Raw genomic sequence first — 516070 nt, 5'->3', positions numbered from 1 at the left:
ATAAAATTGTACACACGATCTAAAACAATTTCTATACTCTGACATATTGACATCCACATGGTTCATTAGGGTTGCAACCTTTAGATTCATTGCACAGTTCTCTGTCATTTGAGCTAACAAAGTAAAGGATCCTGCCTCTGGACCAGCACTAGAGGGGGAATGGGACTCTACTGCTAAAGGATTTCACAGGAGTTTTCTGACAGCAAAAGAACGAGACTCAGAAATCTTGGATTCCAATCCAGATACCAGAGGGAAGTGTGCCCTAGTGGACCCAGATGCTTCTGCCCATTTACTCTCAAGCACAACCCCTTCTGCCCCATCCCTTCCCACCTGTGCTGTAATCGGTGCTGTCTTCCCCCCCCCCCCACCAGCAACTTCTGACAGTCTCATCTATCCATTCCCAGTCTCCACTGCTTAGGCTTCTTATCACAAGCTGCTGGATTCTGAGCCCTTCCCCCCCATATCAGTTTCAATGCTCAAATCCCTCTCATTGTGGCTTCTAGTCATACCTGCTCCCCTGGACTCTCAATTTCCCCATCTAGTCTCAATGTGTGTCTCTGTCCCATACCTTGTTACAGTCCTTTATTGTGCCCAGTCCCAATTTTTCCACCTACATCTCAGATCTGTCACCCTTCCCATCATCTTCCATCACCTCATTGGTTCTCATTATCTCCTTGCCTCTCTGGCTGCTCATCTAATCTCAATCTCCTCCACTCACCAACTGGCTCTGAGTTTCCCACACCACATCTATTCATAATTAATTAGCTATGAATCTCTTAGACTTGTTGCTCAGTTTATCAGTCACTCTTCCCAGTTAATTTAATCCCAATCTCTCCACCCAACTCCTAGTCTCAATTTACCATCCTTCTACCAATCTCCAGTTCTACTCCCCACCCCCAAACACACACACAAAAGCAAGTCTGTCTCTTCCCAGCCAATGGGCTCTGTGTTGGCAGTGCTTACACATGAAGGGACTGCTTGGACGTGCTGCCCCCTGCTTCCCCCACCTCCCATGGGCCAGGAACAGAGAACCACAGTCACTGGGAGTTGCAGGGGGTGGTGCCTGCAGACAGTCAACATCAGCAAAATGTCTCACAGCCTACAATCAGATTACCCCAATGGTCCACATGTAGCCCATGGACTTCCCACCACTGGTCTAGACTAGTGTTTCTCAACCTTTTTTTGCTCATGGCCCCCTTCTGAGCCTCATCCATCATACGTTTGGCAGTTAAGTTTGGGTGCCCCCCTCAAAAACTTACTGTGGCCCCCTAATGTTCTGTTTTTTTCCACGTGGCCCTCCTGGGGAGCCATATGGCCCACGTTGAGAACCACTGGTCTGGATGATCAAAGTGGTCCCATCCAGCCTTGGAATTTATGAATCTGGGTTTGTTTCAATCTTGTCCATTATAGCACTTCTGCTTTGCTTTCTAAATTGTCCACACTAGCCTTTACTGTAAAAAAAAAAGGGTATACTCTGTTAACAACAACAGGTGTTACATAGGTTCCTCAAGAACACATCTAAGGCCCTTCTGTGTTTACCTTCAGTATATTGCTAGTAAAGGAATAATGATGAAACAACCCTTTTATAAACAGTCACATCAGTGAACCATCACCTGAATCCATGCAGTACTTTTTTTGCAGCCACTGCTGTGACAGAAGAGCTTTATTTTTCTCCCTATTACTAGCTGAGTTTTTACAGTATATTTCTTTGGAAAACTGTGTATTACCACAGCCAGAATACATCTGTAGGAGCAGCAAAAGCCCTAATGTAACTAAATATAAACAGGCAAGAGGAAATATAGAATTGATTATGGAAAATGCAGCAATATTAAGTGGTGGTCGGGATATTGTAATGAGATTAAACAGACATTCCTTTACCTTCCTAGTTTACAGTTTTGCTAACATGCCACAAATTCTGAAAAAATATCTGTTTTCCTACCAGCTGCTTTTGTGCCTTCCTCTGTTCTGGGCCTCTGCTTTCCTTTAAGGAGGAATTGTAAGGACTTCATGATGGTTACACAGGAAGCGAAAATGAGAACCTTCCCATTTAAAATGGCAGGGATTTGCCGTACGCCTCTTTCAGGTGCAGTGGCACAGACAGGGCCGAAGGTGCTTATGTGAGAGAGGTATTTTCTTCAGACTAGATCTGTCAAATCCATTATTAAATAATTGATAAGCTGTAGGCATTATCACCTGAAGCCTGGGTAGCCTCACACCTTGTACAGCTGCTTCAGTAATGGAGTTAGAGGGCCCCTTGCTAACCATGATTCTGCTGTGTTCCATTTCCCATACAGCTCCATAACTACCTCGCAGCTGGATACTCTTATTTGGTGGTGTGCTGTAACTACTTGCCTTACACACCATGAAAGATCAGTATGTTTTTCCTCATCATTCTCGGTTACGTGGAGGAACAGCGAATAAGAAATAACAAACAAGGTTAGGGATTAACCCATACCTCCCCCACACGTGTTCAGCATACTTCCCCGTCTCCTTATAGAAACTCCTGCATATTGGAGGAGCTACTTGCTCTGGCACCCTTTTCTCCTTAGTGTAGATACACCTGCCTACGTTGTTTGAAGCAATAATAATGCAAGAAATAGGCCTTAATTCTCTTCTCTGCAGAAGTTTTCACAGGCAAGCTAATTTAGATAAATACAGCCAGTCTGTAGAAAGAAGAATTTATTTCTAACCCTTCTTAACATAAGATCAGAAAGCCACGGTTGCTGTCTTCTTCAGGTTTGACACAAAGCCCACTGAAGTCAAGGAAAAAGACTTCCTTTGATTTGAGGGGCCTTTGAATCAGGCCTCAAAACTTTCATCTGAAGAGTGAAGAGAAGTTCATGAGGTTCATTCTGTAGTTTGTTTCTGGACACTCTCTCTCTGAACATCTTCCCAATTACGTCGAAGCAAAGTTGTGTTACCATCAGGGTTGCGCTGTTTTAAAGTCATTTCATTAACCAGTAAATCCAACCTCACTTCCACAAGTCACTAATTTTTTTATCCCTTGATCAAGTCTATTGACTTCTATTTTTAGAAAGGGAATGGGAGAGACATAATCTTGCTGTTATTCTACATCCTGGGCTCAAAGTCAGCTCCCCAGATGGAAATATTAATACAACTTTGCTACTTGAGTCACTAAGTGTGAAGAAGCATTAAAAGCTTTGTATGAAAGGAGAACACCTCCCTTCCTTAGCTGAATTTTATCCTTTTACCAGTCATCTTCCCTGTGTAGCATCTCAAAAGAATGAACAATGGGAAAATAAAGCTTTTTCTTATAATTAATGTGCAGTTATAGGTTTTAATAAGTAGGGAATCTACCACATTGCTATGGGAGGAAGTACAGAATCATGGATGTTTCTGATGGGTATAGTAATACAATATTTTTCTCTTTCTGGAGTTAATCACATCTAAAGTATAGACATTATTAAGTTGCGTTCACACACTGGATTGTATGGGGGAATCCTGCAGTTGGCTTAGATTAGTCTGCCCATTTAAAAACATACTGTTCCAAGCCCAGTTCAAAGTCCTACCCTCACATCACCTATGACTTCATTATTCAAAATGCACTATACACATTACTTTCGGTTTGAAGTTTTGTATGGACCTAGAAATTCAGTGTGAACAAAAGCACACTTATAGTAAGTTAAAGCCATTCCCTAAAACCCCCTGTTGTAAAAAAGCTCAGTTTCTTCTGTAGATGACAAAATCTCTGTTTCAAGATCATCTCGATTTATCTGAAACAAACAAGAGGATTAGATTTAGGACACCAGTGACATAACAGATGCCAAGTCAAAACTATATCTACACCAAACTTTACATAACTTAAAACATGTAATAAAACTGAATTAAAAACAAGACTGACAGGTGTGGGTTTTGGCTGCTGGGTTGTTGTGGGTTTTTTTAAATTATCTTCCCGCAAATGTAAAGAAATGCTTTATCTATCTTACAGCGTAATTTCTAACTCTGAGTATGAGGCAGTTGTCATTTGATATAATTTGGGTGGCTTTTATACTATAACTAGTAACTTCCACTACATGGTGAATAAATCATAAAGTGGAAAAAAAAGAACAAGCCACTTATATTTTCCATCATATGGCTTCAGAAATTCCATCAATCTAACTCTACCTTTGCTACTGTAAAAGATATAACAGGATACACTAGGCCTTTAACATTAGCAAGGGACTACTCCCGGATCTGTGCTATCCCATGGGATGGTTTTCTGGATGAGTTCTTTGAACATGGGTACTGAGGGACAGAACATGATCTTGGAAGGAATCCCAGACTCCTCTTTCTGTTCAGGGCGTAAGACTGGAGTTCCAGGGTACTTAATTGGAACTCCCATTCACAGACTTATGGAAGTCTAGTTTCCAAGGTTGCTGGGACTAGTTAGGTGTCTAGCAAGGCATTGATGGGAGGAAAGTAAAGGACTGATTTAAACATCTCCCTTTGTGTGGAATGGGAAACTGAGAGTTATACAGAAGAGAATATAATCTATCCTCTGGTTTTCTTGTTTGATATACTGGCTTTCAGTCTGAGGAAAAAAGAACTGTCATGATAAGTACAAGCATTCCAGAGGACCCTTGCTAATTTCAGGACTGAAATTAAAAAGTAAACAACCCTAGGAGGGAAGTTTTGTTGATCACAAAGAACTCTAGGGATAGAGCTACATTGCTTGCTTCAGCCTATTGTGTAGTATTGAAAAGACAAATTTGAATGATGTACATAAAATAACTACTCTCACCACACATTAATTGTACACTGAATCTGGGCCTCACTGAATCTAGCAAGCAACATCACAATTTAAAACCACGGATTCATTTTGAGTACTGTAGTCATTTTAATCCTGCTGATTATCACCACCTCATCTTAAGGTTTTGAGATGAGACATATGGTCGATGTTCCATCTAGCAATCAGTCCTAGAAGGTTATCTAGAAAACAAGAAGACCAGAGTTTGGATAAATCGACTTACCTTTCCCAACTGTGGGAATATGCTAAATGAAACCGGTAGCATCATGCCCAATACTAAAAAAGTCAGAATCATTCTCATTCCAGGCAACGCTTGCGGATTTCTGACTAAGTAGTGTGTGCTGTCAAAAGAGTTAGGAAGATGAATTATTGTTCAAAGCAAACCTGACATGCTTAACTGTTAAACCAGAACAGCTAGTGAAACAAATGACATTAAATACTATTTTTACAGGGGAAAAATTAAAGCTATCGCGCAGTAGTAAGTAAAATAATTTTACATTCCTTGCTGGGTGTTTTCTTTATTATGTAACTTAGGTTCTTGCTCTTCCCTTGCTCCCTACCATGTGCATATAGTTGTCGTTAGCACTATTTTGGCTGTGATCGTGCATTAATGTCCAGCAATGGACAATAGTGGGACTAGGGATGTAACATTATAAACCATTTAAACTGTTAACTAATAAATATGAGCTCGTTGGTAACAATGATGGTTACAGGCCAGCTCCTGGCCCCACTTCTATGGAGCCTGCTGCTCTGTGGGCTCTGTGATATAAGCTTTATACTCCTGGCCCAGCTACCAGGGAGCCAGCTTCCGCCCCGGGCTGTGGGCTCTGATACAGCTTTATACTGCAGCTTATACTGATAAGCTTTATACTGCAAAGCAAGCAGTTACACCGTTACATGCTGCCAAGATTTTCAACAGATACATGGTTACCTAATTAACCGCTCTTTAACGTCCCTAAGTGTGACATAAGCAGCAAAACCAGAAAGTACTATTATGGATTTAAAACGTCTCAGTCCTTTAATTCAGATTTGTTTTTCTTTGATCATTTTATCTATTTCTGTTCTATTTAGCCAGTACTTGGAAGCATGATCCTGTCACACTGTACACAATTACTAAACAGCCACTTCCCCCGGCTCCCTTTGTCTGAAAACGGCAAACTGGAGACAATAGGAGCCACGAGGCTCCGTGGCTATGGACCTTTTAGGTAAACAAAGTGGCGAGGGCCTGCTAGCGGCTTTCCCAACACAGGCTGCATCAAAAACACTGATAAGCAGATTAGCACATAGGAACCCCAGCAAAGGATTTTTATTGTGTAAGTCAGTGGTCCCCAACCTTTTGGGGCTGCCGGGCGCCTGGGGGCGGGGCCGCTCACTTTTGCGCGTATGGGGGCGGGGCCACTCACAGGCCACGTGACTGTGGGCGGGGCCAAGCATGCACCACACGCCCGAGGCCGGCAGCGGCATGTGCAGCGATCCCGGGCAGGGACTGCCCAGGTTCCGCGTGGCTGGGGCCAGTGTAGGCACGCGCAGCGCCCACAGGGCCAGCGGCAGGGCCGGCAAGGGCATGTGTGGCGACCCCGGGGCCGGGGCCAGCGCCAGGGCCAGGGCCGGCAAGGGCACGCGCGGCACACCCGGGGGCGGGGCCAAGGCCGGGGCCAGGGCCAGGGCCGGCAAGGGCACGCGCGGCGCAGCCGGGGCCGGCCTTGCGCCTGGGGCTGGCACCTGCTGCACGCCTGGAGGTGAGGCCAGCCCAGGTTGCTCCTCCGGCGTACGCAAAGGGGCCGGCGGGCGCCATGGCACCCGCGGGCACCGGGTTGGGACCATGGGTGTAAGTTCTCAGTTCAATGAAATTGCTTCCTTGGCATTGTCTATACACAAGCATACACTGTAGCAATACAAGTAAAACTCGAAAAAGAAAAAGCAAGCAAGCAAAGAATAGTTAAGGATTCTAATGCCCTTCCCAGTGGAATAGAAAGCAGCTTGGTATTTATGCTTCTGAGGAATCATTAAAAACTAACAACTTGCTATGTACATGCTGAAATCTTCATAGTAACATGATATAATAATGTATAATGTTTTTAGGATATGGTCAAAAACACAACAGCCCTTCCTAGACAGAAGCATCTTAAATGAAGGAATGTGTAAATGTGTCTTTACCTCAATTTATATGTAAATAGTAAACAGGGTCCTTGAGAAAGCAGGGAGAGGAGATGGCAGCAGACAGACCAAATTAGTAAACACAGTTGAAAAGAAAGAGCATGGAGCCTCCTTCATCATCAGACCAGGTCACCTTCTTTACTGTTTGAATAAACTTTGCTTTGTGTGGCAACCCTTGGAAGAACCCACTTCAAAAGTTAACTGGTCTATAAAAGAAAGGGGCTGAAAACCCCAGCTGATCTGTCTTCTCTTCACCTAAGATGACAAAGGAACCAGCCCTAGGACTTTAGGGGGCTGGAGGGAAGACAACGACAGAGGGGCAGAACAGATTCTGTCCTGAGAATTTGGTCAGCCAAATTGCTGGGAATATGTGGTGACTAGTAAAAATTTTACCTTGAGCCAACTCCAGTTGGTCAAATTTTAGGCATTAGGAAGTGTTTTATCTTTAATTTCTCTTGTAGCTACTTCTGACTTTTACCCTGGACATCTGAATTCACTTAAAATCCTATCTTCTTTTGTTAATAACATTGATTGATTAATCTAAACCAATCCAGTGTTGTGTTTAAACTGAACTGCTTGGGACTCCAGCTATGCAACAAACTGTTTAATATTGACCCTTTACACTGGCCACAACCCATTAATAACTGAACTGAAAAGGAGAGGGCTGGACAGTGCAGAACTCGGGATGTTAAAATTGGATTAATCAGCTAATCAAACAGTCGTGCCCCAGCAGGGGCTCCTGTGCATTTCAAATACAGGCAGTCCCCGAGTTACGCGGATCCGACTTATGTCAGATCCGTACTTACGAACGGGGCTTTTCTCGCCCCGGAGGATGCGGGCGGCGGGACCGCCCAGACGCGCCGCGGTCCCGCCGCCTGCGTCCTCCAGGGCGAGAAAAGCTGCTCCGCGTCTCCCTGGTCTGCTGGGGGGAGGGGGGGGGCCCAGAAGACCAGGAAGACGCGGAGCAAAGCCACGGAGGACGCGGGTGGGACCCCAGCGCGTCTGGGCGGTCCTGCCGCCCGCGTCCTCCACAGCTTTGCTCCGCGTCTCCCTGGTCTGCTGTCCCCCCCCCCCCCCCCAGCAGACCAGGGAGACGTGGAGCAAAACCGTGGAGGACCCGGGCGGCAGGACTGCCCAGACGCGTCTCGGTCCCGCCGCCTGCATCTCCATGGTCTGCTGGGGGGAGGGGTGGGGGGCACAGCTAGTGCGCCCCCTCGCCCCCCAGCAGACCAGGCTTTTCTCGCGGACGCCTGTGGTAGAGCAGCTGGGGCGCTGCCGGTTGGTCCCGCAGCGCCGCTCCTCGGCGCTACTGGACCAACCCGGCAGCACCCCAGCTGCTCTGCCCCAGGCGTCCTGATTCAGCCGCTGCTGGACAGTTTCAGCAGCGGCTGAATCAGGACGCCTGGGGCAGAGCAGCTGGGGTGCTGCTGGGTTGGTCCTGTAGCGCCTAGGAGCGGCACTACTGGACCAACCCAGCAGCACCCCAGCTGCTCTGCCCCAGGCATCCCCAAGTCAGCCACTGCTGAAACTGACCAGCGGCTGACTACAGGAAGCCCAAGGCAGAGTTGCTGGAATCAGCCGCTGATCAGTTTCAGCAGCAGCTGACTTGGGGACACCTGGGGTAGAGCAGCTGGGGTGCTGCCGGGTCGGTCCCCACAGCGCCGAGGTGCGGCACAGCGGGGACCAACCCGGCAGCGCCCCAGCTGCTCTGTCCCAGGCGTCCAGATTCAGCTGCTGTTGAAACTGATCAGCGGCTGATTCCAGGAAGCCCGGGGCAGAGAAACTCTGCCTCGGGCTTCCTGTAGTCAGCCACTGGTCAGTTTCAGCAGCGGCTGAATCTGGACGCCAGTTCTGACTTAAGTACAAATTCAACTTAAGTACAAACCTACAGTCCCTATCTTGTACGTAACCCGGGGACTGCCTGTACTGAAACGTCTCATGGAGCCTGAGGCCAATGGGGACTCTGACTCTGAGTCCCCTGCTGGTCCTAGTCTCCCTGTGGCACTTCTGCTTCGAAATGTACAAGAGCCCCAGCAGGGACCCTTGTACATTTCGAAGGTGGAACGCCACTGCTGTGCCACTGCCTCCTCCCATGGAGATGGAGGAAACTGGCTTTTAAGCCATCTCTCCCTCCTCCCCCCCCAACACCTCCACCTCTGAAAGAAGCGGCAAGGGGAGGGGGACAACAAGTTGACTAGTGTGCTGACTGTCTGAAAAGCTTTTGTCGGATAGTTGGCTAGTCACTTACATCCCTATGCAGAACACCTGTTTTGGGGAAAATTTGGGACTGGGAGCTTGTTGGGGTCATGCTGCAAACAGTAACCAATGCTGGTGGAAGCCAGACTGTGAGTAGCATGTTGCTGACAGACCCCGGGGGGTTAGAATTAGTAAATCAGCCTTACAACTACAAAAAGACTCAAGGTGTGATTTATAAGTTGGTTGTGAGTGGTCCATGTGTGGAGCTGAAACAGCAAAGCACTGAGAGGCACCCAAGCTTGCAGAGCAGGTAGTAACAGAACCCTTCGCTGGTCTGAACTACACCCAAGAACTTGACAGCTACACACCTCAGGAGTAGCGCCTCTTACCGTTTTATGAAGTATAAAAGAGAATCCGGAATAAGTATTGCTGTCCCAAACAAGGCTGCTCTTGATAAAGCTGTTTCTCGTACTGCCTAAGAAAAATGTGATTCAAGTTAGAGCTACCTGCACATGCAGCTTTGCTTTTAGTCTTGGTAACTTATTTGTATTACCAGAGCTAGTCATGGGCTATATTCCCATTTTCCTAGGAGCTATACCACACTAAGATTTCATGCAACAGTTACATGCAGGCTCAAAATGTTTGGCAGGATTTATTTCTAAAAGGGAAACTAAACTATTGAGTATGCCACTTGTAGGATGTATGTTATCTCAAAAAGAGGAGGTTCCCATTGATACATTATATGACTCACTTGACATAGCAATTATTTTACAATTAGTTCAGCCTTGCATAAGTAGCCTGACTTTTAAAAGATACTGAGTTTTACCTGCTCCATGGACTCCAAGTGACCCATCTCCCCCTGCATCTCCACCCCACATGCAGCCTTCTCCCCCCTTTTGTGGCCGTCTGCACAACGAAGGTTAGGAGGACAGAAGGAATGCCTGTGCTTCTGCCACTGTGGCTGGCCATAGCATTGGGTACACTGGGATTGACGGGGGTCTCTATCCCCTGTAAATCTGTCCAGAGCTGGTTTGAAGGAATTTGTCTAAGTATACATAACAGATCTGTGGCTAAGCTTGGATTAGAACAGGGATGTTTCTGGCTCCAATACAGTTAATTCACTTTATTCTCAATATTAAGACAAGCTTTTCACTGGGAGGGAAAACAAGCCAGTATAAACATCTCTGGTTTGCCTACCTTCATCCCAGCTTTTTGTGACACTCCGATGACATTGCCATTCTTGTCCATCACTTCGATTCCATCCTCAAACTCAACTCCTCGGGGAATCATCACATTAAGTGCACTCAGGCCAGCTGCAAAAGTAAAAAGGTTTTGGCTTGGTTAGTTTTTCCAAAGTTGTTTTGCTTTGATTAGATTTTACCAACTCAATATTAGGACATTTATAATTAATGCACTTTTAAAAATTCCAGGGATGAATCCTGTGAGTTGTACTTTGGATTAACCAAAGAAGAGACCAACCCCTGAAAATCCATCTTAGGTTTTGCACCAAATCTTGAGCATCTTGATACAAGAATGTGAGCAATCCTGCACACTGCCCTATGCTGACAAATCCCTGTACGGCTTTGTGTAAGTTCAAGGATCTGCCAGTGGGCAAAGTTTGCAGGGTTTAATGTTAGTACTTCAGTAATGCTCATATAGAGAAATAATGGCTAGCTGTTTAGTGCTTTTTATCAATAGATCTCAAAGTGCTTTACAAAAGGCGATCATTATCCCCATTTTACAGATGGGTGACTGAGACGCAGGGAGGGGGAATGACTTGCCCGAGGTCATCCAGCAAACGAATGACAAGAGAGAGTAATTGAATCTAGGTAACCCAAGTACCAGCCTGCTGCACTAAGCTGCCCACTGCTCAGCAACAGGATCAAAAGAACCCAATCAGGTACTTCACTCCACAGTTGCAAGCCTCAAATAATGTGCTTCAGTGCTTTAATTCAGAGCACTCCCACTCACCTGGGACACAGCCCAAGAATATTTCACTTTCTTCTCAACTAGCATTGTCCATGGTCTTAAAACGTCCAGTGTCATGTCAGTCACTGACAAAAGTTTTGCAACCCTAGGCTAACAACACAAGGGGATACAGACTAGGAAGAGTGGAGAGACCAGTGGGTTTCCTGCCTCAGCTGTCATAACAAAACTCTTAACAAGAATAAGCTGTAAGCCAGGGCTCTCAAATGCATGCCTGTGGGCCAGTCCCAGCTGCAGCGATTGTGCAATCCAGTGCAGGACTCCTTGTAGGCTGGGAGGGGACCTGTCCATTACTGGCCCCCAAGCACCGCCCCTTCCTGCCATCACCACGCCCTCTCCTTCCCATTGCGCCCCATCCCCAGAGCACGCAGCTTTTGGGATCACCAGGGGGAGCAGCAACTGTGTCCCCTCTGCTACCTGCGGTGGCAGAAGCTGCAGAGGAAGTGGAGTGAGTGCACCTACCCAGTGCATTCTGTTTCCCCCGGGGCTCCTTCTCTTTTCCCCCTCAGGCTGTCCAACTGGCCTGTGGGTCACAAGTTTTAGACTGCTGTTCTAAACTCTGTAGGTGACTGAAGAGCTGTGAACAGCAGCATGGTCCAGATGTATCAGGGAAATCCAGTCGATCTAGCCTTTTTTGAAATATTAGGTTTATCTTTTCATTCAGTTTTTGCCAGGCTGTTCAGTAACGCTGGCAGCACAATACCTCGCCCTTTTCGAAGATCAATAGTCGCCAATTACCCTCAACATTCCTATCACTAAGGAAGTTTCCAGATGGGGGCACATAGTTCTAAGTGACTAGTCCAAGGGAAGGGAGTCAGTGCCAGAACTTGAAGTAGGTTTAGACTCTCAGTATTTTCCTTTCTCTTCCAACGAAAGCGGGCTTCTAAGCAGATCCGAAGAACACATTTGGGAAGCCACAACCCTACTACATTCCATGTAACAGACAAAAAAGGGCTACAACTTCCTTTTAATGGCAATAGGAAACAACATGCCAGTAAAGAGCGCAACTTCAGCCATTAAATTACAGGCCAAGTTCACCCCTAGTGAAATTTCACTCATCTTAATGGAGTCGTACCACTGATAAATTTAGGCTGACAGCTTCACAAAGTTGACTAGAAACACTCTTTCCACAACAGTAACTGCAAGGATAACGTCTTTACTGACAAACGGGTCACACATTGGAGAAAAAGCTGTGGCACATCCATGCATAGGAAATCATGCGAATACTCCAGGATTTTATGACAGTTTATATCCTGGTTTGGTTCTATGTAAAAAATATAAACATTCTAAAGAAAGATTGATGGCAGAACATGGTCCGTAACAGATACAAGACCAAATCCACAGCGATTTATTTGTAATTTATTTTTACTCACCAACCAGTGGAATGGGCAAAATTCTTCTGTAGAACGTTTTCACAGTAGGACTATTCAGTCCATATCGTTTCATGGCAAAGGTAGGGAATGTCTAGGAAATTTAGAAGAAACACAATAAAATATGCTGTTAATAATTAAACCAATCATGAAAGTTAGGTCACAGATTGGAAAAGGAAAACTTTGTGGCTTCGTATTTTAAATGCTACTGATAAAATTAGCCCGATAAAAAAAAAAATCTGGTGTTAAGGCAATCAAATTTTCTCTAATAGCTGGGTTTTTTTGTGTGTGATTACATGTTTTATAGAAAAAAAATGGGAAAATGAAAGCTTTATCAGATAAAATAGTATTTAATAATAACTGCATTGTGGACAGTATTCTGTACTACTCAGTATCAGCACATGTACTACAAAAATGTCAACTGTGAAATTAAAAAAAGTTCTGAGTGGGAATAAAAACATTTGTTCAGTTTATTTAGATATTTATGAAACATGTGGTCTTTATGGTAACTAGCTGTGGAAAATGAAATAAAAACCATCTAAGTTTATTTAGCAATAAAAGTCATGCCACAAACATGTAGTTTTGCCCATTACAGTGTAACACAGGTTGAACTGCTGTAGTCCGACACTTTTGGGACTTGACCGACCAGAGAATATGTCAGATTATGGAAGGTCAATAGTCTCTAGAAGCATTACCAACACTTCCACTGTTTACTGAGCTCTTAGAAGACATTTAGGGGTAAATTAGAGCTAAATAATAGCATAGAACACTGAGAACCAGGACTGGTGGTTGTAAACAAACTTTGAGGGACTGCAGGAAACTTAGTCACATCCATGATAAGTGGACATCCGGCTAACTAATATCATGCCGGACCACAGATGTTGCCAGACCAGAGCGTACCAAATTAGAGAGGTTCAGCCTGTACAATCAATGAAGTTATACAGGCAGTCCCCGAGTTACGCGGATCCGACTTATGTCAGATCCGCAGTTACGAACGGGGCTTTTCTCGCCCCGGAGGACGGGAGCGGCGGGACGCCCAGATGCGCCACAGTCCGCCGCCCCCGTCCTCCGGGGCGAGAAAACCTGCTCCCCGTCTCCCTGGTCTGCAGGGAGCAAAGCCTTGAAGCACGCCCACAGCGGGACAGCCCGGGCGCGCTTGAGCTGTCCCCCTGCGGGCGTGCTCCGCGGCTTTGCTCCCCGTCTCCCGACCAGCAGACCAGAGAGACGGGGAGCAAAGCCGCGGAGCACGCCCGCAGGGGGGCAGCTCAAGCGCGCCCGGGCTGTCCCGCTGCGGGCATGCTCCAAGGCTTTGCTCCCCATCTCCCTGGTCTGACTAGCAGACCAGGGAGATGGGAAGCAAAGCCTCGGAGCACGCCAGCAGTGGGACAGCCGCAGCGCGCCTGGACTGTCCCTCTGCCCGCATGCTCTGCGGCTTTGCTCCGCGTCTCCCAGGTCAGCAGACCAGGGAGACGGAGCAAAGCCGTGGAGGACTTGGGCGGTCCCGCCACCCCCGTCTCCCTAGTCTGCTGGGGGTGTGTGCAGCTAGTGCCCCCCCCCCCCCAGCAGACCAGGCTTTTCTTGCCTACCCCTGGGGTAGAGCAGCTGGGGGCTGCCGGGTTGGTCCCGCAGCGCCGCTCCGGACCAACCCGGCAGCACCCCAGCTGCTCTGCCCCAAGCGTCCTGATTCAGCCGCTGCTGGTCAGTTTCAGCAGCGGCTAAATCAGGATGCCTGGGGCAGAGCAGCTTGGATGCTGCTGGGTTGCTCCAGTAGCGCTGAGGAACCGCGCTACTGGACCAACCCAGCAGCACCCCAGCTGCTCTGCCCCAGGCGTCCCCAAGTCAGCCGCTGCTGAAACTGACCAGCGGCTGACTACAGGAAGCCCGAGGCAGAGTTGCTCTGCCCCAGGCTTTCTGGAATCAGCCGCTGATCAGTTTCAGCAGCAGCTGACTTGGGGACGCCTGGGTTTCTTAAGTTGAATCTGTATGTAAGTCAGAACTGGCGTCCAGATTCAGCCGCGGTTGAAACAGATCAGTTTCAGCAGCGGCTGACGCCAGTTCCAACTTACATACAGATTCAACTTAAGAACAAACCTACAGTCCCTATCTTGTACGTAACCCGGGGACTGCCTGTATTTCTTGTGTGCTTGAATTTAGTGAGGACTGAACTAGTCTGAAATCCTCATACATCTAAAATGTTGAATCCAATAACAGATTAAGGCCAAACCCCCAAAACTGAACATTCCCAAAGTTCATAGCTTCAAATCCAAACTTCTACCAAGCTTGGGGCATTTAAACTGAGTCAGTTATAGAGGCAGATGTGAACTAAGAACTTGGATCTAGAACCTAAGTGGTAATATTTCATGGTGACCTGCTAAATTAGTTTATGTTTTAGCAGAAGCAAAATTCCTTCTGTGGTTTCTTCTCTATTTTCTAGACTAAAAAACAGAGAATGATAAAAAAAGAATTTAATACTAGCAAGAAAAAGCTACTAAATTCTAACCTCAGCGGAAAATGAGTCAGTAGCAAAGGTAGAGGTTTGCAACAGAGGTACTGGGATGAAACTAGCAAGATAACTTGGAGCTCTAGAAGAACTGACTTGGAGGGTACTAGGCCTTGTGACAATCCCATTACTAGTCCCCCAAGCAAAAGTATCAGAAAGTAATTATTGAGATCATGCAAATACGTACTCCCACACTCGCTGCATAAAAAACGGTTCCTGTGCACAAAAGGAGTTGCTTTTGTGGCAATGGAATGTCCTAAAAATCAGAACACATACACTATATAAGTTCAGTGTCATCAGCTCATGTTCAAAGCAGCAATCAGGCAACTAAAAATAATAAATTTTAAAACCCTACATACTTCAGCTTTAGCTGTAGCATTTCCATTTGCTATGGTGAATCCAGCAGTGTATGCGTAAAACAGGAACTGCAGAAAAGGAAAATGTAAACAACAGTGTATTTTTGGATCATGTGTAACACTTATAATTGCAGAATGAAAATGGTTATTACCTGCCAAATAAACATGTGCTTTGCTTCTCTGTGTGGCAGTAAACTAGTAAAAAGCTAAGAGGAAAAAACAAGGGAAAGTTAGTTTCAATGAATCCAGGGACCTATGGATAGTAGTGGCTAATTTAAGTGTGAAGGAGACCAATTTATTATTATTATTTACAATGGCACCAAAGGCCTCTAGCAAGCGAGCTGAGTCATTAGGAGAGCTGATATGCAAACACACCAGTTACTTCTTGCTGGGAACGCTCCCCCTTTCGCTCTTAGAGACCTAACAAGCCCTATATCCCTTCCATTTCGCTGTGCATATTTACTTTCCCATTTACTAGAAAAGAGAAATACAATCAGTCAAACAGTGGGTACGAGACTAGCTGGGTGATATACTCTGACATCAGTAATAACAAACACCTTCACAGCTGGGGGGTACAAAGAGAAACAAATGCAGTCAGACAGAAATATTAGATACAAAGAAGAACATAATTATGAGTCAGATACTCAGTCTTCATGAGAGGGTAAAGCAGGGGTGGGCAAAAGGGCCTCCACTGGCCAGATCCGGCCCACTAAGCGAGTGGATCTGGTCCGCGGAAGCCCTGCTGCTTCCCTGCCCCCAGGCCAATTAGGGTCTGGGGACGGGGGAACATGCGAAGCCTCCTCCCGCCCTGCCAGGAGCACGTGGTGCTTTGAAGCACCATGCACTGCTCGCAGGATCAGGGGGGCGGGGGAGGTGAGTGAAGGAGGCTTCACATGCTCCCCCGCCCCCAGGCCAATCAGGGCTTGGGGATGGGGGAGCTGCGTGAAGCTTCCTTCACCCTGCCTGGCCTTGTGAGTAGCCTGTGGCACTTCTAAGTGCCATGTGCTCCTCGCAGGGCAGGAGGAGGCTTCCCATACTCCCCGCCCTCAGGCCCTAATTGGCCCAGGAGTGCATGCCAAACCTCTTCCAGGGCATGGGTGCCTAATGGGAAGGGGTGACAAAAGGGCTCCCCCCAGACCAATCATGGTCTGGGGGTGGTGTAGCCCCGCCCCCTTCCCATTTAGGCCCTGCCCCTTCTGGGGCTCCTTCAAAAATGTTTGAAGTGGCCCCTGGGCAAAAATTATTGCCCATCCCTAGGGTAAAGCCTAGTTTTGATCCCAGGCCTGATCCTTAAAGTTAAGGATTTACTTTTTGATGGCCACAGTTTTAGATTTATAGACCAAATTCAGTTACAGCAGAGAGGGATCCAGTTTATTTATCCTGGATCCAATCTGTCACAGCTCTCAGCTACGGACTCTTTGGCTCAAGCAGTCAGGAGTGATGCTTTCAGTTCTGGAGATGACTAGATCAATCCATGATGCCAGCCAAGATGCAGCAGTTATTAAATGAATGGAGTCGAAATCCACAGAAGGGGATGTGTAATGCACACTTCGTTTAATACCCAGCACTTGACAATGAGGAGCGGTACTTGTTTATGCCAAGGATTAATCTAGCCCTATTTTTTGAAGAATACTAGGTAGATATTCAAGAGAAATTTCTTTCAGTTTTACTGTTGCTTTTAAATGCAATACCTATGCTGACCAGACATTTTGGTAATACAGGTTAGACCTCCCTGACCTGACACCCTTGGGACCTGACTGGTTCCGGATGAGGGATTTTGCCAGACATGGGGAGGTCATTTTTGGACACCTGCTGCTGGCCCCCTTGGCGCAGCTGCTGGCCTCCCAGTCGGCTCCCCATGCTGCCCTGCCGACCCATTGGGCAGCCATCACTGCCATGGATCTGCAGGGCAGCCCAGGTGCAGGCAACTGTATGCACCGTGTGCTGGGGCTCTGGACAGCTGGGCATGCCACCGCAGCTCCCAGCCGTGTACCAGGTCTCCCAGCCCCGACGTCAGCTCCCTGCGGGAAGCCCACTACCCTACTGGCCCTGCAGGGATCCTTACTTGCTGCTAGCCATCCACCGGGACGCTCTGGTCCTGCAACATCCACGTCGGACCACCGTTGTTGCCAGACCAGAGAATCCCAGTTAAGAGAGTTTCAACCTGTATCACAGATTGTACAATAATCTGGACATTTAGCTCAATAACTTAATACTAGGGATGTAATAGTGTATCCAGTTAAACAACTAACCGATAAGCGAATGCTTATCGATTAATGTTATTGGCAACGCACGCTCTCCTGCCCCTCCCCCCTGGCGCTCTGCATTTACAGTATTTTGGGAGCCAGTGCACAAGCATGCTGGCTCAGTCCCAGTGCTAGGTCCAATAGCGGCAGGGGTAGGTGTCCGGCTCTGCAGCAGGGGTAGGTATCAGACCAGGTGTGCGCTGGAACTGAGCCAGCGTGCTTCTGCACAGGCTCTCAAGCTCTTTTAAATGCAGAGCTGCTTATCGGTTAATCATGTATCCAACAAAAAAATTTGTCGGCTACACCGTTATTGAATTACATGCTTCTAACACCCCTACTTAACATATGGACTCTTTCATTAAACTCCCCAAATTCTGACATCTATATCAAGTACATAAACTCTGGGGTATTATTACAATAATTATTTTCCATCCATATGTTTTTTTATTAGTACCCTGAAATGTATGTACCAAGCAGCAGAGTGTGAGGCTTTCTGTGCCTCTCTCTAAATCCAATTCAGCTGTTCTGAGTAAATAAAGTCAGGCATTGTTCTAAGTGCCTCATGAATTACAACAGATGACTTCTGAATGATTGACCTTCATGTGTGAAAAACAAAGTGAGCAGCGGTTTGAGGTATCTCAATTTTTGGATGTCCAACTCAACATCTAGTATCTAGAAACGGAGACATCTAAAATGACTCATCACTTCTGAAAATGTATATAATTATAAATACACACATTGATCCATTGCAATCTTCCATCATTACTCACCAGTGGGGTGACTATGGGGAGGAAAGCTAAAAGAAGAAACAACATTTTTAGTAAATCAATTTGTGGAGCCAAGTAGTTGGCTTGGGGATGAGGGGAAAGGAAACATGTACGACTAGTGCAAAAGAAAGCATCATGGTCTGTGGTTTGAATCCTGACCTTTGTCTCTCATTCCCCAACTAGGAGGCACAAGCATCACCAAGGGCTTGTATTCACTTACTGGGAGATCCAAGCTGCAGAGATCAGCAAGAGTCTAGTAAGGACTGATTAAATCAACTGCTGATCGTGCCCCTGTCGACTTTGGTACTCCACTGGGTCACAAGGGGTGTGTCTAGACTACATGCCTCCGTCGATGGAGGCATGTAGATTTATTTGTTCGAAAAAGGGAAATGAAGCGGCGATTTAAATAATCGCCGTTTCATTTAAATTTAAATGGCTGCCCTGCTCTGCCGACAAAAAGCCGATCAGCTGTTTGTCGGCAGATCAGGGCAGTCTGGACGCGCCGCAGTCAACAAGGAAGCCTTTGTCGATCGGCGCAGGTAAACCTGGTTTCACAAGGCATACCTGCGCCAGTCGACAAAGGCTTCCTTGTTGACCGCGGCGCGTCCAGACCGCCCTGATCTGCCGACAAACAGATCAAAAATCTGCTGATCAGCTGTTTGTCAGCAGAGCGGGGCAGCCTTTTAAATTTAAATGAAGTGGCGATTATTTAAATCGCCGCTTCATTTCCCTTTTTCGAACAAATAAATCTACATGCCTCCGTCGATGGAGGCATGTAGTCTAGACACACCCAAGGAGTAAGGGAGGTCAATGGGACAGTTTCTCCCATCAACCTCCCGCAGTGAGGATGCTGCAGAAATTCAACCTAAGGTAGCTGACTCCAGCTATGTTATTCATGTATCTTTGGTCGACTTTCTCAAAAGCCTTTGTGAAAGTATATTTGTGTCTCATCCAGACTCTGCAATCCTAGTTTACTATTTCATTACCCCCAACCAAATTCTACCCACAGAACAGACCCCAGCTAGTCTGGAATAAATCAGGGTGTGACAGATCAAAGCTCTATGGATTAAGTAAAAGTCCAGTGCACCCAATACACTGAGAGATTTGGGTACTGTTCACATAGTGCCAAAAAATATTGACTGGCCAGTATATTTCCCCCTAGGGAGTTTGAGTTCAGACAGTGCTCTGAGTAGATGAACTATGTGAAAGATGTATACAAATACATTTTCTTTAAAGAACTACAGGAATAGTTTTCAACTGGTAAGATAAATATAACTAACATAAGGAACAGTGAACGCGTTTTTCTATAGTTAGATGGGGTCCCCCATCTGTTTCAGTCATTGGAAACCGGTTCTATTACAGCAACTGACCTGGTGGTCTAAACGCAAAAGGAATTATCTCGCCAGTACCAGATTGCACAGAGGACTTAAAGAAAAAGAAAAGAAAGTTAGGACATCTCTCTCAGTCTAAATGAAAAATATGAACAAATTCCAACATCTTTTATAAACTCACCAGACTTAGCATCCAGGCTTGTTTTACCTAAATGATTAAAAAATAAGATTAGAAATGGCATTTAAGAAGAGGTTTATTGGCTAATATCTTATTTCTAACTTTATTTGTATCATCTTTCTCTAATGATAACTGAAATGCATAGCATGTCACACACACATCCATTTAATTATATTATCCCTAAAACTCTCCCTAATTTCTACTGAACATAACATTTCATTTACTTTGTCTTGACATGTTGGGCATTGTCATCTAACAGGATTAGAACATAGAAAACCATCAGGTCAGAGAATGAGTAAAAATGGCAAACGAATTTTAGGACATAATGCAACCAGCTCTTAACATGGCTTAAAGTCTAGACACATGAGCCCATCCAAAAAGGGCCAGGAAAGTCTTATTAATTACAAATGGTCATGACTTAACTTTACATCTCATCCCAAAGGCGGCTCCTCTAGCAACACAGCACTACCAAACACCACGCTGGGACAGTAAGGAACCAAAAGGAGAATTCCACCTAGTGATTCAATAGTTCAGTACAGATTGTACCTCCCTTGACCAGGATTCCCTGGTCTGGCAACATCCATGGTCCAGCATGGACCACGGATGTTCCTGGACCACAGAGCCCAGGAACAGGGAGGGCTGGCAGCCGGGGCAGGAGCACAGTAAGGTGTCCTAGCAACACAGTGGGGGCGGGGGAGGGAAGAGAAGCGAGAACAGCGGGGAGCTCCAGCAGCAGGGTCTCGGAGTACTTTATAGTATTGCTTATGGAAATCAAAGGCTACATACTTCATGAATGAAACAGTTATGATGACTGAATTAAAAAAGCAAGTACTCAAATAGACACACAGGTATTAGCTCTTAAACAAATATTAGCAGCCAGCAAGCAGCTAGGGATGTTAAAATGTGGTTATTTTACTAATTGAGTAGTTGATAAAAATTCTAGCAACTACTCGATTAGTTAATAGAGGCAGTCAGCCGGCTCAAACCCGGCGCCGGGACCAAACTCCACTGCAGCTTTGCAATTTAAATGGCAGTAGGAGCTGAACAGCTTTCCCCCCAGCTCCTACTGTGTCTTCAATGACAGAGCTGCACTGGGGTTTGGTCCCAGACCTGGCCCAAGCTGGGACTGAGCTGGCTGCCGTCCCAGCCAACAGCAGCCCCTTTCCAAGGGAGGGTCCCAGTGGGGAGTTGGGAACCCCTGTGAACAGAGGCTGTTGCCAGAGCAGCCTCCCCTGCCACTTCCCACTCAGTCTGCTGCCTCTGCAGCAAAAGGGGGAGGGGGGAAAGGTGGCTGGCGGCACTGTGGAGACAGTGTTGGGGGGAAATGGGCTTTTAAGCCAGTTCCCCCCAGCACCGGCTCCTAAGGTTGCCAGGTGTCCGGTTTTGAACTGGACAGTCCAGTATTTGAGCTCTCTGTTCAGGAAACAAATTGAAAAAATATAAATGAGAAAATAAAAAAGTCCGGTATTTTCTAAATAAGATGTAATGTAGATTGTGATGTAATGTCAAGTGTGTCTGGTATTTTTGCTGAAACCATCTGGAAACCCTACCGGCTCCTGCTCCCCTCCCCTTGCTGTCTCTAATATAGAGGCAGCAAGGGGGAAGTGGGATAATACGAGTAGTTGACTTGACTACCTGACAACCCTAGGCTTATTGGGTAGTTGACTACTCACTTACATCCCTACAAACAGCCTGTGCAAATTAATCACAGTAGAACCTCAGAGTTATAGACACCTTGGGAATGTAGGTTGTTCATACCGCTAAACAAAACATTATGATTGAACTTCCGAAAATTTGCAAGTGAACCTTGACTTAATATCACTTTAATTCTTTGCTATGCAGAAGAAAATTCTGCTTTTAACCATCTTAATTTAAATGAAGCAAAACCAGAAATGTTTCTTTACCTTTGAAATTTTTTTTAACCTTTCCTTTTTTTTTTGTAGTTTACATTTAAATGCAGTACTGCTTTCTATTTGCTTTGTGTCTCTGCTGCTGCCTTCTTCTGCTTTTCCAGTTCCAAAGGAGGTGTGTGGCTGATCAGTTTGTAACTCTAGTTTCCATAACTCTGAGATTCTAGTGTTAGAGCAACTAGTGGCCAAAAGCTGTGCGGTCGGGCATAACTTGTATCAACATGCATGTAAAAATGCCAAAAAGTGCTAAGAACTTAAAAACAGGGTAGTAACAGGTTGTGATTCCTGGTGATAATGGAACCAGGTAATGTTCCAAATAAAAAGAGCTCAAACAACACTTGTAGCTGTTTCCATTGATTCACACAAACTCAGGCATTTTAGGCTGTTGAGTGACACGCAAAGTGACATTCCTATAATTTTACTGTATTTACTGCACCTAGGAAGTCATTTTAGAAGTCCAGCAAGAAGGACACTCTTCATTTATCACTCAGGAAAAACCTTCCAAGCCCCAAGAGTTAAACAAGGCTGCTAAAAGTCAAATACTTCAAATGGGATGTATACAAACATATATTTCAATGGTTTACTAGAGGGTAAGTATCACATACCTGTTTGTTCCGTAAAGGCTCTTGAAGAGTTTGAGGATTGGTTTCTAAGAGTAATCTGGAGTCTTCTATGTCATTCTAAAACAAAACAAAAACAAACAAACCCAGAAATAAAGATAATAAAGATCAATCATTCTTTTCCAGTACATTCCTCCCCATCCCTGCTCTTCCATCCAAAACTTTTTGTTGCACCAGCCCTGTTGTGCTGGCCTGGTGCTTGTAAAAACAAAATTAGAATGTCATGCTCATTAGGAACATTAGATAACATTTAATTTTAAAATTGTGTAATCGCACCAAATCTTAGCAGTTACACAATTATTTGACGGTCCCTGGGGGTGGGGGATCGGAAAACAATGGGCTCACGGCTTCACTTCACTCCATTCCACCCCACACTACTGCCTCTAATAAAGGGGTAGCAGCGTGAGGCGGCAGCAGCCTCTGTCTGTGACAGGCCCAAGCTCCCCTCCGACAGAGGCTGCTCTGCCATCAGCCCCCAACTGATTTTTCTGTGGATCAGTGGCCCCCCAACCCAGAATAGGTTCCCCACTTTCGATGTACACAAACAAGTAGCCACACTGATTTCACTGGCATTTATCTCATTAATAAGGATTATTCATGTATGTAAGTGTTTTATTGGACCTGGTTTCCAGGGATGAAAGGCCATGAACTTCAATGGAACTAAGCCAATTTACACCAACTGAGAATCTGCCCTCAGAGTGGAATTCCTCCCTAACCTTTTATGTGGCATAAAGGGGCTCTTAAAACCAGCTAGGTAAGAATTCCCCCAGCGTAGACACTGTGTAGGTCAGACATGGGGAAGGGGTCTTCTGAGCACCTCTTCACAAGCCTATTGGGGACCAGGCTGCAACTGGCACCACTTCAGAGATTTCAGGCAGCAGAACAGCTCAAAAAGCATCTGAGAGAAGTTGCTTTAACTTAACTTAGTCAGGTCCATAGTGGAAAAGGACCGCAGAGAAGCCCAGAAGTTTGCACTGCATCTTCTTGTACTGTACCTGAAATAGGGCGGGACTATTGTTCCCCCCTCCCCCCAAATTCAATGATAAATTTCACAGAAAAATGCACTTAAAAGCCTGTACAGCTTATGCTGTGAAAGTCTAAATAGACTGTAAGAGCTAATATTTAGATAAAGGCAGACTATGTAGGAAGGCTCAATACAATGTATTTTTAGAAGCACTGACGATCTAATGTAAGAATTCAGTGCTTCTTGCGCAAATACTTTGACGTTCCCGCTCAGGGATAAGCCCTCTTGCGCAAGAATACTTGTGCAAGAGGGCCAGTATAGACAGGCACCTTAATTTTTTGCACAAGAAAATCCCCAATGGCTAAAATGGCCATCAGAGCTTTCTTGCGCAAAAGTGCGTCTATACTGGGCACGGATGCTTTTGCACAAAAGCACTTTTTGCACAAAAGCATCCGTGCCAATCTAGATGCTCTTTTGCGGAAATACTTTTAACAGAAAAACTTTTCCGTTAAAAGTATTTCCGTAAAATCATGCCAGTCTAGATGCAGCCCCTGTGTTTACACTGCCAACTTCACATCACCCACACATTCAAGTCACATTCAAGTCACTGTAGTTTTGTAAAAAGATGTAAAGTACTTACTTTAGACTTCAGTAAGTGTGTAGGGTCTAAAATATCTAACCAGTGAAGATATCTTTGGAAAAAAGACTAATAAAAATACACAGTAAGAAAACTGTACACATATTTTGCAGTTCAACTTAATTAACTCTTTTCTGTAGCTGGCAAAAAGAAACCAAAAATCTCGTCTAGTTTGGTTCTTCAGCCTTTTTTTCTTTTTAATTTCCACTAACAACTGCAGCCTCCTTTTTTGTTACAATCTGGTTGATAGAATGACATTCACAAGCTCAATGCCACCTTTTTCTAGTCATTACGAGAAAAACTTTTATTTCCAACTGGTGTGGCCTTTGAGGTCATCAAACTTGCAACAAAGCAAGTCTGCCTGCTAAGGTTCTGGGGAGAAATACACTTTATCTTGGCAGGGGTTCGGTTCCTTTCCTTGCCTTGCCTTATCCACTTTGTGTGAAAAATACTGGCTGTGGCATGAGTGACATCACCGACTAGGAGCGCTGTATCAACCAAAAAAGAAGACAAACCCCACCAATGAATCTCATAAGCTAACTTACAAGCTCACTCTACTAGACTCATTTAACAGGAACACTATAATTGACAGGTTCCACTCTCTCCCCCCCCCCCTTCCCGCTGCCCTTTTTTTCTGCTTTGAAGTTTGGGGGTTCTGTGCCTTTTGCTCCACTCATCTGAAGTGGGTTTTGTATGTATATTTGTTAGTCTCCAAGGTGCTACAGGACCACTTTTTAAAAAGTTTTTTAAAGTTACAAATGAACGCGGCTACCCCACTGAGACCTATAAGCTAAAGCGAGGGTAAGAAGACAGCCGGGGTTGAAAAACGTGGACACTGTTTATGGGGTACAGTGACATATATCAGACCCTCACTTGGGGAGGGCTGGGACCCTAAGCACAGCTGTAAAACGGGCCAGTTACGCAGGCAGGGGAGGATCTGCAGCCAGCCTCCCCCCACATCTCAGAGCGGCCGCTGCCCCAAACCTAAAGGGCCGGGACCCTGGGGTCCAACCTGTTCAGTGGCTACTGCCACAGCAAACCAGCCACGTTAGTCTGAGAACGCGGTAGCGAACTAGCCCCGCTCCACCTGGAGGCGCGCAGCGAAGGGCATTTGCAGGAGACAGTCTCCTTCCCGCAGTGCGCATGGCTGACCCCACGCAGCCCCAGCGCGGGCATGCTCGGAGAGGAGCCCCAGCCTGCGCCCGGCCGGGCCGTGCCCCTCGCTGCCCTCTGCCCACGGGCACCCCGCGCCCTCCCCGGCCCGCGCCCTACTTTGCCCTCCACGCTCCAGAAGCGCAAGTTGAGATCCATGGGGCTGGGCTACACGCTCCCGGCAGCGCCGCGCCCCTTTCCCGTGACTGCGGCGTGGTGCGAACAGCGGGCCCTGGCTCAGCGGGGCGTGCCTGGGCAGAAGCGGCTGCAGCCAGGCCCAGCCCCTGCGCCAGGCGAGGCCTCTGGGCGCTGCCTCTGCGCAGCAGCGCTCCCACGTACGGGGAGGGATTTTCAAAAGTAGGGCTGAGCTCCACGCCCCCAGCGGCCCTGTACCAGCATCCCCGCCCCTGCTCTGGGCAGAGGGCCGGATTCCAGGGGTCTCTTCCAGCCCTAGGATTTTAGGACCGTGTTTCTCAACTAGTGGTACTCGAAAGAGGGCTGGGGGGTACCTCAACAGAACTGAAATCTGGAGCAAACTGAATTTTTGTTGTAAGTTTTACAGCGCTTTATTATGTTTGTACTTTTTACACCCAAACATGTCCTCGCCTGCCCAGTTATGATTAAGTTGTTTAAACAAACGTGTTGCAATTGTAGAAAAAAAAATGGTGTGTGTCTGAAAACTAGATACTGGGGGGTACTTACAATTTATTTTTTGAAAAAGGGGTACTTTATAAAAAAAAGTTGAGAAACACTGTTCTAGGATACTGCTATAGCATCTGGTCTGGGAGAGTTGGCAACCCTGAGGCTCACCTGCAGCCTCAGGCCAGAGGTGCAGGCAGCAAGTGGCGGTGTTGCAAGCTGGAGAGAAGCAGTGCTTTGAAGAGGAAAAATCACTGCTTCTCTCCAGCTGCATGGCCACCCTTTGCTCCTCCTAAGTCCTCTGGCCTGCACCACTCAGCTGCTGCCTGGTGAGCAGGGGCTGGGCTGAGAGTCTGCAGAATGTAGGAGTGTGCCAGGGACTGGAGGGGGACTACCAGAGCCCAGGCCAAGCCCACAGGGGGCAGGAAGAGAAGATGGCCAGGGGATAGGGCTGCTGAAGCCCATGCTACCCATGACTGCTTAAAATCCCATCCCTAGGCACCTGTATTATTAGGGCACCGCTAAATCTGGGGCACCAGTCGTGCCCTATCTATGCTGGGTATGCCTAAGGACGGACCTATACAAAAGGTCTGTGGAAAGGTGGGCACTTCATTTCTTTTGAACTATAAAGGATTTGGCTTAACTCTCCTAAAGCCATTTGAAAAGAAATGTTGATACTTGCATTGTTTAATTTAAAAAAATATTGCCCTTTTACAAAAGGCAAAAATAAGACTACTCCCTAGACATAACCCACTGCTCTCCTCTGTTCCCAGAAGATGGCCCTTGCACTGAAAATTGAAAAACTTACAGCAAAATAAAAACACCAGATTTAAGACTGCTTAGTTTTTTAATCCTAAACTCATTTGCATTCATAGAATCAGAACTGGAAGGAACCTCAAGAGGCTATCAAATCCCCTACACACATGGTAGGACCAATCACCATTTAGACCATTCCTGACAGGTGTTTGGCTAACCTGCTCTTAAAAATCTCCACAACCTCCTTAAGCAATTTATTCCAGCGTTTAACCACCCTGAGAGGGAGGTTTTCCTAATGTCCACCCTAAACCTCCCTTGCTACAAGTTGAGCCCATTGCTTCTTTGGTCTTTCTAATTTTGCTTCTATGTATTTGTTATATGTTTGTATTCGTCCTTTGTAACTTGACCTAGTTTTCACTTTGTAGGACTCCATTTTGATTTTTAGATCATTCCAGATCTGTTTAAGCCCGTGGTCTCCAACCCGGTGCCCATGGGCGCCATGGTGCCTGCTGGGCCCTTTACGTGCACCTGCGGAGCAATCTGGGCTGGCCCTGCCCCCGGGCGTGCGGCAGGTGCCAGCCCAGGGCACGTGGCCGGCCCCGGGTGCGCCACGCATGCCAGTGCCGACCCTGACCCCCGCCCTTGCTGGCCATGGCCCCGGCTCCGCCCCCAGGGGGCACCGCGCGTGCCCTTGCCAGCCCTGGCGCTGGCCTTGGCCCCGCCTCCGGGGGCGTCACACGTGCCCTTGCCGGCCCTGGCTGCGCGGAACCTGGGCAGCCCAGACCTCGGGTGTGCGGCGCATGCTTGGCCCCACCCCCAGTCACGTGGCTTGTGAGCGGCCCCACCCCCAGGCTCCCAGCAGCCCCAAAACGTTGGGGACCACTGGGTTAAGCTATGCTGATCTCTTGCCTTACTTCCAATCTTTTCTACACTGTGGAATAGTTTGCTCTTGTGCCCTTAATAATGTCTCTTTGAAAAACTGCCAACTATCTTCAATTGTTTTTCCTCTTGACTTGCTTCTCATGGGATCTTACCTAACAACTCCCTGAGTTTGCTAAAGTCTGTCGTCTTGAAACTGTCTTTATTTTGCTGCTCTCCCTGTTACCATTTCTTAAAATCATGAATTCTACCAGTTCACTATCACTTTCACCCAACCTGCCTTCCACTTTCAAATTGTCAACCTGCTCCTCTTTTTTTAAAATCAAATCTAGAACAGCCTCCCCCTACTGTTATTTTCCCAATAAATGTCTGGACAGTTGAAGTCCCTCATCACTACCAAGTCCTGTGTCATGGATGATTGTTAGTTTAAAAAAAAAGTCTCAACCACTTTTACTTCCTACTTAGGTGGTCTGTAGTAGATCCCTACCATGACATCTCTCTTGTTTCCCCATTCCCCTCCCTTTTATTCTTACCCAGAGACTCTTAACAGATCTGTGTCCTATTTCCATCTCAACTGCAGTCCAAGTATATAAATCTACTATATAAAGTTTCTGCCTGATCAAGACTTCTTCCTAAATGGCAAGAGCTAGGACCATCAAATTCAGTATACAGTTTCCTCTCATCATAACTTAAAGCAAGGTAAGGGTTTGGTTGTACCAGGAAAATGGAATGTGCCTGGAATGGGATTGCCTCTTATAAAACCAAACAAAAGAAACAATCAACCAAATCAAGTACAGTCCTCAGAACTGACATAACTGAGTGAAAGTTGAAAGAAACTGAAGATAAGGCACAAAAAATAGGATGAGCCTGGTATAGGATTACTTATCAATAAACCTAACAGAAAAGATAAAATAGAGAAATTTGGAGACATGCTCTGTTTTGGCACAGCTAAATCAATGCTTAAGGTTTAAAAACTGGAAGACATTATTGGAAATTAAATTGACTATAACCCCTTTTTTTTGTTAAAACAAATGATGAGTTTACAGGGATGAAGAAAACATACACTTGATGGAATTCTATTTACAAAAATTTACTAACATTAAATAACACACTTTTTTCAAAAATACAATTATTTCAATAAAGCATGTACATTTTCCTTAAAAAAACAAACAAACAAACAAACAGGAGTTAAGGACTTGAGTGAGGTGGGTAAATCTGTTAGTTTTTAATATATAATGCAACACTTCCTCCCTTTTTTTCTCCTGCCTGCTGTTCCTGAGCAAGCTGTACCCTTCTATACTAGTATTCTAGTTGTGCATATTATTCTATCGAGTCTGTGATGCCAACTATATCACAGTTGTGTTTGCTAGTATTTCAAGTTCTTCCTTCTTGTTCCCCATACTTCTTGCATTAGTATGGAGACAACTATGCTCATTTGATTGTTCGTGCCTGCTATCTTTTAGTTAAACCAGTCAGTTAAAAGTTCAAATTTTGGATTAAACTAATACAGTACAGTAAAACCTCAGAATTATGAACACTAGAGTTGCAAATTGAGTAGTCAACTGCACACATTCCAAAAAACACAAAAACAGGACATGGTACTGTGTTAAGTGTAAACTACTAAAAAAATAGGAGAAGCAGCATTTTTCATATGCCTAATAAAGTTTCAGAGCTTTATTAAGTCAATGTTCAATTGTAAATTACTGAAAAATCAATCCTAATGGTTTCTTCAGAGTTATGAACATTTCAGTTACAAACAACGTTCATTCCAAGAGTGACAAGGAGTCCTGTGGCACCTGTGCCACAGGACTCCTTGTCGCTTTTGCAGATCCAGACTAACACGGCTACCCCTTTGATACATGTTCATTTCAAGATATTTGCAACTCTGTAGTTCTATGGTATAAAGGGTACTTTTGTGCTGTGAACTTCCGTTAGGTAAGAGGCTACCAGCACTCTTTGTTAGCAATTTTAATCCTCTTTTTTCTGCTGTAGATTAAAGGTTTACCACCTTGGCCCAGGAATTGCTGAATTTACTTTTCACTTTCTTTGCCAATTTTGTGATATTATATTGATTGATTTTAGGGGAACATTAACTCACAAGTAGGATGCATTAACAGGAGTGTTGTAAGCAAAACACAAGGGCTATATCTACACTGCACCCCTTTTCCGGAAAAGGGATGCAGATGAGACAAGTCGGAATTGCAAATGAAGCGGGGATTTACATCTCCCCCGCTCAATTGCATGAACATGGCTGCCGCTTTTTTCCGGCTCGGGGCTTTGCCGGAAAAAAGCGCCAGTCTAAACGGGGATCTTTCGGAAAATAAAGCCTTTTCCGAAAGGTCCCTTATTCCTCTTAAGATTAGGAATAAGGGACCTTTCGGAAAAGGCTTTATTTTCTGAAAGATCCCCGTCTAGACTGGCGCTTTTTTCCGGCAAAGCCCCGAGCCGGAAAAAAGCGGCAGCCATGTTCATGCAAATGGAGCGGGGGAGATGTAAATCCCCGCTTCATTTGCAATTCCGACTTGTCTCATCTGCATCCCTTTTCCGGAAAAGGGGTGCAGTGTAGACACAGCCAAGTAGTAATTCTTCCATTCTGTTCTGTGCTGATTAGGCCTCAACTGGAGTATTGTGTCCACTTCTGGGCACCACATTTCAGGAAAGATATGGAAAAACTGGAGAAGGTCCAGAGAAGAGGAACAAAAATGACTAAAGAGCTAGAAAACATGACCTATGAGAGAAGACTGAAAGTATTGGGTTTGTTTAGTTTTGAAAAGAGAATACTGAGAGGGGACATAACAGCTTTCAAGTACCTAAAAGGATGTTATAAGCAGGGAGAAAAAAATTCTAGCCTCTGATAGGATGAGAATCAATGGGCTTAAATTGCAACAAGGTAGGTTTAGGTTTAGCATTAGGAAAAACTTCCTGTCAGGGTAGTTAAGCACTGAAATAGATTGCTAGGGAGGTGGAATCTCCATCATTGGAGATATTTAAGAGCAGGTTAGATAGGCATCAGGGATAATCTAGATGGTGCTTAGTTGTGCTATGAGAGCAGGGGACTGGACTTGATGACCTCTAGAAGTCCCTTCCAGTTCTAGTATTCTATGACAGCAGAATGTCGTGGGGAGAATAATGGACCAATTTAAAGAAAATTCCATGGAAAACATTTCATTATAACTTAAAAAAAGAGTTCCTGCTCCTGTCATGGCATCTGTTCAATGCTTTTAAGACCATTAGAAGCAAGTGTCCACTATCCTATAGCAAACAGTACTTTTGGGGGAAAAAATCTAAGAGTGCAAAAGCTCACTCTGGACCTGGTTAATGGGCAACAAGAAAAGTAAACAAAGGCCAAATTCTAGAAGATGAAGTTGAGATTGCCAAATTGGTGGCTGTAAAAAAGCATGGGAGAAAAGACATATATATAAAATGTATAGTAGGGATTATTTAGTATTTGCATTACTGTAGTGCCCAAAAGACCCAATGCTATCATGGCCGATTGCAGTAGATATGGTAGAAACACATAGTAATAGAAAGTTCTTGCCACAAAGAGTTTACAGTTGAAATAGTCAGCCATAATTACTTCTAATGAATCTAGCAGTGAGACCCAGCTGTGACTCATGATATGCCTGTTCAGTACTAGCAACTGAAAATACATCAGGAAGTGGAGTAGATATAGAAAACTTTGATATTTAAATAAAGAGCATCTGATTTGAAGTCAATGGGATTGCACAGAGGACAAGAAGCTATGTAAGTCTTTGCAGGACTAGGGTCTTACATTTTTCACAACTATCTTATGAAAAACTAAAATAATAGTTTAGTCAAAAAGGCAAAGAGGATGCTAGGAATTATTAAGAAAGGGATAGAAAATGAGACACAGGATATCTTACTGCCCCTGTATAAAACTATGGTACGCCCACATCTTGAATACTGTGTGAAGATGTGTTCTCCTCACCTCAAAAAAGATAATTTGGCCTTAGAAAGGGTTCAGAAAAGGGCAACTAAAATGATTACCATATGAAAAGAGGTTAAAACGACTGGGACTTTTTAGTTTAGAAAAGAGGAGATTGAGGGGGGATATGATAGAGGTATATAAAATCATGAGTGGTGTGGAGAGGGTGCATAAAGAAAAGTTATTTATTAGTTCCCATATTAGAAGAACTAGAGGACACCAAATGAAGTTAATGGGTAGCAGGTTTAAAACTAATAAAAGAAAGTTCTTTTTCACACAGCATGTAATCAACCTGTGGAACTCCTTGCCAGAGGAGCTGTGAAGGCTAGGACTATAAGAGTTTAAAGAGAAGCTAGATAATTTCATGGAGGTTAGGTCCATAAAAGGCTATTAGCCAGGGGATAGAAATGGTGTCCCTGGCCTCTGTTTGTCAGAGGCTGGAGAAGGACAGCAGGAGACAAATCGCTTTCATTGTCTTTGGTCCACCCTCTCTGGGGCACCTGGGCTACGTCTAGATTGCATCCCTTTTTCGTAAAAAGGATATAAAATTAGACGTATCGCAATTGCAAATGAAGCGGGGATTTAAATCTCTCCCACTTCATTAGTATAAAAATGACTGCCGCTTTTTTTCGGCACGGAGTTTTGCCGGAAAAAAGCGCCAGTCTAGACGCTGATCTTGTGGAAAATAAAGCCTTTTCCGAAAGATCCCCTATCCCTCTTAAAATAAGGGATAAGGGATCTTTCGGAAAAGGCTTTATTTTCCGAAAGATCCGCGTCTAGACTGGCACTTTTTTCCCGCAAAACTCCGTGTCAAAAAAAAGCAGCAGACATTTTTATGCTAATTAAGTGGGGGAGATTTAAATCCCCGCTTCATTTGCAATTGCGATACATCTAATTTGCATCCCTTTTACGAAAAAGGGATGTAATCTAGACGTAGCCCAGGTGCTGGCCACTGTTGGCAGACAGGCTACTGGGCTAGATGGCCCTTTGGTCAGACCCAGTACGGCCGTTCTTATGGGGATTGGCAGAATCAAAAATATTTTGGTAGGTATATAGCTCTAAGAGCTCAGTCACTCTCTTCGGGTCACTTGGCCTAAATGAATATTTTACATGCTCTTGCATTATACAGAAGGAGTCTTTCATTTGTAACTAGCATTTTGACAGATTAGTCAATTACCTTTTAGGGCACTATTTTCTTAGATCGACTATCAAAGAACTAACTAGTCTAGATATCCTTCATTCTTTCCTCTATCTCTGCTAGCAGAAAGATAGATTTTGTTTATTCCAGATTTCAAGGAGCTTTCACTTATCCAGTCCTTCCTTTGCTCCCTTTTGCACACACATGGTCCAGTTTCTTCTGCATTCATCTGTAGCCACTTAGCAGCTTTTAAGTGGTAGTAGGCGGCATTATGAGAGAAACTTAATGCAACAAGACACCCAGTCTCTAGAAACAGATGAGCAAGAGCATCCAAATTATAAGGTAGTTAGAACATTGTAGACAACATGCTTTAAGATCAATTTATTGATGATTTCATAGTTTAAGAAAAAATATGTGCTCAAAATAATATCAGAAGGAAGCCTTATTAAATCCTAAACATAATCAATTAGTCTTCCTAAATGATTACACATCAAGCTCCACAATATTTGGAAATCTGCATTTAGAGCAACAATTAAAATGTGTGATCAACTATTTCAAAAGGCAAAAATAATAATTAAGCCCCAATAAGTGTACCACGATTAGAGTTAAGTTCACATTCCCACCGATTTCTCAACGAAATGCAGTTATTCTCCATTTAATGTTCTATATTCCAATATATCTTAGCTGAACGACTGTGGATGTTTGTTACTTCTACCTTCAAATCACGTTTACATGTGGAAGCATTTGGGGAAAAAACACGAGCATAATTTGTACAAGAAGGAATTCCTCTATCCCTGCCTAAACAGCTACTGGCAAATTAAAGGAAACCATGTTCTGGATATTTCTCTGTATCACCCACTTTAAGCTCAGTATTTCAAGCTCTCAGAAATAACAGTCTATCGTCCAATTTTCGTGTGCGCATAGAAAGCCTGGTACCATTTCTATTGCTTATGATTCGATGAAGGGGAGGAGAGACCAGTACTCCTGTACACCCAAAGTCACAAGCATTCATAGTACATGTGGGAGACACAAGAGAATAGCTGATTACAGAGATATATATTTATGGGAATGCAGTATAGTCTCTTTGGGGGGGGGGGGGAAACAGCTCCAAGAATATGATTTAAAACTTTCTGATTTAGTAAATATTTAATGTTTCAGCATTTAACAATTTTTCCTGACACACACAAAAAAAAGAAATTGCACTTAAATGCAATTATGGCTGCTTCCTTAGGAAATTGCCACCTATCTGCATTGATGATCTATTTATGAACTTTCTCAAAGTACTCCTTAGAAGCTTCTGGACTTGGCTTGATCTGTAAACAAAGAGATAACAGTTTTATACAAGTTGGTATATGCACAAAGTGTATAAAATAAAAATTATGGCTTTAGATTTAAGTTTTATTATGGCTTTAGATTTAAGACTCCATTTAGGAATATTGGGTATACTATGTTACTAAACCACACAATTATTTCTGTTTGTCCACTCACTCATGAGAAGCAATGTACACAAATATTTTAACACAAGTGCAAACTTCTCACCTGCAAATTTTAATTTTAATCTTAAGAAAAAAAAAAAAGGAAAAATATTTAACTGCAAGGTATTTAAATGAGGGTCATCACAGTTTTAATCACACTGTAATGACAGAATATCAATTTAAATGTATAATCAATATTTGTTTTTTCTACATTTTCGAATACATTGATTTCAATTACAACACAGAACACAATGTGTACAGTGCTTACTTTGTTATTTATTACAAATACTTGCACTGTAGAAAAGAAGCAAAAGAAATAGTATTTTTCAATTCACCACATACAGTAGGGCTGTGTCTAGCCTGGCCAGTTTTTCCAGAAAATCAGCCGCTTTTCCGGAAAAACTTGCCAGCTGTCTACAATGGCCGCTTGAATTTCCTCAAAAGCACTGACGATCTCATGTAAGATTATCAGTGTTCTTGCGGAAATACTATGCTGCTCCTGTTCGGGCAAAAGTCCTTTTGTGCAAAGCTTTTGCGCAAAAGGGCCAGTGTAGACAGCTCAGATTTGTTTTCCGCAAAAAAGCCCCAATCGCGAAAATGGCGATCGGGGCTTTTTTGTGGAAAAGTGCGTCTAGATTGGCACGGACGCTTTTCCGCAAAAAGTGCTTTTATGGAAAAGCGTCCGTGCCAATCTAGATGCTCTGTTCCGAAAATGCTTTTAACGGAAAACTTTTCCGTTAAAAGCATTTCCGGAAAATGATGCCAGTCTAGACGTAGCCTACAAGTATTGTAGTACAATCTCTCTATAGTATAAATGCAATTTATAAATGTAATTTTTTTCCACATAAACTTTACTCAAAAAGAAAATAATGTAAAACTTTTGAGCCCAGTTAATCCTATTTCTTTTTTTGCCAGTCACTAAGACAAGCAAGATTTTTATACCTTTACAGGAGATAATGCTGCCTGCTTCTTATTTACAAAGTGAGAACAGATATTTGCAGACAATGTTGTAGCTAGCATTGCAAGGTTTTTCCATGCCAGATATTCCAAACATTTGTATGTCCCTTCGTGCTTCAACTTGTAGATTTTTTTTTACAGTGCAAATATTTGTAATAAAAATAATAGAAAGCGAGCAGCGTTTACTTTATATTTGGTTTTGTAATTGAAATAAATGTATTTGAAAAATGTAGAAAAACATCCAAAATATTTATAATACATTTAAATTGGTATTCTATTATTATTTGACAGTGCAGTTAAATCTGTGATTAATTACAACTTTTTTTAAATCTTGCAATTAATTGCAATTTTTAAAATAGTTTGACAGCCCTAATTTAAACTGATACAAAATACAAGGCAAATCAAGACTATCCATGATTGTTAATAAGGGAAGCAAGTGAATACCATGTGTACTCATGTGTGGAGGGACTTTGTACTCTCAAAAGAATATAATGTGGATATTTTCTCTGCATGTGACTTCTAGTACTGTGAATGCACATTAAGTGATTCAGACTGAGGGCAACAATTCATATGGTGAAAACTTAAAGATTTAAGTTCACAAGTTCTTCTATACTATAATGCCCAGCCTTCACACTTTTCCATGCAAAAAGGTGCTCATTTTCCAGGATTGGGTTCATATTCTGGATGGTGATGTTTAATCAACACGTACCGTAGGGGACTCTGGAGTCCAGTTTGCTGGGCAAACCTCTCCATGAGTTTCCACGTACTGGAATGCCTTCACCAATCGAAGGGTCTCTTCCACACTGCGGCCAACTGGGAGATCATTGACACTCAGATGTTTGATGACTCCATTAGGATCAATAATGAAGAGACCTCTGTATATGAACAAAGACTATATGAACCTCTGACATATGACTTGGGTATCTTGCTCTTTATGCAGGCTGAATTCTATTTCAAAGAGGTATTGTAAATCACTTATACTATTGGGTATGGAACAGGGACTTAAAACATTTCTACAATACTTGCTAATATGCATACTTTTGCACCATAGAATAGTTAAGAAGAAGTAGCAACAATAGTCAGAACTGAAGGTGCTGATCACAAAAAGAGCATTAATCCCACCCAAGTTTTCCAGGTGCTGAAAGCATTTCTTCCTACTATTTTGAGGTACTCCAGAATCCACTGAAGGTGCTACTTTGAATCTTGTATACGCATAGAATACAGGATTCAGACTAATTCCTAGTTGCAAGGATAGCTGATTATGCATTTAAAAGAACGTCTCAATCACACCCTTGACCTACTAAAGCTGTTGAGTTAATTAGATTTGGTAAAAAATATTCAAGTTCCTTCTTAGCAAATAACTCAGATGAAAAGGTTGAGCCATTTTTTTTAAACAAAAAGGTTATGGAAGCAGAGTTAAAGAGTGCTCTGGAATTACTATTGTTCTCTATTACTTTATATTAATGAGAAATACAACTCCTACTTCCTCAAATAGAGATGGGCTGGAAGTGTTTCAGTCCACAGAGCAGAGAAATACAAAGTGGAGCCAAGTAGCATGCTGTCTTCCTTGCCATCAGGTGGGTTATCGTGCTGTGCCAAACACACAGTTAAAATCTGGGGCATTCAAGAAGGGGAGATTGGACTTTCTGTTGTTTGACCTCCTCAAAATTAAATGGGAGATCTGCATAGACATTAGTACTATTCTAGCTTCTCTTCCTCTTCCACAGAGATAGGGAAGAGAGCAAGTGTTGGCAGAAGCCCAGGCTGAATTAGGAGAGTGTCAAGAACATAACAGAACATCCTTTCTCCACCCGGGTTGCTGAACAGATTAGTTCCAGTGGCTTCACGCCTAGACTCCCCATAAGGACATATACCCTTCCCCCCACCTTCTACAATAACACTGCAGAAATTGCCAAATGACCCAGAGTTTGACAAGACAGGTTTCTCCCTTGCACAGATTTTTGAAGGAAGTACAGTAACTAGAGAACAGTAAAGGTTACCAGAGAACAAGGTCCTACCTTAGTGCTAAACCAGGTCCTTCTAACAGCACGCCATAATCTCGGGAGATTTGCTTTGTCAGATCTGACAAAAGTGGGATATTCATATGGCCCAAACCACCACTCTAGTAGAAATAAGTAATAAAAGGGTAAGTCTGAGCATAAGAAGAAGGAAAACTGAATGCCTACTTTTTTATTTTTGCTGCACCACACAATGCCTACAAGGCTTTCCTTTCAGGAGTCACAGCACTGATAAAACTTTCATTCTTGAGCCTTTGTTAAAATAGATTCAGTATTTAAAGCACATATTTTCCTATATGTGGGCAGTCGAATAAGAGTGTGTACTGAGTTCTTCAATATTTTGATAAACTACCCTTGAAACGAGACTGATGCGTCTGTTAGCTTTTCTATTTCTGGCACTGTCAATGAACCGCCGTGCAACCTTGGACAATCTCTTAGACTCTGATTCAGCACAGTCCTATCTATGACAACGACTCACACATGTGAATAACTTTAGTCATCTAAACATTAAAGAAAACAAGGCCTTTCTTTCTCTGAGTGTCAGTTTCTCTCAAATGTACTAGGGGAAGAAAACTTTCCTGCCTTTTTAGAATGCTTTGAGACCTATGGATAAAGCAGGTGCCAAGTATTATTATACCCATGTAAAGTTATAAATTGAAACCAATATTCACACTTTGGAGTTTTGCTCCAACTTTGTTTAATATGAATACAAAATGATTTGTCCAAGGCAAAGTTTTGCATAAAAGTGTATTAGGCAGACAGACTAACAAAATTATGCAGAGTAGGAAGCTACTACCAACAAACAAACAAACAAAAATCACCAACTGGAGGTCCTTCCCATGAATCTGCAAATATCAATAGCCCTAGCCTGGTCTTGATTTGACCTATGCACATTTTTGTTAGGGAAAATATGAACACAATGAATCATTTCCACCTAATCATATTAGCAACAACTGATCATGTTGGATATGAGCTTTTTTTGTTTAAGTGTTCCATTAGATTTTCTAGTTTGGTTACTGATGGAAAACCAACAACATTTTGGCACTACTTAATTTAAAGAGATCTGACGGTAAGAACAAATTCTCTCTAGTACTTCCCTCTTCTCTCAAAGGGTTAGGTGCACCATCTTATTACACAAGAAGTTTTAAGCTTTTCTGTATGTTTTAAAAGTCGTTAGGAATTTCTGAAGCTTTCAGCTGATGCTATAAGTCCCCTAACATGTCTATTATTCTTTGTTTCAATTAAATCAGAAAAAAGTTGTCATAGTTAGCTACTGATTAACTATTTACTAGTTACACATACACAGCAGAGATATGTAATTACATTTTATGTATAAGATCACAATAATTACCTTTAAAGCATCTTATAAACAGAATATGCATTATTATATGTTTTACTCAGAAGTTAACATTTAATCATACTGTGTAAGTTTCAAGAGTACTAAGACACATACTAGACAGGAAAGCAAAGTATCTGGTTGTGTTATTACTTTAAACACAGAATTTAGCTATTGGCTAAAAACAGCAAAGAAGTTTTTGACCTTATACTTTTGATCTACTATCTGTCTCTGCATTTTTTATTTTAAAACAACCGGATGGGGAACATAGTGCTTCAAAGTTTAATACTTAAAATTAGATCTCATGTTATATATAAATAACATAGAAAAGCTATCAAATGTTACATGCAGGTAATTCCTTTGTGTCTACTATTTTTTAGGCCTGTCCTACCCCCACCAGTGTTCCCTAAAAACTGTGTGCTTATGCAGCCACTCTGGAAAGATTTCAATGACACCCAACTGATTGGCAGAGCGTCCACAGCTAGGTTTTTTTTGTTTCTACTAGTGGTGCACACATGGATGGAAAAGGCTACAGGGAATGTTGAGGTCTATCTCAGCTTCATTTCTCAAATGCTCTTTAATTTTAAAATAAACTACTGTAAAATGTATGAAAGTTGAATATTTAGGAAATACCTCTGTGTGTACTTGTGTTTAATTAGAGAAAGATTATTAAAAAAGGAGAGAGGAAATTTATGCTTGATAGTAAGGGTCTGCAGAGTTGAATCCTAGCTGAAGTGGTCCTGTTGAAGGCAAACATTTGTAGGACTGTACATTTAACTTCTCTATCACACTCCCCAGCACTGCCTCATACCTTTCGTGGTGTGTTGATCCAGGCCAGATGACAAAAGTGAGAATCCACAGATACAGCAACGACCTCACAGTTCACATCATGAAATTCATTAGCTTTGTCACTGAAAGCCACAATTTCTGTTGGGCATACAAAAGTGCTGGGTGGGAAGAGGCAGACAGTAAACAAAAGTTAGAACGTAAGTTGTAATTATTCTAAACTTAAGCTTCACACACAAACTTTAAAAGAGAGTGAGGAAACATTTGTTTCCAGGCACAAAACATATTACTGTGTTACTTATACAGCATGTTTTACAGTTCTGTTTCATCACTCATTCAAGTTTTTAAGTAGCTGAATCAGTTTCAACAAGTCTGACAAAAACAGAGGCTGCAATGCAGTAAAATAGTACACTGATTTTTGTGTGTCCCTGGCCAATGGGAGCTGTGGGAAGCACTGTGCCCAGTCTCTGCTACTTCTCACCACTCCCACCGGATGGGAATGGCAATCTGTGACCAATATGACCTGTGATCATTGGTACTTGCAGAGGCACCAGTAAATAAAGTGGTGGCAGCCCTGGCGAATCAATGCCATTTTATTACCAACCCCTGTACTAGTGCTTAGTGAACAGATTTTGAAGAAAAGTTCTTCATTAGAGGTAGGGATGTTAAATATCAATTAGTTGAATAGTTAAGTAACCTCATGAATTCTTATCAGTTAGTTGACTATTAGTCCCCGGGAGCGGGGCCAGTAGCCAGTGTGCTCCATCCTCACTCCGAAAGAGCTCTGTCACTCCACACTGCTGCCTCGGTGGGGTGCCAGATGATAAAGGTAGCAGCAGCCCCTGTCTGGGGATAGGGTCCTGGGCTCCCAGATCTGACAAGCCAAAACTGAGCTGGGATGCCTGCCCATCCAGCTCCTAATACATTTAAATGCAGACCCACAGCACAGGTAGGTCCCAGACCTGCTGGCCAGCCTGCTGAAAAATTTACTGGCAAGTGGGCAAGGAGAGAAGGAAATGCATGTAATCTATAGTATTAACCGATAAGCTATGCTTATTGGTTAATCGACTACACTATTATATCCCTAATTAGAGGAGCATGGATGGAAGAATGGAAAATGGAATCCTCTCCCAGCTACTAATATGGGATCAGGATTCCCATTCTAAACAGCTTCTGGTTTATTAGAACTGCTTAATCACAATTCCACCAGTTTTGCCTTCCTGGTGACTTAGAACTCCACGGTACACAAACAGATAAGTTCTCAGGGATAGTCTCTTTGCAACCTGGATCCCTCTCTGCAGAGGAACCAATTAGATTCTGAAGCACTGGAGGCCCCCCAGAGACCAAAGAATCTGTTCTCTGCTTTACCTCAAAATAAGCCAACAAAACTATTGCTGAAGAATGAAACTATCTCCTCCCCAAATATTTTAAAGGGGTAGCCATCAGAAGAAGTGGGTTGTGCCTTCAAAACCTCATGATACCATCTACATTTTTGTTAGTCTCTAAGGTGCTGCAAGACTAGTCATTTTTTAAGTTTCTCCCTGAATTTTATCATTCAAACAGACATGCTTTCTGCTTGACAAGGATAGCCAGGACAAGGCCAAATGAAATGTTAATGGAGATAGAAACCCACCACATGCTGTTTCTGTCTGATTAAGTGGGAGCCTAGATAAAAGAACAAGGAGTCCTGTGGTACTTTAAAGACTAATGCATTCATTTGGGTATAAGCTTTCATGGGTTCCACAGAATCCTCAGTGTTTTTGCTGAAACAGACTAACATTGCTACTCCTCTGAAAGGTGTCTAGATAGTATTTTGTTTAAAAAAAAAGTTACACTCACAAATCCAAAGGGTAGAAGAAAAGTACCAGATATTTCCCCTTAAAGTCATCTAATGTCAATTCTTTGAACTCTCCATTGACAACTGCTGTTCCTTTAAAATGTGGAGCATGTTGGGTAACAGCAGGAACAAACCTTGAGGAACCTAGAAAAAATGAATCATACTGTAAGCAAGTGGTTCTCAACTAGGAGTACTCAGAAGTCTTCCAGGGAGTACATCAACTCACTTAGATATCTGACTAGTTTTACAACAGACTACATAAAAGGCACCAGCAAAATCAGTACAAACTAAAATTGTATAGGCAATGATTTTATACTAGTTTGTATACTATACACTGAAATGGAAGTGCAATGCTTATATTTCAATTGATTTTATAATTATATGGTAAAAATAAGAAAGTAAACAATTTTTTCAGTAATAGCATGATGTGATACTTTCCGTATTTTTATGTCTGATTTGGTAAGTTTTTCAGTTTTACCTGTGAGTACACAAAACAAATCAGATCTTTGAAAGCGGTACATTTTTCTGGAAGGGTTAAGAGCCACAGCGAGGGAGCATGATGTATGTAACTGACACAGATACTTCTAAATTATTAAATAAGTTAATCACCTAGAGTAGTATATAAGAATGTCTCACAATTTTGAATCTACTTTCATTTAGTGAGCCATGAGGTTCAAGATCCACCATAATGTAATAGGAATATATTTACTTGTGCTTATTATAAGAATAATTTTTTGTTTGCCTTTTTATGTTATAGCAGTAGAAGGGAGAAGGGGAAAGTGTGTTACAGGTTGGAGAAGCAAAGATAATGTACAAAAGTGACATTTTAGAAGCCTCTGCTTTCCAACTCAATCCTGTAAAAAGAAAAACTTCAGTCACTTTGCCTGCATATTATCCAAAGTTTAACATTTCCAGACTGAGAAACTGCAGATTGGCTGCAGCTCAGCAAGGGACGTTACTGCTCCAAGAGTATTTCAGTCCAACTCTATCCTGCTCATCATCCACAACAAGAGGTCACCTTCTTACACCACATCAGCATGAGGAAGGGCTGCCTTCCCAGTTGAGACTTTACAGAGAAGGAAAGGGGGAGGGGGCCGGATTTTGCAGGCCTGTGATCCACAAGCCCCAGGGGTCTGCTCCCAGCTACACGGTCAGGCTGTTCGGGAGGCACCCGCGTGCCTGCCATGCGCCAGGGCGGGCAGAGGCGGCGCTGACTTACTGGTGCTGAAGTGGAGCCGGGGCCGGGGCAGCTCTGCCTGAGCCGCGCATCGCCTCCCGCCGGCGGCAGCAGGGGGCCGCAGGGCAGCCGCGCAGGGGCCCCAGGAGAAGGGCCTCGCCCGGGCTACCTGGAGGGAGGGAAGGCAGAGGTCAGCGAGGGCGGGCACGGGGCGGGGGAGCTCCGCGCCCGGAGCCCTGCCAGGCAAACGGGCCGCGGGGGGGCTGAGGCGGGAGCGGGGCCCGCGCACTCACCGAGGGCAGCAGCAGCCTCCGCAGCGCAGCAGCCATGTTCGGGCGCTGAGTGACAGGCGGGCCCGGCGGCGCGGACAAGCCGGGAGGGGGCGGGGCGGGGGGAGGCGCGGACGGGGGAGGGCGGCGCGGCAGGTCGCCCGAGGCAGCAGCTTTCGCCGAGAGCCTGGGAGAGTCGGAGAGAGACAGCGCCCCGGGCAGCCACCCCTGGCACCGCCCCCCGGAGACACCGGCCCGGCACCCCCCCCCCCGCCCGGAGACACCCGGCCCGGCACCCCCCGCCCGGAGATGCCCGGCACCCCCCGCCCCGCACCTGGAGACACCCAGCCGAGCACCCCTGCCCGGAGACACCCGGCCTGGCACCCCCCGCCCGGAGATGCCCGGCACCCCCCGCCCCGCACCCGGAGGCACCCAGCTGAGCACCCCCTGCCGAGCACCCCCCGCCCGGAGACACCCGGCCCGGCACCCCTTGCCCCACCCCCGGAGACACCCAGCCCAGCACCCATCCACCCCACATGCTGAGACACCAAGCCTGCCCCACAGGCTGAGACACCCAGACTGCTGCCTGCCTGCCCTACACCTGAGACATCAGCCTGGCACCCACCTGTCCCACACCCTGAGACACCCAGACTGGCACGTGCAGCCTGAGACACCCAGACTGGCATCCGGCTGTCCCACACCTTGAGACACCCAGCCAGGCATCCACTCACCCCAAACCCTGAGACACTGAGCTTGGCATGCACCCGCTCCGCATCCTGATACATTCAGCCTGGCACCCACCCACCGACACCCAGCCTGACATCTGCTCTGCACTCTCAGACACCTAGCCTCGCACCCACCCATCCCACACCATGTGATACATCAAGACCAGTAGCTGCCAGCCCTGCACTCTGATATACCGAGCCTAACACTCACCCTGCACCCTGTGATACACCCAGCCCTGACATACACCGAGCCTGGGATCCACCCTAGGGTTGCCAATCCTGCAGGATTGGCCTGGAGTTTCCTGGAATTGGCATCTATCTTCCAGTGACCTTTGAAAGCAGCCCTGGAGAGTCGAAGAAAATGACATTGTCAGGCCTGGGCAAAATACAGCCCGTGGACCAGATCCACCCCGCCAAGTTGCTGGATCCAGCCCGTGGACACTGCAGGGAGCCCCAGACAGGCTCCCCACTTGCCTCCCCCACCCCAATGCTGCTCAGAAACCCGGCTGTAGGGTGGTTTTTCTTTACAAACTGTGAGTCCATAGGGGAGGGAGGAAGGTTTAGGAGCTGCTCCCACCCCCAGCACAATCCCATTGGCCGGTTTCTGGCCAGAAGCTGGCCAATGGGAACTGCCTGCTTCAAAAACAGGCAGCCATGAAGCACAAGGGGCTCCAGAGCACATGTCTGTGCCTGCAACCTGTGGGGCGGGCAGGCAGGCACTGCTGTTGGCTGGTAAGTCTCCTGGCAGAGCCTACCTTTGACACCCCAATCCCTACCTTTCCCCAACCCTCTGCCTCCCACTCCACATCCTGAAATCCTCTGCCTCTCTGCTGTACCCATATCCCCTCACAGAGCTGGCACCCCAAACCCCTGCCCCAGATCACAGTCCCCTCCTAGCCTAGGTCACAACCCAAATCCCTGCACCCCTTCCTGTACCTCAATTCCCTGCTCTAGGTTGCAGTCCACGCCCTTCCACCCAGACAAGTGTCCCAGGTCACAGTTGCCTCCTTCACCCAAACTCCTTCCCCCCACCCCTGCATTAGGTCATGTTGCAGGGGAAAAAGGCTTCAGTCAGAATTTGCAACCCTAATTCACATGCTCTGCATCTTGAGATACATTGAACGAGGGATCCTCCCCTCCCCTCCCCTCCCCTCCCTACATCTTTGGATACACTGAGCCTGACCATGGTACGGTGATTCACCTGCCCAGCTCCTATTCACAGGGTGTCCAACAGCACCTAATTCCTGAGTATCTACCTGCTTTCTCCCTTTCCCCTGTGTTTTGGAAAGGCCCAAATGCAACCCTACTGTGGGAGAGCTACCCTGGGGCCAATTATATTGAGCTTAATTATGTTCTGGATTCACCCATCCCAAACTCCACCAACGAATCCATCTCCCCTTCAGCCTGTGGAAGGCCTGAACCTACCGCACATCCCAGATCTAATGCTCCATCCTGAGGGAAAGTCTGAAGCTGGCCCTCCTACTACACCCGCACTCCTTACCCCCCATGCTTCAAAGAAACCATTGATTCAACCACACCACATCCTGAACAAATCCTAAGCCCACTCACATCTACACCCCACCTCAAGATGGCCACCCTTGCTGTATGGAAAGCCTGGACCACCACCATCGCACCACCCACTCTTGGAAAATCCTCTCTTGCCAAACCTGGATGGAGACTCAGTTCAGCTCATAAGGAAAGCGGAATGAAAGAAGGCTAGAGTGTGGGAAAAGGGTACAAAAGGGACACACAAACAAAATAAGGTGACTAGCCACTGTGACTCAGCTCTCCTTGCAGGGCTGAGGGAGAGATTATAGTAGCCACATGTGGCTAAATTAAGCCAGCCTAGTGATAAACTAGAAGCCTCTAGAGACCTACAGGGGGAGTTTTCTTGTGCCCTGCCTTCTGGGTGGCAAAGGCAAAGAACAAAAGCTCAGAAAAGGCTGTCTGAGGGCTTGAGACAGCCTGAATTATTCCACATAGATTGTAGAAGGAGCACTGTGGGATTCCTGACCTAGGGAAGGGAAATCCACTTGAGTTATCAGCACACATCCCAGAAACAGGGTTGTGAGATGCCTCACAGAAGGGAAAAGCTGATGGGAAGCATCAGATACACTCTCCAGAAAAAGAGCTGTGGACTTCTGGCTCAAAGAGGAGAAATGACCTACCTAAAGTATTGCACAGGCCCAGGGGAGACCAAAAGTTGGACTGGAGGTGCTAAAAACTAATTTGATATGCTCTAAAGCTATGTCTACACTGGCAGCTTCTTGCGCAAGAACTGTTTTGCGTAAGAGTTCTTGCTCAAAAAGTCTTCGATAAGAGTGCCTCTACACTGGCATGTGCTTTTGCACAAGAGATGTCCTTTTGTGCAAGAGCATCTATGGCAGTGTGGACGCTCTCTTGAACAAGAAAGCTCTGATGGCCATTTTAGCCATAGGGGTTTCTTGCGCAAGAAATTAATGTTGCCTGTCTACACTGCCCTCTTGTACAAGAGGCCTTATTCCTCGTGGGAAGAGGAGTAACTCTTCCGGAAGAAGCCCTGTTTTCCGACACTGTACTGTAAATTTACTTGAGTAAGAACGTGTGTGCAGTGTAGACACCCGGCAGGTTTTTGCACAAGCTGTTCTTGCGCAAGAAGCCGCCAGTGTAGATGTAGCCTATGAGATCTAATAAGTGAAACCTCACAAAGGGGAATCGTGATGAAGGATTCTGGCCTTGAATTAGTATCTTGTAAGAACCAAGAAGGAACTCCCAAATATGTAAAGTACTCTGATACTATGCTAAGTGCTGTATAAAAACCTAGCCACTGGTACAGAACATTTTTAGGAGTGGGGGTACTAACATCCCCCCCTTACCACATCCTGCCTATCCCCCAGCTCAGTCTGGGAGCAAAGCCCTGGCATGCAGAGCAGGAGTCAGGACCCCAACCAGCAGCAGAGCCCCGGGTGTGTGGGGCAGCAGCTGTGATCCTGGGTGTGAAGCTCCTGGGGCACAGGGGAGCAGCTGGGTCCCCAGGTACAGGGCCAGCAGCAGAGCCTGTAGCACATGGGGAGGCAGCCAGGACCCTGGTTACTAGACTGGGAACCCAGGGTGCCATAGCACCTCTCGCATCCCTAGTTCCTGTGCTTATGAACCTTGCCTTGCTAGATATTGCTTCCTTTCCACATGCACTCCAAACAGGTATGCACACTCCAAATTGTTTGTGCCTCTCTGGAAGGATATGGTGGTGTTTTTCTAGCAACATATGGTGAGGTGAGTGTTCTGCTCATTAGCCTCTGTTACATATTAGGGGAAGCTGTATAGGAAAGAAATCCTAATAAGGGGCTGACAGTCATCTGAATTTGCTGCCTGCAATAGCTAGGAAAATAGCACATGCAGGAAGTAGGCAGCAGGAAATTGGTAAAATAATGGGTGAGTTAGGTAAGTGAGTCACCTGTGATATGGGAGAGTGTCCACCATCACCCTGCACTTTAAAAGTCCATTTTGCATTATACTTAAACAACAGTAAAATATGGCTGCTTGTGATATATCCCACACTGGTGCAGAAGGAGTTAATTGGAACAAAAGTGCAATTAATGCACCTGGTTGCATTGAAAGGGTGGGCAAGGTCCAGTGTAGTATTAGGCTGTGTAGAAGAATTAAGTACAAACTGCAGCTGGAAGGGAACTGAGTTCTTAATAAAGGAGGTTTGGGGGGAAAGAGTGTTTTTTTTTACAGTGTCTGGAGAAGGCTTTTTAAATAAAGGAATAGAAGGGATGTTGGTATAAGTTCATAGGCTGAGCCTGGGTAAAAGGATAAGGTTGTAAGGGGGCAGCCTAGGTGTTGGGTTTTTAGAGAAAAGTATGAGAGAGTTAAAGAAGAGCCAAACCTCCACAGAGAAAGCTGTAGGAGATACTGCTTGGTATTGGAGCCAGAAAAATTTCTGCAGATGGGGGAACCTAGGGGAAACCTGGGGGAAAGGGCTTAAGCTCCAGAGACAGGCTTGAATAGTAGCCTGGAGAGGTAGCAAAATTGAGAGAACTAACCATAGCTGCTTGCTACAGGATACCTATATTTGTGCAGAGGGTCCTGGCTTCTCTTAGACCAAGAAAGGCAGGTTAGGTTACACACTCCACATCAGCATCGTCTAAGGAGTCTAGAGGTGGGCTGAAGACCTTGTTTGTGTGATGTAGCTGGTGTTTAACCATGTTTTAACAATCTCATCCTAAGCGTTGCTCTTCCTTCTTCCTCTCTTGTGTCTTCCCCAAATTCTACGTCTTGAGTGTCTGTACAGAGGAGTCCTACCTTAGCTTTAATTATTTCAGTATATTTAAAAGGCTCATATTTTTTTTGCTATATCAGATTCAAAATTCTGAATTAAAATCAATGTTTTCTGGTTTAAAAAATTAGCAAAATGAAGTTCAAGATCTATTTAGGTATGTAAAGCTTTTTTTTTTCCTTTTTTATGTATGTCAAATATGGTTCTACTGACTTTCTGCTCTTGTGCTGCATTTTGCGAGTTTGATACCAGGATAAACAGTGTAGTTGACATGTGAGAAGAGAGAGAGAGAAATGCCTGAGAAACAGGTCTCTGATCAGACAATACTACAGGGCTACGTCTACACTGGCCCCTTTTCCGGAAGGGGCATGTAAATTTCACCAGTCGTCGTAGGGAAATCCGCGGGGGATTTAAATATCCCCCGCGGCATTTAAATAAAAATGTCCGCCGCTTTTTTCCGGCTTTTAAAAAAGCCGGAAAAGAGCGTCTACACTAGCCCCGATCCTCCGGAAAAAGTGCCCTTTTCCGGAGGGTCTTATTCCTACTTTGAAGGAATTTTTATTTAAATGCCGCGGGGATATTTAAATCCCCCGCGGATTTCCCTACGACGACTGGTGAAATTTACATGCCCCTTCCGGAAAAGGGGCCAGTGTAGACGTAGCCCAACTGATCATGGCCCCAAGCAGAGTCTCACTGACTTCTGTGTAGGCCAGTTGTATAGCCAGAAAGGCCCACCTTTGGGTGGGTGGGCAATTATGGGGTGGGGGTTAAGCCGTGGCCTCACTCCCCAGATAGCGTGGGTAAGCCTCAGTGTCCTAACCTGCTCCCCAGCTGCAGTAAGAGCTGGGGCATGAGGAGGGCCATGGGTGGGCCATCTGTATGTGTGTAGGCATGGTAGTCTAGTTACATAGTATCTATTCCAAGATTGAGGCCTTGGAGTGTAATGCAAATCCCACTGAAATTGAGGGGAGATTTCCCACTGGCTGATGTCAAGGGACTTTGGATCAGGCTTTTTGGCCTAATCATACAAGATTCTGAGCTAAATGGTCTAATACAGGGCTACTCAACTTTGGGAACCTTGGGGCCACAATGATACTCACAGCACATGCTGAGAGCTGCTACTTAAGTGTGATTTCATATACATGCAAATATATATGCAAATAGCTTCTTTCACACTGACGGGCATGAATACAAAGATTAAGGCAAGACTACGCAACACGCAAGCCCCATTTAAGTCAGTTCTGCTGATATTAATAAAATGCAATATTTACCTGATTTCCACTCATATGCCAGCACTTTTAATGAGCAATGACAATCCAGGAATTTAACTACTAAAACACATATCGACAGAAGGCCATTATATAGGCTATTTTTTAAATTTTTGCTCCCACCCTCAAGCGCCTTGTGTTGAGCCCCACGTAATGCCAAACTGCACCATGGGCTGCCCGTGGACTGCATGTTGAGTAGCCCTGGTCTAGTACATAGTGGAGATTTGAGCTCTGCTACTAGCTTGCTATGAGACTGTGTGCAAGTATTGACCCTTTCTGTACCTCTACCCATCTGTAAAATGGAGATAATTTTGTAAAGCACTACATGATTCTGCAAGAGCTGAGGATTTAAAATGCCTTAGCATATTACATGATTGCTATGGAGAATGAACTAGTACCCCACACCAAATTTGAGAGATGGCTAAAGAGAAGGGAGAGGAATGGGCAAAGGCTCTAACCCCCCACTTTCATCTCCCACTGCTGGGATGAGGCTAATGTCTGACTTCTTGTTGATTCCAAGATGTGGCCTCTTTAACAACTAATTTTTATTTTTGTTGCCTTGACATTGACTGCACTCTAACTGCTTAAATGGTGATTAGTCACTTCTCTGCTTCACAATAACAGGTTGCAGAAGGGATTTAAAAACAGTGGGAGAAGTTACATGGACCTATGGACTCCGTATTTCATGAATGCAACTCAACAGACGGCTTGGCAGTCAGTCATGCTGGAGATCTGCCGCATCGCCCCAGTGCTGTTATGTGGTGGCAGCCTTTGTCCTTATGCAAGAATTCTGCAAATGTGATTGGGTGCAAAGGCTGTTGCACAGCCTGATCTCAACCTACTGGTATGGAACATTAATGGGAGCTGAGACAGGTTCATCAGTTTGCAGAGCTGGACCTAACTCTGCTTCAAACATAGGCCATCTTAGAGGAGATGAACCGTCTTCAGGGGGTTAAATATTTTTTTTGTGTGTATCTGAAGAGAGGGAGAATGTTTCTTTGAGATAACACCGGCAAAGGCCTATCTGGCAAGTTTGGTGCCTCATCCTGACAGTGTAAAGGCATAGTCATTAGGCCAGGAAGCTGTTGGTCTAGAAGCAGGCTACAGTGGGGTGTTGCTGCAGCATTCATGGCTCTCTCAGCCTGTGAGCCCACCCTGCTGATGACTCATCAGTTATTCTGGTCATAGCGCTCTGCTTAGCTGCTCTCCTTTTCTTATTACAGTGATGCACTTATGCCTTTATAGAAAATACTGCCAGCCCTGTTTCCCATAAATGAAGGGGCCGCTAGCCCTATTTCTCCTGTTGTCCAGCAGCTCTTAAAGCTTTTAAGGGGACTTCAGAAGGTCTTCTGACCTCCTCTAAATCTAACATATAAAGGAGAATGTGTGTATGTTTGTGCACTAATAACTTGGACACTATCAGGCCTACCACAACCAGACTTTCCATGGGATAACCTTTCCTCCAGGAGAAGGTTTTAAGGTACTGTGGGAGGGAAGAGATGAGAGACTGACACCTCTCCCTGGGCCTGCAAGGAGCTCAGCAGTGCGGGAAGAAGCGGCTTCCCTGCTGTTGCTGGAAGCGTATGGGGGCCCCTCTTCAATACTGCGATTGGCTCGGGGCCCAGAGGCTTACCAATGGGTTGACGGGTTGCTGCCGGGGCTTGCTCTAGGCGGAGGGGGCGGGGCTGGTGTTACCGCTCAGCTGCCACTTTGAAAAAATGTCCGGAAGGAGGCGCATCAGGGACCTGGAGGTGGAGGGGGGAGTCTGGTCTGGGGGAGGCCTGGACTGTTGGGGCAAGTGGGGGTAGGGCAGGATTGGGGGGGGCTGGATCATTGGGGGGCAGGATCATTGGGGGGCAGGCTGGTCCAGGAAGGCTGGACTGTTGGGAGCCAGTGGGGGGAGGGCAGGATTGGGGGAGCTGGATCATTGGGGGGCAGGCTGGTCCAGGGAGGCTGGACTGTTGGGAGCGAGTGGGGGAAGGGCAGGATTGGGGGAGCTGGATCATTGGGGGGCAGGCTGGTCCAGGGAGGCTGGACTGTTGGGAGCGAGTGGGGGGAGGGCAGGATTGGGGGGGCTGGATCATTGGGGATGGGCTGGTCCAGGGGGGTTGGACTGTTGGGAGCGAGTGGGAGGCAGCGTAGTATTGGGGGGGCTGGATCATTGGGGGGCAGGCTGGTCCAGGGGGGCTGGACTGTTGGGAGCAAGTGGGGGGAGGGCAAGATTGTGGGAGGGGATGGGGCTGGACCATTGGGGGCGAGGTGGGGAGGGCAGGATTGTAGGTGGATGAAGGAAGTAGGGCTGGACAATCCTGCAGGGAGTGAGTGAGAAATGAAGCCCATGGTGTGTGTGTGGGGGGGGGGGTCTCCTTTTAAGGGCATTGGCCTAAGGGGCAGCACTGGATGATACTGGGTGGGTGAGAAATTAATCTAAGGTGTGTGTGTGGGGGGGGATCCCTCAAATCTGGGCACTGGTCCTGAGTTTGATACTGGATGATGGGGGGGGGGGAGTGAGAGATGCAGTCCATGGGAGGGGCAGCTGGTCAAGGGGGTAGTGCTGGAGGAGGGACTATAGAGGTGCCAGCAGGCTCAGGTAGTTGACTCATAGTTTCATCAAAAAAGATGGGAGAAGAGTTTGAGGTGTCACTTTGAAATCTCTCAGATTCAGTAGGGCCAGCCCCATTGATTGAGGCATCCCTATACTCAGCTCTTGGATGAGAATTTGCAGACCCAGCATGCCTACCTATCCCCTACTTCCCTACCAAAAAAAAATTGGCTTCTACAAGGATAATTAGCAAAAATACCATCTGATAGGAAGCAAAACATAGCACTATTGAAGAGGGGACTCCATATGCTTCCAGCAGTGGTGGGGAAACAAGCCATGGTGATTTGGGGGCTCTCCCTTCCACTGTGCTTTTAATGGCTCCAAGAGTCCTGACATTGGAAGAAAGCAGAGACATAGTTTCTATTGTGACTTTTGTATCTGTTTGCCAAGTCAAATAGCTCTGATTCTCAACATTGCAATGCCTCTTTTTTGAGTCAGAGATTTTGCTCTATGTAGAAAAGCCTGGGGGTCTGCCATAATGGCCAGATGTCAGGCACTGGCAGCTGCAGTGTGGCTGGAGGCTGTCAGGACCAGCTTCTGCTTTTCTAAATTTTGTTCCTCCGGTTTCCCGGGCAACGCTGGGTAAGTCTAGCTAGTAAGAAATATCTTCATTTGTAAGCGTTTAATCATAACTCCCCAGACTATACCTTCGTTCTTCTGAGCTTCAATACTTCCCTGCAAAATTCAGTCTCTTTCCTCTCCCCCACTTCCTCCAGCAAACACTGGGCTACTCTCTTCCTCCTGCCTCAATTTCTTTGCTACAAAAGGAAGCACAATGTGCTAAGGGCCTGATCCTCTACCACAGTCGTGAGGAGGACCAGACATTCAGGCCCCAGTTCATGAAAGTAGACAAATAATTGGAAAAAAGGAGTGGAGCCTAAACACTCATTCTCCTCCTTTTTGTTAACCTGTCTGCATGAAGTGGGATTCCAGGGCAATGTGACATGCAGGTGAGGCACTTGGATTTCAGATCAGTAATAGAAAGGGAGCAGAATGGTTACTCTAAGCACTGTCCTTCCCTAGTTGGGCAACAGAACCAGAGACTTTTTCAGGTGGAAATTTCAACAGTGAATGCTGCTCAGCACAGTGTTTGCTTCTAATCCTTGTTTCCATCAATGTTCCCTTTCTTTTTCCTTCAGATGTATGGAGGAGGGGAGAAACCTGCATAGCTGGGGACAACTGAAAGCTTGTCGTGATGCTCCTCGGGTGCAAACCTACCACTTGGGGTCCCCGGACCAATGCCCTAACCTCTAGGCCACTCAAGAACCCACCACACCTCCCTACATTCAGGGCGCCCCTTATTCAGCCTTCTTAATGGGGTAGCTGGTGCTGGCCATGGTGACAGTGACGCTCCCCGGCCAGCTGTGGGACAGGGTACAATGTCTTTCTTAGAGAGAGCACACTAGTGGAAATGCACTGGAGCCTGGATACTCTAGATCTACCCTCATTTAAGGACACTCTCCCCCTCCCCCCTCAGCTGTGCTGTTAAAAAAGGAAGCAAACTTGTGTTTACTTGGGTCACTAGTAGAGATCAATGGGCAAAATAGTCCAAACTGGTTGGCAGTGTTCCCTCTAAGCTGTGTGCTTGAGCAACTGCTCAGGACAGCTTGCAATGCCACCCAGCTGATTAGCAAAGCCCCCTCAGTCATCAGCACGTGTTTCTACCGATGGAGCACATCCACATATGTTTCTGTGCATATAACAAAATTTATGGCACATGCATGGAAAAAATTAGAGGGAACATTGATGACTGAGGAAAATCCATCAAGCACAGTTTTAACCAATAACCTGGTTATTGCCAGAGGAATGCATAGCTTTATAGGGATTCTTCAGTTGGATGGTTGTGGTTTTTCAACTTACCCATAGTAACCTTTTAAAAAAAATTCAGAAGGACAGCCATGTTCATCTGTCACTGAAAAAAATTAAAATATTTTTTTTTAAAGAGACACTCCTCTTCCTCTCTGTAGACGTGAGCTCTAGAAAGGAGCTTTGTGTCTGCCTCTCTGCAAGGATTTCTGTGTTACAGCTGTTTTGGTCCTGGAATATTAGAGACAAGGTGGGTGAGGTACTGTGTATTATGCAACCAACTTCTGTTGGAGAGAGAAACTTTTGAACTATACAGAACTCTACAGGTCTGTGTAGCTCGAAACTTGCATCTCCCCAATAGAACCTAGTCCAGTGAAAGATATTACTTCACCCACCTGGTCTTTCTGCAAGGAGATTTCTCTGTACCCAGGAGGGTGGGAAGAGAAATATACTTTCCAAACAGCTGTAGAATGTGAAATAGTCCAGCAGAGCAGGATGACTGAATGTACTATGCAATGGCATGTGAGTTTGAAGCTGTCTACTTTGACCTTGGAGGCAATCCCTAGCTTGAGGAAACAACTATACTCATCTGGGTGGTGTGCTATCATTCAAGTGTAGCCATGGCAGTGCAAGCAAAGTGTCAAGAGTCAATGCTTAGGATCTCAACTGTATGTTTTCAGGGGAGCTAGCCTATCCTGCTGGCTGAGCTGTTGTGAGCACACTTACTCAATGAGAGCTGGGAATCATACCCCCAGCTCCAAGTGTGATTATACTGTAACTCTATCCTGTTTGTGTGAGTATTTTGCCCACCTCAGTGGAAAACAGGGCAACGGAACTACCTTCTCCTCCCTGCACATGCTCCATGTAGCATAGGATGGAAGATAGCCTTTTCTGCATGCACTTTGCTACTATTGTGACTGAAGTGTCTTTGACTACTGAGCAGACACCAAGATGAAGAAGAGCTCATGTAACCCTTCTGCTAGGTAGTGCCAACAGCAGCCAGGGCTGGGTTTGATATCTAGGGGTACCTCTCCATCCATCCAACAGAACTGACTTGAGCCCTCAGCCAGTAACCTGGGAAATTCATACAACGCCCGTTGGCACCTTTGAGACTCTGTGTTCCCCCACTTGCAAGCACAGGGTCTGAGTGTAGAAAAGAACCTTTTAATAAAAGGGGAGGGAAGTAATATGCCATTAATTTGGGAAAATGCCAAAAAACAGAGTTGATAACCAAAGCCATAAGTAACAATCCCACCTCAGATAAGTTGAGCAATTTCCTTTTCCTCTCAGGTTCTTAAGTCTAGCGATGTAAGTGTCCCCTTCAGAAAAGTTAGGCATGTGTGCATTCCACTCACAATTGCTACCCTTGATCGGGGCAGACCCAGAGTTCAGAGATGCATCCACAGAGTTCACCTCCCATCCTGAGTTTGGGGGGAGGGGAGTAAGGAGGCATCTTACTCGGCTGGTGATTCGCCATCCACTTGTCTCTGTCGCTGCCTTGCTGGCTATTCATCTCACCTCGCTGCTGCTCTGCTGGCCACTCATTGCATCTCTCTTGTTGGCTGCTCATTACACTTCTCCGTCGCCTCTCTGCTGGCTGTTCATTGTGCTGCTGCTGCTCTTCTGACCACTCGTTGCACCTTCCGCTAGCTTGTGGTGGCTTTGGCTCTGGGCCAAACCTAGTGATTTCAGTTCTTGTCCCAAAGTGCAGTCCAGCAACAAGAAATTCTAGCATCCATTGGAGTATATTTAAAACAATAAAAGAGAGTCCTTCTGTTCTAGTTCTATCATTAGAATGTGGTGGGACGGGAGAGAAATAGGATGAACAAGTCTTACAGCTCATGCCTGGCGGGCATGCAGCCTGTTGATTCAGAGTCCTGCCCTCCCCGGTTAACTTCACACAGCGGTGGCAGGGGTGCCTTTGTTCATCTGAGGTTCTTTATGCTGACAGTCTCTCTCCTTTTAACGGAGTTAAACACAGTCTGACTTTTCTGCATTCCCCGATAAGTGTAAGCATTGGTGATCATATCTCACAATTCCTGCATTTAATGTTAACACAGTTGGTGACCCCATAACAGCCAAATTGGTTACAATGGGCAAAACACCATTGCAACAGTTGACTATCTAGCAGGCCTATGCAAACCGAATGAACTGTATGTAGGTACACATGACCAGAATCTCATTCTTTAAACTGAGAATGTTCCCTCCTATGTGCCAGGTTAAGCACAGACTTTCTTCTTTTATATTTCCCCAATAATTACAGACATTGCAATTAGTATTAACAGAATTTGTGGGCCAACACCAGCCAAGTTGATTACAATGAGCAAAATGCCATTGTAATAATCAAATATCTAACACATCTAAGCAAAGCAGGGGCAAACTGTATTTATATAAACATACCCAGGATATTTTTCTCATTACAGCTGGCTGTAATGGAAGCATTGGTTCAGACCCTGCTTATTTCTATGGTGTAAGGCTCCAGTCTAGTAAGAAGCTCTGAGGGCCCATCCACAGGCCTCTTCCTGTAATTAGGTAGCTGCAGACTCACTCTTGCACTTCCACTGTGCCCTCTGGAGATGGAAATCTGCTTTACAGATTCCTGTGTCCAATCAGAGTCCCACTGGGGACTTGATGGGGGAAGTGGAGCCTAATAGACAGATGTAGGAAGGAGGCTGGAGGGAAAGTCCTCTACTGGGCCATCTTTTTAAAGAGTTACATTCATAACTTTCAAATCAAGCACCAAAGTACTGCACCAAACAGAATTATTTAATAGAAGATTAGGCATTTTCAAATGTATTTCTTATCCAATGGCTAGAAACCATTACCTAGGTATCTTTTTTTTTTTTTTTTTTTTAAAAGCACTGGAAAAGTTCTCTCTGTTAAATAACAGCAATAGCTGAGCTAAGGATCACTACTGTATGTATGTGAAGACATGCTTTTAGATACCAGGAAGGTGAAGATGAGCTTAGCATGCACTTCGCCAACAAGCTCAAAGCATAGGCAAATTACACACACAATAGGATTTCTGAACCTTTTGGTATGTACACTGTAGGTTTCAGCACATGTACTTCTTGGTGAAAACACAGCATACTAAACATACACATTCACAAAGCAGATAGACCTCAGAATCCATCTCTCCATCCTGAAGAGAGACTTTAGGTTCTTTTACTGCATGTGAAACAAAACCTCATGTATACAGTAGCAAAACAGGGCAAAAATAATATGATTCAATGGGTGCTTCTTTCTTTCTTTCTTTCTTTCTTTCTTTCTTTCTTTCTTTCTTTCTTTCTTTCTTTCTTTCTTTCTTTCTTTCTTTCTTTCTTTCTTTCTTTCTTTCTTTCTTTCTTTCTTTCTTTCTTTCTTGTACTCAGAATCCACAAACTGGGGCCAGATTTTTCAAAAGAGCTTGCTTTTCATTTTAGGCACCTAAATCAGGGCTTGTTGTTTGGTGCTGAGCTATTTTTAAAATCTGGGCCTAAAAGTTGTGTTTGCTGCTCCTGCTACAAGGAAGACCAAAGTTTCTATTGACTTCAATGGATCCCCTAGGCTCCAAGTTCCTAGGGGAAAAGAGGTTTCCTGTGGACTAAGAGCCTGGTCTTGACGGGTCCTGAGTGAACATGTATTATATTAGTATTAATGGGAGTTAAGATTGTTTTCAAGCTGTAATATACTAATGAGCTTATTATAGGTGGGAGCTATTCCCTACAAATGAACCCCTCTACCCACCCTACTGATGTAAGGCCTATACTCACACAACAGCTGACAAAAGCAGGGCTTATGTGTTCAGTTTATGGAAGACCTACTTCCAGGTGGCTGCTTATTGTAAACTTGGTTCTGCTCCAGTGTCTTGTGGGGAGGGCGAATAGGATAAATTTAAGACAGAAACTCATCATGAAGGAACAAAGAGAAAAGGCAGGTTTAGAGTAATTTTTTTTGTTCAGTATAAAAAGTTCTTTAAAATATTGTTGCTCTGTCTTCCGACATTAGTGTCTTGTTCTGACATCACAATCACCTTTCTATTGAGGGGTAGAAGATGTCTGAGGTCTGGCATGTCCTCTTCCCACTAAGGAAGAAATTTGATGTGGGGTTTGGCCATAGTCTAAGTGTGTCTTTTTTTTCTTTCACATAAACGTCAGACCTAGGGCAGAGGTGGTCAAACAGCATGCATGGCGATTCTGTTTAGCCAAACACCAATACTCTAGCTCTAGAACCTTGCATTTCTCTCACACAAAAATAACTAACGCAAACACAGCATACACAAACTCAACATTTGCTCACATGTCAAGAAGACGTTGAAGACAGTGTGGTAGCAGCCCTTGCTGGCAGCAGTATGACTAGCTTTTAAAGTTTCACACACCTCTCCCCCATTTTCTTTGTCATTTAGTCAGGTGCAAAAGACATTTATCACAATATTAAATGCTCATGATCACAGACCTCCCATGCTTTATGAAAACTGGTATGTGAATATGCATAACTTGAAGATGCTTTATGCAAAATGCATCATATAACATATCAATTTTAAAGTTACAATCCACTGAATCAGGATATCTTATTTTTGTGCATGTCTCATTCTCATATGTGAAGTTAGAAATATGAAGTGTGAATCTGGTTTTAATTCTCAATGGGCTAATGAGGGCCATGAGGGATACTTTAGGATCTTATTGGCTCAGTACTCAAATCAAGGTCTCATGAATGATTTTATTCTTCCTGAAAGGCCAGACTGTGGTTGGTCCCAGAAAGGCAGGGGCCATAGTCACATGCTACTGGAATCCATCTTACATATGGTATTTTTCCATGGGAATGGGGAGTGCTAAACAAAGGGTCTCTCTCTTATGGGGAAGTCTGCTTAAGGAATGGAAAGCAACTGGTCTCTCTTCAGCTGGCCTTGCCCCCTGAAGAGGATACACATGAAGAAACCTGGCAACAATGAACTTTGAAAACAGCTTAGACCCTAGTCAGAGTAAAGATCAACTCTGACTTGAAGCATATTACCCAAGATAAGATTCACAGTTTAGAGGGGGAAATTGCATGTAACAAGTTCCTTAGTATATTAGAATTAGCTGGGGGTTTTTGTTTGTTTTAACTTAACTTACTTTGATCTGACTATTTCCACTTGCAGCCACTTAAATCCTACTTTTTTATACTTGATAAAAACACTTTTATTATTAAGCCTTGTGTCAATAATTATTATCTGTGGGAAAGGAACCACTGTGCATGCCTCTTTCATTGATAAAGGGGGCTAACCAGATGAGCTTTTTCTGTGTAAAAGTATTACATAGAGAGAGATGGATTTGTTTGGGGTTTTGATCCTGTTTGGGGTCTGTGTTCCTAGGAGCTGAGCCCTCATCATATCTGCATTGCTCTGCAGAGGGTGATAACCCCACCTCTGTATCTTGACTGGGGGAGACCAGAGCTTCTGATCCAACAGGACAGGGTGGTAGGAAGCCCCAGAAGGCAGGAAGGCTGGGATCAGTAGCTTGATCAGCACACTGGGGGGCAACCTCAAGGGGATTCCTGTAATCCAACCCGTCACACTAATTATTTTCTGTGTTCAGAAATTACATGTGGTAGGTCAGTATAATTTTTTTCCCTACTCCATTTTGCCTGGCAATTAGAAAGGAGTATAACTGTAGCTTGGGCTAGGATCAGCATGTGCATAGACAGGAAGACAGGGTGATTATATCATACTTACCAGATGCTGAGTATTTTAATTTGTGTTACTCCACAAGGATTTAATTAATGTGGATAAGCAGGGGGCCTACTGAGTGTAACGAGTCTGCTCCAGATTTTGGTAATGACAGCCACATAAAACTGACTTCTGTGGAGTTACTCTGTATTTATAGGCTGTGTCTAGACTGGCAAGTTTTTCCACAAAAGCAGCTGCTTTTGCAGAAAAACTTGCCAGCTGTCTACACTGGCCGCTTTAATTTCCGCAAGAACACTGACGATCTCATGTAAGAAATCAGTGCTTCTTGCGGAAATACTATGCTACTCCCTTTCGGGCAAAAGTCCTTTTGTGCAAAAGCTTTTCCACAAAAAGTGCTTTTGCGGAAAAGCGTCCGTGCCAATCTAGACGCTCTTTTCTGCAAATGCTTTTAATGGAAAACTTTTCCGTTAAAAGCATTTGCGGAAAATCATGCCAGTCTAGACATAGCCATACAGTATAAGTAAGATCAGAATCGAAGAGATGGCACCTGATCTGTATAGCAGACATTCAAATATAAATAGGGTTCAAGTTGATTGGTCTTTAACAGTTTTCACCGGGGTAAATGTCCCTTTCACTTAGACATGTACTCCCACCCAGCCCGAAATTAATCATATTACATGGATGTAGCTGAAAACAAGGTTCCCACTGAAATTAGTGGTGTTATTTAGTGATTGGTGTATAATGAAACAAATGCATGGAGAAATAATAAGGGCATCTTGTCAGTTAGTTTACATCTCAATTTCAAGGTGTCATCAACATTTAAAAAGCCACTGCTGGTTAGAAAGGTTTTTGTTTTTCAAAGATGCTTGAGTTTGGATAAATGTTCCCTACTTGTGTTTTCACACCAAACATGCAGGCTACGTCTACATTGGCCCCTTTTCCGGAAGGGGCATGGTAATTTTTGAAATCGCAATAGGGAAATGCACGGGGGATTTAAATATCCCCCGCGGCATTTAAATAAAAATGTCTGCCGCTTTTTTCCGGCTTTTAGAAAAGCCGGAAAAGAGCGTCTACACTTGCCCCGATCCTCCGGAAAAAAAGCCCTTTTCCGGAGGATCTTATTCCTACTTCAAAGTACTTAAAAGTAGGAATAAGATCCTCCGGAAAAGGGCTTTTTTTCCGGAGGATCGGGGCAAGTGTAGACGCTCTTTTCCGGCTTTTCTAAAAGCCGGAAAAAAGCGGCGGACATTTTTATTTAAATGCCGCGGGGGATATTTAAATCCCCCGCGCATTTCCCTATTGCGATTTCAAAAATTACCATGCCCCTTCCGGAAAAGGGGCCAATGTAGACGAGCCCCCAGTGTCTGTGCTGACAGCAGATGAGGATCTAACCATCTTGAAATGAAATTGCCCAAGTCTCAAAATGAAACTGATCGGCCTGTTTTATTTAGTTATGAAAGGCACATAGTGAGCATGTCATAGGAAGGGGTGGGTGAGATTCTGTGGCCTGCATTGTGCAGGGGGTCAGACTAGATGATCATAATGGTCCCTTCTGACCTTAAAGTCTATGAGTCTATGTACAGTAAGTAATTTGACCAGGGAAAATTCAGTTATTAGTAACAGAGGTAAGGAAATGTTTTAAAAATGAGTGGCCTGATTCTCACAATTGCTGTGGAGCCCTCCTGCTTTCAGTTCCAGGGAGTGAGAGCGGTAGGAGCTAAGCACTTGAGGCTTCATAAAGATTTATGACTTTTAACCTGAGGGGTGAAATCTTGACAGTAATAAAGTCGATCACAAACTGTTATTGCATCCAAGAGAGAGAGAGGATTTTGCTTGATGTCCTGGTACCTGTATCTCCATCAGGCAAGGAGCAGACCGGTGGCACCGTAGACACTAAGATATGTATTAGGTCATAAGATTTCATGGGTAAAACTCACTTCATTCTTGCTTACAGACAACCCCCCTAACCTGAAACAAATTCTTTTCGGTAACCACTCAGCACAGCTACATCATAAGCATCCAGGAGCCTACCTCTGCAATCAGCCCTGGTGCCAACTCTGCCCACACATCTACACAAGTGTTTTCATCACTGGACCCAACCACATCAGCCACTAAATCAGAGGCTATTTAACTGCACGTCCATCAATGTGATCTATGCTATCAAATTCCAGCAATGCCCCACTGCAATATATATTGGCCAACCTGGACAGTCTCTACAGGAAAGAATTAAAAGACACAAGTCAGATATTTGAAAAGGCAACACACAAAAACTTTTGGAGAACACTTTAATCTTCCTGGACACTCATTAATGGATCTCCATGTTGCTGTTGTGTTTCAGACCAATTCCACAAGCCAAATACACAGAGAAGGATTGTAGCTTAACTTCAGTCACAAGTTTGTTATGCTAATGGTTTGAATCGGGATATTGGATGGCTCGCACATTATCAACCAACCAATGAAGGTGCTAATAGTTCTTGATGTCTGAGTAGAATCTGATGTTGGTCATCTTCCTTTCCAAGTGCAAACTAATGGTTCTTATCAGCCTTTTGTAACTATTTAGTCTTTAAGACTAATTGTTGTTTTTTAAGTTTTTCCTGTTACAGACTCACTTGTCTATCCTATCCCTCTGAAGTTTATATACTCACTGGTTTTTTTTCTTCCACCCATTCCATTTTTTCCGCCTCCCTCCCCATTTATTCTTGGATCTGGACTGCTAACACTCCTGTTATCTGAAGAAGTGGGTTGTGCCCACAAAAGCTCACGATACCATGAGTCTTTAAAGTGCTACTAGAGTCTTCGTTGTTCTTTTAAGTTTTTCATCAGCTGAGTTGGACTAGAAATGATAGAATCCAAGGTCTATTAGACAGTAACTACCATGAGCCACTGGGTGGCGCCCCTGCACAAGGCTGAGCCCTCCAGTGGGGCTGTGGCTGATAACTCCACGGAGTTAAAGCAGCTGCGGCTGGTAAAGTAGCGTTATAAATCACTAGTGAGAACAGAGACGTGCATGAAGCGCCTGCACCCCCCCCAACCCGTACCCCTTTGAACCGTGTTTCTCGTGGGACCTTAACCTCTCAAGAAGTGAGACCTACAGGAAACCGAACTCGATTTACACAGGAAGGAGCTGAGTGCCTCGTTTATACAATTGCACTAGGGTCTCTGGAAACAATCGTGAACTGTGTTGCGCACAAAGCACCCACGCCCGCAGCAAGCCACAAAGCAAACCCGTTCGAAGGCTAAGGCAGGACTGCCGGGCTGTGACAACACTACGCAGGCGTCGATCGCAAAGTCACAACTTCGTGCAAGCCCACCTAGCATACAAGGGTTTTGTGCACGACGCGTGGAGGAGGGCTCCAGTGGTTTCAAAGTACTGCGATAATTGCACTGAACGTGGGTGATTAAAGTCCCCAATTCATCTTGAGTCTCCACCGCTTTCATCTGTCAGTCGTTCATTCTCTTCCCATCCCTCCCTTCCCCCCCATCAAAAAAGCAATGAGCAACAACTAGTGTCCTGTTCCGGAGAACTCTGCAACTCGTGGCACGGGATTAAACATGGCTTGAGCTGCTGGCTGCTCGCAAACTGTGCCGATGACCTGCTGCATGTGTGAACTCCCCACATCTTAGCTGTAATGTGTCATAGCCCCTATACGGCCCTGGCAACTCCCCCTCCTTTGAGCTTCCATAATGGAGGTCTCCTTGGCCAGGGGCAAGCCAAACCCCAGAGCAGGCGTTCAGCCTACAAATCCCAGCATCCCCGGCCCCGTAACGCTGAGGAATGAACCAGCTGTGGAGGACGGCGCTTGCGCAGAGTTGCGGAACCAGCTTCATAGTACCACACCCCCGGGGAGGGAGGGAGACAGCAGCATCTGAAACATTAAACCATCAGAGAGAGCGAGCCGGGGCGGGGGGAGGAGGAGAATGGAGTAGCGGAGCAATACAGAGGGGGAGAAAATATTAGCGAGGGGAGAGCGAGCAGTGACTTTCTCAAAGAGGAAACTGCAGGAGGGGGCAATAAGGAGGAATAATGCTCTAGAGGAAGGAGGCTGATTTATCGCACAGAGAATCAGCAGCACCTATAGAAACTGACATCCTGCTGCAGTGCCGCTACCTTCGCTGACTGATACTGTCAATGGAGCTGGAAAATATTGTGGCCAACACTGTCTTGCTGAAAGCCAGGGAAGGTAAGAGAAAGAGCCAGCAAGAGCGATGGAGCATCCCTGTCGCATTTACTCCCCTGGTAGGCAATGCATAGCCGGAGGAAGGGGGAGATGCATCCTGTGGATTTTTAGACCCAGTGCGGATCTTGAGCGCTGCCGAGGGTTGCATGTGGCTGAACCTGCGTTCGAAACGCTTGCTTTAAACAAAAGAATGTTTATCTCCAGCGGCAAGGAGGTTTTGTGGGAGGATATTTTTGAGATGGCTGAGATTATAATGGTAAAATATTCACCGCGTTTCCCTCCCCCTTCTCTTACATCTGATCCCGCAGATTGTGCTGTTTCAGAGTCTATTGTTAAAGGTCAGCTGCAGATGCATTCATTCAAAAGGGTTAGCAAATCAGCAAATAGACTTTTATTCTGTATGGTGCGACTGGCAGAGTACAGTCATTGCCTTATTCGGCATTATCAGGTGAGATAATGGTGCTCGTAGCTGTCCATTTTTAAGAATGTTTTTATCCTAATCCAGTTTCAGAAGGAACTTCGAGTTGAATGCAAATGGAGCGAGGTGACACGGAATTAGCTTGTGGAGTGCATCTGAAAAGGAACCTCAATCTGCAAAATAATGCACGGTTTCGGAGGGGGTTTGTGTGTAAAGAGCCGGAGTGGCTGTTTTCTTTGCTTGCTGAGTTACCAACAGAGCATTGCACGAAACTGCTATTAAACGTTCTGTTCTGAAAGACAGATCGCGTTAGATTTGTCAGAGGTGGCGGCTGCTTGAAAGGAGGGGGCGAAAGAGATGCTAACAGAAAGTCATCCCTAAGCATTACTGGTGCATATCCTTTCCAAAATGCATTATATACATGAAAAATATCCGGGCACACTACAGGGTTAGCTGCATTGCCGAAGAGGGCTCTGAAAACCCCCTGCTGTGTACAGCGTATTTTCAGAGAGGGAAGTGGTTTTCTGGTGTGAATGATTGGGTGTCTACAGAGCCTGGGGAAAAGGGTACCCGACGCGAGCCGAGGATCTCAGCGGAGCAGATCCTCAACCTGCCTAGCAGGGTTTCATATTTTCATTCACTACGTTGAATGAATGAAGGACCCCTTGCCAACAATAAGAACTCGCATTGTCTTCGTTCTCTTGCACATCTTTCAGCCCCGTGTTTGCATAGCACGCACGGATCACAGCTGGGCTCTCCTTAGATAATGCAGCAAGGGATCCTTTAGCTCTTGAACGCATGGGAATTAAATCGCTCCTTGGAAGGTTCCATTCGCAAGAAAAACGATCCTTCAAATTGTCTGGTCCCTGGCCCCCTTTCCTTTCCTTAGGTGGAGGTGGAAGTTTCCATCCACAATAGATGCCTTCATTGTTTGTGTGGTGTCCCTCTCCGGTAATAAGACATTGTGATTTGATCCTTTGCATTGGAAAACATCACTTTTATGGGTCTTCCAGTGTTTTAATGTAGGGCTGGCTTCCTTCCACTGTCTAATCCTGATGGCATTCGAGTTCTTCTGTGTGGCAAGGACAGTGTGAACACCTGTGTGCCAGACATTGTATGCCACTGATGGCTAAGAGCTAAAGGGGAGGGGGAAGGGGGGACAATCTTTAGAACATCTGTGCGGAGCCACCTAGTGGTTGAAAATTATTATACATTACATGGCTGGGGGGAAACACAACAATCAACATTATTACTTTTGAGATCACAACATACCTCTGGGCAGCAGGTCATTCTGAATGCCACTGCTCTAGAGGGACAGCAAGATAATTCCTCTTGGTGTGACTGTATCAAATTATGGCAAATATACTGCACAGTCTTTAGTGCAGAGCTAGTTCTGACATGGGATTTTATCTTCTTCTGAGAGTAAATTTGCGAAGCTTTAGATTATTACAAACTCATTCTCAGTGGTATGGAAGTAGTAGTGATTAACCTTTATTTATTGGGCTCAGCAAATTAGATTTTTCTGGGAAGGGATTTCTGAGATTATCGTATATAATATTTATTTGTTTATACTGTTAGTATTACACCAGCATCCAGCCATAGTGTGGAAAGAGGTCTCCGTGACAAACAGCTCAGGAATGAAAGCTTATGCTTATTTCCTTCTCATTATATCCAATGTGTTCTAAAACTTTGGTACGTAAATCAGGAAGCAATTTTACCTTGGGGATTTCCCCCTCCACAGAAAACATTTCAACTGAGTTTTATTATGTACAGTTATACAACATAGAACATTTATGGAGAATGAGAGGGGGTTTGGTGTGACTTACAAGGAAACAACTCCATGCGAAGGAACTTTTTGTTCTTAAAGGTTAACATTTCTCTGAAACCCTAGGATGGAATTAGTTCATGTCAGAATTGCAACCCTGATTTTTAATTGGTTGAAATAATATGTGGCTCCAATGTTGCTTAATCTTCAATATACTATAATCAGTTATTAGACCAAACTGTTCTAGATGTGATGTAAACATCAGGATTATATGCACATCCCTTTGAAGCAACTGGTATTGGCCACTGCCAAAGATAGGATACTGACTCTGAATTGGACATCAAATACGATCCACTCTAGCAAGACCTCTTTTCTTACAGAAGCACAAATAAATGAATAGTAGTGCACTAAGTGAGATAATTTCAACTCCTACACCCAGCATTATGTGATCGCATGAATGCATGAGATAAAATAGTCAAAATTGCTTAACATATTAATATAACTTATAGGGGTATTTTGAGATTTACCTATGAAGTAAAGCCATGAGATCCTCAAAATAAAAGATGTGCTGTATGTATAGTACATTCAAAGAATACCAGCAAGGGATCAGGCATAATCTTTTCTAATTTCAAACTGGAACATTCTTATTTTGTGCTGGGTTTTTAATCATATGGCCTAGGGTATGTTTACATGGCAAATAAATAAAACTAAAGGCTCCACAGAAGCAAGTCTTGGAGCCTAGGTCAATTGACTCAGACTCAGAGGACTCATGCTACAGTCTAAAAATAGCAGTGTAGATGCTCAGGCTGTAACCTTGTCTCTGAGTCCCATCTCCCCTCACTAGGTTTCAGAGCTCAGCATCTATGCTGCCATTTTTAGACTTGTAGCATGAGCCTGAATTGGTGGATCCAGGCTTTGAGATACACTGCTTGTGGGTTCTTTTTTATTTTTGTAGTACCCTTAGAATATTGGACAATACTGAGGATGACAATTTCAGATTTAAGATCTCTAGTAATACTGGTGCTTTAAAGTATTAATGTCCTTAAGACTCATAGTTATGTGTGAGTTACAGAGATCAGCGCATGGCAAGAATATAAAATATGGCTATTTATTGAATGGTCTCTTGCTATCCTGATTGTCAAAGAAGTTCTAGGAATATTGAAAGAATTTGTATAACAAATCTATTAGCTGGAATTGAAAGCTGAAGATACAGTAAGACTTCTAGGTTTGTAGCCCCCAAATTTACCCATGTCACTTGTTCCATGGCTGCAAAGTTTGTGAAAATCATTGGATGTGATTTTGTTTATTTTTAAAAAACAAATGCTTCATAGCATTAGGGGGTTTTAAAAATAGAAGCTTAATATGCCTGGATGACCCTAGGATGCTGAAAGAAAGAGATATATAACAGATTGTCTTGCGGTTCCTAAGATGATGATGATAAACTGCAACAAGTAAAATATTCCTAAAAATACTCTGTTTCCTGAAGCATTTGTAGATGAATAAGACACCTGCTTGCACTGAATACCAAGACTTTAAAAAAATTACGTACTTAACTAAAGAGTAGCTGCATCTGAAACAGAACTTGCAAAACTTTGGCCCAAATTCTGAAAACTCTTATGTATGTTCTTAACTGTAATTCCAGATCAGTTAAACACATGCATAAATATTGGCAGGATTCGGGCCTTTAATAGTTGCTTTTTTTACCAAAAGCAAAGCCTTATATTAGCTGAAACAATGTGGGAGATGATGGAAGTGAGGTAATACCTTTTATTGGACCAACTTTTGTAGGTGAGACACACACTTTCAAGGGACCAACATGGTTACAACTCTGCCCTGAAACAATATGGGCATTTTGAAAATTACAGGAGCTCTACCAGCTGGGGAGTGGCTCAGAGAGATGGAAATGAACAAAGTAATTAAGCTAAATAGTGAAGTTCAGTCACTGGCTATGGCTTGACATTTTCTGACAAGCAAAACATTATAACAATGGGGCCTATTCTGCTCCCACTGAAGTCAATGGGAGTGCAAGGCTCAAAGTCACTGTTCTAGGCGAGACTTCAAAATGATTTTAAATCAAGGTTTCAACAAGCCTGCAACATTAAATCCAGTAAGAACTATGTCAGACTTGGAAGTAGCGCTAGATAAATATTTTCCAGCAAATATTGGTTTTTAGAACATTTACTTTGGCTTTGCTTGTGCTCCCTTTATGCAAGCTCATTTTGTGATTGTTATAGGAGCACAACTATCAGTGGAAAGTGGATTTTGAAGCTGAAATTGACCTGGAAAGCAAACTTTAAACTGTTTGTATAAAACAGTCACTCCAGAAACCTGATGATTATAGTAAAATAATTGCACTCATTCAAATAATGTACAAAACCAGTGCCCTGTGACTTATTTGACCACTCATAACTGTACAATACAGCTCAAATTGCAAGCCACGGAATAAACAATTTGCACACACAAAAATCATCAGTGAATAATGACAAGGATTTAATAAACTCAGGACAATTTTGACCAGTTTGCAGAATGTTCATGATTTTATTGGCAGTATAATAATGTACATGATTAATTGATTTATTAGCTTTCCTCAAAAGTCTGCCTGTCAGACTTTTAAATGGTGTTTTTGAGTGTGAACGTTTGTGGTTTTTCCCTCCCTCTCTTATTTTTTTCAAAGTGAAATTTCCTCAGTTTCATGTCTTCTTTCTCAGTACACAATCACATCACACATATTATTGAGCTTGATATGGTTTCAACAGAAATTAACTAATTTAACTAAAAGGAAATAAATAATTAGGAACAAAAGATATGTGGGATCATCTTTTATTAATATGAAAAAGACCATGTACCAAGGGTAAGGAGCCTGTGAAGATGAGCTAGATAATAACAAGTGTAGCCATGTCATGATTTTGGAAAACCAGGATATGTAAACACACTTGCTGAGACATTTAAGCTAAAAGCATGACATAGAAGCCTTGATGTTTCAAAGACAGAAGATGTAGGTTTAAAACAATGACTATAAAGCAGCAAGGAAATAGACTAGAGGGTGCGTACCATTAAGGGACAGATCTCTCCCTTTTTAATATTTGTTTCTCCCTCCAAGGTTATTAAGTACTCATCATAAAAGATAACTGAGTGGGGGGAACTACCCCTATAAAGTTGTCCATTAAAGTAAATGAAATGAATATTATGTTCATTTTTGATATGATGCATCCATTTCACTGATCTCAGAAAGAGTAGCTGATAAATTGACTTGTTTAAACACTCATTCAGTCATAATGTGCACAAAAGCAACTGTTCCTCTGAAAAACTCTGTTGTTATGATAGAAAGCCTGAGGTAGCAAAATCATAGTTTGCTTTGCATGAAGGTAAGCAGAGTTTGCTATGAAGAGCCTAATCCTGCTTTCCCTGTTCAGGCAAAATTCACTCTCCCATCTCTATATCCTTCCTTTTTTCTTTTCAAGCATTTGAGGAAGTGAGTTGTATCTCATGGAAACGTATGCCGTAATACATTTGTTGGTCTTTTAAAGTGCTACCAGACTCCTTGTTGTTTATTCTCAGTCAAGAAGTGATCCAACCTGTAAAGGCAAAACAGAGGGCTATAATGCAAGCTCATATTAAACAGAGGAAGGGGAAACCAGAAGATGTACATCCATTGATTTAGGCTAAAAAATTCACTGCTTTTTGTAGATAAAAATACACATACAAAACCTATTATGCACATTTTCATGTTTCTCCTTAAATATCCCTGAAAACTTTCTCTCTCTCTCAAAAAAAAAAAAAAATCCTCCTATCCTATTTAAAGATGAAGACTGCTTCGTGAATTAACTAAAATGTGAAATTGACCAAGACCAGTCTCCTGTTGTTTTCTCTGTTCATTTCACTCCACTTAGACAATTAAGTGTGACGCAGAGGAGGGGCATGTGAAGTGTGTGAAAGCACACCTCTCCCACAGTTCTGCAGATAAACATGCTCTGGACGGCCAGGGGAAGGCAGAAGCGACGTGCTGCCCGAACCTCCCTACCCCATGTTCTGTCTGGCTGGAGGAAGGCTGGGGCTTATTTCCCCACTTACTTGGAGGATCATGGGGGGTTCATTCACACCTTTGTAGTCCACATTTACAAAAAAAGCATCCCCCCTGAAATTCCTGCATACAGGCCTGGATTTGGCATAAAGGGTAAAATTAAATTAGATTTTACTAGTTAGTATAAGTTACCATCAATAACACAGCTAAGTATTTTTTGTTAATATACTATAATCTGGAGAATGCCTTTGTCAAACCTTGAGTCAGTGTTGCACATCTTGTGTAATGGAGAACAAACAATGGGCAAACCAGGAGTGGCCTGAGGCGGGCTGCGGCAGCTGGCGCCCTAGGCGAAACGCGTGATCGGTGCCCCCGCCAGCATGGCCGTCAATGGAGTAACGTCAACATCGGGCGCCCCGTTGATGGCAGCGCCCTAGTCGATGGCCGAGTCGGCCTATAGTCACAGGCCGCCCCTGGGGCAAACCATTATACTTTTTTGTCCTCGTTTTCAGTGCTTGCTATAGGAAATTTTAAAAGATACGTGGAGACAGTATTGACAGGCTCTAGTACAATGGTTGTGACCCTGTTTTAATGGGGTCACTAGGACTGGCTTAGACTTCTTGGCTTAGCCTTCTTGTGTCTTGCTGCTAAAACCCCCGGCCTGGTGCTAAAGTTCTTGGGCTTCAGTTTTCATCCCCTATTCCTTCTCCCAAATTATTATATTAAAATGAGACTTTTTTTTTAAAAAGGTAATATGTTTAAGATTCTTTTATTTGCCTTTGGGTTTTGAGTCTTTGATATTCACATTTTCAGGAAATTCTTAACCATGAGAGCTAGAAATTTGCAAGGAAGGAGAGAGAGACTGCTGCTTGTAGTGCTTATTGTGTAGACTCTCTTTGTCAAGCTTCAACTATTTCAAAGCCTAAAAGAAAGAAATAGTCTTGCCTGGTTTAAAATATTGCATTTGTACACAGAAGTTTTCTTTAGCCACCATATCCTAAAATATATTGCTAGGTTCTTTACAAACTTGTTAAATTTTTTTTAAAAAATAACTGAATTGGTCATCATGGTAATTAGTTTTAAAGAAGGGACAGTTGGAAAAGAAACTATTAATTTTCTCAGATATTGGGTTTCAGAAGAATGGTTACACCAAAATCCAATCAAAGCAAAAAACAAAACAAAACAAAGGCACAGCCCACTGAAAACACAACAAAAATATGATTTTTGTTTTCCTTTTTAAGGATGACGGAGATACTACAAGAAACATATACTTATGCCACCCAAGCTGGTCCTTTGATGGCTTTAACCAAATGGGATGCTCTATTTTTATGGCTCTCATAGTGTTTTTGTAATGGGTGCACTCTGTCACCATAAAAAAGCAAAAAATGTGAAATGAGCCAGTTGTGAAATTGCCATATTTTTAACTTTTCTTTCCAGAAGATACCAATGCAGGTTTGAGCACATCCTTATTGGTAATAGATTAGCAATATATTTTGTACAAGATACACATTCAGTATTCAAAAATTTAGCTGTAGTATAAGAATTTTAAGAAGATCAACAGAAGTGGACAGGGCTTCTTTAGGAGGAAAGCAATTCACTGTAGTGACAGACCATATCTGGTGGCAATGATTCGTGTAACTCATCTCCTAATGGCACATTAACATGCATATGATTATTGTAATTTGACTTTAGCAAGGTTCATAAACCATTACAGCTGAGTGCAGCATTTGATTTCATGTCCTACAGCCCCATTAGCGGTGCCAATAAACCTATTGTAAGGAAAATCTCAGTTGTTTCCATAAAAATACAGGAACTCCACACAAAATTAATGCAAAATAATTCATCTGTTTTAGTTTAAGGGAAGATTGCCCTAGTGGAAATTAAGAAATAGACATTGGATTTGGGAGTCACTCTAGAAGTTGTTGTCTCAAATACAGTACATCAGTATGAATGAGACAGTCTTCTTTTAAAAACAAGAGTATTCCATTTAAAGTATGTAACCATTTCTCCTTGAAAAATCTGTTTTAAGGAATTTAGTTTATTTTCATGATATAATTTGGATGAATCAGGAAAACCATTAAAATAGGAACATCATGAAATAATCTAAACTTTTATCTGTTCCATTAACCCAATGGGATTATTTTCCTTGAGTGGAAAATAATACGTCTTTTACTTATGGAGAGAACACTTCTATTACTGTCTTCATATGATCCATTCTGAAAAGATAGTCAATTCTCTTCACTTAAAAAAAAATCAGTCAGACAAGGAATTCATACGAAACCCACCAATTTCTCAGAAAACCATCACAATGTGTGGATTTGAGGTAGGATTTTGCTTTTCTGTATTAGATTAAAGAATCTACACCGAGGCTTCTGAGGATGTGTCTGCACCTTAGGTTGGGTGTGATTCCCAGACAAAGCAGAGAGACATACTCACACGAGCTCTTGATCAAAGTAGGACAGTAAAAATAATGCATCCATGGCAGAGAAATTGCCCCGAGTATATATCTTTCTGAGACCAGAGACACAATAGATTATAAAGCCAGAAGAGACCACTGTGATCCTCTAGTCTAATCTTGTGCGTAACAGAGGCTGTGGGAAGTCCCTGAATTAATTCCTTCTGAACTAGAAGATTCCTTTTAGAAAAACAGCCAACCTTGATTTAAACATGGCTGGGGATGGAGAAACTCTCATAACCCTGGGTATATTGTTCCAATGATAAAATATCGTCACTGTAAATAATTTGCACTGTATTTCCCATCCGAATGCATGTGTTTATTATTCCATTGGTACCCCAGCCTAACTGCAGTGTATGTTTTTGTGGGGGAGAGATGAGTCACTCTGACAAACAACTCAAGAATAGAGAAAATGAACAGAAGTCTGTCTGAGCCAGACCCAGGCTTGTCACCTATAAATTGAATTGCCTCCCTACATGTTGAAGGCCACTCCGAAGCTACAGCTAGTGAGGAACATAATGGCTCTTCTACTTAACATGCTGCCTGGGGCAAGCGTTGCAATGCCACTGCTCCACAGACTGCTCTAATCTATTTGCTCCTGACTGCAATATGAAGTGTGGCTGGGGATATTAAGCCCCTTAGCTGCTTGAGAGACCATCTATCTCCATACATGAGAGCTGAGATCCACCAATGAACTCCTGTTCATGTCAACCAGCAAAGAACATCTAGGTGCTGAGGGCAGGATGTTTTTAATAGAAGGCTTAAGGCGCCAACCCTGCACTTGCAAATATAGGAGCATTCAGATGCTGGAACCAGAACAGGGCCTGTGTTTGTTCTTTAGGATGCACTGCAGAGTCCCTCAGCATTTAGTGTGTCAATCTTGGTTGAAACTATCCAGTGGAATGGGAAGCTGATTCCCTTCTTGCACTCTTTGTACACTAGCATAACTCCCTTAACTCTGTTGGTGTTACTCCTGATTTAGACTGCGGTAAAGCAAGGTATGTAAGCACATGCCCAACTTTAAGCATGTGAAGGCCTACTGAAGTGAGTGGCAGTTCTTGCGAGCTCAAGCAAGATAACATCTCTCATCAAAGTGAGGCGGTGACCCACCCCGTGAGAGTCATTTAAAATTAAATGATGTTGTACATGGTATAATAATGAACAGGAAAAAAATCAAACACTCTTCATTTCATACAGGCACATAAACTAAACAATACAAAGATAATATAGTCCTAATATTTCGTTAGGAGCCCACAGGATATGAAATTAAATTAGAAGTCTAGGAAAATAAAGAATGCTGCAGTTTGATTACACCATGCTGGATTATCTTTGTAATTATTTTGCTTGGAGGATTTTAAAATGCACATTGCGTTGTCGGAAAGATTAGACAGGGAGCAAGAATTTAAGTAAATATTCTTAAGAAGAAAATCCCACAAGCATACTAGAGCATTTCTTGGAAATTTGGCAAGGAGACTAGTAAAACGGAAAGGATAAAACATAACAAGAACGATGGGAAAGATAAGCTTGGGAAGAGCTTGGGAAGGGGTACAAAATACATGTAGTAAAAACCCAGCTGCTTCTATTTCATGTAATATATTTTCACAGACATTTGAAGAAACTGGCAAGAAAACTTATTTGAAGAAGAAATGCCAGCCTGAAAGAAAATAAATATACACAAGTACTAAAAGTACAATAATGCTAATAATAAAGGAGGGATATCTCTGTGTGATCTCCGATAAGCACAATTTATTTATTCATAATTAATTTCTCTCTTGTGACAGAGCCATGGGTGAGGTTTAAGATAATTTTAGGTCCAAATCCTGTGAATACTTATTAACTTTAAGCATGTGTGTCATCTCACTGACTTCACTGGGACTACTAACATGTGTACATGAGTAAATGTCTGTTCTCATTTGCACTGGTGCAATTCCACTGATGTCGACAGGGTTATACAGACGTGGTTGGGAATGAATTTAGCCCTTAGCAAATGGAGGTAGCAAAGACATATTCTGTCATCATTCCTTCCCCTCCAAGCACAGGAATATGTTCTACTGTATATTCACCAGTGCTTTATCCAGCGTTGATTTACATGATTCAAAAGATGGGGATTCTGCTGCCTCTTATAAGAGATTTTTGCAGTCACACCTCTCTCTTTTGGTTTGATGAGAATTGCATACCATGCACATCTCTTTGTCCTGGCACAACCATACTCTTATGTTGCATGAAGTTATGATAAGAGGAAGCTGCATACCAAATTTGGTGGTCCTACATCTTACTGTTTAGGGGGAATTCCTGAACAAACGGGTTCAGACAGACACGCACACAGATGCACAAACACTCTCAAATAGACAGTAGATTATAGTATTTGGTGATTCAGATTTTGATAGCTTTGTATTTTTTAACTAAGTGTCTGATTAGGAGTTTAGAATGAAGATGATTCTTTCTGTGCTGGTGTATGGATTTCTCTCCCAAATTCTCTTTTCAGGCTGAAATTTCATTTAGTGTGCGTGACGCTCAGTGGAGAAATAGTGAGCTATAGCTGATAAACTTGCTGTCTTCCTTTGCCAAGAGGTGAATTTTGCTCTGTGCAATTTATTGTTGTCTTATTTTGGAAAGTGTGACAGAAATTGGTTGTTTTGACTTAGTGCATGAGTGATCAGAGGTTTTCACCAGTAAAGACACTTCTTGGCCCTTTTTTTTTTTTTTTTTTTAAAGCCTGAGTAATATAAAAATGGTTTGGATTTAAAGTTTCAGCTGTAGCATATAAGCAGAGCAGTTTTTGATTAGGGCTGCATGTTTTGTCAAAAAATGACTTTTACAAATAAAGGCAGATTCATTGCAGTGATTCACTGGTTAAAAATAGACAGAACCCTAAAGAATCTGCAAACAATGCTGTTAGTTTGGGACCCAGCTTCTGAAACCCTTACTCACACCTTGCTCTCTGAATGATCCTACTGAACTCAATGGCAGTGCTGATAGAGCTATGCAATGCGGATTTGCTCCTTAATCAGGAGTTATAAAGTGAGTACAGGCAGTCCCCGGGTTACGTACAAGATAGGGACTGTAGGTTTGTTCTTAAGTTGAATCTGTATGCAAGTCGGAACTGGCGTCAGCCGCTGCTGAAACTGATCAGTTTCAACCGCTGCTGAATCTGGACACCAGTTCTGACTTACATACAGATTCAACTTAAGAAACCCAGGCGTCCCCAAGTCAGCTGCTGCTGAAACTGATCAGCGGCTGATTCCAGGAAGCCTGGGGCAGAGCAACTTTGCCTCGGGCTTCCTGTAGTCAGCCGCTGGTCAGTTTAAGCAGCGGCTGACTTGGGGACGCCTGGGGCAGAGCAGCTGGGGTGCTGCCGGGTTGGTCCGAAGCTGCGCTGCGGGACCAACCTGGCAGCCCCCAGCTGCTCTACCCCAGGGGTAGGCAAGAAAAGCCTGGTCTTCTGGGGGGGGGGCACTAGCTGCATCCCCCCCCCCCAGCAGACCAGGGAGACGGGGATGGCGGGACCGCCCAAGTCCTCCATGGCTTTGCTCTGTCTCCCTGGTCTGCTGACCTGGGAGACGTGGAGTAAAGCTGCAGAGCACGCGGGCAGCGGGACAGTCCAGGTGCGCCACGGCTGTCCCACTGCTGGCGTGCTCCAAGGCTTTGCTCCCCATCTCCCAGGTCTGCAGGGAGATGGGGAGCAAAGCCTTGGAGCACGCCTGCAGCGGGACAGCCCGGGCGCACTTGGGCTGTCCCCCTGCGGGCGTGCTCTGCGGCTTTGCTCCCCGTCTCCCTGGTCTTCAGGGAGACGGGGAGCAAACCCTTGGAGCACACCCGCAGCGGGACAGCCCAGGCGTGCCGCGGCTGTCCCACTGTGGGTGTGCTCCGAGGCTTTGCTCTCCATCTCCCTGGTCTGCTGGTCGGGAGACGGGGAGCAAAGCCGCGGAGCACGCCCGCAGGGGGACAGCTCAAGCGCACCCAGGCTGTCCCGCTGCGGGCATGCTCCAAGGCTTTGCTCCCCGTCTCCCTGCAGACCAGGGAGATGGGGAGCAGCTTTTCTCTCCCCGGAGGACGGGGGCCGCGGACCGCGGCACATCTGGGTGTCCCGCCGCTCCCGTCCTCCGGGGCGAGAAAAGCCCCGTTCGTAACTGCGGATCCGACATAAGTCGGAACCGCGTAACTCGGGGACTGCCTGTACTAGCTGAAGTTTTAGCACATGCTGCTGATTTGCATGTGTGTGATGATACTTTAAATGTATAAGAATATTTAAGAGTTCTTTTTAAAGTTATAAGCAACTAATTAGATACATTGCATTGTGACTTGTAACCACACTCTACTCCACTGCAGGACCAAGCACTGTAAGCTGGAAACCTATAATTGTAAATCAAATCAGGTGCCAATCTAGAAGTCATAAGTGGTGTTAAATGTAAGTTGAACTTGTGAGTGTGAGGATTGCCTGTAATGATAAAAAGAGATGGTAGATGAGATCTCTGCTCTAGCTAATTTAGGGTACTGTGGTCTCAATAAACCATTTGGTATGAATCATAAAAAGATCTTGCAGATCTTTACATTGCCTTAAACTCTCAGACTGTTCACTTGTCCTTCAATCCTAGTTTGATGTGCCACTTAAATTTCTCGTTTGAAGGAAGGTAGAAAAGTCTTCTCACATGTCATGTGTCCTCAGAGCATGTCATTTTTATTCCCCACAGTAGCAAAGAAAAGCTTTCATTGGCGAGTCTTACATACAGCTTCATAGCTAATTTCCTGACAACTCTGGTTTTATTCCACTGTCTTGCACATCTTTTCTTTCTAATTCAAGAGATTGTAGTGTTTGGATGGATGCCAAAGGCTCAATTGAAGTTGAATGGTATTAAATTTTATTTAACAGAATAGAGTGAAATCACCATCATTTTCCATTCCACCTACTGGTCCAGGGCACCTTTCTTTTTAAAGTTGGGAACTGCCTGCCAAGTCTGTTCACTTTGACAAATAATCTTCCAGCATACTACCAACATGGAAAGAATGGCAATACCAATCTGATCAATGAGGCAAGCATAGAAAGCAGAAAGACATTATTTATATTCTGAAATAAGTGATTGTTTGACCTCTGCTCCTCATTCATGGAAGTGAGCTGTGCTCCCCAGCAACATCTCACTGTGAAACCGCTGCTGTTCTTCTTTTTGCTGGATCGGAGCCTAAAAGAGCAAGGTGATCATTCAAATCTTCCATACTTGGCATGACAGTGATAGGATGTCAGTCAATGCATTTTAGAAGACTGGTGCCTTCACTTCTCTTGGACCCATCTATTGTACCTGTGAGGAAAGCACTCGCTTGGAGGCAAATAGGAAGGCATTGGTGCTCTATCCATCAGAAAACAGTCTGGGAGGCAGGAAACCTGGGATTGTTTCCAGTCTGGCACTGGCTCACTACATAACCTTGACTACCTACCCTTCCCCAAAATGGAGTTCATGATGATCTCTCTCTCTTTGTGAGGCATTTTACTGTTGTTATTAGACTCAAATATTTGTTCTATTAATCAGAAATCATGACATTCTTTGCAAACATTGCTTAAACCTCACAACATTCTTAAGAGGTAGGCAAATGCCTATAGAATTACAAATAAATCAGTAAGATTTTCTGAATTTTTCTCTTCAACTTAGTGTTGAACGTTTTAGGAAATTCTCTGCCTATTCCTTTAGTCTAAAAGACAATTATATGTTTGATCAAACATATAAAGAAATGGTCCAGTTTACACAGTAATGTCATAAGAATGGCCATACTGGGTCAGACCAAAGGTTCATCTAGCCCAGTATCCTCTCTGCTGACAGTGGCCAATGCCAGATACCCCAGACAGAGTGAACACAACAGATAATCATCACGTGATCCCTCTCCTGTCATCCATTTCCAGACAAATAGAGGCTAAAGACACCATTCCCACCCATCCTGGCTAACAGCCATTAATGGAACTAACCTCCATAAATTTATCTAGTTCTTTTTTGAACCTTGTTAAAGTCCTAATCTTCACAACATCATCTGGCAAGGAGTTCCACAGGTTGACTGTGCACTGTATGAAGAAAAACTTCCTTTTGTTTGTGTTAAACTTGCTACCTATTAATTTCATTTGGTGACCCCCAGTTCTTATATTATGGGAACAAGTAAATAACCTTTTTTAATTCACTTTTATCATACCAGTCATGATTTTATAGACCAATATCATGTCCCCCCTTAATCTCCTCTGTTCTAAGCTGAAAAGTTCAAGTCTTTTTAATCTCTCTTCAAAATGTCCAAATATTTGAACCATCTAATCAATTGCTTAGACTTTCTTCACTGTTTCCAAGACACCAAGAATGGTGTAGATGCTACAGGACCAGGCCCTCCTTGTTCAGTTCTTTTGGGACAAAGTTACTGTACCAGTCTTAAGATTAGAAAAGTATCATTTTGAAGAGCAGGCATTTTTTCTTATTGGGGACTTGGTGTAGTAATATTTTGACCCTACCTTACAGCCACATAGGTCTTATAGTATATAGGCCCATATACTGATAAAGTCTTCTCCAAAGCATTTTTCAGTGTGAACGTCATAGCAACCCCAAAGCAATTTTTAGTGTGGATATAATAGCAACCCCATATATCTCCTAATATTACACTGGCTGTTTCCTGTCAATTGCACTCTGTTTAGAAATAGTCTTTTTGCTGGTGATTAGTCAGGGCTCAATCATGAACTCAGCTCTGCATCCAAGCAGCGGCATGTGTAGTGGAGTAAGGGGGCCTCTCCCTCAGAAAGACCACATGCTGTTTTAGGGAGGGAATAGCAAAGATTGGCAGGGAATGGCTGCCTCTGACAGGCCCATGATGCTAACCTCCATCAGCTACTCCTTACGTTTTCAAACAAGGACCTTGAGTGTGAAAGCGGCTATAGAAAAGCAGAGTGTTTTTCATGAAACCTTGCAAGCGGAGCATATGCCATGAAGTGACACATCCTGTTGGAGAGCTGCAATATTTATCTTGTTGCTTATTGCCTATTTACTGATCAGAATATTTTATCTACTTGTGTGACTAATCTAATCAGTAAATATAGTATCTTCTCAGAACTCCGATATCTGGCATCTGTATCCTCAGCATCATGGTTTGATTAACTCCCCTGAGAAGGTTCTGAAGTGACCCTTTATTTTTCTGCACCAGTGACTGTCCTGCAGTTCCGTGTTGGAGGTGATGTGTATTAGTCTTAGCACTTGTAGCAGCTGCTCATTTTAAACTTTCTCCTTTTTAATAATAATGAGCTAATCCCACATGTACTGCCCTTCCTTCACTGTTAGCTAGGGGTTCATTCGGAAGCTGAACAAAGACATGTGTAAAAGTTTGTCCCCATAAATCCCATCTCTTACCACTAGTTTTGATACCACACTAGTGCCTAGCGGGCCCCACCAAGAACTCCTGAGTCCCAGGCCAAAGCCCTCATCAACAAATGACACTGCCTTCTACAGCAGATGTTAAAAAGCTATGATATATACCCAGTTGTTTTCAGCCCTCCTCTCTGCTTTCTTCTCCCCTGAAGATGAGCTCCTCCTATCTCTCAGCAAACTTCTGGGCAAAAAAACCGTCTAGAACAATGAAGACCTTGTGGCTTAGGTTTTATTACCTGTTTTTCTTGGAGGACACATCACTGTGGTGTACAGCGATTCTTATCCACCACAGAACCTTGCATGATCTGACTGAAATCTGGTGAACCTACAGGCTATGTCTACACTGAAGGCTTTTTGCGCAAGAACTGTTTTACACAAGAGTTTTTATGCAAAAGAATTTGTGAAAGAGCGCATCCATACTGCATGTGCTTTTGCACAAGAGCGTCCGTGGCAGTGTGGACGCTCTGTTGCGCAAGAAAACTCCGATGGCCATTTTAGCCATAGGGCCTTCTTGCGCAAGGAACCCCTGTTGCCTGTCCACACTGCCTTCTTGTGGAAGAGCTCTTGTGCAAGAGGGTTTATTCCTCGTGGGGAGAGGAATAATTCTTGTGCAAGAAGTCCTGTTTTCCAACACTTTACTGTAAATTTACTTGCGCAAGAACACGCGTGCAGTATAGATGCTCTGCAAGTTTTTGCACAAGAACAGCTCTTTCTTGTGCAAAAAGCCAGCAGTGTAGACATAGCCACAGAGTAGATGCAGGGCAAAGTATGGCATAAAGCAGTGACGTGAAAACTTTCCCCTTATTATTCCAGGACATTATTGTGTCTTCCCACCACTTACTTGTCATCTGAAGAAATCCCTTACTTGAGCATTGCTGCTGCTAGAGGCACTGCCTTCAGAGCTGGGTGGCCAGAGAACAGTGGACGTTGGGTGGGGATTTATGTTGTTTGTGGTCTGTGAGGACTATTTATTTTTAAATCCTGCTCCTTGTCCTGCCCTGCAATACCCATTCTGTTGCTGCTCATGTCCTGGGGAACCTGTGGGACCCATGGGATCTCAGTTTCTTTGTGCCGCCAAAGAACCTCTTGTGTGCTCCATAGTTTGAGCACCATTGGTATAAGATCATGTGACTGTAACTATCCATGGAACACAATCTGCCATATGATAAAGAGAGATTGCCTAAGACCTCTTTGGTGGCCAAAAAAACAGAAATAATCAGTTCTACAGAGATGAATGGAATTATACTGGATAAAATTAAAGAAATAAATTGTAGGCATAAAAGGTACACTAAATAGGGGCCCATATCTCCCAGGGTATTACATAGTGACAGAACAAATTTGAAAGAAGGTGCTCACAGTAAATATCTTATTACCAGCAATATTATATTTCAGACAGTTCAATCCTTTCTCTTCTCCAAATAGGGTCAAATTCTTTGGTCTTTGAAAAAAAGTGTGTTTGAAGTGTTGTCTGAGGTCTTTATTATAAACAGCTGAAACATTATTTGAGTAATTGTTATTGTTGTAATTTAGTAAACCAGTTGAATTATCTCCACACCCTGAATTATAAGAAAAAATATCAACAAATAGCTTCTTTAAAACAAATTTCTGCAAAGACAACACTTCACAATGTGAATTGGAGAGCATGAATTCAATCTGCTTTTGATCCAGACACCAAAACGCTGCCCTAGCTTTTAACCAATGGTGAACATAAGTGTTGCACTTTTTGCATTAGATTCCTCCTGTATGGAGTGGAATGTCAATATTCATTTTTTATGGAAAAGCAAAACATATGGGCTACGTCTACACTGGCCCCAAATTCCGGAAAAGGGATGCAAAGCAGGTAAGTCAGAATAGGGAAATCCGTGGGGGATTTAAATATCCCCCGCGGATTTAAATAAACATGTCCGCCGCTTTTTTTCCGGCTTGGGGAAAACCCGGAAAAAAACGTCTAGACTGGCGTGATCCTCCGGAATAAAGCCCTTTTCCGGAGGATCTCTTATTCCTACCTGAAAGTTTCCTACCTGAAAGTAGGAATAAGAGATCCTCCGGAAAAGGGCTTTATTCCGGAGGATCGCGCCAGTCTAGACGCTTTTTTCCAGCTTTTCCCCAAGCCGGAAAAAGAGCGGTGGACATGTTTATTTAAATCCGCGGGGGATATTTAAATCCCCCGCGGATTTCCCTATTCTGACTTACCTGCTTTACATCCCTTTTCCGGACTTTGGGGCCAGTGTAGACGTAGCCTTCGTGGCAAGAACAATAAAACTTGCATAGCAGAAATGAATCACATCAGTGAAACTTGACTTTCACCATTACTGCTATTTATTCATACCAGCTAGTAGTTAGCACATTAGGGCCTGAAACAGTTCATTGAAGTCAATAGAAAGACTGCTATTGATTACGTGCTGAGCTCTCAAGTCTCTAGAGATTTGGCTTGTGATCCTGCTGTAGGATATAGATGACAATGAATTTGATGGTCTCATTCTAATCCATATAAATAAAAGCTGTATTTTGGCTTGATTTAACAGCTTCTCTACTCATAGGCAGTCATGCTAGCAGTAACAAAGGTGTTGCAAATCAAGACAGAGGGTCTTTGGACAAACAATATCTGCCTGAATCATAACCCACACAAGGCATAGTAATGAATTTGTCACTATCATTTTGTGCTAAGTAAATTCCTAAATTAAAGAATAAATCCTTCTGAAATATTATATCCACATACATCCTCAGGAAGATTTAAGAAGACGCTGTTAGCTTTTCATTCTATGTTTTTCTCTTTAGGATTTGTAGTCTTATGGTTTCAATATTCATTGGTCTTCTTTGTATTTTTAATCTTTTGAGCATCTCTGAAAGCATGAGGTTTTCATGAGGTTTTCTTTTTTTTTTTTTTTAAGCAACCGCTGCCTCAATCTAAAGGGGTGTGTGTGTGTGTGTGTGTGTGTGTGTGTGTGTGTGTGTGTGTGTGTGTGTGTGTTATTTATTTTGAATGAAGGGGATAGTTTCAAACAGATTATAACTACATCAAGACAAATTGAATTCTAAGTTTACCCAAGTGCCTGTTTCTAGTGCTTTCGACTCATGAATGTATGGGTCTCTGCAGTAATTAACGTTAGAGAAATGTGGAGCTAATAAATGTCTCTTAAAGGTGAATGGAAAAGCATATTTTTAAATAATCAGGAAGGATATTGTATACATACCCATATGAGCAACAGGATATATATCTAGATTGATATGGCAAATAATTAAAAGTAAGTATGTGCAAAACTATTTCTTCTCATACTTTCCAGTCAAAGCCTGAGTTCATGAGTCCATTGAATCCTTAAAGCCCAGAGATTTTTCCTGCATTTCTTTAGGCATTTGGTGATGAGGACATTTCCTGCAGGGGAAAATAATATGAAGATCAAGTATGGACAGGTAAGTAAAGGATGATAAATTTTAACCTGAGACTATACAGGCTGCTCTGGTAGCGCTTAACTTTATTACATGAGAAGTCCAACAGGCTTCAGAATCGGGTGTCACCATCAACCTCAGAGGGACAACTCATGTGTAAAGTTACTAGCTGTGTAGGCGCTTTGTGAAAAGACCCTATCTTTTTCACTTCATTGAGGGAATTATCTATAATTCTTACTATTTTAGGTACTTATCTGGTTTCAACCACCAAAGTGTCTGAGCACTTGCCAATCTTTAATCTGTTCATTCTCAAAGCACTCTTGTGAGATAGGGAAGGACAATTCTCTACATTTTACAGATGGGAGAACCAAGGCACAGAGAATCACTTTCTATGGGTCCTAAGGAATGTCTGTGGCAGAGTAGGGAATTGCACCCATGTTCCAAGCTAACAAGCTTCACTGAACCATCCTCTCCCTGTCTAGCCACAGGCTTTTCTCTGTGTGAGAGTGGGAAGGGGTGTCCAACAAAGAACATAAGAACAGGGTCAGACAAAAGGTCCATCTAGCCCAGTATCCTGTCTTCTGACAAATTGTGCTTTGTCGTAAAATCTGCCATGTGGAGGTATACTATTAAACAGGTTTCTTTATTTGTGACACAAATTGTTTAGATGATGATGCTGAAAGTGAACATTTTCCATGAATTAAGGCCTGGTTCCTACATAATGTACCATCTTGTTAACAAGAATTCAGGCACCAGTATCCGACCCCACTCAGAGGAAACAGTCTGTTTTTCATTTAGTGTACACATTTTTGAAGTTCCTTAACCCACCTGTTTATAAATCATACCACAGAATCTGCTTCTAATCCCAAATGTATCTAAAAAGTGGTAGAAGTCTAATGGGAAATGTGTAGCTATAATAAATGTGCTGTTATGCCCTGTTGAATTGTAGTGTTTATTTTGATGACATAAACAAGCAAATAGCCAAGAAAGGTCACAGTTGCCTGGGACATTCCTGTACATACAAAGTGCATTGGTATAAATGCAATTGAGACTAGTGAAATATAACCATTCTTTCCTTTATAGAAAAGTCTTATAGAATTTAACAATAATGTTCTCTTATTCTAAAAATGGAAGGAATTTAATAGATATAGCTATAGTGAGTTTTTGGTTTAATCAGGGTTATGTGCATTCCAAAATTCATTAAGTTTGCAGAAGGATTTAGGTTTGTGTTTAAAAAGCAACATTTCTAATCCTATATGGTTATGAAAGAAACTATCCAAACATGAAAAGGGGTTCATCTGATGCAGTGTATTGTTCCTGAGATTTCAAAGAGCCTGAAGCAATGGGTCTGAGACATGTGAATTGTTCCCTATATATCTCAACAGGGATGTAACTTTGAAACCTATGTTAGTTATAATGTCAACAACGTTAGCAATTCAATTTTCTATCAGGTCAGCAGAAATATCCTGCTAATATGTTTATGCTATAATCCCAAACTGCCTCACATCTTTCCAAGACCCCAAAATTGCAGCTATCCTCCACCCCACTATTAAACCCTAGGTTGCCTCCTACCAAATTATCAACATAGCCAGCTTCCACACTGAGAAATTCTACATTGCAATTATCTTTCAATACAAGGTTCTTTAGCACACTGAAATTACAAAATGTGGGGCAGGGCAGCACAAAACAAAGATAGGGTGAAGATAAAAGGGAGGAAAAGTAGGCAAAGTCATGGCAGGGTCTACCTCAGACTCCCTAATCGGGAAGAATAGTTGAATGAAGCACTTCTAGAAGTAACAACACATGTATTCAAAACACAAGTAATAATGGGGGATTCTGACTACTCTGTCATGGGTGGAAAAATAATATGGCAAAACCCAGAATGCCTAGTAAGTTCTTGGAATTTATCACAGACAACTGTTTGTTTCAAAAGGTACAGGAAGTTACAGGGGTAGGGGGAAGTGAGGCAGCCATTTTAAACATCCTTTTGACTAATGGAGGAATTGGTTGCAGAGCTGAAAGCTGAAGGCATTTGGGTGAAAGTGATCATGAAATGATCAATTTCATGATTTTAAGGAAAAGGAGAGCAGCTGAGTAAGGACAATGGATTTAAAAAATACATTATATTTTCTTAGTTTAAGACCCTATGGGAGGAAAATTTAAGGGGTAAAGAAGTTCAGGAGAACTGTCAGTTTCTCAGATACAATACAAAAGGCACAACAGTAAACTATCTCAGAGTGAGGGAAGGATAGAAAGAATAGTAAGGGGCCAGCATGGCTCCATCAGGAGCTCTTTAATGACCTGAAAATCAAAAAGGAATCTTACAAAAAGAGAACATATGGACACATTGCTAGAGATGAAGAAAAGCACAAAACACTAGCAGAAGCATGTAAAGAGAAAAGCATGAAGGCTAAGGCACAAAATGAGTTATGCCTAGCACGGCATATAAAGGCAGTAAGAAAAGGGCCTATACATACATTAGACGCAAGGGAAAGATGAAGAAAAGTGTAGGTCAGGGGAGCCATCCCGGGCCCCTGGGCAAGGTGCAGAAGATGGTTCTGTGCTTCCAGAAGGGGCAGGGCCTCACGCAGAAGGGGTGGGGCTAGTGTTTCCTATAAGTTGAATGCTTCCGGCAGCCAACCAGGAAAGATTCAAATGCCATCCAGCTAACTAGCAGAATGCCCACAGCTAGCAGCATGTGATTCCATGGGTGGTGCACATCCGCACATGCCTCTGTGCACATAACAAAATGTATTTCGCACAAGAATGGAAAAATTGGGCAGGGCCGAGGGCAACTGGCCCTCAGTGCCACCTAGACTGCACCCCTCCCCCAAGCGCTGCCTGGAGCATGCTGCACAGGGCCCCCACCTCACCAGGAACCCCTAAGAGCCACCCAGTGGCAATTTAAATGAACAGGGCTTCGGACTGCAACAGCAGCGGTCAGAACCCTGGGTCCCTTTGAATCACTGGGCCCTGGGGCAGCTGTTCCCTTTGCCCTCTCCCCCAGTTGGCAGGCCTGCTGTAGGCCCTCTACTTAGTGGGAAGGGCAGGCTAATAAAAGATGACATCCACGAGACTGGAGTGTTAATACCTATTTTTCTTCAGTCTTCACTAAAATGGTTAATTATCACCAGATACTTTACACTAGATTAACAGCATGAGAGGAGAAAAAGAGAAAATAGGGAAAGAACAGTCTAAAGAATATGTAGATAAATCTAGACATAGCCTTATATATATTCGAGTTGTCAGGGTCCAATGAAATTAATTCTAGGGCTCCTAAGGAAGTAGCTGAAACAACATGGATTCACCCAGGGAAAGTCATGCCTGATTAACTTGATTGACTTCTATGCCAAGGTAGCTGGCTCTATGGATACGGGGAAGGTGGTAGATGTGATATACCTTGACTTTAGCAAGGCTTCTGATATGGTCTCCCACAGAATTCTTGCCAGCAAGTTAAGAAAGTATCGATTGGATAAATGTTCTGTCAGGTGGACAGAAAACTGGCTAGATTGTTGGGCTCAATGGGTAGTGATCAATGGCTTGATGTCTAGCTGGCAGTTGGTATCAAGCAGAGTGCCTCATGGATCGGTACTGAGGCTAGTTTTCGTCAACATCTTTATTAGTGACTTGGATGAGGGGATGGATTGCATCCTCAGCAAGTTTGCGGATGACACTAAACTAGGGGAAGAGGTAGATGTGCTGGAGGATAGGCATAGGGTCTGGAATGACCTAGATACTTTGGAGATTTGGGCCAAAAGAAATCTGACAAGGTTCAAGAAGGACAAATGCAGAGTCCTGCACTTGGAAGAAACCCATGCACTGTTACAGGCTGGGGACCAACTGTCTAAGCAGAAGTTCAACACAAAAGGTCCTGAGGATTACAGTGGATGAGAAACTGGATATGAGTCAACAGTGTGACCTTGTAGCCAAGAAGGCTAACAGCATATTAAGTTGCATTAGGAGGAGCATTTCTAGCAGATCTAGAGAAGTGATTATTCCCCTTTATTTGGCACTGGTGAGGCCACATCTGGAGTATTGCATCCAATTCTGGGCCCCCCATTTCAGAAAGGATGTGGACACATTGGAAAGGGTCCAGCAGAAGGCAACCAAAATGATTAGGGGTCTGGAGCACATGACCTATGAGAAGAGGCTGAGGGATTTGGGCTTTTTTAGTCTACCGAAGAGAAGACTGAGGAGGGTTTTGATAGCAGCCTTCCACTTCTTGAAGGGGGGTCCCAAAGAGGATGGAAATAGGCTGTTCTCAATAGTGACAGATGACAGAATGAGGCGCAATGGTCTCAAGTTGCAGTGCGGGGAGGCTAGGTTGGATATTAGGAAAAACTACTTTATGAGGAGGGAGGTGAAGTGCCTGTAATGGGTTACCTAGGAAGGTGGTGGAATCTACATCCTTAGAGGCTTTTAAGTCCCAGCTTGACAAAGCCCTGACTGGGGTTGGGGTTGGCCCTGCTTTGGGCTGAGGGTTGGACTTGGCGACTTCCTGAGGTCTCTTCCAATCCTATGATTCAATGATGATCTTTAAGAGCTTATGCGGGATGGGTAAAGGGAAGCCAAGAGGACCGGGGGAATTAGAACTTGGATACCTGGAAGAACACTGGATATTTGTAATCAGCTAAAAGAAAATAGCCTTATAAGGAGCAGCCATAATGGATTTGTCAAGAACAAATAATGCCAAATCAACTTAATTCCCCTTTTTGACAGGGATGAAATGGGTGTATAACTGGTTGAAAGATTTTACTCAGAGTATTTAGCACTGGTTTGCTGTCACACGGGAAGAGGTTATCTAGTGAGTTCCTGCAGGGGTCAGTCTTGGGTCTGGTAATAGTCAATATATTAGCATGAATGACTCGAATAACAGACTAGATTTTATAAAATGTATGTGTGTCACCAAGATGGAAGAGGTCACTTTGGAGGAGAGAGTTAGAATTCAAAACCACCTTGACAGATTGGAGAATTGGTCTGAAATCCACAAGATGAAGTTAAAGACAAGGGTAAAAGCACTTCACTTAGGAAGACAAATGCATAACTACAAAATGGGAAATAGCTGGCTAGGCAGCAGTACTGCTGGAAACTGTTTGGGGGTTGGAGAGGGGCATTGTGGAATAGGAATCAACAGTATAATACAGTTGCGAAAAAAAGCTAATAACATTCTGTGGTGTATTAGCAGAAGTGTCATATGTTAGGCACGGGAAGTAATTGCCCTGTTGTATTTGGCACTGGTGAAGCCTCAGCTGAAGTACTGTGTCCAATTCTGGATGCCATGCTTTAGGAAAGATATGGACAGATTAGAGAAAGTCCTGAGAAGAGCAACAAAAACCATAAAAGGTTTAGAATCCCCAAGCCATGAGGAAAGGTTAAAAGGACTTCTTGAGAAACGAAGATTGAGGGGAAACCTGATGATAGTCTTCAGATATGTTAAGGACAGTTACAAAGAGGACAGGAATCTATTGTTGTCCACTGAAGGTAGAAAAAGAAGTACAGGCAGTCCCCGGGTTACGTACAAGATAGGGACTGTAGGTTTGTTCTTAAGTTAAATTTGTATGTAAGTCGGAACTGGTACATATTGTAGGGGAAACTCTAGCGAAACATTTCTCCAGAGCTCAGTTTTATTCTCCCACACCTCACTTCCCTCAGTCCTTTATTCTCAAGCTGAGGTGTCTGCTGAGAAAAGCTGCTCCACGTCTCCCTGGTCTGCTGGGGGGGGGGGAGAGGGCGGGGGGCGCTAGCTTCGCGTCTCCCTGGTCTGCTGGGGGGAAGCAGCTAGTGCGGGGTTGCCTCACCCTGTTTGTAAGTAGGGATCCGATGTAAGTCGGATCCATGTAACCCGGGGACTGCCTGTAATGAGCTTAATCCACAGTTAGGAAAGTTTAGGTTAGAGATATTTCTCTCTATAAAGAGAGTTAAGCTTTTGAACAGGCTTCCAAGTGAAGCTATGAAATCTCCTTCCTTGGTGGTTTTTAAAAACAGGTTAGACAAGCTGCTGTCCGAGCTGGTCTAGTTTACTTGATCTTGCCTCAGCTTATGGGGCTGTACTAGATGACCTTGAGGTCTCTTCCAGGCCTGCCTTTCTCCGATTCCATGCATTATTTATTCTCATGTTTAATTCATTATAGATGTCCATTTAAAAAAAAATCTGAACTGCCATAGAATCTCCAGTTTGCACAGGAATGCTGCCGAATGCAGAGGTCTGGATTTATGTTGACTTTGTCTTGTGATGTGCGGGTCCATACTTGTTGTATGGACCATTTGATAGTACTCGAGGGACATTTATACCCCTGCTATTGAATGGTCCAAACAAACCCCATAAGAAAGCACAGTACCCAGTGTCTGTTAAAATCTAAGTGACTAGAGCAGGGATAAAAATAACTTACATTACTTTCAGGTGCTAGAACTGTCTTATTACAACTCACCCCCCACCCTCCTGGCCAGGAGTTGGAGGGGTTTGCGATACAACAGCACCCGTAAGAAATTTAAGTGTGGGATGGAGTGTGGGGGGCTTAGAGCAGAGGGGTGAGGTCTGGGGTGAGGTGCAGGAGTCAGGGCAGGGGGCTTGGGATGGGTGTGGGTGGGTGGGGGGTGGGGGAGCTCAGGGCAGGGGGCTGGAGGAGTGTGTGTAGGATGGAGCATGAGATGCCAGGCTAGGCGTTGGAGCAGTCCCCATTGGGGACCCTGTCCCGTGCTGCTGCTGTTTCCAGCCAAATGAGAGCTGTGAGGGCAACGCTGTTAGGGTCAGAGGGAGGGGAGAAAAGGATTAATACCCTGCTCCAGCCGGCCACTTTCTTATGAGTACACCACACTAGGGTGCACTGACTTGCTTTCACCCCTCAACTCGAGTTAAAATGTTTTGATTCCATAGAAATAGTTTTTACTACAGAAATCTGGAGCAAGGAGTTGGCAAGACAGAAGAAAATGTGTGTTATAGGGAGAAATTCATGTAAGTGGAGGGTCAATGAAAATTACACTAGTTCCTTATGGTTTCCCACATCCCTTTGTCTTTTGCAGTGTGTGTGTGTGAGAACTTGTGTGTTTTCTCCACTTGTCTGTTGAAGCAGCATTGAGCCTACCTGTATTTCCACTTTGCCTTACATCCCTCAGCCTAGTTGCTTGCAGTGCAGTGCAGTTCCTCAGGGCATAGGCCCCAACTTTCCCTCTAGTTGTGGGGTGTTCAATCTCCTCCCTTGCCCCAACCCCATTACACCCTATGCTGTCTCTGCCCCACCCCGATTCTGCCCCTTCCCACAAGGCCCTGCTTCTTCCTTACTTCCTCCCTTTCCTTCCTGGTGCTCCCCCAGTGCTGATGAACAGCTGTTTCATGGTGGGCAGGAGGTGCTGGGAGGGGAAGGAGTTAGTCAGTGGGGCCCCAACAGACAAAAAGCACTGAGGGGAGGGGAAGAGGGGGAGCTGGATGCCAGTGTGTGCTGAACACAAGCTAATTTTTCCCTGTGAGTGCTCCAGGGCTGGAGCACCCATGGAGTCAGTGCCTGTGGCTCTAGGCCAGACCTTCCTTAGCTTACATAAGTGAGCTTAGCTGCACCAAAGCCAGCTGAGCCTCTACCGTTTTACTCCAGATGAGAAGGTCTGGTCCTCTGGTATTCCACCCGAGGCCTACTTTACCAGAAATGGCCATTTAAGGCTGTGGGGAAGAGGGGTGGACTCCTCCTAGTGATGGATTTTTGTATTCTTCAGTTGAAGGATAGTGAAGCATTGTCCTGTCTCTATACAGGAAAGGACTGTACAAAGAGAACATGCTTTTCCTCTACAAAAGGATAACAGGAAAATCCAGGATGGCCTCATCTTTCTTGACCTTGTTTCTTAAAAAGCCTGTTGTGCATTATTCTGCTAACTCTACATGCCCTCAAACAGTTTCCAAGCCAATCTTCCCTGGCATGCCGTTCAGCAGACCTATCACACGGATACTTATTTGGGATCCAAATATCCCTTTCCTCCTGCACACGCCTTGACCACTTTCTCTGTGAGCCCTGAAATGCTGACTCATGGAAGCAAGGCTATAGAGCACTCTGTCTATGATACAAATGCTATGTCTTAGTTGCTTGCAGCTGCTAGCTCAGAGAGTTTTTATTGTTCCTCATTATGCTTCCTTGCCTTTCCTTCTAAAGACCAGCGTCACACAGTTGCGCCATTTCCTGGCAGGTTCAGAGCTATGCCTTTCAGCACTGTGCTCTCACACACATTCCTTAACAACTCACTCACCTCCTTTCTCTCTCAGCCTAAAATAACCCTCCACTCACTTAGGGACTCAGCTATATGCAAGACCAAGGTCATTTTCAATTACAGCTGTTCCATTCCCTTTTGCTTCTCTGTGGAAAGTAACTGTATGGCTGTCCCACCATATTCTGTCCTTTTGTTCTCGCTTCCTTAGCTTTATTGTTCTGAGCTAGTAGCAAATGGTATCATTCAATCATACCCCTTTCTTTCTACAGACGATCTCTTTCTCCCAGTCTAAGTGTTTTTTAGTCAGGGATGTCTCATGTTCCAAGATAGCAGGCTCGGTGTATTTTACTGTGGTGTTTGGAACATGCCTACAATTTTAAGTTTTATTTTGGGGAAAATATAACATGCTGCAGGGTAAAAAAAGGATTGATTGGCTTCTGCCAACCATGAGGAAGATGGTAGAGGCCCACCATCCCTGGTTACAGTGTAACACCAAGAATTTGCCTTCTTTATTTTGATGGCATATCTTGGAGTTAAAAGAAGAAGGGAATATGCAGGCAAGTTTCTATTATGTCGTCTTTCCACAGTTTTGAAGCTCTGCACGTGAAATTGATGGAAGAACTTCAATGGGTTTTGAATCAGGCCCATGACTGAAATCTGCATCTGTTGATATGTTAGTCAAGACAGAGTCACAAAGGATGAAATAGCATTTCTAATAATGGAGTATGCAGCACACATTACTTAACAGTTAATTGGGAGGGATGATTTGATGCTGTGCTCTCTCTCTCTTTGTTATGATTCTGAAAAGTATCTTTGCATGGCATGCAAGTGAGAGTGAACTAAAGCTCAGAAATCATCTTCTCCTTTCCCATTATCTAGCAGAAAAACCCTCAAACTAAGCACTCTGCATGGAACTTCTTATGCTACTTTAGTTTTTGGAGATATTTATTAGCAAAGACTGGGCGACATTATCCTGGGAAACTTGGGAAAAGTTATAGGAGGACAAGGTGGGTGAGCAGTGTTCCCTCCAAAGTTTTTTACGTCTGTGTGTGGAATGAATTTTGTTACGTGCCCCAATACGAAGGAGATGTGTCGCACATCATATTGGTGCGCGTAACAAAACTCATTCTGCACATGTCCAATTTGTGGCAGGAGGAGGGCCGTGGGGTTTGAAGCGCAGGAGGGGACTCAGGGTTGGGGAAGATGAGAGCGCTGGCTGAGAGTGTAGATTCTAGGATGGGGATGAAGGGTGTGAAATACAGACTTCCCCAGGATAGAGGGCTCCCTCCCAGTCCTTTTTAACTGCAGCATCTCCAGGCCAGTGAGAGGTGTCTCTGTGGGCCATGGCAGCTCTGGTAAGACTGGGTGAGCAGGGGAAAAGGGGTGTTCCTCCAGCCCCTGTAGGGCATTGTTGCAGTTGGGAGAGAGGCCATGCAGCTTAGAGGGAACCCTGTGTGAGGTAACACTTTTATAGGACCACTCTGTAGCTCTAATATCCTGGGACCCAACACTGCTACAACAGCACTGCCTGTTTCAAAGGGCACATTTTAGCTAACTTTGTCAATTTACGCCAAAAACCATGAACCTCAATGCAGCCCCAACTTAAACAGAGATTTGCCAGTGTTGTGTCTGAGTGTGTGAGCTGGGCTAACACATGGGGCCTATGGCTCTTTCAGTATCTGATGTTATTGGATTCTTAGCTCTGCGGAGCTGCTCCCATTGCAGGCCTCAAGGTTTTGGGTTTTGATGCATAGACGAAGTGTCCTTGCTTTGGAATGCTTCTCCTTCCATTGCATATACCACTAGATTGCAACAGGGACAATGGAGAGAAGGTCACTAAATAGTGATGGATTCTTAGATAGGAGCCTCCTGTTTATTTGTGTGAAGAGGAGTCATGCGCATTAATTAAGAAATAAGCCACATCAGAATATACATTGTGGGTCTTAATTCATTTAGCTGCCTGGGATAAATAACTCACAAAGACACGGTGGCCAATTTACATGCACCTCCAAGTGTTTAATTGTTCAGTTTTTTTTAAAATAAATTCTGATAATAAAGGTCAGAACTTGAGCAATAACTTTCTTAGAAAATTCAGGATGTTTTTACATGTCACCTGGCCAGAAAAAATAACTGCTTAGGAATGAAAACAAATGTTTTACCCTTAAAGGTCTAACTGCAGAAACAGGACTGCTCAGCTAGGTGTCCTAGACCCTACACAGTACTACTAATAGATGTTTATCTTGAGCCTATTGCCTGTGCACCAAGAGCTCATATTGTTAAGGAAATTCTGTGTGGCCTAGCAGTTAGGGTGAACTGGAGCAGCAGGAAGTGGTGTTCCAGTCTGTGCCATTTCCCGTTGCTCCCATTGGCCGGGAATGGTGCTCTGCGGCCAATAGGCGCTATAATTGCTGGTATCTGTGGCCATTTAGGTAAATATAGCAGTGGCAGCCTGCCAGTGGCTAACCCTGGAGAACTGCGCCATGTTATTGCTCACCCCTGAGTTTAACCGCTCATGGCCAGATCAGAACATCCCAAAATTAGGGAAAGATTGGATCTGGGATGTGGATTGATCAGTGGTGAGGATTTAACTGAGCATGCTTTGTGAGTTGGTGCACATCTCAGACATTGTTACAAATATCCAACCAGCTAATCGGAATGTCACTTTGGGAAATTGCTGTCCAAAGCCTAAGTGGGATGGGAGTGTCTCTCACATCCAGACACGTGCATAGGAAGATGAGGCTCCCCACTTGGTGAGATGAAATGCAACATATGTTGGTTCCAGATTTTCTAGTTAATATAGTTGCAGAGCCCGATGCAGAGGAGATCCTGGGAGGTGAGAGAAAAGGTTTGGGGGGGGGGGGGGAAGGGAAGTGAAGTTGTAGAGAAATAGACTCAAGTGAATAAATGCTGAACAATAATAGTACCATGTATGTGTACATACAGTATATTATTCCTGTGGAATATTGTTTAAATAGTGGTTCCAAACAATGCCTTAAACAACTTGAAAGTTGCTAGGTAGGTTTAGTACAAAGTTTATTCTCCGTCACAATTCCTATCCCCCTTGCAGCTGCTCTGACCCCTGCTCCTAGAGTCCCTCCAGCTCTGCCTTCTCTTTTTCTGCTTCACACTCCACTCCCTCACTCTTCCCCATGAAGTCCAATGTAATCTTGCCCTTCCCCATGTCTCTGCTCTGTTACTGCTGTGCTCTATGTTCATCTGTATCCTTCTCCCACTGCCTCCTTTGTGTCTTGTGTCACATTGCTCCTCTGCCTGGCAGAATCTTCCTGTTCTCTCTCCCGAACACCCTCTCTTACCTCCTTCCAACGCACCTAGAGTCTCTCCTCCTTTCTTCTTCTCAGCAGTTTCTCACTTTTGCCTGCACCATGGTCTCTCATCCCTTCTTTGTGCTGATCTGGTTCTACTCATAATGTAAGCTTTGGGGGTAGGGAACATCGCATTAGGAGTTCTGCAAAGTCTGTCAGAGGGTTAGAACACTCTCATAATGAGTGATATTTATGAACCTTACAAGCTCACTTGGACTCCACTTGGTTCTTCATTGAAACCATAAACAGCTGCTTTGGGGTGGGTGGAGTTTGTTGTTCATTTTTTGCGTAGTATTGGATCCATATAGGAATTCCCATATAGGATCAGACCAATAATCTCCACAGCTCAGTAATCTCTCACACAGTGATCTGAACCAAGTGTTTGAGGAGGGTATAATATCTCCATAAAGGATTGTCATATAGCAGCATATTATAACGTCTCAGAGGGATAGCCGCGATAGTTGTAACTTGAAAAGCAAGTAGCCCAGTGGCACGTTAGAGACTAACCAAAAATATATAGGATTATGAGCTTCTGTGGGTAAAACCATCAGATAAATATCTATACCTATCTATAGGGAAGTTTCTTCCTCACCCAGACAGGAAATGGCAAAACAAATGAAACTGGATGAGTTGGGCTGAGCTTTGCTTTGAAGATTTTGATGTTGTCCGAACCCCAAGCCAGGAGGTGCTAACACCCTCACCTAACCTTATGAAGATGATGAAGCCAAACTGAGTACTTCAGGGCTCTACAACTGAGCCCAAGTCAACTGACAGTGCAAAACAACATAATTCATTCTGGACAAAGGGACTGTGCAAGCAGCAAAGACTGTTTTGAGCTTGGCATTTCAGTTATCTGCAAAAGGATATCCTGCCAGAAATGTTTGGTGACATATTTGTCAAAGGGAGGCTTAAGCCAAGAGACTGCGGCTGCTGTTGTATAGAGCACAGTGAGAAAAAAATTCTGCAAAACATGCGTGTGAAAACACAGCCCTTGTTAAAGAAATAAGGAGCTGTTCCCAAACACAGATACATTCAAGATACAGATATTTTTTTAAAATTATTTTTAAGTATCAGGAAATTAAACAGTAAAAGCTGTAGTGTCAGCCAAAGTTAACTCAACCTAATACTTTTGGCTTGGCTACCAGATCTGGTAGGCCAGCTCCATGTGCTCTTCAATGCTGTTTTGATTACATTTTATTTTAAACTTAAAGGCCTTTGTGCAGGTTAAACATTGTGGTGCTTGTGTTTGACTGTGGCACTGGTGCAGCAGTTCAGACTGTGTATGTGTCGTCCACTGGCTAGTGTGTGTTACAGGTTTCTTTCTGTGCCCAGTTTGCAAATGATATGATTCTGTCACCTCCATCTAAGGAACTCAAGCTGGGTCAACGGATGCTTTTATCTCTGGAGACTCCCAGTTCAATTGCTGTTCTGTCAGTCAAAATGGCGGCTGTCTACTAGCACTGTGTGTGATGCTCATTATATAACTTAAGCTGCCAGTACAGCTGCGTAGAAAAGGCAAACCAGGAATTTTAGGGCTATTACAGTGGTTTTTAATCTGTGGTCACCGATCCACCTCCTACCCCCGGGCCTGCAGACTGCATATAAGATTTACAAAGAAGTCCACACCTCTATTTGAATTTTTTTAGGCATCCACAAATGAAAACCACTGGGCTAGTGCACTAACTGGCAAACAGCTGTCTTCTACTGGAGGCAATCAGAGCTTCTACACTACACTAAATTGATTAGATTTTTTCTTAGCATTAGAGGGGAACAGAAAGACTTGAGTTCTGTCCCAGCTTTCACCATAGAGTTTTGAGCAGCTCTGATAACAAATGCAGAATCCTAGGTGGCATATAATTTATTCCGGCATTGATTGTTTGTCAACATTAAGTCTAGGCCTGTAACAAGAAGTGCTAATTTTAAGAGCTCTAGAGGGGTCTTGGATCTGACAGCATCTCTGTGTTAATGCTTTATCTTCTGTAGGAAGGGCCGTGTAGCCTGAACAGCTGTGGTCTTTTTCCTTATGCTGCATATCATGTGCAATGTTGGCGCAGAATGTAGAACAGTATGTGAAAAATGGGATGACATACTGACATTTAGGAGAAAATCAGCCTGAAATTGAGAGAGGGTTGAAACATCCATGCTGTTGGCCCAAAAAAATGGGTGTCATTGTGTTAGGAGGAGGAGCATTCCTTGGAGATAAGTATAAAATGGAAACGAATTGCTGTAGATGCATGTCCACTGAATGCCACCTTTTTGTGCTTGCCTCGGGATACATCATTGTTTATAAAAGTATTCAAAAGTGTGGATGCCAAATCCTTGCCCTCTTTTCCATTAAATTTTTTAGGGTTTTTTTTAGTGTGTGTTCAGTGTATCTGCAGAGTAGATAAACTCGCTAGACAGGTGTTGTTGTCCTGTTATATGCACAGCACTAAGCCACTGGTAATATATACGTGCAATGCCGAATCCTTTGTTAATGGAACCTAACAAATAACTGACAAACTGTCTAAAACAGTTCTAAAGGATGTTAAAACATGGCAGCCCTCTCCTCCTCATTGGTTCAAAGTAGGTGCAGTGTATTGACTGTTTGGAGGCTATCCCTTCAAGAATTGAGTGTTTCTATTCAGGAGTTTTCTAGGAACAAACTAACTAAATGGCCTTTCATCCTCCTGAGGGTTTGACTGAGGTTACAAAGAGAGTCCCCTACTTCGAAAAAGACAACTGGGTTCATTTCACCCTTAGAGCCAGTTTACTGTGAAAGTCTGTGCCTGAATCTCACAGGGTACTCTTCTGGATTGAATAAACCAAGCTGGGAATCCAAAATACAAACAGAGTAAAGTGTCTGAGTAGGACATCTTCTGTCATGGAAACTGAGGCTGCACTTATTTAGCTCTGCTGTCTGTTTCTTAGAAATACACTGCCTCCTGCAGGGGTTTTTAAGAAAATCATAACAACTTGTTTGCACACATGAAACCAGCAGGCAAATTCTCTCCTTGTTTGTAGGCATAAAGCTTCCATTTCTCGCAATAGATTTCAGAGGGAGTTTTGCACTTAAATCCAAAGGGAAAATGTGAAGTCTGTTACTCTCTAAAAATTGGTTACGTATTAAAATTAAGAGGTTTGGCTTGGAGATTAAGTAAGGTTTAGGAAAATGGAAAGGCACACGGCTTGCCTATCATTTTGACCATGTCTGCGGAAGCGTATCTGCTCATTACCGTATGGATTTGGAAGATAAGAATTTTATTTTATTCCCAAAATCTACTGTTGGCTCACATTGTGATTCGTAGCAAGTCACTTGGTCACTCCGTGCCTACACCTCTTCCTCCGTCAAATCAGATGAAAAGTACTTGATTGTCTGGAGAAGTCGTATTAGGTGTAATTAATTTTTTTATAAAGCGCTTTGCGATTCCCAGGTGACCGTCTCTACAGAAGAACAGAATACACTATTTCTATGTATGGGTGTGTCTAAACTACATGGCTCCATCAATGGAGCCATGTAGATTAGGCTGATCAGCAAAGGGAAATGAAGCCATGATTTAAATAATCGCGGCTTCATTTACATTTAAATGGCTGCCGTGCTGAGCCAACAAACAGCTGATCAGCTATTTGTCGGCTCAGTGCGCTAGTCTGCACGCTCCTGCGCCAACCTGAAAGCCCTTTATTGACCTCCCCGTTATGCCTCGTAGGATGAGGTTTACCGGGGAGGTCGATAAAGGGCTTTCATGTCAGCAGGGGAGCATCCAGACTGCCCCGATCTGCCGACAAATAGCTGATCGGCAGAGCGGGGCAGCCATTTAAATTTAAATGAAACCGTGATTATTTAAATCGCGGCTTCATTTCCCTTTGCCAAACAAACAAATCTACATGGCTCCATTGACGGAGCCATGTAGCCTAGATGTACCCTATGTAATGATAATGCACATGCCTCAAACTAGTGTAACCCCATGCTTATTATGGCAAACCTTGCCCTTAGTTTATCTTCGGTTCTCAGATCAACCCATTCTCATACCCATAACAAATGACCATTCCGATTAATGGTTCCTCTGCTCCCGTACCCAATTGTTCTATTTAGACCAGTTTTTAATTGGTTTAAACTGTGGCTTGACTCAGTCTCTTCCAGTACGCCTTTCTGAGGCAAGGACCATCTTTTTTGTTCTGTTTTCATACAGCACTGAGCAGAGTGGGATTCTTGCCCACGCCCAGGGCTGAGGCACTGTGGGAATACAAATGCTCAGAAGAGTTAAGGGAGCAGTGGGGAAATGGCAGATGTTGAGACTAGTCTTGATGGGTGAGAATGCAGAGGTAGGGAAGGTTGGAAATGGAGGCGGCCATGGTTTTTGTGGGTATATGAATAATACATCCTTAGGGCAACTGCCAACAGTACAATGGTGAGAGAATGGGAGCAGATTTCAGTAAAACAATGAACTGAGGATCCTTTCTGTCAACTCACTTAACAACTATATTCTGAACTTAATAGTCAGTCTTTGAGTGCACTTAGCCTAGGACAAAATTACTCCTTTACAAACTTGCCCTATAAAACCACTCATAGTTGTGGACCTTTCTAGTATCCACAGCATCATTCCACATTACACCATTCAGTGTTTTCTGTGACATTATTAATGGAGAGAGGGAATACTGGCCATTCTATGAACTTTCTCTTCCACATGATTATGATGATCTTAAAATTTTTAACCTGTATGGTAACAGAATTAGGGTGTGTCCAGCCTACAGGGTTTTTTCGAAAAAAGTGGCCTTTTTTTGAAAAAATTTCCCCTGCGTCTAGACTGCTGCCGTGTTCTTTTGAAAGGAAATCAAAAGAACGCGGCAGTTTTTTCGACTGCAGAAAACCTCGTTTTACGAGGAAGAACGCCATTTTTCGAAAGTGCTCTTTCAAAAAAAGGCTCTATGTAATGCAAACTGTGCTTTTTCAAAATAGAGCATCCAGACTGCCTGGATGCTCTCTTTCAAAAAAGCTGCTTTCTTTTTCAAAAGTACTGGTTGTAGTTTAGACGCTCTTTTTCGAAAGAGGCTTTTTTTGAAAGTATCTTTCGAAAAAGCCTCTTTCAAAAGAGGCTTGCAGGCTAGACGTAGCCTTAGAGTTGGGTCCAAACCAAAATATCTGGATCCAAACATTGTAACTTTGGTGAATGTTTGGGACCAAGTCAGCAACTGGGCATAAACAAAACAGAATATGCCTGCAATGCAAAATACATTAGATAAAAAATTATGTTTTCTTTTTTAAAGGGTATAACTTTTTTTTTATTTTTCCTTGTTAGCGTTACTTCTCAGTAACCTGAAAATGAAGGCTGGTTTCCCTATAGATTTCCCCCGCCCCCCAAATCCTTTAGCATACACCTCCAAAAGAGAGAGGGAGACAATGTATTTCCCTTTTTTTTATTTTTTTGTGTTTGACATCTATATGGTGTGAAGGTGCATTAATACAGCTATAGGCATAATGTTTGTTGGTTAAATATTGGCTGCAAAGCAGCAGGAGGTGGATTTGTGTTTGTGCCACATAGATATGATGATTTTTCCCTCCTTCTCATCACCAGAGTGGTGGATATTTATAAAGATGGCTTTTTTACATTCCAGAAAACATGTTTACCATATGTTCCATTATTTTAAATTGCTCAGTTTTTCCATACAAACAAATTGTGTGTCTTTTTTATGCATCATAAAAAGGAGATTTATATCCTTGAACTTTTTGTTAAATAACTCACTCCTTTAAAGCCTAGAATCCATGAAGTGTTCTGAAATTTACATTTTAAGGGAAGGAGCACTGACTAATGATTAGAAAGGAAGACTAGGATTTGAGACTCCTAGGTTCTATTCCCTGCTCAGATATCAATTACCTACTTCAAAGTAGCTGGACACTTACCTCTCATTAACAGCAACAGGAATTGTAGGATTTCAGCACTTTGACCATTAAATATTGGACCAGATCATCCTCCGTTACAAACCACTGTCATTCCATTGACCAACTTCGATGGATCTCTGTTTATTGGTACCCCACAATATGGTCCTATGTGTTATTAAGCAAAAACATCCCTAAGCTTTGTCAAAATTTGATCTTTTCATCTTTGGTCCTTCTCAATTTTATTTTCTCTCTGTTTTAGTTTGGATGTTTGTAACTTTATTAATTTCAAGGGTGGTATCAACACAGAGTCAGATAAGTTGCTCAAATTTTCCATACAAACAAATTGTGTGTCCTTTTGATGTATCATATAAAAGAGAGATTTATATAATTTAACTAACTAACTTATCAACTGCTTTGCAGATTATACCAAACTGCTCAAGAAAGTTAAGACCGGAGCAGACTGTGAAGAGCTTCAAAAAGATCTCACCAATCTAAGTGACTGGGCAACAAAACAGCAAATGAAATTTAACGTTGACAAATGTAAAGTAATGCACATTGGAAAAAATAATCCCAACTATATGTACAATGTGATGGGAACTAATTTAGCTACAACTACTCAAAAGAGATCTTGGAGTGTCTGTGGATAGTTCACTGAAAACATCCATTCAGTGTGTGGCAGCAGTCAAAAAAGCAAATAGAATGTTAGGAGTCATTAAAAAAAGGATCGAGAATAAGACAGGAAATATCTTATTGCCTCTGTCTAAAACCATGGCATGCCCACATCTTGAATACTGCGTACAGATGTGGTCACCTCATCTCAAAAAGATACATTGGCATTGTGAAAGGTTCAGAAAAGGGCAACACAAATTATTAGGGATTTAGAACAGGTCCCATACGAAGAGAGATTAAAAAGACTTGGACTTTTCAGCTTAGAAAAGAGGAAACTAAGGGGGGGATATTATAGTGGTCTATAAAATCATGACTGGTGTGGAAAAAGTGAATAAGGTTAAGTTATTTACTTGTTCCCACAATATAAGAACTAGGGGTCACCAAATGAAATTAATAGGCAGCAGGTTTCAAACAGACAAAAGGAAGTTTTTCTTCACTCAGTGCCCAGTCAACCTCTGGAACTTCTTACCAGAGGATGTGGTGAGGGCTAGGATTTTAACAGGGTTAAAAAAGAGCTATATAAATGCATGGAGGTTAGGTCCATCCATCACTATTAGACTGGATGGGTGGGAATGGTGTCCCTAGTCTCTGTTTTCTGGAGGTGGGTGATGGGGGAGGGATCACATGAGGATTACCTGTTGTGTTCCATCCCTCTGGGGCATCTGGTATTGGCCACTGTTGGAAGACAGGATCCTGGGCAGGATGGACCATTGGTCTGACCCAGTATGGCAATTCTTATGTTCCTAAGTTTAAAAAGGCCTTGGTGTCATAGTTATTGTTCCAGAGCAATACCAAAACTCTGCTATACCTTTTGACATTCAAACTACTGAAAAAATATGAGTGAGAATGTTAAATGCAAGGAAAAAAATGTCAGAGGTTGATACTCTGACAAAATGAGAGTGGTAGACTTCCACAGAGATACATTCCAGGCATTGCTTTGATTTCATCTTTGAAGAGAAATAATATCCAAATTGCATTTCCTCATATTTCCTTCAAACCCTCTGGTTAGAACAAAACAGACAGGTCTCAGAAAACTAATCTTCTCCTAAAGCTAATACTTCAGTAATTCAAGTCACTTAAGTATTTTAACTAGTTGGGTATGCAGAGCTTACAATTAAAAGATGAAGGTAAATGTATTTTCATCCAAAGATGCCAGTTGTAATGAATCTTCACTCTTTGGAACTTGTCATGCATTGCTTAGAATTTCAGAGCTCTGAGCTTCTGAGTTCTCACCAGGGTATTTCGAAAAAGCGACCTGATGCAATTATGCAAATGAAGCGCGGGAAATTCAAATCCGCACTTCATTTGCAATTTCGCTCAGATGCATTTGCATTCCTCTCTCCAAAGAGGAATGCAGTGTAGAGGTACTCTATGTGTGGAACTGATTGATTGTTCCTTCCTAGGTGGAATACTTTGCATTTGTTCTTATTAAACTTCTTCCTATTTACCTGAGACCAGTTCTCCAGTTTGTCCAGATAATTTTGAATGATGACCCTATCCTCCAAATCACTTGCAACCCCTCCTAGTTTGTTATCGTCTGCAAACTGAATAAGTGTACTCTCTATGCCAGTATCTAAATTGTTAATGAAGAATTGGTCCCAAAACAGACCCCTGCAGGACCCCACTTATTTTGCCCTTCCAGCATGGCTGAACCATTAATAACTACTCTCTCAGAAAGGTTATGCAGCTAGTTAAGACCCACCTTATAGTAGCTCCATCTATGTTGTATTTCCCTAGTTTATTGATAAGAAAGTCATGAGAGACCGTACCAAATGCTATGCTAAAGTCTAGGTATACCATGTATATAGTAATATAGTATTCTAGAGTGATGCTACAGTGTTTGGGGATACTACTATAGAATACTATCTCATTCTCCAAGGGCAAGGCTAAATGCCATTGTGAGAAGAAAAGCTTGTGGGTCCTCTTCTGCTTAGATTGTAAAGAAAACAAGATTTGTTTTGGCTTTGTATTGCCTATCTTATGAACTTATGGCCCCTATTTCAATAGCATCTAAGTGCATCAAAGGAAGTTAGTGGTTTTCAACAAAAATGATCAGGTTCTTGTCAGAATTTTTCAGTTTAAAACTAAGTCTTTGGGTTTCTAAAAATCAGAAATAAATAACTGCATAAACACAGGTTTTCAGGTTTGCAGAATTTCAGTGAAATTAAAACAAAGAAATCCCAAATTTATTCATTTGTTTTTCTGAGCATTTCTCATCAGGGGGAGAATAATTTCCTGATTTGCCACAGTGATATTATTCATTCAGCTTACCTCTGTCTCAGTTTTCCCATCTGTAAAATTAAGGTAATATTTCCCTTCCTCACTGAGTGCTGTGACACTTAATAGTGTGTTGGAATTTTGGAAATGTTCTGAGATCTTCAGATCAAAAGTTCTCTAAAAGCAAAGGCTCACAGTACAACCCTCTCCGCTTTCTGTAATGGACATGTTTTTCACTTCACAATCCTTAACCACACCTGAACAATGTACTACGGGCAGTATTATACCTATTAAACAGAGCCAGAGAAGCACAACAAATAAGTGACTTGCCCCCAGTTGCAGCATGAACACTGGGATTAGGAATCAGAGGAGTTCCTAAATCTCAAGATCATATCTTTCTCTCTTGTATATTGCTTACCATGCTTTAATATTGGGTATCTCATAATAAACATAGAATAAACAAAGTTTTTAATAGCAAGGAGCTTCATCAGGCTGCATCATTGTAAAATCATAGACACAGACTTAAAAATCTAAATTGGTGTCCTTTTGGGTGTTTATGATGCTTAGACATAGTTCAGAATTTTACACTACAGAAAGTCACTGAGAACTGCAGGAAGTCCTAGGATGTCATTTATGTGCCTCTTTAAATTAATGAAAACTGGGGTGGGAATTCCCACCTATATGTAAACACCTTAGGTGGCAAATTCTGGAAATTTCCTGAAAAGCCAGGGAGCGACATCAGTTAATACTTCTTTGCTCCTTCTTTTGTAGAATGTTGGGTTACATCTACACAGCAACATTATTTTGGAATAGCTACTGTGTAGACATAAAGTGCACGTCTACACTACAAGCCTTTATTTTGAAATAATGTTGAGCTAGAGGACTTCTTACTCTAATTCATTTCACGAGGAGTAAGGGAAGTCAAAGCAAAAGTGTTCTGCTGTGTAGACAGTGCCAAAAGCCAACTGAAGCTATTGCGACTTCAGCTACGCAATTGATGTAGCTGAAGTTGCGTAACTGAATTCGACTTTAGCTCTGCTGTGTAGATGTTCCCTTGGAGAACAGGGTCTGTGAACGAAGGGGAATAGAATGTTAGTTAATTACATCACAACTCTACTGTAGCTTAAGAATACAGCACTGTGTATGCTTTTCTCTGGAAAAAAGGTGAATAGCTCTGAGGGTATGTCTACATTACAGCGTTATTTCAAAATATCTTATTTTGAAATAGTTAATTTGAAATAAGTTATTTCAAAATAACGTGTCTACACACAAAATGCATTTCAAAATAGCGTGTCCACACTGAGTGGACGCTGTATCGCATTAAAGGTCGGCCAGAACCAGGTCCGGCAGGGCATCAGGTCAGGAGTTACTTTGGTCAGGACAGCAGGCCAGCTACTGCCTGATGCTATCTGAGGCCTGTGCTTAAAGGGATCCCCCACCCCGGACAGCCAGTTCTCATATTTCCCTGCTTGTTTGCCTACCTCAATGAGGGACAGCAAAGCATTTTGTCTCTGCACGCTCTGATTGCCCTTACTCAGGACATCACAGCACTCTCCAACATGGAGCTGGAGCTGCCCCTGGGCGCTCTGGTGCTTCTCGTGGACACGTTGCTGCAAGCCTGGCTGCACTTTCTGCAGGCTGCCATCCATGAGGAGACCCATTGGGGGGGCTGTCAGTATCCAGGAGGCCCTGCGGGAGAGCTTCCACCCTGAGGAGCACTAAGAGCCTCCCTGGTCTGCCTCACTGGGGGCTTGTGCCTCATTCCTCCCTCACGTCCTTCCACCTACCCCTCCCTAACCCCCCTTCCTGATGTAAAATAAAATACACGTATTTTCATTAACACAATGTTTTTTTATTTAACAAAACTGGGAGGGAGGGAATGAAACTCTGGTGAGACTGGGGAAAGGAGGCGGGAGAGGGGAGAGAGAAACCTGGGAAGAGGGAGCTGGAAGGGGGAAGCAAGGGGAAGAAGGGGGAGGGAAGCTCAGGGTCTCACTGGACCAACGTGATTGTCATGCAAACCTGTTCCTGGGTTCACATGTGGCCTTTGGTGGTGAGGTTGGCAACTATCCTGCCATAGATGGCCACGTTCCTCCGTCTAGTGTGGAGATCATGGACGATTGGGGGCATCCCCCCCAAACCTGAATAAGGTCCATGATCTCCACCGTGGACCAGGAAGGCACCTGCCTTCTCCGGGCCCTGGCAGGCTCCTGGGAGCTGGCAGACTGCTCCTGGGGAGTGGTGGAGGGCTGGCTGCCAGTGGCTTGCTCGCTCATGTTTTGGGGCCACTGGGTCAGGGGCAGTGACTGCTGGCTCTGGGCTGGCAGGCTTGGAGCTGGCACAGGAAATGTGGCTAGAGTCAACCTCTTTAAGGGATCTGGGGAGGGGGGAGAGAAAGGAATGTTCTTGGTTGAGGCTGGAGTGGCCACCAGGGCACCCTGGGAAGGCTGGAGGCCCTCTATTTCGATGTAAGTGTCTATATAGCACTTATTTCGAAATAGCTATTTCACATTTGGCATTATTCCTTGTGGAATGAGGTTTACCAAATTCGAAGTAAGTGCTCCTCTATTTCAAATTCATTTTGAAATAGTGGTTGGGCTGTGTAAATAACAGCTGTTATTTTGAAATAACTTTGCTGTGTAGACATACCCTGAGTGACACAGATATGCAATAATTTTGTCCATGTGTAAATTGCTGGGAGCAGACTGCATAGCCTTATCCCATGTCACATAAAGAGCATCTAGCGAACAACCAAGTCCATCACAGACTTTGGAAAAAAAAAGTGATGTGATTACATAACCTGCTGGGGAGAAACAGTCAAAAATTAACATGAGGAAAGAGAGAGAAAATATTGCATATATTGGTAACAAGCCATTCAGAACATCTGTTGACCTTTGGCATCAACAAGACCTGCTGATGCTTCTTTAGAAAAGGCATTTCATTGTGCCACTTTATAAGTGAATCTGTTCCAAAGTACTGTAAAAACAAGTCACTTCGTGGCACCTTAGAGACTAAAAAAATATACATGGTATCATGAGCTTTTGTGGGCAAAACTCACTTCTTCAGAAGAGCTTGAGTGAGACTTCTGTGTTGTATCCAGTGAGGAGTGAGTGAAAAGGTTTAGCTCCATTTGATGTGATTCAGATGAAACATTTAAAACCTTTTCTGAAAAACTACCTGAATAATCTGACCCTGTCAGGTCTGTGTACTCCAAAGTGAGCTTAGACTTTGCAGCCCACTTTTCTCTGCATCCAGAGAGAAGAAGAAGGTGCAGAGAGCACAAAATTCTAAATGTCAAAGTACCATGAGAACAAAACTTTGTGGCTGTGGCTTGTTCAGAAATAGCCAAGGGTAAATTCACTTGCTGGGCCTGATTCTCATTATGCTAGAGTCATTTTTACTCCAATCTGGCAATATGGAGGGGCTTTGAGAATATGGCTCATGAAAAGGGCTTCCCTGACCATTGTAGTAAATCTTGCATAAGGGCTCCACATCAGCCCTACAATCTGATCAAGGAGGGAATGAATTGACTATTTGTCAGGGGCATGACCAAAGGTGAAAGTAAGGCCGTGCACCTGTAAAAGAGCAACTGGCTGGGGACTTATCCTGCCCCCCGCCCCGGGGTGGAGCCAACAGAAGAATTCTGATGTATGGGGCTGGAAGAAGGGACTCCAGCTCCTCTAATTCCCTTTGGCTGTGTCAACAAAGCAAAGTTATTTTGGAATAACGGCTGTTATTCCGAAATAACTGAGAGTGTCTACACAGTAATTCCATTATTTCGAAATAATTTTGAAACATCAGATGGCTTATTCCGTTCTGTAAATGTCATTCTATGAAGAATAACGCCTAGCTATTTTGAAATAATGTGTGTGTAGATGCTCCACTTCTGCTATTTCGAAATAGCCCCTCATCAGGGTCATTCTAAGTTATTCCTCCTAGGGCTCTAAATCAAGATAGCACAGCTACATTAGGGAAGCTCCCTCAGACTAATTTTGAGACTTCCTTGCAGTGTAGATGTGCTATTTGGAATAACTATTCTGGAATAGCTTATTCCTAAATAACTGTGCAGCGTAGACGCACCCTTCCTGTGCTAGTGTGTTCTTCTCCCACCACTCTCATTTGGCTAGGACAGAAGCAGTGCAGGGTAGGATCATCAAAAGCTCCGAGTGCCCCCCACACTCCACCTACACCTGTAACCCCCTGCCCTGAATCCTGCTCACCCCACACCCCTTGCCCTGAGACCCCACTAACGGGGGGCTGCAATATGACATTATCTGTAAGAAATTAAAATTACTTTTACCCCTGAGCATGACCAGAATGAAATCGCACTGCAGTTATTTTCCAGTTACATAGCTGGAGTCTTCTTACCTTAAGCTGAGCTTGACACCATCTTCACAGAGAGAAGCTGATGGGAGCAAACGCTTCTGTCGGCTTCCCTTACTCCTTGCAACTGCGAGGAGTACTGGTACCAACCAGAACCACGCTTAACTAGACACACTAAATCGAATGCCAGAAGATCAATCTCTAGCATGACAAATAAAGATGTAGCCCAATTTGGATCAAATTCAGGCTTGCTTCAATTTGCACCAGGGCTGAACAGCCACAGAAGGGGAGGCGTGAAAGATGGCTTAAACAGATCTCTTGCCCTTCCCCTCCTTTCATCCTGTCCCATGTGCAGACCATATTTATTGGGAAGCAGGATCAGTCACCTCCTGTCTGAAACCAGGACTTGTAGGCAAGTGACATTAAAATAAAAAAAGTACAAAGCTTTACCTCTTGGTAATTTGTCTCATGCATCTCCAGATGTGCATTAAACAATCTTCTGAGATGCTAAAAAAAATTACAAGAAACTCAAGTAGATTATTTATTTATTGCTCAGGTTCTTTGATCTTGGTATTGTATTCATTTCATTTCCATGGTATCTTTTAACTAAAGCATGAGGTCATTTGGTCTCTCTCATCTTGAAAATTAATTATTTCTTGTAAAATAATATAAACATCTGAATTATGTCAATATTTCCTTTTCCTGTTTAAAGAACAAATGAAACTAATTATAATTCTAGGGGGAAATATGCCATCTTGAAGAGAAAAGAAAAGTAATTACAAATAACTGTGTGTGGAAACGGGCTGGATTGGTTGGAACTTGAGAAAATGCATCTCAATTCCTTGATCCTACGGTTGCCTGGCAGTCAGCAGGAAAAGAAATACACTAGGGGCTTTTCCATTTATTTAAGGGGAAATGTACATTCTATGGCAAGGTTGGAAAATGAGTAAATGGGTATGCTTTGCTGACACGGGTAAATTACATTGATTCCTCTGTTTAGAATCTGTACATATTCAGGACTTTTTCTAATTCTATTGATCCTATTATAACAGATTGTGTCTGACTCTTAAATATAGCTATATCCTGTGGGTGTATATGCATTAGAATATATATATTTTGTTATATAACTTTATTACTAAATTATTATGATTTTAATGTATTGTTTTAGTTTGTATTACAGTAGCACTTGAAATCTGAAATAGGATCAAGGTCCTATGCTGGGCAGTATGCTAAAAAAATAGGAAGACACAATCCCTGGTCCAAATAGTTTACAGTCTAAGAAAGCAAGCAAAACCTGAAAGGTGGAGGAAAGGGATGTGGGTGTGTACAAAAGACTGATAATGTGTTTTAAATAAAATAATCCACTGGTTTCCACTCCATCATTCAGGAAAGCATTTATCCAACTTATTACAATGGAGTTCAGATTTGGGGTGGGACCCTTTTCCTTTTGCTCTTTACATGAAGGAACATGCCCATTCATTCTGTATTGGAAGGGTGGGATTATAGCTCTGCAAAACAGGCAGTGGGAGCAGCTCCCCAGATGAATTCAGGGCTCCTGAGGCTGCTTAGTATTTCTGAACATCTGCCCAGACCACCAGGGCTGGCCTTGCCATGAAGCAAACCGAGGTGGCCGCCTCAGGTCCCAGACTGTGGGGGGGGGGGGGGGGTGCCACTAGGACCCAGAGTATAGAAAATTGTGTCTGCTGCTGGTGCATATGTATTCTCTCTGCCCTAGATGCACAGAGATGGTAGAGTGCCATGAGAGGAGTAGACTAGGAAGAAGGCAGAATTGAGACCTTTCAAAGTTTTGGCCCAAGAAAGGAGGCATGGAGGCATCATTTGAGCTCCCCGTGCCAAAATGTTGTGGGCCGGCCCTGCAGACCACATCCATACCAGGGGCAACAGAGCTAATATCTGGCTTATTGGTCTTTGTATCTTTCTGGTCATAGTTAGTATTTGATCATTTGAGAAATGCAACTTGAATAAATTGATATGTTCCAGGGATGTATAACAGTTGCATATGGAAATAACCTCATTTTCAGAAATCAAGATAATATATCTGCAGTCCATTCCTACCTTCAGTTCCACATCCCCCAATGTTTTATTCTCAGTCTGATTTGTGAGCCACTGGCATGCCAGGTGTTGACTTGCATGAAAGATGTCTTTAATAGATATACTACAAATTCCCACTATCCATTTACCAGGTAATAAGTGGGTATAATTGTCAGAGGCATTGTTCTGCAGTTGCAGATGGGAAGAGGTAGGCTGTGTGACTGTGGATGGCTGAGAAAGTGTCTCCAAGACCAGGGGCGGCCCATCCATATAGGCAAACTAGGTTGTCACCTAGGGCGCCAAGTTAAATGGGGCGCCAAATGGTGGCGCGATATCATTGAGGGGCTTGGAGGTGGGGGTGCCAATTGCATGGTTCGCCTAGGGCGCCAGTTTCTGGCAGCTAGTCTAGGGCCTCCCCTGTCTAAGACCATCTCTGAATGAAAATGTGATTCAGCTTTACAAAAACATTTATGAATCCCTGACCTAACACTAGCACCCATTAGCATTTGCACGGGCACTGGATGAGAGAAATACCTGGGCCAATTTGTGTAAATGCTTGCTCGACTGTATGTCCGTTGTATGCCATTAATTCTCTCTTTACTATACATGTTTACACAGTGCACATAAACTCACCAGAAAGGGGGTAAAAACTCATCCAGATTAAGTGGTAAAACTCATAGCTGTAAAAGATTTGTTGTTCCTTCTGTAAATGCTTTGTGAAAAACTGTTTTAGAGCCAAAGAAAATTTTAGAGCATTCAGAAGTACAGAGTATGCAATTTCAGTGGTGTTGAATTACAAATATCTATTTTCTGCAGGATAAAAGTCAGATAACACACACTCCCAAATTCAAGCATTAGAATCTTCACCTTCAGGATTACGGCGTGCAATAATCTCAGTTCCCTGAGCAAGGTTGAATTCCTATAGGCTACTCTCTTGCTAGATAATACCCTGATGAGGTATCAGTATTTGAAAGTTGTCCTGTTTTTAGTGATCAAATAAGGACTAATGTAAGTTATAGATCTGAGCTATTGATGGGTATTTTACCCACGTGCACCTATAAAATCAGGAATAAATTGTGAAGCAAAACCCAGTCTAAATGCTAATCTCTATCAGTACACTGCCCATTGTCAAAAAGATAGTTGTATACACAATGATCCAGGAAGTTCTGAGGGAAACAGAACATCAGTACCAATGCTCATAGCAGGGCCATTGTTGGTTTGTTGACAAAGTGTGAATGTGACAAATGTAGGATTTTGTGGGTACCAGTGTGCTGCACACCATGGCCATCCTGAATCTAGGGTTGCCAGATGGTTCCAACAAAAATAACGGACACACTTGACATTACATCACAATCTACGTTACATCTTTAGAAAATATGGACATTTATATTTTCTCATTTATATTTTCTCAGTATCCTGAACAGAAAGCTCAAATACTGGTCTGTCCGGTTCAAAACTGGACACTTGGCAACCTTATGAATTTCACAGAGACAGTGGTGCAAGAACTCCTACACTCAGGCCACTTTTGCGCAAAATCTTGCCACCTGTCTACACTGGCCACAAATACTTGCACAAGAACACTGACATTCTAATGTATAAAATCAGTGCTCCTTGTGCAAATACTCTGCTCCTGCTCAGGGATAAGCCCTCTTGCACAACTGTTCTTGCGCGAGAGGCCAGTGTAGACAGGCAACATCAATTTCTTGCGCAAGAAAGCCCGATGTTTAAAATGGCCATCGGAGCTTTCTTGCGCAAGAGAGCGTTTACACTGGCACGGATGCACTTGCGCAAAAGCACATGCCAGTGTAGACGCTCTCTTACTCAAATACTTTAATGCAAAAACTCTCGCCTTAAAGAGTATTTGCACAAAATCTTGCCAATATAGACATAGCCCAGTAGTATAAGTCTTATGATATACAGTAGAACAGTTTGGAGGCTGATCACTAGATAGGAATGGTGCAGATACATATGTTTGCATACACATGCACACGCACTATTTCAGTACAGCTCCAGTACAGCCAATAAGGAAAACATTTATCTTTTTAGTAAAACCAATAAGGAATCTGGTGGCACTTTAATAACTATCAAATTTATTAGGGCATATGCATTCATGAGATATAGCTCACTTTTCTGAGTAATTGTCAGCCTTTTTGCCTGCACCCAACTAAATGCAGAAGAATGAATGTAAATTTGTCACTTTAGAATATTTTATAAACTGGCTAAATATATGGTAAATATTTCTCCTCTAAATCTTGCCATATTAATATTTGTAATGATTTGATTGTTATGGATGAAAAAGAAAGTCCCTCCAATGTGCATTTGGTTTCAGGGTAATAGCCTGAATCCTGGGAAGATAACAGTATAATTCTTGGCTGCAATTTTATGACTCCACCTATAGGCGTATACAGTTTGATGCCATGCTCTTTGAAGCTAGTGGAAAGGTGTTTGATTTTTGAGAGTGTTGGATTGGGCTCACAAAGAACAATTCCTTGAGCTCTGAGACTGACAGAAAACATATTGGCTACGTCTAGGCTGGCATGATTTTCCGGAAATGCTTTTAACGGAAAAGTTTTCCGTTAAAAGCATTGTCGGAAAAGAGCATCTAGATTGGCACGGATGCTTTTCCGCAAAAGCACTTTTTGTGGAAAAGCATCGGTGCCAATCTAGACGTGCTTTTCCGCAAAAAAGCCCCGATCGCTATTTTCGTGATCGGGGCTTTTTTGCGCAAAACAAATCTCAGCTGTCTACACTGGCCCTTTTGTGCAAAAATTTTGCGCTAAAGGGACTTTTTTCCGAATGGGAGCAGCATAGTATTTCCGCAAAAAGCCCTGATTTCTTACAGTAGGAAGTCAGTGCTTTTGCAGAAATTCAAGCGGCCAGTGTAGACAGCTGGCAAGTTTTTCCGGAAAAGCGGCTGATTTTCCAGAAAAACTGGCCAGTCTAGACATGGCCATTATGTAGGAAAGACTCAATCCCCCAAGGGGCTGAGTGCTCTGGCTCAATTCAGCAAAGCACATAAGAACATCCTTAACTTTAAGCTTACAAGCAGGAAAACCAACCACCTCACCAGGCCCCTGGCAAAGGTATGTGTGTGTGGGCGGGGGTTGTGGGCAAGGAGGAGGAGGGAATGGCTGGCTTTGGGCTCCCAGAAGGGGCGGGGCCTCAGGCAGCCAGTGGTGCCTCAATGGCAGCCAGACTGTAGCCTGCCCCCTCTCCCAGCCCACACAGCTGCCCGGAACACACCACACCATGCTCCAGCAGTGATTTAAAGAATCTGGGTTTCTGGGCACTCCTGCTGCTGCAGCGGCTGGGAGCCCTGGGCCCTTTTGAATCACCAGGTCTCGGGTCAGTCCTCACTACCTCTTCCGCCCCGTTGGTGGGCCTGCATATGAGTAACTCCACGGATTTCAATGGAACTACTGGACATGATAGTGATGGTCCCCACAGATCAGGGATAAGGGCCTAATTTACCTAGTTATTTAGGGGAGTCTCAAAAGCACCCAGGCACCTAAGAGAGATGTTTTGAAAATCCCACTCAGTGCCTGTCCTCATCTTTAGATACCTGAATCTCTTTTGTCAAACTGGCCCCAATAGCTTTGCTTAATTAGACCCAGAGCACTTGGCACTTTGACAGGCCTAGGCCAAAGGGAACATGTCTGTAGGAATTCAACAGTTCCATTTGGCTTTGTGGTTGGCTTTCTGGCTTGTTCTACTTCCAGTACTGGTGGGTAGTGCTGTGGTTCAATATTGCCAAAATAGTCTCCCCTACTGTGTGGAAAAAAGTGGTTCAAATGGTTGGACCTCCAGCTTGAATGTTCCTAAATAGCTCCGAGAGGAGAATTGTAGGGTAACATGGAGAATTTTTAAAATGTATTTTACTAACCAGAAATTCCTTTATGAGTGCACCGTAAAACATACACATTTCCTAAACCTGCATTACTGAGCACCAGCTACTTATCTTCAAATAAAACTGCAATTGAAAGCGGCAGCTTGTTCAAGGTTTATCTCTGAAAATTGCTGAAGCGTTCACCAAATGTGTTTTGTCAAGCAATTTGCATATTCATGAGCTGTAATTTTTCTAGTCACTGTATTCAGTTGATAATGGCTTTTTAATACAGCAATTAAAAATTTCTGATTTAGATTACACTAAATTGTTTACTCAAGCACATCAATACAATAGAATCTTGTTTGCTTGTTGTTGGACTACAGCTATTAAAAGAAGTCAAATTTGACATTTCAACACATAAATGGGGCTTGGGTATTTTTCCCCCTGTGTCTGAAAAGATCCTTAAAGGACCTCCTAGATTCATATATGGCTTTCAGCACTGTGGTACCTAAGCACCTTGCAGTCAACAATGGATTGTCTCCTCACAGTACCTCTCTGCACTATGGGGGGTATTAATCCCTTTTTACAGACACTGAGACACAAGGTAGAATTAGTGACTTACCCAAGACACCTATGGTTGAATTGAAAGGAGAACCCAACACCTTTCTGAGCTCTACTCCTATGTGCCCTCCACCAGCCAGACAAATTACTACATGACCCCGGGAAGGGAGACTGAAGCCTCAGCCCACACGAGTCCTGCTGCCCTGGCTGGGGAAGCCAAAGCCCAAGCCCCAACTCCCTTGGTTGCAGGGCCAAAGTGGAAGCCCAAATAGGGTTGCCAGATGGTTTAACCAAAAATACCAACCCCCCCCGCCAAAAAAAAAACCAAACCCAACCTGGGAAAAACTTCTGTTGAGGGGAAAAAAGGGGGGCGACCAAAGTTGTTGAGCACAAAAAAAAAAAAAAAAAGCATGGCCCCTTTAAGAGGCATTTTGGCTTTGGCCGGCAGCCATTTTGTTTTCCTTTTCCTGCTGTAGGCCAGACAGCTAAGCAGGCGGGCACTGGACCCAGTTGCTGAGTGTGTCCTAGGGTTGCCAAGTGTCTGGTATTGATCTGGATAGTCTGGTATTTTCATTTCCTGTCAGGGGGGAAAAATCAGAAAATACCGGACATTTTAGGTATCCAGTATTTTCTGATTTTTTTTATTGGACAGGAGGCAAAAATACTGGACTGTCCGGGTCAATACTGGACACCTGACAACCCTAAGCCCAAAGGCTCCTTTCTGAGGCAGGAGGCTGTAACCTGAGCCTCCCTGTCCAGAGCTGAAGCCCTCAGACTTGGTCCTGGTGGCAAGGCTTGAGCTTTGGCTCCGAGCCCTGGCAATAAAGACATAGCCATAGGTGGGTCTAAGTGGGCCATAGGCCACCCGCTTTGCATCCAGGCCAGCCTGCCTAGCGCTCCAGCTGGGGAGCGGGGTCAGGGTGCCAGAGCTTACCCCACTCCAGTTGGTGCTCCGCCCCAGCACTCCAGCTGGGGAGCAGGAGTATCAGGGCTAGAACCCACTCTGGAACACCACTCCTGGGCTGGAGCACCTGGCAGGCAGCAGAACAGGCCACGGTCCTGCACATAGACCCTGCTCTCCCAGGCTGTGTCCAGACTCAGGGTTTTTTTCGGGAAAAGTAGCCTTTTTCCGAAAAAACTTCATCTGCGTCTAGACTGCAGCCGCGTTCTTTCGAAATTAAATCGAAAGAACGCGGCTTTTCTTTCGACGGCGGTAAACCTCATTTCACGAGGAAGAACGCCTTCTTTCGAAAGTGCTTCTTTCGAAAGAAGGCGTTCTTGAATGTAAACAGGGCTTCTTCAAAAGAGAGCATCCAGACTCACTGGGTGCTTTCTTTCGAAAAAGCGGCTTGCTCTTTCGAAAGTTCCGCGTGCAGTCTAGATGCTCTCTTTCGAAAGAGGCTCTTTCGAAAGTATTTTTCGAAAGACCCTCTTTCGAAAGAGGCTTGCAGTCTAGACATAGCCCCAGTGTATTCCTGGGTCCCCTGACCAGCGTGTCCAGTTCTCCCTCCTCTCAGGCTGGTTGAGGGGGGAGGGAGGTGGTTCCATCCCTCCAGTCCCACTCTCCCCCCACCCTCCATTCTTGTCTACCCACTTTTTAGGGCCTACCCAAGTGGGCCTTTCTGGCTACGCTGCTGAACCTTGGCAACCCCATTAAAATGGGGCCCAGCCTACAGTCTGGTTTAGCTCAGTGGCTCTCGTTCGTAGAGCTACCTGCACACTTAGGAGACAGTTTATCTATAGTATCCCCTTTGTTTGAAATCTACCAAGCCGCCATAAGAAAGCAGGGGCCAAGGGAGAATAGTAGCTGCTCCTGTAAAAAAGGCTTCCATGCTTTGCATGTGTGGCTGCTTTTTTTTCCGTAAACAAGTGCTTCCATTGCCCTGTACCTTATAGCAGTGTGGTACTAGCAGACTTGCCATCTGAACAATAACACATTTGTTTATGCACAAGCACCAAACAGTGAGGGAGAATTGACTTTTGAAGAAAGCATGCAATAATGGTAACATTTCCTGGCTTGGCTACCCATTAACCACAACCCTTTCCCAGGCAAAATCTGCCTTTAGTTTTAGTAGAGGAAGCCTAAGCTTATATAATGGCCAGAATTCTCCAATGCTTGAACAGCTGTTAGGGAAACTAATTTTTTGGTGAGAGGGGTCTCTTCTGGGTATGTGTAGCATTTTCAAAATGAGGGTACAAGCAACCTCAATAGGGCCCAGGTGGGAATTGGGGGGAAAGGGTGTAATTAAGTGCAAGGCTATTTATTTGTACCTAAGTTATAATTAATTCAGCACGTGCAATTTAACACCCTCCGCTCACAGCCATGCATCAGCAAAGGCAAAAATGGCACAGTCACCAAACCCACACCACATGGATTGCAAAGTCCCCAAATACACTGCAGAACTGGCATTGTGCTGACAGAGCGAGAGCAAGTAAGTAGTATGGAACTATTAGGAGAAAGCAGAGTAGGATGGGAGGATGGAAAAGGAGAATGAGAGAGGTAGGTACTTGGGAGGATTAGCTTCAAGTAGGCTGCAGGTAAGCCCATCACTAACAATGCTACCATCTACCATGCCACTGTTTTAAAATGGGGTAGTGGGAGGAAGGGAAGGGTGGACAGATGTTTCAACAGGCATTGCTACCTCTTTGTATTCAAGAGCCACCAAAAAGTGGTAGCATCCCAAGGACTGGAAGAGGCTGCTAGGTAGAGCTGGTCTGATCATGGAATTCCTGATGCATATGAAACTTGGATGTTTCAGGGGGTTTTTCATTCTGAATCAGAATCAAAATCCATTTTTTTTAAAATTTCCCATTGAACCAGAATTCTGAAATTTCATTTAGAGAGCAAATCAAAATACCATTTCAACTTTATCAAAACATTTTGTTCTGATCATGTCAAAATATTTCATTTCTACTGCCAGTTCGACTTTTGTTGTATTACATTCTAAATTATAATGTCAAAACATTTCAATGTTTACATTAAATTAGAACAATGTCAAAACAAAATGTTTTGGTAATTTTTCCTCGGAGAAATTAACATCAGGACATGCCGGTGGCCTATTTTGATTTAGTCAAACCAGCATTTTCCAAATGGTGTTCTGTCAGAAAAAACTTCAGCTAGCTTTGCTGCTAGGGAACATAATAGATGGGTAATTGAAGAGGAGGAAGGAGGCCTCTGTGTCTGTATCAGGTGCATGCAGACAGGCAGCTGATGAAATCAGTTTCACTTTACTGAAGTTATTCCAGCATCGTGCTGAATGCAGCATCCAGCTGAATGCAGCATCCAGCTGTGGAAATCAACAAAATAACCATGTGGCAATCAGTAAAAGAACAGTCGGGGAGAAATTATTTGTGTTTGCTTTTCTTGACAGCTGATAAATTACTGCCCTTTGTCTTTTCTCCTTTGAGGGAGAGGCCTACTGGAGAAGGCTGCAGCATTACTCATGTCCGCTTGCCCTGTGTTGGCTAGCATAGTTTGGGATGGAATGGTTGAGTCTAGGAAAGAAAGAAAAGCTTGGGAAGGAAAGATAGGGCAGGTGCATTGAGAGTAGAGGTGCTTTGGAAGGTGCATTGCTGAGGCACAAAGGGAGAGAAATCTTCTTGGTAACAATGTGAAAATAGGCCATCTACATCCTGGTACCTCCTTGTCTCTCCACATGCCTTCCATCTGTCTTGATCAGCTGTTTTTGGGCAATTGGGAGGCTCTGGAAGGGAGGGGTGAGGATGTGATGCACTCAGGGGAGAGAATGGAACTGGTCAGGAAGAGGTGAAGCAGGGGCAGGAAGAGGTGAGGTGGGACTTTCAGGGGAAAGGGTGGAGTGCGGGAAGGGCCAAGGGCAGACTTGGGGGGTGAGCCCCACAGCACTTACGTGCAAGGCACCTTCAAGTGCTTGGTCACAAGCCATGAACTTTTCACCACTTGAAATCCCGCCCAATTTGGTAGTAACGAACCATTACTGTAATCTGATAGACCAATGATGTATCTTCTGTAATCCCACATTTGATTATTTTTAAATCCTTCATGAACCAGAGGGTGTTTCCCTTTTGAAACAAATGCATGAACTCTTTCTGGTTTTCAATAACCCACATAAAAGGCATTCATCTGTGCTGCCATGTAGTTGACCAGACAAGGTTAGATCTTCCTTAGGGTGGCTTCCCATTTTTCCAAATAAGTCCATATCAGAATGGTACAAGTTAACTTTACCTGGATTCCTCTTGCCTTCCAATGCCATCGTCAGACATTGGACGTTATGCTGTTTGTTATTTTCTTGATATGTTTGAACACACACCCCCTGCGAGAATTGGCTAGAAACACTTGTAAGATGTGTTGTCCTTTCCTTCTCCATCTATTTATTTATTTTTGGCACAGCATGTCAGCTGACAGCTTTAGCTGTACAGCAGAATGCAGCACCATTGTTGCACGAAGCTGTGCTGTGTGATGCATGGTAAAGAAGCTGCCTATTTAAACCCAAGCTGTCTTGGCACCTATGTTTTAGGGCAAACCTCCAGTCTGTTTGTAACCAGGCACCTTGCCATACAAACAGATGGGCCTGAGGACAGGCAGCCAACAAACTATGGATGCACATGAACTCTGTTTTCTGTGGACAGAATTCCACAAGGGTGTAGTGGTATGGCTGCTCCCCTTGATCTGGTGTCCCCTTAATCATTGCCACATGGCCTATGGCTTATCTATTTGAACTTAATTATATTTTAAAAGTGACCAGGCTAAGCAATTTTTTCCCATTTGGTTCAAGCGAGACCACAGACGGGCATTATAATAAACTCTCCTCAGTACTCTGTGGGCTTCTTGTGGGAAGCTTCTCTAGCATCTGGCCAAAAGGAGCTGATGTGAGCTGGCTGAACATTGTGCAAACACGTCAGCCAAGTGTGGAAAACTCTTTCACGTTCTCCGGAGAGCTTCTGGGCATGGAAAGGGAGCCACTGCCAAACTTAAAGTGTGAACAGAGACCTGAAGAGCTTTCAGGTTTTTGCCTCTTGCCTGGATGGCATTCTCTTTTCAGAGCCCAGGATGTTCTTGGCCAGATTCACCATTGCCAGAGTTGATGGAGTGACTCCAGAGATGAATCTGACCCCCAGTTTCAGCTCCAGATTCAATAACAAATAAGACCACACAAGTTCCATGCTTGAAATAACCCTCGCTGGCTTCACATTAGGACATCCAGGAGTCTGGCAACCAGAGCTGCCTCAGAGCTTCCACATTTGACTGACCAACATCCTGCTGACAGGAGATGAAAAGCCTGCTACAGGTCACAAGAGGCTAGTAAATGACGGGCTAGTAATGAACAGGAAATGTACAGGATGCATGCGGAAGAGACTAGACCCTACCATTTGGAATCCAGGCTCTTATCCGATATGTGATTGGATAACACTGCTAGTCTAATGGCTGAACATTCCGAAGTGGACTATCTATATTATGTTGTGTCTGTCCCTATTAGCACTGTGCATTTAGAGGACACTGTGACGAGGTCTACACGCTTGGCAAAATTGTATGGGCAAATAGCTTATTCACCAAAACATAAAGTTGACCTGGAAACTATTTGCAAATTTGACATGAATTTGCCAGATAACTTCAGCCAGCATGATAATATATACTATGAGGCTGTATTCCCAAGGGGATTTAGGCATCATTCACAAAACGGCTGAAAGCGGAGACAGCAGTGCTTATGACTTTTAGCCTAGTATCAGAGGGGTAGCCGTGTTAGTCTGGATCTGCAAAAGTGATGAGGAATCCTGTGGCACCTTATAGACTAACAGATTTAGCCTAGTAGTTAGACCAGGTTCCTTCCCTCCCCCCACCTTCCAGAACAGTAATGGAATCTGTCTGTGCTGTTGGCTCAGCAGAGGAGTTTGGGCTGTAGACAGCGGGGGCCTGAACTGGACGTGGAAGAAGATCTGGGGCTAGAGCCAGGGCTGGTCTGGGAGTAGAAAAGGAATGAGGGCAGCACTGAGAAGGGGCAAGTTCCTCTAGAGCAGTGGTCTTCAATCTTTTTAAGCACAAGATCCCATTCTGAATTTGCCCCACCACATTTCCTTCTCAGGCTCTGCCCACTCCGTGGAAATGGGGTATAGGGACAAGCTATGGGAGATACCCTGATCCCTGTGTCCCTCCTCCCCATAGCAAGCAGAAGACTCATAGGTGGCAGCTCCAAGGCAGAGGGCCAAAGCAGCACAGGAGGGGCAGCTGAAGTGCAGACAATTGATAGCCTCCTGGCCAGACCAGTCAGGATCACCTGTCAGAAGCTCCAAGATCTACCAGTAGTAATTGGTGACCATTGGTCTAGGGGAGACTTTCCACAGTTTGGGGACCCCTAGATTAGAGCACTCTCCGGATATGGGAAACTTGGGTTCAGTTCTTCCTATGGGAAAGCAATTTGAATATGGTACTTTCATGTTGCAGGAGAGCACTCTAGTCACTGTGCTATTGTGGGGCAAGTTTTTCTCAATTTCTCCTGCTGAAAGTATATTTGTATAGTGATTGGATCAGGGCTTGAACTCATGTCTCTAACGTCCCAGGTGGGTGCTGTAACTACTGAGCTAGAGAATCAGTCCTTCAGTCTTTTTCTTACATGTGCATGTATGCATACCTGCATTTTAGTCTGGCCCAATTCCAGAATACCCCAGAGCTCAGTGACTAGTGCACTTTCCTGCAATATGGAAGACCCCAGTACAAATACCATCCACACACCGGGCTGAGCAGGGAACTGAGCCTTCATCCTCCACATCCAATATGAGAACTCTACGTACTGGGTTAAAAATTGCGTGATGGGAGGCACTGGCACTACATCCTTCTCTAGCAATGTTGCCTCTTCTAGACCTTTAAAAATGGCTGGGGATCAGCTGTTTTGGGTCAAACAATGTGTTTTGTGCAACTTTAAATGACTATTTCAATTTAAAAAATTCAGCATTTTTTTTTATTCAATTTGACTTGCACTGAAATCGGTTTTGATTTTCAGCACTGCCAGTCATCCAAAATATCCATTTTTCAGCCAGCTCTACTGGCAGCTGGAGGGTTAAGAACAGGATAAGGAAAAAGCCAGAGCTGCATCACCTGATGTCAAAGATTGTCAGGGTAGCAGGGCTTCTTGGATGAGGCCAGTTGAGGAATTTTATATGATAAAAAATATAAAAAAGAGGCACTGTAGTTGGTATACAGGCAAAGAAGGAAAAGCCCTCCTAAAATTTTGGCTATACCTGGCCACCCCTTTGACTGAGAAATGATGCCTATGGACACTGACTATTCTTAATCCAAACTCTTGACTGAGGGTTATGAAAACTCCCGTACATCAGTCATATGGACGTCTAGATCTCTGGGGATTCGTGGCATATGTGTCTGTGTGACTCCCTGCTCCGTCACGTGAAATCCTACTCCATACAGTGCCCTGTGGCATAGCTGCTCCTGTACATTATTCAGCAATGGGAATGGCTGCTGTTACTAGTGAGCAGTGAGTGGAACCAAGCTCAGAGAAGCTTCTTGGGAGATGTACTGGATTGGTAGAAGATCCAGGGCTGGGCCATACACCTAGGAAAAACAGTAATACAAAGCTGGTTGATGTTTAGGCCCAAATTCAGCAAGGTACTTTGGGGTGAGCCTGTCTTTAAGCATATGGGCAGTCCCATTAATGTTACACTGCTTTAGCTAGCACTACTTGCACCCTTTGGCTGTGTCTATACTGACATGAATTTCCGGAACTGCTTAAAACGGAATACTATTCCGTTTTCAGTTTTTCCGGAAAAGGAGCTTCTACATTGGCAGGCTGCTTTTCCAGAAAAGCCCCTTTTCTAGAAAAGCGTCCGTGGCCAATGTAGATGCGCTTTTCCAGAAAAGAGCCCCGATCGCCATTTTCGCGATCGGGGCTTTTTTCCTGAAAAGACTACTGGGCTGTCTACACTGGCCCTTTTCCGGAACAGTGTTCCGGAATAAGGACTTATGCCTGAGCGGGAGCAGAATAGTTTTTCCGGAATAGCAGCTGATTTTGTACAGTAGAGCATCATTGCTTTTCCGGAAATTCAAGGGCCAGTGTAGACAGCTCGCAGCTTATTCCGGAAAAGCGGATGATTTTCCGGAATAAGTGGCCCAGTGTAGACACAGCCTCAAAGTATTAGGGACTGGATCCTCAGCTGCCACAGAAGCATTTGTAAGTCAGCTGAGGAGTTGGGGTTTTGGATACAAATATGCCCTGAGGCCTCCTTTGCTATCCCCAATCCAGCAACTACTCTGCATTGATCTGGGCCTGAGGTACAAATTACAACAGCATTAAGGCTGGTCTAATTTATGCCAACTGCCTATGTCTCTACGCAGCTGCTCTAAGTTAGAACAGCCTGAATGCATGTCTCCAAGGGCAGGCATGGTGCTGAGGTGCAGGAACACCCTGGCCACATCTCTTTCCCTCAGCCGTGCTCCCTCCATCGACTACAGGAGGAGAGATGCCTTCCGTATGTAAGGGAAATCCTCCCACAATGAGCTAAGCCAGTGATGGGGAAGGTTTGTTCCTGTGGAGTCATGCATAGTTTCTCTAACACTGGGATGATGCAGTAGCCCTGCTGTCATCCCCAGCCCTAAATTTCTCAGTATTGAAAATGGTTCATCTTTTATATCTGTCAGTGTTTAATATTCTGGGAAGAGATGTTATCACAGCTAATCCATGTGGGTTTTGTGGAATTTCTTGGCCTGTAAGGATTCATGTTGCATTCATGCGTTCCAGGAATTGAGGAAGCGTTTGCTTCCTACTGCAATAGGAATTTTTCAAAGGCATCCCAATGAGATGAAAGTGTGGTCACCGATAGAAACCACAGTGACAAACTACGGTCCTGAGGTTGTCTTGGGCAGCTCTGGATTTTAATTCCTGATTTCCTCTGGCATCCAGACAACCAACAATTTATTTGAAATCCTAACAAGGCCAAAATAATGAAATGACCCTTTTCTGTCTCAGTTCAATTTTATTTTAGTTTGTGGAAATAATGTAAATTTATTTTAAATCAATATGGTTTGAAAGTAGAACAGCAATAAACAGTTGTACATCTCTTTATTAGGGTTATTTTGTCCAATGTTTTCCATGTTGCTTTAGTTTACCAAACAGCTTTCAACAGGTTATTGCATAGTATTGTCAAAACAGATGCTATCAAATTAATAGATACACAAAGAATGTAGAAAGCTACCATGAATTCTCTTGTAGAACTCACTGCTGTAGAAGGCTATTGAGTCAAGTTCCTTTGGGAGACTTTTTAAAGGGGTAGATAATTCTGTGATTGATAATGTTTATAGTTGTACCTCATAAGAGAAAGAGGAGTGAAACTCATGCTTTAGGAAATGGTCTCATCAGCCATAGGGGGGCAATAAATAATCTTTCTTCTACCCTTGTTCCCAACACTATGTAAAGCATTGCACAAAGCTTACCAGAAGCTTCAAGATTGCTTCAGAAGATTCTAGTGGTGTAATCTAGAATGACAACTCCTAAGTGGCATCTGGCAATTGAATTTATAAACCCGAAAAATATACCACAGGCCGGTTCCACAGTGGTGAGGACAGCATCACCCTGTATTATTTACAGTAGCAGAACATTTCTCTACCTCGGTGCTTGCGTTACTTAAGGACAAGAGGAAAGAAGGAGCCTATAGACTGAAGATGAGAATCTTACTCTTTTTCTCCGCATATAATCAGGCCGTGGAGGAAAAAAATGGCAGGAAAAATAATCTCTGACTTACAAATAACCTTTGTGCCTGTTGTAAACTGGGACCGTGCCTCAGACTGATGTCAAGTTATTATGGATAGTTGCACGCCAGAGCATTCTGTGCTCCTGACATGGCTATTCTAAATTCCATCTGCACTTCATTCACAGAATTTACATTTTGTCCAAGGGAGGATTTTCTGCTTTGATGAATTTCACCCACATGCAAGAGCTCAAAGCCAGACTCCAAGCAATATTTATAATACTCATAGCAAGAGATATATTGGTCATGGAATGTTGGGGTGAGAAATGTACACGCTTAAAAACCAGGAAATGGGGAAGTTGAAAACACAGTCTGCACTCTGCTGCCTTAATGTCTATGCATTATGATTCCATGTTTACTTGTATGATCACATACTATTTCTTAAACAGTACAACATAGTATACAGGGTTTTTTTTTCCTGTCACCCTAGGTAAGGGTCTGGAATGCAATCTCTTGGACTACTGCGTATGACTGCTGTGTATGCAGTGTTGGATATTGGATAGACCAGTGGTCCCCAATGCAGTGCCTGTAGGCGCCTGCCGGGGCATTTATGTGCGCCCGGCGAGTGACCAGGGCCGGCCCAAGCCATTCTTGCACTCCGGGTGCGTGGTGCATGCGCGGTCGGGCACCCAGCAGCCCCAAAAGGTTGTGGACCACTGAGATAGACAGAAGCAAGGGAGCCAACAGCCTGCATGGGCCCCTGGGCAAGGTGGTGACAGGGGCCTGGCTCTGTGCTCCTGGAAGGGGGGGGGGCTCTGGCAGAAGGGATAGTGCCAGGGTAGCCAGCCCTCCGCTCCGCCCAGAGAGCAGTGCACTCTCCTCTACCCCCAGCCTTCAGAGCTGTCCAGAGTGCATCATGTGGCTCAGCTGTGATATAAAAGGCCCGGAGCTCGCAATAACAGTAGGCCCTGGGGCAAGTGTCCCCTTAGCGCCCTCTGTCGGTAGGCCTGAACATTAGCTATTAGGTGTCTTTTATTGGATCAGCTTCTGTGGGTGAGAGAGACAAGCTTTTGAGAAGTTGGTCCAGTAAAATATATTACCTCACCCACCTTGTCCTAATGTATGGCAGACAGTCCAGGACAGTCACTTTTATATGAAAGGTATAAAGTAAAATGTATTGACATGGCATACTCCAGAAATAGTATAAGAAAACAAAATATCAATGAAAAACATTGAGTAAATGTGCATAAACAGAGGCATGCAAATCCATGGATATCCGTGTCAGTGGACATCCGCAGCTTTGGATGTGGGAATTTGTGAATTATTTTTTCAGACGTGGATACAAATTTTATATCCATGCAGGGCTCTCTATATAAAGACTTGCACTTCAAATACAGAATGAACTCTGGATAACTTTGGGCCTCATAAGAAGTGTAATATGTGCTCTTAATACAGCTCTGCAGATGTAGTCTGCCAAGAAGATGCTTGTGAGCTACTATCATAGGATATTACTAATCAGAGATGTCTTCAAAAGAAAAAGAGACTCAGCCTAAAGGAATTGAATAATACAATAGTTCTCAACCTTTCCAGACTACTGTACCCCTTTTAGCAATCTGATTTGTCTGGCATATCATCTCACTTAACAATGACTTGCTTATAGAATCAGACCTAAGCATATAAAAGTATCATAGCACACCATTACTGAGAAATTGCTGGACTTTCTTATTTTTACTGTATAATTATAAAATAAATCAACTGGAATAGAACTATTGTACGTACATTTCAGTGTGATACTTGAGTCTGTTTTTCTCTTGAAAGCTTTATGTGAAGACCAAGTCTCACCACGAGGCAGAAGTGTGTAACTTAGCTTCACATGGTCACCTTTGGCATGGTGCCCCAGGCAATTATCCTGCTTACCATCCCTTAATACCAGCCCTGCACTTTTCACTCCCCTAAACCTGTCACATGACCTCCCCCTTGGGGGTTGCAACCTCCAGATTGAGAAACACTGGTTTAGATGAGTTGAGTATCTCCTGGAAGGCTTCTGAGTACCTCCAGAGCAGTGTTCCCTCTAAGCTGTGTGCTTGTGTGACCACTTGGGGGAGTTTCAAATGCCACCCAGCTGATCAGCAGAGCACCCACAGCTAGGCTTTCTGTTTCTACTGGTAAGCATCTTTGCACATGCCTTGGTGCATATAAAAATCTTACTCTGCACATGGATGGAAAAGATTAGAGGGAACATTGCCCCGGAGATACCTGTACACCTGGTTGATAGTGCATCAGGTTTCTGCTATAGATCATCAGTTGCTATGATATTTATAATCATCAACATAATTAATAGCTTTCTCTTATGTAGTGCTTTCCATCAGTAGAACTCAAAGCACTTATGTTTCAGTGTTATATTCTTCAGGTGATCTTCTAAGCATTTTTCAGCTTAGAATCATATTCAGCTTTGGAGTTCTCTTGCTCTAAAAGTTAGACCTACTTTTATGCCTTCATTATGTGGGAAGGTCAAAGTAAGATACACAACTCCAGCTATTTTAATAAATAACAACATAGCTGGAGTCAACATACTTTAATTCGAGTTTCTGTGCCTTTTTCACAGCGGGAGGCTGATGGAAGCAAATGTTCCTATTGGCTTCCCTTACTCCTTGCAAGGAGCAGGAGTACTGGTGTAGACAGGGGTGCCTTCTAAGTTTGATTTAGTGGGTCTTTACTAGATCTACTAAATCGAACTCTGGAAGATCAATCGCGCCCGCTTGGTGAAGACATGGCCCACTGTTTTTAGCTATTTACATGTTGAGATTTTACATTTTCCAGATTATTTTGAGATGATGATGATGATAATGATTTATCTGTATTGTAGAGGAGTCTCCCATCAAGGTCATCACCCTATTGTACCAGGCTTGGTAGCTACATGAAATGAAGATACAGTCACTGCACCAAATAGTTTATATTCTGGCTAGACAGAAGGAGGAGCTGCTAATGTATTCTCAGTTCAGAAAATGAGGCTGAGAGACTCCAGCACAAAGAAAGGCAAATCAGCATATTGATATATTTTCCTTTAAGTGACATTTTCTTTCAAGAACACAATGATTAATAGGGCGCCGGGGGCGGCAATACACATGCACATTGCTTAAAATCTGCAATGCAAATATTTGTTAGGCTTTTAAAGGTATTTTGAGAGTTCATCGCTTTGATATGCTATATAACAAACTAAGGTTTGGTTAGTTTGGGTTTTGTTTTTAATTTTTACATGTGACTTATTAAAAAAGAATTAAGGAGTGTTTTCCCTCCGTAAAATAAACTGAGATGGATTAACAGCAGACAGCCCTGAGTGAGAGAGTCTTAAGATAGCCAGGAGTCAGCAGTCATGTTTGTGTAACGTTCTTTCTTGCTTTAATCAAGAGAGAAAACCCTTAGCCTTCCAGAGGCTTGTGAATTCCTAAAGCAAAATTCTCCACACAGATCCGTATGGCGGATCTCGCCTCCGATATGCTTATCTCCTTACGTGTGCAGGACTCCTGTTGACGTCAATGGGAGATAGGCTCTTGCAGGGAAAGCAGAAGATTGGAGACACGATCCACCCTGCAGATCTGAGAGGGGAATTTTGTCCTTAATACTTGTCAAGAATATTTGTGCTATAGAGCAGGAAAAAAGTATTTGCTGAACACAATGAAAAATGAATACAATGGGCTATTTGGGTGAGAGATAATGCATTTGTAGCTGTATCAGCAGGCTTTAAAAGGACATGGACTCTTTCAAGTTCATTTAAACTGTGCTATTTGGCAGTCAGGAACTGTACGGAGGCATTCCATTCATTCCATGTTACTGATTTTTAAAGGGACATCTGTCAGGACTGAGCCCTAGACCGCAGTCAGTAGCCGCGTCATACTGTGCTCATAACCCATGGCATTTAAATCTGAACCCTAAAGGTCAGACTTCATTCAGTTTAGCTATCAGAGGGCTTGGTGATATTTATAGACTGTATTACATTTATGGAAGTTTTCATTAATAAAAGGTACCCGACGTGACTGAACTGCAAGAGGGTAAATTGGTAGGTTTTATTATACCACAACAATAGATGGTGTTCAGATTCTTTTGTTGTATTTAGGATGATCTGATTAGCATGTTTAAGCATCTCAGTAAACATTCAGATTCTGCCTTTTACTAACAGATGCAGTTTATGAATCTGGCTTTGTGGTAAACGATATTGCAGGGGTCACTATCTTACCTAATGTAATTGTTTTGAATGTTTCTGCTTTCAGCTTTTACTAGTGAAGCACTGTCATTTCCATCCGAGAGCTGTTTTGTCTGTCTTCAGCAGGAAAAAAGAGTGACCTTCTAGAACAAGGGGAATCTATTCCTCAGGAAGAAATCCATGATCTGTGAAGAGACGTGTTACTGTTTTAATGGTGAAAACACAGAATACAGGACAGTGTTCTGGCTTGTTGAGGTGTGCGTTATGTCTTTGATTGTGGCCGGTGCTGGGTGCATTGAATGAAGAAAAAAAACCTTCCTCGAAAATGCATAGCTGATGGGGCACTATATGGGGGTGGGGGGAATTCCTTTTTGGTGCTGGCAGTTGATCAGAGTATGCCAAAAAGCATGTGAAACAACAGCCCATTTTACCTACCTAATACAGCTGCAGAAGCTGCTATTCACCTCATTTAACTGCCTTTTACTTCATGAAAAATATGTGAGCTGATGAAGGGAAATGTGGACCCACACGGACAATTTTTAGTGGTTAGTGCTTTGTGCAAACTTTAGCCACTGCCCCCACAATTCAGGGCTTTGTGGTGCCTGGCTATGCAAAGGCAAATTCAATTTTAATACATGTTATGCTCAGGAAACCTCCGTGAGCCGCAGGTTTTGTCATAGTTCACCAGCCTTGTAAGTCCTTTTCCTGCTCAGTCCTTGGCTGGCAGTCAAGGAAAGACAGGAGCTGTGGGAAGAGGTGGAAGAAATCCAGTAGGTGGAACTCTTCCCTCTGGGTTGATAGGGAATCTCTGTGCCCCAGCAAGGTGGTACGTGTCCCATGCAGTGGAACGAGGTAAAAAAAATTTTTTTTTCCAATTCCAAAAAGTACAAAAAAATGTGTTCTATTTGGACCGAAACAAAATCAAACTTGTTTTTAATACTTGGCCTATCAAAAATGTTGGAAAAATGTGTTTGGGGTCAAATGAAACATTTGGGGAACGTTGAACCTTTTTAAATAAAAACAAAGGAGATGGAAGGAGGATGCTGCTGCTGGCCCGTCCCTCATACCCTTTAGCCTGGTGGCCATTTGATGTGTGGGAGACCTGGATTCAAGCCTCTGTTCCTGAATGGGGACTCAAGTCTGGGTCTGCTACATCCCAGCTGAGTGCCCTAATTACTGGACTAAAGATGGGTCAGCAGGGAAGAGGGCGCACAAAGCCCTGCTACAGCACCTAAATCCTTTTGTGAATCTATCCCAAAAAATCAAAACCCTTCCTTGTAGAAACATTGAAATAGGTCATTTTAGCATGTCCAAAGCATGCTTGGTTTGGTTCAAAATGGTTACCATTTGCTGAAATCAATATGAATTCGCTAAATGTTTCAGCGTCCCCAAACCTCTGAATCATTTCACTCACCTCTGAATTCTATTAGTTAACTGCTAGCTGGCTAGTTGCACTAGTTCCTGCCATTTCAAGTGTTAGAGCTGAGCAAGGACTTGGCAGTTCATCTGTCTGAGTCACATACCCAGGTGAAGCACCTGAAGAAGAAGAATTGAGGGTGCTATGTTGTGGTGGCAGCATCTTTCAAATGAAATGTAAATCTAAGGCATAAAAATCTCTCAACCTTTTCCCCCCATAGTTACGTCTAGACTGGCATGATTTTCCGCAAATGCTTTTAACGGAAAAGTTTTCCATTAAAAGCATTTGTGGAAAAGAGCGTCTAGATTGGCACGGACGCTTTTCCGCAAAAGCACTTTTTGCAGAAAAGCATCCGTGCCAATCTAGACGCGCTTTTGCGCAAAAAAGCCCCAATCGCCATTTTCACGATTGGGGCTTTTTTACGCAAAACAAATCTGAGCTGTCTACACTGGCCCTTTTGTGTAAAAGCTTTTGCACAAAAGGGCTTTTGCCTGAATGGGAGCAGCATAGTATTTCCGCAAGAAGCACTGATTTCTTACATGAGATCGTCAGTGTTCTTGCAGAAATTCAAGCGGCCAGTGTAGATAACTGGCAAGTTTTTCCGCAAAAGCAAAACTTGCCAGTCTAGACACAGCCCATGAGTGCAGCCATCTTGGGTGATTACATGCTGCCTACCTCAAATTCATCCTATTTCAGTTTGGTAATGTCTTCATCTTTACCCCCTCTCCCACTAACTCAGAGGTATAGTGTTACTGTATGCTGTTTAATGCCTTCCATGCTCTGCCCCAGGGAAAGGTGCTCTTTAGTGCTGAATAAGGCAATATGTTCAACTGAAGTGTATGAAAGAGAGGAACGTATAAAATGTTTTGGGATAAAGTTTCTTTATCTGTAGATGTAGGATTAATACATCATCACATTCTTTTCTTTTTCGGGTCCACGTTGCAGATCTTTATGTGAACCTTAAACATTGTGTTTATTTGCCCTGAGCGTTGTTCTGGTTTAGTCTGAATAAATGTTGCTATCAATTTAACATTCAGTAATGCATCAGGGCTTTGTACTTGTATAAACAAATTTAGATATCACTGTGTGCTTTGGGCTGCTTATAATACTTACCCTGGTATGTTGTCGGCCAAGAAGGCGTGAACGTCAGCCTTCTGTAGCAAGCTGGCGCAAGCATTTTGCCTGTTTAAATTCCACTTCAGTCTCAAAATAAAGCTTGCTTGGTGCACGGACCTCTTATTGCCCTTTGTACAAGGGTCAGTTTCCTCCCTTTTGAACAAGGGTTTTCATTGGTGACTTTCCGGTGTAGGCTTGTGCTGCGATGAATGATTTTGACTTAGGCTGATTTACCATTGTGTGCACTTATTATCTCCCATCAAATCCATTGTTACTAGAGACTTTGGGCCAGGTTGCCCCATTGCTCTGCACCTTGTGCAGTCATTTGTCTCAGTGCAAAGTGGTTGTCAATTGCTACCGTTTTGACTTAGCAACATTTTAACCCCCTACATTGCCCTGGTGAATGCACAGGGAAAATGGGGAATCCAGCCCTTAATGTTGGAGGATTAAGAATCAGTGGTGCAGTTATACTTCATTTTACACAATGCATTTTAAAAAAACCTATTTAGCAAGCGGTGCAGCCCAACTATTGTGGTTGACTTTATGGAGGTCCCAACAATTTTCCTATGGCTTTGCTGGCTCATCTTATCCCTATTTTTTTGAACAGATTTACATTTGATAATTGGTGTTGCTGGGTTGTCTAAAATGAATAGAAGGATGTAGCTGGTGCTCCAGCGCCTCCCGTGCTTTACAGTAAAGATTAAATTGTGCTCTTATCTCTACTATTGATTAGAGGGATTTTCCTAATAGCTCACGCCTGGATTTGGGGATTATGGTCCTGTGAAGTAGAAGGTTTGACTTGGTTGCAGTCTCCTTGCACAGTTGCTGTCTGTGATCTGTTTCAATGCATGTGCCCCTGTTTTTCCAAATTGCTTTCTCTTTGATAGAAGAGACTGACAGGGGATCAAATTCTGGCAAGGTGCTGCACATAGGGCTCCAGGGACATAGGGACAGAGATGTAAAGGTAGAAGCCTTCTGTTTGGATTCCAGGTCCCCCAGAATTCCTGAGGAGGTGGCTCTCGAGGCTCTGAAACAGGAATTAGAATGAGCTGACATTTCTCTCGCACATGGTATTTTTGTCAAAAATGTGGCCTGTTTTTTTTGTAAATGAAACTTTTCTCCAAAAAGTTTAACATTAGAAGAAAAAGATTTTAATTTTTTTTCTATTTCAGCAGGGTCCAAATGGAGCTTCGTGAAACTTTATGATATACATTTTATTTATTGTGAAACTTTGTGATATACTTTACTGATATTTTCATACAAATTTGTATCAAAATATTTTTGTTAACTTCTTTGGTGCCTTTTGTTTCTGAACACTGGGTTCTTGATTAGCCAAAAAACCCACTGAAAACACCTTTTTTAAAAAAATCTAAAACCCAGTGTTCAGTAAGAGAAACACTCTTATTTTAAAAAATCAAAGAAAATGCTTCCAAAAAAGGAAAAAAATGGTTTGTTTTGAATCCTGTGAAATAGAAACAACTTTGCAGTTTTGATTCCCCCACCCTCTTTGGTAATTTCTCCTTTCTAAAACAGGAATCAGGATGGGGCTGGTTTCTGAGTAGTCATTTGCACTATTTTACCTTGTTTAACAAGAGCAACTGTTTAGCCCCTCCCAAGTATATACAACGCCAGCGGATGGTAAAAACAATCTGCATGGGCACTGGCAGCGCTGTATTTGATTCATGCTGGGATTTGAACACTTGGGCTAGGTTCTTCAAAAGTGCTCTACATTGGCTGAACTCTGCTTTCACTGGAGTCAGAATTCTCAGACTGTACATGGTTCCATTTTAGAACCATTTGCCTGCTGGCACTTGACCAGTGTCTCGGTTAATCATTCTAGAGGGACCTTCTTAGTATGTTCATCTATCCTAGTTCTCTTAGGCCAGGGGTGGGCAACAACCTGCCTGCAGGCCAAACACAATTTGCCAGGATTAACAGCCACCAGGTGCTTTGTTTACCTGAACGTCTGTAGGTACAGTCACTCGCCGCTCTCAGTGGCTAGGAACAGTGAGCTGCAGCCAATGGGGGCTGCAAGCAGCTGTCCCTGCTTTGTGTACCTCAGTGTCTGCATCGAGCAGCCCATCACTAGCTAACCCTGGTGAACCACATCTGGTCTGCGGGCAGGTTATTGACCACACCCCTGTCTTAAGCAATATCTTACACTAAAGACCTTATGGGGCACAACTGTGCAGATACAGCTGAGCCACTGTAAAATCTCTCCTGTAGCCACTTTATGTCAATAGGAGAAGGCTCTCATTGGCATAATTAAACAACTCCCCAAAAGAGGCAGTAGCTCCATCAGTGGGAGAGCGGCTCCTGTCAACATAGAATCCTAGGGCTGGGAGAGACCTACCCCCTGCTCAAGGCAGGACCAAGCCCAACTAAATCAACCCAGCCAGGACTTTGTCAAGCCCAGACTTAAAAACCTCTAGGAATGGAGATTCCATCACCTCCCTAGGGAACCCATCCCAGTGCTTCACCACCCATCTAGTGAAATAGTTTTTCCTAATATCCAACCTAGACCTCCCCCACTGTAACTTGAGACCATTGCTCCTTGTTCTGCCATCCGTCACTACTGAGAACAGCCTCTCTCATTCCTCTTTGGAACCTCCCTTCAGGAAGTTGAAGGCTGCTATCAAATCCCCCCTCACTCTTCTGCAGACTAAACAAGCCCAAATCCCTCAGCCTCTCCTCATGGGACGTGTGCTCCAGCCCCCTAATCATTTTTGTTGCCCTCCACTGGACCTTCTCCAATGTATCCACATTCTTTCTATAGTGGGGGGGCCCAGAACTGGATGCAATACTCCAGATATGGCCTCACCAATGCCAAATAAAGGGGAATAGTCACTTCTCAAGATCTTTTCAAGATCTGATGTTCCTCTTGATGCACCCTAGTATGCCATTAGCCTTCTTGGCTACAAGGGCACACTGTTGACTCATATCCAGCTTCTCATCCACTGTAATTCCCAGGTCCTTTTCTACCAAACTGCTGCTTAGCCAGTTGGTCCCCAGCCTATAATAATGCTTGGGATTCTTCTGTCACAAGTATAGAACTCTGCACTCTGTCCTTGTTGAACCTCATCAGATTTCTTTTGGCCCAATCCTCCAATTGGTCTAGGTCACTCTGGACCCCAACCTTACCCTCCAACATTTCTACCTGTGCCCCTAGCTTTGTGTCATTTGCAAACTTGCTGAGGGTGCAATCCATCCCCTTATCCAGATCATTAATAAAGATGTTGAAGAAAACTGGCCCTAGAACTGATCCTTGGGGCACTCTGCTTGAAACCAACCACCATCCAGACGTCAAGCCATTGATCACTGCCTGTTGGGCCCGACAATCTAGTCTGTTTACCCTATCCATAATTCCTTAACTTGCTGGCAAGAATATTGTGGGAGACTGTATCAAAAGCTTTGCTAAAATCAAGGTACATCACATCCACTGACTTCCCCGTGTCCACAGAGCCAGTTATCTCATCATAGAAGCTAATCAGGTTGGTCAGGCATGACTTGCCCTTGGTGAATCCATGTTGACTATTACTGATCGCTTTCCCCTCTTCTATAGTGCCGTCCATCCTGGCACTTCTTTCTGTGTAATGTGTCAGCTGAAGTTTGGTTTTTTTTTCACAACCCTGAGTTACACCAGTTTTGCCAACAAAAGTGCTAGTGTAATCATTGCCTTCTATTACTGATAAGAACCAGATTTTTTGTTTTGTGAGAAAATCTGTGCTTTAGAAAACATTGACATTTACCACAAACCAAAATTTTTGGGGAAAATCCTTTGGGGTCAACAGAAATGTTTTGGTTTTGATAAATTAAAAATGTTTAATTCCCATATGTGTCATTTCAATGTTTGGCCTTTTTATTTTGTGTTCTAGAAGACTTACCTGGCATTGCTCAGATCCTTCAGGCAAATGGGTGGGAGCAGTACAGGAGTCAGAACAGGGACTTAGAGGTGTGGGGGGCTCAGGGCAGGAGGCTAAGGTGTAGGGGGCCTCAGGGAAGGGGGCTAGGAGGTGTGGGGGGGCTCAGGGCGAGGGTGGTGGAAGACACATGGCCTTCCCACCAGCTGCTCCCAGGGGCCTTCCAGAGGTAGCAGGAGGACCATGTGGCCTGGCTGGTTGCTCCTTCCAGGGGTCGGCCTGTGTCAGCTGGCAGCTGCTCTCCAGGGCTAGTGCAGGATAGTGGGAGGACTGCGTGGCCTGGCTGGTAGCTGCTCACTGGCTGGGCGACTTACGGTAGCAAATGAACTCACAGATGAACAGACACATAGACAGATACACAAAATCTCTCAAATATACACTAGCTAATATAAAAAATGTAAATGAAATTTTTGTGTTGAAAAAGAAAATCACAATATTCCATTCTTTGGATGTGCCCTGACAGCACAAGGAGCAAACTGTAGACATACACAAGCAACTCAATTACTATGGTTGGTTATGTGCTGATGTAGGGTAGGTTGACTTAATTTTGTAGTGTTCACATGGCCCTAGAGCATGCTTATGTTTCTCTCTACTCATTTGGACTGTAAGGTAGAACTAACTCGACAGAAAAGTGTCTCTCTCTAAGGGCGCGTCTACACAGCAGGGCTAAAGCCAAAATAAGCTACGCCACTTGAGCTATATCAGTTGCATAGCGTGAGTTGAAATAGTTTATTTCGGCTTTTGGCACTGTCTACACAGCAGGAAGTCCAAGAAAAAGCAGTCTTCCTCTGACTTCCCTTACTCCTCATAAAATGAGGGTTACAGGAGTCGGAGTAAGAAGTCCTCCAGCTCAACATTATTTTGACATCATGTCAAGATAACTGATTGTAGTATGTATGCTGGCTATGTTATTTTGGAATAGCGTCAGTTATTCCGAAATAACGCTGCTGTGTAGACATAGCTTATGAGTATAAACAAACTAATGAGATTAATGCAGTGATAGTCACACATTTTCTTACATCTGTTGTGCCATATACTGCTGTCAATCTGAGAGTGCAATTACCATGCAATTGTCAATGAGAGATTGGCATGAAGTCTGAGGTCACATTAGGCCTATTAAGCATGTATAATTCTTTTCTGTATATCCCTCCCTCCACTGATCAAGCCATTGGAGATTTTGTACTCTCCCTAGTGTAACTGGATGTGCCTTCAAGATTTTCCATGACTGTGTGGAAGACAAATTGCCATCTTCTAATCTAGAGAATTTTCTAATTTATATAACCATCTAGTTTGATATGTGAGTTGGAAGTGAAGTCAGAACATGTCTTTGAAAATGTGCACATAAAAGGAAAGTGTTTCTTGTCAAGTCCACATGTATGGTATTTACTTAAAATGTCCATGAAATGTGCAAAAAAAAAAAAAAAAAAAAAAAAAAGAAGCCAAAAGTCATGTGATATGTCCAGTCTGTTTCTTTCAATAAAAGACATCAGCTTTAAAAACTCTTTAGTCTTTGAGGACCAGGATAGTAGTCCTGATTATACCAACCTTTTTAAAACAAACAGTTTGCCCTGGATCTCTTCCATTAATATTCTGAGTATGTCAACATCCCTGGAAATGGGGGTTAAAAATCAATATGGCATATGCTCTGAAATCTTAGTGACTCAGATGGAAAGCTGCCCTCTTCATATGTTTATTTTTCATAGAGTTATATTTGGGGGCTAAGAGCACAGTGAATTAAATGCAGTCATCTATTTGTTCTAGGTATGGATATGATTCTGTTCATCACAACGAGCTGAAATCACTGACCAAAGCAAAGTTCCTAGTGGAAACTATTAGGATAAACTCCTGACCTCTTGTGAAGTCAACAGGAGTTTTGTCATAGACTTCAGTGAAGCTAGGATTTCACTCTTTGGGTACGTCTACACTGCATCCCTAGTTCGGACTAGGGATGCAAATGGAGACGACCGAAGTAGTTAATGAAGCGGGGATTTAATTATCCTGCGCTTCATTAACATGATCTCGCCAGCGCGCTAGTTCAAATCACAGCTGATTTGAACCTGGAAGTGCGCGCCGGGACTCATTAGTTTGGACTAAAGCCCTTAGTCCGAACTAATATTACTCCTCAAAAAATGGGAATATTAACTACTTCGGTCGTCTCCATTTGCATCCCTAGTCTGAACTAGGGATGCAGTATAGACGTATCCTTAGTCTGTTTATATCACAAAAAATCCCACACAAATACAGTTTGTTGACTGGTGGTCTGTAAAGAAGACAAGTCTTGGAATTGCAGGTCAGGCATGGAGCACATCAAAAAGTTTATAGTTCAGGAGCAGCCACTAAATTCTGGGTGCTTGTAAAGGAGTCCTGCACTGAATACAATCAATGGAAGAAAAAGTGAAGATCAGCCGAGGTGCTCCTGTAGACTTAATGCACAGTGTAATATAATAAACATGAATTCCCATGTCTAGGGAAATACTATTGAGACAGTTCTAATACCTTACCTTACATTCGAAGTGCTATACAAACATTAATTAATAATGGTGCTAATAACAAAGAGCCACCAACCCTAACCAACCAGATAGCTCAGGTTCAGTCACCTACTGACATTTAGCACAAATAAGTCTGGAATTGTAACCATTGGGTGTTGGAGAAGGAGAGGACGTTGCTGTGTGAGTCTGTAACAGAACATAGAGGAGGTGGGAGCTTGCTTTGAAATGAGTGAGGACAGAAGTGCTCTGTGTGCACAGTGGGAGAAATCAGGGAAGGAAGCAGGTGGGAGGAATCAGTTGATATCAGCCTTCAACTTCCTGAAGGGAGGTTCCAAAGAGGATGGAGAGAGGCTATTCTCAGTAGTGACAGATGGCAGAACAAGGAGAGATAGTCTCAAGTTACAGTGGGAGAGGTCCAGGTTGGATATTAGGAAAAACTATTTCATTAGGTGGGTGGTGAAGCACTGGAATGACTTACCTAGGGAGATGGTGGAATCTCCATCCCTAGAGGTGTTTAAGTCTCGGCTTGACAAAGCCCTGGCTGGGTGATTTAGTTGGGATTGGTCCTGCCTAGGGCAGGGGGCTGGACTTGATGACCTTCTAGGGTTTCTTCAAGTTCTATGATTCTAGGGGCAGATGGGGAAACAAGAGCTGTCAGGGATGGGGTCAGGGGACTACTGAGACTCAGCGTGTGTATACAGGCAGTCCCCGGGTTACATGGATCCGACTTACATCGGATCCCTACTTACAAACGGGGTGAGGCACCCCCGCACTGGCTGCTTCCCCCCAGCAGACCAGGGAGACGCGAAGCTAGCGCCCACCCCCAGCAGACCAGGGAGACGCGGAGCGGCTTTTCTCAGCAGACACCTCAGCTTGAGAATAAAGGACTGAGGGAAGTGAGGTGTGGGAGAATAAAACTGAGCTCTGGAGAAATGTTTGGCTAGAGTTTCCCCTACAATATGTACCAGTTCCGACTTACATACAAATTCAACTTAAGAACAAACCTACAGTCCCTATCTTGTACGTAACCCGGGGACTGCCTGTATTGTCTACCTGTTCCTGGGTCCAATCCCAGGGATTGTGGTGGCCACTTCAGACCCTCCAGAGCAGTGTTTCTTAAACTTTTTAAGAGTGAGGAATACCAAACAACAACTTTTTTAATAGGGAACACCAAGGATTTTTTTTGTTGTTGAGCTAAAAAAAAAAAAAAAAAAGATTCTTGCCATTCCCAAGGGAAAAGTTGTTGACCAAAAAAAAAAAAAAAAAAGGACGTGGAAAAGTTGTTGAGCAAAACAAACAAACAAAGAAAAGACAGGGAAAATAAGTTGTTAAACCAAACAGTTTGCCTTTTTATCAGGAGAGCAGGCATTGCCCTTTTACAGGGTTGCCAGTGTGCCGCGGAACACACTTTAAGAAATGCTGCTCCAGAGCTTTCTCAGCTCTCTGAGGTGTATTCCCTTTCATTCCACATGCATGAATTCAGTTTACACAGGGAATGGTGTGGAAGGGGCAGAAGCTCCTCACAGTATTTCCATCATGAATGCGCTAGTCTTCCTCTCCCTCCTCCCCCTTCCCACCTCAGTTCTGCTGCACCCAATAGAACAGAAAGGGTAGGTTTTAGAAAACTTTTAAATACCTTCTTCTGACTTCACGGGAATAATCCCAAATTTACATTGCTGAAGAGAGAGTAATATAAATCCCTTCATTTCTGTAGTTCATGTAATCTAGACACCCAAAAATCACTAGTCACTTCTGAAAATTTTGGCCCAAAGCCACCATTTGAAGGCCAATTTCCTAACTTTTTATCTTGCTTTATTTTCCTAAAGAGAGTGTCTACTGGTCAGGATACCATTCAATGCATAAACTTTCATCTACAAACTGAAGTGTTCCACTGAAACTCTAGCGTCCTAACAATTAGACTGACACCCTTTTATTCGGCTCTCCCGTTGGATCACTGTTCTTGCATTAAAGAGGCACCATCAATTTGAAATTCTCCCCTTTCAATTTCACATTCTTTTCCAATTAAACTTCACTATTTTAAACCATGTTTTCTTTCTCTCCCCATTCGTGAAGTGAAATGCTCATTTAAACAAAAAGGAAGCAGTCACCAGGGACGCAATTGTGGGCCAATTGAAATAAATGGTAAAACTCCCATTGACTTCATTGGAGCTAAGATTTCACACAGAGTGCTTCCAGGTACAAGCTCACTGGGGCAGGCCTTGTATGTACAATGCCTAGTGCAGCAACGCCCCAGTTTGTTTGGCCCTTAGAAATTACTTTAATACAAATGTTAATAATGAAGAAAACAAACCAAATAGGTAAACCTATTTTTCCTGCTAATCTCCTTCACACCTGGTAATCTTGAAGCTTGCTACAGTATTAGCTAAAACCAGGTCAAACAGAAATGGTTTTGAGTAGTGGTTGTTATACTTGATGGTGTCCATTTATATATTTTGTGCCAATTTCTCATCTCTGCCATGCATGTAGAACAACACTATAGCTTCGTTAAAGTGATGTGAACACCTCTGAGGACAGAACTCCTCTTGAATCTGGTAAATAATTGCCTAGACTCTTTTGCCTATAAAGCACTTTGAGATCTGTAACTGGGAGGCACTGTAGAAATGCCAAGTATAATGTTGATTTTCTTCTTTTTATTAATGCACTTTAAAAACAGCTTCAGAGACATTTTTCATTTGGAATGTGAAGACCGTTAAGTACAAGATGCTTTGTCACTTGTTATTATGAAGAATGTGAAATGAAGCAAGATCTGCCACCTATATGTCTTTGTTCCTTTCTACTTTTGAATATATTGAACCAATAAATATATTTCATTGATATTTTTAATGGAAGCCTTTTGCCTTTCTTATGCATAAAATGCTTGTAAATCAATATTACATTATTTTGATGTCTTCTATCAATATAGCTGCTCTTCTGCATCTTAATTTTCAGGGGATTATCACTCGCCCATGGAAAGTTTTCCCACAGTGAAATCTGACCACCAAAGATTTATTCCCAAAGCAAAAATATTTGTTGTAGTATCTGGGTGGAGGATATGTAGACTGGGGGTTTTTCTGCTAGCTATCACTCCCTGTTTGTTTTGTTCTTGGTTGTTGTTCTCGTAGGGCCTGGTTTTCAGAGGTCCTGCGCATCCACAGCTCTAATTTATATCAAGTGGAGTTGTGAGTGGTCAGCACAACAGGATTTCAAGTCATTATGGCTCAGAACTATTTCTGCACTGGCATAAAGTTCCTAAGGTCTTGGGCATTGCCTGATTTCTAAAATTTCAGCAAAGACATAAATACACAAAAGCCAACAAAGCAATGGAAAATTGAGGTATGGGCTGTCTCTTAATTTGAAATAGCAAGAAATGTTCAGATTTGTAGTAAATGTGCTGGTAGATGTCCTGTAGTATTTGTCCATGACATTAACACTTGGAAGCTCCTGTGTTGATCATGACCTCATTCTGCTAAGTGTGTACATCCACTTTTGTGAGAGACAGTCCTGCCCTGAAGACCTTACAGTCGAAGGAACAAAGGGCAGCCTAAACCCTGAGTTTCCTGTCTTTATTGTTTTGGTGTCTCTCGCCCTTAAACATTGTTGTTAAAGTTTAGAATGTTCACGCCAGCCTGCTGAAATTAAGCCCCCTTTATGTTGTTATTCAGGAGGTTATAAATATCACGTTACGCAGGAAGCAAATTCCCTTGTTATCAGATTGATCTGTGGTCATTTTTCTTTTCCTCAAAAGCAGAATGGTCAGCGTTATCAGTGCTCAGTCATTTGTTTCCTATTAAACACAAATGCTTAGGATGCTGTTTAACTGGCTGAGAAGAGCAACTACCCTGTTTTATCTGTAAACCTAGCCTTAAACTGGGTGACACCTGAAGCTGACAGGAAGTGAGATTTAATAGGATTTAATATCCCATGAGTGGGAAAAGTGTGTGGTTTCCCGATAGGGCAGGTTAAATATCAACTGTAAAAAAAAAAAAAAAAAAAGTTAGTGGAAGTGATCTTATGAAGTTGAGCGAACAAATCCAAGGAGGTCCAGAGTTCAGCCTGATAGGCCATTTGTGCCTTGTTGAGCTCTGCGTGTGTAGATACCACAGGAGTCTGAGGTCAGTGCTTATGTTACATTCTGCATATGCTGTTGTGCAGGCTGAGTTAGATAAGGCAGCTTGGAATTTCTCGGCTCTTGTGAAGGTAAAGACAGAGAATTAAAACCATTTAAAATCAATGATCTTTAATGAATACTATTTAAATGAATGGCATTACATTGTTACCCAGGGGGCATAATGGACCATGCAGTGTAACCTGTGGCCATGTAGGTCTTCATATTTGTCGCTATGCAGCATCGTACTCAACTTTACAACAGTATAGAGGAGAAATCTGACACCCTCCTACTCCAAAAATATCTTCCATCTGTTTAGTTTTGCTGATAGCAGTGAAGGGATGATGACACACAAGGAAACATTTCTGATTTCCTCAGGAGAGGGTAGTGATGCACATTCTTACTAGCCAGTTCATGGATGGCAGCAAACTATCCCATCAGTTTTTGAACGGTCAAATATGGAATGATTTGGACTAATATTTTATGACCCTTACCTACCTCTCCCTTCCTATTCCTGCTCCCAGGTTCCATCAAGGCTCGGAAACCATTGTTTAGTCTGTAGAAGTGTTGGGCTTCCTTAGAGAAGAACCTACATACTGATGACTGCCAAAGGTGCTGCATGTGCGCTAGCAGGTGCAGAATTGTACATTAATGCTATCGCTCATTTTTCCAGATTTTATTTGTTTAGATGACAAAAATGATTTATTCACCAGTTCTGGAAAAGTGTGTGATGAAACAGGTCTTTTTAAAGGTATATTAAAGTAAGAAACAATAAACTCAAAAGAAACAATAAACTCCACCTACTACTAACTTCTCTTTTTCTGGAGTTAGGATTGAAGATGACCCTCTGAAGCAGTCATGGATGTACTGGCATGACTCTATAATACAGCAATGTAAAACTTGCCGTAATAATTACTTCCATTAGAGTAGGTCTACACAGCATCATTATTTCGGAATAACAAAATGCACGTCTACACACAAACAGTAATTTCGACATAATGTTGAAATAATGTCCAGCCAGAGGACTTCTTACTCATACTCCTGTAACCCTCATTTTATGAGGAGTAAGGGAAGTTAGAGAAAGGGTGCTCTGTTTCAAAATAAGTACTATGTAGACATGCCCAAATTCAAAATAAGCTATTTCAACTTAAGCTACGCAATTAGCATAGCTCAAATTGCATAACTTATTTCGAGTTTAGCACTGCTGTGTAGACATACCCTTAGAGATGCCTACGCATATTTACTTACCAAAAAACTAGTTATCTATGTCCTGGCTGACATAATCTCTTCAGAAACACAGTGTTAAAATGCAGTGTGTGTGTGTTGCGTTGCGTTTCTTTTTGGACGCTGTTCTATATTACAGTTATTAATTAAAGACATCAACATGTCCCATGTTCAGAGGAATGATTTATGATGCAAGGAATTACTTTAAAGATACCGGAAATGATCAGATACACTTATACTGTGTCTTTTATAACTCAGAAAAAACTCCACTTTTGTATTTGTGGTTTAAATTAAGTGCTAGATGGGTTCATATGTTTCAGAGGAGAAGGAAAGATGTGCCCTTCAGCTTATTACACAATATGGCTCAGAACTAACATGACTAGCTTTAAATTAGAAACTTAGAACAAAGAGACTCTTTCACATTACTTTTATAGGTCCGTTTTCCACTTTAAAATCTGAATTGAAATGAGACTAAAAAAAAAAACCACCCTGAAAACAAAGTGACTAGGCCTCATTCTCACTGTGAAAAGGTCATTATAATGGTAAATTGTTAACAGTGTTCACAAAATGTCATTAACAGGATAAAAATGTACAGTTGGTATTTCCCATTTTTGTTATTTTTCTCACGATGACATTTGCTTCTCAAAAATGCAACGTTGCCAAAGTAGGCTTACATGGGACAATTAAAGAGAAGCATTTTCTGGACGACGGAAATTCCAAAGGATAGCTTTTACTTTGTAAATTACATTTTTAAGCATTTCCACAGACAAATTATTTCTGGCTGTTGTCACTCTCTGTATTTACTTTTCTAAGCAAGATGAAACCCACTGTGGCAGTTTATAGGAGCATAATTACCCCCATCCCACCAATGCATTTATTTATTTTCTAGTATATTTATGAGGACTGTGTTTTGCTTTGTATTTTTAAAGGGCTACTTAATGAATGCGAAATCAGAACCCGCAGGACTTGTTCTTGCTTCCACTGATGTCAATGAGTGAGCTCCCTTCTGCTAATTTCAGTGGGGGGAAGATTTAGCCTTTGTTGATGATATCAGCAATCCAAGATCCTCTTCAAATAATTTTGTTTTCAGCTGAAGAAACATGTCTAATGTTCAAACAAGCATCTGCCCACAAGATTACAAGAGAGGGAACAGATATTCATCAACAGTAACTCATTGGTCGATTAAGTTGGTGGCTTCTTAACTCTTGTCATTGATTTTTTTGGGTAGAGAGGACAGATTTCTTGTGAATATCTGCTCAGTGTCATTCCCCACAGGCTGTCCCTTCTTATTTTTCAATAATTTTTCCTGTTTTCATTGTGTTTTTCCCACTGGCTGGATCTATGGCACTTTATTCCCATGCATTTGGGCACACGCATGAAGCTTTGCCTGTTTGCTCAGTTTGGACTCAGTACCCAGTTATGAAATCCCTGCTTTTTGGGTGCAGCGGGTCAAGGGTGGGAGGCAGTACTTTATCGAGGACCCATCTCAGCTCTACCTTTCTGTGATTCTGTATGACAATAGGAAAAGGGCAACATCACTGGCATGAGGCTTATGTTTTCAGCTCCTTAAAATGGTGATAGCTGCAGCAAATTTTTCAGGTGGGTGTTTGCGAGAGGGAGGCTGAGCAAACAGCACTTGCCCGCATCATCTGAAATGAAAGCAGAGCCAACACAGTATTAAATCCCATCTTTTTATTCACTGCTTTCTGGCACTCCATTAATGAAGCAGCTAAACCCTCTGACCAGCTTTGATCTGAAATAAGGCCCCCTCTTATTTATTTTCTTGTCCCTCTTAATTTTCTTTTTTCTTTTGTGCCTTTCTCGTTGAGCCCTTCTGCACCGGTAACTATGGAAACACTCATGAATGAGTGAGAATAGTACACTGCTACTACTAACTTTGCTTTCCAAAGCTCTGCCTGATTTTTTCACACAGCCTGGGGTACTCCCAGATCCTGGAGAATGGGATATGTTCTTTTTGGTGTTTGCAATTGCAGCCTGCAGAATGCTGTGACAGAATGAAGTGAACAGTGCAGTATGTTACAATAGATAATCACTTAGCTTTTGCAAATTACCTCCCGACCCTTTCTCCCACCTTTGACAATAATGATCCAAAATTCTGCAGCATAAAATCCTGTTACCATAGTTTGTTGGGCAGTTGCTTCCTTGTTTATAAGGGCAGCGTTTCCTATGAATGGCATTTCAGGAATGATTTAGCATGGTGTATTGCAGTGATCCAGTAAAAGGGCCTGTTGGGTACCTTGTTGCCAAGCAGAAGAGGATAGTGAAGGAAGTCAGGTTGCATAATAATGAAGAGATGGTAGTCATGGGCAATGCCCAGCCAACCCACAGTTCATAAATTGCTTTTGTGGCTTGTGGTGTTAACCCTTTTGTGTCAAGGTGCCACTTGAGATCAAAGGGTTGCAGTGCTCCCAGAATGCCGCAACCTTTCTGTTTACAAAGATGTCTCTCCCTAGCCAGATTAGCTGCTACTCCATTCTCGCCCAAATAGTCAGCCAGCGTATCTTTAATCCCTTGTGCGTGGCATGTAGCATCTCTGTGCCAGCCAATTAACTGCAGCTGCCACTTGATCTCAACTAGCATTTCAAACCGATTTTAACTGAAATGTACCCCTTTTCATATCTTTGTCTACTGCATGAGAATTCTTGCTGTTTCTGTGGAATGAAGTAACATATGGGGGTGAGAGAGCCACCCAGATGGGGAAATGTGTGGGTACAAAAGTTCTGCAGAGTGTTTGCTGTGAGAATCTGGTGAAGGGTATGAAGTTCTGCAGCATATATCTATAGTGACATTCATTAAGTCACCTGACACGACTCCTTTGTGATCAGGTATCAGCAGTAGTCGTCAGTCCTCTCAGGGCCAACAAGCTTGGATCTTGTGTCTGAATGCAATGGAGTTCTCTACCCTGCCACCTCTTCTAGCTGCAAAACAACTTGACACCTTTCCCCCTCCTCCCCCCCATGCTTAGCCTCTTACAAATAACACAAATCGGTATCAGAGATCAGTGATTTCCAATGGGCAGGGTATTTTGAAGAAAAAGATGTTGCCCCGTCCCCTAAGCTTGGTAGCCCCTGAACTCTAAAACAAACGACTGATTCTAGAATGGTGGGTGATTTGTGTTTCTGGTTGGCTCTGGAAATAGAAGTGCTGAAATGCCTGGAAAGAGAATGTCTGGAAGCTACTCAGAGCAGGAAGTACAGGACATTCTGCTGGTTAATCCATTCTCATAATACTCCAGGACAAAGTTTGCAGCCCTGGGAGATTCACATTTGCATAAGCCTTCTGAGGAGTGTTGGAGGGGGGATTCGTCCCAGCATCAGAGTCGGGACAATTCGAGGTAGGAGACTTCAATTGATACAACAGCTCCCACAGACCACTGCAGTGGTGCAGACACACCACAGCATCCGAATGCACCAGACAGCCACACTGTCTAGCTCCCACGACACCCACCTTCTCATCATGGGATAGGCATGCATATGCTGGGGACTGCTGAAGTAGATGGGGAATGCAATGGCCTGGGTATTCCCCATAGACTCTGGGAAGCTGCTTTACCACATATTTATGCTGCCAGAGATGGTGAAAAAGAGCTGCAAGGTGACCAGGAATTGGGTCCTACATAGTTATGATTGGGTCTGTTGCATCTTTAAATGTTTGGAGTCTTGCCTTTCTGGATGCTAGCAAAGAGGACTATGAAGAGATTCTTGCACTTTGAGAGATTCACTCTAATGCCGCCTATATGGAAACTTTACATTGGTTCTTTCTTGTTTGTGTTTCCCTAACTCTGAAATAAGTCATGCATGTTCTATTTGTTTATGAACAAATAACAGCTGGATTTCTGAGGTGCTTATCAGACCATCTGCAAGCTTCCAGCAATTAGCTGGAACTAATAATCAATCCGATTAAGCAGGATTTTTTTCTGCCCCAGATCATTAATTTTCCACCACACGCATTAAAAGCTTTTTTTCCCTCTCTTCACTCAGACCTGCCCACCCCTCAAGCAAGTTAATAGGAAATGAATTTTGAAGAGTTTTGTAACAGAAGAGATGGTTCCTAAACGGAACCTCCCCAAAACTGTGGGAACTTTTGGCTTTGGGTCTGAGCTCCATGGCTCAGAAACACCCACAGTAAAAACCTAATGTCACACAGGGAACTTAAGGGTTGTTGGGTTTTTTTTTTTTGTTTGTTTGTTTTGAGACCATGCAAAGCAGATTTCTACATGCAAAAAAAGCCCACACAGTGACCTGGACATGGGAGCTCCAAGTTTCTAGAGTTCAGGGCCAAATTTTCACGTGTTCAGCCCCTACCAGTGGTGCCCAGTTTTTTAAAAGAGCTCAGCTCCTATTTGGGTACTCACTCAAGGGCCAGGTTTTAATAAGTGCTTTGTTCCCCACAGCTCCCATTGTAACCCAAAAGGCCAGGTTTCCAAGCGTTTTGCACCCAGTGTTCTGAGTGCGGTCACTTCTTTTTGGTATTGAAAAAGGAACAGAGCTCTTCTGGAAATTCTGGATTGAAAGGCTAGCCCAGCAAGTGCACAAGTGCCTTTATTCATGTGAGTTGTGTCACGAAAGTTCAGTGGCAATTCATACCAGAGTGAAGTCACTCATCTGCTTAAATATTTGCAGGATCAAGTTCTTAAACTATAGCCAGCAGTTTTTGCAATAAATGTAGAAGGCAGGTCATAAGATGAAAAAGTTGTAAAAAATTGTATCTTTCTGCAGAGATGTTATCAGGCTGTGTGGAACCCAATGCTGTACTCTCTGTGTGGAGAACTGTTAGGAAGAGGAAGCTAGACCTTTATGTTCAGTATATATTCCAGCTGTGCAAGTCATTTCGATTAAAGGAAGTGGTGGTGAAAGTCGGAAATTGGGTGCAATTAAACTTTTGGGTCCAGGGAGAACATTCCGTGAGTTCTTTACTGCTCATATGATTTTAATGAAACAGAAAGTTGCCAGCCTGAAGAACCCACACTCTCAAAACTGACACAATTAAGGCTTCCATAATGTTGCCCAGCAAATATATTTAAAAACTAGAACTAATCAGAAAGTTTTAAATGGAATAGTTTTCTGTCAGAAAACAGTTTCACTGAAATAAAAATGTTTTGCAGGAACATGTTGATTTTGAGGCTATTTTGAGGGAAAAGTGCTGAAAACAAATAATTATTTCTTGTGGTGTTTCTGTTGTTGAATTGAATTACAATAGACATTAAATATTAAAGTTATTGTATGTTTCAATGGTAGAGAAATTAAATGATTTAACACTATCAAAAGAAAATATTTCATTATTCCAACATCTAAATTTTGTGATATTTTTGTTCCATAAAAAATTATGAAATTCTGATTCAAAATGGAAACAAATTTGGAAATTCCAGTACAGGTTGAACCTCTCTAGTTTGGCACTCTCAGGACTTGAACGGTGCTGAATCAGAGAATTTTCTGGACAAGGGGAGGTCAATGTTGTCTAGCAGCATTACCAGCACTTTCACTGTTAACTGGGCTGTTAGAGTACATTTAGGAGTTAATTAGAGCTAAATAAAAGCACTGAACATTGAGAGGTAGGACTGGTGGCTGTAAACAAATATTATGAGAACACGGGAAATGTGGCCACACGCATGATAAGTGGATATCTGGCTAACTAAACTCATTTTGGATGACGGATGTTTCAGAACCAGCAAGTTCTGGACTAGAGAAGTTCAATCCGTATTTCACATGTGATAGACTTTCTGGTTTCCAGTCAGCTTTAATCAACCCCTGGTCTGGAGAGGGCCACTTATGGGGGAAGAAAATCTGTTGAGGCTCTGAGGCAGATTCTGTCCCTCAATAAGGATCTGATCCAAAGCCCACTGAAATCAACAGAAAAGCTCCTATCGAGTTCAGTGTTTTTCGCATCAGACACCAAGGCTGTAACTCTACTTTATGCTAGTCTGGGGATGGGAAATGATGTCTGTTGCAAAGGCCTGACATCATGGTTTTAGAAATGAGTGGTCCCATTGAAACTAGGGTCTGATTATATGAACATCTCTCTAAACATTTCCATTGCTGTAGGAACATAGGCATTACCAATACACTCCAGTATCATGTATCTAACAGTGGTCAGCACCAGGGGCATGAAAGGAAAGTGCAAGTAACCCTACAATAGGCAGCTGCTGTCTCAGGGAAATTTTCCTCTCAACTCCATTAATTAGATATGGTTTATTCACAGAGGCATGAGATTTTATATACTTTACAAAGCACTCTGTGGTAAATCCATTCAGTTTTAATTCTGGGAGTTCTCATTCTTATAACTGTCCAATTCTTTTTTTTGAATCCCACTAATTATTTGGCCTTAATGATACCTTGTGTCAAGGAGTTCCAGAAGCTAATGCGTTTTTTTGGATGTGGGGGACTCAAACCCACAATCTGGAGGCTGATGCCTTATCCATCAGGCTAATGGGACCTACCTGTCTGCCTTCTTTCAGTTGATGTCTAATCCTCCCAACCTTCAGCTGATGCCGGCTTCAGCCCTGAGGAAGCTGGCTACCCTGCTGCTCCCGGGGCCGATGATTTGCTCTGGAGCTGCTGCCTGGCTCCAGCTTCGGCACACAGCCACTGCTCGGCTGCTCCTGCCCTGGTTTGCAGCTCTAGCCCTGGGGAAGCTAGTGGTGGCTGCCCAGCTGTTAGAATGGTTTTTGTTTTATCCATTTCAAATGTGGTACCTTTTATTACATTTAGCATCCCCTTTTGCTTGAATTATAAGATAAGTTGAGAGAAGTTGCCAAGCCACCATTTTAAAAAATCTTTCATTATTTGTGTATCTTTTACATGTCCAATCCTCTATTTATCGCCTGTCTAAAGTAAATAATCCCAGGATTTTTAGACCCATTTCATAAAGAGGTTTGCCCATGCCTCTAATTATTCTTGTTCTGCCTATCCCCCAATAGAAATGTATTAAAACAAGTAAAAATATTTCCTCTTACAAACATGAAGCCATTTCCTCCCCCACAATCCCAGTCCTTCACCCTGGAGAAAAGAAGACAAGAAGCTTATTTTATCTAGACACCATATAAGGGGATCCCCATAGCTAATCTGTTTTGGGGAATCTCCAAAACTATAAAGAACCCTAATCTGATACTCCCCCTCCCCCCAAAGAAGAAAATTTGGTGTCTGTGACTCATAAAATACCATAAAAACCCAAAATATGCTCTACAATTTCAGAAATGCAAAAGCAGAGGCAGGATCAGTCAGGGGCTTCTGCGCATCTCTTTTTGCTGACTAGTCCAAGATTTTGTTAATGTGCTTGTGAATATCACGGCACATTTGCACGCAAATCCATCTGCCTGTTGCTATAGAGATACATGCTTGACAGCTTCAGCTTGGAAAGTATCCCATCACTGTTTGCTTGAGAATTAATGGCAGATGCAATTCACGTTCAGTCCTCCAGATCCAAAGAGGTGTGAATTCCTTGAATAACATGCTAATTGGTGTCTAGGCGCATATACTTGTTTTATGGTGGCTCTCCATCAGCCACCCTTGTGATGTGCTAGAGGACCAAAAGACGCACATCACAAGCTTGCTACTGTTATTTAAAGCCCTTCATAATTCTGGCCCACAGCAGTCAGTTTAAAAGCAAACATATATCCAAGGCAAAAATTCCCGATATCTAGAAAAGAAATAACTGTGGTCTCTTAGGTACCAGAGCGTGGAAACCCTTGATAAAAGATGAGTGTTTGGCTTTGTCTACACTTACCAGGAGGTGGGTGCTGCAGGGATTGATCCCTCAAGGGTCCATTTAGAACAGGGGTGGCAGGATGCAGCCTCCAGCTTGCCTGGATCCAGCCACCGAGGCTTGGACCTCACCCCAACATTGGAGAGCCTGCATTGGTGCCTCAGGCTCTCCACCATTCCCCCCACAGGCCTGGAGCTCACAAAATCTACTAGCTGGGGCCCTCAATCTCTGGTGTGCTTTCTCATTCACAGTCGGCCCTCAGTGAGGGTTTTTGGTTGGGGTTTTTTGTTGGTTGGTTGGTTGGTTGGGGTTTTTTTTTGCTTCTCACTTGTGTGTGGCCTGACTGATTTTTCTGTGGATCAGTAGCCCCGACCTGGAAAAGGTTCCCCATCCCTAATTTCGCAGGTCTAATAAGACCTGCTAAATCGACCACTGATTGCACTCATGTTGACTCCAGTACTCCATCAGATCAAGAAGCGTAAGGGAAGTCAATGAGTTTCTCCTGCTGAGCCCTTGCAGTGGAGATACCTTAGATCTAGTTACTAAGTATGTCAGCTCTAGCTATGCTATTCACATAGCTGGAGCTGTGCACTTTAGTTTGACATTGCCCCCTCGTGTAGACCTGACCTTCAATAACATTCACTTTACTTGCCTGACTGCCAGTCAGCTACTTCTGTTGCCCATAAGCCTGATCAGCCATAGCAGATGGACTCCTCAGGGCTTGATTCTCATTTATACTAAAGGTGCTAGACATCCTACAAGCACCAAAAGTAGCTATAAAGTATCCTACATTTACTCCCACTTCCAAGCCTCTTTTCATTGCCTGAATTGAGGGACCCAAGTATAAATGAGGATCAGATCTTATGATAGGGTCTTGGCAGCCATGCAGCATGCTGGCTAGCTGGCTGGTACTTCACTCTGTAAGGCCAGTAGGCAGTGTTCTTTGTAAGATGAGTACTTGGGCAGCTGCCCAGGAGAGATTCAAATGTGCCCAGCTGATTAGAAGAGTGTCCACAGCCTCCCACAGCCAGCAGCTTGTGTTTCTACTGGTAATAGGCATAACAAAATGTATTCTACACATGGCTGGAAAAATTTAGAGGGAACATTGGTAGTAGGGGGATCAGGTCTTGCCTTTTCACCAGGTCTCAGCCCATGGCCCTGTGTAGATCAACCCTTGAAGAGGGGAAATAGATCTTCCTCCTGGTGGTGGTAAGGTGTTGAGATCTTCTTCCCTGAGGTATTTCCTTCAAATCTCCTTAGTTTGGTGCCTGGCCCCATCAGTCCAGTTTTCTGGCACCTGCAGCTTATTTGCAGGTTCCTCTTAGCAAGGAAGCCCTTACTTACCTGAAATGGCTATGCTGGCTGGCAGGTCACTGATCTCTCTCTTTCGGTGGGCAGACTGAGAGACCTCATGCCTCCTTGCCAGTCAGCCCCAAACTCAGCCACGATCTCTTCTTTTCTCCCCCTCGAGGCCTGGCATTGGCTGCAGATAGAGTGGAGCAGGGGCCAGCAGATCCCAGGTTTTCTTTAACCCCCACTATGTCAGACAGCAGTTTCTCTGCTCCTTCACAGATCCTGAATTATTGGTGTTGATTGTGATCAGTTCAGTGGCAGAGCTTGCTCTGTTGGGGAGAGGAGCCTGAACTGTGGAACTCTCTGCCACATGAGGTCTGTCTGAGTCCTTCATTGGCTGCTTTTTAATCCACGTTTGAGGTCCATTCATTGCGTCCAATTTTTCTTTCACCATTTTGGGGGCTAATACGTAGTTTTGAATGGACTTCCCCCCCCCCCCCCCCCGTGGAGTTTAACTGGGAATTATTTGTCAGTGTGGTTTGCATGAGAGCAGGTTTGCCTTCATAGCCTTTGAAGATTTCAGACGGGGCTATTTGGGCAGGATATTCTGTAATATTTTTAATTTTAAATAAGTGGTGTGAATTGCAGCTGAGTAGACACCATATACAGCACTTCAGAGAGATTCTTATATGGTGCTGTGAATGGGTGAGCCTTGCCTAGTGGTTAGAGTCTGTAGTGGCAGCCTAGCCTAGAGGTGGGGAAAACCTGGGTCCTCCCACTCCATTGAGTTCCAACCCAGGGCTCCCTTGGGCACTATAAAGAACCATCCGCTGCCTGCTGTCAGGAGTGTTAGAACATCTTGTACAGTGGGAATGCTGAAAGCCGCTGAACCAAACTTAACTCCTATATATGATAGAAATCACTTCAAGCCTAGGAACGTGGAAGCACCCCAAATTCCAGCACCTTTGCTTGCAGACCAGCTAACACCGTTCCCTGGGTCTCTTTCTTCCACTCTGTCCCGGTTTTGGGTGTGTTGTGGCTTGTGGTTCTCCTTGCAACCCAGCCTACGGGCCTCTGCAGGCTAGGGACTCCTGGCTTCATGGAGAAGTCCTCCTCCTGGCATAGTGCTTTTGCAGCAATGAGCGTACACCTGTCTTTCTTACCTGCCCCCTTGCTAGACTGCAGCACCTCCTTTTTAAGCCCCTCCTCCCACTGCAGTATGTCCATAGGGCTGCTAGTGTAGGGCCTTCCAGGCCCAGAGTTGTTCCTACACCCCTCTCTGTCTCCAGTGTGAGAGTACAACCCCAAGTAGTCAAATGAAAATGGATATAGGGGAAGAGTATTAAGTAACTGTTTACAAACGATTTACACCCGATGGAATAAATTACCAGCTCTTAACAAAATCAGACCACAGTACCACCCAAAATTCAATGAGAGGGGCATCTATTCATTCGTGACCTCAAAACAGATAAAATCTGCGAGGCCACCAGTTCAAATCCAACCCATCTCAGTCACTGCTAGAAATTGTTACTATCCAGTGGCTGTTCGGCAGCTCATGTGAAAGAAGTAGGTTGCATCAGTCCCGTCTGTTGCCCAATTGAAAAGCATCTAGATCACAGATAGTATCCCAATTGGCTGTGACAGTAGAAAGGCCAATGATTAAACAAGCATGAAGACCATGTCTGCGGGCTGTGATGGTAAATATTCATGTACTACAATGACAGGGATCATATAATTCATTAGGTAGGACTAAGGGCAGGTCTTAGTCTTAAATATTTTGAATGTATGTCCTTATTGAACATACATCTAGAAATATGATAAGAGGTGGACTTGCTACTAGGGATCTGAATAGCTGATACTAAAAATGCCATGCATTTTTTAGTGAATTCTGCACAGAGGAAAACTTCTGTTTCCTTTAGAACTGCATGGTATAATGAAAAATTAGCTTCACTCCTCAGTAGGCTGGTCATAAATATGTCTACACAGCAGCATTATTTTGGAATAAGTGATGTTATTCTGAAATAACACAGAGCACATCTACACAGCAAGCCATTAGTTCAAAATAATGTTGAGCTGGAGGAATTCCTATTCCACCTTCTGTAACCCACATTTTACAAGGAGTAAGGGAAGTCAAAGGAAGAGTGTTCTTCCTTTGACTTCCTGCTGTGTAGACAGCACCAAAAGCCAAATTAATCTATTTTGACTTCTGCTATGCAATTGATGTAGCTGAAGTTGCGTAGCTTCATTTGACTTTTGCCTCCAGTGTAGACGTACCGTAAGGCTATGTCTACACTGCAGGTATTAATTTGCATATTCTCCGCCGCTGCTTTTTGCACAAGAGGTTTTTGCACAAAAACAAGCAGTGTAGATGGGTCTGTTTTGTGCAAAAAAACCCTTTTGTGCAAGATCCCTTATGCCTCAAAAAAGGAGGTATACAGGATCTTGTGCAAAAGGGTTTTTTTGTGCAAAATGGACCCATCTATTCTGCTTGTTTTTGCACAAAAACCTCTTGCGGAAAAAGCATCGGCAGAGAATATGCAAACGACAGCGCAACTCTCTGCCGACAAATACCTGCAGTGTAAGACATAGCCTTAAATGAATGCAGAGTAACATCACTGAGGTTTTGCACTTCTGTAGGCACTTCACCTTGTATTACTATCACCACTCTGAGGTTTTGAAATACTCATTGCATGCCCACGTGATAAAATTAACACATAAACCACAGCACATATGTCTGCTTTTGCTAAGAAAAGCTGCCTTGAAGATTGCAGAGTGTCCTGGTCTGAGCAGACAGCGTAAAAACAGGAATCGAAGCAAGTGAAAAGCCTTTACTTGTGCAACCTACACAATTACCAAACTATTCAGAGAAACCTTTTAGCTTTTAACTCTGCTAGACAATTTACCCTCTCTCCGCTGTCTCCATGCATTATGTCCTTCAAACACCCTCAAATTACACTTGGAGCCAGTGAGTGCGGCCAGTTCTATGGGAGAGGCTGAAAGCTGAAAGGTCAGGCAGATTAAAGCAGTTGATCAGACTCTTTAACATAAAGACGTCACAGGCAAAATAGTAACATGACATTGTACTTGGCTAAGAGCAAATCATTCATCAGAGGAGACTGCTGCCTTTTGTTGGCTGGGCACAGAAAAGAACTCACTGGCTAGTCCAGGCATCAATTGCAGAAGCCCTTCCCAGATATTGATGCAAATTAATGAATCACTATATATTTTAAATCAAATGTATTTTAAAAGTCCTTCTGTCCCAACAGAGTGGTAAGGTTCCCCCGGCACAATATGGACACTGACACTGAAGGGGGAGAATTGCTTTACAACGTACTGCAGGTTGTACCTCCCTGGTCCATCACCCTCGGGACCTGACTGATTCTGAACCAGGGAAGTTGCCAGACCAGGAGAGGTTAAAGTGATAGGGACTCTACTTTCCCCAGCCACGCAGGGGCTCTGCTTTTCCCTAGGCAGCTCCACTGCCACCTAGGGCTCTGCTCGCCCCACAGCAGCTGGGGAGGGGGCTTTACTCCCCATGGCTTTGTTGCCATCCAGAGCTCCACTCTCTTCCTGGTGAAGGCTCCACTCTGTCCCAGTGGCTAGCTGCTGCCCGTTGCTCTGTGCTCCTGCTGGTGGTCTGGGATGTCACTTTCTCCCCACTGGCTCTGCTGCCCCTGCGGCTCTATCTCTGCCCCCTAGTTTGGCAATGCTCCTGGTCCCAACCTACCAGCTTATGAATGTGTGTGCTCTCCTGGGGTCAATGCAATGATGCCAGACCAGGGGTGTTTCCAGACTAGGGAAGTCTGGATTACGGCGTTTCAACCTGTACACTGCTTTGTGCTGCTACTGTTGGAAGTGCACCTGAGAATTTCTGTGAAGGAGGCTATATAAAAAAAATGATTTGATGCTAAAATCTTTGGCACGTTTGTAGTTAGTGGGGCAGTTCCTCATCTGGTGTATATTATCATAGCTCCATTGTTTACACCAGCCGAGGATCTAACCCCACAACTAATTTATAAATATTTATATAGTGGCGTAAATTCCCATGGAGATACGCCACTATAGACTCAGACACTCAAAGTTTACAATCTACAATAAACAAGGCAAACACACACAAGACGAGTCACGAGACAGTAGTTCAGAGAAGAGAGTGCAAAGGCAGAAAAATGAATAAGTGATTTTTAGAATGATGAGGAAGAGAGAGAAGAGGTTTAGCAGGCAGGATGTGAGAGACATGCAAGTCCCAGGGAAGCGTAATGAGGAGGGAGAAATAAGGTGAGAAGTAGAAAGGATGGTTGTGGATGTAGAGGGATATTAGATAATCAGGGACAAGATTATGTAGAATCTTGAAGGTGAGGAAAATTCAGTCTGTAACAGGCTAGAAGCAAATGAAGTGACTGTAGGAGGACATAGCCCAAAGGATGGGAAATGAAAATTTCTTTAGCAACAGCATTTTAGATGGACTGGAGTAAGAGATGAGGAAAGGGAAGGATAGAAAGGAGAGTATTACAATAACTAATGTAACCCTCCTGCTGGTAGCAGTTGGCAGCCAGAAGGGCTGGGTTCAGTTTGTAGGGAGGTTCTTTCAACAAGGTAACCGAACTGGCTCAAAACCCCACCCAGCAAACTGGGAAAACTCCAACCTATCCACTGGGTGCTTTTAGAGGCAATTCTTCCCTTCTTGCAAGCACTGAGTTGGAGCTAGAAACAGTTTGTTTAGTAACAGTAATCTAGCATCAACCAGCAGGAGCACACACAAACAAAGAAAACCCATAACATAAACAAAGAAAACCCGTATACATGGTACCATTACCGTAGTCCTCAGGGCACAGTCTTTTGCTTGAAGATCTTTAGTTCAACTCATATAGTGTGGTTCCCCCCCACTTCAAACACCCCACTCATAGCTTTGTCCAGTCAGTGCAGACCCAGAGTCCATAGGTACATCATCATGATGTCTTCACTTGTTGAGCATGTGGCAATGCCACCTACGTGCTGCTCCTGCTGGCCGCTCCCACCAGCTGCCTGATGCTGTTCCCACCAGCTGCTGCTCATGCCAGCTGCTCCTGCCAGCCACTGCTGCTGGCCTTGTGATAAATTTGGCTCAGAGCCAAACCTAGTGATTTCTGTTCACTGTGATTTCAGCTTCTCAGTGATTTCAGCTCTTGACCTACATGGCAGTCCAGCCAAAAGATTCCAGCATCCACTGGAATAACATTTTAAAATAATAAAGAGACTTCTTATGGAGTCTGTTTTAGTTCTATCATTAGAATGGCAGGAGGGGGAGAGAGAAACAGGTTGAACCAGACTTACAGCTCATGCCTGGAGGGCATGAGGCCTGATGGTTTAGTGCTCTGCCCTGCCCCCCAGTTGACTTCACAGAGTTTGGAAGAGAAAGCCTTGTCCATTGGAGATTCTTTACAATGGCAGTTTCTCTCCTTTGAACTGAGTTAAAAACAGTCTGCTTTTCTGCATTCCCAATAACTGCAAACATTGGTGGTCATATCTTTCTGCATTTAGGTTAACATGGTTTGTGACTCCACAATAGCCAAATTGAATACAATAGGCAAACTACCACTCTAACAATTGAATATCTAGCAGGCCAAAGCAACTGAATGAACGGTAGTAACATAACCACACCCAGGATTTCTTTCCCATTCCAGCATGAACTGTATTGACATAACAGTTGAATAGCTAGCAGGTCTAAACAAATTGAGTGAATGTGACCACACCCAGGATTCCTTTCCCATTCCAGTTGGCTGTAATGGAACCATTGATTCATGCCCTGCTTACACTAAGTTTCTGTCAATAAGGAACTTAAAGTCTAATTTAAGGCAAGAACATAAGAATGTCCACACTGGGTAAGACCAATAATCCATCTAGCACAGTGTCCTGCATTCTGACTGTGCCTCAGGCTGTACGAACAGAACAAGTAATCATCATGTGATCCATATCCTGACGCTCATTCTCAGCTTCTTGAAAACAGAGACTAGGGACACCATTCCTGCCCCTCCAGGCTAATAGTCACAGGTGGGCCTATCTTCTATAAACATTTTTAGTTCTTTTTTCAAACCCTGTTTATAATCTTGACCTTCACAACATCCTCTAGTAGGGAGTTCCACAGGTTGACTATTTGTTGTGTGGAAAAAATACTTACTTTTCTTCATTTTAAACCTGTCTATTCATTTCACTTGATGACTTCTAGTTCTTGTGTTATGAAAAGAAGTAAATAACACTTCCGTAGTCATTTTCTTCACCCTAGTCATGATTTTATAGATCTCTATCATATCCCCTCCTTAGTCATCTTTTTTTCCAAGATGAAAAATCCCAATTTTATGTCTTTCTCCTCATATGGAAGCTATACCATGCCCTAATAATTTCCATTGCACTTTTCTGTGTTGTGATAAATGGGTGATGGTGGTTATATTCTTTTCTGGACATTCTAGCAATTCAATTAACTATTTTCTCAGTACACTAGTTAACTCTTAAGACCTAACCCTAATTGTCTTTCCTGTCAGGGCTAATACCATAGACAGTGCATCCTAGACATAATTAGAAATGCCCCATGATTAGAAATGCCCTAAATCCTGCATCATATTTGCAAAACTTTCAAGCTTCCCATGTAATATTCTGCTATCTATTGAATTAATATACTCCCTGTTTAGTCTGCAGAATCCCCAGGCATGCTAGAAGTAAGTGGGAAGCAGGAAGTAAGTTGTCAGGAGACCAGGAGAGCCAATGAAAACAGAGTATGGGCCTTTGAATTGGAAGCAGTAGCCCTTCCTGTTCCTATTGTGTGGCCAGAGCGGAGCTTCGAAGGACATGAATCGAGGCAGGGAGCCAGGCATGGAAATTCCAGTGACATCCATGCATAGAGAAGGACTAAGTCTTGAAACTAGAGATATGTGAGTAGAACAGGGAATGTTTAATCAGATGAGATCAGGTTATTTTCTTTATTTTGTGTTTTGTTGAACGTCTCTGTGCTGAGCAAATGTAACTAGCCCCGTACACTGTAAAATGAATCCCAGAGAAGCAATTCTGTGTTTTAATCCTTTTTTTCAGTTGCTTTGTAACATATAGCAATCAAGTGGTATTTCACCAAATGTGGAGGCTTTTTTGTTAATAAAAATCACCCTTTTAAGACCATGATCTGATTCCTGTGTACTAGAAGGCAGGAGGTCTGTGACTAAGACTGAACAGCCGAGCTACTAAGAGAAATTCAAATTTTCAAGCTCTCTGCAGAAGGAGAGTTAAATGATTTTGGGAGTATCTCACAGAAAGGAATTCCCAAGTGTGTCTTTCTGGGTTCTCAAAAGGGGTTGCATTTGGGTGATGGCAGCAACACTAATCCAAGGCTGGGGAAATCAGTGACCTTGGGGAATTTTTAATACAAGCGTTTAGTGGCAAGGTATTTTAAAGTCTCGTGTGGGCCTCTACCATTTGCACTCAAAGCGCCAGTGTGGGGGATAGTCATGACATGTGTCTTTTCTAATCACAATATATCTTTATTTTTTGAGATGGGGTGACCAGATCTGCATGCAGTATTCAAGATGTGGGCCTACCCAGCCTTTAAATGACAAAGCCATTAGTCACAGAGGCAAGAAAATAGAGAAGGGAGCTAGTCATGATTCAGAAAGAACTCCCCTCTATCCCACATTGTGGAAAGGTTGCATTTACATGATTAGAAATGCCCCGAACCCTGCATAATTTCTGCAAAACTTTCAAGCTTCCCATGTAATATTCTGCTATCTATTGAATTAATATACTCCTTGTTTAGTCTGCAGAATCACGTCGAATCCAGCATATTCACAATCTATGATTGCGTTTCTCCCAGCTCACTAACAGAATGAACTTGGCTCCAAATTAGTCATTTGATGTGTCATGGCATCTAAAGTATGTGAATCAGATTTTGTGTTTGGAGACTGAATCACAGTAAATGCAGCGATGAAGGAAATCTCAGAACAAGCAGCTGAGGTTTCAAATTTAGGAAAGTATTCATTCTTCACTGATTGCACAGCCTGTCTAGTTGGGATATACATGGCAGGAATTGCGATGAGAGTGAAACCCTCCTCATTGAATTTCTTATGCCCTTTATCATTGCTGATGTGACTTTTTTTTACACCTGCTGTTTCCTTTGGTGGAACATAATTATGAGAAAAGAAGAAGGTAAAAAAGATAGAAAGAAAAGTTAGAATTAAAAATGCTGGGGCAGAGAGAGGAGAAAAAGAACTAGTATCACAAAACCTTCCATTGGCTGAGCTAGTCTAGATGTGAGAAATCATTTAGCATTACACTATAAGACAATAATTAAAGCACATTTGGCTTCATTATGGTTCTCTGCACTGAAATGAGTGAGCCTATAGGTAGTACAACCTCAGGAGATCTCAGTAAGAAGCAGAGCTCTGTTAAATATTCTCTAGAAGACTCTAGAGCGTGAGAGAGAAAGTGACTTAAAATCATTTGGATAAAATACAGGACTATGTAGCACTTTAAAGACTAACAAGATGGTTTATTAGATGATGAGCTTTCGTGGGCCAGACCCACTTCCTCAGATCAAATAGTGGAAGAAAATAGTCACAACCATATATATCAAAGGATACAATTTAAAAAAATGAACACACATGAAAAGGACAAATCACATTACAGAACAGAAGGGGGATTTGGGGGGGGGGGGGAAAGGAAGGTGAATGCCAGTGAGTTAAAGCCGGGGTCTTTGTTAAGTCCGGTGCGGAGAGTGTCGAATTTTAGCATGAATGCCAAAGGACACAATCTCAATGACCTGCTAACCTGCATCCTACTTCAGAAGACATTCAAATCTGCACTTGAAAGGGAATCCTCTGAACTGGCATTCATGCTAAAATTCGACACTCTCCGTACCGGACTTAACAAAGACCCCGGCTATCTTACACATTACAAAGATAGCTTCCCCAATTATCACCTCTAATTCTATTAACTCACAGACATTTCCCCTTCCCCACCTCTAATATCATTAACTCACTGGCATTCACCTTCCTTCCCCTACCCCCCCCAAATCCCCCTTCTGTTCTGAAATGTGATTTGTCCTTTTCATGTGTGTTCATTTTTTTAAATTGTATCCTTTGGTATATATGGTTGTGACTATTTTCTTCCACTATTTGATCTGAGGAAGTGGGTCTGGCCCACGAAAGCTCATCATCTAATAAACCATCTTGTTAGTCTTTAAAGTGCTACATAGTCCTGTATTTTGTTTCAGCTACACCAGACTAACACGGCTACATCTCTATCACTAATCATTTGGATAGTGATTGTCCAAAACTTCATCTGCTTGATTCCTTGACAGATGGCACAATTACCATCCTGCCTTGACCTAAATTTGGGTAGGATTGTTTCCTCAGCCCATGCATTCCTTATCTCCAGATCCTGGGTTCAAAAAAGTCTGATTGTAGACATCATTCCAGGGTAATCCCATTATGGAATCTGGAATATAGAGAATTCTCAGAAGAGTCAGGTCTTTTTACTACTGTGTCAAAACTGAAAAGCAAAGTGAGCTGGGAATGTAGGAAGGCAGGAGCTGGAAGGGCAGGCGGGAGTGTGGAGGAGGAAGTGTTTGGGTGGAGTTGTGGGGGGAAAGGAAATGAAAAGTGGAGGGGAGCGCAGAAATTAGAGATGCGTGAAGTGACGTCGTTAAACATGCTCACAAGAGGGAATGTTCGGAGAAGTCAGTAATGCCAGCATTGGAGTCTCTAAAAGTGATTTTTGGGGGGCAGGTCTCTGACAGGGGTATGGGAGAGATAGTGGCCCACACCCACTCCTAAGGCTTGTCTGCAAGGGGACATTCAGGCAAGTTAGATGAATTAACTAAGGCCATGAAGTTAAAGCACATAGCACATTAAATCTCTGGGTGCATGTGTCGTTTAGAAGCAAAGTGGCCTTTCAGTGAACAAAGATCACTGTATTTCTGAATGAGAGAACCCATTCAGGCAAGGATTAATGTCACAGTTTTCCTTAATTTGTCTCACCTCTTGGGGGAGAGAACCCCTGGGTGACTTCATTCAACCTGGAGCTTCAGCAATGGTGCTCTGGGGACTTAAGGGGCGCAACCAAGACTGAGCTCATCAGGAACAGAGATACTTGGACTCCAGTAGGGCTGCAGAGGTAGAATTTTGAACAACTTGTACCCTCAGGGCTCAGGGCCTTAGGAACTTCCCAGACTCCATGCAGGACTGTGTAGGGAGTGCCGCAAAGTAGTCCACACTAGCCCCTCAGAGTTCTGGCTCCTTGGGGGGAGCCATATTTTGCTGGTGATGACATGATGTATGAAAAATATTGTATTATTTTCTAAACAAGCTGTTGTCACTTCCTTTTGAGACCAAGGAAAGCATTTATCATTGTTGTCTTGCAATGCAAGTTTTAAAATGGTATTTAGCAGCAATGCAGGCTTCAGATTCATTTCAAACTACCGTACTTTAGTGAATATAACCTGCGGGTTATGCAAAGTTTTACATACCCCGCCACTCACCTCCCCGCGGGCTGTACTTGTCTGCGTGTAATACAGGGTTTTTTTTTTTTTTTTTACTGAAAGGAAGATAAGACTGACTCTTACTTGAGAAAAGCAGCATATTTTAATTTAATAATAGAGGCAGTTATATTAAAATTCATTAAAATACATTAAAATTCATTAGTTTACTGTGCAACTAGTAAAAGAATAAAAACAATTTAAAAAAAGCCATCTTCACATTCTCATTCACTCTGATTTCTAGAATCAGCGCCAGCAGCATCCTCCTTAGCGTCTGAGTTCTCAAAACCATCAAAACTCTCGTCATAGTCACTGTCTTTAAAAACATCCATAAAATCCATAGCTAACACTAGGTTGGCTTCGGTGACAGTTGAGGTCTGTGGTACAGAATCAGAATTGCTGTCGTACTCGGAATCAGAGCTTGAAGTGTCAATGTCGGGAAGAATTTCACATTTGCCACTACACACAATTAAAAATTGGCTGTGTAGGATTTGCGCTTAGACATGTTTAAAAGGTTTTAAAAGTTTAAAATACAAGTTAAAACCACTGAAGGAATAAGTGAATGGAAAAGCGGTGTGGTTCAAAGGGGTTATATACCAGCAATAAGGATTGTAGCCTACTTAGAGCTTGGCATTATCAACTGTGGTTCATTAACACTTGATTACAGGTGCTTTGCATTAACATTGCCCGCGGTTCATCTCCCATGGGCTATACATGTGTGCAGGGTATACAAGACTTTTTTTACTCAATCAGGGAAAACCGTGGGTTATACACAGGTGCGGATAATACTCGTGCACTGGTTATACCTGTATGCGCTAATTTACGGTACCTCTTATTTTTTTGCAATGAGAATAATTGGGCCCAAAGGAAAGGGGAAAGGAAGGAAGAATAGCAGCAAAGGAAAGAAAGACAAAAAAAGATAAGAAAATAATCTCTTCTTTGTGTAGTTGGGTGAATCGACTGCATTTTCTCTTCTCTTTTCCATTTTAAATTAATACTAACCCTACTCAGGAAGCAGCGATCCGTGAGTATAACGCCCAAAGGCAATGACACTTTGAGATTATGGCTGTATACAGAATTTGAGATGGGGACAGGAGGTGTTGAATTTTGACTCTAGATCCAAGCCTTCCTTAGGGAAGGGGCTTGAGTTGGATACAAATCCAGAAGAGGCCTGTTGTTCAGATAAAATCTAAATAGTGGGAACTTCAGATGAATGTCTGATTTTCATCAATTCACTTTGTGTTAAAATGTCATGAAAACAGCTCAGTTCAGCCCTTTCAAACTTATTGGTCTTGTGTGGGGCTCAAATTGAATTCTAAGCTTCAATAATCCAGATCTGGATCCAAGCATTGCTTTCTTGACCTATCTCTGCCAATACAATTTTCAAATCTCCACATAGCCTGGAGCTTTTTCTAACACAACACAGACTCGGACTGCCACTCTGGCAAGGCTGTGACACTCTATAGGTGTTTGAGGGGGCTGTGCCTGTACTAGTAAGTCTGAAAGAGAGGAAAGCCCAGGTGTGGATTGGAAACAGCACTGAAAAAGACTATAATCCTTACATCTCTTTTTCCTTCTTCTGCAGGGGGTGGAGGAAAGCGCAAAGGCAAAAGCAAAAAGTGGAAGGAAATCTTAAAATTCCCTCACATTAGCCAGTGTGAAGATCTCCGAAGAACAATAGGTAAGAGGCCTATTCTCTGTTAGAAACATTGTGGAAACAAAGTACATATTCTCCACACCGCCTCACCTGAGAGGCTTCTGTTTAGCTTCTGTAACTTCATTGTGCAAACTGTGTGTTTTCTGAGTCAGGAGGTGGTGTTGTAAACTAATATTGGTGTTCTGGGCATAAGATGCACTGCCTATTTTCAACAGGTGCATGTATGTATGTGTAGGGGATTGACCCCCGGGGGGGGGCTTATGTCCGCCCCCTCAGTCACCAAAGCGTTGTTTGCCGCTGCACGCAACTTACTCGGTGTGCGCCCCGCGGCGGTTGGGGGAAGGGGGTCCGGGCCCGCCCTCGCTCCGGACCCCAGCCCAGGGCCCTAAGGTGCGGGAAAAACTCCCCACCTAACAGGGGGGGTCGAGACCCCTAAACTCCCCTGCTCTCAGGGTCCACATCCCTGCCCTGGGCCACTTCTTCCCCCCCGGAACCAGCGGTTCACCTGGGTGTTCCCTCGGCCCCCACCCAGGGCCTCCAACACCAGCTTACGCTCGCTGGTCTTTGCGGGGGAAATGTCTCCTCGGCGTCTCCCCCTCTTGCCTGCCGCCCGGCCGCTTTTGAATGGGCCGCCGGTCGCAGGCAGATGACGTCAGCGCCTTCGTCTGCCTGCGGCCCCTCCCAGGGTAGAGCGTCAGGTGACGTCCCCCTGACGTCACCCCGCCCTCGTCCCCCTCCGGCGCTAACTGCCGGCCCCGGCTCGTCACCCGGCCGGGGTGCCGGTTCCCCCGCTCCTGCCCCGTGCGCGGCCGCCTGTGCCGCGGCGGCTTCCCTCGCCCCCGCCCGCCCCGGCTCGTTCCCCGGCCGGGGCGCCGGCTTCCCTGTGCTGAAGCCGCAGGCGGCGGGCTGTGCCGTCCCGGGGGTTGAGTCCTCCCCCCCTCTCTGCGGCGTGCCGGCGCCTCCCGGGAGGGGCGGGGCTACCCCGCCACACGCCTTCCCCCTTAAGTCTGGTGCCCCACTCGCCGTCTCTGTTTCCGAGTTCTCGGCCACGCGGGACAGCCAGTCTGCATTTCCATTGTTGGTCCCCGGGCGATGTATGACCCGAAATTGGTAGGGCTGCAGGCTGAGGTACCACCGCAAAATCCGTGGGTTGGTGTCCTTCATCTGCTGCATCCACTGCAATGGGGCATGGTCCGTCACCACGGTAAATTCGTCACCTGCGCCACGCTAGCCGTCCTCCTGTCCGTGCCTCCCGTGCGCCTCTGCCCGAAGGTGCAGTCCATCAGGGTGCAGTCCCTTTTGTAATGGCCCTCCTGACCGCATTGGTAGCAGACTACCTTCGGGGCCCCCTCGGGCGGTGGGGCGCCCGGCCCCGTTTCCGTTGCTCGGTCTATCCTGGCCTCTCCCCCTGGGCGGCTCCACCGTGGTGCCAACCTTCTTGTCGGGAGGGGCCCCAGGGAGCCCCCGGATCCTCCTCCGGCGTGTTGGGCCCCTGCCGGCTTGGCCGTCCCTGTCTCGCTCCTCCGAGGTTCTCTCGAGGTTCCTGTGGCTTCCTTCCCTACCGGCCCCTCGGCGGCCAGGTAGTGTTCCATAAGGGTCACCGCCTCGTCCAGTGTCTCTGGGAGGTGCCGCCGGACCCACTGCTGTCCTTCGGCTGGGAGGATGCGGACATACTGTTCCAGTATCACTAGGTCGGCCACCTGGACCCCCGTCTTTGCCTCCGGCTCGAGCCATCGCATCCCTGCTTCTTTTACCCGCTGAGCCACTGCCCGCGGTCGCTCGCGAGGGTCGTACTTGGCCTCGCGGAACCGGCGGCGGTGGGTCTCCGGGGTGACCCCGAGTTGATCTAAAATGGCCTCCTTGACTTTAAAGTAGCATAAGGCGTCGTTGGCAGACATTCCCCGGTAGGCCAATTGGGCCGGCCCCGATAGGTAGGGTGCGAGGAGGGTCGCCCAATGTTCTGGCGGCCATTTCGCAGCGGTGGCCACCCTCTCGAATGTCACCAGAAATGCCTCTGGGTCGTCGTCCGGCCCCAGTTTCGTGAGGCGTATAGGTAGTTGGGTGCCGACCCCCTCTGCCCCTCCGGACCCTCCAGCTGCCCCCGGTACCGTCACTGGTGTCCCTCGCGCCATCTGCTCCTGCCGTTCCTGAAACTGGTTGAGGAGTTGTTGTAGCGCTTGCATTTGCTGCTGCTGTTGCACTTTCTGGGTCTCCGTCCACCATTCCAAGACCTTGTTTGCATCCATCGTGTCCTGCTAATCGATATCTTGTTAATTTCCCTTACCCCGTCCAGGCCCCCGTTCCGGGGCCTACTGTACCCACATTCTCCACCACGTGTAGGGGATTGACCCCCGGGGGGGGCTTATGTCCGCCCCCTCAGTCACCAAAGCGTTGTTTGCCGCTGCACGCAACTTACTCGGTGTGCGCCCCGCGGCGGTTGGGGGAAGGGGGTCCGGGCCCGCCCTCGCTCCGGACCCCAGCCCAGGGCCCTAAGGTGCGGGAAAAACTCCCCACCTAACAGGGGGGGTCGAGACCCCTAAACTCCCCTGCTCTCAGGGTCCACATCCCTGCCCTGGGCCACTTCTTCCCCCCCGGAACCAGCGGTTCACCTGGGTGTTCCCTCGGCCCCCACCCAGGGCCTCCAACACCAGCTTACGCTCGCTGGTCTTTGCGGGGGAAATGTCTCCTCGGCGTCTCCCCCTCTTGCCTGCCGCCCGGCCGCTTTTGAATGGGCCGCCGGTCGCAGGCAGATGACGTCAGCGCCTTCGTCTGCCTGCGGCCCCTCCCAGGGTAGAGCGTCAGGTGACGTCCCCCTGACGTCACCCCGCCCTCGTCCCCCTCCGGCGCTAACTGCCGGCCCCGGCTCGTCACCCGGCCGGGGTGCCGGTTCCCCCGCTCCTGCCCCGTGCGCGGCCGCCTGTGCCGCGGCGGCTTCCCTCGCCCCCGCCCGCCCCGGCTCGTTCCCCGGCCGGGGCGCCGGCTTCCCTGTGCTGAAGCCGCAGGCGGCGGGCTGTGCCGTCCCGGGGGTTGAGTCCTCCCCCCCTCTCTGCGGCGTGCCGGCGCCTCCCGGGAGGGGCGGGGCTACCCCGCCACAGTATGGCAGAGGACAAAGTATTAATGTCCATGCCTCTCTGGTTGTTTGTGTGTAACCAACACATGTTCTGTGTGTGGTGTATTGTCCCATGTCATGCTTCTTAGACCACTTACAGAGAGAATAATTAGTCTGCTCTACAGCCTTACCTGAGCCAGCTGGCTTTTTAACTCATGCAGTAGAAGCTCCTACACTTAAGTTCCAGAGGTCCCAGGTTCTGTTCCACTGGCCGGTGTTACAAGTGCAGGTTCTAGCAGCCAAAGAGGTCTTTCCTTTACAAGGTGTACCTCCATTAAACAGTTATGGGCATGTGTACCAGATGCTTTGGTTGGCCCATATGGGGCCAACATTGTGCATAACAGGCTCTTCAGTATGGAAATGGATCTTTTTCTGCATCACCCAACATTGTCTTGAAAGAAGTAGCCCTCTGTCTGGAAGTAGGAGACTTGGTAAAAGCAGCGAGCCTTTCAGTGTGCTTGGACATTAATACTTTATTCTGGAGGTAATATGCAAGTCGTACACACTTTGTACAGCCAGGCAGACTCACTCAGCAATAGCCATCCAGAATGCATGTCATAGCACTGTCTTTATGCACTTTTATAGAGGCCTCGTAAAGCTTATTTTTTAAAATTACTTTGTTTTATTGTTGTGAAACAAATATTAAAAAGTTGGAATTGGGGTTTGCAGTTGCTGTTTCCACAGAGTATAATTTCTCCTCTCGCATCTGGAAAATTTCAGCATTTTCTTAACTGCAATCATTACTGAGTAATGTTAATGGGTATATGCTGGAAAGCATGATGTTACCGTTCCATCCATAACAGGTTAACTTTAACTAGCCAAACTCCTATTTTTCCCCTCTGACGTAAATCCAGACACTGGCGAGGAATAAATGAAAGGCAAGAAACTGTAACAACTGAGATAGCAAATTCCCTAATTTGTCTGACTTTGGTGGGACTCAGGGGGCCTGACCAATGTGCTATGGTTTACACACCAAATTTGCCATTTATGCAAGGAAAATATGTGGAAAGCTAGTAAACTGTTTTCATGGTTTCCAGCAAATTTCATTTCCCTCATTATGTGGTTGAAGGGAGCTAAAGGAGGGAAATGGACATAAAGAACAAAACTGTCTCTTCCAGTTCATGGACAGTTGTTTGGTCTATATTCACTCAAACCTTGAAACAATTTCTGAAGGTAGGGAACTTACTTGGAGCAAGGGAAACTTAATATATTGTGATTTGCATATGGAATTATCTCTGTTGTTCAATTAACCTTGATTCCTAATGTGGAAACCTGGACTGCTTGAGACATCCTGCTGCATAGAAACACACAATAACATTCAAGGAACATTGTTTAAAAAAAAAACTTGATCTGTCTCAACTTTTATTGTTTCTGAAATATTATCTAGGTGTCGTTTCTGGCATTTATTTGTGACAATTCCCTCCTAAAATGTGTTGGCTTGGTATCTTTTTATTAATGGACCAGGAAAAAAATGCAGGCAGAAAGTTTCCCTTGGGATGAAGTGATCAGATGTGGCTTTGCTGGAAGGATTGTGCTGATTAAAAAAAGATAGTGGTTGATGCATTTTAGGGGACAGATGGAAATAAAAAGAAATCCAGATCCTGCCATCCTTATTCCTGTTGAGGAGCACTTTACACATTGATTTTAATAAGACTACAGAAGGATGCAGGCAATACTGGAGGGTCTACGCAATTGCTGGGCCCCTCGGCAAGATGGGAGGGGGCAGCTCTGTGCTCCTGGAAAGGACGGGGCTTGGGGCTGCCCGGAGTGCACTGTGCATCCCTCTATCAGCCTTCACTGTGGCCTGGGGTATGCTGCGCAAGGCTCCGGCAGCAATTTAAAGGGTCTGAGGTTCAGACAGCCACTTGGAGCCCTTTTGAATCTCTGAGACCTGGGGCAGTTGTCCCCTCCCCTGGGCCCCCACCTTCATCAGTAGGTCTGGGCTTTACTCAGCATGAGTACGTCACAATCCCACATAGGTGTATTGAAAAGAAGCTGTTTAAAAAATGCAGCGTGAAAAAGAAATCTGTGAAAAACAGGCAGGCTGAAATAAACCAAGGGTCTGCAACCTGTGTTGACACAATTATGAGTCAGCTCATACCTTTTGGTTCTCTCTGTGTTTACAGGAGACTCTGTGTTTGACTATCCATCATCTGGTGTCTTGCTGAAAGTCTTGCTTAATAACCCCCTTCTTCTTCTGCACAGATACAAATATCTAAGCACAAGTGAGCAGCAATTTTTTTGATAAATCAACAAATATGGGAGCATCTTTACCAAAGTGCCATTTAGCCAAGAAGCCATTTATTGAGTCAGATTTCAAAACAGCCTTCATTTATTTTCATTATTTATTTATTTACCATGACTATTTTATTTGGTCCTAAGTACACAGCACCTTCCACCAGGAAACTGTCTGGCCTGCATTGTGTGGTAATTACACGGGCTAGTGGAACAACAGGGCTGTTCAGAATGATGCAATAGTAATGCCTTTACATGTTCTGAATGGGGCTAGTATATTTGTTATGAATGGCTAATGTATGTTTCTGTTTGCAACCCTCTTCATGAATCCAAAATAAGAAGTAAATTGCATTAAAACAACTAGCATTCCCAAGAGGAGTATGAAGTATTAGTTTCCCTTTCAGAAAATGAAACATGGAGTTCAGACGTCCACAACAATGAATCCTATTACAGATACTATTTGTAAATTACATACTACTATTTTTATAACCTGCAGAGAATAGCTTGGCAAAACAGAGGAGTTTTCAGGGGAATCAGCTACATGTATCTTTAAAAAACCTTGCTTTGACAAATAACATCAGTCAGTGTTTACAAGCAAGTAACGGCACAAACAGGAGTGTTAGAAGGCCACCAAAAAAAATTAACAAAAAAAAGTCCTAATTTTGAAGGCTGGAGTGCTTTTTTGATGATAAAAGATTGTTAATGTCTGCAAATATTTCTGAATGACGCAAAAGGTTCTGTGGGTTAAAAGTGTGGAATTTTTATTTATTTTGCTCAGACCCATTCTGTGCTTTATTCTTTCATAAAAAACTGCTTGGGTGAAAGAGTTGATTATTCTGATCTTTGGCAAATTTTCTTTCGTAACTGTCCAAAAGCTATATAATAAATCAAGATTTTTTTTCACAGAGATTGAAGTTTATAGGGAAGCTGTGCCACAGAATACGTCTGCTGTTTGTTATGTTACACTGATTTGTGGCATTACACCAGATTGGCTGTCAAGAATTTTAGCTTGTGGCAAACTAGATTTATTGCAAACTTTAACTCTTCAGTAAAGAGTATTCTTGTTATGGATTGAAGGTGTTTTTATCTTGTTATGCCTTTAGACTTACGGATGTTTATAATTAAAAGGCTCAACATTAATGTTACCATTTTTAATGCTTGGTTTAAAAAAAATAATTCTTCCCCTTGCAGTTAACCTGTTGCAAGTCATTCATGTCTGTCTTGAACATGGTAAAATTAACTCTGAACTTCTTTTTTTGGCAAGGCTGAGTTCAGTGTTGTTAAAAATATTCTTCTTTGTGTCAGAGATTTTGTAGGCAGGATGAACAGAGTAAGTTGCTCCAAATTCTAACCATACCATTCACAGGCTGGCTTTTTCGTGAAAGTTAGATTTTAAAAAATTCATGCTCTTTAAAAACATGATCGAGACCAGCAGTGGGCAATCTGCAGCCTGCAAGCGGCCCATCAGGGTAAACTGTTGGCAGCCCGCGAAACAGTTTGTTTACGTTCAGTGTGGGCAGGCACATCCTCCTGCAACTCCTAGTGGCTGTGATTTGTCGTTCCCAGCCAATGGGAGCTGTGGGAGGCAATGAGGCACAGGGACATGCTGGCTGCCACTTCCCGCAGCTCCCACTGGCCGGGAAAAGCGAACCATGGCCACTTCAGATGCTCAATATATAGAAACTGTCTCGTGGCCTGCCAGTGGCTTACCCTGACAGGCTGCAGGTTGCCCATCGCTAATCAAGACCTTCAGATGAGTGATTTTTTTCAGATACTTTGGCTTTTATGAAGTCTCACTAGTAATTCTGTGATGTCCTCACTCGGAAGATCTCAAAGCACTTTAGAAATAGATTAATGAATGACACCTCGTTAAACTCTGTAAGGAAGGGAAGTATTATCACACCTGCTTTACAGATGAGAAAACGGTGGTAAAGAGGCTTGCCCAAGGTTGCTGAGCAATAAGTCAGTGGCAGAGGCAGGAACAGAATCCACATTACATATGCTTCAACTACTACACCATCCTTCTGTTTTTCCTATTCTAAGAATTGTGCCTTGGTGGAGTTCCCTCCAAAGAACTGGGCCCTGTACCGAGGCTTCCAAGCCTGCAGAAAATCTACATTATTTCCTTACCTTAAATTCAATTTTAAAAGGTATAGGACTCATAGACTAAAGTTCTCTGAAAATCCACAGACCAGTTATTGCACAGGCAAAAGAAATGCAAGTGTCTCTAGATCCCTTCCTCCTTCCACTCTCTTGCGCACTGTGTACCTTCAACCCTGTTCAATCCTTTAAGGGCAATTTAGTGTTAATGGTCAGTTTTACCCTAACTTAACTGTACCAGAAGTTTCGGGGGAAGGTCGAGTTAGTCTGTACAGGAAAAAACAACAAATGGTCTGGTAGCACTTTATAGACTAACAAAATATGTTGATGGTATCATGAGCTTTCGTGGGCACATCCCATTTCTTCAGATGACCGGAGTTTTTAGCAATTGTACCAGTTAACAAAAGTGTAGATATTTAGCAATGTGGGCAACACTTTTCTGGGAATTGCATTGAGCCCAGCATTATGTATTTGAGAAAGTTTGTCTGTCTGTCTGTCTGTGTTCAAGAACTCCTCCTAAACAGTGAGAACTAGGACCACCAAATTCTGTATGCTGCCTCCTCTTATCATAACGTAAAGCAAAGTAATAATTTGATTGTGCCAGGAAAATGGGATGTGCCTGGAATAGGATTGCTTCTCATAAAACCATACAGAAAAGAGACACAATCACCAAGCAGGTAAAGGGTCTGGTTAGGGGTGCACACTCCACCCCTGGCTGAGACTGCCTCAGTCCCAAGTCTTTTCCCCCCAGGTGCCCTTTAGGGAGGGCGGAGGGAGCTGAGGCTCTCCCCTTCTTCCCGGTTCCTATGGGAACATTGCTGACTGTTCTTCATCAGGGAGCAAGGGGAAAGTGCACAGTTTGCTGCATTCTTCACTCTGGCTGGGGAGCACAGGGGGTAGATGAACCTGGACAAGTATGTATATTTTTTATTTTATTTTCCAAAAAACGAAAATTGAGTTAAGGACTGGAGCAACACCAGGCAAATCTTCTAGTTTTTGTATAAGCTACTAATCAGTTGCAAAGTAGTACCCACTTTCAGTTGCTACAATTCATGGCCCGCATTCTGCAATCCGATCTACTTGGGGAGACCCTATGCCCCTGCTTTGGTTTGGGTGTAAGGTTCCATGCAGATCAGATGGCAGGATCAGAGCCTTGGTTAGTTACATCTGACGCTTTCTGTTCCCAGATTGAATGACTTAAGTAAACAACCAACAGTGAGAACTGCACATGTTACAGTCAAACACATAAGTCAGATACTGAACTTCTGAGTGTAAAATTAACTCTTTGTGGGCATTTGTGATCACAGAACTCAAATACTGAAATGGTCACAGAAACTATGTACAAAGAGGCTGCAATCTGTGCAGAGGTCTTGATCCATGCTAACGGCTCCTACATACTATGGTAATAGAAATAAATAATAATCAAAGTTCCCTTTCAAATCTTATCAAATTTTCATGTCCATTTTTCCTCTCGACTGTTGTTCGATTAGAATGTTCATAAGGACTAACGACAAAGGTAGAGTTGCAACTGTCTTTCCATTTTCAATTCCCCCGGCATTGGTCTATACATGCATGATTTTTATTGTCATTTTATAAAATTCGTGATCAAATATTATAAATAGGGTTAGTCTATCATTTTCCACTGAAACAGTATTTTGCTCCATTTGGAAAATGGAGTTTTTGACTAAAAATTTCCCAGAGTAAGATTCTGGTTTGCTTGGAAATTTTACAATTTTGTGGGTGGATGGAGGGAAGGGGGAATTGTTTTTTCATCAAATTCAAATTTTCCGTTGAAAATGTTTAGGCTTTATTCTTATTATTTTCATCAAAATGTTCCATGGGGGCTATGGAATAGGGAGTAATATTTTCTGACCAGCTGTAATCATAAGATTGATTTTTTTAAAAAAATATGGCAACATTTGTACAGGTTGTACCTCCCTTAGCTGGGATTCCCTGGTCCAGCAACATCTGTGGTCCGGCATGGACCATGGATGTTCCTGGACCACAGAGCCCAGGAAAAGGGAGGGCTGGCAGTGGAGCAGGAGCACGTTAGGTGGCACCAGCAACCCAATGTGTGTGGGGGGTGGAACAGTTGGCACTGTGGGGAGCTCTGGCCCCAGCCACAAAGCTCTGCCCCAGCCTTGGCTGTGCAACTGCAGCCCCAGTCATAGAGCCTGGTAACTGCTGAGCTGCTCTGCCCCAACTGTGCAGCTCCAGCCCCAGCTGTAAAACCAGGTGGCTGCGAAGCTCTACCCCAGGGTTAGCAGCATTTAGAGAGCCCCGGGTGGGTGGGGCAGCAGCAGTGACAGGCTGGAGCTCTAACCCGGTGTTAACACAGGCCAGAAGAGGAGGGACCGGTCTGGCAAATCCCCTCGTTCGGGACCTATCAGGTCCTGAGAGTACTGGACCAACCTGTAGTACAGCTGGTCCCCAAGTTACGCCCAAAACTGCCGTAAATAGTGGACCCCGAGTTACGAAGGCGATCCATGCTTACGAACAGCGCGGTCGCGTGTAACTTTATGGGGTCCAACTTATGAACGAACCGAGTTACGACCAATTGCTTGGTCCGTAACCGGTTCATAAGTCAGGAAGAGGCTGTATTACTGGTTCCAGGCCTGCAAACATCTAGGCAATATACTTAACTTCACACATGACTAGTCCCACTGATTCCATGGTTTCCTCATGTGCTTATCTTTGAGCACGAATGTAAAGGTTTGCGGGATTGAGGCCTCAGCTCCTTCTGCGAGTGGTTTGGTTTCCACTGTAGCTGGGGAAGCTCTTTGTACTAACAATCATCCTGCTATTGAATACACAGAAATATCTATTTCCAGAGAACATCAAGAAAACAATTATTTTCCTCTATGTCACTTTGGGCCTAAGTTGCACACACTTATACACATGTGCAATGTCACTCACTTGAGTACTTCCACTGAATTCATTTGACATCAGCTGGGGATACTTGCTAGAAGTACTGTGTCCCCTGTGCAAGTATGTGTAGGTTCAGGACCTCTTTTTCATCTGAGACAGATCTGTCCTTGACTACCTAAGTGGAGAGCCATTTCAAGAATACCTAGACAGCATGTACTTCGATAGGTTTCTGCAGTGGAAGTGGTTGGAAAGGTAAGCACGGCTGTTTTAAAAAATACATGTTTTCAGTTTCTATGCAAAACTAGCAGACTGGGGGTCAAAAAAGCATGTGTTGTTCCCACTGGTTTTTAAATCAAAGGCAGCATTTGGCCATATCTTTGAGTTATGAACAAGTTAAGAAGCACTGATTTCTTACATGAGATCGTCAGTGTTCTTGCGGAAATTCAAGCAGCCAGTGTAGACAGCTGGCAAGTTTTTGCGGAAAAACTTGCCAGTCTAGACACAGCCCATGTGTTTACTCAATTGTGGTATATTAGGGCTGGATTTACACTGTAGGCACCCCCAGCTGTAGGGTCTCAGAGCCCCTCTCCTGCAGTGGCCAGGAGCTCCAGGGTTCCCTTGCCACATGCAGCAGCTCGCAGATGTGGGGCGCCTCCGCAGCCAGACAGGCGCTTCAGGGTCATGCCACCACCCTATGTAGGCTAGAGCTCCAGGGACCCCTGCAGCATCTTGGAACTCCTAACCATTGCAGGTGGGGGATGGGGGAGGGCATGCTGCCACTTTTAACACCTCACCACCCACAGACCCCCCCGCTGCCCAGTGCCCCCCCACAAGTGCCCCACCCCCAACAACCCAGAGTTTCCCACAAGCCTCCCCTCCCCCCACCAGGGACCCACTCTCCCAAGCCCTGTCCTAAGGTGCACTCACTGACCCCACTGGGAGGTGACTTTCTGCCAGGCTGAGCAAGGAGCAATCCAGAAGGGTTGCCAGATGGTTTAACCAAAAATACCGAACATCTCCCCCACCCCTCCAAAAAAAACACTGGGGAAAAAACTCTATTGAGGAAAAAAAAAAAAGGTGAGACGAAAGTTGTTGAGGAAAAAAAAAAAGACCCCAAGAGTTATTAAGCAAAAAAAATTTAAAAATTAAAATTCCCCCTTTAAGAAATGACTTTGAGGCCTTTTGGCCCTAACAGGCAGCCGACAGCCATCCACCATCTTGTCTTCCTGCTCCCCTGTGGAACCAGGTAAGCACCTGGGATTTTCGCTTCCTAGCCGGGAAAAAAACAGAAAATACTGGACATTTTAGGTGTCCACTATTTTCTGAATTTTTTTACCGGACAGGAGGCGAAAATATCGGACTGTCCGGGTCAATACTGGACTGTCCAGGTTAATACCGGACACCTGGCAACTCTACATTCCAGCAGGGCTAAGTGGGGGCAGTTCCTCCCTCCACTGGTCCTGCCCTCTGCTAGGACGCAGGAGGGGCAAAATATGAATGTTTAGAAACCCCTAGAATGCTGCCACCCCAACTACATCACTACTGTGCCTAATGGGAAACCCAGCTCTGTCAATGAACACACTGTCAACTTCCTGCCTGTAGCAAGGGGTAATTGAGAATCCCACACAATGATCTACCATGTGCTGTCCTTTCTGGAAGAACCGTGTCCAAAAGGCTGAATAGCTAGCTGGGCTAGAAGTTTTGCATGGCAAAATAATACAGTGGTGAAGGCATGGCAGCCAGTTATGCTCAGCTCCTCATCTTTGAAGGCCTGCTTAGAACAACTCTTGTTTACTTAGTGGTAGTGTCCTTGGAGATTGACTGCTTCTCCTCACCCAGCTGGTGACATCATTCTCATGGCAACTGAATCCGTGCTATGCGTATGAATCTTACTCTTGTTCACTTCCTGCTCAAGTTGAAATCCTGCCCAACCTCTCCCAGCTTGCATGAGAGGGTTTCCACTGAATGGAAAAAAGAGAGGTCTGTGGATGAGTGAATCAAAATATGTCAAAATTGGAGAAACTGCTAAAAGCCTCTGAAAGGATTTATTGGTCTGGAAAAAGTTATGTAGATTTATGGATTTCATTAATACTGAAATGTGAAACTGATTTATTTCTAAATAAGAAATGAAGATTGGGCCTTTCTCGTCCTTCAGGGCCCTTTCTTTGAACGTTGCCTGCACAGCCCTTCCTCACCCTCAGGTTGATTCTACACTAGGAGCAGCCTCCCCCCTTCCATGCATTGAATGTTCTGCCCACTTCTTTCACATTCTCTCTAGGAGGGTTCTGCCTTATCAGCATTATCCCTAGAACACTTTCTCAGGTGTGATACGTAATTCCAGGTCATGCCCTCTCCCAATTTGGATCACAAGCCTGGTCTCACGCTACATCTGCTTCCAGCGCTTGAAAAGATACCGCTCAAGCCTCAATGTTATTGTTTGTTCTTAAACCCATCTCTGGTGCAGTCCCTTTATTTAAAACCCTTCAGAATCGTGTATAATTCTTCCATAAACATACGCCTTTAATGTTCTAATGAGGGACAAATAGAGCAATGTTTGGTGCCCTTGCGGGTATTAGCTATATTCAGTTTAAGGCGATGGGTGAAACTGAGAAGCGTTTTTTGTAATACCGTCACAGAAAGTATGTGAAAAACAAGCTGTTTTATGCATCTATTGAGACTCAAGACTAATACTGGGAGAACAGTCTGCTTGCAGGCTGCCTGCACTTGACAGCTTCCAGGACTGTAAGGGGACACAGGGGAAATGAGTTTAAATGATCTCAGCCCACATTCTGTTTACAGAATTTATTTCACAAGACTTAATCCATTAAGCATTACCTTGGCAATGGCAACCCAGCGAGAAACCAAGAAAGCCGTTGCTGTTTCCCCTAAAGGGCAGGCAATGAATCCCCTTCTCCTTTTCCAATAATGCTTAGGCCACCATGTTGACCTGTATCAATAACCCCCCCCCCCCAAACCCAGAGATACTATTGCTGAAACCCCTTTTTGTGGACAAAAGTGTGTTTTGTGTAATACATACTTGCCCACAAATTAAAAAGAAAAATTCCATAATGCACTCAGCTTTCAAAAGCTGTCAGAGTAATAGGCAGAAAGGGATCTCGAAGAAAATATATCCTTTACGAGATGCCTCTTATCTATTGCTTAAAATAGAAATTAGATATTGTGAGCTGCAGGGTTTGTCATTATCTTATTAGGTAATATGAGTCATTAACACTAATTAATACTTGTACGGAGGTTTGAAATGGTAAAGTGCGATCTAAGTATTCCGTGTTCATGTTAAGTATTATTACCTAATTGGTAAGGAATTTTTCTTTAAAATTGAGTTAGTTTATGCTGGTTTTAGGGAGAGAAAAGGGAAGCTGAATTTATACTAAAATCCTATGCTTGCGCTACTGCAGTCAACTGGAATTTTGCTATTGATACCACTAAAGGGAAAGAGCAGGTCAGAGGAAATCATTTGTGAGCAAACAGGGCCTGATTAAGCTCCGCTGAGGTCTATGGCAAAATCCCCGTCATCTTAAATGGTGCTGGATCAGAGACATATAACTGTCTGTACACACATCTGTGTCTGTGTAGGTGAGTACACACATATGCATGCATCATTTTAATAGGGGAGAAAAGTGGAGTGAAAGGGCTGTCCATACCAGGTGCTATTCCAGAATTAGACCTGGAATAATAATTGACTTTTCAATTCTATGGGTGAAACCAAAACACCAGGGGAAAAATTATTTCAGTTAGATCGAAACCAAAACATCTATTCTATTTTTGTATTTTTTAACCTTTTTAATTTTTAAAAATAAAATTAGTTCAATTATAGTTCAATTATGAAAAGCTAATCTGAATTGAAAAGTCAAAAGAAACCTTCTTAGCTTTTCTGGATTTTTTTTCCCCCAAATGAAACAGTTTGGTGAATTTGACACACATTTGCAAAATACTGCAGACCCAAACCTTCATTTTTTGTGTGTGAAAAAGAAGTTTTGTATGAAAACTTTTGCCTAGTGGATTGAGTTATACCAGAAAAATATTTTTTTTTCAGAATAAAAGTGTCTACAGATGGGGAGTTATTCCAGAAGAGCTGTTCCGCTTAATATTCACAAATCATATTATTCTGGAGAAGATGTTTATTATTCTTATTAGTATTATCTAATTCATTTCATTGAAATACTCTCCTATTTTATAGGCACATACAAATGTCAATAGATGTGATAACAGCACTGCTTGGAACTTTGTGTTTTTAAAACACTTTTTCAATAAAAGTGCCTCTTCATTTATTTCCACAGAAAACATTCATTTTTGACAAAAAGCTGAAAACTGAAAGATTCCCCATTTCCCCATTTTCTTCCTCATTTTATCCTCTTTTTTCCCAGTTTCCAAGAGGAAAAAAGGAAAAATGAGGAGAGAAAAGAAAAAAGAAACCAAACCAATTTCAGTTTTTCAAAAACTGATATTTTTTACAGATTTTTTTGTTTTCTTAATGAAAAATGAAAGTTTTATAAAATTAGACAAAGTGTGTTTGTTTCGATTGACATTTATTTTTGAGAACAGTTTTGACATCTTTAATATATAAGAAACTCTATTAACATTTTTATTAAATTTGTAGCACTTCCTGATTCAGAGCATTCTAATAGGCACTAAGATACTGGATCTAATTTTCAATTTCACTTATGCCTTTATACCATCTTGCCAAGGTTAAAGGACCATAAAGCGAATATAAATATAATGCGTTATTAAATGTGCAACCATTTTAATTTAATAAATTATAAGTATAGTACTTTAAGGCCTCTTCACAGTGCAAGAAGAAGGGTAAAGGGACATTGTGTAAATAAAAATCTGATCCATTATATTCTGGTGGATCCTAATTTCTAGTTTTATAAGGGGAAGAGAGGCATGACATTTTTATGATGAACCTAACAAAGACATCTTTGTTATGATTATGTTTTTAAGAAAGGATGAAAACAAACTGATTTGAGGATATTAAGTCCTTGATTTTCTTCTAGGAAAGAATTTTTGTGGAATGGGACTACATTTATCTCAGTCAGGACAGTTATTCACAGCTTCTACTTACTTTTCAAATAGTCATTTAAGATGCTATTTTGAAATGTTCTTAAACTGATAATAAAGGTATTGCTCTTAATGCACTGTAGATTAAAATGCGAGAACTGGAATTTAAAAGACACTCCTAGCACAGAGTGGGCATCAAGTAAAAGGAGGATCAGATCCTAATATCACTTTTTGGTAGTATTCCTGATTATGCCAATACTTGTATGACTAATAATTGTTACTCCAATTATTTATTATTTTATAGCTTCTGAGGCATAGAAAATAAACACATTCCCTGCCTCAATTTGCCTGCAATTTAGATTTAGTACAGCTGAATTGCTTAAGCTCTCTGTAGGAAAAGTAAATGCTGGTGGCATTAATTACTGGTTGAATCGCTCTAGTCCAGCACTCTCTGATCTGGCAACATCTGTGGTCCAGCATGATTTTAGTTAGTCAGATGTCCCGCTATCATGGGTATGGTCAAGTTTCCTGTAGCCCCATAAAGTTTGTTTACAGCCACCAGTCCTGAGTCTCAGTGTTCTGTACTGAGAACATTTACCTCAAATGTCGTTTAAGAGCCCAATAAGCAGTGGAAGTATTGATAATGCTGCTATATAATACTAACCTCCTGTGGTTCAGCAAATTCTCTGGTTTGGCACCAGCCAGCTCCCGAGGGTGCTGGACAAGAGAGGTTCAACCTGTATGAAGCATCTGTTTAGTGCTATGAACTTGTGAAAGGCTCTTTACAGGCTCAGTATAAGTAGTGGTATCTGGAAGATATTGGCTTCTCTTCTCATTCAATTGGCAACGGTTGTAAACTCATTATTGTCCATGAAAAGAGATCTATGTTGGTAACTCCTCTGGCCTTTACTAATGATTTTCACTCTCAATGTTAGGTAACAATGAATTGAAATCCTACAGAAAGCTGCATCCTGTGTCTAAAGTAACAGGTGATGCAGATGCAAATACTGTCTTACAGTAGAATACCACCTATTACTTTCATATAACATTTTTATTTTCTGCAGCCAGCTAGCATCTTTCCAACAAGTCTCCAAACCTGGCTGCTCCCAAGGTTTCACTTGCTAAGGAGTCAGAGTAAGAAAAAGAAAATCATATTTGTCAACCAAGCACTCACAAACACATGAACCAAATGTAGCGCCCCCTCTCCACCTGGTTACCTTCTTTTAGAGACAATCTCCTTTCAGGTTCGGATGGATAGGTCTGGGTTCTTCTGGATCCCGCCACCTACTCAATTTTATTCTTTCTGATTGATGTACTTGGCGGTGCCTCCACCCCCCTCACTCCTTCCTAGCAGGGTTGCCAGGGCAGCTTGGGAGGAAAATTCTAGCCCAGGATAATCCCCACGTATTCGCCAGATAGTTGGAGACTCCCAGAAAATAACACAAACACATACACTATAATAAACACAATTATATTAAACAGGAGACAATTATAACAGAACAGGGTAAAACATTATTTTTAGGGTCACCGGTGCCCTGCAACTGTGAAGTTAGTGTCCCGTTGGTACGCGTACTTTGTTGGGGCCCTTGATGACTGTTGACCACAAAATCCTTCTCTGCAGTGGTTTAGCAGTGGGGCTGACTAGGTCCAGTACAGCCCAAAGGACTCACAAATGGGAGAAGGCAGCAAATCCCTCCACAGTTTAATAGGCTGCAGGTAATAAAATCCCCAAACAAATTCCCTGACTTACTAACTAAAAATTGGTGCACTCACACACTCCATGAATGAGCCTCAGGTTGAGAGATGACTCAGTCTCTGCAAAGGGGCTGCTCTCTTCTCACAGGGGTCCTCTTCAAGCAGGAACCAGGCTGCTTCGGTCCCAGAATTTCCCCTCACCGTGAAGGGGTGCAGGGCTCAAGATGCAGACCACACAACTGCACCAAAATTCAAAACTATAGCCTCCCAGGCCAGCCTCCAGACCCACACAGCAGGCAGCAGCCCTGAACTTGCTGCTAGAGCCCAGCTGACCATGCAGTGCACTCTCTCACCCAGGGAGCTGGAGAGCCAACTCCGCCTGGCTGGGGAAGCCTCCCAGCAAACTCCACAACTGGGAATCAACAGTGGAGACATAAACCCAGCTGAGGGATCCTGCCTTCAGGTCCCTAGAGGCTAGCTCTCAGGGGGAACCCTGCATGCAGGCCTGGGGCTTACTAGCTCCCACACACTCAGTCCTCCCCTTTTCCTGGCTGGCTCCAGACTCCCCTCAACAATGGTCTCTCCTTCCCCCTGGGAGGGGCATCTCACTCCCTGTGGGTTGCCAGGCAGACTCTGGCCCTGGTAGGGAGGGGGAGCCAAGGCAAACTCAGAGCCTCTCCCTGAGCTGCCAGCAGACAAAGCCCCGGGAATCCAAGCAATCTCCTTGGGGGTTACACTCTCCCTGTGCGAAAGTTCTTGCCGTCCTCGGCAAGGGTCATTTAACCACAACACAAACATGCAAGGTCCTTTCCATCAGGTAATAGTATACATTGTTTAGTTGACAATAAATATCATTAGCCAATAAGTAAGTATTGCTGTGTCCACATACAATATTAATTTAAACATTAAATTGTTATTCAATTTACATTAATAACATTCTTACTATATTTAAATAAATGACTTAACCTTGGAGTCTCCATTGTTAACTATCAGACACAAACAATAATAGGCCACCCGCACCCATCTATTTACTAAATGCAGAGGGACAGAGGTGGAGGACCCTGGGACATCATAGGTGAGTTTCTGTACAGGTTTTCGCTCTCGTTCTGAACGTCGAAGTACAGGAGCTTCTTCATTCTCAGGGTTCTCAGCAGTAATGACTGCAGGACAATCAATGATTTCCCTCTCTGCAGGTTGCATGGCTTCTCCCACATCCTCTACAGGTGGAACCATCCTAGCTGGTAAACCACTTGCCTCTTCATGCTGTATTGTTGACTGAGGGGGTACAAAGGGTGCAGCTTCAGGGTTAAGTATTTGAGCTAGAGGAGGCTCAGATTCTCCCTCTCTAACAGTTTCTACCTCACATAGCTGCTCATGAAGCATAGGAGGTATTGGATAATAGGGGAAGAATTCCTCTTCACTGCTACTCTGTGAATGAGGATCATTTTCTCCAGAGGAGGTTAAAGACTCACTGTCTGCCTCCTCAGCAGATTCAAGTTGTGCAGTAAGGGTTCTTTCTGCAGGAACTTTCTTCCTTAGTCTTGAACGAGTAATGGGTCGCCGGGAGGAACCACATTCACTATTTTTCTCTTCACCTATTAACTGCCCCACTGGCAAGAGGTGGTTTCGGTGAATAGTCTTACAAACATTTTTTCCATTTTCCATCCTAAGGCGATATACAGGCAAGTCTGGTAGCTTATCAACCACTATGTAGGTGTCTGCATTCCACCGGTCAGCTAATTTATGTTTTCCAGTGAGACCTAGATTTCGGATTAAGACTCTGTCTCCTACCTGCAGATCCTGTTCACGGACCCGACTATCATATCTCTGCTTGTTAGCAAGGTTGCTTTTTGTGGCTGCTTGGGAGGCCAGTCTGTAAGCTTCCCGCAAGTCACGCCTGAGACTCTGAATGTACTGGAGATAAGTTGTTTCGCTAGCTTCATCAGAGGATATCCCAAAACATAAGTCAATTGGTAGCCTGGCTTCTCTGCCAAACATTAAATAATAAGGCGAAAACCCAGTGGACTCATTTTTAGTGCAGTTATAAGCATGCACAAGGTAACTGACATGCTCACTCCATCTGGTCTTTTGGGATGGATGTAGTGTTCCCAACATGTTTAGCAAAGTCCGGTTGAATCTCTCCGGTTGTGGATCTCCCTGGGGATGGTAAGGAGTGGTTCTGGACTTCCTTATTCCCAGGGTTTTTGTAAGTTCACGAATTAGTCTGCTTTCAAAATCTCTTCCCTGGTCAGAATGCATTCGGGCCGGGAAACCATAATGTACAAAGAATTTGTCCCATAAAATTTTGGCCACTGTACTGGCTTTTTGGTCTTTTGTGGGATATGCTTGGGAATACCTTGTAAAATGGTCAGTAACTACAAGTATACTGGAGTGGTTCTTTCTATCAGGCTCCAATGACAAAAAGTCAATGCACACCAATTGCATGGGTGCATCTGTAGCGATGTTCACCATAGTCGCTGCCTTTTTTGGCAGAGTCTTCCGCTTAACACACCGAGAGCACCATTTGCAGTGGTCTTCCACAGATGCTGTCATTTTGGGCCAATAAAACCGATCTCTGACCAGTTCCAAAGTCTTATCTACCCCCAAGTGACCATGATCATCGTGCAGAGACTTCAACACCATCTCCTGGTATTCTTGGGGTAAGACCAGTTGTTTCCGCACATGGCCCCTTACAGTCTGGGTGGTCCGGAATAACAAACCTTTGTTAATCACTAAACGATCCCACTCTTTTAAGAGAAGAATTGTGCTGGGGGAAAAGTTAGCCTTAGAGACGGGTTTTTCACCCTTTTCTACAGCTTCCAGCACAGGTCCAATATTTGAATCTTTCCACTGAGCTCTTCTCAATTCAGTCGGAGTTAACTGGGGCAATTCAAAAGTCTTTAGCCCAACGAGGTTTGCATAAATGGTAGGTATAGCCTTCTCAGACAACCCCAGTGTGTCAGCATCTTTCCTCATTTACATAAGGGGACTGCACTTTTCCTATTACAGCCTTGCAGGTGGCACGAATAGCAGGAGATGGTATCTCCATCCACTCAGACTCTTCCTCGAGTGGGTTATGAGGGCGACGGGACAATGCATCTGCGTCTGCATTGGTTTGACCCGAACGGTACTGCAGCTTAAAGTCATAAGCAGCCAAGGCAGCCATCCATCGCTGACCAGTAGCATCTAGTTTAGCCGTGGTCTGCACATAAGTAAGTGGGTTATTATCTGTTTTTACTACAAAGGTCGCTCCGTATAGATAATCATGAAGTTTGTCCACAACAGCCCATTTGAGAGCTAAAAACTCAAGTTTGTGCACGGGATAGTGTCTTTCAGAGGCAGTCAACCCTCGACTGACAAACGCCACAGGTTTCCATTTATTCTCATAATTCTGATAGAGAACTGCTCCTAATCCATCAAGACTGGCATCTACGTGTAGTTCATAGGGCTTGGTAGGGTCTGCAAAGGTTAACACTGGTGCAGTGGTGAGTTTCTCAATAAGGGCATGGAAAGCGCTGTTGCATTCCTCTGTCCAACGGTCTCCAAATGGTTCATTCACCTTGAAATACCTCTCATTAGGACTTGCAAGCTTATGTTGGGGTGATCTCTTCCACGTTGGGGGGTATCCCCTTGTCAAATTGGTGAGCGGTCTCACAATGGAGGAGTAATTTTTTACAAATCGGCGGTAATATCCACAGAAGCCTAGGAAAGATTGTAAAGCTTTCAGGTCTTTGGGTACAGGCCAGGTGGTTAATGCCTCAATCTTCTCGGGATCAGTCGCCACACCTTCTGCTGACACAATATGGCCTACATATTTTACTCGGGTCTGACAAAATTGACATTTATCAAGTGACAGTTTCAACCCACTAGCGTCCAGGCGGTCTAACACTTTCATTAGTCGAGCTTCATGCTCTTCCAGAGTTTTCCCAAAAACAATTAAGTCATCCAAATACACCAGCACTTCTAACAAATTCATATCCCCCACTGTCTTCTCCATCAAACGCTGGAATGTAGCAGGAGCTCCTGAGATACCTTGGGGCATCCTCTCAAACTGGTAGAATCCCAAGGGACAAATGAAAGCTGTTTTCTCTTTGTCTTCAGAGCTCATCGGGATCTGGTAGTAGCCGCTTCGTAAATCTAAGACAGAGAACCATCTGCTTCCTGCTAGGCAAGCTAAGGCATCATCTACCCTAGGTACAGTGTATTGATCTGGGATGGTCCTTTTATTCAGTGTGCGATAGTCCACACACATGCGCACAGTCCCATTTTTCTTCCGCACCACCACAATGGGGGATGCATAGGGGCTACGGGATTCAGAAATTATTCCTGCTTCCAATAGTTCTTGGATATGCTTTCTCACATCCTCAATGTCTGCAGGTGCCAGTCTTCGGGACCTCTCCCTGAAAGGCCTGTCATCTGCCAAACGAATGGTGTGTTCCACGTTAAGGGCACACCCCACATCCCATTCTTCAGTGGAGAACACATTAGGTCTCTCGCTTAACTGCTTTTTTAACCGGTCTTTCCAACTGGGAGATACAGGAGAATCACCAAAATTAAAAAGATCAGGATCCAATGCCTTACAGGGCTTTCTGGCTGCAGCTGCAGGGCTCATAACACTCTCTACTCTATACAATCGTGCCAATACCATTCCTCTCCTGATGGCTATGGGATGGTTGGTTTCATTTCGTATTCTGACCATAATGCCAGCTTCTTCCAGCTGTGGTAAGGACAATAAACCTCTCAGAACCATCAGACCACTAGGGAGGTTATCTCCATCAGAGGACTCCATCATTACTGTATGAGGAAGGCTGCTACTGTGCTTCTCAAGTTTTCCCCTCAAGTCAATCTCACCATGTGGGGGTATGGACAGAACAGCTTTGGATACTCTTACTACTTTCCCTAGAGATTCATCGTCAGAGCTATCATGGTCAGAAGGCATTGTGGATGAGCCCAGGGTCAGTTCTCTCCATGGAGGGCGAACCACATCTGGGGTCTTCTGGCCCAAACGACCACAAAGTGTGGCCAAAGATTGGAACATGTTGCTGTTGGTTCCAATCAATATGGGAATGCCATCAGAATTTTGTGTCTCAGGACAAATCAAAGCCAGAGTATCACAATCCTGGAGACATCCAGCCAGTTCTGCAGGAAAACGTAAAGTCACTAGTACATATCCATCGTATGGGTAACTAGCATTGCTAAGGCCCCATATTGCCAATCCTTCTAGAGGATGGATCTTCACTTGAGGGAGGAATTGCCGATGGAATTCTCTAGTAATGATGGTGACCTGAGATCCACTGTCCAGCAGGGCCCTACAGGGAATCCCTTCTACCATCACATTAACTACCGCTGCTGGGCCTATCAATCCTTCTGGGAATGGGCTCCAGGAAGGCTGTTCATAACACAACTTAGTGGAGCTCTGACTGTAATGGCTCCCAGTATGCTCCATTACTGGGATCCTTGGGAGTTTCCCTGTAGCTTCTTTTTTCGTTGCGCTACCTTCTCTTCATTCCTTGGGTTGTCACACTGGGTGGAAATGTGCCCATCCTCGCCACATCGGTAGCAGAATCTCTTGTTCCTTGGGAGGGTCACCAAGGTTTTCTTTACAGGTTCTCTGTTGGGGTCCCTTCTCCCTGGGTGAAAAGGAGGGTACTTCCTTTCTGTCAAAGTTGGTGGAAGAATATCGCTAGGTGACCCCTGAGGCATCTTACTCGTTATAAATTCAGTGAGCTGTGCTGTCAGGGTTTTGAGCTGTTGATGGAGGTCCTCAGTGGTAGGCAGACAAAGGTCATCCTTCAGTTTCTGAGGACCAACGGTCTGGCTCACTGAGATCTTATTCCTCTCTCTAACCGTTCTCTTTTCCTCCTCCTCCCGGACTTCTCGCAGCAGTTGGTGGAATTCTGGAGGACTGTCCAATCGGTCTGCAAGTTTCAATTTCATAATTAGAAAATCATCATAAATGGCACCTCGTATGACCTGTTCTAGTCGTACTCGGTGTTCCTTGCTCCTTTCAGTGCCTTTACGGCGGATGCACAGTTGAAGGGATGGTTCCAATCTGTGAAGATAGGAAGATAGTTTTTCACCTGAATGTTGGTAACAGGATCGAAACTGAAAGTAGAGGTCTTCCCCAGTCTCTAGGCTCCCAAAGGCATCCTCCATCGCCGAGAGATAGTCATCAACAGTGGCAGCAGGCTTGCTGGCTTTTAATGCACAGATTACATTCCCTGCAGGTCCTCACAGGCTTTCTGCCACACGTTTCCTCTTTTCAGCCTCACTACATTGCCATTCCTGCATCACCTGATTTAGTTGATGCCTCCAAGTGTCATAGTCATCTTCCCCTACAGGCACAGGTTTAATGCCTGAAAAGAACTTCAGTTTTCTGTAAGGGCCTGATTCATATGCTGTCTTTATGGACTCCCCTATTGCTTTTCCCATAGCAAAAATTATTTGGTCTGTAGAACTGGAAGGAGGCACAGGACTACTTCCCAAAAGAGTCCTTAATTCAGTCATGGTCTTCCCTTCCTGCATAAGGAAGTTCCCCAATTTGGACTGAAAACCATTAGTTTCAGATGGTGGGGCAGATGGGGAGGGAAAACGTGATTGTGTTTGAATGGTCACCTTCCATCCGTCCTTCTCTCCATCTGGCAGAATTACATGGGGAGTCACTACAGTAGACAGTATAATCTTGCTCTCTACAAGAAGAGATAAAGTAGCTTCCCCTTGTGCTTTCATCTGACTCCGAACCACACAGGTTCCCCATTCTCTGACATTAGCAATCTCATCTTCAATTTGTCTAATTTCCCATTCAGTGGGTACATTAGTGAGCAGAAAGTGGCGTTCAGGGTCAGCTCCCTCCAGCTCACACCAAGCTATAAGCCTTTTCTGATAATCCATACTGGGAATTTACTTAATATCCCAGGAAGACAGCAGGAGTGTATATAAGGTATGAGTTTAAAAGACGGGATCCCAGCGGTGCCTCCAATGTAGCGCCCCCTCTCCACCTGGTTACCTTCTTTTAGAGCCAATCTCCTTTCAGGTTCGGATGGATAGGTCTGGGTTCTTCTGGATCCCGCCACCTACTCAATTTTATTCTTTCTGATTGATGTACTTGGCGGTGCCTCCACCCCCCTCACTCCTTCCTAGCAGGGTTGCCAGGGCAGCTTGGGAGGAAAATTCTAGCCCAGGATAATCCCCACGTATTCGTCAGATAGTTGGAGACTCCCAGAAAATAACACAAACACATACACTATAATAAACACAATTATATTAAACAGGAGACAATTATAACAGAACAGGGTAAAACATTATTTTTAGGGTCACCGGTGCCCTGCAACTGTGAAGTTAGTGTCCCGTTGGTACGCGTACTTTGTTGGGGCCCTTGATGACTGTTGACCACACAATCCTTCTCTGCAGTGGTTTAGTAGTGGGGCTGACTAGGTCCAGTACAGCCCAAAGGACTCACAAATGGGAGAAGGCAGCAAATCCCTCCACAGTTTAATAGGCTGCAGGTAATAAAATCCCCAAACAAATTCCCTGACTTACTAACTAAAAATTGGTGCACTCACACACTCCATGAATGAGCCTCAGGTTGAGAGATGACTCAGTCTCTGCAAAGGGGCTGCTCTCTTCTCACAGGGGTCCTCTTCAAGCAGGAACCAGGCTGCTTCGGTCCCAGAATTTCCCCTCACCGTGAAGGGGTGCAGGGCTCAAGATGCAGACCACACAACTGCACCAAAATTCAAAACTATAGCCTCCCAGGCCAGCCTCCAGACCCACACAGCAGGCAGCAGCCCTGAACTTGCTGCTAGAGCCCAGCTGACCATGCAGTCACTCTCTCACCCAGGGAGCTGGAGCCAACTCCGCCTGGCTGGGGAAGCCTCCCAGCAAACTCCACAACTGGGAATCAACAGTGGAGACATAAACCCAGCTGAGGGATCCTGCCTTCAGGTCCCTAGAGGCTAGCTCTCAGGGGGAACCCTGCATGCAGGCCTGGGGCTTACTAGCTCCCACACACTCAGTCCTCCCCTTTTCCTGGCTGGCTCCAGACTCCCCTCAACAATGGTCTCTCCTTCCCCCTGGGAGGGGCATCTCACTCCCTGTGGGTTGCCAGGCAGACTCTGGCCCTGGTAGGGAGGGGGAGCCAAGGCAAACTCAGAGCCTCTCCCTGAGCTGCCAGCAGACAAAGCCCCGGGAATCCAAGCAATCTCCTTGGGGGTTACACAAACATGTATGGAGGGAAGAACCACAAACCTCTTTGTTTGAATTCTTGCAGTCAGACACTACTGAGAGTTCAAATCCAGTTTCCATGGATTATCTAGACCAGGTGTGGCCAATCTGAGCCTGAGAAGGAGCCACAGTTTACCAATGTACATTGCCAGAGAGCTACAGTATTTTGTCAGCAATCCCCTTCACATGCCTCCTCTCCCATCTCCAGTATCTTTTGCCCACCAGAATCCTCACCAATCAGCGCCTCCTCTTCCTTCCCTGCGCCTCCTGCCCACAGTAATCAGCTGTTTCATGGCACTCAGAAGGCTCTGTGGGGGAGGAAAGGAGCGAGGGCACAATACACTTGGAGGAGGAGGTGGAGCCAGAAGTTGAGCACTGGAAAGTTGGCACCTGTAGCTGCAGCCCCGGAATCAGTGCCAGAGCAAGGAGCCACATATTAACTTTGGAAGCACCACAGGTGGCTCCAGAGCCACAGGTTGGCCACCCCTGATCTAGACTATCGAACTATTAAGCAAATATACCACTTCTCATTCTTTTCATAATGTATGCAAATTTAAGTTCTAGTGTCAGCTTATGAGCTTACAGCCCCAGAGAACAGACATCCTCTTTTTATCCACTGAACAGGAAGAGTGCGGCTTCCCCACACTGCCATGCCACTGCTCCTCAAGCCCCCTCCTCATTCCCGCCCTTTAGGGAGAGAATATTTCAGCTCTCATGATGATGTAAGTTGGCCTCTTGTCTAAGGCTGCAAGGTGGCAGTTGTGATGGTGATTTAATTTTTTTGCAGTGGTGGGTATGGTTCTAACCTGACAATTGCCAACCCAAGTTACTCCACAAGTGCCATGCCAGCATCTTATTCATATTCTTTTTTTTTTAATCCCCTGGTCTTTTAAATCAGTTTTTCAAACTTTTTGTTCTCATGACCCAGTTGAAGAAAATTGTTGATGCCTGCAACCCAACACAATTTGACTAGCGTGTGGGCTCCAGATAGGGCTGAGGATGAGACCTTTTGGGGTGTAGGAGGAGGCTCTGGCTTTCAGGGATGGGGTCGGGGGGGGGGCTTATCTTCAGCAGCTCCCAGTCAGGGGCACAGTGGGGGAATAAGGCAGGCTTCCTGTCTCTCCTAGCACCATAGACCATGCTGAGCCCCAGCAGCATGTTCCCAGCAAAAGGGAGTGCAGAGCTACTGCTCACAGTCGGAGCAGTGCAAGGAGCCCTATGCGCACCCCTCTGCCCCCACCTAGGAGCCAGGCCTATTGCTGGCTGCTTCTGGGGCACAGCACAGTCTGCAGTGCCAGGACAGGCAGGTAGCTGCCTTAGCATCCCTACTGGTCACCTGTTCCCTCCTGCAGCAATGAGACCCAGTGCCTGACATTCCACCAGGCAGGACTGGGTCACGACCCATAGTTGGAAAACCACTGTTTTAAATAATGCCCCATATTGTATCAAATCCACCCCCCCCATGCTCTCATGTAAGAAACATTTTAAATAGAAAGTGAAACCAAGCAAGATGAATTTTCACTCTGCCTTAGCAGTCTGCAAGATAAAGTTCTGCAGCAGAGCTGACATTTACTTTTCTAGCTCTCATGAGTTGAATCTTTTATTTGTGGAGACAGAAGGAAAGGATTTATTCTGAGGGGGGGAGGGAATCAAACCCCACAACAGGAGACTCATTTTCCAACTGAAATCAGTTTCAAAGCTTGTGGAATGCTTTAATTAAACATGGGTCCCTGAAAGAGGTAAAATGGTATAGGACCTCAGCAAGCAACTTGGCAGCTCCCTAATACAGTATTCATAGTTAAAGTCTCACAGGGAAAACTGAACTGCCTTTTAAAGGGATTTTTTTAGCCCTCGTTTACAGTAGGAATGTAATTAAAGAACACTGTGAAGGCCATGTAAGTGAGCAGTTCATACATACAGAGATTAAATTCCAGTATTCTATTTGGGGTAATCTGCTAACTTGTGTTAAAAGCCTTCTGTGTTAAAGTCATCTGAAAAAAAAACATTTTCAACAACATCTAGTACGATGAACTGCTTTCTCTGGATTCTGGTACATGATAATAGTTTAATATAAATATAGCAGAGAACAAGCAGAACTGAAAGAAAAATTTACTTTAAATGGCATCAACAAAAATGGTGATTTTTAGGCGCTAGAAGGCAAAGGGAACATTCACTATTTTAACTAATCTCTTTGGATCAAACTCTTAAAGAACTTTTTTTCCTCTTTAACTGTTCTTTTATAAAAAATGCAAAGCTCTATATTTCCTGATAGCACGTATTTCTTTTGTTTGCACTTTGCTTTATTCACAGAGATTTAAGATTGAATCATTTCTACTTTGCTTATCAAGCTATTGAAATACTCTATCACCTCGCCCATCAATAAAGTCAAAGAGAGTTTTTGTCTTTTAGATGTATTAAAATGTGTCCATCCTGCACACTTGGTACATTTTCTCAAGATTGGTAAATCTATACCCATTGGACCAGGGTGTCCAAATTGGAAAATCTTCCAAGCTCCCTGCAGCTAGAAATTTCTCACTGGACACCTGGTCTTCATCCGTTACTGGGAGACCTATCCAATGTAGCCTTCCATAGAACAGTTCGGACTAAAATCAAATGAGTGGAACCCTGGGGCTTCCAGGTTCTGAACTCTGATTACGGTAACATATCATGGGCACAAACACTAGATGGCTCAGTAGACTGGTAATGGGACACACAATCTTTCAGCTTTCACTTCTTAGTCACCAGGCTAAATCTGGCATAAGCTGTTGAGTGATTAACAACAAGGCCCATCAAGTAAGCATGGCCTGAAACAGACAAAATCCCAATCTCACACATACAAAAGCACATTACAGGCCTTCCTTGCTATAAGTCCAAGATACATTACAAAAAACATGGACTTGTAGTGAAACAATTTAAAGCAGGGAATTTTTTCCCACAGCTAACTTCCACTTGCACAAACTGGGTTTTTTTGTACGACTTAAGAGTGGAGAATGGGAGGACTTACAACACATCAGTTCCTATAAGCAGGGCTCGCCAAACCATGGTGATCCCCGCTCACCAGCTGCGCTGTCCGGCGATCTGCGCATGCACAGATAACCCAAACCCGGCTCTTCCAGGTTGTAATCTACTCACCACGGGCGAGTAGATTACATAGTTTGTTGAGCCCTGCCTATAAGCGTCAATTACTTTAGTGTGGAACTGATGTGTGGGTGACTTACAGTGGGGATGCCCTGTATCACAACTGATACAGAACGGGTCCCCTTGGATCAGACTCCATAAAGACCGAGGACTGTATGTTCCACAGGAGCAGAGCTATTTTCTCATGCCCAGAAAATGGAAGGAAGGCTTTAGCAGAGCAGAATGAGAAGCTCACACTGTTTGTAGCTGTGCTTTGCCTACTCCTTAGCTAAACAGAAGTCTTCATTTCTAAGGGGCACTCTTCTCTTGCCCTTCTCCAGCATGACATCATTAAGGCCTGACTATATAGGTCACCTCTGGAATTACAATCCTCTCGCATCATATTACACAGTAAGCATAACATTTGCTCCTATAGGCTTCAGAACAAATATTAGAGAAAACTCTTAAAAGGATATAGTAGAGACATAGTGTCAGGCACTTCTTTGTTAGCAATGGTGCACTGTAAAATTCCCCATTTCAAAGCTCATATGTTATCTATTCATATATGTAAAGAAAGAGTGGGAAAGAAAATGCAGTCAGTATAGTAGGCCTGACTTACGTAGAGGTATGTGATGTCATTCCTGGTGACACTGTCAAAGGGAAACTAGAGAAATATAGCTTTGCTACAAAGCTGAATACAGTACATACAGTATACCATTGGGAAGTAATTAGTAGATGAATTGTGAGATATCTAGTGGAATCGTGCTGAGCCTCTTTTGGGGTCAGTCCTATTTAGTCACGCACTTGGCAGATGGAGTGGAGAACAAACTACTCCCATTTGAGACCTATATGAAATGGAGAGAGATACAAAATACATTGGAAGGTAGGGTTAAAATACGCTATGATTGGGATGAATTGGGGGAAAAAGGGTCTGAACTCAATTAAATAAGATCATTTGTCTGATCCCCAGAGATACTGAATTTCCACAGGTGCCATTGGAGTTACTGGGAACAGTATATATTCAGTACTCATAAAGATATGCAAAGTGGCAAATGAAGGAAGGAATCATTTGAGTATAAAAATATGTGTGGTAATAATAACTTAGGCTGAGATAACAATGGGAGGATTTGGGGATTACATTGGGTGAAAAACTGAACATATCTATAGTGTGACCTTAACTAAAACAAAGTTATAGTCCTATTAATAGGAGTTTTATATACAATAAGCAAGATGATTATTTCACTCTAAAGCCAATTCCTGCCAGCCTTATTTATCTGATTAATTCCCTTGACTAAGGAGAATTATTGACCCAGTATTCTCAGTTATTTAGGTCTTAGGTCTCTTCTCTGTCTTTTCTTCTCTGGACTCATCCCCTGCAGCTCTCATGATCTTTCTCTGCAGCATGTATGTGGATAGTTGCGTGTGGGGAAAAACAAAAGAGAGGGGAAACCCCATTGACAGATGCAAAATTAAGGCACAAATTACATCCTCCAAGAGGAAAAAAACCTATAGAACGAGGTTGTGCAGAAAGCAAAAATCTGAGAAGTTGTATAATCTTATCCCTATGGAAAAAAAGAAGGGATTGTGATCCCCAAACTCCAAGCTTCCCCCAAGTCCCTTGTGAAGCACAGAGCCATCTGCCCACACATTCTGCATCTGTAATGGTGATGGGAGCGCTGTCTGCCTCGGCAAGACTGGAGCCTGACCACTACCATGGTGTCCTTGAAGTTCCTCAAAGGGCACTACAGAAAAGCAAACTGTTCCCAAGTGTATCAGCTCTGCAGCAGCCCTTTATTAACGCGAAATCAATATCACGTAATGGGCGTGTTTGGGTCCTTGACAACTTTAACAACTCAGCAGGTATATTCCACCTTGACTTTACCTGGAACATTTGGCAGCAGCTAGGTGATGAATCATTACCTCAACTTTCATATGAGCCTTATTGATTTTTAAATAGAAATAATGTAACTATTTAAATAACCATTTAATATATGTGTATTTGATCTAATTGGACTTTATTTGAAGCAAATGAACAAGTTTTATGGCAGTCAAGCACCACCTATTTCTCACTGTGAAAGGAAACCGAGGCAAAAGTTTAACAGCAGTTTGCATATTTAAATGTTTTGCTAGTCTCTGACTCTGACGCCAGCTCTCTTATACCTTTAAGGTATAATTTGGAATAATGAAATATTAAACTAGCTTTTAAAAGTTTCCTACATGGGAATTTGTGCTCATTAAAGCTTATGCTTTGAGCCCTAATAAGGTGTAAGATGTAGATCTGCTTATTTCCAGTTCAGTTAACGAGGTGCACAAACAATATACACTAATGACTGAATGTAGAATCCGTTCAGGGGAGCATCTCACCATTCCCATTGTTGTTTTCTGTTTACCCTTTTCAAACAGATTTTACATGGCAATTTAATGTATGCCAGAAAACAGGGTTCGATTAAGTCCCTAATTGCTGCAGCTATATAAAACTTCTCTATAGAAATAACACATCTTGCCGGTTTAAACATAATAATGTAGAAAATTGCGTTTCAAGCTTCATTAAAGGGTATGACTCATAGGTTCGTAGATTCCAAGGCCAGAAGGGATGACTGTGATCATCTAGTCTGACCTCCTGTCTAACACAGACTAGAGCAGTGTTTCTCAACCTTTTTTATATAAAGTACCCCTTTTTTGAAAAAAAAATTATAAGTATCCCCAGTACTTACAGTTTTCAGACACACAAACATTTTTTCTACCATTACAACACATTTGTTTAAACAATTTAATCATAGTCGGGCGGGCAATGAAATTTTTGGGTGTAAAAAATACAAAAATAAGAAAGTGTTGTAAAACTTAAAACAAAAAAATAGTTTTCTCCAAATTTCAGTTGTATTGACGTACCCCCCAGACTTCTTTCGAGTACCACTAAGGGTACTCGTACCACTGGTCGAAAAACACTGGACTAGAGTACTTCCCCCAAATCATTCCTACAGAATTTTTAGAAAAACTACCACTCTCTATTAAAAATGCTCAGGGATGGCGCATCCACCATGACGCTTGGTAAATTGTAGTTCATTATTTGCACCATTAAAAATTAATGTCTTATTTCCAGTCTGTTTAGCTTCAACTTCCAGCCCTTGGATCATGTTATACTTTTCTCTGCTAGACTGAAGAGCCCACTATTAAATATTATTTCCCCATGTGGGTACTTAGAGAACGTGATCAAGTCGCCCTTCAATGTTCTCTTTGTTACGGTAAATAAATTGTGCTCTTTGAGTCTGAAACTATAAGGCATAAGTACGGGCCACCTGCTTTTCTTAGGCTTTTGAAATCATCCAAGGACCTATGGATCTGGGATATTTGTATATTAATAGTCCTTTTGGTCATTATTGGTGTTGTTGGATTGACTTATGAAATGATGGGCAACAAATTTTTTTCTACTAATCTAGCCTTAAATGAAAGATTTGTGTTTATTTTATTTTACATACACTTCATATTAACAGGAGCATGGTTAAGGGTCTAAGTAAAAACTGCTGAACTTCATGTTTCTTCAGAGTCCCCTTGTTATGATATTTGCTACAGTGCCACGGACTGACTGCGGTTTGAAAACAAGTCTTCAGAAATGTATAATCAGTAAAGTGTTGCTCAAGACGCAGATTTGGTTTTGGAATAGTTCTCTTTGACTAACGTGATAGAAAACTCTCCCAGCACCAACCCTCTGAAAAGCTTAATATTGTAGGTGGTGGACTTGCACGTGTCTGCACTTTGGTAACTATCAAACCTCATCTATTGTTCATGCCTTTTCAATTTCCATGGCGCACACTTTGGAGAATCGGTCACCTAGCTGAATGCCCTCCCCTTACTTCCATTTGCAGACACTCACATGCCTTCCAGTCACGTATCCATTGCGTTCTGTGGAATGTGGCCAGCAGAAATATTTGATGGCACTAAGTCTTAGAAGGGAACTGCGAGTCTTAGGTTCCAGTCTTGACTCAATGGCTGACTTTTAATTTGACCTTGAGCAAGTCACCCAGAGCCAGATTGTGTCCCCCTGCCCCATTGTCCTTGCTAATCAGTAATTTACAGAAGTATTCCATTGATTCAGACATTGAAAATAGCAAGTTTAAATTTCAAGTAGTGCTGTGCTAAAAGGTAAAAAGCCAAACGTATTTTTAGAAGTGTCAACCTGAACATTACATAACATTACATGATGTTATTTTGTAGAGGTTTTGTGATGCATACCTAATGCTCTAATACAAAGATGTTAAGTAAATAATAGGACAGACTCCACTGAACTTGCTTAGAAAGTCTTTTCCATTACATGTCCTTTTTGTTCGGATCTCTGTAGTCAGGTTATTTGAGGAAGAATATGTTGTCTGGATACCAATAGCCAAGATCAACAAATGTCTTTGACTTCTGTGCTGCTTAAGCTCAAGGACTAATTTTGGAAGGAAGCAGCCTGAATATAGTAGAATTCTTGTTACAAAAGCAGACCTCCAACTGTTATCAATGGAACATAAACAGCTTGGCTAGTCACTGCTAGTTTATAGATAGAGCAGTTTGGGAAGAACATGATGTGAGCAAAAACAGACGTCCAGAAGGCATGTCTTCACTAGTTCCCACATGCCAATGTGATTGTGATCCTGTCTGAAATGCTGGAGCATATGAGAAGCAAACGAAGACCTCTGGGCCTGTTTCATCACCACATTAGTTCAGTTTGTCAGTGCAACTCCATTGATTTCAATGGAGATGCACCAGCAAAACTTAGAAATACAGTGAGGAATTTGACCCATGATCTTTATTGTCGTAGGGTACCACACTATTATCTCCAATGTGTCAGTAAACCATGTAAAGAACTGTAAAAGCACTCACAAGGGTCAATGACATTCTCCCAAATCCCAGTAAATTGCCTTAAAATAAACAGATGTCAGAACTCTGACATTTGGAAGGGAAAAGAAAGGACCTGAGGGGAGGGGGTTAAGAGGGCAAAGTAGAGTGAAACTGTGGTGGAAAAAAAGATGAGGGAGAGGGAAGGAAGGTTGAATATATAGACGGTAATACTAGAGCAGGGAGAGCAGACCAGACAAGAAAAGGTGTGTTTTTGGAACAGACAGGCATTTAGTGACCAAGTAAGCCCTCTTAAAAAGCTGGGGGAAATAGAGAAAAATTTAATCTGACAAAAAATATTGTGAGGAAAAAAGCAAAGGAATAACACAGGAGGACAACTGAGAAGTTATGTATAGGAAAAAGGAAGAAGCAAGCTGGTAAATGTTTTCAATGTTATTTTATTGACAGTTACTGATTTAACAGTGTCCTGGCTGCTCCTAGAAAGAAAGAAATAGAAAGGGAAGAAAATGTTCCTGGCAGAGGAGAAGGTGAAAACATTCCCAACACTTTTCCTTTAGTTGAGAGTTGGTGGCCAGGGGGCAAAGAGGCTGTCAGTACTTTGTGAGCAAGTTTAAATGAGAGCACCATGGGGCAAAGAGAGGCAGGCAGTTCAATGGTACAGGGAGGGGAGACAGGACCCAGAGCTGACAATTTTCTTTTTTGTGGAGCACACCCTGGATTCCCTTAGGGAAAGCTCACTTGCCTTACTTGCTTTTATGTATAGTAAATGTTGCTCAAAATACTATACCACCTTTGGCAGCTGTGAGCCAGGTCAACTGTTCATACTTCCCAGGCTTATAAACTGAGATCTATGCAGTTTGCTGTGTGTAGGTCTTCCAAAGGAGACCTTAACATTGAGCTTGTGTCTGCTCTGCTTGGAAATTACAGCCTGCATGGCACTCCTTGTTAGGAATCGGGAGTTAAACCTAATGTTCTGGCCAAATTCCATCTTGGGTGTTTACATTCTGCCCACCTAAATATCCCTCTTGGATACTTAAGTAAAACAAGCAACCAAACGTTTGAAGATCACCCATTGCTAATAATGAATCTCTCCTCACGTCCCCCAACTCTGCTTTCTGTGGGGTCTTGTCGCTCCCCTCAGGAACATGTAACTGTGATTAAGATTAATAAGAACAACAACTACACTTACGTGAAATACTTTATCCCAGTATTTTCTGCTTTTTTCTTCAGGACCTTGGATTCATTTGTTTACCTTTTAGTATATCTACTTTTCTCAGGTTTTTTTTATAGCTGTTAATGCCATAGGACACAGCAGCTACTGTACCTTATTTAAAGCTGGTCTATAACACAGGTCTGGAGGGAAAAAAATCTTTTATATCAGGGTTGTTCTCTGAATATGTATGTATTTAAGAATCTCATTTGTTCTGTTTGTTTTGACTTAATTGCCAGGACGTGTTTTTAATGCATCCTTTCCCTTTAACCAAGTAAATCCCGCTGATAGTCTCTCTTGGTAAATTAATTTTAGTGGTCGAACCTCAGAAGGTTTGGAAGATGGTTTAAGCAGACATCCAAAGGGAGGGACCTTTATCCACATTTTCAAAAAATGTAAAGTCCTTTGGAGCAGGGACTGCCTTTTTTTCTGTGTTTGTTCAGTGCATAGCACAGTAGGATCCTGCTCTGTGACTGGAGCTCCTTGGTGTTACTCCAGTACAAAGAATGAAGAATAATAATAAATGCCCTGCCTCTCTCTAAATGCTTTGCAGATCTTTGGAAGATTGGTCAGATTGATCTGGCCTTGCTTTTCCAACCTCTGTTGTCTCCCCCTTCTCCCTCTGCATTTCCTAAGCAAGAAAACTCGGTAACCCTTTATTGTTGGGTCCTCTTGTCTCACTGCTTTAAATTATAAAAGGTATCTATAAATGTCCCAGAGAAATCTCAATGAATCCCATTATGAAGAGTTAAAAGTGTGCCAAACTTCTAAAGAGCTGCTTTGCAGACATGTGTTTTCTTTGCAGTCCAGAGTGCCAAAAAGAACAAATCCTATTTCTTTTTACAATATGGATGACATTGTCTTCCTTCCAAATGCACAGAAGGGGTAACAATAACAGCTGAAGTCGCACAGGCAAGACCTGATGGCCCAAAAGTTGGTGGCCAGATTCTGGGATTCCTCATGAAAGAAACCTTGAAAGTTGGCACGAGGGTCCAAAGGAATTGTAGATTTAGTCAGCGCATGTCCAGTTGTCTGTGAGGGTATGTCTAGACTACAGGCTTCTGTCGACAGAAGTTTTGTCGACAGAAACTGTCGACAAAACTTCTGTCGACAAAGAGCGTCTAGACTACATTGAGTTCTGTCGACAAAGCAAGCTGCTTTGTCGACATGGTAGTGTAGACGGAAAGGACAGTTTACATGCAATAACACCTTCTGTCGACAGAAACTCTGTCGACAGAAGGCGTTATGCCTCGTAAAATGAGGTTTACCAGCATCGACAAAACTACTGAGTTCTGTCGATGTTATGTCGACAGAACTCAGTGGTAGTGTGGACGCAGGTATAGTTTTGTTGACAAAAGTCCACTTTTGTCGACAAAACTCTGTAGTCTAGACACACCCTGAATGTCATTTTTTATTTCAGGTTTATTTTTAACCAACAAAATTAACTCAAGAAACTGATTCCAATAGTGACCTCCCATGGTTCTTCAAATTCTCTGGTTCAGCACCGGTCAGATCCCAACGTACTGGACTAGAGAGGTTCAACTTGTACCTCACTTTGCAAGAGGTCCAACTAAAATGACAACAAACCTAGAATTATGGAGTGTCACTTCCAGATTGGATTACTACTGTGAAGCCAACAGCATTTACCTCAGGGAGAGGAAACTAACAACTAGTTCATAAAAAGTACCGCTAAAAATTACTGACAATAACTTTTGTATAAACCTCTAGAAGATTTACCGGCTGTTGTTTGGGTCTTTAATGCAAATACGTTTTATTTTTCTTCATTTAAATCACTGGGGTGGAGCTGGGGATAAGGGGTTCAATGTGAAGGCAGCCCCGGGGAGAGAGGTGAACTCCAGCCCTCTTCCCCCACAGCAGCTTGGGGCCAGGTGAGAAGTGCCTGTCTATGGTCGCTGCTGCAGACACATCTGGGCAGAGGTGCATGTCCCCTGGATGGGAAACAGACAAACACACAGACAATACACAGACAAACTTTCTGAAGTGTATAGTACTGCCCATTTCTTCACCCCTGACCCGTGCTGGCGCAGTAGGGTTATATCTCTAGCCCCTTGTTGCCTCCCTGTGGCTATTAAGCTTTTCCTTCTGCCAGGCCCTCCCTTTCTATTTTATGAGACACAATCAAATTCCACGCATATTCCATTTCCCTGGCACAACTAACCTCTCACTTTGCTTTACGTTATGATAAGAGGAAGCTGTGTATCAAATTTGATGGTCCTAGCTCAGGGGCAAGGTAAATACTGGCCCATGGGCTGGATCTAGGGTTAATCCCTGGCAGGCTGCTGCCACTATATTTACCTGTGCCTCCACAAGTACCAGCAATCATAGCTACCGTGGCCATTGATTGATGTTCCTGGCAAATGGAAGCTACAGGAAGTGGTGTCCCAGTCCACACCACTTCCTGCCACTCCCATTGGCCAGGAATGGTGATCCACAGCCAACAGAATCTGCAATCGCTGGTACCTGCAAAAGTGCAGGTAAATATAGTGGCAGCAGCCTGCCAGGGGCTAACCCTGGTGAATTACTGCCATTTTATTGCCTACCCTTGTCCTATCTCTTACCATTTAGTAGGAGTTCTTGAACAAATGGACTCATAGACAGACACATACATATTTCTAAAATATATAGTAAGAAGATAATGCTGCAGTTTTCAGCTTCATTATTGCATCAGAGCTAGAAACAACATTCTGTCCCCGTTATTCAGAGGTCATTCCCACATATGTAGCGGGGGAGCAATGCCATTTTTGATAATCCTTGTGGGGCTGTAAGATGTTGAACCTTAAGTATATCACTAGTCTGGAGCAGAATATTGTCTCTCCAGCACCTCAATCCAGTCTTATTAGCAGGGGAGATTCCACAATTGTGGGAGTCAATTATTATTATGGAATAGTTAGTTTTTGTTTTTAAATGGCAGCTGTTGTTCAGCAAAGCACATGCTTAACATTTCAATAACTTCAATACCACTGATGTCAATGGGCTTTAAATGCTTTTCTCAATCAGCGACAGAAAGCCTTTCTGAATTTGGAATATGAGAAACATAGCAACCCAGGCAAAGAGCAAATGAGAGACCAAAGTGCACAATGCAGTTTTTTCACATGACTATCACCACCATCACACATCTGGCCCTGATCTACACTTATTTTGAAATAGCAAGCAGCGTGTCCACACTGCCATGCCCATTATTTCTAAATAAGGGCTGGTTATTTCGAAATAATAACTCCTGCTTTCCATGAGGAATAACATTTATTTTGAAATAGTTATTTCAAAATAGTGGTAATGTGGACTACTCACCAGAGTCATTTCAAGTAATTACTCTCTACTGCTTCTTGGGGCTCCAAGTCGAGGTAGCACATCCACATTAAGGGAGTCTGCCTCTGACTAATTATGAGGCTTCCTTGTAGTGTGGACACACTATTTCAAAATCGTTATTTCGGGAGTTATGTCAAAATAAGTTATTTCAAAATAATTTTATAGTGTGGACATGCCTCTGGAGCATGCATAGGGGATTATACCAAATGCAAAAACATCACTTTCATGCAACACTAACAGGTAAATGCAACAGGTAAGACTCCTGCGGCCCTATGAATGTTACCAACTCTTGCACCTTCTTTATATTTATTTTAAACAGATTTAGCAGAATGAGTATTATATTCAGCGATGCATTTAAGAAAAATTGGAATATGTACAAGGGGGAAAATTAACATTGTTCTAGGATCTCTAAGGTTTGTATTTCCAACTTTAGCATGTTGACTACGCAACTGTAAGTGTTTTAGGAACATTATTTTTAACATACATTAAACTCCAATAGTCCAGCACCCAATTGTCCGGCACTCCCGATAGTCCAGCATCAAAATAGCAAGCACTCCTGACAGAACCGGGACGGAACCTGGAATCGTTCACGTCAGCCACTCTCACGTGGGTGACAGCAGGGAGGGGAGGTGTTTGGCTCTGGGGAAGGGGAGGGTGGGAGCAGGATTGGGTTACTCACGGCGTCCTGGCCAGCTGATTGAAAAGCCGGCCACTCAGCACAAGTGCCCCAGGGCTTGGAGAGAGATGCGGGGCTGTACTGGTGGCTCCGGGAACTCGAGCATAAGGTTGGAGGGGGCGGGGGATTGGGTAGGGAGTATGCAGTACCTCCTGATACTCCGGCATATCCGATAATCTGGAACCACCTAGGTCCCAAAAGTGCCGGATTACCGGAAGTTTACTGTATTTAATTTCCTTGATGGAACCTAGGGTGAGGGGTATATGAAGGGAAACAAGGGACAGGTAGGTAAAGCTACTTCCAGTTCCATAACTAAAGGGCACCAGGTGGCCAGAGTTGATATTTGAATCAATGTCACATTGTCTAGAGTTATAGATGCACTTTTTGGGATTAGAAATCTAAATTGATAATCTGCAGACTGTCTCAAGTTCCATAACACACTGAGGCCACAATCCTGCCCTGTCTCGTTCCATTTGCCACACACACAGGGCTCGAATGTCAGTGAAAATGGTATAGCTCTGCTACGTTTGGGGCAGGATGTAGAGAGTGTCAAAAGGGGGTTCTGCTCTCCACAGACTGTGCTTCAAGAGTCCTTTTTCTACAGTAGCTCAGAGGAAGACAAGGGGCAGGGCAGTGTGGAGAAGAATGATGCCAGGGAAGAGTGACAAGATGGTTTTACTGAGCAAAAGCCGCATGAAGGAAGATGACCAGGGTATGGTGCAACTTTGCTGACATTTCCCAAGTTGGGAGAGGCTTCCGTCGTCTTACCTCACAAGCCCTGCAGAGAAGCCCACTACCAATTAATGAGGTGAAATTCGTTCCTGTGGCAACTCACAGTCTATTGTACGGAACCGTGTGATGCACAAGCTTTGTGTTGGTGACTGGTGTTTGTCATTTCACCGTTAGTAAAACGTTCTTGGTCAGCATGTGCTACTTCTTGCATTCTCTCCTCTCCCCTTTCCCTCCACAAATTAGATCAGTGGAAAGCAAAATGGGGAGGGAAATTCCAAGGAGACTGAAGAACATGCTGGAGGGGTGGGGGCGGGAGGAGAATATACTTTTCCATGCATTTCTTCTTTGCTGGATGGTACCTTCCTCTTTGACAGTATTACCTGCCACACCCTGTTGATAATCAGGCAGCTAGTTGCCCAAAGCAACAAATCCAGATGCCAGTGAAGCTTTCCATTGACTGAAGTGGGTTCAAGAATAGCAATAACCACTCACAATTCATTCTCTTTGGGGGCCACAATGCAAGGCTTTGTGTGTTATTTTAAATCAGAAGTTACTGAAACAAATCTGCCAAAATATGTACATCAGCAGTGGACAAATACTGGCCTACAGGCCAGATACGGTCTGCCAGGGTTAGTCCCTGGTGGGCCCCGATAACTATATTTACCACCTGCTCCATATGTACCAACGATCACAACTCTTGTTGGCCGCAGATCGCCACTCCCAGCCAATGTGAGCTCTCTACATCCTGCCCCGGTGTGTGTTCCTGGAAACGGCGATCCGCAGCCAGCAAGAGCTGCAATCACCAGTACACGCAGAGGCGCAGGTCAATATAATGGTGGCAGCTCTCCAGGCGCTAACCCTGGTGAACTGCTGCCATTTTATTGCTGACCTCTGATCTATACCCATTGCTATATATCCGTATCAGTGACTTTTCATGATTCAGAAAGAAAATTCATTAGTTCCCTTACTGAGATCATATACTTTGCCCTTGTTGGCAAATTGCAATAGTGGTCAATGGTTCAACCTCAAATGGCCTTTCTGAAGTCAGGGTCTCCAGATTTTGATAATGTTTTGAGTCCTCACCAAAGCTTAAGTAATACTGAGAGAGAAAAAAATCTTAATATGGAATATCCAGAGTGCAGGCATTGAATGAATTTCTTTGATATAGGAGTGTGAAGTAATTTTAAGCATTAATAAATATGAGGATTAGAATTTGATTATAAACTCATAATATTCATGTCATTCTCTCTCCTAAGTTGCTCACTGAACCTTTCCCATCACAAATCTATATACATTTTATGACATGGTCATTGGGACAGAGACTGTCTGTAATTACCATTTTAGTGCTTGATTCTGTCTCCATTACAAACATTCAGTGGCACCTTATTTTGCAAGCAGTCATGCTGAGAGCAGTGAAACCTGGCAGAATAATGTGCTTCTCGGCAAAAGGAGGACTGGGTTGGGTCCTTCACAGATAATACATAATAACGCTATTCCAAAACACGAATTCTCTGAGGAATGACAGTTCTAGGTAGGGTTGGTAGCAGTACCTATCATTAAGGTTGTTCAACCTTTCCCATTATAAGACCCTGTTTTCACTTGCTCAGTGGGGACACTCAGGAAATAGGAGGGGCGATCTCTCTGATCTCAATTCAGACCTGAACCTTGCACAGCCTGTCGCAGCCCAGAGCTGTAATGGCAGGGGAAGTTCTCCTCAGCCCTGGGGTAGAGCATGCGCTCAGTGTTGTTGGAATCTTCAGACAATTTAGCTGCTGTGAAATCTAAGAAGTCTCAATGAGCATGTAGCAAACTGTGATATTTCAAAAACATATAACTTAGCCAAGTATGGGCGGATTTCTACAGGAACAACAAATGCTGTTCCCGGACAAATTTCAAGTCCAGGTTCAAAACACGGGGGTGGGCTTTTGAAAGAAAAGGTTACCAGCATTTTTAACAGGAGCAAAATAATGTAGTTTCCTCTAGCTTTGTTCTTGTAACACAGCTTTGGCTGAAGTTTTTGTAAAATATCCAGTCTGAGGCAGACACATAATGGTTCAAGATAGTATGGAGGAGGGAACTTCATGTTTTAGTTGTGGTCAAATTTAAATGTGTGCCAGATTTCCACTTTTTGTGTTTTCTTCATTTTTTTTATGCCTCACTTGGGACCCTGGGGTCTTCTGTAGCAGAAATGCTGAGCATTCACAGCTGCAAATGAAGTCAATGGGAGCTGTGCTTTGAACATAGTGTGCTGAGTAGAGGAATAAGTCAGGTCCTAGGCATCAAAAATTGGGCATCCAAAAATACAGGATACTTTTGGCCTTAATCGCTCTGTGCCTCAGTTTTCCGTCTGTAAAATGGGAATATACTCCCTCTCCTTAGAGGGATATTGTGAGATAAACTTTATTAACATTTGTGAATCCACATCCACTTCCATCAGGCAATTATAAATTCTGTCTTCAGAACAGAGTTTGAATAATGTGCCATAAAAAAAGCCCAGGGATGCACATTGAATAACAAGGAGAAAACAAAATATTGGACAGCTGTTCATTTAGTGAGCCCCATGCATCCTGTGCAGTGAATGAGATGGTCCTATGGAAAAAATAATACAAGATCATGTAATTAGAGACCGTGTTATAATGCATAAGCACAAGGGGGCCAAATCTTGTTTCACGAACAGCTTTAATTAGGCATTTCCTAATTTTGCTTGACGTGCAACCTTCATAATGTTATTTTAACTTAGCTGTTTTGTATGCAAATGTAACTAAAATAACTGAATAATCCAGGCAAGTGACATGAATGCAGAGCAATCGCTGAATTCTTTCTTGTTTAAATTGTTACTAAGAAAACCATCGCTGTCCCCTACCCTTACGTGAGGAGTTTTGTAATATTTGTTGTCTGTTTTCATGCTGCAGTGGCAGTTTGCATTTTTCTTGCGGGTGGAGTGAAACATTCTGAAATCCAATGGCTTTATCCAGGACCTACTTTATTTGATGTGGTATGTAAGCCGCAGGGATTTTCTTGTCCCCAGTTGGAGAGCTGCATACTTTGCCTCTTCCATGCAAGTGGGATGAAATTAATCAGTGTGGATTTCTTTGGCAAGCAAAGGAATTTTTAACCACTACCTGGCTGGGGGGCCAGAGATTCCCCAAAGAGCAAATAAAGGGAAGGGGAGAAAATGCATGAGTGAACAGGTCAATGCCAGCACATGAACACTAAACTTGAGAGTGTCTGAAAAGTTGGGTGCAGAGTGCAAATATGCATGTCTACCCAGCACGTCCATGGCAGGTATCCCATGCTTTCCCTGACCTTGGCAGCATTACGAGGATAATATTTGTGCAAGGATGAACTGCTCTTGAACAATGTCTCTAATGTTTCAGCATCGGCACAAACATGCTTTCCTTTCAGATCAGGCATGCGGCTCTTCTTTTTCCACCCCAGTTTTTAAAGTTCCCTTGCACAAACATATTTAATGTGGCCAGTGAAAAGGAAATCCTAGTTTTCATTTAAATTCAGTGACTTGCTTGATGTCTAAGATGATAGCTTGAATCAGTTCCTGTACTCTTGCTCCTAAATGGATCGTGGAGTAATGTTCATGTTCTGTTCTATTTTATTCTCTTCTGCTTTGATTATTATTCCATCTCCCTGCTGTGGGATCTGCAGCCTGATTTCATATAACTTCTTAACTGGTTAATATTACCTCTGGGAAGATTGCATGTTCTAAATCTGTAACATAGATTTTTAACCCTCTCATCCCTACCCTATCTATGCTGATCTGGAAACCCATTGTAAACTCTGTTAACAGCAACTGTGTATAAATAGCATGGGTTTATCTGCGATAGGAATGGGTCATATTTTTTCTATTGTTTCAAAAGGCTCTCAACAAATTCTAGCTATCTAGAGTCTCTCAATAGGGCCTGCCACTGAACACTGCATATCCTTTCCTCCTCCAGTTATCTGCACCCCCGGGACAGTGTATTGGACACTGTTCACAAACCATAGGCAGGCTTGGCAGAATTCTTTTGTTTTGGGGTTTGTTTGTTTTTGTAATTTTGATGGGCAACATCAATGTTTATTTTCAAGCATTTTTTATCTTGTTACATTTTCACAGTGTGCAGAATTAGGAATGTTAAGTTTTTGGGTTTTTTTTTTAAATATTTACCAACTTAAAATGTTTATAGTTGTGGGACATTCTAGAGAGTCAGACACATATTTAATGGCAGTAGACGCTGAGATTCAGGAAGTTACAACTTTATAAATTGTTAAAACTAGGGATGTAATAGTGTAGTTGATTAACCAATAAGCAGAAGCTTATAGATGAATGCTATAGACTACATGCATTCCCCACCCCGACCCCGACCCCTCACACACTGCCAGTAAATTTTTTAGCAGGCTGGCCAGCAGTCCATCTCAGTCCAGTTACAGGACCTACCCCTGCTGCAGTGCTGCATTTAAAATGTGCCAGGAGCCAGGCCGAATAGGAGAGGCAGACCCCACAGAGAATGGGTAGATGATATAGTAGTTTGGTGTGGAGCTAGTGTCCAGAAACTAAGCCACTCCACACTGGACAAGGAAAGATGGAAGGAAATAGTGAGGGAGGCATCGGACACCAGCAGGTGTTGAGCCCATGGTTGCTGATGAGGAGAAGGAGCCAGGTAGGCCGGCAGCCTGGCTCAATTCCGGCTTGCACCAGGTCTGGGAGTTCAGACCTCTGACCCCGGACAGGGGCTGCTGCTGCCCCGTGCTCCTGCCTCTGTATCAGAGGCAACAGGCAGCCACTCCACAAGGGAAGCTGTTTTTTAACTGGCTCCCCTCGCCGACCAGCTCCTGCCTACTGAGTGGGACTATAGAATAGTCGAATAACCGATAAGAATTCAGGAGGTTAATCGACTATTCAGTTAACCGATATTTAACATCCCTAGTTGAAACCAGACCTGCCAACAGCGGGGGAATAGAGGGAGCAACTGCACCTGGGCCCCGTGTTTCAAAGGAGCCAGAGCTCCTGGCCACTGACACTGGCACAGTAGCAGCAGCAGCCAAGAGCGCTAGGCCCCTTTGAATTGCCACAGGAGCACTGTGGAGCCCACCGTTCCACACGGCTTTAAGGGTTGGAAATTTACTGGCCGGGGAGCGGGGATGCATGCAGTCTATAGCATTAAACAATAAGCTTTTGCTTATTGGTTAATCGACTATACTATTACATTTCTATTTCATAGTACAATTTACAGAGGAGGGAGTGCTGGCTGAGCCTGGCATTCTCATCCGTTTTCTGGGAGTAGAAGGAGGTAATTATGGTCTGTCCACTGAAATTCCCGTGGTTGTTTTACTCGTTGGTTTCTTCCACTGGATAGCATCCATATGTGCTGCTAAACCAGTGCTGGTTTTCACTGATCCCTGTGAATGCTACTGCATAAGAATGAACATGTCAAGATGTTTGGGGGATGAAGGTCACCATATAAGTGTAAGGGGTCTGTATTACTACATGAAATTAAACCGGAGATTGAAAGAAAAGAATGAAAGGAGATAAAATGAACAATAAGAATGTTAAGATCAGCTTAGAGAATGTATGGATGTTTGCTAAGACGGAAACCATTGTCAGTTTCATGAGACAAATCAGCTTTCTTAAACATAATAAAGAGGTTCTCCATAAAATACTCTCTTTCTTTTTAAGTCTCTTTACTGTTGTTCAAGGTTTTTAGATGTCTGGACACCGGCCACTGAGCCCTCTCAATCCATTACACTGTTCAGTGAAGAGAGGAACTTGTTCTGCATACGTCTGTTAAAAAGGAAATCAGCATACTTTCCGCTAACGGTCCCTTTTATTTAGCACAAGTTCCTTTTAGTTTCTTCTGAGTTTCCAAATGACTTTTAAATCACTTTTCCACTATTAATACCAGTTTTACCCAGCATAGTAGCGCCTTCACACCCACTCAGCTGGACTTATCGCTCAGCAGGAATTTGAAGCAGAGAAAGAACATAAATTAAGCTTATGTCAGTGTTCCGATTATAGAGAGAGACCTAATTTTTCTAAAGTTGATCTCTAGGCCATGAAATTAGTGCTGGTGTTAACTTAAAATTGGTGTCTGTTAAGGAGTGAAAATTATATCCATTTCTTCCAAACTGGTGGAAGGGATTGATTAAAAAATATGCTACTGTGTTACTCATTTGATTAATGTAAATATTGGGTTTCTTTTTCAGTATTTTTTAGTTTACTTTAAATAAAAAGATTGGGCAGGAAAATGTTTAAAAAATAATTTGCCATTTTAAGATTGTGGAATTTCCTTAGTTTGGGGAAAGAAAGGAAGGAAGAAAGAAGGGAAACCTATAGAATCTACTGTTTTGTTAAAATAATAACAAAAAATAATTGGGGGGAAAGGGATAGCTCAGTGATTTTGGCATTGCTAAACCCAGGGTTGTGAGTTCAATCCTTGCAGAGGCCATTTAGGGATTTGGGGCAAAAATTTGTCAGGGATGGTACTTGGTCCTGCTGTGAAGGCAGGGGACTGGACTCAATGACCTATCAATGACTGGTCCCTTCCAGTTCTAGGAGATAGGCAATCTCCAATAATTTAATTTTTAATTTAATAATTAATTAATTTACTAACATGTTTAAAACTTGAAGTGCCTACTGGATAGTATGTAGAGTAACTATTTTGCCTAAAAGCTTCAGAGAGGTAGTTGAGTTAGAACTGTAACAGGAAAAACTTAAAAAACAACAAATAGACTAACAAAACATGTAGATGGTATCATGTACTTTCGTGGGCACAACCCACCTCTTCAAATGACCTTATGGGTTGTGCCCATGAAAGCTCATGATACCATCTACATGTTTTGTTAGTCTTTAAAGCGCTACTAGACTATTTGTTGTTTATTACATTTTTTTTTATTTTGCCTAAGGAATTTTATTATATGTAGAATAGCAACTTATATGACTTACATTTATGAACTGGCATATTCCTTTGCCCATTGTACATATCTGATGAAAATTTACTCTAGACTGATTCAGAAGCTATAGAGTGGTTTTGCAGAATTCTTTTTAGTATTAAGAAAATGATTCACAAGCTGTCTCCTTTAGTTTCCTGGAACTGGGATGTTTATTTTGTGCTGTGTACAACAGCACTAGTTCTGTGGAATTCATAGTCTTAAACATTCAAATTACAACTTTTACTAAAATATTCTGTCTGCAAGTATTAGGATATAACCAGTGTGACAACTAAAAGTACTAGGCAGAAAATAAATTGGGTAATAAAAGTAGTAGGCAGAAAAGAAGTTGGGCATTTCAGTCATTATCTCCACACATAAAAGCACCAACATAAAAGACAAACTCACTAGTTGCTTTCTTTTAGGACTATTTAATTGAGTCACCACTACCAAAAGTACTTGAAAACAAGGATAACCAAACCTTTATTCCCTCCTCCAAGCAATACCTTTAAAGCCTGAGTGTACCTTTCATATTTCTTTGGAGGAATTTTTGCTTCCATCTGTCCTTGTGACTCTCCCATTGTTTAAGAAGACAGCCATAACCGTGTATAACAGATACAGAATCATAGAACTGCTAATTGTTTCACAAAGGCTATAAAACACTAACAATGTTTGGGACAAGCTGGCTGGGGGGAGCTATTCTGTGCCATCGTGGTTAGTGTCATGGCCTGCTACGGATGCCTGAAGGGATGCCAATGTCAGTTGTCCAGTCAGTAGCATCCCAGCCAATCACATAGGATCCATTCTTGAAGCTGTACTTAGAAACTCACCCTCAAAGGCATGGATTCAGTGACATATGCTTTTAAAGGGTGATTTATTAGAACAGTTGCCACTTCTTTACGAGCTGCTTGGATTTTTGAGCTAATAAAGATGTGCAAAAATATGCCAGCTATTCTCAAGTTCATTGACTCCATTCAGTGCCCTAAATTCTAATGTCTAACCAAATCCATTCCTCAAGTATAGAATTTATTTCAGAGTGGGATAATCATTAGATAAAAAATTAAATAAAGCCACATAACCATTGCTTACTTAGAATATGGGTACTCAAGTACAGGTCACCTCAGATACATTCTGATCACAGTTCATGTATAGTTGGAAAAGAACTAAGTGTTTTCTTCATTTAAAGCTGTGGTTCTCAACCAGGGATTGCCCAGGGCCTTAATCAGCTCATCTAGATCCATGATTCCCAACCTTTTTGATACCCGGGACCGGCAAACCCATTCATAAACTTTTGGCAGACTAGTAAAATTTTATTTGCATATGTGACGGCGAGTTGGGGGTTTCCCCGATCCTGCACCCCCGGAGCAACCAGAACCGTCTCCACCAGCCAGCAGAATAGAGAGGGGTTTATTGATTTTCCAGAATACAGCACAGCACGTATGTGATGTGGCTACCGGGGGCAGGGCCAGAATGGCTCAGGTCCCTAGGGCTAGGGTCCAACACCCCTAGCCCCCAGCTTAGCCTGTTCTCTCCATGCTTCCCAGACAGCAGCTGCCTCCCCCCAAGGCCCTGCCCCCCAGCCAGGTGCTGGTCTCCGCCTTCCTCCCTTTGTTTCTCTCCCTGGGAGGCTGAGCCTAGGTGTCTGGGTTAATACACATTTGGGTGAGTCCATGGGAATCACATCACAGCGCAGGGGGACACTCGGTTACAGAGCAGATAGACCCCCACTATGCCACAGCATATTTACATATTTATTACACAAATGATGAATATGCAAATAAACATTACCAACATGCCAAGAGCCCAGCCCCCAGAGTCCCCAGTGCCAGCCCTATTCCCTAAAGCCCCCACCCCTCCACTACCCCCCCAGTGCCAGTCCTCCATCCCAAACACCTCAGTGCCAACCCTCTGTCCCTTACAGCCCCCGCCATCAGACCCCCCCGTACCAGCCTCCTGTTTCCAGAGCCCTACTGCACCCAATCTCCCCAGTGCCAGCCCCTGACCCCCAATATTAGCCCCATCCCCAGAGCCCCCCAGTGCCAGCTCTGCCCCCATAGCCCTCCCCCCCACTACTAGCTCAGCCTCCAGAGATCCCCAGCACTAGCCGCACCCCAAGAGCCGCCAGTGCCTGCCCTGCCCCGTCCTGCCCCCTTACCTAGCCCTGCACTGCTGCCTGTGTCATGGCGGCTTTAGGGGCCAGGGATGGGTACACTGCCCAGCATCTCCCCTCCCACCACGGCTGTTGGGAGAGGGGCGTCCTGCCCCGCCTCTCGGCCAACCAGTGCTGGGCAGGGGCAGGGTCTCCTCCTGGCCATGGAAGAGCTCTTCCCTGAGCAGCGGGAGGGTCACGTGGCACAGGGTCTCCTCCCAGCCATGGAAGAGTGCTTCCCTATGTGGTGGGAGGGCTGTGCGGAGCAGATCCATGCGGCTCTCCAGCCACACAGAGAAGCACTCTTCTTCAGCCAAGAGGAGACCTCCGCCCTACCCGGCGCTGGTTGGCTGGGAGGCAGGGCAGGACACCCTCTCTCAATAGCCACACCAAGACCGGGGTACCCCAACCCCGGCCCCCAGAGCCACCACAGCCCAGCAGCCAGAGGTCTGTGGCCCAGCGGTTGGAAAGTGCCTAGTTCTGCAACTAGCTACATAATAAAAACTATGCAAAATAAAATTACATATGGTGATTTGTTTACACTGCTCTATATACCTTACACTAAAATCACAGAATCATAGAACACTAGAACTGGAAGGGACCTCAAGAGGTCATTGAGTCCAGTCCCTTGCCCTCACGGCAGGACCAGACACCATCTAGACCATCCCTGATAGATGTTTGCCTGATGGTTTGCAGCAGAAATGTTTATGTGGCCATCTTAAAATCTCTTTGTGGATTTTGGAGAAAGCCTTTGAGTGCCACACATGATAAAAAGCAGGGAGGCAGCAGCGGCAAAGCAAATGATGTGTAATGGGAGCTGCACAGCCATCACCACCACCAGAAATACCACTGAAGTTGAGAACGTGGTGGCACTTCATTTGCAGGAAGGCATCTTGCGTTAGGACTAAGCTCAGTGGGGTGGCAGGGGGCGTACAGATCCAACTACGGTGCGGTAGCAAGAATCTTTCAACTGAATGAAGCCTATACATATATGTATAATATTTATATTCCAATTGATTTGTTTTATAATTATACAGTAATACAGGTTGCATCTCTGTAAACTGGGACTCTCTGCGCTGGCAACATCCATGGTCCAGTTGGATCATGGATGTAGAGGGTCCCGGAGTGCTGCAGGGTTGGGAGGGCAGGAGCCTGGAGCCATGTGGCGGGGAGCTGGAAGAGTAGTGCGATGCAGCTGGGATGCTGAGGGGGCTGGGAGCCCAGTGTATAGCCTAGCTGGGCTGTCTAGGGGAGGGGAGAGACACCCGAGCTGCGGCTCAGCAGTGTCCCAAAGGTGCCTGACCAGGGAGGTCCAACCTGTAATGTGCTGAGACACTTTTATGGTGGATTTTGTAAGCAAGTAGTTTTGAAGAAAGGTGGAACTTGCAGGATCAAATCAGACTCCTGAAAGGAGCATAGTAGTCTGCAGAGTTTGAGCACCACTGATATAAAATGCCCTTGCCAGAGATGGACAAACTGGGCTTGATCCAAAGTCCTTTGAAATCAGTGGGTATGTCTAGACTGCATCCCTCTGTTGGCAGAGGGATGCAGATTAGGCAGGTCAACATTGCAAATGAGGCAGTGTCCTGCGCCTAATTTGCAGAAAAATGGCTGCCGCGTTTTGCCGACTCAGCACTTTGTCAGCAAAAAGTGGCAGTCTAGAGTGGGATCAGCCAAGAACGAAAGCCTTTTTCGACAGATCCCTTATGCCTCCTGTGACGGTGCGATGGGGTTCCCCCGTCTCCTGCACCCCGAAATGGCACAAACAGACTGCACCAGCCGGTGGAATAGAGGAAGTTTATTGCCTCTCCAGGATACAGCACAGCACAGATGTAATCTGGTCACAGAGCTGGGCTAGGATGCCTCAGGCCACCTTGAGATGGGGGAGACTGGGCCCCTAAATTCCAGCCCCTTCCCTAGGCTGTCTCCTCCATGCTCCCAGACACCAACTAAACTCACCCTCTTCCAGCCCTGCCCCCCAGCCAGGGCAGCATTCCACCTTCCTTTGTTCCTCTCCATGGGGGGTGTCTGGCCACTGGTTTGCATAGTGACTCATCCTGTTTTGCTGGGTCATGGTACCCACGGCAGCCAGTGGGGGTTACCCCAGAGCCAGCAGCATAGAAACCAGCCAGGTACCCCCACTCTGTCACACCTCCTGCAAGGAGGTTTACAGGATCTGTCGAAAAAGGCTTTCTTTCTCGACAGATTCCCCTCTAGACTGCTACTTTTTGCCGTCAAAGTGCTGAGTCGGCAAAATGTGGCGGCCATTTTTATGCAAATTAGGCGAGGGATATTTAAATCCCTGCCTCATTTGCAATGTCAACTTGCCTAATCTGCATCCCTCTGCCGACAGAGGGATGCAGTCTAGATATACCCAGTGGGTCTTTCCATGCCCTTCCATGGGCTTGGCATCAGGCTTCTTGTGTGTAACTAACAGTTTATTCACTGACACCTCCCCTTTTCCTGTTCACAAACACTTGGCAGGCAAAACTTGTTTGTTTGTGATTCAAAATGGTTTGACTATTTCATACGCGCAAAGGTTCACATACTTTTAGCCGCAGCAATTGCCTTGATGGCACAGTTTTTAAGCTTTTGTGAAGGGTTACATGGTAATATTAATGATCATCCAGGCAGGGGCCGGAACTTTTATAAAAAAGGAGGCTGGATAACTCAGAGGTTTCTAGCACTGCCATTGACAGATAAATTTGTCTGTCCACAGCCAGTGTAGACAGATAGGCTTCATTAAGTTGAAAGATTCATGCTACCGCACAGCAATTGGTTCTGTACGCCCCCCTGCCACACCACTTGGCTGTAGTCCTGACACAAGATGCCTTCCTGCAAATGAAGTGCCACCACGTTCTCAACTTCACTGGTATTTCTGACGGTGGTGATGGCTGCGCAGCTCCTATAACACGTCATTTGCTTCACCACTGCTGCCGCACATTATGGAAAGCAGGGAGGGGTTGGTCATCCCTCCTGCAGTTCACCCAGAGGCTTTCTCCAAAATCAACAAAGAGATTTTAAGATGGCCACATAAACATTTCTGCTGCAAACGATCAGGCAAACATATTCAAGCAGCTGTTTATGGGCTCTGACTGGCCACAGCAATGTCCCTGGGGAAAACTTCACCACATCTGTTCACAGAAAACAAATAATAGGGACCCTGCTACACCACCGCAGTGAATGAAATTGGGGGAAATTTCTGAAATATTCTTCTAACCATTTTTTCGCAATAACTCTACTCTTTGGAACATTTCCTCGTTAGTGTAGTGCTTCTGTGATGCATGAAGTCTCCCCACGTAGTCTCCTATTGGGAAGGGGAAGGGTCTGGAGGGAGGAAATGAAGGTACACAAAGCATTATCTGAATATGAATAATTAAATGAGATGATTAAAATCAAAAGATTAGATGTGTGTTTTTTTAAAAAAGACAGTTGACAAGCAGAGAAAATTAAATTGGCAGGGCTTGAGACCAGTTTCAAGTAATTTCATTGTCACACCTAATCTTGATTATATCTGTATTTTTAATTAATTAGCCCAGTGTAGTGTGCATCAAAGCAACCCCCATTCCAAGGGGGATGAGTTGGGAGCCCCTTCCTGTGCTGAGACCTCACTGAGCCTGTTTTTCCTGATAGCCTGGGCACTCAGTTACCCTGTCTAGTTGAGCCAGACACACTAGGCTCCTACAACAGAGGGACAGGGCCACAACCCCCAGGTTGCAGGAACAGCAAGCTGCATAGTTTGTGGGACCTTTTCCCTCAAGGAGCTGAATCCTAGATAAATCTATCTCCCGCTGAATAGAGGTCTGTCTGTCCAGCAAAAGCTTATGAATTTCGCCTTCATTCTCGATGTAAAGAGAGAGATACACAGACTCCTTTCACCCCAGATAACGTTTTTTACACTGGCTTGATTAACAAACAAACAATATTTTATTGAGTATAAAAGGTAGAATTTAAGTGGTCATAAGAGAGCACACAGAACAATGTAGGTTACTAATCAAAATAAAACCTAACATGCAAGCTAAGCTTAATACACTAAAGAAACTAGTTCCATATAATTTCTCACATTCAAAGCTGTTCTGATAAGCTTCTTTCACAGACTGGAAAGCCTTCCAGCCTGGGCCCAATCCTTTCCCCTCTGCAGCCTTAGATGTTTCCTTCAGTTGTCGCGGGTATGGCAGCCAGGGAGAACTGACAACTAAGACTCTCACTCCTTACCCTTAAATAGGTTTTGAATGAGGAGGGAATCCTTTGTGTTCAGTCTCAACTTCCCCTCTGCTCTTGTGCAAACATACAGAATCCAAGACTCATTCCAGCATCAGGTGACATGGCCATATGTATTGGTAGGAGCCACCATAGTCCCTCCTGCTAGACTTATAGAAAAAACAAGTCCGTTCACAGATCATTGTCCAGAGTATTGGGCTATTAAGTTCCTTGAGTACTACTGATGGTCCTTACTTAGCATGACTGCATTAGTAACACTGGTTTATACTTTATATTTCTGACTTTGAATACAGGAATGATACTTGTATACAAACGGGATAACCACATTCAGTAGATTACAATCTTTCCAATGATATCTCACAAAGTATAGCCCAGTTATGTCATACTCATAAGCATATTCCCATAAAAATATGGAATGCCCCATCACAGTAGGTCTCTCAGAGTTTCTGTTATAAAATCTCACATACAAGGGGGGAAATAACTCTGGCATAAAAATGTGTTCCAGGATGGAATTTACTATACACTGGCTGGATGTTTTAAAAGCAGGCATCTCAAACTCCTGGCCTGTGGGCCAGCCTTGGCTGGAGCAATTGCACAATCCGGCCTGAAGGGAAGTCTGTCTGTTATTAGCCTCCAAGCTCCACTCCTTCCTGCCATTGCCCCACTCTCTTCCCCCCTATGGCACCCTGTGCCCCGACCACATGACTTTGGAAATCATTGGTGGGGGGGTTGGTGCTGCGTGGCGGCAGCGGTCACACCCTCCCCATGGCAGCAGGAGTTTTAAAGTTATACAACTGCAGAAAAAAACAATGGCAGTTTAAAGTAAAAAATGTTGCAAACCTCTTGACTGTAGCCCAATCTAATCAATTTTAGAATTTAGCACCAATCAAAATCAAAATCTGTGAGGTAATGAATTTAAGAAAATGTGAATTTTAGAATTTTAGAAAATCCTCTCGTGTTCTAGCTTTAAAATACCTATATTAGGGTGACCAGGTAGCAAGTATGAAAAATCTGGACATTTTTCTTTCTGAGGGAGGGCGAGTGTAATTGCATATATGACAAAACTGCTATTAATGGAATGTCTGCCTACCCTAGTTTTGATCTTATATTCTGATTTGCTTGGTTAATTTTTAGGCCACAATTTTCAAAAGTGGCTAGTGATTTTGAGTGCCCAGCTTAAAATATCTTAAAGGAGCCTACTTTTCAGAGGGAAGTTCTCAGCCCTTTCAGAACCCACAGATGACCATAGTCACCTGCTGTTGTGTTGTGTTGCATACCCTGTCAGCTTGTTTGCAGTGTTCCTCCTAAGTTACTAAGCAAATCACATCCTGTTCTCTCACTGTAAATACTTTTTCCAGCAAGCAGAACTTAGGGCAACAATGCCTGGGCCTCCCTTTCATTAAGAATGAAAAGCTTTATCAGCCGAGGAACTATATTTTGGGTTTTTTCAGAGAGAACAATGCTGAACTCTTGTAAGGTGCTTTTCTTATTGCAGATTGCAAATACATGGGGGCCAGGTAAGCCTTATGCAGCTCCTTCTGGCTCTCAAATATATATTGATAAAGATGAGAATAAAATAGAACTGAATAATTGGGGTAGCTTTGGTGTAAATGAAGCTCTTCAATTTTGGACACAAGGATGGTCTTTTTGTAGTGAAACACATTTATTATAGGAGATGAAAAGCCATATTTGCACCTTGTTCTAAAATATAACAGCAACAGAGACACTGTTGATAATGCAATCAAAGCATTTTGGACTCTTTTAAATCATGCACAAAGAAACCTTTGAGAGAAAATAACTCATCACTCTCAAAGACTGGATGGATTAGTATGCTCTGTTTATTATGTTTATAGTAGATAGTTGTAATTTCACATTCGACGGGAGAGGAGCAAGAATAAATTATAGCATGTAAGCACTAGTGTTACACTTACTGGTTTTAAAAGGAAAACATATTTCTTTTTAGTGCGCCTCTAAAGTGTTGTAAAAGTACTTTCCATTAGTATGCTGATGGTACACATAACAATTATTTATATGTTTTAAAGCACTGATTCTTTTTTGTATAAACAAGTAGCTAATTATCATCATTGTATATAGTGTATTACTGTATGTATGACAGAATCTCTTCATTGCAGTAATGCAGTACATTCCTTTTAATTTATTTCCTGCTTTTATCATTTTTGTACTTTTGAGAGATTACAGTTTGTAAGCAAAGATGGGCAAAAAAAAAAATCGAGGCGATTTTTGTTTTGTAAAACCTACAAAGGGCAATTAGGGTGGCTCGGATAAAAGAGATCCTAATTTTGAGTAAGTGGCAGAGATATTAGCTGAATGGTTCTGGTTTTGACCCATCTCTAGATAAAAATTCCACAGATGCCTAAAATGGTTCAGAAGTCGCATTTTGTTCAGACAGGTTTCATCACATTGAGAAAAATTAGCAATGAAAATTGGCATAGAAGTCAGTTCTGATTTTGATTTTAGTTGCCATTCTGGATCTGAGGGTAGACAGTGAAAGTTTCCAAGTCTTCAAGGGTATGTCTACACTACCCCGCTAGTTCGAACTAGCGGGGTAATGTAGGCATACCGCACTTGCAAATGAAGCCCGGGATTTGAATTTCCCGGGCTTCATTTGCATAAGCGGGGAGCCACCATTTTTAAAACCCCGCTGGTTCGAACCCCGTGCAGCGCGGCTACACGGGGCTCGAACTAGGTAGTTCGGACTAGGATTCCTATTCCGAACTACCGGTACACCTCGGTCCTAGTCCGAACTACCTAGTTTGAGCCCCGTGTAGCTGCGCTGCACGGGGTTCGAACCAGCGGGGTTTTAAAAATGGCGGCTCCCTGCTTATGCAAATGAAGCCCGGGAAATTCAAATCCCGGGCTTCATTTGCAAGTGCGGTATGCATACATTACCCTCCTAGTTCGAACTAGGAGGGTAGTGTAGACATACCCCAAGTGTTCTTGTTTGATTTCACTGTGTCTTTTGTTAGCGTGGATGGAAGAAGTCACCTCTCAGGGATACCACAGGAAAAGATCCCCTGGCAGATGGAAGGAGCTAGTTGGAAGATACATTTTACATTGATTCTCCATTTGAGAAGGATACCTTGGAGTTAGTGACAGTTCCTAGCCTTACGGGCATGTCTATACAGCAGCGTCATTTCAGAATAACTGACATTATTTTGAAATAATAAAATGTGTGTCTACATAGCAAACCATTATTTTGAAATAATATCAAGATGGAGGACTTCTTACTCCAACTCCTATAACCATCATTTTACAAGGAGTAAGGGAAGTTGAAGGAAGAGTTCTTCCTTCAACTTCCTGCTGTAAAGACAGCACCAAAATCTGAATTAAGCTATTTTGATTTCAGCTCCGCAATTGACATAGCTGAAGTTGCATATCTTATTTCAACTTTTCCCTGCTGTGTTGACGTACCCAAAAAAGTCCCCTCATTCCACCCTTGCAAAATAAGCATGTAGACAAGGTGAACAGATTAGTTGATGCCTGTTTCTGTATTTTAGATATTTATCTTATAAACAGAGTAAACTCAGAATTATACTGAGTTTGGGATCCACTGAGTTCTAACCCAGTCTTTCCTATTGTTGTGGAAATCAAAGATCCAGAGTTTACATCAAAACTCAAACCTGCTGCAGCATGTCACAGGGTTTCTGCAGCACTTTCACGCTGCCTTTAAAAATATCATTTCTACGGATTATTTTTTTAAGAAAAACATTATATTGCTCAATGAATAACATGTGGCGCAACCATTGGTTACAGCAGTAGCTGCTGTAGAGCCAAAATGCTGGTCCTAGATTTTGTGTATTTAAAGGGCAATGAGGTTTAAACAAAATATACAACTCTTCCTATATATGTTACTGGAGGAAAATTGGTAACAAGTGTTTGATTAGTGGCCCTTGAAATAGACACCTGTCCTGAGGCAGAAGTGCAACCTTCCCCAATAATCTAGCAGAGAAAGTCTCTTCCCGACTCTTGCAATTTACACTTGGATCTGAAACCATCAGAATAATTTTGTCAGCCTAATGTCATCATTCCTCTACAATTTTTCTGTGTTTGAAAACAGTTTTATCTCTCCCTCCCTCTTTCAATCTTCCCTCTCCCCCAAACAATAACAAGTTTTCATTAACAGGTTTTACAAAAAAAAGTTACTGGAATTTTTTTTTTACAAAAAGTTTGAAGGAAAAGAAAATTGGGGAATTGGACTGTTCATGTGCTTAAAGTTAGGCATATAATGCTAAGTACTTTGCTGATGGGGGCCTTTACCAAAAGACCTATTTTATCAAAATATCTCCCAGGGAATAAGTGTGGTCCTATAATTATGAATGCCAGTGTCCTCTGCTTTTCAAGATAGGGTTTCCAGATGGTTTCAACAAAAATACCAGACACACTTGACATTACATCACAATCTACATTACATCTTATTTAAAAAATGCTGGACGTTAATATTTTCTCATTAATATTTTCTCAATTTGTTTCCCAAACAGAAAGCTCAAATACTGGACTGTCCGGTTCAAAACTGGACACCTGGCAACTCTATTTCAAGACATAATTAGCTCAATGAAAATGCTGTTGGCCAATTCCAAATGTTCAAGTATGTTTAAAGTGTGAAACTCGGATCTTATATAGAAATTAGCAAATAAACCTGGAGTGAACATAATAAAATAAACATGGAGTGAACATAATTTATCATGTAGTATTTGTCACTATGTTGTATTTAAATAAATCTTTTCTGACATCTTTTTAATAGCTTCCTCTATTAACCTGGACAGTTGCTTAATTGAGATGATAAACAGTTCACTGGCAGGTCCTCTGTGTTTGCCAATTCTAAATAAAGACACTAAAAGGTTAAAACTGACCTCCTATATTTTTCACCCCTCCCTTTTTAAAAAGCCATTCTGTCTGTGTGCAACCTTGCAGGTGTCAAAGCAAAATTCTTCCGAAATGGGAGGGGCAGTCTGCTGGAGATATTGCTCTCAGAATTGTTTTTAGTTCCACTGCGTCATCACAAACATATGGTTTCACTTCCAAATGTTTAACATTTCCTGCCATTTCCTCAGGAAATCATTCTTTTCTGTTTTTTAAACTTTTGAAACTGGATAGATATCTTTATTGGCAGGCCTGCAGACAATGACACAATAATTAAACTCAGTCCAAGATAAGCTTCTGGTCACATGATCTGCCCAATGAGCTGTCTTTTCCTTTCCTGGCTGCAGTCTGTAGTCAAGAATCTAGATATGGAATAAAGAGCGCAGCTTACCCTGGTTTTGCACTTTTTAAACAAAATTGTCACCTTCTGGGCTTGAGCTGAGACGTATGATTTTAGTTCTTAGTCCAGAACATGGTCCATATATCCCAAAATACTAATGCAGGCCAGAATCCTGCAACTCACTGAGCAGGGTCAACTGCAGGATTAGGACCTAAAACAAAAAAATTGTCACCTAAAAGGAATGGGAACAATCACACCATTTAAGTTATCTATCAAATATATCCCCTTTTAAGGGGACATTATCAAATACAAGCTGACTCAAGGAAACTGGACTGAGTCTTATGTTTAGCTGGAGTTATTACTGGCGTTTCCTCTTTCCTCCTTAAAAATGGGTTAACATTTTCATAGCTGTATCAGCAGGTGTGTGTTCATTTATTCTCTTTTATATTATCCATAAAAACAATGTTTTACTTGTTTCCTAATATTGTTTTCTGTATCTTGATTACCTAATGTCAGTCTGTTGAATATATCAGTCTCAGACTATTCAGACAAGATATATGCTCAGATAGTATATCAATTTTAGGATGAATGTTTCCCATGCTATCCTATTATGACAAATTTTAAAAAGCTGCAAATAATTGTACTGCAAATGATTATGCTATCCAGAAAATAAGACTATGCAAAGAGAAACATTTAAAGTACTTTAAATGTTTATATAACTTTGTACGTTTATACTGCATAGCGTGATATTTTAATCTATACAGGCAGTCCCCGGGTTACATGGATCCGACTTACATCAGATCCCTACTTACAAATGGGATGAGGCAACCCCGCACTAGCTGCTTCCCCCCAGCAAACCAGGGAGACGCGAAGCTAGCGCCCCCCCAGCAGATCAGGGAGACGCGGAGCGGCTTTTCTCAGCAGACACCTCAGCTTGAGAATAAAGGACTGAGGGAAGTGAGGTGTGGGACAATAAAACTGAGCTCTGGAGAAATGTTTGGCTAGAGTTTCCCCTACAATATGTACCAGTTCCGACTTACATACAAATTCAACTTAAGAACAAACCTACAGTCCCTATCTTGTATGTAACCCAGGGACTGCCTGTATTAAGAAATATTACTTTTTGCTTTGTTCATTTTATATTGTCTTGGCTTCAGAGTTGGGGTCTATTAAAAGGGGCGGATTCCTAATTTGGGAGAAAGATGAATGACATGGAGACTCAAGATATTTTTTGAGTGTATGTTATTCACAGTAAGTACACAACTGTTGTTAACCTTGTGCTGAGACAACAAATGCAGCAAAAGGTTTCTGTGTAATTCCACCTTCAGAACGCCAGCTAAACCTCATCTGAGGCCCTGTGCCTTTGGCTTCCCACAGGTCTCTCTTTCAGCTCCCCTGTTGCATTGCAAACTCCTATTGACTTTGCTGCCCCCTATCACCGTAGTCCAGGAAAGAATTAATGTGCATGTGTAACCCACACGCTGACTGGGTGTGGTACACTCGTCCATGTTGTTGCACTTAGACCACTTACAGAGAGAGAGAATGAGTCTCCTTTACAGTCTTAGCTGAGAGCCAGCTGGCTTTTTAGCTCAAGCAGCAGAGGCTCATGCACTAAGTTCCAGAGGTCTCAGGTTTGGTTCTGCCCATCAGTGTTAGACATTCACATGACTTAAATGCTTTGGTGGATAAAGGTTTGTGCCAAGGTTCTTTCAGCATTGTTTTCCAAGTCTCATCATCCCAGTGCCTCTCTATGCCTTTCCCCACCATCTGACTCTTTTCTCCTTCATCTCTTTCTGACCTTCTCTATTTCAATGAAAGGATTCTCATTTTTATGTCCTCACTTGAACTGAGCAAGTACTTTTTGGATAGCTGTTGCTCTGCAAATGTCTTCTCTCTAGGAACCTTGCCAGCTGTCTACACTGGCTGCTTGAATTTGCGCAAGAGCACTGACTTTGTAATGTACAAAATCAGTGCTTCTTGCACAAATACTTTCCCGCTCCTGCTCGGGCCAGTGTAGACAGGGAAGAACTGTTTTGCACAAAAAAGCCCCAATGGCTAAAATGGCGATCGGGGCTTTCTTGCGCAAAATCCCGTCTAGACTGGCCACGGATGCTTTTGTGCAATAGCACTTTTTGCGCAAAGCATCCGTGCAAATCTAGATGCGCTTTTGTGGAAATACTTTTAACGGAAAAACTTTTTAAAGTAGTTCTGCAAAATCATGCAAGTCTAGACGCAGCCCTGGTGTTTGTGCTGCATATGTAACCGTCTGGTGAATTTGAATCTGGGACCTTGGGAGCTTAGTGTAGGAGACTCTACCCTCTAAGCTAAAAGCCAGCTGGTTAGCTCTCAGCCCATGTTATAGAGGTCTCTTGGTCTTATCTGTTGCTGTTGTCTAGGTGCCACTTCACGGAACAGTGAACCACACTAGGTGTGTGGGTTACACATAACCATGCAGCACATGCTCTGCCTCTTCCTGTCGCATTCCACCTGCATGGGGGCCTTAGAGGAGGGGCAAAAAAGCACAAGTGGTCTTCGAGAGAAGAGGCATGAGAGGTGGGTGGGGGTCAAGCATTCACTTTTGTGTGCTTGGCAAATATATGACACGTACTGGATCAGACCTATGGTCCGATGTGTTCAGTATCCTGCCTCTGACAGCCATGGGTACCAGACCCATCAGATCACAGACAATGACTTTGGGTGCCCCTTTCTGCCCCCTCCCCTCCATGGGAATCATGGGCAGGGCCACCGAGAGAAGAGGCTTAGCAGGAGGTGTGGCCACATTCAAGGTGCTGGGGCCCATAAAAGATTAATCTGGCCCTTTAGATGCTTAGCACCCCCTCTTTTTTCTGAGAGTGCTTGAGCCCCAGAGCACCCAGTAACTGTGCATCAGAGGATGATGCAAGAAAACCTGCAATCCATCTGTATAGGTGGATGCAATCACTAGATTTGTGACCAATCCCTACCTAGGAGGTAGAGGATATTTGGTTCCCACTGCCTTTATACCCATATAAAATCTGGCTGCAATCTGGCCATAAATGAGCATGTCTAATATCTGATATGTATTTCACCTGGGGATTACATCCTGTAATTGCAGGGGATGGGCATGATGAAATCAACTCAAGTGATGTAGAATCTCCAGTGAATGGATGTTTCATTCATAGCTTCCTGTGTTCACCTATGTTTTTCCTGCTAGTAGAGGGGGAATGATTAAAAGTTGCTGCACACACTAGTACAGCTGTAAAACAGAAGTAATCCAGGCATTGACAACTTGTGTGGGTTTTGTATGTCTGTTTTCAGTGTTATGTTATGTGTTTGAAAGTGAATTGTTTCCATAATAACAGCGACTGCCATATGGCAACGAGGAAGGCGGTGAGAAGAACGCTTAAGGAAACACAATATGTTGTTTGACATTTTGTGTAGTTTTAAAGGAATAATGTATCTGATGTGTGTGCAGCCGCTCCACGCTGACTAGTGCTTAGTGCTGATCTTGCAACGGTCACATTTGATACCAGCTGGTTCATACTTGTGTCATTTCAGTTTGTGGGACTCTTTTTCTTTTTCCTTTTAGCTATTAACGCATAAAACACTTTTCATTGTAGTCAGATTGCTGTTTGGTGCTGAACAATGATGGAACAACAATTCTAAATAACAAACACTGGGAGAAATAAACTTAAGGAGGATATCATGTGAAACTCAGTCTCATCAGCACAGATGCTCCATGTGCAAAGCCCTGGTTACTGCCCATTTAATTGATAGCACACAGATTTTAAATACTTGTAAAATATCTATACACTTATAAATACATATATATTGGAGAAGGGCTTTAGCCAGAAACTCAGACTCTAATTTTCTCAGAGTTTAGCAGCATTCTGACCAATTTTTAATATATATAAGGGGAACTGGCCTGAGGATAGAGCTATTGCAAGTTCCCATTAATTCCAAACTTTGATGCAATTACGTGTGCAAAATCACTTTCTCAAGGCTTCTGGTAACTCTCTTTATGTATTGTTTTCCTTTCTCTCTCCCCCATAATAGAAACCAACATAGGAATTGCCTTCTGAGTCTATATAAATCCAGAAGTGAAAGGCCCAAAATTGTCATCTTGTCATGCTTGAATGGCATTAGTGGGACTTTTTATCTGCACTAGAACTGTAGAATAGAGCTCATACTTGCCTAGTGGGTCCATTATATTTGGCTTTGATTTTCCAAGGTGGGATTATATTTTGAAGTCCTTGGCTTTGATTTTCCAAGGTGGGATTATATTTTGAAGTCCTTATACTGTGCTCACTTGTTATGTTTTAAAATTCTAGCCAGCCCAAAACACATAAAGAGGATCTTCAGGTTTTTACACTTTTGTTTTCTTCTTTTATTGCCTCTAGAGAGAGATTATTACAGTTTGTGCGACAAGCAGCCAATCGGAAGGCTTCTCTTTCGGCAGTTCTGTGAAACTCGACCAGAGCTTGAGTGTTGCATTAGGTTCCTTGACTCAGTGGTAAGTTAATTCTTCTGATATTTGCAGTGCTTTATTGCACTCTGTTCCTTGGTAATGAACTTAAGCACGTCACTGTAGGAGTACAAAAAATTATCCATTGTTTCCAGGGAGTAACATTCTCTGCATGAGCACAAAGACATGAGTCTTTCACATATTAGGCTTCTGCAGAATATTCTGTTTGTCACCATTAATATCTCTACCAGATCAATAGGCAAAAATATTTTGCTCCCTCTCCTGAAAATTCCTCTCCACCCACCCCGCACTGGTGGCTGAACCCATGCAATGTATTGCAAGGTCAGGATCTTATTAAACATCAACTCTTTCTTTGGATTGCTTACATCGATGGTAAACAGGATGGCAGTTGGTTCTAAGAGTAATGGGTTAGACCAGTGTTTCTCAACCTTGTTTTTATAAAGTAAAAATAAAATATAAGTACAGGCAGTCCTGGGTTACGTACAAGATAGGGACTGTAGGTTTGTTCTTAAGTTGAATCTGTATGTAAGTAGGAACTGGCGTCCAGATTCAGCCGCTGCTGAAACTGACCAGCGGCTGACTACAGGAAGCCCAAGGCAGAGTTGCTCTGCCCCGGGCTTCCTGGAATCAGCCGCTGATCAGTTTCAACAGGCTGAATCTGGACGCCAGTTCCGACTTACATACAAATTCAACTTAAGAACCCCAGGCGTCCCCAAGTCAGCTGCTGATGAAACTGATCAGCGGCTGATTCCAGGAAGCCCGGGGCAGAGCAACTCTGCCTCGGGCTTCCTGTAGTCAGCGCTGGTCAGTTTCAGCAGCGGCTGACTTGGGGACACCTGGGTCAGAGCAGCTGGGGTGCTGCTGGGTTGCTCCAGTAGCGCCGCTTCTCGGCGCTACTGGACCAACCCAGCAGCACCCCAGCTGCTCTGCCCCAGGCGTCCTGATTCAGCTGCTGCTGAAACTGACCAGCAGTGGCTGAATCAAGACGCCTGGGGCAGAGCAGCTGGGGTGCTGCCGGGTTGGTCCAGTAGCGCTCAGAGCGGCGCTGCAGGACCAACCTGCAGCACCCCAGCTGCTCTACCACAGGCGTCCGGAGAAAAACCTGGTCTGCTGGGGGGGGGGGGGGCGCAGCTAGTCCGCTCCCCCCCCCCCCCCAGCAGACCAGGGAGACGCGGGCGGGGGACCGAGACGCACCGTGGTCCCGCCGCCCGGGTCCTCCGCGGCTTTGCTCCGCGTCTCCCTGGTCTGCTGGTCTGCTGGAGACCAGGGAGATGGGGAGCAAAGCCTCGGAGGACGCCGGCAGGGGGACAGCTGCGGCGCGTCTGGGCTCTCCCGCTGCCTGCGTGCTCCGCGGCTTTGCTCAGCGTCTCCCTGCTCTGCTGGGGGGGACTCCCCCCCAGCAGACCAGGGAGACGCGGAGCAGCTTTTCTCGCCCTGGAGGACACGGGCGGCGGGACCGCGGCGCATCTGGGTGTCCCGCTGCTCCCGTCCTCCGGGGCGAGAAAAACCCCGTTCGTAACTGCGGATCCGACATAAGTCGGAGCCGCGTAACTCGGGGACTGCCTGTACTCACATTTTTCAGACACACAATAATGTTTCTACCCTAAGGGTACTTGTACCACTGATTGAGAAACACTGGGTTAGACTATCTTGCTGCCTTGCCTCTCTGACAAACAAATCAACTTTTAGCATTATACATTTCACAATTTCCACATGCTGTGGAGGATGCTCACATTTTTAACTTTCAGATTGCTGAGTAGAGCCAAAAGGTTATTATTTTGTTTAAGAATATGTCCAAGATTGTACTGTTATGCTGTATATCTGTCATAGGAGGACAGTGACAGAGCTAAAATGATTATTTTTCAATGGAAAGCTTAGTTTATTTTACTTTTTTATATATACAGTATTTATATTATCTTTTAAAAATGTGTAAGCCACCTCAAATATTTTTAAGAGGCATGGTAAAACTAGGAAGGAACAATCAGTTTCACACATACAGAGTGGGAAGCGACTGTCTAGGAAGGAGTACGACAGAAAGGGATCTAGGGGTTATAGTGGACCACAAGCTGAATATGAGTCAGCAGTGTGATGCTGTTGCAAAACAAGCAAACATGATTCTGGGATGCATTAACAGGTGTGTTGTGAGCAAGACACAAGAAGCCATTCTTCCGCTCTACTCTGCGCTGGTTAGGCCTCAATTGGAGTATTGTGTCCAGTTCTGGGTACCGCATTTTAAGAAAGATGTGGAGAAATTGGAGAGGGTTCAGAGAAGAGCAACAAGAATGATTAAAGGTCTAGAGAACATGACCTATGAAGGAAGGCTGAAAGAACTGAGTGTGTTTAGTTTGGAAAAGAGAAGATTGAGGGGGGACATGATAGCAGTTTTCAGTTATCTAAAAGGGTGTTATAAGGAGGAGGGAGAAAACAAGAAGCAATGGGCTTAAGCTGCAGCAAGGGAGGTTTAGGTTGGACATTAGGAAAAAGTTCCTAACCGTCAGGGTAGTCAAACACTGGAATAAATTGCCCAGGGAGGTTGTGTAATCCCCATCTGTGGAGATATTTAAGAGTAGGTTAGATAAATGTCTATCAGGGATGGTCTAGACAGTATTTGGTCCTGCCATGAGGACAAGGGACTGGACTCGATGACCTCTCGAGGTCCCTTCCAGTCCTACTATTCTATGATTCCATTTTTTAAATGAAGGAATGAATGAATGAATGAATAGTGCCTAGCACTGAACATTCTGTTACACTTGCATCAAGTAGTTGTCAGAGAGTAGCCATGGAATAGATTCTGCAGAGCAGATAGCTTCCGTCTTGCTGGTAGTGCAACTATGTAGCCAAATGTATGTCTAAAGCTACCTTCGTTAGCTAATGCCCACAGGTGGCTGCTAGAAAACCAGAAGCTTTGTCACGGAATGACTCTCTTCATCCACCATTGAAACACAAGCTATCATTGAAGTAGATTTTAGCTACTACACCACAGTTTACTTCAAGAAGTAAGGACAGAAGTGCACAGTGATTTTTGTTTGACTGAAGAAAGTGCCTTCAGTGGTCCATTTAAAATGTGTGGAAATTATTTTTTACCTTTTTTTGTGTGTTTTCCATTTGAAAGAAAAAAGGAAGTTTCCAAAATTCAGAGAGGATACAAAATTTAGGGACTCAGGATACACTGCAGAGTTTTTCCGGAAAAACTACACTTACATCCACACTGCAATTGCATTCTTTTGACAGAAAGTTGAAAGAACGCAGGGGTTTTTCCGACAGTGGTAAACCTCTTTCTACGAGGAAGAAGCCTTTTTCCAAAAGAGCACTTTCAGAAAAAGGCGTGTGTGGATGGGGAAGAGGGATTTTTTTTTAAAAGAATAAGCCTCCAGGAAAAAGCACAGGTTCCCTGGTGGCCACTCCATCAACAACAATCAGAACTTAAATGCGAGATAGTGTTTAATGAATGTGGATGCTATCTTTCAAAAAAGCACATCGCTTTTTCATTCTGATTTTGCTGTGTAGATGCTCTCTTTGGAAGGACGTTTTTCCAGAAGATCTCTTCTGAAAAAGCTTCTTCTGAAAGAAAACTGCAGTCTAGATATAGCCTCAGTGTTCCACTATTATCTATTTTTAAGAGGCTTGGAAGGATTAAATTGTTATTGGTAAATGTCAATTTAACCATACACACAGAAACCAATGAAAAAAATATTTCCATCGATGATAGTTACAGGTGGGTAAAGTAAGAAATTTGCTGCTAGAGAGTTTGATTTAAGAAAGTTTATTTTCTTTGTATATTTTGACACGTGATGTTGATTAATTGTATTTTAATGGTTAAGAAGCTTTAACTTTTTAAAAATCTGTTTAATGTCATTAAATAATTATTGTCTGATTCTCCTCTCCATCGTTTGTGACACCTGGAAAATTAAAATTGATAAAAATATAAAAAGATGCTTAAAATAAGCATGGATGTTATCTGTCAGAATTATTTTAAAAACTCAAATTCTCTGTTTATAATATTTATATTCCAATAATGCCTAGGAATCTCAGAGATCAAGGTACCATTGTGCCAGTACTAGACAGACACATCGTAAGAGAATGTCTCAACCCTGAAGAGCTTCCAAAGCAGGGTGAAAGGATTATTATTATCCCCACAAAGGTGTATATCATCTTGTCACAAAACGCAATCAGGTTTACAATATGAAACCGTAACCTTTCTTTACACAAAGTACGGGGAGTATTCCTGAAGGCACTCTTCAAGTTTAGGGCAACACACTGCCTCGTCTTCCTGCACTCCTTAGTCAGAGATCCTAGCAGCCACTCACGGAGCAAAACCAGCCAGCAGGGCCGACAGACTCCCTGGGCCTCTGGGCAAGGTGAGGAGGAGCAGCTCTGTGCCCCATGAAGGGGCAGGGTCTTGGGAAGAAGGGGCGGGTTTGGGGCTGGCCTCCACCAGGAAGCCCTTAGTGCCACCTGGAGCACGCTGTGTGGGGCTCCAGCCACCACTGCTGCTGCTGTAGCAGTGACGGTGGTCAGGGGCCCCAGGCCCTTTGGGATCACTGGGCTTTAGAGCAGTTGCCTCCTTTGTCCCTCCATCGGTGGGCCTGAAACCAGCTATGGTATTTCAGTAGCCTCCTGGCTGTGGTGCTGTGGCCACATTGCAATAAAACACCTTCAGCTGACTCGGGTTCACGGGGCTCAGGCTGCGGGCCTGTACAACTGCAAGGGTAGATGTCTGGACTGGGTGGAGCGTGGGCCCTGGGACCCTTCCCCACCAAGGAGTCCCAGAGTCTGGTCTCCAGCCCAGGCTTATGCCACTACTCTGCCATTTTACAGCCCCCTGGACCCGAGCTAGCTGACACAGACCAGCCCCGGGTGTTCTGTTGCAGTGTAGACATACCCTGAGACAACAATGTTGTGATGGGATGAAAAGCAGCTGGCCTCATTAAGGGTTGTGTCTAAAAGCTCCAAACCCCAGTGATACCTGACAAATGTGCCAGGACTGCTCTGTGGGGAGGGCCTTGACCAACACCCTTGGCTTGTTGCTCTGGCTCTTCATGAACTGGGCTTGTTTAGTTTGGAAAAAAGAAGATTAAGGGGGGACATGATAGCGGTTTTCAAATATCTAAAAGGGTGTCACAAGGAGGAAGGAGAAAATTTGTTCCTCTTGGTTTCTGAGGACAGGACAAGGAGTAATGGGCTTAAAGTGCAGCAAGGGAGGTTTAGATTGGACATTAGGAAAAAATTCCTAACTGTCAGGGTGGTCAAATATTGGAATAAATTGCCAAGGGAGGTGGTGGAATCTCCCTCTCTGGAGATATTTAAGAACAGGTTAGATAGACATCTGTCAGGGATGGTGTAGACGGAGCTTGGTCCTGCCTTGAGGGCGGGGGGCTGGACTCGATGATCTCTCGAGGTTCCTTCCAGTCCTATGATTCTATGATTCTTGTCCTGTGTCCTGTTACAATTACAACAATTAAGGCGTAGCCCATAGCCATTACATTGAACGGTTGCTACTGAATATGACCCCTAGTCAGACTGTGTGGTGTGGGTCTTGGAAGACAAACCAATTCCTAGGTTAAGCAGATGAGGATCATAATAAGACCGATTTTTTTACTTTAGAGCCCTGTTCTAAGACCACCAGAAATGTGAACCATCCATGTTATAGAGAAGCACAGCCTTCTGGTTGAGCTGTGAATTCGTTACTCTGTCTAAAGCAGGAAATAGAACAAAACGTTTTTACTTCATGCCATATAAAAATGAGAAATAATTAAAGATACTTAGCTCTTCATTGGAGAATATCAGAGCACTCTGCAGGATGGTGAGTATTATTATCCCTGTTCTACAGGGAGAGAAACAGAAGCACAGAGAGGTTTAGTGACTTGCCCAAGGTTGCACAGCAAATCAGTAGCACAGCCCAGAATATACTTATGTCTCCTGCCTTGCCATCCTCTTTTTTAACCATCAAATAAACTGTTGCCAAAAACAGGCAACAGGAAATGGGGTGGGGTGTGTGTGGGGGGGTGCAATTTACAAGCACAGGAAACTGGAACCTGAGGAATTCAGTCAAAATCTTTTTTCCACATGCAAGTCAGACTCAATTTAGAGAGAACTTTTTCACTCCTCTGATTTCCATTATAAGGAGTATCGACCTGCATTAAATATTGAAAAAACAATCCTTCAGCCATAACAAGGACCTAGCCTGATTTCCTAGGGAGACCAGTTATATGGCATATTAGATATTTGCTTGCATTTTTAAAGTATTCATTTTTTATAATAAAGCAAGTTCCACAATCACTAAAGTTAGCACAGGAAACATTTTTCTGGCTGATACAGTTGTTGGGTTGTTACAGTGAGAGTGTGACAAGAGAGGCTGAGAAGGTAAAAAGCACAGGCTTGATCCCCTGCCGCCTTGCACTCTTCAGAGTCATTTACATCTCTGCCAAGCGAGTGCTGCGCCGGCTGAATTGCAATAGTAGCATTATGCTCTCACTTTGCGCATGTATAACTGACTACACGAGGTGGATGGCAATGGAGAATCAGGCCCTATATTTTGAAATAATTTTGTCTGTGTTGTCAGTGCTGAGCCTGATCCAAAGCCCTGGGAAGTCAGTTGGGGCAAGTTGTGAGGGCGTGCATGGAGACCAGTTGTAATGGCGTGCATGGAGAGGCAGACATGAGTGATGGTGATAAGAACACAGGTTGAGTCTATTGAAAAACATAGGTTGAGTCTATGCGCAAAGTGAGAACATGATGCTACTACTGCGATTCAGCAGCATTTTAGGACTTTTCAAACACACTCAGCATTTGGCTTAACTCTTCTCCCATTGAAACCCGGTCACAACACCTCTTGTCTCCAGTGAGGGAAGGATAAGAAAATCCCACCCTGCAAAACCTAGAATTCTTGAAATTCACAACTTGTTGGATTTAGGATTGAATAGAGATTAAATGTAAATACTTGTCTCCTTTGTACCCGGTGTTCTCTCTGCCAGATAATGTGTTTACATTTAACTATGAATACCCAGGGTGGCTGACAGACTTGCGGGGTCCCTGAGCAAGATGGGGGTGGCTCTGGGCCCCTGGAAGGTGTGGGGCCTCAGGCGGAAGCAGAGATGCAGGGGCTAGCTACTCTCCCTCAGGCAATCCTTCAGGGACACCATGGCTGTGTCTACACTGCACCCCTTTTCCGGAAAAGGGATTCAGATTAGACACTTCGGAATTGCAAATCCGCGGGGGATTTAAATATCCCCCGCGGCATTTGCATTTACATGGCTGCCGCTTTTTTCCGGCTTGGGGATAAGCCGGAGAAAAGCGCCAGTCTAGACGCGATTCTCCGGAAAATAAGCCCTTTTCCGGAGGATTTCTTATTCCTACTTTCAAGTAGGAATTCCTTTGAAAGTAGGAAAAAGAAATCCTCCGGAAAAGGGCTTATTTTCCAGAGAATCGCGTCTAGACTAGCGCTTTTCTCCGGATTATCCCCAAGCCGGAAAAAAGCGGCAGCCATGTAAATGCAAATGCCGCGGGGGATATTTAAATCCCCCGCGGATTTGCAATTCCGACTCGTCTCATTAGCATCCCTTTTCCGGAAAGGGATGCCAATGTAGACGTAGCCCTGGTGTGCTGCTTAGGGCTCTGGTGGCAATTTAAAGGGCTTGCAGCTCCAGCCACTGCCATTTCCACAGTAGCCCTTTTAAATAGTCGGGCACTAGAGCAGCTGTCCTCTTTGCTCCTCCCCGCTGCCCATTGGCAGGCCTGTGTGTATATTTAACAGACATCTTGCCACCAGCCATTTTGGGAGAAGTGGTTGCTCTCACTGAAGTCAGTTGATGTGTGGATGCTTTGCACCCTTGAAAATAGAGCCATTTTCAAAGTGTTTAATTATGAAGTTCGGTCCCTAACATTAGCATTAGTCTTGCTTTAAAAATTGTCCGTGATGGAGAATCCACCTATGACCCTTGGCAAGTTGTTCCAGTGGTTAAGTTCCCTCTCTGTCACAAATGCACACCGTATTTCCAGTCTGAATTTGTCTAGCTTCCACTGCCAGCCATAGGATCAAAAAATTCATGGAGGATAGGTCCATGTAGTGGGTTGGAGTAGCCGACCACTGACCCCAAGGGGGAGGAGCAACTCCCTGAGCCTTGGTGAGCAGCACCTGGCACTAGCAACCCACCCAACGGGAAGCCAAGAGGCGGGGCCCAGGGATATAAAAGGCTGACCAGAGAGCCCAGTCAAGCCCCAGCGACCAAGGAAGGTGGAAGCTGGAAGCCTCTGCCACACTCCCAAGAGAGGAGCTGGACCCTGGGGAAGCTGAGGGCTGGCTGGGGCCACCGGGCCCATTACTGGAGGACTGCCTGAAGAGTTTGTTTACCTGGCTGGAGGACTCCGAACCACAGTGCCCAGATGACCTGCTCTGGACCCAGGAACAGCCCGAGGAGGGTAATGAAAGCAGCCCAGGGATAGCTGCCCCGTTTGCCAGAAGGTCAGCGCGTTGCAGTATGGATCCCCGCTGACCCAGCGGCCGACTGCTCGGCTGCTGCTAGGGCCCTGGGTTGGGACACAGTGGAATGGGTGGGCCTGTCCCCCCCCTGCAACTCCACTCTTGGGTGGCAGTCTCTCCTCTCGGCTGTTCCCGTGCAGCAGCCTGTATCAGCCAGACCCCTGCTTGAGCAAGGGGACTCAGCTGGGGTTGTTGCAAATGGGCCTTGAACTACTGCCCCACCCTGAACCACGGCTCGGACTTATAAAGTGCTTCCCTGCAGCCCCACCCTGAACTGGGGCTCAGATTTATAAACTGCCTCTCTGCAGTCCCGCCCTGAATCAGGGCTTGGTCACACAAACTGTTTTTCCTTCCACCCACCCAGAACCAGGGTCTGGGCCTTGTACCAGGGCCAGCCCGAGCCATTCATGTGCCCCAGGCCCTGGGAGCATGGTGCCGCCCCCGGGAGTGTGGCACATGCACTGCTCCACCCCCGCCCCCAGCTGATCCAGCAGCCCCGTGTGGTAGCCCGGTCAGCTCGTAGCTTGGGCCGGCTCTGCCTTGTACTAACTGTCTAGTTGTCAGTTGCCCCTCCCTGAAGTAAGGTCGGGCCTGAGAACGGTCCTTGGGGTATTTTGTCACCCTGCCCGGAACAAGGGCTGGCGCGGAAGGACTTTTTATTATAGACGTGTGTCAGGGGAGTGGGTTGGAGTGGCTGCCCACTGATCCCGAAGGGCAGCAGCACCTGCCTGAACCCCACCGGGCTTCAGTCCACCAATGGCTATTAGCCAGGATGGGTAGGAATGGTGTCCCTAGCCTCTGTTTGTCAGAAGCTGGGAATGGGCAACAGGAGAGGGATCACTTGATGATTCCCTGTTCTGTTCACTCCCTCTGGGGCACCTGGCAGTGACCAGTGTCAGCAGACAGGGTATTGGGCTACACCGACCTTTGGTCTGACCCTGTATGGCCATTCTTATACTGTCACATTATGCCTTTCTCTGCTAAACTGAAGAGACCATTATTAAATATTTGTTCCCTGTGTAGATACTAAGGCCGTGTCCAGACTCAGGGGTTTTTTCGGGAAAAGTAGCCTTTTCCCGAAAAAACTTCCCCTGCGTCCAGACTCAAGCCGCGTTCTTTCGAAATTATTTCGAAAGAACGCGGCTTTTCTTTCGATGGCGGTAAACCTCGTTTCACGAGGAAGAACGCCTTCTTTCGAAAGTTCCTCTTTCGAAAGAAGGCGTTCTTTAATGTAAAGAGGCCGTCTTCGAAAGAGAGCATCCAGACTCGCTGGGTGCTCTCTTTCGAAAAAGCGGATTTCTCTTTCGAAAGATCCGCCTGCAGTCTAGACGCGATCTTTTGAAAGAGGCTCTTTCGAAAGATGCTTTCGAAAGAGCCTCTTTCGAAAGAAGCCTGCAGTCTAGACATAGCCTTACAGATTGTCATCAATCATCCCGTAACCTTTTTATTAAGCTAAATTGACCTTTTTGAGTCTATCCCTGTAAGCCAGGTTTTCTAATCCTTTACACAATCTTGTGTCTCTTCTCTGAGTCCTCTCCAATTCATTAACATCCTTCTTGAAGTGTGGGCCCCAGAATGGGATACGTTCTCCCAGCAGTGGTTATGCCAGAGTTAAGTTCCCAGAGGGGTCAATTCCAGCAAAAGGAGAGAAAAAAAAAGAATGGAGAGGAGGGGAGTATAAGGGATTCTAAACATAGTGTCATGCTAGAGCCCGTTGCTACAAGGGCTTCCGGAAAAGGCCAGTTTTGGCTCTGAACCAAAATTGGGGCCACAATTTTGTAACTAAACCGTTCTCAAGCAAGATAAACTACTGGAAAGTTTAAACCGGCCGCCAGGAATTTTAAATGTTTCCTAGCAGTGCATTGCATGAGGTTCAGATTGTGATGCCGTTATGTACTGGGGAACAGGTGTGCTGTTGGCTAGAGTGTGCAGGGATGTGTCAGTGTGTCCTGTCACACAGAAGAATTACAGCTGTGCTGCCAGGTGCCTCTCATAAAGGAAGGCCTGTGTGTGGAAAGAGATTAGATACTTTCTGTGAGCTATTTAGTGTGAAATAGGCGATCCTTAAAAAGAACAAAGCATATGTAGAGATGGCTTGCAAGTGACAGTGCCCTACCTTTGCACTAAAACTGGTGGTTTTAAAGTGCACAGGAACAGAAGGACGGTGCTGTGGGTGAAGAACTGGGCTAGCATTTGGGAGATCCCAGTGTGGCCACAGCCAAGTCCCTGAATTTCTCTGTGGCTATTTTCCCATCTGTGTAATGGGGATAGTAGGCCTTCCTTTCTCCCATCCTCTGACTGTCCTGTCTGTTTATGGTGTAAGCTCTATGGGGCAGGATTGTTCCTGCTGTGTATGAGCAACACCTTCAGCAGCGGGGCCATGCTCTTGGCTAAGGAATATAAATCACAAGACTGTCTTTTCTTCCCCAGGCAGGAGGGACATGGGTCACTGTGTATGTGGGGACCCAAAGTGCCCCAACACTGCCAGACCTTTGGCAAGTGAATTGTGTAAACCGAACAGCGACCCCAGAAGCAGCCTCGACAATCAGATGTCTTACCACACCTGTCCTGCGACCAGCTTTCCCTCTCACCTCATCCATCCCAAATCACATGTTCCCCCCACAGCCCCCTGGACTGTCACAGCCAAGGAGCACAGTGCTCAGATAACACTGTCAACAGGCATGAATGCAAGATTGCTCAAATATGGTGGTCAGCTGGCAACAAAGGACCCCCGTTAGCCATCGGTCTTCTTAGCTTGCGCCATCAATACAGGCTTCTCCTCTCAGTGCAAGAGGAGAAGCCCAGCCTTGAATTGCAGGCATTCCCACACTCCTGCTGAAAAGTCGTTATGCAGGTTGGACCTTCTTGATCTCGCACCGTCGGGACCTGACTGGTCCCGAATGAGAGAATTTGCCAGACATGGGAAGGTCTCCTCCACTGGCCCCTATACCCATCACCTGCTGCTAGCAGGCTGCCCAAGTGCAGTCTTTGGTCTTTGATAGACTTTCAGAGGTAGGCGTTGTACAAAATGAAAGTTATTAATACTGCAGCTGGTTATTAATACTGTGCCTGGTTTATGATTCAATTAAGTCTCTTGCAAACCCTTACAAGTTATTCCTAGGCTGCCTACCAGGCACTGTAGCATACTTATAGATATTCTAGCAAAGGAAGAAGGTCCTTAAAATAAAGAATAAGCTGTGCTAAAATAAGCTGATCAATATGTAGCTCACCTGTTAGCTGTATACATTTCCTGTTTTCAAGCTAGTGCCTGCAGAACTAGACTATGGTAACACAGTGCAGGATTTGAACACGAATACTTCATAATATAATATGCATATACAGTGGCTCTGATTTTCAGCGGATCTCTGCTGTGTCATGATTTCCTTTTGGACTGGTCTACTGCCCATTGTACTGCCCCTCTCAGTTCCTTCCCCTGCTTCCTCCACCCACTTTGCCTTGAAGAGTCCTAGCCATTTGGGGGCTTTTCAGTTTATACCATGAGCCACAGTGGGTCTGAGTGGAGGGAGCCATGAACAGACTGGCTGACTCAGGCCAAGAGAAATAGAAGTTCCAAATCTCTTCCCCCACCGAAGAGCAGAGATACGTTGTACTTGCTTACACTGTACTAACATAAAAGAGCATCCTGCAGAAATGTAAGGTTCGTGATTTAAGGACAGAGAACAGCTTTTTACTGCTGCTAGGTACTGGATCCCAACCCTGATGATGACCCATGTGGGGGATTTAAATGACTCTCCAGGTGACATTTAGTTTTAGTGTTTTTCTTCAGGCTAGGAAATTGCACACAGTAAAAACCTCAAGTTAAAAGACTATTTTTTAGATTGCAAAGGCAAGCACTCAAATGAGGAAATGCCAGAATAGGTTGCTCATGCACTAAGATACAGGGTGTGTCTACACAGTGCGCAACGGGTGTGATTTCTAAAGCACGCTAATGTGTTGTGCAGTAATTGGCCTGGGCTGACCCTGCTGAGCGCACCAAAAGTTCCCTGGTGGACTTTAATGAATGTTAAGCGCCCTAGGGGTCTTGGAGTGTGCACCATGTTGCAATTGTAACTAATAATACTATTCCTGTTAATTATGTACTTTGAGACTGTAACCAGTCTTTCTAGTGCTGAGGAACAAGGGAGGGGTCTTGTGGTTAAAGCACAAGATTGCGAGTCAGCAGACCTGAGTACTCATCCAGAATCCAGAACTAACTTTCAGGGACTTTGGGCCTCTCGTTTAATCCATGCTTCCTTTTGAAATAATCTGTGCAGAATATGCACAGGGCCCCTGGAGAGCTGAATAACATGCAAGTGACATTGGAGATAAAACTCATGATCTTCTTCCAAAAATCAAAAGCCAGTTTCTAGCGTTTGAGCTAAAGGAGAGTCTTGACTAACACTTCTCGGTGTTGAGTTTTATAAGCTATTTCAGAACTTCAGTCTCATATCTGTCTGTCTGTCCCCTTCGACATACTATCTGAGCATCTCCGAAGAACTTAAAATAGAAATAACTATGAAAATCTTTTTCATCGCTCCCAGCTGTGAGAGAAGTAGACTTAGTATAGAGTGTGTGTGTGTAACTTGCTGCAGGAAAGCTAGTCAAATAAATGAGTTTTGTATTTCGTTCTGTATGGGGTGAGGGCCACAGTCATTACTGTCTCTTGCTGGTGGGAATGCCACAGTGTATGTCTTGCTCCTGTTAAAGTTCTGTCTTCCTCCCTGCTTTGCCTACTAGTCAACAGATTTATTGTTGTGGTATCTGTAATGGGAAGTTGTGGTTACAAAAGGAGAGTCGTTCTCATGGCAGCTAAAAACCATCCCGAAGGGAACTTTGAATATCTGGACAGAGACTTTGAACTAGACTCTAGTTAGTCAGGAGCTAGTTAAGCAGGTAAAGCCCCGAGGTGGCATATTCACAACAGCCTGTGTTGCTAAATAGACAAGTTGCCACCAGAGAGAGCTTTCTGAAAGGGTGGGGTTGAGGGAGGTCTTCATTGCTAGCTCTCATAAATTGAAATAATCACACCACACAGAGAGAGAATCACAGCTGTTGGAGGAGGTTTGCTTTTGCCTTGAGGAGGGCAGTGTCTACCAGGGGTGAATGAGAGTTTTACGGAGCCCAGGGCAGCACAATTTCGTGGGGCCCCCCTTTGGACAAAAAATAGAAAAAAGGCGTCTCCCCTGTGCCCACTCCTCCAGTAGCCCCACTCTGATCATGTGAGCTACCTCTCCTAACACCTCCCTCTACACACCTGCCCTGCCTCTCTCCTCTGGTGCTGGTCCCTCCCCTGCAGGTGTCTGCCCTTCTGCTTCACCCCCAGAATCCCCTGGCACCTGCCCCTTCCCCCTGCACCCTCCTGGTGCCTCCCCCTTCCCTCACTGCCCCTTCGCCCATTGCCCTCTTTTTACCTGATGCCTACCCCCTCACCACCCTCTGCTCCCATTCCCCTCATGCCCCTGTGCCCTCACACATGCCTTGCTCCATCCCCACCTTCCTCATGCCCATCCCACCTTTCAAGCTTTCTCCCAGAACCTCCCCCTCCCCCCTTTAGCCCCCAATGCCCTTACCCTCTCCTCCCCCAGCATCATCCTGTTCCCCCTCCCATTGACACCTCCCCTCCTGCCCTTTTCCTCGTTGTCTCCACTTGGCCTCCTGGCATTTGTCTCTCCTCCATCCTGTCCCTTGGTGCCTTCTCCTTTCTTCTCCTGACCTGTCCCCCTCCCCTCAGCACAAGCCCCTTCCTCTGCCATCCACCTTTTGCCTTCCAGTTTGCAGGATAGCCGAGACCCTGGCCCAGGCTCCAGACCATGTGCGGAACCGAGCTGTGCAATCTGGGCCACGTGGTTTTAAAGTCTCAGGCTGTGACGTCACGCCACGCCCAGGCATCTCCCCTCTCAGCTGTTGTGCGGCGTTTCAGCATGCTGCACATGCGCTCCCTCGGCCCCACATGGCCTGTACTGGCTGGTGCTGGGGAATTTAAACTGCGGGGCTGCGGTGACCCATCACAATACCCCTCCTCCTCCAGCAGCTGCCAGCTGGCCCTTCGGCGGACAGACCACTGGGAAATTCCCAGTATCCCACTGGGCCAGCCCGCCCCTGGCGCTGGCGCAGGGCCTATTGAAGCGTGGGGCCCGGGGCAGCTGCCCCGCTCGCCCTGCCCTATATCTGCTGCTGGTGTCTACATCAGTGTTTCTTAAACTGTGTGCAACGAGGCTGTTGGAGGAGTTCTGCCTAGGACAACAGAGTTCAAAATGGCTCCTCCCTTAAAGAGGCAGGCGACCTTTTTTTTTTTCGTGTGTGCTCAATAACTCCCCCCACCCCTGGCCATTTTTTGTTTTTTGCTCAATAACTTTTCCCCGCCCACCCTCCCATCCCCCCTTTTTTTTTGCTCAACAAAAAAAAAATCCTTGGTGTTCCTCATAAAAAAAAATTATTGTTTGGTGTTCCTCGGTCTTAAAAAAGTTTAAGAAACACTGGTCTACATACACCCCCACAGATACATTACATAATCCCTTTTACTACGTTCACTACCGGTTTAGCCATAGAATCATAGAGCTGGAAGAGACCTCAGGAAGTCATCAAGTCTAGCCCCCTGCCCAAAGCAGGACCAATCCCAACTAAATCATGCCAGCCAAGGCTTTGTGAAGCCGAGACTTAAAAATCTCTAGGGATGGAGATTCCACCACCTCCCAAGGTAACACATTCCAGTACTTCACCACCCTCCTTAGGAAATAGTTTTTCCTAATATCCAACCTAGACCTCCCCCGCTGTAACTTGAATGTTGGATTGACTTTTTGTTCTGGAAAGTCCTTTTGATCATAAAACTGAAATCTTATACCCCAAGCAATGACAAATTAGTCAATGCGGAGCTGATCATGAGGCATTGTGAATTGATAGGAATCACATAGTACATGCTGCCATCAATCCATGGCTGGGGACAAACACTAACATCTTAAAAGAAATTGAAAATATATGTCACAGGGATCCGAGTTTGTGATCTGTTTCAGAAACTCAGGCTTCTTCAACCTGAAATTAATAACATCTCTGTTTAAGCCTGAAAACAAGACAACAACACATCCACCCAAGTCTAATTACATCCAGTAGAGAGCTGTTTTACTTGCCAGCCAATCAAAATATAGGATGCATATACTAAGATACTATCTGAATTCCCGATCTCTATTTTTTATTAAACAAATACCATAGTACTCAGACTATATGAACTATGTGACCGACATTTGATATGAAAGCAGTTCCACTAAAATCATTTAAAGGATCCATTTGCTAAATCTCTCATATGGCAAAATATTCAACATCCCAAAGCTGCCGAGGGAACAATGAATGATAATTATTAGATGATATGAGTTGTGCTGAACTGAGAGCTAAATTATGTTCCCAAATCCTTCCCCATTGAGACATTATCAATAAATTCTGGCTTTATGTTTGGCAGTCTTCTGCACAGACAGTTAAATTTAAATACAAATATTTTCTCTTCTTAAAAGATATTTTATATTTAAATCTTTACATTAAAAATTCCCTAGCCTGTCTTTGAAGTTATCATAAACTGTGAGTGTCAAGATAAAATGCAACTTCTCTGACCTTTTAAAATGTTTTTGGTTGTTTGTTTTATCCTTCAGCACAGATACTAGGAGAAAAAAAATGCTCTTAAGATGCTATAAACACTCTGGAGTGTTCATGCTTTCAAGAGCTAAAATGACCTGTAGTCAGATACCATCTAAATGGACAGGAAATTGAATGAAGGATTTTTTTAAACCCTTGTATTAAGTTTTATGAGAACATAATCGGTTCATCCCCAGCATGGTTACTAAGAAGGAAGTACTGTACTTGTAGATTTGAACCATCAGTGTGTTTTTCATCAGTAGTACTGTTTTCTTTTATTTGTGGTCATTGTCATTTACCAAACTAAATCTGATCTTTGAACAACCTGCTATATAAATACGCAACCCTAAGCTTAAACTAGAGTGGCTCAATCAGCATTGGCTGGATATATGGATAATAGCATTATTATTACTTTTGTGGTTTTCATGTTGTTCATTGATCTGTTTAGCTAGAGTATTAATTACAGCCTTCCTTCTCGTGTAGTATTGTATCAAACAATGTATAGGCCCTAAAGTAGGCAACAGTTTGAAAGCTCATTCCTCCAAGCGCCAATTCATACTGACTTACCATATGTTGTCTTTTACTTCCTCCTCGTTTATTATCTCAGACAGCTTGCATTGGACTAACTTATTTAATTGGTTTGGCAAGTGGGTCTAGGATCCTATTTTTAATATGAGCATTCATAAAAAAATGTTGGATTGACTTTTTGTTCTGGAAAGTCCTTTTGCTCATAAAACTGAAATCTTGTACCCCAGGCAGTGATAAATTAGAATGTCTCTAAGAATATGTCATTATCATTTAGTTATCTCACTTAGGGTTGCAGGCTATAAGTGTTTTTTCCTTGCCTTTTAATGACTTGCATTGCTGAAAAATATTAAGTAAAATGATGAATGTCTCAGTGATTCAAAAGTCATAGTTTGTGTCCTAATAACATAATCCTAAAATTTACCATAAATTAGTGCTGGCACAATGTGTAGAATCACCCGAATAATATTTTAAAAATGCTGACAATGAGTATGCTCTCTCTTGTAATGCTCACTAGAAATCTAATAAGATTCCAGTATGTATGAACATCTCTCTATCTACACTTAGTCCCTTTTATTTTTATAAGCTCTGAAATATCCCAGGTTTTTGAGCTCTTCCTTTTTCAAAAGGTTGCCTCAAAAAGCACTAAAAGTGTTTGACAAAATCTCTGCAGAGGGGGAAGAAGTTGAGAAATGGGTGTTAAACTGAGAGAAAAAATTAAAATCCACAGGAGGGTCCACGCTTCCAAAAACCCTGCCTGCTGAGAGCTTTCCTCATGTGTAAGTAAAGATGTTTTTGCTGTGACAGAGATTAACAAAACAAATAATCCTCCTTTATAGTTTGTAAAAAAATAATTTCCACTCCCTACATCTAAGGGAGAGGAAACAAGTAAAGCTCCCTGAGAGGTATTCTTAATTATCAGAAACATTTTCAAAACATTGGGTCTTGGCAAATCTATAAAGTATACATCAATGAAATCTATTCCTCTGTGGCCTAGTAAAAGAGGGCTGATTTGAGCTAAGAGTGGTTTTGGTCTTGGTCAAAACATCTTGACACCAATGTTTTGCTTTTCAATTAGATTGACTGTACAGGTTTACCTCCATCAGAAGATTATGTTTGTCTTCCAAATTATTCAAGTGGAATGCTCAATTAAGGTGATCTTCAAAATGAAGTTATAAATGACAAAGTATGAGCACACACGTTGATGGTGTCTTTATTTCTGTTCCAGGCAGAGTATGAAATTGCTCCAGATGAAAAACTGGGAGAGAAAGGGAAGGAAATCATGATGAAATACCTCACCCCTGAGGTAAGAGTCTGCCAAAATGATATCACAGAAGAAATGCTGGGTACTCCTCTGGTACGCAGTGGTAATATCCTCTAGGGAACAAAACTTAATCTGTTAAGTACACAGCAAGGTATAAATGGATTCACATTTCAGTCTGAAAATTCACTTTGACAAATTATGAAGTTTTTAGGAGCCTTATGTATCCATTGATGCATAATAGCATTTCTCTGGTCTCTCCCCTTCATGTAGAACAGGGGTGAGTAATCATTTTTGCGGGGGGGGGGGGCACTCCATGAATTTTGGTAAATCATCAGGGGCCATCTCTGAGCCTCTAGAACAGATGGGGCTTCAGGCGGAAGGAGCAGGGCCAGTGACGAGAGAGAGAGAAAGAGAGAGAGACTCTGTGTGAGAGAAAGAGACGTTGGGAAAAATTGTGTGTGCATGTGGCAGAGAGACTGGGCAAATATGGGTATGGGTAGGTGACAGAATGTGTGTACTATCTACCACAGGATAAGTTTCTGAGAGATGCCATGCAGTGTCTCTTTAAGGCAGGGAAAGCTGACCTGCTCTGTTGTCTCCTTCCCTCCCCCGCACTGCAGAGATGGGATACATGGGGAGTGGGGGTGAAAGAGAGAGAGATGGTTGCTGGAGAAATCTTAGAAACAGTGTATTGCCTCTTAAGACATGTACTCATCTCATTCATTCACCATACTTCGGAAAAGGAGCAGCTCTGTTGTGTGTGTCCATCTCCCTGGCCCCTGCTCCGCAGAGATGGGATACAGGGGCACGGGGACATAGGGTTGCCAGGTGTCCAGTCCAATATTTTCACCTCCTGTCCAGTAAAAAAATTCAGAGAATACCGGACACCTGAGATGTTTGCTCAACAACTTTGGTCTCTCTCCCCCTTTTTTTTTTGCCTGCTGTTTTTTTTGGGGGGGGGGGGGGTTCGTTATTTTTGTTTCAATCATCTGGCAACCCTTGACTTCAGTGTTCCCCCTCTGTCCCTCCACTCCAATATAGCTAGTAAGAGGGTCTTGCAAGCAACTTGGCTGCAGGATGGAACAAGGTCGGGGGGTAGCGGGGAGGGAGGGAGGGAGGAGGAGCAGACTCTGCTAATTAGCTGAGCGGATACAATAGAAATGCTGGGCAGGCCAGATTCATCCCATGTGCTCTATTTTGCCTACCTCTGATGTAGAAGACACACATATGCAGTATGAAATCTTCACATAGTGGCCAACCTTAAAAAGCCAGCATGTGCCAACAGATTTCATAGTTATTTCCTATCCTAAGCAAAGGGGAAAACAGTGGCATCCCAGACAGGATTATGTAGTAAGTGTTAGTGACTGGTGGCTTTTTAGTGGCAGTTGCTGTATATAGATTAGTGAATTAGACTCCTTAATGTTGTATCTGTAACCTTGTAAATGCTTGATGGAGCTGAGTGTCTCATACGACATGGAACGCTCAGCTGCTTTCTTGAGGATAGGTTTGGACTCAGAAATCCTGTTCTTTTCTCCCTATCAAGTCCTTGCTGTTAAATCTTCAGTATTCATGGAGGAAAGCTCATGTGAATATTGTGTCCACTGGGTGGCATTATGAACTGGACCACGAGGCTGCTGTAAGAATTTTGGGCAGGCTGCAGCTGGGACTAGTTCTTTTTTCTTTTTTCTTTTTGTTTCTTTTGTTCATTTGCTGACCACATTTAACCTTCTGCAGAAGTCTATACCAGAAAGCAACAAATGCTGAGCTTCAAATACATGAATTATCATTGGTTTTAAGCTGCTTAAAGCTTCCTAGGAGTAACTGACTCCCACAACTACTGCTGAGATGTTTTTACAAGAGGAATTTGTTTAACCCTCGGATGGAGCCTTTGGCTATTATCTTTGAAAAGTCGTGGCGATCAGGAGAAATCCCGGATGACTGGCAAAAGGCAAATGTAGTGCCCATCTTCAAAAAAGGGAAGAAGGATGATCCAGGGAACTATAGGCCGGTCAGTCTTACCTCGGTTCCTGGAAAAATCATGAAAGGGATCCTTAAGGAATCCATATTGAGGCACTTGGATGAGAGGAAAGTGATTAGGAATAGTCAGCATGGATTCACAAAGTGCAAGTCATGCCTGACCAATCTGATTAGCTTCTATGATGAGGTAACTGGCTCGGTGGACATGGAGCAGTCAGTGGATGTTATATACCTTGACTTTAGCAAGGCTTTTGATATGGTCCCCCACAATATTCTTGCCAGCAAGTTAAGGGATTGTGGATGGGATAAATGGACGGTATGATGGATAGAAAGATGGCTAGAAGGCCGGGCCCAGTAGGTAGTGATCAATGGTTCGATGTCAGGATGGCAGTCGGTTTCTAGTGGAGTGCCCCAAGGTTCGGTTCTAGGACCGGTTTTGTTCAATATCTTTATTAATGATCTGGATGAGGGGATGGATTGCACCCTCAGCAAGTTTGTGGATGACACTAAGCTGGGGGGAGAGGCAGATACGCTTAAGGGTAGAGATAGGGTACAGAATAACTTAGACAAATTGGAGGATTGGGCCACAAGAAATCTGATGAGGTTCAACAAGGACAAATGTAGAGTCGTGCACTTGGGACGGAAGAATCCCAAGCATAGTTACAAGCTGGGGACCAACCGGTTAAGTAGTAGTTCTGCAGGAAAGGACCTGGGGGTTACAGTGGATGAGAAGCTAGATATGAGTCAACAGTGTGCCCTTGTAGCCAAGAAGGCTAATGGCATATTAGGTTGCATTAAGAGGAGCATTGCCAGCAGATCCAGAGATGTCATTATTCCCCTTTATTCGGCTTTGGTGAGGCTGCATCTGGAGTATTGTGTCCAGTTCTGGGCCCTCCACTACAAAAAGGATGTGGACGCATTGGAGAGGGTCCAGCGGAGGGCACCAAAATGATTAGGGGGCTGGAGCATATGACTTATGAGGAGAGGCTCAGGGACATGGGTCTGTTTAGTCTGCAGAAGCAAAGAGTGAGGGGGGATTTGATAGCAGCCTTCAACTTCCTGAAGGAAGGTTCCAAAGAGGATGGAGAGAGGCTGTTCTCAGTAGTGACGGATGGCAGAACAAGGAGCAATGGTCTCAAGTTGTGGTGGGAGAGGTCCAGGTTGGATATTAGGAAAAACTATTTCACTAGGAGGGTGGTGAAGCACTGGAATGGGTTACCTAGGGAAGTAGTGGAGTCTCCATCCCTAGAGGTGTTTAAGTCTCGGCTTGACAAAGCCCTGGCCGGGTTGATTTAGTTGGAATTGGTCCTGCCTAGAGCAGGGGGCTGGACTTGATGAACTTCTGAGGTCTCTTCCAGTTCTATGATTCTATGATTCTATGATAACGTATTACATTTTGTAGTAAATGCTTTTTAAAACATTTAAATGATGCAGTAAGTTTTGAAGGTGGAGAGGCAGGACAGGTCACCTTTTCTCCTGTCAGTGATTTTCCTACGATAACGTTTGTGTACTTAAGATCTCTCAGGCTAGGTCTATACTAGACCCAGAATATCGACTTAAGATACATGACTCCAGCTACATAAATAACTTGGGTGGAGTCAACATACCTTAAGCTGAGTTTGATTCTGTCTTCACAGTGGGAGGTTGATGGAAGCAAACACTCCCGTCAGCTTTCCTTACCGCTCACGACTGTGAGGAGTACTGGCGCCAACCTGGGGCACCCTCAGAATTCGATTTAGCATGTCTTTACTAGACCCACTATATTGAATGCCAGAAGATCAATCTCCGCCACAGCAAGTGGAGACGTGGCTTCGAGGAGTTGTTTGCAACCTAGTTTCATTTACTGAGCCGGATTAGTCTTATGAATATAAGAAAGAGATGTTGCCGGTATGAAATGCTGCTACCCATTCATTATGGACCCTAAGTTTTATTTTCCCAAGGTGGTAGTTTAGGTTAAAGGTTCTGTTGCAGAGTGATGAGGGTTGTATATTTAAAGGCCATCATGTGCCTCTTGCTTGAGAATCACCTGTTTTGTTTTTCTCTGCAATGGAGAAGTGAGCGTTGGGAATGTGACATTTTAGCATTTAATCAAAGCCAGAGAAGGCCCATGCTCACTGGCTTGAGTTAAGCACAACTAGGAACTGTGCAGTTTCCCAACCCATCTCTGACAATCCACCTCTCTGCTGAACAACAGCACCACTGCCGTCTCTAAGGTGTGTTTCCATTGCAATCCACTGCAGTTATGACTGCAGCACTTGTAGACATGCTCCAGCTAGATTTGATCTAGTTCGAATTACAATAGCAGTGAAGCTGCAGCAACATTGGCTGGCTGTTTGAATGTACATCCAGGGTCCTTAGCAGATGTGTGCGATCCACATTACTGCCTCTTCTGCTCTGGCTTCACTGCTATTGTCATTTGAGATACCTCTGAGGGTATGTCTAGACTACATCCCTCTGTTGCCAGAGTCAGCGGTTTGTCGGCAAAAAGCGGCTGTCAAGACGGGGGTCAGGCGACAAAGAAAGCCTTTGTCGGCTGATCCCTTATGCCCTGTAAAACGAGGTTTACAGGATCAGCCGACAAATGCTTTCTTTGTCGTCCGATTCCCGTCTTGACAGCCGCTTTTTGCTGACTGATGACTTGGCAAAACGCGGTGGCCATTTTTATTCAAATGACGCGCGGGAGATTTAAATCCCCGCTTCATTTGCAATGTTGGTACGTCTAATTTACATCCCTCTGTCACCAGAGGGATGTAGTCTAGACATACCCTGACTGAGCTCACTGTGATCGGGCTATGTCCTCACCTCTGACTGTCATGTAGACATACCCACCTGATCATGTTGTGAGGTGACTTCATTCCTTTAAGACTGTTAGATAGAAGGGATTATAGAAATGCAAAGTAATATTATATCCTTGGTAACTTAATTCTAGGACCCCAGAGGTGGGAGATTATTACCTTCCCTAGCCTCAGCTGTTCACTTTGTTATTACTAGAAGAAATTTACTGTGATATTTTTGTTTCTTTCTGGTGATAACATCAACGGAACTCGATATAGAAGAGAAAATATTTCCCAGAGGCTAGAGGAGTTGTTCCTCCTCTGCAGATTGTCTACTAGATTTACTAATCCCAATCTCCTCCTTTCTCAAGGAACATAAAAAGGTTTGTCTATGTTGCCCCACAAACAATAGTTAATTCATGCAAACTAGGATCTTTTTTGTGTTCACTTCTGTAGTGTTTATATGTCAGAGTTACAGTGGGGGAGTGTACACTTCTATTTACACCCCCATCGTCTGAAGTTCAAGACAATGTAGACATAGCCTACGTCCAGAGAAAGCAGATGCCCTGATATGGTACCATTCATGCCAGCAAAGAAGAGCTCTTTTTCATTAGGGGGTTTGCATTCCTATTTAATTACCCGCCCGTTAAAATAGACAAGTAATCTCAGATTTAAACACCTTCTGCTTTCAGATGAACATTTCTCTTCAGCAGGTTTATGTCTGTACTTCAAAGAACCTCACTGTCTTGGTATAAAAATAGTTTGACATAAAGCTTGATTGATGGAAGAAAATTGTAGATGTTCTTGAATTATTTCTTGCAATGATGGTTCATATATAAAACCAGAATAAATTTGTTCTTGTTGCTGTCTGAATTCCAGATCAGAAGCAAACTAAAATGCTGATTCTATATTTGAGCTATTAATTATTATTTAGATTCCCAGTTGTTTGTAGTATTGTTATAGCTGTGCCATGCCCATTAGGATGCAATCTATGAAAATGATCATTATTATATCATGGGATGCTCAGAGCCAGCTTGTAAGCAGTGTTCCCTGTAAGCTGTGCACTTGTGCAGCTGCTCAGAAGAGATTCAGATGCTGCCCAGCTGATTAGCAGAATACCCACAGTTACGTTTTTTGCTTCTACGTGTTGGTGTACATTTCACACGTGCCTTGGTGCACATGACATTTTATTCCACACATAGAAAAGAGTAGAGGGAACATTGCATGTAAGCATCCCCATCATGCCCTGAATGTCTGCGCTAGCCAGCCATGGTTCAGAAGCTCTAATCCTAGCAGCCTCTTTACAGCTTCACTCTGTCCTCCACCGGCCAGCTTGATCCCAGTTCCAAATTTTCCTAAAACCATGTGCCCTGAGTGTCCAGCCCTGAGCATGGCCACTCAGTGTTATAATAAGGGTTGTGCTCCTTTAAGGAGACAAAAGCACATTACATCTTATGAACTAAACTGGGGTAGATGCACCCTTCCCTTCAAACACAGCACCGAGCTGGTATATAATCAAATTAAAACAAATTTATCAAGAAAATATGCATCGGATTAAGTGAGTTCAGACTAAGGAACAAAGATAGAGGTACAAGTATATCATCACTAAAATACACTCAGTTGCACATGTCATAGAAACAAGAAGAAAGCATTTCCTCAAAATAAGTAGACCGTTCCTCACTGTAATGTTCCGTCTAATCTTATCCATCCACGTGCAGAATACATTTTATGTGCATCAAGGCACGTGTGAATGTGCACCACCAGAAGCAAATAAAAAACCCAACTGTGGGCTCTCTGCTAATCAGCTGGGTGGCATTGGAATCTCTCCTCAGAGGCCACACAAGTGCCCAGCTTACAGGGAATGCTGCCTCCCTGCCTCAGAATCCTCATGTGACTCCCACATATGGTAGCCTGAAATGAGATGGGCCCTGCACTGTGTCCTCAGATAAGTAAGGGAACTGAATACCAGAGCAAAAGACCCTCTGTTGAAAATATTCAGCACTAGTTCCCTGCTAATTAAATCTAGGTTATGCTAGTTCAGCACCTCCAATCAGGTGTTGTGGGGAAGGGTAATGTCTCAAATAACCATGACAAAATCAGCATCACTCTTTCAGATTTTGACCAGAACGTCCATCCTGGACCTCAGAAGCCTTTCTACTGAAAGTTTTGCCAAAACTTTGTGGGGGAGGGATAGCTCAGCAGTGTGAGCATTGGCCTGCTAAGCCCAGGGTTGTGAGTTCAATCCTTTCAGAGACCATTTAGGGCAAAAATTTGTCAGGAATGGTACTTGATCCTGCTGTGAAGGCAGAGGAGTGGACTTGATGACCTTTCAAGGTCCCTTCCAGTTATAGGAGATAGGCAAACTCCATTATAAAAAATTATATTTCCATTATAAGTTTTGGCTTTGTAGAACAGGCAATTCGAACTGGATTTATGCCAGAACCTTTCTGTTTGATCTCACTAGCTGCGAGAGAGAGATGCAGCTGACAGGCTGCTGGCTGAAGCCTCCTGGAAACCTACATGGAAAGCAAATTTCTGAGGCTGTTACATGGGTTGATAAAAATGTTCATGTAAATTTTCACAATAATTATTTTCCTGCTTTCACTGGCAGGTTGTGTTTGGGCTTTTTATAAACTCACTGATATAATGGGAATTTTGGAAGTTTAGGTTCTGTCTTATTTGTAACTAGAAAGTCCCCAAGAGTAGTCATAGAACAGAGATTATTAAACCCAAAAGAAGCCCTACTTCATTGCCTGGCCTCCTATTGTACCTGACTTCCCCTCCCCATCATGTAATTGCAGGCAAAAGGTGTATTTACATTAGTACTGCTTTTAAATTGGAGCTTTGAATTCCATCTCTGCATCATTTTTGCCTTGCTGTGTGCGTGAGAACCACAGTACCCAACTCTACTAAATCATTAGCTCATTATTTTCTCTCTCTCTCGCTGCAAAGTGTCTTGAGATACTTCGAAAGATGCTATATAAAAGCAAATTGATTTGAAATGGCTCTTAAGGCATTTTCCATATGCCATTACAATTTATATTTGGACTCCGCTGGGTACTAAAAATGTTACTGAATGGGATGGCTAATGTGCATTGTTATTCCCTTTAATATACTTTACAGAATCCACCAAACAGTAACAGCAGTCTTTTCTTATCTGGATCCCTATTCATTCACCTTTCCTTCAGGAAATGCACTGAATAAAGGCCATGTTTGCCATTTTTCCCCTTTTCTTCAGGAGGTGAATAGGACAAGGGTTTAAATCCTCATCTTCCAGTGTAGGGAGAGCGGTGGGTATTTGGTTTAAAAAATGTGCCCTTTGTTTTTACAAACAATTATAGGATAAGGAAGGGAGGGCTTCTGTGAAAGGGAAATTGGCGGATCCGCAGTGTGTGGCCTTGCATTTGGATGCCAGCTAAGGAATGCTGCGCATTCACATTCGGCTCTTTTAGTGATATCAACTTCTTTTCAATGCGGACAGGAGGAAATTACAGATGTGTGTTAGCCTCTTCTGCTGGACAAACTTCCCTCACTTGAGTCCAGTGCTCCCACAGCTTGTCTCAATCATGCATTATCATACACGAAACTTCTTGTTGTACTTCGTCATTTCAATCCTGCAATTGAGGATTTTGTTTTCTGTGATCAGACACATCTGCTATCCTCTTCTTGAGATTTCTTCTCCCTTCTTGTCCCCGCTCGTGACATACATGCAAAATCAAGGCACTCATCCTTCAGAAATAATCGTCATCTCTGATCATGGCTGCCTTCCAACTCCCATGAGAAGGCTATATCCCATTTGTGGAAGGGCAGGTCACGTCCTACTGAGAACTGCACTATAGTTCTGAATCCTCTTGCTCTCTGTCCATTTAATTAAATGCCTTGGAGGATACGTGCTCTTGTTACTTTTTGGAGCAGCCATGAACCAAAGTTGAAAATCACAGGAAATGATGCTCAGAAAGACGAAATTAAAATGCTGATAAAAACAATCTAGAAAGCTTAGTGTGAGGCAGAGGCTTAGAATTCTGAGATGAACCTGCTGGGATTGCTTTTTGAAATGCTGCATTCTCAAGCAAATCCAGCTAGTTGGTCATATACCCAGCTGGTCTTTCTCTTTCCAGTTACACATCTCAATGGTAACAAGGCAGCAGCACTATATAGTACAGTACCTGCTCTTTCACTGGACACCGGGTGCTCTGTGCAGTGTTTGTGTAACCCACACACCTTCTGGGTGTAGTTCACTGTCCCATGTAGTGGCACTTAGACCACCTACAGAGAGAGAGAATGAGTTTCCTCTACAGCTTTAGCTGCGAGTCAGCTGGCTTTTAGCTCAAGGCGTAGAGGCTCATGTACTAACCTCCAGAAGTCCCAGGTTCAGTTCCACCTATGGGGGTTGCATTTAGACAAAACATACCAGATGCATATGGAGATGGAGATGGGAGTCGTATGAAGGGGAATGGCTATAGGTGCGGTGGTGATTGTGGAACTATTCTGAGGCTGCACACGAGTCCCCTACTCAGATTACTGACAAAGCAGAGATTTCTGACACAGAAGGGGTATGCCACATGCAGCAGGGTTCTAAGACTCAAATGAAGCTAAGGAAAGTTTGGTCACTGACTTCAGTAGGGCCAAGATTTCACCCTCTGATTCAATGAATTTGCCAATCTGTCTTTTATTGACTTTACTGCTATATAGTGGCTGTGCAGTGGTGAGCATGTTACTTAAGCCTCCCCTTTCTAAGTAACTGTAATCCAGTCTCCATAGAAATCAATATGCAATTGTTACAGAGACAGCATACTCAAAGTCTCTGGTGATCTCAGTGTCTCGGTGCTAAAGAAGTTGGGAAGTAAACTTTGTAGTGTGTTTTCTGTAGTTTCATATGGATGTCCCCCTTTTTGATGAAGGTTCTGAACAGCAGTCTGGTGACCTTGGTACTCAAATGAGTGCTTTATAATCAGGCTTTATCATTAATAAGCATTCTTCCAATTACAAGGGACAAACTGTAGTACAGCATGTTAGTGGAATCTTAAAAAAAAAATCATACAACTGATTTGAGGAGTTCCTTTGCTGAGGTCTCAGAGTAAACGACATTTTCCCACAGTGTGTTGAAACTCCGTTCCCTAATGCCTTGCCTACTGTTTATAATATGTACTTTAGCTAACTAAACACTTAGGACAGCTGGTCCTTGTAATGACCCCACACTGATTGGCTATTCTATTGAAAACAATATGGAGTCTGTGGTATTCTACTGCCCAAGAATAAATCTCTGGGCACTCTGCACTCATTTGCCTTACGTAGTGCTATGTTGTAGAACACTTTGTCATGTGGCTGTAAGGTTGGGCCTGGTACAATAAAAGTACTGCTTGCATTTTCAGTGTTGATTGATTTGTTGTTTGTAGTGGGGTTAAAGTCTCCGATTGGTATCTTTATTGCTAAGCAGACACTTCTCAACAGTTTGTCGTGTATGGTCAGAAAAATCACTGAAATGACTTGGCCATTCATCTGACAGAATTACTCCGGCTTGCTCCTTTGAAAAATAGAAACTTATGTCGACCAAATCATGTCTGCACAATGTATACAACTGGTGAACAGGTGAGTCATTCGATCTGGACAGGCCTTACATCATGGAGACGCTGTTCTAGCCAGGTGTATCTGAGAAGTGAGATGGTGTTGCTCTCTGAAGATGTCAGCATTAAATCTGAATGTGTTGGACTCTTAACCAACAACAATTTGTAAAGCTGAGTTTTATCCCTAATATCTGGATACACATTTACCTGAACTAATCTCTGCTGCAGTAATGTTTCCTTCTCTCTCCTGATGCAATGCCATAAGAAATGAGCAAACTGTAAGCAGAGAAGCACTTACGCTTTGAGGGCACAACGTGAAGCTCCCTCATTTCTCAGGTTCCCCTGCCAAACAGGATGCTATTATTACTTTTAATAATAATTGGCTTCTTCAGTCACAGGCCCCAGAGGACTCTCACCAACTTTATAAACTTTGTCCAGTATGTAGGACTCAGTGAGAGGAACAACGTCATCCGCGTAACACCTGCAGAATGATTTTCAGGAGGGAAGTAAAGATTATCTTCCTCTGCTGTGGGACTATAGAGGGAATTGGAAAAACCAGGAGTGGTTTTACAATTGCAGATCCTTGTCAGCTGGGTTTGGGTTTTTTAACAAACAAATCTGGGGTTTTTGTTGTGAGTTGGATCCAATTTTATCCAGAGTGGTAGTTCAGGGTTTGGGTGCGAGGTAGAAACTCAGGCAAATGGTTACAGTTTTAGCCCATTGCTGTCATATAAATAGGCAAACTAGAGTTACTCTCTACCTGAGCTGCAGTTTGGCCAATTATAACTATAGGATAATGGCTTAGGAACAGCATGGGCAGGCTGCCCTCTTAGCTAATAAAGCAAGTTTCTCACCATGCTTGCATAAAACCATAACCTACACTGGTGTATATGAGTCACACACTAACCAGGGAAGCTTGTTCTTAACATCAGAAGTCAACAGCAGTTCAAATCTCCATATGGGCCACTACTTAAAATAACATTGCTGGTGCAGTACTCTATGGGTATGTCTACACAGCAGGTAGGGTTATTTTGGCATAACTGATGTTATTCTGAAATAACATAGCCCCACGTCTACACTACAAAGTTATTTCAACATAATGTTGAAATGATGTCGAGCTGGAGGAAGAGTGCTCTAACTCATATTTCCTGCTGTGGAGACAGCACAAAAAGCCAACAGCTATTTCAACTTAAGCTACAGAATTGACGTACCTCAAGTTGCATAGCTTATTTTGGCTTTAGCCCTGCTGTGTAGACATGCCCTATGAGACTGGAACCTAGAGTCTCTAGATCTACAAGCATGCAGGGTGGAGAATGGTTCCTACTTCTTGGCTACGTCTAGACTAGCATGATTTTCCGCAAATGCTTTTAATGGAAAAGTTTTCCGTTAAAAGCATTTGCGGAAAAGAGCGTCTAGATTGGCATGGACGCTTTTCTGCAAAAGCACTTTTTGCGGAAAAGCATCCGTGCCAATCTAGACGCACTTTTGCACAAAAAAGCCCCGATCGCCATTTTGGTGATCGGGGCTTTTTTGCGCAAAACAAATCTGAGCTATCTACACTGGCCCTTTTGAGCAAAAGCTTTTGTGCAAAAGGACTTTTGCCCGAACAGGAGCAGCATAGTATTTCTGCAAGAAGCACTGATTTCTTACATGAGATCATCAGTGTTCTTGCGGAAATTCAAGCGGCCAGTGTAGACAGCTGGCAAGTATTTCCGCAAAAGCAAAACTTGCCAGTCTAGACACAGCCTTTGGGTTAAAGGAGTATCCATAGCAGCTTAAAAGCAGTTGCAGACTGATATACTCTTATACATAGCGCAGCCAGTAGACAGAGACAAAGGCTCACACAGGGATCATGCAGATTAGACTTAGCCTGTTTATGCTGGTACCTGCCCTCAGTATCTCTCCTAGGAGTGACTGTTAAAGTGAGGTTAAACATAATGCTTGCCTCCAGATTTCTCCATCTAGAAACTACATCAACCAAATAGCTTTTATGAATGGGCTTGGAAAATTTATAATGTGAGCCATGAGAGTTTTGCTCTTATCTGGTAAAATTCAAGTGGGAAAATCATTTTGCTAATAATGTTAGAGTGTTTTGTTTTAACACAGATCCAAAAATCACAGCAGCATCTTAAGATGCTGTTTTTGTCTCAGAAGAAATAAATACAGAAAATATATTTAAATGCATTAAAACCTCACTGGAGAAAACTCTCTTTTTAAAAAATATGAGCTTTCAAAAATTCCTTTGATGGCAGGTGTGTTTAAAATATAACCAGCTTATTCATGCCATGGAAAGTTGGCTCTCAAAGCGCTCAACCTTAAATTAATTTTAAAAAGAAGGAAACTACACATGCAAAAAGCACTTGACCTGCATGCCAAGCCTCTGCTTGTAAATTAACTTAATATCATTTAATCAGGCTAAAGCCTGGACCCAAATCAAAATCCTCGCATCATAATTTAAATATCCTAACACAGCTGTTGTTTGTCCAACAGACAAAACTGAGGAAGAGCAGAATATGCCACTGTAAACAGCATGTCATCCTGAATACTAAACATCTTCCTTCTCCATTTTCTTCTGATGGCATTTACTGTATGTTACCTAGCTAGCGTTTACTTGTTCCTTGACCGGGGGAACTCCCTTCTTAAAAATGGGGTGGGTGGCCGTGTGACTTTATGTTCTGCTCTCATGTGGGGGTTTCTAATCTTTTAATAAAAGTGGCACCCAGCATCCTTTTTTATATGAATTTTGCTCATTTCTAAGTTGTTGTTAATACCTTCAAATAGCTAGTGGCCTGTTTTCATTTCATGTGTGTGCTTTCTCTCTCCCTCTCTTTCTGGATTTTCATCTACTATATAGTGACACTCATTAGTAAAAGAGGGCCAGAGCCTGCAAAATTTGTGCCCAATCCAACTCCCATTACAGCTGGTAGCAAGAAAACCCTATGACTTCAGTCAAAGCTGGATCAGGCCTCTTATGCACATGAATGAACCTTATTCAGTGCAAGTGGCTCCAGTGACTGTAGTGATGCTGCTTGATAGGGAAAAGATAATCACATTAAAAGTTGCAGAATCAGGTCCTATATCTGGAGTGAGCTAATTTGGGAAGATGTCCATCTGTGTTCCCACTAGAAAGCCATTAAATAATGGTGAGGTTGTAAACGAGTGTTTATAGATATAAAGGCTTTTTTTTTAATGGAACAAATGACATTTGGTTTACCAGAGCAAGCCAAACTATGACCATTGCAACATAAGATTGCTTGCTAATGTTTAGACTGCTCACCAGTGATGAGAGAACATCAAAAGGTAGAAAAATTCCAACAAGCAGCTGAGCATCTGGGTGTTTATCCAAATCTATTGAGCATGTTCAGCTATATAGGAAAGCTTGTGTAAAGAGACTTTCTCATATTGTCTTGTCACTCCTGCTGCCAAGTCTTTGTATGAGAACAGCAATCTGAGCCAGTCAAAAGGAAAAACAATTGTTGACAACAGTTATCTGCACTTTTTTTAACCAGAAACATATGTTCCGTTGAACTAAAGATAGGTCAGGTCTGAAGTTTCCATGAGTGTCACAGCCTTCAGATCTGTGATTTGGGTTAGACTGTTTTATGATATGTAGGAGGGCCAGATGAACAAGCTGGAATTCTAAAATCCAGACTTCCCTAATGGTATTTGAGTCTGGGATTTGCGCTGAGGTCAGGCCAACAGATCTGCCTACAGCAGAAGCAGGAAAATTTAGATTGGTTCTGATTTTCCTCAGACTAAGTGAGGTATACCTTGATTTCGTCTTGCAGATGTTTGATTTTTGGCTAAAATGTTTGTGTGCCTAGAAAAAGAAGCTTTTGAAAGAGAACTTTCTATTCTATTCTCTTTTGTAACTTCCTATTTTATCGTTATTAAGATGCACGAATTTTCCATACTGGTATTATAACAGATCTCATTCATAACCTCAATGATTAATTTTAAAATACCTGTTTGATCAAGCTTATCATTTTGTGTACATGTATTTTATTCAAATACAAAAAGTATAATCACACATTGTAAAATCTACTTGATCCTGAACAAAAGGTTGTCATTTTCCCACATTGCATGGATTTCCCATACTATATTTCTCCATGACACTATTGTTGAGAAATCTGTCTTTTTCTAAGAATGAGGTATATCACATCTAGCTGCTAATAGTAATTGTGCTGCCAAAGGATCCTTCTCGGAGTCAGTCAGCTCCTTTGGACTGTGACTTAACGGAACCCATATGAATTCTGTGAGTATTCCAACGTTAGTTAGCTTGAAAATTCCCTTTACTATTTCTATTCTGTTCTGGTTCTTAAACTGCCTCTTAATGGTGGTGTCAGGTTGTTAGTATGACATTTCAATTCCATTTTTGCCATTATAACTATTTGAGAAGTTATTGTAGTTTTTTACTGTTTAAAAAGAAGAAAAAACAAATAAACCCATATTTTCTACTGACTTCTAATTCAAAACAATCCCAGCAACCTGGTTCATGAATAAATCAGAATAAACAAAGAATGAGGAAAATCTGATAGCTTTCTTTGATAGGATATCAAGTCTTGTGGATAAGGAAGAAGTGGTGGACATTTAACATGGTCTCACATGATCTTCTCATCAATAGACTAAGGAAATGCAACCTAGATGAGGGTACTATAAGATGAATGCATAATTGGCTGGATAACCGTTCTCAGAGAGTAGTTACTAACGGTTCACAATCATGCTAGAAGGTCATGACAAGTGGAGTTCCGCAGAGGTATGTTTTGGGACCAGTTCTGTTAAAAATCTTCATCAACAATTTAGAAGTTGGCAAAGAGAGTATGCTTATTCATTTTGCAGGTGGTACCAAGCTGGGAGGCGTTTCAAGTGCTTTGGAGGATAGTGTCATAATTCAAAATGATCTGAACAAACTGAAAAAATGGTCTGAGGTAAACAGGACGAAGTTTAATAAGGACAAATGCAAAGTACTCCATTTAGGAAGGACCAATCAGTTTCACACATACAGAATGGGAAGTGATTGTCTAGGAAGGAGTACTACTGAAAGGGATCGAGGCGTCATAGTGGGCCACAAGTTAAACATGAGTCAAAAGTGTGACACTATTGCAAAAAAAAGCAAACATGATTTTGGAATGTATTAACAGGAGTTTTGTGAGCAAGACATGAGAAGTCATTCTTCTGCCTTACTCTGTGCTGATTAGGCCTCAACTGGAGTATTGTGTTCAATTCTGGGCACCACATTTCAAGAAAGATTTGGAGAAATTGGAGAAGGTCCAGAGAAGATCAACAAAAATGATTAAAGGTCTAGACAACATGACCTGTGAGGGAAGACTGAAAGAACTGGGCTTGTTTAGTTTAGAAAAGAGAAGACTGAGAGGGGACATATAATCAGTTTTCAAGTGTAAAGCGTGTTACAAGGAGGAGGGAGAAAAATTGGTCTCCTTAGCCTCTGATGATAGGATATGGAACAATGGGTTTAAATTGCAGCAAGGGGGATTTAGTTTAAACATTAAGAAAAACTTCCTAACTGTCAGGGTAGTTAAACACTGGGATAAATTGTCTAGGGAGGTTGTGGAATTTCCATCACAGGAAATATTTAAGAGCAGGTTGGATAGGCATCTCTCATGGATGATCTAGGCAGTGTTTGGTCCTGCCGTGAGGCCTCTCGAGGTCCCTTCCAGTTCTAGGTGTCTATGAATCTATGAAAAAAATTATCTAAAGCCCATTGAAATCAGTGTGTAGGTGTTATGAATGAGGTCTATTAACATGGCCATTTATAGTGATTTAACAGAACTAATCCAAACAGACCAGGTGTTCACTTTGGTTTTATGTGGGGGCTGATATGATCAGTTGTTTACTTTTCTCACATGCTAACAAAAGTTGTGGTTGCTTAGGTGGGATAGGAGAGCACATTTTTCTGACATTATATCTTGTCATGGCCCCAAATCAATTTGATAAATATGAAATAAATTTCATTCTTGGCACTAGGTGCTGATTTGCTTCATTTAGCTGCTTGTAAGTGTTGCAGAAGTCAGTACTGAAGATGTCCATTTTAAGGGCAAAGGAGTGGAAGTCAGGAATAGGGATGTCAGCAAATAGTTGCTTCCCCCCCCACACACACACTTGCTTCCTCTGTGTCATTATGGTGACATCATTAACAGTGTCCTATAATGGCAGCATCTTCCAGAAACATCTGGAAGTGGATATGGGTTGGATGCAGCAGCAGCAGCAGAACTGGTGTTGCATGCCAAAATTTTGCTAGCATTGACAAAGTCCGTGGATTTCTATAGCACGCAGTGGTGAGAGATATGCAAATATGCAGAACAAATGCAACTGCAGGACAGTTGGACAAAGTCATTTTTTTCCAGGTTCTTGCATATGATCATTCTGATCACATGGAACATCCACTTTTCATCTTGCACTGTTCCTTGCAGAGCTGTCAGACCTCTTCTGATTTTTCCTCCATGTAAAGAATTTGCAAATCGTTTGCACATGGAATGTCGGTGGCCCACATCTGAAAACATACACATCATTAAGACATAAGTGCTCAGATCTGGCGACAGCTTAGGGAAAGTTATGGCTTGACCTTTTGTCCATGGACTGAACCATTTTTAATTAATTTTAGGCTAGTTTTGTAATGGAATGTTTTCGGAAACTGAAATGAGGCATATGCTGAACATTATTTGTTTTATACAAGCAACATTTAAAATAGCACATAATGATTCAACAACACATCGTTGCAGCATGTCTGAAACTTGCCAGCAATATAGTCATATTTATGATCAGAGAGCTTGCATGCAATCAATACTATTAAAAAAGATAAGTCTTGTGCATGTCCATTTCTGCTTCTATCTCAACATTCATGGTTTGAGGTTCTCTAAAGAGTAGCATTCACTGCCCTAGAACAAGTATGTGGTAGAGCCTGTATTCCTAGGTTCTATTCCCTATTCTGCCACTAACCTGTGTGACAATGGCAAGCTATGTATGGTCTGATTTTTTGGGAAGTGTTGAGCACCCACAGCTTCATCTCACTTTGGTGGCACATCTTTATTTTACTAGGAGTAGTAGATGCTTAGCACTTCTGAAAAATGGGGATCATTAACTTCTCTGTACTCAGATTACTCATCTGCAAAATGTCTGTAATAATAATAACAACTAGCTTTCATACAGCTCAGGAGATCTCAACGTAGTTTGCAAAGGAATTCAGTGTCATTAACCTCATTTACAGATAGGAAAAGTGAGGCAAAGAAAGGTAAAGTAACTTGTCCAGTTTTCATCCAGCAGATCGGGGACAGAGCTATGAAAAAAATGTGTCTCCTGAGTCCCCGCCCCTGGCTCTACCCCTCTAGGCCATATTGCCTCTGCAGGGTGTGGCTTAGATATTTAGTGAATCTTAAGTGCTTTGAGGTTCTTAGATGAGCAGCATTACACATCTGCAAACTATTAATTATTACTATTTATGGACTTAGACATTGCTGTTGATGGTTAAAAAAATCAGTCTGACCCAGATGAAAACAAATTTGTGTTATTCTCCAAAAGATTTAGGACCCAAGCCTTGCTAACTAACTGCCTCCGTTAGCCCCCGGAAACTTCCAGACACATCCTCCCAGCTCACTATAGCCAGACCAAAGTGTTTATGTTTTAAAGAAAAAGTAGTACCACATTTAGCAGTTCTCGGTCTTAAAGGAGCAGTAGCACATTTAACACATCTCAACAAAGTAATAAAATTACTAGTGAAATGAATACGCCTGTCACAATCGTGTATTGCTGAATTGCTTTCGCCAGTACTTCTGAAGGGTTTGACCAGTTGGCAGAATGATAAGATCCCATGAGAATTGCCCAGCTTCCCATGAAAAATGTCTCCTCATCATAAACATGTTACAGATGCTATGACAAAGAATATAGAGATGAAGGGGGGATAATTTGTTTCCTTTTTGTTCAGTAGCCAACAAGGAATGAGTCTTGAATGGCTGAGTGAAGCACCCTATGGCAAAATGTATGGCATTGTCACAAAAGGCAAGCTTACATTTTAGAGCACAATGATTCAGTGCAACATTTAAAATAACAGATAACAGGGCCTCGAAAAGGTGCAGTTTGATGAGTTTTATTTTATTGGATCAACTCAAGAATTTCATGCACTCACCGAGGCTTTAGGACATGATTCTGATCGGAACGACCCCTGTTTTACACCAGTGAAATTCCATTGATTTCAGTGCCATAACTCCTGATTTACATTGGTGCAAGTGAGACCAAAATATGGTATTTAAAATTTAAAAAAATGAGTAGGCATTAAGGAAAATGCAGAACAGTGCTCTGGTTATATAGGTTCAGGTTTATAAGGAGTTTTCTGAGGTTTTCTTGGTTTGGTTTAATGCAAAAAACCCCCCAAAAACGAGAGCTTAGAAAGCGAAAGAACTTGAATCACAGGCTTCAAGATATATGGTATTAATCTATATAGTCTAGATGTACTTTTAATACATTCATCTCATGGCTACTTAAGAACATTTAATGGATGCCAAAGTGGGGCAGCATTGGAGAGTCTGATGAAAGTCGAATCTGCTTTTACAGTCTCTGCCCATGGGACACTGGAGATGGGCATGAAATAAGTGCCACTGAGCACTTCTCATAAAAATCACACAAACGTTTTGTGCTTCTTCTCAGACAGAGAAGACACAACTGTCTTTCGTCAAGACAAGATGCTCGTCTTGTAAAATTTCAGTGCCTCGGACACAAATGCTTGTTCTTTGCCATTCTTAAGAATTGCTACCTATTTGTTCTTCTCCAAAGCAAAAGTAAAGTTTGTTGGTGGGCTTTTTGGAGAGGGTTTTTTTGTTGTTGTTTTTAAATCCAGTCAATATGAATATGTGTTGAATTGCAAGATCTAAGGAAAATTGAGGGGATTGTGTAAGAATTCTGATGGCCATGTTCGGTCTATCATTGTGAAGGTATGAAATCCTAAGAAAAATCTAAAGAATTATGTCAATCTGTACTCTATATAGAAGCCTCTTCGGGGCTATCAGGTGTACAGAAGAACAGGCTACAAGACTTGAGTTGGAATGGTCCCTTTGGCTCTAACCCTCTGGTTTTCAATGAAATCAAGGGCTGCACAATTACACAACTTGTTTTCATAGACATCCAATACCTTGGAAAATGAACTGCACATGAAAAAATGTATTTTGTTAAAGAAAATTAAATGGTCTAGTAAAACTGTTTGCACTACATACTGGGCTCCAGTCCATCCATATGTTTCCTTTTAAAGAGTGCAGAATGTTAGTGTTCTTAGATTCCTTTGCTTCCATTAATATTGTGTGTTTGCTGTTGATTTGTGAAGAAGGGAGAAAAGAGAAGAGCCATTCAAAGGTCAATTACCAGTGGTTTTGAAAAATTAAGCATTGACTATGTCTCTCATGAACTTGGTATGGGAAAGGGCAATTAACTGTACTTATAAATAATTCTCACATTTTTTTTTCTTCCCTTCCTCCTTGTTTCACTGAATCCCAAATTCAGTTTCCTTACATAATGAAATGGTTCTTACCATAGTGCTTATGATTTTTTGGAAAGTGTCACAGCCAGATATCACAACTGTTCATCCTGTTTATTACAGTAGTGCCTCTGTGGCAAGCAACAATGGGGTGCTATTGTGTTAGGTGCTGTACAAACATAACAGATAGTCCCTTGCAATATAATACACAAGACAGACACAGAGAAGGAAGAGCAGGGTGAACAATGTGATGTTACTGTTAATTTACGTTCTTTTTGGGGGGAAGCTTAATTCAGAGGTGATGCGCTAAATGGAAGGAGAAGTGAAGGGAGAAGGGATGTTGAAGGGAAGGATGTCAGAAGAAGAGAACGGGGAAAGGGAAGGTATAAGAGACCAGTGCGGAGTGACGCTAAGGTGAAGAAATGGTGAGGCAGGAGGAAAGAGAGGGTTGGAGCAAATAGCCAGTTGGCACAGGGCAGAGAATGGCCTGTCTGCTAGAGACACAGAGAGGGTGTTATGTGCCTGGGGGCAAAGGAAAAATTTGCCACCCCCCACCGCACAGCGGGGCCCTGAACCTGCTGCACGGCTGAGCCCGACCCTGGAAAGAGGGGGGAAGCTTGTACCACATCTTCTCCTGCCCCTCCAGTTTGGGTCCAGGCCCCTGCACACACTAATTTGCCGGTGGAGATGGAGGAGGGTTGGGTTGGGGGCGGGGAGGAGACTCCAGCCGGCAGCAGTTTGTGGAGGAGGAGCAGGCAAGTTCAGGGATGACAGGAGGAGCAGGGGGGACTAAATTGGCGCGCCCCCCCCCCCCCAGCGTGGCTGTAAGTTCTTTGAATGTGCTAAGGCCCCTCCTTGGCTGCCTCTGGTCATGTCTCCACCTACCAGAAGATCGACGTTCTGATGATCAATCTTTCAGTGTTCGATTTAGTGGATCTAGTAAAGACCCACTAAATCAAATGCTGAGTGTACACACACACAGCAATGACTAGGGTGAAGGGAAGTCAACAGAAGCATTTCTCCTTTCGACCTTCTTCTGTGGGGCCATCCCAGAAAATCAATGCAAGGTACATTGACTCCAGCTATGTGAATTACATAGCTGGAGTGGCATACCTTGCATCGATTTTTCTCTACCAATGTAGACCTGCCTCTGTGAGGGTATGTCTACACTACCACCCTAGTTCAAACTAGGGTGGTAATGTAGGCAACCGGAGTTGCAAATGAAGCCCGGGATTTGAATTTCCCGGGCTTCATTTGCATATTGCAGGGCACCGCCATAAATGTCTGCTAGAGCGGACTCCGTGCCCTGCGGCTACACGCGGCACGGACTAGGTAGTTCAGATTAGGCTTCCACGAGGAGTAACGGTAGTTCGGAATAGGAAGCCTAATCCGAACTACCTAGTCCGTGCCGCGTGTAGCTGCAGGGCACGGAGTCCGCACTAAAGGACATTTAAAAATGGCGGCGCCCGGCAATATGCAAATGAAGCCAGGGAAAATCAAATCCCGGGCTTCATTTGCAACTCCGCTTGCCTACATTACCACCCTAGTTCGAACTAGGGTGGTAGTGTAGACATACTCTGACTGTTCCTACTAGCTGGTTGCTTTCTGAAGTTTCTATCTAAGGAAGGTGAGGGTGGAGAAGGTGCCCCTGGAACCTAATTTCCCCAGAGTGAAAGTGAGAGGTCTCCCCTGCACACTTCTACCTCTATGCATGTGTGCAGTGGCTGCAGTTAGGCCGCAGTTTGTCATGCACGTTGGTCTCAGACAAAATGTGATGTGTTTAGTGCCCTAATATTAATTTGATCCCAGACAGAGGAGGAGGACTGGAGAGCATGGTTATATGAGTGATGGACATAAGTCAAAGTATTCTGACTGAATGCTTAAAGCTAGGCACCTATTTCTACATTTTGGCATTTAAATAAAGGCCTAGCTTTCCAACGTGCTGATGCCTTCATGTCCCAGAGAGTACTGAGTATCTGTAGGTCCCACAAAAAAGACCATGGGAGAGAGAGATGCTCAACACCTCTAAGAATCGGGCCATTTTTAATAGCTGTCTAATTATGGACAGGAATGTTTTACTATGTGTTAGATCATTGCCTCTCCCTTCAGCTCTGCTAACCACACTCACCTAACACAGTTTTAAACACTGCTATTTTTGTCTACACTAGGTACTAAGTGGGGGTTAACCACATGTTAATTAAAACATGTAAGTTAACATGCTTTCTAACCCAACTCAGTGAAAAGGCTCCTGTAGTAACCTTTACATCAGGCCATATATGAATAGTCTTAAATACCTTAGAATTCATAATTATGTTTTGCTCCCAGTTTATTCATTGTGATGCCTCAAGTCAGTCACATACATGACATTTTCAAAGTTGGGTATATTTGGGCACCTAAATAAGTGGCTTGCTTCCTCATAGTGCTTTGCATTCATCCTCCCCCCACTTCCCATTGTCTATAGTGAGTAATCACGATGAGAAAATTTGGTCTTAACATCCTTGTACCTCAGTTTCCTGATCTAGTCAATGACTACAATAGTACTGCCTGTCTCCCATGGTACTGTAAAGCTTTGTTAGTGGTTGTCAACAAAGCTGACAGCCTCTGTGGGCCCCAGAGCAAGGGCGGGAGCAGCTCCACACTCCTGGAAGGGGCGGGACTAAGGGCAGAAGAGGCGGGGCTAAGGGCAGCATGCCTTCCCCAGCTCTGCCCTGAGAGCACGACATGGCACTCCAGCGCCAGTGTAAAGGGCCCAGGGTTCTGGCTGCCGCCATTGGAATAACTGGGCCCCAGAGCAATTGTCCCTTTTCCCATCCCACATTGGTGGGTCTGGTGGTTGTAGTGAATTTTAAAGTCCTTTAACGAAGTCTGATGTCATTATGTAGAATTTCTTTTGTTGAGTTACAATGTTCATATCCCGTCCGCGCGCCCTGCTTGCAGTACTCGGTCCTATTCGGTGTCGCCTCGCAGCCCTTCTCTCTGGCTCCTCAGGTTAGCGATGCTGGGAATGCCGTAGAGACGGTTAGCTCCAGTTCAGGTGAAAGTGCACCTCAGAGAAACCCTGTGATTTAGCTGAGTGGTAATGACTGATGATGAGCTTTATAGGACATTCCACCCACCCTTCTCAGGTTAGATATATGGAGGGAAAGAGGAAATCTTCCACTAAGGACAAAAACACTGAACATGTTTTCCTAATGTTATTAAAATGCTAAACTTTGAGCCTCAGTTGTCCAATACCATAGAGTCTAGCCCAGTTTAAATACTCCAGCAGAGCACAGAATATGCTCAGGACTCAGAACCATGTTCCTATGTAAACAGAAGAAAAGAGAAAGATTTCATTCAGCTCCCACCAAACTGGGGACTTTCTCCTCCTTATTCCCGGCCCCTTTTCCTTGGCCCCCCATCATTTGCTCAATTATCACCGCAACTTATTAAAACACTTGTCAGAACATCACAAAGCAAGCATGAGCTGCCCAGACCATCTGGTCAAAAGTGAGTGATTAACTGCTCTGATCCTCCTACTCAGCACCATCTGGTGGTCATGGTCTCCAATGAAAAGCTTGCTTTATTTCCAAAGTGTTAAGGTTCCTGCGTGCACTTTGAGAGGGTTAGATTGAGGGCTGGGATTTCAAAGGAGCTCAAATCCCACTGATTTGAATATGAAAGGGGTGATCTTTGTGTAAATAAGAACAAGGCCCAAATAAGAATGTGAATGAAATATAGCTAGATGGATAGAGTTCATTCAAATGTTGTAAATACACAATTTTCTTATCAATGTACAAATGTATGCAATGTCTCTAAAAACAAGTACTTTCTATTAATTGGTCTGAAATAAACGGATTTGGTGATTTTTTTCCGGCCACATGGCACAAGACATCTGTTTGAGAGGGATTTTGGAGAGCATTGAAGGCATATTTCCTAGAGCAATGAAGGGGTGGAAAGGAGGCTGTGTAGGTAGCTGGCTGGGAGAATTCCTTTCTGAATTGTTTATTTCAATGCTGCTAGCATTTCATTATACTAGTAATTATGTTATGGTGCCAGAGCCACATAGAGATATGTTTCCAATATGTAAATCTGAATAAATAAATGAAATACATGATCTCTGCTCTTGGCTTATGTTGATCTCCTGCTGGGGGAAAAAATGGACTCTTTTGGACACCACAGAGAAGCATCAATATGGTGAAAAACTGGGAGAATTTTCTTTTGTTTTAAAGAATGAAGAACTAGACCATAGACAGTTCAATGTGGCAGGTTTTTCATAGGATGTAAAATGTGGTCTGTGAACTAGTACAATTGGAAGGCCAGCATCTTTTGCATATCCATGGAGATCAAGAAAAGGTGATGGTACACAAGAGTGCATGGAAGGTTATCCTATTTATGTGGGGGTATAGTGGAGCGAAGAGAAAATGACTATAGTATCCTACTTTGCTACAGCATGACTCAGTACTCAACTGCTCTTACATAAGCCGTAGAGCTGAATTAAAATGGCCAAGAGCTTGGCTAATGAACATGACATGTGCTAGCAGGGATTTGATTGCTTCTTATAACAAAGATAACATTGCTTCTGTTGTCTTTCCCTAGTCCCCAGTTTATGTTGCAGAAGTCAGTCAAGATCTTGTCCAGCAGACTGAGGAAAAACTTGAAATCAGCCCCTGCAAAGAGCTGTTTTCTCACTGTGCAAAGTAAGTATAACTTGACTTCTAAAGATCACAGCATTACAGTGGTCAGACTTGTAGAAGAGCATGTCAGATAAGGGGAAGAATTTTAATTTGAATCTGCAGCTTGCATTTTCTTAAATTCACATTCATATTCTCAGACAAGTGATGAAATTATTTCATCTGTATAAAATACAGTAAATATTTCCATTCCACTATACAGAGTACATACAGGAACTTAGTGTTTCAGGTATTTGACAGAATGTTCTAGCCAAGTAAACCAGCCCTAGACTTCATGCTGTGTGGAAAGAGGTACAATGATAATGAATCCAAAGAAAACATCTCTGTTTCAAAGTGAATAGAAATTAAGTGGTTATACAGTCCGTTTAGACTCAAGAATGTGCAAACTTTGCCTGCATAGCTTTTCCTGAAAACATTCAACAAAAGGATGGAGCTTTAAAAAAAATCAGTTTGTCTATGAAGTAGAAATGCCTGTGCACTATTTAATCCTTTTGTCCAGGAAAAGGCTTATCAGTTTTGCAGAGATGAAGCAATTGTGTTATTGTGTCCTAAAGTTCCCAGTATGCAATTTGCATTTGCAAATACTGATCATTGTATGTTTAGTGGCAGCAGATCATAAACTAACAAAAATACGCAAAGGAGGTATCATCTGAAACAGACCCATGCGGTCTCTGGCTGAGCACATTTTGTTTTCCCTAGCTGATGTAATGGGGATTTGTAAAATGTGCTCTGCTGTCATTCACTCTTCTGGCTCCTGTTATTGACCTGTTCTACTTCAGTTGTGCTTTGCATTGGGGAAAGGTGTGGATTACTTCTGGCCCTCTGTTATAACAAATTGGTTTACTTGCAATTGCTTCAGTCTCATGTCCATTGGGATATTGACATAATTTATCACCACTGTGTGCACGAGTCCTGATGATGACAAAGGCAGGGCTGTGCTTGATGTAAATAATCTGATGTTGGGTTCTGTTTCTGAAACCACTTTCAACCCTGATAATTTTACTGTAAAATTAATTTTGTTGATGCTGACATGGGGAACAAAAAAAGCAAGTAACTAGTGAAAGGCAGCCCTTGTTCATTACAGTGCGTGAAACTTTTAATGATTAGATGGCTGGCTTTGGATGCCACTTAGTTGAGGCAGAATTCAGAAGAGTTTGAGATAGTTGGCTAATTTATCCGCTTCATTTCATAAATGGTTATGAAGCCTCAGTCATTAAAAATGATGATCATTTCATTTTGAGTGGAATAGGCTCAAAAGGAAGCTTTAAATACTTGCTGTTCATGTCTGCTAAAAGTATTGAACCAGGTTAATTTTGTAAGTGTGCATAGTTAAACTCAGAACAGGGAAATCACATACACAAATGTGATATTTTCCTGCCTTTATGTGTTGTAACAAGAATTTATTTCAAATACATCTGTGGACCCTACCACTGTAGGTGTATCTTGTGGGGTCTAGGTATGTGTGTGTGGGGGGGGTTCCTTTTTGGTGGTAACCTGCTAATACTGCAATTTTCTTCTGTAAACTACACTTCTGAGGGAAAATATTTCCTGTCATTGAGATATATATATCACATGACCTTTGTGTCTTATCAAAATTCACCAAGACCACTTGAATTTGAACTTTGAATGTAAAATACTGACAACTGCTCATTTACAATCTACAGAATTAGAATTTCTAGGAAATAATTTCAAACCATCAGAAAAATCCAGAATATTAAAAATGGCTCATGTGCAATTAGTGAATGGAGAAGAGCTAAATTCAGGAAGTAAATTTTTAAAAGTGAATAATTTGCTCATCTGTACAACTGCATAAGATAATAAAAAGACCTAGGTCAAAAGACAGATTGTTCCTCAATGGGAAATGCCATAGAAATGTTTCCTTTCTCTCAGAGCTGCAGAGAGGTGCTTGTGCAATGTCTTCATTGCCAGCGGGTTTACACCAGTACTTTTCTGGATGTCATTTTCTGTCTCTGAACGGCTTTCTTTTTTAAATTACAGTGGATTTGGCTAGAAAACTGCACTGATTCCATTGCACTGGCTGGCCACAAGGCAAGACTAGTTCCAGCAGCTATCAAAGGAGCCTTGATTGACTAATCTTTAGACTGTATATGATTATGAGCTTCCTTTTTTCCCCCTCAAATAACTCTGGACCACTTGAGATGTGGTTCTGAGGCTGGGGAAGAGCAACTCTCATTCCCATCGCTGTGTCTCTTCCACTCAGTGGTGATGGCCTGCCAGCAGAGGCACAATCACACCACCCAGCAGCAACTTGAGGGCAGGACAGCAACCAGCCATACTACAGCAGACCATGCACATCACTGCCTGAGGCCCATCTTATCTTATTTCTGTCAGCCTTGCCCCATCAGCCAGTCTGACAGAACTTTCCTTTGCCTGTAGTCCCTGGCTGCCGGTCACACAATAATTCCCTGACATGTGTAAACTGACTTTCTACCAAAGCTTTGCATCCACTATGTGACCACCTAAGGCCCCTTCCTGACACAGGTCCACATACACAAGCTCACCCCTACTTTCTTCATTTGTTTCATTCTACTAGCAGGATAGCTGTTGGGCAGAGTCCTCTGGCCTAATACAGTCATGTTTGGCTTTCTTTGGACTAAAAATACTTCTTCCCAAAAGCATAAACTAAGACTGATTCCTTTGCTTTTGCTAACTGCATCCCTGGTGGTCACCCAGGAACTGAGATGTCATGCTAGAAAGCCTCATTCACTAAAAATGCTACGAAGTTTGAGTCCCTATCTGAACATCCCCCACAGTTCAGGAAGATTGGCTCCTGAGGGGTTAGGTTTGGACCCTTCCTCAATTTATCAACTGTCCTAGTAGCCTAATCAAAAAGTCCATTAAAGGCAATGGAAAGTCAATGGAAACTTTTCCATTGCCTTCAGTAGCCTTTGGTCAAAGATCTACATGCCCGTTACATGTGACTTCACTGTAAGCTACCATTATTGTCTCCTCTTGGGGCCAGCCAGCTGAAATGCCACTGTCAAACCAACCATAGCCACCCCTGGTGTTACATGAGTACTACACATGGGGAGGTTCCATGCACAAGACACATTATTCCAATCTAACTCCTACTGCTTAAAACCAGGAGTAAAACAAGATGGAAATAAATGAAGCCGCATTGCTTTAGAGCAGGGGTGAACAATAAAGCAGCTTCTGGGCCAGATGTGGTTTGTCAGGCTTAGCCCCTGGCAAGCCACTAGTCACTTTATTAACTTGAGTATCCTCAGGTATGTCTGCCTGCAGCTCCTATTGGCCATGGTTCACTGTTCCTGGCCATTGGGGGCTGCAGGAAGTGATGGAAGCTTCCCATACTTTCCATTGGCCAAGAAAGGCAAACCACGGCCAGCGGGAACTGAAAGCAGCCAAACCTCTGGATGCTTAAGTAAATAAAGCATCTGGCGGCTTGCCATGGGCTAAACCTGGTGAACCACATCTTGTCCATGGGTCACTTATTGCCCACCCCTGCTCTAGAGCAAGACTGGAATTCCTTAGGTTTGGGGTTTGTTGGTTTTTTAGTTCAGGATTATAAAATGCTTATATATCTTTTTCATCTGAGACAGATCTGTCCTTGACTACCTAAGTGGAGAGCCATTTCAAGAATACCTAGACAGCATGTACTTCGATAGGTTTCTGCAGTGGAAGTGGTTGGAAAGGTAAGCACGGCTGTTTTAAAAAATACATGTTTTCAGTTTCTATGCAAAACTAGCAGACTGTGGGTCAAAAAGCATGTATTGTTCCCACTGGTTTTTAAATCAAAGGCAGCATTTGGCCATATCTTTGAGTTAAGAACCAGTTAAGAATGCAAACTTACAAAAGGTGAAGATGGGGGAGGGGGGAATGACAAAGTATTTTGGTGAGAATTTATCTTACCATGCAGACATCTACTAGATCTCCCCTCCCACCAGTTTTCCCTCTTGCCTCCTAGACACCACATAACCGCTCTCAGATTTTGTTCCCTTCCATACTCCCTTCCCCTGAGCTGTGATTCGGGATCTCCATTCTTCTCCAGCTTCCCCAAGCTTAATATTTGGTCATAAGTGCCCATTGTTAAAAAGATTTAAAAAACAAATTTAGGCTTTATCCTGCAGAACAAAATCAGATAAGAATCTTACCTTGGTGCTAGATCCCAAATCGACTAATCGATGGATTTTCTATCAACTAGTCAATTAGTCAACAAGCAGGGAGTCACAGCTGGGTTAGCTCCTAGCCCAGGAGCTAATCCACCACAACTCTGCCTTTTAAATGTATTAAGAGCCTGTCAACTTAAATGTATTAGGAGCTTGCTGATGGGGGAAGCAACTAGTCAAGGGACTAGTCAAGTGACCAATAAGCTTTTGCTTATCAGATAGTCAACTAGTCTCTTAGGGTATGTCTACACTACCCCGCTAGTTCGAACTAGCTGGGTAATGTAGGCATACCGCAATTGCAAATCAAGCCCGGGATTTGAATTTCCCGGGCTTCATTTGCATAAGCGGGGCGCCACCATTTTTAAATCCCCGCTCGTTCGAACCCCGTGCCGTGCGGCTACACGCGGCACGAACTAGGTAGTTCGAACTAGGCTTCCTAGTTCGAACTACCGTTACTCTTCATTCCACGAGGAGTAACGGTAGTTCGAACTAGGAAGCCTAGTTCGAACTACCTAGTTCGTGCCGCGTGTAGCCGCGCGGCACGGGGTTCGAACGAGCGGGGATTTAAAAATGGCGGCGCCCCGCTTATGCAAATGAAGCCCGGGAAATTCAAATCCCGGGCTTCATTTGCAATTGCGGTATGCCTACATTACCCTCCTATTTTGAAATAGGAGGGTAGTGTAGACATACCCTTAGGGTATGTCTACACTAGCCCCCTAGTTCGAACTAGGGAGGCTAATGTAGGCATTCGAAGTTGCAAATGAAGCCCGGGATTTAAATATCCCGGGCTTCATTTGCATCTTCCTGGGCTCCGCCATTTTTAAATGTCCCTTAGTCCGAACTCTGTGCCCGCAGCTACACGCGGCACGGAGTAGGTAGTTCGAATTAGGATCTCTAATTCGAACTACTGTTACTCCTCGTGGAACGAATTAGGATCTCTCCTCGTGGAACGAGGTGTATCGGTAGTTCGAATTAGAGATCCTAATTCTAATTCTAATTAGGATCTCTAATTCAAACTACCTACTCCATGCCGCGTGTAGCCGCGGGCACGGTGTGCGGACTAAGGGACACTTAAAAATGGCGGCGCCCGGGAAAATGCAAATGATATTTAAATCCCGGGCTTCATTTGCAACTTCGAATGCCTACATTAGCCTCCCTAGTTCGAACTAGGGGGCTAGTGTAGACATACCCTTACATCCCTAGTCTACACCAACCATACCCAAGATAGCAGTAGACCTCCTCATACATACACAGATGCAGGATTAATCTCTTCCCCTTCCCTCAAAATAGTGAGATTATGTTTACACTACAGTGATACCAAAGCCCAGCTCCAGCACTGTAGACAAGCCATTGTGGTATAGATGATTCTTGGGGTTTCTCCATTGATGAAGATAATCCACCTCTCCAAGGAGTGGACAAGCTATGTCTGTGGAACACGTCTTCTGCTCATCTTGCTGCATCTACAGTACATTGACCCAAATGTGCTGTGAGATAGCTAGATTGATTTAATATTTAGGTTTAGATGAGGCTATTGTGAAGCCAGAGACCATAGAAAACATCTCAGGAGGATGCATTGCTTCTCGGGTTGTGCACTGCAGACATATAAGATGAGATTTTCAAAGCTGTTTGAGGAATTTGGACACCCAATTCCTATTAAAATTAATGAGTGTCTAAATTTACTTATGCGGGTTTAAAAATCTCTGCCCGAATAGTTACTGTGCTCCCTGTCACAAAAAGTTATTCATTGGAGACACTGGGTTGCAAATATATTTAATGACCCATTTTAGTAGATGCTTGTGTCTATGATGCAAAGTTTTTGATGTGTGTCAAGTCTCCACTTTTCACATTTGCAAACAGCGTGAGCTATGCTCAACCAGATTCAGAACCAGGTAATAAAACAGAAAAACACCCTCGCTCTGGTTATTGTATTGAAATATTTAACTTCCAGTACATTGCATACCATTAAATAAAATCCTGCAATTTGAGCTGCTTTTCTGCATAACTAACCTCTGAATGCTGATGACCAAGACAGATCTACAATAAGTTTTTGGAGGACCTGCTATTTCTGTTTTTATAAAACAAAGGAAAATCCAGCATGTGTGTTCACAAGCCAAATGTATTAGATACACATTTCCAGGCACACTTCGTTTTCAGGAATCTTTAGGGGCTTTGACCTGCCAAGACAAAGAAAAGTGGTTTCTTTGTTGGCTGGTACCTCAGCGGATTTGTGCTGCTGGCTAATGGTGGCTGTCACTCTGAGTTAAAGGAATTTCACACTTTCCACAAACTGAATGAAAAGAGAAGATTTAGGGGCAGATTCCCAGCTTATGTAAATCAGCAAAATTCAGATGAAATCAACAAAGCTGTGCCAATGGCACCGGCAAAAATCTAGCTCTTAAAATAAATAACAATTTGACTGATGGTTCACCATTTCAGAATAGTGCATGGCAAATTCCACATGAAAACCCCTGCATTCAGTGTTCACCGTTATGCTCTATTTTCTTTCTCCCACTTAAACTGAAAAAGATCAGATGTTTCCTATCAAGTCTGACCTTTTTCAGTCTTCTTTTCACATCTAGGATTTGGAATTCTGTCAAATGCATTGAAGAGTTTTATTTCTCCCCTTAAAAATAAACTTGACAAGATATTAGATGAGCCCACTCAGTTTAGGAAACCGAAAAGCACTTTCCAGCATTAAACAAAGACAACTTTACTAGCATGGAATGATTTAACAGCTCGTTCTGATGGCCTATTGGCTTCCACAGAACAGTTATTCGCTCAGTTTATTCCAAGGATACTACAAGTATGAAGTTGTCACTATTAATTGGTGCTTTTAACCCTACCATTTTTGCAGTATTTTCTTAGAAACTTGAAAATAACATTTCCTCCTTGCCATGGGATCCATTCCCATTTGTTTTATATAAGGTTTCCTTCTCCCTCCTTCACTATCTCTCTTTTTTTTTAATAGAGCACAAATGAACATGGCTCACCCAATGTTTATTTCCTTTGCTGTCATCAGCCACATCCTTTGTGTTGCGCTTACAGCTATACTATTTAATTTGGGCTCACTTTGTTGGACAGCTGGCTGACCAATAGCAGCAAAACAAAGCTACTATAGCAGTGGTGGGCAGCTTGTGGCCCACGCACCCTATCTTTGCCTCCGTCCCCCAGGGTATGTCTACACTAGAAAGTTAGTTCGAACTAACGGACGTTAGTTCGAACTAACTTTCCTATGCGCTACACTAGCGCTCCGCTAGTTCGAATTTGAATCGAACTAGCGGAGCGCTTAGTTCGAACTAGGTAAACCTCATTTTACGAGGACTAACGCCTAGTTCGAACTAGCTAGTTCGAACTAAGGGCTGTGTAGCCCTTTAGTTCGAACTAGTGGGAGGCTAGCCCTCCCCAGGTTTCCCTGGTGGCCACTCTGGCCAACACCAGGGAAACTCTATGCCCCCCTCCCGGCCCCGGACCCCTTAAAGGGGCACGGGCTGGCTACGGTGCCCGTGCCAGGTGCAAGCCTGCCAGCACCCAGCTAGCAGACCCTGCACCTGGCACGGCACAGAGCCACCCACCCGATGCCCCCCAGCCCACCCCCTCTTGCCGGGACCAGGCTGGCGGCTCCCGGGAGCTTGCCCTGGACCGCAAGAGGCGGGCACCTTCCTGGGCTAGTGCGGACATCGTGGACCTCGTCCACGATCTCCGCACTAGGCACAGGAAAGTGGCCGGCTAGGGCAGGAGAGCTGCCAGCCTGGCCACCCAGGACCAGGTGTGCATGAAAATCAAGGGGGTCCACTGAGACCCCCGACACTGAGCCCTGAGCTTACAATGGCCGTCCTGGGTCAGACCAAAGGTCCATCTAGCCCAGTAGCCTGTCTGCCAACAGCGGCCAACCCTAGGGACCCTGGAGGGGATGGACCGAAGACAATGACCAAGCCATTTGTCTCGTGCCATCCCTCTCCAGCCTTCCACAAACTTTGGGCAGGGACACCACTCCTACCCTCTGGCTAATAGGACTCCATGGACCCAACCTCCATGACTTGATCTCACTTCCCTTTAAACTCTGTTCTAGTTGTAGCCTTCACAGCCTCCTGCAGCAAGGAGTTCCACAGGTTAACTATTTGCTTTGTCAAGAACAACAACTTTCTCTTACTAGTTTCAAGCCTGCTACCCAGTCCTTTCCTTTGGTGTCCTCTAGTCCTTCTTTATGGGAACTCATGAAGAACTTTTCTGAATGCACCCTCTCCACCCAACCCCTGCTTTTAGAGACCTCTATCCTGTCCCCCCTCCGGCTCCTCTTTTCTAAGCTGAACAGTCCCAGTCTCTGTAGCCTCTCTTCATATGGGACCTGTTCCCAACCCCTGATCATGTTAGTTGCCCTCCCCTCTCCCAGCCTTTCTCTTCCCCTCTCCCACCTCCTTTTCCCAGTCTCCCCCAGTTTTTTTCAATAAAGACAGAGTCAATGTTGGAAGAAACGTTATCTTTATTTTGTACATCAATAAGAAGGGGGGCTAGGGAAGGGCAAGTGGAAGGAGGTGAGGGAGGAATGGGGTACGAGCCCCCGATGGGGAGGACTGGGCTGGCTCTGCGGGCTTCTGGGGGTGGAAGCTCTCCTGCAGCCCCCCGATTGCCCCCTCTCCCCAGATGGCAGCCTGCGGCAAGTGCAGCCGGGCTGATGGCCGAGTGGTGTGATGTGCCCAGTGTGGGCACTCAGGGCACTCCAAGCCAGAACTTCTTTGCAAGCGGGGCACCCCTTAGAACTGTGTGTCCGGGGTGGGGGTCGGGACCCTTTAAGCGCAGCCCTCGGCTAGCCTGAGACAGTATCTCCATGCTCTAAGTCCTCCTTTTATGCCCTGCCGGCACTGCTTCCGGCCATCATTAAGCCCTGTTCAGAGTCCACTCAATGTGGACTTACTAGTTCGAACTAGCAAAACGCTAGTTCGAACTAGTTTTTAGTTCTAGATGCGTTAGTTCGAACTAGCTTAGTTCGAATTAACTAATTCGAACTAAGTTAGTTCGAACTAGCGCTGTAGTGTAGACGTACCCCCACTCCTCTCACACACTGGGGCCTTGGAGCCACGCACTTGCTTACTCCTCCCTTTCCCTCCCAGCACTTTTGGAGCACTGCGAATTGGCTGATTCACAGCATTCAAGCCGGGGGAGTGCAAATCAACAGCTTCATGGTGCTCCAAAAGTGCTGGGAGGGAGAGGGTGTGCGGGTACGTCTACACTACAGCGCTAGTTCGAACTAACTTAGTTCGAATTAGTTAATTCGAACTAAGCTAGTTCGAACTAGCGCATCTAGAACTAAAAACTAGTTCGAACTAGCGTTTTGCTAGTTCGAACTAGCGCGTCCACACTGATTGGACGCAGGGGGGCATTTAAGGGCAGCTGAAACCGGTTCTGGCAGGGCATCAGGTCAGCAGTTGCTTTGTGTGGCTGCTGTCTGAGGCTATCTGAGGCTCGTGCTTAAAGGGACCCCCCCCGGACAGCCGGTTCTCAGCTTTTCCTGCTTGCTTGCCAACCTCGCCGAGGGACAGCAAAGCGTCGGTCTCTGTGCCCGTCTGTGTCGGTGCTTCCCTTCGGGGGGGACCGCCGCAGGTGGCAACATGGAGCCACGGCTCGCCCTGCACCTTCTGGTGCACGTTCTGGACTTGCTGCTGCAAGCCTGCCAGCAATGGCTCGAGGCTGCCTGGCACCACCTGGGGAACGTCAGCCCCCTGCCTCTCCGCCTGGCCGCCCTGGGGGCCGTGGAGGAGCCGCGGCGGCGCCCCGGCACCGGTGTGCCCCGCCGCATCTGGCGTCTGGACACCAGCAGCGACTGGTGGGACCGCATCGTCCTGGAGCGCTGGGACGACCGACAGTGGACCCAGAACTTTAGGATGAGGAGGGACACCTTCCTGGAGCTCTGCGAGTGGCTCGCCCCTGCCCTGCAAAGAAGGGACACTCGCATGAGGCCCGCCATCCCCCTCCAGAAGCGGGTGGCCATCGCCCTCTGGAAGCTCTCCACGCCGGACAGCTACCGATCCGTCGGGAACCAGTTCGGCGTGGGGAGATCCACTGTCGGAGCAGTGCTCATGCAGGTACGGCGCTCGTCGGCCACCGAGCCGGGGGGGAGGGGGGCTGCGAGGAGGGGATGGGCCGCCCCAGGGACAAAGGGGGGGGCGGGAGGAGGCGAAAGCGCCCCGCACCGGAGGGGTCGGGCTGTCCCGGCCGTACTACACGCCGCCAGGGGGGTTGCTTCCGGGAGTGGGGCGCGGGGCACTGCCAGGGCACGCACGCTCCCAGCCACCCGGGCGCCCCACTGATTGACGCTTTGCTGTGTCTCTCTCCGCAGGTGGTCAAGGCCATCAACCGGGTGCTGCTCCGCAGGGTGGTCCGCCTCGCCGACCCGGATGCCGTCATCCGGGGATTCGGCGCCCTCGGCTTCCCCAACTGCGGGGGGGCCATCGACGGGACGCACATCCCCATCCGTGCCCCGGAACACCAGGCGTCCCGGTACGTGAACCGCAAGGGGTACTTCTCCGTCATCCTGCAGGCCGTATGTGACCACCGGGGACAGTTGACGGACATAAATGTGGGCTGGTCCGGCAAAGCACACGACGCCCGGGTGTACCGGAACTCCTCCGTGTGCCAGCGGCTGCAGGACGGGACCTTCTTCCCCGACCGCCACATCAGGGTCGGGGACGTGGACATGCCCGTCTGCCTGGTGGGGGATGCCGCCTACCCACTGCAGCCCTGGCTCATGAAGCCCTACACGGGACACCTCAATCCCTCCCGCCAGGCCTTCAATAACAGGCTGAGCAGGGCCCGCATCGTGGTGGAGGGGGCCTTCGGGCGACTGAAAGCCCGCTTTCGATGCCTCCTCACCCGTCTGGACCTGGCCGAGCACAACATCCCTCCCGTGGTGGCGGCATGTTGTGTGCTCCACAATTTGTGTGAGCGGAAGGGGGAGGCTTTCTTGCCAGCCTGGATGGCTGAGGCTGACCGCATGGCTGGACACTACGGTCAGCCCCGCACCGCCGCCGTCCGGGAAGCCCAGCGGGGGGCCATCCGGATCCGGGAAGCCCTGCGGGAGAGCTTCCAGGTGGAGGAGGAGGAGGACTGACCTCTCCCTGCATGCCCCACCGGGGCCTTCTTCCACCCTACCCCCCCCTTCCCCTTTCCCCTCCCTACCTACTGTCAAATAAAGACACCTGTTTTTCCAACAAAAACGTCTGTTTATTTCACAGAACTGGGGTGGGGGAGGGAGGAATGAAGGTGGGAGAAGGGAGGGGGAAACCTGGGACGAGGGAGCTGGAAGGGGAGGGGAGGGAAGGGAGGAAGGGAAAGGAAAGCTCAGGGGTGGGAGTCTGGGTGCCTCTCCCGTCTCGCCACACTGCGGGTCCGGGGGCGTCGGTGGGGAATGGTTGTGGAGGGGGGGGCAGAGAGGACAGGGGGTGTGGAGGAAGCAGGAGCGGAAGCAGGAGGAGCAAGAGGGGGAGCAGGAGGAGCAAGAGGGGGAGCAGGAGGAGCAAGAGGGGGAGCAGGAGGAGCAAGAGGGGGAGCAGGAGGAGCAAGAGGGGGAGCAGGGGGAGGAGGAAATGGAAAGCGGTCTAGCAGGCTCTGGAGGTGGCCTCGCAGGGCACGGCCCTGCTCCTCCAGGGCCTCCAGACTCCTCTGGCGCAGCCTGAGGTCCTCCTGGACCCAGTGGTCCTGGAGACGGAGCTGTCGGTCCAGGAACCGGAGATGCCGCCTCTGGTAGTCCTCCTGGTTCCTGGCTGTCCTGCTTGCCCGGGCGCGGGCGGCTGCTGCAGGCGGTGTGGTGCGCCCTGCAGTCCCCGGTGCTGCAGCTGTGGTGCAAGAAGACCAGCGGTCAATTACCCCAGGGGCCCAGGTGTGTGAAACCCAGCTCCCCTCTGCAAGGCCAGGGCCCCTGCAGGATCCCCAGCTGCTGCTCCGTGGTGGGCAAGGCCCAGGCGCACGGTCCCGGGGCTCCCTCTCGCCCCAGCCCCCCGTACACATAAGGGGAACACGAGGGTACTCACAGGTGGACGCCTCCCCGGCCTCTGATGATGCAGGCGAGCGGCTCTGTGGGGTGCCTCGGGGGTCCCGGGTCCTGGGAAGGCTGGCAGCAGGCTCCTGGCTCTCAGAGCCCTCTTGCTCCTCCTCGGTGTCCAGGAGCGGTCCCTCTGCCCCGGGGTCAATCACGTCCCGGGGGGCAGGGACGGCATGAGCCCCCAGGAGGCGGTCCAGGGCATGGAAGTGGGGGCAGGCCTCCGGGTCAGCCCCTGGCAGGCAGGCCCGGGAGTAGGACTGCCGCAAGTCTTTAATCTTGCAGCGCACCTGCTCCCGGCTGCGCTGGTGGCCCCTGGCGGCCAGGCTGGCAGCCATGCGTCCATAGACGGCCGCATTCCGGTGGCTAGTGCGGAGATCGTGGACATTGGAGGCTTCCCCCCAAACCTCGATGAGGTCCACGATCTCCGCACTTGACCAGGCGGGCGCCCGCCTTTTGCGCCCCCGGGCAGGCTCCTGGGAGCCGCCAGGCTGGTCGTGGGGAGCAGTGGAGGGCTGGGAGCCCTCGGATGGCTGGCTCATTGTGTGGCAGGTGCAGGCTGTGCAGGCACGGGTGCTTGCAGCCTTGCAACTGGCACAAAGTGAGTAGCCAGCCCGTGGCCCTTTAAGGGCTCCGGGGCCGGGAGGGGGGCAATAGAGTTTCCCTGGTGTTGGCCAGAGTGGCCACCAGGGAAACCTGGGAAGCCTTAGCCTCCCACTAGTTCGAACTAAAGGGCTACACAGCCCTTAGTTCGAACTAGCTAGTTCGAACTAGGCGTTAGTCCTCGTAAAATGAGGTTTACCTAGTTCGAACTAAGCGCTCCGTTAGTTCGAATTAAGTTCGAACTAACGGAGCGCTAGTGTAGCGCATAGGAAAGTTAGTTCGAACTAACGTCCGTTAGTTCGAACTAACTTTCTAGTGTAGACATACCCTGGAAGAGGCTTAGGGGAAGGGTTTAGAGAAGGGATATGTGGGCTGCCCGCAGGTGGAACCCCAATGGGCCGCATGAAGCCTGCAGGTTGCCCGCCACTGGATTTCAGTCTTGCAGCCCACTGGTTTGTGATCAAGGTGCTGGGGTGATACAAATAATCAACAACAACAACAAGCTTTCATGAAACGACAGGAGGCTGAGTTGGGTCAGTGGGAAAGCAAATTACAAATATGGCTGCTCAATCCCCTCTTCCTTCCCCATTCCATTCCCACCTTCCCTCACTGAACCCCATTGCATGGGGACATGGGAGAAGTCACTGAGCAGCTTGGCTTCGTAACGCAAATAGGGTACAGACTCCCTATCAGTGCAGTGAGCCTGAAGGGGATCCACCAGAGCTTGAACACTCTGTGTCCATGGAGGAAGGGGCAAGATGTGACCCTTAATAGATACCTGTGACTTACCAGATGATTCATGGAATGAATGCGTCTTTTCAAAGTCTTCTGGCTCCTCATAGTTTTTTGGAAGAACCCAATATAATGGCAGAGTCAGGTTCCCATATAGTCAGGTTCCTATATAGTCCCATATATTTCTCTGTCAGAAATTGTGCTGCACACCAGTGACTCACTGAAGTGTTGTATTTTATTACAGTTTAATATGCTGGAAGTGAAAAATTCAAGCCATACATAGTATTGCAGTAATGTGATTACATAATTATATAAACTGTTAGATAATGTGATTAGCTTGAAATAATATGATTATCCAATATTTACCTACTTTTCTCTTTCAAAAGTATAATTTGAAAGAAATAAATCTGAGAGAGTGCATTAAATGGAGAATTTCTTCTTGCATTTCCTTTTCTTTCAGGCAACCAGTAACGAAAAACACATTTCGGCAGTACAGGGTACTAGGAAAAGGTGGTTTCGGGGAGGTGAGTAATTCTGAAAGCTTCTGTTAAAAATGTTTCTCATCTCACAGGCACTGCAGGTGAGGAGAAATGGTTTTCATAGGAAAGAGAACGGTTTTAACCACTTAGACAGTTTTCTGTTAGCATTTCATAAGATTATAACCCTCAAGGGTCACTTACAGAAATGACTCTCTTGTTTTGTCTATTACAGTAACTTTTGAACTGCGCTCACACAGGGATTATCTGTATCACAGTAGCAATTAGATGCTTCTGCTTAGATCAGGGCATGGTCTAAATGCACAGTATGACTCAGAGTCCTGCCCTGAAGCGTGTGTAATCTAAGGGCCCATACACAGCAAAAAAACAAAAAAACCCAAAACTGTAGTAGCAAGTCTCTGAGCTCAGGTCAACTGACTAGGGAACTAAAAATAGTTGTGCTCAAGTCAAGCTGCATTCAGAAACCCAGCAACAGTCTCCTGTATGTGCACCCTGCTTTTTTTAGCCTAGCAGCGTGAGCCCGAGTCATTGACTACCCCGGCTTAGAGGTTTGCTGCCATGTTCATTTTTCTACTGTGTAGACATATCCTAAGTAGATGAGGCAAAGGGTGGGAAGGCATAGAAAGGTGAAGTCATTCCACTGAACGTATACAGCACAGCTGTTTCAGAACTAGGGTGGGAACTCCTGTCTATGGGTGACCAGGCCTCTACACAGTAAGCCATGCTGCCTCTCACGCTATTAGCAAGCACTTAAAAAAGCCTGCACACAAACCGGATAATGAGGTACTAAGCTTTATAGATAAAGGGTATTTTCTTTTCAGTTACCCAAGTCATTATTTTTCCCCTTCTTCATTTTTAGGTCTGTGCTTGCCAAGTCCGAGCGACGGGGAAAATGTACGCCTGCAAAAGATTAGAGAAGAAGAGAATAAAAAAGAGGAAAGGCGAATCCATGGCACTAAATGAGAAGCAGATTTTAGAAAAAGTCAATAGTCAATTTGTAGTGAGTATTGAACTCCTGTTTATGGGCCCAGTCATGTAGTCAGTCTCTGCATAATTCCCGTGGGGTTCTGTGCTCTCTCGGGCTCCATGGTACATGGAGTAGCAGTTAAAACTGGCCCATTTTATGATGCCTGCTCAGTTTACCTGAACACTTCTGTTTTCCATTCAACTGACTCTAGCTTTAGCTTGCAATATATGAGAAGTGCATCAAATTTGGTGGCTGCTTAGGGAATTTAAAATGTGTACTGTTCGAAGCCTCCAGTTTTATTTGGGTTGTATCAGGCTGAACTATTTTTATCCCCTGTGATTCCCTGATTTGTAAGTACCTGAGTGAGAGAAGGTCTTGGGTGAGAGTGAGCTGCCTGAGGTTCACCCAGCTAAGACAAAGAGATGTTGGTTGGCTAGTAGAAAGTATCTAGTCAATATGGTGGGCCTGCCCCGCGGCTTAGAGGATTTTGGAGCAAGTGGGAGCAAGTCTCCCAGCACTGGTCAACAACTCAGGCCAGCAGGGCTTTCAGTAGTGGTCTAAAAATAGCTGTATAGATAGATGATGCTTTGAAGTTGCGAAGCTGGGATGCTTAGTGCCACTCGGTCAAAAAAGCTGCGTAGACATACTCTTAGGGGCTTGCCTGACCTGTGTCAGCGCTGTCAGCCATTTAGAGCAGAGGAGTCATTCTTAAAAACTGGTCAGTATTGCCTTAAATACATAGATATGGTTACCTCAATGTTTCAGGATCTTCTTTGTTTACTCTAGAAAATACCATGAATACAGCAAATACAGAGCTAATGATTAAAATCTTCATAGCCAATGACGTCTATTTATCTAAGTATTATTAAAGATGGCAAGCATTTAAGCATAACCACTATATTTCTAGATTCCTGGATGCTCCTGGAATACCAGGTAGTATTATCGGCCGGAAGTGCCTTGTTTTACCTACATTGAGGCCAGGGCTACACTAGACCCGGCAGCTCAGCTTAAGATGCGCAACTCCAGGGATATAGAATACATAGCGCGAGTGCCCTCTGAGTTTGATTGAGCAGGTATTAACTAGACTCACTAAATAGAACTCCAGAAGATCGATCACGGCAACAGTGATATTGCATAGAATGAAGACACAGTCTTAGTGTAGCCGCTATCATTGGTTAGTCCATGACACTGCTTTTGTGACCTTGAGGTTGACTACTGCAGTGCTCTCCATTTGGGTTTCCCTTGAAGGCCTTGCAGAAGCAATAGGCTTTTCAGAATGTGGCAAATCCCTTGCTTACTGTGATTGGTCACAGGGAGCATTTTTCATGAGTCACTGTTGTGAAGACTTTCCCTGGTGTCTATTGGCTTATTGGTGCAATGACCTATAAAGCCCTATGTTGCATAGGTCCAAGTTACCTGAGAATCTGCCTCTGTCCCCATTGTAAGAGATCTTGTCAATTGATAAACTCCTGCTGATATCTCCTAGATGGAAGTTGGTGTCTGGTTATTTCCAGCAGAGAGCCCTCGTTTCTGGAATTTGTATTCCCTGCTTGGATTGTTTCAAAACTCTACTCAAATACACTGTTGGCTAAACCCTATCAGGTTGCCTGTGTGAAGCTGCAAATTTTGAGATGCTCTTTGTACATAAATTGTGCAATTACTGTACCTTTGGCAGCAACAAATGCCCTGAAGGGCCTTCGCTTCTGGTGGATAGTGTTTGCCTCAGAGGGTTTCTGTGACCCTCCACACAGCCTCTTTTTTTCTAGAGGTAACGGTCACAACCTACTGAGCCATGCGCATTATAAGCTAGTCCACAGTTTGGAGTGAAAACCCCTCCGTAGTTCTGATCGCCCCTGTTGGGGGAAGACTCAGTAGTGGTGTGGGGAGGGTTGGGGGAAACCTGGACTCACCCACTACTCCAGGTTCCTGGTCGGGGACGTAAGGCAGCAGCAACAGACTACTCCTGGTCTGGCAGCTTCTTTCCTGAGCCACTTCCCTGAAACAGTCCTTCCCAGTACCTTTCCTGCTCCTCCATGGCACTCTGACTTGTTCATAGCCTCATCTCACATCCAGTGTGTCTTCTCTCTCTTAGATCTTGGGCTCTTCTCTGCAGGGAGACATTATAAGCAAGCCTTAATAGGTGCAGGTGCTTTGAACAGCCTGCTGCTTCTGGCAAGTTCAGTCAGATGCCTGACTGATTATGCTGCACTAGGCTTGGCCCTGTTTAATCAGGGAAGAGGAAACTTTTCCCCCAAAGCCCAGAATACCTCCCCTCCGTTAGAGTATGGCAACCAGCTGGTATGGGTCTGTCACAATATAGAAATCCAAATTAGATCAAAGTGTGATACCTACAGCTGACTCGGTATTTGGATTTTATGTTCAACTCTCAACAATAGGAAACTTCAGTTGCAAATTGTAGAGATGACTTCTTAAAACTGCACCCCACTTATCTGGAAAGACATGCTTGGAATTCATGCAACTTATCCAGCTTTTTAAGGATACTGTGCCACTAAACACTAAATGTAGAGTCTTCAGATAAGTGTAGGCAGGATTCAGTACATCAGTCCATAAAATTCTAATTGCTGGGGAAGGGGTTATGTGGTTTTGTAAAATAAGCCTGAGTTTGCAAGAAGGCTCATATCTTCTACTCGCTTTGCTTTGTTTATAGCACACTGTAGTCAAATTTTGTCATTTTTAATGTACAAAAGTTAGCAATGACTTCAACATGCCTGATGAGAGACCTGTGAATGCTATTTTACAAATATCTTTCTAGGTTAACTTAGCCTATGCCTATGAAACAAAGGATGCACTGTGTTTAGTTTTGACCATAATGAATGGGGGTGACTTGAAGTTCCATATCTACAACATGGGAAACCCAGGCTTTGAAGAGGAGAGAGCTCTGTTTTATGCAGCAGAGATTCTTTGCGGCTTGGAAGACCTGCATAGAGAAAACACTGTGTACAGGTAAGTTTTCTGTGCTGTCTTGGGCTATTCATCAGTGGAAGCTTGGATTGTAGTATCTATTTCAGTGCAATACGTCCTAGATGTCAATGCACTAGCTCAGATTTCTCAGAGCTTTGATGGAATACAGTAAAACTCAGTAATTGTACAAGGAAGCAACTGGACCGACAGCCGTTACGGGCCACTGGGGCAAGATATGGGACAGGGCCTAGCTCCATGCTTTGGAAGGGGCAGGCCCAAGGCAGAAGGGGCAGGGCCAAGAATGAAGAGGTGGGCCAAGGGCAGTCAGCTCCTAGCACCGTCCAGACTGGGGCACACCTCCCTCTCCCCAAGCCCTCCGAGCTGCATAGACTGGTGGAGCAGTGCTCCTCAGCAGTTCAAAGGGTCTTGGGGCTCTGACTGCCACGGCTTCTGCAGTAGCAGTGGTGGCAGCTGGGAGTTCCTAGCCTCAGGGCAATTGCTCCCTTCCTCCCCTCCACCTCCCCCCCCCCCCATCAGTGAGCCTGCAAGGAAGCAGTAGTTTTAGTTTTAGTGAACATATTCTATCTAGATGATAGAGAACTTTCTACACAGACATATGTACAGCTCCCCAAACCCTGTCTCCACTTGCATGTATAAAATGCTGACAGATTCTTATGGGGTTATTTCTCCTAAGCTGTTTCTTAGTATTAACCAGAGATCATTTTGGGACATGAAACTTCCATTTTTGTTTTTTAGCTTGTAGCAGTGACTGTAGTGTGCTAGGTACTTCTGAAAGATAATCCCCGGCTCCAAAGAAGGGTACAGTTTAATAATACAAAGGCAAAGGATGATGGAAAAGGATATAACAGACAAGCAAAGTGATCAGTGATTATGAACACATGGTTGGTTAATGACATGGTTCATTTTTCTTGACATTTTTTAAGTTAACACATACATGTGGCTGCGTCTAGACTGGCAAGTTTTTCCGCAATAGCAGTTGCTTTTGCGGAAAAACTTGCTAGCTGTCTACACTGGCCGCTTGAATTTCCGCAAGAACACTGATGATCTAATGTAAGATTGTCAGTGTTCTTGCGCAAATACTATGATGCTCCCGCTCAGGGATAAGCCCTTTTGTGCAAATGCTTTTGCGCAAGAGGGCCAGTGTAGACAGGTAAAAACTGTTTTGCGCAAAATAGCCCCGATGACGAAAATGGTGATCGGGGCTTTCTTGTGCAAAACCGCGTCTAGATTGGCACGGACGCTTTTCCGCAAAAAGTGCTTTTGCGCAAAAGTGTCCATGCTAATCTAGATACTCTTTTCCACAAATGCTTTTAATGGAAAAACTTTTCCGTTAAAAGCATTTGTGGAAAATCATGCCAGTCTAGACGCAGCCTGAGTGTATGAATGATGGTATAACTCAGGAGTAACTACTAAAGTCAAAGCAAGTTGTGAATGGGGGGGGGGGAATTACCCATCTTCCTTCTATCAAAGTAATCAAATATTCTTTTTTCTTAAGAACAGAGAGATTTAAGCCTGGTTTGAGATGAGAAGCAGGCTATGTATTTTCGTTCCCTCACACACACTTCAGAAACATGACAGGTGTGCTCATGATCTGCCTCTATGTGAGATAATTATGGACCATATTCCCTCCCATCCAGCCCCCCCTTTTCAGCCCCTACGAAATGACAATAGTAGGCATTCTCCATGGGTTTCTCATTCACTTGTTCTTTCGTTCTTTCTTTCCCTCCAGCAGCAACATAGTTGTTGGAAATGGATAGGTCAGTCAACAGGGAGACCTATAAGCAGGGAAAAGGAAAGATAATGACATTAGAAGGCACGTGGTTCTCCAGTAGGGGGGAGAGTATTCCTCTTCTTTCTAGTAGGGTGAATAAAACAATAGGGTTTCTGAAAGAAAGGCCACTGATCTGAGCTTCAGAGAAGTTATGCAAATGAGTCTTTCTATCCACCATGTCATACCATTGCTCTGAGTGTGCAGCTTCAGGCTGAATGGAAACTGTATGTACAGCTGACAGGTGAACAAGATCCCAAGCCTAACAAACTCAACATATGGCTCTTAAGGTTCTTGATGGGGGTTAAAAACTCCTTTATGGCACATAGGGTATTTGAACTCTGTACTTCCCTATTGCACGAGGACACCATGTACAGGTTGAACCTCTCTAGTCCAGAATTCTCTGGACTGGAAACATCCGTTGTCCAGAATGATTTTGATTAGCAGGATGTCCTCTTTTCATGGGTGTGGCTAAGTTTCCTGTGGTCCTATAAAGTTTGTTTACAGCCACCAGTCCTGGCTCTCAGTGTTCTGTGCTGTTACTTAGCTCTAATTTACCCCTAAATGTCTCCTAAGAGCCCGGCAAGCTGTGGAAGTATTGGTAATGCTGCTCGGCAATAGTGACCTCCCATGGTACAGAAAATTCTTTAGTTCAGAGCCAGTCAGGTTCCGAGGGTTCTGGACTAGAGAGGTTCAACCTGTACATATAGTTTTGCAGGAGAGCTCAGGGATTTCTTGCTGAATCAACAGGTTGGACGCAGAATCAGTGTTCATAGCTGCTGCCCCATGGATGCCAGCAAATTATTTGTTTTCAATGGTGCTCTAATAGCATTTAAAATAATATGTGATGTTTGTTTGCCTGAGCCTGACTAGTGAATTCATCCTTACGGCCATTTTATACTGTAGAGGCCCTGTATATTGATAAGACACCATCCAAGGGGCATTACTCAGAGGACTATCACGTGTTTTGAAATGAGACCATAGCTTAAATCATTCATGTGGCTGTATGTACCATCCAGTGTCTAGTTCTGTCTTTAGTGAGAGGCATAGGTCAATAGGACTGGAGTATTTATTGCAGTTTTACACTGGCTGGGGCTGTGATCGTGTTAGGGAGAATTTGGGAGTGGAGCCCTCCTAGAGGAGGGATAGTGATGGGTGACATTACATCCCTGCACATGACACTTCTCCAGCGCAATTTTAGAAGCTTCAGTCATGGCCCATCATTTGAAATTCTATTCAGTGCTGAGGGTCTTACGAAAGGCAAGGTCAGGAAAACATAGTAACCAAAATGCCACAGCTTCAGCTGAGTGAATAATTCAGAACGAGCCACTTTTTCATCAAATTTCACTTTTTACACCATTTGCAGGTAATTCACAAAAATTCCAAAAGGTATCCGTTTTTAATAGCTCTGAACCCAATATCTCTGGGAGTCACATTAGTACTATTGGTTTTACTACTTGATTGGATGACTTACATAATAAACCATGGAATATTTGGACTATTACTGTCAAATATACAATTCAGAGTTGTTGCTTCCTGTTGCTAGTCAGACATGTTAGCTTAAATTTCACTTTTCAACCATATTGGTCCTAGTAGAGCTCAGTTGTTCAAATGTTCGTGGAAAGCAAGCATGCTGTGAACCTCGCTGAATTATTCATAATGTAATATATATTTGAAAGCATTTGTGCACCTGTCTGTCTCTGTGTCTGTCCATCCGTCTGTGAGTCCATTTGCTCAAGAACTTCTCCTAAGCGGAGCCAGAGCCACAAAATTTGGTATGCAGCTTCCTTTTATCATAACATAAAGCAAGGTCAGGCCCTGAAGAGAAACCAGGGCAGGCTGCACAGTCCTCCCCCGCTATGGGCTGGCCCTGGGCAGAAGCCAGAAAGTAGGCTACATGGCCCACTTAAGACCAGCCCTGGGGAACAGCTGCTGGCCATCCACTCCCCCTGCCCTGAGCCCTCCATCTCCTGCCCTGAGCCCTCCTCACTTCTCAATTCCTTGCCCCAACTCCTGCACCCCTGCTCTGACTACTGCACCCGCACCTCACCCCCTGCCCTGAACCCCTCCTCACCTCCTAACCCCAACTCCTGCAACCCCCCCACCCTAGCCTCCTGAGCCCTCCACATCCCCAAGCCTCTGCTCTGAGTCCTATGCCCCCAAATCCCCTGCCTTGAAGGATCCAAGCAATGTTGGGTAAGTCTTCTAGCTATTTATAATACAATAGTGCCTGGAGGTATCCATCTATATCCATTAGTTTAGACAATGTAGAAATATACAGTCAGGCTTCTCTGTATTAGAAAGTTGTTCAGCTTTATCTACCCGAGTATCTACCCCTTACTGGGATGCAGTATACCAGTATAACAGTGCTCATAGCTATACAGCTTATTCCCATGTGGGAAGGGGAACAAGCTTTTATCAGTATAAGGTATCATTCTGCCTGCCTAAGTGGAGAAAGTGAGTAGGGGAGAGCCTGTTCTAGATTTGATTCTGACAAATAGGGAGTAACTGCTTGAAAGTTTGACCAGGCAGGTCAACTTTAAGGTACACAATCCAGCTACACAAAATGCATAGCTGGAGTCGGCTTACCTTAAGCCAAGCCACTGCAACATCAGTCTTCTCTCTAGTGTATACATGCCCTCAGAGACTTGGTAGGTAAGATTCCTGTAGTAAGCAAGTGTAAAGGGAAAAAAAGTTCAGGAGAGTTGGCAGTTTTTTGAAGATATATCCTTAAGTATCCAAGCGCAAACTATCCGAATGTGTTGGGAAAATAATAAGGATGGTAAAAGACCACCTTGGCTTAGCCAGGACATCTTCAACAACCTGAAACTCAAAAAAGAATAATACAAAAAATGGTAAATAGGTGAAATTATGAAGGATGAATCTTAAAAATAATAAAAAAAAAGCTAACACAAGCATGTAAGGACAAAATTAGAAAGGCCAAGGTACAAAATGAGATTAAAATAGCTAGGGACATAAAGGATAACAAGAAAATATTTTACAAATATATTACAAGCAAGAGGAAGTCCAGGGATAGGGTAGGCCCATGACTCCATGGGGAAGGAAAAATAATAACAGAAATGCAGAAACGGCCAAATATATTTGTTTTCAGTTTTCACCAGAACCGTTAGTACTGGACTAACATAATGAACATCAGTGTAAATGGGGTAGGATCTGAGGCTAAAACAGGGAAAGAACTAGTTAAAAATTACTTAGACAAGATAGATGTCTTCAAGTTGGCGGGGCCTGACAAAATACATTCTAGAACACTTGAAGACCTGGCTGAAGAAATCTCTGAGCCATTAGCAATTATCTTTGAGAATAATTATCTTTGAGGGGAGAGATTCCAGAGGACTGGAAAAGAGCAAATATAGTTCCTGTATATAAAAAAGGGAATAAGGCCAATCCAGAGAACTATAGCCGAGTCAGCTTACCTTCGGTACCCAGAAAGATAATGGTGCAAAAAATTAAACAATCAGTTTGTAGGGACCTATAAGATAATAAGGTGATAAATAAGTCAACATGGATGTGTCTAGAGCTAATCATGTCAAACCTTCTTTGACTGGTAACAAAACCTTGTGAAATAGCAGCAGATGTGATACATCTTGACTTCCATAAGACCTTTAATAATGTTTCCCATGACCTTCTCATAAATAAACTAGGGAAACATAGCCTTGACAAACCTATTATAAAGTGGGCACCCAACTGCTTGGAAAACCATTTTCAGAGAGTAATGATCAATGGTTCTCAGGCACAATGGAAGGACATATTGAGAGGAGTCTGCAGAGATCTGTCTTGGGTCCACTTCTAGTGAATATCCCATAAATTATTTGGATAATGGCATAGTGAGTACACTTATAAAGTTTGCAAATGATACCAAGCTGGAAAATGTTGCAAGTGCTTTAGAGAACAGGATTAGAATTCAAAATGATCTTGACAAACTGGAGAAATGATCTGAAATAAATAGGATAAAATTTAATAAAGAGAAATGCAAAGCACTGCTGAGGAAGGAATAATCAATTGCACAAATACAAAATGGGAAATGACTGCCTACAAAGCAGTACTGCAGAACAGGATCTGAGAATTATAATGGATCACAAACTAAATAAGAGTCAGCAATGTAATACTGTTGCAAAAAAAGTGGGATGTATTAATAGGGGCGTTGTAAGAGAGACAAAAGAAGAAATTATTCCACTTTACTGAGCACTGATAAGGCTTCAACTGGAGTATTGTGCCGGGTTCAGACAGCGCACTTCAAAAAAGATGTGGACAAACTGGAGATAGTCCAGACAAGAGCAACAAAATGGATTCAACATCCAGAAAACATAACCTGTGAGGAAAGACTGAAAAACCTGGATTTCTTTTCTTTGGAGAAGAGAAGGCGGATGGGAGATATAACTGTCTTCGAGTATGTAAAAGGCTGTTACAAGCGGGGGAGGGTGATAAGATGTTTTCCCTAGCCACTGAGGTTACAGCAAGCAGCAACTGGCTTAAATTGCAGCAAGGCAAATAAAGACTGGGAGAACAGAAGTATTTTTACCTGTATTTTACAGCTGGGGCACTAGTCATTGGAGCTAGTGACAGAGCTGGCACTTGAATCTCTGTCTCCTGAGTCCCCTCCCAGAGTCTAAATCACAAGACCATCTTTGTTCCTATTGAAATCAAATTTGATTTCTGAAGTCACCTGAACAGGCAGGAATTTTTTCTTCTTACTTCATGTGGCTGTTGCTGTGGCATGAAATGTGGCCGATAACAGATGGGATTCAAAATAAAAGTAAAGGATCGAATCTAGGATCCTCAAGGAAATTGCTCCTCATAGTTTAAAATTAGATAGAAAAAGTGGGTGGGAAATGACCTTTATCACATTGCTCTAGTGCCAAGAGCCTTTTGTTAGCACAGAGATAAGCACGCGGTCGTATGTAAAAGAAAGTCATACATTCTGCACAGCATTCTTCTGCCCTTCACATATTTGAGTATTGTTTGTTTGAAAAGTAGGCTTGGTACCACTGGGCACTCAGCAAAGTTTATCTTGTGAGGTCAAGAGGGTTTTAAACTAGCAAAAGGAGAAGAATGTTTATGGCACCGTGTTTCAGCTTAAAATAATAAATGAGAGCAAGATTGGTTTGGAAAATGTGCCCTTGGCACTGTCTGAATATAAAATACCCAGTGATATCCAATGATAGCCGAATGCCATATATGCCCATAGAACAGTTTGAAATATCTGGGAGAGTTCTTGCATGTACTCTGTATGGCGGGTGGGCAGATTTCTCTCCCTCTAACACTCACCAGCCACACACTTGTGCACACACACATACACGTGCTTTGAAAAGAGATCTTTCTTACTGGAAACTCTACTACGTTCGTAAAACCAAGAGGCCTTTTCAGAACAGCAATCCACATTTTACCTGAATTTACACCCTGCTCAGCCCCATTACCTTAGCAGCATGACAGAGAGAAGAACTTGGTCTAGTGTGAGCAATATGGTGCCTCTTCCCAAAACTGGATTCCCCAGATAGTCCCAGTGTCCCTCCCCTTCAGGACTCTCCTCTAATCTCAGTCTTCCTGGCCTCCACTGCTCCCAGTCCCTGGCTTCCTGCCCAACCAATCCTTGTTACATAGCTTCAGTCTCTGCACACATGCCCAGATTCCTCATCCCAATTTACTTCCTGCCCTCTCCATTCAAGTCCATCCTGTGTGCCCTCTGCATTTGAGTCAGGCTTTTCCTTCTTGTTCATGCCCAGACATCAGCAGGGGGAGCATTGGAAACACAACTGGAGTATTGGACTCCCTGCTCTCATTTCTAGTGCCTGGCATGACAGCAACCCACAGCTCAGCTCCCGCTGGTCTAGAATGAGTCTCGTCAAAATATAGGAGTTGTGAGGGGATGGAGCATGCTCCATGAGATGGAATCCTGTAAGACAGGTTCTCAACCTTTTTCTTTCTGAGACCTCTACCCCCACAACATGCTATAAAAAGTCCATAGCCCACCTGTTCCACAACAATTGTTTTTCTGCATATAAAGCCGTTGTTAGAGGATAGCAATTGTCCGGGGTTCCACACTATGGAGGGTTGATCTGGCTCTGGCTTCAGTTCTGGTGGTAGGGCTTAGTGCTTAGAGTTGCAGGTTCACATGGTGGAGTATTGGCTTCCTGTGCTGGGTCCTAGTGAGTCTAACACCAGCCATGCTTGGTGGACTCTCTGAAACTTGCATGCGACCACACAGGAGACTTGGACTCCTGATTGAGAACCACTGCTCTAAGAATTAAGCTGACCAGTTCTAACATGTCTCTGTTGAGTTTGTGTGAACCAAGATTTTTCAAAGGCTTATATCGTTGGGCATTTTGTAACAGGGACAGCAAAAGATATACCTGTGACATCCGGGCAGCCCCTTTGTCAACTTTCAAACCCTTCCTCCAAATCATGGAGGTACTTGAACTCCTCAATGATTTGAGGAGTTGACAGAAGATTTTTAACATGGACAAAACAACATATTTTTCAGTGTGTTCTGAACCATTTTTGTGGAAACTTTAAAAAAAAAATCAGGCTGAGGCAGACTCTAGGCTTGGAAAGTTTTAGCCTGAATGGTTGCAATTGGCCAAATGTATAAGGTACTGAAAATGCGGTTTAATCATGGGAATTGTTAGGCATCTTTCACTACCGGTGGAGTAGCCAGCATCTCTGCCTTTAACATGTGCCAGACCAACTATCAGAACACAGAGTGAATCTATTAGAAAGCATATTGTGAAGTCTTTGCTCTGAACGAACTGCAGTTAAGAAAAAGATATATACAGACTCAGTCTTGCTGTGCAATAACTAGTAGAGTCTTTTATTGGTTTTACAAGTTCGTTACTGATTCAATTGATTCCTAACTTGTTTATCATTCACTGGGTATGTATTCGTACATTGCACCAGGCTTCTGAACTGCTTTCACACACAAAAACTTCTCTTTCATTTTCAGAGATTTGAAACCAGAAAATATCCTGTTAGATGATTATGGTAAGTCTCAGAGGTTTAAAGACTTTTTTTCACCATAAAGTAGCTTAAGTTAGTTTTAGAACATGTATTGTATAAAGGCAAATAATTCTCTAAAGTGAACAAGGGGTCTGTCACATACTCATGCTTGTGTCTTGGGATGTATAAAGTGATAAAGCTTTACACAAGGACTGTTACCCTTCTGAGGAAACTAGATTGCATAGCAGAGTATGTTCCTTTGGACTGTGGCTGACCTAGCAATGGGTCGGACTTTTCCACTGTCTCCCCTATTTTGCTGCTAGGAGGCTTCCACAGTAGGAAGGAATTTGTGACATTTTCTGCCCCCAACTCCCTTTTCCGACATACTCTACCCCTCTCAGCTGTCATTTTATTCAAAACCATTGCTAGCTACTAGCTGCCATGATCGAGTCTCATGCTTCAGCGCCTAAATTAATCACTGCCACAGTCAGGAAGGAAATTTCCCCCATTTGCAGCAGTGCAGAACTGGCCCAGGGACAGGCATAACTTTCTTTGAGGTATCAAGTCTTGGCTTGCTACCGGAAACATGGCAAATACTTGTGTTCCTATTAGGGATGTAAAATCACATTTAATTGATTAACTAGTTAACCTTTCACATTCCTAGTTCCTGTGACTCTGGCTCAACAATGACCAGGTCAGTCCCATGTTTTCTGGTGTAGTGATGACTGTCATGTATATGACATGCTTCCATTTGAGCTGGGCCTTTCAAGTCTATGCAGCCTTCAGACCACTACTAAATCATTAGGCCATGTAATGTAGTGCACGATCAAATTGCTACCTACCTGGGTTCTGTGATACCTCAGAGATGGATTGCAATAGGGACCTAACTGGAAAAAATAGATTTATTACCCAAGTTATCTTAGGGTGTGTCTAGACTACATGCCTCCTTCGACGGAGGCATGTAGATTAGCCAGATCGGAAGAGGGAAATGAAGCCGCGATTAAAATAATCGCGGCTTCATTTAAATTTAAATGGCTGCCCCGATCTGCCGATCAGCTGTTTGTCGGCAGATCGGGGGAGTCTGGACGCGATGCCCCGACAAAGAAGCCTTTCTTCATCGACACAGGTAAACCTGGTTTCACGAGGCTTACCTGTGTCGATGAAGAAAGGCTTCTTTGTCGGCGCGTCGCGTCCAGACTGCCCCGATCTGCCGACAAACAGCTGATCGGCAGATCGGGGCAGCCATTTAAATTTAAATGAAGCCGCGATTATTTTAATCGCGGCTTCATTTCCCTCTTCCGATCTGGCTAATCTACATGCCTCCGTCGAAGGAGGCATGTAGTCTAGACACACCCATAGTCTTGACTCTTCCACCTTTCTAAAGGAACTATACACAATAGACTAGGGATCTGGAAAGTTATGGGACATTTTAATGAAAACACTGCTGTAAAATGCAGTGTACTCAAGCAGATTTCTATGCTATGTACACACCATCGTTGCTGAGTGGTTTGCTTTCTGAAATAATTTGATTTAGGTTAAAATATGGTCAGAATGGGAATATAATTTCAAAATCAATTCCTTTATTTACATACTCCAAAATCTGGATATAAGTACAAATGATTACTAGGTTCTTTGGGTTCTAAGTAGTATTTCTCAAGGAACAGATCAGTATGTGGCAAAATAAGATCCAAAAGTTGAGCTTTAATTATAGATTCAGGACCAAGTTTAGTGACTTTTACAAGGTAAACTATCACAAAGTGATACATGTTAAAGATAGAAAAGTCCAATTCAGTCAACCCGTCCATCCTCTTAGGTCAGTGGAAGATGTTTCCAGACAGTATACCAACCATTGCTTTTTTCCAGCTCGGTTTTAAATATCTCAAGCAATGAAGACTAGTCCACAGTATAATAGACCTCACTGTTAGTATGTTTTCATTGCCATCCACTCTAACCTTTCCTGTTTTTAATTTCATTGGATTGCTCTTACCTAAAACCCCTAATCTCACCCAAAATCATTTCTCCCTTTCTGAATTATTATAGTTTTCAAATGCAGTACTAGTGGAATTTTTCTTCTCATGGTATTTAGATGAATTTCAAAAGTAGCCCATTGAGTATAATGTTTGTGGTTCTAGTGATTTTAGGACTGTACTGTAATATTTGCTTTTTCCCCCTTAGGCCATATTAGAATATCTGATCTGGGTCTAGCTGTTAAAATCCCTGAGGGTGAATCAATCCGTGGAAGGGTAGGAACAGTAGGGTATATGGGTAAGTGCCTCAGAAGCTCATTTTATTGATCCTTTACTCTACTATTGTGACTTTGGAGCTCTGTCTGGAGTGCAGATTAACTAACCCTCTAGGAAGCTGTTCTAGAGGACCAGATCATCAAACTAAAAGATATGTGAGAGTTTTCCAGTATTTTAAGGAGCTATATTAAGGGACAGCCGTTCCTCCTTCTCGCTTGATTCCAATTTCCTGCTGATTGCTGAAGGGGCTTTAAGTTTTGCAATGGTCTTCAGCTGCATGTGATATTAATTTTCTCCTGCTTTAGAATACAAAACAAAGCAATATTCGGTTTGCATGTTACAAATGCAGGGCTCTTCAAAATAAAGAAAGCATGTCAGTGGGCTCTATTAACTCTGCAGACAGTGGAGTTATATCAATTAACTGCAGAGAGAGAAAGAGAGATTGAGAGAGAGTGTTAAGTTAATGTATACTGGGGGAGAGAGAATTGCGTGTGTGTGTGTGTGTGTGTGTGTATCAGAGTGTGAGGGTATTAGAGTGTGGTTGTAGCGTAAGAAAGCATATCCATAGTCATCAGAGCCGTTACAAGGGTGGGGCAAGTGGGGCATAGTTCAGTAGCTTGCCCCAGGCACAGAAAACCTTAGTTTCAGCTCTGATGGTCATAAAGACATGTCAGCACAGGTTAACAACCAGAGTGCATAACCAGGGTCCCCAACAGGCTTCCATGTTGGTTGCTAGCTTGTGCTAAAGTCTATGCCATCACCTCTCACTACTATTGTTACCTGGGACAGTTGGGTTAAAATTAGCACATGGGTGTATGGTTATGCTTGCTACAGTCATGCCTGTGCTTCGCAGTTCAGACATATACTGTGAGGCTTTGAATACACTACAAGGTTTTTGAGGCAGAGTATGCTATTGACGGACTCATTAACATGAGTCACGATGTCATTAGCATATTTTCTGCCAATGCTTTTTGTGCAAGGGGTTTTTGTGCAAAAAAGAAGCAGTGTAGCTGGAGAGGATCTTGCGCAAAGGGGGGATTTCGCACAAAACGAAAGCCGCTACACTGCTTCTTTTTGTGCAAAAACCCCTTGCGCAAAAAGCATCTGCAGAAAATATGCTAATGACATTGAGACTCATGCTAATGAGTCTGTCATTAGCATACTCTCTGCCACAAAAACTTATAGTGCAGACATAGCCTGAGACTCTGGGTGTATCTGTTAGAAAAAGCATGTGCATGTACATGTGTGTGAGAGATGTTCTCTGTGGCTATGTCTAGACTGCAAGCCTCTTTCGAAAGAGCCTCTTTCGAAAGAGAGCGTCTAGACTGCACGCGGAACTTTCGAAAGAGCAAGCCGCTTTTTCGAAAGAAAGCACCCAGTGAGTCTGGAGGCTCTCTTTCGAAGAAGCCCTATTTACATTCAAGAACGCCTTCTTTCGAAAGAAGCACTTTCGAAAGAAGGCGTTCTTCCTCGTGAAATGAGGTTTACCACCGTCGAAAGAAAAGCCGCGTTCTTTCGATTTAATTTCGAAAGAACGCGGCTGCAGTCTAGACGCAGGTGAAGTTTTTTCAGAAAAAGGCTACTTTTCCCGAAAAAACCCCTGAGTCTGGACACAGCCTGTGTGTTTGTGATACTGTGAGCAAGTCTTTGCGCATCTTTGTATGTTTCAGGCAGAGAGAGACTTTGTGCAAAAAGTAGAAAGTCAAAGTGCTAATCTACACACAAACATGCACTGAGGCAAGTAACCCAGTTTGCTAAAACCAACTGAGTTATTTCAGTGTAAATCTGCATGGAATAAAAGTGGTTTAAAATGTTTTGGCTAAAGTTGGTAACAAATTGACGTTAGTCTCTTTTATCCCTTATGTGGTCTTGCATCTAAGTAACTAAATTACTAGTTATAAATTCCATCATTAGATCACCTATTGCAAATGTGTGTGTAGATTAGGACCCTGTGTTTGTGTTCAGAGAGTAAATATGCACGTTAGAAAGTGACTGTATGCACAGTGAGTATATATACAGCACACAGTGGATGTTCATTTTTTAAATAAAATATATACACTCAAACTGATCCAAAGGGCAGAATTTGCTTTTTAGGACATTTCATTTTTGTTTAAATAATATGTCTGTTTGCCATTTTTTTTAAACTTACAGTCTTGATGAATTTTCAAGTTTGGGCCAGTCAAAAATATTTAGATTCCACTGATTTGTGTTGTTGTTGTTTCAGATCCCAGCTGTGTTTTTATATATGCTTCTGCATGAATAGCTGCATTCTGTATGTTCTATAACTCAGCTAGTAGCAACCAGGAAGGACTCTTATATTTTCCCACAGTTTTCTCCAGCTGTGCATTCAGTCACTGAAATAAGAGGGTTTGGGTTTTTAGTTTTTTCTTGGTAGAAAAGTCAGATATTTTCACAAGATTTGTCTTTCTCCCTCACAGCTCCAGAAGTCTTGAACAATCAGAGATACACCCTCAGCCCTGACTACTGGGGGCTAGGCTGCCTCATTTATGAAATGATCGCTGGACAATCGCCATTTCGTGGAAGGAAAGAGAAGGTAAAGAGAGAAGAGGTGGACAGGAGAGTGCTGGAGACAGAAGAGGTGTACTCCCATAAATTTTCTGAGGAGGCCAAGTCTGTCTGTAAAATGGTAAGGGGATTTGGCAGCTTACTGTGAGAGATTCATTAGCAAGCTATGTCCAACAGTTCCACCATAAACTACAGCGCAGAGGGCTGCAGAAATCCACTGGTTCATTGCCAGGAAACTTACATCCACTGTTCATCCAGATTGTGTTGAGTGGGTTCATTTGGCCTTTTTCCCCCTCAGGGCTAGTTTGACTTTCTTCATAATCATCTTGATTTTATGTAACATTTTTGGATGAGGAAACAGCATAAGCCTGGGAAGTAGAAATGTGAGGGTGCTGCATCTCCCCCAGGTTTGCACCGGATGCCTCCACTGCTGGCCCTGTACTGGGGTCCCAGCTGCTGGCCTGCACTGGGGGAGAGGGCCTACTGCTGCCTGGGGTCCTGGCCCAGGGACTCTTCTGCTGGCCCCAGCCTGGGCCAGTGAGAGCCGTGGAAAGGGACAAGAGGGGTGCAGCTCAGCAGTCGTATCTGTATTTCAAAGACTTTGACCATCAGATTGTAGCCGAGAATGCTCCTTGTGACTTTTATACCCTTGTGGGAAGAAAGGGTCTGACGCTACAGAACTCTTGAATGTCTCGTGCAAGCCCTGAGCATTCTTAACTGCAATTGTCTTCCTTCACCTAGATTACCTAATGAAAGTGTTGTGGGCCCCCTCCACCACTACAGCAAGCAACTGCCTTTGCCATCAGTCATCCCTAGGGCTGTCACACTGACTGGCTTGTTAAATCACTGTTGGACTCTCCTTTCAAATGTCTTTCTGTTACCCCGTCAGCTGGGAGTGCTCTTTTTTAGCACCATGGCCATTGCTGGTAACCTCCTCCAGGCATCCCTCAACTCTGCCCTGAGAGCACCATGTGAGACTCCAGCGGCAATTTAAAGGGCCCGGAACTCTGGCCACTTCCATGGTAGCAGTGGCCCAGCAGTCGAGAGACCCAGGCCCTTTTGAATCGCTGGACCCTGGGACAGAAGCCCCCTTTGCCGCCTAAGTCAGTGGACCTGCTAGTAATGGAAATCTCCAAACCACTTAAGAGTTAATCAATGCCATTCCAGCATACCTCCTCGAAAGGCCAACGTTCAGTGTGGAAGGGGGTGTTACCTTGACCTTGAATTTCTAGTGTGGTGTCCGGCAGGGTAATGCAAACTAGCTGAGAAGCAAAAGGAAAAGCAGGTTAATGAATAGACGGTTCAAGCTTCACCCATACCTTGCACAACACACAGGCAAGCAGGCAGTTAATATCATTCTGGGTGTTGGGCGGCATAGGAGCTACTGAGGTCTCCTAGAAAACTAAGAACAGCATCATTGCCAAGCATCATAAGTGCAAGTCATTAACTCACAGTGCAGTAACCCAGTGCCACATCCCATGGAGTGGTAATTAACTGACATCACTCCTGATGGATTCTTGAAGCCATATGCTATTCCTGATCTGCGTGCAGAACCCCCCATGGATGTCAGTGGGAGCTGAGAGTGAGGGGTAAAGGACAGTGTGCGGTTCCTTAGTGATAGTTTTGTGCACTCAAAGTCTGCCTTCTCCTGACCAGCCCCATGTCAACTAATAACACACCTTCTGGTAGCAGCATGGTGTTTGTGAGCCATGCAGCATTAACTTTACATTACACATGAAACAGAATCCTCCAGCCCCTTAAAAAGAAACAGCTAGGAGACAAAAACAATTTATGATTCTGTTTCTGCACCTATTTATAGGTGGGGGAAAGTGTCCCTCAGAACAATATAATGTAGCTACTGTCCATGAAAAGTTAAAGCTGAGGAGAGCAAGTCTGAGGGTTAGTGGAATGGTGGTGGAATTGTCCCATCATTATCAGAAATCAGCCAATAAATCTAGATGAGGTTGAATGGCAGTTGGATGTAGCTGGTGCTAGTGATAATCTCTTAAATCCACCATGGGAAGCGCCTCATACACTTAGAGCAGTCTTCAAAATTAGTAACAATACATAAAAAGAACTAATAATGAGTTCCTCAGTACTCAGACATCACAAAACCTCTCCTTTAACTCTGTCAGAGAGACTTTTATCATTTCTCCAGGTTGCTGGAACCTGGGACATCATACCCATTGGCTATTGCAATACACAGTATTTTATTGTATCCCTACTTCTCTGTTTCCTAACCCATTCAATATCATTATGTGTCATTCACTGAGTCTAGACCACGGGTATAGTGTCTTAATTTTCTAACCTTAAAAAGATTAGTTAAAACAAAGTCTCTTTTTTATGTGCATGTTTCTATTTTGAGACCAAAATTAATCGAATGGGGCCTCTTATATTAATTGACTTACTGGGTGCTGTGACTCTCCTTGTGCTATTTCTCCCCCATGCTCAGCATTTTCCATAGTATCCCCAAAATTGCTTCCAGTCAATTTAGGATTGCAGCGACACAGAAATGGCCTCTGACATTAGAGTTGGAATTCCCAACTGAGCTCTGAATTGGTGAGACCATAGAATCAGCGAATGCTTTGTGTCAAAGTGTGGAGTATTAGCATTAGTGCAGCATTGCCATTTCAGGCCATCATGTGATAACCTGGACTGATGATTGTAAATACCTGTGGATTAAATTCTGCCCTCACTTACACCTCGTGCTTGTGTCACCCTAACGGAGACTATTACTGCTTAGGATCAACTTCCCTGATTAGTGGTAGCATCTCTAGAAGTTCTCCTTGTAGTTTTGTTCATAGGCCATAGGGTCTGCACTAGATTATAGAATGATTGCTTGGGCTGTTTGGCTAATGTCCCAAGAGACCTTGCCATCAGCCGTGATGCATCTGCTTTTGTTCTGTTTTATTCATATTAAATGCGCCCTTTGCAAAACGAACATTAAAAAGAAATCTCTCTGTCAACTCTAGAGATAGCTTAACACACACAAGTGCCATCTCCGTTCCTCGCCATATCTGCATGGGATGGGTCTCGTATCCAGGTTAGCTATTGCTACAGTACATTGCAGCTTCAGGAGGCAGGAGGACCTGTCAGTGCCTGTGGAGGGGTGGGCCACCTCCTACAAAAAAAACCAGTTCACTCTACTTCCTGCCAGCAGCAGCAGAAGATAAGCGTCTCCTACGCCACCTGAGCGATCGAACATCGGGAAATCCTTATAGAATTTCCATATGGTTCAGGTTTGTCCCTGCTGGGAGTCCCTGCCGCTTTATGGAGATTGCTCAGCAGCGCACAGCAGCTTTTCTTTATTGCCCTTAGGCAAAGGCAGAGCAATCTATGTTGCTGCCCTGTAGCCAGGCAGGGGAATCTTGCCCTTTCTGTGCCCATGTGGAGGTCCCCCAGCTAGTGCACTCTCCTCTCAAACCAGTGGGGCCTGCAGCTACTGTGGGCCCTGGGGCAAGGTGGAGGAGGGCCCAACTCCCCACCCCAGAAGGGGCAGGACCAAGGACAGTCAGCTATTAGCGCTGCCCGAACTGCAGCGCTGGGCCCCCTAGCCCTCCAAGCAGCTGCTGTTGAAGTAGTAGCAATGGAGGCCAGGAAATCCAGGCCCCTTTGAAATGCTGGACCACCATGCAGTTGCCCCCTTTACCCTCCCCCCGTTGGTGGGCCTGTCTCAAACAGACCCCATTGCACTAGCAGAAGCAGCTTCCAGGCATTGGCCCCCACTAGAGATGATACAGATGTTGGCATTTCAATGGGTCTTATGAGGCAGTTTCTCAGCAGTGGCCAGACAGCTGTGCAGTGACCAATGTTTGCAGCCAATTCCCAGCCACCTGCTCCACCTCGACCTCAGCAGCCAAAACCAGCAACGCACTAGCTGCCAACTCCGTTCCCAAAAACGGCTTCAGCATCAAAGGTTGTTGCAAATTGGCTCCTGGATGCCACTGAGGGACTCAGGTCTTCCCAGCAAGCCCCACCCAGACTCAGTCACCACACCCTGTGACCGCAGGAACCTGACAGCAGCCAACATTTTCAGCCAAACGAGGATCAATTCCCAGATTGATATAATGTCCCCAGCCGGCCCAGAGATCATAGCTCTGCAAGGATATTGGAAACTGTCATTGAGCAATAGGACCCTTTTGTCTTCCTTGCAAGAACTGCAGGCATCTTATATCTAACACAGGTTACTCCACAACTACCCTTGCCAACTGCATCTCCGTTATCAGCAGTGCTGGCCCTGGGAGCTTTTGGCCATCAGTAAAACATGTCCCAGGAAAAAGCCAGCACAAGTCAAGTGGAAGAGCCAGAAGGAACGTAAGAGCCTTCTGCCTTGGAGTGGAATCCTCTCACATGAGAAGAGGATCCCTTCAGCATAAAGGCAGGATATGGCTGTGGGCTTTGTCCACCCTTCCCAGGAGGTACAAGAATCTGGCTGGGGAAAAGTCAGACCCAGGTGGGAAACTCCTCAGGCCACCAGAGCTTGGTGAGCTTTCCCTAGAAAGGGCTAAATGCAGACTCCTGCTGTGGTTTTAAAAAAAATGCAGAGAAATATGCCTCAGGAGTCACAGTCTCATTCAAGCCGTCAAAAGCAAAACTTCTTCCCCTCTCCCCTCCATCTGAGGAAGTCAAGTTGTCTGATTTGACTCCAGCAGAAGAGTCCCGAGAAGGATTCTTTCCTCTGAACTGTTTTAGCATGACGTTGTATGAGGTCATCATTGGATCTTGACTACTTGAACCTCTTGTGCACATAGGGTGGTGAGCCAACAAATAGATGCTGCCCTTCAAATCCCCTCTACTCCCCCCCCCATAAAAAAACATGAAGATGATTAGATCGAATGGAGATACAAGTCAGAGACCCTGAAATGGTCTCAAAGGTTCCATGCAGTCCCAATGCAAAAATCAGAATGTCTCACTCCCAATGTTAATATTATCATTGACAACATGTGAATTAATTGGAGGGGCCACCTTTTACGCAGCATTTGCCATAGTCAGTCTCCCTGTCATGGCAATTACACCTCTGCCACATTAATATTCTGCTGATTTGGCATCTCTTGCACGAGCTATTCAGAGGTGTATCATTGTCTCATAGACTTTAAGGTCAGAAGGGACCATTATGATCATCTAGTCTGACCCCCTGCACAGTGCAGGCCACAGAATCTCACTCACCCACTCATCTCCCTCTCCAAGGCTGAGGACCACTAGCCAGTGGCTTTGATATCAGACTTGCCTGGAAACTCTTTGTGACTAGATTTGTGATAAGCCATGTATGGATCAGGCAGTGGTAGACAAACCACCAAACTGTTGGTACCAGCCTGGGAGCAAACTGGAGAAGTCTTAGGAGATGTGATCTTGTAAGTCAAGGGTGAGGGCAAGAAACTCCCGTCATTAGGCAGACACCTGAGGAGCGATTACTGACCTTCTGTCATAGAATCAAAGAACTGGAAGGGACCTTGAGAGGTCATCGGATCCAGTCCCCTGCCCTCATGGCAGGACCAAGCACTGTCTAGATCGTCCTGTGTCTCTCTAACCTGCTCTTAAATATCTCTAATGATGGAGATTTCACAACCCCCCTAGGCAATTTATTCCAGGGTTTATCCATCCTGACAATTGGGAAGTTTTTCCTAATGTCCAACCTAAACCTCCCTTGCTGCAATTTAAGCCCAATGCTTCTTGTCCTAGCCTCAGAGGCCAAGGAGAACAATTTTTCTCCCTCCTCTTGTAACACCCTTTTAGATACCTGAAAACTGATATCATGTCCCCTCTCAGTCTTCTCTTTCCACATCTTTCTTGAAATGCGGTGCCCAGAACTGGACACAGTACTTCAATTGAGGCCTAATCAGTGCAGAGTAGAGTGGAAGAATGGCTTCTCGTGTCTTGCTCACAGCACCCTTGTTAATGCATCCCAGAATCATGTTTACTTTTTTTTGCAACAGCGTCACACTGTTGACTCTTGTTTAACTTGTGGTCCACTATGACCCCTAGATCTTTCTGCAGTACTCCTCCCTAGATAGTCACTTCCCATTCTGTGTGTGTGAGACTAATTGTTCCTTCCTAAGTGGAATACTTTGCATTTGTCCTTAGTAAACTTCATCCTGGTTACTTCAGACGATTTCTCTAGTTTGTCCAGATCATTTTGAATTTTGACCCTATCCTCCAAAGCCCTTTCAACACCTCCCAGCTTGGTATTATCTGCAAACTTGATAATCGTACTCTCTATGCCATCATCTAAGTCATTGATGAAGATATTGAACAGAAATGGTCCCAAAACAGACCCCTGTGGAACCCCACTTGTTATACCCTTCCAGCATGATTGTGAACCATTAATAACTACTCTCTGAGACCAGTAATCCAGCCAGTCATTCATCCACTTTATAGAAGCCCCATCTAGGTAGTATTCCCCTAGTTTATCAGTAGCAAACAATCCTTGTGTGGTTTGTCCTCATCCAGCTTCTGCAGCTAGAACTGGTTGAAGATAATAAAGTTGGAGATAATAAAGAAGGGCCTGATGATTTGTCTTCTTGCCAGCTGAAGGCTTGCCAGTCCAGCCCTTCCTGGGATGGGAGCTCCAACAACCTTTCAGTTCAGAGTAGGATGTGAGTGGTGTGCTGCATAGACAGGAAGGGGACAACTACTACTATGTCTTTCTTATGTGGAAGCAATCTCCCCAGAGATATTCTCTGAGAGGGAGCCATGTCCCTGCTAATTATCTGCCTCTTCAGGGTGCAGAAGCTGCTAGGAATTGTCAGCTTGAATACTCAGAAGAGACAAATAAATCAGACCGTGCTAGGGAGTCTATTTGTCTTGGGGGGTTGCCTACTTATTCGGCCATGTTTTTCTAACGTTTTAGAAAGTGTGATCCTGCTCAAATGCTAGATGTTTGCAATGTAGTGGCTGCAGATCGCTTTTCCTCTGCTGCCCCCTGGCGAACAGTCATGTTCTAAGTAAAGAGCAGCTGACTTGTGTGAACTATCAGCTTTACCCTCCTATGTAGTAATTTCCTTCTATATTGAGAATGAAGCTATATTTCTTCCTCCCGGGTCCTTCTTTTTTCTTCCTTTTCTAAGTACTTGGAGAAAAGGGGAGAACACACCTTATGAGCCTACTGTGATAAAGTCCTTTTTTTAACCTCAGGCTTATGCTAGCCTGATCGGCCCACGTTCCATTTAGCATATGTTTTTGACTGCCTTTTTGGAATCAGACTGCCAAAGGAGTTTGAGTTAAAACTCTCCAATTGGATGTTCCCCAGGTGGTATTTCCCTGACTCTAGTAAGTAACTTCTCATTTAAAAGGACAGATTTCTTTATTCTCTCCCAATCTTCCAGTGTTAGAAATCAGCATTTGCTAGAGAGGATATCCACACAGATTTAAGTTTATTTTTTTAAAATCAGTTGATTTTATTGCATGTTTATTTTCTTTTGATTTACCGTGGGGTGGTATTTTTCACAATATTAGCCAACTGCAGTCTCTTGTGTGGTATGAGTTTATTAGGAGTTCTGGCTCATGTGTCACTGCTTTGGCTAAAAACATATGCATACATGAAAAAGCCACTTAAATTGAATGAAGACAACCTCTCTGCCACAACCCTTTCAGGTCATGATCAGTTCTACAGTTCAGGAGAATGTCAGAAATTTGTCATGTCATAGCATAGAAACATAGACTCATAGAACACTGGAACTGGACCTAGTACCAGGCAGGACCTAGTACCGTCTAGACCATCCCAGATAGATATATCAGCTGCTGAACAAAGGTAGTGATTAATACATAGCACTGCCTTTCTTTCACTGCTAAAAAATAATAATTAGATTGAATAAATACCATGTTATCAATAATTGGTTTGTTTTCATTGATCTAAAAGGATTAGGCAACAGATACCTGTACATTCTACCCTTTCATCCATCAAAACAGCTCACTCATTGAACCACTAATTGATCTCTCCCAGACCAATTATCATAAACAGAGGTCTCCCTATGGATCCTGGTTCTAACACTCATCTCTCTGTGGTTATCTTCCTGTGCATGTTTATCTAATTTATCAATTATGCTGAGTTCAGTTAATCCCCATTGCCCTATTAAGAATCTCTGCCAGCAGGGAGAAAATCCCTGCAGTCAAACTGATTCTGTTGGCTTCTCCAGATCTCTTCCACGGCTGCCAATGGGCTTCCCTCAGTCCATCACAAGACACCTGAATTTAGGATCGAGGAACAGATATAGCCATGCAGAAATGGTGTCCTGTGCTGCCCTGTAAAAATCCAGGCCAGGCTGATGAAGGTTGGATACGTTGTTGATACTGACACATATTGGACCTTCAGCTAGCATGAATCAGACTTCACTGGGAGCATATCAAACCTCCTCTTCTCTAAACCTCCCATTTAAAGTAAGCCCTTGTCTACGCTACATGGTGGATCGATTGATGCAGGGTCAATCCATCGGCCATTTATTTATAGTGTCTGCTGTAGACATGATAAATCAATCTCTGAGAGTGCTCCTGTCGATGCTGGTATTCCATCAAGACGAGAAGAGTAGCCGATGTTGACAGGAGAGCAGCCCCCATCAGCCTTACTGCATTCAAGATGCTGCAGTGAATATGACGACTTCAGCTAAACTGTTTCCACAGCTGAAATAGATCAGTGGTGCAGGTAAGTGCAGACAAGGCCTAAGTGAGAGAAGGCTATCGGATATAGGACAATACTACTTAGATTGTAAGCAATTTGGGCAGACCTTTGTCTCTGTATTTGAATAATGCTTAGAACAATGGAGTTTAGCCTTGAGAATCTATCACAATGCAAATGCTAAGTGATGATAATAATTCTCCTCTTCCCACAACCAGTATTCGAGTGCAAACAGGAGGGAAAATATGATCATAAGTCTCTTGCTTTTCAGGCTTTCTTACAGTCTTTCCTGGTCTGTTTCAGCTACTGGCCAAAGATGTGAAGCAGAGGCTGGGATGCCAGGGGGAAGGTGCAGTAGAAGTGAAGAAGCACCCGTTCTTTAAGAGCATGAACTTCAAGCGACTAGAAGCGGGAATGTTGGACCCTCCTTTTGTCCCTGATGTGAGTAGCATACAGTAGAGGGAACCCATCTTACCTGGATTTAAAGAGAATGTATGACACACACATTTCTTTCGAAAATGACTGCTCCCTTATATTTCCTAGGCCTGACAATGCCTTGTTTCATTTCTTTTGTGGATAGCCGGTAAAGATGGTGAGCACATTTAAATAAAACCCTTTCCTGAGCCCCAAACTTAAAACTAAGTCTTTTCTTGGGTCCCAGAAGAACTCCGTTTCTTTCTTCCCCCTTTTTGTGCGCTGTAAGCTGCTCCAGCTGGAAAGGAGCAGGCAGTTCACAAGAAAGCATATTTTCACAGAATTCCTAGTCCAATTTTGAAGACATACGAGATTCACAAAGTTCAGCTAAGCATTATGTATATTTGTTCAGAGAGGAAGAATGGTCAAGTCTTTGATGACGTTGGTTCAATTCTCTATACCACTAGAAACTTCCAGGTTGACCTGGGTCTGGTCTTATTTCTTGTCTGCACTAACCCCTGCCATCGATCTAATTTACGTCGCTTCTGCTACGCAAGAAGTGTAGCTGAAGTCAATGTACTTACCGCGGCATCTTGCATGTGGAAAGGTCAGTGGGGGCTGCTTTCCCATTGATGCCAGCTACTATTCTCATCCTGGAGAGTACCAGCATCAATGGGAGAGCACTCAAAAATCGATATACTGGAGATCTGCTTCAGTGTCAATCCCCAGCATAGTGGAGACAAGCCCTTACACTTTCCAGGCCTCAGTTCCGACCTGTAAAATGGGGATAATCTGTTGCCTGATCTCAGAAAGATGATGTGAGGATAGATACTTTGTAGATTGTGAGCTAGTCAGATATGGCAGTAATGAGGGCTATTTAAGTACCCTAGCTAGTTACGCTTTTGGATTAAATGATTAAACTCTGGATCTGGAATTGAAACAGCCCAATATTCTGATTTGGGTGAATAAGTCTGGCCCATTATAAAAAAAAATTAGAATCTGGTTTAGGTATCAAACACCTCCCAAAGACTGCATTTCTCAAGTTGTTTGAAATAGATCCCAATTCTGATCCTCCTCAAGAGATTTGCCCCTTGCTATTGCACACACTGAAGATCTGTATTGCAGTGACAGTAATAAAACTTTCAAAGCCCTTTGTGGTGTATATCTCCTCCCCTATGCACAGAGTTCCATGATAACTTTCCTCTTCCTAGCCTGTCTATCTGGCTAGACTTTCTAGCCTTAAAGCAAGGGTTGGGAACGTAAGGTGGATGTGGCCCCGACTTACTCAGGCTGCGCCTCCAGGATTGGGAAGCCCACACTGGTGATCCAGCTCCTCCCCTCCTCCGTCGCCTCTCCACAGGGCTTAAGCACACAAAATATATTAGGCTGAGGCCCCCAGGCTCTGGTGTGTGAGGGGAATGTGGGGAGTGTCTTTTTCCTTCTCAGTTGGGGGACATGTCAGTGAGGAATTTTGTTTTGTTGTGTTTTGTTTTGCTTCTCCCTTGTGTGTGGGCCGCAACTGATTTTTCTGTGGGTCAGTGGCCCCCAACCCACAAAAGGTTCTCCACCCTAAAGTTCCCATATGGTTTTAGCCTGTTAGGGAAAAGTAATAGTTTGGGGGCTCTGATTTGCATTGCTGCAAGCTCGATCACACCAGAGCGGTTTAAACGCTACACAGGTTTACATTAGCTGCTCTGGTTGGCTTTGCAGTTTACTATGTAGCCTACTTATTCCTATGAATTAGCCCATCGTGTTCTGACCTGCTTCAGTGGGAAGAAATAGGAGACAAACTAGTGTTTCTTTCTCATGAAGAAAATTAGAAAATTCTGGACTCAAATATGGGATGAGCTAAAGCCTATGGAAAGCTGAACTGTGGCATGTAATGGCTAGACGGCATCTCATACATGTGTTTGCTAAATAGAGACACACCATTTTTTGTGTCCCTTAAAGGGCAGGCTGGCAACTTACTGACACAAGAGCTACACCTAAGCTAGATCATTCAGCACTTACAGAATTCTCTTCATTTATAGATCTGAAAGCTCTTTACAAAGAGAGGTAAAGTATTGTTACAGCCATTTTACAGGGAGGGTAGCTAAAGCACATAGAGGTTAATTGACTTGTCCAAGATCACGCAGTCAGGAATGAAGGTGGGAAGAGAACACATTCCTGCCACTGGACCATACTGCCCCCACAGAAAGTTAAGTAGACCATAGCTGTCTTCATCTTTAATAAGAATGCACACCAGACAGAGAATGTAGAGTCCAGCATATGACACTTCATTTTGATGGATTTGGCCAGATCGCTCAGTTCTCTAGATAAAGTATTGCACGCTGGGCTCTCTAGGCTTTGCAAGCTACATTTATGCAATCTTTCTAAACATGGAAGTAGATCCCATTGTAGAATTCTGTGGGCTACACTAATTCTGCAAGTTGCATCTTGGTTATGCCCTGATCTGGCCCTCCTAACGCTTTGATCCAGCCTGCGGACTGCATCTGACCGCTGTCTATTTATATCCTGCTGCCTGTGCCACAAATTTCCAGGCAATGGCTAAGGCAGCAGGATCCTATTTGAATGGCTCACAGCTTACAGTTGTGGCTAGAGATGTAAAATTTTGATTATTTGGCTAATCAAACAGTCGATGCATCGAATTGCATCGACTATTCGAGTAGTCAATAAGGGTGTTTCTGCCTTTGAAGTGTAGCAATGGCCCCAGGGTTGTTGCTACACTTCAAAGGCAAAAGCACTGTGGAGAGCACAGGGCCAGCAGGGGACTCAAGCAATCCCCCACTGGCCCCGTGTTCCCTGAGGGGTTTCAAAGCAGCAGCGCTGCATGGAGCCGGGGCCAGCTGGAGAGTCTCCAGGGTACAGCTGCACATGGCATTTCAAAGCACCCAAGGTCTGGCCTTAGGCTCCACGCGGTGCTGCCACTTTGAAGCACCCTCTTCCCTTCCACCCTCCTTGCTGCCTCTTTCTGACAGAGGCAGCAAGGCAGGGGAGAGCAACTAGCCGACTACCCTGTTGGCAAGTCATTCATGTCCCTAGTCATGGTGCTACCCCAGCAGGAGCCGGAGCCGGAGCCACGAGCCTTTTAAATATCCACATTGCTTGGATGGCTGCCAAGCAATGCAGTAGCAGTGGAGCCAGGAGCTGTGAGCCCTCTGCTGTGTTTTTAATTCAAACCCTCCAGCCCCAGACAACTCTGGGGGGAAGCTGGTTCTCAGCTCTGCCTCTTCCACCTGAGTCTCTGCCTTTCTCAGGGGGAGGGAGGGTGAAGTTGGCTTGTGACCATGTACCAAAATTCATTAAATGGCCTCCCAGTAAAAATTATTGCCCACCTCTGCACTAGGAAGTATTTCTGTTTTCTATTCAATATGGCTGATTACTGGTCTGTTAGCTGAGGAAATGTCTCTTCAAAATGAGGTGGCAGTCATTCCAGAGCACTAAGAAATTTATCAAAATAGTTAAAGGTACTTGATTTTGCATCTATAGAAGTGCAGCAGTGAGAATTATAGCAGTTCACAGGAATGGCTCTTGAGAGGTTCAAGTGGCTGAGAAAGAGCTGAGCTATTAACACAAACAACAGAAAAACTTCCTCTGTGATTTTTAGCATTTAGTATAAATTCCTTTAAAGCTCCAAATTGCAAACACAAGAACTGACTGAGCAGAATGAGACTTTCATTGGGGTAGCCATGGCAGGTGTGCATTTTGTACAGATTTTCTAGTCTTTGAATGGCTGGTGTGTATGTCCCTCTCTCAAAAAAAACACTGCTATTTTTTTACACTTTGTTTAACCTTATCTTATTTTTTCTGTCCTCATCCCCTAACCTCTTAGTCACATGCTACCTGGATGACTAAAACCCACTGTGGTTCTGCTGATGCTGTCAGGACTTCAAAGGAGAAAGCTTTAAATGCTCAAAGCAAGTCAGCCTTTGATGATAAACACATGGGCAGAGCAGGTATAGGAAGGCAGGGTGCAGCTAGTCACTTGTGGTCAGACATTCTCACTTGAATGAGTGTGTGAATAAAAGCATGTGTGCAAACTCAAAGACATTTTCTCTCTTGCTTTTTTTCTGCTGAGACAGCCCAGAGCAGTGTACTGCAAGGATGTGTTAGACATCGAGCAATTCTCCACAGTGAAAGGAGTAAACCTGGACCAAACTGATGATGATTTCTACTCTAAGTTTTCCACAGGATCTGTATCTATTCCATGGCAGAATGAGGTAAGGGAACACCATGATCATATATAACCCCAATGCAGTTTCTTAACTCGGGCTGCTTTGTATGCTTTCAGTAATATATACCCATTGGGTGACGTGCCAGACTCTAATGCATTCATAAGTCACAAATGCACTCTTTCAGGATCTATAAAGTACCACAGATGTCAGGTTCAGGTGACTCTATCTGCTGATTCTGCATATTTGTGTAAATTGGCAAGGGCACGCCTGTACTTCCTCCTGCTGATTTCCATAGAGATGTTCTGATAGCAGCTCCAAAGAACTTCCGCAGGATGGCTTGCTGCCTTAATGTGGTGCTCTATTTGTGACACTCATCTCATTCATTACTTTGTATCTGATGGGCCCCAGCTGCGGCATTTGAATCTGGATCTGAACTTTCCTCAAGTGCCAGGGTTTTTGATTGGGGGATTTGTTCTGCCTGCTGTAGAAACAGAGCCAGCAGTGAAGTTCAGATCCAAGTGTAAACTTCCCCATAGTCTAGGAGGTGGGGCTCAAAGCCAGCCTTTTGGGATCAAGCCAATCTGTATTTTATATTCTCCAATGTAGAAAAAGAAAAGCAATGCAAAATGTAAAGGGGTTTTCTCTTAATAACTGGAATAGTGCAGAATCATATGCATTAGAGACTGAAGCCTTCTGTTAGGTTTTATTTCCTGGTTTCCTCCTGCCAGTATAGTTCACAATTTGCTCTAACACAATATACTTTCCCCATTCAAACCCTTGATGGCAAAAGATTCTTTTTATACTGCATTCATTCCTCATGAGAGGTGATGAATAAGGTGGGGAAGCTGACTAAACTGCCCTGTTGTTTTGAACAGTGAGACTCTACCTCAAGGTGGCCAAGGTCAGGTTGTCTTGGGCTGTCAGCATTAGCTGTCAAAACTGCTTAGTTACGGAAGCTCCCAGTGAAAGTGAATGTGGTGTTTAGGCTGGGATGCTAACTCTGAAAATTGAACTGTACATCTTCAGTTTACTGAACAGCCACAGTAAACTGCCTAATGATAATAGCCTGAGAAGTGTCCTGTTGCATCTTGTTGTGTCCCTCTTTAGCTTATAAACTCTTTAGGTAAGAGACTGTCTTTTACTTCATGCTTGTACAAAGCTTAATATAATGGGAGCCCTGATTCTGAATGGGGGATCTGGAGTATCTTGTAATATTAATAAATAATAGTAATAATGCATTATTATCTTTTTATTATTTCTGTGTTTTACCAGATGATAGAAACAGAGTGTTTTAAAGAACTAAATGTATTTGGACCAAACGGTACTATTTCACCAGACCTAAACAAAAGCTACCCCCCAGAGCCACCCAAGAAAGGATTACTACACAGAATATTTAAACGTCAGGTGAGATCTTAAATGTAACATAAAGAGCCTCTCTGAGTGCTGATGAACTTTTCTATATAATATGTATGCTACCCTGATGGTATTTCCATCATGAGAGAGCCGTGAAATACCAGGGAGGGCTTGTTCTCACAGTTTCCTTGTAACTTTCTGCTTGATGTTGCAGATTCCGTATGTTCAGGTGGTTCAAATTAGAGTCCATATGCAGGAATTCTTATTTGATTCAGTACTTTCAACATTCCAAGGACCGGCCTTAGCTAGTTTGGTATTTATTAGGGCTGGTTGAAAAGTTTCCGTCTAAACTGTTTTTAATGGAAAATTGTTTTTTTCAGCTAAATGATTTTGTGTGTGAGAGAGAAAATTGTCTGCTTTCATGGAAAATGTCAAGTTTTCATTAAATAAATGAACACCCAAAATATAGGCAATGTTGTCTGACTAGTGAGTCTGGCCCATAGAGGAGAATGGGAGCATGAGACATCTGACTCCCAAGAGACGCTGCAGCAACATTTCCAAATGAAAGTATTTGGGGGCTTGGCTGATACTTTTCAGTTTTTCAGTTTGCTGAAAAATCTGAATTTTCAGCAGAAAATAATCCCATTTCCTAACCATATTATTTATCATGTTCTCTTCAATAGACTGCAGTTTGTTTAGGCTGGAATTTAAGGGCACTTTCTATTCCCGACACTGGTCGCAGTCCCTCCCAATCTCTCAAGGTTTTAGTAACCCCTGGTGCAGCACCTAGATCCAACTAAGGCTAGTTCTAGACTACAGGCTTCTTGTGCAAGAAGCTTTTTTCGAAAGAGATCTTCTGAAAAACTTCTTACGCAAGAGAGCATCCACACTGCAAAAGCGCGTTGAAAAAGCAATGTGCTTTTTCGAAAGATCTCGCATGTAAGTCTAACTTCAGTACCGGGCAAATTAGTCGAAACAATAGTAAAGAATAAAATTGTGAAGCATGTAGAAGAACATAATTTGTTGGACAAAAGTCAACATGGTTTCTGTAAAGGGAAATCGTGCCTTACTAATCTGTTAGAGTTCTTTGAAGGGGTTAACAAACATGCGGACAAGGGGGATCCAGTAGATACAGTATACTTGGATTTTCAGAAAGCCTTTGACAAGGTCCCTCACCAAAGGCTCTTGTGTAAATTACATGGCCATGGGATAAGAGGGAAGGTCCTTTCTTGGATTGAGAACTGGTTAAAAGACAGGAAACAAAGAGTAGGAATAAATGGTAAATTTTCAGATTGGAGAGGGGTAACTAGTGGTGTACCCCAAGAGTCAGTTCTGGGACCAATCCTTTTCAACTTATTCATAAATGATCTGGAGAAAGGGGTAAGCAGTGAGGTAGTAAAGTTTGCAGATGATACAAAACTGTTTAGGATAGTCAAGACAGAAGCGGACTGTGAGGGACTCCAAGAAGATCTCACCAAACTGAGTGATTGGGCAACAAAATGGCAAATGAAATTTAATGTGGATAAGTGTGAAGTAATGCACATTGGGAGAAATAACCCCAATTATACGTACAGTATGATGGGGGCTAATTTGGCTACGACAAATCAGGAAAGAGATCTTGGAGTTATCGTGGACAGTTCTCTGAAAACTTCCACAGTGTGCAGCGGCAGTCCAAAAGGCAAATAGGATGCTAGGAATTATTAGGAAAGAGATAGAAAATAAGACCCAGAATATCTTACTGCCCCTGTATAAAACTATGGTACGCCCACATCTTGAATACTGTGTACAGATTTGGTCTCCTCACCTCAAAAAAGATATTTTGGCCTTGGAAAGGGTTCAGAAAAGGGCAACTAAAATGATTAGGGGTTTGGAATGGGTCCCATATGAGGAGAGGTTAAAGCGACTGGGACTTTTCAGTTTAGAAAAGAGGAGACTGAGGGGGGGATATGATAGAGGTATATAAAATCATGAGTGGTGTGGAGAGGGCCGATAAAGAAAAGTTATTTATTAGTTCCCTAAATAGAAGAACTAGAGGACACCAAATGAAATTAATGGGGAGCAGGTTTAAAACTAATAAAAGAAAGTTCTTCTTCACACAGCGTGTAGTCAACCTGTGGAACTCCTTGCCAGAGGAGGCTGTGAAGGCTAGGACTATAATAGAGTTTAAAGAGAAGCTAGATAATTTCATGGAGGTTAGGTCCATAAAAAGCTATTAGCCAGGGGATAAAATGGTGTCCTTGGCCTCTGTCTGTCAGAGGCTGGAGAGGGATGGCAGGAGACAAATCACTTGATCATTGTCTTCGGTCCACCCTCTCTGGGGCACCTGGTGCTGGCCACTGTCGGTAGACAGGATACTGGGCTAGATGGACCTTTGGTCTGACCCAGTACGGCCGTTCTTATGTTCTTATGTTCTTATGTAAGCAGCAATTGCTATCGACAGAATGGCCGCCAGGGCACCTGTGCTTTTTCCTCTTCCCTCTTCTTCTGAAAAAACTCCCTCTTCCCTGTCCACACATGCCTTTTTCTGAAAGAGCTCTTTCACAAAAAGGCTTCTTCCTCGTAGAATGAGGATTACCAATTGGGCAAAAAGCCCTCTGTTCTTTCGATTACTGTTAAAAGAACGCACTTGTAGTGTCGACGTAACTCAAGTTTTGTTGGGAGAACGGCTGGTTTTTTGGCAAAACTCTGTAGTCTAGACATAGCCAAAGGCTGTTCTGATTTCTTTGTGTCCCATGCACCTGGGCACTGTCAGTGCAAAGACCACCCATTAAGAATGGTGCCTTAGCAAAGCTGGCTGCCAGGCTGGGAAACTAGTCATGCTAATGAACCCAAACCCGGTTCCTTCCATCCCAAAACGAGCACCTCTTCTGCCTTTCTTCACCTGGGTTCCTTGCTGCATGACTGAAGCTCACGACTGAGACTTAGTTTTCTTATTTTCCTGGGTTGCATGGGTAATCTACACACCTACTGGATGTGGTTCACTGTCTCGTGTAGTGGCACTTACAGAGAGAGAGAATGAGTTTCCTCTGCTGCCTTAGCTGAGAGCCTGCTGGCTTTTAGCTCATGCAGTAAAGGCTCATGCATCAAACTCCAGAGGTTGCAGGTGCAGTTCTGCCTGTTGCTACTATACATGCACAGCACGGTGCCCTCTTTGCAGTGGTGTGTGCTGAGCCCACATTTGCAATTCCTAACACTTTTTGCTGTGTTGGCACTGACATACCTACCCACCGACTCTATTTAAGAATGACAGGCCTTATTTTTTTAGAAAATATGGACCCTTTGTCCACATAGCATTTTGAGCCCAGCACAATACATTGGAATTACAAGGCATGTCTCTCTAAATGTGAGTAGGCATGCTCAGATTAAGGCAAGGCGTAAGAGGCCAGAACTGTTTATGCTGTATTGAATTGATTTCTCTAACTTGTATCATCTTCTCTGTTGCTTTGGAGAGCTGCCATGGTTCTCCTGACCCATGGTGAATAAGGATCAGCACACTCAATAAGTTTTGTTTGAATGTTCACAATGTTACAAGACCAGAAACAGGCAGGATAATGTGAGGCAGAAGGCAGGTATGGGATATTTTGGGGATATAAATATTGTTTTTTTCCTTTCTCCAGCATCAAAACAATTCCAAGGGTTCACCGAATTCTAAGGCGAGTTTAAATCACCACATAAATTCAAATCATGTAAGTTCAAATTCTACCGGAAGCAGCTAGTTCGAACTCAACTTTCATGAAACAACATGTTGCACCCTTTCACTATAATCTATGGAGCTTCTAAGGATGAGAGAGCATCCACCGTTGAGTTAAAAAAAAAAAAAAGATCTCCCACCAGTGGAGATATTCTATCCATTCCTTCCAGTGGAGCCTCACATTTTATGAAGAAATTTCCACTCAGGTCTGTTTTTGGAGGTGGCACTCAAGATTGTGTGAATCAGATTTGTCTATGTAGAACATTGCAATAGAAATTCAACGAACATGACTACTTGCACGTATTTAAATAGCATCATACTAGAACTGAATTTTGTCTTTATTATTTTTAAAGAAAAGTTTTGTAAATTTCTCTATTGTCTCAGTTTACATTTTGTACATTTGTATTTAAATGAAAGTCAGACTTTGGGGGTGTATATTTTCTGAGTAGCAGCTGTAAAGCCATGTGTTTTAAGACTTTTTTTTAAAAGAAATGTGATTCAAGACTTCCAGAGCCTCAAATGAGAAATCATTCTTTTTAGTAAGTGAAAAAAATTATTCATATTTCACTTTCTCAAGTTGGTTTTACTGACATGTATTTTTATGGCACAGTTTATTCTTAATTATTTTACATCTGTATATTTGGTTTACAGCAACACTGCATACATTTTTCCCCTTTGTTGGTTTGTAAAGTCTTGTATTAAATGCTAAAATATGTAGGCAAGACTTTGCTGCATCTAAGAAAACTATTTGCTATGTCTGAGATCTGTAACGTCATGGGACCAGCACTGTTGAGATTTGCACTTATTTTTGTTGTTAGAGCATCACAATATTTATTGTTTTAAATGGAATCCTGTTTTCAGCCCTCCTTTTCAAACTTTTTTTTTTTTTTTTACTGTTGCTAATGAGAGGAAGAACAAATATTAGCAAGAGGAGATAAGGAAGACAAGTTGTCATCAGTTCTTCAAAGGCCTGAAATCCCGCACCCATTGAAATTAATAGCAAAGCTTCCATTGATTTTAGTGATACAGGATCAAACCACAAGTGATAGGCTTTTATGACAGTTGTTCATGTCAAGCAGCTACCAGGAGATTGACTCTATAGCCCTGTCTGCAGGGCTGTCCTTAGGCGGGTGCAAGGCTTGGGACAACCACCGACTCTGCCCCAAACCCCACTCCTACTCCACCTCTTCCTGCCCCTGCCCTGCCCCCATTCCACCCTTTCTCCCAAGCCCCTGCCCTGTCCCCACGCTGTCCCTTTCTCCGAGGCCTCGCTCGCCTCTTCCCACCCCTTCCATTCCCTGCCCCACCACTGTTCCCACTCTGCTCTTTCCCCCAAGCCCTATCCCCTACCCAGCCCCGATCTGTCCCCATTCTCCCCCTTTCGTAAATCTCCTGACCCCTCATCTCCCGAATGACTCCGGGAACTGGCAAGGCAGAGTGGAGTGGAGCCAATGGCATTGCCCCAGTCCCTCATCCCCCTGAAGACTTATGGTGTCTGGGGCGACTGCCCTGAACCATCCAGTGTATGAGACGGCTCTACGTGTCTGTGTGGGCTAGGGAAGCTATAGGGGCCAAAGCCATAAAGGTTTGAGATCTCAGTTTGTCCAAATCCATTCTATCCATTCTGCCCCAGTCCACTTTCAAGTGAGCTGTTCCAGAGCCCCTTGCCTGCATCAAACATGGCAGCACTCCTTTTCTGGGCCCACTCCACCGGTGATGAAATTAGCTGAGTTTGGTGCCCACTGTAAAACAGTGTAGTTGGTCCTTTTTTCATTCTACAATGCTTCATCTTAGGCTACCCCAAATCGTTATTTAAAACAATTGTGCCACTGGTATCGACAGGCTCAGTCAGGTTCAATATCCACACTGTGAACCACTTAGCACATGCTTGCTGTGTGCTAGGAATGCATCTATTCTTAAACATGCCATGCAGGACCAAAGGTGTCAAATGCAGCTTTGTCCATTTCGGCTGACACGTTGGGAAACATTTGTCCTGCTGCTCCTACATTTGTCCCCCCTAGACCAGGGGTGAAGGAACCTGCGGCCTGGAGGGCAGATGCAGCCTCTGGCTTGCCTGGATCCAACCCCTGAGGCACAGGGCTACCCCCAGCATTGTGGAGCCCGTGCTAACACTCCAGCCCCGCTACCCCCTTCTGTGGGGCTGGAGCACACAAAATCTACTAGCCTGCCTCTCCTCCTCGCCCCCTGTAGGCTCTGGTGTGCAAGAGGAATGTGGGGAGTGTCTTTCTCCTTCTCAGTTGGGGGTTTTATTTTTGCTCTCTCACTTGTGTGCAGCCCCTGACTGATTTTTCTGTGGGTCAGCGACCACCGACCCCCAAAAAGCTTCCCCACTGGTTAAGTTCTGTGAGTCGCCTTGCACAGACCCTCTGCATCGGGGTAGATTTCACCCCATTTTAAGAAATGTAAGTGTGAATTCAAAGTGTGGATCTAAGGCGAGCCTTCATATCTGTGGGGCTTAATGTAGGCACGCTGTTTCAGTACCAATGGGTACACAAAGCTTTATGTGTAGAACTTGGCCTAGAATATCCTTATGGGGCCAAGTTTTTTCAGCGAGCGAGGATGCTGTCCACATGCCAGCACTACCTGCACAGTTCTCTGTGTGCACAGTATGCCAGTGCGCTCTCAAACCGGTTAATTCATAAGCACAAATGCTAAGCAAAGTGGTAGTTAGAATCTGTTTCATCTGCTCACTTTGTAGCATCACAGAGGCACCTCCCTCCCATCAGAGTAGCTGACAGACTTCTCCAGGCCCTGGTCACAGTGCATGGGGGCTGGCTGGAAGACAGAAGGGGCATGACTGGGGACTAGCCTCCCCAGCAAGCCCTTCAACCCCACCCCGAGCTCTGGCAGTGATTTAAAGGGCCTGGACCTCTGACCACTGCCATTAATGCTGAAGCAGCAGTGGCCACTGGGAACCCCAAGCCCTTTCAAATTGCCAGCCCCCAGGGCAGCTTCTCCCTTACGCCTCCCACCCCACATCGGCAGGCCTGTCTCCCGTTAGAAAATGTGGATAATAATATTTGCCCCCTCCCCAAGGGAGAGGGGTGAGGCTCAAATCGTGAATGCAATGAGACCCTTGGAGAAGCATCATTGTAAGAGTCGCTTAGAATATTCATCATAAACTGTGAGTGAGTGAAGAGTTTGTGTGGGAGGAGCTCGTTCTCGACATTTGTAACCATTTGATCCATGAGGACTCCGCTTCCTTTTTCCATTTTGTTTTGACGCTTCACCATTTAGATGAGAGGTTAGAAACCTAATTACACAGAACCCTCCCTGGGAGGCTGTTTGTTGAGGTTCAATGACCAATTGATAACACTGGCTAGAAGGAACATCTTGGAAAGCCTCCAATACCAGTCTTGACCACCAGTCCTGGGATTATCCTGCACAGGGCTCACCTACAATGTCACACTGTGCAGTTTGTTTTGTTTTTTGTTTTGTTTTGTTTTGTTTTGTTTTGTTTTTTTGTTTGTTTTTGTTTTATGTTAGGTGGCTAATATCCCACTCAAGACTGGGCTGAGAACACACTGTGCTCACTCGTGCGAGCCGGTAAAAATTGTCTCACAGATTTCTATGGCTGGAACTCTAGTGAATCAATCTGTTGCACAAACTAGCTCTCTCAAACACAGGAAGCCTGAGTCTAAGAGATGGTGAATACTCTCAATTCAATGGGAGCTATGGGAGTTCAATGCCTCTACTTCTTTGAAGAGACCATACTGCTAGCAAGAGAGCATTTAGTACTCTGAATCATAATAAATAAATTTCAGGTGGGTTTGCACATAGCAAAAGAGTAGAAAGAAACAGCTATTTCATAATTTTCCAGCACAAGATTAATTTAATCTATTATCTTTCCAGTTAGAGCACAAGATCCTTCTGGGAAGTGCACAAGATTTGAGCTGGTTGAACTATTTGTATGAGTGGACTGTTGGAAATCATTTACAGACTGATTCTGAATTCAAATGGATTTATTTTTAAGTCTTCTCCAAATAGAGTGCTGAACAATTTTCAAGTTCAATGATTTGCTGTTCTTTACATGTGAAGGAGTCACATGGCATTTTTTTCTGCTTTCTGTTTGGACTGAAACTTCTAGAACATGAAAATAACAGCAAACAAATATTTTTGAGTGTGCTCCTATAACCTTGTTCATGTGAAAATAAGGATACTTGTGCACAAATAGCCTTCCTAAGATATGCATGCACAAAAACCTATTCATGCAAATGAAATAATGCACAAAGCTGGTCAAACCAAATAGCCAATAGGAATTCAAATTAATATTAATGAACGCTCTTCTTATAGTACTGAACCAGATCTATTCAATATATATACACTTAGGCTATGTCTAGACTACATTCCTCTTTTGAAAGAGGAATGTAAATTAGGCAAATGAAACACGGATTTAAATATTCCACGCTTCATTTGCGTATTCACGTCTGAGCACTTTTTCGAAAAAGGGTTTTTCTAAAGTGAAAGCGCAGTCTAGATGCGGTTCTTTCAGGAAAAAAGCAACCCTTTTTTGAAAGAACCCTTACTCCTCATTTTTTCAGCAATATGGGTTCTTTCGAAAAAAAAAATTTCAAAAGAACCGCATCTAGACTGTGCTTTCGCTTTCGAAAAACCCTTTTTTGAAAAAGCGCTCGGATGCAAATATGCAAATGAAGCGTGGGATATTTAAATCCACGCTTCATTTGCACTTTCAATTTGCCTAATTTTCTTTCCTCTTTCAAAAGAGGAATGTAGTTTAGACGTGCCCTATGGGATGTGTTCAATTGCCACTCTCTTTTTTTCAAAGGAAATTTTGAATGCCTTTAAGAAATATTTGAAGTCATTTGTGATTGCAATCCACACACCTACTGGGTGTAGTTCACTGTCCCATGCAGCAAGACAATGAGTCTGCTCTACAGCCTTAGCTGAGAGCCAGCTGGCTTTTAGCTCATGTAAAGACTTATACACTAAGCTCCTGAGGTCCCAGATTTGGTTCCATCTGCATTACAGGATCATTCCCCTCCATGGGTAATTTTGTCCTATTTCATTATAAGTAACTCACATGTAGTCTGACTTTGCTGATTGATTGGTGTCTTACTATAGATGCTTTTATTTCTTTTTCAGAGTATACATAGAATAGAACACACAAAATCCAGCAGAGACTATTTTTGTAAACCAACTCTCCTGTTCAAAGCTAGATCCAGCTGGCATCTTTACTTTTTCCACCCAAGTCTCACATTTCAAAGCCAGTTACCTTTTCAGCAGAGAAGCCTCAGATACACAAACTTCTGAAGTACAAACAAAATAAGCAGAATCAGGGAGAGACAGTGTCTATGTGCTCCTCAGTACAATTTGAGAACCAGATTAGTGTGTGGGTGTGTACATGGAAAAGGTTCCCTTCTTTAAGTTCACAAATTCTTCAGAGTTTGTAACACTCCCTCCCACATGTTAAATATATTGATCAAGATGAGATTGCTCATCCACTGCTCCTGAGCATTCTCTAAACAGCACTGGAAAAGTTGGACTTCTCTTTGCTTTGAAAGAATGCCCGTGGCTTAGTCTGCTTCTTGGGATAGGGATCATGTCTTCCTGTGTGTGTAAACAGCACCTAACACTATAGGACCCAGTTCTGGTTGAGGTCTTGGGCTGCTACTTTAATTTAAATAATAACATTCATACATGCCTAGTGCACGATGCCGATTTCATCAAAACAGCACCGGCACATTTGAGGGTAGTTAAAACACAGAGGCCCAGGGTGAATGGATTCAGACTGACCTGCCCTCGTCCTCTGTGGTGGTTCTCCTGAGCTGTCCCAGACTGGGCTGAGAAACATTAGCAAGGAAGTACAAGAGAAGTTGTGCATGTTACATGACTAAACAGAGGACATCGTTTTCCAGAGCCTTTCACAAGCACTAACTCAACCTGTCATTTAAAAAATAATAGTGTCTTTGGGCTAAAGCCGAGCAAACAGGGTTAATAAATCATATTACCAGCTTCTTTGCAGAACGGCTAACTCCTTTAGGGTACATTTATACTACAGAGAAGATCAAAGCTGGTTTCAAATTACTGGATCTAGTGAAGACACGCTAATTTGAACTGATGGGGCATGCCGGTCAATGCCAGTAGTACTGTTCCCATGAAGAGTAAGGGAAGTGGAAGGAAGAGTGTTCTCCCTTTGATTTCTTGCAGTGTGGACAGTGCCAAAAATCGAGTTAAGCTACTTCGACTTCAGCTATATAATTAACATCGCTGAAGTTATGTATCTTAATTCAACTTTAGCCCGTAGTGTAGATGTACCCTCTGAGGTAACTAATATCATGCAGTGCTGTGAGAGGATGTTTAAAAAAAGGAGTCTGCTATCGACCAGCATGCTATCGTATTAGCCCGTTATTCAGCAGTCATACAAATATCAGCTGCCATGTTGGGTTCTGTTACTGCAGAATACTAGCACGTTTTTTTATAAAGGAAGAGCCATATGCTGAGAGACTCAAACACTGAATTACTTTACACTGACAGAGTGTCTGGCCCAGGTTTCCCGTTTGTTTGTTTGTTTAGATCTGGAATCAGAAGGGCTGGGCTCTGTCCCTAGCTCAGCCATTGATTTTCTGACTTCCCCCTGGCAACAAAATTAACCTATGTGTGTCTTAGTTTCCCTGTTCTTATAAAAGGCGGGATGACACTTATTCACCTTTGTAATCCACTTGAAAGCCTCCAGATAAAAAATGCTAAATATCAATATTATTTTTTATTGTTTGAATGAATTAAGCCTCATCTAGCAATTCTTACAACAGGACAACTCACATACATAAGTGTTCTTTTTTTTTTTTTTAATAGTGTGTCCTAGTTCTTTTGAGAATCTGAGACTTTATGCACTTTGCCTCGGAGCTCATGGAATCGACTTTAAAGTGTTCATTTGCAGGTCTTAGAGAGCTGGTCAATAAGAACAATCATTCAAGATCCTCCCCTTTTTATATTAAAAATAAATAGCTGAGAAAGAGTGGACAAAAGATAATCACCCATTAAACTTCAAAAAATCTCTTTACCAGCTGAACCGTTGTTGCACATGTGACAGAATTCCTAGCTACTTGCAATGCTGTGTTAAATTAGAATGATACATATTGAACAAATATTGGGAAAACTTACTAGCCTGTCTAGGAAAATTAAAGAGATTATCACATTTCTAGGATCAAAGGACTTCAAAAGGGAATCCCGGGCCTTCTGTAAATCCGATGGCCCCCAAGGAAGCATCACTACCAGGGAAGAAGAAACATGTCAAATAGTGCCTGGATTATAAATGCATTTTCCATTCTCGTCATCCCAGAGCTGTTCAGTGTGTTTATTAACCAGTCCATGTGAGTTATGTTGTATGTGTTGAGTGCAATCTTCTTTGATTGCACTTCTTTTAAATACTGGACTCTCGTCTAAAAGACTCAACTTTTTGCCTTTACTTTGAATGTGGAGGATGTAAAAACTTCATTTTGCATTTCCAAGCAATGTAGATAGATCTAAAGATGTCATGAACCATCATGTATTTGCCCATATCTGACTAATGATTAAATTGTAAAACTGCGGAGTTTCATATTAAGACTAGTCTTTTCACCTGCTTTGAAAATTAAAATTCACATTTGGTATAAACACACACAGTGTTCTTCTGATCTAATTTCAAAAGCGTATCCAGGAGTAAATGTTTTTAAGCACTGCTAATACTGTAGTCTCTGTAAAAGGAGCAGACACTTCTAAAGAAATGTTAAAGTTGTCTTTCATAATTCAGTCAACAAATCAGTTTTGTAATAAATTAAAGCAAATGTTCTCCGTTAGAAGAGCTAGTGGCTGTTGGTATTGTGCGCGCGCACGCACACGCACACACACACACACACACACACACACACACACAAATCATTCTAGTATCCAAAAGGGTTTTTTATTGTTGTTTTATTAAAGGGAGATTCTGACATTGTTTTATTAAACTAGTTTCATTTTGAGGTTGTAACTGAAGATAATGGCTTCTGTGTTCTATGGATGCTTGAATTCTTCATACATAATGTCTACTAATGTCACAGTGCTGCTGTATCTAGATCAAACCACTGTTTTGTTTTGTTTTTGCTTTTGTTTGGGGATTTTTTTTTAGAAAAATAAATTCTTTAATTTAAATACATTAAAATTACTCACATTTCCCTCCTTTTTTTAATTGGACATAAGCCAGTATTGCGCCAGATAACACTCCTGCTGAAATCCATTGGAGTGTTACCATTGATTTCAGTGGGTGCAGTTTCAAGTTCATACATTGCTGCAACATCTGCTGCCTGTATATGTTTTATTATAATATTTTTCTGTCACATCCCCTCTCTAGCCAGTAGATCCACTATAGGTCAGAATCTTAGGCGTGGTCTACATTTGCTTTAGTCATGGACAGCTGCATCAGTGTGAACATGTAGTACTCGCTGAACATGACTTGCACAGTTCATCTTATCCTATGGTGTAAACTAGGACTTGAACCAGTGAGGCATGTCTATAGTAGAAGTTTGCTCAAGTATGGCAAGGTCAGCGTTGACTAAAAAACCCAATTATATGACGTGGCCTGCATGGAACAAGGAAGAATGGCTTAACCTGGGCAAGAGATTAAGACTTTAAAACAAGACATCATGATAGTCATCAAGAGCTTTTCTTCACTGCAGTGTTAGTGTAACCCTCACACCAGCTGGGCACTTAGACCACTTACCGAGAGAAAGAATGAGTCTTTTCTACAGCCTTAGCTGAAATCCAGCTGAAATCCAGCCTTAGCTGAAATCAAGCAGTTAGAGGGTCAGGCACCAGGCTCCATAGGACCTAGGTTTGATTCTGCCTGTCAGCATTACATTAACTCAGGGTGTCAACAAATGAGTTAACTGCTCTTGAATAGCGTATGCATCATTGTAGGGTCAACAAAGCTATATCTTGAGCTAACCTGAAATGTAGAAAAACCCCAAGTCTGCCCTCCAAATGAATATCCCTGCAGATGGAACCAGAATTCTTAAATCAGACCAGGAGCCAAGAATTGTTAGATTCCCTACATACTCTGCCAGTGAGTCACTATGTGGCCATGGACAAGTCATTTAACCTCTCTACTGTGGGTTCACCATATTTGTGAAATTGGGATGATGCTATTCACATCTCTCATGGGAATAGTGAGAGAATTCGTGTGCTTTGGCACTCCAAAGAGTTGTGTAAGTGTCTATTATTTTATATTATTAAGTACTTTGGAAAGCTGTTACCTTGACAACCTTTGCTGCAAGTGGCTTTGCAAGAGAATTTTCTGGACTTAATTGTACTCTCACTTCTGATTTACTCTTTTGTGAGTGAGAAAACATGCAGACCTTCTTGTGCTGATTCACCACTACTTCACACCTTGTGTGGTCAAATTGCATCTGTCCCTGCTGTATTCAAAGTGGGTGGAACACACTACCAGATCAGAACGGCCTGCAGGTAATATTAACTTTGCACTGGTGTAATCTACACAAGGCAGAAAGTCTGCAAAGATGATGATAACCAACCTCATTTTCCCCACAATTCATTTCACATACACACTTTCTGAGGTGAAATAAAAACTACCAGATGCTCTATAGTACTGAAATCTTAAAAAATAGAATAATGATCAGGAAACAAAATCCCACATTAAATTTCATGACTAGCCAAAGATACAACAGAGGGTGTCAGCATTTGAAAAATGAATGGATGTTCTGATCTGCTTCCTGAAAATTTACACTTTCTCACTAAGGCCTGATCTACACTAAAAGAGAATGTCAAATCAAGATATGCAACTCCAACGCTGTTAATCACGTATCTGGAGTTGACATACCTTGTTTCAAGGTTCCCTTCCAACCCCACAGCGGGAGGCCGAAAGAAATAAATGCTCCTGTCGGCTTCCCTTACTCCTCACAAAAGCAGGGGTATGCGCTGCCGATGGGGGCATCCTCTGAGTTTGATTTAGCGAGTCTTAACTAGACTCGCTAAATTGAACTCCGGAAGATCGATCATGGCAGCTACGATCTTCCGTTTAGTAAAAACATGGCCAAAGAGAACTGGCCAGATTTGTTTCCCATGAACCTCATTTCCTTTTCCTGCTGCACAATATAATGCAAACACCCAGCAAACACCATTGCTGCAGCCTCATAAGCTTAGGGAACCTTAAAAGGTAGTTCCCAGAAGAGGGAACGGTGTGGGTGATACAAAGACCCACAGAGAAATCTATTAAACTTCATCACTATGAATGTCTGGTCTTGCTTACATTGCCATTGGTTAGGGAAGGAGCAGGGGCAGCATGTATACTAGGTAGAGGAAGCTATTGCCTTCCCAAACCGCCAGGTATGGCCCTGCCCATGTTTTGCCCCAAGAACACCTACTATAGGCATACTAGGGGCAGAGTGTTGCTGCCCCCCCATGCTCTGGGGCTGGGGAGGCTGGGGCTGCATGCTGCCTCACCTCCCCATGGTTCAGGGGGTCGGGGCCTCAGCAGAAGGAGTGGCGGGGGGGGGCAGAGCCTAGGCAGAAGGGGCAAGGATAGGGAGGGCTTGCCTCCCCAAGCCCTACCTTCACCCACTGCCCATCGGAAGAAGTGTTTGTGGGCAGAAACCTCAAAGCACTTTTCACTGCCATGCACTTAGTGAAATTTTTCTTATATTTTCCAATTTCTTTTTAAAAAATCATAAAAGGACATAAAGTAAAACTGAGACCTTGCTGGTAGCAAACAGTGTTTGCATTAAGTACCAGGAAAGAGCAGAGAGCAACCTATCTAGCAAAGTATAACATGATTCAATGGCCAAAAGTTGAAGGTAGGTGTACTCAGATGGGAAATAAGGTGTAGGAACAATAAGAATAATTTAATCTGTGAAATAATTTATCACAAGTTGTGGCAGATTCTCCCTCACAGACAAATCTGTAATCGAGATTAGATGCTTTTCTAAAGAGACAGGCTCTGGGAATGATTTTGGGGAAGCTCTATGCCTATGTAGTATAGGGGGGTCACCCTATAGCAGTGGTTCTCAAACTGCAGTGTGTGGACCACTAGTGGGCCATGGCCATCTTGCAAGTGGGCCACAGCTAAAGCCGAGCCCCCATCTGGTGAGGCTGGTGCACCAGCGCTGGCTTCCCAGTGTGGGGGAAAGAAAGCCTCAAACGTCACCAGATCCAGCTCACAGCGGGAGCTTGCAGCCTCGCCCACCACTGCTCCCTCTCTTCTGGCTGGTGCAATGGCAGCACACAGATGTGCTGCCTGGAGGCATTCCCTGCTGCTCCCATTGGCCAGAATTGCAGCCAATGGGAGAAGCTTGAGGTCATGCCTGAGACCCACTGCCTGGGAGTGGTGGGGGAGGGGGTGTGAAGCCAGGTAAATACCCCCCATTCCTTTCATGCCCAGATCCTGTACCCCCATACACCTCACACACACACACACACCCCAAAACCCTGCACCCGAAGCCTACCCCTGCACTATTCCTCCTGGACAAACTCTGTAACCTGCCTTGCCTCCTGCATTCACCCTCCTGGCCAGAATCCTATCCCCTACCCACTAATGCATCCTCCCACACCCTTCCAGACCCCCTATACCCAGCCCACTCCTGCCCCCTCCCTCTAGGCAGACACCCCACCCCCAGCCAACTCCTGTACCTTCCCTCGTGGCCAGACCTCACACCCTCATGCCCTCCTGCACCCAATCTCCCAGCCAGACCCCCGTTCCCAGCCCACGCCAGCACTCTACCGCCCACCCAGATCCCCCACCCCTTCCTGTACCGCAACCCTATTCACTCCCTGGCAGTGCTCTCCCGTAGACTGAAGCCCTCATTTTTGGCAGCTAAAGGGGCTCGCAAAATCTGCTAGCCCCAGGACCCAGACGAGTTACTCTTGCCTGATGGAAGCCCTGAACTTTGGTCCTCCCTGCCCCCGCTCGCCTTCCAGTGGGGCTAGAGCTCCAGGGTAGTGAGGCATCTCATTAGATGGCCACATCAGATGAGGGTTGGGGAGTTGTTTTTAGCCTCTCACTTATGTGGCGCACAAATTATGTTTCTGTGGCTCAGAGGCCCCCGCAACCTAAAAAAGTTTCCCCACCCCTGCCATACATAAAGATAACTTTGAAACCTTTTGTTTTGGATATGATTTACTATTTTACTTCATTTAAAATGAAGTTCGGTAAACTAACATGATTAAATTACAGTACGTTAACTGTTTAATTATTTTGATAGTGTTTAATAATATTTCCTTTCCTACCAGTTATATATGCCCCTTATGTTATAGCTGCATATTTAAGTTTTTATGTCCCAGTAGCCTAATATGAGTAATTTATCATGTAAGGTATTTAGAGATAATCAAAGGCATTTTTGTCATGGGTGACTGGCTGGTGGTCCATAGAAAGGTTTGTGTTGAGCAGGATGGGCCGCTGGCCAGAAAGTTTGAGAACCATTGCACTAAAGGTATGTTTACACTACAGAGATCGAAGCGGCCACTGTTGATCTTCCATGCTCCAAATTAGGGTGTCTAGTTAAGACAGCTAATTCGAACTGAGAGGGGCACTTCAGTCAATGCCGGTAGCCCTGCTTCCACAGGGAGTAATGAAGTCAAAGGCAGAGGGTTCTCCCTTCGACTTCCTGCAGTGTGGACATCGCCAAAAGTCGAGTGAATTAATGTAGCGGAAGTTGCGTCTCTTAATTCAACCTTGTCCCGTAGTGTAGACATACCCTAGAGGACCAAAATGGTCTCAGTCTATGAAGCTGAGTAAATGTAGCAGCCATGTCTCACTGCCAAGCTCAATAAAATTTAGGGTGTTCAGCTGTGTAAAATCAGATCATGCAGATTCACACTGACACCAGCCTATTCAAATATATTCAACCAATTTTCCCACAATTATAAAAAGTCTAGAGGTCATCTGATCTTTTCAGTAAGTTCCTTAGGTTGTTTTATGTTTTCCGTTTGTTAACCTTTCTTGGTATTTTCCTAATATACCTACCAGGAAAGTTTCTCCCAAACTATGAACAGCTTATTGGCGGATACCTTCATCAGTCATGATATGATTTTAAAAAGTAAAATAAATAAGGAGCATGGAAAGAGGTGGACAGTATTATAAAATAAGGCTCAGATGCTGCAACTGAAATCCAGATGAAGTCATTCAGTCACAAGTTTGGAACCTAAATTACTCTGCTTATTTTTGTGTGTGTGTCACATGGTTAAATTCAAAATAAAATCCTTAATCCGTTAAAATTGACTCATCATTTCCCCCTCACTACAATAAGTAGCCTAACGTTTTTAGTAACGTATTCACCACTATATTATGCTTTACCTGATAAACTAGAAAGACAAATGCTACAAATCTGAGGTTGGATGCATTAAATTGGTGATAGATGGTAAAGTAAGCATGCAGAACTGATCCAGTCCTCCAAATAACAGTACTTCCTTGCAAATTATGTTGTTGTTGTTGTTTTAAAAAGGCTTTTGATCTTTGCAGAATTTCTGCTTTTTACTTCAAGCAAAACACTGAAAAATTACATTTTAAATTCCAGCAAAGAAGTAGGATCAGTGCCTGCTGGAAAGATATGCTAGTGTTCAGCTCACTCGGTGAGTCATTCAGTGGAAGAAATGGCCAGTAAGTTTAGAACAAAGAAAAGGAAATGTATCTTCACACAATGTGTAATCACTGTTGCAGGTGGCCCTTGTGTGAAATACTGGATTTTAAGAAGAAGGGCAAATCGTTTCCCCTTCTGTAAAAGGAGCTGATTATATTGTGCATTTTGAGATCTACTGATGAAGGTCACAGCAAAAGATCTGGGTATTCTAGACAAGGCTAGTAGTGCTATATATGAATTAAGGTTGCCTGGCACATCCCTTTTATAAGATTATTTTTAGGCTTACCTTGACCCATCTTTAACCTTTCAGGTTGAAGTTTTCCATGCTAGATGCCGGCAGAATAGGCGCACAGCTGGAGTCCCTTTGCCCCCCTCCAGTTGGGCATGACATCATAGGACCTCCTCTCCAGAGCTGGCACCTCCAGCAACAGTCACAGCCGGTCTCCAGTGGTCATGTGATTCAGCTTCCTAGCTAGGTCACACTTTAGTGCCACCCCTTCCAAGATCACAAGACATCTACTAAAAACAGAGCCAATCCTTCTGTCTAGTCTGTCAAGCTCCGTTTTGGGCCTAGTGCTTCATACACCCTTTTCTCAGGGCTTCCAGTAGTTCACAGTCTTCATACCACTTTACAGGTGGCTAGTAAGCCACTTCACTGGTTTCCTTCCAGTACAGGAATCCCTAGGAGAAGCTATGAAGATTCTCTCCACCATACGCCTTATTGATACCATTGTGGACTTCCACCTACTTAGCCTTCCCCAGGTTTTCTCCTCACCTTACCAGCACCCACCTGTTCCTTACAGGACCTGTCACGACCAGAAGAGTGACTGCAGAACCTCCTGCTACTACCCCCTTTTGCTCCTAATGTCCTTTGTAACACTCTCCAGCCCTTCCCTGCTAGGTTTCCCTATGAGGCCTGAGTCCATCCAGATATGCTAATTGATCTCGCGAACACCTGTTACCCCCCCCCCCCCTTCTATCTCTGAGGGGTAGAAACCACATTACAGGCTGGAAAATGTCAGTCCAAAATGGCTCCGCTGTTGAGGCTAGGACAAAAATCATGTACTGTAGACTTCCGATAATCCGGAACCTATGGGACCTAGGTGGTGCCGGATTATCAAATATGCCGGACTATCAGGAGGTACTATAAGCTGGTTATATATATACTGTATACACTATATACTATATATAAAGTGTTCTTGACCCTTTTTATTGTACATACTGTATACAGTACTGTAATGTTTTAGTTTTTTAAGCCTTTTTTTACCCTTTTTGCTCAGTTCAGCTGCTGCCGCTGTTACCTTGTGACTCATTTTTTGCAGAAGCTCACTCACTAGGCTCTTGCCATTTTGATGCCGGACTATCAGGAGTGCTGGACTATTGGATGCCGGACTATTGGAGTTTTACTGTAATTGGTCCCATGTTAAAAATTCAGATGCATTTTTCTTTGAACCTTTCTAGCCCATCTTCGTGCTTTGGCACAGAAAGTTGACATTTGGTGAGGGACAGGCATTGTGCCAGGGACGTGCTTTTTGATGCGCCTATGAAAATCTCCAACATTTAGCCAAGTTATAATCCTTTAAAAATAATAGCTTACACATGTGCAGCAAAGCCTTCTTTGCTCTTAATAGCGAAAATTGCAGTGCCCATCTTCACCAAGTATATTCCAGCCATCGTAGCTCCTAAAGCTGACAGAATGACCACGCATTGACCTGCCCAGGGCTAGAGGTACAAAGCTTTCCCGTAATGGCTGGTGTAGGTCCCTCGGCTAGCATGCCAGTAACATGGAGGAGGAGATCTCATTCCAATGCAGTGGGGAGAAGAGCCAAACAAAGGAAAGGAAAAGGAGTAGGCTTGGAAAAAAGGAGAATGATGAGTCTGGGATTTGAGGCGGAGCGGGGGTGGCGGAAGGAGGCAGTGACAGTCTGTGCAAGGAGACTTGGCACTGGACAGGAGACTGGGACCGATGGGCAAAGAAACAGAGTGGGAAGCCAAGAAGGCATTGAGGACTATTTGGGCCAGAAAACTGGGACTGGGAGCCAGTAAAGGGAAAGGCCTGGAACCCACTTGACAACGAGGGGAACAATGAAATCAGACTGGGACTATCTGGAACCACTGTGAGAGAGAGGAGCAATGGGTCCAACATCTATGTGGGTGCCAGGGACATACTGAGACCGGCTGAGCAGAGACTGGGACAAAAAGCTAAGGACTGAGGTTAGATGAGAACCCTACAGGGGAGACCAAGACTGGGCACTAAGGGGCAGGGAGGGGAAAGAGCTAAGAGCAGAAGTTGGGAGGGAAGACCTAGGGCTGTTTGGCCAAACAGACTGGAGACCAGGCATTGTGATAGAACTGGGATTGGCTGGGCATCAAACCTGTGACGGGGCAGGAAGAGAGACTGGGGGAGGAGGAGGGACTGGAACTAGGATAGCAAGCCTCAAGGGTAAGACTTGCACCAACTGGGCAGCCCTTCTCCAAGCCTGGCAAGGAGCTGAGAGGAGACTTTTGGCCCCTCTATAGACTCTGGTTGTTCCCCACTGTGCTGGCAGGAGGTAGGGGAGTAACCGCCTGGACTGTCCCCTATCCTCCTCTGGCCTGTCAGCTTTAGCAGTGGTGTGAGGCAGCAGAGCAATACCTTGACCGACTGCCTGGGGAGCTACAGGACAGAGGCAGCAGTGTGACAAGGAGGTGTGTGGGTGGGAGAAAGGGAAACCTAGCCTGGTGCAGGGGTCACTGGGATAAGAAAGGTGGGAGTCATGTGGGTGTGGGAAAGGCTACTCTCGTGTATGAAGGGCAGGATTCATTGGTGTGTGGAGGAGGAAGGAATCGTTAGCATATGAGGGGTGGGACTGGGGCAGAGGCAGGACAGGAATCATTGGGGGTATCAGGGAGGGGGCAGGGTTATTGACTGGGGCAACTGAATTAAGCAGTGCTGCTTGGGGGAGGGGCAGAGAGATTTGGGATTATGATAAAGTGGGAAGAAATTGCTCCATCCTCCTCCCCCTCCAATCTCTTCCACCTGGAAGGAACCCTATCACTATCCCCCCAGCTTCTCAGCCAGACTGCCCCCTCCAGCCTTTTAACCAGGCCAATTTCCCTCCTTTGTCCCTCCCCCCAATTTTATAATATGAAATGCTCAGTTGATGTAAATACATGCACACTGCTGCGCAGGGAGTTTGGGCAGGAGATACAAGCTATTCTTTTCTCAAGAGTACATTTGCAGCTTGGTCCCTTGGTTATTTAATTCCACCAGCTACATGCAAATTCAATTCCACTTTGAAAAGATAAATGCAAACACAGAAACACTGAGCCAGATCAAAATTGTGGTAAGAAATGTATTGCCAGTATTTCACGCTAGTCAGAAATACTTATTGTAGATCTGCAATGATTACTGTGCTTTGGACATGCCGCTTGCTCAGTGCATCATAGACAAAGCTATTGACATTTTGCATCGCCAAAAAATTTGACTGTTGCTGATTTTATACGGATAAGTGACTGATATAAACAACAGGATACAATAAAAGGCTTTAAAGTGCAAATTCTATTAAGGCTAAATCTTTTCAAAATGTTTCACCCTAATATTTACAGCACAGAAAAGAAGACAATATAAAATAACTGGTAAATAACAGTTTTAGGGACTTCAGACAAGCAAAGTAAATAGAAAGGGTTAATATTTTTCTTTGGATTAAATAACAGCGCTACAAGCTGTAAACTAAAGCAGAAAGCAAAACGGCACCTGACATATTAACTATCCTAAATCCCCAAACTGCTACTTAAAGCCAGGTACTACATGGAGCATATGTAGACCAGTGCTATTTTGTATCGCATTGATCCAAAGGGATTGGGGGGCTGTTCAGTAACACAACCAGCTGTGTGGGAAGGGGCTCTCCAGGGTGTGCAGTGTGGCCACGTCCCTGCACCTGTAGGCATGCAAAGGAGCCCCCTCCCTTCCAGTGGAGGGGTCAGTGCTGTGAGTGAAGTTTCGATCCTGGCTAGATGCAGAGGCGCGGGAAGGCCCTGGGAGAGGCGGGGCGGGGCGGGGGGGGGGGCAGAAGGGGGCAGCATCCCCTCCCCATCACTCCCTGGGAGCCAGCTTCTGGGTCAATTGACTTCTTTGTGCCAAGGGTGGGCCCTGCATGCCGGAAGGCAATGGCACGAAGGGTGAAGCCAGTCGGCTCTGAAGACACGCCCCCCACGTTGGCCACTGGTTCACTGCTCTGCTGGGGTGCCTGCCCCTGTCCCACCATGAGCTCACCGCTGATTTGGGGCTGAACCCAGCTCCTGCCATTGAGCAGGTGAACTGGTGGCAAGAAAACCAAATAAGCCCATGAGGCTGGGCCCTCAGCTGCCGTGCGGGAATCAGCACCCCCCCGCCACTTGAATTCCTCCCCCGCTTTCTCCTTTAGTGACAAAGCTATCACACTGGGGAGGACAGACCTGGTGGAGCTGCACCCTGACTGAGCCCCATCCATGGGTGGCACAACTGCAAACTTGGCAAGCCTGGGCCTCCAACCTTGTGCTCCTCCCTGCGTGAGACCCCCACCCTGTGCTCCCTAGCCTCAGCTAGCTATGGAGAACTGTCCACAAGGGGCTGGTGCTAATAGACCAAGCAGGACATGGCCCCCTCGCCAGCACTCACCCGGGGCCATGAGCAGGACGTGGGCAGGCCCATAATCCAGGAGACAGGATCCCTGGCCCGCAAATGGGACATGAGTCTGAATTGGGGTGGGGGGGTGCTTGCTTGGCCCAGTCTCTGACGGTCCCTGGTCCCTCCCTCTGGCTGCAAGGGAGTATCACTGTGGGGAGGAACAACAGCTGCTGTCCCATAGGGCTGGTCCAGGCAGGCTCCCCACTCTAGCTCATTGGCTCTCATGGGAGCTACCAAAGCATTACATGTCAGCCACACGCATGCACAGGCGGGGCCCTCTTCCTGCTCCCTTCCTGCTCCTGGCAGTGCCTAATATGGGGACTTGCCAGCTATGGGGAGCTGATAGATTTGGGAGAGGGAGGGCTGAGCCTCTCCAACTGAAGCCACCTACTGCCAGTAACTGATGGTGAAGACTTACAAAATCAAGCACAAAGATAAGACAGTATGTCACTTTTATCCACAAACAAACATATTCACACATAAGACAGATACGTTGGCCAGGAAAGTAACAAACAATAGTAATTCTTTTTGCTTCTCACAGCTGTGGTAGTGGCTGCTGTCACCTCCAATGTCATTTCCTCCGTACAAACATTTCTAACGGAGCGTTAATGTTCATAGTCAAAATATCCAAGTAGTCACTCTTGCAAAAATCCAGGACACTCTGGGTTTCCCTCTGGTCATCACACTCTAGCGCTGGTTCATTGGGCTGGTGTGCCAAACTGCAGGATTCTTCAATCTCTTTCATGTGATTTGTCAGGATCACAGCATTGCAGCTACTTCTGCGCCTTAGGCCTCTGGTGGTGCTGTTGGGTTGCTTGTTCTCATCAGGATACCCTTTGGCCTGCCTATTAGACTTCTTTGTTTCATAGTTCCTGAGCTCCATGAGCCGCTCGTTGAAGTACTCTTGCAAACTCTTGTCATAGAAACCACTGTTGGTTTTGCGGTGACTTTTGAGAACATAGTTCCCTGGGGAGTTGCCCAAACTGTGGACCTGAATGCTGTTTTGGCCCAAAGATTTTATATTTGTAGGGTTTTCAGCCCCTAGTATTGGGCCATTTTTATTTCTTCCTCGATTCTGGAAAGCCATACTGAAGTCTGGAGTTCTAGAATAGCTCCTTGACAACTGTTCAAAACAGAGGCAAAGAAAACCTGAATTAAAACCTGCATTGTGTTCCGTTTCATGCTTACAGAATCATTGCAAAATGTCAGCAAGCTAAATATTTGGAACTGTCTTTTTCAGGCAGGGTCTGCCTCTTCTTATTTCTACAGCAACTGGCACAATGAAGCTGTGATCCTGACTGGGAACATTATTGAAATATAAATATAAAATAATATAGCACAGATGGGCCCAAATCATGTAGTTTAACTCCTGATCTAAACTACCCTGAGGATTCCAAAGTTCAAAGGGTGCTTGGAACTGGGGGTTCGGTTCAGCTTATAACAGAGATGATGGTGTCCCTAAAGATCAGGGTTGTTTGGATCCAGAATTTGGTTCAGGCCCACACCTAAAAAGTGTCTATTGCCTGAACTGTGGATGTGCTGATCATCTGTGCTGCCCACTGCTTAGTGTTTAAATGCACAATTCCCCTTTAATGGGATTTGAGCATCCAAATCTCCTAACTGACATTGGAAATCACAGTCACTGGCTTCCTCTGAAAAGCACAATGGATCAAAAGCTATTTATATTGCTCTACACCTGTTCCACATGAATCCTTTAAATAACACATGGTTGAATGGGAAAGAGTGAAGGATATTCTGAATAGGATTGGGTTATCTGTAAGCCTTTTCCTTTCTCTTTATCATACCCTTCCCTTCCCTGTCTCTTGACCAACTATTTTTAAGTTGGATATTTTATAAAGTAATACATGTGTTGAAAAAAAACACAAAAAAGGATTCTTTAGTTTTGTTAGTGATTTTTATCCATCAATGATACTCATTACATCCTTTCCTAATTTTCTGATTTTTTTTACCCTTTACATTCTTGTAGCTCTTTCTGCTTTATCTTGTTCATCTGTCCTTAGCTTCTAGCTGCTGCAGATTTGTACGACTGCAGTAAAATGGATTCCTCTTCTAAGAAATATTTTCTATATTATTTTTCAGAAATTAGCTTAGCTATGAATTGAGAATTATTATAACAAGAATTACAGTTTGCATGTTGCAGTTTAATTACATGATCCAAAATGGCCATGCTAATTATTATTATTTTATATAGCCTCACAGTTGTGCTTAGAGCTTTTTCTTCCATCCCTATCATAGGTATTTCTAAGGTGCCTATCACCTTGGCAACTAAACAATTTGCTATCTGAGCTGCTGAATAGACAAACAAAGGGCCTGATCCAACCCCTGTTGCCTTCAGTGGGAGTCTTTCTATTGACTTTGGCCCTAATCCAGTTCCCTCTAAGAGTATTAACTGAGATTTCACCAACATTTAATGTGTCATTTACTCATTTATTGTATTGTGGGTTTCCAAAGTTACAGCTCTGCAATTGCTAATGTACTGCCACCAGCCATCCTTGCATGCACCAGCTCCTTTAATTAATCAAACTAATGTTTGGTTGAACTTTTTTCCTGGAAAATATCTTTGCAGTTTGGCTTGAATGGAGAACTTTATTTTTCTTCAGTTTCTTTAATGAGTTTGTCTTTTGCGATGGAATGGATCCTGCATTCATACCCTATGGCTACGTCTAGATTGGCATGATTTTCCGGAAATGCTTTTAACGGAAAAGTTTTCCGTTAAAAGCACTTTTTGCAGAAAAGCGTCCATGGCCAATCTAGATGCGCTTTTCCGCAAAAAAGCCCCGATCGCCATTTTCGCGATCAGGGCTTTTTTGTGGAAAACAGATCTCTGCCGTCTACACTGGCCCTTTTGCGCAAAAGTTTTTCGGAAAAAGACTTTTGCCCGAACGGGAGCAGCATAGTATTTCTGCAAAAGCACTGACAATCTTACATGAGATCGTCAGTGCTTTTGTGGAAATTCAAGCGGCCAGTGTAGACAGTTGGCAAGTTTTTCCGCAAAAGCAGATGATTTTGTGGAAAAACTTGCCAGTCTAGACACAGCCTATGTGTGACTGTAATAATCTTTGGACAAAATATATCTTGTAAAGTATCATTTGAAAACTAATAACTTGTTGGTCAATAATGTTATGGTAGAATGTCTGTAGCAACATTATATTAAAAGTTAGGAGGTCTCTCTTAGCCCCCAGTGATGATGGCTTATGTTCAAACTCATGTAGTTCCGTTTAGGCATAACTGGTCAAGCAGCTCTTAAGCAAAGGACAAGGTTATACCTCTAGTTAGGTGTCATCAAAGCTGATGGGCCATCACCTATCAAATGGCCACTCTTCGGCAAGACAGGGAGGCAGAAGTAAATAGATCTGCCATTTAGCAAGCAACAGCATAAAACCTCTCGTGCACCAGACTCTGTGCCTCTTTGCTCACAGGCGCAAAGAACTTTATCTAGGGATCAGTCTCAGAAAAATACATGTCAGCGGGTGAGTGAACTATTAAACAATCCAAATCCTCTCTCCTTATCCACCTCTCTTTTCCTCCTAAAGAAGCAAAAGAAACAGCTTGGCTGTGTCTAGACTGGCAAGTTTTTCCGCAAAAGCAATTGCTTTTGCGCAAAAACTTGCCAGCTGTCTACTCTGGCCACTTGAATTTCTGCAAGAACACTGACTTCCTACTGTCTGAAATAAGTGCTTCTTGCAGAAATACTATGCTGCTCCCGTTCGGGCAAAAGTCCTTTTGCACAAAGTGCTTTTGCGGAAAAGCATCCGTGCCAATCTAGACGCTCTTTTCTGCAAATGCTTTTAACGGAAACCTTTTCCATTAAAAGCATTTGCGGAAAATCATGCCAGTCTAGATGTAGCCTTTGTGAGCTTTGGGAACAGCTTGTAACCTGAGCGTTTGGCCAACAATGTACTGAAAACAGTGGTAAGAACTTCACCTTGAACCAAGTCTAGTTGGTTACGTTTAGAAAGCATTCGGTCTTTGTTTTTCTTGTAACCATTTCTGATTTTTAAAGCCTCACTTAAAAGCTCTCTCTTTATTGTTAAGCAAACGTATTTTCTTATCTAATTAAATCTCATCCTGGATGGTGAATTGTTTGAGTAACTGCTGTATATTGATCCCATTAGAAGTGCACAGAACCTAATATATCTGGTGGGGACTAGATAGTGCAAAACACATTTTGGGGGAAAATTCAAGCCTGGAAATATGTTGGGGGCACCCTGAGAAGAGTAACAAGGCTTATGGACACCAGAGTGTGGCTGGTGGGCTGTTGGCAGGCTGTCGGAGTCAGAGCTGTTGGACCGGACTATAGCTGAGTGACCTGCACGCTGTTTGTGAGGAGCCCAGATGGGAGCTATAACAGCAAAGCACAGTAAGACATCCCGATTACAGAGTAAGAGTTGATACAGACCCTTCACTGGTCTGAGTTGCACTGTGGAATGCTGCAGCTTTTAAATAATCCAGAAGTATTAATAATGTTACCATTATACAGGTTGAATGACCCTTTCAGTTAAGGATGGCATGACACAGTATTTTGTGATTGTGATTTAGGCTTTGCAACAACCCTGTGGTCTAGAAGAAAAATTATTTAAATCAATTTTACAGCTGTGCAAAAAGGGCACAGAAGTCAGTACATTACTCCCTGTTGTAAGGATCTCTTTGCAACACTGTCTGCCTTATTGCCATTTGGTGTCATCTCAATGTACTGTATATTGTTGGTTAAATTGTATTCAGTATTATCTAATGCAAACTGAAACACGGGGAAATGCTAGCAGCCTATGCAAATCAGCCGATTTTTCATAGAACCATAGAATCATAAAATACTAGAACCAGAAGGGATCTTGAAAAGTCATCAAGTCCAGTCCACTGCCCTCATAGCAGGACTAACCACCATCTAGATCATCCCCAATAGATGTTTATTTAACCTGCTCTTAAATATCCAAATGATGGATATTCCACAACCTCCCTAGGCAATTTATCCCACTGCTAAACTACCCTGACAGGAAGTTTTCCTAATGTCCAACCTAAACCTCCAGTGCTGAAATTTAAGCCCATTGCTTCTTGTTCTATCATCAGAGGTTAAGGAGAATGTTTTTCCTCTTCTCCTTGTAACACCCTTTTAGGTTCTTGAAAGTTGCTATCCTGTCCCTCTCAAGTCTTCTTTTTTCTAAACTAAACAATTCAAATTCTTTCAGTCTTCCCTCACAGGTCATGTTTTCTAGACCTTTAATCATTCTTGTTGCTCTTCTCTAGACCCTCTCCAATTTCTCCACATCTTTCTTCAAATATGGTGCCCAGATCTAAAACGTGGTGCCCAGACTGCTAATAAGTCATCACTTTTTGCTGAGAACAATCAAAATAATGATGCCTGCAAAAATCACATTTTTTTAAATAAGCCTCAAATGAGAATGTTTAAAAGCACGTGACATCTTTCCCCCTCATTCTTACTTTTAAAAAATGGCTAACTGGAGGGTCAGAGGTGTGTGGTGGGGGAAACTGTGCAGGTACAGCACTTCCATAGTATCCCAGAATACAATATAGTATCAACTGCCCAGGATGTGCAGAAGTAACTGTGACAGAAACATAGCCAGCTTCCTAACAAGATCGATTGTACACTGCAAAATAGACTTGCTGCATACTGACCTTAATGTCCTGGAAGCCCGGGTACTCTGGAATACTGGGTAAGGTGCACATGCTGATGCTATTAGACCGTCTCCGTGCCATCATCCTTCGGGAGCGGTTCCTGGAGAGATGGAGTTGTCCTGGATCAGTTAGCTTTTCACTGAAGTGTAATACTCTACAGTCTTTTATGGGACAAGTTCTCAGGCATGTTCTTGAGTCAGATGGCTCCATTGCAGCACTGTTCAGGAGTTTAGATGTGGTTTGTATTCTGAAATAAATTGCTTTCACTTAACTCGTAAGTGTCTGACAGTCTGGGATGCTGAGATCCAGCGAACAGCTGAGGAATAGCAAAGCATTCACTGGACTGAACTCTTAGAGGTCACAGACAAGCAATGTGTTTGGAGCTCTCTGAACTTTGAAACCTACCCCAGCTGCCGATGCTGTATTTATCAGCCAAAGCTGTCCATGGTAGGCCAGGAAAGCCATGCCACCCATGCAGGAGGGGCTTAGGTGTTGGGGAATTTTCAGGGATTATGGAAGCTCTGCCTTCTGGCATTCAAGTCTCCCAGCCGTCACATCACATAACCTGATGTGACTGGCGACGTGAGAGCAATTAGAGGGACTCAAAGACAGCACGCGCCAGGAGGGTACTGATGCACTTGCGTGACATCAGTGCAGACAGATCTCTGCCTTTGGGACTGTTTACCTGCAGATTAGCAAAACATTAAGAGCTTTTCCTAAGAGCGATAATGCAAGAATCTGAATCCTATTAACCCACAGGTCAAGAAGTACAGTATAAATAGCTGGAAAGTGTCTCCCAAGAAATCAATGTCCATGGGGGGGGGGGGGGAGGGTGTTCATTAAGGGGAGATGTAGGTCCAGGTCCTAGAATTCTGATCTGAAGCCAACTTTCCCTACTGTTTGTGGGGTTATAGCACTGAATGGGAAAGGAGGGATAGAGGGCCAATAGATTAGCATTATTACTGCCGTGGCTACAGACTTCAAGCAAGTTGGGGGCACTGTGAAGCCAGCCATTGTCCATACCCATCGTAAAAGATAGTCCTTTCCCTGAAGCACTTACAGTCTAAACAGACAAAACAGACAAAAAGCAGGGGAGTGGGACAGATCTGGGGTTTTGGTTTGATTAAATCCCAGCCAGTTAGCATGTTCATAGCCTCCTGTATAACTACGCATATATAAATATATGTATGAATCCATACACTGGAGCTGTGTTTATGTGTATGTGCAAGTTCAGTTCAAGGAGCCGATGTTGTGTATAATAAATCCATTGAGAGACCATCTTTCTCCCATGGAACATGTGCTAGTTGAGTTCCGCCTACTCCCTTTGGCTGTGTGGTAACTGGCGACACTGCAGTCTCATTGGAGAGCCCTGATCAATGAAATTCAATTTCACTGTTCACTTCCAGAAGTGACCTTCTGGCCATACAACGTCAAAAGTCAGTGAAACTACACCAGTTTACACAGCTAAGGTTCATAGCCATCAGGTTTTTGCTTGGGGGGGGGGGGGGGAATGTGATTTTTAGCAACCTCTGGTTGGTGGTTTGTTTAGGTTTGGTATTTTAAATAAGTGGTTTTGTTTCCATACTTTAGATGTGTTAAAAACACACATTTAATATAGAGAAAACTCATGGGATAGGTCCTCAGCTGGAGTAAATCAGCTGCTCTGATTTATTCCAGTTGAGGGACTCACTCTATCCCTTTCTAGGAGGCACACAGGACATCCCTGGCAAAGACTATGTGAATGCTCTGCTGAAAGTAACAGTGTACATTCACAGACATTGGGGGCACCTCTACATGGTGATTAAAAGACCTGCAGTCTTGAGACTAAGAGCTCATGCTTACTCGGGTTCACAGGGCTGTGGCTCTGGGCTAAAAATTGCAGGTAGTCATTCTGAGTCCAGGTTGGAACCTGGGCTCAGAGACCCTCTCCCTCTTGGGGCATCAGAGGTAGGTTCCAGCCCACGCCTGATTATCTACACTGCAGTGTGTAGAGCCATGCAACCCGAATCTGAATCAGCGGACTGGGCCTGCCACAGCCAAGCAATGGCTCTTTTATCACTGTGGAGACGTACCCAGGCTGTTCAAAGAAAGTGATATTATCATAACTCATCTCTGGTGCATAGCTAGTATTCTGTAGTATCATCATGTGCTATGTGGCATTAACCAGGATGCCTTCAAATATAAATACACTATGTCCTCATTAGAATTACAGTAGGAACCTTAAGCAGGCATTAATGAAGGCTTCCTGGCACTGAATTTCTTGGCATACTAAAGCCTTTCAAAGGTCTCGCCTAGTTCATCTTCGTTCCAAAATGTGTCCTTATTTTAATCCTTGCTTCCCCGTATCGACTCTACGAACAATGTGAGTAAGCATCGTGTGTGCACATTCTCACAGCCTGTGAAATTCTCTGAATACATTCCAGCCAGACCAGGATTGACCATATCTATGTGGGTGGGCAGGTTGCGTGCTGGGCTGCAACAGACACGTCTGAATTGCGTCAGTCAGTAGGGACAAGTCGAATGAAATCTCTTTTGTGACAGAAGGTGCTTTACGCAGCAAAGGAGAAAAAAGAGCAACAGCGGGAGCTAATTTCACACGTGACCCGGGGAGTTATTATTTCTCCACTGTAAAGCAGGGGACCATGGCACTAATGATACTCCTCACCGTTGTCATCTGTTTCACAGGAATAATTAATTGCCATCCCAAAAAATAGCTGCAGTTGGCGGAGATGCTTTATGAACAGGGGCCTATTGTAAGCCCAGAGGCTTCACAGGAGCCTCCATAAAGGTAGCAGTGGCTGCATCTTTCCCAGCAGCCCGAAAGCCTCTTATTATCAAAATTCAGTCCCCATCCTTCTCCCAAAGCATTTGCCTGGCTGTTAGTAAAACACTTTCAGCTTTTATCTGTAATTGTTCACTGTATTTAATGAAGATGATAGAGCCGCACACAGTGTGTCACTTGCATGGGGCTTAACAAATAACAGGTTCCCCTTTTAATCTGCGGTTCTGATTCTGCTCCCTGTAGATGCAAAACCGGAGCCCATACTGACTGTGCCCCTTTAATCTCATGCTCGTTCCTGTACCATATCATTACTGCATGTGGAGGGGCCATGTACAGCTCTCTGCAGTACAGCTCTCAATCCTGTTTAATATGCAGTTTCCCATTATTCATTTACTCTCAGGTGGAAAGAAACATAGATTTCTGCAACATGTAGGCCTCATTAGTAAATAGTTACTTTACTTGTATTTCAACTTCTGCACTTATTGATGAGAAATTTGATTTGATTTGATTTTGCAAATGGTGCACTAGGCTCTTATAACTTGCATGAGTTAATTATCAATAGCCCAACTAACATGAACAAGACAAGCAAGCTTTGACCCGTCTCCTTATTTTTGCCCTTTAAACACCAGTAAAAAGCAATATAAACAAACAAAAAATGTCATGCTCGCTACCCTTTAAAAGGTTGTGTTACCTCCACTAGCCTTCCAATCAATGAGAACTGGATAAATTCATACTGGAGCCTTTTGACATCCCCACTTAATCAGAGAGAAGAATTGTAGTAACAGTGATTATAATTAATAATAAATCATACTCTATACTACAGCGGTGATTTATTTACTTTTTATGGAATCACTGGATGCCAAAAATGTTAATAAAAATGATTCAATACCAAGCCTGAAACAGGTAAGCCATGTCATATAATTTGTATAAAAGCTAAACTTCTTGATGAGAAAAGCAAACTAAAAGCAATATTTATTTAACAGACCACTGAATAGCAAAGCTGTGATAAATATTTATGAGTTAGATATTTCCATATACTGTAGTATTATGAAGATACCATTTCATTTTGCGAAGTGCCAGCAACGTTAAGCTATCGAGACTAATTTCCTAGTCTAGTATAGGTTGAACCTCTCTAGTCTGGCACCCACAGGACCTCACCAGTTCCAAACAAGAGAATTTTCTGGACTACAGGAGGCCAATATTGTCTCGCAGCATTACCAACATATGCATTGCTTGCTGTTAGAAGACATTTAGGGGTATATTAGAGCTAAAAAACAGCACAGAACACTGAGAGCCAGGACTGGTGGCTATAAACAAACTTTATGGGACTGTGGGAAACTTGGCCATGCCCATGAAAAGTGGACATCCAGCTAACTAGATTCATTCCGGACCACAGATGTTTCTGGATGAGAGAGTTCTGGATTAGAGAGGTTCAACCTGCAGTGCAATAAACCAGGAAACTCTGATTCTTTTATCCTTTACACCAGTACAGTGTCCATAACCTCAGTGGTGTTATTCCTGATTTACACCAGGATACGGGTAAGCAGAATAAAGCTCCCAGGGTTCAGTGGACAGTCTGTTTGTGACACGGAAGCAGGTTCAGGTACAAATCAAATCCAGTTCAGTTATTTGTTTCGAGGCTAAATAGCATGTACTCAACCAATGCGGTATTTTTCATCTTCAAAGCACTGAAAACAAAAGGCCAGATTAACTCCCACGCATGCAGGGAGGGGCTGTACTTTGTTAGCTGTACCAGACAGCTCTAGGTCTGGCAGAGAAGGGCTTGAAGGCACTTTACCCCTCTTCTGGGAGCTTTCAGCCATTTGGCTTCCACCATCAGCAACCCAGAGGTGATTCTCTTTTTCAGGAGCTTTCCTATCCACTATTACGACATCACTGGAGTACTTCAGCACAACCGTTGATATATTTATCTTTCCTATAGGCCTGCACATTAAGGATTATTATCCCCACTTTACAGAAAGGGAAACTAAGGCTGAGAGACTAAGTGACTTGCCCGAGATCACACAGGAATTCTGTGGCAGAAGAGAAACTTGAACATGAATTTCCTAGGACCCTGCATAGCTTCCTAATCACTAGACCAATGGTTTTCAAACTACGGGTCATGACTCAGTCCTGGGTCATGGAATGTCAGGCACTGGGTCTTATTGCTGCAGCGGGATCAGGTGACCAGTGGGGCAGCTAAGCCAGGCTACCTGCCTATCCTGGCACTGCAGACTGCACTGCACCCCCAAGTGGCTGGCAGCAGGCCTGGCTCCTAGATGGGGTGGGGAGGAAGAACATACAGGGCTCCGCGCACTGCCCCTGCCCCTGCCCCTGCCCATGCCCCAAGCACTAGCTCCACACTCCCATTGGCTAGGATCCTGCTACTGACTGCTTCTGGGGTGCAGCATGGTCTGTGGTGCCAGGTCAGGCCGGAAGCCTGCCTCGGCACCCCCATTGCAGCACTGACTGGCAGCTGCTCAAGGTAAGTGCCTCCTACCGCAGCCATGACCCCTCACAAAGCCAAAGCCTCCTCCTACACCCAAAGGTCTCATCTTCAACCCCACCCTGGAGCCCACACTCACCGGGATCTACCAACAAGAGAAGTTAGGGAGGAGTTTCTGGCTGCCGGCCATGTTCTCATCCCCCTAGAATGTACCACTCTCAGCATGGTGAGCAGAATAAGATATCCCTAGGCTAGGGACCAGCTTCAGAACAGACCTACACCAAGTACAGGCCAATATTCATGCAAATTTTACACAAAATCAGCAAAATGTGGCCGTTCCAGTCAATGTAGGCGTCACTGGTGTGCACCACCCTATTTCAGATGTTATGAACCATGCCGTAGCCCTTGCCACCAGGGCACAGGAGACAGGAAATGGTGCCAAGTCCAAAAAAGGGGGCATGAATGAACAATTTGTATCTAAATCTGGAGCAGCATTTTAAAGCACATTTCACAAAGACAGCACACAGCAGCTTAATGTAAGGAGGGCCTCCTGTCACCCAAGAACAAGTGCTCCTGATAGCAAAGGGAGAACAACGGCTGGCTCCAAACAGATTCTCCTACTATTCTGCCAAGATAGAAGACAGGGAAATTTTGAAAAGCTACATAACAAATTCATGTGTTGAATTCTAGGGGAACAGGCCATGGGCAGCAGGGGCGGCCCGTGGCTATAGGCAAACTAGGCAGCCGCCTCGGGCACTAAGTTGCATGGGGCGCCAAATTCTAAACACCTTGCCACTTCTATTTCCCCTTCCCCTTCCGGTGCCTTACCTGGAGCACGGCTTCCCTGAGGCCAGGAGGGGGGTAAATCCTGGGAGAGGCGGTGCGTGGGGGGGGTTCTCCTGTGCTGCAGGAGGGGGGGTCACCCCGGGGTAGGAGGAACGCGGGAGGGGGGGTTCCCCTGTGCCGCGGGAGGGGGGGTTGGCCCCAGGGAAGGAGGAATGTGGGGGTTTCCCCTGCCCCGCGGGGGGGGGTCTCCCTGGGAGAGGCGCATGCCGGCTTCTCTCAAGGGGGGGATCTTGGGAGGAGGTGGGTGCAGGGGACTCTCTCTCCCGACTGGCACCCTGTTCCCTCTCCCCGGCCCCCAGCCCCCGAACTCCATCCCCAGCCCCCCGGCCCCCAGCCCCCCTGGCTCCCAGCCACAGAACTCCATCCCCAGCCCCCCTCTCCCCAGCACAAAACCAAAACTCTCAGTCAATATCTGCCCTTGGGGTTGGGGTTGGGGTTGGGGGGGGGGGCGATTGCATGGTTCGCCTAGGGCACCAGTTGCTGGCAGCTAGTCTAGGGCCGCCCCTGACGAGAAGGGAAGGAGCGTAGGAGAGCACTCCCTTTCCTCCTTCCCCACCCTTTATTCCTGTCTTTGGACTCTGCCTTTTCTATTTCTAGCTGTTAGATTGTAAGAGTTACTAACCAGAACCTGCATTCCTTTTGCATCTTGTGCAGCACCAAACACCCTGCTAGTGCTTAACAAATTATAGTACATTGTGGGCCCAGAAGTGTGAATTTGAAAAGCTTCAATGTACCTTTGCTTGTAGAACTAATGTTAATGCAGCCAGTATCCTGAGTTGACATCACCTTCGCAGCATGAGAGGGATGAGCTTCCAGTAAGACTGAGCTGTTTATGCACACTTTCTCCGGTGTATTAGGCTGAAACCAACAAATCACCATTACCTGCCTATCTGGGATGCTTGTTTCTCAAACCAGGTGTTGCAATACTGGGGAGAATTAATTCAATAGGAGCCTGTAATGACAGAATCTAATCTTGGGGAGCATAGAGAAGGCAGAACAGAAGCAAGGAAACCCAAATAGTACCCAGTCAGTGTGAAGCAGAATGTGATCACTGTAGCAGACTTTTAGAACTGTTTTAAATGCCTTATATTAATTAACTGATTATGAAAGGTGCTACACTGACATCCGGAAGAGTCAAACATGAGAGGAAGAGCACACGCCACTCAACCTGGCCTACAGCTCTGCACATGCTTGTATGGCACACAGCAGCAGGGAGTACATGGTTGTTGCTGCATCATTCAGTTTGCTATACCTGAATATGAGCTGCGTAGTGTGACAAAGACCCAGAATAAGGGACCATAACATATTTTTCATGCAGCATTGTTAAAGGCCGCTGGCTCCCTTCCTTAATACCTGTCTGTATCTTCCATTTCAGGCGTCTATTTGTCAAATGTAAATCATTTTCAACAATAAAAGCAAAGGAGACTAAGGAGTGTAGAACATAGGGCGTTGCAGGGGACAAAAATGTCTCTCAAAATGAAGGATAGTTGTGAGGAATAGTTGTACAGTGTTGCCAACGCCCAAAGGTTAAAAAATCATGTCTGATCCTAAAAAGTCTTGACCTTTTCAAGCTAATACATTTTGGTTTCTTTTGATTTTCCCTCTGCTGTTATATCCTTTATTACCGTATTTTCCGGCGTATAGGGCGACTGGGCGTATAAGACGACCCCTTATCTTTTTAATTAAAAGATAGGGTTTCATCTTATACCCCAGCGCCCTTCCGCCTCCTTTGCTCCCGGTGTCCCTGGTCTGCTGGAGATGGTCCCCAGCAGACCAGAGGCACCGGGAGCAAAGCCGCCAGGAGCGCCTGGGCTCCCCCCCGCCGGAGCCCCTCCGCGGCTTTGAAAGCCTCGGGGGAAGCCGGCGGGGGGGCATCCCAGGCGCGCATGGGCTGCCCGCCCGCCGGAGCCCCTCCGCGGCTTTGAAAGCCTCGGGGGAAGCCGGCGGGGGGGCATCCCAGGCGCGCATGGGCTGCCCGCCCGCCGGAGCCCCTCCGCGGCTTTGAAAGCCTCGGGGGAAGCCGGCGGGGGGGCATCCCAGGCGCGCATGGGCTGCCCGCCCGCCGGAGCCCCTCCGCGGCTTTGAAAGCCTCGGGGGAAGCCGGCGGGGGGGCATCCCAGGCGCGCATGGGCTGCCCGCCCGCCGGAGCCCCTCCGCGGCTTTGAAAGCCTCGGGGGAAGCCGGCGGCGGGGCATCCCAGGCGCGCATGGGCTGCCCGCCCGCCGGAGCCCCTCCGCGGCTTTGAAAGCCTCGGGGGAAGCCGGCGGGGGGGCATCCCAGGCGCGCATGGGCTGCCCGCCCGCCGGAGCCCCTCCGCGGCTTTGAAAGCCTCGGGGGAAGCCGGCGGCGGGGCATCCCAGGCGCGCATGGGCTGCCCGCCCGCCGGAGCCCCTCCGCGGCTTTGAAAGCCTCGGGGGAAGCCGGCGGGGGGGCATCCCAGGCGCGCATGGGCTGCCCACCCGCCGGAGCCCCTCCGCGGCTTTGAAAGCCTCGGGGGAAGCCGGCGGGGGGGCATCCCAGGCGCGCATGGGCTGCCCGCCCGCCGGAGCCCCTCCGCGGCTTTGAAAGCCTCGGGGGAAGCCGGCGGCGGGGCATCCCAGACGCGCATGGGCTGCCCCCCCTCCGGAGCCCCGCGGAGGGGCTCCAGAGGGGGGGCAGCCCATGCGCGTCTGGGATGCCCCGCCGCCGGCTTCCCCCGAGGCTTTCAAAGCCGCGGAGGGGCTCCGGCGGGCGGGCAGCCCATGCGCGCCTGGGATGCCCCCCCGCCGGCTTCCCCCGAGGCTTTCAAAGCCGCGGAGGGGCTCCGGCGGCGGGGCATCCGGCGTACAAGACAACCCCCGATTTTTGGGGGATGTTTTTTAACTTCAGAGGTCGTCTTGTACGCCGGAATATACGGTATTCACATTGTCCAGCATCTCTCCACAACTGTGAGGACCAGCAATCTACTTTTTTTTAACATGACAGCTGAAAGGCTCACCTAATCACATGACTCCCGGAGCTCGGGCTTGGATGAACACACCAAATATTGTTAGACTTGTAATAAAATCATGAGAGTTAGCAACAGTTTTGCTGCTATGCAGCGAAATTGTGAGCCCACATCAGATTTACAAGTGGGCACAAGCAAAGTTACTGGCCAAGTCTAGACTATGGAGAAGGTTGATGCTGCGGCAGTTTAGTAAAGACCCGCTAAACTGAATGCTGAGGGCATCCTTGTCAATGCCAGAACTCCAACTCTTTGCGAGGCATAAGGGAAGTTGATGGGAGCATTTCTCCATGAACCTCCCACTGTGAGGATGGCGCTGAAGCTCGAATTAAGATACATCGACTCCAGCTACTTTTTTTTATGTAGCTAATTGTGAATAGTTTTTTACATAGCTAGAATTGTGTGCCTTAAGATGACCTTTGGCTGAGTGGTACTAAGTGTCAAGTACCTTCCCATTTCAGTTCTCTTACTTTAAAAAAAAAACACACAGAGCTATGTGCCTCTGAGAAAAAAAATTGAGCCAACTTATCTAGAAAAGAAGCTAGGGCTTGATGTGGGCAGACAAAGTGCAAATCAGAGGAAATAGCAGCTCAGGCTTTGTCAACAAGTTTAAGGTGAAGCGGCAGCAGCACATTAAATTGAAAGTATGGCCAAAGGAGGAGCGCTAGAAGCAAGCTCTCTCCGTGCCCTGAGGGGAGTAGCTAACAGCGCTGTAACTTTCTGCACTTGCACTTGGAGGGGGAGTGTGTGGTTTTTGTTCACACCCCAGAGCCAGAAAGTAACAGTGCTGTAAAGTGCCAGTGTAGACTTAGCCTTAACTGCAGTCATCATCATGCCAATGGACTGCAGAGCGATACCGCCTCCTTTGGCCTTTTTTTTTTTTTTTTTTTTTTTTTTGCTACTAGGCAGCAGTAACTTATAGGCTGCACAATGCACTCATTAATTCCCCTGCAGTACTCTCACTTCTTCATACTTTTCCCTTTAGACCGAACCCTATATCTCATAGACTCATAGACTTTAAGGTCAGAAGGGACCATTATGATCATCTAGTCTGACCCCCTGCACAATGCAGGCCACAGAATCTCACCCACCCCTCTTAGAATAATCCTCTCATCTATGTCTCAGATATTGAAGCCTTCAAATACTTTGAAGGCCCCAAGATGCAGAGAATCCTCCAGCTGTGATCTGTGCCCCATGCTACAGAGGAAGGCAAAAAACCTCCAGGGCCTCTGCCAATCTACCCTGGAGGAAAATTCCTTCCCGACCCCAAATATGGCGATCAGCTAAATCCTGCGCATGTGGGCAAGACTCACCAGCCAGACACCCAGAAAGTTCTTTATAGTAACTCCTATCATCCCTCCATTGACCTATTTCCCACTGATAATGAATGGTCAATTAGTTACCAAGATCATGTTCTCAAACCATCCCCTTATCATAGAACTGGAAGAGACATCAGAAGGTCATCAAGTCCAGCCCCCTGCTCTAGGCAGGACCAATCCCATCTAAATCAACCCAGCCAGGGCTTTGTCAAGCCGGGACTTAAACACCTCTAGGGATGGAGACTCCACTACTTCCCTAGGTAACCCATTCCAGTGCTTCACCACCCTCCTAGTGAAATACTTTTTCCTAATATCCAACCTGGACCTCTCCCACCACAACTTGAGACCATTGCTCCTTCTTCTGCCATCTGTCACTACTGAGAACAGCCTCTCTCCATCCTCCTTGGAACCTCCCTTCAGGAAGTTGAAGGATGCTATCATATCCCCCCTCACTCTTCGCTTCTCCAGACTAAACAGTCCCAACTCCCTCAGCCTCTCCTCATAAGTCATGCACTCCAGCCCCGTAATCATTTTGGTTGCCCTCCGCTGGACCCTCTCCAATGTGTCCACATCCTTTTTGTAGTGGGGGGGGGGGGGCAGAACTGAACACAATACTCCAGATGTAGCCTCACCAATGCCGAATAAAGGGGAATAATGACATCTCTGGATCTGCTGGCAATGCTCCTCTTAATGCAACCTAATATGCCATTAGCCTTCTTGGCTACAAGGGCACACTGTTGACTCATATCCAGCTTCTCATCCACTGTAACCCCCAGGTCCTTTTCTGCAGAACTACTACTTAGCTGGTTGGTCCCCAGCTTGTAACTATGCTTGGGATTCTTCTGTCCCAAGTGCAGAACTCTACACTTGTCCTTGTTGAACCTCATCAGATTTCTTGTGGCCCAATCCTCCAATGTGTCTAAGTCACTCCGGTCCTTGCCTAGGAGCAATCCTTTAGCACTGTGACAGGAGTATTTCGAAGGCTACAGGGTTAAACGCGTCGGGAAGACCCTTTATATCTCTGAGCCTTTTGAGAGCTTCTCTCTGTGCCATATCCCACATATAGAGCCCTGGCAGGAGGCCAAACCAACACTGCAGAATGGATTTTGCCATACCCTTGTATAATGGGAGAGTGTTTTTCCCTTATCTGTGGCTAGGAAACTGCTGCTGTTTGCAGCAGACCTGTGGGACGTGGCTTGAGACAAATGTGCCCTGACGGTAGCTAGGGCTGAAAGATACCCTGTTCTTTCCTTTGGGGGGAACAACTTGGCATTGCACTTTTAAAGGAATCTGTTACTGAGAAGGAAGGGCAGCACACCATGAGGCTAAGGGGAAGCGAGACACTTGGGCAGTCAGTGCGGGGGTTTGTTTTAGGCCAAAATTTTCAAACGTGGTTGCTTCGGGTTAGGCCTCTACATCCATATTTAGACACCTAAATAAATGTCCTAATTTTCAGTGATGTGGAGCCGCCACATGGATTCGTGCTTTCAATGGGTGGTTTTGAGAGAATGGGGGCTGGGAAAATCAGGCTGCTTCTATTGTTAAGCTGGCTCATGCAGAACCCAGGAAAGACGAGGGTGATGCTGGTGGAAAGAGGAAATGCTCTGAAGACCCTTGCAAGACAGCCCCATCTTCTGTCACAGGCATACCACCTGCATGCAGAAGTGATACAAAGACTGAGGGTCCTGACTGGTCCTTCTCTAAGCGTGGATTGCCCAGTTGCCTGAGTATCTAAAATACAGTAAAACTCCGATGGTCCGGCATCTGATGGTCCGGCTCTCCTGATAGTCCGGCACCATCAGGAACCTGGAAGTGCTCCGGGCAGCCGGGCCACTGGAGCTGCTCTACCCCCAGCTTCCCCGATTCAGCCGCTGCTAAAACTGACCAGAGGCTGAATCAGGGAAGCCGGGGGCAGAGCAGCTGGAGTGCTGCCAGGTAGGTCCCGTAGCGCTGCCCCTTCGGGCTGCGGGACCCAACCCGGCAGCACCCCAGCTGTCCCCGATTCAGCCGCTGCTGAAACTGATCAGCGGCTGACTCCAGGAAGCCCCAGGCAGAGCAACTCTGCTTGGGGCTTCCTGGAGTCAGCCACTGATCAGTTTCAGCAGCAGCTGACTTGGGGACACCTGGGGCAGAGCAGCTAGGGGGTTGCCGGGTTGGTCCCACAGCGCCGAGGAGTGGTGCTGCGGGACCAACCCGGCAGCACCCCAGCTGCTCTGCTCCAGGCGTCCCCAAGAGCAGCTGGCATGCTGCCGGGTTGGTCTCGCTGTGCCAAGGGTCGGCGCTACTGGATCAACCCGGCAGCACTCCAGCTGCTCTGCTGCAGGCGTCCCCGATTCAGACGCTGCTGAAACTGACCAGCAGCGGCTGAATCAGGGACTCCTGGGGCAGAGCCGGACTATCGGAAGGGGGGGCTATGAGGTTTCTGGGGTGGCATTCCCCCCACCCCACCCCAGACCTCTCATAGCCCCCCCATCCGATAGTCTGGCAAATCTGATAATCCGGCACCCCCTGGGTCCTAAAGGTGTCGGGTTATCGGAAGTTTACTGTACCTTGTTTTACTTACAGCTTGCCAGGAAACTTCATCCTTTGCTCTCTAATGAGGACCTAGACACATTGGACTGGATTAGCATAAATTGCTGTATCTGAATCTGACGTGCAGGCTCTAGCCCAGGGCTATTCAACACGTGCCCTGTTTGTTTCTGACTCGCAGTGCGGTTTGGGCTTAGGCGGGGCTCGACGCATGGCCCACGGGTGGGAGCCAAAACAAAAAAGTTGTCCACATAATGGCCTTCCGTTAATATGCATTTCAATAGTTCAATTTTTGGACTGTCCTTGCTCATTAAATGTGCTGGCAATGGGTGAAAATCGGGTAAATGTTGCATTTTATTAATATCAGCAGAACAGACTTAAATGGGGCCTGCGTGTTGTATAGTCTTGCCTTTGTCTTTGTATTCATGCTCGTCAGCGTGAAAGAAGCTATTTGCATATATTCGCATGTACATTCGCATATATGATTGCATATATATGCACCCACACTTAAGTTGAGGCCCTCAGCATGTTTCTGTAAGTATCATTGTAGCCCTTGGGGCTTCCAAAGTTGAGTAGCCCTGCTTTAGCTGATATAGGACTTGGCTGCTCACCTTCTCCCTTAGGCTGCCCTGAACACATTACACTTGTGCTCAAGTCCCTCCAGTCAGCTGCTGATGCCAGTTTAAGATGTTGGCCTTAATTTTCAAAGCAATTCACAGATCAAGCCTCTGCTCCATCAAGGACTGAATTTCACGCTATGAGCCATCCTGATGGGTGCACACCCCCACTCCCCAGGGACAACGCAGAGAGCTAAGCTGGGGCTGGTACGTGTAAGAGCTGGGCACAAAGCTTTCTCTGTAAAAGGGATCCAAGTACGGTACACACTCCCGGAGGAGAGCAGCAAAGCCAGAGGCGGGTCATCTGCAAGAAACCCTGCCAAACCTTTTTCTTTGGCAAAGTCTTTCTACGCTCAGCATGACACACACAGAACTGGCATCTCCTGCTACCTCATAAACCCCAACTAACAAAACAACAAAGGGGGCGGAGGAAAGGAAAATACTAAAATAGAAATATCAAAACCAAACAATTTACCCCAATCCGATTTTGCCCTAAAAAGGGAGAAGTCTCAGATACTCCAAGGACCCTACTGGGGACTCTGCTATTGCTGCTGGTTTTACCAAAGCCCACGGTCACAGGCAGCACAATCAAACCCCTCACTCGGATAGACAGCTCAGGGTGTTTTCTTCTTGCCCTGGAGAAGTGAGATAGTGATTCAGACTCTTTTACAACATGTAATGGGAAAGACCTAGTCAGGCTTTGAATGCTCTATAATGGAGCTAAGCTACGATCATTTGGGAGTGCAGGAAGAGTGACAGACTACCCAGAACTGGCTGAGCTTTGCTCTGATCACACCTGTTACTGCTACAGCTTACTTGGCCTTGGAAGGAAACAAGGCTTCACCCTCATGTCCCTGCAGGGCCTTGCTCTGGTTGCAAGAGGATAAGGGTGCTGCTCACCAGAAACTCCCACTTGCTTGCTGAGCATGAACTTAGTGAGGGTGCAGTAACTCTATCCAGAGCCGTAGGGGAAGTGAGGGAGGAATTGTGACTGAGTCAAAATTCATCCTCTGGTCTGCTTTTGGTCCAGTGCAGCTGCATGCTACCCCTCATTCAGGGTAGAGTGTGAGGTTTTCATCAGAGAGGGGACATGATAGTAGTTTTCAAGTACCTAAAGGATGTTACAAGGAGGAGAAAAATTGATCTCCTTGGCCTCTGATGATAAGACAAGAAGCAATGGGCTTAAATTTCAGCAAGGGAGATTTAGGTTGGACATTGGGAAAAACTTCCTAGCTGTCAGAGTGGCTAAGCACTGGAATAAATGGCTTAGAGAAGTTGTGGAATCGCAATCACTGGAGATATTTAAGAGTGGGTTGGACAGACATCTATCGGGGATAACACAGATGGTGCTTGGTCCTGCCATGAGGGCAGGGGACTGGACTTGATGACCTCTCGACGTCCCTTTCGCTTCTAATATTCTATGATTCTACGATCTAGTTGTATATATTTTACACCAGTGGGTTCTGTGTCCAAAGTCTCAAAAGTTTGGTGAGGTTTTGTTTCATTCCCATCTCCAGCATAATTTTTCTTTCTCCCCTCGATGAGAGTGTGCTTTTAGGGAAAGGGATTTACACACACAGAGAGAGAGAGAGACACTCCCCAGCATCTCACTTCACACTCAGACCTTTAATCTCAGACTCTTTTTCACCTCGCTCCAACTTTCATGCATCGCTTTGCCTTTATTAGATGGCTAAGAGTCTTACAGGGAGAAACAGATGGTGCTTGTTTGCAAATGTCAAGAGCAGGTCTCACGTGGCATGTTTACTATTGGATTTCCACCAGGGAGCCTGAGCCCAGGCCGCTATACCTCTGCTGTAATCACCTGCTTAACAACTGAAGCAAACATTCACTGATCCCAATGAGCTGCACTAACATTGATATTTCTCAGGGTGGGGGTGTGTTGTGAAGAGCTTGTAGGCCAGAGTACAGGAAAGGGATTAGGGGTGTTAACAGACCTGTAAGAAAAGCATTCAGCTGGGATGTTAAACAAAGCCCCAGCAAGGAAGGGGAACTTAGTGTGGGAGCCACAAAGGGACCTAGACATTGCAATGCTGAGCCTCATGGTGCCTAACTTTTAGGCTACTAGAAAATCACAGGAACAATCCATAAAGCCCAAGCTGGGTGCTTAGGCTCCCTATACAACACCTAGGTATCCGCAGATCTGATTCACAAAAGCCAGCACACTTGATGGGCAGCTGCCTAAGCTAGCCCATAGAAGATGTCGGGGAGCAAGGGGGGCTAAACCACCCACCCCATAGTTAGGTATCTGCCTTGCACCCCACAAAAGAGAGGAGAGGAACTCCCCACCGTGTCACTTCCAGCTGATTCAATTCTCCCCTTGCTGCCAGAGGGAGAGAAATGATTTGAACTAGGGGCCCCCACCCATCGCTCAGGCGTGTACACAGACCACTGAGCTAGGGACAGTCTGGTGTGGGGCTGTTCCAAGGCACTGGGTGAGAGAGACTAGGAATGACTCTGCAGAGCAGGGGCTAGCACCGCCTGAGAAGTGGGGCATTCTCCCCACGCTCCCCCAGGCAGAGAAAGGGCAATTAAAGCTGTACATCCGGGGGGAGCACATTAACCAATGAACCAAACATTAGAAAGCGGCAGCTGCCACCACCATTTCATCCTTCTTCAGCCAGAGTTTGAATGGCAGCTGATCTGGAGGGCACACGCTGAGCCCACATACAGCAGTGGGTCCCAGACACAGGATAGCCATCCCAATTTGTGAATCATCCTGGGGCTTAGGCAGGGAGATAGCCTTCTGGCTGTCTCATGACAGAAAACGAGGGAACTTTTACCCTGAAAACGTAGACGCCAAGTGCATTAGGTGCCTACAGGTTTCAGCTGGAGTTGTGTGGCTCACTGAAGCCATAACTGGGATTTAGGTGCTTAGGTATTTCTCTGGACCCCACTTTAACCTCTCCTTTCAGAGAAAAGAAGCTAGACACTGGTGCATATGGGGAGAGGAGAGGCATCTCTTGGTACCGATGGTATGTGTGTTTAAACACAGGACTTGTAGCAGGTTTATACTTTTATTTTGAATTTTTTCACATTGGGAGAGTCCCCACCTTTGTACTCAAAGGTGTTGTGAGTGAGACAATTCCTGTAGAGAAGCTAGGGACCGTTTCACCATGTTCCGAGACTGTCTCCGTTCTATGAAGATTGGCTATGAATACCTCTATGGAACCTGCCAGCTGAGCATCTCAAAGCAAGGAGGCTTTGTCGGGCCCTAACAGTCCTGGGGTTCCACAGCGATAACGTTTGCCCCAGAATCCACCCGTTGCACCATAATGATGCGCTAATGCAGGAGTGAGGAACCTGTGGCCCAGAGGCTGGATCTGGCCCCCAGCTTGCCTGGGTCTGGCCCCAGAGGCTCAGGTCTCCTTCCCAGCATCAGGGAGACAGCGCTGGTGCTCAAGCCCTGCATCGACCCTGTGGACCTCTCCTCAGGGCTGGAGCACCAGCACCCTACTTCCTGCCCAGATCCCCCACTCCCGCCTGCTCCTGCACCCCCACTCCACTCCTGCATCCTACGTCCCACCCAGGCCTCTCATCCCAAGCCTGCTCCTGAACCCTACTGCCCTCACTCCTACCACCCTCCTAACACACTCCTGCACTCTTACTCCCGCCCGGACCCCACGCCCCAACCCCACTTCCTGGCAGCCCCTCCCACACACTGAACCTCTCATTGTTGCCCCACCCCAGAGCCGAGGGGCACAAAATCTACTAGTCTGGGCCCCCCATGGCTCGGATGTGCGAGGGGAATATGCGGAGCGTCTTTTTGCTTCTCAGTCAGAGGCCATGTCAGTGAGGTGTTTTTGTTTTAGGGGCTTTTGTGCGACCCCCGAATGATTTTTTTCTGTAGGTCATCAGCCCCTGATCCAAAAAGGGTTCCCCGCCCCTACTAATAGGTTTTTTTTTAATGTATGTTTCTAGGCCTCCTGACTGGGAAGATGCCCCTCAAAAGCATGGCAAGAGCATGCACTGACATGCCCTTAGTCTTGTCTAGTCTGCATAAAATTGCCCCTTGCTGACAACGGATGCAGCTGGACCATGGCTTCTGAAACAATGCAGAACATGGTTTGTCCTACTCTGTGTTTGCTGCTAACCTGTGTTTGGCTCTAGCTCGGCTGCCCCTGTCCATAGCAGGGGGGGGTTGGTTGCTGTCCCCGGACTCTGCAGACAAATGGCACTGAAATGGCCCTATTCTTTCCATCAGGTTTTAACTCTGACAACTACAAGGTGACAACGAAACACCAATGCTTTGACTGCTGGTCATTTTAGCAGGAGCAGCCAGGGAACAAGCTTATCCATCAGCCCCAGATTGCCTCCGGCTCGTCACCAGCTGCCCCCAATTACACTGAAGTTGGGTGCTGCAGACGCTGTGGCGCATCAAAACATTGAGAAAGAATAAAATTAAATTCATTTGCTCCCAAAATAGCTAACCCAGGGCCACTGCGCTGATTGTAGTGTTGCTGCCTGCATTTAATTCAATTACATTAATTAAAACCTCTAGGATCTAATTTAAATGAAGCCACCACAGCATTTCCTTCCTGCTCCACCAGAGTCACTGCAGCGTAGCGCTGTGGACTGGCTTTCCCACCTTCCTACAACAAGCCATCGCAGAGTCAAGACCCCTGACTTCCCATCCCTTGCAGAGTCGAGACGATGCTGCTTCCCAAGGACAAATTAAGCTAACGGGAACATCGAAACGCAAAGTAGCCTTGACAAACTTACCAGCCCTTCAAAAAGCAGCTGTCAGCAGTATACAAGCAAAGCTGGGGGGGGGGGGGGAACAGTGTATGTATAAACTGAGCCAAGTGAACTATAAAGAAGACAAACACAATTTACTTGCAAGCATCTGCGTACTCTTAGCTGTATTTTTACTCTTTTGAAACCGGAAACCAGTGATTACACAGCTTACTTTTGTTCTTTGTTTTGTTTTCCTCTCACATGAGTCCTGCTGCTTCCCCTGTCTTTTCTGTTGGTGATTTTATTTTATTTTATTTTATTTTTTGGTTCCTTTTTTTTTTTTTTTTAAGTTCCCTTCTGTTTTGTTGCCTTGCACCTGTTCCCCTGATGATAGGTTCTCTTCTCCCCTGCTACCATGGGCATTCTCTTTCCACTTGTGGCTCTACTTCCACTGCTGCTCCTGGTGGGTCCCAGGCTGGCTCTTTGTTTCCTCTCCTGCTAGGCAGACCCAGCCCCTAGTCAAAGCAGAGGGACTGGCTGCTCTGACTTGTTGCCAGCTCCTTCTGCATCCATCCATGCTTTTCTTTGAGGAGTCCAGACACCTGTAGTAGTAATTCCCAACAAAGAGGAGACCACTCCAGGGGGTTACCAGTTCCTTATGGTTAAAGCATGTGAACTGCTCCTTGAGTGGTTTTTATCAGAAGTTGCTTGTAGAGAAGGAAAACCAATGGACCACCATGTGAATTCTTGGTTATCTCTGTGATAAAAACCCGTTCTCTGCTCCAGCTACGTGGGTGACTGTGATTCCAATCCTCCGCACAGAAACGAACCCGTTCCCAGACCTATTTTTCCCTAGATAGAAACTGGTAGCTTGTGATCTATGGTATCAAAACAGTTTTTGAAACACCCATCAATGATGCCACTTTTATGATTATAGGTGGCACCTCTATAAAGCGGAATTTTCTGGTCCAGCAGGACTATGGATGTTCCAGGATCTGAGAGTTCCAGCACGCTGTGGGGGTGGGAGGGGGTGAAGGGGCCCAGGAGCCCAGCACAATGCGGGGCATGGGGGGAATGGCGTGCGGCTCATAAAGTTGCCAGATGATTTCAGAAAAAATACCGACCAAAAAAAAACCATGCCAGGAAAAAGTTTGTTGAGGGAAAAAAACCCACCATGGCCCCATTAAAAACCGCATGGTGAGCCTTTTTGGCCCTAATAGGTTGCCGGCGGCCGCCCGCCATCTTGCCTCCCTGCACCGGGCCCGACAGCTCCCTGGTAAGCTCTAAGGTTGCCAGGCTGCCTCCGTATTGAGCCGGACAGCCCAGGATTTTCGCCTCCTGGCCGGGGAAAAACATCAGAAAGTACCAGACATTTTAGGTGAAGAACTAAAAACGGACTTAATGGGTGACCTGCGGTGGGACTTTGCTTCTGGTTGTAACGGGGCTTTTCTGCTCAGTGGCTTAGCAGTCTTATGGGACTGAAAGTGTTAGATGGTCCTGTCACGTTACTGGATTTTAAGAGGAGCAGCCAGATCACTGCTGCACCCATAGGGGGAGGGGATATTTGCCCCAAAGTGTGTACAAAGGGGGCTATGTGAGGTGTCATATGAAAGCTTATGCTCTACTGATTCTGTATATGCTATTCATATACTTGTATAATATTTGTATGTGGAGTTATAAATATGTGTTCTGTGTTGATGCTGGAAGATTCTCTGTCTGAGGCAGGAATGTGCCAGGAATGTTTGCTCAGTGGCTATGCTGATGAGTGAGGCTCCAAGGACAATAGATCTCTAAGTGCCAGAGACACACCTGAAGGAATGCCTGGCCACTGACCAGGTGACCCACTCCAGCTTGGAAGAGCAGGGGATAGATATAAAATGCCATGTGGCAGACTCCATCTTGGCCTTCAGTTTTGTTCCTGATCCCAAACGCAGCCTTGCAGGGAACCACAAGCCGGAATGAACAGTGGACCCATCCTGACATAGGATGTACACCAGAGACTTTTCAGATAGCAGTTTAACACATCTCTGCTAAGAGCCTGCATCGAGAACTGGGAGATTCAATGCATGTAATGTATTATCCTTTAACAACCTTACTCTCATGCTTTTCTTTCTTTTAGTAATAAACCTTTAGATTTTAGATTCTAAAGGATTGGCTCAGCGTGATCTTGTGGGTAAGATCCAGAGTGTAAATTGACCTGGGAACTGTGGCTGGTTTCTTGGGACCGGAAGAGCCTGTTCGGAGTAGGTAAGATTGGGTTCTATAACCCCTCTCCTGTGTGTTAGGCCCGGGGCTGATTGGAGCACAGGAAGAGCTGGGGTGTCTGAGGGTATGTCTACACTACCCCGCTAGTTCGAACTAGCGGGGGTAATGTAGTCATCCGCAGTTGCAAATGAAGCCCGAGATTTGAATTTCCCGGGCTTCATTTGCATGAAGCCGGCAGGCGCCATTTTTAAATGCCGGCTAGTTTGAACCCCGTGCCGCGCGGCTAGACGCGGCATGGACTAGCTAGTTTGGATTAGGCTTCTAATCCGAACTAGCTAGTCCGTGCTGCGTCTAGCCGCGCGGCACGGGGTTCGAACTAGCCGGCATTTAAAAATGGCGCCGGCCGGCTTCATGCAAATGAAGCCCGGGAAATTCAAATCCCGGGCTTCATTTGCAACTGCGGATGACTACATTACCCCCGCTAGTTCGAACTAGCGGGGTAGTGTAGACATACCCTGAGGGGTTTTGATCATGAGGCTTCTGGCTGGCCAGATTGGCAGCTGAAGCGCTTGGTGTGACTGATTTGTGGCCTATTTGGGAAGGTCTCCAGTCTGGGGGCTGTAAGGAGCCCTGAATATGAGCAATTCGCCCTGAGCGGATGCCCTCAGCCAGCCTGGTCCATCACAGGTCCGCTGGGCTTTCAGGACATTCCATCTCAAAGGGGAAATAATTAACATATCTGTAACAGCATGCTGGGCACTGCAGCTCCAATTCAACGCTGCAGGACAGACCTGGTTAAGAAGGGCTGTGTCTAATTGGTGGATAGAGGCGAACTGAAGGCGTAAGTCATTAGGCAGAAAATATTATAGAGGCACAGAAAGGAGGTTGGGGGAGGAAGAAGGCGCACACAGAGACACAGACAGAGAGATCTGATTGCTCTTCTCTGGTTGCCTCAGGAGTTGATGGTCTCAAAAACTGTAGCAGCAAGTAGGGCTGTCCTTCGGATTTATGGGGCCTTATGCAGCACTATTAGGATACATTTACACCACAGAAAATGATCAAAGCTGCTGCTGTTTATCTTCCAGGGTTCCAATTAGCGGGTCTAGTTAATACAGCTAATTTGAACTGAGAGGGGCACTCTGGGCCTCTCAGCTGAAGCTATGTAGCTCAGTTCAGCCTTGTCCCGTAGTGTAGACATACCCAAAGAGCCAAACTACATCAAAATTCAGACCAAGTGGTCAACAAAGAGCCATATAAGAATGCACATTTGCATGACTGAAAATATACAACTTAATATTATTGATAATTGACATGATGATGAATAATAGCATAAATGAAACATTGTACTCACAGACTTTATTTAATGGGGCTTCTGCTGCTGCTGCAGGGGATGCAGTTTGTGGATGTGGGGTGCAGGAGTCAGGGTTGGGGTGGAAAAGGGGCTCAGGACAGGGGGCTGGGGTGTATATTAGGTGCAGGAGGGAGGGCAGGGCGCTGGGGGTGGGAAGTAGAGTATGTAGGGGGGCCCTGGAGCCAGATAACCTTGGCCGGGGCTGGGCTGCTGCACCTGGGCAGCAGTGGCTGGATGAGGGGCTGAGACAGGATCACCGCAGCTGGATTGTGGCCTCCCCTCCAACTATGCCACAGCAGGAGGGGGGCCACCACCAGCTCTTCCTGCAGCCAGATGGAGACTGGACTGGGGGTCTGCCCCACAATCGGGGACAGGGACAGGATGCTGTGGCCAGATGGGGTCTGACCCCTGAATGGGGCCTTGTTGGCCAGGTTGCCGCGGCCGGAGTCCAAACCAGGCCACCACAACCAGGCTGTTGCAGCGGTCACAGGGCTGCCAGGGCTGGGCCGCCAGGTCTGCCCCAGGAGCACAGCAGCTGGGGACAGTCTATGGCAGTCAGATGGGGGCTGGAGCTGGGCCACTGCAACCAGATGGAGGCCTCTGCCGCTGCCAAACCCTTTCATTATCCCGGCTGAGAATGAGCATGTGTCCCCTACAGCCAGTCCTCATGAGCAGTGCCCCAGCTAGCTCTTGCCGCAGCACAGCCGGTTCGTACCATGGCGCACTGCCTTACTTTCACCTCTGGTCAAAGCTGAACTAAACAAAAAACAACCATCTTGACATGAGTAATTATTTTTAAAATTTTGAATTAATTTTTCCTTTTAATTTAAAAAGTTGCATGCATTTTGGGAGCAACAAAAGCTCCGTACTGAGCCAGATTTGGCTTGAGAACCATAAATTGCTGACCCCTGACTTGAGTGGCTCTTTCACCGGTGCAATGTTCTGCTGATAGTCTGGCAGGCTTTTTCAATGTTAACTAAACCCTCTCTGGAGTTAGACTCACCAAGGAAGAAGCAGGTGGGTGGACATTAAGACCCAGAGGTGCCCCAGATTTTCAGGTACCCTACGAGCTGCATATTCTGCATATGGGTAAGGATGGCCCTGATAGCAAGGCAGTATAAGGTAAAAGGGTGGTGGGAACCAACGTTGTAAGTAAACTGCACTGGGTATTTACCAACACGAAGGTCTCTGAGAGGCCTGTGGACCTGAGCGGATGCAGGAGTAAGTGGCCTTTCTCAACAGCAAACAATAACTAGCATGTTTATTACCTGAGGTTGATATGAAGGCTAGGTATATCAGTTCAAAGACCTACTGCCTTATAAAAACATGCAGCATTGCTTTTAAGTTTGTAGGTGTGATACCACTAGGCTTGCTGAGTGCCAGACTGAACAGATATGAGCCACTAAAATGTTTTGAGCCTTCCCTTGGCTGTGCTTCTAAAATTAGATGGTAGCAAATGTGCTACTCTCTGATACTAGACAGGGCATCAGTGATGAGGCAGATGTTAGCAAGGAGACTGCATGATGGATGCACAAGACCAAGCCTCTATCACATGATGTATAGTCCTCCCTTTCCTTTGAATTGCACAGTACACAGTCCCATCTGAATAATGGTTCCCTGAGATAGCTAATGCTGGAAACACCTCTAGTCCCCAGTGTTAGTTAGTAGTAGTTCTTCTTGCATCTAATGCTCCTTACTAACATCGGGCTCTGGACAGGTTACCAGACTCATTTTGTTAATAATAATTATTTTGAGTAGAGAATCATTTAAAGGCCCCAACAGAGGCCTCTATTGTGGTCGGTGCTGTACAAAAATATCATATGGGTCAGGGCCTGGCTTAAAAAGCGTATCATTGAAAGCAACAGCACAGCCAGGGAAGTACAGTTATCTGCATTTTTCAGAGGAAGATGTGAAACACATTAAATGACTTGCCAAAGGTCATAAAGACAGTCAGTAGCCAAGCCAGGAACAGTAGCCTAGTCTTGTGAACCATAGGCAGTGCCTTAATCAGAAGGCCACCCTAGGGCTACCACTGAGCTAGCTGCCACACTGTGTGATGCAATGTGGAGTGCAGGTAAGGACAACTAACAGGATATTTTACTCAACATGTGTACCCCCAGTGTAGTCCCATAGTTTGAAACACACCCAGGACTGCCTTGAAAAAAAATCCAAGAATTTACAGCTGCTAAAAATGCATTTCACAATTCTCTGCGTGAATTTAACACACAATGAATAACCAAAGAGCTCTATATCACACTCTGCATCAATTGACTATTGCCTAAGAGCACATCAAGGCAACACAGGTTGCAGAAAGCCAAACGTGCCCCCTTTTCCCAAGGTCAGTTGACAGCACATCATGAGTAGTACTGCAAGTCTTTGCTGACTGTACAGGGCTAGAGTGCCACCTGCTGACTGCAGGCCTGCCTGTGCTAAAGCATGGCAGTAGCCTCGACAGATGTAATCCAAATTCTTGTTTGTGTATTTTCACTACCTAGTGCAGCAATGGGCAACCAAGGCTAGTTAGTTTGCCATATGAGTGGCCCTACTTCACCTCGTTGGGCTGCAAGACAGAAATCAGGTATGAGCGCTAACCATGACCCCCAAGAATAAGATTACCGTATATTCCGGCGTACAAGACGACCTCTGATGTTAAAAAACATCCCCCAAAAATCGGGGGTCGTCTTGTACGCCGGATGCCCCGCCGCCGGAGCCCCTCCGCGGCTTTGAAAGCCTCGGGGGAAGCCGGCAGCGGGGCATCCCAGGCGCGCATGGGCTGCCCGCCCACCGGAGCCCCTCCGCGGCTTTCAAAGCCTCGGGGGAAACCGGCGGCGGGGCATCCCAGGCGTGCATGGGCTGCCCCCCCTCCGGAGCCCCGCCGCCGGCTTCCCCCAAGGCTTTCAAAGCCGCGGAGGGGCTCCGGCGGGGGGGGGGGGGGGGGCAGCCCAGGCGCTCCTGGCGGCTTTGCTCCCGGTGCCTCTGGTCTGCTGGGGACCATCTCCAGCAGACCAGGGACACCGGGAGCAAAGGAGGCGGAGGGGCGCTGGGGTATAAGATGAAACCCTATCTTTTAATTAAAAAGATAGGGGGTCGTCTTATACACCCAGTCGCCCTATACGCCGGAAAATACGGTAAATACATTAATACATGGCATGCTGAATATTTTAAAACAAGTAGAAATGCTCGTATATTAATAGAACTGCCATCGTCAAATAATAAGAAAAAAATGACACTTATTTTACAATATCAATCCCTGCCTGGGAAGAGTAGGTAAGTTCAGGGCCCCCAGTGTGCAAGAGGTATAGGGAAAGGAGGCGGGGGGAGGGGAAGGACTGCACATAGGACCCCAATGGGCTGCAGGTTGTCCATCATTGACCTAGAGCCTGACTCCTACCAAGACCAAGTTCTGTTGTGCCAAGTACTGTATAAATACATAGGCCCCATCTTCACTCTGCAGATGCCACAAGCAATCTTCCAGAGTTCGATTTAGTGAGTCTAGTTAAGACTTGCTAAATTGAATGCAGAAGGTGCCCCCATTGGCATCCAATACTCCTGCTCTTGCGAGGAGTAAGGGAAACAAACAGGAGCATTTGCTCCCATCGGCCTCCCACTGTGGAGATGCTGCCAAGCTCTGCTTATGGGAAACCAACTTCAGCCACCTATTTTACGTAGCTGGAGTTGCATACTTTAAGCCGAACTACTGGGTCTAGTGTAGACCCGGCTATAGCCACAGACAGACTCAGCCCTGAAAAAGGCATGGTATTAGACAAGAAAGATAAAGGGGAAAGAATCATGGAGTAGTGAAAGTATTTTCCAATGGTAATTTTGCAGCTCAATGGGAGAGAGCTAGATATAATTCAGGGCTCCTGGCCATTAGCCCAGTTGGCTACATGTGGTGGACCATGCTGACATCCTGTGTATGCTTGAGGGGTATTGGGTTAACATAGTAGCATAAGTCTATTATTATTGTATTTGTCTTGCAGTAAGTAACCCTCTGGGAGTTGCAGTTATGGACCAGGGCCCATTGTGCCTAGTACAGGACAAACACAAAGCAAAAAGACAGTCTCTGCCCCTAAGGCTGTGTCCAGACTCAGGGGTTTTTTCGAAAAAAGTAGCCTTTTTTCGAAAAAACCTCACCTGCGTCTAGACTGCAGCCGCGTTCTTTCGAAATTAAATCGAAAGAACGCGGCTTTTCTTTCGATGGCGGTAAACCTCATTTCACGAGGAAGAACGCCTTCTTTCGAAAGTTCCTCTTTCGAAAGAAGGCGTTCTTCAATGTAAATAGGGCTTCTTCGAAAGAGAGCATCCAGACTCACTGGATGCTTTCTTTCGAAAAAGCAAGCCGCTTTTTCGAAAGTTCAACGTGCAGTCTAGACGCTCTCTTTCGAAAGAGGCTCTTTCGAAAGTATCTTTCGAAAGAGCCTCTTTCGAAAGAGGCTTGCAGTCTAGACATAGCCTAAGAGGTTACATTCTAGGACAAGGGGTAAGTCTGTGCAAATTTGAGCTGCTAGTGAAGTTCTTTTGATAACTGTATTTCAGGGGAGTTTGGAGAAGGAGTTTGTAAAAATGGCCAAACCAGTTCATGTTTGTCAGGGGAGTAAAAGAGCTGAGGAAATTGTTCCAATTGCACTTTAAAGCTGCTGAAATACAGACACTCGTGGATATCCACCCCTCACCTCAGTCCTCTGAGAACTTGGACTCCTGGCTAGTTGTCCTTCACTCGACCTTTCCAATTAAAAACCCTCAGGGTGATGCAAGGAGCCACGTCCAGGCAGGAGCACAAAGGAAAAGGAAACAAGATACCGCAGTGTTACCAGGATGTGCTACCACAGCCTGAGGGTGCGACTGGGCCAGGCTCAGGGAGGGAAGCAGGAGCTGAACTTGTGAGGCAGGATCAGGAGACTCATCCCTGAGGTGCTGAGCAATAGAACAGGCAGAAAACAAAGCAGATGGAGGAAAACATAGATGAGGTACCAAGGGACTGCCATGAATAACCCTTTTCTGGGCTGGTGGTTGCATCGGAGGCAGTGATTAAAGCTGGTGCAAAACTATTTGGTTTTGCTTAACATGGGTGGCAGGCATAAGAAGCAGGGGAAGGCATTGTCTCCGCTGAGTCTTAGTGCCCAACCAATCACCTCTTGCTATCTTTATTTTGACCATTCTTGCAGACTCTCAGAGCAGGCTGTTGCAGTCTGGTGGGTCTTCCTCCTGAGTGCATCTAGTAACTTAAATGTGAAAAAAGACTTCCAGCTTGCCACACCTATTAGCATAACATTGAACCTGAGCCATTAAATAGTAATGAGGCCATTTAACAGGCGTGTGCCAACCCAGAAGTATACTGTCAATTTCAGAATTTACTGACAAAAATGGTTGTGCATTACTGTAATACATCTACAGGGCCTTAGGTTAAAATTTGCTTTAAATATTTCATTAGTTTGTTGCTGAAGAGTACAAAGTCACATCCCTAAAAGAAATCCTTGCATATATTTTTAAATGCACAATTGGAGTATTCTGCTTTAGCCTTAAATGCTTGGACCTTCAGGCATAGTTTTTTAAAATAAATTCTTCAAAAGAACACCCTTATCTGAAATACACATTTTATTTTTATTTACTGTAGTACAAAACCTGCTTTAATCCATCTCTGCTGTAATCTTTTTCCCTTCACCCCCTGTTGAAGAGAGCTCCTAAAGGAACAACACCACTTTTCTTTCAGACAGCTGGACAAACGAGTTTCTTTACTTATGACTATTTGATGAACTAGTTTTAAGAGAACCTTCCACCAAAATCAATACCTTAGTAAGATATAAAATCCTTTATTATGCCTCGAATCTTTAGATACATATATTTAACATAAACATATGGTAAACTTTCATAAAAGTGTCTATTGTTACGGAGATCACAGAAAACAAATCAGTGTTCCATTTTTCTTTGCATTGAACTTTATTATGAACACCCCAAACCATTCTGATTGATTAATTTAAAATGTCTTTGTTTCAGCATATTAAATATGTTGTGATCTGGAAGGATTACTTCATGAAGATTTACAATTACATTTAAAGTATAAAATCAGCTTAGAAATATTGATTAAGAAAATGTAAAACAGAGAAGAGCTGCATCAATATTCCATAATATTTATCGATGTATTCATCAGGACACCTGACTTGCGCTTACTACAAAGCTTTTTTGCAAATAAATCTCTGACAAACATCAGGGTCTAGCAAAAAACCTGTGACTGACATTTCTTATTCTCAAATGTAGTGCTTTTAATTGGGTTCTTTCTGCATGTCCAGTCTTCACAAGCTCACATGCAATAGAAAACATGCACCATGTTCTTTAGAAAGAAATTGTAGAAAAGTATTTTTTTCAAATATTATTTGCTATATTTTGGTTCCGAAGTTCGGCTGGAAGGGAAGGGGAAAAAAGAAGGAGATAGTGGGATTGGGCGGGGTCTGGACAGAGTGGTGGGCAGGGCCTGGGATGGACTATGGGCGGGGCCACAACCTGGGGAGCTTGTCTCCTCAAGCAGCAGCTTGAACCCCCATCCATGTTTAATGGACTCTTACAATGTTAATAAAATGGTTCCGGTGCTTCTTCGACCCATGTGAAAAAGTCCATCATAAACTCTGCATCTCCTTTTAAACCTTTCTTCTGCCCAAGCCCGTCATTTTATCCTCAGTCCTCATGCAACAGAAATGGCATAAGATCCGAGACAGAGTAAATCAGTTTAGCCCATACAAGTGTATAAACTTTACCAGATGCCTTGGGCATTACAATGGCTTTATCAGCACTCTTTCCTTGCCTAGTGGATCATGCAGAAAACAATATCTATTGCTTTCACTCATCCTACATGTCCTCTATTCTTTCAGCTTGTGCTGTAGTATAAAACTGAAAGATCTACTGATGAGGTGGCACTAAGTAGTCTCTCTCTCAGGTGCTCAGTGACCTAAACGCCAGATGTGAGATCAGGAAAGAATTTTCCCTTCGGTCAACTTTGTTGCAGTGACCAATAGGTGAAGAAGGATTCACTGAAGAAACAGCAGCAAGAAAATACAATATTCCATTCAGTTTATCACATTAAAAAGTGAGTGATTTTTTACTTTCTGACATTGCCCGTCGACCAATTAGACTGGATTTTCAAAGGAGATGAAGGAAGTCAGGCACTCAACTCCCACTGAATTTGGATGAAAAGTGACCTCCATCTCTCAGGACCAAATTTTCCATGATTTTAGCCATCTAAAGTGCATTAACAGGAGTGTTGTGAGCAAGACACAAGAAGTCATTCTTCCGCTCTATTCTACATTGATTAGGCCTCAACTGGAGTATTGTGTCCAGTTCTGGGCACCACATTTCAAGAAAGATGTTGAGAAACTGAAGAAGGTCCAGAGGAGAGCAACAAAAATGATTAAAGGTCATGAGGGAAGACTGAAAGAATTGGATTTGTTTAGTTAGGAAAAGGGATGACTGAGAGGTTTCATGATAGCAGTTTTCAAGCAGTTAGAAGGAGGAGGGAGAAAATTTATTCTCCTTAACCTCTGATGATAGGACAAGAAGCAATGCACTTAAGTTGCAGCAAGGAAGGTTTAGGTTGGACATTAGGAAAAATTACGGTCAGGGTGGTTAAGCAATCGAATAAATAGCCTAGGGAGGTTGTGGAATCTCCATCTCTGGAAATATTTAAGAGCAGGTTGGATAGATATCTGTCAGGGATGGTCTATTCTAGATGGTGCTTGGTCCTGCCATGAAGGCAGGAGACTGAATGTGGTGACCTTTCAAGGGCCATTCCAGTTTTAGTATTCTATGATAGTTAATGGGAGTTAGGCACCACAGACTTTTGAAAATCTTACTAAGTGCCTATCTGAATTATTAGGCTCCTTTGAAAATCTATCCCTTACATACCTTTGACTATCTCAGCTGCAGTGTCATCATGGAAGTTGTATACCTGAGCCCCAAACTCAAACCACTGCACCATGAAAAGGGCTTCTCTGAGACAAGCCACTGGAATGTAAACCTAGATTCTTTTTTTCCCCCATAGGGCAATTGCTGGTAGAAGTGTTGATGTAATAAAAGCCACAAAACATGAAAAAAAGCTCACTAACCACTCAAAAAAGTCAAATTAAAATGTGGCAGTTATTTATGGGATTAAATATAGTACTCACCTCAGCAGAGAAGGTATTTAGAATTGCATAGGTTTGACCGGTAATGGCAGTGTTTGTCAGTCTGCAGATCAGTTTTCTGCATGTATGATTTGCAGTAGAATAACTGACATGCAAGCTAGGGGAAAATGTATAATAGGATCATATAACATTAAGGCTGAAAGAGACCTAAGGAAGCCAGCTAGTCCAACTCCCTGCTCAAAGCTGGATCAACCCCAGCTAACTCATCCCAGCCAGGACTTTGTCAAGCCTAGCCTTAAAAACTTGTAAGGATAGAGATTCCATCACCTCCCTAGATAACCCATTCCAGTGCTTCACCACTCTTCTAGTGAAATAGTTGTGACATTCTATATCTTGGGGGAGCACCCTGTAACCCCCCATATGCCTCATCTGTATGTAATTGTGATATTGCATTTAAAGCATGTCATGTGGAGTATCCGGGGAAAGGTTATGACCTGCCAAATGTCATTTCTCCATCTGTAGCTGTATATCATCAATGCATGTGACATCATAAGAATTGTGCTGTCTGGTTTTCAGTAAAATATGCTTTGGGCTTAGGAGACACTGTTATACCAGCTCTACAGAGACAATGACGAGAGAGGTAACCAACAGCCAAGTGTGTGCTGTTGAACAGACATCACCAGCCACTGTCCAGCAATGGAACCACAATGTGATGACTCACCTGCATGAGGTCACACCAAGGACATTTTTTAACTTTGCTTAGAGACTCAGCAAGGCCCACCAGGTGTTCCTGGACTTACATTCTCCAAGCACATGGACTAAGGGTATAAAAACCAAACACAGGGGCCCATGCTTTGCCTTTCTCCTCCACCCACCTACTTTGCAGGCAACCAGGACACTGAGAAGACAGAAGGTTCTCAAAGGGGACAAGGGTGAAAGCTATGTCCTATGGACTGCAATATCCAGTGGAGTGAGAAAAACCTGCTTGATCTAGTTGTTGCCCAGAGTAATACGATTGAGAGCTATGATTGCGTGTCTATATTTTATTTCGTTAACCACTCTGACTTTTTTGCCTATCGTGTAATATCACGTAAAATCTATCTTTTATAAATCCATACACTTGGTTTGCTGTTTGTCTTCACCAGCGAGTTTATGTGAAGTGTGCGGATATAGGTATGTCCACTTTCCATTAATGAAGTGGTTAACCACTTCACTGTGGTTCAGTGCTGAGAGCTGGGGGGGATTTGGCTCTGGTGCCTTTCTTTCTGTGGTTCATGAGTGGCTCTGGGAACAACAGTGTGGGGCTCCACATGTGGCTGTGCTGGGTGATAACAGCACCCGGAGAGGTTGCTGCTGGTCCCTAGCAAACATTGTAAGAGACTGATCAGGCTGGAGAGAGTTCAAGTGGGCTCAGTGGGGCCATAGTCCCAGGGGACTCCCATCACAATATCGTTTCCTAATATCCAATCGAGACACACACCCACACCCATTGCAACTTGAGACCACTGCTTATTGTTCTGTCATCTGCTACCACTGAGAACAACCTCTCTCTGTCCTCTTTGGAACCCCCACTTCAGGTAATTGAAGGCTGCTGTCAAATCCCCCTTGCTCTTCTCTTCTGCAGACTAAATAAGCTCAACTCCCTCAGCCTCACCTTGTAAATCATGTGCTCCAGCCCCCCCAAATAATTTTAGTGCCCTCTGTTGGACACTCTCCAATTTGTCCACATCCTTTCTGTAGTGGGAGCCCAAAACTGGACACAAAACTCCAGATGTGGCCTCACTAATGACTAGAGCCTTGTGCAGATACAAAATTTGTATCCGCATCTGTAGCCTCAAAAATGAATGGCGGATATCTGCATTGACACCCATGGATGTGGATTCCCACGGATATAAAGCAGATATCTGCAAATTTGCAAGGTTCTAGATACAAAATTTTTATCCACGTCCGCATCCAATAGCCACAAAAATGAGCTACAGATATCCACATCCACAGATGAGGATACCCACAGATATAAAGCAGATATCTGCAGTTTTGCAGGGCACTACCAATGACGAATAGAGGGAAATAATTGTTTTCCTCTATCTGCTAGCAATGCTCCTACTAATGAGGCCTAATATGCCATTAGCCTTCTTGAGTGCAAGGGCATACTGTTGACTCCCATCTAGCTTCTCATCCTCTGCAATCCCTAGGTCCTTTCCTGTAATATTACCATTTAGCCAATATCCCTGTAGTAGTTCCATCAAAGTCAACAGAGTTATACCAGGGGTAAATTCAACCTTCAGTCTCCAACCACTCACAAATATTTTTTAAAAAACCGCACAAGCAAAGGCCTCTCTTATTTAGAGAAACCCTTTTCTCAGAGGCAAGTCACTTTATCAGTTCCCAGCATCTGTTGTGTCCTCATTCCCTTAATGTTCCAGAGAAGCTCACCAACACAAATAATGAATCACACACACTCTGTAAAACCTCCCTTGTTGTTGAAACTGTGACTAGTGTCTTCCACTCTGTGCAACAGACAGTATTCCTCTTGTGTTGTGATGTGAAGCTGGAGATCAACCAGAGGCCTGTTTAATGGTGCCTCTGTCTCCCAGGGAAGGGCTCAGACAGCCGGCAGCTTGGTGCCCTCCAAATGAGTCAGCGATGCTCTCTGGGATGACTATGGTTCAGCAGGGCCTAGTTTGATGGAACATGGTCTCTGTGAAGCAAGAAAAGAGAGAGAAAAATCTGGCCCTGAAATTATGTGAAGGGGGGCAGCTTCAAGTCCACCATTATAGGATGATCCATCTGTTTGATGACACCTTGTACGCGTTTCATGTCTTTGAAGATGACAGAAAAGCAGCTTTCTAAATACAGAGTTTTTCATGACTGTACTGCTAGTGAAAGGTGCCTGCTTCACAGCCCTGGAGACCAAAGTCCTTTCCCCAGAGAAGGCACAGCATGGGACCTAGCAGTACACCTACCTCTCAGCTATCTGGTGGCATCACTCATTCTAGTCACCAAGTTCTCTGGGATCCATGTGCACGTGGTACCCCAGCACTTTGGTGAAAATTATTTACCTCCAAATGGAACTCTTGTAACTAGTGTATTGGGTTATTTGCACTAAAGGAATGAAGCCCACCGCATTCTAAGACTCTTACCTGGATCAGTTTTGAGCCTTCTCATTGTGTCATGGTCACACACTGTAATCATTCCCTAGGCATTGGCAAGATGTGAGGAACAATGGTGCAAGCTTCCTCCATGCTGCCTTGCCCGGCCTAGACAGAACAGCTCTAGGATTAATTGTCATCTCTGTGTCTATTCAGTCCTTGGCCTCAAACCTAAAAATGACTGCCATGGTTCCAGCTGTAGTGAGGAGGCTACCTAGAAAGGATCTCTTACTTTACACAGTCCTTTGCAGAAAGGTTTCAGTTTCAAAACACAGGCATTGTCAGTCAAAGCCACCAAGGATGCCCAGTGGTGTAGCGGCTTTTACACTGAAGTCACAGACACCAGTGGAATCCCACCAATTTTTATTGCACTGGTGACATTTGAACTCCAGTCTGCAAGAAGTACAAGACCAGCTTTTTGAGTCACATGCATCACAGCAATAGCTGTCTCAGTACTATGTGATGGATCGTGAAACTTTTTATATATAGGCTAGTTCTTCCAGCCCCCTTCCCATCCTTGCTGCCCAAGGAAGCAATGCAAAGGCAGTTGAGCTCTTACTGTATAACACTTTAAGCAAACTCCATTGTCGGCAAGGTTCAGCTGTGAGCATTCATTCAGAATCCCCTTTCCTAGCTTTCCACCTCTGCGTGATGGAATGCAGGCATCCCTGTTCTAGAATGTTGAGACCTTAAAAAACTCACCGGCATCCCTGTTCTAGAATGCTGAGACCTCAAAAAACTCATCACGTCTAATTTCCATTTCTCCAGATATTTGCTTCCCTTCCAAATTGGAAAAAAAAGACTGTTTTAGTCACAGGCATCTCTCCACTCTCAGAAGAGCATTCCTCGCCTTCACATGAAAGGCATTTTTAGCAATCCAGAGCAGAGCCAAAATAACAAACACAAACAATACAAAATTATGCCATACCCAGTAGTTTCTGCGAGTGGTGTGTGTAGTCTAGTGAGATCTTGGTTCATTGCCTAATCTTGGACTCAGAGAAAGACATCTTTAAGTTTAAAGCATTATTGGCCTAACTACAAAGGATACATTTCCCTCAAGCATTTGCCTAGGGCCTAATGATGACTCCAAAAATAACAAGACTCCTTGAGACTGGAAACTTCAGTTCAGAGGGATTTTGTGTGTGTTTTTGTAAATGATATACAAATATTCATCCAAGTGAATGGAAAATGCTTAAAACGTTTAAACATGATGTAGTGAACAAGATCAACCCGAAGATGGAAATAATTTACTTAATTCTTTGCAGGGCTGCTGTCGTTTCTAGGCAGCTCTTTGCTGAGACTTCACTAATAATCTGTTACCAGCTTGGGCGCTGGAACTCGACGAAAGCACAGATCACAGACAGTTCATTGATTTCTCTCTGGTAGCATAGGAAGTAGGAAGGGGGATGGGGAAGAGAGAGAAAGGAAGACAGAAAGAAACATACAATTCGTGCTGCTTCAGCTTCAGGGGTGAGAGAAGTGCACTTCCTTTCAGAGTGAGACAGCTGCTGATTGCCTTAATAGGTAAAAAGTGACTTTAGATTAGAGAATATAGGAATTACCATTTTTGGTAAGACCAGTCATCTAGCTAGTCCAATCTGTTGAATACTATGTACAGATGCCTCATCTCAAAAAAGATATTTTGGCATTGGAAAAGGTTCAGAAAAGGGCAACAAAAATGATTAGGGATTTGGAATGGCTGCCATATGAAGAGAGATTAAAAAGGCTGGAACTTTTTAGATTAGAAAAAGAGGAGACTAAGGGGGGGATATAATAGAGGTCTATAAAATCATTACAGGTGTGGAAAAAGTGAATAAAGAAAAGTTATTTGCTTGTTCCCATAATATAAGAACTAGGGGTCACCAAATGAAATTAATAGGTAGCAGGTTTAAAACAAACAAAAGGAAGTTTTTCTTCATGCAGTACACAGTCAGCCTGTGGAACTTCTTGCCAGAGGATGTTGTGAAGACCAGAACTTTAACAGGGTTCAAAAAAGAACTAGATAAATTAGGTCCATCAATACTTAATAGCCAGTATGGGTAGGAATGGTGTCCCTAGCCTCTGTTTGGGCATGTCTAAACTACATCTAGATGGCAGTTTCACTTTTGAAAAGCCCTTTTTTGAAAGACCGTGTGGCTGCCATTATGCAAACGAAGCACGGGAAATTCAAATCCCTGCTTCATTTGCAATTTCGATCTGGCTAATTTACATGCCTCTTTTGGAAGAGGGATGTAGTTTAGACATAGCCTTTGTCAGAGGCTGGAAGTGGATGGCAGGAGAGGGATCACTTGATGATTACCTGTTTCTGTTCACTCCCTTTGGGGCATCTGGCATTGGCCACTGTCGAATCGGATACTGGGCTAAATGGACCTTTGGCCTGATCCAGTATGGCTGTTCTTATGTTTCTTGATAGTGACTAGTACAAGATGCTTCAGAGAAAGGTGCAAGAAATGTGGTAGAGGACCATTATGGAATGATTTATCCACAGAGGAAGTTTCTTCCTAACTCTGTCCCTAGGGTACGTCTAGACTACATTGTTTTTTCGAAAAAACTTCACCTGCGTCCACACTGCAATCGCATTCTTTCTAAATTAAATTGAAAGAATGCAGGGTTTGGTTTTTTTTGACATTGGTAAACCTCAAATTACAAGGAAGAACACCTTTTTCGAAAGAGCTCTTTCGAAAAAAGGTGAGTGTGGATGCAGAACAGGGGCATTTTTGAAACAAGAGGCAATTGCAAAAAGCACAGGTGCCCTGGTGGTCATTCTGTGAATAGCAATCAGGGCTTTATTTCGAGAGAGCATCCATGCACTCTCGATGCTCTCTTTCGAAAAAGCAGATCGCTTTTTCAATCCAGTTTTGAGGTGTGGATGCTCTCTTTCAAAAATAAGCTTGCAGTCTAGACATATCCTATATGGGCTATTCGTGCTTTGAAGAATAAGGGTTTATCCTGCTGAGCTCTTGGTCTTAATGAAATCTTGACACAATGAATTCCGCAGGTTAATGTATAGAATCATAGAACACTAGAACTGGAAGGGACCTTGAGAGGTCATTGAGTCCAGTCCCCTGCCCTCACAGCAAGACCAAGCACCATCTAGTCCATTCCTGATAGATGTCTATCCAAACTGCTCTTAAATATCTCCAGTGATGGAGATTCCACAACCTCCCTAGGAAATGTATTCCAGTGTTTAACCACCCAGACAGTTAGGAAGTTTTTACTTATGTCCAACCTAAACCTCCCTTGCTGCAACTTAAGTGCATTGCTTCTTGTCCTATAATCAGAGGCCAAGGAAATGACCAGGTGCCTTTTTTTAAAATAAGGAGACATCTGATCGGATAGCATATTATTTACAACACCTTCAGCTCATACAGCATCAGATCATTTGTATTCAAACTCATTAGAGAAGAGCAGACGTTTTGTGGCCCTGGTACATCCCTACTGGTCACACAAATTTCCATAATGGAGTCTCTTTGAAGTGGTCTCAATTCAGGACACATTACACTGGATAAATACTTCCCTATTTCTACTCAACAATTACATTTCTCAGATTTTTGTAACACAAAATTCTGATTGTCGTGTTTAGACAGTCAAATAAACAAGCCGCCAGAGACCAGATGGAATAAAAATACAGACGGCGATATGTTTGCTCTTAAATATTTTATATCCAAACAGAAATTAAAAAGTGCAGCTAAGAGAAAACAGTATTTAATAACATCTAAATGGGCTAATTTTAAAATGTGTATAAATTTTGTGGTTAACAAAAATCAGCATGCCAGTCACTCTTTAGGATATGTACTGGCATTCACAGATACTATCAAATATATTGACACACAAACACAGGCAAGAAAAGAACAACAATGGAAAAACAAATGCCCAAGTCTAAGCATAGGTGCAGAAACTAAGAATGCAGGGAGTTCTGCAGTACCCTCAGGTTTTATCCAAGGTTGCTATGCCGACCCCATGCCCAATTCCCATTGGCTGCAACCCAAGGTTCCCATGGCTGCCACCCCATGCCTGGTGTCCTGGCTGCCATTCCTTCCCCCTGCATCCCAGCTGCCAGCCCTGAGGTTCTGCTCCTGGCCCTTCACCTGTCCCAAAAACCCTCTACTAAAAATACTGTATTCCTGCACCACTAAGTCTAAGGTTATTTTTAGATTTATCAATGCTATAGTATTCTACAGGACAATGTAGCACTTTAAAGACTAACAAGATGGTTTATTAGATGATGAGCTTTCGTGGGCCAGACCCACTTCCTCAGATCAAATAGTGGAAGAAAAATAGTGGTTTTTTTCTTCCACTATTTGATCTGAGGAAATGGGTCTGGCCCACGAAAGCTCATCATCTAATAAACCATCTTGTTAGTCTTTAAAGTGCTACATTGCCCTGCATTTTGCTTCAGCTACCCCAGACTAACACGGCTACATTTCTATCACTATAGTATTCTACATGGGTCTAAATTATACACGTTACATTGTCAGCTTCAAAAGCATTTTTATTTTAGTTTTCATGTATTAGGAGATACACTGGGCTTAGTAAAATACAGAAATATGTCAACCCAATGTACATTTTGTCATTATTAATTACTTTTCAATAATGAACCCCACAGCCCTATTCTACCATGACAAGGTGAATTCTAATTAGGCAATAAATACATGGATATTTCCATTTCTTTTAAGAAACAAAAAATAACAGAAAAACAGCTATGATCTCTATTTGTTGTCTTACTTAACAGTATCTCCCAAAATATATGTTTTATTCTTTCAGCAGCCAGTAGAGGGTGATGTTAAATTTGATAATTATTTCCTCTCTCAGAGGCCAAACAAACCCTGCAATACACCCATCTCTGTTTCTTCCATCACACCCTAACAGGCATGGAATTTGAGCTAAGTTGCATCTTCTAATGGCTGTTGCTCATCTGCCAAGTCAGTCAAGACAAACGTCTTTTCTACTATTGATTTAAAGCATTATGGACTTTATCTTAATAAAATACATATGCTGCAGTAATGAAAATTCATGAACTTGCTGTCAAGACATTGTATTAATTAGAAGTAATTAATCCAGCTTGAACCTCTGTAGTCTGGCACTCTCTTGTTCAGTAACATCCATGGTCCAGCATGATTTTAGTTAGCCAAATGTCCATTTATCATGGGTGTGGCCAAGTTTCCCACAGTCCCATAAAATTTGTTTACAGCCACCAGTCCTGACTCTCAGTGATCTGTGCTATTATTTAGCTCTAATTTACCCCTAAATGTCTTCTAAGAGCCCAGTAAGCAGAGGAAGTGTTGGTAATGCTATTAGACAATATAGACCACCCATAGTTCAGCAAACTCTGGTTCGATGCCAGTCAGGTCCCAAAGGTGCTGGAGTAAATAGGTTCCACCTGTAGTAGTATATCACAGAGAAGTCCCAGTTATGGACAAAGGGCTCATCATGCTAGGTGCTTTGCAAGCACATAACAAAAAAGGCGTCCCTGTCTCCTGCTCCCAATATAATGTGTTAGCAAGGCACTGACTTTGAAACAAAAAGATATGAGAGGAATGCAGTGAAATCAAGGAAAGGAATACTGACAAAGAAAGTGAGGTGCAAGGGCCTTATGTGGTTCATCAGTGACCCCTTTTGCTATTTACTGAGAAGTACACATTACCTCTAAAGAAGTCCCACCCAATCTAGCTAACTTCAAATCTAAAATGCCCCCACCCCAGTAGCATCTAGGCACCAATCCTCCTCCATCACAAACATGCTGGTGATAGGAAAATGAGAGGACACAGACTTGGAAGGCCTGACTCTAGAAAATAGTTGAGGGGTACATCATACATTGCAACATCCTCCTAACTTGTATAGAAAACATCAAACAAGCTTCAGCAAACAGCTCTTGCTTATTTGTAAATTCATCTAATTTTTGGCTCAGAAACATACATTAGGGTAGCCATTTGGGGGGTTTAGAAAGAGTTTATCCTTATGACTCCCATATAAATAAATTAATTTCAATTACTCTGACTTCTCATAATGCATAGATTCATACTTACGTATTCTGCTTTAATTTTAAGAAAAATTATACCTGGAGATTACTCTACCTTGCCCATCTATTTGAAAATCATATTAAGTAATCATGACACCTTAGAAACTAAGGCTACATCTAAACTACGATCCTATTGCAGAAGAGCAAATGCAAATGGAGTGCTCATTTGCATATGCAGCGCTCTCATTTGCATTTCCTCTTCCTTTCCCTTTTGCACGAGAGGTTTTTGTGCAAAAAAGCGCTGTGTAGATGGCGTCTTTTTGTGCAAAAACCCCCTTTTGCACAAGAGCCATTCTTCCTTATGAAAAGGAAGGGGGGGTTGCGCAAAAAGGTGCTGTCTACACAGCGCTTTTTTGCACAAAAACCTCTTGCACAAAAGGGAAAGGAAGAGGAAATGCAAATGAGAGCGCGACATATGCAAATGAGTGCTCCATTTGCATTTGCTCTTCTGCAAGAGGATCGTAGTTTAGAAGTAGCCTCACAAATTCATTAGGACATAAGTTTACATGGGTAAAACCCACTTCATCAAATGAACTGGAGTGGAAGTTACAGAAGCAGGAGTATATATAAGGAAGAAGTTGCTTGTGTTAAAGAAGCTAATCGAGTCCAGGTGGAAGTCTATGAGTCTATGAGTAAATGGGTCATTCACAGCATTTGGTGTGGAGATGTGAATATCTAGAGAGGGGAAATTGCCTTTGTAATGTGTTAACCAATTCTAAATTGATAGTGTTGAATTTGCAAATGAATTTCAGTTTAGCTGTCTCCCTTTGTAACTGGTTTTTGAAATTCTTTTGTGAAAGGATGGCTACTTTCAAATCCATCACTGAATGTCCAGGGAGGCTAAAATGTTCCCCTACAGGTTTATATGTGTTACCATTCCTGATGTCCAATTTGTCTCCATTTATCCTTTGTTGTAGAGACTGTCCGGTTTAGCCAATATACATGGCAGAGGGGCATTGCTGGCACTTATCACATTAGTGGATATGGCTTATGTGGTTAGGTTCTGTGATCATGTCACTTGTACAGAAATGCGGACAGAGTTGGCAATGGGGTTTGTTGCAGGGATAGATTCCTGGGTAAGTGTTTCTGTGGTGCGCTGTGTGACTGCTAGTGAGGATTTGCTTCGGGATGGAGGGCTGTCTATAGGCGAGAACTGGCCTGTTTCCCAAGGTCTGTGAGAGTGAGGGATCATTTTCCAGGATTGGCTGTAGATTGTCAATGATGCGCTGGAGGGGTTTAACCTGGGGGCAGTAGGGGATGACCAGTGGTGTTCTGTTTTCCTTGTTGGGCCTGTCCCGAACCAGGTGATTTCTGGATACTCCTCTGGCTTTGTCAATCTGTTTCTTCACTTTCCCAGGTGGGTATTTAAGTTTTAAGAATGTTTGATAAAGATCCTGTGGGTGTTTGTCTCTGTGTGAGGGATTGGAGCAGATATGGTTGTAGATATGGGCTTGGCTGTAGACAATGTCGTGGATGGAAGCTAGAGGCATGTAGGTAAGACTAGTGGTCAGTAGGTTTCTAGCATAGGGTGGTGTTTATGTGGCCATCATTTATTTGTACTGTAGTGTCCAGGAAGTGGGTCTTTTGTGTGGATTGTTCCAAGCTGAATTTGATAGTGAGGTCCAAATTGTTTTGAAATACTGTAGATTTCTTCAAGGGTCTCCTTCCCATGGGTCCAAATGATGAAGATGTCATCATTGTGCCATAAGCAGAGGAGGACTGGTAGGGGTCGAGAGCTGAGGAAATATTAGAGGTCAGCCATAAATATGTTGGCCTATTTTGGGGCCATGCAGGTACCCATGGGTACACACAAGCAGTGCCGCAGACTTGAAGGTATAAATTGTCCCGAAATCAGAAGTGGTTCTGGGTGAGGACAAAGCCACATAGATCCAACACCAGGTGTGCTGTGGCATCACTGGGGATACTGTACCTGACAACTTGTAGTCCGCCCTTGTGTGGAATATGCCCTAATAAAGCTGTTAGTCTCTAAGGGTGTGTCTAGACTACAGAATTTTGTCGACAAAAGTGGACTTTTGTCGACAAAACTATACCTGCGTCTACACTACCGCTGAGTTCTGTCGACATAATGTCGACAGAACTCAGCAGTTTTGTCAACGCTGGTAAACCTCATTTTACGAGTCATAACGCCTTCTGTCGACAGAGTTTCTGTCGACAGATGGTGTTATTGCATGTAAACTGTCCTTTGCGTCTACACTGCCATGTCAACAAAGCAGCTTGCTTTGTCGACAGAACTGAATGTAGTGTAGACGCTCTTTGTTGACAGAAGTTTTGTCGACAGTATCTGTCGACAAAAGCCTGTAGTCTAGACGTACCCTAAGGTGCCACAGGGCTCCTCATTGTTTTTGCAGATACGACTAACACAGCTACCCCTTAGAGTCCTATGAGTTAGGCAGCTAAATACCTTTGAGGATCTGGACCTAAGTTTATAGGTATGTCTACACCAGTGTTTCTCAACTAGTGATACGAGTATCCTTGGGGTACTCGAGAGAAGTCTGGGGGGTACACCAAGACAACTGAAATTTGGAGAAAACTGAATTTTTGTTTGAAGTTTTATAGTGCTTTATTATTTTTGTACTTTTTACACCCAAAAATTTCATTGCCCAGCCGGCTATGATTAAGTTGTTTAAACAAATGTATTACAATGGTAGAAAAATAATGTGTATCTGAAAACTGTAAATACTGGGGATACTTTTTTTTTTTTAACAAAAGGGATACTTTATAATAAAAAGGTTGAGAAACACTGGTCTAGACTGCAACCAGGAGTATACTTAACTGCATACTTACCAATGTGGGAAGACAGACACCCTCTCTGAGTTTCTTGAGCTAGTGTGCTAAAAAACAGAAGCCTAGCCAGAGGTAGCATGAATGTCACATGCATAACTTTACTCGTGTGAACAGTTCTATTGATAGAATATCCTGTGAATAAAGTTACAGCTGTGCACAAGTGTTTGTAGGATCAGGGCCTAGCTTAGCCATTTCCTAGAAGTATTTCTAACTTCACCTTTAATGTTCTGCTTTTTTGTTATCTATTAATACTTATCTGTCTTGTCTTTTAGTCTGCAAGCTTTTGGGCAGGGACTGTGTACCAACTAGCATGATGGGAAGGGTTCCATGCAATTTGGTACCGTACAGCACTGCACCAATGTAAATTACAATAATGAGAATTAAAAACCAAAGTCCAAGCTCTAAATGTGGGATGCAAATTTCATCTTTCCTGGTTCCAGGGGCTGGATTTGGGCCCATCATTCAAAAGATTTGACAGGCAAATGATACATTTCATCCAAAGTCATCCTTCCTTTAAAAGATTAAAAAGAAAACGCACTTTCTAATCTTGAACATGCTGAATATGACAAATGCTTTTGACATGAGAAGCCCCGCTCATCCCATTGATGTTTAAATGTATCTTTGCATACACTGAAAAGGTTAAGTTTTATCAAACAGAAATTAAACTGATTATTGAGCAATATATATAGGACCTTAGAAGTAGACTGTGGATGACATCTTGGCTCTGCTGAGGTCAGTTGATAGTAGTAAACCAGATTTCACCCTGTATTCTTTTGGAGGGTAGTGGTTGCATAACCAAAATTATTTTAATTAGAAGATCTAATGTGATAACAGCTCACTGCAGGGAGGGGTATTGTAAAAACTCACCTACTCCCAAGGCACCCAAATATTTAAGCACGTGCTTAAGTACATTCTTATTCAACAAAGCATTTAAATACATCCTTTATTTTAAGCATTTGCCAACATGTCACCGAAAACTGATGGTTCTGTCATTTACTCCTTTGTAAATATGATGGGAAAATATAATCTGTGCATCTGACCTACAGCTTAGAAAGTGCAACCTGAAACACTGCCGTTCTACTCAACACTCTAAAAGTGAACACGTCTCTTCATCCCTTGATAAGTGTTCAGAACTCCCACTACCATTACAGGAATGCATTAAGTGGAGGGAGACCGCAACAGCCATTTTCTTTAGATGTAGGCTGTAAAGGTAGCTTAGAGAAAGAAAGTATCATATGCACGGCTATATAGAGAGTTCTCCTCCTAGAAAATTACAACCTAGCCCTGGCTTTTAAGATGTTGATAGCAACAGTAATATATAATACATAACTGACCTTCCTGAGAAAGAGAATTTTAAAATAATCAAAAAGCTATTTGTGCAATCTGACTAGACAGCCCATAAATACAAGCTCAAGAAAAGCCTGCACACACACACACACACACACACACACACACAAAGAATAAATAGTGAGTCAATGTGAGTCAGACCGAGACTACATATGGCGAAGCTTGTAAATAAAACATGCCAGCCAATATGTTCTCCCAATTCTAAATGGCAATTTAGAAGTTTGGCATTGAATTAATGAATTCAAAAAATATAAACATATTAAACATTTATGCCAGAAATTCTTTTCAGTTCTGAAACTGCTCCAGACAAAGAAAACTCCCTGGCGGACACTTCCACCAGCATTTTCCTTTATTATCCTAACATTTCATCACTGCACATTGATATTCTCAAGGCAAACAAATTGCCTTTCATCTCAAACATGGAGTGGGAATGGCTAAAATCGGAATGCTGGCCTTCCCAACATCTGCACATAGGAAACCCTGAAACACTTGAGGGAAAACTAAATCAGGTAGAATAAGATTAAATGATTTCAGCCAAGGCAGACTGAAAATGAAAACTTGTTTTCTGCCTCTACAGACGGACTCCTGGCAGGCAGGGCGCAATTCCTCCAGAAGACAGAGGTAGTAGACCTGATGCTTACTCGTGCTTGCATGTGACCAGAATAAGTGTGCTGGCTGCAGGTTGAAGGGATGAGCCCACCAGAAAATGGGATGCCCAGTAGCCGCCAACAGATATCAGTTCTATAGCTTTTTGAGTGCTTTGAAGGGATCTTTCCGATTTTGGTGCTTTTGTTCTATTACAGTTTATGATATGAAAACACTAGTCATTTTATATTGTTTTTAAAGTTGACATGTTGTTTCTGTCAAGGTTGATGATTAGCTACTGTCATCTGAAGAAGCTCACTGATTGTTGTGGGAAACGTCATGAAAGCAAAGAAATACAGTAATGAAATTCCTGAATAAAAAACCAAGCCTTCTGCCTCAACGATAAAGGCAAACCCACACTTCACAAAGTCAAAACTGAAATTGCCTTTCAAAGTCTCACAGAGAGATTAGTTTCAATGAAGAGATTTATATTTGGGAGGACTGAAACTGGATTTTATTAGAAGTAACCCTAAATGATACTGCTCCTTAATGGTAATCAACGGGTGACTCATCCACAGAGTTATCAGAAATGCTACTCTGCTTTGTCTCACAATAATTCACAAATGTACACACAGGATAGCTATAAAATCAAAAGGCAAAAGCAACCCTATCTTTCATTTCTCATGTTTGTGATTGCTCACAAAATACAGTGATTGGAAAACATCTTAATTAGTGAAATACAGGATGTAATTCATGCTACATAGGGATATCTCAGCATTTTAGCTTACAAAATGATCTTTTCAAGAGTGTTTGGTGTTAGCCATCATGCAAAAACAATTAGTTGTTCAAGCAATTAGAAAGTAAATATCCCCTAAAAGGGTTTTGTGCTTTTCAAGCCTTAAATGCAACAGTCAGACTGCTCCTGAGAGTTTTAGTTTATTTTTTGTTGCTTGTCTGAATGGGTTTCTTTGGATCATGTGTTGTAAATCCTTGAAGCTCTTTTAGCTATGGTTTGAGCTTCGGATGAATTCTCTTCTTGTTCCTCTGCCCTCTTATGTTTTAAAAATATGTCTGACTTCAAAAAGCGGCTGTAGCTGTCATACTTCATGAGATTGAATATCTAGGGGAGAGAAAGAAAACAAAAATGATTATTCAAATAAAATAAATCCTAAATCAGAAGAATAATAGGAAAGTTCTAAAATTTTGTTCTGTCAGCAAATGTGTACACTAAAATGTATGACATTAAAATAAATCTTATATATTCTAAAAGTGACTGTGTATAGCAAACCATATTATGGGGTTCCATGTTCATTAATGTCCATATCAAATCTGATCAGCCCATGGGCCAAAGGACGGTTTTCCTGCCTGAAAATACTACAGATGAAACCTGATGTTTGCAAGTCATACTCTCATATTACCATCTGCAGTAAAGGATCTGCAGCTGGCACTTAGTTACCAGTTGTATATGATGTCCCAGTGAAGACATTACCCAGCTCCCAACCATAACAAGGACTGCTGGACCACCAGGAGAAAAATGGAATGAAGATGGCATTTGGTCCGTGCAATAAAAAGATAGGACTCGGAATGCACAGAGGGAGCAGAGCTGTATACACACACCTTTCTGGACATACCGACACACAAATATTACAGTAGAGCCCGAGCATATCTACAGCACTGAGATAGTAACAAAAGAGCATTTTAAGAATTTAAGTAGAAAATAGTTGAAGGTGCAAATGTGTTGCTGATTAAAACAGCTGGCTTGTCCAACACTTCTTCTGCTAAGCTCACACTTAACTGATTTATCCAATCCTTGTTACTCCCTCCAGGAGTAATAGCCTGGCTCCATTCAAGCCAATGGAATTTTGCCATTGACTTTGGCGAGACCAGGCTTTGACCCACAGGATGCACATGGGCACTACATAATAATTGATGCATCACCCGAAAATCCTTCATGCTTTTTAAAAATAAATATTTTGTCCCCATTTTCCCAACACCCTTTTTTTGGGAATTTCTAAGAGAGTCACGTTGTCTTTTTTCTTCCAGGACTTCCAGTTCTCTGCTGTTCTTGAGCTCAGTTGTTTTCTCCCCTCCTACTTCCATCTATTTCTAAGCAAACTCCTACAACTCACTTGGATTTTTACTAACACCGACAAAAAGTCTTTAGTGCTCTCAGTTGTCTAAGTCGTGACTATTTTCTTGGGCTAGAAAGGAGAGAAAAATATACTGCAAACCATAATTGAACCAAAACAAAAGCATACATCACCCTTTGGCAATGAGTGCGCTAGAGTAGCCTCTCTGAGTCACTCTTCGTGACTGATTACATTTTATGGTGCCCAATGTCAACTAAGCTAAATTTCCAAGAGGAATTTTTGGATTCTCAGCTGCTTCCGTAAGTAGGGAAACAAATTCCATGTGTGGATAACTGAAACTGTAGCTTTCTGATTCTCATTTCTAAACTGTTTTAAACTGCTAATGCCACTGTGGCTTACTGCCTTGAAGAGAGAAAGCTTGTTCTTTTCACCTCTGCAGTAATTGTAGCTACAAAAAACCCTCAAACACATAAAACATGGGTGTGTATAAGTTGTAATATCCTGTTTGCAAAATAAATGACACAGAAGCTTTCGTACTAATTGCTGTTCACTTTTATATGTAAACCAGTAGAAACCTCCCTGCGTCAATTTAAATGCTAAATTGATTTAAATTAATTTTAACTCAAGGTAGCTACCTCAATGGTAACAGTGACAAGACATGGGAGTTTTTATTTTGATGTGACTGATTGAGGTTAACTCTGTACCTCCCACCTGAATTTGACCTTGACTAGCTACATCAAAATAAAAATTACCTATGCTGTGTGTCCACTAGCATTCTATATTGAGATAGCGAGCTCCATGTGAAAATATACTTTTTTTTTTTTTGGAAGTGAAGGCATAGCCCCTTTAGAGGTACATGAGCCGGAGTCTGGGACTTACATTAACAAACTCCTCTTTTTCATGGTGATAATCAGGGACCTTTCATGATGGACAAATACTGCAAATATCAAAACCAAGTTTGTAACAGTTCTGGAGTTTTCTGGAGTTTTTTATAGTCATATATAGAAGATTTTAAATTGAATAGATGAGATTCATTAGAATGGGTGTATGTACCCGGGTAAAGAATTTAAAATTCACAAGGTTTCTAGGAATTCTTACTTCCCCAGCCTTGTGGCTGAAGCTGTATTCAAAAAACTACACAAACAGGGCCAAATACTGATACTCTTACTAATATTAAGTAGTACCCTAAGGATGTTAAGAAACATGTATTTGACTAAACGTGTCCTCAATACAATTTATATTGAGTACACGATTAGTCAATAAGGGACCCCGCTGAGGCTCTGCCTTTTAAATTGGGCTTTAGACATTTCCATGGTTAATCATCTGGAATCCACTTCAAGGGAAGCGGAGTCTTTGCTCATCAGCCCACTTCAACATTGGACAGATGCATTCAGCATGTGACATCAGCTTTGTTCAACATGCTTTTTTAAATCAAAGAACTGCTTTGCTGGCAAAGACATGAGCCATGGTGAAAATACAAATAGTCAGAAGTCCGGAGGCAAGGGCCACACTCTTTGGAAGCTGCAAGTGACAATCAGTGACTCTTTAGCAAAGTACAGTAAAACTCCAATAGTCCGGCACCCCTGATAGTCCAGCATCAAAATGGCAAGAGCCTAGTGAGTGAGCTTCGGCAAAAAATGAGTCACAAGGTAACAGCGGCAGCAGCTGAACCGAGCAAAAAGGGTAAAAAAGGGTTTAAAAAACTAAAACATCACAGTATACTGTATACAGTATGTTCAATAAAAAGGGTTAAGAACACTTTATATACAGTATATAATGTATACAGTATATATATAACCAGTTTATAGTATCTCCTGATAGTCCGGCATATCTGATAATCTGGCATCACCTAGGTCCCATAGGTTCTGGATTATCGGAAGTCTACTGTAGATTAAAAAAATGAAGAGAACCTGGGACACAAAAGCCACGGAAGAAGCCTGGGCTCTAGTCGAATGGACCATGATAGGAGGGGCTGGAACATGCACCAGCCCATAGCACTCCCTGATGAAGGGGCCAATCCAGGATGAGATACGCTGGGCTGAGACCGGCAAGCCCTTCGTCCTGTCAGCTATTGACACAAACAACTGAGGACGCTTACAAAAGGGTTTTGTTCTACCCAAATAAAATGCAAAAGCTCGCCTAACATCCAAGGTGTATAGAGCCTGCTCTGTTCTCGAACTATGCAGTTTTGCATAAAACACCAGCGGGAAAACATCCTGGTTAACATGAAAATGCAACACCACCTTAGGCAAAAAAGATCGATGGGGGTGAAGCCTAATCTAGTCCTTAAAAAAGACCATGTCTGGAGGGTCCACGGTCAAAGCTCGCAGCTCCAAGACCCGCTTAGCGGAGATAATAGCTACGAGGAAGGACTCCTTCCAGGACAGGTGCAGAAGGGAGCAAGTGGCCAACAGCTACAAATGGGGAGCCATGAGCCTAGTAAGCACCAAGTTAAGATCCCACGCAGGCAGGGGCTGGCGCACCTGAGAGAATACCCTGTCTAACTCTTTGAGGAAGTGAATTACCATAGAGCAGGGGTCTCCAAGCTTTTTAAGCACGAGATCACTTTTTGAATTTAAGTGCAATCAAAGAGCTACCTCAGACCCAAATACCCTTGTTCCATCTCCTTTGTGCTCCTTCTCCGAGGCCCTATTCCTGCTCACTCCATCCTCCCTCCCTCTCCCATCCCCCCTCACTTTCACCAGGCTGGGGCGCAGACTCTGGTCTTGGATTACGGGATCTGGAGTGCGAGAGGGGCTCTGAGCTTGGGGCAGGCAGTCAGGGTGCAGGAGGAATGCTAGGGGCAGGCTCTGGCAGGAGCTCTAGGGCAGGAACTTGAGGTGTACGAGGGGGTTCATGACTGGGGTAGGGCTCCGGCTGGGCCCTGCTGACCTCAGGTGGCTCACCCCTGCTCCTGAGGGGACAGCTCCACGGCAGAGGGCAGGAGCTGTGCAGCAGTGCAGGGAGAGACAGCTATGTGCTGGCACTGGATAGCCTCTTGGCCAAACCAGTCGGGATCACCTGTCAGAGGCTCCAAGATCTGCCAGTAGATCCCAATCTACTGGTTGATGACCACTGCCATAGAGTCTGCGAAGACCGGCCTGCCCCAAGATCCCGAGTGGAAGCCGAAATAGCCAACAGGTGTATCCTGACTGAGGAAGGGGCAAGGCCCTGGGTCCTGAGGTCTAGGAGATAATCCTTTGTGTGGACGTCACCTGGTCCGGTGCTGGTGACTAGGGCAGTGGTGTGGTGCTCCCCTGTTCCTGATGATAGGCCCATGAGGTCCAAAAGGGCCATTGCCCCAGGTGTTGCCACTGGGGTGGACATGACTGGAAGAGCTACGATGGCACAAACGGTGCCAAAACGTGACTGGTGCTTGGACTGCGGCCGGTGCCAGGACTGGGAACGGTGTTGGGACCAGGCCCAGGAGACCATGACATGAGACCAGAGGGACTCCACATTGGAGTCCAAGGAATAATCAGACTCCAACCAAAGCGGTGCTGAAGATGGGCCCGGTGATGGGTGCTGTGAAGAATGCCAGAGAATGGCTGCTGGTTTGCCCCAGTGCCGAACAGATGGAGATGGCATCAGGTGCTCCAGTACCGCAGGATGCACCGCTGGGATAGGGGCACTAGAAGCAGAGATCTCCCTCAACCTTTGGGAGAAGGTTGCCGCTAATGCCGCGTCCATGCCCAGTGCCGAAGCGGGTGTCAAAGAACATGCCGGAGAGGGGAGCATCACATTAGTACCAGCCCCGAGGCCTTCGGCAAAGGCACAACTGGTGCTGGTCGCACCAATCAGCATCCTGATGCACCAAAGACGGCGGTGAGGGTGGGCTCAAGGTGAACTCAATCAGCTCTTGTACTGCTTCGAAAGTGTCTAGAGTCGAGGGCAGGTCTACGAACACGGATTCCTCCTCCTGGGTACTTTCCCTGGCCACACTCCACCGGCCATGCAAAGTCCCAGGAGCAGCAGGCCTTGATACCTCAGCCACCACAAGGGTGCCCGGACAGATAGCACGCTGCGGGTGCATGCCGGGACAGCAATCTGCCCCTTTTGCCCTCTTCTTACGGGGCACCGGAGACTGAGATCGGTGCCGGGTGGAAGGGCATCTCGATGCCGTCAAGGTCCAGGAGGAAGCCTCCCGCACCGAAGACGGTTCACTGCGCAGTGCTGGTGCGGCTTCAGCAGCCAGTGCCGGGCAGAGCACGGACTCTATTAAGAGTATTTCTCACCTGGGTCTCTCTCACACTGAGTCCTGGGTTTAAAACTGCGGCAGAACTTGCAATTCGCAGGAACGTGGGCCTCACCCAGGCACTTCGAGCACGAATAGTGTGGGCCCCCTCAAGGTTTAGGCTTAGAGCAGTCCACACAGGACTTAAAGCCATGAGGCCTCGGCATGCCCCGGAGACAGGTGGAAAGGGAACGCAACGGGTGAACCCCGACCCAATGAGGAACACTAACTACTAACTAACTTGAACAAAGAGCAGTACTCAAACTAAACAAATAAACAGGAAGGGCAACTTGGAGAACAAAGGTAGACCACTGAGTGATAACTAAGTGCAAATACCATGAAATCATACTTGCAAACGAGCAAAATAAGAGCTCTAACAACCATCACGGGTGATAAGAAAGAACTGAGGGGATGGAGGGCTAGCAGGGATATATATGCACTAGGGATGTGAAAGACTAGTTGACTTGTCAACTATCTGATAAGCAAAACGTTATCAGATAGTCAATACACTAGTCGACCAGTCGCTTCCCGTCCCCTTGCTGCCTTTATCAGAAAGAGGCAGCAATGGGGTGGGAGGGAAGAGCAGGGAGGCAGCACTGCTTGGAGCCGGAGTCAGCTCCCCACTGACCCCAGGCTCCACATGACACGACCGCTTTGAAATGCTGCAGGGAGCCCTACGCAGCGTTTCAAAGCGGCAACACCACATAGAGCCAGGGTCAGCGGGGAAGTTCCCAGCTGGTCCCTAGCTCCACGCAGTGCTGCTACTTTGAAACACCGCGGGAGCCAGGGGCCAGCGGGAGACTCAATCAGTCCCCCGCTGGCCCTGTTCTTCCCGCATCACTTTCACCTTTGAAGTATAGCAACAGCCCTGTGTTCAAAGGTGAGGGTCCCTTATAGACTAATCGATTTGCATTGACTATTCAATTAGCCTATTAATCTAAATTGAACATTCCTAATATGCATAGCTATAGTGGCGCCACCCTGCGGGCTCCCCTACTGGTGCCACTGAGGGAAAACTCAACAGTCCATGTACGCGGCGCGCACACCCCCAAGTGGAATGGACATGAGCAAACACTCAAAGAAAAACAGACTGAACTGGAGTCTAGAGCTCTTCTCTGCCAGCCAGTATGTGGGCAGGGTCCTCTCCACCACATTACCAGGATAGGCTGCCAGAGCAAGGGTTCCTCTGCCCCTTTCTGCCTAATTCATCTTCCCTCCAGTGAAATTCTGTCCGTTGGAGCACCCAACCCAGCAAGCCACTGCAGAGCACAGCACGCGGCTTTCAAGCTTTCATTCTGCCCTGAGCCCAGCAAGTGTGCATCACTGTGCATTTTGTAAGATTGTCTGCTTTCATACTAGGGATGTAAAATCCTGTTCAATTAGTAAACCAGTTAAATGTTAAGTTTAATCGGGTCACTGATTAAATAATATGGGCTGGCGGGGCGGGGCTTCCCCAGCCTAGCTGGGCTGGAGTGCCCCCCCCTCCGCCCATTGCAGATGGGGGCTGCTCTGGCTGGGCTGGGTCGCCCTGCCTGTGGCACACTTGGCCTGGGCCCACCATGGATGGGGCTATCTGGTCAGGCTGGAGCGTCCTTTGGTCAAGGCAGGCCCCGCAGGGCTGGAGCAGCACCCTGCCCATGGCATGCGGGTGGCTACTCCAGCCCCCACTGGTTAACTGTAACTGGTAAGCTTCACCCGTTAATGATTAACCAGTTAACCAATAAAACTCACTATTAATATCCCTATTTCATACACCTAGGAGCTCGTTCTACCAGTTAGCAGGCAATGTGCATGCTCTGACAAAACTGAGCCTATATACAGTAATAGCCCAGGCCTTACGGTCCCGCCACCTCCCTGTCCTGTTCACCTTCATTGCGTCCTTCCACATCAGCCATAAAACATGTCCTCAAGTGAGCAGGGTATATGTAATAGGTTTACCTGGTCCTGCAGCTTTTGGAACATTAGTGGGTGAGGTGCTTCCAATATTGTCTCATTCAGACGGGACTGCCCTTCAACGTTGACTTGGAAGGAAGCTTTACTGGACAGGAAAGTCATGTAAATTTCTTTTGCTTTTTCTTGCATCTGTGAAAGGTCAAATATGTACAATGGGAACATGTAACTTTGCCAGAGTCCTCCTATAAGACATGCTAATGCCATGAGAGATGCCTCTATCAGATGCAGCATCTTAGAAAGTAGAGAGAGAGAGAGAGAGTTGTGTGTTTGTCCGTCTGTGAGTCTGTCCATCTGTGAATCCATTTGTTCAAAACCTCTTCCTAAATGGTAAGAGGTAAGGCCATTTGGTATGCAGCTTCCTCTTACCCTAACTTACAGCACAGCCAGAGTTTGATGATGCCAGGAAAATGGGATGTGCCTGGAATTCGATTGTTTTCCATAACATGGAAAGGGAGGGGGCAAATAGGGACAGTTGTGCTCCACCATGACCAGATGGGGCAGCGAGTGTGGGGGACAGTTGTACTGCAGAGTGATTACAGGGAAACGGCCACACTGGGAAGAGAGTGGCCAACCGGGGCTGGGACTCTCCATGTTGCCAGTCATCAGCCCTGGGCAAGTGGACCCCTTGCTCCCAAACCCCTCTCTACTGCAGTGCCAGATGAGGGGGGGGAGAGGAGGGAAGGAGAGTCCTCCCAGCCTGCAATCCCAGTCATCCCAAGGAGCTGCCGGCCAGCTAGGGGGACTAGACAGTGCAGCCTCCCCCGCACCCCCGGATCTGTCTTAAGGAGCCGCCGGCAGCCTAACTCTGGCACACACCCTAAGGATCGGGGGGGGGGGGGGGAGGAGTGAGCAGCCCAGCCCCAGCTTCCTTGCAAAAGTAGCTAGGGGGTAGGTAACCCAGCTCCATAAGGAGCCGCCAGCCAGGCGACTTGGGCAGCACAGCCCTAGACCCCCTCCTTGGGAGGAGCCACCAGGTCAGTGCAGCTAGAGTCCCCAGGAGGAGCCACCGTTGGAGCAGCACTACCCTGTCTGCCTCAGGCAGCCCCAGTACATCCCTCCTGACCTCCCAGCTTCCTGACCTGAGTTCTCCCTGCCCTGAATCCTGTACCCCTCTCCTGAGCCCTCCCACATCTCCCACCCTCTTCCCTCAGCCCCCCCACACCTCCCAGCCCCCTGCCCTGGCTCCTGTACCTCCACACACCTCCAGCCCCCGCCTTGATCCCCCCACATCCCCAAGATCCTGCCCTAACTCCTGTATCCCACCCGTAGCCCCCTGCCCTGGGGGACTGGAGAAAAGCCGGATAAATCATCTAGTAGTGATATATAAATCATTTCATTCATCGTGTAGGAAATGTACTTCTTAAAGTCCGAATCGTGCAACATGCTGAGAGTTCACTGACTTTAATGGGAATTGACAGCGCTCAGCACTTCATTCAAGAAGTCAACACCTTAGTCCCTGATGGTGCAAATATGTAACTGCAAGGGGAGGAGCTTTTCACTGTAGCTGAAGAGGTTAGGTGTGGGCTTCTTTGAGGTAGTTTATTTTTTAATTGTTTGCTCTGACTGCAGCAAATGTTCTGTTTCAGCACCTGGCCTTGTCTTCATAGAGAAAGAATAATGATAATGTTTAGCACTCAGACAGCCCTCTTCAACTTCAAAGCACTTTACTAATCCTGTACCACTGAAATCAACTGCAAAACTCTCCTTGCCTAGGAAGTTCATGAAAACAGATAGGAGAAGAAGCACAGTGGGAGGCAATATTTTAAAGCAAATCTCAGACTGGTGTAAATTTTTCATACTTAGTTCGCCAACAGGCACTAGAAGATAATTAGTAACAGGTAACCATAAATATTCTGTATTCTATATTTAATGAGGAACAGTGTTCAGAGAGTAGCACTAGCTAGAAGACTCCCTCTGTGATGGGAAGAGAAACTGAAGAGGAAAGCACTTAAACTCTTGGCCATGAACAAGCACAGGAATATGTTTATGTTATACTGTTCAAAATAGACATTTGGGGATAATTAAAAGGCAAGTTATACATACACGTCTGACTATTTTAGTATATTCCTAAGGTCTAAAGAATTAACCTTCTCACAGCTGACAGCATATACGTGTTGTGCGGCAGCAGTTCTTTTTAAAAGGAGACTACACATCTGTCTGGAAATGGATGACAGAAGGGGGATCACGTGAGGATTACCTGTTGTGTTTCCTCTCTCTGGGGCATCTGGCATTGGCCACTGTCGGCAGACAGAACACTGAGCTAGATGGATCTTTGGTCTGACCAGTGCGGCCGTTCTTATGATGATAATCATGTGATGATTTAGGGTGTGTCTAGACTACAGAGTTTTGTCAACAAAAGTGGACTTTTGTCGACAAAACTAAACCTGCGTCTACACTACCACTGAGTTCTGTCGACATAACGTTGACAGAACTCAGCAGTTTTGTCAACGCTGGTAAACCTCATTTTACGAGGCATAATGCCTTCTGTCGACAGAGTTCTGTCGCTAGCTTCACTTGAGATAGGGTACTAAAATGGCAACGTAGATGTTGTGGCACAGGCAGCAATTCGGGATAGGCCCCCCCCCCCAGTCCAAACTCACCTGACCCACTGGATCCCAGCATAGGTAACTAGCCCAACTGTAACACCCCCACTGCTATTTTTAGTACACAAGCTCAAGACGAGCTAGCATGAGTCTAGACATGCCCTCAGGAAAAACCACTACTGAGCAAGAAGTAAGGAACTTTGGAAGCAGTGCAGATGGCACTCTTCCTTCCTTCTGTCAGATGAGTGATAAAAAGTACTGTGTTACTGAAAGTCTTCTTTTAAATAAGACTTAGAATGAAGGTCTTACTCATATGTGGTCATTAAAGATCCCTTGGAACTTTTCATTAATATACATGTGCTAACCCCATCGTCCTGGCCAAATTCCAATTTGGACAATAGGGTTCTGTCTACATAAATCCTCCCTGCTGTTTCAAATGAATTTAATATTCCTCTCTACTTCCTTTCCCAGAGTCAAGTTCTGCTGCAAACACAAGTACAGTTCCCAGAAGTGACTGGGGAACCCCAGATGTATCAGAAACAGATCTGGTAGTTAAACTGTTATTTAGCATTGCTGCACTCTCTTAAACCATTGCCAAGTGACGGCCCAGAAGTGGCAACAAAAATTCCTTAACATACAAAGTTTGCAAGATGCTTTGAAACTATTTGAAATGAAAGGTGAACTAAATGAGCTGCTGCTACCAGATGCAACAGGAGAATTTTCACGGTAGCATTTTGTTACATTTTCCCAGTGGTTGAAAAGTGAAAAAGATTCCATATGACTAGACAGTTCTTAGGCCCTATCCGTGTTTAAAGTGCATTTGAAAAGGAAGAAATATGTTAACATTGCGAGCAGACACAAATGGTCATGATGTTTGTTTTTAAATCATGAACACACAGCAACTGCACACAACTGATTCTAATGAAATGTTCACCATTATTTTTAATACAAAAACCCCTTTGTTAATTAAACAAAAATCAGGTTTGCTGTCCAGCTGCTAGAAGTGTCACATGACATGGGGCTTTTTGTTACTGGTTTTTACCTATTGTGTGAAAACTGGCCACTGAACATAGCAATAATTTTACTTAAGAACACGAATGAGCACTTATATAACAGGTCCTGTGATCAAAGAGCTTTACTGACATTCAGCATATTTATGCGATCATCACCTGCCATTATACAGACTTGTGCACAGCTAAACTATGCTAACAAATTGACACAAGAAGCCACAATGCTATTGTGCCATGGGGAGATGCTCATGGAATCCAGTTAGGCTACTTCGGGGATCAGAACTCACTTGGAGGTTGTGCATGAATTTGCAACAGTTGGGTTAACGAACCTCTGTGCATGAACTCTTTTTGATTGGTTGGCTGGTTGAAGAGTGACTTATTCTGCTTTAGCTTAATTTGATAAAGAATGGAATTCAGCTGAACCAAAATAAGCCTAGCTCAAACCAAAATAAACATCTACACAGCCTTCTGTGCCTCGGGTTTACAGGATCTTTCGAAAAAGGCTTCTATTTTTGAAAGAATGGCATCTAGACTGCAGTTTCACTTTCAAAATAGCGCTTTTTTGAAAGAGCGCCATGACGCGAACATGCAAATGAAGTGCAGGAAATTCAAATCCCAGCTTCATTTGCGATTTCAAAGTGTCTAATTTACATCCCTCTGTCGAAAGAGAGATGTAGTCTAGACACACCCATAACGAACTGGGACATCTGCGTTTATAGTGAAAACGACTGTCCAAGGGGTAGAGAATGCAAGGTGCCATCCAGCCCTGTCCAGCTGTATAATCCTTGGGAGGAGCAGCACAGGTGAGCAGTTAAAGCCCTGGGCAGAATGCCAGGTGTGCTCTTCCTGGATCTATCATGAGCTTGCTGTCTTCTCTTAGAATCCGAACACTGTCATCAAGTGGCACTTACCTACAGCTCCACCTCAGTCCTAAATGTTTTTGCCTGTGAACAGGTTTTGGTGAGACACGACACACTGCAAATTATACAGAGGCAAATTATGGCTGCTCCAGTGTTGGGAGGAGGGCACTAGAAGAGGAATGCGAAAGCCTTTCCAAGGCTCTGCAATCCACTCATTTAGCAGCTGGCACCCTTCAGTTACAGGGCAGGAGGCTCCCTAGTGCTGCCAGCTAGACACTCTGTCCCCGCCCACTAGATACACTGACTGATAAGGGTAGGCAAGGTTACCACATGGGAGCACAGGGTGTATTAGTCACAGAGGGCAGTGACTGTTACTCGTCCGCATACTTTCCACAGCACTTTGGGAGGTCCCATGACTCCAGTAGCTATTGTTAGTAAGACAGTACACCTCCTCAACCTTGCTTTGGACCTCTAGACAGGCTCCATTTGACAAGGAAATAGGCCCAAAAGCAAGGGTACAATTTTACTCCATTTATAAAGTCCAGTTCAGAATCTAGGTGCATTTGCAATATGGTTTGAAGGGGAAGATAATTATAACAATACTATTCGAATAAGTGCCTTTGTGAGCTGTGACCCAAGCCCCTTTTGATGACTACTGACAGGAGAGACAGGGAGCACATAGGGTTTTGCAGGAATCCTCTGGGTCCCATATCTATAGAAGAGTTCACCGAAGGGTGGTCTGTGAGGTTGAGTCAGGACCCATGAGTCATCACAATTATTACAAGACTTCTGCATGGGAAATAGTTTAAGAGACTGCAAAGCAAGCGAGCCGAAAGACTTGTCAGTCCCCTAGGCACGGTGTATGTGTGCGGGAGAGAGGGGGACAGCTCCCCCACAAGAGGTGGGGCCTCAGGTGGGATTTAGGGGTGAGACTGAGCAGCCAGACCTCAGTGCCTGCAGAACATGCCGCACCAACCCCTTCCTCCCCGACAGGCAGTCCTCAGCACTGCCCAAAGCAACACTACCTGACGCTCCGGCAGCAACGTAGTACCCAAGCCATTTTGAATGCCCTGGGACAACTGACCCTTTACTCCTCCCTCCTCCCGCCCCCGATGGTGGGTCTGCTGCTAAGCTGTAAACATGAGGCTTGAAAACTGTGGAAGCAAAGCTAACAAGTTGAGGAGAGACTAGGGGCTAGCTCAGTCTGTATATGGGCAGCAGTTCTCAACCCCCTTCTGACAACAAAAATGACTATATGACCCCAGGCAGGCGGGGAGGGGTGTAGGCAGAGCCAAACCCTGAGTCCAGCTGCCATGGACAGGTGCAGGGGGGGGAGCCCAAGCCCTGCCATCGCAGGGACTGCAGGCTGAAGCAGTGGGGCTCAAGCTTTGGCTTCAGACTTGGACCCAGCAAGTCTAACAGTGCCCTTGGTTACCCTATTTAAAAGGGGTCCTGACTCAGAATTTGAGAACCACTGCTATAGAACAAACATCCCGATAGAGACAGGGTGTGTTCACTCTACGGGCCAGGTGTCGGCCTAAGGAATAAAATAAAAATAAACCCAAGATCAGAGGAGACCTCCCTGGGTAAGAGACAATGCTCTGCAACTCTGTTTATAATACGTACATGTACACGTACACACACACACACACTCTAGAGGGGAGACAAGATTTTATCCTCCACTGGAGAAGCAAGCTGATGATGTGGCTGTCTCATGAAAAGAAGATCACAACCTGATAGTAAAGCACTGATCTGCAATACTTTATTAGACGTAAGTGTATCTTGTTAATTAAGTCTAAGCTCTAGATTTTATTTCATATGTAACAATTTGGGACATGCTGGCCACTTCTGAATCTGGGAGCTGCTGGAGGTCTGCTCCCCACACCGTCTCCTGCAGCTCAGCCCCCTGAATCAACCCTGAGTCCACTCCCCCACCCTACCTCCCACCCAGACCAACCTCCTGCCCTGAGTCCCCTCCCATACTCTAAACTCCTTGGCCCCAGCCCGCAGCCCCTTTCTGCACTCTAACCCCCTCATTCCCACCGCAGAGATCACACCCCCAATCAGAGCCCTCTCCCCTATCGCACCCCTCTGCCCTAGCCAGGAGCACCTTCCCACACCCATAACCCATCATTTTTGGCCCCATCCCAATTGTAGGGTTACCAACTTTCCCAACTGGATGGACCAGACATTGCTGCCATTCATGGCAATGGCATTCAGTTTGTCCAGTCAGGAAAGTTGGCAACACTAATCCCAACGCCTATGGGAAACTCGGAGCCTCTACATCTCCCCCCAAAGCAGGGCTGTGTGTCACCCACAACTGTTTTTTTCTAGGGGGTCGGTCCCCTGATAGGACAAAGATTCCCCACCCCTGGAATAAAGGATGTAGATAGACTGATCAGTAGTAACTTTTAAATCTTATTGCAACTCTATAACATATTATAATGCATTATGTCATCCTCCAGCTTCCATGACCAGTGTGAGACTGCTGACTACATAAATTGCACAAAGACTGATTCTGAATAATTGAAGGTAAATTGGAACTAGTTAATCATTGTCCATTCAATATGGCAATCCATCTGAGGATTCATTACACTATTATCTCTGTACATCTGGCTACCATTTCCTGTATCTATGAGCACAATCCTAAAATAGAAATGTAATGAAAAATGCAGATTATTTCAGAAAGGGGGAAAAAAAGGGTCACCATACCACTGCAAAATCCCACATAAAGACTTTTAATGCAGTGTCCACCTTAGGATACAATTCGGTACCTGTTTAAGCACCAGTGGAGGCTGCCTAACTCCACTGTGCATCAACCAGACAGAAAACAGATGGCCTGTGTGAAGAAAAAGATATCCCCTATGTGCTAACCAGCTGCAATGTCAGAACCACATCCAGTAGTGAAAAAAGGAAGTTCTCTTGGCAGTAGAGGGAAGGGAACAAGCATATCTCAACACCAGAGCCATTCCCTCTATAGGAAGGTTTGGGAGAGCTACCGCTAAGGATGTTAAATTGCGGTTATCTGGTTAATTGTGTAGTTGATGCAATTTGTAGCAGGGATAGCCCGGGAACATGCAAATGAAGCCCAAGATATTTAAATCCTGGGTTTCATTTGCAACTCCGGTTGCCCTCATTTGCCTACCTAGCTTGAACTAACGAGCTAGTGTAGACATACCCTAACTGAGTCATTCCTTAGCCTTCTCTCTGTTAAGCTAAATAGATGGAGCTCTTTGAGCCCATTGCTAGGTATGTTTTCTTATCCTTTAATCATTCTCATGGCTCTTCTTTGAACCCCCTTCAATTTATCAATATTCTTCTTGAACTGTGGGCACCAAAACTGGACATTATAAAAGCAACAGCAGTCTCACCAATGCCAAATGAAGTAAGGATGTTAAGAAGTGGGTAACTGGCTAATTGTGTAGCGGATACAATTTGTATCGATTATGTGATAAGAGGAGGCACTCTGTCCCGGCTCGGGCCAGGACCAGGAGCTACCCCTACTGTGGCTCTGCAATTTAAATTTAGAGGCAGCAAGGCAACGGAAGTGAGTAGAGTAGTAGTCACTCGACTACCCGATAAGCCTAGACTTATCAGGTAGTCGACAACTCAACTAGTCACTTACATCCCTAGAATGAAGAGGTAAACTAATCTCTCTACTACTCCCCTTTGTGCATCCTGGGACAGCGTTAGCTCTTTTCTATCACTTTAAGAGCCCATGTTCAGTGCATTATCCACCATGACTCCAAATCCTTTTCAGAATCACAGCTTCCCAAGACAGTGCCCCTCCATCCTCGAAGCATGATTTACATTCTTTTTTCTTCGGTGTACTGTATACCTTTAGCTGTATTAAACTACCTACTGTTTGGTTGCACCCAGTTTTCCAAGTGATCCAGATCACTCTGAATCAGTGACCTGGCCTCCTCATTATTTACCTCTTTTCCTGTTTTTGAATCATCTGCAAACTTTAACAGTGATTATTTTATGTTTTCTTCTGGGTCAACGATAAAGATGTTAAATAGTGTAGAGCCAAGAACCAATCCCCGCTGGACCCATTGGGAACTCATCCCAGGAGGCATACCTGGGAGGTCGACAAATGCCTTTGATGTCGACCACGGAGCGTCCGGACTACTGCGCTGAGCCGACAAACAGCTGATCGGCTCAGCGCAGCAGCCATGTAAATTTAAATGAAGCGGCTTCATTTTCCTATGCCGGGTAGTCTAATCTACATGCCTCTGTCACCAGAGGCATGTAGTCTAGACGTACCCTAAATAAATTCCATCAACTCTACTACCTTTATCAAACTTGCAGCCTCAAAGAAAGATATCAAGTTAGTTTGATAGGATCTAGTTTGCATAAATCCATTCTGATTTGCATTAATTAAATTGCCTTCCTTTAATTCTTTATTAATTGAGTCCTGCATCAACCACTCCATTATTTACCCAGGCTAATTGGGCTATAATTACAAGGTTTATTTCACTGATTTATTTTAAAAATTAGCACAACATTATTTTTACCCAGTCTCCTGTAACTTCCCAAGATTTATTGAGAATCAACGCTAATGATCCAGTGAGCTCTTTTTAAACTCCCAGGTAGTGTAAGTTTTTGGGACTTTCTGATTTTAAAATGTCCAACTTTAGTTGTTTCTGTTTAACATCTTCCAGAGATACTAACAGAATGGAAAAAGTATTATCATTACCATATGATGAAACTGTCTCATCTGGTTTTCCCAAGATACAGAACAGAAACATTTAAAATAGAAATAACAATCACACCACTCGCCTCAATCACTCCACACAGAGTGTGTCCGTATGTGTGTGCATGCATAGACTTCATGAAAGAAAACCCAAGCTAAAGACATTAGCTCTGTGTAGGCCTAAGCATGGTGATGTTTGTTGGTTGTTGAACTGTTGAAAAATGTGTTTCCTTTCCTGCAGAAAATTTTGATGTTTCTACATACTATGGTTCTGATCCTGCAATCAAACATGCAACTAGGCCCCTGTGCTCATGTGAAGCCAATTGCAGGACTAGCACCTATATGGTACAGAAAGAGGTTATGATTAGAGCTTGCCAAAAAACAGAACAGCTTTCAATCAAAAATCTAAACAATTAACAGGAATACGTTGATTTTCAAGAAATTTTTGATGGGGAAAAAGTCTAAATAAACAGTTTCCACTGTACTAGTTCCATAATGTCAAAACAGTTCATTTTGATATGGTGCAAATCTTTTGTTTCAACTTCCTCATTTTGATTCCTTTTATTTCAATCTGTATATGATAAAATAATTATTTTAATATTACATTACATTTATTCTACATAAAATATAATGCATTATACGTTGTAAAGTTTCACCATTATTGAAACAAAAATCTTTAGTGTATCAAAGCACAAAGACTAGATATTATCAAAACAAAACATTTCAGTGGTTCCAAATTGAGATTTTTTTTTTTAAATTTGTGTTTCAATTTTGCCTTTTCATTCTGCTTCAGAATTACAACAAATTTCTTTGGGAATGGACATTGAGGATTCCCACTAGCTCTAGTTTTATGATTTTTGATATATTCCTCCAATATATTTGTTTGCATGTACATGAAATACAGCTGAATAACTACGTAGGTAGGAGACAGGTTACATTCCCTAACCCTATCATGGAACATTTTATGACAAGTAAAGTTTCATTTTGAAGGAAATACCTGTTTCTTATCTTGCGTTTTCTTGAAATCTTCACATGCTAACCAAAACAAAACATTTTCTTCACTAAATTCTTTCTTTAAAAATTCCTGGGGAAAGAAAAAAGTAAATGTTAGGATGTGGTTTTTCAGATGTTTGTTTCCCTTCCCACCATTAGTTGGTATAACTTGGAAGCTCTTTGGACCCAGGACTGTCTTTAATTACTTTTTGTACAGCACAAAATAGGCTACCATATTGGGAGCATCAGATGCTACTGGAATATTACTAAACAACATATTTAATGCTTTAAAAAGTATAATACACAAGAACCAGCTTAGCTAAATTCTAGCCTTAAATTCCATCATCCAGCTGATGAGAGGAATATGTCTACCATCATGAAATAATTTGAGCAATTTCAAAGTTTTGCTTAGAAAGAATGTAGGAAATGCATGAACTCTGTACACTCCTGCGAGACACTATTGTCCTTCTGTGCTTCAGCAAATTCTCTGGTTTGGCACCGGTCAGGTCCCCAAGGTGCCAGACTAGACAGGTTCAGCTGGCAGTAGTAAATATAAAGATCTGTTTTAATGCAGTTTATAGATCATTTGGGATTCTAACTTACTCTCATTTGACATTCTTTACCGGAAAAAATGGCAAATGAAAGTGCTTCCAAACATGATCATCAGTAACAATAAATTATCTTAAAGTAAATTAAATCAAAAGATGTGTTTGCACTTTGCAGACAGTGTTTAAACAAACCACATTCCTTGCAAAGTAAAGCATATTTTAAAATGGAAAATATATATATATATTTAACATGTATATAAAAGCAACCGATGAAATATTTATAGTTTGGGGATATTCAATTTTCACTGTCAAATGTTAAAAAAAAAAGAAAGATTAAATTATTTGCTGGCAGCAGGAGTTCTAAAAGCATTTGGATCCGTCCAGTAACAGCAATAGCATGATGGGATATAAAATCACTTCACCCCAGCATGTGGGTTTGACGCTGCAAATTGTTACTCCAGCAAAGCATTTTTATTCATCCAAATTGTCCCATTGATTACTAGTATGATAGAGAGCTTGTGAGATTGGGGGGCTGATGAGCCACTTTCAACATTCTTGAGCCGCAATCCTGCATTGTGGTCTGTGCGCAGATTGCTACTCCCACATGGGACCCTACTGAATTAAAGGGGCTACACTCAATTCACTGCCTGGGTCACAATATTCAGCCTGTACTGAGTTACTCATGCTCATTAGCAGTCATTAGAACAATTTATATGAAGAAGAGTCACAGGACCAGGCCCCAGTAGTGGATATCACATGACAGTAACATTTCAGTCAAGACCAGAAAGGAGTCCTGTGGCACCTTAAGAGACTAAGGGCATGTCTACACAGTAACATTATTTCAAAATAGTTTTGAAATAATGGGCTTCTTACTCTGACTTCTATAACCCTCGTTTCACAAGGATTAAGGGGAGTCGAAGGAAGAGTGTTTTTCCTTCGACTTCTTGCAGCGTAGACGGCACCAAAAGCAGAGTTAAGCTACTTCAACTTCAGCTACGCAATTAACGTAGCTGACAATGCGTATCTTAATTTAACTTTAACCCACAGTGTAGATGTATCCTAAAAAAATTATTCGGGCATAAGCTTTTGTGGGTAAAATCGACTTCATTTGACTCCTTGTTATTTTTGCAGATATAGACTAACAGGGCTACCCTCAGAGGGTATGTCTACATTACCACCCTAGTTCAAACTAAGGTGGTTAATGTAGTCAATCGAAGTTGCAAATGAAGCCCGGGATTTAAATATCCCGGGCTTCATTTGCATCTTGCCGGGCGCCGCCATTTTTAAATCCCCGGTAGTTCGGACTCCGTGCCCGCGGCTACACGTGGCACGGAGTAGGTAGTTCGAATTAGGCTAATTCAAACTACCGTTACTCCTCGTTCCACTCCATGAGGAGTAACGGTAGTTCAAATTAGAAAGCCTAATTCGAACTACCTACTCCATGCCGCGTGTAGCCGCAGGCACGGAGTCCGAACTACCGGGGATTTAAAAATGGCGGCGCCCGGCAAGATGCAAATGAAGCCCGGGATATTTAAATCCCGGGCTTCATTTGCAACTTTGATTGACTACATTAACCACCCTAGTTCGAACTAGGGTGGTAGTGTAGACATACCCAGAGACTTTTCAATGAAGACCAGTTTCTTTTGCTCCATTATTTAGTACATAGTGGCTTGCCTACCCTTGCACCTATTGTACTCATATTGCTTGTCATCTATTCTCTAGTTGGAAAAGTGCAACCAATCATTTTCCCGATACCCAAAGATAGGCTGTGGGCAGAAGATACTGTGTTAGAAACACAGTTAGAAACTGTTCAATTCACATATCTAGTTATATACAAATATATACCCTCATGTCACTGGTGCCCCTCCATTATTTAATGTGGCTATATATTCAGCTTTAAATGCTGTATACTGCAAAGTGTAGTGTCTATTAATAGTTAAAATAGCAACCCTAAATCGCTTCACGCCTTCTGGATCTTCTAGAAGGTTCTCTAGTGACGCGGTCCATCTTGAGGTTCCTTTTAGGGTTTGTTGACTGCTGCTGGGGGTACCATCACTTTCATTTATCTCTGAAAAATAAATACACCACTTTTAGAAAAATGAACAAAGTAGCACATGCATTTCTCTAATCCCATAGCTGCTCTCAACACCTTCAGGTCATAGCAGCTCTCTTAAAAGAAGACATGATCACACTGGAAAGATACATCTATTTTTCCATTCTGCATCATCTCAAAGAGTTTGTCCGTACAACTGCCATTAGCTCAGAGTCAGTACACACTAGTTACTCCTCGCGAGGTAACCCAACTCATTAGGCGTGACCACACTGCAGAACACCACTCAGGCTACAAAGTGCAATTTGATTAGCAACTGATGACCTGATGCGACACCTGCTCCTGCATCCCCCTCAGCATTCCAAGTTTAAACATCAGCAGCTCTCAAGTTTCAAACCACCCTGACATCCTAATAAACTTGAGCAAGAATGTGTGCGTGCAAATGGGGGTTGGGGTAAGGGCAAAACCTCAGCTAATGCTGTAGTTCAGGCAAACCCTAAGAAATGTAAAAACTGCTTTATAGTCAAGGAACTCGTGATAATGTTTATTGTCTTATCTAATTTGCCTGACGGACACTGAGTATTAGAACCACAGACTCAGCTAAAAAAGGGCTGTGAGCTTGTTTCTGGCACTGTCAGGGCTATTGGCTGGTTTAGTTCACCCACACCAAAGTTATGAGACAAATCTTGGGAAACTGCCTAGATGAGATTTCTTTTAAAAATGAACACTCAAGTCTTAGGGTAGGTAGGATGGGAGCCAGGGATGGAGAAAGAAAAACAAAGTTTTGTATAAGGGGAGAAGGGGCATACAAATCAAACCAATTTACAGGGAGGGCAACGAGACAGGTAGTGGACTTGTCTCGTGCAGTCTTGTAGTACACGCATGCTGTTTGGCAGTTTGCTTTTGATTTTCTTAAGTCAATTGGAGTTTTGCCTGAATAAAGATTGCACTAATACACCATCCAACATTCTCACAAGTATTCCAAAGTCTGTGGAGAAGGAAGAGATGGTCTAAATGCTGAATCCACATCTGATGAACTGTGCCAAAAGATGGGTTTATTAAACCGCGGGCTTCTGAGACCAGACAGAAACAGATTCTTCACGGGCTACCATTTTTAAGTCACATTTCTTAGAAGGGCTCCAAGTGTTTTATTCCTAAATTGAAGTTTTAAAATAAACACAGAGCGTATGATCTTCCATTGTCTGCATGTCCAAAGCGTCTAGTAAAGACAGTGGGACAGTCTTGTCCATTCAGGGTCAGCCCTAAAACTTGGGTAGATTGGTAGACACTGTAAGGCTGGGAGTCTAATCACACATTCCTTACATGCTAAAAATCCCACTGTAATCAATAAAGCTCTTATTTTATGTCACCTTATTAATAATAAATACGGAAGGGCATTTGTAATTGAAAGCTAAGCAAGTAGAGATCAAACCTGCTCATCTTTCTTATCCGAGTAGCTCACTGGAATCCATGGGACTATTTGTGTAAGGCAGGGGTGAGGAACCTCAGGCCTGGGGGCAGGATGCAGCCCCGGGCTTGCCTGGATCTGGCCCCCCAAGGCTCAGGGATCCCCCCGCATTGCGGACCCCACGCTAGTGCTTCAGACCCCTGCCACCCACTCACAGGGCTGGAGTGCACAATCTACTGGGCCCCCCTAGGCTCTGGTGTGCGAGATGAATGTGAGGAGTGTCTTTTTCCTTCTCACTTTGCTTCTCCTAGGGTTGCCAGGTGTCCTATTTTGAACCGGACAGTCCAGTATTTGAGCTTTCCGTTCAGGAAACAAATTGAGAAAATATAAATGAGAAAATATAAATGTCCAGTATTTTCTAAATAAGATGTAATGTAGATTGTGATGTCATGTCAAGTGTGTCCGGTATTTGTTGAAACTATCTGGCAACCCTACTTCTCACTTATGTGCGGCCCCGACTGATTTTTCTCTGAGTCAGCAGCCCCCAGCCCAAAAAAGGTTCCCCACCCCTGGTGTAATAAAACTGAACAGGACAAGGCGCGTATTCTATTAGTTGTTTGGTAACTCATTTCTATTGTTTAGCATGTTCATTTTTATAAGCCCTATACTTCTTAAACCCAGTATTCAAAAATTATGGATCCTCTCAATACATATTTGGATCTGGGTTAGGACTCTTCCTTGAGTGAGGTCCTAAAACTACAGTCATCCAAAAAAAATTGAAAAAGCATAAAATGAAAGTATCATACAAAGTAGAGATTCAAACAGCAGAAGATAGCTAGAATACCAAATGCCAAGACTGAAAACCTATGGAAAACTAGCACCCCAGAAAAACCTATTCTGTTAAGAGGCTTTTGGTTGTTGGAAGCTTCTGAGAGGTCTTTGGATGAGTTCTCTCTGATAGTCAGATAGACATCTGGTTGTAAAAGGATAATAACCTCATCCATTCTCCACAAGGCATCATCCATGAGGGTGTTGCTTTCCATGTGGAACACAATTCTGCAAGCAGGTCAAAGCATCTAAAGTTGTACAGACACTTTTCATCTACATCACCGCTTAAGGAGAAGGAGAGACCCGGCCTCATGCAGCAAATCAATAAAATAAAGAGAAATACAGAATAAGGAGAACATTTTAAATTAACCAAGCACATGGGATCCACAGTATGAGCACACTATAAAAAACAAGCCATATCATTAGCATGTCCCTCCTTCATTTGTTATGATCTCTCTTGTGGTCATCTCTAAGCCCTCAATTCTGCAACTTCTTGCATATAGATGCACAAGTTGTCCAATGTATAAGAAGCGTCTGGACCTTGGACTGTAACCTCGTCAGACCAAGACTGTAACCTATTTGTAAAGCACCAGGAACAACTATGATGTCGTATATACAAATGAAGAGAAAAAAGATTCTCCCGCAGGTGAACTGCAGGACAGTGGTGAAAGCGCAGGACTAGGAATCAGAAGAGTTAGGTTGTTTCCTGACAGCTGCCACTGACTTGATGTGTGAACTTAAGCAAGGTACTTTAACCTCTCTCTGCCTCAGTTTCCACTTCTGGGAAACAGAAAGAATAAACAATTTCCTCTTCAAACGTGAGTTCTGAGATTTAAATCAACAAGGATCTGAGGGTAGAATGTACAACACATTGCTACTTATATAAAGTTGGATTCTCACGTTTTGTAAATATCCACCATCAGGACTGTCATGACTGTCATGAGAGATGGGCAGCAGCCTGGCAACTAAGGGGGTAACTGTACCTAGCCAGGTATCTGCTCAGCGAATAGAAATGCAGATAGGGATTTCAAACTGAGACAAAGGAATTTTTGGGTTTTCCCCTCTTTTGTCTCTGGGCAGTTTTCTCCCCGGATACTGAGGGAGGGAGACATGTCTCTCTCTCCCCAAGAAAAGACTCTTTACTATCTGTAAGTAGGGTAAAGTTTAGATAAATCTGTTAAGTTTTATTGTTTTATGGTTTGGGAATGGGAATCTGATGTCTGTGCATTTAGAAATGAGGTTTCCCTTCCTTTGTAACTAAGCTTTTGGCGCATGGGGGGAGGAAGGTGTCCCCCATGAGTATATTAATTGGTGATTTTTCCATCTAGTCATTATGCTTGTAGCAGGAGTATTGTGGTGATAATAAAAGTTCTCTCTCTCTTTTTTATTAACCTAGTATTGGTTAATTTTTGTGTGTCCTGGTTTTACTTTAGTGGCGAGGAGTCGCTTGTTTTACTTTAGGGCTGAGATTTCCCAAGTAATCTCTCCCCTGGTTTTCTTACCAATACTTGGGGGATGGCAGTGGATTTTTATCCACAACATCTAGGTTTTTAAGATTTTGGGGGGAAGCTTTATACCAAAGCCTGCAAAGATAAGGTTTTGGGGTACTTTTGTGGGCCCCCACTTTTGCATTCATCGTGCCAGAGTGGGGAAAAAAGCCTTGACGATGACTAAATCAGCATGGCAGTGTTTTCCACCCACAAGTGTAAATGACTACACAACGACTGGAGCAGAGGAGAACTAGATCCTTCAGATATACTCTATATGGGAGTTTGATTTTATGTCTGGTCTTCTTTGCTCTACTAAGCAAAATGGACTATAATGGTTGGGTTTGTCTGTCTGTTTTTCAAAAGCATGGCAGAAACATATAACTTGAGAGATGAGTAGCAATATGGATATTCACTTCTCAGCAGATTCAGAATCAGACTAAGTTTAGACTCCCAAGCTAGAACTGTGCTTCTGTTTTTCCAGGACCTCGCTGGATATCAGACGACAGACCACATTTTGTCCTGCCCTGAGGATGAGGGAGTGAGCAAAGAGCTTCCTCCCCACATGATGCCTCTCTGCAAGGACAGGACACAATGATCACACAAGTCTGGTGACAATGACAATGCTAAATTCCCCCGAGTGGGCATGGATTGGTGGGGTTGGGTCGGGTCATAGAAATTCTCTAGCCAGAAGGAACAACTGTAGGTACAGTGTCATCAGACTGCCTTCTACAATACTAGCCCTCTCAACTCAGAGTCTCTTCATTGTATCTACACCCCACCTACTAAGTTCCCGTGCTTTCTTCTCTCCTCTCTTCCCCCCTGCCCAATCCTCCAGCATTCTCTCTCCCTTATTTTGTCTTTTCATTTAACTATTATCCTCCTCATTAGACAACACAAAGAATTTTAAAGATGTAAATGAAGGTAAAAAAATATATACCCGCTCCTCCATTCTCCCCATCCCTCCCAAAAATCCTGTGGCACTAACGTGATGTTTGCAGACCACCAATGTTCACTCTGCATCCATATTACTTCTTCTTCCTACCCTTTGTCTTTCTTGTGTACTTTCACAGAAGCCCTTTAGGGCCGAGACAATCCAATACTGTGCTGCCCAGAGCTTAGCACAATGGTTCTCCATTTTCAGATTGCCACTTCAATAGCATACGTAACCAATAATGGCCCTTTCACCTTCTGCATACGTTTAAATGTCTACACAAGGTGCAAGGCTGTGGGAAAACAGGCCAAAATACTTCTGATGATTTTAGAATCACTGTAGATCTGTATTTTGCTGTACGCAGTTCTAAGGCACTCTTCATCTCAGTTACTGGGCACTGACATATATTATTTCTAGTATGAGAATTGTTCCTAACAGGATCATGGCTCTCCAGTTGACACACAGTTGCTCAAATTCATCTGATTCAACAAATTTGTGTGCACTATACAGAGAATATGTCTTCAAATAAGCAAAAGGTTCGCCTTGACCTTGCCCAACAGACTAATCACTACATGTCTATCTACAAAAATTCTACCGAGCTGTCTTGAAAAAAAAAATCACACTTGTAGAGTTATTTATACATAATTCTTCTAAACCAATTTAGTTTTAGAAGGTAATGGTGAAATATTTTAGTACTTGAAATATGCTCACTGATCCTTCGTTATCCCTCTTCTTATCATTAATAAGATCATCTTATTCTGTCAGAAGGCCTGCAATTATGCCGTCCTATAGTTTACATCCAGAAACTGCACACTCGCCAGTGTCACCAGTACTGACTATCCAAACAACATTCATTACTTTGCTTCTTTTTTAAAAACAGCAGATAATTATGTGCACCAGTAAAAAAAGCAAAGGAGCTACAGAAAAAAGGGAGCTCTCTCATTTGAACTTTTGAAGAAGATAAAATGTATGGTAGTAGATAAAGATGTAATCTTTCTTCTTTTGGTGGAAAAACACATTTTTTTAGACAGACAACAGAACCAATAGGTGCAGAAAATACTATTATAAACATTTGCAACATGGGTGTGCACAGGATGCCACCATACAGTCTTTACTGCAACAAAACTTCCACTGACTACTGGATCGCAATGCATTTTCTTATATTATGCGCAGCAGTCAGTTACTTGTACAAAAAAAGCGAATGTTTGGCAGTTACACTAGTTGCAGCATTGTTTCAGTGAAGAATCCTATGTGAGCTATTTTTTACCATCACAGAATACTATTACACAAGATGCAAAAACACCTTGTAAATAAATATTTTTATAAATGATAAATCCAAAAGCAAATGTAATTTTTTAAAATGTTCTCACTACCACACTTGACACTATCAGTATCTTAAAAAACAAATATTTATATTATACAAACAAGTTCCACGCCAACATTAATTAACAAATCAGAACTCCCGGATCTAGAACTTGCTTTGAAAAGAGAGTAACAAAAAACATAAGAAACCACCAAATGTTAGTATTATGTGCTTATTGTTTCAAGTAATACAATGATTCAGTATGTGGGGTGATATCTTCAGACATTCCTTGTTTATTTAACAGCACAAATACCCTTTGAATTCTAAGTGTTAGATGGGCACTTTGGAAAAGCCTACTCAATTAGTCTCAAGTGTTACAACCACGGACATAAAACAAATGTTCAATAAATTGTGCCTTGCGGCAACATATCAAACAAAATAATGCATCTTACAAAACTTTGTTACATCAGCCATTTTAATGCCTGATCTTTGCTTATCCTTTTCCACGTATATTTTATATGGTGTTATTAACAAAAGACAGTAGACACGAAGAGATCATCTGCCAAGGTATGAACCTCTACAGCACCTTATATATAGCTTTTCCCCCTTTATTCACAGTGTTTAAATAAATAGCATCAATCCATAGACCAGTTAAAAAATCCTTCTCATTCTCCCATAAATTTATCCTGAGAGAACTTTGATTACATTACATACATTCTTCACACAGAATCAGGCATGGGTCCTTTGAAAAACTTTGAATACTGACAGATGGGCTTTTTATTTTTAAAAGTACTTCTAATCCATTGCATCTGTAATCATTAGAATGTCTTTCCAGTTGTAAGCAACAGTCCTGAATTAATAAACCAAGATATAAAACAATGATAAACTGGTTTTAACAGTTCAATTTAACAAGGGAAAAACCCCTTACTTTCCATGTATCCAGGTGTCACTTGAGTCCAACAGATCAACTGTTTCTAGTAGCTGCTGTATATTAAAGAACCAAGAGCTACAAAAAGTGGTCTTTCCCCTCTTTTGGTTTGTTCAAAGTACAAACCTTAACATCCTCTTTTCAATGTCTCCAACAACAGATGGCAACTGGATTCTAGTTTTAACTATACGGAAGGAAATTAAAAGAACGTTCTGCATTTGTAGCATCTCTGGAAGCATTCATCAAGCATATAACCTTTTTTTAAAAAAAAAAAAAAACAACAACCTAGATGAAAAGTCACACTCAATTTTTTTTAAGAAGGCTTTAATGAGGAACTTGCATGTTCATAATCTTACTGTACATTCCAGAAGTAATACTGCTACCCAGGAGTCTGAGTTTATTTTTATCCAAATTATTTGATACAGAATAACATATGTTATGTTTGTTTCCTGGAGCCACTCAACCTGCTGTGTCAGTGAAATTTTCTTGTAAAATATTCTGTATTAAAGTGCTGTAATAATCTGAAAGCATGTCTGTGAAAATGGCATTGTGGGGCTCCACTCTAATGACGCGTCAGTGACTTCCATATCAAATGCAAGAAGATGGTCTTTCTAAATGACAGCTTTCCAAAGTCAGCTTGGGATCTAAAAGTCAAACTAGGTTCTGTCTGGTTAGTAAGACTATCAGTAACACAGATTTTCTAATGAGAATGTAATCAAAAATGTGGTTGATGTATAAGCTACCACAGAACCCCTCGCCTGTAGAGCCTCTATAATGGAAAAGACTATGTTACACCTAAATTACAGTTTCTGAATCCTATGTTTAAAATATAACCTATCAATTTTATATTATAGACCAGAAGCATACAAAGCATTAAAAGTTAAATAAAGATATAAAATGCTATGTGAGTTGTCTCCATCTGTGTCAGAGAGGGCAAACACAAATGTCAGATGTATGACCCTTCCCACTAAAGTTCACTTTGTCCTGAGAGCTATTAAACATCTCATAAGCCATGGACAGCTCCACAGCAATACAAATAATCAATAATGCCCTGTACTCAGGAAGCTTAAGTCTAGTTAATAGCATTCTATCTGAACATTGTAAAAATCCAAATACATGTTTCAGATAGGACACTCTTAACATCTGCTTTCAGCAATTGCATATGTTGATGACTTTATAACTATTACCAAATCCAACACATTAGAATTAGAAAGCTAATGTGTTTTAAAATTGCATACTTACATACTCTGAGAAATTATAATGGACTTTTCCAGTGACACTAAACTTTGTTAAAAAGCTGTCAATGTTCATGAATAACTCACAGGAAAGTCAGTAAAAAAGAAATCAGGTGGTTACAGTGAACCAGACAGCATACCTTTTTTGTGTTCATCTGTATCATGCAGCTGGTTAAGAAACCTGAATGAGCCTTTATGTATTTGGCCTGTATCGGTTCTGAGTACCTGCAACTCAAAGTGAACTCAGTGAAACTGTAGGGCTCCACACTTGTGACTCTCGCTCTGTTTGCACCTAATGCCATTTGGCCCTGTTACTTTCACAGGGGTTTGTGACCGCTGCTTACACAGAAGTTGCCTTCCCTAGGGCACCCGACTCGCAGCTGGGACTCACGTGCAGACAAAACAAGCCAGAGAACAAACCAAAGCGGGGCTCCGGAGTCCGCTCCAGCGGGCTGTATCTTGTAGACACGCGAAAAAAAAAAAAAAGCAAGCTCCATCCTTCCTCTTTCAGCTACACTTCCCCTTGGTCTTGAAGCCGCTCGTGGCTCGCAGGGGCTGACACTTCTCAACGCACAGCCCGAGCTTCCTGGGCCTAAAAGCGGCCGCGGGCTGAGAGAGTCTGGAGAAGCAGCAGCACCTCCAGCTCCGGGTTAATCTCTGGTTGGAAAGCGCACACACCACCGAGCCCTGCGACGCGGGGCCGGGACTAGCTGAGCTCTCCGAGGGGGGCTGATCTGCACCGAGACAAAGGTGCCCCGGAGGGGGGGTTCCCCTCCAATTTGGCCGCACATGCCCTGCCTGGGGCGGCTGGTGCTGATCCCAGGACGCTTGTTCGCGCCCCGGGCACCGACGCCCCCCGAGCGCGCTAAGCCTGACGCCGGAATGAAGGTGCCCCCCAACACGCGGGTCCCGGCTCGCCCGAGTCCGCCTTACCTGACGGCGGCCGCTTCCTGCTGAGCCTGCTCACCGCCCGGTTAAACATCTCCGCTGGGCTGGGGGGGGGGCAGCGCCCCACTTGCGCGCCCTCGGGTCCCGCGGCGAGGCGCCCTCCCTGCGCTTCCCCAGCGCAATGGGCAGGGCCTCCGCTGAGCGCTCTCCCTTCCAGTGGGCGCCCCGGGGACGGGAGGCAGGCGCCCCACGTGGGCGCTCCCGGCTGCTCCTACGCGACCTCCCGCGGGGCGCTCTGCCGGCGCCCGGCCATGCCTGGGAAGCGCCCTGTGCCTCGGGCTGCGCGCCCCGCGTACACTCGCTGCGCGCCCGGCTGCTCCCTTAGGCGGCGCCCTGGCGCGCACAGCCCCAGCGCCCGCCCGCTCTCGGCAGCTGCCCGTCTGTCTCCGGGCGCTGACTCAGGGGCTGGGCGCATCCTCTTTCCTCCGCCCGCGCACAGCCGCTGCCGCCGGGCTCCTTGCGGTTAGAAGCCGCCTGCGAGGCGCAGCTGCTGCCTTGTCCTACTCCAGCCTTTAAAAACACCCGATCCCGCGAAGGGCCTGCAAGCGGGGCCCCTTTCCTCCCTCCCGTGCAGCGAGCAACATGTGCCGGGCAGCTTTGCAGGCTCCTCCGCCCCCCTCCAGCAGCGCCCGGCCCCGATGCAGGGCGCGATTCTGCAGGAAGCGGGGAGGGAGAAGCCCGTCCACAGTTAGGCACGATTACAGCCCACAGCAAACGTGGCTCGTGTCTGAATTCTTGCAGGATCTCATGGATCGCAGCAGCACTGTCCCTCCTCCCCTGCCCCCCTCAGCTCTCCCAGCGCCAGGCCTGCCCGGGATGCTCTCTGCGTGTTACTGAATCATTTCGCACATCTCTCCCACTTCCTCTCCCCCCTCCCTTCTGTGTTGTGGCCTCTTCGTCGTTGCAAACTTTAGAACTGCTAAGTTAAGTGCTTCAGCCTGCCACAGTTGAAATCACAGACTCAAGCCTGAACAACATAGTCAAGTCCAAATGGCAAGGCTACAGGGGTGAGTCGGAAAACCCTCCTCGCTGTGTTGCAAAGGGGGGGGGGGGAGATCTCGATAATTCATGTATAGCCAATTCAAGTCACCGGCAGGACTTTCACATAGGTCTTTCCTACTGAGGGGTACATCTACACCAGGGCTACTCTAGCATTGTGACCCCTGGGGCTTTCAAAGTTCTCACAGCACATGCCCAGGGTTGCAAATCAAGTGTGCTTGAATATACTTGCAAACATATGTGTAAGTAACTTTTGACATTGACGGGCCTGAATACAAAGATTAAGCTTTAAGCCAGAGCACTTGGACCCAAACATGGCCAGCATGAACCAGTTAGCACTTCTCAAGCTCTGCCCACAAGCTTAAGCAGCCAGCACTTCCCACAATGCCCCAGTGCTCCTGGCATTTCCTCCTTGGGGGCTAGAAATGCCGACACCCTGTACACATCTGTTCCAGCCAGCCCCTCCACTTGCATCTTTCAGTGCTCACAGCACCTGGGAGATGCCTCACGCTTGTGGAGCACAGTCCCAGTGATGGCCATGTTCAAATGATCTCACCCACGGGCCACATATTGAGTCCCACGTAAACCCAAACCAGACCGCAGGCCGCAAACAAACAGGCTGCAGGCAGCCCATGGGCCATGTGTTGAGTAGCCCTGATCTACACAGCAACATTATTTCAAAATAACTAGTGTTATTTTGAAATAACTTTAGCCAACTTCTACACAGCAGGCAGTTATTTTGAAATAATGTTAAAATACTGTCAAGCACAATACTTCTTACTCAACTCCTGTAACCCCCAGGCTACGTCTACACTGGCATGATTTTCCAGAACTGCTTTTAACGGAAAAGTTTTCCGTTAAAAGCATTTGCTGAAAAGAGCGTCTAGATTGGCACGGACGCTTTTGTGCAAAAGCGCTTTTTGCAGAAAAACATCCGTGCCAATCTAGACGCGGTTTTCCGCAAGAAAGCCCCGATCGCCATTTTTGCCATCGAGGCTTTTTTGTGCAAAACGGTTTTTAGCCATCTACACTGGCCCTCTTGCGCAAAAGCATTTGTGCAAGAGGGCTTTTTCCCTGAGCGGAAGCAGCATAGTATTTGTGCAAGAACACTGACAATCTTACATTAGATCGTCAGTGTTCTTGCACAAATTCAAGCAGCCAGTGTAGACAGCTGGCAAGTTTTTCTGCAAAAGTGGCCGCTTTTGCGGAAAAACTTGCCAGTCTAGACGCAGCCCATAAGTAATTATATTTATGTCTGTCTTTGGCCACACAAATCATAGCTTTTTACCTGCTATCTGCAATGATTTGCCTGTATTATGTAGGCCTTTTGCCTTGACTACTACAACCAACAGCTGGGAGACATGCACTCCTCTTCCAACTGTTTCCACTGCAGCTACAGCAGCCACACTTCTCACCTGACCCCAAGCTGTTGCAGTGAGAGAGGTCTGGGCTTGTCCTCTCTCCCCAGGGCAGCCTGCATACTGAACCCATCTTCACCAGCCCCACTCCAGAACAATGATTTAAATGAAGAAAAACAAAACTTATTTGAGTTAAGGATCCAAGCAACGCCAGGTAAATCTTCTAGTCTCTGTATTTGAGAGAACCTGTTTGTCTCTTCAGGAACTCCTCGTGAACAGTAAGCGCTAGGACCACCACATTTGGAATATATATTCCTCACAACTATCAATCACAACTTAAAGCAAGGTAAAGGTTTAGTTGTGCCAGGAAAATGGGATGTGCCTGGAATGGGATTGCTTCTCATACAACCAGAGACTGAATCACCAGGTCTCACCATTGCTTCAACCCGAGCCTCCTACCCTCAAGGTGCCTTTTAGGGAGTGCTTAAGTTCCCTCTCTCTTCCCCTGTTCATACAGGAACGTTGCTGACTGTTCCTCTTCGCCAGTGAGTGAGGGCTTGCACAGTCTGCTGCATTACTCACTCTGAGTTGCGCGGGGGGGGGGGGGGGGGGGCAGATGAACCTAGACCTGCCCCGGGGGGGGGGGGAGGAGAGGAGAGGAGAGAAACTTGCACCCCTCTCCCAGCTGTGCCCACTGGAGCTGCAGTGGCCATGGAGAGGTGCTTGTCACCTGGTCCCAAGCTGCTGCAGTGAGAGAGGGCTGGGGTTGTTCTCTCTCCCCAGGCGAGCCTGCATACTGAACCCCTCATCCTCAGCCCCATCCCAGAACAATGATTTAAATGAGGCCTGTGCATTTTCATTTTATTTCCAAAAAAACAAAAATTTAGTTAAGGACCCAAGCAACATAACAGCCGTACTGGGTCTGACCAAAGGTCCATCTAGCCCAGTAGCCTGTCTGCCGAAAGTGGCCAGCACCAGGTGCCCCAGAGGGGGTAGACTGAAGACAACGATCAAGCAATTTGTCTCGTGCCATCCTTCTCCAGCCTCTGACAAACTGAGGCCAAGGACACCATTTCTATCCCCTGGCTAATAGCCTTTTATGCACCTAACCTCCATGAAATTATCACCAGATAAATCTTCTAGTTAGAATATAATTGCAATTTCTGTGCAACTGTCAGTCTAAAATGTGAGACGGGTGCTTACCCAACACTTTGTCCAGCTACACTCATACCTAAATGTGTGCCAGATGGTCCAAACACCAAGTACCTTGCTTCCTGTTTATCAGCTGTAATGGTACCTTTCTAAACAATCCAGGTGACAAAACCCACTGCTTTGCCTCCACACTTGATTGGCGCATCTCAATGATGAAGCATTCTTTCCATCCGTTTAAAGCCTTCCTCTTACAAGATACTCATTTTCATATTAATATTCATAGCCACAAAGTATAATTCTACTTGGAAAAGTGACTCTCTCTCTCTCTCAATAGCACTTTCTAATTTATCACAAATCTGCTCCCCCTATCACACATCTGATCCATGAGAGCATTCAGAGTCAACACAGCTATGGAACTGTAAGCTTGATTATGCTCCTGCTCCCCTATCAACAGCCAGTTCCAAAGTCCCTTGTGTGACGGTGCGTTGGGGGTCCCCCATCTCCTGCACCCCGAAATGGCACAAACAGACTCCACCAGCCAGTAGAATTGAGGGTGGTTTATTGCTCCTCCAGGATACAGCATAACACAGATGTAATCTGGTTACAGGAACTGGGGTTAAGAGGCCTCAGTGCCCCCTTGAGATGGGGGGATCCCAGCCCCCTCCCCAGTTCCTTCTTCCCTGCTTTCCTGCCAGGAACTCACTTCCCCTCTCCAAGCCCTGCCCCCAGCCAGGGCAGCATTCCACCTCCCTTTGTTTCTCCCCATGGGGGGTTGGCTGGTTCAACCGGTATGGAGTCACCTTTGCATAATAAGGTTTTCCCTGCTGGGTCTTGCTCCAGACAGCAGAGGTCACCACAGCCCAGCAAGTACCCCCACTACGTCACACCTTGTAATCAGTGGAGATATTTGGGTATTATAGGTGGCCCCAGCAGAAATATCAACTACATCTAATTTGCTTTTTAGTCAATAGTGAAGAATCCTACAGGTCTATATTCTGTCCTCATTGAGAAGTGTGCAAGCCCTCTGAAGTGCACCAGGTTGCATTGGTATAACCGTAGACAGTATTTAGCTTTAGATGTTTTATGCTTAGTGATAATGATACAGAATGAAGATAGCTTGATTTACAGAGTACAGATGGATTTTGCAGGATAGGCAGTGAGGAGAAATCTTTTTCCTTGTATACCGAGCATGCAACTCTTGTAATTTCCAGTTCTATGTCTTTCCTGACTAGACACTGACTGTGGCACAGAACTAGTACTGTATGCTATAGACACTAGTTTGAGGTCTAATGTCAAAATTAAGCGAAGGCTGATGGAATTGAAAGCTTTGTGTACTAATGCATTGCGCCACTTTGCCTAAGAGATTTAATTGGTCATCGCTCATGGTGTTGAGAAATCTCCTTTTCTGTTTTATTTTCCTAGGTCAGTTGTGTGCCATATCATAGCTATTTATTGTGCAATCTTTTGTAGCTGGGCAAGAGACAGAACAGAAATAAACACAGTTGAGGAATTTTTTTTAAAGCTTCAGTTATAAAAGAGTAGTTAAAATAAATAATTTAGAAAAGCTTTATCTTTTTAACACATATCTCTCTCTCTATATATATATATAGAGAGAGAGAGAGAGAGAGTGTGAGTTTGTGTCTTTCTCTCTCCATGAATCTGTATGCTCAAGAACTTCTCTAAACCAATGGTTCTCAAATTTTTGGGCCCATGTCCCAGCTGGCTCAATGCAAACCTTTCTGCAGACCACCAGTTGCTAATGGCAATTCAGCATTAATTACATAATTATGCCTGAGCCATTTTGCTAGCACTGCAACTACAGAGAATAATTTAAATTATTAAGTAGATTAAGCTTTTTTCACTATCATGTTAGTTTATCAAACTTCATTTTAAATAAAGTAAAATATTACATTATGTCCATCACAAAAGGTTTCAATAATTTTCTTTATTTATGGCAGGGATGGGGACCAAAGACCCACAGAAAATTCAGTTGGAGACCAAACAAGTGAAAAGCAAAAAAACTTCCTCCAAAAACCCTCCACCCTCACTAATGTGGCCCCAACTGAGACACCTCACTCCTCTGGTGCTCCAGCTGTACAGGGCAACAGGAAGGGACAGGGAGGACTGAGGTTCAAGGCTTCCCATAGGCCAGCTTTACTTTTCTGGGGTTCCCAAGTTAGTGGATTTTGTTGACCCCCTTAGGCTCTGGGTTGGGGATAAAAAAAAAAAAAAAGAGCTATTCAGTGTGCAGGACAGGGCTGCTGGCGAGAGGAATGGGAGTGCAAGAGCTGGGTGGAAGGTGGGGGGCAAGAGAGAGTAAGGGTGAGAGTTCTGGGTGGGAGGTAGGGTACAGAAGCAGACGGAGTAGGGTGTCTGGCCGGTGGGGAGAGAGTAAGAACAAGGGATGATGCAGTAGGGATGTTAGCAACTAGTCGCTTCCCCCATGCTTGCTGCCTCTATCAGAGAGAGGCAGCAAGTGGGGGGAGGAGCAGGAGCCGGTTCGGGGGAGGGGGGGGCTCTTTGAACCAGTTCCCACCAGCACCATCTCTGTGGGAACAGGGGAGGCAGAGGCACAGCAGGGAAACGGCGCAAGTGGAGACTGGTGCTGGTTCCCACTGTCCTCCCTTCTGCTTTTGAAATGTACAAGAGCCCTCTTGTACATTTCAAAAGCAGAAGTACCACAGGGTGCATGGGGTGAACGGGGACTTCAGCAGTCTTCGCTGATCTCATGGTCTATGAGAGGCACCAAAGGGGAGGGGGAGACAGGAGCCGATGATGGAGAGAATGGGCTTAAAAGCCAGTTCTCCCTAGCACCGTCTCTGGGGTGCGGCCTGCCCCCACCCCCTGCTGCCTCGTTGCCCCCCCACCCTAGTCTTCCCTCAGATCCAGCACCCTCATCACCCACCAACCCCCAACACTACAGATACCCACCTACCCTCCTGTTTCCCACCCCCAGTACCTGTGGTTCCCCACCCCCCACTACCTGCTGGTAGAGCCAGGGTGGGCAGAGCGGCAACAGCGTGCATGTGGGGGTGGGAACTCAATTCCACCACGGCGGTGTCCCAGCTTTGCGCGGGGTCCCAGTGCCACCCGGTTGCAGCAGGTGGGAAGCCATGGCAGCTCTCAGGGACACTGGGGGCAGACTCAAGTGGGGAGCTGGGTCTGGCTGGAAAGGTCGGGCTTTCTTGACCTTTGCACCGCACGCCCTCCCATCCCAAGCCAGAGCTGGTGTTCAAACTTCACAGCAGCACAGACTCCCCGCTGCTTGGAGGAGAGCAAGGAACTTGGGAGGTGGCCAAGGACAACTAGTAGGAGTGCGGGCCACCAAATGTGGTATACAGCTTCTTCTTATCCAAACTTAAAGCCAAGTCAGGTTTTGGTTGTGACAAGAAAATGGGATGTGCCTGGAATCTGACTGTTTTCCCTAATACAGAAAGGAAGGGGTCCAAGAACAGGGACAGTTATGCTCCTCCATGACTACAGGGGGCAGCGAGCATGGAAGGCAGATATACTGTATAGTGACCACAGGGGGGCAGCCACATGAGGAAGACAGTGGCCAGCAGGGGTTGGGCTCCAAATATTACCTGTCATTGGCTACAGGTAAATGGTTTCCTTATCCCCAATTTAGCACTCAGCTACAGCACCAGATGGGGGGGAACACCAATATCAGCCTCCCCCAGAAGAGCCGCCAGGCAGAGCCCCGGCAGCCCTCCTCCCCTCCAGATAAACCGCTGGCTAGCGCCAGGGTATGCAACCCTGGTTTCACACCCCCTCTCCTCTGAGAGAAGCTGCTGACTGCTGTACAGCCCCGGCCCCATGCCTTACAGAGGAGCTGACGCCTGTCATGCAGCCCTGACCCCACGTCCCCTTCCTCCTGGAGGAGCCGCCACACAGCCCCAGGTCCCCCTTTCCCCCAGAGAAGCTGCCAGCCGCTGCACAGTCCCAGCCACACACACCCTTGTCCTGGAGGAGCCGCCAGCTGCCACACAGCCCCACACATGCACACTTCCCACTGAAATCAATGGGAGCTTTTTGAAAATCCAGTCTTCTATGTAGGTGCCTCAACACAGATTTAAGGGCCTAACTTTAGGTAGCCAGATTCATATATTTTAGCTTTGATTTTGAACAAATGATGCAGTCTAGGTGGTTTTGAAGATGTACTTCTGTCCCCTTGCAATATAATTGAAAATGAGGGTGCTACAGCTAGCATTGGCCACTGCTGAAAGAGGATCATTAGAAATGTCATTTTCGTAATACAGAATCTCATCACTTCACCTCTGTGCCTCAATTTCCTCCATTTGATTGATAATGATCCTGACACCTCCTTGGCAGAGTACTCCAAGTCCAATAAGAGCACTTGACAAGAGCAAGAAATTATTTTTATGCTTAATGAGACAAACAGGACTTGAAAAAGATTACATTTTTAGAACTGTGTATGTTAATTATGTAGCTAAGGCTATAAATACATCAAAAAGTATGAAATTTCAGTCGCTTTAACAGGCATTTCTACTGGCCTTACAGATAAGAACAGTTACTTACCTGTTAACTGTTGTTCTTCGAGATGTGTTGCTCCTGTCCATTCGAGTGAGGTGTGCGCGCGTCACGTGCACAGTTCTGCAGAGCGTTTTTCCCCTAGCAGTACCCATAGCGTCGGCAGGTTGCCCCCTGGAGTGGCGCCACTATATCAGCACATAAGTATGCCTTCCGGCGCTCCCCCTCCAGGGCTGCCAAAATTTATTTGTAATAGTACCAAACTTTTCACGCAAAGGTACCAAAACACACAAAAACATACCAAATTTTAAACATCAATATATAAACCCTATAAAACATCTTAAACAGAAAAAAATACATTTAACTTACATTACAACTTACTAAAACATCGAAATGGAGGAAATACATTCAACTTAACTTATATTTTGTTAAAAGAGAACTTTTTCATCAACTGCTTCATTACTATACCATCTTTCTTGTTGCATTCTATCACAAAGCTCTTTTGGTGGATTCCACGTCGTGCAGTTAATGTCTTGAAGTAAAGATTTAGATCTTATTAATGCATTTAAGGTGGACATTTTCAGAGATGCGCGATTTTTAACTTTAATGTTGTTGAGTAAGGAGAAAACTCTTTCAGCAGCTGCTGAAGAGTGAGGCAATAAAAGAAGATTGATCATAAATTTTGACAACAGAGAGAAGCGATTTTTGTCACTGCATTTTTCTTGAGATATGTTAAACCAAAATTTTTCAGGCATTTTTTCAGCATTTGGAGGTTGATCTTGCATTGTCAGCTCCCTCCATTCTTTATTTATTTGTTCATAATGTTCTTCATCAACTAGGTTAGAAAATTTCATAACTAGTGGGATAATTGATTTAGGCCTTCCCTCAATAACATTAGCTGGGTCCAACGCCTCAAGCAACTCCAATTTTGCAAACAATTCACAAGATAAAAAGCGCTGAAACATCTGCTTTGTAAGGCATAGAAATTTTTACTCAAAATTCTTGCAATTCTTTCCGGGAAATTTTTGTTAAATTATCCAGGTAAATGCTTTCTACAGTGGCACCACAATAAATGTCATCTATCCTGAGATATGTTGAAGGATCATTAATATTGATTTTACTTATATCATTAGGTTTCAAAATTTCTCGCTTGATGAAATTACTGAGAATCCCTTTAACACTAGTATTAATACAATTCCTTTACTTATGAATTCTAAATGTTTCTGCTTGATACTCCAAATTGAGCTTATTGATGTCAGGCAAAATGTAAGTTAAGAAAGCATAATACATTTTTGTAATGGGATTTTGTAATCCCTCTAGAATTCTTGAAGCCATAGGAATGCCATCTTCTAATGCAGCAGATGTAAAGAACAATAAAAGTGCAGGCCATTGTTCTAAAATTCTTTTCACCACTTGCTCAAGGGAAAGCCATCTTGTGCAGCTAATGTGGAGAATTTTTTGAGGATTGGTATTTGTAAATGTTTGAAATTCTTTATATTCATTTAGGCGCTTAGGACTATTGCTCAAATATGAAAAAATATTTCTGGATAACTCTTTTAAACAATGTGGCAGTGCAGTGCAGGGCAGGCTTTAGAAGCACACAAGTGCAATGAATGGCAAACACAAGGTTGTATGAAGATATGAGGATTTTTCTGTTTTAAGAGATGCTGGACTCCTCCTTTGTTTCCCATCATAACACTAGCATTATCACTGGCAAATCCTATTAGGTTTTCAAAGGGGATTTCATTACTGTTAAAAAAATGCCTCTATGCAATTATAAATTCCAGGAGCAGTTGCATCTTTAATTTCTAAAAGTGTTAGAAATTTGTCCACTGTTTTTTGAACATCAGTATCATAATGTCTAGCTACCAGAACAAGTTGTTTGACAGTAGAAATGTCTGCTGTCTCCTCAATAATAAGAGAACATTTTGTCACCTTCAACTTAGATACTAGGTTACTGAAGTCATATTCACCGATCACATTAGAAAAAATGAATGTTCCTTTGGTTCTAGCACACTTGATATCCTTTGCTATTTTTGAATCTGAACAAATGTTTGCAACAAGGCCAGGCAAATGATCCAAAAGGGCTATAGGTAAATTGTGTTCTGCAATAAATCCACACAGTTTAAGCTCAGCAGCTGCTATCTGTGCTGAGTGAATAGAGGATGGACCAGGTTTCATAAAGTCAGTTACTTTTGAAGTTTGTTTTGTACAGTTTAGGGTTTTTTTATGCTTTTCTGTGTTTTCATGTCTTTCAAATTTGACTTAAACTACCAGCAAGTTCACAATTGCATAATTTGCAGAAACCTTTACCTGAGTTGTATTTACTAACTACTAGCCAGCCAGAAAATTTTTCATGTGTCAATAATTTCGACGGCAATTTTCTTTCATAAGAAGCTGTATACTTTTGTTTCTTTTTCTTTGGAGTGTTATCCTTATTTTCATCACTATCTGAACGAATATCCATATTTTTCTCTTCACTCATAATGGGTTCACAAAAAACAACGTGAAAACACAAAATGTTCACAAAGGACTTGTAAAAGTAAGCAAACTACGCCGAGTAACCAGAACACAGCGCTAATTGCGTTACTGCGACACAAACTGACGCCAGGCAGCAGGGCCAGTGACACAGCCACGTGAAGTGGAAGAATACATCACATGATTGCATCACATTACACAATACACACAGTCACAGTTTCCTCTCCCCAGTCTTCATTTGCATAATAAACTGAAAAGATATTAATGAACATGTATCAGATGTAAGAAATGTTAACGTTTTAAAAATGAGCGTGAAACATAAAATTATAATTTAGAGGCTTCTGAGCAAAAATGTATACTATTAACACAAAATTCTTAAAAGGTACCAAAAATATCGGGCGTCATACCAAACATACAACAGGAGGTAAATAGTACCAATTTTGTAAGAACGTATCAACTTTGGCAGCCCTGTTCCCCTCCTCAGTTCCTTCTTGCCCGACACGCCGATGAAGGGGAAGTAGGGGGGGAATTGAATGGACAGGAGCAACACATCTCGAAGAACAACAGTTACAGGTAAGTAACCGTTCTTTTCTTCTTCGAGTGGTTGCTCCTGTCCATTCGAGTGAGGTGACTCACAAGCAGAAAAAACCCCTACGGAGGCGGGGTCGGAGTAAGCCTCTAAAACCACAAAGAGAGATTAAATCAACCACCATATAGTTTAACAACAGAGACGGGAGAGAACATAACAAAAAAAACCCTCTGTGACTTAAATTTTTACAGTACAGAACTGAGAACGGCGGCACCGAATGCGGCATCATTTCTGGCCTGCTGGGAAAGTGCATAGTTTGCCGTAAACATGTGGACAGATGACCACGTGGCTGCTCTACAGATTTCTACAATGGGGACATGCACCCAAAAGCTATGGAGGATGCGCGAGCCTACTGGAGTGTGCCCTAACCTGGGGTGGTTCTCTGTGGGCCAGCTTATAACACTCTGTGATACATGAGGCAACCCCAAAGGTTATCTACCTGGTCGAAATAGAAAGGCCCTTCATTCTGTCTATGCAATAAACAGCTGCGTTGAATTACGGAAAAGTTTTGTTCTATGTAAAAAGCCAAGGCACGTTTGGCATCTAAAGAATGCAACACCTGTTCCTTAGGGGAGTGGTGTGGTTTTGGAAAGAAAACGGGTAAGAAAATTTCCTGCGACATATGGAAAGGTAAAACTACCTTGGGGAGGAAAGCCAGGTGTAGGCAGAGCCTAATATTATCCGCTGAAAACACCAAAGGTATGTCTACACTACCACCCTAGTTCGAACTAGGGTGGTTAATATGGTCAATCGAAGTTGCAAATGAAGCCTGGGATTTAAATATCCATGAGGAGTAACGGTAGTTCGAATTAGAAAGCATAATTCGAACTACCTACTCCGTGCCGCGTGTAGCCGCGGGCATGGAGTCCAGACTACCAGGGATTTAAAAATGGCGGCGCTCGGCAAGATGCAAATGAAGCCCAGGATATTTAAGTCCCAGGCTTCATTTGCAACTTCGATTGACTACATTAACCACCCTAGTTCGAACTAGGGTGGTAGTGTAGACATACCCCAAGTAAAGCAGCTATATAGTCAAGGCACGAAGCTCAGAGACCCATTGTGCTGAAGTTATGGTCACTAAAAAAGCTACCTTGAGGGACAAGTGCCTTAAGGAGCAGGTCGCTAAGGGCTCAAATAGGAGTGACATCAATTTTGTGAGCACTAGATTGAGGTCCCATTGGGGAACGGGTGGCTTCACAGGAGGGCACACCTTGTCTAGGCCCTTCGCGAATCTCTTGACTATGGGATTAGTAACTAAGGAACTAGACCCCCAACCAGGGTGGAAGGCGGAGAGGGAAGCCAAGTGTACTCTAATAGATGAGGCGGACAGGCCCATCTGCTGTAATCCAAGCAGGTAGTCGAGCACCAGCGGAACTGGAGCTCGGTATGGGTCCAGCCCTTTCTGTGATGCCCATACAGTTAAACGTTTCCACTTAGCTGCATACAACTTTCTAGTGGAGGGCTTCCTGCTACCTAACAGAACCATCTGAACTGCATGCAAGGAAGCCCGCTCATCACATGTCAACCACTGATAAGCCACGCCGTGAGGTGGAGTGACTTGAGATTCGGATGGACTAAGAGTCCCCCTTGACAGGGTTGGGTGATGAGGTCCGGCACCATGGGCAGGGGCTATGGGTTCGCGCACAGCATTTCCAACAATATCGGGAACCAAAATTGCCTGGGCCAGCTGGGGGCTATCAGGATTACCTAAGCTGTGAAAGCTTTGACTCTGGCCAACACCTTGGGGATCAACGGGAATGGTGGGAACGCACAGAGGAGTTCCTGAGGCCATTTCTTTGTTAGTGCATCTCCCCTGGAGTGAGTGCCTAGCCCCAGAAATGAGTAATAGCGGGGGAATTTCTTGTTCCCTGCCGTGGCAAACATATCCACCCAGGGATAACCCCACTTGTGGAAAATCTGACCCACGATCTCCCCCTTTAAAGACCACTCGTGGGCTCCGAAGGACCTGCTCAGTGCATCTGCTAGCAAGTTCTTGCACCCTGGCAGGCACTCGGCTTGAATGTAGATGTCGCGCTTTATGCAGAGGTCCCATAGAAGCATCGCCTCCCTGCACAGAGGGAACAATTGAGCTCCCCCATTTGTTTACATAAAACACAGCTGCTGTGTTGTCGAGACGCACCAGAATTGAGCGCTGCGAGATCATGGGCAAGAATAGCTCGCATGCTCTCCTGACTGCCCGTAACTCCCTTACATTGATGTGTAGGGTTCTCTTGAGAGGTGTCCACACCCCCCAAGTTCTGCGGCGGCGTAAGCGAGCTCCCCAGCTGATGTTGGAAGCATCTGTCACCAACGTGACCGAGGGCAGCTCGATCTGAAACAGTACCCCCTGCAAACCACCTCCCTCTGAGTCCACCATTGAAGGGAGGCTATTATTCGCGGAGGTACAGTGAGTAGTCTCAGTGAGCTGAAGTCTGGTTAAAAACGGTCACCAGCCACGCCTGGAGGGGCCGAAGCCTTAGCCTGGAGTGGCAAATGACGTAGGTATACGCCGTCATGTGGCCCAGCAACCTCATACAAGTGCGGGCCAAAACAAGGGGGTATGCTTCAGGTCATTTACCATGGCTAGTATGGTATCGGACCTTACCCTGGGAAGGAAGGCTCACGCCACCCTGGCGTCGAGGAGAGCACCGACAAACTATTTCCTCACAATGGGTCAACATTGACGTCTCATGGTTCAGTAAAAGCCCCTGTCTCCAGAAGAGGGACTGTATAAAGTCTACATGAGCTGCCACCTGTGCCTGAGAGCATCCCCGAACCAGCCAGTAGTCCAGGTAGGGAAAAACCTGGATGCCCTGGGTCCTGAGAAATGCAGCTACCACCGCCATACATTTCGTGAATACCCTGGGGGCCGTAAAGAGCCCGAAGGGAAGAACAGTAAATTGGAAATGGTTGGGGGGCAGAATAAATCGTCAGAATCTCCTATGACTTGGCCTTATCACTATATGAAAATAAGCATCCTTGAGGTCAAGGACTGCGTACCAATTGCCCTGTTCCAGTAGCGGAATGATGGAGGCTAGGGTCAGCATCCTGAACTTTGTGTTTATCACCTCCTTGTTGAGGTTCCTGGGGTCCAGAATAGGGAAAAGTCCCCCTTTCAGTTTTGGGATAACAAAATAACGGGAATAAAACCCCTTGCCCTTCAAATGGGAGGGGACCCATTCTTTCGCACCCTTTTCGAGGAGTGAGAGGACCTCCTGGCGCAGGACGGCCTCGTGAGACAAGTCCCTGAAAAGGGATGGGGAGGGAGGGAAAGAAGGGGGGGAACACTGAAAAGGGATAGAGTACCCCATTCTCACAAGATCGAGGAGCTATCTGTCCGAGGTAACCTCGGCCCATGCTTGTGCAAAGTGGGATAGCCTGTCCCCAAACAGTGGGGAGAAAAGTGGGGCTGGCACATGACCCTCGCTGATGCTGTCAAAACTGTGGCTTAGTCGGGTGAGAAGGGGGCTGACCTGCTCCCCTAGCATTATCCGAGCAAGGGCGACGGCACCTACGGTTAGAGGCTGACGCCCCCATCGCCCCTGTGCCCCTGCTGGGAGCACGAGGCTGGTGCCTCCAATAATTTCCACGGCTCTGCTGGAACTGTGGTCTACGCGGCTGTCTATAGGGAAGTTGCTGCATTTGAGGAGCTGGCGTGTGTATTCTCAATGACACAAGTGTCGACCTAGTATCCTTCAATGTGTGCAGTCTAGACTCTGCATGCTCTGAGAAGAGGGCCTTTCCCTCGAATGGGAGGTCCTGGATGGTAGATTGCACATCTGGTGGTATGCCAGATACCTGCAGCCAGGCGCTGCGGCGCATAACTACGCCGGATGCCGTATTTCTGGCTGCCGAATCTACGGCATCTAAAGAGGCCTGCAGGGCTGTGCGCGCGACTGCCCTCCCCTCCGCGGTCACGGTAGCCAACGCTTGCCATGCCTCAGGTGGGAGCTTATCCCTAAACTTGTTGACAGTCTGCCAGGTATTATAGGGATACCGGCTTAGCATTGCCTGCTGGTTAGCAATGCGAAGCTGTACTCCCCCCATAGCATAAACCTTACGCCCCAATAAGTCCAGGCGCTTAGGCTCCCTGGCCTTTGGTGTTGACCCGGGCTGTGGCAGCTTTTCTTTCTGTGCCGCGGCCTGGACCACGAGGGATCCCAGGATGGGGTGAGAGTACAAGTGTTCATGTCCAGATTGTGGGACAAAATAACGCCTCTCAACACCTTTAATGGTAGGGGTCAGGGAGGTGGGGTTCTGCCAAAGCATGGTAGCAATCTTGGCTACCGTCTTGTTCAGCGGCAAAGCCAGCCTGGCAGGAGCATCCTCTGAAAGGATGTCCACCATGGGACCTGACTCCTCTGGTACTGGTTCCACTGGTACACCCAGGTTGAAGGCGAGGCGACGTAAAGGTCCTGATGAGACCTGGAGTCCATTGCTGGCATGGAGGGTGCAGGGTCAGCTAGAGCCTCATCTGGGGAGGAGGATGAGGAAGACTCTCTCAGGGGCTCTAAAGGTGGGAGGACCTCTGGCGGAATAGGCACCTGAGGACGCTGGGGACTTGGCTGAGGTGGCACAACTTCCAGAGGCAGGTGATCTGTGAATTCCATACAGGAAGCGTCAGGCCCTGGAGGTGATGGAGGCCTGGGAAGTGATGCTGAAGTGGAGGTGTGGTGGCGGGAGGAGGCAGATGCCCATGAGGGCAGTGCGGGACCCTGCCACTGGTGGTAAGCCCAGGGCGTCCAAAAAGGCCAGGGGGGTTGCAGCTGAGGGGGCCAGGTCTGCTGAAAACTATACCAGCCCGTGTGGCGTCGGGAACATGAACAGTACCTGGATGAAGACCTGGAGGAAGCCTCTGAGGGGAGCGACTCCACATCTGACTCCGACGAGTATTCGGAGGCGGACCCAGGCAGTGCCGAGCCAGGCTGCCCCCGAAATGGAGGGGGTTAAGCATAGCCATAGACTGAGGCGTGGAACGGTGCAGGAAGCCGCAATTGAGCCAGTGCTGATGAAGTGCCCGCGTCAGCTAACGCTGGCTGATGGTACTCCCTCCTTTCCAGCACTGGCACCAGGTCACTGTGCCAGAGGGAACAGCTATAGTGCGGCTGCCGACATACTAGCCGGTGTCGCAGCGAGTACTCCAGGTGGAGTCAAGGTGGGTGCTTGCACCGGTGGCAAGGCGGGTGCTCATGCTGGTGCCGAGGCGGACGCCGAGTCGGATGTCAGTGCCGGTGCCACTGCAGAGGCAGATGTCTGCCCTGGTGTTGAACCTGACACCGATGCTGTAGCAGACGCAGCGGATGCCGGCAGCTGAAGCAGTGCCAGTGCCACAGAGTAGCGAGCGCCAGAGGTGGGGGTGGTGCCCCTGCTTGGCACGGCACCGGTTGACACTCCAGAGGGTGCTGGGGAGGTGCAGCCACAGGAAGCGGTGCCCACTGGTATTGGGCTGGCTGTGGGGCACACAACATGGACATGGTAGGTCCCGGAAGCGGTGCCTTTCCTGGCACCCACTGTGCTTCTGTCACCGGTGCCAGTAACGGGGTTGGCAGGTGCGGCAACACCATGAGCAGCTGCGGAGCGGTAGACGGCACTGCCGCTAGCCAACGCTCACCCTGCAGAGGGGCAACGGATGCCATCATAGCCCCCGGTGTTGGCGGCTGCAATCCTTGCAGGGAAGCCATGAGGTGGATCAACTCATGGGCCACCATGAAGGTCTCAGGCATTGATGGCCGGTGCAAACACATAAGAACATGGTTCCTGCTCCAAGAAGCTTACTATCTGAACAGGCCTGCTGACAGGGGGGAGGAAGGGCAAAGGGTTCAGTTGCTTCAGGGACCAGTTATTCAAAGGGGTTTAGGGCTGCCGGCTGCTGCCACCCTGGGCCCTTTAGATAGCTACTGGTGTGCTGCACTGTGTTCTCCAGGTAGCGCTGGTGGGGGGAGGTTATTCCCAGCCCCACCCCTTCCTTCTGAGGCCCCACCCCTTCTGGGAATGTCAAGCTCACACACACACACACACACACACACACAGTCAGTCCAACACTCCCCCCGCATTTAAGTATAAAACAAGAGAGATGAACATAGACTGAAGATTACAGGAAACAATGATTCAGTGTTGGCTAGCATGATCCACAGTCATCTGAGCACCCCAGCATGTAATCATGGTCAAGTTGCTTGTAGGCATCATAGCCAAAGGAGAATTTTAGGGAGGGTTGAGGAGGAGGGGAATGAGGAATGCTTGTGATGGTTGATGAGGCAACCTCCCCAGGCGCATGGGAGAAAGCACAAAAGTGCTTGTTTGAAAATGTAACAAGTGGACAAGGGAGGTAGCAGCACTGGCCAGTCAGAGGTGGAAGTTGACATGTAGATTGTGAATGAGAGATGAGAGGCAGGGTGGGAATAGGCTGTGAAAAGACTTGAAAGTGAAGATGAGCAGCTGATATTTGATGCAATAGTGATGGGAGAGACAAGGGAAGGACACAAAGGGGGGGTGAGGCAGGCAGAATATGGAGTTAGGACAATGATATCTGCAGCAGCGCTAGGAATGGATATGAGAAATTAGACTGTCAAATTTTAGAGAAAAGGTGCAGTAATCATGATAAGAGATGAGAGACTTAGCTGTTTGGATAGGTAGGCAAGGCCACATGTTAACAGTGGCCATGCAGAAAGATTTATACATAAGAATGTAAGGATACAGAGGACGGTGAGTCAAAGATGACACCTAGGTTATGGGCCTCAATGACGGGCAGGATGGGTATATTGTCCAGAGTGACTGGCAAAGAAGGTAGTAGGGAGAAACTGGAGATGAGAAAGGTGGGGACAATGAGCAGGATCTGTGTTTTAGTCATATCAAGCTTGAGCCACATGCAAGTGTCAGAGGGAGAAGGGAAGGGGACCAAGGATAGAGCCCTATGGAAACACCCCCTCCAGAAAGTTAGAGGGAGGTAAGGAAAATGCTCTGAAGAACACACTAACGGAGTGATTAGAGAGGCACAAGGAAAACTAGGAGAGGACAGTCATAGAAGCCAAGCAAGGACAAGATGGCTAGTGGTGTCAGGAGTGGCTAATAGCTGGAGGAGACTGGGCCTGGATTACTGGTTCTGAGCTTTGGCTAGGAGGAGCTCATTAGTGACTTTACTGAGAGCTGTTTCAGTGGAGTGCAAGGGTCGGAATACAGATTGAAGAGGGTCCAGGAAGGAACTGAAAGTGATGCTCCAGACAGCCATTATAAACCACATGTTCAGTGAGCTCAGAAAAGAAAGGGAGGAGGGTGTTGGAGCAGCAGTGGGAGAGGCAAGTGTGATTGAGGGCTGGAATTTTTGAGATGGGAGAGGCTAAATCATGTTTATCAGGGAAGAGCCAGAGAACGAGAGATTGAGAACAGCAAGGGAGGACATGAGAGTGGACACAAGGGAGATCAGGACAAGGGATGGTGGTCACTGGGACAAGTGGAAGGTTTAGAGCAGGACAACAGATAAGAAACTTGTCTGTGATGGGGGAAAAGAGGAAGCAGTAGTAGAAGGGAGAGGAAATGTCACAGTCAGTTCTCTAAAAAAAAATGGTGAGGTCCTTTGCAAAGATAGAAGTGCAAGCGGGAGGAGGGGAAGGCAGATGAGTGAGTGAAATATGGCAAAAAAGGTAGCTGGGATTGAGGACATGGGAACTAAATTGGAAAACTAGAGTTATGTAGTTAGAAAGATGACAGCAACTGAAGTTCATGTCAAATAATCCAAGTGCTAATTTCTACTTCTTTTCCTATATCAATGTACTGTAATCATGCTATATGCAATGTTAAGTTGTAGAAGCTGTAATTTAATTGTATTCTAAATTATGTACACACATTTCAACTAAGTTACAGAAAGACCAATTATAAATTGTACATCTCAAAGCACTAAGTGCTTGGGCAACAAAATGGCAAATGAAATTTAATGTCAATAAATGTAAAGTAATGCACACTGGAAAAAATAATCCCAACTATACATACAATATGATGGGGAATAATTTAGCTACAACTACTCGAGAGAGATCTTGGAGTCATTGTGAATAGTTCTCTGAAAACATCCACTCTATGCAGCGGCAGTCAAAAAAAATCAAATAGAATGTTAAAAATCATTTATAAAGGGAGAGAGAATAAGACAGAAAATATCATATTGCCTCTATATAAAACCATGGGACGCCCACATCTTGAATACTGTGCACAGATGTGGTCGCCTCATCTCAGAAAAGATATATTGGCATTGGAAAAGGTTCAGAAAAGAGCAATAAAAATGATTAGGGGTTTGGAATGGGTCCCATATGAAGAGAGATTAAAAAGGCTTGGACTTTTCAGTTTAGAAAAGAGGAGACTAAGGGGGGGGAATATGATAGAGGTCTATAAAATCATGACTGGTGTGCAAAAAGTGAATAAGGAAAATTTATTTAATTATTCCCACAATATAAAAACTAGGGGTCAGCAAATGAAATTAACAGGCAACAAACAAAAGGAAGTTTTTCTTCACTCAGCGCAGTCAGCCTATGGAACTCCTTGCTAGAGGATGTTGTAAAGACTAGGACTTCAACAGGGTTCAAAGAAGAGCTAGATATATTCATGGAGGTTAGGTCCATCAATGGCTATTAGCCAGGATGGGTAGGAATGGTATCCCTAGTCTCTGTTTGTCTGGAAATAGATGACAGGAGAGGGATCACATGATGATTACCTATTGTATTCCCTCCCTCTGGGGCATCTGGTATTGGCCACTGATGGCAGACAGGATACTGGGCTAGACCATGGGTTCCCAAACTGGGGTGTGCGCGCCCCCCTGGGCAGGCATGAAGAAATTCCGGGGGAGGGGCATGAAGCCCCTCCCCCGTTAATCCCCAAACAGCTATTTTGATTTTGGCCCCGGTCAGTCCCTTTTTTTTTGTGCTCAACAAGTTTTGCTGCTGGGGGAGGGGCACGGGGGGACATGAGGGTTTCTCAAAAATAAAAAAGAGGGCGTGATGCCGAAAAAGTTTGGGAACCACTGGGCTAGATGGGTCTTTGGTCTGACCCAGTATGGCTGTTCTTATGTTCACTATACATAGATAAGCATCATTACACCCATTCTGCACATGGGGAAAACTGAGGCAGAGAGGTGAAGGGCCAGATGTTCAGACGTACTGAGCACATACACCTGATTTCCAGAAGTAAATGCTGAGCATTTCAGGGAATCAGGTTCCAAGGTTGCAAAAGGCAAACAGTCAATGACAATGCTGGGAATACAACCCAACCAGATATTGGTGCCATTCTGATCAGTATCTACAAAACTCATGCCAATTTGTGCCTTATAAAGATAGTGTTTTGGTACTAAAGTGCTGAGTTCTGACTTGATTTTTACATAAAAGTATAATGGAATTATATTGCCTGTGATCGATTTTACATGTGATTTAGAGTACATTAGCAGGATTTATACATTTATAAATCAATCATATCATTATTGGAGAGCTCACGATAATCTTCTCAAGCCCTCTCACTGACCAGAGCTCACCCTTTAAAAAAAAAACAAAAAAAAAAACAAGCTAAAGAGATTCCAAAAGAACACATTTGATAATGCTCGGCTGTCAAATGGAAATGGGGCGCTCTCTTCCCGACGCTCTGGACTCCAGCAGCCAGGACTTTCCAATGTTAGGCCAAGTCTACACAGGTAAATCACAGTGCAGTAAATCAGCTCACAGCACTGTAACTCTCAAGATGTCCACACTGGCAAGGCACATAGTGGCACTAGCTCCGTAGCTATTACCCTCTGGTAAACCACCTCGAGAAGCATACAGCTTGCTGTGCGCTGGATACAGTGCTGAGGTGCCAGTATGGATGCCGTGGTATACTACAGCGCTATGACCGGCTTCCATTACCTGTCCCACATTGCCTGTTTTTACCTCTCTGGTCATCTGTTTGAACTCTACTGCCTTGCCCTCAGGTGACAACACTCAGACCCACTTTTTTCTTCCCTTTGGAATTTTGAAAGTGCTCTTCCTATTTGCTCAGGGATGTGTGGTCTGCTCTCAGTGCATCTTCTGTGAGACCATGTCTGCTCCACGTACCAGGAGATCCTCTACTGGTAGCAATGCCAAGGTGCTGCATCTCATCAGTGTTTGGGGAAACGAGGCAGTCCAGTCCCAGCTGTGTGCCAGCCATAGGAATCATTATAACCAGAACACAGTGAAGTGTAGGGTCAAAGTGAAAGAGCTGTGAAACCTCTACCACATGGGATGGGAGACAAACCACCATCCCAGTGCTGCACCCATAACCTGCCCGTTCTACAAAAAGCTGGATGAAATACTTGGGGGCAACCCAACCTCCACTCTGAAGACCAGAGGTGAAAGTACGCAGATGCACAGCCTCTGCAAGAGCTGGCTGAGCTGCAGCAAAAGCCAGCAGGGAGCTATTTAAAGAGCTGGCAGGGACCCAGATTGCAATAGAATAGTACCTGTAAGAAATTTTAAGTTACTTTTGCTGCTGCGGAAGAACCTCATGGACACTGCAGGGCCTCAGCGGCCATCCCAGAGTGCACCAAGCCAGGAGGAGAAAATTGAAGATGAGAGTGCAGAGGGGGAGAGGGACCTAGAGCCAGAGGATGATGCATGCAGTCAAGTGCTATTTTCTACCTCTGAGGCTAGCGAGGCATAGTAGGAGGAGGCTAGAGAACACAAACAGCAGAGAATGCACCTGGTAAGTGGCTTTGATTTCTGGAAGCGCTGATGTGAACTGTTGGGGGGTGGGTGGGAGGAGGGTTGCAGAAAGCAGGGTTGGGTCTGTGGGGAGCTGAGACTGACCCAGGGCTAGGCACACGTGGAATTTTCCCATGTGGATGGAATCTCTTACTTCATGGTAATCAGCCTCTCAAATCTCATCGAGAGTGTCATGTGGATACTGGGCAATCTGCCTCCACAGGCTCTGTGGCAGAGCTGCTGTGTTCTCGGTCCCATTAAGGGTAAGATTTCCATGCCTCTCTGCCATAAATCCCCTACCCGAGTGGTGTTCGCACCATTTTGGGGGGCTTGTCTCATATGTGCTCACCCTGGGACAGCCAGTCAGTGACAGGTATGTGAGCAGTTCTCATGTTTATAACAGGTCATGTCTCTGTTCTGTCTAGTGTTACCAATGGTCCCTCTATAAAAATGTAGCATTTTGGCTTCAGAGATTTAACTTGGGGATCCCAGCCTGCCTTGTTATCACCAGTTGAACAGCTGCACAGAGCAAGGAAGAAGCCTCAGAGAAGTAAAGTTGATTCAATGCACGAGGTTATGCTGCAGGCTGCTGCTGAAAAAAAAGAATGCGAGGAGTGGAGGGACGACGAGTGGCGGAAGCTGAAGGAGAATACCAAGTGCTGGAACAAAGCAATGGAGTGGTGTTTAAACATTATACCGCACCAAGCTGACATGCTCCAGGCATTGCTAGCACTGCAGACAGAACAGCCCTGCAATCACTATAGAGGTAGCTGTGGAACGGGCTGCTGTGCCATCTAGAGGGCCGTTCTTTCAGTGGTGTAACCCACTTAAATGAGCAACTTGGGATCGGTCTTTTTGAGTCTGGTAAGTGTTCCATAAAGTAGTAAGTCTGGTGTAGTTGCTGAAGTGATGGCTCGACAAAAGAGCTGCACAGTTTGCGACGTGGAGCAGAAGGGTTGAGGAAGAATATACTTTCCTTCCAATAAGGTCCATCCCTTTACTCTCTTTGTCCGCAGCAGCATTCTTATACTGAAGTAGCTTGGATCTCCGTTCGGCAGCATCCACAACCAGGGAATTAGGCTGGGGATGGGAAAATAAAAATTCTATGCCCTTGGCAGGAACGAAGTATTTCTTGTCTGCATGCTTGTTGGTCAGTGGAGCAGAGGCTGGGGTGTGCCAGATTTCATCGGCAGCCTCCATAATGGCCTCGTATCTATGGGCAGTGTGATTTTGGCCTGTTGAAAGAACTGCATATTTTTGAGGCAGTGATACTGTTTTTCTTGCACCTCAGTTGAATGGACCTCCTGTCTAGTAGCCACTCTTTTAAACAAGTCCTGAAATTACTTCAGGTGATCCATGGGTGACATGTCCCCAGGAATGACTGCTTCGTTTGGGGACTGGTCCTTGGGGAAAGCATCAGGTTGTTGCTCTGCAGGCTCAGATTGTTGAGGCAGGGGAGAGGAGCTCCAAGGGTCTGGTGAAACATGGGCAGGCTTAGAAGAAATAGCTGATCTGTGTCTGGAAAAAGACCTGTAGCCGCAAGGTGACTAATCCATGGAATATGTAGGCTGTCAGTGATGGTAACCAACCATCCAATGGGATGGATGTTCATAATAATATCAATGTCTATAATGCCCATAGCGTGATCACACAGGGGAGTAATGCCTGGAAAACACTCCTACAATCCCCATGGTAGGTTGCATGCATCAACAGAGTCGGAGAGCAAGGCGATCTCATTGAACCCCTTGATGAACCGGGAGGAGATACAGGTACATGTCTCGGCTGGGCAGCATGTGGATATGGTACCAGAGGATAGGGGGGAGACTGATCTGTGATGTCTCCACATGAATGGAGGTCATACGCAGTTCTGGGATGTCACAGAACAGTGCCAGCGGTGCTGGCAATGGGGACGATGGTGCCAGGGACAAAGTCAGCAATTCCGGGCTATGGTCCTGAGTCCTGTTAGATTCTGCATGGGTTTTTGTCCATGCCAGCAGTCTGATCGGTGCCTCTGGCACCGGAGTAGGAAGGGGAGCTGGGGTTCCAGCTGACTGTTCCAAGAAAGAGTAGAGGTTGATGCCAGTGCCTCTATTGGTGCAGGCGCTGGTGCTGATATGTGTGAGGCTGGAATTGCTGATGCTCATTGGTGAGATAACACCTGGAGTCAGCACTGATGATGTTTTGTGCCATGCTTTCAGTTTCGGGGCAGCCTTAAACCACAAACCCACAGTGCCAGATATTCCCAGTTTGTCTCCTGTGCTAACCCAACTTGTTGAAGGTGGTGGAAGAGAGAGCGCTGGTGAGGCCCATTTCTTAGGCAAAGAGCCTGAGCTCAGGGAAGCAGCTTTCCATTTTTCAGCTCTCATCAGGTCAGAATGGGCAGCAGACAGCGTGGAGTCCACTGGATGAAACGCCTTATCGAATAGGAGCATGCAGAGCTGCATCTCCCTATATCAGTGATTCTAAGTCAGCTTGGAAAAACACAGGCATTTCTGCGGTACAGGTGCCTTGCTGAGGCACCTGATACAAGAAGGAAGCAGATATGGACTCACAAGTGTTGCACTTTTTGAAGCCCAGAGAGCCTGGCATTGTGAAGAGTCTTCTTTCTCTTCTTTTTGAGCCGTGGTCTTCAGAGTAGCTGATAGCTACTGTTTTGGTATTTTTAAACCAGAACAAACTTCTTAACTATAACTGGAAAAACTACAAAAACTACTAAAGGTATTAACTAATTTTGTGTCTCTGATTAGAATATCTGAGGAGAGGTGCTCACTCCATCTGCAACTGAGGGCAGTAAGGAAGGAACTGCCAGGAGCCGGACCATGTGCGTGAGCAGAAGGGTGCGAACAGCATGAGGCCCCACAGCGCATGTGCAGTCTGGCTGGCTACTGCTAAGGAAAACTCTGATCTGTATCAGCGGGACTACCCAACACCAACAGTAGAGCACCCAACAGGGACATTACTCAAAGAATAATAAGCAAGTTAACCAGTTAAGATTTTTATTCAGTCCTAAATTGAGATTATATAGAGAGACACATACACACCCCTGCCCTCTCAACTCCATTCGAATTCATCTGATGAAGTGGGTTTTACCCATGAGATCTTATGCCCTAATAAATCTGTGAATCTTTACAGTGCCACAGAACTCCTGGTTTTTAAAGATATAGATTAACATGGCTACTCCTCTGAGACTATATAGTTTCACTTTGAACAGCAGCAAAGGTGAAAGTAAGCAGGTGTGTCCTAGTGTGCAGCTGTGGCAAGAACTATCTGAGTTCTGGCAAAAGCCAGCAGGGAGCTATTTAAAGAGGTGGCAGGGACCCTGGTTGCAATAGGACAGTACCTGTAAGAAATTTTAAGTTACTTTCACTCCTGAACAAAAGAAAACAAAAACGTGCAAAATATGCACAAGATTGGGCATGTGTTCAATCCATCTATGCTATCATACAAGCAGATTGTTATTTAAAAATCCTACTCATGCCCTGGATTTGAGTTTATATACTTCCCTTATTTAAAAGTAATAAAAGTACTTCTGCTTAGCTGTCTTTCACATAAAATCTAGTATGGCAATATTTACTATGAGTAAGCTTACTGAAAATTTACAGAATAGCAAATGGTTGCTGCTTGATTTAAAGGTCAAGTTCCAACTGGGGGTTTCGGAAAACCTTATATGATAGTGACGACTGGAGTAACATCTTGTATCGACCTGAAATGTCAGTTTAAGGGCCTGATTTCATTTATACATGTATTACATCAATATAACTCCACTGGTTTCAGAGAAACTACTCCCCAATTTACACCATCATCAGAGCAGAATCTGGTCCTTCATTTATAATCAAAAAGAGTTTGGTTTTCTTTTCCAATGAAAGGATTCAGTAGCTCAGTGCTAGAGTCCTGTAAAAAGCACCAGAAAACAAGTGATGGTGATGTAAACTAGGCAGTTTGCTCAGGCCCAGGAAGCTGCGGGTAGCCCCAACCTGAGGTTCCACATAGCACCCTTATCCTGGCAGCTGGACAAAAGCAAGGACTAAGTCTCACAGTAGCGAGCTAGGGGCTGGACGGGTAGATAGGGAACTTGCTCCAAGACCCACTGGAGACAGTTCCCCACCTACCCCCCCAGCCCATAGTTCGCTACTGTGGCACAGCTATAAGCCATCCATCCAGTCCATCCACAGCTTCCCTATAATAGTGATAATACCAGAAATCCCAGAATCACAGCTCTGAAAAAAAGTGCTAGAATTACATTAGGGTATCAGGAGTCCTGAAATAAAGACTTCCTTTTCAGACTATACAGAAAATGCTTTCAAGCCAAATTCTGCTGTGGCATGGAACAGGGACTCTAGGGCTATGTCTACATTGCGCTGGTTTTATGCAAGAAATATGCAAACGAGGCTAAGCATGGAATATCGCAGCGCCTCATTTGCATAATTAATGAGCAGCCGCTTTTTGCACAAGAGGCTTTTGCGCAAAAAGGAGCCATCTACGTGGTTCCTTCTTGCGCAAAAAGCCCCTCTTGCACAAGAGCTGTTTTTCTGGAAAAGGGCGGAAAAACGGCTTTTGCGCAAGAGGGGGGTTTTGTGCAAGAAGGAGCTGTGTAGACAGCTCCTTTTCGCGCAAGAGGCTTTTGCACAAAAAGTGGCCGCTCATTAATTATGCAAATGAGGCTTGGCGATATTCTACACAGCCTCATTTGCATATTTCTTGAGCAAAACCAGCATAGTGTAGACATAGCCTACGGGTGAGAACTGGTTTCTCTCTCACACACGTTTGTGCAGCACTACAAGAACCTAGGATGGAATGGACTATAGGAGCATTAACTGGTTTGCATTACATCCAATTCATCTGTTCTGCAGGACATGCTCATACTAGTAGATGATGTTTCTGATGCCAGCTTTCCTTCAGGTACCTGCGAGGTAATGTTGCTTTAACTCTAACCAGAGCACTATTGAGAGAAACGGCTGAAACAGTACATTTCTGGCTGTCTTGCTATGCTAACTTCTCAGCTATGAGTATCTCTTATGGCTCCCTTACTCTAGTGCAAGGGAGATTTATACTCCGCCTGTGCCCTAGCACCACTTTCATTGCCAGGTCTGACAGCAGAGTCTCTGAAGGGAACCTGACCCTGTATGTACAAAGAATTTATTGTGCTTCAATGACACTATTTCAGGCTTTCCTACCTTTTATTAATCAAATTAGAACACTTTTGTGAAATTATTATGGACATGAGAAAAACATTGGCTTCTAATTGACTGAGAAGAGTCTTAACTACTCATTAGATAGGGCATATTGATTTACCTCACAGCACTAGAATACTAATGTAGCCAACATGCTCTCAGATACATCTAAATGACTGTGTTCTGATTGGCTGCACTAAGTACCAAGAAAACGTTTCCCCTCCCAACAAGTTTTGTTTACTTTAAACCCCCAAGGACTAACAGCTTCATCCCCACTATTCAAACAGTTTCAAAGGAAACAAACACTGCTATTATGCTATAGCTTTGAATAAGGTTCTAGTCTTTTTCAACAAGGTTTCCAACTGGTCAGTATTTAGCTCTCAAACCCATAACATGTTCATGTCAATATAAAGTAATAGATGTTTACACCTATTTTATAAAGGGGTAAAGTGAAACAGCAATTGTGTCAGAACAGATATGGTTACTGGTGACTAAAAGGGTAGGATAATCAGTTTATGCTTTACCAAAAATATATACATTAACCAGAGATTATTTATCATTTAAATTCATGGTATAAAACAGGGATGAACAATAATTTTTGCCTGGGGTCAATTCAAAATTTTTTGAAGTAGCCCCAGGCCACCTGGAAGGGGCGGGGATAAACAGGAAGGGATGGAGATACCCCACCCCCGGACCACGATTGGTCTGGGCATGGGAGTGCTCCTTCCCCCCCACCCCCCGCTAGGCACCCAATGCCCTGGAAGAGGCTTGGCACAGTCCCCCATCCCCAGGCCAATCGGGGCCTGGGGCTGGGGGAACGCGGGAAGCCTCCTCCCGCTCTGTGAGGAGCACATGGCATTTTGAAGTGCTGCGGGCTCCTCGCAGGACTGGGGCAGGATGAAAGTAGATTCACGCAGCTCCCCTGCCCCCAGACCCTGACTGGCTTGGGGAGCATGCAAAGCCTCATCCACTCTCCCCGCCCCCCCCCTGCAAGCAGCATACAGCGCTTCAAAGCGCCACGTACTACTAGCAGTGGGAGGAGTCTTTGCATGTCCCCCACCCCCAGCCCAATTAAGGCCTGGGGGTGGGGAAGCATGTGAAGCCTTCTCCGCTGTGCCCCCACACTGTGAGCAGCAAGCGGAGCTCCAATTACGGCCTGGGGGAGCGCCCAAAGCCTTCTGTGCCCTGCAAGCAGCATATGGCTCTTCAAAGCACTGAGAGATGCTCACAGGGCGGGGGCAGAGCACAGAAGCCTTCGGCGCTCCCCCGCCCCCAGGCTGTAATTGGCCTGGGGGTGGGGGCGCAGTAGGGCCTCCACAGGCCAGATCCAACCGCTTGGCATGCCGAATCCAGCCCACAGAGGCCCTTTTGCCCACCCCGGGATAAAAAGATAATTTTGATATTTGTTTTATTTGAGCAAAGCACTGATATAACAGCATAACTAGTTCTTGCAGATATGTTTAGTTACTTCTGGAAGATCCAGATCCAGAGATGTTATTTTTATTGGTTTGCTTCAATGCATTAAATATATCTTTGTGTTCATAGTTGTTTTGGCAAACATCCTTTAAAACATTTTGTCTTCCAGGAAAGTGAATGTTGAAATATATACATAGAGTCCATGTATCTAGTGGGACATTAAAAATATTTAGATTAAAAAAATCCACCCTGTGTAGACTCAGTTTACATACAAAGCAATCAGTGACAGATCGCTGCTGGCTCATTGCTTGAATACACTATAGAGTGTGGGTTTGTAAAATTTACTCTTCTTAAAGCATTAAGTGTGTTCCACAAATCAGGGCATTACCAGTGTCAATGTTCAAAGCCTTGGAAATGTTAGCCCTGGGAGAGCAAATCATTTTATGATAAGTTTCCTATTGTAGTGCTCAGTTAAATTATCCACTCCTTTGAAATACTTATGCAGCTGTACACAGAACTATCAGAAAAAGGAGTAGCTGATAAAAAATGTTCTTACTTTTAAAACAGCCTTAAAGATGAACAGCATTATCTTATCCACTGCATTACAATTACAATTGAACTTATATAGGTTTGAGGCATAAAATGGTATTCAATTCATGCTTTAATGGTTACACACACAAAATGTGGCAAAACTACCTACTGAAATGTGGATTTTCAGGAATTTAATTATAATGTAAATAGTTTTTATGATTGTTTATGGTTTGTATTACAGACGTACGTACACCCCAAGATCAGGACTTGATTGTGCTAGATACTGTGCAAACATTCAACAGGAGAGACAGTCCTTCTGCTGGAGTGTTTGCAATCTGAGTAGACAGGCAGAGGATGAGCGGAAAAGAGATATAACAGAAGGCTGGCTGTAGATGGAGGCACAGAGAGATTAAGTGACTTGCCCAAGGTCATATAGGTAGTCTGTAGCAGAGCTGAGCATTGAATCATAGAATACTAGGACTGGAAGGGACCTCGAGAGGTCATCAAGTCCAGTCCCCTGCCCTCATGGCAGGACCAAATACTGTCTAGACCATCACTGATAGACATTTATCTAACCTACTCTTAAATATCTCCAGAGATGGGGATTCCACCACCTCTCTGGGCAATTTATTCCAGTGTCTCACTACCCTGACTGTTGGGAACTTTTTCCTAATGTCCAACCTAAACCTCCCTTGTTGCAGTTTAAGCCTATTGCTTCTTGTTCTATCCTCAGAGGCCAAGATGAACAAGTTCTCTCTCCTCCTTATGACACCCTTTTAGATACCTGAAAATGGCTATCATGTCCCCCCCTCAATCTTCTTTTCTAAACTAAACAAACCCAATTATTTCAGCCTTCCTTCATAGGTCATGTTCTCTAGACCTTTAATCATTCTTGTTGCTCTTCTCTGGACCCTCTCCAATTTCTCCACGTCCTTCTTGAAATGCGGTGCCCAGAACTGTACACAATACTCCAACTGAGGCCTAACTAGCACAGAGTAGAGCAGAAGAATGACTTCTCGTGTCTTGCTCACAACACACCTGTTAATGCAGCCCAGCATCACACTGCTGACTCATATTCAGCTTGTGGTCCACTATAACCCCTAGATCCCTTTCTGCCATACTCCTTCCTAGACAGTCGCTTCCCATTCTGTATGGCTACGTCTACATTGGCAAGATTTTGCGCAAATGCTTTTAACGCAAGAGTTTTTGCATTAAAAGTATTTGCGCAAGAGAGCGTCTACACTGGCATGTGCTTTTGCGCAAGAGTTGTGCTTTTGCGCAAAAGTATCCATGCCAGTGTAAACGCTCTCTTGCGCAAGAAAGCTCAGATGGCCATTTTAGCCATCAGGCTTTCTTGCACAAGAAATTCATGTTGCCTGTCTACACTGGCCTCTTGCGCAAGTGTTCTTGCGCAAGAGGGCTTATTCCTGAGGGGAGCGTCATAGTTCTTGCGCAAGAAGCACTGATTTCTTACATTAGAACGTCAGTGCTCTTGCACAAGAATTCGCGGCCAGTGTAGACGTAGCCTACATGTGAGACTGGTTGTTCCTTCCTAAGTGGAGCACTTTGCATTTGTCTTTATTAAACTTCATCCGGTTTACTTCAGACCATTTCTCCAATTTGTCCAGATCATTTTGAATTATGACCCTAGCCTCCATATTAGTCGCAACCCCTCCCAGCTTGGTATCATCTGCAAACTTAATAAGCGTACTTTCTATGCCAATATCTAAATCGTTAGTGAAGATATTGAAGAGAGCCGGTCCCAGAACAGACCCCTGCAGAACCCTGCTTGTTCTCTTATAGCCCAGAGCTTTAACCGCAAGTCTGTCCCTTCCTCCTGTACTGTACTATATAATGACTCAATTGACTAATGAGAACAACAAAACAGGTGGCTGATAGATGGACTGTAGTTGCTGTGACCTCCCTCTTCTCTATGGGGTCATTAAGGACTTAATCTTGCAAGTCCTTAGTGTTCAGCTCCCAGGGTACAGGACCAGTGCCTAGGATTTCAGAGCCCTCCGTAAAATATTCTAAATTATGCTCAGTGGGACTAATCCCTTCTCCTGTGGGTATTTGAGTTCCCCATACAGCAGGACCACAGCACTGGAGATAGAAACAGTGCTGCCAACTGTGGCAATATTTGGTGTTTTTCGCAAGGTCCCAGCTACTGAAATCAAACAGTCATGGGAAACACATTGCAGTTTAAGAGTTTCCAACCCTCAGGGTTGTGGAAGAAAGCTTTAGTGTGTGATCCACATGCACCGCAAAGACAAACACTTTTTTTAAACTATTTTTTAAATTCCATCAAATTCGTGATTTATGCAGGCCCAAGTCATGATTTTTTTGAATGCTCGGGATGGTCAGTTCTAAGTTAGGTAGAGAATATGACTCTGCACAGCAGGGAACTCAGCCTCAGGAAATCCCTGGGCTCCAGTCACAGGAGGAGGGTCTGGAAAGAAGCTGTTATGGGTCTCTTCCTTCTTTTGAGACAGAGCAGTGTTTAGGGCTCTTGAGCTAATTAGAAATGTTGTTCATGTGTTTCCCTTCCTTCTCCTTTGTTTTTCACAGCCCTCCCACTACACAACACATGGGGTAGAAAATGAACTGCACTCACACCCTTACTTGCTACTTGCTTAGAGTGTCTAAAAGAGTTTTGTCCACACCTATCTTTTATTTTCCTTCTCTGCTTTTTCCGAACAGGACAAGCCTGTATGGATATTTCAAAGAACTCTGCAACTGGGTATCAAGATGAAGGTCCAGTTTCTGCAAGCACTTAGGCAATTTTAAGCATGGAAGAGTCTCTTTGGAAGAGTAACTCATGTGTTAAAGCGTTTGAAGGAGTATAGGCAAAAAGTAAAAACACCCTTACCTCAATCTGTGGGAGTTCCCTGCTTGCAGCTTGAAGCCACCTACACAGTGGGTGAAATTCAAGCAGGGTAGTATGAGCCAAAACTAGGAGAGAAAAACTACTCAGGTTAGCAGCTAACATTCAACCCCCGACTTTAACATAAGCAGCTAACCCAAGTAGTTGCATCTTCACTAGTATTTTAACCTTAGCTAGCTTAACTAACCTAAATTGGAAAATTATTGGGGATGAGAGAGAGTGAAGACATTTTTCCATAAACTCTGTGGCTTGCCTGTTTTGCGGTCAGGATCTACTCTCCACAGACATTCTTGACAAAGTTTGATTACTTCAGAATTGTGCTGTATTGAAGATGGAGTACTCTCATTTTTCCTCATGTCCTTACTTAGGCCCTTTGTTATTTTGACCACTTACCTGTTCTTTAAAACTAACTAACTTTTCATCTCTTTCTACCCTGTATTCTACCCGTTTCTGGCTCCTCTTGTCAGATCCCACTAGTAACTGGCAAAGCTAGTACCTCTGACAAGATTTTTGTGTCCTGCTCTCACATGTAGCAGCATCCTGCAGATGCACCTAGAAATAGGGCTGAACCAAGTACTACATGGCCTGCAACTCGTCAAAACCTTTGTATGCAGAATGTTTCTGAAATATTATTCAAATCTAAATACATAAGTCGTACAACTTCAACAGTTTAATAAAAAGAACCCTCCACTCATTTCAATTTTCTAATTCCAGAAGACATCTGGTTTGGAAAATAGACATTTCCAAAAATATGCTTATCATTGGGATAAATGGGAGGAACAAGCAATTTTTAAAGCAAAGGTCTAGGGCTCATATTTATGCCTATATTTGAGGAAATGAAAAACCTGCACTGGTTGGTTAAGTACTAATGAGTAATGCTCATTAAATGCTTCACAATTAAAAATATCAATCTTATTTTTCTGCAGCTTCTCTCATTAATACCAATCCAGCCTTCATCCATATCCTGACAAAACAGAATAAAAGATTGATGGGAAAACACTCTGTTTCTTTTCCATTACTTTTGAACTTCAGGTGGAGTAATTTCAGACATCTCTCCAAGGATCAGCCATGTCCTTGCAAGGCTGGTCTGTTTCACTTCCTTCAACATACCTGCAAGACTTCAAAGCAATCCTCAAAGAAAAACCTCAAAGTAATACAGTGATTACAAACAAGGTGGGGAAGAAAAAAGGATAGGAGAGACCTTTGCTAATCAGCCATTTTCATAGTATTGATAATCCTTCAAAGAGTCAACAGAAACCTCAGTGCAAAACTCAACTCAGTGAGTCAATGCAGTTGCTTCAGCTGTAAATGAATTACTTTTAAGACAGTCATATGCTTACACTATTTAAAGGCCTTTCAATTAGTCATGATGACAAAACCATCTCAAATAGGTTTTAAAATTCATGGAATAATTAGATCTGGACTGATTAAAAGCCGAAGGTGTGACGGGGTGAAAGGAACTTAAATTTTTAAAAGTACTGTCCTATCACAACCAGGGTGCCTGCCAGCTCTCTCAATAGCTCCCTGTTGGCTTTTGCCAGAGTTCAGCCCGCTCTTGCCAGAGCTGCACACTCGGGCGCACCTCCTTATTTTCACCTCGGAGATGTGTGGCATTCTGCTTCCCCTTTTAAAATAAATTTACAAACATACAGAGCAGCCATAAGGTTTGCAATGCATATTTCTTTGGGCCATGGTGGAGGAGACAGCAGGTCTTCATTTACCCTACATCTATATTGGATATACAAATAGCTCAACACAATCAATCAATCATGACAGCTAAGGATATATTAGGGTGCCATGCAAGCCTAAGTATTCCCATTTAGTAGAATGTTGATCAAGAAAAGATCAAAAATTACCTACAACAGGAAATTTGATTGGTAATGGATTAAGTATTTGTAAAATTCCAAGTTCTGGTCTTACAACACATGGTGCAAAATGAAGATTTAAAATGATAGCTAATATACATATATCTATATGTATATTGTCTTTTCAATTTTTGTTAAGAAAAGTGATCAATTTAGAACAGTCATTTAATACAGGAAAAAAGGGAATCCAAGAGGATGTGGCAATTGAGGACTGCACAAGTATCTGAAAGATTTCTCAGTAGGTTGACCACGTGTACATTGTCAGAAAAAGAGAAAAATGATACACTCTCTCTATTTGAAAATGCCTGAACCTTGTCTATTTGGGTCACTATAAGGTGAAAGTTGTATAACTATCCACATTTCATGGCTCTGGGCAATCAAGTACATGCAGGCTCTGCAGTTAATATTATATGGTTTGATATTGAATGGGATGCTATGATATCATTTTTTTCATGCTGTCCACAAATTCCTTGAGAAAGTTTTCTTCTTTTCTTAAAAATTGAAAGCTAAAATATAAAACAAAAATGGCAAATACAATGCTCTCTCACTACTACATCAACCAACAGTTGATGTTGTTTTCTAATGTGGTGGAAACAGGGACTTTTAATGTATCATCAAGCAAAATAGTGCTGAGTTTTGCCAAAAGAAAACTTTTGCTTTTAAAACTTGGTATTTTCAAAGAACTGAAGGGGGGGGGGGAGTTAAGAAAATGTCTACTGTACTTTCAAAGGTTAAGGGTAGTCTAGGGAATAGTCTAGTGGAGACAGAACTGCTCATACTTTTGACTGTCTATCTAAAAAATAGCTACTAACAGGTCTGAAAAGGTTTTGATCTCTTCAGAAACCTATAGGAGGAGGTTTCCTCTACAACAGCATAGCTTTTGTTGTGTGTAAGGTAGACCTTCTCCCTATCCTTGATACATGTGTATTTAGGAATTAGAGAAGTCGTATTCAACATCTATCCCCTATATGTATTTATACAGTCTTCATAGCATTCTACAGAATGCTTTCTTAAATACCAAATGTATAGCCCTTATGATTGCAAAGATAAATGTCTGAATATGAACTATTCCAGGTCCCTTCACGGACTCAGGACTGGTCTATGCTTAAAATTTCAATCAATATTGCTGTGATACTCAAAGGTGTGAGAAATCCACACGTTTAAGTGCTATGGTGAGGACAAACTAACTGCACGTTGGTCTGACCTAATTATTGCTGCTCTGGGAGTTGGTGTTGCAACATGAAAGGAAAAATCCCTGCCACCAGTGTAGGCTATATCTATATGATAGGTTTTGCCACCATAGCTCTGGCACTGTAGTGTTGATGCCACTTCAGAGAAATGGCTGATTCCTAAGATGTGGGTACACAATTGCCCCTTATGCTATCAAATGCTTTCATGGGTAAAAATGAAATAAAATGGCAAAATAGCACTGGTCCTAGAAGTGCACACTCCACTGAGTGATGAAGACAATCTCTCTCTTAACTAAGTATTTAGAATCAGCCAACAACCTCCTACTTTCCTCTGTAGTGATTGTGTCTGATATTTGGTGCTTTTGGCCACAACCATTTACTATAATTTGGCCATGTGACACTCCATACTTAAGGGCTTAATTTGCAGGACAGCTTCACCTCTTAAAAGATGAGCTACAAAAAACCCCTCAAAAATGAAGAAATTGAGAATGGATAAAAACAAGGGAGCTGAGCTAAGCTCCTGGAAATTAGCTTTCTTCCTGTGGGAACCAAAAACTAGCCATAGGAACATAAGTTGTATGTTTTTACAACAACTTGTAAATAACATCTCTGTATGCTATTTAAACTGATTTACATGTCACTGTAACAAGCCATTTTTCATATAGTTTTTAAACTTTATCCCTTACTTTGCCCCACCAACCTTCACGCCCTCAAAAAACACTCCACAAAAAACAAAAGATTAGCAGTGGTGCTGATCTGGCTTTTTATATCACTTTATCCCTATTCCAAGAGAATGCTATATTTTTATTTTATAAGAATCCTGTTGTGAGGCATTCAACTTATAGACATTCCCATATATTTCAATCTTCTGCCAGTGATTAGGAACGTAAGAGATAGGCACAAGAGGGTACACACACAGACACCAACACACAACTGCAGCTGGGTCTACTACCATGAGTACTTAGTAGCATGTATGTTTGTTTTTAAAAGCAATTGTCGAAAAGCATGGTTTCTCCTTCATGTTTCATTAACTCCTCAGGCATTCTAAATTGACTTTCCACCATTAGTTGCACTTTTTTCTAGAAGAAAAACAGAATCAATAGTTAGCTGTTAATGAAATCTGATCCTGGATTTTTTTTGTAATGTTTAATTAGTTTTGTTTTAAAATATCTGCAAGATATAGATATAAATTCCTATTTGAAAACTAACAATCCAATCAGATCAATACTAACTTCTAATTACCAATTCAAAACTTTGTTTTCTCTGATACAAACTTGATGTTTAGTTTTAATGGAATTTGTATAATTTTACAAATACAGGTAGGACCCTGGTAGACTGATGCAGTAACCTTTCTTTCCATGTTACATACATAAAAGTTTAAAAAAAAATTTTTTTAAAGTGCAACGGCTTTAAAAAAAATGTGCAATGCCTTAGGTAAGTGGTTAACAGAAAAACTTATTTGCTGGATAATTCAGCTAATGTGATCAGTGGTCAAATAGTTAATACTGACATTACATTGCCACCATTAGACTTCAGGGCTATCAGAGTGAAGTGAGGCAGATTACACCTCCCAGATGGTTATCACTCTTTCTGAATCTACAATTAGTTTTGAGTGGAAACTGGAATATTTGTTTTAATGAAAACTTTAATACATTACAGTACAGGATCAAGGAATGAATTGAGACCTGCTCTTAACACTAAACCATCATACATGAACTCTTTTTAAAAAACAAACAAGAATGCACTACACCAAAAGCTATTTAAAGTGGGGAAATGCAAAATTAATCTTAAAAAATTATCACAGCTGCAGTTACTATTTCCAAATGTAAACAATGTCTTCCCATTTCAATAATATAATAAAAGCAGTTAATTTTTCCATTGTGCGTGTATTAATTTTTGCATGGCCATTTATAGACTGCTGATTTAATGCCTGTATCTTTAAGAAATTAGAACTAAGCATGTGCTTTTATTATCAATTGCCAGATGCATAGTCAAAAGACTACAAATTCAATGACAAGCTGAATTCTACATTTTTGTCTCAGCTGGATCTGATAAAAATTGGAGTGTGTGTCTACACAATTTGAGAACAAATTGAACAGCTACAGCAGAGATCTACTGTAGTCACAAGGAATAGTTTAAGTAATGGCATCCAATCAGTTCTGAAGCAGTAGTCCTAGTTAGCCATATTTGGCTAGTGTGTTGGACACCACGGGTTTAAGAGATGCACCTATTTTATTACAGGGAACTGCTTAGTAACTACTGCAAATGAATTCAACAATGATGCTTCTTTAAGATATGTCCCCCTTTCTGTGCTCTCTGCAAGTATTCCTGCATCTAATAAGAGATTTTAGCTAGCAGTATCAGTTTAGCCCACACATGTGCTCCCTCCCTTGTGTGCTTCCTCAAGGCTAACTAATGCTGCACAGGCAAACCACCCTCAGCTCCTTCTTTACTGCACAACCCTTATTGAGACTCCAAAGTAGAGAGGGTGGCTTGCAGAGCACCCAGAGGGATAAAAGCAAAAAAAAAACCCCATCATTACTGCACAAGGTGAGTAACTTACTCTTCTTTCAGTAGCGTCCCTATGGCTGCTCCACTTTAGAGGATTCCCAAACAATAATCCCAGTGAAGGATTGAGGCTTTGGAGTCAAGTCTGTTATTGATGACAATAAGTTGAAAATAGCATCAGAAGTTGCATAATCTGTGAAAGTATGAGCAGACATGCAAAACATTGTTATGCAGATTTCTGGCATGGGAATATTTTTCAGTGAGGTAATTGAGGCGGAAACCAATCTCATGGCGCATGCACTGATTCTGAATACAGGTAGCACAAGTGCAATAGTTAGTACCACTGTGTTCCTTCTCATTTTTCCCCACCTAGGTGTGGAATGAATTTTGTGCGCACCAATATGGAAGTGATTTGTCCCACCATTTAAACCTGGGAGAGAAGGGCATGCAGCTTATGGGAGGCAATCTCCAAACAAGGGGAAAGGGATGGAGAGGTAATGGGAAAAATTTTAAATTGGGGAAGGGGGGAGAGGAGAGAATTAACAGAAACCCTATTTTAAAGAAAACAATGCAAACTCTAATAGGAGCTAAAAAAACAAAAACTCTATACTTTTAAGGTAAAGATGCTATTTGGTCTGTTTCTTCTCAACCATCTCTGGCCTGAAAGTGGTTCCCCTGCACAATGTTAGTTAACCTTGACGCAGAGCACATGTACAGATCAAAGGGATATTACTATCTAAAATCTCCAGAGGTGCAAGGACACAGACACACCCAAAAGGGCACTACTTGAAGTAGCAGTGTGATACAAGTGTTTGCATTCTGGAGGGCCTTTTTCAGTTGCTTATGTATTTCCCAAACTTACCTCTCAGATTGACATTTTCTACACTTGTTTTCAGGTTAAATGATTTTTTGAGAAGTCATAGGAAAAGTGGTTTTATAATTTTGCTGTGTGTGGCAAAAAACCACTTGCAATTAAAAACTACAAGTCTTTAGAATTTATTGACTAGGGTCACCAGGAGTTGATGTAAAATCTGACAGGGACCTAAATCTCAGCATCATAAATGTGACTTTCAGCAATCTGATAAAAACCTGTTTTGATTTCCCTGAGATGAAGGCTGAAGACATTCTGTCTGAGCACAGTCATATGGTAAAAAAAGCAACAATCTGTTAAAAGTTGGAAAAGTTCTGCCATTAATCTAGACATTGTATAAACGTGCCGTCAACTTACAATGTAACAGATTCCTACATTTTCCTGCTAGTGCAGCATCTGTAATTATAATGATAATGGAGATTGCCTATCTCCTAGAACTGGAGGGGACCTTGAAAGGTCATCGAGTCCAGTCCCCTGCCTTTTCAGCAGGACCAAGTACCATCCCTGATGAATTTTTGCCCCAAATCCCTAAATAGCCTCCGCAAGGATTGAACTCCTAACCCTGGGTTTAGCAGGCCAATGCGCAAACCACTGAGCTATCCCTCATTAATTCAATATTTTACATCCCTCCCCTACATTAATTTCATATATGTAGATGCAAAGATAGTGAACCTGAATTTTGAAAGAACTGTCTTATCTACTGTAAAGTAAAATAGTGAACAACACAGCCCTTGCTTGCTTCATTGAAATATACATATTGTACAGGACAGAGCACCTTGATGTCATCCACAAAACAGCTCTGTATGATAAAAGAAATCCTATCACTGTTCACACGTGAAGCACTCAAAACTGAGTGGCAGAAGGTAACGTTCCCCACTACATCTTAACTTTGCCTAATTAAAGGCTATCCTGTGTCTACACAAAGGGCAATCATATTACTTTTTCTGCAGAACACCACCTCACTCACTGCAAAAGTTAATATATGACATGAGGAAAGAGGTTTCAAACACAATGATCTCATCAAGCTTTTACAATGAACAAGAAATGGGTCATTCCTGCAGAAAAAGGCAGTAACTGATAACTTATTAAAATATGTGCTCAATGAGGTAGGAGTTAGAGGTTTCATATACAACCAACTTTGCAACATTAACATCTTCAACAGTGATCTAAATGAAATATATATTAAAAGATTCTGAATATAAAATAGTGTGTGTGTGTGTGTGTGTGTGTGTGTGTAAATAAAAGCACATGCACAATTTACAAGGTCAGTTTTGTATTACTGCTAAAAATTTACAGTAAGTGGTAGAGGAAGACAATTTAACAAATGACAGTAGAGGATAAACCATGTATAACTTTTTTATTTAAATGTTTTCTGAAAACGGTGATTACAATCTTGTTTCAGGTTCACCCATCAACTGCAGCCACAAAAATCTAAATGTTATTTGAAATCCAGAATCCTAGTAGCAAAGGGTAATGTAGTGGTTGACTTCTGCAGCTGGAGAGTATGGTGGATTACAACATAGTCATTCATAAAAACAAAATGGTGCAAGAGGCTCTTTGGTGTAAAAATGAAAAATGTCAGTGATGTTAATCCTGGGGGAATTCTGCAACTGTTGCATTTGGAGCCATAGTAAAATTGCAGAATTTTCCCAAGACTATTTATGAACATTACTGAGGAGAAAATAAATCAAATCATGAACTCTTCCTCACAGTGCTATAGAATCGGTAGTCTAAAGACATTGAAAATTCTTGTACCTTGAATATCCTGTAAAGAAATTTCAGTGTTAAAGAAAAGAATAAACAATTGAAAAACTAATTAATTGAGAGAGAAGAATACTGTTGCTCTCAGGAGGAGGAAGAGAGATCATTTAGGACCCAGTACTGCAGTAGGCACACCAGCCTTCTAATTTCTGTGTGCTGAGATCTTGCAGGATCAAGGCCTTAGCTTTTTACCCATCTTCAATGGGGTGTTTATGTGGTTATGTACCTGCAGCATGTAAAATATTGAATAAACTCATGAAAGAACATATTGCTCTATAACAGTACAAACCCAAAACATATCAACAATTTTACCGATATATTCCAACACCTAGCATTAAGAAGAAACCCTACGCTTCTCATGGAAGCAAATAATAAACCTTAAAGTAACTTGCAAATTCAAATAATTCATAGTTCATGACATTTTAAACAAGAGAAATTGTTATAAAAAGTCAGACTTACTTGTAAAATTTTTGACTAAAATGTATTAGCTGATCTTCACTTAGAGATACATAAATACAAAATTTAGAATCAAGATTCCCATAGACAGATTTCTATCTTAAGTAGAACAGTAAGAAAATGAGAAGCAGAGAGATCAAAGGCCAACTTCCGCCATCACAAGCACTTGGGGCTCTACACTGACTCCAGACAAAATTACATGCATAAAGTGTGCAGCAGCATTGCTTCTAAAATTCTGCAGGTATAATTTATCTCACTGTTTAGTATCTTTTAGAATTTCTCCCTTTCAACCTCATCTCAGTGATACTTGTTCTATAAGTGATTTGGCTGCAAAAATGAATGAATAAAACCATTTGATTATCTAAAGCAGTAAAATGTGTAGTCATTTTTACAACTTGGCTAGATTTGTAATATTAAACTGCAATATTCCATTTCAAAATCCTATTCTAATTTGAAACTAAAACAATATCTATGAAAGAAAAAGAACAGGCTAAAATATACAGATTCTCAGACTCTCTTCTGGAATTGTAAACCCGTTGAATGCAACAATCCATTTTTAATGCAAGTTTACTTCACTGGACTACCACAGCATATCCTATATGCTTTTTTTTTTTTTTAATCAGTGCTTGTCTCAGTATATTCAAATATAAAGCTGAAACATTTGCACCCTCTAGCTGTCACAGGTAAAACGCAGTACTTGTAGCTAACTTACATTCATTTTCAACTTCAAATTTATTGAGGCAGTTTATATCAATGTATCCATAAAATAATTCAGAAATAACCCCAAGTATACTGTTTAAACATCTTCATGATTTATCCATTTACACACTCAGTACACAAACAACCCAGCCTCTGTACAGGTTCATCACATGCAAACCACTCATAAAGACAAAAATTTCAGTTAAAAATAAGTCACAACTCAGTGTACTGTTTCAACTGCATCTCCATTTACCAAATGGCACATTGAATATTCTGTAAAATAAGATGTTTTTAACAATCTTGTTAAAAAATTCTTGGGCAAAATATTTCTAGGCTTAAAAAACATCCCAAGATTTTTCAAAACACTGAAGATACTATACAACTTATAATAACCTTGAAATAGGATTACAAGGTTGTTAACGAAGGTATTTACATACCATATAATGTAAAGCAAAAAAAAATCAGATTCTAAAGACAAAAAGGTGACGCATTAAAGATTTATGAAATTAAAATTAAGGCTTTTGTATAGTAATTTATGTAACTTTACATACTAGCCAACTTTGGAAATGTCAGTCTTGCACATTCTTGTCAGTCTACTGCATTTAAAGCAGCAGAGTATATTAAGTATTACTTTGAATAATTACATTGCTACTTCTAGGCTTGAGCATGCTTTTGAGACATTGTAGTTTTTAAATATTTACAATGTGTAGCCTTCAAACTTTATGTAAAAAGCACAAGTATGACTGATTGTCTAATACAAACACCATACTTGCAAAAACTTTTTTGCTTCTCAAAATTAAATGCAATTACTAGTTTTAATAAGCAAACCAGATTTGAAAAGTTTTAATATGTGCCTGAACGTGGACAGCAAAATTTGCTTAAATAGCTCAGACAGTAATGTTTTTCAGCTTAGACTGAAAGTTTATTGTATCAGACTTCAGTTTCTTTAAGCACATAGAAAAATTAAATATTTAAAAAAATATTCCAAGAGCATGTATGTTTTTTGAATGATGCCCTCATTTATTGAAAAACCACTACTGTCTTACAGGGTGTAATAATTGGTCCACAGTTAATTTCAGGATCTGTGTTTAACTGAAAGCAACTTACTGTATTTCAATGTCATTTCTTTTAAAAAGCACAGGGATGTAAAACAGACAGAACAAAAAATGGAATGATAATCTAAGGATCAAATTCATCAGCCATTTATCCTACTATATCAAAATTTGTAGTCAGAATTGTCTTTATTGACTTTATTTTAGTTTTTGTACACAAAGAAAAACATGTTCATATCCATCATGAACAAAAAAAAAAAAAAAAACTTAAAAAGGCAGAACTAGAAGACGTGTGTTCTTCACCAAAGCAAAGCTGTGCTAAAGGTTCCAAACATTTCCATTTTTAAAATAAATATTTTCTTCTTCCGGTGTCTACATTCCAGTCTTCAGCATATCACTGGAAACTGAAGCCTATCATGAAATACACACGTTAACACAGAGTCCCAGCTCACTGTGTTTGGTAACTTGCCATACCATATCCAGCTTGGTTAGGTATTACAGGAGCACCTTGTCCTTGGGCAGGTTGAGCACCAAATCCACCCATCCAGGCAGCAGATGGAGATTGGCTTTAAAAAAAAACAAACAAACAAACAAAAAGTCATTTACAAAGAGATGCAAAATCTGATATTGCTTCTGTTACCTTCTTCTCTTGCCAAGGTCAAAAGCTTCCCAACTTCTACAAAAATAATGCAGGAAGATTTTAGAGCAGGTTCTTACACTAAAATGTGCCTGCCTCTGGGAAAAAAAGCCCACACCACAAACCAAGAAGCCTAAACACTAGGTACTATTCAAATACACACAAGGAAATCATTTTAAATGTGCATTTTACAACTTAAAGTAGACAGAGTTTGACTTGGCTGATGTGAAGAAGAAACATTCCATACTTTCCAAGAACTTTCTGGACTCAGTACAGTTTTATTATCTACAGAAGCTGATGACTTGGCAACTTGTCAGCATTTGAGAAAGCTTAAGCTAAGTAAGTATTGCACATTTTCCATGAATAGGCAAATGCAAAAAAGATTTCAATATAGCATTAAAGGATAAATTAATTAGACACACTTGTGTAGTACCTATAGGCTATATTTATATTATATGTGTATTTAAAGTCTTGCTATAACTATACTCAAGTTCCTCTGGTTTTATATCAAAATTGAAATACAAATGCAACAATCAATATGAAGCCACTTAATTGAAGAAAAACACTGGAGTACAGAGAGAAAAAAAAATAAACTTCTCTGCTGATTTTACAGCCAAGAATTAACATTATTCCATGGGTTATACATATTTCTATCAACATCACTGATGCAATATGTATAAAAAAGGTAAGTATAATGGGGACACAGGGTAGGAGTGGGGGAACAAGGTGGTAGGTCAGCAGGGAAAGTTACTATGGAGTCCTCAGGAGAACATTACAAAATTAAGACCATTAAAAAAAAAAAAAAAACACTGTTGAGGATAAGTATTGGAAATACTTTTATGAACACATGAATGATCAGTTATGCAGTCCCTGACCGTCATAGTTTGCATGCTATTTAGGTAAAAGCTTTTGAGGGACATGGCATTGTAACTGCTCTCAGCTACATTTTTTTTTAAATAACCACTATCTGGATCATTGAAAGTCATCTGCTAAATTATTCTGAATCAAAACTTGTAAAGTCTACCAAAGAAGCAAAAAGTGTCCATCAGCTATCTTTTATCTCAAAACACCAATATACACAAAATGTTGAAACAAGTGTAAAACATAACGCATTGGATAACTCCTCAGAGCGCATGAGATTCAATAAACCTAAGCTTCCTAGTGCAACAAGCCCAGGCTTCGTAGTATCTGGAAAGATATGATTCCATGGGCACTGCTCATACCAAATTTATCGGAATGGAAAAGTTAACATTTTTGGAGAACACCACTTTTTAAACATATTTGAAGTATAATCACTTACTCTACTCCAAATCCCTGTTGATTCCATGCTTGACCATACATTCCATAAGATGGTACTTGCCATCCATTGGCCATATATTGTCCATACTGCTGTGGATTTCCATAGACTTGACTCCATTGCCCCCACTGACTGTAGTCAACCTAGACAAAAAATTAGTTCATAGTACAACCCCTCCTGACATATTACATTTTATATTTGCTGGCAAGGCAAAACCATAATGTAAGGAGTTAAAATACTGCTGGAGTTACAATTCTTTGCTTGAATTACAGCTGCCATTGCAATAAAGGAATTTTTAACATTTCATTATCATCACAAAATATTTGCCTGGGGATAGTGCTACTCTTGCCAGAATACAGATATTTCCCAAAACTTCAAACCCAAACAACAGTAAGTTTATGTTCCTAAGAAGTCACAAGCCCAACCTAGTAGTGGATTGTAATGTATATTGAAGAGACCAGGCCATACAATTTCACTAGTTACACTGTATTACACTATTAATACATTAGTAATAATCTATAAGGAGAGAGAATGGCCTTATACTTCACACAACTTGGCTTATGCAAAAACAAACTACTGAAAATAGATTTAAAATGTTAATTACCTGTTGGAAATTTTTAGTCATATCTGGGGATTCTTTACCCCAATAGCATTTAACAACATGTCCCTCAATTGTAGTTCCATTGACTGAAACAATAGCATGTGCTGCACTTTCATGGGTTGAAAACCTAGAGATTAAAAATAAAATTATTACTGTTTTACTATAATTGATAGTAGTATAAAGTTAGTAGTTAAAGTTAAAGAACTCTAAGTCCATGCACCACAAGCAGAGCTGATTGAAAAATTGTCTCAAACTGTCCACCACCCCTCACTCTTATGCAGATTTGGTCAGCAGAAATATCTGTGCACTTCAATTTCATTAACTCAATCTAAATAAGTTTTAACTTTTCCATTTGTTTGTTTTCACTCCCCCCCCCCCCCCCCCCCCAAAATCAGTTGTTCAGACAGCCCTAATTTTAAAAAAAGCAAAAATATTACACCAATTTGTGGCTGCTTTTGTAGGCTATAGTTTTCTGAAGAACCAATTCCCATAACTTTTAAACAGCTTCAATTTCTCAAAAAAATGCATACTGCCGCAGTGACAGCTTTTAATTTAACAGCACTAATAATTCAAGTATATGTTACAGAATAATATATGAAACACTAATAAACTAACTAAATCTACGATTGTTTAATGTAACAGCCTTACCTGACAAATGAGTAACCTTTTTCTGGAAAAACTCTTATTTCCATAATCTGTCCAAATGGTGAAAATGTTTGCCTCATAAGTTGATCTAAAACAGATATTTTCAACCACTTTATTAGCAACTTTGGGGCCTCAAATACATTAGTTGTTAAATCCTCTTCCCCCAAATAAACATGAATCATACCTGTTAGTCCAGAAGCAATTCCTCCACAGTAAACAGTACAGTTTTTTGGACTTGACTGATTTACTACATCTTCAAATCTCAGTTGTTTTGTGCTATCTATACACAGAAAGATCCATTTTAAAACATTGAGAGTATCTGCTTTCCAATAATTTTTATATCATTGTGATATAAAGATAAAAAAGCAAAACAAGCAAAAAAATTAAGCTAATTTTATTTCCATACCAAGCCCAAAATGAGTTCCTTCCATTTTTGCTTGGAAATGCCTGGTGATATTTTTATTTTGTGAATTGGCAACTCGCCTCCCCCAGGAGCCTGGTGACCAACCAGGAACCAGTCAACGGGAGCTTGCACTCTAGTCAAAATATTATGATGGGTCACAGGTATCAACCATTTTCTTCAACTGGGTTGAAAAAAAAAGTTTGAAAGCCACTGCTTTAATTTATGACAAGAGGAAGCCGCATACCAAATTTGATGGTCTTAGCTCTTACCGTTTAGGACAGAGTGGGCAAGAGACTGTCAGGAGGCCAGATCTGGCTGCCAAGCCACCAGATCCAGCCTGCAGCTGCCTTGCCAGAATGCTCAGGGAGAGAGCACTTCTCTCCACTTTGGATTGCTGGGGAGGGAGGTAGGAGACTGCACACCACTCCTGGCCCCCAGCAAAATCCTTCAGCTCCCACTGGCCAGTTTCTGACCAATAAGAGCTAAGAAATTTTGCTGGGGGCAGGAGCAGTGTGTAAAGTCTTTTACCTCCCTCCCCCAAACCTCATGCCTACAGCAGAGCCACATGGAGCAGCCCTACAGGGCTGCTGGCTGGGAGCCACCTAGGTAAGCACCTCCCAGCCAGAGCCTGCTTCTGGCATCCCATCCTTTCTCTCCCCTCCAACTAACTGCACCAGGACACCACCCTAACTCCTCTGAACCCCTTTCCCTTTTCTCCCAGGTCACAACTCCCTCCCAGTCCAGTCCACAATCTTCTCCAGCACCTATACCCTGTCCCTGCCCCTAATTCCCCTGCCCTGGTCACCACCAAAACCCTCTGCACCCTCTTCATCCAAGTCACAACTCCCTCCCAGACCCTGCACCCCCGACAGAGCCCCTCCCTCAGCTAGAATCCTCTCCTGCACCCTTATCCCCTCCTGGACCCTGCACTTCTCAGGCTCTGCCCCAGATCACAATCCCCTCCTTCACCCAAACTCTCTCTCAGACCACAAGATCCCTCCCCCAAAGTTTCCTTCTTCACCCAACCTCCATCCCAGACTCCGCACCCCCTCCATAGAAGTGTGACCCTTGACCACTTGCTAAAATCTTGGAGTGGCCTTCCATTAAAAATTATTGCCTACCCCTGGTTTAGGAGGAGTTCTTGAACACACTCAACAGATGGACATACAGAGACAAACTCTTAAATATATAGTAGACAAGTGAAATGAATTTGGTGGCTGAGGCATATTACTAACTGGACATTACAAAGTACAGTATAAGAGTACACATGCTGGAGAGCTAATACAAAATTAACACAAGCATCTTACTTTCTTGTGTACTTTTAGGAGCGGGAGGTTTTCGCGTTGCCCAGTTAGTTCTGATCTGACGGCCTCCTAACCACTGCCCTCCCATGTGCACAATTGCATTTTCTGCATCCTGAAGGACATAAAAATTAAGACTCATTCAACATACATGAATAAGGAGAGAAGACAGGTAAGCCAAGTATTTTGCGAATGTGCTCATTGATCATTGGATTAATTTACATATAACAGCAATACCAGTTGCTAATAAAGTTATTACAGTTTTCAAAACTTTAGGAATTTAATTCTCGGTATCAAAATCCAGTAATGAAAAATCCAACTTCACTAGTGAGCAGTGGTTTGCTAAAAGAACTATTTCAATGCACACAATGGAAACCACATGTACAGCAAGGATATTATAGCCAAAACAAGCAAACAAAACCTATAATCGAATACCCAGTGATCTCCTGTTCAACATAAGAATGGTGACAAAAGAGGAAATACTTCTTTCTGAAAAGACAGAACTATAAGAGGAATTTACAAAATACAGATGGGCCCCACCTTCTCTACCACCTAACCTGACAACCTATTACTTGTTTTTCCTGCTACATCATCTCATTTACCCCATGCGGTTTTCAACTTACTTCACTTATGAGTCCAACATTTCCAGAGCTATAAGAATGAACACATCATACAAACATGGAAAACAGACACAGTCCATACCAGGAACAGCCCAACTCAGACAATTCACAAGTGCATCACTTTGCGCAGACACTTTGCAGGAGAGACTGGGCTACATGGCACAGTTTGGGGGCTCAGACAAGTTCCATCTCCCTGAACTTCAAGGAGGTGCAAAGCTGAGAATATGTGGATATGAAACAAACAGGGAAAGTTGGGAGGAATTTCAAGACAAAAGCAAGAACAGTAGCAGATGAGATATAACAATTATTATGGCCCTGCAGTGAGTTAAGCAGTTTATCAGAGTGAAAAGCACTCAGGATCTTGTCGGGTTGGACCCTAAGATGATCCAAATGTTTCATATTTTTGGAAGAAAATTAGAATCTTAAAAACAACTGAGAAAAGGAGAGATATCTGAGAAGAGTAAGAGGGCACATGCAGTATGACATTTATTTACACTTAAAATAAACAGTGGTTGTGGCTGATCTACAGAAACTAAAGCTCAAGAAAGTAACAAGCCCAGCCCTTTTTTGGTATTGTTATCAGTTAAAAGTTGTGTGGGTTTTTTTTTTTTTTAATTCAAATATCTGGTACAAAATTATGTGTTTTACTGGACACTAAGAAAATACCAAGTTCTAAATAGAACAGTACTTTCCACTGGTATACTCTTAAAAGGAACAATCAAGTAATTTAGGCTCTATATAAAAAGTCTAAGCATTTTTTCTGCAAGGTTGGAAACTGAAACAACCTTATGGAAGTACATGAGAATCAGATATATATTTTCTCTGTTTGCTATTCATACTAAGGAATGTAAATTAGACAAAGCTTAAGTGGTAAAACATGAGAGAGTTTCAGTGTTTTCAATAAACCAAATTATCTGTAACATAGTTAAGTTTTCTTACTATTATTTTCACCATGACAAATGAAACTATGAAACGACTGAACTTCCACATTACAAAAATGACAACAAAAAAAACACATGAAATACTTCAAACAACAATTCACTCCAAATATATTTGTTAAAATCCCAAGCCCCTGAAATATTTGTATATATGTCGCTTTTTCAATACAGTGAACAAACATAGGAAGGCAATATGGAGGAGCTATGTAAACAAGCCCTCAAGTACTTCTCTCTTTTTCAGTTACCTAGTGTGGACAATTCATCCTCAGATAGTGTAGTCAGAATATGGTATTAAAGGTTGCGCTTCTCTAGTCTGGGCACCCTTGCAACCTGACCAATATTGTCTAGCAGCAGTACCAACACTTCCATTGCTTATTAGGCTTTTAGAAGACATTTAGGAGTAAGTTAGAACTAAATAATAGTACAGGAGTAAATTAGAACTAAATAATAGTACAGAAAGCCAGGTCTGGTGGCTGTAAACAGCCTTTATGGGACCATGGTCACACTCACGATAAGTGGACATGCAGCTAACTAAAATCATGCTGGACCATAGATGTTGCCGGCCAGAAAGTGCTGGACTAGAGATGTACAATCTGTACTTAAAATTACTCTTTATAAAATGTACCTTGTTGCCATAAACATAAAGATGTATTATTCACTGTATGAGACATTATTTAATACAATCCTAAAATTAAAGTTTTTTTAGCTATCCTATTAAAGGGATAAGTCACTTATGTCTGGAATATTTTACCCATTACTACTATATGTAAAATTACAGGAAGGGGGAAGACAAGGGAAAGGAATCTGTTTGCCTTTACAGTATTTTTACATGTTTAATGGGACTTTGTTTATAGTTAATTTCAATATCTTCCTTTGAATGATCAATTAGTTTCCCTTAGGAAACAGACTGGCTACGTCTAGACTGGCATGATTTTCCACAAATGCTTTTAACGGAAAAGTTTTTACGTTAAAAGCATTTGCAGAAAAGAGCGTCTAAATTGGCATGGATGCTTTTCCGCAAAAGCACTTTTTGTGGAAAAGCGTCCGTGCCAATCTAGACGCAGGTTTGCGCAAGAAAGCCCCGATCTCCATTTTCACGATTGGGACTTTTTTTGCGCAAAACAATACCGCGTTGTCTACACTGGCCCTCTTGCGCAAAAGCATTTGCAAAAGAGGGCTTTTGCCCGAACGGGAGCAGCATAGTATTTCCACGAGAACACTGACCATCTTACATGTGATTGGCAAGTGTTCTTGCGGAAATTCAAGCAGCCAATGTAGACAGCTGGCAAGTTTTTCCGCAAAAGCAGTTGCTTTTGCAGAAAAAATTGCCAGTCTAGACGCAGCCACTTAGTAAAGACATTACAGCAAAGGAGGACTTTTTTTTAAAATGGGAAAATCACCTGTAAAATTACAAAAATTGGTAGGATATTCTCGCAGGCTTAGTACCTACAACTTTCAACTTTTATATATAGATAACTTCAAGTTGATGTGTCTGCCACTGTTCTGTATAAATACTGGTCTGTTTAAAGATTAAACCTGCAGTGCAGTTACTCACCAGTTTATTATAAAATGATACAAAACCATAGCCTTTTGATTTTCCAGTTGCCATATCTTTAACTACCCGTGCATCCCTGTGAAAAGAAGCACAGCTATATAAGGGAATTATTATTAACCTTTAAAATAAAAACTAAAAGGAACCACACACACTGTATTGTGAGCATATTCGTTTTTCTTTTTTTTTTCTTTTTTTTTTTATAAATTCAGTTAGCCCTAAAACTATAGCCATTCCTGAACTCTCCCTATTGCTTCTTTACCTGTTAGAAAAAAGCAGTAGGACAAAAAAATAACATGTAATAAACATGCAACCTATCCACATAACCTCTTCTGGCTAAAACTAAAATGTTCAAATTAGAAGTTTAAAAAGGAACAAAGTTTCCTTTTCTAATATTCTATTAGCTAGGGTCCTCTAAGGTTTACTGTTCTATAAATTACTGTAACAGTTCTATCTACTTCACCATGCATTTTCTAAATAGTTAAATGTCTTCTGCCTAGTGATACAAAATATATGAAATATTAAAAAATTGAAAAAGAGGAAAAAAAATAGGAATTAAAAGGCATACATGGCCTGGTTAACAGATTTCTTTATTTTTCTTGGTCAATTCTCTACCATCATTTTGGAGTTTGGGCAGCTGTAAATTTTGAAAAATTGACATTTTCAGAAATTTAAGAAAGGATAATAAAACTAACAACAATGCTAAGCACACCAGTACGAAAACAACAAATTTACACAGAAATTTTTAGTGAGTAAGTTAAAATGATTGGAAATATAGAACTGCACTGAATATAGAATGTTAAAATGTAAATACTAAAATATGTATATATAAATAATGTATAATAAGAATAAATAGAAATGAGAAAAAATCTACAACTGAGTTCCAGTGTGCACAGTTCCTTGCAGTTAGCCTTCAAGATCCTGTCCATTCTTATGAGCAATTCTGCAAAATAACCAGAATGCTATTACTTTTAATTGTGACTTGGACTTTAGAAAAACTGCAGGTCTCAGGTATAAATATAGATCGAGAAATAGAAACCTGTATTCTTTTTATATTGATTTTTAAACAGTACTACTTACCACATTTATAGAGATAAAAAGCAAAGTAAACAACAAAATAGCAGAAGATAAGAAATAAGGTTTATGGTTCATTTAAAAGTGTACAGAGCAAGAAAAGTGAGAATTGTTTTAGCAGAAATATAGTCCTGTAAAGTAGCACAAAATTTTGCAAGTGTAACTTTTGTTTTAAGAATTTTAAAAAGAAAGTGATATGAGATCAATGTACTTTTTGAAGTCACTACCTTATATTCAAAGATAAACATACTTTAGAACTTCACGAATGTTTATAATGTTTAATTTGTTCAATAAAAACACAATAGATGTTTTGAAATTTCATCTCAAATATGAACTACAGATAGATAAGTATCCCTTAACTGGTAGAAGTGTGCACAAGTATTATAAACAGCATTTTTTCATTGAAATATTACACTTTAAACTTAACCCCCCTTCTATTAATTGAGAAGTTATTTCATAATTCAAAAAAAATTACATTTCAACACGATATGTTTGTAACTTAGCTAAGTTTTACAACAACTAGCTACACTTATTGTATCACAAAATTATACTTTGATATTTACCTGGTTTTCCTATACTGCCTAAAGGCAAGGCAGATGGAATACACACCACTTGAAATTTTTGAAATCACTATTCTGCATACAAACACTAAGCACAAACATTAGTCAAACTAACAAAAGCTGTTGCTTTGTTATTCTCTGGTTATTCAATTAAAAACCGGAATGATCTTAAGTACATAAATTAGGTTAAAAGCATAGTGCTTTCAACAAGATTGGAGAACAGAATTCATTAATTATATTTACAAACATGTGATGAACAACCTGAAATGAAGACATCTCTCATAACCCACCCACCCCAATATAATGAAAACCTTATCACACAATCTGCAAAAGGTGAAACAGTATTTCAGACAAAAAACAAACTTGAGCTAGTTTTCCCAGAACTGATGTCTGCAGTATTGATTATGATACTTACGATATTTTACCAAAAGGAGCAAATGCTGACTTGATATCTTCTGTTGTTATTTCTGGACTTAAATCCCCAACAAACACATGGAAGTGATCTGCAAATAAAGCATTATCTAATCAAATATTTAACTGCTATCTAGTAATTAACTCCTTGTATACTTCTGAGAAAGAAAGTTTTAGAAAAGCACTAGGTGCCAGGAACTCTCAGAAATTTAATTTCCCTCAGACATTCAACAGTAAGGTAACTTCTCCACCTCAGATTTTTTAAAAAGCTCCAGAAGCAATCCTGGCAAATACCAGCAAGAAAGTCTAATGTCAGTACCAAACAAATTGGTAGAAACTACAGTAAAGAACAAAATTATGAGACACATACACAGTCTAACATGATTTGTTGGTGAAGAATCAACATGCCATTTGTAAAGGGAAATCCTGCCTCAGTAATTATTAGAATTTTTTAAGGATGTCAATGCACACGTGGACAAAGGGGATCCAGTGCATATAATGTACTTGGACTCCATAGAGTCTTTGACAAGGTCCCTCAGCAAAGGTTCTTAAGAAAAGTAAGGAGTCAGTGGATAAAAGATAAGATCCTTCCATATCTCAGTAATTAGTTGAAAAACAGGAAATAAAGGGTAGGAACAGATGTTCAGTTTTCACAGCGAAGTGCGGTAAATAGCAGGGTTCCCCAAAAATTTGTACTGGCACTAGTGGTGTTCCACATATTCTGGAAAAAGGAGTCAGTGAGGTGGTAAAGTCTGTAGATGACACAAAATTACTCAAGATAATTAAGGCAGAAGTTGACTGTGAAAAGTTAAAAAAAAAGATTTCAAAACTGGGTGGCTGGATAAAAAATGGCAGATGAAATTCAATGTTGATAAATGTAAAGTTATGCACATTGTATAACAATCCCAAATCTCTCTTCATATATAATTTTTTTTTCCTGCAGGATTATAGTGACGTAATCATGTCATTGTGTCCCACCTCCCTCCTCACTCCCTGCTTCCTCCCCCTCAGTGCTCAGGGGGAAAGAGTTGGGGCAGGCGTGCCACAGCCTTGGCCTGCTCTTCCTCCACCCTGGACAGGTGGGGGGAAGCCAGGGCTGGCACACCACAGCCTCAGCCCCCACCCGCCCCCCAGCAGCCAGGGGAAGAGAACCAGGGCTGGCACACTGTGGCCAAGGAAGAGAGAGAGACGGAGTTGGCATGTTACTGCCTCGGCCTGCCTCCCCGACAGCCATGGGGAAGAGAGCCAGGGCTCATGCAGCCTCAGCCTGACCCCCACCTGTGATCAGGGGGAGAGAGCCAGGGCTGGCACGTGCCCTGTGGGTGCCTGCCCTGCAGCTGGGGCGGAGAGCTGGGGCTGGCATGTGCCCACGGCCCTCTCCCAGTGGCCAGGGGGAGAAAGCCGGATCTGGCCCAGCCTTGGCCCGGCCTCTCTTTGGCTTGGCCCTCCCCAGCCACCAGGGGGAGAGCCAGGGATGCCTGCCCCCAGAGAGAGGGGGGTTGCTGAGCATAGCGAACAGATGGTGCAGCCCCTTAGTATACTTATAAAATATGAGCGACCAAATTAGCTGTTACAACTCCAGCAAGACCTTTGAGTATACGCTCAATATGCAGTTGCAGTCAAAAAAGCTAACAGGATGTTATTAGGAAAGCGATAGATAATGACAGAAAATATCATAATGCTACTAAATCAATCCATAGTACACCCAAACCTTGAACTGCATGCAGCTCTGGTTGCCTCATCTCAAAATATATATACTAGAATTGGAAAAGGTAGAGACAGGCAACCAAAATAATTAGTGGTATGGAACAGCTTCCATATGAGGAGAGGTTAAAAAGATTTGGACTGTTCAGTTTAGCAGACAACTACATCAAAAGCAGATGAAATAGGGGTCTATAAAATCATTAGTGGTGTGGAGTTACTAAGAGTTATTTATCCTTTCCTAACACAGAAAGCTGGGGTCACATGATGAAATAAATAGGCAGCAGGTTTAAAAACAAACAAACAAACAAAATACTTCTTCATATACCACACCATCATTGCCAGGGATGATGTGAAGGCCAAAAGTATAATTGAATTTTAAAAAGAATTAGGTAAGTATATGGAGAAGTCCATCAATGGCTACTAGCCCAGATGATCATGGATTAATCATGTACTCATGAGCCCAGGCTCATTGGTTAACTGTGTAAACGGTTATACTTTCACATTCCTAGACTCAACCCCATGTTCTGGGTATCTCTATGCCTCTGTTGGTCTGAACTAGAGAAAATGGATCACTCAGTAATTGCCTAGTTTTGTTCATTCCCTCTGCAGCATCTTCCATTGGCTATTATTGGAAGACAGGGCTACACCAGCTAGTCTGACCCAGGATATCTATTCTTTTGCTCTTTAGTGTCCATCATTTGTAAAGTAGGGTAAAATACAGGGAATGCTTTAAGACTTAGATTGTAAAACAAATCTGGGTATGCCTGCTATTAAAACTCAACAAGAGTGAGAGGTAAAATACAGGGATAAGACAAGACATTAGTGACTGCAACCTATTTTTATACTATCTCTATACAAAGGGTATTACTTACTGGATGTATCTTTTTTCTGGCTACTTGGCGTTGTTGCCCAGTTTACTTTGACCTCCTAAAAATAAATGTAAGATTTAGCATAAATTCATAAAACTAGAAATTAATGTACACTCAAAGGCCACTTACAAATATTAACCTAAACAAGTTCTCCTCCAATAGAAAGAATTAGAATTTAAGTAATCAGAGGATGCATTTTAAGTAGGGATGGCAACGTGAAGTCAACTATACCATTAACCAATAAATCTAAACTTATCAGTTAATCTTGTCAACTACATGCATTTCTCCCCCCTCCCCTCTGCTGCCTCTATCAGAGGCAGCAAGGGGGGGGGGAGGGGGAAGATAGCAGGAGCCACTGCCCATGATGAAATTACTTTAAGCAGCACCAGATCCACCTGCCCGCCACTCCACTCCGTGCTACTGCCTCTGATAGAGAGGCAGCAATGTAGAGGGTGAAGAGGGTAAGCTGAAACCAATACGCGCAGGGAGCCTGCTTTTAAGCCAGCTCCCCATGCGTATCGGCTCTGCGGACCCACTTGCCTCCCCTCTTGCTACCTTCTACAGAGGTGGAGGGGAGGGAGGCAGGAGGCAGTGCTGAGGGGAACCAGCTTAAAAGCCAGTTCCCCCCAGCACTGGCTCTGTGGTGCTGCCTGCCTCTCCATGCCCATGCTGTTTCTTCTATCGGGGTGGAGGTGGGACAGCAGGGGAGGCTACCACAAAGCAGCCTGGACCTGTCATGGGCTGAGGCTGCTTCACGGCAACCAGGTGGGAGCTGGTCTGCACTAGGAGCTAGTTTTTGGACGGGCTCCCGCCTGCCGACCTGATACCAAGGCAGTAGCAAAAGGAAGCAGGGCTGCCAGCCCCACTCCCAGAGACTATCAAATAATCATGTAACTGCTAAGATTTCTAAAGATATCTACACAATATCTAACATCCCAAATTTTAAGTAAAACTGTGATTAATAAATTTTCAACGAATTTCTTCACATCAGAAATTTTACATAAATCTAACTTCCGAAACTTTTATATTTTTCCTTACCTTTCCCAAAATTTTTCTCCCATTCATAGCAGCTAATGCAGCAGCTGCATCTCTGTGTTCATAAAATTCCACAAAGCAATAAGGGTCATTGCTTGTATGCTGCAAAACAGAAAATCCAACAGAAGAGTTGACCCTTCTGCTATCGGGTTGCTGAGAAAAAAATCCAGGAAAAAATATTACTTATAGCTAGAAATTTTGACAATGTTATTGCATTATTTTAAGATATAACTTTTAAATGAACATTAGGAATATAATACATTGAATATGAATTTTTAAAATTCATCTCTTTAAGAAGATATTTCAGTTATACTGGAAAAAATTGACATTTCTTATCAAGGTTACATCCATTCTTTAAGCATTAGCCTAGTATGGTTAACACCAAATTACTTTAAGGTTAACTGCAGAGGGGAAAAACGGGTTTGGGAAATTCTGCGTCTTTTAATATGCTCAAAGAAAGCCTGAAAGTTTTATCATTTCCCTCTTATCTTAAATATTTCTTCTTCCTCTTCCTGACTGACAAAATCTTGTATTTGCCAAGGAATTCCTCAGTAGGAACTTCTCGGTAGACCAGAAAACTGGAGTCAGAACTTTCTTAACTCCAACACATTAAAATACTGAATCTTGTCATCAGTTGGACTCAAGTACCTTTGAAAGGAGTCAATGAGTTAACAGTAAAATAAAGTGTAAGGGTGAATTAAAATCCTCTTCAACTATATTAGTGTCAATGCTTGTGATATAATAATGCTACATGGTCTCCAATCATTCATATATTATGCTAAGAACTGCTAAATTAAAAGCCCTGAATTTCTAATGTACAATCAAGCCGACAAACCCGTAAGACTTCCTTTATACATGTTAGACTTTCTTTATACTTTTTTAAGCAGAGGAAAAAGCAGGTTACAAGCAGCCCCATTTGGTCTTTCTTCAGGACATTTTAAAAATCACTAATTATTGAACAGTTTCATTAAATACAACTGCAATTTAATGTAAATATAGTCAGTGATGTCAAAGAAGCCAACCTAACTAATCACTACAGGTTGAAATTCAAATACTAGGTTTTAAGATGTGAAAAATGTTTGCAGTGTGCACTAGGTCGGGGAGTTTTACACTAGAATATATGCCTTAGTGATAATGCATTATAATCCCAAAACCAAAGAGATCACAGAGCAAGCTAAAAAAATCAGCTAATTTAAAACAAAATTAAGTTCACTCTAAGAACCCATTTCCCCTTTACCTTCTCTGTCATGTGCATAGGAAAATTTATTTTGTACATTATCTGCTAATCCATTGCACTCTTGTAGAGCAGCACTTTTTCCAGAGTGCCAGGAAAAATGCAGAGATTGGGTCTTTGTTTCACACTGGTTTAGCCAATATTTTGTTCAGTATATGAAGTAACGGGTAAAAAGAAATGCTAATCTGAGAGTTCATATATGCTCAAATATAGTTTCCAGACAGATGTAAAGGAAGGAAGTCACTCACCCATTTTTCTGATATTGACATAAGAGAACTGGATAGTCTGGCTCTAAAGTAGCTCTAAGAGACTATAAAGAAGGCAGAAACAGCCTTTGAAAATGCCCTCAGTGCAAAACTGCCACAAAGGCTCTACGCTGGCTCTCCTCTCAGCCTGTGTGATAGGGACATGTCAGGAAGACAACAAATGAGGCAGGACACCTTGAGAAACATAGCTTTAACAAAGAGAAGCCATGAAACTGCGCTAATAACCATTCCTGGGTGACCCAGAACATCCAAGATATAAGTGGTGTAAAGCCCTCTTTCTCTCTCCTCCCCCTCACAAAAAGGATGTTAAAAAGCAGGTAACTGACTAATCATGTATTCGATACAATTTGTACAATCCCAACAAGGGACCCCACTCCACTGCAAGTGTGCAGTTTAAAAGTAGGAGGAGCTAGCCATGCAGGCAGCCTGGCTCCTACTACATTTAAACTGCAGAGCCACAATAGGGGTAGGTCCTAATCCTGGCTTGCACTGGGTTCCGGACCGCTGCAGCTCTGCATTTCAAATATAGTAAGATCTGCCCAACTTCCCCGCTCTTGTTGCAGAGGCAAGTAGGTGAGTAGCGACTTGACTAGTCGCTTACATCTCTACTCCACACTCCTGTTGCATGAAGAGGAAGAACAGAGAGAAAGAAATCAGGACTGGAGAGATTAGAAAACTTTTATATTTGTAAACATGTAACTGCTAAATTTTTCAGTGGTTACACATTTATACGGTTGGGGAGGTCCACAGAACCAGTATGCGCCGGGAGCCAGTTTGAAAGCTGGCTTTCCACATGTACAGCCTGCCCGTCTCCCTCTCCCCCCAAGCTGCAGCCTCTGTATTAGAAACAGCAGGAGGGGTGCGTGAAGTCATTAGGCTTATCAGTTAATTGTGTAAACAACTATACACTGACATCCTTACTCAGGATTCATATGGCATGTATTAGAGATTATTCCTCTATTAGAATCTGCCCCCACTTTACCTTAATTTTGAAGAAATGAACACTGAAAAAATTGTCTTTTAAAGAGTGATTTTGGGGGTCTCAGTTTTTGGGTATCCAATTCAATATACCTTAATTTGAAAATATTACTGAGCAACCATCCTCTGAAAAAAATCGAAACCATTCAGAGCATGTCAAGATGGGCACCCAAAATCTCTAATGATTTTTTATACAATTTGGTCCATATCATCTACAAAAAAATCAAGGCACAACATTGAGCACAGCGGGAAATAGCATGCTAATTAGTTGTAGGGAAGAAACTATGTGCCATCATAAATGGTATCTTTCAATGCTATCTCCACTTGTGTAGAGGACTAAACACTGACTTTAGAGACAAGGTCAGGCTAGGCAGGCACAGCCAACCAGTATACAGAATAATTTTGCTATGTCTTTAACCTGCAATGCACCCACTATTCTATTTCTGGAAAAAAGAGTCTGGCAATGAAATATGTATTCATTTTCAATATTTACAAATATGAAGGAGTAGGTTTGAAATGCATTTCCACAAATGAATGGCTGTTGTACTGACTTATTGTACAACCAGAATTTTATTCTAAATTTGAATGAGATGCAGTTACTATAGACATTTAATGCCTACTAAATACAATATAAAATACAAGTGCTAATATACTGTTTGTAAAGAACTACCCAATCAGAAACATCACACTTTATTTTCTGTTCTCTCAATCTGCATTCCTGAAACTCAGACAAGACAAAGATGCTAGTTAATAATTTCTAAAAGCAAACATTTAAATTTGGTACTACAAATTTCAATATGTGTAGACTTTAAAGACCATAAATGGTCACTGCACGTTTGGATACTCTATTACAGGTGAAACCCATAATTTGGATAAGAAAATGGCATTGATACTACTGTAATTGATCTATTTTCTTTCTTAGCCATGATTTATCAGACAACAAGGACAGACTAGTAGACTGGCTGAAGAATCCTGGATCAGTGAAAGATGTTGAAATATCTCAACCCTTTAACCATTCTAGACTATTTTATTGACAGTTGCTAAAGTTACTGGGTTATTTACCTACAGTAGATTTATTACTATAATTCTATTTAAGTGCATGCTTTACATGCTATTCTTATAGTTATTTAAATGTAGAACTAAAAAGATGGGGTGAAGATGTCTACAGCACTAAAAATTCCCATTAATTGATTGTCAAGAAACCAAATGATGCCAATACTCAATTATACAAAATGAAGATTGTCTTGGAAGGAACTTATTCCTAAAAAGCAGATGGCAACAAAAACTCTTTTGCATCAGATGATGGCCTTTGAATACAAGCAGACAACTGCTGAATCATACCTAATGCTGAATCTAAATACAGTTTGCCTAGGATGCTACATTTCACCATTCACCAGTGTTCCAAAGTTATGCTGACAATCCATTTTCTGCATTTTTCTGCAAAATCAACATGCTATATTTGATACCATTTGGAAATGTAAGGCCTTACCTCTGTTATCATTTTACAGCTTTTGCATGGTCCGATCTGGCTGAATAACTGAAGTATAAGCACCTCAGTCACATCTCTGGAGAGGTTTCCTACATAGCTACACAAGAAAATAAATAATATTTTAAATCCAGCAATTTTATCTTTAGGTTTATATATTAAATTTTAACATCTTATGATTTCTACAGAAAACTTCCTTTTACATATTCCCCACTCAAAATATTATATATTTGCAGATTACTAAATTAACAATTTTCCTAACTCTTAAGATTGGCAATGCAACTGAGATCATGAAACCAGAAATAGTCATCTAATAATAATATTACTTTTGTCAGCAGTAAAACTCTTCAGAAAAAAGGAGAATAAGCAATTCAATTGGGAATGATGTTTAAAATCAAGTTTTGCTATACTGACTTGCTGGCTGTTATCACCTTGAAGAATAGGGGGAAAAAAAACACTCTTTTATATATCCAACCACACCATATTTAATATTTAATTGACTTAGCCACTTGTGAACATGACTAATCTCAAGTAGAGAGTTCAACACTTTGGTTCTACTTAGGGATATAAGCGACTAGTCAAGTCACCCCTCGACTAGTCACTTTACTCCTCCCCCCACCACCGGCGTATCAGAGGCTCCAGAGGGGGCAGGAACCAGTGCTGGGGAGGAGCTGGCTTAAAAGCCAGTTCCCCTCAGCACCATCTCTGGGTGGAGTGGGTGGAAGTAGAGGCGCAGGGGGGGAAAATGGTGCTAGCGGGGACTGAAGCAGTCCCTGCTCACAGGGGTCCCACTGCTGCGCCTCTCCCTTTGAAATGTACAAGAGCCACTTCTTCCTTTGAAATGTACAAGGATAGAACAGACAAGGTTTTATTCCATTAGGAATCTGTTGTGGTAATTCGGAATTCCAGATGGTGATAAGTATAAAAAAAATACATATACAATACACCTTTGCAAATTTTGACCAAAAGTACTACACTGGCCTTTTCACTTGTTTTAAAATGTAGGAATTTTAGTATTTAGACAACCTTCATGACATTTCCAAATATAAAATTAGCAGTTGATCAATTACAGGTGAAAAAAGTTTCCTACTCAATCTCCCACAGGAAAGTTAGTCTACTTTCATCAATACTGAAACTTTTCAGAAAAAAAATTTGGAATTCACCTCCAGAAAAACTGCTGAAAATGCACATTTTCACATTTGAATGATGAAATGTCAGTAATTAAATGCATAGGTATGGAACTGAATTTATATGTACAAAATTGCACAATGGTACGCAGTGTGTTCATTTGTCAACAAAGCCTACAATCTGCAACACAGTAACATTCATACCATTTAGATAATACAACTTTAGAATATCACAATACCACCCAACTTTAAGTATTCAAATGTGCCTGTTACACTAAATCGAAATGTTTAGGTTTGTCACTTTCAAAAAAAAAAACCCACAACAACCAAAAAACCTTCATTATGAAGTTTACTACATACGGGTAAAAATGAACACAGAAATATCACTATACACCAAGACTTCGTCTACACTGCAGGGTTTTTGCGCAAGAAGCCTTGTGTAGAAGAGATCTTCCACAAAAATTGATTGTGCAAAAGCGCATCCAGACCTCAAAGCGCATTGCAAAAGCAATGTGCTTTTGTGCAAGAGCACATCCACATTGCATGGACACTCTTGCGCAAGAAAGCTCTGATGGCCATTCACAGAATGGCCATCAGCGCACCTGTGCTTTTGCCAATAGAGGCTTCTTGCACAAAAACCCCTTCGGAGCGCCCACACCTGCCTTTTTGCACAAAAGCTGTAGTGCAAAAAGGAGTTATTCCTCGTGGGGAGAGGAATAACTATCGACAAAAGCCCTCTGTTCTGATTTACTTGCGCAAAAACATCCTTGAGGTGTGGACGCTCTGCCGGCGCGATGCAGGGCTTCCCCCCGCCTTCCTGCAAAATGACGGAGGGTTCACAAAAACCTTGTAGTGTAGATGTAGCCTAAGTAAAAGCTATTTAAAAATCTATTTGAAAAGCTACTTCCTTCAACTAACAAATGAGAAACAAATATAATCAAAATCACTTTTAAAACTTATATTGACTCCCTTTTGTCTACTTATTACCTTTGAAAAGCTTGAAATAAACTCTACACCAATTGTATGGTTTCTTATTGCTCAGTCTTTTACCACAATGGTGCTGAAATAAACACTAATTGTACTTCCTTGGTTTTGCACAAATCTAAATCAAGAAAAAACCTTTGGTCTAAAACCAGAATTTCTTAACTATCATTTCAGTGAATTCAAAATATTTTTTTTCTACCTTCTCGATAAGGTCTTAACTTTTAATTGGGGTCCAGAATAACTTTTTTTCTATATCACCTGAATATACATTTTCCCATTTAAAATATACATGCAAATTTACAAATTAAATTCTATATATACAGTAGACTTCCGATAATCCGGCATCTTTGAGACCTAGGTGGTGCCAGATATGCCGGCGTATCGGGCGGTACTCTGGTGGGGGGGCTGTGACTGGTCTGCCAGGACCTGCACTGCCTCTGGGGGCTGGACGGGGAATGGCGCAGTGAGGGGCGAACCCTCCACCATTTTGCAGGAAGGCAGGGGGAAGCCCTGCATCGCGCCAACAGTTTCTGGGAGGGGAGGGGAGAGGGCTCCCTACCCCTCAGACTGCAGTAGTTATCGCCGAGCAGGGGGGTGAGGGGCGGCGCTGCGGGAACCAACCCGGCAGCACTCCAGTTGCTCTGCTCTGTGCCACTTCCCCAAGTTCACCGCTGCCACTGCTGAAACTGATGAGTGGCGGACTTGGGAAAGCAGCGCAGAGCAGAGCAACTGGGGTGCTGCTAGGTTGGTCCCAAAGCGCCGCTCCTCACCTCCCTGCTCAATGATAAAGTTTCATTCTCATATTAATCACAGAGCACGATTGGGTTTCAGTTCTCTTTTTCCTTTTAGATGGATAAGGATAATGAATAGATTCTTATCGAATAAACGGATATACGGTAAAACTCCAATTTTCCAGCATCCAGTGGTCCAGCACTCCCAATAGTCCAGCTGGCCGGAGCACTTCCAGGTTCCAGTTGGTGCCGGACTATCAGGAGTGCCGAGCCACTGGATGACTGACAATTGGAGTTTTACTGTTGTAGGGAAATCTCACTATCTGAAACTAATAATTCACAACATTTTAGAATATTTTTCACTGAACTAACCTCTTTTTTAGAAAATATCCAGACAAACCTGCTATTTGGCTTTTTTTTTTAAATACACAGAAAATATACAACAGCCAGCTACACAAACATTGAGAACTACACATCCGTCTCTACTTGTAATACCACTGCCAATACATATCACATCTTTCACTGAACTAACTGTACCATAAGATTTAGAACTTCCTTTCAGGTTACCTAGACACAACAACATGACTTCTCTTTTCAAAATACATGAACAGATGCCGCACTAACATCAGTTTAAATTAAAAAAAAATACTTAATGTTCAAAAAAATTGAAGACTATTTAGTTTGTACTCAAAATTTAACTTTTAAGGGTGTTACTAGAATCTGACAAAAATACACTCTGCAGATTATAAATAAAAAAATCCTTATCAAGAAATAACCATTATTTTGGCAGGAACTATATAATGAGCTCTGGTTTTCCTCTGCTAGGTCTGCAGCAGTACAAGCCAACACACATGATTCCCAAATGGTGTACATAGTCCAACCTCATCAACTGTGCTGCACAAACATGAAAGTAAACACAAAGAAGGCATGTTGGCTTCATCTGCACTGACTCAAAGAAATGAGGGAAGACACCATTTGCAATATAGGTGAAGATCAGAAAGAGCATCATTCCAAGTTGTATATTAATACTGAGCAAAAACTATACAAACTCTTTCATACTGGCAAGAAACCAGAAAATCATTCTTCAGAATTAGCACAGGCTTTACTCCACACTAATTTACAACATTTCCAAAAAGGACTATAGGTAGGCTTATATAACTACCAAACCTTTTTCATAATTATTTTAAGAACTTGCTGTAACTCATGTTTCAGCCCTTATGTACGCTGCCGCTTCCTTATGGGAAAAAAGCAACAAAACTCTGGGTCAATGTACTCCTATATTTGAAGGTGGTATAATACTTACTGATTTAAGCACAAGTTTTTCAAAGTTCCCTAAATGTGTATTAGAGAGAACTGCATTACTCTATATTATAGTATGTTTTTCTTCAGCTTTTAGTATTATCAAAGAACATCACTATAGAACATTATTCCCAAACTGCTGCCATTCTGAAACGACAGCAATGTAGACTCAACATTAGGGATGTTAAATATCCGTTAACTGAATAGTCAATTCTTATCAGTTAGTAGACTATTCTGTAGTCCCCGGGGGCAGGCTGGCAGTTCCAGCCTAACTCCTAAGGAGCCCCCTGGTACTCCACACTGCTGCCAGGTGGGAGCTGGTCCATGAGGTGAGCCAGTTTAAAAACCAGTTCCCTTCACGGACTGGCTGCCTGTCACCCCAGCAGCAGCCCCTGTCGGTTGGGGGAGGGAGTGCAGGGGCGGGGTAAGCTCAGCTCCTGGACTTGGCAAGAGCTGCAACTAAGCCGGTCTGCCTGCCCACCTGGCTTCTAATACACTGTACGCTGTGGCTTCATTCATATTGACATATTTGTTTAGATACTACACTGACAGGCAGAGTTTAAAAACCTAGACCAGCTATCAGAAGTTATTTATATTCTGACACACAGGTACCAAGACATTGTACTACTGAGTGATTTTGACAATGTCTACAAACCAAGAAACAATGTGTGAGGTTCACAAATCCTGTTAAGCTAGTAGAAAAAAATTGTAGCAGCAGAGTACATCAACAATCAAAAAGAGGTCTATGAGGATTAAAAAGAGGTTTATCAGGATATTTTTTTTAAATCACTGTATAGTAGGCAAGTGAGGAGAACAGCCATGTTTGTCAAAGCTATTCCATATTGGCCCATCAAAGTTTTTCCATGTTCTACCTTGAAGTAGGATACTGAATGTCTGTTCAGTAATGCAGACTATATGCAAAATGGCAACTTCTGTATTTATAAGGGGAGAAAGGTAAGAAAGAAGTTTAGTTATACAGTGAAAAATTGACATCCATTTCCAGTTCTCCAACTTGGTCATATGGGGTCACCTGACAGATACTGTCTATATTACCTACACTGCCATGTCTACACCACAGAGAAAAATCAAAGCTGCTGCAGTTGATCTTCCGGGGTTCAAATTAGTGGGTCTAGTGAAGACATGCTAATTCAAACTCAGAGGGCACTCCCATCAACGCCAGTAGTCCTGCTCAAGCAAGTTGAAGAGAGAGTGTGCTTCCTTCCAGTTCCACAGTGTTGACAGCACCAAAATTCTATTTATGATACTGAGACTCAACTATGCAATTAACGTAGCTGGAGTTGAGCATCTTAATTCAAATGTATCTCCTAGTGTATACCTAACCTTAGCAAGCTCCAGGAAAAGAGGAAATGCATTGGAAATTTCATATAACTGCTTCTAGAAGCTATCTATAAAAAAATTCAATTGATAAAATTTCAGTTTATCTATGAGACTTAGCTTTAAGTGAGGCTTGTCATTCAAAGTTTAATACTTTTAGCTCAGTGACCCGTGGATCAGATTCCATATCCTGAAATACAGGCATAGTGGGTAATATAACACCTTTATGTTCCATGGTGACTAGTTGATGAGTGCTAATATGGAGAATGAACAGCTTTAGTGTAAAAATGGGCAAACCCAATTTAAAGTCAGAGTACAGACCGTTGTCAGGACTCACATTCTAGCTTCTCAGGCAATCATAGTAATAAGAATAAAGTTAAGAAGGATAAGGATCTGACAGAATTTACATGAGTAAGTCTGATTCCAACTGCAACTTTCATGTCAACAAAATGTGCTATCAGTAAGTTCTAATGTACTCTTACCAAAAGAGCTCCTGAGGTCTCAAAAACTTGTACAGGCAGTCCCCGGGTTACGTACAAGATAGGGACTGTAGGTTTGTTCTTAAGTTGAATTTGTATGTAAGTCGGAACTGGTACATATTGTAGGGGAATTCTAGCCAAATATTTCTCCAGAGCTCAGTTTCATTCTCCCACACCTCACTTCCCTCAGTCCTTTATTCTCAAGCTGAAGTGTCTGCTGAGAAAAGCCGCTCCGCGTCTCCCTGGTCTGCTGGGGGGGGGGGGGCTAGCTTCGCATCTCCCTGGTCTACTGGGGGGAAGCAGCTAGTGCGGGATTGCCTCACCCCGTTTGTAAGTAGGGATCCGATGTAAGTCGGATCCATGTAACCCGGGGACTGCCTGTATTAACTATTTTGTTAGTCTAATATATTTCATTACTTATCGACTGAAAACTGATTTCTGTCTCAACTAGCATGACAATGAGGATCAATTCAAAAGTACTTTTTTCTATTAACATTATATAAGAAATAAGGAGAGGCTTTCATCTGATTCTAGACACCATTCTAGGAGACACTCTACAAAGGTAAAAATAACTATCTTCTTTACCATACTATCATTTTATGCAAAATTATAAAAACAAGATGACAATTTAACAAAATATTACCATTTCCTTGGACAAGTAGGCCAACTATAATTTCATTAATAATTATATAAAAGCCTGCTAGTTATGAGAGATTACATGGTCTTTATTTGGTATTAAGAATTATCAGATACTTTGAACCATTAAGAAAGAGATTATACACTAGAAAACAATATGCTATTACTTGCAATATTTCAATATAAGTTAATATTGTAGGTAATTAATATCTAAGACTATTCCTTAGGATCTAATGCTGTTTGGTTTTTTGGGTTTTTTTGCCTATTAAAACATTTCATCCCAGTTTGCAAATGGTCTATAGGATGAAAAACAGTAAAAGGATTTTTCAATGTGGCAATAAAAGAGAACTCTAGAGAGATAAGCTCCCTGGCAAGTAAAATACCACATGGGCACAGTACCATTTTTTTTTATTGACCATATGATTATTCAATTGGTCAATGAGGTTTAATGATAAAGTACCTTCTACTTTATAGAAAGTTGGAGAAAAAGAGTTCAATGGGCAATATTACTATCTGGTACTAGATGCCAGTGAGCAACTTGGTCAAATGAAAAGACATGAATATTATATATAAATGGTTTAATAAAGGACAGTAATCTTTAAAAAAAAAAAAAAAGCCCACCACAAGAGCATTTAAGTGAGAATCCTAAATTTGAAAACATTACTGGCATTTCAGATAAAATGTGAGGTGCATGGAATGTCTATGCAATTCTACAGTGGGTTTTGTATTATTATGCAACAGAAAAACTGCTATATTAAGAAAAGCACTGACTGTATATTAACTTAAATTAAGCAGAGATATAATTATATGAGATTATTCAATAGTCTTCTTCAGCTCTTCTGAGGTTGTATGTCAGATATCTTAGCACAAATGTAGTCTTGTTATTAAATGGAAAAGGGTTAAACTAGGTTACTTCCAGATGCCTCAATCAAAAGTGTTAACTACTAACTCAACACCAAAATTTGATGACAGCAGCCAAAGCACATTTAAAACTTAACGTGATTCTAATTTTTTTTGCGGGAGGAGGGGAAGGGGGGGGGGGTTAAGAGAAGACAAGTCAAGAGAATCTCTAATTCATTAAAAATAAATTCAAGTATACAGCAACAGCCACTGTTCACTTTAATTTTTCTCATTCTCCCACTAAAAAAAAATCCTAACCAAATCCCATCGTCACTTATAAGCAGGGCCCTACCAAATTCACAGCCTTGAAAAACACATCAGACTGTGAAATCAGATCTTTTGTGTACTCTTACCCTACTATGTAGATTTCATGGGAGACTTGTGTTTCTCAAACTGGGGGTCCCTACTAAAAAAGGATTGGGGGAGAGGTCACAAGGTTATTATAGAAGGGTTGCAGTATTACCACCCTTTCTTCTGCACCGTCTTCAGAGCTATGTGGCCAGAGTGCAGTGGCTGCAGTCTAGATGCACAGCTCTGAAGGCAGCACCAGGCCAGCAGCAGCACAAGACTCAGGGAGGCAATACCATAACATGAGGCACTTATTTCTGCACTGCTGACTTCACAGCTGGGCAACTGGACAATAGTGGCTGCTGGCTGACATCCCAGCTCTGCAGGCAGCAGCCCAGAAGTAAAGATGGCAATACCACAACCACCCTACAATAACATGGTGCCCACTTCCCCACAGACCTTTTGGGACAGGACCCCTACAGTTACATGACATTTGGGATTTAAATCCATTAAATAATTAAATTTATTATTTTTTTAAAACTTATGACTGCGAAACTGACCAAAAGAGATAATGAATTTGATACGGCCCTACTAATAAAAGAATTCTGAGTAGGGATGTAAAACCCAACCCCCGTGGGGCTGCAACAGCCTTTAGCCCACAGCAGACCACAGGCTTAGCTTATTCCCAACTCATCTGGCATTTCCCAAATGACTTGACTTAACCCAAATTATCCTACAGAAAGGTCATTTCAAAGCTAGTTTCGCAAAGCAGGCAACGGGGCATCCTCTTTCTTTCCCATATGCACAGTCTGAATCTGTTGTACTTCATATAGTACATACTGTTCTTCACAAAACTGGCAGGAAAAGCATAGTTTATAAATTAGTTTAAAATATTGTCAACTAAACTTAAAGCTCATATTTGTTTATTTTTTAAAAAGTAAGCTCATTTGCTAGAGGAAACCACCAAGCTGTTACTAAGTCACCACGCACTGACACACTCAAGATGTAGTGATTTCTCATGACAGTGCCTAGCAAAAATATATACTATAAAAGTATTGGGAAAAAAATTAATGACTTATCTAAACACCCAAGTTCAGGAAAAGAAGCCTCTTCATGATGTTATTTACTTTACCCCAGAAAGAGAGATGAAATAAATAACTTGTTTCATGACAAACACAAACTATAACCATGAGGAATCCATTTATCTGCAAGTAGCTGTGGGTATTCTTCTGCCACATATACACAATTCAAATCGGTGAAGGAAGGTTTAGCCACAATAGGAAAGTAGACATTTATACACCCTTTTGCTAATCTTCCCTTTGCCTCAAGAGTACAGTAAGGAACAGCCTTCCTTGAAATGGTCAGCCATTGATTTTGCACCCTATTCATGATTCTGGATCTCTCCAGTCTTACCTCCTCCATTCTCTCTGTGTCTAACTCTCCTCTTCCCTCCCACAGTCACTGTCACCCAACCTTGTTTCCTCCTCATTTCCAATGTTTGCAATTTGCTTTTCAGTTGCTGGATCCTCTCCTCCCAATCAAAATCCTTCACCCGCCACCCATCGCTACTTTACTCCCTCCCCCCACACACTTCCAATTTCTGGACCGTCCCCCAATATTATCCATATCCCCCCCCCGTCAACATCCTCTGCCTTCCTCCATCCCTCCACTTTCTCCCGCCATTCTCCTCGCCATTTCCCACTTTCTGTGGCTGCTGCTTCCTCCTCCCTCTTGTAATTTCCGTCGCTCCCCTCCCCCGCCCCCGGGAACTCCCGTCAGTATCTCCCACCTTCCTCCCTCTCCAATTTCTCCTCACCCCTCCACGTCAATAGCCGCCTCCCTCCCCGGCCAGGCCGCTCACGCCGTGGCAGCACGTCCCGCTCGGCGCTCCCTTCCCCAGCCCGGCTCCCACAAGAGCCTCCCTCTAGCGCCCCGCGGCCCCCGAGTCCCTCTCCAGCCGGGGGCTGCCCCTGCCCAGTCCCCCCGGGCTCCCATTCCCCGTCCGGCTCCCGCTCCCTTTTCACTCACAGGGTCCTGGGCTGCCCGTCGTCTTCCATCACGGCGTGTGAGGGCCGCTCGTAGCTGTCCCCGGGGGGTGCGCTGGGGGGGCTCCGCCGCGCACTGGGAAGGGAAGGTGAGGGCCCCGGCTCCCCTCGCGTCGTCTCGCCCCCGCGCCAGGTCCTAACACCGCAGTCCGAGCAAGAGAGAGGGAGGCAGCACCACAAAATGGCCGCCGCCGCCAGCCACTCAGGAAGCTGCGAACTGCGCAGCCGCAGCCCGCTCCCTCCCCGGCCGGATTCTCTTTCCCATTCCCCTCCGCAGCGCTCCGTTGCCCTCTGGGGGTCGTAGTCGCAGAGGCTCAGACTTGGGTAGGTGGAGGAGGTTGCCCCCGCGGCTTTCTGGGAACTGAAGTTCTAGGAGGCGGGACCCCCTGAAAACTGGAAAGGACGGAGGGCAAAAGACTACAACTCCCAGCATGCCCAGCGGCGGACGGACCAGGCATTTTAGGGAAAACGTAGGCGCTCCCCAGACCGGTCCCTGAAATGCCTGATGCCACTGTCCGTTCCCGTCGAGCTGGGGGATAATTAGCCGTAGCTGATTCGCCCCAAATAACCCTGCGTCGGTTTACTTGGGGCCTTTATAAAACTTGAGTAAATGGACCTCTTGGGACAGAATAAAATTAGAGAGTTTTACATTTGAGATTGTTCCTGGCCAGGGCGAAATGCCAAGTGTATGGTGAAAGCCCGGATCCGAGAGTAGCGCTGCGTTTACTCCGCCGTTTATTCTCCCCCTCCCACGAGCAGGGCACCAGCCTACCACCCAGCCATTGACCCTGTTGTTCATTCCCTTTGGTGTCCCAAAGTGAAGAGAAGGTGTTTAAAGTCCATGAGAGTTTATAATGCTGTGTGCAAAGCCCACGTTCTGTACAAAGGGGCTGCGTCTAGACTGGCATGATTTTCCGGAAATGCTTTTAACGGAAAAGTTTTCCGTTAAAAGCATTTTCGGAAAAGAGCATCTAGATTGGCACGGACGCTTTTCCGTAAAAGCACTTTTTGCGGAAAAGCGTGCATGGCCAATCTAGATGCGCTTTTCCGCAAAAAAGCCCCGATAGTCATTTTCGCGATTGGGGATTTTTTGCACAAAACAAATCTCAGCTGTCTACACTGGCCCTTTTGCGCAAAAGGAACTTTTTCCTGAACGGGAGCAGCATAGTATTTCCGCAAAAAGCACTGATTTCTTACAGTAGGAAGTCAGTGCTTTTGCGGAAATTCAAGCAGCCAGTGTAGACAGCTGGCAAGTTTTTCCGGAAAAGTGGCTGATTTTCCGGAAAAACAGCCTACTCTAGACACAGCCATAGGGTATTTGTTTATCCTCTGATGCTGTTTTTCCCCAGTGAAGCATTTGTTCCATCTTTTTCCTCCTCCCCAGACATGGTTGAATTTAGTAGAGTCATAGACTCCAAAGCAGAAGGTACCGCTGTGATTATCCATCTAAATCCTATATAACACAGACCAGAGAACTTAGCCCAAATAATTTCTTTTGGACAATAGCATATATTTTAATATATTTCAATGCCACCACCAGGTGGATTTGAACTTGGGACTTCTGGAGCTTAGTGTAGGAGCCTCTATACTTAAGCTAAAAGCAGAGCTCACTCATTCTAATTTGTCACTGTATGTGGTCTATGTGGGACAGTGAACCACACTAGCTGTGTAGGTTACACTAACACAATTAGAACCATTAACTATTAAAAAGTGTAATTTGCTATGCATGTGTGTGATATTCCTTATTCTTAGAATGTAAACAATATGTAACTTTTTACTTTTTTTAAAGAAAAATTCCCACTGTCTAGTATATAGGGTCTGATCTTCCAGAGACATATAAGTAACTTTATTCATGGCAGAGAGACCACTGAGATGTACACAGGTAACTATATATGTATAATAAATTGCTCTGGGCTTCTTTGATAAATGTGAAATATTATTACTATCTATTGTTTTAGTAACTTAAGTTTAGAAAGACTTGTGTTTGTGGATGGGGGAGAAGACTGTAGGGGGGAAATCTCGCTCCCCTGGGGTACAGAGCCCCCAGAAGTGTCCGAGGCAGAAGGTGAAATCAGTGAGGCAGGAGAGAAATCTAGAAGGAAAAAACTTTATTATGCATGCATGCAGGCTGACAGCAGAGCAATAGCAGTCAGCCTTGAGAGACAGTTTCAGGGAACCTTTATGCAGTAACCTCAGACAGTTTAGTTGTTGATTGTTTTCTTTAACATATCAAAGTCTCAGCAGAAGTACTTGGAGATGTTGTTGGTCACACCAGGAGTGCTAGAAGTAAGTTTTACAGTACACAAAGCCACATGAGAACTTGAGTGGAGGAGTCTACAAGGCAAACTGTGACAAAGATAAAGGTTTACATGACAAATTGTGACAGACTAGGAGTATTCATGAACTTGAGATAGGCATTGTAAGGGTCTTGATTAGAGTTAATTTGATTTCACTCTGATACAGGGAGAAAGGTCTGGAAAACTTTTAACCCTTACAGCAGTTTTCTTTTAGAGAGTTTTGATTTCCTGCACAGTCCCCCCTTTAGACTCAATTGGAGTTATTTGATTTTTCCCCACAACTGCAATAAACCAAAATCAATAATTGTTGATTATTTTTATGCATTTGTTGATAATAATGATAATGATGTTTGACAATATACAAAACACACTATAATTTCCTTTGCCTTACACTAGGACAGACTATAGTTAGGAAGAAAATCGTTCAGAAAAATAGTCTATACGTGATCTGGAGAAAGGGGTAAAACAGTGAGGTGGCAAAATTTGCCGATGATATAAAACTGCTCAAGATACTTAAGTCCAAAGCAGACTGAAGAGTTTCAGAAGGATCTCACTACACTAGGTGACTGGGCAACAAAATGTCAGATGAATGTTAATGTTGATAAATGCAAAGTAATGCATATTGGAAAACATAATCCCAACAATACATATAAAACAATGGGGACTAAATAAGCTATTGCCACTCAAAGGCTATGTCTATTCTTCAGCCTCTTCCGCAAAAGCTTATGCAAATAAAGTGTGGAGTAGACTATCGCTGTGCTTCATTTGCATGATTAATTAGCAGCCGTTTTTGTGCAAGAGGCTTTTGTGCAAAAAGGAGCTGTGTAGAGGAAGAACGGCTCTTGCGCAAGAAGGGGTTTTTGCGCAAAAAGGAGCGTCTACACAGCTCCTTTCTGCGCAAAAGCCTCTTGCGCAAAAACGACTGCTAATTAATTATGCAAATGAAGTGTGGCAATATTCTACTCCGCACTTCATATACATAAGCTTTTGCAGAAGAAGGCTGCAGTATAGACATGGCCAAAGAGAGTCATTGTGGATTGTTCTCTGAAAATATCCACTCAATATGCAGCAGTAGTCAAAAAAGCAAACAATGTAAGGAAACATTAAAAAAGGGATAGAGAATAACAGAATACTTTATTGCCCCTATATAAATCCATGGTATGCCCACATATAGAATACTGCATACAGATGTGGTCGCCTCATCTTAAAAAAGATATTTTGGCATTGGAAAAAGTTGAGAAAAGGGCAACAGAAATGATTAGGGGGTTGAAATGGCTGTCAGAAGAGGAGAAATTAATAAGACTTGGACTTTCCAGTTTAGAAAAGAGAAGATTAAGGGGAGATATGATAAAGATCTATAAAATCGTGACCGGTGTGGAGAAAGTAAATAAGGAAAAGTTATTAACTTGTTCACATAACACAAGAAATATGGGTTACCAAATGAAATTAATAGGTAACAGGTTTAAAACAAAAGGAAGTATTTCTTCATACAACAGACAGTCAACCTGTGGAACTCTTTGCCAGAGCATGTTGTGAAGACCAGGACTTTAATAGGGTTGAAAAAAGAACTAGATAAATTACTGGAGGATTGGTCCATCAATAGCTGATAGGCAGGATAGGTAGGAATGGTGTCTCTAGTCTCTCTCTGTCAGAAACTAGAAATGGGTGACAAGGGAGGGAATCACCTAGCTTCCGCTACACTGGAGCGCTATTTTGGGATACCAGAGGTATCCCAAAATAGCTATTCTGCGTATTTTCAGTGCACCCATTATTTCAAAATATAACAGGCTCGCTGTCCCGACATCCCTGTAAACCTCATTCCACAAGGAGTAAGGGATGTTTCAGAATAGCAATTTATTTTGAAATAAGTGCTGTGGAGACAGCTCAAAATTTCGAAAAAAGGTATTTCAGAACTGACTCGAAATAAACTACACAATTTGCGTAGTTCAAATTGTGTAGCTTATTTCAAACTACTGATGCAGTGTAGATGCATTCTTAATGATTACCTGTTCTGTTCATTCCCTCTAGGGCAGGCATGTCCAAAGTCCGGCTGGCGGGCCAATTGCGGCCCGTGTTCCGGTTTAATACGGCCCCACAGGTAATTTGGCAATATCTATCTTTTATGGCCCCCAACGAATCCATACGTATTGAGATGAATACATTGTAAAATCTCAGTTAATGTCAGTTGGTCTAAATCAGTTATAAATATATTTGGACACAACATGTATACTTGGTGTTATGTTCCTGTTCATATTTTTTTAACTTAAAAGTTGACAGACAATCTTTATTACCAATAATATGTAATGTACTTTACAATGTTCCTGACATATTTCAGCTTCCTGGATTTTTTTTTCATCTGGCCTTCAGATATGAAAGGCAGAGTGATTAAACACCTGTTTAGATTTGTCATCCATGTGACAAAATGAAAAGTATGCCGTTTGCATTTAATTTTAATGGTTCAAAGAATGTCAGGCAAAATGGTCGGCCCTCACGCATGTTCACTTCATCAAATCTGGCCCTCTTTGAAAAAAGTTTGGACACCCCTGCTCTAGGGCAACTGGCATTGGCCACTGTCAGAAGACAAGATACTGGGCTACATTAGGGATGTTAAATTTAGCTTAATTAGCTAATCGAATATTGGATGCAATTTGCATTGACTATTCAATTAGTCGATAACGGTATGTGGCGGCATATGCACACCCTATCACAAGGGCAAGGCTATTCTGGGGTGAAGACGCCACCTGATTGGCCGTGGTGTTATCAGCCGTCTCTTGAGTCTGTAAATACACTTGGTCTCGGGGCAGCACAACAAGTCAGTTAATAATCCGGGTCGCTGGGCAGTATGGTCTACCAGCCAGAGTCAATGAACCATCTGGGCTCAGGGCATTGTGGCTTAGTAGCCAGAGTCAGGATAGTGCGGCTTAGTAGCCAGAGTACACGGAGTCACTCTTGGTTCAAGGCAGTGCGGCTTAATAGTCGGAGTCTATGAGTCACGCTTGGTTCAGGACAGTGCAGCTTAGTAGCCAGTCTATGACATTGGGGTTAGCACCCCAGTAGGGGGACCCGGGCTCAGCCTGCACCACCAGGTCCCAACCCAGCGGTCTACTGCTCTCTTGGCGGGGAATCCAGCCAAAACACACCAAGAGTACCTGGGTGGGAGAGGTTGTTCCTGCACCTTTCTTGGGTCGCTTCCTACCGGTTCTCCTGAGGCATCATCCCAAATAGCTGCTAGATCTCCTGGCTCCTCCGCAGTGGCTTCTTCTTAGGGCTCCACTGGGGCTGAATAGCGGCCGCCTCCTGGTGCTTCCATTCCCTCCATCTGGAACGTGGGCTCTTGCAGCTCCGGAGCTCTGGCTGGAGGTCCTTCCTCATCACTGGCCAGCCCAGACTGAGATGCTCTCTGGCCTTTAATACTGCCCCAGCACTTGGAGCATGCCCTAGGCTAGATGGACCTTTGATCTGACCCAGTATGGCCGTTCTTATGTTCTTAAGAGTATTTTCATTTTTATAGATGGATTATTGTTGAATGACTTCGTCAGAGTACTTGAAGCTATGAAACTTTTCTCTGCTAAACAAATGCCTCTACCATGCCTAGTTTATATGTATGAATACTTAATGCAATTTGAAGACCTCTTCTTGTAAATACTTACTGTACTACCAAGTATTGTACCTTCTACTAACTCAAGTCATAGTAGAAAGTCTTGTTGGCACTGTTGCAAGATCAGGTTCTTATTTTGAATAGCATATTTCTACAAACCATATGTCCTCAAAGTAAATTCTACAGTTACAAAGATGACTAAGAGCTGAAGGATAAGTACATTCGAGGTAAAACGGGAGAAGAAAAAGGTAGCTGAAGTTCAGATCTGAATAATATTTTAATTCAGTTTGTGCTAGCACTTTTTACTTAGCGCATTGCCTTATTATTTAAATGTCAACAATTGAAGATTAGCTATTGATACATACATTGTGGTACTGTCAAATTTAATGACATTTTAAAAAATTGGTAGAGGTGACAGAACCCAGTGTGAATCTCTTTTTCTGCTCTCTCAAAATATCACACATTATGTATCTCCCTCCTAATATTGAACAGACTGTCAGCATGCTAAATTGATGGTAATAATCCCAAATCCCATTAAAACATTTGGTATGGGAAAGCAGAGGAAAAGGATGATATAAATGATGGCTGTGACAGGCAATAGTATACAGGAAAATATAAATGACATACTATTAGGCTACGTCTACATTGGCCCCTTTTCCGGAAGGGGCATGGTAATTTTTGAAATCGCAATAGGGAAATGCGCGGGGAATTTAAATATCCCCCGCGGCATTTAAATAAAAATGTCCGCCGCTTTTTTCCGGCTTTTCTAAAAGCCGGAAAAGAGCGTCTACACTGGCCCCGATCCTCCGGAAAAAGCGCCCTTTTCCTTCGCAGTAGGAATAAGTAGCGCCCTTCGAAGTAGGAATAAGATCCTCCGGAAAAGGGCGCTTTTTCCGGAGGATCGGGGCCAGTGTAGACGCTCTTTTCCGGCTTTTCTAAAAGCCGGAAAAAAGCGGCGGACATTTTTATTTAAATGCCGCGGGGGATATTTAAATCCCCCGCGCATTTCCCTATTGCGATTTCAAAAATTACCATGCCCCTTCCGGAAAAGGGGCCAATGTAGACGAGCCCTTACTGTATACAATATCATAGGAATCATGAATTCAGCAACATATCCTAACTTTTAATAATATATATCAACAAAGTGAGAATATTCATTTAATTAAAACCCTATTTTATTAATAAGATAATTAACGCACGTTTTGCCAAATTTTATATACCATTCAGCGATATTGAGCCTTGACATTTTTACAGTACTTAACAATTAGTATGTAAAAATGGTCTTAGAATTACTGAGCCATGTCCTACTCTTGTGTAGATGTTCCCACAGAGAAGCTAGTAAATGTGCAAGGATCTTCTTACAAAGTTTCTTCTGAATAGTTCTATCTGAGGAGGCATTGGAACTAACAAGAGGATTGAGCCACAAAACCCAGAGATGTGCTAAGAGCCACTCAGATTATGGGACATTTCCAAAGGACCAGAGCATACTCGCAGAAGCCCAGGGCCTGCTTCTTATTCTTTCCCATTGCATTTGCAACACATACTCATATACAACCCCTAACCTGATGCTTCATACAGAAATCTACACTAGGAGCAATGACTTTGTGTTTTAATATAAGGGAGTTACTTTTATGTAGCAGTAACTGCTAAGTGAATTGATTGTTGCAAATCCATCAGAATTTTAAAAAATGTCTCAGAATGCAGCTACTCCTCAACTGGGAATGCAAGATGTAAAATCAGCAGTCACTGCTCACACCACAGAAGATCTGAGGGATTTTCTCACATATTGTTTTCAACTTTCTCTCCTGTCTATACAGATGGCAGTATGTGGTTTTGATTTTATGCTACTTAGTTTCAACACACCTTAAATCCAGAATCTCTAATGCTCCCAGTGGGGTAGGTTCAAGAACATCAGATATTCAGGATCTGAACTTACTATATTTATGCTCCAAAATCTGATGCCATAACGTTTCAGCCTTTTTTTCCCCAGAGAGCTGACAATTTTTTTCAGTATAATTACATGGTTTGTAAGCAAGCCTGGGATATACTGGAATGTTTCTTATCTATGTCTGGAGAAATTTTAGATGGCAATTCTTTAAATATAGGTTACAGATCGTATTCATATGACCATAATTATCCCATACAATTGATTAACCCTAAACACTGTAATGTATTAGGCATCAGAAAATTGATGCACTACTTCTGAAAGACTTAGTGCTGCTTATCTTATTGTTTAATATTAACATTGGTTTCAAAATTTGTATTTCAATCCAAACTTAACACACTTCAAAAGGCCTAAAGCACCATGCTGATTGAAATTGAAGCAAAAATGGAAAGTACAGTACTAAAACTACTGGCCCTTTTTATAATGTCATTTTAAAACTGAGCAAATAAATATAAAAGCTACATTTTAAGTCTTGAATCAACAAACTGTTTTTTCCCCCTTACTCCGTTATGTCTAAGGATTCAAACTCAGCACAGGCATGGGCAGCAGGTTTGTATAATTTTTGTTGGTGCCCCATTAGCCACGCCCCCTGCCCTCCCCCCCCATTAGCCACGCCTCTGGAGGTAACGTGCTTGGGGCAAGATGGGCACATGACCAGAAGTAAACGGTGTCATGTCACCCCTCTCAAAGGGCTTTTCCCACCATCCTCCTACCAACCAGAATTAGTTTGGCCCCCACCAAACACCCCTCGTGCAACTATCCTGCAGTTGCATTTACCCAATGTGTGTGACATTAACTAGGGGACAGAGAGACTGGGGAAGTGTTATGTCTACATCGCGGCTTCTTGTGCAAGTACAGCCGTTCTTGTGCAAGAACCCACAGCGCATCCACACTGCCTGCCTGCTCTTGCGCAAGGAAATTTACAGTACGGCATGGTAAGAGACGGCATCTTGTGCAAGAGCTACGCTCTTTTCTAATAGGTGTAAGCTCTCTTGCGCAAGAGGGCATTGTGGATGCTGAGCAGGGATTTCTTGCGCAAGAAACCCATATGGCTAAAATGACCATTGGACCTTTCTTGGGCAAGAGCGTCCACAGTGTCATAGATGCTCTTGGGCAAAAACACAGCTCGCACATGGCAGTGTGGATGTGTTCTTGCACAAGACTTCTTGCACAAGAACTCTTGCACAAGAAACCGCCAGTGTAGACATAGACTAAGAGTTTCCCTCCCATGAGCAAAATGAACTCATACCAGTACTGAGTTCATGTGGCTTGTTTGGATATTCCACTGTGGCACCCAAGTTATTAATACATATTTTTAAACCTTTACCTTTTCTCTCTGCTGCCATGTCTCCTCCCCTTGTTCCATCAGCTCCCCTGGTGTCCGCTGCCCCCAACTCCTCACGCTCCTCTGCTGTCCTGACTCCTGCTCTTCTCACTGCCCTCAGCCCTCCTGCAACCTGCCCCCTCCACCAGCCCTTCTCTTCCCCACGTGCCCACTCCTCCAGTAGCCCCACTCTGATTATGTGAGCTACCCCTTCTTATCCCCTCTTCTAACACCTCCCTTTGCAAACCTGCCCTGCCTCTCTCCTCTGGTGGTGGTCCCTCCCCTGCAGGTGTCTCCCCTTCTGCTTCACCCCCAGAATTCCCTGGCACCTGCACCTTCCCTTACTCCGGCACTCTCCTGGTGCCTCCCCCTTCCCTCACTGCCCCTGCCCCCACCCCCTTTGCCCTCTTTTTTCCTGATGCCCACCCCTTCACCATCCTCTGCCCCCGTTTCCCTCATGCCCCTGTGCCCTCACACGACTTGCTCCATCCCGGCACTTCCTCATGCCCACCCCTTCTTTCAAGCCTTCTCCCAGCACCTCCTCCTCCAGCCCCCCAACGCCCTTACCCTTTCCCCTCCCAGCATCACCTTGTCCCCCTCCCACTGACTCCTCCCCTCCTGCCTTTTTCCTCATTGTCTGCACTTGGCCTCCTGGCATTTGTCTCTCCTCTACCCTGTCCTTTTGGTGCCTTCCCCTTTCTTACTCCTCTCCCCTCCCCCTCCACATAAGCCCCTTCCTCTCCCAGCCCTTCCGCTTCCCCTACCTTCTGCCTTCCAGTTTGCGGGCCCGGAGTCTGTGCTCCGTTCCCGGACTCTGAACCCTCAATTCAGCCGCATGGCACAACGCAGCGACCAGCCGTTTTAAAATCCCGGGCCGTGACATTGAGCACGCTGCACATGGCAGCAGCAGCCGGCAAGGGGGATGTCACCGCGCACGTCCGGGTCGGCCCGGTGTCCCGGGTCCCAGCTTTCTAGTTCTGGGCCTATCGCCCTCCTTCGCCCGCAGATCAGTCTCTCTGTTGCTGGCTTCGTCGGTTGGCTCTGGCCGGAGTCTTCCTCCGTCACTCCTCGACACGAGTGAGAGGGAAGCCCGGGCCCGCCCTCACTCACGGGCCCCAGCCCAGGGCCCTAAGGAATTGACCACATTGTGGTCCGAGTCTGGCTGGTGGGGCTGCCCGCCTAAACTCACCAGCCCACGGGCCTTAATCACAGTCCTGCCTTGGGCTACTTCCTCTCTCCTCCCCCTCCAGTCACCTCGGTTGGGGTTCGTGTCCTGCTTGCCTCCACGGGGCCCGTCCCTCCGGCCGCTCAAGCAGCTCTTTCCCTCCCATTATTTCTTGGGGGGGGGGGACAGCCCGGATCCCGCTTGCCCCATTTGGCGCCCCACACGCCATTCGGGGGAACCTCCCCAAGCTCCCTCCCACTTCAGCGTTCCGTGTCCTCCCTTTTCCCTGGCCAGGCGGCGTTTAAATCGCCCGCCGGCCGGACGCCACCGAGGTAGCTCCTCCCCGCCTGCCTCCATAGCATGGGGCCGTCTCCTCCGCACCCCTCCCAGCTGCCGCGCTGGAGGCCGCCAGCTGAGCCGCGGCCCCGGAGCACCCGGCGCACGGCAGGCAAGGGTCCCCCCGCAGCCCCAGCAGGGCGCTTCCCATGGAGGATCCAGTGCGGGGTCGCGGACCTCTGTCACAGGGGAGCTCAATGGAGGTTGTGAATGGCAGGGACAGGCAGGTGACGCTCTGGGGCCGGAGTGGGAGGACACACGCGGGAGGGCGGGGCCTGCTCCAGCTCCAAATATTGGTGGAGCCTGGGCACCACGAGCCCATACAACTCGCCACCCATGAGCACAGGTCAGTTGCCTGCTCCTCATAGTCATGAGAGTTCTCAATCCAGTTTCTAAGAATAAAGTGTCTACATCATAACAGTGACCTTTATTGGCATCCTCAGCAGAGAGGAGAGGCAATAAATGAACTTGGAAATGAAACTATCCTCACACATAGAAGTACCGTCTAAGTCAAGTTGGCAGGGCTGTGTTGGGGAAATGCATATTTCAGCCTGTACTGATGGCAAATAGAGGACTTTGGTTTTCAGGGCTGGTCCTCCAGCACCTTTCAGAAGCACTTACTTCACAACAACCTGTTAAAATATACTGGACAAAATATAATGCTCTGTGAATGATTTTCTTAAGAGTTACTGAATTACTGTACATATAAACACAATCTCTGTTAAGGTAAAAATGAAAAAAAGTAAGAATTAGCAAAATATTACTGCTTAGATATACTATATATTTTGTAATAAATATATATATTTATATATATATATGTAATATATATATATTATATATTTCAAAAGTATATATAGTATACTTATATACTATAGTATAGCATATTTACAAAATATGCTATACTATAGTATATAAGTATACTATATATACTTTTGAAATATATATACCGTAAAATCGCGAGTATAATGCACACTTTTTTCCCAGTTTTTAAGGGTTAAAGCCGGGGTGCGCATTATACATAGGAGGTCATCTGTAAAGTTTTTAACTCACCTTCCCTGCCAGGCTCCCGGACAAGGTGCGGCTCATGGGCAGCTAGGCAGGGGGCCCCCACGGCAGGCACAAGGTCAGCTGGGCAGGGGGCCCCAGCAGCAGGCACGAGCTCAGCCAGGCTCCCGGACAAGGTAAGGAGCTGGCGGGTGGGACAGCTGGGTGAATGCGGGCAAGGGGCCCCAAGACAGGCGCGAGTTCAGCTGGGCAGGGGGCCCCCGCGGCAGGCACAAGCTCAGCCAGGTTCCTGGACAAAGCAAGGAGCACCCTGGGAGCCTGCCCAGTCTCTGCGTGGACAGCTGGGCGGGGTGGGGGGAACAAGGGACCCCGTGGCAGGCGCAGCTCCCCGGTGCTGCATGCACATTTCCTGGGTGAGCCTGCAGGTGGGAGCAGCCCCTTCCTTCCTACATAAGGGCTACGTCTACACTGGCCCCTTTTCCGAAAGGGGCATGTTAATTTCACAGGTCGTAATAGGGAAATCCGCGGGGGATTTAAATATGCCCCGCGGCATTTAAATAAAAATGTCCGCCGCTTTTTTCCGGCTTTTAGAAAAGCCGGAAAAGAGCGTCTACACTGGCCCCGATCCTCCGGAAAAAGCGCCCTTTTCCGGAGGATCTCTTATTCCTACTTCAAAGGGAATAAGAGATCCCTTCAAAGTAGGAATAAGAGATCCTCCGGAAAAGGGCTTTTTTCCGGAGGATCGGGGCCTGTGTAGACGCTCTTTTCCGGCTTTTCTAAAAGCCGGAAAAAAGCGGCGGACATTTTTATTTAAATGCCGCGGGGGATATTTAAATCCCCCGCGGATTTCCCTATTACGACCTGTGAAATTAACATGCCCCTTTCGGAAAAGGGGACAGTGTAGACGAGCCCAAAATACACCGTAAAATTGCGAGTTTAATGCAGATACTCATTATAGATAAGAGTTCAGTTTATTCCGGGATTCTGACGTTTAAAAGGTAGGTGCGCATTATGCATAGGTGCACATTATACTCGAGATTTTATGGTACTATATATTTTGTAGTCACTTTACAGGGTGTTCTGTCCTGCTCTTCCACTATTCTCTTTAAAAAGACAGTTTTGAGGAAAATCACATTTTTGGCAGGACTTAGATTCCTACATAAACTACTACAAGTTGAACCTCTTTAATCTGGCATTCTCACTTGTTTGGCAACATCTGTGGTCTGACTTGATTTTAGTTAGCTGAATGGCCACTTATCATGGGTGTGGCTAAGTTTCCTGTGGTCCCATAAAGTTTGTTTACAGCCACCAATCCTGGCTCTCAGTGCTCTGTACTGTTATTTAGCTCTAATTTACCCTTACATGCCTTCTCAGAGCCCAGTAAGCTGTAGGAGTATTGCTAATGCTGCTAAACAATACTTACCTGCCCTGGTTCAGCAAATTCTCTGGTTCGGCACGAGTCAGGCCCTGAAAGTGGTGGACTAGAGAAGTTCAACCTGTACTGGCATAATTAAAAAGTTCTCACTGAGAAAATTGTGAATAAAAGCTCCATATAAGAACCAGAATAGAAACATGTTTATTTTTCTTTACTGGAGCAGTGCAAACATCTCTATAGGGCTTGCCTATGCAGGGAAATGGATCAGAATAGCTTCTTGTGTGGATATTTCTATCCCAGAAAAAAGAGTGCTTTTTCTGATTTAACTTAAGACACTTTGGAAGTTGGTTAAGCTAAAGTGGGAAAAGGCATCTTATTACAGTATAAGAGTGGTCACATGGGAGTTATTCTGGACTATCTATAGCACTTTCCATTCACACCCTCCCTTCAGAGCCCCAGGCAACTGACTTAAGCTGACAGGGCTAAAAATCATACTATAGGAGGAGAGGCTTTTGGAGATAAAGCTGCAGAGGGGGAAAAAATCAGAAGCTGACTCTACTATCAGATTTACCAGGATCTAATAAACATCATTCATCTGATTTCAAAACTTTGATTTGATGCAGTAGCCTAGTGTTATAAGAGAGTTGGTCCATCATGGTAGTTCACAAAGTGACAATCCCCTAGGCTACTTACGCTGGTATTCAGTGAGGGGGAGTATCCCATCAGTGATTACCCCTACAGCTACCCTCAACTTTCATCAAATCCACATCTAATGAGAGTGCATTAGTAGCAGTCATTGGGAATGAGAGGTTGATATTCACCTATGACCTGTCCCTTTACAGATTGAATCTCTGCTGAAGAAGTCAAAGAGGAAACAGCTCTGGTGAGTAGAGGTGGTCTCGAGAGTTTTGGACATGGTGTGCTCCAGAGAGACTCATAAATGGGGCTTATCAAAGCCTGTGTTTGCTCTTGGGATACTAAGTTTAACAGTACTCCAATTTTAAAACACACACAGGCATATTTAATATGATTTTTAACCACTGGGCCACTTGTTTTTAAGGATATATTACTCCTGGTGCAAACACTGTTTTCACTGCCCTGTAGAACTACTTCGGTAAAACATGAGGTTCTCAAATGAACTTAATCAAAACAAGCCCATACACGTGTCTACAGAAAAGCACACTCCAGGATTTGATGCAGCAAAGGCAAAACTAAACCTGTAGGACCAAGCAGAAGTCAGATATGGTAAAAGCAAGACTACAAAAATAGCATCCCTTGCCTACGCCATTAGTTTGTAATCTCTACTCCCTATTGACTGAAATATTTTGGTCTGCTAAAAATCAATTGTGCATATGGCAATAGCTGTTTTACTCTTCTGTGAAATGATGCGTGGACAGAGATAAGTAATTTTTATTTAACCATTATGTTCTAACAATCCACATAGCAGTAGTAAGAAGTAGTATTAACAGATAGGCTGTGTCTACATTGGCATCCCTTTCCGGAAAAGGGATGCTAATGAGACACTTCGGAATTGCAAATCTGCGGAGGATTTAAATATCCCCCGTGGCATTTGCATTTACATGGCTGCCGCTTTTTTCCGGCGCGGGGTTTTTGCCGGAGAAAAGCGCCAGTCTAGATGCCCTTTTCCGGAAAATAAGCCCTTTTCCGGAAGATCCCTTATTCCTACTTGAAAGTAGGGCTTATTTTCCGGAAAATCACGTCTAGACTGGTGCTTTTCTCCAGCAAAAACCCCGCGCCGGAAAAAAGCGGCAGCCATGTAAATGCAAATGCCGTGGGGGATATTTAAATCCCCCACGGATTTGCAATTCTGAAGTGTCTCATTAGCATCCCTTTTCTGGAAAGGGATGCCAATGTAGACACAGCCATAATGTGTGATAACAATACTGAGAACACCACACTACTTTAGGCCAGGGTGAAAATAAGTATGGTAAGAGGCAGAAAATATAATCAATATCCCACTAGAGCTAGGGAGACAGATCCTCACTACACCAGAGCTGCTTTCTAAGCAGCTGGGGTTGGGAGAATAGGAAAGGAAGGCTTCAAACCTCTTTTATCCCCCTTCCTTTCCTAACCAAATTCTGAGACTGACTGGGGACCTGATTGGGCCTTGGAACTTGTTCCCATCTACAACAGTCTTAGGGCCCTGTCAGCCTTGGCCAGGGCCAGGAGGGTATATGATATAAAGCCAGTTCCCCCAGTCCTACACTATCTGAGGATTCCCGTGTGCCAAGCTAATCCCCAACCAGATGGCTAAACCAGCTTTCCTGCTTCTTTGCATTGCTGGAGCAGTGCAAACTAGACAAATCAGGGACCAGGAAGTGCCTTGAGGTCAGCTTCAGCATTTTCTCAGCTGCATGTAGCATTTAATTCATTGCATAACAGTTAGCATTTTAGGGCGTCAAAACACTGTTCACTCATTAATTATCCAACAAGACACCTCCCAACTAGGTAAATAAGTATAATTAAGCCTATTTTACAGATAGGGAAACATACAAAAGGCTTACGTAAATTACCTGAGCTCACACAGCAAATCAGTGCCAGAGATGCTAGAGATGGGAATATAATATAGAATTTCTTTAGTTGTTCCATTTAAGTTATTATCAGTTTGTAGGGTATGATTTCTCTCCCCGCCTCCCCATCTTTTAGCTAGAACAGTAACCAGCTAATGAAAATCAGAAGCACAAAATCTGTGTGATTAAGATCCTTACTCAGAAGTGTGTCTAATCTCCCAATTAAATGGTGACTTCTTCCATGGTGGATGTATCATCCATACCTTTGACAGCAGAAGGCAAGAAGAATCTCTAGGATTCTCAGTTGGTGGTCAACAGACTCCTGCTACTGTGATTAATCCATGCCAGGATATCTGCATCCCTCTGATTAATCCATGCCACTTAGTTTCACTTTATCCTCAGATATCCATTGAGATAAAGTAGATATCCGAGGAGTCTCAGAGCTTTAGCTATCAGCTTTCCATTGGAATCAGTGAGAAGTGGTGCTGGATAACTAAAGGTATGGTATGACCCAATGTGTATAGGACTTACATATTGCCAGGTCTATGTTAACCATAAGTTATCCAGCACCACTCCTCACTGATTCCAACAGAAAGCTAATAGCTAGAGCCCTGGGACTCCTCAGTATCCATTTTATCTCAACGGATATCTGCATCCCTCTGCACCGATGTGGTCGTACTGCTTACTTTGCGGTCTGGATGCAGATCCAAATATTTGTATCTGTGGAGGGCTCTTACAGGGTGCTGATGCAGATACATGTAAAAAGTGGAATGCATATCATGGATCATATAGACATTGACTATCATGCTGTGGATCCAAATCAGTGGTGGGTAACCTGCAGTCTGTGGGTCAAATGCAGCCCCTTAAGATTCCACGTATGACCCGCGAGATATTTTGTTTACTGTTGCCCACGCACAGGGTGGCCTGATTCCGCTGGTTTCCATCCGCATAATTTTTTTCCTACCGGTATTACTAAAATGACTCACATGTAAGTCAAGAGCACATGATGTGAGGTGCCTGCTGATTGCACACAACATTGACTATAAGAGCTATGCGCTCCTTCTGCATCCAATCAAAGTGCTTCTAAGAGCTGTGCGATCCCTCTGCATCCAATCAAAGCACTGCTATGGTTCCCTCAGAACACTGCACAAATTCTAGATATGCAAGTGCAGTTAGCAAAACTATCTTACCCCAGGAGACTGTCTTGGTTATGACACTGAGAGGAAGAAGGGCCACTCAAGCAGCCCACTTGCCAACCTAGGTTACCAATTGCTGATCCAAATTTTGTATCCACACTAGGCTTTACAGATAGCACAATAAAGCCCACTTCATGGTACCTTGACTGGCTATAGACTCTATCGAGGGAATTTTATGAAGTAGCTTCTTGATTTCTTTCATTGTACATGCAGTTTATATTATAAAACTTGTTTGGCTTCTATGCCCTCATTTTTAATTGTGTCCTTGCCCAGGACAGTCCAGGAAGAAACACTGTGATTGTGAAACTTTAGGATGAGATTATTTCCCAGCTCTGATTTCTTAGTTTTCACTTCATCTCTAAAAGTGAAATGTATGTTGATGGAACTGAGAAACATTTCTGGTTTATGAAGGAAACTGATCCATTGTGAAGAATTATTGTGTTGATCAAGACCATAGGGCCAGTGGCTGGCCCCCTCACCTTTTCCAGTTTGCTGATCTGCTGTGTTAAAAGGGACAGAGAGATGCTCCAAAAGAGAAACCTGGAATTTCCTTGGGTATCCTCAGGTAGCCTCTGCACCAGGACTACACAACTTTGGAAACCCCGGGGGCCACAATGATACAGCACATGCCAAGGGTCGCAACTTAAGTTGGTTGCATAAACATACAAATATATGCAAATAGCTTCTTTCACCCTGACGGACACGAACGTAAAGATTAAGGCAAGACTACACAACATACAGGCTTCATTTAAGTCAGTTCTGCTTAAACAGGGAGACTTTGCAGCCAAAATGCAGTCATGCATGTCCTGAGCAGGCATGTCCTGAGTGGCAGCAGGGGAGGGGAGGTGTCTGAAAGCTGGCAGGAAACCAGAGAAGGTTTGGGGGGGGAGGTGATCAAATTCTCGCAGAACCCTTATTTTTATTTCCACAGAGCACCATTTGGGAAACATTGAACTAGATAAATTCATGGAGTTTAGGTCCATCAATGGCTATTAGCCAGGATGCGTAGGAATGGTGTCACTAGCCTCTGCTAGAGGCTGGGAATGGATGACAGGAGTGGGATTTCTTGAAGATTCCCTATTCTGATCACTCCCTCTGGGGCATCTGGCATTGGCCACTGGGAGAAGATAGGACACTGGGCTAGATGGACCTTGGGTCTGACCCAGTATGGCTGTTCTTACGTTTTTGTGTTCTAGGTCCTGTACCAACTGCAGCTAGGCTGGATTTGGGGATGAGGCCCCTTCCCAAAAAGCTAATTATTTTGTAGATATTCCCTTCCCAACTGAACTAACCTCTCAAATGACAAAATGTGCAATGAGATACAACAAAGCTCTTAGAGTCTGTGAGATCTCACAGGAATAACGGAAAAAAAATCTAGTTGCCAAATCTTGAAGTCCTTACATTGGTTTTCTGTAGTCCTTCCTCACACAAATATCCATGGAAGCTGATGGGAGCGTACCAGAATAGCTATGTAGTGACAACAGAAAGGAACTTAGCCTTGATTCCTAATTAGGAAATTAAACTCTGTACACACATCCTCTTCCTCATCTACTGCATACAAAACTCTCTTTTTTTCTTGATCACACTCTAAGAAATCGGCATGCTTGATTTAAATAAAATATCTTCTGAGATCAAATTTATCACGTATCTCATTCCAGTTACAGGGTGGCATTTCTCTAAAGCGCTGGGCCGGTAGCCTGTGATATTTCACCTTTGTAGTACATGCACAGATACATATACCTCTTATCAACTAATTGCTTTCCTCCACGCAGGTATGTAGGAATCCACAGCTAAGTCAGAATGTGGAAATGAATATTATTAGCATTAGTGAACCAGAGAGGGGAAACTGGATTTTCAAGTGGTTGAAGATTTAAAAACAATTAAAAACACAAGCAGGGCTCAAACCTTCTCCCTGAAATCACTGTTTACTTTTTTATACCAATTGCCTTTTGCTTTGAGGAAGAAACTTGTCTACAGGGTAAGGTCAAAACAAGAAGAATCAGTGTCCTGTCCTTTTCCATGACTCTTCTAAGAGGGGTTACCCACTTTCTAATTACACAAAACCAAACAACCTTGCCTCACCCCTTCTTTGAGACCCTACCCCTGTTCACTCCACCCCCTTCCGTTTCTCATCATCCTTCAACCTCAGTCACTTTCACTGGGCTGGGGCAGAGGGTTGGGGTGCGAAAGGGGGTGAGAGCTCTGGCTAGAAGTGTAGGCTCGAGGATGGGGCCCAAAATTAGAGACTCGGAGTGTGGGAGGTGGCCCCAGGCTGGGGAGAGGGTTGGGGTGCAGGAGAAGGTGAGGTCTCCAGCTGGAAGGGCAGGATATGGAGTGAGGACTCAGAGGGATAAGGGCTTGGGGTGCACAAGGGGATTCCAGGCTGGGAAAGTGGTGTGAACTCCAGGAGGAAGTTTTGGTGCAGGAGGAGGCTCTGAGCTGGGGCAGGAGTGAGGGAAGGAGTTAGGATGTGGAAGGGGGTTCCGATGTGGGACAGAGGGTTGGAGTATGGGAAAGGACTTGGGGTGCAGCTGGTATAGTGTAGAAAGCAGCCATCCCATTAGTGCACTGGTCTCTGCTTGGAGACTCTTTAGTGGTTTTGCCACTGAGCCCGTGACTGTGCCATTTTCTGCCAAGAAGCCCTGTAGAATAGTTAATAGACATTGTTAGTTAAGTTAAATACAGCATGATTAGGGCTTTTAACAAAAAGAAAAGTTTAAAGCAAAGAACTGCTAGTTACATGTTAATTTTGAGCACTACAAACACATTTCTGATGGCCCCTACTCCTTGTGCATTCAGTATACACAGAATTCTCTCCACAGCCATGAACACAGAGTTCCATCTTGTCTGATTTGGCTGAATGAACTGTAGCTTGCATTCTGCTTCCACCATTTCTGCTCCAATAGCTGAGCATCCAGTTTTATTTCACAGTACTTGGCATTTGGCAAGAAGTGGACCTCGCCAGCTTTTTGTAGGTGTCATTTGATTCAGTCTGTACAACATCTAGGCTGTGTCTACACTGGCATGAATTTCCGGAAATGCTTAAAACAGAATAGTTTTCGTTATAAGTATTTCCGGAAAAAGAGCGTCTACATTGGCAGGCTGCTTTTCCAGAAAAGCCCTTTTTCCAGAAAAGCATCTGTGGCCAATGTAGACGCGCTTTTCCGGAAAAGAGCCCCGATCGTCATTTTCGCGATTGGGGCTTTTTTCCAGAAAAGACTACTGGGCTGTCTACACTGGCCCTTTTCCGGAACAGTGTTCCGGAATAAGGACTTATGCCCGAGCGGGAGCAGAATAGTTCTTCCAGAATAGTGGCTGATTTTGTACAGTAGAGCATCGTTGCTTTTCCAGAAATTCAAGGGCCAGTGTAGACAGCTCACAGCTTATTCTGGAAAAGCGGCTGATTTTCCAGAATTAGTGGCCCAGTGTAGACACAGCCCTACAGATAAAACTAGGTTCAACAAGTGGCAGGGACAATAGTGGTGTTTTGGTAGGTTGTACTCAGGACGTCTGCAATTTTGAGAAATTCAACTTTGTTCTTATCATCATTACAATCAGTTTCTTCCTCTGATTCGAGACTGCCTTCTTCAGTATTCTGGTGGTTTTCACTGCCAAATATTTTGAAAGCTTTGAGGAAATTTCACCCAGGCTACGTCTACACTGGCCCCTTTTCCGGAAGGGGCATGTAAATTTCATGAGTCGTCGTAGGGAAATCCGCGGGGGATTTAAATATCCCCCGCGGCATTTAAATAAAAATGTCCGCCGCTTTTTTCCGGCTTTTAAAAAAGCCGGAAAAGAGCGTCTAGACTGGCCCCGATCCTCCGGAAAAAGCGCCCTTTTCCGGAGGCTCTTATTCCTACTTTGAAGTAGGAATAAGAGCCTCCGGAAAAGGGCGCTTTTTCCGGAGGATCGGGGCCAGTCTAGACGCTCTTTTCCGGCTTTTTTAAAAGCCGGAAAAAAGCGGCGGACATTTTTATTTAAATGCCGCGGGGGATATTTAAATCCCCCGCGGATTTCCCTACGACGACTCATGAAATTTACATGCCCCTTCCGGAAAAGGGGCCAGTGTAGACGAGCCCCCACTGTCTGTTGTTGTTCTAACTATCTTCTCTCTTATTTGATATTCAGAGTGAATGTCATTTAGGGCACTAGCCAAAACGTCCAAGGTTGCGAGCCTTTTAGATGCCTACATGCTAGTGCAGCAGAACATCTCAACAGATTCCTGGGATCAATCCAGTGAGTTGTTACACCAATGAAGCTGCGTCGCCTGGTCGTCCAGCAGTCTATGGTGGTGGCAATGTACAGGCAGTCCCCGGGTTACGTACAAGATAGGGACTGTAGGTTTGTTCTTAAGTTGAATTTGTATGTAAGTCGGAACTGGTACATATTGTAGGGGAAACTCTAGCCAAACATTTCTCCAGAGCTCAGTTTCATTCTCCCACATCTCACTTCCCTCAGTCCTTTATTCTCAAGCTGAAGTGTCTGCTGAGAAAAGCCGCTCCGCGTCTCCCTGGTCTGCTGGGGAGGGGCGCTAGCTTCGCGTCTCCCTGGTCTGCTGGGGGGAAGCAGCTAGTGTGGGGTTGCCTCACCCCATTTGTAAGTAGGGATCCGATGTAAGTCGGATCCATGTAACCCGGGGACTGCCTGTATTGCACTTCACTCATGGCATCAATCAAATTTCTCTTCATGTTTTTGGCAGCATCAAAGATCTTTGTACGAAGAGTAGGTCTTGATATGATGGTAGAGTTAGGTTGTAGATCATGAATAAGGTCTTTAAATGTTGGTATCTCAACAACACTAAATGGGTGGAGACCCTCAATGATGTACTTCACCGCTGCCTTGTCCACTGTGGCCTGTGAAACACGCATAATGTGGCCTGTGATACATGCATGCATAATGGACCTGCCACAGTGTCAATCTTGAACTGCTTGCTTGTGGAACCAGAAATGTGGTTTGACTCCCTCTTTCTCATTTGCACAGCAGAAGTAAACCTTGTGTATTTCCCCAGCTGATAGGGGCGTTTTCTCTGCAAAGAAAATACAATAAAATACATTTGCAGTTAATATTTTAATTAATGGCTTCTACTTACAGATTTAATGGCTAATTTAGCAATAATAATAGTCGGGAACATGTGTGATGCTAAGGGCATCAAAAAAGCTGTAGGTTTTTAAATCTGCGATATTAGCCCTGTTTTTTTGATTTCTAGTAAAAAAAAAACTATTTCCAAACTGTGTAACTAGCTATTTAACTATGGAACAGGGGAAACAGATATTAGTCCAGTTGTGCTACCAGGAATGTGACACGGCGGGGAAATGGGAGGGGGTTATCTACACCTCCTGATTCGCATACTGGGGTGGGAAGGAGAGATTCTGTCCTTTTCTCTCTGCATTTACTCACACTCCAACACATTCAGCCATTCCCTGGCAGCAGGGCAGGGACCGGGACAGAGACACTTCTGCCTGAAAGAGCCTGACTGGGAGGCAGCTATTTTGCTCCCTACCTGGGCTCAACTGTTGGAGACAGGGGCCAAGCTTGCTGGGGGTGGGGGAGGCATTACTTTGGCTCACTCATACTATGCCCCTAGCAGCAGGTTCTCACGGAGGGGGAGGGCAGCAGCTGCCAGGGACAAGGGCCGAGAGAGAGCCAGAAACATATGGGGGGACGGGGGAGGGTTCTGTGCCAGGAAGTGAGTCAGTGTGTTTCAGCTGACTCAGCACTGGGACCACCTGCCACTATGAGGGCCCTGAGCTGGGACCCTATAGAGTAGTGTGGTCCTGGGTCCTCCTACTTACTCTCACTAATCCTATCATTGGGGTGGTAGTCTACTCACCCTAGACTGGAAGGCCTGTGCCTTGTTTGTGGCCTGTCCCAGCCATGCGGCTGTGGGCCACTAGACTGTGATTGCTGTCTGCTCCAGTCTGAAGGGTGAAGCTAAGTCTGCTTGCTGCTCTGCCCAGCCAGAGTCAGAGCTCCCACTGTTACTTGCTGTCTGCCCCAGCCAGGAGGCTTACGACTAAATACTGCCCCATCCACAGGGCTAGACCTATAGATTGTGGGTGTTTCTGTCTCACCCTGCTAGGAGACTTGGCCAGCTTATTGCTTGACCCTGCCCAGAGGACCAGACGCTGTAGACTGCTAACAGGCTATTTGTTCTCTGATACAGTAAGGCTGAGTGGCTAACCTCCTGGGACCACTGAAAGTCAGTAAAGGTGAGTGTTGTTTATTTGGATTGTCAAAAGCTTCTGATAAATTCCTTCATAACAGACTATTCAGAAGAATAATCACTGGTAAGGAACAAAAGTCTTGTTGGGAATTAAAAACCAGTTAAGCACTGAAAACAATGAGAAATCGCTCTGTGGCCTGGATTTTAGCAAGGACTGAATCATGCTACTACCAGTGCTACAGTGCTGAGAGATGTGAAAGATTCACAGCCCACGGAACTGTAGTGAAGATGGCCTAGCCCTGGTGTACATATGGATAGGTTGCCCCAGCAACAGCTGCTCCAGGAGATGGATTACCTACATCAGTGGATAAACCTCTTCCGTCAATGTTGGAAATGTCTATACTGTGGTGCTGCAGCTGTGCTGCTGTCGCACTTGTAGCGTAGGCATAGTTAAAAGGATACTGTGTGGGTGCAGCCCTTTCCTGATCCTTCCAGCTAACACTCCAGAATGCCATTGCCACAAAAGCAGCAACTCAGTTATAGACCTTACAAACCAATGGGGAAGGGTGTCTCAACCCCTTCCAACATGTGGACCAAGAACTGATCAAACCAAATGCAGAAAAAGTGAGCCACAGCCTTTACTGACATGACTCCCAAATGTTCACCTCACAGAATCAACATAAAGGAGACAGAATCTACGTCAGTAAGTTCAAGGGGGCTACTTATGCAAGTGTAATGTGATGACTGTGGGTGGTCTGTTACTGGTAGGAACTGAACTTGAGATTTGGATCTAAAATCATGCACTTCTACTGCCCAGGGTGAAAGACCTAGCTCTGTCAGAAACAACTCAGGAAGTGATTCATTTCAACACAATTTCTATTTTGAAAACCCCGCCCCACCCCCAAAAAGCATCCTATCTCAACCAGAGTTTTGATCCTGAAAAGGATGCCAGAGGCTCCATATTGCTGTTGATTGTTTGTGGCTGGCTCTCAGATACTACAGTAGTGGGAAGAAGAGTAGATAGATCTGGAGTGTGACTTAATTTTTTTGACTCTCTATTTTTTATTTTTCTTCCCCATTCCTCTCTCGTGGTATGTCTACACTACAGGATAAGGTCGAATTAAGATATGCAACTTTAGCTATGTTAATTGCATAGCTGAAGTCAAAGTACCTTAACTCGACTTTTGGTGCTGTCCACATTGCAGGAAGTCGAAGGGAACACACTCTCCCTTTGACTTCCCTTACTCCTCATAGGAGCAGGACTACCAGCATTGACCAGAGTGCCCCCTCTCAGTTCGAATTGGCGTGTCTTCACTAGACCCGCTAATTCGAATCCTGGAAGATTGACAGCGGGGTGGGGAGGAGGACGGGGAAAAGGAAGCAATGGGATGGGGGGGGTCCACCCCCAGTGCCCCCGAGAGCCGCCCTGGCTCCCCATCTGCTTCCATGGGGCAGCACAGGGGCCCCACACAGAACCGCAGAATTGAGGTCCCGCTCCCTCATGCGCGCTGCTGTTGCTCCGCCTGCCTCAGCCCCACCAGCATGTGGGGACCCACAGGTGGGGAACAAGCTGCCCTGCCCCTGGTGCCTGGCCAGGACCATCCCCAAGCAGCCGCCACTGTGCAAAATGGGCAGGAGGGATCTAGGGTGTCGAGGACTGAGGGTGATGAGGCAGTGTGTGTGTGGGGGGGGGGAGGGTTGGGTGAGAATGAAGCAATGGGGTAGGAGATTCTGTCCCTGTAGCCCCCGAGAGAACCCCAGATCCCCACCCCCGCCACGGATGATACAGACATCCTGCAGAGAGCTGGCACCCCCCTGTGGGAGTGGGAGTGGGGGCCTGTGGGAGTGGGAGTGGGGGCCAGGGTGAGGAGGTAATGGGGGAGGTAATGGGGGTGTGATGGGGTCAGGCTCAGAAATTGTAAGACCTGGGGGCACATGGTAAAGAGTGACCCCTCCCCACACACAAGGCTGTGCAAGCAGCAGACCCCAGGGACTGCCCACAGCTTTCCCATGCTGGGGAACAGGGCACAGACAGATAGGCAGAGTGCAAGCCCTGGACTGATGCAGGGGGAGAGCAGGTCTGGCCTGCTCTCAGGGAGGACAAGGATGCCCAGGTCGCTCCGTTGCTCTGACATCACCCCCTGCTCTAACAAACGAGACCCCTCCCAGCTGGGGACAGAACATCGACCCCTTTAGCATCATATCAGGGAACTGAGGTCAGCACCAATCAACATTTCTTCCTGAGACCCACTGAACAACTGTGCAGTGCTGCTTTTACACAGCTCCACCCCAGAGGTGGCTGCATTTCAGCACTGAGCGGGGGATCCCTGCCCCACCCCAGGGCTAGCTGCTTCTCTGCACTTAGTGTCAATGCTGCTTGGTCCCTGGCTGTCTCGGAGCCTGTGAAACGTCCCTGAGAGTCCTGCTGTGGGGGGATGCTGGGAGCCAACATCTCTGGCAGGGTAAATGAACTGGACAGTCACGGGTGTGGGGAGCCCAGGAGCTACTTGCTGGCCAGGAGGGAGCTGAGTTCCCTCCCTCTCCCCACCCTGCTGTGGGAATGGCAGCTCAGTGACACGCTGTCCACAGGCTTTCCCTGCTGCAACGGGGCGTGATGCCAGGTAAGTGTCCCACCTCATGCCCAATCCCCCTCACTCAGTCTACTGCCCCCACCAAGACTCCATGCCCCCAGCTTGCTCCTACACCTTCCCTTGCTCCTGTACCCTCCCTCCCAGCGATATACTGCATCCTCCCTTGCTCTTGCTCCCTTCCCCCCTGACCAGACACCCTACTCCCAGCCTGCTTCGGCACCCTACTTCTCACCCAGACTTCGCACCCTCACTCCCTCCTTCACCCCACCTCCTGCCCAGATCCTTCACCCCCATCCCTATCCCACTCACTGGTAGTCCTGTCCCGCACATTGAACCCCACATTTCTGTCCCCACCTCAGAGCCTAACAGGGTCCATAAAATCCACTAACTCCAGAACCCAAAAAACGTAAATCTGGCCTATGGGAAGCCCTGAACCTCAGTCCTCCCTGTCCCTTCCCCTCACCTCATGGGGCTTTAGCACCAGAGGAGGGAGGTGTCTAATTTGGGGGCCACATCAATGAGGGTTGGTGGTTTTTGGAATAGTTTGCTTCTCACTTGTGTGGTCCCCAAATGATTTTTCTCTGACCCCAAAAAAGTTCCCCACTCCTGCCATAAATAAAGAAAATATCGAAACCTTTTGTTTTGGGCATAAATTAATATTTTACTTAATTTAAAATGAAGTTTGATAAACTAACATGAGAAAGTTAAAACATTTAATCTGTTTAATAATTTAAATGAAACCATTCTCCTTAACTGCAGCACTAGCAAAATGGCTCAGGCATAATTATGGCAAGGAGTCCTGTGGCACCTTATAGACTAACAGATGTATTGGAGCATAAGCTTCCGTGGGCAAAGACCCACTTCGTCAGATGCATCTGACAAAGTGGGTCTTTGCCCACGAAAGCTTATGCTCCAATACATCTGTTAGTCTATAAGGTGCCACAGGACTCCTTGCCGCTTTTGCAGATCCAGACTAACACGGCTACCCCTCTGATACGAGGCATAACTATGTAATTAACGGTGAGTTTCCATTACCAATGGGTGGTCTGTGGAAAGGTTTGCATTGAGCCACCCGATCCATGGACCAAAAAGTTTGAGAACCATTGTGCTAGAGGGTGAGGGCTGCCCGGGCTGCTGCCCGGAGCTGGGCAGCTGAGGGGAGAGGGAAACGCGTGGGGGGTCGCCATGCCCCAAAGCTGCATTGGCCCCGGGTGCCTGGGTCCCTGGCAGGAAGGTGAGGGCACCATGGATGGTCCCCTACAGGACCTCACCCCCAGCTGGGCTGGACACCCTGGGGTCACCCACCTGCCTCTTCCTATTTCCCTGAACCCCCTGAGCCACTATGACCCCAGCCTGTGCTGGCTATCCAGCATTGCGCCCCCTGCAAGATTGGAGCCAGCACCACTTCCTGTTGCTCTGTGCTGCATCTGGCTACTGGGGAAGTGCACGCGCGCTGCTCCTCTGCTCCCCACAGGAAAAGCTAGAGCGGAGCCCAGGGCAGGAGACCAAGCGGGCTGCGTGGTGTAGAGAGCCCATCCCCACTAGGGATGTTAAATATCGGTTAACTGAATAATCGAGTAACCTCATGAATTCTTATCAGTTACTCGACTATTCTATAGTCCCCAGGGGCGGAGCTGGCAGCCAGTGTGCTCCGGCCCCACTCCCAAGGAGCCCTCTGTCACTTTGTTCTGCACAGAGGCAGCAGCGCAGGGTGCCAGGCAGGAGCTGATCTAGGAGGGGAGCCAGTTTAGAAACCAGCTCCCCTCCCAGACTGGCTGCCTGTCACCTTGTGCTGCTGCCTCTGATACAGGGGTGGCAGCAGCCCGTTTGAGGCAGGAGGGAAGTGTCTGAGCTCCTGGACCCGGCATGAACTGGAACTGAGTCTATATTGCCTGCCCACCTACCTCCTAATAATAGTTTAAATGCAGAGCCACAGCAGGGGTAGGTCCCAGACCTATCGCAAGCCAGAACTGAGACAAGCTGCTTGCCAGCCTGCTAAAAAATTTACTGGTGGGGTGGGTGAGGGGAAGTGCATGTAATCTATAGCATTAACCTACAAGCTTTTGCTTATCGGCTAATCAACTACACTATTACATCCCGACTCCCTATCCCCGGGAAAGCAGCTCGGCCCCAGGGCAGGAGGGTTAAATATTGGCACGCCACTTCAGAAAAGTTTCCGAACCCTGGTCTATCCCTTTGCCCTATTTCTTTTCTGTCACTCTCTGCATTCCTACAATTAATGATCTGGTCTGCATTATTGTGGATCAGCCTTTTCCTTCTATACCCATTCATAAAAAGAAGCCACTGTTCACAACTATGCCTAAGCAGCAAGGCAGAGGCCAGAGCAATGGCAGTGACATTAGCAGCTGCAAAAAGAAAAATTTAAAAATGTATTGCAGTACCAAGCAGATCAGGATTTTAAACTTGGTGGAAAAGTTAAGAGAAAGACACCTACACTGTTGTTTGGTCTTGCGCCTCCACATGTGGACTCCTGTTGTCACTACTTTAATTATGCTGTACCTACTTCTCAATTCCCCTTTTCAACTAGTTTTCTTTTAGGATCTGAGTCTTTCACCACTATCACACATGCTGAGCTCCCTCAGTAGTTCTTTTGGTTTGGCTGGGACAAGTCAAATGTGTAGTAGTCTCCCGGGACTGCAAAAACGATTCCTAATTGTTTTAGCCACTGGCAGTATGAATACTAAATAGCAATCTATCCACTAGGGGGAGGCCTGTAACACTAACTCAATGCAGGGAATCTGCTCCCTACATCTTCTAATTTAGAGAAGGCAGATTTTCCTGATCGCTGTGTAGGCACAGAAAACTCCTCCTATACCAATAGTTGACTGAGGGGATACAATCCAAATTATCCAAGATAAAAAGGACACTGACATCCTACAATTAATATACTGTAAATAAACACATTAATTTACCTGTATTACTACTAACACCCTGCATTAATAACATGAATTTCAAAAATCCAGAGTACTTTTTACTGTCTTTGCTTACTTTTTGCATTTCTCTGAGCTTGGACAGTCAGTTTCACTTTGACTTCAGATCACGGGTTCATTTTTAGGATCTGAGTGTTATAGTGATTGGGCTTCAAATCTTTCAACACCATAGTTGTATGTTTAAATTACAGTGGAAACAAGCACAGGAAATATTTTCTATAGACCTTGAAGGGAAGCTCGACTACACAAAATTCTTAAATTTGGGCCTAAATTTAAGCTGTGTCCCTTATTAATCTGCATTAGCTCTTATGGGAAGCTCTTAGAGGTGTGCTGTGATTACAACATAGAGGTCGGAACAGATTTGTTCCTGTGTAGTATCTATACTGGGGTGTCTATTCCCCCTTTTGTGTTTGTGCAATTCCCATTCAAGTTAATGGGAACACTGTTCATACATTAACTCTTACAGCTGTAACTCTTGTGAAAGGAAAGCATGATTAGAAGTACTAGTAATTTAAATGAGTGCCATATTATATACATGGTGCTGCAGAACACTATGGCGAGAACAGATCCCCTAAAGACAGTGGTTTGTATTCACAATTATTTAGCAGTGCAGTGGTTATTTGTAAAAATAAGCAATTAAAGCCAAATTGTGCTGCTCTTAGGAATCTTACTGAGAACAATGAGTTTACCTGCAGTGTAAATGGAGAAGAATGTAGAACAGGAAGACATTTAGAATGGTTATGCAGCTTTTAAGCTATTTAAAATGCAGGGACAAATCAGCTGGGTGAACCTAGGAATTGTAAGAAAAACCTCTATAGTGGAGCTGGATTTCCCCTGAAAATCCTATAGAAGGGGATTAAGGAGTGGACATCTCCAGGAAGGCTCTTCATGTATTTCTTTCTCAAATATTGTGTTGGGAAGCAGGGGCGGCCCGTCCATATAGGCGAACTAAGCAGTCGCCTAGGGCACCAAGTTAAATGGGGTGCCAAATGGTGGCACAATATCATTGAGGGCTTTGGAGGTGGGGGCACTGATTGCATAGTTCGCCTAGGGCGCCAGTTGCTGGCAGCTAGTTTAGAGCCGCCCCTGAGTAAAGTTTGCCCCCATGAAATGGACTAGAGAGCCAGCCCTTAAACAAGCAAAAGGCTAGGACTGTTCATACAAATACCCTGTCCTTCTTCACTGACTTTGCACTTTCCCACTCCCTGAAAATGTGACTTTAATGGAACCATGCGTGTACAGTATCCCTCTCTCAGCAGGGGCCCCTTGGACCATCTTAAAGGGTACGTCTACACTGCATCCCTAGTTCGAACTAGGGATGCAAATGGAGACGACCGAAGTAGTTAATGAAGCGGGGATTTAAATATCCCGCGCTCCATTAGCATGATCTCGCCGGCGCGCTATTTCGAATCACAGCTGATTCAAACCAGGAAGTGTGCACTGGGACGCGTTAGTTTGGACTAAAGCCCTTAGTCTGAACTAATGTTACTCCTAAAAAAATGAGGAGTAACATTAGTTCAGACTAAGGGCTTTAATCCGAACTACCGCGTCCCGGCGCGCACTTCCTGGTTCGAATCAGCTGTGATTCGAACTAGCGCGCCGGCGAGATCATGTTAATGGAGCGCGGGATATTTAAATCCCCGCTTCATTAACTACTTCAGTCGTCTCCATTTGCATCCCTAGTTCGAACTAGGGATGCAGTGTAGACGTACCCAAAGTGACCATGTGTCTTGGTTTATCATATGTAGTTCCTCGTGTCTCAGGAACTTCTTTCAAGCTGGAATTTGTCTTGTCTGTACCAGGAACAGGCGATCCAGAAAAATGAGTATTCAGTGTGCTAAAAAGTGTTTGAAGTGATGGAGTGTGCCCAGAGAATAGGTTACGAGAGCTGAAGCATTAGAGATTAGTAATGTAATAAAACTAGTTTCGAATTTTTGCATGTTTTATGAAGCTATTTCTGAATGGATTTAATTTTCTCAATGGCCTGCTTATACGGCACATTGAGTAGAGTGTTACCTGTAGAACCATATAGTTCAAATCAATGCTGGAAATGGGACTGATGGAGTACAGCCTTGAATCTATTCTCTCCAACAGTAACTTTTACTGTCAATATGTGGTATTCCTTGGGTTGGAAATATGTACTGATGTAGACAAAGTAGAGCCATTTTGATTAGCTGAAGGTTTCAGGGGACAACCAAAACAATCAGATCTTGAGTTCCCCTCAGTTCCTGGAAGCACAGCAACTTCTCTTTAGCTGCCCATCCTTGGCACTAGGAACACTGTCCCCCTGCCTCTTCACCTGGCCAGCATAGTAAGCCTGTGGGGACACAGTGGATCATCAGACTGATATTAGATTCAGATTAATCTTTCAAACCTGATTCTGAACAAGAAGGAGCTTTCTTTTGTTAGCAAAGGCCCAAACTCATCAATATAGTAACTAGGATTTCATCTTCCCCTTCCATCTGTTCTATTTTTTTATCTCTCTCTCAACCTGCTCTCATTCACATGCTTCTCAGCTACAGGGCCTCCTCTCTTCTAACACTTGAGGCTTAATCTACTGTCTCTTTTTCCACTACTTTCTTCTCAATGCTACCTGGGAGTTTGTTCCCCTTTTCTTCTGAATGGCTATGTCTACACTAAAGAGATTTTCCGGTACCCCGGAAAAACTCTGCCGCGTCCAGGAAACGCGTCCGCTTTTTTGGATCAGTTTCCAAAAAAAGTGGGCACGCTCTTCTGGAAGCCCTGCCTTTTTATGAGGAATAAGAGCTCTTCTGAAAGATGAGGTTTTCCCCACATTTGGCCCAGTGTATTTGACCAAATATTGGAAAAGCCTCTTGCGAAAAAAGAATCGGAAAAAGGTACGCAAATTGCAGTTCACAGTTTGCGTACCTTTTCCCAAAAATACCCTACAGTATAGACATAGCCTATATTTTCTTCTGCTCTCCTTTGATTTGCTTCCCTTTGATCTGGTCCTCTCCTCCCTTGCACATGTTGCCCAGTTCCTTTCTTCCCTGAATATTTCTCTCCCACTTGCAGCTCCTGATGGTGGCTGACAGTTCACATACCAACCAAGGATCTGTCCCTGGATAGGACTTTTCTTCTTCTCCTTCTCTTATATAGCAGCAACCCCTAGGATTTCCAATAGCTGGTTCTCCTTCTCATTTCCAGCTGCTGAAATCAACAGAGATTACTGTAATGCCTGTAGAACCAGAAGGAAAGGAGGACCATGTGATTTGAACTGCCTACAATGAGCCACCCAAAAGCCTATTGACTTGACTCCTTTCTAACTCATTTTCCTGTGGTAATATTGCCAAACCCAAACCTGGGGCTAGATTCTACTTTCAGTTACACTAGCAAAAAATCCTTTAGACTTATTAGTAAGAGTCACAAAGCGTCTAGGTGATTTACAAAAAGACTTCATCTGAGAAAGGACATAGCTCCGCATACATCTGGCCTGTGGAGTTTAATCTTCCCAGAAAATCATGAGGTTTAAGGGAAATCACTGATAAGTGTATTGATTAGTTTATATAAAAGTCCAAAACTATTGTTTGCCAGAAAAATACTAGTTGTGGTTTGAATGTAATTCTGCCT

General features: G+C 44.0%; 7 protein-coding genes and 2 long non-coding RNA genes across 17 annotated transcripts; 1 reads left to right on the top strand and 8 right to left on the bottom strand.

Annotated features, from left to right (window-relative positions):
* Window positions 1–2664: 2664 nt before the first annotated feature.
* On the bottom strand, window positions 2665–25412 carry SFXN4 (sideroflexin 4). Its single transcript, XM_006111388.4, has 14 exons — window positions 25238–25412; window positions 23969–24034; window positions 22350–22424; window positions 19838–19864; window positions 19696–19750; window positions 18329–18354; window positions 15465–15518; window positions 15316–15381; window positions 15144–15212; window positions 12460–12550; window positions 10298–10413; window positions 9490–9575; window positions 4971–5088; window positions 2665–3734 (listed from the first exon to the last, which is right to left on the bottom strand). Exons 1-14 carry the CDS (start codon window positions 25274–25276, stop codon window positions 3657–3659), a joined length of 966 nt encoding a protein of 321 aa, XP_006111450.2. The 5' UTR covers window positions 25277–25412; the 3' UTR covers window positions 2665–3656.
* Window positions 25413–32841: 7429 nt separating this feature from the next.
* PRDX3 (peroxiredoxin 3) lies at window positions 32842–42509 on the bottom strand. The gene is made up of 7 exons (XM_075935368.1): window positions 42355–42509; window positions 42104–42230; window positions 40887–41028; window positions 39073–39208; window positions 36926–37029; window positions 35617–35782; window positions 32842–33788 (listed from the first exon to the last, which is right to left on the bottom strand). Exons 1-7 carry the CDS (start codon window positions 42388–42390, stop codon window positions 33735–33737), a joined length of 765 nt encoding a protein of 254 aa, XP_075791483.1. The 5' UTR covers window positions 42391–42509; the 3' UTR covers window positions 32842–33734.
* A 20003-nt stretch (window positions 42510–62512) lies between these two features.
* GRK5 (G protein-coupled receptor kinase 5) lies at window positions 62513–326783 on the top strand. Of its 3 annotated transcripts, XM_075935366.1 has the most exons (17): window positions 62513–62817; window positions 162491–162586; window positions 224598–224710; window positions 242536–242613; window positions 266943–267043; window positions 270619–270711; window positions 281013–281076; window positions 281909–282049; window positions 284790–284980; window positions 293686–293723; window positions 295854–295943; window positions 298360–298568; window positions 307359–307496; window positions 311552–311689; window positions 312917–313048; window positions 316615–316683; window positions 323873–326783. In XM_075935366.1, the coding sequence occupies exons 1-17, from the start codon at window positions 62766–62768 to the stop codon at window positions 323966–323968; spliced, it is 1839 nt and encodes a 612-aa protein (XP_075791481.1). In that variant the 5' UTR covers window positions 62513–62765; the 3' UTR covers window positions 323969–326783. The 3 variants fall into 3 exon arrangements, with proteins under 3 accessions (XP_075791481.1, XP_075791480.1, XP_075791479.1); XM_075935365.1 differs by having other exon boundaries at window positions 298360–298475; window positions 316615–326780; XM_075935364.1 differs by having other exon boundaries at window positions 62514–62817; window positions 316615–326773.
* On the bottom strand, window positions 278404–279936 carry LOC142830446 (uncharacterized). The gene is made up of 2 exons (XM_075935367.1): window positions 279210–279936; window positions 278404–279014 (listed from the first exon to the last, which is right to left on the bottom strand). The coding sequence occupies exons 1-2, from the start codon at window positions 279757–279759 to the stop codon at window positions 278521–278523; spliced, it is 1044 nt and encodes a 347-aa protein (XP_075791482.1). The 5' UTR covers window positions 279760–279936; the 3' UTR covers window positions 278404–278520.
* LOC142830447 (uncharacterized) lies at window positions 280811–287622 on the bottom strand. Its single transcript, XR_012905686.1, has 3 exons — window positions 286660–287622; window positions 283927–284123; window positions 280811–281949 (listed from the first exon to the last, which is right to left on the bottom strand). It is a non-coding gene; the product is annotated as an uncharacterized LOC142830447 (long non-coding RNA).
* Window positions 287644–330691, bottom strand: LOC142830448 (uncharacterized). The gene is made up of 3 exons (XR_012905687.1): window positions 330561–330691; window positions 289317–289391; window positions 287644–288514 (listed from the first exon to the last, which is right to left on the bottom strand). It is a non-coding gene; the product is annotated as an uncharacterized LOC142830448 (long non-coding RNA).
* A 4293-nt stretch (window positions 330692–334984) lies between these two features.
* Window positions 334985–347613, bottom strand: LOC102462141 (uncharacterized). Of its 2 annotated transcripts, XM_075935782.1 has the most exons (3): window positions 347383–347613; window positions 340575–340674; window positions 334985–336045 (listed from the first exon to the last, which is right to left on the bottom strand). In XM_075935782.1, the coding sequence occupies exons 2-3, from the start codon at window positions 340656–340658 to the stop codon at window positions 335494–335496; spliced, it is 636 nt and encodes a 211-aa protein (XP_075791897.1). In that variant the 5' UTR covers window positions 340659–340674; window positions 347383–347613; the 3' UTR covers window positions 334985–335493. The 2 variants fall into 2 exon arrangements, with proteins under 2 accessions (XP_075791897.1, XP_006111456.2); XM_006111394.4 differs by lacking the exon at window positions 347383–347613 and having other exon boundaries at window positions 340575–341105.
* A 32461-nt stretch (window positions 347614–380074) lies between these two features.
* On the bottom strand, window positions 380075–415206 carry RGS10 (regulator of G protein signaling 10). 2 transcript variants are annotated; one of them, XM_006111395.4, is made up of 5 exons: window positions 412229–412366; window positions 405240–405358; window positions 402747–402833; window positions 392626–392769; window positions 380075–385483 (listed from the first exon to the last, which is right to left on the bottom strand). In XM_006111395.4, the coding sequence occupies exons 1-5, from the start codon at window positions 412233–412235 to the stop codon at window positions 385337–385339; spliced, it is 504 nt and encodes a 167-aa protein (XP_006111457.2). In that variant the 5' UTR covers window positions 412236–412366; the 3' UTR covers window positions 380075–385336. The 2 variants fall into 2 exon arrangements, with proteins under 2 accessions (XP_006111457.2, XP_075791478.1); XM_075935363.1 differs by lacking the exon at window positions 412229–412366 and adding an exon at window positions 414397–415206 and having other exon boundaries at window positions 380077–385483.
* Window positions 415207–451783: 36577 nt separating this feature from the next.
* Window positions 451784–484237, bottom strand: TIAL1 (TIA1 cytotoxic granule associated RNA binding protein like 1). Of its 5 annotated transcripts, none has more exons than XM_006111397.4 (12): window positions 483986–484233; window positions 474182–474278; window positions 470218–470316; window positions 469183–469237; window positions 466611–466698; window positions 464565–464640; window positions 461458–461566; window positions 459932–460027; window positions 459751–459835; window positions 459106–459229; window positions 458505–458644; window positions 451784–457133 (listed from the first exon to the last, which is right to left on the bottom strand). In XM_006111397.4, exons 1-12 carry the CDS (start codon window positions 484012–484014, stop codon window positions 457016–457018), a joined length of 1116 nt encoding a protein of 371 aa, XP_006111459.1. In that variant the 5' UTR covers window positions 484015–484233; the 3' UTR covers window positions 451784–457015. The 5 variants fall into 5 exon arrangements, with proteins under 5 accessions (XP_006111459.1, XP_006111458.1, XP_025040354.1 ...); XM_006111396.4 differs by having other exon boundaries at window positions 470218–470367; window positions 483986–484229; XM_025184569.2 differs by lacking the exons at window positions 469183–469237; window positions 470218–470316; window positions 474182–474278; window positions 483986–484233 and adding an exon at window positions 465130–465198 and having other exon boundaries at window positions 466611–466627.
* Between the last annotated feature and the right edge of the window lie 31833 nt (window positions 484238–516070).

This window comes from Pelodiscus sinensis, chromosome 8 (assembly GCF_049634645.1).
Source record: "Pelodiscus sinensis isolate JC-2024 chromosome 8, ASM4963464v1, whole genome shotgun sequence".
NCBI classification, from domain to species: domain Eukaryota; kingdom Metazoa; phylum Chordata; order Testudines; family Trionychidae; genus Pelodiscus; species Pelodiscus sinensis.
The sequence above is the reverse complement of the archived record's forward strand: the minus strand, read 5'-3'. Positions and strand labels throughout refer to the sequence as shown.

What these genes read in the sequence shown, in the direction of transcription:
- PRDX3 (XM_075935368.1), bottom strand. Translation starts at nt 42,390, where the DNA reads ATGGCTGCTGCGCTGCGGAGGCTGCTGCTGCCCTCG. An exon ending in GGAGGCTGCTGCTGCCCTCG is followed by an intron (nt 42,231 to 42,354) that starts GTGAGTGCGCGG and finishes CCCTCCCTCCAG; the next exon opens with GTAGCCCGGGCGAGGCCCTT. An exon ending in TTCTTCTACCCTTTGGATTT is followed by an intron (nt 39,209 to 40,886) that starts GTGAGTGTAACT and finishes CTTCCCACCCAG; the next exon opens with CACTTTTGTATGCCCAACAG.
- LOC142830446 (XM_075935367.1), bottom strand. Translation starts at nt 279,759, where the DNA reads ATGAGCCAGCCATCCGAGGGCTCCCAGCCCTCCACTGCTCCCCACGAC. An exon ending in GGCCGGGGAGGCGTCCACCT is followed by an intron (nt 279,015 to 279,209) that starts GTGAGTACCCTC and finishes CTTGCACCACAG; the next exon opens with CTGCAGCACCGGGGACTGCA.
- RGS10 (XM_075935363.1), bottom strand. Translation starts at nt 414,445, where the DNA reads ATGTTTAACCGGGCGGTGAGCAGGCTCAGCAGGAAGCGGCCGCCGTCA. An exon ending in AAGGCGTGAAGCGATTTAGG is followed by an intron (nt 402,834 to 405,239) that starts GTTGCTATTTTA and finishes TTCTTTCCCCAG; the next exon opens with GAATTTTTAAAGAAAGAATT. An exon ending in TCCAAAAGCTGCAGGACCAG is followed by an intron (nt 385,484 to 392,625) that starts GTAAACCTATTA and finishes TCTCTCCCCTAG; the next exon opens with ATATTCAATCTCATGAAGTA.
- SFXN4 (XM_006111388.4), bottom strand. Translation starts at nt 25,276, where the DNA reads ATGGATCTCAACTTGCGCTTCTGGAGCGTGGAGGGCAAA. An exon ending in TTTTGCGTTTAGACCACCAG is followed by an intron (nt 18,355 to 19,695) that starts GTCAGTTGCTGT and finishes TTCTTCTTTTAG; the next exon opens with CTTTCCTCCCCATAGTCACC. An exon ending in TTTGCCCATTCCACTGGTTG is followed by an intron (nt 10,414 to 12,459) that starts GTGAGTAAAAAT and finishes TTACTTTTGCAG; the next exon opens with CTGGCCTGAGTGCACTTAAT.
- LOC102462141 (XM_006111394.4), bottom strand. Translation starts at nt 340,784, where the DNA reads ATGGAGCCATCTGACTCAAGAACATGCCTGAGAACTTGTCCCATAAAA. An exon ending in CGGGCTTCCAGGACATTAAG is followed by an intron (nt 336,046 to 340,574) that starts GTCAGTATGCAG and finishes TGTTTTGAACAG; the next exon opens with TTGTCAAGGAGCTATTCTAG.
- TIAL1 (XM_006111396.4), bottom strand. Translation starts at nt 484,014, where the DNA reads ATGGAAGACGACGGGCAGCCCAGGACCCT. An exon ending in CCAGAAAAAAGATACATCCA is followed by an intron (nt 466,699 to 469,182) that starts GTAAGTAATACC and finishes CTTTATTTGCAG; the next exon opens with ATCACTTCCATGTGTTTGTT. An exon ending in TCCTAAAAGTACACAAGAAA is followed by an intron (nt 460,028 to 461,457) that starts GTAAGATGCTTG and finishes TTCTGTGTATAG; the next exon opens with ATAGCACAAAACAACTGAGA.
- GRK5 (XM_075935366.1), top strand. Translation starts at nt 62,766, where the DNA reads ATGGAGCTGGAAAATATTGTGGCCAACACTGTCTTGCTGAAAGCCAGG. An exon ending in TTAGGTTCCTTGACTCAGTG is followed by an intron (nt 224,711 to 242,535) that starts GTAAGTTAATTC and finishes TTTCTGTTCCAG; the next exon opens with GCAGAGTATGAAATTGCTCC. An exon ending in CAGTGGAAGTGGTTGGAAAG is followed by an intron (nt 270,712 to 281,012) that starts GTAAGCACGGCT and finishes CTTTTCTTTCAG; the next exon opens with GCAACCAGTAACGAAAAACA.